The 488,239-nt window shown below is 37.9% G+C and overlaps 15 protein-coding genes, 1 long non-coding RNA gene and 26 other non-coding genes across 76 annotated transcripts; 8 read left to right on the forward strand and 34 right to left on the reverse strand.

The window, feature by feature from the left end:
- Positions 1-3,938: 3,938 nt before the first annotated feature.
- On the reverse strand, positions 3,939-48,090 carry LOC139975666 (uncharacterized). Of its 3 annotated transcripts, XM_071983763.1 has the most exons (21): positions 47,989-48,090; positions 45,258-45,827; positions 44,655-44,732; positions 43,733-43,849; positions 42,295-42,424; positions 41,584-41,627; positions 40,549-40,647; positions 39,691-39,774; positions 37,939-38,031; positions 36,739-36,930; positions 35,380-35,442; positions 34,384-34,512; positions 31,638-31,807; positions 28,918-29,011; positions 26,071-26,240; positions 16,743-17,222; positions 14,799-14,934; positions 14,145-14,333; positions 9,446-9,592; positions 4,998-5,031; positions 3,939-4,522 (listed from the first exon to the last, which is right to left on the reverse strand). In XM_071983763.1, exons 2-20 carry the CDS (start codon positions 45,825-45,827, stop codon positions 5,026-5,028), a joined length of 2,991 nt encoding a protein of 996 aa, XP_071839864.1. In that variant the 5' UTR covers positions 47,989-48,090; the 3' UTR covers positions 3,939-4,522; positions 4,998-5,025. The 3 variants fall into 3 exon arrangements, with proteins under 3 accessions (XP_071839864.1, XP_071839861.1, XP_071839863.1); XM_071983760.1 differs by lacking the exon at positions 4,998-5,031; XM_071983762.1 differs by lacking the exon at positions 4,998-5,031 and having other exon boundaries at positions 47,955-48,075.
- On the forward strand, positions 15,009-25,042 carry LOC139975667 (uncharacterized). Its single transcript, XM_071983764.1, has 3 exons — positions 15,009-16,359; positions 21,139-21,291; positions 22,627-25,042. Exons 2-3 carry the CDS (start codon positions 21,160-21,162, stop codon positions 23,554-23,556), a joined length of 1,062 nt encoding a protein of 353 aa, XP_071839865.1. The 5' UTR covers positions 15,009-16,359; positions 21,139-21,159; the 3' UTR covers positions 23,557-25,042.
- Positions 48,091-49,217: 1,127 nt separating the features above from the next.
- Trnag-gcc (transfer RNA glycine (anticodon GCC)) lies at positions 49,218-49,288 on the reverse strand. Its single transcript has one exon. It is a non-coding gene; the product is annotated as a tRNA-Gly (tRNA).
- A 261-nt stretch (positions 49,289-49,549) lies between these two features.
- Positions 49,550-49,620, reverse strand: Trnag-gcc (transfer RNA glycine (anticodon GCC)). Its single transcript has one exon. It is a non-coding gene; the product is annotated as a tRNA-Gly (tRNA).
- Positions 49,621-49,885: 265 nt separating this feature from the next.
- On the reverse strand, positions 49,886-49,956 carry Trnag-gcc (transfer RNA glycine (anticodon GCC)). Its single transcript has one exon. It is a non-coding gene; the product is annotated as a tRNA-Gly (tRNA).
- Positions 49,957-50,218: 262 nt separating this feature from the next.
- Trnag-gcc (transfer RNA glycine (anticodon GCC)) lies at positions 50,219-50,289 on the reverse strand. Its single transcript has one exon. It is a non-coding gene; the product is annotated as a tRNA-Gly (tRNA).
- A 335-nt stretch (positions 50,290-50,624) lies between these two features.
- Trnag-gcc (transfer RNA glycine (anticodon GCC)) lies at positions 50,625-50,695 on the reverse strand. The gene has a single exon. It is a non-coding gene; the product is annotated as a tRNA-Gly (tRNA).
- Positions 50,696-50,956: 261 nt separating this feature from the next.
- On the reverse strand, positions 50,957-51,027 carry Trnag-gcc (transfer RNA glycine (anticodon GCC)). Its single transcript has one exon. It is a non-coding gene; the product is annotated as a tRNA-Gly (tRNA).
- Positions 51,028-51,286: 259 nt separating this feature from the next.
- Positions 51,287-51,357, reverse strand: Trnag-gcc (transfer RNA glycine (anticodon GCC)). The gene has a single exon. It is a non-coding gene; the product is annotated as a tRNA-Gly (tRNA).
- A 261-nt stretch (positions 51,358-51,618) lies between these two features.
- Trnag-gcc (transfer RNA glycine (anticodon GCC)) lies at positions 51,619-51,690 on the reverse strand. The gene has a single exon. It is a non-coding gene; the product is annotated as a tRNA-Gly (tRNA).
- Positions 51,691-51,950: 260 nt separating this feature from the next.
- Trnag-gcc (transfer RNA glycine (anticodon GCC)) lies at positions 51,951-52,021 on the reverse strand. Its single transcript has one exon. It is a non-coding gene; the product is annotated as a tRNA-Gly (tRNA).
- A 262-nt stretch (positions 52,022-52,283) lies between these two features.
- On the reverse strand, positions 52,284-52,355 carry Trnag-gcc (transfer RNA glycine (anticodon GCC)). The gene has a single exon. It is a non-coding gene; the product is annotated as a tRNA-Gly (tRNA).
- A 1,740-nt stretch (positions 52,356-54,095) lies between these two features.
- Trnag-gcc (transfer RNA glycine (anticodon GCC)) lies at positions 54,096-54,166 on the reverse strand. The gene has a single exon. It is a non-coding gene; the product is annotated as a tRNA-Gly (tRNA).
- Positions 54,167-54,355: 189 nt separating this feature from the next.
- Trnag-gcc (transfer RNA glycine (anticodon GCC)) lies at positions 54,356-54,426 on the reverse strand. Its single transcript has one exon. It is a non-coding gene; the product is annotated as a tRNA-Gly (tRNA).
- Positions 54,427-54,619: 193 nt separating this feature from the next.
- Positions 54,620-54,690, reverse strand: Trnag-gcc (transfer RNA glycine (anticodon GCC)). The gene has a single exon. It is a non-coding gene; the product is annotated as a tRNA-Gly (tRNA).
- A 189-nt stretch (positions 54,691-54,879) lies between these two features.
- Positions 54,880-54,950, reverse strand: Trnag-gcc (transfer RNA glycine (anticodon GCC)). The gene has a single exon. It is a non-coding gene; the product is annotated as a tRNA-Gly (tRNA).
- Positions 54,951-55,210: 260 nt separating this feature from the next.
- Positions 55,211-55,281, reverse strand: Trnag-gcc (transfer RNA glycine (anticodon GCC)). Its single transcript has one exon. It is a non-coding gene; the product is annotated as a tRNA-Gly (tRNA).
- Positions 55,282-55,543: 262 nt separating this feature from the next.
- On the reverse strand, positions 55,544-55,614 carry Trnag-gcc (transfer RNA glycine (anticodon GCC)). Its single transcript has one exon. It is a non-coding gene; the product is annotated as a tRNA-Gly (tRNA).
- Positions 55,615-56,409: 795 nt separating this feature from the next.
- On the reverse strand, positions 56,410-56,480 carry Trnag-gcc (transfer RNA glycine (anticodon GCC)). Its single transcript has one exon. It is a non-coding gene; the product is annotated as a tRNA-Gly (tRNA).
- A 793-nt stretch (positions 56,481-57,273) lies between these two features.
- On the reverse strand, positions 57,274-57,344 carry Trnag-gcc (transfer RNA glycine (anticodon GCC)). The gene has a single exon. It is a non-coding gene; the product is annotated as a tRNA-Gly (tRNA).
- Positions 57,345-59,295: 1,951 nt separating this feature from the next.
- Trnag-gcc (transfer RNA glycine (anticodon GCC)) lies at positions 59,296-59,366 on the reverse strand. Its single transcript has one exon. It is a non-coding gene; the product is annotated as a tRNA-Gly (tRNA).
- Positions 59,367-59,957: 591 nt separating this feature from the next.
- Trnag-gcc (transfer RNA glycine (anticodon GCC)) lies at positions 59,958-60,028 on the reverse strand. Its single transcript has one exon. It is a non-coding gene; the product is annotated as a tRNA-Gly (tRNA).
- Positions 60,029-60,289: 261 nt separating this feature from the next.
- Trnag-gcc (transfer RNA glycine (anticodon GCC)) lies at positions 60,290-60,360 on the reverse strand. Its single transcript has one exon. It is a non-coding gene; the product is annotated as a tRNA-Gly (tRNA).
- Positions 60,361-60,756: 396 nt separating this feature from the next.
- Trnag-gcc (transfer RNA glycine (anticodon GCC)) lies at positions 60,757-60,827 on the reverse strand. The gene has a single exon. It is a non-coding gene; the product is annotated as a tRNA-Gly (tRNA).
- Positions 60,828-61,164: 337 nt separating this feature from the next.
- On the reverse strand, positions 61,165-61,235 carry Trnag-gcc (transfer RNA glycine (anticodon GCC)). Its single transcript has one exon. It is a non-coding gene; the product is annotated as a tRNA-Gly (tRNA).
- A 337-nt stretch (positions 61,236-61,572) lies between these two features.
- Trnag-gcc (transfer RNA glycine (anticodon GCC)) lies at positions 61,573-61,643 on the reverse strand. The gene has a single exon. It is a non-coding gene; the product is annotated as a tRNA-Gly (tRNA).
- Positions 61,644-62,440: 797 nt separating this feature from the next.
- Positions 62,441-62,511, reverse strand: Trnag-gcc (transfer RNA glycine (anticodon GCC)). Its single transcript has one exon. It is a non-coding gene; the product is annotated as a tRNA-Gly (tRNA).
- Positions 62,512-63,313: 802 nt separating this feature from the next.
- On the reverse strand, positions 63,314-63,384 carry Trnag-ccc (transfer RNA glycine (anticodon CCC)). The gene has a single exon. It is a non-coding gene; the product is annotated as a tRNA-Gly (tRNA).
- A 695-nt stretch (positions 63,385-64,079) lies between these two features.
- LOC139975750 (nucleolar complex protein 2 homolog) lies at positions 64,080-80,077 on the forward strand. Its single transcript, XM_071983882.1, has 14 exons — positions 64,080-64,285; positions 65,089-65,226; positions 65,467-65,610; positions 65,798-66,158; positions 66,329-66,569; positions 66,975-67,366; positions 68,230-68,418; positions 69,293-69,432; positions 69,866-69,977; positions 70,759-70,872; positions 72,731-72,832; positions 73,685-73,828; positions 74,705-74,818; positions 75,336-80,077. Exons 1-14 carry the CDS (start codon positions 64,269-64,271, stop codon positions 75,963-75,965), a joined length of 2,838 nt encoding a protein of 945 aa, XP_071839983.1. The 5' UTR covers positions 64,080-64,268; the 3' UTR covers positions 75,966-80,077.
- On the reverse strand, positions 78,172-112,357 carry LOC139975751 (uncharacterized). Of its 2 annotated transcripts, none has more exons than XM_071983885.1 (11): positions 112,186-112,357; positions 103,015-103,395; positions 102,244-102,396; positions 100,543-100,710; positions 91,040-91,092; positions 86,162-86,325; positions 85,340-85,554; positions 84,767-84,834; positions 83,085-83,284; positions 82,001-82,137; positions 78,172-81,392 (listed from the first exon to the last, which is right to left on the reverse strand). In XM_071983885.1, exons 1-11 carry the CDS (start codon positions 112,216-112,218, stop codon positions 81,234-81,236), a joined length of 1,731 nt encoding a protein of 576 aa, XP_071839986.1. In that variant the 5' UTR covers positions 112,219-112,357; the 3' UTR covers positions 78,172-81,233. The 2 variants fall into 2 exon arrangements, with proteins under 2 accessions (XP_071839986.1, XP_071839985.1); XM_071983884.1 differs by lacking the exon at positions 112,186-112,357 and adding an exon at positions 107,742-108,365.
- Positions 112,358-117,328: 4,971 nt separating this feature from the next.
- LOC139975961 (beta-mannosidase-like) lies at positions 117,329-141,378 on the forward strand. Its single transcript, XM_071984270.1, has 16 exons — positions 117,329-117,569; positions 118,228-118,374; positions 119,728-119,876; positions 121,545-121,744; positions 122,631-122,704; positions 123,614-123,798; positions 125,407-125,563; positions 127,858-128,162; positions 129,355-129,434; positions 130,471-130,661; positions 132,052-132,231; positions 133,872-133,969; positions 134,648-134,792; positions 136,401-136,606; positions 138,025-138,216; positions 139,681-141,378. Exons 1-16 carry the CDS (start codon positions 117,428-117,430, stop codon positions 139,996-139,998), a joined length of 2,769 nt encoding a protein of 922 aa, XP_071840371.1. The 5' UTR covers positions 117,329-117,427; the 3' UTR covers positions 139,999-141,378.
- A 15,654-nt stretch (positions 141,379-157,032) lies between these two features.
- Positions 157,033-173,458, reverse strand: LOC139976022 (E3 ubiquitin-protein ligase rfwd3.S-like). Of its 5 annotated transcripts, none has more exons than XM_071984409.1 (12): positions 173,201-173,458; positions 171,707-172,488; positions 170,610-170,698; positions 167,632-167,892; positions 166,587-166,689; positions 165,651-165,755; positions 164,899-165,062; positions 163,814-164,017; positions 162,807-162,901; positions 161,980-162,071; positions 161,286-161,465; positions 157,033-160,671 (listed from the first exon to the last, which is right to left on the reverse strand). In XM_071984409.1, the coding sequence occupies exons 2-12, from the start codon at positions 172,481-172,483 to the stop codon at positions 160,519-160,521; spliced, it is 2,223 nt and encodes a 740-aa protein (XP_071840510.1). In that variant the 5' UTR covers positions 172,484-172,488; positions 173,201-173,458; the 3' UTR covers positions 157,033-160,518. The 5 variants fall into 5 exon arrangements, with proteins under 5 accessions (XP_071840510.1, XP_071840509.1, XP_071840506.1 ...); XM_071984408.1 differs by having other exon boundaries at positions 171,707-172,641; XM_071984405.1 differs by having other exon boundaries at positions 171,707-172,641; positions 173,150-173,458.
- Positions 173,459-179,819: 6,361 nt separating this feature from the next.
- On the forward strand, positions 179,820-187,401 carry LOC139976257 (sperm-associated antigen 7 homolog). Its single transcript, XM_071984899.1, has 6 exons — positions 179,820-179,984; positions 181,494-181,650; positions 181,958-182,042; positions 182,708-182,797; positions 184,419-184,578; positions 184,912-187,401. Exons 1-6 carry the CDS (start codon positions 179,903-179,905, stop codon positions 185,043-185,045), a joined length of 708 nt encoding a protein of 235 aa, XP_071841000.1. The 5' UTR covers positions 179,820-179,902; the 3' UTR covers positions 185,046-187,401.
- On the reverse strand, positions 185,570-198,327 carry LOC139976254 (OTU domain-containing protein 3-like). Of its 7 annotated transcripts, none has more exons than XM_071984884.1 (9): positions 198,264-198,327; positions 196,457-196,673; positions 196,004-196,152; positions 195,168-195,280; positions 194,625-194,750; positions 193,305-193,472; positions 192,396-192,495; positions 191,567-191,760; positions 185,570-190,434 (listed from the first exon to the last, which is right to left on the reverse strand). In XM_071984884.1, exons 1-9 carry the CDS (start codon positions 198,319-198,321, stop codon positions 190,246-190,248), a joined length of 1,314 nt encoding a protein of 437 aa, XP_071840985.1. In that variant the 5' UTR covers positions 198,322-198,327; the 3' UTR covers positions 185,570-190,245. The 7 variants fall into 7 exon arrangements, with proteins under 7 accessions (XP_071840985.1, XP_071840987.1, XP_071840986.1 ...); XM_071984886.1 differs by lacking the exon at positions 198,264-198,327 and adding an exon at positions 198,070-198,209; XM_071984885.1 differs by lacking the exon at positions 198,264-198,327 and adding an exon at positions 198,070-198,198 and having other exon boundaries at positions 196,457-196,662.
- Positions 197,974-230,375, forward strand: LOC139976253 (nonsense-mediated mRNA decay factor SMG8-like). 5 transcript variants are annotated; one of them, XM_071984878.1, is made up of 23 exons: positions 197,974-198,105; positions 199,088-199,182; positions 200,171-200,288; positions 200,612-200,656; positions 202,189-202,311; positions 203,998-204,081; positions 205,658-205,725; positions 206,727-206,838; positions 207,570-207,638; positions 207,942-208,030; positions 209,099-209,220; positions 209,991-210,193; positions 211,309-211,448; positions 212,651-212,738; positions 214,159-214,314; positions 216,160-216,303; positions 217,140-217,359; positions 218,539-218,694; positions 219,271-219,411; positions 220,669-220,824; positions 223,924-224,095; positions 226,362-226,544; positions 228,049-230,375. In XM_071984878.1, exons 2-23 carry the CDS (start codon positions 199,130-199,132, stop codon positions 228,164-228,166), a joined length of 2,760 nt encoding a protein of 919 aa, XP_071840979.1. In that variant the 5' UTR covers positions 197,974-198,105; positions 199,088-199,129; the 3' UTR covers positions 228,167-230,375. The 5 variants fall into 5 exon arrangements, with proteins under 5 accessions (XP_071840979.1, XP_071840984.1, XP_071840982.1 ...); XM_071984883.1 differs by having other exon boundaries at positions 209,994-210,193; XM_071984881.1 differs by lacking the exon at positions 197,974-198,105 and adding an exon at positions 198,114-198,249.
- Positions 230,376-231,612: 1,237 nt separating this feature from the next.
- LOC139976256 (uncharacterized) lies at positions 231,613-343,758 on the forward strand. 7 transcript variants are annotated; one of them, XM_071984892.1, is made up of 9 exons: positions 231,613-232,123; positions 242,667-242,839; positions 246,772-246,990; positions 257,110-257,156; positions 286,518-286,705; positions 332,111-332,268; positions 340,691-341,145; positions 341,832-341,972; positions 343,475-343,758. In XM_071984892.1, the coding sequence occupies exons 7-9, from the start codon at positions 340,698-340,700 to the stop codon at positions 343,741-343,743; spliced, it is 858 nt and encodes a 285-aa protein (XP_071840993.1). In that variant the 5' UTR covers positions 231,613-232,123; positions 242,667-242,839; positions 246,772-246,990; positions 257,110-257,156; positions 286,518-286,705; positions 332,111-332,268; positions 340,691-340,697; the 3' UTR covers positions 343,744-343,758. The 7 variants fall into 7 exon arrangements, with proteins under 7 accessions (XP_071840993.1, XP_071840994.1, XP_071840997.1 ...); XM_071984893.1 differs by lacking the exons at positions 231,613-232,123; positions 242,667-242,839; positions 246,772-246,990; positions 257,110-257,156 and adding an exon at positions 273,444-273,913; XM_071984896.1 differs by lacking the exons at positions 231,613-232,123; positions 242,667-242,839; positions 246,772-246,990; positions 257,110-257,156; positions 286,518-286,705 and adding an exon at positions 298,769-298,981.
- A 4,902-nt stretch (positions 343,759-348,660) lies between these two features.
- Positions 348,661-403,657, forward strand: LOC139976251 (uncharacterized). 6 transcript variants are annotated; one of them, XM_071984872.1, is made up of 17 exons: positions 348,661-348,810; positions 349,645-349,918; positions 372,203-372,406; positions 375,745-375,951; positions 377,348-377,424; positions 379,348-379,440; positions 380,459-380,572; positions 381,766-381,843; positions 391,083-391,290; positions 392,168-392,347; positions 394,295-394,402; positions 394,543-394,670; positions 395,602-395,686; positions 396,665-396,811; positions 397,339-397,418; positions 398,064-398,361; positions 400,453-403,657. In XM_071984872.1, exons 1-17 carry the CDS (start codon positions 348,736-348,738, stop codon positions 402,153-402,155), a joined length of 4,059 nt encoding a protein of 1,352 aa, XP_071840973.1. In that variant the 5' UTR covers positions 348,661-348,735; the 3' UTR covers positions 402,156-403,657. The 6 variants fall into 6 exon arrangements, with proteins under 6 accessions (XP_071840973.1, XP_071840974.1, XP_071840975.1 ...); XM_071984873.1 differs by having other exon boundaries at positions 391,086-391,290; XM_071984876.1 differs by lacking the exon at positions 348,661-348,810 and adding an exon at positions 348,885-348,924.
- A 1,017-nt stretch (positions 403,658-404,674) lies between these two features.
- Positions 404,675-418,494, reverse strand: LOC139976258 (prohibitin-2-like). The gene is made up of 8 exons (XM_071984900.1): positions 418,242-418,494; positions 414,607-414,768; positions 413,682-413,806; positions 412,904-412,963; positions 412,096-412,186; positions 409,819-409,961; positions 407,849-407,926; positions 404,675-406,692 (listed from the first exon to the last, which is right to left on the reverse strand). Exons 1-8 carry the CDS (start codon positions 418,366-418,368, stop codon positions 406,591-406,593), a joined length of 888 nt encoding a protein of 295 aa, XP_071841001.1. The 5' UTR covers positions 418,369-418,494; the 3' UTR covers positions 404,675-406,590.
- A 1,942-nt stretch (positions 418,495-420,436) lies between these two features.
- LOC139975859 (uncharacterized) lies at positions 420,437-434,816 on the forward strand. Its single transcript, XR_011795928.1, has 3 exons — positions 420,437-421,786; positions 425,297-425,358; positions 434,689-434,816. It is a non-coding gene; the product is annotated as an uncharacterized lncRNA (long non-coding RNA).
- LOC139975858 (uncharacterized) lies at positions 422,907-450,284 on the reverse strand. 7 transcript variants are annotated; one of them, XM_071984112.1, is made up of 19 exons: positions 450,097-450,282; positions 447,490-447,558; positions 445,483-445,557; positions 444,820-444,918; positions 444,332-444,430; positions 443,837-443,920; positions 443,345-443,383; positions 442,764-442,802; positions 442,146-442,193; positions 439,528-439,722; positions 437,029-437,184; positions 436,260-436,335; positions 434,645-434,992; positions 432,920-433,143; positions 432,282-432,410; positions 429,439-429,588; positions 426,381-426,506; positions 425,946-426,068; positions 422,907-425,170 (listed from the first exon to the last, which is right to left on the reverse strand). In XM_071984112.1, the coding sequence occupies exons 3-19, from the start codon at positions 445,537-445,539 to the stop codon at positions 424,925-424,927; spliced, it is 2,238 nt and encodes a 745-aa protein (XP_071840213.1). In that variant the 5' UTR covers positions 445,540-445,557; positions 447,490-447,558; positions 450,097-450,282; the 3' UTR covers positions 422,907-424,924. The 7 variants fall into 7 exon arrangements, with proteins under 7 accessions (XP_071840213.1, XP_071840211.1, XP_071840212.1 ...); XM_071984110.1 differs by having other exon boundaries at positions 442,719-442,802; XM_071984111.1 differs by having other exon boundaries at positions 443,318-443,383.
- Positions 450,285-460,671: 10,387 nt separating this feature from the next.
- Positions 460,672-461,604, reverse strand: LOC139976395 (solute carrier family 35 member G1-like). Its single transcript, XM_071985101.1, has one exon. It carries the CDS (start codon positions 461,602-461,604, stop codon positions 460,672-460,674), a length of 933 nt encoding a protein of 310 aa, XP_071841202.1.
- A 6,855-nt stretch (positions 461,605-468,459) lies between these two features.
- On the reverse strand, positions 468,460-476,530 carry LOC139976026 (uncharacterized protein C1orf50 homolog). Its single transcript, XM_071984413.1, has 4 exons — positions 476,340-476,530; positions 475,604-475,722; positions 473,062-473,280; positions 468,460-470,769 (listed from the first exon to the last, which is right to left on the reverse strand). Exons 1-4 carry the CDS (start codon positions 476,512-476,514, stop codon positions 470,548-470,550), a joined length of 735 nt encoding a protein of 244 aa, XP_071840514.1. The 5' UTR covers positions 476,515-476,530; the 3' UTR covers positions 468,460-470,547.
- Positions 476,531-488,239: the final 11,709 nt, after the last annotated feature.

The following is a 488,239-nucleotide window of genomic DNA, read 5'->3' on the forward strand; positions in this document are numbered from 1 at the left end:
TAGGGGTAGGATTGGTGAGGGGTAGGGGTGATGAGGGGTAGGGGTGGTGAGGGGTAAGGATGGTGAGGGGTAGGGTGGTGAGAGGTAGGGGTGGTGAGGGGTAGGGGTGGTGAGGATAATAAATACCATTCGATACGTATCATTCACCTCTTTGCTACAGATTCTGCTTGCTTCGTGTTGCATCGCCTCTGTTAACCTCAAAAGTTTCAAGTCCTTTAGTGACTCAGAACAAAAAATAACTATATCAAAACAGATACATTACCACAAAGTTCACTGAAAAATTTACAAAATGAAAGCAAAATAAATAAATAGAGCAAACAATTATTTTTTAAATATATATATATGCCCAAGTTTATTGCATCAAAATAAATATTTCTTCAGCCTAAAAGCATGCCCGATAATCAAGCATTCTAAAATAACATTACAGTTTGTTTTCTTTTTCTAAAACTATTATAAAATATACACTTTCACATTTACAGTATTAAACCTAATGTGATATAAACTGTACTTCTCATTACAATTCAATTTAACTCACATAGTCTTAAGGCATGCCTTTAAGATATAATTTAAACTCTTAAAAAAACTTTCTATATACAAAATATCTAAAACTCTGAAGAAATAACAGATCAAGGCCATGAAACAATGATTGACACTTCTCTCTCTCTCTCTGACATTTTACAAGTTTCCTTTCCCCCTTAAAATACCATATTTTCCTTCAAATTAATAAACCTTAGATGCAAACAATGATGATGGCTAAAACTATATTTTGCCAGTATCCGAGGATTTTTTAGTACAATGATTAGTACAATGATCTCAACGATCTCAACGGCAGAAAACTTTACTCCAGTGTTAGCTACCTGACCTGACCTAGATGAGGGATCGACGGTCGAGGGGGGGGGGGGTGGGGGGCTACACCTTGGATCTGGCTTCTCCGCCCCTTTGTCAGTTATAGCTCTTCCTACTATTATCATAGCATTACATAGACTTCCATGTTGTGAACTCTGGGTGTTGTAAAAGAACAGAGTCCTACTTGACTAGTCTGGAACACCCATCCCTTCCCTGTAAAGTTTAGATCCTTGGTGAGGTACAATGAGAGTGCTTTGGTTGTGAGGAGATAGGTGAGGGGTGATGTAAATTTACTAAAGCAATAGGGATATTTTGGAGCAGCTTTTTGTATCCTAGATAAGGTATAGTGTGTGTTATATTTGTGAGAGAACAGGTAAAAGTCTGGCATGATGTAACTTGCTGGAACCATTGAAATGATATTAAAAAAAAACAGCATGCGACCATAACCATTGCGACAGACCCTGGATACCATATTCACTCTACACAGAGAAGGGAAATAGTGCTGTCATCATGAGGGGAAAAATGAGGTATGCTGTAAATAGCTAAAATAATAGAGGAATATTTATGAAACAACCTTTTAAAGACATTTTAGACTGTGTCTCCACACCCTATCAACTCTAGATATGACACCATAAGAGTGCTGACATTGTGATGGGACAGGGTGAGGTATGCTGTAACTATCTGAAGTAATAGAGGTATATTTATGAAACAACCTTTTACAGACATTTTAGACTGTATCTCCACACCCTATCCACTTTAGATAAGACAGCATGTCCTTGAGGAATCTGGTGAATAAGAAGCACTATGAAATTGTTGATAATAATGAAAATGGGGGTTATAATAATGGAGGACAAAAGGCTGTTGATAAAGTAATACATCCCTAGAAGGTATTACCTCCATTCATAAACTAGAGTGAACATATAGATATACAAATAATCTGATCTCTTAAAAACAAATCATAAATTCAGAAAGTTTTAACCATTCCTAAGGGGGGTAATACATTAAAGCTCCCAGATGAGACGCAGATAAAATATTCTCGCAAAATATCTGTGCAGTCTTATTTTATGAATAAAGTAGGTGTATCATGGTCGGAACCCTAAAGGGAGTAGTTGAAAACAGCATCTGATACAAACTCACAATGAGAATGAGAAGACTACAAATTTCGAGATGCATTTATGAGATTTGACATAATGGAAGTCGAGGCGTAAACATTTTTTTTTACGTTGAAACCGTATCGTTGTTTTTCATGAAACTTTTCTTTTTTATCTTAGCATGTAAAACTTATCCCCAAAACAAGAGGTACATAAACTCATGGGAATACATACTTTATTCGGACACAGAGATAAAATCACGCAGATTATGGCAAAATGGATTGCGGTGAGAAATCCAAGATAATAGTATATATTCGGAAGGACCCAAAGTAGACTAAGCACTATAACGTTATAATAAAGACATATGTGTGTCTTTTTGGTTGTTTTTTGTAAAGGTTACACCTAGAAGAAAATTTAACATTTAAAGAAAAAATTTTGTGAAATTATATTTTATACCAAATGTGAACATGAAGCAAACAGTTTTGATGTCATAAATGGACATTGCAAATTAAAAGAAATAGCCTTATTTTTCATTCTTTTGTTTTGGCGTATGATTGGATAGGGGTTATGTTACTTGTCCATTGTACCAAAAAAAAATACCACAGAATGTGCTGCATTCTTGTCCAAAAATATCATGATTTTGAAAAGAAGAAATTGTATGAATTTTAAAGAAAACCGTACGATGAGGTTTGTCAATTTGCATATATGGCATTGCACCTATTTTGCTTCCAGTTCACTTTTGGTACAACAAGTAGTCAACTGTCATTTGCTTGTTGTCCCCAAAATGGCATGTCAGAATTTAATGCATATTCATGAAGAAAATTTTAATAACAATGCTCCTTTACAAGTCACATAAAATTGCTTAATTTTTCAACCTCTGAACTATTTCTTTCGTAAACTTGAGAATGGGGCAATAAGGATGGGGAATCGGCAGTTTATATTGTTGAATTGGCAGTTTATTTTGCTCAAAACGATGATGCCAGACACCATATTTTTCCACGTTCATTGTTTCCATAACTAGTTCTCATTGTACTGTGCTGTTTTTTGTGTTTTTTGTTTACTATCCATATACCAACTACTATCGGTTCTCAAACGAACTTCCGAAAAAAACAAAGCGGTGACGTCACGCAACAAACCCAGCATGCAATGTTGTTGGATTCCGCTGAGACGAAATAACATCTTTAACCGAGATTTTACTCTTTCACGTTCTCTAATACTAAACAAAATCTACATTGTCCTAACGGCATCGTAAGCATTCCTACCACACACCACAGGGCAGCTTTAAGATTTCTTCAAGTTTACCTGTCTTCAACTACATTGCACTCAGAAAGTATAGTAATAAGAGATCAAATACTTTTAAAATTAACATTTTTCTAAAAACCTTCTGCAGGTGATTCCCAAACATTTTGGCTGCGATCTCGCTCTTTCAAATTTCTTGCCAGAAATATTTAGAGGGGTCAGACTTAGACCAGGAAGTGGTTTTTGGAGGGGTCAGATTTAGACCAGGAAGTGGTTTTTAGAGGGGTCAAAGTTAGACCAGGAAGTGTTTAAGTGAAACAGAATGTTGTTAAAAGCAAGGTTCAATAGGTGTCAACATTTGAATTTTGGTTTTTCTGACATTTTTAGCAACAGTGCCGAGGGCCTTTAAAGGTGCAGTAGAGGTCCTGGATTCTTTATGGAGTTTGTATATTACACTAGTTTTGAAGTGGGTTTAATTTTTTTGGTTTTGATTGCCTTTTTCATCAAAATTTTCAAAATATTACTCTGTCAGATAAATTAAGACACCGTCATGGAATCTTTATCATCATATGATGATCAAGTTAATTAAAGGATTCTCTTCAATTCTACATGTTTCATTGTCCAGATGTTTGTCAAATCAGCCAGCATCAAATTAAAAAATACAAACCCCCTGAAACCAATTAAGTTTCCTAAAATTGTGCCCTTTTTTTGACATTTTCAAAAAATACTTGGCTAGTCATATTTTAGTTTCTACTCGTAATAAAAATTTGACTAAAATCAACTTTAATGTCTACTTCAAAGGCACACATGCTTTTAACATTGTTTTGTAATTAATTCTATGACAAAAACCAGTCCCGAACAACAGACTAAGAGGGCGATTTACAACTCTAAGTTGACAGGTACATTATTACTTGCAAGCATCCAAATATGTTACTTCAGTTAACATCAACATGTTATCTTCAACATGCTACTTTCAGTTAACCTTAATACATTCTGTGACTACAACTCCTATTGTGACTTTAAAGCATCCAAACATGTCACTTTCAAGCTACTGTTAACCTTGACATGTGATGTATCATCTTAATGCGTTCTGTGATCATAAGTTCTCTTCCAACTTTTAAGCATACCTGCTGGCCTTACCTCCCCCTCCCTCCCTCCTCCCCTTTCACATAGACTCTACATGTACATAAAATTCTAATAAGATTTGATCAGCCAGTGACAAAGGGAGTTATAAACTTCTGGTGACAACATTGAATGTTACTCGTGGGTCACCTGGTGGAATCCAGTAGGTTTCTAGTGTCATCTAATTCCGTAGCTAAATCTTCGATATAGTTTGCACTGGAGTCCTAGAAAAAAAAAACAAGAGTAAATGCAATAGGAGACATACAGTATCTCAAATTTGGAATTCATTGCACAAGCCATCTGTCAGTGGTAATTTGAGCTTGCTCATTTTTAAAATTTGTAGGTTGCTATTTACTAATAATGTGTAAAAGCACATTCTCTTACACAGGCTCTTGAGTGGATTATAAGCAGTTTGCTAACAGTATTGTTTTATTTTTTATTATTAATCACAAGAACAGCCTGATAGCCTAAAAATGTCTACTATCGACTATCCGGTGAGCCATGGCACGACATACTTTCCATCTTCTAACATGACAAGCTTACAAGATGAGTCATTTTTGCTTATTTAATAAATCTTAAGAGTCCATAATTTTAATATCTTTCTTAAAATCAGAGCAAACAAATCGGGTACGTGCGTATTGGGTGTGTGGAGGGTATAATTTGCTCGTTGTGTCAACATGTAAAACTGATTTAAATTACCTCTCAAAGTCAGTCGGGCCCCAAATAATCAGTCCTTTTTAAAGGATCAAAAACTCAATTAATGACTTAGGGTTGAGATGTCATTTATGAATTTCTCTCGTATGCATATGGGTTGTTCTATTCTTTGAGCCTTGAACACTTTACAGAGTAGATATCCCTATGCATTATGAATTTTTCATTATTAATTATCTAAATTTGAGGATATAGTCTGACATTAGTCGGCTTGAGTTATTAGAATTTATGGAACAATGGATTAACATTTGACATTAAGACCATACGTCACCGTCAATTACGCCTTAAAGAAGCATTCCAGAGATTAAGCATAATTTTATTGGTGAATATCTTGAAAATGGTTTATACCTGTAGAAACATTACCAGACCTCATAATTTAAAATCTCTCCTTTTTTGTTTTAGACTATAAAATTTCAAATCGAAAATTCTGCATAAAAAGTCATACTTTATCCAAAATACCATATTGTAACATTGTGCTAGACATTTCTTCTTGATTTTTGGTTAAAATCTTGGTGAACCTTTCTTGGTACGATATTTCTTGATTATGATAGTATTTAAACACAGCTGCATTGAATTCACTTCTTTTTTTTTCACCTGCCACAGTTTATTATAGAAGGAACAAAATGAATGTTGTTTCCATAACCGAAAAGGATGTCTCAAATATTATATTGCATGGCTTATTAAATTACACCTGATACCTCCAAATTAATCCATAAAACGTTATCGACACAAGAATATCTAGATATTTGAGAAACCCTTCCAATTTAAACTCCATGAAATTTAATTTTCTTTCTCCTCGAGAACAATAGAAATATTAATTGGAAGAGAATGAGCATCATTTTGATTTATAGTGCAATATAAAATATTAATAACTAAATTTCACATATTTTGAGCCTAAGAAGTGTTGGAGCGGTGACTGGGGTTTCCTTTTTCCTTTACTTTTCTTGCATTTAATGCAGAGGGGTGTAGGTGGGGGGGGGGGTGGGGGTAAGGGGATAGGAAGGGAGCAGGAAATGAAGGACATCCATAATTCACGGGACTTGATATGGCCCTAATCTCTTCGAGATGAGAGCGTATAACTTTTAGAATTAACTTTTCTTCTGAACTGAATCAAAACAAACTCAGGTTGCAACGATTTTTAATAAAAAGTGAAAAATTCCTTCTTAATATCAGAAAAAAAAAAATGCTGCAATTGCAATGCCAAAGGATGATAGAATCAGGAATTTTTTTTTTGCTGACATAAGTGTAAGAATATTCTTCTTCTTGTTTTTTCCTTCTTCAGATAAGTCCTGCTATAATTTATCCCCTGCCTTTGGTTAATATCATAAGTTGATCGTAGTTGCACTTTGCATAGTTTACGGTGCCAAAATAGCTGTACATCCCTTTGTGTGACATATCCTATGTTTGCAATGCAAGATGCGAGTGTCATTACCATCGCTCAGTTTGACAAAATTTCCCTTTTTCGCTTTAGAAACCTGTGTCTTTGTTAGAAACCTGTACTTTTGTTAGAAACCTGTGGGATTTGTTAGAAACCTGAATTTAGTTTATAATCTATCAAACACACTAATCCTTTAAAAATGAAAATATAAGTACAGAAAATTCTTTGAATTTAAACTCTGTGAAATTTAAACAAGAAAAACGAGGGGGAAAAAAAAACAAGAGAAAACAGGCAAATTGGATGAAAAACATGACATTGGTTATTCAAATTCCCCCGTTTTACTCCATCATCCATACGCTCATCTGGGTTGACATTCATGACCCTAATAATCCAGCCGCCAACATTACTTTGAGGTTTTCTTATTACCTCACGAATACCTCCTCTAGCCCCAAACGAGTTTCTAACTCCCCACTGAGATGTAGCAAAGAGAAATGCAGTTTTATAAATAACCAATGAGAGAGACAGTGAGAGAGAGACAGATGTATTATTGTTCAATTCCAGAAACCTCCAAGAATATTGATTGAGTTTTTCTACGAGATTAAACCGGGTGACTCTGAACCTCGCAGAATGCTCTACGGAGAGTGACACATTTTACGCAGACTCCCTCCTTTTTCTTTGCGACTTTCTCCATGCCAAACTTTGGGGTCATCGTCAGACACGAGCAACAGACGTCTTTTCCGAGGGGAAGCTCCCACTGACATTCCGTTTATACCCTGTCTGATCTTCCCGATTCCAAAAAAACTCTGGAAATAAGATAAACATCCACCCACCCAGGCATGCAGGCGGACAGGCAGCCACCTTTGGTACAGTACCGATGCATACAGCCTTTTCTTGCTCCTACATATCGCCAATTTCCCAGAGAGTGACTGCCAAGGAAAGAGACGCTGGCATCCGATACGTACACAAGCCGGGGACTTTGAAGTCGCTTGTGATAACAGTCATCCTTGTCAGCTGACTGGTACCCAACTTGTTTTCACACTTTCGAGTGTTAAATTCGATCATTCCCGGGACTGTGTACTTTTGCCCGAGGGCGCGATCTTAACACAGCGGGATGGATGGTTTTAACAAAGTTTGATATCAAAGAAGGGAATCGATCCATCCACAGAGTAAACCGAAAAGACATGGGACATTAAAATAAAACATTGCAATATCTGTAAGAAAACCATGAGATGCTGCAGGATGTGTGGTTTGATAGTTTTTAAGGTGAACATCTTCAAAACCGGAACAGCTTTTGAAAAATTGCTAGCACTAAATTCTTTCCTTCTTTCTTGGACAATGACACAAGTGTAACTTGTGACCTACAATTCCACCTAAGTTCATCCTTTAAATTTTCCAGCAAATACAGTTTAAAAATAAAGGAATTCTATTCCATTGTAAACTTTAAGTTTTCCAGCAAATGCAGTTTCCTGAGCAAGTAATAAAGGAATTCTATTCCATTGTAAACTTTACGTGACCCCAAAATACTTTTGTGCGTTTTTCCCCCTAATCTCAAGAGAAAAGAAACTTGAAATAAAAATGTCCTTTATGTAAATTTACTTCTCAAATTCAAATGTATTAAACTAGATTTGGTCAAATTCATACCCTACATTTTTACGGGATGTTAGTATCAAATAATTTATGAATATCAAACTGTGCTCTCTCCAACCAGTATGTCAAACTTTTTACACACCGCCCCCAACTAGACGCGACACAGCTAAACTCGGCCGATGTAACCTAGTTTCCGATACCATAGAGATCCATAGTCTCACGGCTGGCCACTACAAACCGAAAGACAGATAAACGCACCCGAAGACTGCGTCTGTGCCCGGTTGACGACTGGTGCTCGTCCAAGACAAGTGCAAAATTATTTCTGGTGATCAGTTAAACATTTTTAGACTGGGCAGTCTAAGTCTCTGCACATTGAGCACTGCCGATCATGAAAAGGCGACGTCTTCAGTTTTTCCCCGGACTGAAGTACGACGTGACTTGAAACTGTCAAAATCTCATTCGGTCGTAATCTCAAGCACCGAGACACTGCCCGACTATTTTTTATTTTTCCACAGAGCGATGCCTGAGTCAAGTCGGCTTGTGATCAGTCAGGCAGCGGGCCGCCGGCCGTAGAGACATTTGTCTTTCACATCTGTATTTCTTTCTTGTATTTGTTGGGTACATGTGTGAGTTTGTAAGCATGTTCACAGTTCAAAACTATGTACATTTCCGTCGCTGAAGCACGGGACTTTCCGAGGGTTGCTGGTTTATAGATAAAATCTGATCCTTGATAATAATTTCTTTCCACTCTTCCGACCAAGCTTTCTGCCAGAATTTTTTCTCTCCTCCGCCTCTGCCTCCTCCTCCTCCGTTTGGCTCGTATAGTTTAAAACTGAGAGGGGATCTCTGGTTACGCCGCCATATCAAGGTAGTTTGGATTATATTTGCCAGCTAATCTCGACAAAGAAATCTTTTAAATAGTGGTTCTGCCAGCCACTTGGGTTGAATAGTTTGGTTGGTATTTGTACCTGACTTGCAATCCCCTAGTTAAAGGGGTATTCCGGTGGCTAAAAATGACTGATATATACAAATGTAGCTGCAGCAAAACCCCGCATCCGCATAATATTCGTACAGCGAAAATATTGATTTTTTACAATTTGGTGATATTTGGTAAAGAAATATTTGCCATTATGACATCACATAATCACCCTTATTATGATCTACTCCAGGGAACATCATGGGGTTTAGCCAATCAAACTAATTTCCATTCAATCAACTGTATCTTGAGTTAGGGGATAAGATATTGAGATGGTGTTTTCAACCAACACTGTGGAAATATATTGTGCCATATTGCCGCAATATCTGCCACTGGAATATCCCTTTAATGGTTCACACACCACCACCACCCACCGCAACCACCCTCCACCACCACACCACCCTCCACCACCACACCACCCTCCACAACCACCCCACCTCAACCAATAGGCAATACTTTCTTTACATTTTCCTCATCGCACCAAATTTCACTTACCAACATGTTGTTGTATTTCTTTTCCATGTACGAGGAATGGTCTCTCTCGGCCTGTACCCGTCTGGCCAGGAATTGCATCTGCGACTTGGACTCGATTTTATCCTTCTCTAATTCGCCCGTCAACCTTCCGAGAGCTACCCGGCTCGACTAGAAGATCCAAAGACATTTAGAAAGAAAAGAAAAGAATAAGAAGGGCAAAATATGAGAACATAGCGCAGAAAGTATAGATAGGATTACTCCAAATTATGAGTAAGATGGCACAAGGAATTAGTGCCAGCAAAATCTACCTCTGAAAACGTATTTATTTTATAATTATTTTAATATTTATTTTTATAATATTTTAAACCCTGTCTGCTGCATCGAATGCATTTCGTGCTTACATGGTTAAACATTCAAGGAAAGGCAAGATTCATGAACAGTATAGTCCACCACAAATTGTCCCCAGCAATTAGATTCGGGTTCACTTTGTAAATTATGAAATGGCAAATCATTATATCTAACTTATCGGACACATCAGTTTTTCTCTGGAGGATGTTATAGTCCGGGGGAGGGGGGGAGGGGGAATTTGTTTCTTATTTTTAGTGTAACCAAATATTTCTTTAGCTATGCCGGTTCTGAAGACATTCAGCTTTTAAATAAAATATATCTGCAAAATGGGTGGAATGTTGATTTAAGACTAAATTAATGATGATGTCGTTAATAGGAATAGACAACTGTGGTGACCACACAGAACTCTCCTTCACATTGAAGGGTATAAAATTAAAATACACGGTTTTTGGGATAAATTGATGGGAAAGTTTTAACCCAACAGGAAATGCAAGTTCTTACATCTTAACCATCTTTATGTATTACCTTACAATAACCTACCGACTACTTCTCAATAGAGAGATTGCAACCCATCAAAATAGGACACCCTCTCCTACAGTTTTGATTTCTCAAGATTGAAAGAAAACGAGCATGTAATTAACAAACATGTAATTAACGATGCCATTTTGGTCCCCAATGACTCGTATTCCAGATACTTTGTCACATTGGTATTTGAACAAAATGTAAAGAGCCCCCCAATGGGGGGGCTTTCGATATTTCGATATATTTCGATACTTTCGATATTTACGAATAAATCATCTCCTCAAGACATAGAACAAACATGTTTTCCAGAACATTGGCATTGGTTCAGTTTCACAGTACCTCTCAAACTGACATTCCATACCTTACAAGGTCCGAAATTAGTCCAGTTTACAACCTATAACCTACATTGACCCAATTTGTACCCTAGATACTACCTTACCCTTGCTGGTACCTTATGATAAACATAAGACCCGGCAGGAATCCAAAAATCCATGTTTGACCCAGTTGATAGGGTTATGGCTATTTGATTTACCATTATGGTTTGGTAAGCGTTCCGCATATCTTTCAATATTTACTGATGTTATTTCAAATGACATGGATCAACTAGGTATCCCAGCACAGACACTGACCCAGTTTTTACCCAGCACCCTACCTTAACCTTGCTGATACCCTAGAACAGACACTGACCCAGTAAGTACCCAACACCCTACCTTAACCTTGCTGGTACCCTGGAACAGACACTGACCCAGTTTTTACCCAACACCCTACCTTAACCTTGCTGATACCCTAGAACAGACACTGACCCAGTAAGTACCCAACACCCTACCTTAACCTTGCTGGTACCCTAGAACAGACACTGACCCAGTAAGTACCCAACACCCTACCTTAACCTTGCTGGTACCCTAGAACAGACAGTGACCCGGTAAGTACCCAGCACCCTACCTTAACCTTGCTGGTACCCTGGAACAGACACTGACCCAGTAAGTACCCAACACCCTACCTTAACCTTGCTGGTACCCTGGAACAGACACTGACCCAGTAAGTACCCAACACCCTACCTTAACCTTGCTGGTACCCTGGAACAGACACTGACCCAGTAAGTACCCAGCACCCTGCCTTAACCTTGCTGATACCCTAGAACATACACTGACCCGGTAAGTACCCAGCACCCTACAGTACCTTAACCTTGCTGGTACCCTGGAACAGACACTGACCCGGTAATTACCCAACACCCTACCTTAACCTTACTGGTACCCTGGAACAGACACTGACCCAGTAAGTACCCAACACCCTACCTTAACCTTGCTGGTACCCTAGAACAGACACTGACCCGGTAAGTACCCAACACCCTACCTTAACCTTGCTGATACCCTAGAACAGACACTGACCCAGTAAGTACCCAACACCCTACCTTAACCTTGCTGGTACCCTGGAACAGACACTGACCCGGTAAGTACCCAGCACCCTACCTTAACCTTGCTGGTACCCTGGAACAGACACTGACCCGGTAAGTACCCAACACCCTACCTTAACCTTGCTGGTACCCTGGAACAGACACTGACCCAGTAAGTACCCAACACCCTACCTTAACCTTGCTGGTACCCTGGAACAGACACTGACCCGGTAAGTACCCAACACCCTACCTTAACCTTGCTGATACCCTAGAACAGACACTGACCCGGTAAGTACCCAGCACCCTACCTTAACCTTGCTGGTACCCTGGAACAGACACTGACCCGGTAAGTACCCAACACCCTACCTTAACCTTGCTGATACCCTAGAACAGACACTGACCCGGTAAGTACCCAGCACCCTACCTTAACCTTGCTGGTACCCTGGAACAGACACTGACCCAGTAAGTACCCAACACCCTACCTTAACCTTGCTGGTACCCTGGAACAGACACTGACCCAGTAAGTACCCAGCACCCTACCTTAACCTTGCTGATACCCTAGAACAGACACTGACCCAGTAAGTACCCAACACCCTACCTTAACCTTGCTGGTACCCTGGAACAGACAGTGACCCGGTAAGTACCCAGCACCCTACCTTAACCTTGCTGGTACCCTAGAACAGACACTGACCCGGCTTAGTACCCAACACCCTACCTTAACCTTGCTGGTACCCTGGAACAGACACTGACCCAGTAAGTACCCAACACCCTACCTTAACCTTGCTGATACCCTAGAACAGACACTGACCCGGTAAGTACCCAGCACCCTACCTTAACCTTGCTGATACCCTAGAACAGACACTGACCCAGTAAGTACCCAGCACCCTACCTTAACCTTGCTGGTACCCTGGAACAGACACTGACCCAGTAAGTACCCAGCACCCTACCTTAACCTTGCTGATACCCTAGAACAGACACTGACCCAGTAAGTACCCAACACCCTACCTTAACCTTGCTGGTACCCTGGAACAGACACTGACCCAGTAAGTACCCAGCACCCTACCTTAACCTTGCTGATACCCTAGAACAGACACTGACCCGGTAAGTACCCAACACCCTACCTTAACCTTGCTGATACCCTAGAACAGACACTGACCCGGTAAGTACCCAACACCCTACCTTAACCTTGCTGGTACCCTAGAACAGACAGTGACCCGGTAAGTACCCAACACCCTACCTTAACCTTGCTGGTACCCTGGAACAGACAGTGACCCGGTAAGTACCCAGCACCCTACCTTAACCTTGCTGGTACCCTGGAACAGACACTGACCCGGTAAGTACCCAACACCCTACCTTAACCTTGCTGGTACCCTGGAACAGACACTGACCCAGTAAGTACCCAGCACCCTACCTTAACCTTGCTGATACCCTGGAACAGACACTGACCCAGTAAGTACCCAGCACCCTACCTTAACCTTGCTGGTACCCTAGAACAGACAGTGACCCAGTAAGTACCCAGCACCCTACCTTAACCTTGCTGGTACCCTGGAACAGACACTGACCCAGTAAGTACCCAGCACCCTACCTTAACCTTGCTGATACCCTAGAACAGACACTGACCCAGTAAGTACCCAACACCCTACCTTAACCTTGCTGATACCCTAGAACAGACACTGACCCAGTAAGTACCCAGCACCCTACCTTAACCTTGCTGGTACCCTGGAACAGACACTGACCCAGTAAGTACCCAGCACCCTACCTTAACCTTGCTGGTACCCTAGAACAGACAGTGACCCGGTAAGTACCCAACACCCTACCTTAACCTTGCTGGTACCCTGGAACAGACAGTGACCCGGTAAGTACCCAGCACCCTACCTTAACCTTGCTGGTACCCTGGAACAGACACTGACCCGGTAAGTACCCAACACCCTACCTTAACCTTGCTGGTACCCTGGAACAGACACTGACCCAGTAAGTACCCAGCACCCTACCTTAACCTTGCTGATACCCTAGAACAGACACTGACCCAGTAAGTACCCAGCACCCTACCTTAACCTTGCTGGTACCCTGGAACAGACACTGACCCGGTTAGTACCCAACACCCTACCTTAACCTTGCTGGTACCCTGGAACAGACACTGACCCAGTAAGTACCCAGCACCCTACCTTAACCTTGCTGATACCCTGGAACAGACACTGACCCAGTAAGTACCCAACACCCTACCTTAACCTTGCTGGTACCCTGGAACAGACACTGACCCAGTAAGTACCCAACACCCTACCTTAACCTTGCTGATACCCTAGAACAGACACTGACCCAGTAAGTACCCAGCACCCTACCTTAACCTTGCTGATACCCTGGAACAGACACTGACCCAGTAAGTACCCAATTGGAATACACATTGACGCACCATGGAATACACATTGACCCTGTAGGAACCCAAAATTTTCAACCTACCCTTATAATCTGGTAAGCTCTCTGCGTCTGTTCGTCAGACTTGAACTTCTCTTGCCGAAGTTCTCTGGCCTGTTCCTTGACGACCTCCCGGAGGGAACCTTGCTCCTTTGTTGCCTCTCCTAATTCTCTCTGCAATCCGGTATATTTCTTCTGAAACCAGCTGTTAGCATCCTGTATATGGGAAGAAATCTGCAAGCAACAAGACGAATAGACAGATATTTATTCAGCCAATCATATAAAAATACAATGGAAATTGGTTGATAACAAGAGCTCAAAACATTAAAAATTGTAAACAACAAATAAGACGTATAATAATGTACATAGATATGAAAACGTTCCTATAAAATATTAAGATGAAACAAAATATAATATGTACCTACAAAATATTAAAGCGTACAAAAATATATAAATGACCTCATGTCCAATATAAAGTCTACAAAGTTTAAAATTGTTTGAATGACAATAAAAAAGAGGAAAAAAAAGGAAATGTAAGAAAAAGTCACACAAAATAGTTACAATCCTGCATTCGGAGAACCCACCACATACAGTATTTTTGACAATTTACAATTAAATCTGTTTACGGCAATGCTAACACACAATGGTATGACTTTTAATCCAAGGGTGAGCAAATTTTTGGAAAGTATGTTATCTTACCTCGTCCGATTCAGCGCTGAATTCAGCTAGTTTCATTTCTAATTTAGAATTGTGTAATTCGGCCTCCGTCAGTTTTGCCTTCAGAGAAACGTTTTCTTGCTGCAGTCTGTTGTCCCCGTCGTTGGCCAGCTTTGTCCTAGACGATAAAATATATTAGTCATCGGTAAAACGGTTAAAACTTACTAGGATGAGTATAATCATTCAGCCCCTGCTAGGACTGAAACTTCAGGCCCACTGACTTTGACACATTCTCTTAATACACAGGCTCTTTAGTGGATAAGCAGTTTGATAACAGTGTTGTTTTAGTTTTATTAGGATGAGCATAACACAGATATCACGATATTTAATTAAACCACACCTTGTACTAAACAAACGTCTTTCAATAGTTTTTTTTTTTTTCCAATTTCCATCAGAAAAACAGAATGAAATATTGCAGAAAAAGGATAAATTTAGACTTGAAGCTAAATTGATCAAATGTCCAATAGGGTTGTGCGGGATCCCGGTAGTCAAGTGAATCCCGGTATCCCGATCCCGGTATTGACTAATCCCGATCACAGTGCAATGTGTAACTACTGCCGGTATTGGGGAAACAACCGGTTATTACATTCGTTTCGGTATCATTCCCGGGAATACCGGACATAATAAAAATATCTACGTGTTACTATTTGAAATAAAGAAAACAAAACACGATTTTCTTCTGGTTTCTGTGTTTCTTAGTTTGAATAATATCTGACCAATTTACGTACTGGCCTAGACCTATATATTAACGAATCAACTTTTCACGTAGTAATTTGAACCTAGGCTATACCAAATATCGAACGTTACTTGCGCTCAGCATGTTACGGGACCTCAAAGTTATTCTGAAATTTTCGTTATTTATTCTTCCTTCAAACGATGATTGTCAAGGTTCCCATGTACAAAATCTTACTCTTATGCATTTCACCTCATTTTGTTATAATAATTATAACGATTTAATCAATTTTGAGCCAAAACCGCAGGGAGTATATCCAGTTTAAATCCATCTTCGCACGGGACTGTATATTATTATAGCCTAGGGTACGGTACAGGTACACACAACAGTTCAGTACTTGAGATTTGATGATGTAATGAAATGGATTCGTTTATTAATGCGGGGGGTTCCACGATGTCATTTATATTTATCTTTCGCAACTTTTTGAATTTTTAAGATCTTTTGTACGAAAGATTGATATTGTACGTATTGAAAGTATATTTTCTGGAGTAAACAAAAGCCGATTAACGATATAAATAAATCTGTACTATTCTTATGTATGTAGTTTATAATCCCGTATTTATGTAGCCCCTATGTAACATTCTTATTGTCTGAAGTTCCAAACACATGGTGACTTGTTGTTAGTTAAAAACTTTTCATTGTGAACTTTTGAACTTGAAGGGGTTGCCCTATTCCAATATCATGGATTAGTGGGGAACTCCCAGTTTATGTTTGTGTACGGATTACAAGTTTAATCCACGTGCGAACGTGTTAATCTAATATCGTACGTCGAGTATCAATGAAGGATGGTGTGGGTTGCTTTTTTCCAAGGTTTGTGCTTTTCTTTTTGGAAGTGTTATTAAAAAACAAAGGCCCTAATATAGCGTGTTAGTTTGTTTATTTTTTTTTATGAACGTGCGTGTAAGAGTATGTACATAGCCTAGGCTATGCGTATTGAATGTATGACATTGACAGTCTCGTAACTAAGTGCTTTGAACCGTAGATGAAAGTTGAAGAAAATACCGGTTGTAGTTACGATACCGGGATTCATGTTGCAACACTACCGGTTGTGTGAAATCCGACTACCGCACAACGCTAATGTCCAATATATAAACCTGTATCTAAGACCTCAAAGGAGAAGCAACATCCCTCCACCAAGATAATTTCAATTTCCTTAAATTTTACCCTTTCTCTCTTTTGAATTAATAGCTTACCGTCGATAATCTTCAGACTTTTGAGATGTCTCCTCAATTTCTTTCTGTAACTGCTTAACCTGTTTCACGAACGCTCCGATCGTGGTCGTCTGTTCCTTGTTCCTCTTCCCGTAACTTCTCTTCAATTCCTGAAAGTCCGCCAGACGGTTCCGCAGCGAATCGTTGTCCTGCGTCAACGCGGCATTCGCCTCCCTCAGAGGTCGATAGCCCTCGGACTGAGCCTTCTGGCGCTTCACCCTGTCCTGTAGTTTGGTTTGAGCCTCCAGTAGCTTTGTGACCTTCTCGTTCAGCTCGGTGTTTGTCTTCGAGAGGTCGCTGACTCTCGTTGCCATCTCGCCGTGCGCTCTCCTCAGACTGACCAACTCCTTCTGAGCCTGTTTGTTCACCAGCGACTTCTGAGTTATGAGCTGACTCTGGAGGGAATTTATTCGCTCCCGCAGGGTCTCCGCCTGATATTCAGAATCCACTTTCTCTGTTTCTCTGTTTTGAGATTCAAAAAGTCTGGTGTTCAAAGTCTAAAACATTATCATTTACGATAGAGTGCGATGGAGGGATGGGGTGCTTAAAACCAGTAAACACCAAAATCCACTTTCTCAGTTTCTCGGTTTAAAATGAAAAAAGTCTGGTGTTGAAAACCTAAAACATCCTTGCTAATGATAGAGTTGAATGGGGGTGGGGGTCGGGGGTGGGCTGACACCAGTCAACACCACCTAATAAACTTCTCCACCTAATAAGCAGTGGCTTAAATTTATTTAACCACAGGGCAAATTTTTATGGATTTTTCTCTACTGTAGTTGAAACCAGTTCTTAAATTTTTGATTGTCTGAACAGGCAAATTAGTAGTCTGAAAAATGTAGCAAAAAAAAAAAAAACAATGATAAATGTATATGTACACTGCAGGACAGCTGTATAGATCTGTTGACTTCAACCAGCTTTGGGCTAATAAAATTCTCCTTCAGCTGGGTGGTCAAAGGACTACCAATAGTTTTCTTTTATATCAGTATCTCCAAAGTGATGGAGGGTGATATCTCTTCATCATTTTACCTACTGAATATGGGGGTCTTTATTAATTATGATGCAGCTGAATTTGACGTAAAAACAACTAAAACTGTCAGAAAACCTCCACAGCTGACTTTGTTATTCCAAACAAACATTTGGTCGTCTCCCGGACGACCATTCAAAATCTGCTATGACCCACCTTATAAAACCCACCTAGTACACAACACCTAATAAACACAATGATCTAAATTACACAATGCCTCATAAACATCACATTGTCACATCACCTTGCAAGCATCATCTAATAATCAACACCTTATAAACACCATCCTTATTGTCAATGCCTTATAAAACATTACCTTTAACCACCTTACAAGAATTATTTAATAATCAACACCTTATAAAGTTAAACACCATCCTTATAGTCACTGCATCATAAAACATTACCTTATATCATATCACCTTACAAGCATCCTTTAATAATCAACACCTAATAAACACCACCCTTATAGTCACTGGGATATCATATACCACCTTACAAGTATCATCTAATATCAACACCTAATAAACATCACCCTTAAAGTCACTTCCTTGTATCATATCACCTTACAAGCATCATCTAATACTCAACACCTTATAAACACCACCCTTATAGTCACTGTCTTAAAAAACATTACCTAATATCATATACCACCCTTATCATTAAATAATCATAAGTAACATCAGTAATCATAAATAATCATATCATAAATAACCATAAGTATCATTAAATAATCACCTTGCAAACACCACATACTATTCTACACCAAATAAACACTATGATCTAACTTATGTAATGCCTCATAAATATCACATAACTACATCACCTTACAAGCATCATCTAGTCAACACCTTATAAATACCACCCCTATAGTCACAACACCTTAAAACACCACCCCTATAGTCACAACACCTATACACACCACCCTTAGTCACAGCCTTTAACCTAATATCACATACCACCTTACAAGCATCGTCTAATTATCAACACTTTATAAACACCACCCCTATAGTCACAACACCTTACAAACACCACCCCTATAGTCACAACACCTTATAAACACCACCCTTATAGTCACAGCCTTATAAAACATTACCTTGTATCACATACCACCTTACAAGCATCGTCTAATAATCAACACCTTATAAACACCACCTTTATAGTCACAGCACGGTATAAACACATCCTCATAGCCGCTGCCTTATAAAACATTACTTTACATCATATATACCATGCACCGTACATTCTTCATCACATTTCTGATGGAGTACAACAATGTTACAAACATTATCTGAATACAAAACACCACCTTATAAGCAAGACACTTACACAATCCAACTGAAGTTGCCACACAATAGTTGAGCTTAACTTTTAATAGGTACCCTGATATTCTGTCATGTAGTAAAAATCTCTGTTAACCTCACATTCCTACTGAGTTGCATCGACCTTGACTATCACATTAATTTATGGTCAATTCTGTGGTGACTCGCATGACATTTTTACTAAAATTCCTCTCTATTTGATATCATGAAACAAATAAAGAACTTACCTGGGAGAAAAGCATTCATTCAGTCAGTGAAGGTACGCCTTAATGCTTACAACAGTAGAGAATTTTTTCTTATACCTCAAGTATTGGGGGTGAAATTGGCGAAAAAACTAAAGGTGACTCGCGTGACAGTTACTATTAGCAAAAATCAGAATGCACACACAAATGTTCGATTTCTTATGTCTTATTAAAATGTTTCCAATAACTTTTTATACTCATACCGAAGTTGAAAAACACCTCTACCTCAATTGCTATGCAACTTTGAAAATATGTTGTAACACATGAAAATAACGATGAAGATGTATTGTGACTCGCGTGACGAGAAAACATGACTCGCGTGACGAGTTCACTTTTCGGATAGTTCTAGACCAAATGCAGTAGTGAATCGAAGGTAAAGATCTTGCATAGTGAAATATAACATTCATTGGTCAAGAAAGTGTCCAAAAGGTACTTCCCTTGGGAATGTCCAGATGATATTAATGTCCCCGAGTTACCCTCATGACTGCAGACAGTAGGTAATATCCTGTACGGGTAGTACAGTTGTTCAGGCAATATATCTTGTCAATTAATATTTATAACAATTATTTAGTCTGTTGAAGTCACTCATTTGAAAGTTATAGAAGAAACGTCTATCAAAATGTGATTCAAATTACCATTCTCATTTGTCATATTTGAATAATCCAAAAGTGTAATATTTGAGAAGATACTGTACATTCGCTCATACAGTAGGATTTTGGGAATGATTGTGCAGTTAATATAAGGTTGTCAAGTCACAGCACATGGCATTGCCAGATACAAATGTAGATTATGTTTTTGTATATTACTAAAAAATCAATGACACATGCTAACTTTCCAAATGTGGTGATAAAATAGGCATATTGCGAATAAATATTCATGAATTTAAATTCTGATATTTCAAATGAAATTATTAAAATTAGTTTAATTAGGTGTGTTCAAGTTGCCTAATTAAAGAGGAATGCATATATGATATCTTTAATCAGTGATTCATTCATCAAATTATATTCATCCCTGTAATTTTCACACAGTTAATAAGTAGAAACACTACCTTGAATTAATGTGACCCGCGTGACATTCGTAAAGGGTGATTTTCCGCAAAATTTGAATATCTTCTGAAAAGGAAAATTCAGTAATCTTTTTGGTGTCTATGTGAAGACTTGATATTCATTATTTGGAGTAAAACTATTGTGCAGGCAAGGAGAAAAACAACAAAAACAGTCAATTTTGTGACTCGTGTTAAATCGAGGGTGTTTTCAATTCACCACTGTTGTCTAATGCCTTGATGTCGAATAAAAATTAAAGCTATTAAGTGAGCACTATGCTATAGCAAATATAATTAGTCCAACACACAGTAAATAGGTAGGAACACTATCTTGATTGACGTGACTCGCGTGACGTGACTCGCGTGACATTCGTAAAGGGTGATTTTCCGCAAAATTTGAATATCTTTTGAAAAGGAAAATTCAGTAATCCTTTTGGTATCTATGTGAAGACTTGATAATTATTTGGAGTAAAACTATTGAACAGGCAAGGAGAAAAACCCCCAAAACAGTCAATTTTGTGACTCTGGTGACAGTAAATCGAGGGTGTTTTCAATTCACCACTGTTTTCTAATGCCTTGATGTCGATAAAAAATTGAAGCTATTTAACATAGCACAGCCTACTGTAAGTAGAAAACAAACAATCTGATATTAAAATAGGAAACTTTTTTTCAATAACACTATCCTTTATGACCAGGAAACTTAACACAATTGATGTGACAATATCGTTGTACTGTTTCACTGAACATGCAGTTACCGTCTAAGGGGTTCACCATGTTATCACGAGTACTATTCCAGAGGCATCTAGCCTACCCACTGTTGGCAAGACCACAGGTTTCATTTCTTTCGAGGGAAATCGAGGAAAGTACCATCATGCGTTGTCCATTCAACAGTTCATCCTTACAGGTAGATTTTAATAAATGTCAATATTTCCATTTTGGTTTCGATGATAGTCGTAACCTATTGTACATGCAGTCATGCAGATGGATGTGTGTAGATGTTTGTGTGGTGTGTGATGCCTTGCTTGTAAACATCGTATCTCAAGAAGGGGAGCTTGGAACTTATATTTGGTGAGTAGGTGTACCACAATGAGTAGAAGAATTTGTTTATAGAGGAGGTCAAAGTCATTCTGGTCACCAAGGGGCCAAATAATTTATGTAATGTAAATGTAAATAAAATCTTATATAGCTCACTACTTGCGATGCATCTGTGCGCTTTACAATCTAGAAAATACAATGCCATAAAACATTAAATAGAAAAAACAGTAAATACATATACCATCTACAGAAATATACAGGAATATGAGATCGAAAAACTATTAAAAGTACTGGTGAAGCGTAAAGCGATAAAACAGATTGACTACAAAATCTACAATTTGAATGCTAAAAAATGATAATTTCAATTGGAGTTAGAACCTAAAAACCAACACGACAGAACAATATAAAACAGATAAAACAGGAATATGAGATCGAAAAACTATTAAAAGCACTGGTGAAGCGTAAAGCGATAAAACATATTGACTACAAAATCTACAATTTGAATGCTAAAAAGTGAAAATTCCAATTGAAGTTAGAACCTAAAAACCAACACGACAGAACAACATAAAATCTAAAAAATCCTAGAAACCATCTTTGTAGTACTCTTGAAAGAGATGCGTTTGCAGGTGTGACTTGAAGGAGGTGAAGTTCGTGATCATACGAATTCCTGGAGGCAGCTCGTTCCAAAGATCAGGTGCGGCGACCGAGAATGCTGTAGGGCGATAGTGCTTCTTGTTATTGGTGTTGCGCGGAACGAGAGTTAACGGCTTAGAGCGAAGGGCGCGTTTGGGTGTACCCGAGGTGTGATCAGCTCAGACAGGTATGACTGACTAGGAGAAAAGCCTTGTTTTTGGTTGAGGTCAAAGGTCATATGGGGTCACCAGGGGTCAAATCCTGAAAACCTTGCAAACACGATATCTCTAGAAGGGATGCTTGAATCAATCCCTTATTTCGTGTAAAGGAGTACCGCATTTTAAAGTAGAAGAAGCCTATCGTTTTTTTGTGGAGGTCAAAGGTCATTTGCAGTCACCAGATGTCAAATAGTGGAAACCTTGTTTTATAATCTATTGATCTCCAACCGACCAGCCTATTAGGAAAACATTTGCATTACGCCTCATAAGAATAACTTGCAAAGTAAGATATGAATTAGTCTGCAATGAAGGTTAAAGAAGCTTGACTGTGCTTCATGTTGATCTGTTTACAGTCTCCAGAATATGAAAACTCACATGGACTTGTTACCAAAGAGGAGGCCGTAGAGTATCTCAAGACCGTCCTAGAAATACCGGAGCCTGTCACCATGAGAGAACAGAATGCCTACGACCTTCTCTGCGAGGTCCAAAGACGGACTAGATTGACGCAGCCTTTCAACAATGTAATTTATCTCCAAGAAGGTATTAAGGGTCCATCTCAACAAGAAAACAAAGACATAATGAAAAAGAAACAAGGTGGGGGTTGCCTCTGTATCAACTCGTTCACCAGAGCCGTCCTCGAGGTTATGGGATACGAGGTCTACAATCCTGGAGCTTCTTTCCCAAAAGAGAGAACGAGCTTATACGAAACCCATCTTGGACTGGTTGCGAAAAATGTCACACACGAGGGCAGCCTTCACCTCGTAGAACCTGGTACGGTACGTCCCATCGTGGAACCCATCCCTCTGGACTTTCACAGGGTCTCACCTATCTACCGATTAATTACTTCGCAGGTCAGACTCTTCAAGGATTGTCCTACGGTAGTGAAGCTGTGCACACCCGTAGTAGTTCAAAGCGGTTTAAGAGAGGATGCTAATATATACATGGAAGAAGGACAGGCCTGGAGAGCGTTGATAACGTACCATTTGAACCAGCCGCCGAGTCTTGAGACCTATTATAAAATCTCGGCAATGCTTTCCAGTAATCCCGAGATTTTACCGGGTTTAATGCACGGTGTGTTCATCATGGGATTTTCAGGAAACTTGTGGACCGAGATTCGAGGGAACACTTTTATCCGGTACGACAAAGACGGAAGAAATATATACCGGAAAATGGAGAGCGATGGAGAAATTATAGATACTGCCAGGAAATATTTCCCACAGTATTCTGAATCAGACTTGAAGAGAGCCATTGATTGTTGTCGCAATTATAAAAATAGCAAATAGTTTCATAATGTTGTGATATTAAGATAAATGGCAAATGTCATGCCTTTAGGTAATGCCTTAGCTGTTATTATCTTTTCCACATGATTAGATTGACAAACTTGGCAACTCTGAAACTAATTCTGTTCATAAATGCAAGCTTCCTAATGAAGGAGAATGACGGAGAAGTTGACGACACCACAAGGAAACATTTCCCACAATATTCCGAATCAGAGTTACAGAATACTGTCGACTGCTGTAACAATGTTGCCAAGAGTCTGGTCGATGCGTAATCTTTAAATACCAAAAAATGGAGATTGACGGAGTTGTTATGGATAACGCAAGGAAACAATTCCCACAATATTCCGAATCAGAGTTAGAAGAATACTGTCGACTGCTGTAACAATGCTGCCAAGAGTCTGGTCGATGCGTAACCTTTTAATACCGAAAAATGGAGAATGACGGAGAAGTTGACGACACCACAAGGAAACATTTCCCACAATATTCCGAATCAGAGTTACAGAATACTGTCGACTGCTGTAACAATGTTGCCAAGAGTCTGGTCGATGCGTAATCTTTAAATACCAAAAAATGGAGATTGACGGAGTTGTTATGGATAACGCAAGGAAACAATTCCCACAATATTCCGAATCAGAGTTAGAAGAATACTGTCGACTGCTGTAACAATGCTGCCAAGAGTCTGGTCGATGTGTAATCTTTTAATACAGAAAAATGGAGATTGACGGAGTTGTTATCGATAACGCAAGGAAACAATTCCCACAATATTCCGAATCAGAGTTACAGAATACTGTCGACTGCTGTTACAATGCTGCCAAGAGTGTGGTCGATGCCTAATCTTGTAAATTAAAAATTAAAATGAGCATGGTATGCTCATAACTCTACTTATTTTTGGTAATGTTTTGTAAATTATGTGAAACTTTATTTCTCTTCTTCATTATCTAGATTTTTTTTCCACCAAAAACTCAATAGAAATCTCAGCTCATTTGTTGAGATCGACAGGCCTATCAATAATTTTGGCATTCTTACTGTTCGGAGTATTCGTGAACCACGACGATGCATTACCCATCTCCTGTACCTACAGGACTCAAGATATACCGTTGCCTAAGAACTGGTATTTACATTCTTGCAGTGCGCCCCCTATAACCCTCTCTAAGGTCACTGTCCTCCTCCTCCTTCTAAATCTACCACTCAGAAGTACACAAGTGTCTCTAGCAGGATTTTTTCAACCTCTGTCTCTCGCCTGTGTTTTTTTTTCATTCTTGGTGGACTTTTTTAGAGTCAGGAAGGAGATTACTTTATTAAGGTTTTGCCTACAGCACTGCTTTAAAGTATCCTTGAATTTTCAATGTTTTTGAACGACGCATGTATTTGTCCCTTTTAGGGATAGCCCCCTCGCGTGTAGTTTGTTGTACGTGTACCGGTTGCTTGAAAGCTACTAAGAGAGATTAAAGAACCCCATTCTCCATCAATGCGGTGCAGGGATGGTCAACCATGTTGTTTCAAGACCTTATTTCCCCAATTTAACAAATATACCGGAAAAACTCTCCTTAAAAAACAATGCACAGCGACCAATTCGAAAGGTTCAGAGAATCTGGTTGTGGACAAGGTTACGAAAGGGGGAACTAGTGGTAGGTTTTCATTAGGGGGACGGGGGTAAGGGTGGGATGCTCTAACTGCTACACCACGCCTTCACCACTGCTGTGATATGTATTTTAGGCAAATCTGTATATAAATGAGATTAAAGCATTTGTGGTTTTTATAGAGAAAATTATCAGGCTTATGGGGTGCATTGTTTAATATGTATATATATATATATATATACATATGTATATATATATATATATATATATATTTATACTTATATTTATATATATATATATACATATATATATATATATATATATATATATATATATATATATATATATATATATGGAAAATAAATTTTATTGTTTAAACTGTCATCCAACGTCTCCTGTTACCTATGTTACTAAAATGCGATTATAATTTTTTCAATGTTTATACTGTAATATAACTATATAAAAGTTGACTTTATACCTCACAGATAAACTCAGTAACAAAAGTTAAGAATGGTTCAGAGGTCTTTCGTATTAAAGTTAGATAACCCGAAAAAAACAAAAACACAGAACGACACTTCACCAAAGCATATACTAGTCTGAATTACAGATTGATTGAAAAATGACATTTGAGGCTTACCCAAAAGCCTTGCAAAGTTTTTAACAGTACAGAGATGACTGTGATGTCACAGATTTGGTTTACAAAACCAATTTTAGGGCCTTTCCTTTGGAAGTACTGTAAAAGGGGAAGGGGTGGTAGGTAATATGATAAATATCAGATTCCTCACGGGAAAATCAGGCCAGACATACTTTGTGAGGCATGCCAATTTCCTGAAGCCAAGCACCTGGAAGCATTGAGGGGGACAACTGACAGAGTGTGACGGGGGGGGGGGGAGGGTGAGAGGAGAAAGGGGGAGGGGGATGTGCAAGGTATACCTACTTTTTCTCTCTGAGTATCTGGTTCTCCCGTTTCTGTCTTTGTAGTTCCTCCTGGAGGTTACCTAGGGCAGCCTGCAACTGGGAGTTAGTCCCTGATAATTCCTCCAGGGCATCTCCCATCTTGTGGTTATCCTCTTGAGTTGAACTTAATTCTCTCTGAATGGACCTCACCTACATTGAAGGGAAATACCAAAACAAGAAATTCTGTAATAATAATAATCATAATAAAATAAGAATTTGTAAAGCGCTTTTATCCAGTAAAAAAACTGCTCAAAAGCGCTGTAGGAGCAAAGTACCCAAAATGGACACAACAGTTATTAAACAAATGGATACGCATTCATGAATAAGAACGTCTTGAGTTCTTTCTGGAAAGTTGACACATGCTGGATTGTTTTCAGATGTAATAGGAGGCTGTTCCAGAGCTGTAGAGCTGATCTAGCAAAGCAACGTAGATTTAAGTACCTAAAAATAGGGGTGGGGTGGGGTGGGTGTGGTGGGGTGGAAAAGAGTCATCACCGAGGGCACACTGACAGCTTGATTAAAGCTACAATTTTCATACCAACCAAAGAAGATTCTGCAAAAGATGTCTGGATACCTCCTGAGCCTACCTAATGACACCATCAAGGTTACAACATCATGGTTTGTATATTGCTGTTAAGTGTTTTCTCATAAACATTCTTTATAATTATCTTAACCATGTTATTGTTTTACCTTTGCTAATGTTTTTAACCATTCCGATTGTCTTCCCCTTGTTATTCTTTTTGTCTTCCCCTTGTTATTCTTTTAAGGCTACTTACTGTTTTAACTTGTTAACTTGTTTTTAACTTGTTTTTATTTTCACCATGTTATTGTTTCACCCTTGCTATTGTATTATCCTTGCTATTGTTTAACCATTCCTATTGTTTTACCTTTGCTATTGTTTTACCCTCGCTATTGTTCTCCCCTGCTTTTAAAGCTTTGTACTGTTTTAACTTTGCCATTGCTAAAAATCTTGTTTCTATTTTAACCATGTTATTGTTTTACCCTTGCTATTGTTTTATCTTTGCTATTGTTTTACCTTTGCTATTGTTTTACCCTTGCTATTGTTTTCCCCTTCTTAAAGACCAACTATGGAGACTTTTCGATGAACATAAAATCCCACCATTTTTCATGTATGTAATCCTTAACTGACTCCAATTACATTGCTGTAATTAACTTTACCAATTTCGGACGTTAAATAAGTGAAAAATGGGACGAAAAGTCAGCTTCTATTTCAGACATTCCTGAAACATTCCTAAGACATCAGGTGACCATGTGACGTCAACGTTTGTATACCTCACTCACAACTATACTTTTAGTGTGTAAAGTCGTATACTTGAGCTGCCAAAAACATCAACGATATTACTCCTTTTTCCTCAAAATGTCACAATTCTGTGTTGTTGGCTGTTGCAGTTATACCTCATCCAACAAAAGCATCAGCTTTTTTAGATTTCCGAGTAAAAGAACCGACGTAAAACGCCGCAGACTTTGGATCAATTTTTTGAGATCCACGCGGAAAGATTTTTCAGCACCCGGAGTATCTCATGCCCATGAGTCCACATGCATGACCCTGCTTCTGTGTATACTGCAAATGTCTCATTCTGTGAAAATTATATACTGTCGATAGCTGTGTCGGACCATGGTCGGACATAGCTAATGTGAAATTGACCGTAAACACGCCCTGGACGTCCTTACATGTAACATTATATCACGCAATTGACAGTAATATATTTACTGTAAGCAGGGGTCCATAGCAACTCCCTGCTGTAAGAGATGACCGTATATATATACCGTGCCAAGGGTATAGCATTGTTAGTACATGTACGGTAGTTAGTTACAACTCTCGCCGGCGTTGGCTCACAGCATGTGTAAATAGCCATGTTAGGATTTATCTATTTCATTTGTTGAATTCCAGTATCGTGAGTTCGTGATACATGTGTAATATTGTCCGTTCTGTTTATTCCGACATCTGCATGGTCCAAGGACTTGAATAAAAACGGTAGTATGTAGCGATCGGACGTTTCATTTCGTTAGTGACTGTCTTGTGATTGTGGGATGTTAGTACTGGTCAAGGCCTGTTTCAACTAGACCTAACTCTATGGAATTACACAGACTCACGGTAGTTTTTCGCCCAGGATTGAACAAGAAACGTGGATTAGGATATTCACTGCTAAATTTGTTTATTGACTGGATACTTTTTCTGTGTTTTTATACTTTTGGATATTAAAACGAGTAAGTACTATGTAAGTATATTGTACCGTACGGACCTATTGACGCTACGCCATGTAAAAGATGCCTCCATTTGAGTGGAAATTTTGCTAATAAAATAAGCAATTTAACTAAAATTTCTGCTTATAATTGTCTTAAAACTTGTTGTTAACCTTCATGTGTTCTTGTTTTAAGCTAACAGCTTTTCAAACGCTCGAAATTGGAAGTCAAAAACAGTACAATTGTTCGCTATCTGTGTACAAACAGTGCCTATATCAGCGTTTGATTTTCGCGGTATACAAACTTTGACGTCACACGGTGACCAGAGGCTCCTTTGGGTCAATCTCTCTTTTCAGACATTCCAGAGGTTCATGTCACGTGACTACCCAAAATGTCCATTTTCGTGGTCGTTTTTGATGGGTTATAGTAGGTTTTCGAAGATTATTTTTTACACATGTTGATTATGGGTATGTAAACTCCTAAATTAATGGAAAATCTCAAAAAAAAAATTTGCCGCCATATTTGGTCTTTAAGGCTTTGTACTGTTTCAACTTTGCCATTTCTAAATCCTTGTTTCTATTTGAACCATGTCGCTATTGTTTTACCCTTGCTATTGTTATACCTTTGCTATTGTCTTATGTTCTTTGTTCTTCTCCTCATCTTGTGATCTCTGTACGTTATCCTGCAGATGCTGTAAAATCCTTTGGTTATTCTCTCTGTAGAGTAAACAATGGCCATTATGTCTGTTAAGTTGTGCACAAATTATGAGTATTGTACAAGAATATTTTTCATTTCAGTACATACCAGCTTCGAAACTTATCCATATCCTTGGTATCTAATTCTGCTTATAAGAAAATGCAAAGGTTGACAGTTCTATTAAGATTGTAATAAGATGCGATAACAATACGATAGAAGTAACCCTGTTCGACCCCCACGAGGGAGAAAAATTAAAAAAAACATTTAATATCTGTATGCAAGATAACTTTAAGCTATATATTAACTATAAATTGATCTTAAGAATATAAAATATAAAAATATATCTTACATGAGTAAGTCCCTCAAGTCGGATTTTCATGCCAAATTTGGTAACGATAAACTTGTAAAGCAAAATTCAAATTGCTATGGCACAGTTCATTAAAAGCTTGACTAGTGTCAGAATTTCAAACAAAAGAGTTTTTATTGAAGAAAAGATGTACTTCAAGGTATTTTCATGGATATTTGCACTTATTCAGGGTTATCCTACTTAAACAGATAAGACATGTGCCTAAGCCCCCATCTCATCCTCTCGCTCCTCCACCCACCGCCCCCTCCTCCCCCAAAGGTCAAGAGACCTCCCAATACCCTTCTAAGTAAGAAAACCCAACTTTTGATTTTGGGTTGAACCAGCACACCTTAATAAGGGAGAAGGTGGGGGAGGGGGGGGCACCTAAAAGGGTCACAGAGGGTGTTAACACAGCACTACACTTATTCAATACTTGAGTGACGCTAGTAAGCTATGGTATAATGTCACATCTTTTCATATTGGAGAGAAAAGTTAACCAAGCCATGGATCTCCACTCATTCAACAGCAAACATACCTACTATGGCATAACACAACTTAAAACCATGCAAAACAGAAAGAAAGAAAATATTTTAAGTTTACAATGAAATGACGCCCTAGTTTCAGCAAGTATGACCACAGTATCAAATCCTAGTGTTTAACATATTCCTTTTCTTCCACATTAAAGTTTCATCACAAATTCTTTTGCCACACTTGTATTTAAATTAGATTAACAGTTATGCTCCTCTGGTATTTGAGAAAGATTTTCACATTTTTTTTCTCACAAATTTCACTTTTGTACAGGACCTAAACTGTTGTTAATCATCTAACTTGTGTCCCTTTACTCTTTAAGCAGTTTTTTTTTATTGATTCAATACATTTTTCATCGTTTCAAATTTTAAAGCCCAGTGAAAAACAAATATGCAGTTCATGAGCTTCACTAGACCACTTTAATTTAGAATAGGATGGCTGCTTTATCAAAATATGTTGGATTGGAAAATTGTTCGATTTCCTCATTTTATGTGATGAATATTTAATATGAAAAGTGAAAAGAGTCTAGGGGAAATATATATCCATAAATCAAATTGAATCTCTCATCTATTTAGTAACTAATTTCTAACGTGGTGAAAAAATCTGTGACCATATTTGCTTTTTTGATCATCGTAATCTTACTTTGCGCAACCTCAGGTAAAGTTGCGTTAGAAGACAGAGTCAATTTGAAAATAAAAAAAACTTAAAAGTTGCATTTTCTATTGAAATTACTAATCACAATTTTTAACTGTTTCTTTCTGGGAGGACCTCAAAAGCTCAAATAATTTGCAAAAAGAGGAAGTAGTATGCCCCACCCATCTCAATCATCAATCGAGGTATCTTTTATATTCAGTCTGGCAAAAATCAGACCACTCCTCCTGGTGTACACCCCCTCCCCCACCCCCTCTCCCACCCCACCCCCGTTGCAACCTCACACAATAGTTCAATTTAATGGCACAACCTTGCATTTAGTCCTTATTGTAGACATACTTTGCCTTAGAATATACCAGTTGACATCAAACTTTTAACTGTTTGGATGTCAACTGACCCTCGACCCCCCCCCTCATGGGAATTAACCACAATTACCCCCCAGGCCACACCCCTCTTTCATAAAATCCCTCATGTGCATTGGGCCTCTTCAACAATGTACCTATCTGTAATTAAGATGGGGATATTAGAAGTTTTCCTTTCCCTACCTATGAAATCCTGCGCAAGTCACTGCCATTTCCCTCTGGGGGGGCTGATGTCCTCCAGCAGCTGCACCCCTCCCCCACCCCCCCAATTGATACACCAATGATGATACTTTATATCTGGTACTATCCTTAAAATTACTTCTAAAATAACTTCATTTTAGAAGAAAGATATAAGATGCCCAGAGACACAATCTGTGACTTAAGTGAACACCAGACATTAAAGGACGAACTTCCAAAGGTTGCATTTGAAAAAGAAAAAAGACACAAAACTTCCTATATTGGACAACTATATGTAAATTATTACACAGGTGTGGTCAGACAAAATGGTTTGTGTCTCTCTGATCAGGAGTAACCTAATTGTTGTAACCACTTACATTTCTTAGTAAGATTAACAGGTGTTCAATCATGTGTGATCATTAAACAGATGTGGTCAGACTCAAGGGTTTGTGAGTCTCTTATCAGGAGTAACCAAACTTAGTGTGGTCTGAGTAAATGGTCTGAAGGTCTCTGTAAATCATGGCGCCGTGGTCAGAGTGTCGCAAAAAGTTACCATACTACCCGGACTCTGATCTCATTTACCTCTCCTGTCTTGCAGATGTGAGTTCCCTGTCTTTTCGTCCCAACTCCGTCTGCAGGGATTCCATTTGACTCTGTAGATTATGGTGAGAACCCATGACGCTGTCCAACATGGCAGCCATCTTCGAGTGGTCGGCTTGCACATCTGCGAGTGATTTCTGTAGCCCGGAGACCTGCGAATAACCAACCATTATAAAAAATAAAATAGATCACCAATGATGCAGTAGTTCAACTACAAACTACCTGATGTCAACGGGACATTTGAATAAAGTAGTCAGTGTATGTAATGGTTAGTTACTAGGCCAAGCTCAGAAACGAATCAAAGTTGCTCAGAAACAAATCAACCCAGATTTTTAACCAGATTGGAGGAAAGTGGATCAGCTAGATGCTTTCTGCTAGGTTTTGACCACATCTTAATGTTCCTGGGGCAGTATTTGATATCGTTCAGACGACCTGAGACGACCTTTGACCATATTAAAAATGAATCCCTTTTGTGGCCCATTAACTGATGATCCCTATGGCCAACTAAAATCACAATAACACAAAAACCGTCAAAGGAGTAGGCTTTCATATGAATTTCACGTTTTGACCTCATGTGACCTCAGCTGACCTTTGACATCAAAAATAAGAACAATTTATGATCAATCACTAACTGTACACTGTGACCAAGTTTGAGAAAAATTAAAAAATTAACCCTATGAGGAGTAGGCTTTTGTGTGATTTCACTGTTTGACCTCTCTTTGACCCCAAATGACCTTTGACCGACTTTTTGCTAGCATGAGCATCAACCTGTTGATACGCGTCAAGAAATGATCAAACAATAAGGGCACGGTGGCCTTTCACAACTGTTGAAAGACGGACAGACAGACAGACTGACAGATGCATTGCCATGACAACAGCTCAACTAGTTGAGTTAAAAACAAAAAGAGTTTTCATTACCCATCAGCTCTGCTCATGTGGTCTGGCAATTTGTGGGATATTCTAATGTCAGGCAGTGTGACACAAGCAAACCCCAAACTATTCCACACTACCAGTGGCAATGGGCATTTCAATATCTTGTTTCTAACAACAAACATGGCTACTGGAAAACAAGCAATTTAAATAGTTTGTATCCGGATAGACCTACACAGTAAATATGCCTGAGATGTCATCATGGCTAAATGTGTTACCCTTGAAAGGTTTTTACTCTCTTTATATCATCTTGATTTCCCTTTTCATATTTAATACATTTAAAAACTTTTCATTTCTTCTCCTTTTTTTGTCTTTTTCTTAAAGTAACCTCACCTCAAACACATCATGAAAATGTGATGTTTATGTGAGGATATTATCTGTCTTGTTCGAAACATGATTTTGACGATGTGAAATAAATATCATTTACAAAATATAACTTTCCATAAAAATGATGAGGATTCGCAAGAGATTTTGAAAGGTTCATTGACCTTTCTTCGAGAAATTTAAAAAAACGCAAATAGTCTGCGATTCCCTTTCGGCTAAGAACGGCAAAGGAAATTTGAGCAGCACTGTTCATGCTAGATGGGGCCTGATGACACATTTAATGTTAAAAAAAAATGATTCTTTTGGGGGATATAAATGTGGGTATATCTTGGGGAAAAAGAAAATTGATTAAAAACAGCTCAAGTTGACTGCGGAGTGGTCTTTCCAAATATGACAAAGGTTTGTGAAATTTATTTTCTTATCAATTTTCTTATCAGTATTAGGCTGCATCTTTGCATTCCATTATAAAAACGTATGAGTTATATTTTGATATTAACAGTTGCGAACAGATGTTTTGTTGATAGTTGGATTTGTCAATTGTTTTATCTTTACGACACTGACAAAATGCGGGTGAAAAAGTACCTTGCTATGGCTGTGCTATTGTTTAGTTCCCATTAACACCCCCCCCCCCCCAATCCCCCTGAAGTTGATATAGACCGGCAACATTGGTATCGTTTTGCTCGCGTCTACCACCGAATGTACACAACTGCTTTAAAATGACCTTTGTGAATTCCGTTTAGTAGTAGATTTTTGTCTAATGCCAGTTAAGCTAACCTTCAAATCTACTCATCCCTTGGGTTGAACCTTCATATTACAGTGACTGAGGTCAAAGGGTTAATGACAATGCTGCTTTGTTCTATGTGAGGTTCATGAATAAGGGTGTGAATGTCAAACATGCTGTTATGTAGCCCAGATTCAAGTCTTCATGAAGGGAGTTTCCCATAAGATATGAAACTCCATGAACTGCCCTCTGGTTTTATTTTTTTATTTATTTATTTTCTTTGAGGGGGGGGGGCTTCCCTGTGTATTCGTCCCAGCAAGATTCACACAAAGGAGCGAATCCCTTGTACCACGTGCTTTAAAGATATGATGAGCATGAGGACCCAATAAACTTTGTCTAGTATCTAACCATTTCTGATCCTTTTTAGCAGATTTCATAGGTGACAATTACACACTTCCTGCGGTAGACTTCACACATGAAGACAAGTAAGCGCATCAACAACAATTCAACAACTTATAATTTTTATAACTGATCACTATCAAATCACCACAACTTCTCCTCGGAGAATGGGAAAATGCTTTTGAAAGGGTTGAAACTTAAAACGAGCACTGGTCTTTGTTGATTTGGGTTTGGACTTTCTTTGATATTTTGGGAGTGAAAGATGGATCCCAAAAATATAAAACAAGACTTATAACTTCAAACTGTATCTAAAGGTAAATGGTTAACAGGAAGTAAAGTCAATCTCCCACTGACCTTTATCTGTTCCTGGTATCCCCTCTCCTCTAGTTTACGAGATAACCTCTCCGTCTCCTTTACAGCAGCATCGCGAGCTTTAATGGCAATCTCAAAGTCTCTCTCCTTCATTTCAGATGTATTTTGCTCCTGAGAAAGAAAAGTAGACCCCGCTAATAAAACACAGATGATATCAAAGTAGGTGCTGGTTTGAGCCAAATTAAATCAAGTATGAATTAAACTACAAAAAATAAAATATCTGAAAAGAATAGGTTTCACCTTCTGGATGCACTATGCAGTCACATGATGGGTAAAATGGCACCTCTTGGGCAGTTGGATTAGGTAGGGGGAGGGAGGGTTGAGGGGTACAAACTCAATATACACATCTTAGAATATATTCTGTGTTCTTTATTTGATATGGCCAATGTTCTGCATGCCTCTTAGAATGATCCCTGAATGCTACTTTAAATGAGCACGTATATATTTTTTTTTTAAATATCAATGTTGCCTATGTCCCTTTGAACCAATTCTAAGGCTGAATGAATTCCTGAAAGCTGCAATACAGACGCTAAGAATACGTTTTTTAATTCATACTGTCAGTGTTGTGTTTCAGTGTTGTATCTTTTAACAAGATTCATTTAGCTTAATAACACCTTAAAGGAGCATACACTATGTACTCCTTTGAACACATATAGTAACATGTTGTCAAACGCTGATAACAGTTTTACAGAACTTTAACAAAGTCGAAAGCTGCTTTAACCTGCAACTTGTCTTTATCGATAGAAAATAATCTCCATCGAGCAAAAAACCAATAAATTTATCTCGAGTATATTTACGCAGAGATAAAAAATATCTAAATATGTATTTACCTTAACAAAGTCGAAAGCTGCTTTAATCTGTAACATGTCTTCATCGATAGAAATGAATCTCCACCGAGCAATAAAACCAATAAATTTATCTCGAGTATAATTACGCAGAGATAAAAAATATCTAATATTTGTATTTACTTTACGGTACCTGTCTTATTTGTGACTGGAGCTGATGTACTAACACCTGAGCGGCTGTTAGGTCTTCATTGATCTACAGAACAAGGAAGAAATGTTAATTGTTGCTTTTCGTTGATAACCACATTTCACAATTATCAACAGATTCATTCAAGATTCTTGAGGAGCACTGCTTTTCTGTGAGGTCCATACAGTTCTTCTTTAAGTAATGATCATAAGCAAAATTAGCTATTGTAAGTTCTAACGGTAATGACAACAACAAGTTTTCAGGAACAGACTCATTTCATGTAAAGTAAGGGAGGCTGGGTTACAGCACCTGTGATATGTAACTTTAAGTAGTTGTATGCTATCATGCATTGATTGATTTTGCCAAACTTTTGGAAAGTATAAAGCATGTTTCCTTAAGACACTAAATTTCTGTTGAAACTTGCAACAATAATGCAACAATTTACCACCTAATATGTAAAGTACGAAATACTTCTCGTTCCAACTTGAGATTAACAAAACACTGATTGAAAAGGCTTGATATAATTCTATGTTCATCCACGATCATCTAATGGATAACGTTCCAAATGAGCTTCTGTAGGCTTGCTTCCCAACCCTTGGGGTTTGCTAATTTCAAAAACAAAATGAACTAAATATGTGAAAGTAAATTCCAGTAAAATTCTGTTAGACTCATGCACATGGCTTGATGGGAGAACTAAAATTGTTAAGAAACAACAAGGCAGTTTCTTACCTTAAATTACTAATATTTAATATAGTCCAATTAATGGATACATAGTAGCTAAATGTTACTTTTGTTTCTAAGAATGATAATTGATAACCCATGTTGATTAACTCTTTTACAATCCCCAAGTTTAAGGGATAGTCCCAGAGGAAATATTTACACTTAACAGATAAAATGAGGAACATATTCTAAGCATCCTGGTGACATTTGCATTTTAATTTTCTATTTTCCAGAAAACAACTTTTAAAAGGGACTCCTTTTGCAGCAAGAAGTGAACACATGAAGAAAACAGGTTTTTGTGTCTCTCTTTTAAATTTAATAACAACATTCTACTTCAAAAAATTTGGATGCATCTCATTACTAATAGATACAATCCAAGGTCAAAAGGTCAAACAATAAAGTGAAGAGCAAATTAGACCAAAAACAAAACATGTGTCTGTCAGTGAGCAACTTATAACTACATCACACCTGGTTCCTTCAGTTATGGTTAAATTAAACAGTGACAATTTCAATTGCAAATATCTTGAGAAAACCATGAAGGAATTTGGATGCAAGCTGCTCCAGGCTGTTTAGAAATGTTTCCACTTTATTCAGTCTAAAAAAAAAAAAAAAAATTCATTCTTGACTATCGTCTTAAAGCCTCACCTTCTTGACTTGAGATTCTAGGTTCGATTTTGTTTTCCTTAGATGTTTATTTTCGGTGATCGTCCTAACCGAGTCCTCGACTTCTCTCTGCAGGGCATTGACTCTCTCTTGTAATTGGCCCTTCTCATAAGCTAATCTTTTCTTATCTTCCATCAGATGAGCTATAGAGGATCCAACCTTTTGATGAATAACCTTAAAAAAATATATAAAAAAGGGAAAAAAACTGATGAATAAACAAAACAGCAGGGACAACATAGTTATCAGACATGTAGTGAATTTGTAGTCATACTTGTACTCAGGCAAAGTTAAATCTTATCTGTTCTCGCCCTCATATATTTGTACTCATCCGGGTACGATTAAAAGTTCAAACTTTATTGCATCAGTTTTGAATGCTCTGGAATTTGACTCTTATAAAATACTATGGTTTACTGTGTACAAAAACTGCTATAAATCTTTGCATTCCCTTAGCAAGTAACCCATTTTGCATAGCAGTTCGCGATGCAATGTGGGATAAATAATTCCCTGCTCGTGCTCGGGCATTTTGGAAATCTGGAAATCGAAGCCAGTGCAAAACGAAAGTACTTATAATCGTGCTGAGAGCCTTGAACTCAGATGGTACTCATACCAAAAAAGGGATTTCTACTTGAATTTTTTCATGATGTTATACTCAGGATTTGTACAAGCCAGATGGCTATACTTATAATATGTGTTGATGAATGTGAGCAGGTGCAGAACCAACAAACAATCACAAAATGATTTTACTGTTCTGGGAGGGGTCATTAGTTAAGATAGCTGAGAGTAGCATGCTAACATGGATCATTTCTCATTCAGGAGGAGATCTCCATAACATTTACCAGAAACTGTCCCAATATGGGCATATAAAGAGCTGCATTTTTCACTTTTTCACTTTAAAACAAATCATCATATACATCTGTACATGTATACATATGTAAATTAATAAATAAATTAATAGATAAATTAATATATATATATATGCAAATGATTTTATATCATGCTAATGAATAATACATGAAATATGTGGAAGAAAAGGTATGTATGATAGCTATGTATATATCGCCATGACAACACATCAACAACCTCAAATGGATAAAGATCAATGATTTCCAATCATTCATAAAAGCATAGATCTAAAATTTTCTCTTATTTCTGGCTTCCTTCATCTACCAAATGATTCCTGACCTCTTGCTCCCCAACGGCAGAGATTCTCTCCTCCAGCCGCATCTTCTCTGCCTCCAACGTCTGGTTTTCTCTTTTCAGGGCATCAATCTCCATCTGAAGAAATGAATGTTAATAGTGAATTTATATCTCTCATGAAGGGAACTAAGATACTCACATACACAAATCTCATATGCAACAGTTGGAAGAATTGCATTCTTGCAGAGCTACTGTTGAAATAAAACAGTTCTTTTCAACACCTACTAGTTTATTCTTTCACATTCAAATACCAAGTTGAACACACATGAATCTCATTAAGGTTGACTATTCAAAGGGGAAAACCAGAATGCAAAAAACCAGAATGCAAAAATGCATTGTGGTTTCGATGATGAAACATGAGCAGTTTTCTTCATGAATCTGACGTAATGTATAGTGAGGGTGTATATGTTTACAAGGGTGTCACGATTTGACCTCTGATGACCCCAAATGACCTTTGACCTCCACCAAAAAAAATAGACTTCTTAACTCAATGTGGTACTTCCACACACTAAATTAATGGTCTTGGGTTTATCAGGTATCTCATCACAAAAATGCTCCAAAAAATAGTCAAATTGCTTTACAAATGAGAAAGATGTACATACCCCTTTTTTTGACACCGGAACCATAGTATTTCATAAGAGACATAATTCACAGCCTTCAAGACTGCTACAGAAAAATTTGAACTCTAAATTATTTCCTACACATGGTGACTTGCCCTAGCTGCATGCAGCCTAATTATTCCCTGCACATGTTGACTCCCCCTAACTGCAGCCTACATTACTCTCAGCACATGGTGACTCACCCTAGCTGCAGCCTAAATTATATCCTACACATGGTGACTCACCCTAGCTGCAGCCTAAATTATTCCATGCACATGGTGACTCACCCTAGCTGCAGCCTAAATTATTCCCTGCACATGGTGACTCACATAGCTGCAGTATAAATTATTTCCTACACATGGTGACTTGCCCTAGCTGCATGCAGCCTAATTATTCCCTGCACATGTTGACTCACCCTAACTGCAGCCTACATTACTCTCAGCACATGGTGACTCACCCTAGCTGCAGCCTAAATTATATCCTACACATGGTGACTCACCCTAGCTGCAGCCTAAATTATTCCATGCACATGGTGACTCACCCTAGCTGCAGCCTAAATTATTCCCTGCACATGGTGACTCGCCCAAGCTGCAGCCTAAATTATTCCCTGCACATGGTGACTCACCCTAGCTGCAGCCTAAATTATTCCCTGCATATCGTGACTCACCCTAGCTGCAGCCTAAATTATTCCCTGCACATGATGTCTCACCCTAGCTGCAGCCTTAAATATTCCCTGCACATATTGACTCACCCTAGCTGAAGCCTAAATTATCCTCTGAACATGGTGACTCACCCTAGCTGCAGCCTAAATTATCCCCTGCACATGGTGACTCACCCTAGCTGCAGCCTAAATTATTTCCTATACATGGTGAATCGCCCTTGCTGCAGCCTAAATTATTCCCTATACATGGTGACTCACCCTAGCTGCAGCCTAAATTATTCCCTGCACATGGTGATTCACCCTAGCTGCAGCCTAAGTTATTTCCTACACATGGTGATTCACCCTAGCTGAAGCCTTATTTTTCCCTGCACATGGTGACTCACCCTAGCTGCAGCCTAAATTATTCCCTGCACATGGTGTCTCACCCTAGCTGCAGCCTAAATTAATCCCTGCACAAGGTGACTCATAGTGACTCACCCTAGCTGCAGCCAGCTGTGAATTAGCTTCTTCCATCTCCACATTAGCAATCTCTCTGAGATCTGACAGAGTATTCTTCTCTCTCTGCAGGATGTAAATGTAATGACAAATAAATATTTCGAAACTTCAGAGAACCTCACGTTGACCACCATCGGGGATATCCATCGTCGGTAACCCTCGGGTCATATACAATGCAGGGATACTTAAAATGTAGTTATATAGTATTAACATGGACATAGGTACCAGCTGTTTATGTTCCTGTCTGCAGTCAGCACAAATAATCCATGCCAAGATGAGGGGTGGATCCAAGGGGGGAGGGGGGTGTACACTGCCCTCTACTACTTCAACACAAAAAACATTAAATAATGTAGAAGCACAAACTTGCATGTAGATGTTACACCTAATTAATAGCCTAAATATTATGCCTTAGAATGCATTATTTTTGCCCCTAAATTTATATAAATTCAAAATAAATCAATTTTAAATAAAAAAATTATTTTAAAGTCAGTCCCCCCCCCCCACCCTACATGGGAATTGGATTCTATGACCTCAGGGCCGCACACCATCTTTTTAAAAAAATCCTTGGGTTTCCCCTGACAATCACATTATCACACAAGAAGGCACTTCTCATCTTTTATACCTGGGATTGGTTCGTTACCAATGGCTTGTTTTTTTTCTTCTTTCTTTCAAACAGTGAGCCAATTTTAAGCAAAGTCCTTACCAATGATCACATAGGTTTAAATTTATAAACTTTGAACCAGTTGTGTCTGAAATATTTTACAGCTACTCAACATATAATGAATAAAAAAACAAAAGTTTACGACACAAAAAATTTCAAAACTTTCTTCTTTCCCCTACCTCTGCACTCAAGGTTTTGTATTTCTCGGTCAGGTTTTCCAGTTCTTGTTGAAGTTCTGCCCTTTGCCTCTTCATTCCATCTGCAGCGGCAACTGCGACCTGAAATTAAATATCATCCCCGGAATTATTCCAATAACAGAAAAGATTTAAATTAATAATTGACCACTCAATCCGACCGGTTGTCCTTGCAACTAAACGTCTCTCGCCATTCAAATATACGAGACTATGATCCAATGGGGCTCTCCAATTGCAAACAAAATTTAAAAGGGGGCGCTCTCGTATCAATCCTACCTTATTCCTTATTACAAAATTTTGATAATCTGTTCCTGTGAGTTTTAGTACCCTCAACATGGGACCACCAGCAGTAGCATAGGGCGCTACCATGAATTGATCAATATAATTTTTTCGAAATTATTTAACAAGACATAGTTTAAAACCTTTGTGAGAATTTTCCAAGTGAAACAAACTGTTTCAAGCAGCTTCGCTACCGTCATCTAAAACAAAAATTTTTTTTGATGAAACTGCACAAGCGGAACTTTGTGAGTCAATCGCCGAGCAAAGTCTGCATACGGATTAACCTGACATGTTTTGTTTGGGGTAAGGAGAACAAAAAACTCTTATTGATGAGGATTTTGTACAATTTAAGTAACGAAAACTGCTTAATTTTATAACTCTACATATCAACCTTGTGGACAACCATATCATGATTGCAAAATCTCAAACAAGTTGATAGATAAAAATATAAAAGATAATTTCAAGAATTTTATATTAATTTAATATATACTTATGTACATAAACAAAGATGAAAGAAAGGGTTCTTTGTATTCCAAACATGAATTCATATTTACAAGTCTTCTTTACATTTTTCCCTTTCTTCTTTTGTTTTTTCAACTTTTGCTTTCATATAGTTGCATACTCCAGCGTTATGAATAACCGCAAAAAAATTCCAAATTTCTACAAAATGCAAACTTATCGAGATATATGGTAGTACAACATACAAACCACCACCACCACGATATGACAAACTCAATGTACCTGGTTTTCACGTAAAGCCTCTGCCAGCCGTATGTCTCTCATACCTGAAACAGAAATGATTCAACCAGAATGGTAAAACAATCGGAGGTTAGCGGGTAAGTTTCATTTTGTTTCATTTCATTCATTTTGTTTTCACAACATGCATTTAAATGTGTACAAATAACAAATAACATGAAGTAGTAGTTAATAATACATGAAGTGAAGGACCTGGAACAATTAACTCTTGCGGGCTTGACGGGGTGCTCGGCTCCCTAATAACACAGAGAAAGAGACCAATCAAAAGTACTATAAAGCAAAATTACACAATTACATACAAATAGGACAAAAGACACAATAACATTCCTGCCCTCCCCCCCCCCCCCCGGAAATGCAATCCAGTACAGCCGAACACCTGTGTCCATGCAAAAAATAGAAAAAAAGTGGATAAATAAAAAAATGAAGTAATATTAAAAATATGAAAGCTAACCAACTGCCTTTCAAATTTCATTCCTTTTTATATAACATCTTTCACATCTTATCAAAATAGAATCTAAGAAAGATGTTAAACGAAACAATAATCGATACCAACCATGGTACTCAGAAAATTACTGACTTAATTCTAAGAAATAAATAGTTAACATGATTCAGCACTGAAAATATATAAATTCTAGATTATTTTCGAGAAAAAAAAAAGCAATCAAAATAAAGATATATAACTGATCAAAAATTTACCTAATTCAGCAGATAACTTCTTGATTTTCTCCTTCAAAGGATTAAGAATGAATTCCAGTTGATTTTTCTCCTCTCTTAGTTTCTCTTTCTCATCGGTTAGCTTTGTGTACACATTCACAAGTTTCTGCGTCTGTTAACAAAACATATTTATCAGTATAGGTATAACATGTTTCCAGCAATCTGCAGCATTCTGGGAGGATCAGCAATGCCATCCATATAATTCATGTATATGCCGTAGAGATATTTAAGATTAACATGAAGCACCTCCTCTGCTCCCCCCCCCCCCTCCCCATTCAAAACAGCTATGACATACAATAGAAAGCTAACTGCTTTACCAGTCTAAATCAGTTTAAACCAGTCTAAACCAGTTTAGAAGGAAAGAGTCAGGACTGAAATCACTTAAGCCAACTCGAGGACTCAACTCGAGGACTCAAATCAAGGACCCAACTCGAGGACCCAACTCGAGGACCCAAATCGAGGACCCAACTGGAGGACCCACATGGAGGACCCAAATGGAGGACCCAACTCGAGGACCCAACTCGAGGACTCAAGTTCACTCAACTCGAGGACAAAATTCGAGGACTCAACTCAATTCACAGACACTACTGGTAATGACTCAACTCAACCAAAATAGGAAATATTCTTTATAATTAACCACTGACCTTTAACCTATATCACATGAGATACTCAGGCCTGATGAGGGGGAGGGTCAGAGGGGAGCTATAGCCCCTAGGCATGGTGGCAATAATGAGACCATGGAAGATATGGAGGGGTTCAGGGATATATGAGTTAAAAATACCAGAATAGTTTCATTTTCATAATACAATTTACAGGCAAACTGAAGAGTGCAGCAACTTGTCTGTAATGGCCTCTGGAGATCCTTAAAGATAAGAACAACTATGCTATAGCCACAATACCAAATGCCATAATCATATTATCCTGAATAGTATGCTATTTATACATCTGCCATGTAGACAAATATATACAAAACAAATTCCAGAAAAATTATATTTGTAGCGAAAATAAATTGCGAGGCTCTGCTAAAAACTTCTGAGGAAAAATTTAAAAAATCTGGGGACAAGGCATTTTCAGTATGTGCAAGCTATGGAATGCCTTGCCGAATTCAATGCGTACCTGCGTATGCCTTGCCAGTTTTAAAACATTGCTGAAAACATATTATTTTAGAATTGCCTTTGATGTTTGAACCGTACAGTATGTTTGTATCACCATGTATTTTTCTATCCTTTTATAAGTTTTATGGTATATACCTTTTAAGCATTATTTTTGTACTATTTGCTTTTGAATGTTTCCTGTATTTTAAATGTTTCCTGTATATTAATTGTTTCAATTCCTGTAAAGCCCTTCGAGCAGCATTGCTGATGAACGCGCTATATAATTACTATTCTTATTATTTATTTATTTATAATTTTGAACTTACCTCTCTTCTTTCTCCTTCAACAATGCCCTCGGTGTCTTTTATCCTTTGTAGCAGAGTAAAATGTGAATCTTCCAGACTTTTACGCAGATCCACTTCATGTGAGAGCTCCGTCGTAAGCTAAGTGAACATTAATAATATTTAGGTCTCAAAGCGCTTTACAGACGTTATATTACCCCTGGTCAATGATAACCTGTCCCAGAGACAATCCCTCCAGTCGGCAGCAGTTATATACTGTGCCCAATGACAAGTTACCTCACAGGTACCCATTTAACCCCTGGGTGGAGAGAGGCAAGTGAGATAAAGCATCTTGCCCAAGGACACAACGTAATGAACTACAGTAGGCAGGAATCGAACCAGCAATCCTTGAATCACGAGTCCGATGCCTTAGCCAATTGGCCACCACGCTCTCAAGTAATAAGAGTTGAAACAGAACTACTCTCTTTGTTTAGACTCACATACTGTAGAGATGTCACTGAAGCAATAAAAGTAAACTGTTTGCAGGAATATTTTACAGATGAAGAAACAACCAATCTCTCCATCTACGTCCCATCAGGTTGATGGCTACTTGGAAGTTCATCGAAGCCTTTCATAATTTCAATTTTGCATGATCGACAGGCGGTTAAGTACCCCCTTGCTTCTAAGAAAGATTATTATTCAAAGCCCTGGATTGATAATGTGCCATTGCCAATTCTGGCAAAATCATCTATATAAAATTGTTGTGATATGATTTGGACAGTCAAAAACCTAAAGGTAGGTAACACAAAGGGAAATATTCCCACAGAAAGAATGATAAGTTGAAATATTCACAATTCTTTACATTTTGCATTTTATTACACTTTGGTGTTCATATATTCTTTTGATTTGCACTACATTAAACTGCACTGTGCATTTACACAGTGTCAAAATGTATTAAATGTACTACCTCTGATAACTTTCTAGTCAACCGTTGATTGTTAACTTTGTCCTCCTCCAAACCATTCGATACATCAGAAGTTTCTGTCTGAAAGAGAAAGACAGACAAAACACAACTGTTAAATTATACACACATGTATACAGTGCAGTACAGTAAACAACAGGCAAACAACAACTCTTGACAAGCTATTCTACTGGCACTTCTCAGATTACAATTCCACAGTGTGTGCATCTTCTGCCAGGGCTCCTCATCTGAAATTATGAGCGCAAAATTTATTTGAAATATTTCAAACGGAACTCAAAGCAGGCAGGCCCTAAATATTCAATTTTAGCCTGGACTTGCTACAGTACATGCCATAATGCCAGTGCTTCAAATTTCTACTGATAAATTAATTGATGTTATAAATTGAACTGTGTATTACGTTATTTATTTCATTAATATATATACATCTGTATTTTTTAGTATTTCAAATTTTTCATAAACCTAGAAAAATAGCAAACAACAATTTTTTTTTCAAGACTTGACCCTCTTCTATCCCTTCCTTATATAAACCCCCACCCCTTTCATTCTATTTCATTGTCTATATGTTCAATCAATGCCTCTCACTCTCACCTGTATTTTTGCCAATCTTGACAATTCCTCTTTTATCTTCACCATTTCTTCTTCAGTGGTCCGCCTCTCATTCAGAGCTCGTTCTAAATCTCTCTTGCAATCATCCAAAACAGATTTTAATTTCTTCTCATTCTCCTCGTGTTTTTCTTCCTGCGCTACTAATTGGTCCCTGACTTTGTCTGCCTCCGTCCCGTAGATGTCCTTCTCTGCTTGCAGAGTGCAAAGATTTAATTTCAGTGTCTGTATTTGACTCTCGGCTTTACAGACTCTCGTCACTAGAACCTCGTAACTTTTGTGCAACCTCTGCGGATCGACGACAACGTTCTTCGAGACCGTGTAGGGCGAAATTGGGGTCATACTTTCGCTTTTGTCCTTTGAACTTCTGTCGGTGTCACGACTCATCTTTTCAGGAACAAAACCCAGCATGGACAGTTGTTTCATCAAATTTCCAGTTTCGTTTTCCGCCACGTCGAGTTTCTGCTGCAGTAATGCTTCTGTGTTCTGTGGATGCCGCTCCTTTAGTTTACTAGGAGGGATATGTCTCCTTCTTCTTCTAGATTCCATGTTCATCTGGAGATAAAAGTCAAAATTAAAAGGGATTAGAATTTTAAACATTCTTCTGTACCTCAATTTCTCACCAAAAATTCAACATTTTGTCATTTTTGCTGAGTTTTTCACTGTATAACTGTAAGGGTATTAGGCCAAAAGAATATTGAAAAGATTAGCCAAGTCAGTTCTATGATGTTCTGATGACCAAGAAACATTGTATTCAAAGCTGTACAGTATGACTAATTCACTTCGCTAATTGGCAAATAACAACCCTAGTCTAAGTCTATTTCTTCATTCCCATGTTGAAGTCTAGGTTACTTTCTCTGTTCAGACTAAGGAATGGATATTGTAGGGGAAATGGCACCTCACAGAAAATAAGCTTGTGAAGCCACCAGAATCATACATGCTCTTACACATAATTGGTCAAGTAACTGCTAAACCAGTTATGTTACTGAGTTCAATGCATCACCATTTTCCATGGACAACCGGCAGATGGCCGCAATACAAAACTAATACTTAACTCATGATCGAGCTATGTGACAGTATTATTACTAGTTTGCTTTTAGTTTTGATCAAAATTCCAAATATCATATTTCACTTCTAAGGCTAACTGTCAGCCTTATTTTTTTGCCTCATCTATAGGCTACTAGGCCTTGAGAATTCACTTTAGGGTATAGCATGAACGGTACCAAACACTGTACGTTCACCACAGCATTCAAAGCAAGCAAGATAATGCTTATGATCCTAAAATTTGCTTAACTTTGTTCACATTGTACACTTAATATCATTGTGTACTGTTAGGAACACTTTCACAAATGACTTCAAAGAATGCACCCATTGAATGATTAAAGTATGCCTCAAAAATATATAATAATATATAGACCTATATATTATTATATATTTTTGACCTGTCTAGCCCTAAGTAGTAGATTTTTGTGTAGCATATACTGCATTCCCCATCAGAATGGCAGGAGGTTTTTCTACTGGTAACTAACTAATAGGTCTATTCTACCCTAGGCCTACATGATTAGAAGTGATGTTCTCAGTTCATATGAATGAATTTTTTGCCTTGCCTTGCCTGGTCAAATTGAAATAGAAAACTTGTTCTTCTCCTTGATATGTTGGCGTTGCTCGATCATACGACACACAAGGTGATGTAATTAGATCTAGTATAGTAATAGTAACACAAACAGTAATAGTAAAACTAACACAGTAACAGGCCAGAAGTAGGACCGAAAAGAAATTGTGAGTTTTGTGACCACTACTTAGTATGGGCTGCTACCAGGCCTGGCTGCTACCTAGTTACACTAGTATAGTCAGTATTGCGAAGTTCGCCATACTGCGAAGTTCGGGCACCCTAAGAAATACACGATTTTCACCATGAAAACCTACAGGAAGAGCCAAATTTCACCAAAAAGTACGAAGCTACAGTTATTTTCTCTCCAAAATGACCCGTGTGCAAGAAATTACTTACATATTTGTCAATAAAATGACGAAGATCTATGAAGTCTGTTATAATTACTGAAAGAGCAACAGCGCCACCAATTTTTACCAGCGCCACACTGTAGGTTGCGTGTCCGAACTTCGCAATACTCTAGCAAGAAATACCAGTTCCACAATCACGAAGAATTTTCTTGGAAAACAACGTGAAAACAGTTTGCAGGAAAGAAAGTTTGGCCGTGTATCGTACTAAAACACAATTCTCCCACCATATGAAGTATATTTTCTGGTGATTTAGACCAGAAGATTTAGTTTTGGGGTGTTTTAAGTCTTAAGTGGCCGAACTTCGAAGTCACCATCCTACAACTACAAGTACAAGGCCTAGTATTAACCTTGGCCTACTATATACTAGTACTATTACCAACTTACTACTTAGGCTATAAATGATGGCCAGCCTACTGTTGTGTCAGTTACTGGCTTACATAACTTACTTCTAGGCGTTAACTTAAGTTAGCTCCTAGGCCTTTTACTAGGTACAGTCAAGTAGGCCTACCGTCCTAGTAATAGTATAGGCCCTAGGCTAGTCCCACTAGCCTGGGCCTAACGTTAGGTATGCCTAGTTTGATATCCAACGTTACGGATCTGGGCTAACTTTAGGCCTATCGAGGGTACTCTATTTAATGTAGGTGTCAATGCATGTAAACTTACGTTCCTATCTTCCGATAAATGATAGGTAGCTTACCTTCGAACATCGAAGTAAATCTGCGATATCGCCGTGGACCTACTGTAGTATAACTGTACGTTTGGAAGTTTGTGTTATTCTCAGCTCAGCGATCGTTGTTGAAGGAACAGCAAACTCTTTTGAAAGTAGCGCCACCAACTTACTGAGATTTGAGGAAGTAACGAATGCCATTTGAGCCAAAATTGAGGTTGTGTTAAATACCTTCAAGCGGAGAACTCTCGTGCCACAAGTTGTTTATGAAGAACTACGTTTTTCTTTTCATTTACTTTTCTCTTCATCGATACATCGAGAAATTTTTCCTCTCGACTGCCCATAGCATATTCAACACTGAGGCTTCCAATGGACAGGGTTGACTAGTTTAGGAGCAGCAAATCTCATCACAAGCACCCTTCCGTAGGCCTAAACCAAGGGTTCCCTAACTGGGGTACATGAACCCCCATAGGTGCGTGAGTCCATCCCAGGGGGTTCGTGAGACGTTTCTGAAAGTCAAAGTACTTTTTTTAGCTAAAATCTGATATATCATATAATTTAGTAATGTACAAAAGTCGTACCTATCGACAAACTCTACAATACTACACTATGAACTTGATCTTTTACGAAGCACTATTATAGTATAATAATGACTCAGATCGTGTCTCGAAAAGTTGGGGGTTCGTGAACAACTTTGACATCCACATGGGCTTCTTGTGGGGTATAAAGTTAGGGAAACCTTGGCCTAAACGATCGATATATAAAGCTTAAGAGGTGGCTGAAGTTGATTGCCTAGTAAAGATACTGGACATTTTCTGCATGTTTACGTCAATACTTCCTCAGATTATTTTGTTATGGCAAGTTATGGATAATCAAATTTGGTTTTACTTTGTGAATACATCTGGCAACCTAAAGAGTGAATGATGATTTGACGGCAATTCAAATATGAAAATAATATTACAGTGACTAAAAAGTAACATGTCTTTATACAGATTTTGAAAAGAAGAGCTCATTACCCTGTGGAAAAGATATAATAAGAAAATAAAGATTTGAATTGACCGGGAATCAATGCATATGATAGGTTGGAAATTTATTAAAATTTTGTTGTTTTTGTTTCAGACTGTAACGTCTTGAATTGTGCTAATAAATGAAATATGAAAAAAATATTATGGTGACCAAAAAGTAACATGTCTTTATACGGATTTTGAAAAGAGAAGCTCATACCTCTGTGGAAAAGATATAATAAGAAAATAAAGATTTGCATTGACCGGGAATCGAACCCGGGCCTCCCGCGTGGCAGGCGAGAATTCTACCACTGAACCATCAATGCAGATGAAAAAGTTGGAAATGTATAAACGCTTTCTTCTTTTAGTTTAAAACTATAACGTTTTGATTGGTGCAAAGTATTAACACGTGGTGCAATGTATTAACACTTTCTTCTTTTAGTTTAAAACTATAACGTTTTGAATTGTGCAAAGAAATGAAATATGAAATAAATTACAGTGATTAAAAAGGTTACAAGTCTTTATACGGATTTTGAAACGTAGAGCTCGTATCCCTGTGGAAAAGATATAATAAGAAAATAAAGATTTGCATTGACCGGGAATCGAACCCGGGCCTCCCGCGTGGCAGGCGAGAATTCTACCACTGAACCATCAATGCAGATGAAAAAGTTGGAAATGTATTAACAGTTTCTTCTTTTAGTTTAAAACTATAACGTTAAGATTGGTGCAAAGTATTAACACGTGGTGCAATGTATTAACACTTTCTTCTTTTAGTTTAAAACTATAACGTTTTGAATTGTGCAAAGAAATGAAATATGAAATAAATTACAGTGAATAAAAAGGCTACAAGTCTTTATACGCATTTTGAAAAGTAGAGCTCGTATATATCCCTGTGGAAAAGATATAATAAGAAAATAAAGATTTGCATTGACCGGGAATCGAACCCGGGCCTCCCGCGTGGCAGGCGAGAATTCTACCACTGAACCATCAATGCAGATGAAAAAGTTGGAAATGTATTAACACTTTCTTCTTTTAGTTTAAAACTATAACGTTTTAATTGGTGCAAGGTATTAACACGTGGTGCAATGTATTAACACTTTCTTCTTTTAGTTTAAAACTATTATCGTTTTGAATTGTGCAAAGAAATGAAATATGAAATAAATTACAGTGATTAAAAAGGTTACAAGTCTTTATACGCATTTTGAAAAGTAGAGCTCGTATCCCTGTGGAAAAGATATAATAAGAAAATAAAGATTTGCATTGACCGGGAATCGAACCCGGGCCTCCCGCGTGGCAGGCGAGAATTCTACCACTGAACCATCAATGCAGATGGAAAAGTTGGAAATGTATTAACACTTTCTTCTTTTAGTTTAAAACCATAACGTTTTGATTGGTGCAAGGTATTAACACGTGGTGCAATGTATTAACACTTTCTTCTTTTAGTTTAAAACTATAACGTTTTGATTGGTGCAAAGTATTAACACGTGGTGCAATGTATTAATACTTTCTTCTTTTAGTTTAAAACTATAACGTTTTGAATTGTGCTAAGAAATGAAATATGAAATAATTTACAGTGATTAAAACGGTTACAAGTCTTTATACGCATTTTGAAAAGTAGAGCTCGTATCCCTGTGGAAAAGATATAATAAGACAATAAAGATTTGCATTGACCGGGAATCGAACCGGGGCCTCCCGCGTGGCAGGCGAGAATTCTACCACTTAACCATCAATGCAGATGAAAAAGTTGGAAATGTATTAACGCTTTCTTCTTTTAGTTTAAAACTATAACGTTTTGATTGGTACAAAGTATTAACACGTGGTGCAATGTATTAACACTTTCTTCTTTTAGTTTAAAACTATAACGTTTTGAATTGTGCAAAGAAATGAAATATGAAATAAATTACAGTGATTAAAAAGGTTACAAGTCTTTATACGCATTTTGAAAAGTAGAGCTCGTATCCCTGTGGAAAAGATATAATAAGAAAATAAAGATTTGCATTGACCGGGAATCGAACCCGGGCCTCCCGCGTGGCAGGCGAGAATTCTACCACTGAACCATCAATGCAGATGAAAAAGTTGGAAATGTATTAACGCTTTCTTCTTTTAGTTTAAAACTATAACGTTTTGATGGTTGTAAAGTATTAACACGTGGTGCAATGTTAACACTTTCTTCTTTTAGTTTAAAACTATAACGTTTTGAATTGTGCAAAGAAATGAAATATGAAATAAATTACAGTGATTAAAAATGTTACATGTCTTTAAACGCATTTTGAAAAGTAGAGCTCGTATCCCTGTGGAAAAGATATAATAAGAAACTAAAGATTTGCATTGACCGGGAATCGAACCCGGGCCTCCCGCGTGGCAGGCGAGAATTTCACCACTGAACCATCAATGCATATGAAAAAGTTGGAAATGTATTAACGCTTTCTTCTTTTAGTTTAAAACTATAACGTTTTGATTGGTACAAAGTATTAACACGTGGTGCAATGTATTAACAATTTCTTCTTTTAGTTTAAAACTATAACGTTTTGAATTGTGCAAAGAAATGTAATATGAAATGAATAACAGTGATTAAAACGGTTACAAGTCTTTATACGCATTTTGAAAAGTAGAACTCGTATCCCTGTGGAAAAGATATAATAAGAAAATAAAGATTTGCATTGACCGGGAATCGAAACCCGGGCCTCCCGCGTGGCAGGCGAGAATTCTACCACTGAACCATCAATGCAGATGAAAAAGCTGGAAATGTATTTACACTTTCTTCTTTTAGTTTAAAACTATAACGTTTTGATTGGTACAAAGTATTAACACGTGGTGCAATGTATTAACACATTCCTTTTTTAGTTTAAAACTATAACATTTGAATTGTGCAAAGAAATGATATATGAAATAAATTACAGTGATTAAAACGGTTACAAGTCTTTATACGCATTTTGTAAAGTAGAGCTCATATCCCTGTGGAAAAGATTTAATAAGAAAATAAAGATTTGCATTGACCGGGAATCGAACCCGGGCTCACCGCGTGGCAGGCGAGAATTCTACCACTGAACCATCAATGCATATGAAAAAGTTGGAAATTTATTAACATTACCTTCTTTTAGTTTAAAACTATAACGTTTTGATTGGTGCAAAGTATTAACACGTGGTGCAATGTATTAACATTACCTTCTTTTAGTTTAAAACTATAACGTTTTGAATTGTGCAAAGAAATGAAATATGAAAATGAATTACAGTGATTAAAAAGGTTACATGTCTTTAAACGCATTTTGAAAAGTAGAGCTCGTATCCCTGTGGAAAAGTTATAATAAGAAAATAAAGATTTGCATTGACCGGGAATCGAAACCCGGGCCTCCCGCGTGGCAGGCGAGAATTCTACCACGAAACCATCAATGCATATGAAAAAGTTGGGAATGTATTAACGCTTTCTGCTTTTAGTTTAAACTGTAACGTCTTGAATTGTGCTAAGAAATGAAATATGAAATAATATGATAGTGACTAAAAAGTTACAGGCCTTTATACGGATTTTGAAAAGAAGAGCTCGTATCCCTGTGGAAAAGATATAATCAGAAAATAAAGATTTGCATTTACCGGGAATCGAACCATTAATGCATCTGATAGGTTGGAAATATATAAAAATGTTGTTGTTTTTGTTTCAGACTGTAACGTCTTGAATTGTGCTAAGAAGTGATGTAAGAGTTGCGGGATATGGGGTTCTTGTCAGCAGCTAGCTGTACAACAGGATTATTGGGAATCCCCCTATAGTGGTCACGATGTGTGGAGACAGCTGACCACTGTATTACAAACACAATAGGCTAAAACAAGAATAAGACTGGCTGTTAGGTATATAAGTAGTTATATTGCTCGGTCTTAACACACATGAAACTATGCAACATAAGACATCTTGGTATAAGTACTCTTTACTGTTACACAATTACACTTGTATCAACAATGAAAACTAGAGATATTGATATAAACAACTAAGGGTGTCAACTTGGCCACAAGACTAATACATGTATGTGCACATTAATAAAAAAGAGATAGAGCTTATCTGGCGGGCGGGTCTGTATAGTCCAGCAGCACGGCACAGCAAGGTTGTTGAATAACTGGTAGGCACGGTGATGAAAGGTTTAATAAATGTCCGATAGTACGAAATAGAAGGTGAGTGGTAAGAGTTCCGTGAATATACTCCAGTGAAAATAGATATGAGTGAGAGCTCCAGGAATACTCCAATAAATAAATAGATCAAAGAAATTTTCTTCCCAAGGAGAGTAGGTATAAAGTCCAGGTACAAGATAGGTGGAGTCAAGGTAAAAGAGTAGGTGAAGTCCAGGTAAAAGATATGTAAATACAAAATGGCAACTAGCAGAACACAGCTCTCAGTTCCATATAATCCATTAAAACGATGAAATAATGTTTACAAACGTACAGCAAATCAATTATATACAGTTAATTCCTCGGACAGCAAAAGTTATATGAATGTAGATAAATATGTATTCTTTAAGCACAAGAAAGACAACTTCTTTATTTTTATATAAGTATACTGTAGTGTACAGACTACTGTACATGATGTCAAGGGTGGCTAATATACAAACATGCCCTGTTGACTGGCTGACAACCAAACTGCCTCTCTCTCCTAAAACACCTTGGAGGAAGCTCCTAAACCACAGGGTAACAACATGTGACCTTCACAACACCTCTCATTGGTCTATACACACCCTAGATACCAAGAGTAACACTCAGAACCAATCAGGGCTAATTACACAGACTAAATCTGCATACAAATGTCTATCCTATAACTGAAACAAGTAAGACAAAGCATCCCTTATCTAAGAAAAGAAAGGAAGAAGAGGAGATGTTTACTGCAACCAGCAACTTTGGCAGAACAAAGAAAGTACTGTTGCCACTGTCTCACTACTAATTATACAGGGGAATATGAGCACAGGATGTGGAAGAGTATAGGCGTTCCTATTACATAACCACTAGGATGGGAGAGAAGAAGAAACAGAAATAGAGCTATTTACAGTGATATATGAAATAATATTATAGTGACTAAAAATTTACAGGTCTTTATACGGATTTTGAAAAGAAGAGCTCATATCCCTGTGGAAAAGATATAATGAGAAAATAAAGATTTGCATTGACCGGGAATCGAACCCGGGCCTCCCGCGTGGCAGGCGAGAATTCTACCACTGAACCATCAATGCAGATGATAAAGTTGGAAATGTGTTAACACTTTCTTCTTTTAGTTTAAAACTATAACGTTTTGAATTGTGCAAAGAAATGAAATATGAAAATAATATTATAGTGACTAAAAAGGTTAAATGTCTTTATACGCATTGTGAAAAGAAGAGCTCATATCCCCGTGGAAAAAATATAGTAAGAAAATAAAGATTTGCATTGACCGGGAATCGAACCCGGGCCTCCCGCGTGGCAGGCGAGAATTCTACCACTGAACCATCAATGCAGATGAAAAAGTTGGAAATGTGTTAACGCTTTCTTCTTTTAGTTTAAAACTATAACGTTTTGAATTGTGCAAAGAAATATGAAATATGAAAATAATATGATAGTGACTAAAAAGGTTAAATGTCTTTATAGGCATTTTGAAAAGAAGAGCTCATATCCCTGTGGAAAAAAGATATAATAAGAAAATAAAGATTTGCATTGACCGGGAATCGAACCCGGGCCTCCCGCGTGGCAGGCGAGAATTCTACCACTGAACCATCAATGCATATGAAAAAGTTGGAAATGTATTAACACTTTCTTCTGTTAGTTTAAAACTATAAAATTTTGAATTGTGCAAAGAAATGAAATATAAAAATAATATGATAGTGACTATAAAGGTTAAATGTCTTTATACGCACTTTGAAAAGAAGAGCTCATATCCCTGTGGAAAAGATATAATAAGAAAATAAAGATTTGCATTGACCGGGAATCGAACCCGGGCCTCCCGCGTGGCAGGCGAGAATTCTACCACTGAACCATCAATGCAGATGAAAAAGCTGGAAATGTATTTACACTTTCTTCATTTAGTTTAAAACTATAACGTTTTGATTGGTACAAAGTATTAACACGTGGTGCAATGTATTAACACATTCCTTTTTTAGTTTAAAACTATAACATTTGAGTTGTGCAAAGAAATGATATATGAAATAAATTACAGTGATTAAAACGGTTACAAGTCTTTATACGCATTTTGTAAAGTAGAGCTCATATCCCTGTGGAAAAGATTTAATAAGAAAATAAAGATTTGCATTGACCGGGAATCGAACCCGGGCTCACCGCGTGGCAGGCGAGAATTCTACCACTGAACCATCAATGCATATGAAAAAGTTGGAAATGTATTAACGCTTTCTTCTTTTAGTTTAAAACTATAACGTTTAGATTGGTGCAAAGTATTAACACATGGTGCAATGTATTAACACTTTCTTCTTTTAGTTTAAAACTATAACGTTTTGAATTGTGCTAAGAAATGAAATATGAAAATGAATTACAGCGATTAAAAAGGTTACATGTCTTTATACGCATTTTAAAAAGTAGAGCTCGTATCCCTGTGGAAAAGATTTAATAAGAAAATAAAGATTTGCATTGACCGGGAATCGAACCCGGGCCTCCCGCGTGGCAGGCGAGAATTCTACCACTGAACCATCAATGCAGATGAAAAAGTTGGAAATTTATTAACATTACCTTCTTTTAGTTTAAAACTATAACGTTTTGAGTTGTGTTGAAACTTGAAATATGAAAATAATATTAAAGTGACCAAAAACAAAGTGAAATCGAAATTCCTACAATTTTACAAATGACGTCATGAATAACAGAGTAAATATTACGGTACTTTGTTACGGATTCCTTTTGCATGGTGAAGTTTTCGGTGTGTGCGCTGTACTAGTAGTCCAATAACTGTATGATTGGTGGTGATGTTGTTGGTGGTGTGCGCTATAGTAGTCTAATAACGGTATCATATTGGTGGTGATGCTCTTGGTGGTGGCGGTTTGAGGGGGGGGGGGTCGGAGTTGCTGTTAAAAGTTCTGCACGGGGACTACACAGTATCAAAATATCATGTGTCTTCCTCAAACAAGATGGTCCCGACGTATTTGTGAGAAACCTGAAAAGTTCCCCTTTAAAAAAATTGAATGTGTGACGGACAACTTACGGTACATGGGTATGTTGCATAGATTCGCGACTGCCTATAATTAGTTCTCTTGAGCTTATAATATTGAGATGCATTCGATTACAAATGTATTCGAAAGAAAGGACTCACTTCAGCACCATATCACCACACCACCACTACCCCACCATACAACATCACCGCCATCCACACCACCACTCCCACCCCTACCAGTACTCGAAAGAAAGGGCTCACCACACGACCACCATACCCCACCAATCCCCACCCAGACTATCACCACAACCACATCAGTCGAAGAAAATCAGGTAAAAAAAAAAGATTTGCCTTGCCCGGTAATCGAACCCGGGCCTCCCGCGTGGCAGGCGAGAATTCTACCACTGAACCATCAATGCAGATGAAAAAGTTGGAAATTTATTAACATTACCTTCTTTTAGTTTAAAACTATAACGTTTTGAGTTGTGTTAAAACTTGAAATATGAAAATAATATTAAAGTGACCAAAAACAACGTGAAATCGAAATTCCTACAATTTTACAAATGACGTCATGAATAACAGAGTAAATATTACGGTACTTTGTTACGGATTCCTTTTGCATGGTGAAGTTTTCGGTGTGTGCGCTGTACTAGTAGTCCAATAACTGTATGATTGGTGGTGATGTTGTTGGTGGTGTGCGCTATAGTAGTCTAATAACGGTATCATATTGGTGGTGATGCTCTTGGTGGTGGCGGTTTGAGGGGGGGGGGGGTCGGAGTTGCTGTTTAAAGTTCTGCACGGGGACTACACAGTATCAAAATATCTTGTGTCTTCCTCAAACAAGATGGTCCCGACGTATTTGTGAGAAACCTAAAAAGTTCCCCTATTGAAAATTGGAATGTGTGACGGACATGTTACGGTACATGGGTATGTTGTATAGATTCGCGACTGCCTGTAATTAGTTCTCTTGCGCTTGTAATATTGAGATGCATTCGATTACAAATGTACTCGAAAGAAAGGACTCACCACACCACCATATCACCACACCTCCACTACCCCACTGTACACCATCGCCATCCACACAACTACTCCCACCCCACCAGTACTTGAAAGAAAGGGTTCACCACACCACTACCATACCCCACCACTCCGCACAGACCATCACCACAACCTCGTCCGCCGAAGAGAAAAATAAATAAAAATAAAAGCAGTTGCATTGACCGGGAATCGAACCCGGGCCTCCCGCGTGGCAGGCGAGAATTCTACCACTGAACCATCAATCCATATTATGATAGGATGGAAATTTATTTAAATTTGGTTGTTTTTGTTTCAGACTGTAACGTCTTGAATTGTGCTAAGAAATGAATTATGAAAATAATATTATAGTGACCAAAAAGTAACATGTCTTTATACGCATTTTGAAAAGAAGAACTCATATCCCTGTGGAAAAGATATAATAAGAAAATAAAGATTTGCATTGACCGGGAATCGAACCCGGGCCTCCCGCTTGCGTATTTGTTTCCCCAAACAGGTCTGCAATTGTGTGTTAATAGTCGCTCATGATTGGTCTGAAAAGTTACGTCATAACCTTCACTTCGAGGTTATCAAAATGTCTGCATCCATTCGTTGCAACGAAGAAAAGATACCCGTTCAAAATTACCCGCAGTTTTTCGAAAATATATGTAGATGTGTTTGGAATTGGTTTAGACATATTGAGCACACTAGTATTGTATGATCTACTTTGATCGAAGATTTTTGTGAAGGCATTAATCGATAACATCGCACAAAGTTTCGTACAGGGGTACATAACACATGCGCTGTAGGCATATATGTATTATAACTGTGTACACAGTGCAGTGACGGAAATATATCATACTGTACACTATACTGTTTTGCGTATATTCATGACTGTGCTCGCGTCGTGAAGTTGATTTTGGTGTAGGCCTACCCATTCCACGAAACGAATTCCGATTTCAATAGAACGGCTGATGAAATTCAAATTCAAACTCAAATTCAAATTCAAATAAACTTTATTAAGCACCAAAAATGGGCAATTAAATGCTCGCAATAAGACAATATACAATGATAAGATGGAATAAGAATAATACAAATAGTATACATAAAAATACACAAAAAGGATACCATACTATGAATTGCACATATTAATATAATAGGATAATAAGAAGTCAAACTATTAAGAAAAATAAGAATTGCAACTGACTGAAGGAATAAGAATCAAACTCTCGAAAATGGTCAAACTATAAGAATCGAAACTAATAGGAATTTAAACCTAAAAATGAAAAATTGAAAAACCTATACGACAGTCTAACGGATCAAAAACGAAAGGATCAAAATTCAATTTTGAAAACAATTAAACTTTAAAAGGCACCTAAAAAGCAATATACTGCTCCTAAACAGATAAAAAATAATGATAATATGCATAAGAGAAAAGAGACTATAGTCTAGTACGCTAAAAGGTGACCCTAAAAACATTGCACATAGCCTAGTTTAATAAGAATGAAATAATCAAACATAAGAATCTTGGATGACGTAAACACGAACCCGATAGAATGTAGCGTATGGATTATAAGTAAGGTCAACATGTTATCCAAGCATTAAAAGTAAAGTTAGTGCGTTTGCAGGGAAACCGCGTAACAAGACTTTATTAAGTGTCAGTGTAACTCAGTGTATGTCTTCGAACTTCCAAACGATGGTCATTATTGATGCTGACGTCACGAGCAATCGGATTGGCTGAAAACTCCGTAATTGCAAACCTGTTTGGGAAAAAATTCGCCTCCCTCGTGGCAGGCGAGAATTCTACCACTGAACCATCAATGCATATGATAGATTAGAAATTTATTAAAATTTGGTTGTTTTTGTTTCAGACTATCATGTTTTGAATTGAGTTAAGAAATGAAATATGAAAATAATATTACAGTGACTAAAAAGTTACATGTCTATATACGGATTTTGAAAAGAAGAGCTCATATCCCTGTGGAAAAGATATAATAAGAAAATCAAGATTAGAATTGACCGGGAATCAATGCATATGATAGGTTGGAAATTTATCAAAATTTTATTGTTTTTGTTTCAGACTGTAACGTCTTGAATTGTGCTAAAAAATGAAATATGAAAATAATATTATAGTGACTAAAAAGTTACATGTCTTTATACGGATTTTGAAAAGAAGAGCTCATACACCTGTGGAAAAGATATAATAAGAAAATAAAGATTTGCATTGACCGGGAATCGAACCCGGGCCTCCCGCGTGGCAGGCGAGAATTCTACCACTGAACCATCAATGCAGATGAAAAAGTTGGAAATGTATTAACACTTTCTTCTTTTAGCTTAAAACTATAACGTTTAGATTGGTGTAAAGTATTAACACGTGGTGCAATGTATTAACACTTTCTTCTTTTAGTTTAAAACTATAACGTTTAGATTGGTGTAAAGTATTAACACGTGGTGCAATGTATTAACACTTTCTTCTTTTAGTTTGAAACTATAACGTTTTGATTGGTGCAAAGTATGAACACGTGGTGCAATGTATTAACAATATCATATAATTGATTTATTGTCGAAACGTTTAATTTGATCTTTAATTTTTTCTTCTCTTTTCTTTCTTCAGGGAGTCTTCTACATTGTTAAGCTATTGTATGCTTTATAGAAGACTTCCTTTCACCTTGTATATTTGCACGTGAAAAAACAAAATAAATCAAATCAAATCAAATTAACACTTTCTTCTTTTAGTTTAAAACTATAACGTTTTGAATGATGCAAAGAAATGAAATATGAAAATGAATTATAGTGATTAAAAAGGTTACATGTCTTTATACGCATTTTGAAATGTAGAGCTCGTATCCCTGTGGAAAAGATATAATAAGACAATAAAGATTTGCATTGACCGGGAATCGAACCCGGGCCTCCCGCGTGGCAGGCGAGAATTCTACCACTGAACCATCAATGCAGATGAAAAAGTTGGAAATGTATTAACGCTTTCTTCTTTTAGTTTAAAACTATAACGTTTTGATTTGTGCAAAGTATTAACACTTGTTGCAATGTATTAACACTTTCTTCTTTTGGTTTAAAACTATAACGTTTTGAATTGTGCAAAGAAATGAAATATGAAAATGAATTACAGCTTTTAAAAGGTTACATGTCTTTAAACGCATTTTGAAAAGTAGAGCTCGTATCCCTGTGGAAAAGATATAATAAGAAAATAAAGATTTGCATTGACCGGGAATCGAACCCGGGCCTCCCGCGTGGCAGGCGAGAATTCTACCACTGAACCATCAATGCATATGATAGATTAGAAATTTATTAAAATTTGGTTGTTTTTGTTTCAGACTATCATGTTTTGAATTGAGTTAAGAAATGAAATATGAAAATAATATTACAGTGACTAAAAAGTTACATGTCTATATACGGATTTTGAAAAGAAGAGCTCATATCCCTGTGGAAAAGATATAATAAGAAAATCAAGATTTGAATTTACCGGGAATCAATGCATATGATAGGTTGGAAATTTATCAAAATTTTATTGTTTTTGTTTCAGACTGTAACGTCTTGAATTGTGCTAAAAAATGAAATATGAAAATAATATTATAGTGACTAAAAAGTTACATGTCTTTATACGGATTTTAAAAAGAAGAGCTCATACACCTGTGGAAAAGATATAATAAGAAAATAAAGATTTGCATTGACCGGGAATCGAACCCGGGCCTCCCGCGTGGCAGGCGAGAATTCTACCACTGAACCATCAATGCAGATGAAAAAGTTGGAAATGTATTAACACTTTCTTCTTTTAGTTTAAAACTATAACGGTTTGATTGGTGCAAAGTATTAACACGTGGTGCAATGTATTAACACTTTCTTCTTTTACATTAAAACTATAACGTTTAGATTGGTGCAAAGTATTAACACGTGGTGCAATGTATTAACACTTTCTTCTTTTAGTTTAAAACTATTAACGTTTTGAATTGTGCAAAGAAATGAAATATGAAAATGAATTACAGTGATTAAAAAGGTTACATGTCTTTAAACGCATTTTGAAAAGAAGAGCTCGTATCCCTGTGGAAAAGATATAATAAGACAATAAAGATTTGCATTGACCGGGAATCGAACCCGGGCCTCCCGCGTGGCAGGCGAGAATTCTACCACTGAACCATCAATGCATATGAAAAAGTTGGAAATGTATTAACGCTTTCTTCTTTTAGTTTTAAACTATAACGTTTTGATTGGTGCAAAGTATTAACACGTGGTGCAATGTATTAACACTTTCTTCTTTTAGTTTAAAACTATAACGTTTAGATTGGTGCAAAGTATTAACACGTGGTGCTATGTATTAACACTTTCTTCTTTTAGTTTAAAACTATTAACGTTTTGAATTGTGCAAAGAAATGAAATATGAAAATGAATAACAGTGATTAAAAAGGTTACATGTCTTTAAACGCATTTTGAAAAGAAGAGCTCATATCGCTGTGGAAAAGATATAATAAGACAATAAAGATTTGCATTGACCGGGAATTGAACCCGGGCCTCCCGCGTGGCGGGCGAGAATTCTACCACTGAACCATCAATGCAGATGAAAAAGATGGACATTTATTAACATTACCTTCTTTTAGTTTAAAACTATAACGTTTTGAGTAGTGTTAAAACTTGAAATATGAAAATAATATTAAAGTGACCAAAAACAAAGTGAAATCGAAATTCCTCCAATTTTACAAATGACGTCATGAATAACAGAGTAAATATTACGGTACTTTGTTACGGATTCCTTTTGCATGGTGAAGTTTCGGTGTGTGCGCTATACTAGTAGTCAAATATCTGTATGATTGGTGGTGGTGTTGTTGGTGGTGTGCGCTATAGTAGTCTAATAACGGTATCATATTGGTGGTGATTCTCTTGGTGGTGGCGGTTTGAGGGGGGGGGGGGTCGGAGTTGCTGTTAAAAGTTCTGCACGGGGACTACACAGTATCAAAATATCTTGTGTCTTCCTCAAACAAGATGGTCGCAGACGTATTTGTGAGACACCTGAAAAGTTCCCCTTTTAAAAAATTGAATGTGTGACGGACAACTTACGGTACATGGGTATGTTGTATAGATTCGCGACTGCCTGTAATTAGTTCTCTTGAGCTTATAATATTGAGATGCATTCGATTACAAATGTATTCGAAAGAAAGGACTCACTACATCACCATATCACCACACCACCACTACCCCACCATACAACATCACCGCCATCCTGACCACCACTCCCACCCCTACCAGTACTCGAAAGAAAGGGCTCACCACACGACTACCATACCCCACCACTCCCCACCCAGACTATCACCACAACCACATCCGTCGAAGAAAATAAGGTAAAAAAAAAGGCAGTTGCATTGACCGGGAATCGAACCCGGGCCTCCCGCGTGGCAGGCGAGAATTCTACCACTGAACCATCAATGCAGATGAAAAAGTTGGAAATGTATTAACAGTTTCTTCTTTTAGTTTAAAACTATAACGTTTTGAGTTGTGTTAAAACTTGAAATATGAAAATAATATGAAAGTGACCAAAAACAAAGTGAAATCGAAATTCCTACAATTTTACAAATGACGTCATGAATAACAGAGTAAATATTACGGTACTTTGTTACGGATTCCTTTTGCATGGTGAAGTTTTCGGTGTGTGCGCTATACTAGTAGTCCAATAACTGTATGATTGGTGGTGATGTTGTTGGTGGTGTGCGCTATAGTAGTCTAATAACGGTATCATATTGGTGGTGATGCTCTTGGTGGTGGCGGTTTGAGGGGGGGGGGGGGTCGGAGTTGCTGTTAAAAGTTCTGCACGGGGACTACACAGTATCAAAATATCTTGTGTCTTCCTCAAACAAGATGGTCGCAGACGTATTTGTGAGAATCCTGAAAAGTTCCCGGCCCTTTTAAAAAATTGAATGTGTGACGGACAACTTACGGTACATGGGTATGTTGTATTGATTCGCGACTGCCTGTAATTAGTTCTCTTGAGCTTATAATATTGAGATGCATTCGATTACAAATGTATTCGAAAGAAAGGACTCACTACACCACCATATCACCACACCACCACTACCCCACCATACAACATCACCGCCATCCACACCACCACTCTCACCCCCACCAGTACTCGAAAGAAAGGGCTCACCACACGACTACCATACCCCACCACTCCCCACCCAGACTATCATCACAACCACATCAGTCGAAGAAAATAAGGAAAAAAAAAAGCAGTTGCATTGACCGGGAATCGAACCCGGGCCTCCCGCGTGGGAGGCGAGAATTCTACCACTGAACCATCAATGCTGTTAAATAAATACAGGTATGTTTTTAAAATTTGTTTCATTCAAAGACTAGAACTATTTGACTTACGCTAAGAAAATGCAAAATCAAAATTTATATTGAAATATATAGACAGCGGAATCGCACTTTCTAACCTTGACAGATTGACGCAATGGATATTATAATTTTATAACCATGGTTATTAGCCGACAAAAGCCACTGGGTATGTGCGCCAGTTATCAAGAATTTGACGATGCTGTTGTGGGGCAAGGGGGAAGGGGAGGGTAGAACTCTTTTCTATACGGATATTCACACAGTACATAGAAATTTATTCTTTGACACAGTATCAAACTAAAATGTGCCTAACCAAAACAAAATGGCGTCCAATGTTGTATATATTTATATATCAAAAAGACCTGATCATGAAGAATTTTTTTTATCCTTCTCCTTTGTTTTCCATTTGATTTGATTCTAGACACTTTTATATATATTTCGGACATAGAACCGTCATTATACTTGATTTTATTGTAATTAATTTAGTGGAAATGCATGGATAATCCTGGTCTCTATAGAGCCCTTTATGAGATATTTCTGATGCTTACCTGGCATTAATTTGGCGTTCCATAAAATTCCACGTGTGTTTGGTTGCGCAACATGCTTCTCCGTACAACATGGTAATAGCAGTCCACACTAATTTCTGTGGTCCACACCAATTCTAACTAGCCTGGTGATTTACTACAAGGTACAGGCCTGCTAGTACTAATACTACCGCAGTACGTTGTGATTACTAGGTTCATTGACTAATTCTCCCTGACTTTTAAGTTTTAGTCCAAAACCGACGGTGTCAGATAACTGTCAACACATAATTGTGTATTATTTAAAGCTATTAGATCGCTACCAATTTGAAAATGAAAGGGAAGAAACGGTAAGAAATGCGAACACAGACTAGGCCTAACGCGAGACGTACAACTAACACGGTAGTCTAGATTATCCATAACCTTGGAATAGGTCTGATTATACTTTAGAGTTAGAACTAACACTAATGCAGGGCTTGTCTATGTAATCAGCACTGCTGTTGCCTATAAGTATAAGCTTCAAGGTTGATAATCCCAGTTTCTGGCAGTAGTGTTTCCCACCATTTTGTATCATTCATTGTATTGCTCACCGCAGATATGTAATTTCCTTCTGGGATTCAATAAAGTTGACATAGGCCTAGGCTACTTATTTATTTCATTTTTGTTCTTGATGGTAAAATTCATTGTTGAAATTATTGGAATACCACATGAAAGTTGCCTGTTTTTCCTCTGATCACGCACTCACTGGTCGACTGGTCGTGTTTACCTAGTTAGCCTTCTTGAAATATAGATCACAATTGTGAAATGGTTTGACCTGTTTTTCCATCGATGGTTGGTCCAACTACGCACTATTGCAATGTTCAGTTTCCCAACAACCATTGATTAAATAAACAAGAGTGCTTAGTATCAGTATAAACCTGATTATAAGGTATAGCCTAGGCTATAGCAACACTATAGTTAGGCCTAGTCTTTACTTATTCAAATCTCAGTCAATTAAACAGGCAAGAGTGTCATTTTTATGTGCCCAACAATCCATTAAATACTGTACCTCCCACCACTTTTTCACACTTCTACTTTTTTTGTAATATACTCAAGTAGTGATCATTCTTTACAAATCTGTTTTTTTTTCCTTTTCATAATTTTGCTTCATCAGCCAACTTGAAGATTTCAGTGTAGATGACTTCCTGGCCGAAGGATTGGATTCTGAAAGTGATGGTGATGAAGATGAAACAGAGGTTAAAGAAGCAGGTGAAGGCGAGCCTATCAGTAAGATGAAGGACACAAAGAAAAAGTTAGTTCAGTCAAAGCATCTTGTCTTTTAAAATGTGGCAAATTAGTGTCAGGACTCTACACTGCCAGTTGATTAAAAAGGCAAGAGAGTCATTTTTATGTGCCCAACCATCCATTAAATACTCTAGCTCCCATCATTTCTCACACCTCTACTCTCTCCTTTTTTGTAATATACTCAAAGAGTGATCATAGTTTACAAATCTTTTCTTTTTTTTTCCTTTTCATAAATTTGCTTCATCAGCCAACTTGAAGATGCCATTGCAGGAGGTTTGGATTCTGAAAGTGATGGTGAAGATGAAGATGAAAGTGAAGATGAAGATGAAACAGAAATTAAAGATGCAGGTGAAGGCGAGCCTATCAGTAAGACGAAGGACACCAAGGAGAAGTGAGTTCAGTTGAAGCATCTTGTTTGTTTAGAATGTGGTAAACTAGTGACAGGACTCTAGACTGCCAGGAATAGGGGGTTAGAAAAAATGTTTTAAAACAGACATTGTTCATGAAATACCTTTTTCATGTGGAGACCAAATTTAGCAATTTTAATGTCTTAATATTCCTATGTTTTCTTTTCCCAGAGGCAAAGAGGGTCGTATGGCCCAACACAAGCAGGCATTAAAGAAACTGGAAGAAAATGATCCAGAATTTTATGATTTCCTGAAGAAGGAGGACCAGACGTTGTTGAACTTTGCTGACTCGGATATCTCAGAGGATGACGATGATGATGATGATGTCGAGAGTGATGACGAAGGAGTCGGGAAGATGGAAATAGCTCCGGTTCATTATGACATCGAGGAGGATGATGAGGAGGGAGAAGATATAGAGGGAGACAAGAAGAAATCTAAGAAAGCTGCAAAGAAAGCAGATAAAGAAAAGAAAAAGAAGAAGGAGAAAAAGAGAAAGGAAGAATTGTTCCACAAACCAGATCTTAAAGAGAAGGTATTTTGTTGTAGAGGAAGGGGGGGTGGGGGTAGGGCTGGCGGGGCTTCATGTTACCTAAAATGTTCTCTGCAGTACAGTCTCCTAATATTTAAATCCAATACATTTCAGAAAATCGTTCAAGTGACCGATCACATGATCTTTCATCAATCACTCTGTTTGATCTACAGCTCGAAGTGCACAGCGATGAGGAGGACCTCGAGGAAGAGGAGGATGACGAGGAAGAGGAGGAGAACCAGGAGGGACAGATCAAGGTCACCCTGACGATGATCGAGAGGTGGGATGCCAAGATGCAGAGCGGTTCCATCGGAGCCTTCAAGGACATCGTGAGGGCACTGTCAGCCGCTGTCTGTCACATTCAGAAGAAGAGTTCGCCCAAAAATATCAAGTTTTACATCAAAGGAAGTGCAAGTAAGTAGGACGAAGAGCTTGTGACTACTTACTCCTCTGCTTGTGGCAGACATTCACTCCAAACTTTGATCTTAAAAGTGTGATAATTCCAGTGGCACACATTTTGACACTTTTATTTTAAAGAGAAAATATTTCCGCATTGTTAGTTTGAAAATCCCATCCTCTTATTTTGTCCCTAACTCAAGATATGGTTGATTGAAATGTAACCTAGTTTGGCTGGCTAGACCCTCCATTCTTCAAAGGAGTGGATTACGGTAGATGGTCTGTAACGATCATAACAGCGAATGGTCATCAAAATGTTCTACTTATTATAATTGTCTTATATGAGCAATTCTCCAGAAATCACTGCGAGGTATTATTTATTCATTTATTTACTCATTCTACAAATTTCTTTCATAAAATTAGCATTCAATGCCATAGTCACCCTGTGCCTGAAGAGAGCCTACCCGCTCCTGCAAACCTTTCTGGAGATCGACGAACAAGCCATGAAGAGGATGATGCTCCCGAGCGCGGCCAAGAACTGGAGCAAAGTTGGCATCGCGGTGAAGTCGTACCTGGTGCAGCTGATGCAACTGATCAAAGGCATCACGGATCCAAAGCTGGTGGCCGCCCTGCTGCGCCACGTCCACAAGATGGTACCATACTTTGCCTGCCACGCCCAGATCGCCAGCAAGTTGGTCACGTACCTCGTGGAGTGGTGGAGCACGTCCGAGGAGACGGTGCGAATCCTCTCGTTTGTCTGTCTCTTCTCTCTGACGAGGCATATGAAAAACGCCAAACTGGACTTCATTTTGAAGGTGAGTAACCCCAGATCATCTGTGGATTTGTGTAGCAGAATGAAATATCATTTGATTGGTTTAAGTAGAAATGGACAAAATTTTGTACATTTGTCACAAATATTCAAGTCCTGTTCAGTTACTGTAATATCAATTTGAGATTCATGAGGACCATGTTATGATGCATCTGTAACATTTTTCAAATTTCCTTTTCTGATTTAATTGACTAAATATTTATTAAGGTGCAGGGAATTTCAGCAGTGAGATTTATTTCATATCATATCATAAAAGTTGCATCCCAAAAGTCAATTAATCAAAATTTAAATAAATCAAGCAAATCAATGAATAATTAAACATCTGGTCTGGTGATACCTGATAGAGTGATTGTCCATGATCCAACAATGGTTCTTCATTGCCTTTGTTCTGAACATCACATGCAAATGAAAGAGTTAAAGGGTGTGAAGACTCACTCGCGCACAAAGAAACGTCTCATGCCGGTAATTTGACCTAGTTTCGAATGAGGTGTAACAGAAGTGTTAGACACCACCATAGATTCCAGAAAATACACACAACAGCTTGCTACCGTCAGTAATTAGACACTAGTGTACAGTCAATACATACAGCTACGGTCAATACCCACAACACAGTGTTCATAGCAGCGTGGACATCTCAGGTCTAGATAACAGATAACAAGGTATCACGTTTCATTACTGTCTGCATTTTGTAGCGACAAGAAGAAAACGTCATTTGCAAGTAACGGAAAGTTAACTTTTTCAGAATCGGCCCGCCATTTGGGGCGAGTCTTCAATGCCTTGAAGTGGGACTTACCAGGAAGAACAATGATTTAAGTTGTCACAAATCTTGTCATGCCTCTTTGTTTACAGAAAATGTACCTGAGTTATGTCAGGAACTCGAGATTCACGTCCCCCAACACCCTGCCGGTGATAATGTTCATGCAGCATTCGTTGACGGAGATGTTTGCTCTGGATACCAAAGTGACTTACCAGCATGCATTTGTCTACATCAGGCAGTTGGCCATTCACCTCAGGAATGCGATGACCATCAAGAAAAAGGTGAGAGTTCGACTATGGTACAGATGACATGAATATTCAGTGAATAATTTATCTGGTATTGCGTAAACAAGTTCTATGCAAATTCAGATTGCTTCCGAAATTTTCTGCCCGATGTTCTCAATGGGTGTGTATGCAGCAGTGGGGCCAGAATTGGAGGAGGTGGGGAAAGTGTATGGGAAGCAAACAGGGGTGTGGGGAAGGGGGGAGGAGGGGACAGTTTGGAAGTGCCAAATCCATCTGTATAGAGTGCATATCACAGGCAATTAAGGGGCAGATGACTTCAGTTTTGTTTAACTAGAGCCAGCTGGGGGAGCATTGGGAAGAGGGAATTGCCTCCCACCCATTCTCTCTTCCCATGTCCCCCTCCCAGTGCATACTGTGAAATGATGTTATGTTATAACCTACCAAATCCATTCCCATTATGCTGGACCAATCCTGTTACCCTGTTAGTCTTTTTGCTTACTGTTTGGTTTTAGCCATTTTGTTTCTCATTCCAGTACTGCAATTAGTTAGTCATCTCTTTGCAAAGATAACCAATATTTTTTTTTGGTTGTTTTTTTGGGGGGGGGGTTGGATGGGGGCAGGGATGAAGTGGTTATAGAGATGTCAAATGACTAGCTTGAACAGCTCAATGTAAAACCAACTCTAGACATCTTTGATTGGAAAACTGATGATTCGAGTTATTGCAGACCGATCTGTATAGAAACTAGATTCTTTTTACTTAGGAAAAAAAAAATTAATACTTTGAGAAGTTTTCATAAGAACAAAGGATAAGCCAGACATAGAAACTAGCAAGGCAGAGCACAGTCTGTAAACTTAAGGAAAAGAGAAAACATGTTGATAGATATGTTTTAATGTGGTTGAACCCATACAGGATTCGTACCAGTCGGTTTACAACTGGCAGTATGTCCACTGTATCCACCTCTGGTGTCGAGTCCTCGGTACCCTCCACCAGGATGATAATCTGAGACCACTCATCTATCCGCTAGTTCAAACATCAGTGGGTGTCATCAAGTGAGTTGTGTACTGCTTTTACTTCATGTTCCAAAATTTACCCCCAGTGTCATATTTCCTCTCCTTCCCCTATCACCCCCACCTTTTTTGTACTCCCTACTTTTATGTTTTTCTTTGTTTTATATTAAGCTCCATTGTCGCTTATATTAATATTCATTGGTCTGTATTTATTGATTTCCATGGTTATTTTTTTAATATACATTGTTCTTTCTTAATCTCCATATTTCTTGATATTAATATTCATGATTCTGTATTAATTTCCACTGTTCTTTTATTGATTTCCATTGTTCTTTCTCAATCTTCATTGTTCTTTACTTTAATCTCCATTGTTATTAATCTTATGTTGTTCTTTCTTAAATCTCCATATCTTTCATAATTTTCATTGTTCTTTCTTACACTTCATTGTTCTCTTTTAATCTTCATTGTTCTTTAGATTAATCCCTGCTGGAAAGTACTACCCAATCAGGTTTCATGTCATCAGGTCCTTGAATACCCTCTCTGCTGCTACTGGGGTCTTTATTCCTCTGCTTCCATTCTTGACAGAGGTAAGTCACCTTCCCTCTCTTTGAGGGAAGACAAACATAGTCCAACTGACACTGCTGTAAGCACTGCACTGTGTGTCACGGTATAAGTTATGTTTCTAACATTTGCTTTGTATTGTGCAGAAATTTCCATAAAAGCCAGTGTGTTGCTAGAATGTGTCACGGCTGCTCAATATTACAATATAAGCCTGATCAAGACCGAACTCAACTCCTCGACTGTCATTGCATGGAAATAGCAGATAGTTGGCCTGTTTGTGTGTGTGTGCTGAAGACTACGACTGATTAAGATCTTACCAGTATTAAGTCAAGTCTGGAAAAGTGAACATGCAGCTGTTTCCCAATCTGCAGTGTGTGGTGGTTTATGACCAGAACTGCACGGTTTTGACAAATGTGACCAATCATAGGTTAACAAATTGCCATGTGACCTAAACGGGCTCTTGTTGTCAACAGCAAACAGTCATTATGTGTGCTGAACAGTGGGTCAGTGTGTGGGGAGTCAGTTCTAGGTCCAACGGTCAAGTGAGTTGAGTCGAGATCATATAGGTAGTGTGCAGCGATCTTTGATGGTCTACAATATACTCGGTTTTCATGTTTAATGGCTTAGATTTGAAAATCATACTTTTTCTTGAATTAGTGTGAGAGAAAGTGTGAGACAGCTGAAATTTTATGGTTGAGATTCTGGTTACTTCTTAGGTATATTGTGTATTCCCTTTTTGAGTCGATGTTTTACCAAAATTTAAATAAGTATTTTATATGAAATATGTGAATGTCTTTTTCCTCGTAGATATTTGACATCACTGATTTCAATAAGAAGCACGCTTCTATGAGTTTCAAACCGATCAACTTTGCCGTTATTTTACGTCTCTCGAAAGCACAAATCATGGAAAAGGGGTTCAGGGTGAGTTAATGTTTTATTTTTTGTGTAATTCAGTTCAATGCAAATAGGCGTCCATGTGCAATATTAAGCATGTCCTCATGTACGCTGTATAATGCCCTACATATGTACAGTATGAGGGCCTACACTGATCTAAGCAAGGCTCTTAAGTATGTGTCTGGTGTTAAGTCGTCAGTGAGCTTCCACCAACTACAAATATTGGTCGTTACGATCTAGAGTTATTTAGTCACGGTCTAAAAGTTAGAGGATAGTGTTTGAACTAGATCAGGGGTTCCCTAACTGGGGTGCATGAACCCCCAGGGGGTGCGTGAGTCCATCCCAGGTGGTTCGTGAGACGTTTCTGAAAGTCAAAACTAGAGTACTTTTTTGTTGAGCTAGCATCTGACATGTCATATAATGTAGTAATGTACAAAAGTCGTACCTATCGACAAACTCTTTTCGCGTTCCATACGCATATGTTGCAATAGTAGTACCGTACCATGCATGTGATACTTGAACTTTTACGAAGCACTGTTATGCGTATTATAGTATAATAATGACTCAGATCGTGTCTCGAAAAGTTGGGGGCTCGCGGACAACTCTGACATCCACAGGGGGTTCGTGGGGGGCTAAAGTTAGGGGAAACCCTGAAGTAGATAAATGATAATACCTTAACAGTGGTGAAGGTAAAGTTTCATAGACTTCAGTATACAGTTTAGAGATGGGATTCTTCAACTTTACTCTATCTGTACTGCACTTGGAATGAAGCCATAAATGTGACATGCTGTAAAGTCTTGTCTGGGTATCTCACATGACAGGCAGTTGTGATCTGTTGGCTCCAAATGTCGGAACCAACCCTTGTGGGTCCCCGGTCTTTGGGAGCCCTGGTTCAATGAACCCCCCACTGCCCCCCCCCCCCTTAACCACCTATTGCTACACCTCTGAACCAAAACTTTCTTTCACAAGGAATTATGGATGTGTTTCCAACGCTGTTCTCGAGTCTTCCAAGAACTAGTGAGATGAGATAGTTGCCCTACCTGACCCTAACACTTTACCTCAATGCATTTAAGCTTAGCTATCAGGCCAGCTTCTGTGTTCTATATCACAGTACATGATCCAAACTACAGCCAGACCAGAGTGCTATCTCAATGAATCAAATCTTGGTGATTTTAACAAGAATGAAAGCAATTAATCACAGAAACACATTGCGTGTAAACATAATACAAGATTACACAAAGGTTAATTGTCATGGAAGGCTATCTGGAAAGGGAGTATTTTTAATGGCAAGAAAAAGAATTATGGCATTTGTTTTGGAAATTACATCATAGGTGTCAAACAGAAGAAGAAGAGCTCTACTACCTTGCACGAATGAATTGTGACTGGTATTTCATGTATTAATGAAACTAGACCAAAACTGTCAATTTATTTCTCATATTATCGTACAGAAAAAAAAGAATGACATAACAAACAGTTGAGTAGAAAAATTAGGGAAAACTAGAAAACGGAGATACTATGACCATTGCTATAGTGTCCATAAGGATGGGAAGGAAAAAAATCGGGGGGGGGGGGAATTTGATCCAACGAAAGATTTTCACAAAATAAGAGCCATGTAAGAGAAAGCACAGAAGAGAACTGAAAAGAGATGAAAAGAAAAGCAAACTTTGGTGAAAGAGACGGATAAATAGAGATGAAGAAAGAATTCATATCGAGGAAGTAGAAATAGACGCCCTACCTTGCCGTACCTTGTTATGTCCTTTGAATGTTAATATAATATGAACTATATCTTAGCATCCCCAATTTGTTTTTATCCTTCCAGGGTTGTGTATGATGTAATTTGCATATAATTTGCATATAAACCATCTTGTTTCTTTCCCCTTTAAAGGAAGGAGTGATCGACCAGATCTACGATTTGATCTTAGAAGTTTGTAACACGCACTGTCACACCATCGGCTTCCCCGAGTTAGTGCTACCAGCAATAGTGAAGGTGAGTTCACACTTTACCCACCAAGCTAACTAGATCATATTATCATACTATTGGGTTTCCTGAGTTAGTGTTAAATGTCAATATGCAAAGCTTAGTTTACATTATATGATCCCCCAAGGTGAAACATATTATTTTCCCTTAGTAGAAAGTGTTTTAACCAGTTATGGGCATGTTACGTTACATTTGTTTCCACCAAGTAATAAAACCCACATTCGGTTGCCTTAGTTTACTGTTACTAGCAATGACACATTCAACTTACAACTAACATAACCACGAGAATGAAAGCAGTAACCATGGGGAAGGCCGAATGACCTATGATCATACTTCGTGTGATTGATAACTACATATCATATTAAATAACTGATTGATATTTCCTAATATTTCTTGTGATCATATCAATCTTCAAAGAACCAGGGTGCAAATTTATATTTTGGTATCAGTCTGCTTCCCTCTATATATATATATCACTCTCTCTTGCTTGGTGTTTTGCTGTCATGGCGATGACTCAAAGGATATAGTTCCCCTATGAAACTTGTAAAGCAGAAGTATGAAAATGGTAGGTATGATCACAGGGGAAAGAAATTGGAACAATTGTTTTGTATGTTTGTCTAAAATATCATGATAATTTTCTTTTTGAGACTTGTACAACTAGTGAAGATGTCACCAAGTCTTATCCTCCTCGTTGATCATCTTATTAAATAAAGCATTTTCATTTAAATTTTACTTATACATATAATGGTTTACTACCTTCATATATATATTTTTTTGCATTTAGTTATCCGATATAGAAAGTAACCTTCAATTCACAGAAATAATTTGTACACTTCATGCATATTTTCCTTTCATATGTAGATGAAGGAATTTGTGAAGACGTGCAAAGTGGCCAATTTCACCCGTCAAATCAAGCAACTCTTAGACAAAATTCAAGAAAACTGCAACGATATCGAGAAGCGAAGGTCAACTGCCACATTTGGCATTGCAGATAACGGTGCTGTCGTAAGTCACTTTTAACTCTGCCTCTCTCTCTAATCATTTTGTCAGTGTTTATACTTGTATATGGTCATGGATTTAATCCCTGATACTCACTAATATGCTGTAAAGAGTATGAAAATGGTCAGCTAATATAACTAGTGATTTTTGGAGAGATAAAACCATAGAACTTCAAGGAATGTGCTCTTTGACAACTTCTGGCCACTTGCTTTGTAATCAAATGTTTTATGGAGGTGTGTTGAAGTGGTGGGCATGAAGAGGGTAATATGCATGCAATATGGTCATGGATTTAATCTGTGATGCTCACTAATATGTGGTAAAGAGTAAAAATGGTCAGCTAATATAACTTGTGATTTTAGGAGAGATAAAACCATAGAACTGCAAGGAATATGCTTTGGTAACTTGCTTCATAATAAAAATGTTTTATGGAGGTGTGTTGAAGTTGTGGGCGTGTTCAGGGAGGGAGGGAGGAGGGTAAGATGCATGTATATGGTCATGAAATTAATCCCTGATGCTCACTAATATGCTGTAAAGAGTAAAAAAGGTCAGCTGATCTAACTTATGATTTTTATTGACCGGCTTCAGAGGACACATATGAGCTCCCTCAACATGTGAGAAGAATATGGAGCGATAAAGCAATAGAACTGCATGGCATGTGCTTTTGGCAACTTCTGGCTATTTGCTTATGTGCTAAACTTTTTTATGGAGGTGTGGGTAGGGAATTGGAGGGAGGGAGGGAGTAATATATATATATATATTTATATATATATTGAAATATATATGTTACCTGATAAATACCTGCTTTGATGATTTTTGGCGCATGTTTCGGATGGAAACTTTCATAAATTACTTATTTTTATTTGATTTTTAACCTCATCACAGAAAGCTTGGGAGACAAAATACCTCCTTGAGGGACCACCGATATCAAAGTACTGTAAGACGTACCGTAACTTACGAGAGAAGGAACTGAGGATGGCTGAAGCGGCGAGAGATGTGGTAAGATGATGCGAAAAGTATCAGCATTTAGAACGATTCTTTGTACCATGTGTTATCTGTCTGTGTTAACATTCAACATGAAACATTTAGTAAAGATTTCATTTCATTTTGTTGTGTGACAATCTGTGGACCAATCCCACAGAAAACATTTAAGTAAGTTTCATTATCTCATTCATCGTCTCACAATCTTTGGACAGTGATATATAATAGAACATTAAATAATACCAAAAATATATTAGATAACATTTTGCAGTCTGTGTGGCCAAGCTCCAAAAGAAAACACTTGGCCATGTTTGTTAATTTTTTTGCCCCTGTTGTCTTACCATATAAGGACCAAATGAAAACATTTAATGAATTTTCATAATTGCTTTGATTGTCTTACACTCCGTGGACCAAGCAATATGAAACGTCTAATGAAGTTTGGTTATTTCATTTGTGTCACAGTCTGTGCACCAAGCTCCACGGAAACATTTGGTCAAGTTTCGTTTATTATATTTTTATTATTTTTTTGTTGCAGTCTGTGGAAGAAATCGGCAGTATGACCATGACCACCAAGAAGAGGAAGGCCTTTGAATTCATCCAGAGAGATCACAGCAAGAAGGAGCTGAAGGAACTCTTCCACGGAGACAGCGATTCCGAAGACGACCTCCTCGTCCGAGCCGAGAGGCGGCAAGAGAAACTGGACTCTGGCAAGAAGGTCTTCGCACTGGTCCGGGCGGACATGGACGACGATGACGAGGATGGATTCTCGGACGAGAGCGACGAAGGAGGAGATGATGAGGAGGAGGAGGAGGAGGAGGAGGAACTGATGGATGCAGAAAAGTTCAAGGAACAGAAGACGGAGATCTTCAGAGAAATGGCCAACGTGAAAGATATCGTAGAGGACTTTGACATGTCGGAGGAAGAGAAGACCGAGGTGATCAAAAAGAAGAAGACGACGACAACGAATAAGGAGAAGAAGAAGGTGGTCCCCGAAGGGAAAATGAAGAGGAAGGTCCCTGAAGGGAAAATGAAGAGGAATGAACCCGAAGGGAAAAAGAGGAGGAATGCACCGGAAGGGAAAATGAGGAAGAATGCACCCCAAGGGAAAATGAGGAAGTCAAAGGGAGGAGCGAAACCGAGGAAGAAGCAGAAGTTGGTGAAATAGAGAAGATGGTGAAAAAAGAGAAAATGGTGAAAAGAGAAAACGGAATGGGGAAGCATATGCCGTCAGATGATCACCAGGTACGAGCAGAAACGTTCCCATGACCGACAACGACGACTTGTAGAAATGAACCGGAAAATACGTCATTGGATCAATGGCACAGCGAGAAAGGAAAAGAAATCTCGGAAGGCATCACAAGGACGGAGGATCCGAGAGACTTCTAGACCGGTCCGTGAAGTCGGAGGGGAAACTGGGAAGAACGAGACTGCATGGAGCAGAGGAGAGGGATGTAAAATTTCGATGAAAAAAAAAGAGGGGATTTGCGAAGGGAAAGAGATGGAAAGAATAGTGCCATTCCAAGAAAAGAGACATGATCCTGAAGTGTGAAGTTGTAAAATATTTTTGAGTAACCAGGATGTTTTTGATTAGGCCTGAATAGCAGCTGTAGTCTTTGTTTGGTTAGTATTTATAATGGATGTTTTCAGATTGTGATTAAATCTGTTGCTTTAAAACAAACGTTAACAACTTTACCCTACGAAGCTGCAAGACTTTCAGAACCAGAAATACAGCTAGTCTTGGATTATATAAGAATTTTAGGAGGTTGTTTTTTTTGTTAACCGGTGAGGTAAGCCTCAACTACTGACTCGGTATGCGTCGTGGTTACCAAAAGAAAAACTTTCGTTGAAACAATTGTTTGACTACTGACTGACGTCAATTCCTGTGAAATATGGTCATGAAAAGGCATCCCGGTACTTGAAGAAGTTTTTGGAGGGTATTACAGAAGGGTCATTTTATTTAAAGGCTGCAACTTGACTATAAAACAGGGGAAAAGAGAGGGGTGTTTGTTACCTTTAAAGGTAGAGTGTTATCTGATTCAGGAGTGGAGAAAAATTAAGCCTGAAATATTGGACTCAAAGAACGATCGACGACATATTAGGAATGTCTCCTGTTGAAAAATGTTAAAAGGAAATGGTTTTACACGGTTGACGGTTTGAATGTAAACCATTGGGTTGAATATCGGTTGTCGCTCTCATTTCTTCTTAAGTCTGGCATCTGTGAAGATAGAGCAATGAGACGGTCCAGCATTTTCTACTGGGGGCGCTGTCACATTGGTCCTTATGCGCGCGTGACCTTTAATATTTCCAGCGAAGCAGGTGGCACACCACAATTAATTGCTCCCATTGACTTCAGTGTTAAGAAAAATGAAAGAGTGAAATGCCTTTGAATATTTTACTATTGGGTTTTAAAGAAATTATGGTAGAAAAATTTCGTTATTAAAGTAACATGTTATAACTTAATATTATTATTACTTAGTAGTTAAGTAAACCTATGGGGGTAAAAGTGTTCTTACCGTATATCCCGTTTAAAGCAACTGTTTAAAATTGACTTAATAATACAATCCTACAACTTACAACAATAAGAGGTGTGATTGGAATGACTATTAGAAATTTCTGAAAATAAAGAGAAATTCAAGAATTTGAGGAAGTCCTAATTTGATTTTTTTTCAATTTGATTGTTACTTTCATGAAAAAAGCAACAGTAAATATGATGACAACATTTATCAAACAGAATCATTAATGATACTAACTAATAATAACTAATCTTGGCAATATCAATTTTAGTTTTGATGAACCTACAATGATATTTTGCTAGGGCATAGTTTCTCATATTTTAGCGATACTCAACTTTCCTATTTTTTGGTGTTTCTCTTTCTCATTTTTTGCGGTACTCACTTTTCATATTTCGGTGGTACTCACTTTCTCATATTTTGGTGGTACTCACTTTCTCATATTTTAGCGATACCCAACTTTCTCATGTTTGGTGGTACTTTTGCATATGTTTGGTGGTACTCACTTTCTCATGTTTGGTGGTACTCACTTTCTCATATTTTCGTGGTACTCACTTTCTCATATTTTCGTGGTACTCAGTAGGTTTGATAAAAGTAAGCTGAAGTAGCAAACCATATTGCATAAGTTGCTTGCAAGGGAAACATATTAATCTGGACAAGCTGGTATGAACAAATTAATATTTCGTCTTAGTCATTTTGCAATAGTTGATTAAAAGGTACCCAAATCTGTACTAGGAACCATCGCATGACCCAGTACATGGCCCCTGTACCCCCATCGAATAGCCCATGACTCATCATATTAACCAGCATGCTCTATCAATTGTGGTACACAGATTCTTATGTAAAGTGACAACAAAAATCCTTCATATTCTCCTTTATTGCAATCATTTTTCTTAGTATTAAAATTTGATAGTGATTTTAAGATTGATTTTTTAAACATTTGCATAGCAGAAGATATCACTGGAAAAAAAAAGAAAGGATTAAATTGCACTGGATAAACCAAAAAGTGGATCAAAGAAATTTACATAAGAATATCAATAAAGATAAGATTACACATCTTACTACAGTCCTTTAGAGAAGATTATCAAAAGAAAAACGTAACAAAGAGCTCGTGGTTAAAGTCCGTGATAAACGTAATATAGTCGCTTATATTCTATATATAGTATATAATCTATATATAGACTATATATAGAGAATATATACTATATATAGTCTATATATTATTTTCTATACAGTCGCTTATATCTCCATTATTCAACTCGGGGTTGTGACCTTTTTACATGCCGTCAAAATGTGTTGGAGGGTCTCCACAAATTCGAGGGGGGGGGGGGGGAGGGAGGGGGGAAAAATCGCCAGTATTTGTGGCAACAAGTGACAACATTTGTTAACATAAATAGTTACTTCAAAAGTTGCAAAAGATAACACCATTTTGCAACTAAACACCCTTGATCGTTTAAAAGTTTACAAATGTGAGGGAGATACCTCCCTCCCCATATCGGCCGCCTTTTCCAGGTCACAACATTTCGCCACTGGAGGGTTGCCACGAGGATCAAGATGACAATTGGGGTGCCCATCCCCAAGCCAAAAGTTTGAATACTGGCACTTAAATGATAAACTTACATCACCTTTTTTGAATACCCCAAAAGATGAAATTTACTTATTGTGAGTATTTGAGTTACTTGCATGAAAAGGAAAATTGTCTCTTTTCTGGGTTGTACGTAACCTTGTCTACACGTCAGCAATACGTTGAGTCAAGTTGATAAGTTACGTTGCGCAAATAAACTTAAACATGACAAAGTCCGTATTTTTTTATGTGTTGTCGTTTTGTTCTAAAACACGCTTAGTCTGAAACTCATGTGTCCCTTCAGGGCCACCGTATTATTATGAATATTTGTACGATATTTTCTTGACCAGGTAGAATGGAGTTGAAATAATACTTAAAGAAAATCTTACGGCTCTTTTAACATTATTCCTCCTTCCAATTTTTGTAGGCAATTGTTACTTAATTAGTTTAGCACTTGCGCGTTTTTGTTTTAGTTTGGGTATCGATCAAAAAAAGTGAGTTTTGAAAGCACAGAGACCTTTGGAAAATCGGGACAATTCACTTTGCCTACGGGACGACGGTATATTTCCGTTGTAAGAGCGGGACAATCTCGAATAATCTGGCCGTATAGTTACCCTACCTTTACTATATTTGATCAAAATTGTATCAGGGAATGGGGCTAATATTATTGGCCTTGGATCAATTAGGGGGCACGGGGTAATATGCGAGGCAGAATATTTATTCTCATGTTCATAATGTATTTCACAAACAATGAAAACTTAAAAAAGGGAGCCTGGTGAAATAATTGTCCCCTGTGGGCCTGGCCTGCGTGGCTCTTGGTACCTCCCCCCCCAGATCCAACCCCACCCCATGATAGTAGTCAGTGGCTATCAGGGGCGGGGGAATTCATTACCGTCTCAGCAACTGTAAAGGGAATCCAGGCTGGTAATTTCCCTGAACTGAAAAAAACTAATCAGAAAAATATGACTTTCCCTCTACACAACACGCACAACAGAAATAATTTGTCTTTGATCATTGTGCTTAATACTTTATTGCTATACACCTTGCATAAGGCACTTAAATTGGTTTCATCCAAATGTAATATAGTCAGGCACTTATATGTTATTGAAAGACGAAATTGTGAGAGAAAAAAGAAAATTAGTTGCACCATCAAAATTGCTATAAAAAAAACGTATTGATCTTTGTCACCCAAATTTTTCTATAATATATAAAAAAAAACGGTTGTTAGATGTTAGAAAGACAAGCATTTGCAGATTTTGTACCTGTTTTCTTTTGAAAGTTTTTATGGCTTTCATGTTTGGAAGAAGTATTTTACTTGCATGGAAGCATCCCTGTTTTGTGCTTATGACAACCGTTTAAGATCCACTCAACGAGGTAATGAGGAAAGTAAAAACATTTAGTTATTGAAAGTCACCCGATGGTTAGGCAGCTATCCTAACATGGTATAACTTCTGTATATAACTGCTTTTTTCATATTGAAAGTTTCTGGGATAGTTAGAATGACTTAGTTTGTCAACTTAAAATGACAGGTTAACTTTCTAATTAGCCTTATTTATATATTACATACACAATCCTTTGCTAAACTAGTTCAAATGTTGTTTTTTCTGTGTATTTTGATTGGCTGTATTCTATTAAAGATTTCCTTATTTCCATGTGGGAGCTAACTTCATATAACTTTGTATTCTTTCTCTTTCTCTCTGACTAATTGACACCGTGAACTTCAGAATCTATAAAGGGTCTAACTTGAAAACACCCAAAGTTCCTAATGGATAAAAAACAAAAGATAATGCTTCGACTTCTCCGACCCAATGAATATTACATTACTGGCGATGATGACAGCCAGTTGGGACAATTTCCTAATGCTAATACCTCTCTAAACTGTACTCCAATTTCATGCTCTGAAAGCACTGATATTGACAGTACAAACAGTTCCTAACCTTGATCTGATAGAAAACATGATATTCATACTGCTCGTACTGACAATACGAGTGCTCTGAAGCAGGACATGACAGTGCAGTATAGAAAACATTGTCCCAACTGGGTGATGATGATCCTCTATACTGTTGGATTATCCAAGAGGCAAATGTGTCGCTCAAGGGGCCCTCTGTAACCACTTCCCGGCTAGTCGTACCCAACCTTCGTTTGTCGGGTTTCTCCTGCAACACTTACTAAGTAGGACGGGTGCAGAGGGGGTGGGAGGGGGGCATACGGTTCCAGAGGGTCCTAGGGGCTATCAATCTGGCACTGTTAGTTTAGTTCTATATCGCTGTTGTTCCTCTGTAACTTCCATACTGTAGTTGTTTAAGTTTGTTCTGTAACAACTAGATTCCTCGTAAAAATTTCTTTGGTGTTTTCGTCTCTACTGCATTTCATCGATAAAGTTTTGATACCCTAGCCTCTTAGCAACATTAATCTTGATCTTTAGCGCTGGCCCTAACTTTAGGCCCATGTTGTGTAGAAGATGTTCCTCTGTTAAAACTGGTAAAATTTCACCGTCGATAGCTTGTTCCCGAAAGACCTGCGCATTAAAAAGAAAAGAAAAAAGTCACAGATTGAAATCACTAGATTGAAAACAGCTGTTACTACACTGAACTAATCAAATTATAAGCAATCTGATTAGTACTGGGCTCAGTTTCAATTAAAAGACAACAACAAAAAAACGATAAATTTTGAGAAGAAAATAGGTTGATATATTTATTAAGGATATGGCTAAACAAAAAATAATAATCATCAAAGTTGACGTTTAATCTAGAAATTTCAAGATTATATGTCGAGATTTAGACTTTTCAAAATTTGTCTAATTGTACCATGTTCCTAATAAACTTCAAGCTTTAACAAAATTTAACAAAGTTTGACAGTCACAATTAAGAAATTTTATAAAGTTTAACTTTCGAGTTATGATGACTTTTCGCAATCTTTAATCATTTCTATAATAAACCAACGTAATCAAAACCCACTGAACCACTTGGGGGTGGGTATGGAGGAGGGGTGGGGGATGGAGGGGTGGGGGTAGGAGGTGATGGAAGGGGTGGGGTGGGAGAAATGAAGGGGTAGGGATGATGGTGTACATACCGATGAATTGAACTGAACCACATAGATTTATAGCTGAAATCAAATTTAACCCACCTGACTATAATCTTCACATCCTTTCAAACTTCGCACAAATTCGGCTACGTCATCCACCGACCAGTTAGCTATGTCAGACGGTAAAAACACTGTATCACTGGTGCTGGAGGCTGATTGGCGATAGTTTGGATCATCACCTAGGAAACGAAATGGGGGCAAAGGGAAATAATGTAATGCCGATAAAAAAAAGCGCGCGAACGATGATTTGCCAATTATTTTGAATCTGTGGTGTTGTATATAGACCAATAGAATTGTTTGTTTTTTTTGTAGCGTTTGTCAAGTTTTACCATGACGTGAGATAACCCTGTAAGCTACCCTGGGTTATTAAAGACTAGCATATCTTTAGCACACAGGTTCACAACAAGCGGCTTGCAAGCCAAATCCTACCCGCAAAAGATTTCAATCCAGCCCGCGAAAAATTACACATAATCTTGCCGCACTAATCGAGTATTTAAGTACACACTTAATGTGTTAGGCTTGAGCATTATATTGCCATACCCAGCACATTCCTCAATCTAGTGACGTCATAATTGAGAGGTTGATTCTGTCAGGGCTATTGGTCTAATCTCCAATCTTTTTCTCTAGCCATAGTATAGAAAAGGAACTGAGAAACTCTGCCCTAGCTCGTGCGTTTCAATCTTTTCCATAAAAAAAATGTAAAAAAGAATGAGAGTCAATATCTAATGAACATGACAAGTCCCTCCTAAATACTTGAGAAAAATATTTCAAGGCTCTAATCCTTCAGGAAAGCATATAATTAAAAAAAAAAAAAAAAAATTACCACGATAATGCCTACATTCTCATACTGGTATATAAATATGGCAACTACCAGTTTACTCTGAAATATTAAGAACCAGCCAGGTTGGGCCCTAGAAAAATTTTTGTCACCTGGTACAACTAATTTGCAGTTTTCTTTAAGTATCTTATGACATGACAGTACCCGATATTTACATCACATATTTTCCCGGTCCTCTCCATGTTTTGACCTGTGCCTTCTGATTGTCCCCCCCCCCTCATTGGGGTGTATCCCCTGACCCCCGCACCCAATCCCACTCTCCTTCTGGTCAGATCTGCGTGTACCTACCATTTGCAAGGGAATTCGGTGTCCCTGCTTTATCTGAAGAAGACTGCGCTGGTCGGGTCAGTTCGATCATCCTGACATTCAGTGAAGGTGACTTTGAGGTGGGGGTAAATAGGGACCGAGCTCTCTTTGATGACGAGCCCCCTTCACCAGCTGATGAGGGTCCTGGGGGGACGGTTAAGCTCTGAGATGCCTGGTGGTACCTATAAATATGAAGGGAACAATATGCATCTGCAAAATGACTTCATGATTCCGCCCCAAGCTTGGAAATAGGGACCGAAAACTAATTTCTTACTTCCAGTTTTTACTGTTTTGATTTGCGACAAATTCATTTTATTTTATTTTCTTCTTTTTATATTATTTTTTCTTGTTTTTGGAGTTTTTTTTCCTTTCACCAATTTCTCTCCAGTATATGTATATATTCATTATATGCAAATGGTGAAAACATTCTATAAGCATTGCGCTTCTTTTTTTTCTCCTTTTCCATACATTTGTATAGCTTTGAAATATTGTATATAAATTATCATGATGGGTTTTTTCTTCTTTGTACCTGTCTCTCTAGATTGTATTGTATATCAAAATATTCGTTTATACTTTGTTAAACATTCATGTACTGTACACAATTGCTGAAAATAAACAGTTGTCATTGTCATTGAAATTTGAAGGCCGGAGACACAGAGCCAGCCAATCATCTTTAGCTAATGTGACTAAGATCTCTGTCAACAGCAACCCCCTACCAAACAGCAAAAAAAAAAATATTGCTCCGTTTGGGGGATATCCTAGTTTAAAAGTCACATAAATTTTGTAAATGTGTAACATTTTTTAGTGTCACCAGGATATGAGATCACTGTCTCATTTGTTTTCTTCTCAAAGTTTCAAGGTAAACTGTTATGAGAGTTGACAGCAAAACCAATTCCCTCATAAGGTCACGCTTGTTGTTGTTGTTGTTGTTGTAGATTCAAATTGGCAAAAGCTACCTCCATTACAGAAAATAAACATTATAATAAGTTTAAAAAAAATTACAATTAAAAAAGTGTAGCACGTGTCGCTCGATGACGTCATTTTTAGACTTGATCAAGTCTTCAGCCTTATGTGGAGGTACATTAAACCTGCGATATCTACCAATTGAAATAAGACTTTTCTTTGTAGCTGTTTGGAAGTTGTTAATGACAGTTATCTCTATCACCTAGACTTATAATGGATGGGTTTTGTGTCTCCTTTAACACATGACAAGTTAGCTATACGTAATATTCAACCGTTTCCTTTTCAAAATTTGATGGTTGAAAGTTTTAAGGGTAAATTTTCAAACGCGTGGAAACTTGGGTATCCCAAGATTTCACTCATACTATAGGTGACGGATACAGTGATAAGAAGGAGGACGTGTGGCAATGGGGTTATTGAATCCGACTCTCATTTAGGGGGGTGGGGTGGGGTGTCTCTCCCCCACCCCTCAAATGATCTACACGCAAGTTCGTGCTAATATGTTACTTATGACTGTTCACTGATGTCTCCCATAACAACGCGAAGTTACACGACAACAACAACAACAAGCTCACCGTAGCAGGAAAAAATAAATAAATAAAATGGTTGTTTATATTTTGTTTTGTTTAACAATGACTTACGAAGATTTATTGCTCTAAGAATATCTCCGCCATTTATCTTTCATCTTTTAAGTTGTTACTTACCTCGGCCTCATTGGCTGATGTGACTTAAAGTTTGTTGAGAATGTAGTAAGAGCGATGTGTGGAACTTTCTGAATGGAAATGGAAAAGAGAGAAAACTGAAAATATATCATAATAGCTTGGCAACCGTGTTGAAATAAATATAATAAATAATATTTTCCTAGGTGTTTTGTGTTTACACCCATCTCGGGAAATATGAATGCAACTATATGACGGGTAAATTGAGAGCAAACTGGATTTAGAAATGGATGAAGGATTGATGTGGATATATGGGATTAGGGATGGGTGAAGGATTGATGGAGGTATATATGGGATTAGGGATGGATGAAGGATTGATGGGGGTATATGGGATTAAGGATGGATGAAGGATTGATGGGGGTATATGGGATTAGGGATGGATAAAGGATTAATGAGGTTATATGGGATTAGGGATGGATGAAGGATTGATAGGGGTATATGGGATTAGGGATGGATGAAGGATTGATGGGGGCATATAGGATTAGGGATGGATAAAGGATTAATGGGGGTATATGGGATTAGGGATGGAGTAGACAGGAAAGGGACTATAATATTTACCTCTTTGACCTCTTTTTTAACATCGAGATGCTTCGGGGCTGTCTGTTTTCGGTTTTTCCCGACCGGTTTTGTGACTGTATAATAGGAGGTTAATATCGATGAACTCGACGACATGCTTTCATTATGGTTGATATCACTGGTGGTAATCCTCTCAGCGGGACTGCTTGGTAGCCCGGATTGATGGCTATCAGCTGCTAGAGATCTCTGCAGAGATTCTGTAGAAAATTGGCAGCAAAAATGGCACGTGAAGAGCTCCCTTAGCTTCTGCATGGTATATACGTTAGTGCTAGACATTATCGGGACTTGACGCAAGCCCGCTCCACCACCACCACACACCCACCCACCCCTCCCCCTTTAAGCTCTTTACACTTACCTGTTTGATTCAGGTAGTTGATTATTATACAATTTGGCACGGTTTAAGGGCACCACTGTGACTGAAAGTGACGTCAAAGTTCACATTCTATGCACATATCACATACATTGTCAACCCCCCTTACCCCACCCCACCCAGGCCGGCCTTTTCCCTCGGACGCCTTTGTTCGTAAATTTTAAGTTTGTTTTGATAACAACTTTTCAATTTCAAAGATTTAACCTTGACCTACGTCCTTCTCCCTGTTTCCATTTTTCCTCCCCTGGAACTATCACCACCTCCCCAATACCCCGACCCACTCCCTCCCACCCACCCACCCACCCACCCATCCCTTCCGACCCACCGTTACTCCCTTCTTCTGCAGTTGAATGATATACCGATTTGAAGTCGTTTCCAAATGCCTTTCTCATACTGTATAACTTGAACACCTTTAATCGTTATATCAATCTCACCGATGTTATTTGGTTCTGGCGAGTTGGCCATTTCAAAGAGTTTCCTTTGCTCTTCGTCATAAATGTCGTCCACGGGTGAGGCGCTGCGGGCTCGTTTTAAATTTGCACTTCTGATCGAAGAATATTCTCTGAAATTGTCGATAGACATATCGTCAAGATGGTGCCTTAAATGAAGGAGAGAAGAAAAAAACACACACATATTAAAATTACTCGATGTTTAATGAAATTCCACACAAAACTTAGTGGTTTGAGGATTTATGAGTGTCGATACTTGCATGTCTCCCACTCAACACATGCACTTGCCCATCTACTATTGAAACGTTTTAGCACTGCGCCCTTACTCTCTGGGCACCGCCTACTCTATCCTCCTTCCCGATTTACCATGACCTATGGACTCTCCAGTCACAGGTAAGGGAATCGGGGTAGGGTAGTTAGTATGAGCCGCAGCAGGAACAAAACAAGTAAAGAACCAAAAACGAAATTTAGAAATAAAACGCGAGCCTCTTCTGACTGACCGAGACCCTACGACGTGAAAACAAAAGTGGATTGAGTGCAAGGTTACATGTGGTGTCGAATAGTTATGTGCTACAAGAGCAACAGTAAACAAGGTAACGACTATGATGGCCGCCGGTAAAGTGTCGAAGACTCACCTCACACGTTTGGTTCCTGAGATTAGATCGTCTGACCCCTCCTGTTCCTAATCAGGAAGTAAGTGGTTACAACTGGGGTGAAACGAGTGACGACAGTGTGAGATGAAGAGTTCTTGTGACAATCTGTAGAGATCCTAATTAGGGCGGCGTTACAGGTCGTATGAAGCTCAGCCGTCTAGTCGGAGTAAAGAGCGTAGGTGTAGGTCTTTCGAGAAACAGGTAAGTATCGTCGCTCGTAAATCCCCATACCTGTTAGTTTCGGGAAATTTACTTCACCCCTCTCTTACCTGTCTCCCATTCAACATCTGTGGCACTGTTACAACGGTGGGAGGCCCAACCGGACGGGACCTACCCGAAGGAACTACCCAACACTACTTAACCGACACCCTTGCACCGCAAGCGGCTTGTGGGCATGCGGTGTTAGCGGATGGTGAGTCTTCGGTTAGAATATCCCTCGTATGACTGTTAAATGATGTTGTTAGTACCTACCGAGAACCCGTCTGCGAACGCCCCGTGAACTACCGCTGTCTACTCTGGTCAAAGAGATGCATAAAGAAATCTGTAATTTGGTTCACAGTTGCTGTACATGGAACAATCTGGGTGTCCGCACACCATTGGTGGTAATTTGTAAGTCGTGAAGAATACGTCCTGACGGTGCCGGGTCGTCTCGCTGCTGCTGCCATATCGGCAACGTCCTCCGTAAAGCCTTGCGCTAGGAGGTCAGACTTGGTTATGACCACGACGTCAGGTCTAGGGATCGAATGTTGGGGTGGAAGACTCTCCCCATTGGTCTGAGATAGTAGGTGTGTGGAGTCCGGCAGGCTGCGTGGAACTTCTCGGAGGAGATTTAAGAGAAGTTGGGAATATGGTCTCCTGGGCCACCTGGGAGCTATGAGTAGAAGTCTGGTCCTGGATGTCTGTAGCTTCAGTAGAACCTTGTGTATGAGACATAGCAGAAGGAAGGCGTACGCCTACATCCAGTCCCAGGATATTGACATTGCATCAATAGCCCAAGGTTGTGGATGGAACACCCTGGAACAAACGGTTGGAAGATTGGCGTTCTCGACAGAGGCAAAGAGGTTGATGTTCAGACGGCTGAAAATGTCAAAAAGAACGATGCAAGTTTGTTGAGCTAGGGACCATCACGTCGGATTCATGTTTTCCCTGGAGAGTACATCCGCGCTATCTGATTCTCTTTCCCCGCTATGTGGGAAGCTGTGAGAAGGATATCGTCCTGATGACACCAAGGAGAAGATTTCATGTTGCCTGGCACAGGCGGGTCGATCTGGTGCCTCCCTCTCTGTTGATGTAAGACACCACTGTCGTATTGTTTGTGAACGCTGTCACCGTGCCCGGTGATGCTCTCAGAAATAGTGAAGTGCTCTCACTATACTGCCTCGAGCTCGAGTTCGTTGATGTGATGAATTCTGTTGCAGTTCGATCAAGTCCTGGAGACCGTCAGAGTTTGCCAAAAGGCTTGAAAGAGCGTCTGAGGTGATAGACGTTAGAAGTCTTCCTTGATGAAACGGTCTTCCTCCGGCCCATTTTTTGGTATTCGCCCATCAATGTAGGTGAACTGGATCCAATGGTGAACTGGGCACTCGCATTTCTAAGTCGGATTCGTCTGATCTGTAAAACTTCAGCAAGTGAATCTGGCTTGGCCTTATTCGAAGCCTGCAAAATGGGATAATGTCGACCATTCTGGCTGCTGAGCATACGAGGAGCTATTCGAATTATTGGTACGACTTTTTCTGATGATGGACATACCAGTCCTTGGTTGAAGTCTTATTGGGCGCCGAGGTATTTGACCTGTGTTCTCGGGACTAGCTGCGATTTCTCTCTGTTGACGATTCAAGCCAGGTGGGCTAGAAGGTCCACCGTGAGAGCGGTGTTGTTGTTGGCAGTGTCTTGGAAAGAATCGCCAAAACCAAGTAGTCATCCAAATAGACAAAGAGAGGATCTCTCTGCGTCCAGTACCCAAGCATCCGGATCCAAGATCCATCGATGGGACTGGTTTGACAATCTCCCCCTATTAACGGGTAGACCGTGGTAAGGTGGGCACCCCTAGGGCCGGGCACCAAGGTGAACCTGGACGGCTGAGCGTCGGGTTCCGTCCTGTCCCGTCTGATCGCCGCTCTGGGTTTGTTCCAGGATTCCCATCTTGTCTTCATGGGCCCGACGGCTGTTGCGGTCTGTATTTCGGTGGAGCCGTCCCTGTTAAACGGAGGCGGGGCGTTGCCCGGCCTAGAAAACGCTGTTTAGGAAGCAGGCACACGAGAAAATCCTCTAAATACCATAAGATGGAAGGTTTAAGGACCACGTCTCACAAGGAGCAACTGGGTCGAGAAAAGCAACCCCTAACGAAGACGTCGTGCAACTAGTACCCGTACAAAAAACGAGGTACGACAGTGACAAAAATCATGTAAATAAGATACTTAGATAGTGATTCGCCAAAAGGTGATAGAACTGGATTCCTAGAAAGAAAGCCTAAGAAACGATTACCAAAATGAAGAAAATTCGACGAAGAAACGTTGCAATATTCCTGTTACAATACTCGGCTCGTACCCTTTGAGAAATTTGGTAAAAATGGAGGGTAAAATATAAAATGGTGCTCTATTTTGAAACTTTGAGGTTGTACCATACCACAATTTAGCCACAAACGCGAAATGAGTGGCGGGCAAGGATTGATGGAATGGGGGGAGGTAGGTGGGGGACGGGGAAGTAAGTAAGTGACGAATGAAGCTGCAAATATTATGTTAAACTACTTCCTGCAAATTGCATACATGAAAATGAAATGGCTTTAAAGCCTTTAGCAACAGCACATTTTGTTGTCGATTTCAAGATCTCCTATAAACGTAGTTTTTAATCGACTTTGACGGCTGTTAACACGATCTATATTAGTCAGAATGAACCAAGCGTTGGTTATGCACGCCGATGTGATTTTCCTTTTCCTGCAACTCATGTCGGCCGGTGCACACCTACCGTGTGGGAGTCATATAAACTCACTAAAAGCAACAAACTATATGGCAGACGACACGGCGGTTACTCATTCGCCAACCCGGATCCAGGGATGATGGGAACAACCCATGATCGATATAATTATGGGGCGACGGAGGTATAGCCTAGAGCGAGAGGGGATGAGGGAGGGCTGGCAGCCCCGGGCCGGGGTTAATTTGGGGCCCCGGAAAAATGGACGGGCCGGGAAATACGCTATATACTATGAACGGTGCAAAACGTGGGGACAAGTGACGTAATAGTTCTTGGGCGTGATCTGGCGCTCAACGCCGCTGGCAGAGGCTACAACTTACACAACGTCCAAACGCCATATTTTTGTTTCTCCTTCGATTAAAACTCCCAGCTGTATAATTCAACACCACACTGCGTTTAATGAAAACTTTTAAAAAAAAATCATTGCTTCCCCATCTCGTGTTGCGACAGCCATTTTGGTAATGTGCGTAGGTGATGAATGTATAAGTAGGGGTTGTATATAATCCCCCTCACAAAGGTATCCCCTTATACTCCATTTTTTTTTTAATGTCCTACGCCGGCTGCCGCGTAAGTTAATCTGTTGACCGAAACTATATCGAATGGAAAATGGTGCAGTTTTTAACTTATTTTCTAACGCGCTTTATTTCGTTGATTACTGGCACTTTTTGTAAGACCCTGATAATTTTTCTTTCATCATGTTGCAGGCGACCAGCCAGTGGCAGCTAATGTGCCATGAGGAAGGGGTCTGATCCCTTGTGAGAAATTGTCATGATATGATTAATGTTGCTTAGTTACAAAACGGGTTTTATATTTTGCGGTTTTTGAAGCAATTTATGTTCAAGATTTTGCCTGAACTTTTTTGCCCCATAAATATCGGCAATTTTTTTTTCTGCCGAATTTTCCAAAGTATTTAGTGACCTTTAAAAGGTTGGCGACTCCCACTTTGAATACCACGGCAGCTAGGATGGCTCTATGTTATGTTGTAAACAAAACAAATATAGGACTTCATGCTAATTGGTTATCCCAAGCAATTGTCAATTGCAACGCCATAATAACAATTACAGATGTTTTCATTCACAGGTTTTCACCCGACTTTTCTTCTTTTCCTTTTTACGGGAGGGAGGGGTTGGGGAGGGGTTGTGGGAGGGGATCGGTGATACATGTGGGATAGAGTCGACCCCACATATAACTACATAACCACGATGATTAGCAAAGGAATGGTTAGGAATGTTAAACTTACCTTGAACTTGTCTGGTTTAACAGTCCTTTCTTCTCCCCTTTCAGATTTCGAGGCTGTTGAAAACCAAAATGATTAGAAAGCTGAATGTACAACATGAATCCACACTGTCATGAATACCGTATATAATATTAAAATGAACACGATACGACGTTCAACATCTACCGTGGCAGACGACAGTGAAACTACCAAGAGCGCAACCAGGTTTCAAATTTTCGCGCGTAAATCCGTACAAAAATTTACGTATGAGTCGTTTTGCCGTTAGTACGGTACATTCACAATCATCGCAAAACACCGTCTCTCATTGGATAAATATTGACCCTGCTTGATGACAAAAATCGATGAAGCGATATATCTTGTTGTATATAAGTCACGAAATTACGTCAGATCATTCAACAAAAAACAATGATAAAGATACTGCCTGATGCTTACAACAAGTTCATTGATATTACTTTCAGTGGTAAACGTCATATATATGCAAAGATTTTGCAAATAAAACTAGTCTGGCGTAGTATATTTTACACACGTTAACGTTTAACCTTATACAGAAAGAAAGAAAAAAACACGGGAAGGGACGCAAACAGCAAACTGTTGCTACAGGCAATAACAGGAAACACACAAATTAAAAGGGAAGGGAGATGGACATAATTTTTACACAAACTGTATCTTCACAAATCGACAGAGCTTCCTTTACGGAACTTCCGTCACTGTTTCAATTTAATAGCATTAACAGGAAGTTACATCCTTTGCTGAGGCCCAGATGAATAAGGATAAGTGAATGCAGGAAACAGCCACATCCTGATCACATGCTCTGGCTTAGAGGAGAACGCCTAAGGGGTTAAACCCAAATCGTCCGTCCGTCCGTCCCACGTATCACCGATAGTATAGACAGAGCGGTGCAATATGGTGGTGGTGATGGGGGGGGGGGAGCGGGGAGGGAAGAAATTACAGTTACCAATCATTTAATGCTTATAAGATATACAAAATTTCACAAAGAACCATTTTCATAAAAGGTTATTGTTCTTTTCATCATCATCATTTATAATCATCATCGGGAATGCAGTACCTCTTCCACTCTCCACGGGTCTCCCGACATGCCCTGTTGCTGGTCATATAGTCTGATTCGACACTATTTTCTGCAGTGTACCCGAAACCCAACGTGTTTGGCAATGAGTCATTTAACAGGGGCACTCTCAAGGCCATGGGTAAGAGAGAAATTTCACTTGCTTTTGACTTCTTCAAATTACCGTTTGTACAGTATTAACCTTTGACTATAACACTGAAAAATCCTATATAACAAACAGAGAAGTATGTAATGTCCCCAGATTTTTAGAATGCTTAAAATTCCACTCCCCCCCCCCCCATTTCAAGGCCCTCAACAAGTTTCGTAACTCCGGATATATTTAACATCACGGAGAGTTTTATATACTTCTGCAGTTCACAACAATTGAGTACTTCAACAGTCCCACTTCTGTGGTTAAACGTTTTTACTATGATGGTTTGTTCACGAACAAGACGAGGGCGCAACCACTTTTTGTACTAGGGGCTGGGGGGGGGGGTAAGAAGTTATGTCGTCTAGGGGAGGGTTTTAAGGTGGAGTGGTGCACCCCTCCCATCTGAGAAATTTAAGAAATGTTGGTAAAATACAGGATGCTTAGATGAAAAACCTTTTTTTATATTTTGAAACTATTGAAACAGTGTTGAAGAAGTTTCTACTGTTATGATCCGCGCCTACAAAGAATCATCCTCTTTGGACACTCAGAAAGAAGGAGTTTCCACTCTTTGGAAGACATCTGGTTTAGAGACTAAACCAGTCAACCTTTTTAAGTTACATTACACATTTTGTTGACATTTTGCATTTTTTTCAGGGTGAATAAGTTAAATAGCAGACCGACTAGTAGTAATCGTTTCCATGAGTTATATGCTTTGAAACCACAGATAAAAACACATAGAGTGATTTTTCGGAGGTCCCTGGAAAGGAAATTAACCTGATAATCTTTTTCCGCTGTTCCTTTTTTGACTCAGTATTTTTGGCTCAAATTAACAACTGGTAGATCCTATGTACGAACCCGATACATTGATCAGAATATTTGGAAACCTTTGTTAGCAATACAGTGAACTTTCCTTTTGCCCTACCCCTTACAATAATATCACAATTTAAATAGTAGTAAAGTAGCGTTTTTAATCCAACAAGGAACGTATATGAGTTGGCCGGTGATATAAAGACCTTGGTATTATATATTATATATATATATATATACGGTGTGATGAGGTTAGATGCGAGCGGCCCTTGCTTTTCTTGTTAAATTGGGCTCTCCGGTATTTCAATGGAGGCCCTGTCATATAGGTTCTAATGTGCGTGATCTCTATACTGTTTTACAGATCTCTGAATCACAGCAACGTGTTCTGATGAAAGCGCTAGCGCACATAAGTGCCCGAACACTCCGGGTGAACTTGAATACAGATATTTTAAGGGTTCCCATTTGTGCAGTTTCACCGAAGGAAGATAATATGTTTAATAAAAAAACACACACGCACATCTGATGCTGACTAAATTGTTAGACGTACAATTTGTTTGGCTTGAAACGTTAGACGTATGTATCAAAATGGTGTTTTCTTCAATAATTACGAACAAGGTGGTGAATATACACTACCAGACATCAACTCGTGGACGGTACTTTCATGCTATAGGCGATCACCCCTACCTCCTGACCATGAACTACTTGTCAAGTTTCGCGGAACTAGATAGAGCCCGATATGAGAGCGCCCTTTGTTAATTTTGATCGCGGTTGAGAAGCTCCATTGAACTTTGTGATGAATGTCGCATTCAGTGGCGTATAGCTAGGATTCCAAGTGTCCCGGTTCGAGAGTGAGATCTTTGGGCTCTTCATCCTTCCTTCTTCTAAAATGCACTTGACGCAACGACATCAATGTAAATATACCACCAAATTATGGATGGCTATATGAAGCCTAGGGAGCCCGCCACCACTCATCGCCTGCCTTAAACATGCCCCTTTCATCCTTCAGCCACGTTTTTCTCCGACCCGGCCCACAAAGTTCATATTCACAAAATCTCAATTTATTCAGATATCTCAAACCACGGAGTCTTATTTTTTTTACCGACCAGGGCGGAAACAGCTATTTTACAAGATTAATCGTATCGGATGGCTCGATATTAGTACATGACAAGCAATCACCCTTTGGGGTCCCCTGGACGTTGGGGCCATGGGTCAATGACCCCCCCCCCCCGAACCGCCTTTCGCTCTATATGCTTCTGGTTTCATCTAAACGTATTTACGCCTGCGTTTGCAAACAAAGAAAACTAAATAAAGTCTTCGTAAGGAGTTTGAAGAACACAAAGACTAGTTCCATCTAAAGATAACAATAATATATATGCTTGGAAAATACATTGCAACAATTAGACTCAGCCGCCTCCACGGTATGAAATGAATAATCCCACTATATATAATATGAGTTTGAAGAACAAAGAACAGAGAACAAAGAACAGAGAGTAAACAAAACAGAACTACAGAGTTTTGATAGAAGTTTCCGAGAACGAACAGGAAACGTTTTATTACTAAAATAAACGTTTCGAACAATACCCCGGAAGTAAAATGTCTAGCTGCATTGAAATTCGGATGAATGAAGCTGAACGGCGGGAATACACGACACATGCAGATATAGGGAAGGAGGAACCATTGTCACGCTCAGCTTACATAAATCAATAATGGTTAGCAAAAGTCATTCCATTTTTACTTTCATTTCCATAGTTTGAAAACCGTTGGTGATTCTGTATAGAATCTGGGGGATAGGGACCTCTATATATACACAAACGCTGGATTTATCCGATTCGATATCCCATACGATATTCCTATCCGATAGTCGATTATATACGGTTCGGTATAGTCTAGATATATATAGTTATTCAACATACATAGCCCAGTATATTTCAATATCCATTAACAGCCATGCACATTGTTAGCACATTACACTTGCACAGCCTTTCATATTAAGCAGATTTGAGAATAAACGCAATGAGGATAAAATAATAAAGAAGTGCTTTATGTAGGCTATAGGAATAAAGCAACAAAACATAACCTTTATGCTATAAAGAGCTGCTTAACTGTTTTCTCTTTATTGTTGTTTATTCAGCTGATAGTTGTCGACAAAACAATATCATCAACTACAACGATATCAATATAAAAAACAACAGCAACGCTGCAGACGTTCAGGTAATTGAGAAATTTGCTTTGCTGTGAAAATGTATTGAAATTGCAATACTTAGCTTTTCAAACTTGAGTTGACATGTTTTAGCAATGATTAGTGAGTTATATTTCGAGAACATCTTGAAATGTGTTTTTTTTTTATGATCAGACCATGCGCAGTGCAACAATGTATGTAAGAGCCGTATATACGTGGTTATAATAACAAACTTGATAATGGGCCCAATCACAATTCATGTGAGATTAATAACCTTAGTTTCCACATTTCAGAAATGAATTTCCCCGAATTGCGCCTCTTCATATCCTGAAATCCGGTGACTATTTCCCGAATTGGACTGATTTCAATGGTTGCTATAGCCCTTATTACTGTAAGGTCTGCAAGAACCGCTCCTTTGTTAGTCCCCGAAAAAAATTCCCGATATTGTCGTATTCCGGGAAATTTCCTTCGCGTTTGAATTGTGCTAACCCAAAATTGCTCACGACAGTTGCACCCATACTTGCATACTTGCATACTTGCATACTTGCATACTTGCATAGAACGACTTGCAACTTCTTTACAATCGACGTACCACAGAGAAACGTTTAAAGAGCAGAAATTGGAATCGGTTCCAACAATATAGGCCATTCTCACATGTCGTATTACACACACAAAGCACGTGGAAAAGTTCAAATTGCAAATCAGGCAAGTAGTCAGTTTTACAGAGAATGACATCGAACTACATAGCAAGCCTAAATAACAAGTAAATATTTGAAGGGTGGAATTATTTCCCAAAATGACGGGAAAATTAAGATGGCATATATTTTTCTATTCACATCAAAACGTATACGGTACTGGTCATGAATAGTTAAACTTGAAATACAAATTTCATGATCATTGCATATATGATCTGTGTCCTACTTTACATAATAACTGAAAACTCTACAGAAGGCCCTGTTTTGCAGCCTCACATGACGACAAAAGTATTTTTTCCTGAACAATTTTGGCTCACCACCGTTCAAACGTTACGTATACCCACAACATTTCAGCATATTTGGACAAACGCTCTAGGAGTAGTAGCATTTTTGTACGTTTTGCAGGAAATGACCTTTCGTGACCTCAAATGACCGTCAAATTTATAAAATATGATCGCATGTATAAAAAAAAAATTAATCACAAAAACCACTGACGAAATTTCAGCCAATCAAATACGGTTGGAAAAGTGACAGACTTTCGGTAGATTCGCACGATTGCTTCAGCTCAGCCGAATGCTTTCAGCTGAGCTAAAACCAACAACAAAGATGTTTCATGCAATTATACCAAAGCGTTCGATAGGGAATTTTCCCAGACTTAATTCGTATTAATCGTCACCAATGTACTTTGTTTTTTCCACATAAATATATCGTAAAATCGCGAACAAGGAATTTTTTCGTATATCTTTTCTACTCTATTGAAAGGTTTTTTCCCCGTAATCTGCTTTAGGTCAATATACCCCGGAAAGTTATACTGTCCGAATTCATTATTTAAAAAAAAATGAAATAACAAATAAAAAAACATGATTCGCTAAAACCATCTGAGTTACTAGTGTTACTTCCGGTTTATGTGAGTATTACGTCCGACCACAAGCGACTCTCATTTTGCCATAACTTTATGTATGTATGTATGGATGCGTATAAGGTGTTCTCTGGTCAGATATTGCTAACGAAATATTCATTTTCTATATTTATTTAAACAAAAACCAAAACAAATTATAAGTTTAACAACTTAATTCATGAGTAAACTAATAAGTTTCTAAATATCTTAAATAAGGGAGTAAGTAATATTTTAGGGGGAAAACATTTGACCAAAAACCGCAAACAATACTCCATCATCATTTCGTACTAATCCAAAAATATCGACAAATGACTATGAAGGTAAACTTTGCTTGAAATATATATATTTATATATATATATAAAGAATATATAAATTTATTAAATTATAAAAGTGGCCAACTTTACCAATTTCTGTTTGAGTGAGACAAATCATACATTTTACCGAAGAGCATGATTTGCATAGAAAGTGCGTTTACTTTCAAAAACGTTAAATTCCAAAGATTAACCGTACTTTTACAAGAAGGACTAATAAGATGAATCTGTGATGAATTTGATAATTTCTTATTATGATAACTGGCTAAATTATGTAAGTTTTATATCTCGACGGCACCTTAAGGTTTCCATATTTTTTTTTTTCTTCCTGTAAGCGTTTTCGCTTTATTTTATTACGTATGCAGTTTTCATCTATTTTTACAACACCGTAACTAAAATAAACTCGTGACAATATTGCCAGCAGTTACTGTAATGTTGCTGCCACCATTTTCAGCACTGCTCTCTGTGATAAGTTGAATGATTTTCTACAGTCCTGTTTGGTCATGTATCTCTCTTGTGACTGCAATCTGTATATACCAGTGGCGGAGCGTCCATACAGTCGGGGCGGATGCCCCCCCCCCCCCTGACGGACTCAAATGGACTGCTGGCGCCCTTTTCAGCTTTTTACCACTTTTTACTTATTCGCGATTATTGCCTTTTTTTATTGTGCTATCATCTACCTATTGACATTTGTCACATTATCTGCAAATTATAGCAAGGCCCGGAAAGGGTCATTTCCGGCGATCTAGGGAGTATCTTTACTCAAAAAAATTCTGTGCGCTCCGCGCCAACCCGTGGTGGCGCTCCGCTTGGATAGTGTCGAAAGCGCCCCTACAGACCATTCTCGCCCGCCTTGACCAATACCCCTAGCTCCGCCACTGTGTATTGCCTAGTATTGTATTATCTCTGTTTTGTTGTTATTCTTGTTTCATTTGTGTCTCGTATACCTCCTTTTCCGAGGATATACATAGAGAAACTAAACTGAAGCTGAAACACGAAATATCGGTCTGTATTTAAAGAGAACCATTTATTCTAGGAGACAGAGCCTGAACTAATTTCCGGGAGGACCGGTGTAGCAGTATATTCCGTCCCCCTGTAAACCGGCATTCTGAATGGACAGATCTTTGGTTACTCGTGCAAATTACAGTACATCAGTGACACTCTTTCAGTGTTAAATTTGGGGTTATGTTTTCATTTTTTATCTAATCAAATGATGGGCTTGTTTTCTCCCAACCGCACCCCCCCCCCCCTCCATAAAAAAAATGGGAGAAAGAAGGAATATATACAATTTACCGATTTTTTTTCTCGATATTACGAGGCTAAAATCTGGTCGAAATGCAAAGAAGTTTACCCGTTTGACAATAGCACTTCGAGGGTTTCTTATTTATTCTTTATATTCTCTTTTTATTCTTTGCTATTGTTCTTTGTTCATCTTTATATTCTTTGTTATTCTATTTTAATTCTTTGTTATAGTTCTTTGTTATTCTTCTATATCTTTGTTATTTCAGTAGGGAAGGCAATGGAGGATATACTGTTACTTTATGTAACATTTTCTCAAAAAGAAAAAAAAAATGTATATTGTTTCCGCGATCTGCGATGTCAGTATATTCACGCTTCAATTGAAACTTTATCTTGTTTTTCAAAATATTCAAAGTTTTCATTTAAGGACGATTACAAATAAAAAAAAAACGGCCTGGACAAATAATGTGGTAGATTATCCGTTCATACATCAACATGTGACTTCATATCATTTATTCAGAGTTAAACTTTATATAGTGTCAACCAGACTTGCAGTAGGAGGACAAGAGCATGAGACAGAGTACAAGAGCATGAGACGAAGTACAACAGCATGAGACTGAGTACAACAGCACGAGCATGGAGCACAACAGCATGAGTACGAGTACGTACAACAGCATGAGTACGATTACAACAGATAAGACTGGGTACAACAGCATGAGTACGAGTACAACAGCATGAGACTGAGTGCAACAGCATGAGACTGAGTACAACAGCACGAGCATGGAGCACAACAGCATGAGTACGATTACAACAGCATGAGTACGAGTACTAGTATATATACAAATATATATACATATATATATATATATATAAATATATAATATATATATATAAACGGCGAATATATATATATATATATATATTATATATATATATATATATATATATATATATATATACGGCGTATATATAAATATATATATATACGGAATTTATATGGCGTATATGTATACGGAATATATATATATATATACGGCGTATATTATGTACGGCTTATATATATGTATATACGGTTTATATGTACGGCTTGTATACATATATACAACAGCAACGAGCACAAACCAGCGCGGGCGGCTGGACGTACAGCCAAGACTTCCCTTAACGTAATATACTGCCGAGACGATAACGCATGTTTCCGCTTTAGAGGGAGAAGAGGTCATGTAGAATTACGGGAAGTCGCATTTCCTGCATACAAATAAAGTTAATTTCACTTTCCTTAAACTTTTTGTGCAATGTATGTACTACGAGGTCTGGTGAGTGTTAACGCGTAGTCGGCCTTATAAACCGCAAGTGATGTCAATACAGGATTTAACTATTACGTAGACTTGACAATTTTTCCCCTCTTCGTTTCTTTTCGCTTTGGTGTGTATTAGGTACGCCTACCCGTACGTTTTGTTTCATTCTCGCGGTTCAAAAAGATATCGCCATTTTTTCCCCCTCCAACCGTTTTCGCGTGGAAGTCATAAATTTACTATGCGGGTCTATACTCTCAGAAGCTGATATAGATGTATAGCTATGGATTACAAAGTTAGCTGTGCAAATTGCCCGAACCTGAACGTGGATGCCCGAAGATGAACGGGGATGACCGAAGACGAGTGTCAAGTAATGTGCGAAATTCGAAATATACAACACCCAGCACCCGCCCTCGCCCCCTCCCTGACGCGCTCCGGCCGTGCCCCCAATCTCCACTCAAAATAATAGGGTTCTTTGTATACTCACTGTAAGAAAAACTGTAAGAAAGCCACACTGTAAGAAACCAATCGTGAGCTATGTGATGTGACCTATCTTGGTATATCATGTTTCACAAGGTTTGGTTATAAGGCTTTACATAGTGTGACCTTTGATGAAATCAAATGACCTTTGACCTCCACCAAAACAATAGAGTTCTTGTCCAAATATAGGGAAGCCACATGCAAAACATGATAACTGCAGAGGTTCCTATCTGGAGATATCGTGTTCAACATGGATTTCAATGTTTGACCCATGGGGACCTTAAAATGAACTCTTGACCTACACTAAATTGTGACATATTTTGTCCCCCCCCCCCGTGGTCCCGAACGGCAGACGACGCCTCTGCAAGACATGACAGTGTATAAACTTACCCCCGACTTGCAACTGTGGCATTCGCATAAGACCGGATGTGCCTTCAGTAAGCCTCTGGACATGAGAGTTTTCAAACTCTTGCCTCGATGGCGGATACTTCTCTTCCAATCCTTGGCTGTTTCTCGACCACTGATAGATTGGAACTCATTCGGTGTTAAAAGGTGACCCTAAAATAAACCACAAAATTATAATGATAACAAAAAAGTAAATGAATAATTAAATATGCAAACAAAAATAACATAGCCATGTGGAAGAAGGGGTACCACCAGTTACCTTGGAAACTTTGTTTAACTCCCTTCTTCTCTCCATGGCGGCCCCACTCAAAGGATATTAGGTAGTTAAGAGAAATTTATTAACTTGGATGTTAAGTGTTGTTATGTCACCTTTGAATACCCCGTAAGATTTCTTTCTCCCCGCTCGTCTCTCCTAACGTTCTCCCTCCATCACACCAAACGAAAATAATTCGATATTCAAATTGATATCAAAGAATATATCACTTCCTTATACACAAGAGGACTTCGCGAAGGCCCAGCAATAAAACAAAAATGAAAAAAATAACCTCCAACTCTGTCTGTTCATCCAGGTTGATACCCCCACAAAACTCACCAACCCACCACCCCATAGTATCGATCTAAACTTTTCATTTCTAACTATTGTCATGACAAAACATTTGCTTTTCAAATATGTCTTGTTATTCCTTCACGTAGCTTTCTTGCTAATGTTGTTAGCCAAGCATTCTAACACTATGAAATCTTTTTTCCATTTTTTGCTCATAATACTTTTTAAGAAAAAGTCGCCCAGGAAAGAACCTGGGCACGAAAACCAAACTACCGAACGACTGATCCGCTCTCAACCCCAGTCCCCTTGCATCGGGACTGTGACTGTGTGATCATCGTCGGGTGTGTATCACCATTCCCCTCGAAAGGGAACAGATACTACACATGCATCTTAGCCAAAAGGCCGAGAAGCTTATAATATTATATAACCACCTGGTAAGGTTTTCGTTAAACTTTTCCGGGATTCATCCCTGCTTTCTGTGTTTTATGGAAAGCAATTGAGTTGTGATCCCTGGTTACCATGATAAAAAACATGTATCGCTTCTGACGGAAAACCCTTATTCCTCCGCCCAGCCCCCCCCCCCCCCAAAAAAAGGGGGCTATATAAATCTTCGCTCTTTTCAAACTTTCAGCCAGGTTTCCATTGTTTACTCTGAAACAACATCAATTTAACTGTAATCACGTGCTTTGGGAGTATTCATACATGTCAAAGCATGCATGTAGCAGATCCAATATATGAATATGCATATCTGAATACTTGAATACATACACCTAAGTAGTGACACCAATGAACTTGGAAAGTTAGTTGAGAGATGGTTTTATTTGTGAAGGAAATATACGAAGGAAACAACTCCTTTTGCTCATGGAAATTGCATTTCCGTTAGGATATATCTTTATATTTATGCCTAACTGTGATAATGAGGTGGTGGCAGGTTTAATCGATGAATATTCATGTTTTTTCTCTCAACGCTATCTTTGTCATCATAGTAAGGCTTAATTGTATTTATATACCCTATAGAAAATGCATTTTCATGACTGCAAAACAACACTCTTCCTACGCATGTATATCCTTTACAAAGAAGCATATTTCCCTATATAGCGAGGGTGTGGATAATTGGGTGTGTCAATGCATAAAAAAATTACCTTAAAATCAATACATTTGCCCTTTGACCCCTGGCAGAGATTATCGATGAATAGATACGCTTTGTTAGGTCCACATTCGACTTCCAGACGTTCCATGGAACTGTCGTACTCGAAATAGGAGGTTAAATTATCCGCTGTTTCATAGTCAGTTTTCTGAAAGAAAGGATCATTTTGATATTGCAGTGTTAAATATGTCGTCCTATAATGATTATAAAGCAAATCCGAAATATTGAAATGTCGAAATGTTAAAAATATGTTCTTCGTGATTTGAGGTATGACTGTAGCCAAGGGAAGGAAATGAATTTGATTTGATTTCAGTTATCAACCCCCCAAAAAGGGGGGGGGGGAAGAAGCTTATTGCCACATTCGTGGAATGGGCTGGGGATGGGTGAAATGAGTTGGCATGGGGTTGAGAAGAGTTTTAATTTCCATCAACCACACGTTCGGATTCTTGCTTAAACATCCCATGTAACGAGCATTTGTTTTCTAAGGGGGGGGGGGGGTGGGGTGGTTGGCGGGTGAGAATACTAGAAAAAAATTTGTTTTAGATCCACCGGCATAATAGTGCCATCCATATAACGTAACTTGAAAAATTCTACCCTCCGAAAAATTAGAAAAAGTAACCTAGCCCTCCCCACCATTCCCCGCTCTGCCCCACGAGCACCTCTTATTCAGGACCCGTGGAAACATCGACATCAGTAAAACGTGTTTATATATATATATATATTTATATATATTTATTTACATATATTTATTTAATTATATACTTACGTCTCTGTTGTAGTGCCCTGTCAACACGGATAACCGCGAAGGGGTCTCGTCGCGGTATTCGCCATGTTCTTTTCCGATCTCCCCTATGACCCCGGGAGAAGAAACGCTCGCTTCCCGCTCTTCGTACATGGACCTGTTGTCAAGAGGAGGAGGAGAGACGGGTTCCTGTTTCGTCTGCTCGTTGGTCATTGGTCGAAACTGTTCAGCCACTGACGAGGGTCGAGTAGGACGAGCAGGTGGGGCGTCACTAGTGGATCCATCCTTTGAGCTGCCATCCGGGGAAGGCAGCCCTTCATTATTGTTGACCTCCTCGGACATAGGTACAGCAGGGTCCTTCAGGATACCAACAGGGAGGGGACTATCTGGATCACTGACAGAGTCCTGTGTTTTGTGCAAATCACATATATATCCAACTATTTTATGGACTCACGTATAATTGAGATTATTACAAAAAGAAATATAAAGTGATATCAAATTTACATTACCAAGCTGATCCTTTCGTTTGGAATATATATATATATAGGCCTATATATATATATATATAGGCCTATATATGGCCTATATATATATATATTTATTGGAAGTTATTGACAATGACCTACACCCAGTGTTGAGCTTAAAAGATATACTTTGGGTGGGGCTTCATTCCGCCCCAAACATAGTCCTATGTGACGAATTAAACAGTAATTGACTGTCATTGTAATTGACTGTAATTAACTGTAACTTATAACTGTACTGTAACTATAACTGCAGTTAACTGTATTGACCCCCACCCCCACCACACGCAAAAATATCCATGGTTCAAGGGTTTGAAATGAGTACGGAGGATATTACGCATGGAGGGATGGGGCCGTTTGATTAATCCCCGAATGACTGTTCTCACTGCAGTGACGTCATATTCTCTCAACCCTTTTCTTCGAATTTGAGTAAATAAAAGAGCATTAGACCGGTAATATCTTGAACAATAAGCGAGAAATAACCACGTTTTGACGCATGTATATATATATATATATATATATATATATATATATATATATATATATATATATATATATATATATATATGTATATATATAGTGTTGCGCCGATAATCGTTTTCAATATCGGTATCGGCCGATATTTGCAATATCGGCAGCATATCGGTATCGGTAAAATTTTGCCTAATTGCCGATAACAGCAAGCCGATATTGAACTTTTTTTTTCACAGCAGAGCTACTTATTTATACTTGCAATGATTTGTTAATCTGCCCAAGACGATCCATTTCTTTAGCGTCAGTTAAACTCTTATTCATTTTCGATTAATATCCATGGAAACCTGACCCTCCGTAACCTCTAAAACACGTCTACGGCGCGCGAATATAACCAATGACCTTCGTGAACCTTGGCCTACACATAGCATTAGTGCAGCATGTATACACTGTACTGTACTAACCATTCATTTTCTCAAAGGCCTCCGTGAAAACCTTGAACATGATGCATAACTGCACTTTTAATTTTCCGCGAACACACTGCCGATTTCCCGCCGGTGTTCGCCCAGCGAACACGCCGAGCACGCGAGCATAAAGGCGTAGTGTCCAGGGGCCCGCCTTAGGGCCTTGGTGGGGTCATGGGGTAGAACCCCGAAAAATTGGCTTTTTTTTGCGTGTCTGGCGATAAAAAAAAAATCGCAGTTGAGTATGCAAAATAATTTTCTTATTTAAATTGTCACGAAACAGATGAAAATTTTAAAATGACAAGTTAGAGTAGCTATATTATGTTATAAAATGAAAAGAGATTTAATCTGTCTTTCAGTCTTTAAAAAGTGCAACTTACAAAACTTCCGATATTATGAAACAAACAACGTTCAGCAAAGCCCTGTCTCTAGACTGCCTAACAATGAATAGCGTGCACAATGCGTACATTTTTACAACTGCGGTGTTTAACCCTATACCCAACTACCGCCGTACATGTGCTGCGAATTTTCCCAGGTACCTTCCCAAACACACTGTAAGCTCATCCCCTGTGTAACACCTGTTTGTTAACATTTTTTGGCAAGTTGCCAGGGAACTTTTCAGTTACGTGAGATCCGTAACCGCCGAGGTGGTTAGGCTATTTGCTATACAATTAACTATGGTACGATATTATTTTTTCCGTATTTTTGGAAATTCTAGAAAATACTTTCTTTTTTCCCCCGCTTAAAAACAGATGTGGTCTTACGGTATATTCATAAATGGATGCACTAGAGCCTTGTTTACATGACATTAGTTGCATTTAGTACGATATGCCAGTTTTGCGTGAATTTTTCGAAAGTGTTTTGTTCGATCTTTCGTAATATTTGAAAGGTGTACCACCTTACTTTCCGTACACAATTGGTCATTTCTCTACTGATTTTCAGTTTTTTTATTCTCTATACGGTCAAGTGAATAAGTTGTACATTGAGTATAAACTCAATAAATTATCATTTTTACATTGTGATCGACAGTAGTAACCAAATTAAGATGCAATTTTGCAAGCATACGTTAACACTATAGCCACTTGTAAATCTTTACGATGTTAAGGCTCACATTTACTGCGTCCATTTTATTATCGCGTGCAGCGCTGCATTGAAAAAGATTCTGGTTGGATTTCAATTATAATTCTCTTTTTCAAAATCAGGAAAAAAGTCATTCTTTTCAACTTAGGACAAAAGGAAAACAAAACACCATATTTTGTTGTTTACTTGAAGATTTATTTGTGAATGTGTGCATGACTAAAGTACGATTTTGCCTTCATTTTGTCTGTTAAAAAATATCGGTATCGTATCGGTATCGGACCGATATTGGGATGATAATATCGGATATCGGCCAAAACCGATATTGGTGATATCGGCGCAACACTATATATATATATATATATAGTGCCCATTATATTTACGTTTCATCTTTGAATTCATTGAATGAATATTTTGCTTGTGGCTTCTATTCACCTACTCTGTTATGTTATATAGAGGAAAGGAAATAACTTCACGAAAGACAGGTCAATATGTCTGGTAAAACTTTCCTCTATACTTTTTTCCCCCTTTGTTTTAAATTTGTCATCAAATGTCAATTGCCCATTCTGCTAGAATAACAGGACGTATATGAACGTAAGAGAACCACAATAGCATAAATTAACATTCACAAATCGTCGTAGAATAACAATTGAATGCACTTTTAATTATTGTATAACGTTTATTCAGAATAAACTGTCTGAAATACCGGGTATATAATGACTTGACATCCATTATTTAACCTAAGTGTGATTGTGCGATTAATGAAATATAAGTTAAAATATTACCACATCACATCATGAGCCCCGCACTGAACGCGTCACGTGACACAGAAACTCATGTATAACGATTAAGTGTTATTATGTACACAATATAGAAAAGGTTCATCGGTTGAATTACTATATATATATATATATATATATACTGAGTACGTCACAATCTGGCTAAACAAAACAAAACCGACACAGGTTCATGAATTGAAAGTGAATATCCCGATATATGTGTATATGTACATATATGTATATACATATATGTATATACATATATGTATATATACATGTATATATATATATATATACATGTTTATACATATATGTATATACATAACGTAATGAGAAGGAATATATATATAACTATATACGTGTATACGTATGATACGAGCACGTGCTTCATTGTCGCCACACGTATCTATAGGCTATAAAAGTATAAACCGAAAGTAGAGCGATTAATGCAAATAAGTATAGTTTATATCGTACGAGGCTCTCCGCTTGCTTACCGATCACACAAATTGCAGGTATGCATTTTTACAGGTTTCATGCTAGCGCGCGGTATATGAGATGATTACATGAGCTGATACAGCCTGATGTTAAAGTTGCGTACAGATGCAACACCATATTCAATGGGGAAACTTTCATATGGCCCCCATATGATAAAGGTTTACAATGCATTACACATTTATCAAACACTAACGGTGTTGAATTTCATTCTAAAATCAACAAATTAAACTAACGGTCTGCACTGAGGAGCATACCAGAGATTAGGCTAGCATAGTTTATATTGGGGTGAATATTTTGAAAACCGAAATATAGCTATAAGTACCGATTGAATGGGGACTTATGTAGTTGTTGATGTTTGACACATGTGCACACTTATAATAACTGCGCATGCGTTCTGGCAAACCCATGCACCATGCTTTTCGCCAGATGGACAAACGACATGGTACCACATATATTTGGTATGCAAAACAAACCCACTGACCGGCGACGGCACAGAGGTTGTTTCGAAGTAATTGAGTAACTAAGTATGCTATGTAGGCCTATAGCCGATCGTCCATTGGAAGACGGGGATTTGGGGTCTCAGGGATCGGTGTAACCTTTCCACCAGCAACCATGAACCGCGACGCTATCTTGAAAACTCGGCAAAAAGCAAAAATAAAGAAATAAATATACCGATATTTCAGTTTAATTATATGCAATATATTACTATACCATACCAAAGTAATTCCAGGTCCAACTATATCGAAATGTATATAAGTTCACTTATAACAAGCGCACACGATATATAACTGGACCGTTAGTCGGTACGGTATTAAACATATTCCGCTACGGGATGCTGATTCGAAGTTAGGTATGTATGATATTATATATATCATAAATTACACTGCAATACTATACCGTAAACACACACACACACGAAAACTTATGTTATACCATAGGCCTACCTTAGATGCGACGTCGTCAAGACCTTGTAACTTGTCGCTGGTATTCATTAGATCGGCCAGTTTGAAGACGGCGATGTGTTTTAAAAAAAGCCACGGATATATGCACAACCTGTTGAACGTACAATATAATACAACGTACTCGCTATCCGCGCACTGCTAAGCACTATCTTCCCGTTTGTGTGTAAACTACGTTTCGCATTCTGCTCGCCTGTTATAAACTTAAAGGAAGTTCTTTTCCATGCGATCGTTTTCCTGTATTGTTACGTTACCCTTAACAAATTCGCAAAGGGGGCTTGTATTAACAAGGCTTACGTCACGCCCGACCGACCCGAAAGGAATAGATAACGACGGCTCAACAGTTTTACAAAGGTTTCTATTGGCCGTCGAAGTGACGTCAGACGGCGTCGCGCCAATACTGCCATTCAGCTCAATAGTCGTTCACCCCGCCTTCAGTTTGTCTTTTCGTCTAAAGTTCAATCCAAACCGTTTGCACAAACGATCGTAATATGCTAGCATGGGACACGACCGCGGTTATCTTTTGAATTCATTGACTTAATCGCTATTGTGTACACAAGATAAGTGTATATAGCTTCAAAATAAGGTGTATTTCACATTCGGTAGCTCACCAAGGGAACAAAACTAGAAAGAAAACAAGGTTCGCGCTCGACGTAGCCTGTATATCTATATCCGTGTGTGTATTACATACACAGGCCTACGTGTAGTATAGGTTTGAATGTCTAGAATAGAGGGAGTTACAGTAGTGATCTAAACGTCATATAGCGCCTATACACGGCGAGAATTTTCGCGGGTACTGAACGCACAATACTCCGCCATCGCATTGCAGGAGAGCTTATATATAGCAACGAAGTTAATTGATACACATATCGATACTAACTAAACGCTAACCATTCCGTCCCAGCTTCAGTATAAGAACCGAGCAGGTTGAAACTATCGATTTTTGTTCTGCTTAGTCTTCTATTCAAACGCGAGCTACTTGGAATCCCACGTGAAGGTCCTCAAGAATCGCCTTAAGGCACTGATGGAATTCGTTGCAGTCAGCTGGCTGGTTAATCCGAAAGACAATAAAAAAAGCTTTAGGCTACAGTTAGTGTAGAAACTGCATGATGGCAGCACGGTAGCAATTAGGGGGAAGGGGAGGGGTGTATTGAGGAAGCTACCGCCTAAATATGTGTCGTTGCCCCCCCCCCCCCCCTCCCACCTCTCTCTTTCTCTTATTCATTCCTTGCACAATACGAACTGCTTACGTTGGGTACACTACGGGGCTCAAGTCGCCGCTAAAACTTACCCTTTAGACTTAGGCTTGCCATTGACAGAGAGGTTAATATAGGCCTATATCATTTGAACAAATTATCCTAGTCCAACACAATGTACAGTTTGTTATTCATTTCCTTAGCGGCCGGTAATCAAGAACTTCATCAACTGCAGGCCGGTTCAAGCTGTGACCTCAAATAAACAACTATAGTTTTTAACCACCGGGTTATTTAACGCCCATTTGTACTGAAGTCATGGCGCGTGATACTAGAAATGTTCAGGGTATAACACCCCCCCCCCCCTCCTCCCTCTCCGCGGCGAGCCAAAATAATTTACATTTACCAGGATATGAATAAGAATGATATGTTTCACTAGGAGAATATAATTTGAGAGCTGAAATAAAATGCCTTTCGAAACTAGTGCATCACTGACCATTACTTCATACTCTAGCCAAGGGCGGCGGAAGCACTTTTAATCTGGGGGGGGGGGGCACCGACATCAAAGGGCACTTTGCAGAAATTCGATTGGACTGATGCAGCCTTATATTTAGTACCCTTTATAACTCTTATTGTATTATCTTATTTGCGTATACACATCACTCCATCAAGCCCCCCCCCCCCTCCCCTCAAGGAAAATATGCATATATACTAGCACTGCAATATCCAATGTGCAAATTGGGAAACAAGGATTATGTTAATATCTTAACAAATTTTTCCCATTCGAAATAGCTTAGAGTTTGACCCACAGAAATTCATTAAAAGTTAGGTGCGTAGCCAGGATTTGCAAAGTTGTATGCACGACTATCTGAGCGGAGCGCCACCATTGGTTGGCGCGGAGCGTACAAGAAAATTTTTGGTTTTACAAACCCCTCAGATGCCCGGAAACGGCCCTTCCCGAGTGTTCATTCTGGTTCCCTGGCCTCTTGCTAACTTGAAACACCTCAATTTTTATGTAGAAAAAGGGCACATTTTTAACCTGAGGAAAAGTGGGGGGGCACGTGCCCCCTGTGCCCCCCGGTTCCGCCGCCCTTGACTCTAGCATATAGTTAAATGAATATACCGATCGGCCTTTGTATTCATAAGCAGACTACGATTGGTTGTATACCTTATAGGCTAAATCGTGTCTCTGAGACCGTCGTTAGGCAAAAAAAAAACTAGCCCTCACTGTGTTACTAAGGAGGATGTGTGTGACCGTGTGGGTGTATAGAACTTATTTGCCGTCTGGCCAGGGTAACCGTAGTCGGAAATAACTTGCGGTTTGTGAGAAGAAAAAATCATGTCGTAAATTTCGGGTCGAATATAGTTGTCAAGATCATGTAAAATCCAGACAAAACGGATAAATTCCAGATCACCCTGTTTGTCGGGAAGGAATTATAGTAGCCTAGTATCTGCAGCACACACGTTGAAACGATCATGAAAATAATTACAATCTTATCATCTGAAGATCGGTATATTGTATGCTATATTCATATCATTTCTGCGAGGTTCAGATCATCGCTTTTGACATAGTCGATACGTTCTAACTATCGTTGAATAACCTAACCATGTCTTGACCATGTCCGAAAACTAAAAATGTTTATCGTGCAGCAACGTGAGGGGCTGAAAACCGATTTTGAGGCGGTTTCTTAGAACTACTTTACTACGTATGATTGTAAATGCTACGCATGTGGGCCACCGGATATACTCGAAGTTGATGTTACACCTAAACCTTTCTAATGATTTCCTCTCGAAAATGTATTGCCTCGCAATGGTGATGGTTTATCTCGTAATTTTGATATTATTTAGACATTTTTAGCTCATTGTGACGTTTTATCTCCAAAGTAGGACAGTTTTACCACAAAATTTACAATGTGTTACATCTTTAACTCCACCAACCCCCCCCCCCATCCCCGTTTGCATGATGTCAAAATAACAGAGTTTTACCTCGAAATGCTTTATCTTACAATACTGGCGTTTATCTCAAAAGTGTTGGTTCTACTTCGGCATTTCGACGTCTGATTACAAAAACTCCAACATCTTATGTCAATATTAATGTGTCATTTCGAAATGTTGCCGTTTTAGCCCGAAATTCAACATTTTGTCTCAAACTTTTTCAATATGGACATAGGCGTAGGAGCCTAATTTGATTTGGGGGGGGGGGGGGGCTGTAACGACTTGCCCGAAAAATATAACCAACATTTTTCGCGCGCGTTAAACATGCTAATGTGAATATCATATAAGCATTCATCGGTTATAACATATCACATGCCAATAACATACAATCATTTTCCGTGTAATTACCCTTCCATATTGGTTAGAATTATTGGGGAAGTCGTTACAATAATAATGATAATACTATTATAAGTTTAACCATTGAAAAACACATTGCAGCCCCCCAGCCCCTCCCCCCCCCCGCCTCCTATACGCCTATGAATATGGACATGTACTTCTGATATTTCTTATTGAACATGAGAGTTCAAATGAAACATTGAAATTCTATTTGTTCATAGCAGAAGCGTAGATAGGCTTCTGTTAAGGGGCCCAATGCTTTTCTAGGCGGGCAGGCGTGACCCATTCCTTAAATAAATTGAACATATTCTGACAGGTTTGGAGGCCGGAACGGGAGAATACTCAGTGATTTGATATCGACTCTATACGACATGGGAGTGTTGGTCCATGTGAGTTGCGAATGTCTATACAAGGCAGTTACTACGGAACGTTTAACTCTATATAGCCTCTACTAGACTAAGCTTGCATACTATACTATATAAATAATGTTTATTGCTCTTGACCTGGATAGCCTATACTGTATTATAACCTAGGCTAACGGCTAGGCCAAACAGTCAGGCTGACTCATAGAAATTGATCAATTTCTATGGGCTGACTATAGTGTAGGCCTAGGCTATATTGTATTTCATCACTTACGAATATATGCCTATCTCATATACCAAATTTACCTAACTTAGGCTATGTGTTTAGGCCGGTTTAGGCTCATTCCTAAGTTGGTAATTGATCGACAGCCTGAAGCGTCATAGCCTAACGCATACAGTATAGAAAATACAACGAAGTGCAGGTACTACTATGTTAGTATGTATGTGTAATATATTAGTACCTCACGCTGTACATATACAATATCTAAAGTGTACGACAACGCGTGCGAACAAATCTTCAAGAGGATAGACGGTAATGCTTACCATGGCAAGAAAAACTTCAGTTACAAGTTCCATTCCCAGTTATGCATGCACCTGTGTATGAATGAATCAGACTTCAAGTCAATATTCTTCATGTGGACGTATCGTTTTGAAGTTTTGCTATGCTCCTACGCAATGCGACACGTTTACGAGTCATGTATGTGCGCGCTTCCGTATGTACGATTGTTTAGTGGACGCGCATGAGACTGCTATACAAGGGAAACACAGAAGGCACGCTAACCAGTACCTATGCTAAACAGCGCATCGGTATGTGCTAAATGGGTATTCGTACGTAGAAATCAAGGTAAGCGGCTAACGTGATTTTGGCTTTTTTGTTTCAAGCCTGGTGTTGCCTATTGCACTTCTCATCTAAGAAAGTCTGCAGTTGACTTCACTTAAAGAGGAAGCTTGGATTGAAGTTACTCGTGGAGTGTTAGCTCAGTGGTTAACGCCGGTGCCTTTCAATCATAAGGTCCCCGGTTCGAGTCACTCCCAGATTAATGTATGTCGTCCAGTTACAGAGTTGTTGACAATTAACAATTCATAATCATGGACGTTAAATATGAATGTAAGAGACTGACTTCGGTCAGCTTGCGGATTTGATAAGCCAATGAGGCTTCTTCGCGAGTTCCTGCTTGCAGGAGGATCTGATATACATATACATACATACTCACAGTTTATAATACGTGCATGTTCGATACAGAACAAAGGAACTATATTTATGCGTATCCCTACAAGGTTTTAACCACTGTACGCATAACAAGCATACAGTGGCAGCTGAGAACAGTGGCGTAGCCATGGGAGGCTCGGGCTATTATAAGGTTAGTAAGACAAAGATCTACATCAGTGTGCTTTACACACTCACTACCTCCCAATTCCCACCCAGCGAGAAGGAATTAGCCCCCCACCCTCCCCCTTAATTGTAACGGCACGCACCGTACGCATTGATTGATTGATTTATTGATTGAGGGATTAAATACCGTGGACTTCCGTTTTTAAGCGAACCCGCAGATGGAGGAAATTTACCAGATTTGAAGTTTTCCGCATTTCCTTTATTAAGTCCAAGGGGCAATATTTTTTTTTACATTGGGAATCGATCAATAAACAAAGTATAAACCAGTATATGGTAGGCCTACAAATGAATATAATATACGATGCATTACAATATATATGAATATAATGGCCGCCATTCTTTAATTTACAGGAACACACATGGCCTAAAAAACCGTTATATACCTTGTTTTACAAACCTACTTCACACTTAAAAAAGGCGTTATTTACCCTAATCAGTAGGTGCTTGGAACAAATGAGCAAAAGTTTCGCTTAGCTACAGATTGACTCCTCGTGCACTATTACACAATAAGTGATTGGTAATGTTGCAGTAAAATGTGCTTCATATTCACCATCAAATTCCATGCTACTAAAACATGGACCATTGTAATACCAAACCCATGCAACGGTATAGGGGGCTTAAATTTCAATTTTGACTTTCTGCAAAATTTCGATTATAGGCTATTATTTTAAAGTGTGGATTATTTTTTTTTGAAATATAAATGTGTTGTTCCAAAATTTCATCTTTTTCTTCTGGAGATTCCAAATACCGATACATTTCATCTCAAAATTTCGACTTTATTTTCACCGCTACCTCGAAATTTGGACCTTTAAATTTTCCAGTTTTATGTAGCCTATCGACTTTTCTTGAAATTCAAATTTTCCCTTCAAATTTTGACTTTTTAAGTTGAAGTTTTGGAAATGTTTTATCACGAAATTTCCACTTTTCCATTTGGTTTATCCATTAGAGTCTCTCTGCTACAAAATGAGTTTGTGTGTGTGTCGTGTCGTGGGTGTAAAGATTATGTAACCTTCCCATTTTTTATAATCCCCCAATTTGTGAGTTCTCAGAAAAGGCCCTGTATCATATGTCTATTTAAATTTATCGCGTGGCTCTGCCAGCTCAGTGAGCAGTAACAGCAAGAGCGCCATCACTTTGTATACTTCAGCAACAAGTCACACACACGCACAAAAAAACGGTCACATGACTTGTTTTGACAAAAGTAAGTGTCTCTGATTTTTCTATAGTGCTTTCAACACAGTATTGTCAAATCAATAATTAAAAGATCTATTGACGTTTATTAATAAATGAGCCTTGGCTTATTCGCTGGCATGAGCAATTTCTACATGTATGGACAAGGCAAGTCAATCTGGATAAAGGTTTTTCGGAAATATCAAAAATAAAAGTTGGTGTGCCACAGGGAGGTATATGTTATACTAATTACTATATATATATACAGATGAAATCAAGTCAATGAATTTATTACGGTCATAATATATGCTGATGATACTGCATTGTCGCAATGGTGATGACTGACTTCGGTCAGCTTGCGGATTTGATAAGCCAATGAGGCTTCTTCGCGAGTTCCTGCTTGCAGGAGGATCTGATATACATATACATACATACTCACAGTTTATAATACGTGCATGTTCGATACAGAACAAAGGAACTATATTTATGCGTATCCCTACAAGGTTTTAACCACTGTACGCATAACAAGCATACAGTGGCAGCTGAGAACAGTGGCGTAGCCATGGGAGGCTCGGGCTATTATAAGGTTAGTAAGACAAAGATCTACATCAGTGTGCTTTACACACTCACTACCTCCCAATTCCCACCCAGCGAGAAGGAATTAGCCCCCCACCCTCCCCCTTAATTGTAACGGCACGCACCGTACGCATTGATTGATTGATTTATTGATTGAGGGATTAAATACCGTGGACTTCCGTTTTTAAGCGAACCCGCAGATGGAGGAAATTTACCAGATTTGAAGTTTTCCGCATTTCCTTTATTAAGTCCAAGGGGCAATATTTTTTTTTACATTGGGAATCGATCAATAAACAAAGTATAAACCAGTATATGGTAGGCCTACAAATGAATATAATATACGATGCATTACAATATATATGAATATAATGGCCGCCATTCTTTAATTTACAGGAACACACATGGCCTAAAAAACCGTTATATACCTTGTTTTACAAACCTACTTCACACTTAAAAAAGGCGTTATTTACCCTAATCAGTAGGTGCTTGGAACAAATGAGCAAAAGTTTCGCTTAGCTACAGATTGACTCCTCGTGCACTATTACACAATAAGTGATTGGTAATGTTGCAGTAAAATGTGCTTCATATTCACCATCAAATTCCATGCTACTAAAACATGGACCATTGTAATACCAAACCCATGCAACGGTATAGGGGGCTTAAATTTCAATTTTGACTTTCTGCAAAATTTCGATTATAGGCTATTATTTTAAAGTGTGGATTATTTTTTTTTGAAATATAAATGTGTTGTTCCAAAATTTCATCTTTTTCTTCTGGAGATTCCAAATACCGATACATTTCATCTCAAAATTTCGACTTTATTTTCACCGCTACCTCGAAATTTGGACCTTTAAATTTTCCAGTTTTATGTAGCCTATCGACTTTTCTTGAAATTCAAATTTTCCCTTCAAATTTTGACTTTTTAAGTTGAAGTTTTGGAAATGTTTTATCACGAAATTTCCACTTTTCCATTTGGTTTATCCATTAGAGTCTCTCTGCTACAAAATGAGTTTGTGTGTGTGTCGTGTCGTGGGTGTAAAGATTATGTAACCTTCCCATTTTTTATAATCCCCCAATTTGTGAGTTCTCAGAAAAGGCCCTGTATCATATGTCTATTTAAATTTATCGCGTGGCTCTGCCAGCTCAGTGAGCAGTAACAGCAAGAGCGCCATCACTTTGTATACTTCAGCAACAAGTCACACACACGCACAAAAAAACGGTCACATGACTTGTTTTGACAAAAGTAAGTGTCTCTGATTTTTCTATAGTGCTTTCAACACAGTATTGTCAAATCAATAATTAAAAGATCTATTGACGTTTATTAATAAATGAGCCTTGGCTTATTCGCTGGCATGAGCAATTTCTACATGTATGGACAAGGCAAGTCAATCTGGATAAAGGTTTTTCGGAAATATCAAAAATAAAAGTTGGTGTGCCACAGGGAGGTATATGTTATACTAATTACTATATATATATACAGATGAAATCAAGTCAATGAATTTATTACGGTCATAATATATGCTGATGATACTGCATTGTCGTGCAAATTAAAAAAAAATACCAGCCTAGGATCAACTTATTATGAACAGGCAATGTTGTAGGTTCTACTTGCAATGAGAAGAATTTATTACTCAATCCAAAGATATCAAAGGAAATATGTGTTGCTAACATGAATATCCAACACGATTGAAGGCCTGCTATCGTCAGAATTACAGAATGTCACTATATACAGGGGTCGATGTTGAACCCACTTCAAAACCCAACTATTTAGGGTTATGTATAGATGACAGACAAACCCTTTCTTCTCACATATTATGAGCAAAGTCTATTACACTGTCTCTGGATTAGCATATTTTGTGTCAATTTTTAATAAGGATGCGAACGAAGCGTTTTGAAATCTTTCACTTTTTCTCCCGTATCTCATTTGTGCCAGTCTGATATCACTTTATTTTGCGAAACGACAAGGATAGAAATGTTCTTCATTTAGATTACCAATATCTGAAGGAAACTCAAAGCCTCAGCTAGAGCTGAGTTTATGTAATTTTTTGAGAATGACCACAAAACGGTATGATGATCAGAATCACTCCCTTGTGTATATATGCCTCCCCAAGGAGTCTTCACGTGCAAGCAAACCAAAATCTACGAAATCCTAATATTTTGACAAAGTACAGAGTACAGTTGTTTTATAATTCCTTTGTCTATAGAGCTGCAATGTTTATTCAATCGAAAAACTTAGATGACTTGTTACGGATTTCATATAGTTTTCTATGAACTATAACATTTTGTATTGGCCTAAACCCTAATAAATATCGTTTTAATATTATATTTTATTACTCCTTTTTATAAGTATTTTTATATTTATACTGTAATGAATAAATTAAAATTGACTTAAGAAGGACGCAGCTTATGCAACCTAAACAAAATATCTGGACATTTTCATAGTAAAATCGGCTAAAGTGCTAATCACTTCTGCACGTGCCTGGTTGAATCACGTGATTTTGTTGCTGTTGTTGTTGTTGTTGAAACTATTTCGCACATTAGGTCTGAATTGCACTGTAGTATAACATAAGAGTCTACTCTAGTCCCAATCACTGTACCGTGGTCCCAAATCAATTCCAATTCCTTGACTTGAGTGTATTAACGAAGATGTTGCAGTATGTAATGATTTTGGTTTGCATCAACTTGCTCTGTGATGCTAAAACTTTCGGTGATAGCAAAAAGACACTCATTATCCCGTTAGATGCTGATTTTGGTTCATTCCAATGGCGTGTTCATAATGCAAATCATAGTAAGTGACCTAACATCTAGTACTATATACTACTACTGCTTAGGCCTAGGCCTAGTTTACTACTATTTACTAATTCTAAGCCCATGCTATAGCCATATTATAAGATAGGTGTAGGCCTATAAGTCTCAGTAAGTTCTAACATAACATAATTTTAACCGTTATGAACATGAATTAGGGAGGAATTAAATAGGGGAGCAGGTGTTGTTTCATCAGTTTTAACCACTACTAATTAGGCTAGTCAGATTCCAAAAGAAATATTAATTAATGTTATTGTTAAGGAATGTTAACATAGGCTATGCTAATTTCTTCTTTTGGAGTTGAAAATTTGTTTGTGCCCTACCAATGTGCAAGACCCATAGCCAGAGTACAAATTGTATCAGTTTATTTTGAATTATTGTACTTATTTATTATTAATATTTTGGGAGGGGGGGTGCTCACAAAGTTGGGTGGTGTCGGTCCTAGAGAGGAAGCCTGTTCTGAAGTCCCCTCTGACAAGCTCAGAATATGCTTCTATAGTAGGGCCCATGTGCAAGCACTGAATGTGGTCCTAGGCCCACTCGCCAGCTCTTAATATGTTCATATGTTCTCCCACAACTTACAAGCATATATATGATCCTAGGCCCTAATGACCAATTAATGGCTCTCTCTAATTTTATAGGTTATGACTTGGAGGCAGCCGTCCCTGGTGGAGTTCATACAGCACTTATGCACAATGCCAACATTGGAGACCCTTACTACAGATTTAGGGATGTCGAGTACCGTTGGATAGCCTACGAAAATTGGACATATTATCGAAATTTTTCACGTAAGATTCAATTTGGGTAGACATGATTAATTAACATGATTAATTGACATGCTGTAAATGATGTAATGATAGAGTTGATATCACTTCTTATGTTACAGAACTTTATAACTTTTTACATTTTTTAATGTATGTCAAAAGAAGAGCACCAAGGCAGGGTATTCATCAGCAGGCCCTGTGTTATAATGAAGCTTGTGGTTTACAATTCTAAAAATGTCAACTAACATTTTAGATCTTATTCAATTTTTTCAATAGTGGAGATTTGAGGAGGACACAAATTTATGTAATTTGTCAGCCTTCAGAAAAGGTCACCAGCAGAGCTCTGGTTGTTAGCTCTGTTTTTGTGCACAATTATAGATGAAATTTTAGACACATATAAAGCCCTGCTTTAGTTTGATAATAATAACAATTATGCAGGCACAAACAGCTAACTTGATTAAATTTCAGTCATTGCCGTCGGTCAATTCTATGCCCTCCTAACGGCACTGTTCATGTCCATTTTAGAAATAAGAATGGAAATAAAGCTTACTGTAAAGTAAGATGTTTCAACTAATAGTTCAATAACATCACATGGTGGTAAAGTGACAGCCCCTGACAATAACTTGTTAAAGCATGTTATCTTCAAAAGTGGGCAAGATTTTCCTTTAATTTTGTTCCCTTTTTCGTTTATCATTGAACATTGTAAATATCTCCATCACTAAAGGTAAAGATGACGTTATAAAGTTATTTTTAGTGTATGTAGTACTTACCCAAGCTTTCTTTCGTTATTAATGATATTCATCATTTTCCATACAAATTTACGATAGCTGCTATTAATTGAAGAGAAAAATATTTTTGCAAAAGTTATATTTGACAGATGACAATTGTAGGAGTCTGTGTCACTCCTTTGACTTTCGCATCGTTGAATTGTAAGAAATAATAAGCGAAGAAAGTGGTACAAGAAACATCTCCTCTGGACACCAGGGAATAATTTAATGTTCAAATTTTGTGTAGCGAAGACTCTGAAGTATCTTATCTCATAAAATATACTTTGATTCCTGGATAAAAACTACTTTAATCTTTGGGCTTTGGGTAGAGCAATTTTGATCATTTTGCAGAATGTGATGTGTGACTGGATAAATTATTCCCCTGTCCTCTATTAGAGGTGTTTACTTGTCATAATGAAACCAGACTTGGGTTTTCTTTTCTTCTTTTCACCGATATTATCCTTTGCAGACACGTTTACGGACGGTAATCAATTGTGTTCGTAAAATATCAGGAAAATATGTATGTTTAATGAATATTTTGGGAGTTTGACTTTTTATTACATCTGTCGGTAACAGTAGCTTCTCAAACTCTTTAATTTTTTTCCGTCAGTGACCGGCGAGGTTTTCACTAGAAACTCTGTCGTCCTGTCTGTTGCCGGACTAGACACGATAGCAAAGCTTTTCATCAACGGTGTTCACGTGGGTAGTTCTGATAACATGTTTCACACACACGAATGGGACATCAAGTCTCTGGCTAAGGTAAGCTATAATGCCTGAGAATTGCATATCGTTCAAATTATGGCTTTTTTTCTACGTTGGTGCTTTTGAAAGAAACTTCACCTAAGATCACAAACCGCAGATTTAGCCAGGACACTCTAAAGTATTGGTTGCCAGTTTCAATGTCCTGTTAAATGCCTAGAATTCCGTCCCTCGATTTGCCCTTAATTACTAGTTGTGGCAATCGGCAAGTGCAGGTTGGAAAGGTATCAATTTTTGGTCGGTGCTAGTGGATGAGAGTGAGTACTGGTTGATGCAGACTGTCTCTGAGTGACCAGTGTAGCTACTGTACAGAATATCACTTGCTCTGGCAACACTTTCATAGCATATCCACACAAATGTTTTAGACTAGTTTGCTCATACCATTCTGGACAGCAGTTTTTGTTATGAATTGGCAAGGCTTAGTTACCTAATCACAGTTTTCAGAGACAAATAACCCTTGTCTCATCGAGTAATTGTTTGTGTGGTATGTTGCTAGTTGCATGAATCAGTTTATAGAACATGAAGTATCAGGAATGAAATGCCAACCAGCTACGTTAAAAACAATATACAGTAATAGTGCAATCTTCACAACTACTGCATGGAAAGGTATTTCAAGATTTGGTTAGCTGCACCAATCCACAAAAATTAGTAGATTAGTAGAAGAATATATATATTCCTTTCATCAACTCGAAAGTTGCATTTGTCTGAGTTCAGTTGTAACTTCTCTTTGACCAAGTCATGCAAAAATCACGGCCAAATTTACCCAGATTTTGACCGAATTTTGTTGCCCTAGACCTCCAACAAAGTAAGTTTGGTCATAAAATGCAACTTTGCTGAATTTTGACTAAAATTTAGCTATGGAATGAGTTTCAGGCAGATGTAGTGAAGAAGCCTATTTTGTTTATTTTTATTCATAAATGAAAGTGTGGTTCAGAACAAGTGAAAATTTATAAGGAACGTCTGTAAAAACAGGATCTATAAAAAATTGTTGAAAAGATTAAACTGTAACAATTGTAGCCTATTCCAGAATGTAACATGGACTCTTGAGAAAAAAAGAAAAACTTAGTTGGTCATTGCCTGACCATTTTAGCACTTTTAGCATATTTTACATTTGTTTTGAATTTGGCCATTAAACAAGTCAGTTGGCCTAATTTCAGGGAAAGTTTGGCCATGAAGTTGTTTTTCAACCTGGAGAGCCTGGTTTGAATTCCCTCATTCAACCTATAGTCAGCAGACTTGTATTTGACTCATTGGATGAATTGCAAAATATATTAAATATTTCATTGAATTCAGAGTAGTATTTGTGCGAAACTAATTTTGAGTGTAAATCCTTTATCGTTTGGTTTACGAACCTTTAAAGTAAGTTTATGACTCATTTTCATAGTTAATATTGTGGTGAAATTAATGACCAGATTGTGTTTTTGGGTCCCCTTATCTTTCCTTAAATCCTATTACTGGTTGAGTATGGTGCCTTTTAAAAGTAATTACAGGATACAGAGTATTTAGGTTTAATAAAGTCTGCACAATTTGTATTTTGATATAACACTGTGGTCATTACTTTTATTCCTTAGCAACATAATTAATTATTAACCTGGGAGTTGTACAAGTGTGCCCCATTTTTTACAATCTCTGTATTTTTTATTTTAATGTCTCCTTCCTCTTCAACAGAAAGGCCTGAATAATATTTCTATCTCGTTCACTGCAGCACCGACGGTCGCTCTTGACCGGTTTAATAAATATCCGTACAACGTACCACCAGACTGCCCCCCTGCAGTCCAGAATGGTATCTGCCACATGAACTTCTTGAGGAAGGAACAGTGTTCATTCAGTTGGGACTGGGGGCCTGCATTTGCTCCACAGGGGGTTTGGTTAGTCTTGATTATAGTGTTTGCATATTCATGAAGTTTGAATTTATACACATACAGTTGGGTTATTTTTCCTTAATGTTGATACCACGCTATACTCTCCTCTCATATCATGTTTCAAAGCACACATACTGACAGTACAAACAGTTTTCTAGTCCTGATAGTACCATGGTGTTCGTACTGTTAATACTGTCAGTACGAGTGCTTTGAATGTGGACATGAAAGTGCAGTATAGAAACAATTGTCCCAACTGGGTGTTTATGCAAATACATGCATATTTGATTAAACGTCTTTTCTCTCACATATTTTCCAGAAATTAAATGTTACACTGTAATGTAAAAGAATGCACTCACTTCTTGGCAATCAATTGGGTCTTCATAATTTTAAGTATTCAACCTATGGAAGAAACTTGGTAATATTGAATAAGAGTTTTTGATGTTACTGAATATTCACTGAAGACCTCTCTGAAGTTTGAAGTTTATTCAAGTTTATTAAAATCCAATATACATACATGAAAGTACAAATTTATAAATAGGATATGGAAAACAGTTAAGGAGTTGTAAAGATTAAAATAGCATGAAATATGTACAAAATATGACAAGAAAATATGCCAGAAATGTGTACAAATAATAAATCAAAAGTTAATAAGAGAATTGAAGTAAGTTTTGTGGAACAACGTCCCTGAATAAATATGGCAGCCCTATAAATGAAAGAATTTTGAAAAGGTACAGTTCAAAATTTTGGCATGATTGTCCTGTTTCTCAAATTATAACTAGTCTGTTGAAGAAAGTGACTTTACCTCGTTATAGAGTGGGTGTTTCTCGTCTCTATGAATTTTATTAGAAAGCCTTTTGAAATCTTTTGTAACAATCTCTTTTTTTACTTCCAGGAAAAACTTGAGCGTACAGGCATTTGATGCAGCAGTCATTACAGACGTCTTGGCCATACCATTGCCTAATGGGGGTGAGTGAAATTATATGTCTCTTTAATACACACATATTTGAAGGCTGTAGGGACAGAAGGAGGGTCTCCTAGGCCTATCATTTGTGTAGATAACACAGACAAATAGCCATACATCAAATGAAAACAATTAATCCTGTTGTTTTGTCTCTAAAGCAATTCGACCAAAATGTTATCTTTGCTGGAAATGTAGGATTGAAAAGTGCAAATAGTTACACAATATTATAACTTTAGCTTGCAAACAGTTTCAGCGTCTCTGTATAGGCAGAGCAAGTGCCCATAAAAGGCAACGGACTGGCAATTTTAATAATTGCAGGTTCGAGTCCCGGCCAGATTGTTCTGTTGTGTCCTGTGGCATGGCATCTAATCTATAACGCTTCTCATAATGCAGGTGAATAAATGGAAACTTGCGGATGACTTTTAAAATATAAATGCGTGCTTGGGTTTGTGGCTTAAGTCCTGCAGGGGATATATTGATGTGGCGCACTGAAGTGCGCCAAAGAGCAACTGTCTTTAATTGTGCACACTTGGGTGTGTGGTGTGTGACCAGTTACCATGGACCAGGGCTTAAAACATTGTAAAGTCATTTGATGTCTTGGCCTTGGTCTCCTTCGAGACTGTAATACCTTGAACTATGCCTTTAACTTTAAATGACAAGTTTGTATTTATCAATTAAAAGAATAGTCCAGTTTAAAATGTCTTTTTGATATTGTAAAGAGGAACATAATCTAAGCATTCTGGTAAAATTTGCATTCAATTCCTATGTACCGTTTTTGAGATATTGACAGTTAAAGATGCCATCTTTCGTACCAAAATGAATGCAAACTTCACTAGAATGCTTGGATTAAGTTCCTGTTTAACATATCAAAAAGAAATTTTGACCTGGACTTTTCTTTTAACCTGCATCCCTAGATTTTTCAATGTGGAAGCTGAACGTAACCGTGTTCTTCTCCGTTGGCGCTCTTCCTGCGAATTCTTCGGCCTCTGGAACAATTTCTGTCACCAGTCCCTTCACAATGGTCGAAGATGTACCCATCAAATTGACGAGAGACAGACCCACCTACAATATCCTCCTTGATGAAGTTAAACTGTCAGAGGTAACTATTACTGAAGAGATATTTCACACATTAATTCTTCAAATTTACTTTGCTCCTCTCTTGCTTACCTGTCTCCTAGTCCACATATGCACTCTCCCATCTAAACTAAACTACACGAGTTGCCATTAGATATGTCTTTTGCTCTTCGAATAAAGTTGTCTACCGTCAGTGAAACCTAGCTTCTGGTTACTTTCCCAGAGGGCAGGAAACCTGCTATTAACACACTGATGGGTAAAGAGCGACATGCGTGGACATTTTTTCTGTGGCCCATGATGTAGGCTCGCATAACCGTATTAATGTCCGAGGAATGTTTTTCTCCAACCATAAATCAAGTGAATGTATAAATTTCATTGAATGACCAAAATCAAAAAACATGAAATGTGTAAAATGTTTCAGGGGAGATTGTATAGAGGGCCTTCTTGTGCTTGGATGTTTCAACATAACAGCTAGTGGACAGTGCCCGTGCAGAACTTGTGTATTTTCCATGTTTTCGTGAAATTTCCATGAATTATCGAGACCCATGGATAGATTGCAACTTTCAAGTTGTATCCGGTACTAAGCTATTATTTTGTCCCCCCCCCCCCACCCCTGGAATTTTCATAAGTCTGGATTAGTGTTTGCGGTGGGTAGCTGTGGGTTTTGTCACTGTTTTACACAGCAATGTAATGAGCATATAAAATGCAGTTTAAGAAACCCAAAGGGAACACTTCAACCTGTAAATATGCAAGTGAACTTTGACAGCTATCCAAATATGCTAAAATCCTACTATGCCGTGACACCTTAGTCTGTACGGCTACATCACAGTGTATATCTGTGGTTTATTTTGTGACCAAAACAAAGTGTAACACTGATAGCATCAGAACAACCCATTAATGACATTCAAGTTTTTGTAGAAGTATCATGTCTGTGTGCGTGTGTGTGACTGCATGTGAGGCTAAGCTTGAAAACACCATATCATGCGACTGTCTCTGTGTGCAATGCAAAGCTTGAAAACATCATATCACCTGTGTGTCTTTTGTGTGTGACTGTAGTTAGGCTAAGCTTGAAAACACCATATCATGCATGTTTCTTTTGTATGTGATGCCAAGCTCAAGAAAAGCATACCATTTGTGTGTCTTGTTGTGTGTATTGCTAAGCTTGACAAAAACCATATCATATGTGCGTGCGATATGTGTGTGCAATTCCCAGCTCGAAATCATCATATTACCTGGGTGTCTTTGCATGTGACTGTGTGTGAGGCTACGCTCGAAAATCACCGTATGTCAAGCACAGCAATATTCACAGGTATCTCACTTCATTGCCTTCGTAGTTGGCCATACCTGTTTTGCAGTTCTGACAGCTTCTTGTTTATGTGGTGGGTCAAAGTTCATTTAAAGTCATTATAGTGTAATTCCAAATAGTGAGGACATTCGTGTCCACATTCTGCATTCTACGTGGCAAGTATTCCTTTCTGCTGTTCTACCGTCCTATATTTATTCAACACGTATGACTCTTAGTGAGGACATTCGTGTCCACGTTCTGCATTCTACCTGGTAAGTATTCCTTTCTGCCGTTCTACCGTCCTATATTTATTCAACACCTCTGACTCTTTTGGATCTCTTACCTCAGGAGAACCTCTGGTGGCCGCACGGTTTCGGTAAACAGAGACTCTACCAACTGAATGTTACCTTCAGGAACTCTCAGTTTGACAGTCTCTCAAATAAGTCCATCAAGTTCGGTTTTAGAGCCGTGGAACTGGTCCAAGAGGATATCCCAAAGAGTCCCGGTAAGTTATCATTGCTAGTTATGGGAGTTCCATTTGTCAAGTTAACTTAAAGGCATTGAAGACTCGCCCCAAACCGCATGCCGCCCTGTGAAAAAGTTAACTTTCCGTTGCTTGCAAGTGTAGAAGAGCAAGTCATAGTGGGAGTAGTAAGAGATGAAAATTAAAAAAAATATTTGTATTGAAGGAAGTTCTGATAAATGTCAATTCATTCAGACAAATGCATTCACATTCCTTAAAGCAGCATTTTGCGTTGGGTCGCTTTTTTCCACTTTTTTAACATGTGCATCGATTTTTTTACATGTATCAATCATAAAACAGAAATCTAAGATACCATCCAAGTTTCACCCTGCCAAGAGCGTTAATTAGCGAGTAATTAACGATTTATGTCGATAAATGAGAAGAGTGTCCTCGACAAATTTCACAGTTAAAATTAATCGCATACAATTCCGCCAAACCCACTAGTTTGAATTCAACCAATCAAAGATGCAGGTTTAGTTATGAGCCGTTGCTAAAAATAGATTCAAGACTTCGCGTTGGTTGTACGAGGGAGTTGTTATGCAACTCCCTGGTACAACTGCCATATTGACTGTACACAAATCAAGCGTGGTGTTATATTACGTATCTGTCAATGACGTTCGTAGTGTTTAAATATTCATATTATGGGCGAGGTTTATTGGGTTCCCAACGGAAAATATCTTGGAGAACAACAAAGTTGAAAGTTGCAAATTTTTCGACTTTTATGCCACCACTTGAAGTAAAATATAAATAGATTAGCTAGTTATGTATGTCGTTATGGCAAAGTGGAATCAGTGAGGTTGAGAAAAATCATAGAAAATGACGCAAAATGCTGCTTTAAAGGCATCGAAGAATCGCCCCAAACTACATGCGGCCATCTGAAAAAGTTAACTTTCTGTTGCTTGCAAGTGAAGTTTTTCTCTTGTCACTACAAAATGCAGACAGTCATGAAACTTGACACCTTGTTATCTTTAGCTGGACCTGAGATGTCCATGGCTGTATCGTTTGCACAGTGTGCTGTGGGTATTGACCGCAGCTGTAAGTACTGACTGTACACTAGTGTCTAATTACCGACGGTAGCAAGCTGTGTGTGTATTATCTGGGATCGATGGTGGTGTCTAACACTTCTGTTACACCTCATTCGAAACTAGGTCAGATTACCGACATGAGACGTTTCTTTTGGCGCGAGTCTTCAAACCCTTTAAAATCTGTAGTCCTTTGAATATTCTCATCCAAAATCGTGAGCAAATCTACTAACGACACTCTTTAACGATGACTTAAGACAGATTTTGTCTATGGTTAAGAATTCAAGTGCAGGTATTTACTTTTCTATCGCTATTTCCAGCATTTTCAACATAGTCACCATTAAAGTGCTTGGAATGCTCCTTTAAAGCAGAATGAAAAAGTCTGCTTCAATTCTTTCTCTTTGTAAATTATAGCAACTAACCAGAAGCCCTTTTTATTAATCCACCACCTATATGTGTAACAAAACACTCATGAAGGATATCTAGCCACCATGTTGACCTTGACAAATTAATAATAAGCTCTTGATGTGTTATTCGAGCCCATACAAACATGGTTCTCTAAACATCATTTTCACTTGTTTTAGGTTTTGTAAAGCGCCTAGAGGCCTTTTGGTATTTGGCGCAATATTAAGAAATTTTTTGTTATTATTATTATTATTAAAATGGTGGAACAGCTCTTCAAGTGGAAAGATGTACATAGCAGTTTTTTTTTTTTTTACACAGGGAACCATAGTATTTAATATAGGAGGCAGAGTTTAGAGTCATTTAAAACTTCTACACAAAATTTGATAACTAAATTATTCCCTTTGAATAGATTCATACAATTTTTGTTTTTGGTTGTAAACTTTCATCTAACATCTGTACCAGGGGTTCCCTAACTGGGTGCATGAACCCCCAGGGGGTGCGTGAGTTCATCCCAGGGGTTCCTAGGACGTTTCTGAAAGTCAAAACTAGAGTACTTTTGTTAAACTAAAATCTGATATATCTATAATTAGTAATGTACAAAAGTCTTACCTATCGACAAACTCTTTTCGCGTTCCATACGCATACGTTGCCATAGTAGTACTGTACCGTGCATGTGATACTCAGATCGTGTCTCAAAAAGTTGGGGGTTCGTGGACAACCCTGACATCCACAGGGGGTTCGTGGGGGGATAAAGTTAGGGAAACCCTGATCTATACAGACATTTTTCATTTTTTAAAATATTTTTATAAATCCATTCAGACTGCTCATTTTGATCTCTATATCACCCAGGTTACTCATTTTACTTCAAGATCAACGGCAGATCCATCTTCATCAAGGGATCCAACTGGATCCCGGCCGACGCCTTCCAGGAACGGATCACTCGGGGGTATCTGAGAAATCTGCTCCAGTCCGTGGTGGACGCCAACATGCATGCCCTACGGGTCTGGGGAGGCGGGGTCTACGAGCAAGATGTATTTTACGAAATATGCGATGAACTTGGGATAGTCTTGTGGCAGGATATTATGTTTGGTTGTGCCATGTATCCGACCAACAAAGACTTCTTGGCTTCAGTTCAAAGAGAGGTCAGACTACAGGTAAAAAGGAATACATTCTTGGTTTTTTTGTGTAAAAGTAAGTTGGCCTGACGTTTCGATCCTAGCAGGATCTTCTTCAAAGGCTAAATGACAAGTAACAGTAACAGAAGGTACAAAAACACGCACAGAATACAGACAGGTTAATGAGCATTGTGAACACAAAGAGATAGATGTAAGGGGATTAGTAGACAAGGGATGGAGAGAAGAAAGAAAGAAACCAACAGGGGAAGAGGAGAGGTAGGAGATAAACAGTGGAGGGACAAAGAGAGGATTAAGGGAAGGGGGTAGGGAATAAACTGAATAAGGACAAAGACAGAAAAGTGTGGAGAAAAAATGGTGGAAGAGAGCTATGAGAAGAGGAGTTATGGAGGGGGTGGGGGGAACAAGGGGAGAAGGAAGGGGGGACTGAAGAAAAGTTAGTCAATTTGTTTTTTTTGTCAAAGTTATTCTGATATTTTGGTAAGATGTTCCACACCGTATAGTATGCAAAATTCAATGCCTAGAATAGAGCTGCAATTTGAATAAACTCCTATCACTTGTTGGACTGAATTTATGCTCAAGTCTTGGTTCAATGATTTTTAAAAGTACCTTAAAATGGTACAAACAACCGTGAATCATAGCACAACACATATTCCACGATAAATGTTTTGTTGGTCTGAAAATAATTCAGTTGTAACGGTAGCAGCTGGAATCTTTTCGAACATTTCATCATGTCAAACTCTTGTCAGTGTTTTCTCTCAGTTATGACTCGAATAGCTGTCATTGCTTTTGTTTTTCTTGTTTTTGTTTTCAAAATCCCAACTTATTTGGGAAATTAGAATCTTCCAATTTGGAATGTCATTGCTAATTATTATTAAAGGACAAATTCATCTTCTGGATTAAAAAATTGCTCGGTCATGGAGAATATTCAGGCTATAAAATGTTCCATAGGACAATATGTTCCATAGAATAATCGGACATTATGAAAGAAACAAAGACATTTTATTTTCAACTGCCTTGATGATGTTATCCACTCCTTGTGTTGCCAGATTCTTTTCTGAAATTCCAACAAACCTAAATTTTAAAGTTCCCCATCTGTTTCTATAAAGAATGCTATCGATAAGTGATTTGCTTACATTAATGCAGAAAGTTTTTTAGACCCAAGTCTTTATCACGGAAATATCCGCGTATGTCCGAATAATTCTTTCTGCAGGTGAGACGCATCGGCCATCATCCGTCGCTGTTAATATGGGCCGGAAATAATGAGAACGAAGCAGCGTTGAGGCAAAACTGGTGAGTTTTATTTCTTCAGACGCTGTGCAGTCAAAACACTTGAATTATCCATGCTTTTAAAAATAGTTAAATTTGAATTGTTAGGATATATGCCATCGTTAACGTATTTTTGTCCAATACTATAACTTATGTGTCTGATTTTAGGTTTTAAGTTTTGGTATATGTTTGTGTACGGTAACAGCATTTAATGGCGCAAACACAGAGGAAAGTAAAGCAGTTGATAATAGTGTGTGCGTCTTTATTTTATGTTATAGTATGTAGTGTTCTGTAGTATTGTGTAGTGTTGTATTGTGTTATGATATGTAAAATTGTGTTATGTTATGTAATGTTGTGTAGTGTCATGTAACATGTTATTTTATATTCAATGTTGTGTTATCTTATGTTAAATAATGTTGTGTTATGTAATGTTATGTTAGGTTAAATAAGGTAAGGCTAGGTATGATATGCTATGCTATGCTATTTTTTGTTATGCAATGTTATGTAATGTTATGAAATATTAGGTTAGGTTATGTTAGGTTAAATTAGGTAAGGCTAGGGTATGATATGCTATGTTATGTTTTTTTATGCAATGTTATGCAATATTATGTGTACATATTGAATAATGGTGTATATACTCTCTGTATATTTTATGTATATTCTAGAGTCAGGGTCAAGTCTTTCCTTTCAGTCCAACATGCTTGCTAACATAAGCCTTTATCGAGAGCAGACGATGGCTGGCCAATCAGGTGCTTCAAAACTGGCTACAAATATGCTAGAAACAATAAACCACATGACATAATCCATCCAACCCCAACCTCTTTCAGGAAGTCCGTCTCCCCCCCCCCCCCTTCTCCACGACATTTTTCGAGCTATTTTCGAACTATTCTTCTTCAATATCCCTGATTAATTTGAAGGGTCACTGCTTAAGAATGCTAACCATGTTATCAGCTAATGGCTCAATGCCAAATAAACTATTCTTTTTCTGCCACAAAAGTTTGTAAAGTCAAGTTTGTGTGGAATTGAAAAAACATCTTTTATTGTATGTATATTTTTGCAGGTACGGCACAGCGGGGAATTTCACACTTTACAGAGCAGACTACATCAAACTTTACATAGATACGATCGGGCGAGAAGTCAATGCTCACGTGACCAACATCCCTTTCGTCAGCTCCAGCCCATCGAACGGTAAAGAGACGGAAACGTCGGGATGGATAGCAGGGAACCCTTACGACGCGCATTATGGAGATGGTATGTGATAACCAAGTACGGTTTCGAGTCTTTGACAGTTTGTTAAAGCAAGTTATTATCAAATCTTCAACACTACCTAATGGTCAGTCTTGCTCAAACTTCAAACACCCTCATATCAGTTGCCCATGCACTGATACATTTTTGTTGTCCCATCTTATAACCCTTCGATGCCTGGGAAGATTTAAAAGAGCTTTGGTACTAATTTATCACCACGATGATGTTAATTATGTTAACTGTGATCACTTTTCACTCGAATTAGTGAAGAAATGTCTTAATTTTGGAATATTGCGAATTGCTTGCTACATGTTGTATAAAAGGTACTCTATGAGAAAATGTCTGTTGGTAGAAATTAATATAGCGAAAAAAACAATTGGGTGATTACTCGATAGTTATTGTTCATTTGACCAAAAAAGGAAAAGAAAAACAAACCGTGGAGGTGACTTATGAAGGAGATATAAAACAAACCATTGACATTTGAAGATAATTGGTTATTGCCACTAAAGTTAAGCTTGTGTAAACTGGCTGAAAATTTTTCAAAGGTATGTGTATGTTTGACTTCCTTATCATTCCTAATTAATCATATTTTGTGGCCCCCTTAATTTCTTGGTGACCCATATTCATTTGCTGGTGTCTCTCCTTAAGTTGTTGTTACCCTCCTGAAATTGTCGGTGACCGTCTTTGCATGGTTGGTGCCCCTCCTTAAATTTTGATGCCCCACCTGAAATTGTCGGTCCCTCTCCAACTCAAGATTCCTTGCAATGGGCCCGTTTAGAACATGAAGATGATGACACCAGGGAAGATAGAATTTAGACAGAAACTTCAAAGATCTCACAAACAAGCAAATTTTACATATTTCATCAATGGTGTGGGTCAAGAAATATTCTGTATTGAAGTAGATGGTAACAGGCCGAAAAATTTCACAATTGAAAGTCACTTGCTAAAAGAAAAGGAAGTGGCAAAAAAATCTGCTGGCTAAAATCAAGTTCTCGCTGGTATTTGGATGAATTACAGCACTCATCAGTTTAAACTGTAGAGGCTTATCTAAGAATGTCAATAATATTTGCTGATAACAAGCAGTAATTTGGGGCTTATGTCAGGTAAAGGATGTCACACTGATTTTTGAAGTCATGTCAAGTTTTGGATTGACCGTCGCTATTACAACAAAATAATTTACGAGTAAATTTACGTCATTTTGAAATCCACCGGCATTTAGCCAGTCTAATAACCTGAAATTTTCAAGGCCTGGGTCAATAAAATAAAATAAAACAAATAAAATGGATGATTAGAAGCAACTAAATGGTCATTGTAGCATGGAGATAAAAAAAAATCTATCCAGTTCATTTTTGGCTAAAAGCAAAATTAAAGTTTATCACTTTATCTTTCTCTGAAGTACACTATTACGATTATGCCACCGACTGTTGGGATTTGAGGAGCTTCCCTAAGACCCGTTTCGCATCCGAGTACGGCTTCCAGTCTTGGCCGTCCCTGGAGAGTCTGAAGAAAGTTTCCGTACAGGATGACTGGGACTTTGGTAGTAACTTCAGTCACCATCGACAGCATCATGAAAACGGTAAGTTTGTGACAGACAGCACATGACTGGTTCCGTCAGTCGACTGACCATTCTGTTAGAGACAGCACGTGACTGGTTGCATCAGTGGACCGATGATTCTGTTAGAGACTGCACTTCACTGGTTCTGTCAGTCGATCGACCATTCTGTATGAGACAGCACGTGACTGGTTGCGTCAGTTGACCAGACATTCTGTAAGAGATAGCACATGACTGGTCCTGTCAGTCGATCGACCATTCTGTTAGAGACAACACATGACTGGTTCCGTCAGTCGACCGACGATTCTGTAAGAGACAGCAAATGACTGGTTCCGTCAGGAACCGACCATTCTGTTGTGGCAGTACATGACTGGTTCCATCAGTTGACCGGACATTCTGTTAGAAACAGCACATGAATGGTCATGTCAGTCGCTCGACCATTCTGTTAGAGAAAGCATATGACTGGTTCCGTCAGCCGACCGACCATTCTGTTAGAGACAGCACATGACTGGTTGCGTCAGTCGATCGACCATTCTGTTGAGGCAGTACATGACTGGTTTCATCAGTTGACCAGACATTATGTTAGAAACAGCTATTGACTGGTCCTGTCAGTCGATTGACCATTCTGTTAGCGACAGCACATGACTGGTTCCGTCAGCCGACCGACCGTCCTGTCTGAGACAGCTCATGACTGGTTCCGTCAGTCGACCGACCATTCTGTTGGCAGGAACATAAGGTATAGACGGAGTGGGACCTTGGCAGTAACCGTAATGCCAGTTTATTGACTCTTCAGAAGGATCACATACAGAGGCAAAATTAAACAAACTTTAGTTGCAGTGATCTGTGAGTAGAAGAATATGAAGTTATGAGTAGACTTGGACCTCGATGGAAACTAATAGAGAACTTCTGCAGCATCATGACAAGTAAAAAATCATTTTAAAGGTAAAGTTGAAGGTATGTCAGTGTTGTCCGTAGGAGATGAAAATATTGTGTGGATTTGAACCTTTGGAGTAACTATTATCCTGTCAGCATTATTGAAAGGGTTTAATCTAACAATATAGCAACATTACTTGACATCATATAATTTGGCAGAATTAATTTGGGAGAAGAGCATGATATTTGTGAAGTGAAATGTTGACCGGAACTATCTATATCAAATTTTTGGAACATTTACAAAAACTGGAAAGTGAATATTAAACAAGGGTAGCATTAAAAAAGAGGTTTTGGTTACAAATGTCATGTTGAACAGAATATGAGGATAAGGTGGGAGTTGGAAGTCACTTTCGCAAATATTGGCAACATCAGTGAAACATTACAGTAGGTTAACCAATGGGACATTTATAGGGTGTTAGATCATAAAAAAATTAACAAGTTTAGAGCCCTCTTCTTATAAAATTTTGGCAAATTATGATACTTGGACAATCAGTAGTCTATATGAAAAATATATATTATTACACTATTCTTATGAGCACAAACTGTTGCTGTTTACTGTTATTCTAAATATATTCCAAAAGTTGGTGTCCAACTTTTGAGAATGTTGAACTTTTCATTGCAGATCTACCTTGCAATACATTTCACTGGATAAACCTTTCCTATCCCACCTCCCACCCCACCCCAACCCCCCACAAACTCTCAATTAGTTATCCATCTTTCAATATCTCCAGGAAACCTTCAAATGCTTAATATGATTGTGAAGCATTTCAACACATCGCAACGGAAGAATTTTGCGGAAGCTTTCCACGATATGATATACCTGACTCAGGTAATATGACATGACATTACTGTACCTTGTAGTTCCTTTGGTCAAAGATCAGAGAGGAGGGGTGGAAGGTGGGTGGGTGGTGGAGGGGTGACCGGGGGGTTGGAGATTTTGGTAGAGGAACAGAAGCAAGAATATATGTGCCTTCTTTTTCATCGTCCATGAACATGTTGGCGATCCAGAACAATTTTTCTTTCCATACTTAATATCAATATTAAAAGGACAAATTCATCTTCTCGATCAAAATTTTTTTTTTCATGGAAAATATTTCATTCCATAACTAGGACTATAATTAAGTCTACATGCAAGGTTTTGATAATAACTAATTTTAAATTTGTCGTGTGGGGTTCTATAGGGGGTGGTTATAGCCCCCCACACATTCCCCCTCCCCGGGACCAACGCCTATATTACTGACTTCCTCCTCCACTTAACGATCATCAGGCAGGAATAATGAAGGAAGGTGTTTTTAATAAGCTTGATCAATCTTTGCTTGATTTACAGTTCGCCAGATTTTTGATGATATTCTTGACCAAAACTATACCCCTCCCCCCCATTCTACCGTATCCCACTCAAACGATTGCCGGGGTATAAATAACTGCATATTTTCACTTAAAATTTGGGGTCTTGAAGGCAAGAGTAATTATTAATATGATAACACGTTAAACATTAAACCCATTGCAGATATCCCAAGGTCTTTGCATCAAATTTGAGACGGAACATTACCGGAGGTTGCAGAGTCTCATCGAGAGTGGCGAGGGGCACTGCATGGGCGCCCTCTATTGGCAGCTGAACGATATATGGCAAGCACCGACTTGGGCTTCAATAGGTAATTTTTTCATACCTTGCCAGAGGTAAAGGGAATCTATGCGATGGTGATGGCGTGTGCAGGTGTGTGTGTGCGTTGGTGTGTGTGTATGTATGTGACACTTAATGGTAAACAGGGTAACTCAAAAAGTTAATTGTGGGGGATTTACTTCATACTTGGTATGTGGATCTGTCTTATTGGGTAACAAGAAGCCTGTTGTTTTCTTTGAAGTTGTCAGTGGTCATTTTGGGGTCAACAGAGGTCGTCAAAATTTGAAAAATTTGTGAACACGATAACTCAAAAAGTACATCTTTATTGAACTTCTTACATGGTATGTAAATTCAGCTTGTTGAGTACAAGAACCCTATTGAAATGGTGGAGGTCAAAGGCCTTTTGCAGTCAATATTTAAGTGAAAGTCTGAAAATCTTGTAAACACACAGTAACACAAGAAGTATATCTGTCTTGAACTTCATACTTAATATGTAGATCCAGCTTGGTGAGTGCAAGAATGCTATTGAAATTGGTCAAAGGTCACATTAGGTCAACAGGCATCAAAGTCTAAAAAACTTTAAATATGATAACTAGCCATTAAGATTTTTTTAATCATCCAATGCTATGATTTTCTTTTGGTGAACATAGTTTGGTCAAATTCAGTTCAGTTAAGTTCTGTGAAGGAGCTCTATATAGCATCTGAAAAGGGAGATTAATCTTCCGGATATTGAAACATTTTGGTCTTCAAAATTCTATACTGTAAAATCTTTAATACAAATGAATGACATGGTTGATGCCCACAAGGGATAGCTACAAACCATTTCTGGTTCTCACTTAATTCTTGGACAAAATTTAACTCACTTGCTCTACATTAGTCAGATAGTTATTTTTTGAATTTTGAGCAAATTGTATGGCAAAAGGAATCACAAAGCCAACTGGCTTTCTGGTTATTAGATAATTTTTCTCCTTAGATGACATAGTCTCTGAAATTTCTAAAAACTGATATTACAGAAAAAATAGAAAGAAACAGATTGGTGCCAATTCCCATCTAGATAGCTCGTTCCCATCGCTGGAGAAATAAAATCTTGATATTTAGTCGTCATAATTCGGATAAGTTATCCCTTTAACAAAAAGACTGCAGTTACAGTTCTTAAAGGGTGTGAAGACTCACGCAAAAAGAAACGTCTAATGCCGGTAATCTGACCTAGTTTCGAATGAGGTGTAACAGAAGTGTTAGACATCACCATCGATCCCAGAAAATACACACTCACAGCTTGCTACCGTCGGTAATTAGACACTAGTGTACAGTCAGTACATACAGCTGCGGTCAATATCCACAGTACAGTGTTTAAACGATACAGCGATGGACATCTCAGGTCCAGCTAAAGATAACAAGGTACCACGTTACATTACTGTCTGCATTTTGTAGCGACACAAACAAAACGTCACTTGCAAGCAACAGAAAGTTAACTTTTTCAGATGGCAGCACGCAGTTTGGGGCGAGTCTTCAATGCCTTTAAGGAATGTGGATGCATTTGTGTCTGAATGAATTGACATTTTTCAGAACTTCCTTCAATACAAATATTTTTTTTAATTTGCATCTCTAACTACTCCCACTATGACTTGCTCTTCTACAGAATACGGCGGAAACTGGAAAATGCTGCATTATTTCGCAAAGGACTTCTTCGCTCCGATATTAGCAACGGGCAAAGAGGAGGATGGCCAGCTCTACGTGTACTCCATCACCGATGCGCGAGATCTCAACAACGTCACCATGAAGGTGACGATCAGGAAGTGGGCCAACATGTCATTTAATTGGTCCTGGCGGAAAGATTACTCCCAGGTACGCTGCTACACGGTCGCATCCTCTCTGGATAACTTTGCGAGATGTCTCTCTCGAAAATCTCTTTGTTTTGCAATTATCGTAAATTTTATATCAAATCAGTTTTTTGTTAATCGATTTACTTATATAATTACATATAAAAAGAAGAGATCCCCTCCGTGCGGCTTTCTGGGTTGGACCAAATGAAATTGGGGTTGTGATCCCTGGTTATAGAGCATGCAAGTTTTAACTGTGGATTCTGACTGGCGCTCCCCAGCAATCGAAACGGTTATATAGGGATTGCCCCCCCAACTGAGGGCTGAGTCGGTTGATACCAGTACTTGTAATTCAGAGGTCACTGATTCTTGATTCCTGTTCCATAACCAAGAATTTATTTGCTGTTTTGTAAGTTTTAAAATTTCCCAGTCAGTTTCTCCATTTTTAAAGTGTTTAGGACCTGAAATGGAGCCATGTCCAGGTGTCTAGAGGAATCAATATTAAAAATTGCTCATCCAAACCATGTCTGAGCTTGGGTGAATGTGAACTCTCCGTTCAGGAGGGGGGGGGGGGGTGAATTTCTATCAGTTACCGCATTTATGTCTCAATGCACATACGTGTACACTTCTTTTGTAATTTTTATTATAATTAAAATATCTAGTATCAGTATATGGTTCTTGGTAGTGACGCAAGCTCTGAAGGCAGGAAAAGGATGATACCCAATATTTTTACTTCTTTTCAACTTGTTATCATCCTTAAGAAATATTGACTTCAGCAATTCATATGTATTTTTTGGTCCTTGTTGTGCCGGGCCCACCTAGGATGTGGGCCCAAAATATTATTCCACGCAACACTGTCATAGAATACACAGCTGGGGTAACCTCAAAATGCTTTTAGAAAACCTCTGACAAAAACGAAAAAAAAAATGTTTTGGTTTAATGGCGGTCAGGTTGGTGTCATGATTTCCATGAATGAGTCTTTAAATTCAGAAATCCTTTGTCAAAGAATGTTAAAATGAGCAATGTGATGATGATAAATATGGATCATATTTCACTATTTTGTTACTTTGTAGAAAATTGCATCAATAAATTCACAATGGGCAAATTGATTTATGGAAAAAAAAAATTCAAAATGAGTAAAATAAGTGACTTTTGCTCTTTGAAGACTATTTGAAATACAGCGCCAACACACCACATGTTTGGTATGAGTTGCAATATTAAAGTCACCAAATAGGAGAAACATTTTATGTTATTAAATATAGAGAATAAATGTTATAATCTTATTGATAGGAGAATAGTATGAAAGACATTTTTTAGGTTAAAAATAGAAAATAAATCTTATGATCTTGATATTAATAGGAAGGACACAACAATTTTTTTTATCTTAAAAGTATAGAAAAAAATTTGATTATAACCTCCATTTTTGTTCTATTCCGCTCCCAGAATGCAACGTCAAGTCAGCTGGTCTTTCAATACGACATGAAAACGCTACTGAAGGAAGGAAATTGCGAGGATCGCAATGGCTGCTTCCTGACCTTTGAAATATTCGAAGACGGGAAACTCATTTCACCGACAAACCCATTCTTCTTGGCGTCTTTCAAGAATGCCGTGGGGCTTAAAGAGGCGGACGTCACAGTAAGAAGCTCTTTTCACTATCTTTTCACTCCAAAGCAGCTGTTACGGGGTGAATATTTAAGCAATTGCCAGGGCCTTCTAGAGCAAGGACAGGCTCCCGGGGGTTATTATGTAGCCATGCTCCCCACTCCCCCACCATCCATTTTACACACTTTGCAAAGTCATGGTACAGTCATCGAGAAATTTTTCTGGTACACTGAAAAACTGACCTGATCTATCCCTTGGCATACCCTGGGCCTCCTTATTGACTCTGGGCCCGTGGCTGTAACCCCCCCTTCCCCCCACGTGACCCACCGTCTAGGGTCAGGCCTGACTATTTCATTCCGACATCCTTCCATTGCGTTGCTTGTCCTGTCAACATTCGTTTTGAAGGATGAAACAAAAACTTCCAACAGATTGAAAATGACTGATTTGAATTTTGACATGTGAATAAATACTCTGGGAAAGTGTCCCCCAGGCCCACAGAGTGCTTAGCATAATAATAATTATGATAGTAAATAACATTTATATAGTAGAGCATAATACAAAAGTTTTTAAGCGCTTAACAAAGATCAAAAAGAAACAAATCAAGCAACATAATTCATCTGAAGTAAAGAAGTAATAATGGCTAGTATCTTAATTTGACTTAAATTGCTATTTTTTATTTTGAGTAATTCTCAGTAGGTTTAGTCAAATTGGCAACTGAATGGGGACGGTTACATTAAATATAAAAGGAACTGTTTGGTGCTTTTAATTAAAGAAATGACATTGTCATTATCCACCTCCCCCGCCCATGTGTAACTAGTACAATGTTTGACAAATTTCTACAAAAAATGACAACTCCCAAACAAGACCTGCCATCTAAAACTAGGATATCTCCCCAAAAACTGAACAAGGTTTTCTCTTTGCTGTTTGGGAGGAGTTGTTCTTCATAAGATCACTTTAATGTGAAGTTAGAGATGATGGTTGGATTCTGTGTCCCATTTTAAAGTCTTGATATATAATCCCCCAAAAAAGAAAAAAAAATTGATAAATTATGAAAAAAACGGTTGGGTCCAATAGAGGTTATCAAGATGATACTTAACCTGACAAGGTACATGAATCCATCCATCTATCCACCCCCCCCCCTTGTCCCTCCAGAAACTTTTTTAAAAATGTTAGATATGAAATGGATTCTGTCATGTCTGCATTAATATTGTAAAAGCATATAACCATGGTAAAATAGCCTATTATTCTTCTTTCCTTTTTTTATGATAATGGTAACTCACAGGTAAAGAATGTAACACAGAAAACAAAGGATACCTTCAGTATCCAACTCCAGACCTCGGCCATTGCCCCCTTCACTTGGTTGGAGGTCACTTTTTAAAAAATGTTAGATATGAAATGGATTCTGTCATCTCTGCATTAATACTCTAAAGCATAGAACCTCTTTAACAATAGCGTATTGTTCTTCTTTCTTTTTATGATGATAATGGTAACTCACAGGTAAAGAATGTAACACAGAAAACGAAGAATACCTTCAGTATTCAACTCCAGACCTCGTCCATCGCCCCCTTCACCTGGTTGGAGGTCACAGAGCTACCTCTGACCCTGGACGACACCAACTTAAGCCTTGGAAGATTCTCAGACAATGGGTTCATCTTCCTGGATCCTTCGAGGGAAGTCGAGTTTTTCGCGTGGCAAGACATCTCCTTGGAGGACTTTAAGGACTCTCTGACGATAACCACGTTAAGCGATTTATATTCGAATGGAAAGAAGAGGAAAACCAAGCTCATGAAGACAAAGAAGAGAGGGAATGTGTAGCGAATACTGGTACTTGGGTTCGATCTCATTGAAATAGAATGTGAAGCAAAAAAAAGTTTTGTATCACTTTAAACGAATTATGAAAATTATGAAATCATGAAAAATAAAAAGGAAACATGAGCAGTACTAAAATAAGTTCGGTGAGAGGGTCACCAGTCATCGGTGAAATGTTTTATGAATTAAAGAAAATGTTTCTATATTTGTCGTTATCGATTAAGAAACTAACTGCAAACGGAAGCACCACATTCCTGCGCGATCTCGTTCGTCTTTGTTCCTTCGGATTGCATCCACGTTCGTTCACTGGGGTCGGAGAAGAGGAGTCGCAGAAATGGGAGGGGAATGGGGGGGGTGGATTTAGGTGGTGCTTTATATAACATTTGGATTGAGATACAGGGGAAACTTATTTTTAGTTTTATGCAGCAGTTCTCTCCTGCTTACAAAAATCAACTCAATGGCAGTGGTTAATTAAAGATCACTGCAAGTAGGAGTGCTGGTGAAAATAAGTTTCCGGTTGAAAGTTGCTTCATTGCGACGATCAAACCGGTAAAATTCGAAAATTATTTACAAGAAATTTCCGTTTGAGACATATCATTATGCAAAGGCTGTGATGTACAGAAAACTGACTGAAATAATCAAATCTAGCCAAAAATATATCTTGTGTGCTTTTCCAAATTTTGTACAGTTTAAAAAAAAATTCCCAGCTAGATGTCTTTCCATTTTGTAAAAATCAAATTTTGCTATAAAAATTATAAATATACATGGACAAAAACATGGTATCTCTAGTTAAGGTTTTTTGATGTTAAGTGGAGATGTTTCGATAAGATCGTCTGGTTCTTAATAACTAAGAAAAGAATAAGGAGTTTCTTAACAACAAACTTGCCTATTTTATTTGAAAATGCCAGAAATTTTTAAATTTTTTTTGCTTTAATAAGCTGTTTATATTTTAACCGTAGTACAAACTACGGGGTACATTCATTTACTCTAATTTTCTTATTTTGTTAATTTTCTTTGTCTCTTCAAGTGTGATCTGCCTGTCCTATCTCTGTGTGAACAACTAATTAATAATGTTCAAATATCATATTTCAGAGAAAAATAAGATGACGATTTTTATGGTATGGTGTGTGGCAGCTCTGAGTAAAATTGTATTATGTGTCTAAGAATATTACATAATTTTTTAATGTTTGTTGTTGAATATATGTATTTATATTGTATTCTTCAAAGTTTGTACCATAGTTTCTGTAAATGAAAGATAAACGAAAACTATTAACCACTGAAAGTTTGGCTTATACAAGACCGAATCATTCACATAATAAACCATGGTTGTTTTTCATTCAACACATAAATTAATAGCAGGGGCGTATCCAGGATTTTCTAACCCGGAAGGCGCCAATTACTATCTAAGCGGAGCGCCACCATCGGTTGGCGCGCAGCGTATAAGAAAATTTCTGGTTTTGATACCCCCCCCAGATCACCGGAAATGACACTTCTCGGTCTTGAAATGACCAACCAGATGTCCACTTTTGCCGGAGAACCAAGAATTTCCCAATAAGTTTTTTTTTCCCCCATCCATAACCTTTTTGAAGATTGTCACCAGTCACACATCATGTTCGACCTCATCGCATCTCCTGTGGATCATTGCTTTTTGTAGGTGATTCTACGTCACGGCCCACAAGGTCTTGGTACTACGGGCGAAGGTCATTGAGTTTCGTAACTCATCGGGAAGCGATTAGAGGGGTGGGGCGTAGAGTTGTGGGCGCGCATTTTCATGCAGATGGGAACAATCTCAAGAAGTCATGGGTGCGTCCTTTTCTCCTTTTTCTCTCTTTCTTCTTTACCCTTCCTTCCTCTCCTTGCTCCTCTCCCTCCCCCCCCCTTTTTTTCCCGTTTTTCTTCCCTTTTTTTTGCTCTCCTCTTTTTCTTTCCCGGGGGGAGGGGCGCGCCCCAACACCCCCCTGGATACGCGCCTGCTTTTGTACTTTTTTATAAACATATTTAAGGAATACGCTATACTTTCTTACTTCGTATGACAGATAATTGACATTGTTACTGCAAATTAATTGTGATATTTGGTAGGATTTTCATAATTTCTTTCTTTACATTCAGTTTTGATCGCGATATTTGACATACGGCAAGGCAGTTTCACGAAATTTAAACTATCAGCAAAGCAAACGAATAGGCGCGCGTAAATGCGCTTGTGTGTATCATCATTAAGTGTATACGAACGCACAGTATAAAGCCATGTTATTAAAAGCATGCGAGTGCCGGCGGGCGCGTGCTCTGGCTTCACATTTTTATATGTGTGTACGAAGAACAGACGTAATAATAATTGGTTATCAAATGATGAGCTCTACAACGAAACCAACCAAACACCTTGGTCATCGATAGTCGCACATAGAAGATTGAGATTTTTCGGTCATGTAGCAAGACTCCAAGAGGACGCTCCAGCAAAGGTTGCTTTAAGAGAAGCACTGAGACATACTGCTAAACCAGTTGGAAGGCCCGTGACTACATTGTTTGGAAAAATAAAGTCGCAATTCAAGGACATTAATATTGACAATTTCGAAGAAGCAATAAACCTTGCGCAAGATCGTGATACGTGGCGGAGGTTAATCACTGAGCATGTCGGATAGACGAGACTCAACTTACTACTACTACTAAGAACAGACGTTAGTATACTAAAGCATAGTAAGTTGACGACGAGCGCGTCCTAGTTATATTGTCATTCTGCCCGATACGTGCTAATAAAAAGAATAAAAATAAAGTCACAATTTAAGGACGTTAACATTAACAATTTCGAGGAAGCAATAAACCTTGCACAAGATCGCGATACATGGCGGAGGTTAATCACTGAGCATGTCGGATAGACGAGACTCGACTTACTACTAACTGTTGATTCGATCTTACGTCACTGAGAACTAACAACAGAGGGGATCAGTTTGTGCGTTCTAGGCTTTGGACCAATCAAGTGTTTCCAAAGTAAGGTTTCTACGTCACAGAGAACTTATCACTGCAGGGCCGTCTTAAGAGATCACCGGGCCCTGGGCCCGGCAATTGAGCGGGGCCCCTCAATCAAGTGAGTTCGAAAAAAAAGTTGGGTGAATAACTGACATCCCTGACATCCGCTCAACATAAACATGCCTGCATTTACCACCCCTCCCTATGCCGCGCATAAAGCATAAAACTTTAGCTGAATAACATACGTGATATATCTAAAAGCTGAAATACATTATAAAAGAGTAATCTTCCAGTTGCCCTCCATCCCTTCCCTAACAATACTGGACTCACCATTTGTAACACCCTTGTGTTGAGTCTTTCAACTGAAAGGGGGGGGGTGTTGGCGGTTTAACACTATCTAACGCAACATAGTCGCCAAGAAAATGAAGTATTTTTAAGGGAGGGCCCGAGGAATATAAACTGATAGCATGCTCCTCATGGTGAAAGATAATTGCACCTATAAGGTGAATTGAGTGTACTGTTAATGGTAGGAGACTGTGGCGTAGGAAGGTACTTCTGAGTGGGGGGGGGGCTGAAGACTGATGGGCGGCATGGGGGAGGGGGTGTCCCCCTCCCCTTTGGATTTTTTTGCATTTCCAGGTGGCCTCAGATGCAATTTGGTACAATATAGCACACTTCAACACCCACTCCATTTTGTAAATAATTTTGCATTTTCACCTGGCCTTAGATGCAATTTGGTGCTCCAAATGAGATTTTTTTTCTCATTTGGAAATGAAAAAAGGGGTTTTCAGACTTGCGAAGCGGGGGGGGGGGGCGGAATGATACTTCCGCCCTTCCATATTTTCACTGGGGGCTGGCGCCCCCAGCCCCTGGCTCCTACGTCCTTGGTAGGAGAGACTAGCGTAGGTTCTTTTTTTTGACCAACTAGACCGGTTTCTGCTCTCAAACTTTATATGAGCTTCATCAGTTGTATAGCCTTTGAATATTTTATATTCGGCCTGGGCGTCTCGTTCTCAAAATGCATCTATTTTCTGTGCACGAGCTTTTATGGACTCATAGTGCAGCTATAAGAGCATCTAAAAGAGCTTCGTGTGAATCTTGAGAGCCAGCTGATTCTTCGTTAGTACGAAACCTTGAGTTAACAAGTAAATCTTTGAGATTTTGGGCCATTTTGTAGGCTAGAATCGGTCCTTTTGGAAACAGTTTGAATAATTCTGCGTGTTGCGAGATTAAGTGCCAATATTTCAAAAGTGTTTTTTTTTTTCAAATGCGTGGTTTTGATATGGGGTGTATATAAGTGAGCTTGAACACAAGTGGTGGTTCCTTTTGTTTAGGTTTGGTAGTGAGGTATTGCCCACGGTTTTCAAATTTTCGTGGCTGAGGCAATTTCCTCTTTCTTATAGTTACGGAGTAACAGTTTCTCTGTGTGAGCCTTCGGGGCATTGTATATTCCAGGGTTGCCAACTCAGATTCGAATATTTAATGTCAAACTCTCAAGTGTTTCACCAACTCTCGTCACAAGTATCGAGTTCAATCAGGCATTATGGTTTATTCAATAAGTTTTCCTCCCAGATTAAGACAGGGTTACTACGGTTGCGGGGCCCCTGACATCGCGGGGCCCTGGGCCAGGGCCCAGTGGGCCCATGCGTTAAGACGGCCCTGTATCACTGTGCAACGAAATTGTAAGGATACATGTACAGTACAGTAAAAACACACATCATACTTACTGATACGTTTACTTATTGTGCACGTATAGCGAACTATCTGAAGAAAATATTTTACACGGTGATTATTAAATGGCTGCTGGTGATGTTATTTTCATCGTTGCTTTCATATTAATTTGGATCTTTGGGATATTGCCTTGGAAAGGTCGAAAAGGTAAGATCATGTAGTTCATTTTCAAGACTGTTAGGCGCCGGATCTCCGAGGTGTGCTGGTTACAATATGGCCATAGGTGGCGAATTCCCTGTGTTCCTTAACGTTCTTGCGTTGCGTTGTACATGACATAGTACGAAATAAAAAAGATACCTTAAATCTTATACTAGTTAGAAATTACTTTTTAAAGTACAGTATATACAACCAGTTGGGATAATTTCCTAACGCTAATACCTCTCTAAACTGTTCTCAGATGTCGTGCTTCAAAGCACTGGTATTGACAGTACAAACAGTTCCTAACCTTGATATGATAGAAACATGATATTGGTACTGCTCGTACTGACAATAGGAGTGCTCTGGGAAGCGGGATATGACACTATACAGTATAGAAAACAATTCCAAACTTGGTCGTATACTAGTAGCTAAATTAATGAATAATCCAGAATTACAAGGATAAAAGCTGCGCCTTTGGCTACGTTCAAAGTGTATTGTACTTTGAAGAAAACATGGTTGGATGATGTGTTTAGAATTGAATGTTGATTTCAATAAATAAAAACAAAAGGACACTGGAAAACATCAGGGCCACTATATACAAATCTTTCCGACCATGTGGTCAACTGGGTCTTGAAATCTTCTTGACTATAACACATGCATAAACATGGATGTATATGCTATATTTAAGTACAAACGTTTATATGTTTCAGGAACCCCTCGTCCAGGTAAACAAAATGCAAGGCAGCGGATAATGACGAGACGATCTAGCGATCGGGCTGTGAGACTGCAAACGATATCTTGATGAAATTGAGGCTCGAAAAAGTGCCCAACGTTTAAAGGCTGGGAGGAAGCAGAAATCACGATCGTTTTGCAAGAAATCTGGCCTTGATAAGAAACAGCTTGGAGAAAAGAAAGATGCGCTAACATTGTCATTTTTGGAACTCCCCGTACAGGCAGTGGCGAAACTATGAGCCTGGGGCCCCCAGCTCCTGGCCCAAAGGGGCCCACTATCAGGAGGTCCAAGCAAGGGCGTCCGCAGAAATGTTCACAAGCGGGGGGGGGGGGGGGGATCAGTAGGTCATGTAGGTGTATCTCATTACTTGATACTATCTAAGTGGAGCGCCACCATCAGTTAACGCGGAGCGTATCACGATTTTTTTTTTTGGCCAAAAAATACTCCTAGATCGTCGGAAAAGACACTTCCCGGACGTTTCAAGTTGCATTTACACATCGGTTATTTTTAGATCTCATGTCTTTAGGATTTTGACTTTCAATAATTTCAGTAATGTATTATGGGTCCGTATGCAATGAACATAACTAGAGAACTGTTGGTTGGGTGAATTTGGCCCTCAACACCACGTGTACGGTACGGGCGTGATAACGAATATAAAGTTAGCTGGTATAAGGTTTTGGTTGATAAATAACAGTATAAAGTTTATGCTATTTAGTTATAATTTCACTCTTCCATATCTGTTAGTCTTATTGGTCAATACAAAAAATTACAGAATAGTTTAGACAATATGTAATGTGTTTGTGCTTATTTGTTTGTATGTAGGCTATATGCGTTTTATGCGCTTTCCTCCGGATCCCTTCATGCATTTAACTATCAAACAGTTCACTAATTTTAACCTAAGTGTATATTATTTTGAGACACAAAAGCTACTATTTCTTGTTCATATGACAGCTGCTGACTTGATGGTGTTAGCAGAAAATATTCATAAAGTCATCGGGACCTCCAAGAATGACGAGACCATCGAAACAGATTCTACCACAGCGGTAGAGAAAACCACGAATGTTAACACTGACGCGGAGGTTGAGACAATTGCAGTTGCAGACATAGAAACCGAGTTGAAGTGGACTACCGAGGTTGAAACGACTACCAATAAAGTGGTTGACACCGAAACCGAGTTGAAGTGCACTACCGAGGTTGAAACGACTACCAACGAAGAGGTTGACACCGAAACCGAGTCGAAGTGCGCTACCGAGGTTGAAACGACTACCAACGAAGAGGTTGACACCGAAAGTGCGCTACCGAAGTTGAAACGGCTACCGACGAAGTGGTTGACACTGAAACCGAGTTGAAGTGCGCTACCGAGGTTGAAACGACTACCGACGAAGTGGTTGACACCGAAACCGGGTTGAAGTTCGCTACCAAAGTTGAAACGACTACCTACGAAGAGGTTGATACCGAATCCGAGTTCGAATCGGAGTTGAACTCCACCACCAAGGTTGAAGCGACTGCCAAAGATTGGGTGGAAGCCGACATCGTGGTTATATCAACCATGAAGGCTAAAACTCCTGCCGAAGAGGTCGGTAACAACCCCGAGGTAAATCCCAGCGGATATTAAAGCCACTCCGGTGCTTCTTCATTCTGTTAATCGTGTCATATAAATATACAGATTTAATTACAAATTAATCATTCAGTTCTAAGGATAGATGTTTACTCTATTGTTAGTACCATTTCATTAAATAAAAACATAGTCCTACGGTGGACAGTATCTCACCAATGGCTGTACTTCAACATCCGGAAGACTTATTTTTTAAAAGAATCATTGTCACGATGTTTACTTTAATCATTTAGATATTACATAATTATGTGCTTTATAACCCATTTTAATTGCTTTAAAACAGGTACAAACACCTAAGAAAGGAGGTGGTACACGAAACCGAACATATTTCAAAAAGAAGACACCAGGAAATATTACAAATAAACAACAAAGGGACAAGAAAAATAAAGAAACAAGGAAAATTGGTCATCAACAGAAAGCCAGAACAACGAAATATCAGAAACAAAACGGCGAGAATTCTACACATCTCCTTACCAGGTAACGGTACAAGCAATGAACTCTCCTAGACCAAGGAGTATACTTTAAGAATATCCTATAGGTAGAAAACTCATCATATTCTTATCAAGTTTAGTTTTTAAATACCCAGTTGTTCAGTTTCCCTAAGGAAATATAAGTTTTTAAATGTTCTTTCTTAATCCAGAATCAATCACACAAACCTCGAAGATATCGAGTAGCAACGACACCAGCACTACCGACACAACTTCAATGGCAGGTTCAAGTATTTTACAAGAAAACTCTGAATAACACCAAGAAATTCAGACAAAACGTGGTGAGAGCTCTATCTGCTGACCATCTTGAGACCATCAACTTGACCGTTGCTCTCCCGCATCATGCAGACATCCAAAATACAGACGCCTCCAGCCAAGAAGCATTAAGATTTGCCACTGGAGAGCAATCAACTACATGCCATCAAACCAACAGCCCTACCAGAGCAGAAATGACTGCTGAAACAAACAAATCAGAAAATTATAAAGTTTCGTCTCAGCGATTTGTTCATAACTCTGTGCGACAGGAAGTTAATATCAAGAAAATCATTAGAGATGGACGGAAACAAGGAGAATTGAAGAAAAGGGCATGCGAACAAAACGTCAGGGTACGTCAGACCGAAAATGTCATGTAGCTTCAAAGTTTGTCTGTAAGATCCATGAAACGGTTGTGCTTTTATTTTGTTTTGGTCGTTTTGGGGAGCATAGAGGTTGCCCATCCTGTGTGTGGGTGTGGGTGTAGGGAGAGAGAGACGTACTGGGGATAGGTGGAGCTATGGAGGAGTCGCTTGTAAATCATTTAAAGCCAAGACATAGCCAGAACCTCAGTTTCCGCTATCCCACTCCTCGTGGTTACAGAAATAATTGACGGGCTACATTCTCTTCGGACAAAATCCTGATCGTAAATGACTAAGCATTAGCTAGAATCATATATGTATCTTCCTATTAATGAGCTGATGTGTAAAATTGTTTTCCGTGCATGTTGATTGCAGAAAGTTGACGGAGATGTCGGTGAGGAAGAACGATTGTGCAATAAGATCGAAGACGAAATAAAGAAAGCACTGAAGATCTTTGAATCCAAAGATAGCAATGTAACAGCCAATCAAAGCAAGAGAGAGAACACACACGTCACAATAGCAGCCAATCAAAGCAAAGAAAAGAAGTTTGGCGAAAAAAGAGAGGAAGCTGTTAATAAAAAGAGATCGAGACATCTTGCCAGAAGAAAGAAGCAAAAGGTGAGGATGGAATATATATATATGTAACAGTGGTAACCCTTATCGATGGACTTGGCAAAAGGTGACGAGCGCCATCTATTTTACTTTACTACTTTTTATGAGAATCATTTGCTACAACAACAACTACTTTTTGTGAATGGTCTAATCATCCTTTTTACGGAGCCATTCTTTTGCATGACAAGAACATATTATATTCAGGGTAAGCTTTCATTCGTGATTGTGTGTTAGGATTTAATTGCAGAGTGATGAAGAGTGTATTTGATTTCGAAATTGCTGTCAATTAAGTAACTTAAGTAACTTGCCTGTCACCGTAGATCGCCATTCACCACCGTGCTGTCCTAACGCACGTGTGTTGTGGGGCCTTGGCCTTGAAGTTATATCTTTGTAACAATGTGCACTACGTCGACCGTTATGTGTTTGCTAAGTTGTATACTATTAAGCTTATACTTATCCCTTTCGTTATTATCATAATCAGTGATGGATGATCAAACTTTGTAATAACCATGTTTCCTGGAGATGGGTGAAGGTGTAAATTAGTATTAAAATGTAATATCAGACCTGAGAGATCTATAATCTCCTTAGCAACCCAATTGTTAACATGAAGTTGGTCACATGACATGTCACCTGATATATTATTCTTTTTATTTCCTAAAGTGATTTGTTTTAATTCTTTTTGTTGAAGTAATTGAGATTGTTGGTTTCATTTAGTGCTTTGCTATGACCAAGGGCGGCGGAACCGGGGGGGCACAGGGGGCACTTGCCCCCCCACTTTTCCTCAGGTTAAAAATGTGCCCTTTTTCTACATAAAAATTGAGGTGTCTCAAGTTAGCAAGAGGCCAGGGAACCAGAATGAACACTCGGGAAGGGCCGTTTCCGGCCATCTGAGGGGTTTGTAAAACCAAAAATTTTCTTGTACGCTCCGCGCCAACCGATGGTGGCGCTCCGCTCAGATAGTCGTGCATATAACTTTGCAAATCCTGGCTACGCCCCTGACTTTTAATGAATTTCTATGGGTCAAACTCAAAGCTATTTCGAATGGAAAAAATTGGATAAGATATTAACAAGGAATAAACTCTAATTCGGAAGATTCCTACATTAGCAACTAGCATGATTTCACCTCATTTTGTCTCAAAAGAAAACTTGTTCCTTGTTTTCCAATTTGCACATTGGATATTGCAGTGCTAGTAAGCATATTTTCCTTGAGGGGGGGGGGGGGGGCATTGATGGAGTGATGTGTATAAGCAAATAAGATAATACAATAAGAGTTATAAAGGGTACTAAATATAAGGCTGCATCAGTCCAATCGAATTTCTGCAAAGTGCCCTTTGATGTCGGTGCCCCCCCAGATTAAAAGTGCTTCCGCCGCCCTTGGCTATGACCAACATCTGAGAACAATGAAACAATATTCAATTAAGTAAGAACAATACTCAATATTTATGACTCTTCGTCACTCATGTATTGTTTCTCAGTGCACATTTAATTTACATTAATTATCCATGATAAGTAATTACCTTAATCTTGTATTTATGATCCATTTGTTTTGTCTTTGCAGGGTTTTATTTCTTATTGTTGTTTGTTGTCCACCGAATAAACACGATAGCAACATGAACCTGTGTTTTGGTCATTACATATATATATGTGCGTAATACATATGATGTTGGGTCGTTGATATTGCGGTGGCCTCCAAATTGGCTGAATAAACGAAATTTTGATTAAAATAGAGAGGAGAGAAAGGTAAGCTTCATAAACGAGCCTGGTTTACCATAATATTAAACTAATCAGAAAGGAGTTTAAATTGGGTCTTCTCAATATATTTATTAGATGTTGCATCAAGCATTTTGTCAAATTAGTTATGCTTACATTTAGTTCATTTGGGAAATGTCGATTAATCATTCCAAGGCACATTAATTTGGATAACTTATGTTTATAGATTGTATCAGTAGGCAGTTGGCTGTGGGCCTTTAGACGAAATTTAATGGATTTATTTTGACAATGTGTTTTACTCACCAGGAAAGAAAGAGGGCAGCAAAGTCTTTAAAGGAGGCAGCAACAACTGTAGACATTGATCAGCGCCCTCTATTTGTCACAGAACTACCCGAGGAAACAGAACCCTGTTTGCTTGGGGAAAATGTGAAGATATGTTAAAGGAAAGAAGAGAACGTGTTCAACATCTGTATAATTAGTCGAGGATAAAGGAACTTGTAAAGAAGAGCAAAACGCAGATCAAAAAAAAAAAAAAAAACCCCCGAGGAGAAGCCATCATTTCAGTGGGAGAAAAAACTACAACAATGGATTCAGATAACCACAATGTAAGAATACAGGCAGTACAATCAATTGTATTTAACGTCCGAAATAACTGAACATGATCTGTTGATAAGAGGGAAGGGGTGGGGGTGAAAGTTCTTAAACAGGTTAAAGAGTAGAAACAGCGGAAAGGTGTTTAAACACATAAAACAAATATTTATATTCAGTTGTTTATTCCTTAGGATATCGCTAGAGTCGACAATCCATCTGCAAGTCAGACGTCTGGGGCTTGCTACCTTCGGTAATTAGACACTAGTGTACAGTCAATACATACAGCTATGGTCAATACACACACGACAGTGTACAAGCGATGGACATCTCAGGTCCAGATAAAGATAACAAGGTATCACGTTGCATTACTGTCTGCACTTTGTAGCGATAAGCAGAAAACTTCACTTGCAAATAACGGAAAGTTAACTTTTCAGAGCGCGGCACGCGGTTTGGGGCGAGTCTTCAATGCCTTTTTTTTAAGACTTTTCATAAAACTTCCCGATACGAATGCCTAATTGTAATACTAAGTAACGGACAAAGTATACTTCCGCCCCCGTGTTTTCAGGTGTCGCCCCCCCCAGACCCCCGCTTCCTACGCCCTTGGATGAAGGTACATCGCTGAGTATAGGCTACAATGCTCAGACGATATCTGAAGGTCTCTTTCATATTAGCTGAATTACCAATCTAATTTGTGTAGTTTAATTTAAGCTCGCTTATATGGTGTTACCTTTGACTGGTTACCGTACTCATCCAAGCCTAGCAAATACATTAGTTAAACGTAATTTGTTTTTTTAAACTGATAAAAGAGATAAAACTAGTTTTGTCATTATAAACCACTCAAGTATAACATACAAAATATGACATCAGTGTGTTATACTTAAAACTATGGAACGCCTGAAGGGCAAATCACAGTTACTTGTGTTTATATGTGCTTAATATATAACTTATCTCAAACATAACGACAATTAACGTCAAATATATCCATTTACTGTATTAGCATCAAGGGGGAAATCCGTGAATATTGAGATGTTTGGGAGGGAGGGGGGGGGGGGTGGTCAGAACATAGATCTCTCTTCTATAAGCTAACATGGATGATTGGGTTTGTGACGTCTTTAAAGAGAGTAAAAAAAAGGTTCTTTAGGAAAATTCTAGCAATTTGAAGCAGGCTTAACTATGGGCACAATACTCTTCACCTTTAAATCTGATTTATACACATAGCCTATATAATAATTTCACTAATATCACTGCTGATATTCTGCTATACTGTTACATGTTTGTTAGATATATAATGACTTGAAATAAAATGAATGAAATGTTAATATATTGGTCAGTGACATCTTTTTTTTGAATTTCATGGGTGGAGTCAAGCCCGACAAGGTGTGATGGGAGGGGTCAATTAGGGGGGAAGGCCGGAAAATATGGGATGAAAAATAAGATATCTTATTTTCATGTATACGGCATGAAAACAGAAGACTTCAAGAAGTGGGACCGGTGACATATTCCTCATTCCCCTAGCCCACACCCCCCCCCCCCGCTCGGAGCTCGACCTAGCTCTCGACGTCACTTGAGAGGCCGATAGAGGGCGTCGGGCGATTTGTCACTGACAGTGTTGTAGGTATCGAGACCGCTGTTACTGGTACTGGTCTCGAACCTCAGTTGTTTCTGAAGTATGGTTAATTTCACTCGGGGGAAATATGAACACGAATTGAAACTTTTATCTTTTGGTGACACTATGGCATCGCTCTTTGGACAAAAATGGTAGTCCCTTATCGCAACCCCCCCCCCCCCCGCCCGAGATAATGTAATGCAATATTTCACCAAAACATATTCTCATATGAATTACCGTAGGTTTAGAGGCTAATGGCCTTCGAAAATAACCTCAACCCGCCACTCTCCAACGGTAGGAACATGATTGTGACGTCACGTATCCACTTGGCGTTCCATATATCCCATAGAGACGCTCGGTACACACGCCTATTTGCCAAACGTACAGGTGTTATAGTAAGACCTCAAAAACACTCGAAAGAAGATTTTTGCCATTCCAAATTCCTCACACTGATTAAAACTTGTGTTGTTTCGATCCATTCTTTATGGGTAAAGTTGACTCATTCACATCTTTATGAGTAAATAACTTGAGGTAAATGCGAACGAAACCTGTATTGTATTGATTACTTACCGGTTTTAAGTACCGAAAATTCTGTTCACTGCATGTAGTTAAATAAACTGTGCTTGACTTCTCTACGCGGCACGGTTATAAAGTCATATTACTATATATTTTAGTTTAGTGGCATTCACGTTAGTAAATGCTCAGAAATATATCGCCACACTGCAGGATATAGGAAGGTTTTCTTTGTTTCAATTGGAAATAGGACCCAACGAGAGAAGACCTTGAAATAATTTAGGCTGTCTACACAAGTCAATCTCTGACGTCACAATCATGCTGGTATTGGAAGGTGACAATTTTGGGAACTTGAGGTAAGTTGCAAATATTCTTTTTCTCTCTACGTATGTTTATCAGATATGTATATACTTTGGTGTAGTGTTGTTGTGTATTTTTTCGGGTTATCTATCATTAATTTGAACAACCTCTGAACCAAAATCCGTCACAAAAAGATTTGTTGTTCATATTTGCCCAATGCACAACTCCATACTAAATGTTTTCATATTGCTTGAGAGTTTTGCATTGCCTTAATGCACTAACAGATCAGAGAAACTTAACTGATGGTGGTAAATATGTTCAGCACTTCAATACTCTACGACTGGAATGTTCACAACAGATTGTATAACTCACACAAAAAAACTATACGAGGCACTTTGGTTTCCACGTTAAAAATGAACTTGAACCAACGCATTAAAAGGTTGCCAGAGTCGATAACAAATCTAAACAGTTATCATTCAGTATAAAATCAAGCCTAACCCTTTTCACATACTCCTTTTATGTTGTTACAAATAGCCTACATCATTTCCATATTTTTCCAGGTAATGAATATAGCCTAATCGACTCGCCATTCTTTTATATACGAAAAATTTATTTTTCGTTTTTATTTCAAAACAGAGGTAGGCGGGGTGGGGGGGGGTGATAATTATGTGCTATAGTATATAACCATGTAAGGGGTCTGGGGGTAAAGGCTAAATTTAGGCGTCGAATGGTGTATTCATAGGCGTATTTAGACCATAAATCAGGTGTACGTTAGCAGTGGCGGAGCTACTGTAGGGGTATTGGTCGGGGGGCGAGAATGGTCTGTAGGGGCGCTTTCGACACTATCTAAGCGGAGCGCCACCACAGGTTGGCGTGGAGCGTACAGAATTTTTTTGAGTAAAAATACTCCCTAGATCGCCGGAAATGACCCTTTCCGGGCCTGGCTAATTTGCAGATAAACGAAGAATAAAAAGGTGTCATCACCAAATTACACCAACAACATGTGACAAATGTCAATAGGTAGATGAGAGCGGAATAAAAAAGTCAATAATCGCGAATAAGTAAAAAGTGGTAAAGAGCTGAAAAGGGCGCCAGCAGTCCATTTGAGTCTGTCGGGGGGGGGGGGGGCATCCGCCCCCTGACTGTATGGACGCTCCGCCACTGTACGTTAGTAGTTCTAAACGCAATGTTGTGCTAATAAATACTTCGTGCGAGGTTGAAAAAGGAAGAAGGGGAGGGGGGGGGGTTGGGACACCCGTGGTGTAGTGGTCCAATTATTTCCCGGCCGAGTGAAAGGAAAATTCCTGAACCATGTTTACTCCGACTGATGATGGGAGGTGGAGAATGGACCCGGCACGTTCCCTTTATGCGCGCCATTGACGTCCCTCATACGTGTTCGAGAGGGAGGGTCCAGGGGACAATTTTGTCACGGTCACCTTTTGAAGACGCCGTAAGTTTGTGGTACATTCATGGACGTATGAGAATACTGTATTATTCATCCCATATTTACCCAGTCTCGTTTCTACCTCCACCTGACCCCTTCTTGTCGGCCCTTCCCCCTCCTCTCAACAAGCCTGTTTATATGACTCATAAGGTCCCGAGTTCGAGTCACTCCAATATTAATGTATGTCGTCCAGTTACAGAGTTGTAGTCAATTGACAATCATGGACGTTAAATACGAATCTAAGAGACTGACTTTGGTCAGCTTGCAGCTTTGATAAGCCAATGATGGCTTCTTCGCGAGTTCCTGCTTGCAGAAGGATCTAAAATACATAAAATACGTATGTATATGTTTAATATTTATACCTTTCACTTAACATTGTCGGCAATATCGGAGTGTATAGCGGAGTGTATAGCCTAGTGGTTAACGCCGGCGTCTCCCAGTCATGAGATCCCCGGTTCGATTCCCCGCCGACAGCAATGTGTGTCGTCTGGCAAGGGTGTTGTTCAATAACAACTTCCTGACATGGACGTTAAATGAATGTGTGCCGAGAGATTGGCTTCGGTCAGCTTGCGAGTCTATAAGCCTCCATGGCTTCTTTCGCGAGTTCCTGCTTGCGGGAAGATCACATATACATACATACATACAATATCAGTCCCTATTAATCCTTATGTTGTACTATAAGTAGAAAAGTATGAATAACATAGTATCACTTGCCTGTGTACATAGTATACACACTTGCCTGTTTACATAGTAGTACACTTGCCTGTGTAAATAGTAGTACACTTGCATGTGTACATAGTAGTACACTTTCCTGTATACATAGTAGTAGACTTCCCCGTGTACATAGTAGTAGACTTCCCCGTGAACATAGTAGTACACTTGCCTGTGTACATAGTATAGTACACTTGCCTGTTTACATAGCAGTACACTTGCCTGTGTACATAGTAGTACACTTGCCTGTGTACATAGTAGTACACTTGCCTGTGTAAATAGTAGTACACTTGCATGTGTACATAGTAGTACACTTTCCTGTATACATGGTAGTAGACTTCCCCGTGTACATAGTAGTACACTTCCCTGTGTATATAGTAGTACACTTCCCTGTGTACATGGTAGTGCACTTGCATGTGTACATAGTAGTATACTTTCCTGTATACATAGTAGTACACTTCCCTGTGTACATAGCAGTACACTTCCCTGTGAACATAGTAGTGCACTTGCCTGTGTACATCGTAATACACTTCCCTGTGACATTCTGATACTGTTACGGGGAGACACAAAGCAGTAGTCTTTAGGTACTCATGTATGGTATAGGGCTGAGAAAAAGCGTCACTCTATCAAAGAATGTGGGGTGCCTAGGTTTGTAGAGAATTGGGTCACATGATCGGTGGGAGTATGGAGAGGAGGGTCTGAGAATGAGGTCACTTTATCAATCTGTGGGACTAATACTAAGAATGGTGTCACTTGATCAATCTTTGGGACTAGAACCGATATTGAGGTCATTTCATTTATGTGCGATACAGGAACCGAGAAAGGGGTCACTTTATCAGGCTGTCGGACTGGGACCGAGAATTTGGTCACTTTATCAATGTTTGGTATACTAGGACCAAGAATGGGGTCACTCTATGGGATGGGGTTAAATCAATCTGTGGGGACTATATTAAATGTAGGGGAGGTAAGATGGAGAACTGGATGACTTTTGAAATGTAAGGGGAGTGGGGCTGGTTATTGAAGACGAGAATGGGGTCACTTTATTGAATGGGAAACTGGGGCTAAGAATGTCATATTCCAATCAACAATAGAAGGTTTTAACTCCCATTGGAAGTCGCTCATCCAATCTAGTCAACCGCCTGTCCCCATTCTGCAAATGCAAAAGTATAACCTCACCTTCCTCTCCCCTTCCCCTTATTAAAACACACCCATTCAATGTACGAAAAAAACTTCGCAAAGTGAAATATTAATTAAAAACAAATGCTTTTTTGGGGCGTTTTTTCATATCAAAACTTTCTTATTTTTTGTATTTTTGTTTTCTTCATAAATATAGTATTATGATGAGAGGCCTTACATGATAATAGTATAAATTTGCCGAAAATTTGTATCATATTTACAGCACAAATACAAAGAAGGTAAACACATGTAAGAAAAAAAAACAAAAAAAATAATAACAAACAAATTAAGCAAAAACTTCAAAAGAGAATACAAATATTTGTGAACTTTTTCATTACTTCATTACTACTAATGATTAACATCTTATTGGCCAGTTTGTTGTCTTGGCAACTGAAGGATTCTAGCTTGGCAAATCAATTGAATATCAAGTACACATTATACTTTCTCACAACAGATCTTGGGAACTTGGAGAAAGATTGTCTATTTTCAAAACAAACATCTCTTAACCTCTACTTACAGTATACTGCATTTTCATACATTTCCACAGTACAGTTACTTCATTACTGACATACGTGGCACCCAGTTGGGACTATTTTGTATATGAACAGTAGTTTCAAATCATTTTCCAAAGCACTTTGTACTGACAGTATATCTTGTTTCTATCAGATCAAGGTAAGGAACTGTTCATACTGTCAGTACGAGTGCTTTGAAGCATGACTTGAGCATACAGCATAGAATGGTCGTAGCATTGGAAAAAAATTGCCCCAAACTGTTTTATACGTACGAAGGTCTAAGCTTATATATATTGATTATAAAGGCGAGGAACATTTCATACTGTCAGTACGAGTGCTTTCAAGCATGATATGGGCGTACAGCATAGAGTGGTATTAAATAGAATTGGAAAATTTGCATCATTGCTTGTAGCATGTAGACTGAACCAACTTTGAATAATTAATTTTGGGCGGAGTTGCTACTATCATTGAATATTCATACATTATATCACATTACTCTTATAACAGATGTTTACAACCAGGAGAAAGTTTTCTTCTTTCAAAACCACCATGAAGCACTAAAGCCTAGACCTACTACAGATACTCCTAAAGACTAATCTACTTTGCATATAATAGTTGCGGCGGAGCTGTTGCTGTCATTAAATAGTAAATCCAACTTACGGCCAATCTTCAGTTAAATTACATCTTTATAGGCCACGGATGAGCCTGGGGTAAAAAAAAATCACGGAACTTGCCAAATTGCGGTATAGGCTCCAGTTTGCGAATGCTACAGTGTGTTAGGATAATAGTTTTTGTCCCCAAGGTAGAAAAGAAATCACGGATATTCCGCGAATTCGCGGAAAAGCTGATGCCTGATAGGCAAGAAGAAACACTGGACACTGTTCATATGAACCTGGGCTTGGCACCAAATTAATCCTGCAGGCCACAATGAAATTGAACACCCAACCCGGGGGTCTAAATCACTTGAGGCATGTTCTTACTCTTGTGACCAATAATATATTTCATCAGACAGGAAATCAAAGTTTTACATTCCCTCTGTCGATCTGTTATATTCTGTATCCAACCACAGGTAGACTCTACACACAAAACTCCTCAAAAGTAAAAAAAAAAAAAAATTCTATGGTTTCCTTTCAACAGCCATTCAGTTAAAGCCCTTGCCTCAGTATATCTGTGGTTGGGTAGAAGAAACATCATTCCGATTTTAAAGTTTTAGTATAGCAGGCCGAATTAAATAAGATTTTGAAGAACTTCTCGAGGGCAGCAAGGGGGGGGGGAGGGGGCTCGCATGGTCTACAAAAATACCAAACTTAATTGTATCCTTATTATTTATCTTATCCTTATGAAAGCACTGCGTTGTCTTTGCAAATTAATCGTAACGTTTTCCAGCTTATTGCTCTTTTATGTCAGATAACACAAGTTTTCCAAAATGGAATCACGGTTAACACTCAGCTTCAAGAGCCAGACAAGACACACATTCACAATTATGAAAGGATATTCAATGAGCAACATATGTGTCACAATCTGATGACCCCAAAAAATGGCAGCGTTTTTAGCAAAAAATTGCGACGAAAAAAAAGTTTCAGTCAAAGACTTAACAGTGCATTTGCTAAAGTGTTAATTTTATGTTAAGCCCCCCCCCCCCACATGTTCAAAGGATTTCAATTTTTATTTCCTAAATTTTTTCTTATCAAAGAGTCACCTGAAGTAAAACTCAAAGACACCGTCACTGTTACATAAATATCTTGCGAGTGATACAGAAACCTTGCAATGTCATAATATAGAATCTCACCCCTAAGTCTTTGCTTTCCATACTTGATAAAATTACGCCAAATTTACCCAAAATGATGTCGATTTTTTCATAATAGGTATAAACATACAGTTGGCCTTGTACTGTATACATCTCTGAATCACTACGGATATCAAAATCGTGGAGAAGATTATCGTCGCTTTATCTGGTGCAGCTGTATGACCAGTTGATTCAAACGCTTTTGGTAGGCGAGGAATACTTGAAATGTTATTTATTTCTTGACAGCAACAGGGCAAATTTGTGTGACTGCAATGCCTGTTTATCTAACAGACAGATAAAGCAAGTCCCTAGAGGAACACACGGTCAAAGCGCATCGGTGAACACTTAAACGCAAGGCATACCAAATTGGCTAGTTTGGGATTTTTGTGGGACATAGAATATGGTGCCTTCAGGACGGGCTCTAAAGGTTGTTACTCTCACACTGAGTGACTAATAACCTAGTGAGAGTTTTTATAATGAAAATACAGCTTCTTGCAGCATAGGAGGTCCATTGCATTTGAGACAAGAGCTCACTTCTAAGCATTTTCAATGTCTTCCCTTCCTGGTGTCTTTCACATTCTCAAAAGATCAAGATCAACTCTCCTACACCATTCCGTATGAAACTGTCTCTGCGAATTCTATGAAATAGTACTGTGTCCTTTCTTTGGTGAGGTTCGTATGACGCATTGAGGCATCCATCCATTTGTACAATTTGACTTTCTCAGGCATGGACGAGAAGCTCATGCAGCGGTCGGTGAAAAATCATCGGGCGCCGCAACGGCGAAAGTACTCCATCTGGAAGAATCTGTCAAATTGATTTCTTCAATGCTTCCTCTCTGCTCGTCCTCGAAATCTCAATTTCGAGATCAAATGTCATTTCGTGTGAGACTGTCTCTCTTAAAGGTGATAATAGTACTGTGCTTGTTTTGTGTTACAGATCAAGGCTTCCACTTGCAAATACTTGATGACCTTTTCAGTAAAAAAGCTTCTTAATAGTCACAATTGTTGTATCTGAGATGTCTAGAACAGTGGCACCCGCCATCAGATGCTGGACTTTCATATTAAACATTGAGGCTGCCACTCAACAATAGTCACAATTGTTACATCTGAGTTGTCTAGAACAGTGGCACCCGCCATCAGATGCTGGAATTTTCATGTGACACATCAAGGCTGCCACTTGTACAATTTGATGATCTTATCAGAAAAAGCTCCTAGAAAGTCCCAATTGTTGCATCTGAGTTGTCTAGAACAGTGGCACCTGCCATCCGACTTTTCATGTGACACATCAAGGCTGCCACTTGTACAATTTGATGATCTTCTCAGATAAGGCTCCTAGATAGTCACAATTGTTGTATCTGAACGGGCAGATATCTAGCACCGTGGCACCCACCATTAGATGTTGGACTTTAGCCCCTGAGTTGCTGTCCCATAAATCCAGCTAGAAACAGAAGGAAAAAAAAAGCATAAATACATCAATTACATACAGAACAAAGAAATATTACTTGCTTGATATCAATATTATAAACATTATAAAGTTGAAGTTTTTCAAATCAATTGTGAGCTTTGTGAAGTTAAAATTCTTCTGACTCTTAGACTTTTCAAGATATTACGAGACACACACAAAAGCCTATCCTATTATGTATTGTTCAACCTTAGGTATCTGGCAACATTTCCATAAGTATTATAATTAACAAAGCTGAATTATCACTATAACAAACAAGTAGATTGGCAACATGAGTAACATGTCAACAACAGAGCCATGAATTGTTGACAGCGTCAACATGTTGAAACATAACACAGACATGATCAGACTATCTATTGGTGTGCAGAATTAGAATATTACATATCCTTTACAATTTCTATAAAACTGTTGACTTTTTGTTCATATAATTGAAATGAAAATTGAGAAATGAAACTTTTATAAACTGCATCGATTAAATTTTAAAAATTCAAACACAGAGCTACTTCACGGCAGCCGTGCATATGACACAGTGGCAAGTTTGTGACACGAGGAGATGCCTGGAAAAAAAGCTGAAAAATTGCAAAACTGACCGAACTGGAACCCTCGTCTCCGGCAGCTATGAGCAAACGGTCGTTGGAGTTGGGTCTCCTGAAGATGGTCGATCGGGCCAGAAGCTTTACCGTCGATCCGCCAAAGTAGGATTGGATAGGATTGCACTTAAATTCAGGCTCCGTGTCTCCTGGCCTGGTAGTCGAGAGGAGCTCACACATCTAAATAGGACACAGCATGGCAAAGTGTAACACCATTTCATTCAAGAATTAATTTATTTCTCACTTCATGCATTTGCGTAACAAATCTAGTGGCTAATGAGTCAAGTCCTAACAGACATTTACCTGAATTGCAAAACACATCAGTTCCTGTAAAGGCATTTGGGAGCAGACCAAATAAAATTCGCTGATAATAAGCTGTAAAAAAAGGCTTATATTATGTACGGAAATAATGCAGATTTTGGCCCCCTGTCGCTTGTGAAACCGACTTAGCATGTGCTTAAATTTCTTAGTATCTACCGGCAGAATATTGCCAGTACCGTTAGCCAGGTCAACAGACCGAAATTTTGTGGCCTGAAACATGTCAAAAAGGATGGACCCAATCTAACTCTTACATGTCTCATTACATATCTACATTTAATACCAACTGTGTGCTCTGTAAAAAAAATGGCCACCCATTCGTTGTAGGATATCTGCACGAATTGTGCCAAAAAAGTCTGTGTGGGGAAACACTTACGACATGTCGCATGGACGGATACGTCTTGTTTGGTCTAAACGAAGCGAGGCAATGTCTGGTACTCCCTTCAAAGGAGAGGGAGATGCAGTTGCCTGCAGGTAAGAGCAAAAAGTGATCAAAATGTTGTTGTGGTGCAAAGCATAAAAAATAAATTCTGCAGTAGGAGTACATTACATTTGAGAATTCATACTCTATTCTTTCACAGGAACACTTCATATCTGCTAACACACATTTGCATATGGCACAAAATCTTTCAGCATAATAATCAAAACAGCCTGATGCATCACTACATAGTCTTTAGACAAAATGATGCACAGTTCCACACACATCAGAACCGAGGTGCGGAACAAATTGTAAATGGTATTACGGTCGTACTAGATGCCCAAATTTCGGTCCGGACGACCCCAAGATCAGCTGTGGTAGGTCGTCCGGCAGACGACCAGTTGTCTACAACAAAATTCAGAATTGCATCGTAACTAAGGGTAAACTGATAAGTTGGTATCACCACCAAAGCCTGGTGTATGCTCTATTCATCAAACCTACACATCTCTCTTACAATGTACATGTTGGGTCACTGTCATATTTTGACTTTTAAAATATCTACGGATCTCACTATAGAATGAACAAGCACATTTGAATCTGTTCCAGAGAATTTCACAATCTTCTAACAAAATTTTGCCCCAAAAATTAAAAAACTTGTTTTAACAAATATTTCCTTGCTCTTTCGAACATTTCAAAACCGTAAAAAAAGAAAAAGAAATTGTGGCCTGGTTTTTTGACTGTTAGACCTTGAGACTACAGTATGCAGACGTCCATCTTGTACTTACCTTCTAAGGGGAGTATGTGCGGAGTGAACTCTAAGGACAAAGTCTGCTCCCAGAACGAACAATTACTTAGCGTCCCGACTAGAAGCCCCGAACAGCTGAAACAAAAGGAACATTTACACATAATTTAAAGACATTCATGATATTCATGACAATTCCAGAATTCCCCAGAAAATATAGAGAGAAATCTTCAAACTTGTTACGGATTATGTCAATGTATTTCATGAACTACACTGAAACCACACGGATACGCAGAAACATGCTGGCAGGGTGTTACTGCCACATTTACACAACGGGGAACATATTTGTTTAAGTTAACAGTCTTGTTTGAGGCCAAGTACCCCCCTCCCCCAACCCCACACGACTTTACAACACTAACCCTTGGTCACTGGTAACTTATCACACCAACACATCAGAGTGTGCATAATTCAAACACTCCCTACACTACAGCACTATTAGTGCTGTAGTGGACTCGAGCCTGCAAATCCTTAGATCGCCAATCCATTGCCTTGCCAAAACAGATAGATACAGGTCAAAGGGGGCAATCGAATGGGTCCAACGTTGCTAATAAAATAGCTTATAAGAAAGACCACATGGTCTTGTAGTGACATCCTCATAGAGGTCATTTGGGGTCAAAATTATAATCCAAAGTAAGCATCAGACTTGAAGCAAGTCTGTTCTCGTACTTGTATTCTAGCCTAGAAGCACAGCCATACTCAGGCCATGAATGAAAAATCTGGTATTTACACTGCCTGGGGCAAACTGGGGCACACATACTTGTGGTTACAGCCTGCTTGACGTTACGTACCGAGGGGGAATTCTACTTGTAACTCGTGCCAATGTACTTGTACTACAAGTCTGGTAACTATGGTAACGAGGGGGAGCCATCATTCCTTATGTTTCCTTATGCAAGTATTTAAAAGAACCATGGAATATCAGGCTAACAGAGACATTTGCCATTCTACTCACTGACGAGTGTCTTCAAGAACTTGACGACGGTCTATACTCACTTGAATCTAGAACCTTCAGATTTTGGCACATAGTTCATCGCCACAATTGGATGTTTGCTACCCTCTCTGTTGAGTGCTAAGACCTCCTGTGAAGTGTTTCTGGTATCGTAGACCAGAATTGTCCCGTTTGAAAGACCGGCGTAGAGGTAGTTTACGTCTTCTTGGTTCCAACAACACGACCAGACGGGAGCAGCAGTGTCGTATCTGAAATGTGAAATAAAAAAAACATTCCGGATGGGTCCGACGGAAAAGCGACTAGAAAGGCTACACCCCTGGTTTGATTACGATTCGTCGGATACAATACAAAACACTCTGACAAACTACTCATTGCCACGGGGTAAAAGCTGAAGTACAACAGTCCCCCCCCCAAAGAAAATTTTACTAGAATTTTTTTTTAAACCACTGAACTCCAGTTTGAATCCTGTTCTTAGCTTTAAATCACATTTTTGCCTATTCCTTTGTTTCCTTGGCAATTATGTCTACTTTAATATTTGATTTATTTCTATTTTAATATTTTGATCATTATTTCTAAGCAAGTCTTCTAATAATGGTTTGAAAGTACATATCTATTCAGTCATTTCTCAGAAAGTTAAAGAGAGAGAGAGCAGAGGTCGTTGCTCTCCTCTGATGAATCCATGTTGAATTTCATGGAACCTACTACATTCTGTGGTGGATATATGTCTAGATGGTACATACTCTAGCATGTTAGGCTGTAGCCTTTACTGCGAAACTACTTCAAATTATTTTCAAATTAATTTAAATTCATAATTGGAAATATATAACAAAAACCAGCTGTTTGATATGATATTTGCAAATATTTTGATGCGAATATTGGAAAGGTGATATATGAATGTTTTCAAATGAACTTCCAAACTCTTGGAACTTGTTATTCCTAAGCTCACTCATTCTAACCCCTTTTCAGACCAATAAAAAGAAAGGATCTCTTTCAAAAGGGGCCTGGCATCATTTTCAATGATTAGACCATACCGTGTTTTAACTGGAGGATTTTGCAGTTATGCAGAACTTTATGGAACCCCACTTCCACTTACAACTGTCATGAATAAACTTTAAAGTTCTCAACTTACACTTGGACAACTGTACTACTCGTTAGACTCGTAATCTTCAGGGTCTTGTCCATGGCACCCGTCAGCAGTAGGCCATCGTTGCGTCCGTTGAACGCCATTCCTCTGATCGGCTTGGAGTGCATCGGGAGGTACTGGTTGGTCTTCCAATTCATAAGAGCACTTATCTAACCACACAAGATGGTGGAAAATAGAGTAAATAACATTTCAAAATGTATTGTAGGTTAAAGTTTCAGAATTTCTTAGAGTGATAATAAAAATTGTGAATGATGTATTCTATCCTGACTGTCTCACTCACTCCAGCTCCTCTCCCTCCCCGCCACCCTTCCCACCTCCCCTCCCCCTCCCCATCCCACTCCCCCTACCCCACTCCCCCACCTCAACCTCTCATCCACATAAACACAACCAAAAGGTGCCCCCTTCAGCAAATGTGAACAAAAATCTGCTTAAAAAATTAAGTCGATATCAAAGAGTTTTGTGAGACCTTCACATTGTGAAGTGTTCAGTACTGCTATTTTATCTGATAAAACTGACGGACAATACTGTACTTTTGTCAAAACTTAGAGAAATTTGGTCTGACACAGGTCTGGAATTAAGACTCTCAATACAGTTTTCGACATGGCATCAACTTTTGCCACCAGAAATACATTCGCTGTACAACTATTTCTACCACTTAAGCAATGTGTTTTTACACAGTTTTAATCTTGATGCTCCTATTTATCTTCAGCCATACTTGTATGACAAATCCGCAATACCTTTTTTACACCAAACCCTGCAAATAAAAGTTGATTCGGTGAGGGAACCGACGCGACCAGGCAGTGATTGGAATAGTCGTAGGATAGAATCCTGCTGTTGCCATCCTGAAAAACAGACCGCAAAGAAAACAGGACAAAAAAAGCATCAATTCACAGTTCAACATGCCTAGTTTTTTGTTTCATAAAACTAGAATTTGACCAAAATTAAATGAATAAGTGCCGACAAGTAGCTTGATGGAATGGGTAGAGTCAAGGCTAAGACGGGGAACGAATCTTCGATAGTCAAAGTGAAGATCAGTCAAAAAAATTCCAACAGCAGAAAAAGATCTTGCATGTGAGAGAGAAGGATGGAGGGATGGGAGAATATGGTTTAATGGGGGTAACCAAAGGTGAAAAATTAATAATGGAGACATAGAATTTATCTCTGGTCAAGGCTAAAATGGAAGGTAAAGACTTGGCGAGGCTGTGGGGGGGGGGGGGGGTGGGCAGAGGTAAGGGAGGTATAACAGGGAATTGGAAAGAAGAAAGAGAGTTTATAACAGTTTCCTTTGGAGTAATAATAATAATAATAAAATAGTACTTATATAGCGCATTCATCAGCAACGCTGCTCGAAGCACTTTACAGGAATTGAAACAATTAGTACAGGCAACATTCAAAAGCAAGCTGTAGAAAAATATCGCCTAAAAGGTATACACCATAAAACCTATAATAGGATAGAAAAATATATTAAAGCCATGGTGATACAAAAACACTGTACAGTTCAATCATCAAAGGCAATTCTAAAATAATATGTTTTCAGCGATGTTTTAAAACTGGCAAGGCTTGCGAAGGTACGTACTGAATTCGGCAAGGCATTCCATAGCTTGGGGGCACATACTGAAAATGCCTTGTCCCCAGTTTTAAAGTATTGAAGTCTAGAAGGATGGTGTACTTACATTAGACACAGAAATGGTCTTCTCCAAATTGTAACTGCCAGACAAGGTTGGTTTCACACCCTGTGTACTCGAGGGGCCCGGTTGAGATGAATTACTCGATGAGCTGACAAATGTTACAAGCAAAAAATTGTAAATAAATACAAAAAAACAAAAATATGATCAGGGAGTGAAATATTGTCCACACTTCGTGCGACATTGTAAATTATACAGAATTTCTTGGTGAGAAAAGGATATGGACCGGCATACCAAAACATTAGGCTGTATAGAACTTTGCATTTTGTGACATGATCACAAGTTTTATTATCGTAAACTAATAACAATTCGGAAGAGAAACATAGATGCAACGAATCATTTACTCATCAGGATACATAGACCGGTTTTTGTTCAATGAATGTCACTTTACCAACATCGTTCTCTTTAGTGCTTCACATTGCATAGTCTATGTACCATGACTTCGTTATGACTCAGAAGTGGGTACTTGGGGGGAGAAGGGGAGGGTTCTAAAAGCATCTGTAAACCAGAAAGATGGGGAAAATAGAGTCAGGGACAGCAAATCTCTGGGCACTAGGTGAAAAAAAAAACGAAACTGGACAAATTGTTTTGCCACTTGACTGAAAACTTAAGTTTATCAGAACACACTTGTCTTCTGGACAGAACCATATAATTCAAATACTTGTCTGCTGCTTTGTGTGGAACTTATGTCTGGTGTTTGACCTGTAACCTCATCCCATAACTCTTCTACAGCCATTTGATATCTGAGCATGATAACCAATGTTTGAATTACCCATTTCTGTGTTATATTCTTAACTTACATCTGGTATTTGACCTATGACCTCATCCTCTAAACCTCTTCGACAGCCATTTGGTACTTAATTATGATAACCAACGAATGAAAGTACAACATATTTCTGTGTTGCGTGTGTAACTACCCTCTGATGTTTGACCTGTGACCTCATCCTGTTAACCTCCTCCACAGCCATTTGATATTTCAGCATGATATCCAAATGATTGAACAACCCATCTCTGGGTACTTTTCGTAACTTACCTCTGGTGTTTGACCTGTGACCTCATCCTGTTAACCTCCTCCACAGCCATTTGATATTTCAGCATGATTTGTGCTTTCTCAATTTCAATTTTCCTTCTGAGTTCTTTCTCCTTCTCCAGGTCCTTTATTGCTTTGTCCCTCTCGGAGGTATCGATGGCTTTCAGGGCTTTGGCATAAATCACCCTTATGTCTGTTTTCTTGGCCTTGGCGTTGCAATGTGGACATTTACCTCCCTGGCCTTTCAACCACTTCTGTATACAGCTAAAATTCATAAGAGAAAAAGATAAAACCCTTCGATGAAATATAAACATCTGAGCATGATGCAAACTTATACATCTTGTCGATGTTAAGGCAAAGAAATATACGGCAGAAAAGAAACAACTTTTCTTGAAATCTAACAAGCACTTGACATAGACAGGTTGGTTCTGCTGTCGATCTTTCTTCTTTCTTGCAGGGGGGTGAGAGGGGGGAGAGTGTGATTAAGATATACTGTATCTGATGATGACCATAGTTGCTAGGGTCAGGGTTGAATTTATCCATTATAATGGCATAGCATGCAAAGATATGTATCAGCTTTGTACACATTTTAACCAGATGTTGTATTTTTCAGTATTTTAGGAGAACCCAACTTCATAATTCCCATTTAACTCTACAAACCCCCCCTCCTTCCCCCACACCAGGGCCATGTCAAATATTTGTACCTAACTTCCATTAAACGGATAATGTTCGACTCCACCCTTTTCGACGACCAGCAGATAACTTGAAAGGTATACCCTATGTCTTAAACGATAATAATCTGACAGCATCATGAATGCACACATACATGCACACATGCGCACATATACATGCACACATGAATGCACACATACAATGAGCACTGATACACATCCAGGCCTTTCCTGTTTACGCCTGCTTTAACGGAGAGGAAACATCGATGATCAAATGCCAGAAATCAATAGCTGTTCGATGAGAACGTAAACATGCCTGCTCTTCAGACCTTTATGACATAAAGAGCAGAAAAAACACCAACATGAATTCGACCTTCTTGCAAAACACATACCCTTGTCTGCTCGTTAAATACAAGGAAACACATTCTCACCCGATGTGTATATTTTTAGAAATGATAACATCTTTACTTAAACTATCCTTCTAAGGCTACACATACTGCTTCCTATAATTCGGCACCTACTTTAGCTGAGAGTAAGGTGAATTTAGTTTCTCAAAGGAAAAAATGACCACTAGGCCTCGAAGTTCAGGCTATTTACTGGCTACTGTTAGTGCCAGCGAATTTCAATGTTTGCCAATAGAAGAAACATTAAAGCCACTGGCAGTTTTTCTGCCAGTATATGCTAAGAATTGCCAGTAGACATTTAGAATATAAAGCACATCAAGTGGGATATAAAGTGGGATATAAAGTGGGATAACAATCGTCAGTCAGAAGTACGTATCTAAAGTCAGCTCTGTATTAATACTGCAATTTTGTCCGCATATATTATTGGGCTTCTCCTATAAGCCTATACTGCAACTATTTGTGCGCTGTAAAATTCAGTAAACTGCCAGTGGGAACTTGATTTTAACCAATTAATTTTATACAGAAATGTGAAAAATCTAGGCCTGGATCATGACAGTAAACTTACCTCCAAGTTTGAACAGTTAAAATTTGTATAAGAGCAAATAAATTTTATTGGCTTGAATGGGGTTCGAACCAAGCAAGAATTTAAGGGTAAGGGTATTCCAGTCAAAGTTAACTTAAAATGCAAATGAGCTGTGCTACAAGACTGTAATACACTAGAGCATGGACATACATGCATGCATGCGTACATGTATACTGTAGACAGGTCGTACATGTGGTAGCATCAGACAATAACTTAGGCAAACACAACAAAACATACAACAACAACAACTCAAACCAAATTTATAATACATGTATAAATTTGTCTGAAAGACAAGAGGAACAATTAAAGACAGTTTGGGAATGCACAAAAGCTTTGTGTGTTGATCAGACAAGGGAAGGAGGGAAGTGAAGGGGTAGGCCAGAGGGAGGGTAAGACAGAGGGAGGGTAAGACAGAGGGAGGGTATGGCAGTATTTCAATATCTGTATATGTCAGTGGATTAACAAACCTCATAACTTACTGTGTACAAGAATGAACTAGAGCTACACACCATTACCAGTCCTGGATTTATTAGGAACATAACACAGCAGTTACTTTTACAACACAAATACAGTCACATGTAGGGAAAGTCCCGACACTAACACAGCCGGTGGCAAATAAATATTCAGTTTCATCTACCCTTGGATTTGCTTTAAATGCTGTGGAGTGGGCCAGATTACTTGTGTTTCTAAATCGATACATAATAACGTGTACTTAGTACTTAATACCACACATTGTTTATAATCTTCTGGTACCTACAGTAAGATTTAAATACCTGTGCTTCTAATTCGTTAAATCATAATGTGTACTTAGTACTTAATACCACACATTGTTATAATCTTCTGGTATTTTACCACGGAATAATGAGCCCTGTATAATAACTATTAATTTCAAAACTTTGAAAAGAACAATCACTAGTTGAAAAGAAAGGCCAGGGGAAACTTTCAACTTTTCCTTATGCAAAGTTAACAATGACTGAATGAGTATTCACATTGAGATGCATTTCAATTTCGAAAAAGAAAGTGCGAATTCTAAGGAAAGACATTTAAAACAAGTTTGCCAGCATGTACGTTGATGACATCACACCTGTTTGCCCCAAGTTCACTACTGACCAGTGCAAACTTCAAATGTTATTACAGTATCACCAAAAAAACCTCTCATAAAAATTTGAAATGGAAACTTCACCAAGACCTTTCATCAGTCCTGAAAAAATGTTTCATCTGGACTATCCCTTTAAACAGCAATTGCTCATATGTACATCTTTTTTATTTCACTGATAAAATTAGACATTTTTGCCTGGAATCACTCCTGGTGAGTTGACCTACCTCGAACCAAACAAATGACCGCACTTGAGGGAGGCTAACCGATGCTTCCCAGAATTAGACCAAGGCTCGTAGCAAATGATACAGGTTTGCTGAAGAGAGAGAATACAGTTTTGAAGAAGCATTTTTAGTGTTCCAAATCAAAATGAGATTGTGCTGTAGCATAAATAAGCATTGATCGATGTAAACAACTTTTATATTACATTACAGAGATTCATTAACTCCCCTTGGTCGGACACGGTCTAAACACTGGACACTATGTACAAATATTTATGGTCCACCCTGTAATTACTTCATATGATAACTCATGTGTCGAGCACACTTTTGTAAGACTAATACTGTGACACGTTCAAGGGCTGATAGTCATTTTGAGATATGAGATTAAAGATCTGCCCTTCCAGTCCAGTTCTGCAGAGTACCAGAGTACGAACCTAAGCTAGATCCCTTGTATAAGATATGTGACTGCTCCGTGTGTAAAGTAAGCAGATGTCAGACAGACACGGCTGTCGAGTCCGGTAAGAAGCAATAGTCGGTACAAAGCAGCTGAGATGCCATGGACCCCATTAACAAACTGTTGGGGAGTATTCTCAATTAGGAATATACGAATAATAAGGTTTAAACCGTAGAAGGAAAACCCGTCCACTTTTAGTTGACCGTGGGATCTCAGGCTTCCACAGCTCGCTATATTTACCCTCGCACTGTGCGCGAGGAATGACGCATACATTTTTTTGGACAAGACGCTTTAACTGCACTAAGTATTTTCAGGCAAAACCTGGACTTTCTGGTGTTACTTCCAGAACAAATAAATTCATATGTTTGCAAGTGTCCAAGATATCACTGCAATGGAAGGTCTTCAGGAGTAACATCACTGTAGATAAATTGATTGTCCATCAGGTCACCATACAGTAAAAGGGTAGCTTTCATTCTGTGGGTATATGGCCGACGAGATATCAGAGCTCAATTCAGACTGTCGGTAGATTTTTGCAGTGCTCATACCTCTTGTCCTTTAGATATCTACTCATCTCAGACCAACTGACACAGTTTTTCTAAAGTATACATCCTCTAGTTAGTCTCGTACATATCCTACAATATATACTTACGGATTCATCATCACTGTCTGTATCGTCATCGAAGACGGTCTTCTTCGTATCATCGTTCGGAAGCTTAAAGTCACTCAGAGAATCGCGACGTCTTTCATTCTCAGAGGCTGTTAGTCTGTCCCCCTCTAAAGTGATGGAGGGTACCGTCTGTCTTTGGTGACTCTGGGAAATTGCGTTGGATCTTGGACTCTCTACAGGAACTCTTGCTGTTCTTTGTACATTGGTTTGACTTGAACGTCCCACCGGACTGGAATGGAAAACAGGCGATACCGCTCGGTTTGTTCTGGCTGACTGACTTGAACGTCCCACCGGACTGGAATGGAAAACAGGTGACTCGGCTCGGATTCTTTCGGCTGACTGACTCGACGGTCTCGGGGGACTGTTCTGAATCTCGGTTTGACTATTACTCGCTGAAGCCCTGTTTTGGTGATCAGCCCTTGATTGACTAGTTCTTAATACATTGACTTCTACAGGCTCTGACTGTCCTGGGTTATCCTCCGTCTCACCAGCGGTAACCCTGTTCTCCTCGGAATGGATGTTTTGTGATATTACATTTTGAGTTCTTGCAACTATGTGCTGTAATAGATGTTGGCTGTTGCTGTCTCTTGACCAAGTCGCTGTGTCATCTGGACGGCTTCCCGACTCGTCACTCACTTCCATAACACGATCATCATCTTCTTCGTCGTTATCATCATCAAACAGGTCAGTTGACTGAGAAGATGACGGGGTACTACGTCCTTCATCGCCATCAAAAACTGTTTCCGCTTCTGAATCCATCGTAACTGATGATGTCAAAAGAAGCCTGAAGTTAGAAGTTTGGCTGTGAATGGCCTTAGAAGCTACTAGTAGGCCTATAATTGCCACAACTGTGCATTATCATTGGCCATCCAGGAGCTAGTATAATCAGTGCTACTAGGAAAGCAATGTCACGATAACTGGAAGACAAAAAGAAGATAAGAACTACAAAATGTGGTCCTGCTTTAACTGCATAAATATTTTTTTCACATTAAACCATTCTTCACATTACATCAAATTTTCTGTAGCTTAACTGTACACTACACATTCCACTTCTGAACATTTTCTCTACTGGGCCTAGCCTAACAACGTTAGCTTAAACGATCTAGGCTATGCCCCACTAACATAGTAACTGTTATTACGTAGACACCAGTCCCAATTTGCTTGATCATGATATAACTTACTAACCGTTCATCCTAAGATTATGAAGCCTAGCCTGGGAACTATTGTTTGGGCTTGATTAGGTCTGTTGTAGGCTAACCTCATAACACTACAGGCCTGTTCAACCACTTACCTATATTGTTTAATTTTACATGGGTTTTCCTAGCCTACGTCTATGTCCAGCCACTATGTTAAGTTTAGCTTGGACCTTATGTAGGCCTAACGCTCGGCTAGGACCGGGGAGTTGCAACAGAGCCAGACGCTGACCTCCGACAGGCCTAACATTGGCAGATGCTTTTGTATTTGTGAAATGCGTACTAATTCAATGTTATTGGAGGCTAGTTCTTCTCTTCGCTCATCTCATGAGCATCCCGATGGCAGTGTGCCAGAGATAAACTGCATCCATTCCACTCGAGTCTACCTGAAAGTGAAAGTTATGCAATAGCGAACGTAACGTTTTCACAGCATTATGAACAGATTGTACAGTAGTCTAACGTTGGTAGCCGTTTCACTCGGCCCTACTCCAGGGGCAGTACAGGTTCGACACGGCAATATGTACCTTCCGCGCCATATATTGTGTTTAAACATATCCATTGGACGCCGTTGACTCCATGTTATAATCCCAACATTTTGCCAATAGTCAAGTCAAGGCACTATGGTATATTGACCCCAGACTTGCTTAGGAAGGCATAAAATTGCTGAAAGGTTTCAACAAGTACATTATTAGTAGTTATGACTTTCTATATTACTTCCAGACTCTCAAGCGTGTTCATATTAGAGAATTATGTGTCTCGATCGGTGAGGTAAGAATATCTCGGTGTAGTAACATCCTTGCTGAAGTTGGGAGCTCACCAATGATTATGATTATTTGTCTTCTATAGCAGGATGGCATATTATGGGTCAATCGCTAATAGCAATCATATGTGTAGCTATTGAATTGGTCCATTTTGCATTGTTTTATAAGTTTAATTGTACTAAAGATGAAAAAAATAATCAATCCATCAAACCCCACTGGAACGGTTCTCTAAGTCCCCATTGAATTTATTCAGCTTCGTGATTTCACGACGTGCATTTGGTGTTTTTACCTTATGAATAGCCTTCACGGTTCCTACGAGTCGTTTTCATCAGAACAAGAAACTGGTGTAGTGCGACAAAGCAGGGATACTAATTACCCTACTGATCACCCTTCTCTACTAGGCTTCTCACAAAGCGCGCCCGAATCGTATCTAAGGCTAGACTCAGCTTGCACATAGCGCGCTTGATTATCATAGATATATAATGCAAAATCAAACAGATCTTAAAGATATGCTGTATGGGTCCCAAATATGCTAGATATTGAATATGGTCACCTTTGGTCAAAATTCTTAAACTGTTTTTATTACAACACCTTCGAGGAAATGTTCCTCACTGGGACATTCAGTCATCTTGTGTGTTCCTTAAAAATGTCTGAGAACAATTTGGAGAGTATATACCTCCAGGAAAGTACTTTTCGAAAACTTCCAGCAAGTATAGCGTGCTATAATTTGGGGTCTATACTGACTACCTTTAAGCTGTAGCTCAGTTGTGGTGGGTTCCAGTAGAAAACAATCTCCATCCATGTTATGTGGGTCTATATAGCTGAATTGACTTGCTACCAATGTCCCTATGCATTTACATGTAGCAATGTACATCAGCTCGAAAACCAAACAAGCTATCACGCCAGCCTCTCGGTTCTTGGGTCAAAACCGGTGCTGTGGCCGAGTAGATAAAGGCGGTGGCATTTGCAGGCGCGTAGCCAGGAATTTGCCAAGGGAGGGGCGAAACTGTAGATTTGGCATTGCAAACTATCTAAGCGTAGCGCCACCATGTTTGGCGCGAAGCGTACAAGAAAATTTTGGCTGTAAATGCCTCCCAGATCGCCGGAAATGGCACTTCCCATACCTTGTTAGTTGCATCTTAGCATTTTCTCTTTTGAAAATACTAGCGATATCATAAAAACCTTAAAAAAAATTGTAAAAAATATGCTCAAGGGGGGGGGGGGGCGGCCGCCCCCTTCGCCCCCCCCCCTTGGCTACGCGCCTGGGCATTTGAAGCAATGAGACTTGCATTCGGGAGGTTCCGGGTTCAATACCGGCCGGGTTATAGTAAGGTGGGTTTTACATCAAAGAGCAATCTACGGTTTTCCCAATTGAAATGACTTTCTAAACTGAACAGATTCCAAAGTTGAGGTAAAAGCTGGCGGCGATTGTTCGTTTTCAAAATACTGTAGTTTAATAATAATAAGCTTTATATTTAGGTAACGTTGATATTTAACTGTGTTGTTTCATTAAATTCAGCAATAGTTATCGTTTAATATTTGTACCCGTAATTCGACTTTTATACTCATTCCATTGCTCAGCAACACAACTTAACCTAAGCAAACAACCGGTGATGTGCTGCACCAAAGAAATTTCGTAAATCCACGTTTATCCTACGTATGGCTGCTTATCGAAATTCCTCTATATAGAGTGGTCATGCTTAATTTCTGTAATAGTCTTATGGACATTCTTATGGACAAATGCTAAATGAGCCATCACTGGTATTGCTAAATGTCAAATATGATGGCAAAAATTTGGACATGGGCGGGGGGGGGGGGGGGAGGCGGCTCGGACGACCGTCACTTCCTTATCAAGAAGACTCAACATATGAAAAAAGTTTAATTGTATATAGGACGAATGATATAACTTACATGATTTAAAGACATCTACTGAGGTCGTTGAAGCTAATATATATATAAATATATATATATATATATATATATATATATATATTATATACAACGTAATGAGACAACGTAATGAGAAGGAAAATCAAGAACAGTGATAAAACGTCCAGCCTCCACCGGGACTCGAACCCGGCCTCCCGCTTTATATGCGGACACCCCAACCACTAGGCTACGACGCTGATTGCACGTACAGAGGCCCAAAACCGGCAAGGAAGGTCGCATATATATATATATATATATATATATCAGGCGCGTATCCAGGATTTTCTAACCCGGGGGGCGCGAATTACTATCTAAGCGGAGCGCCACCATCGGTTGGCGCGGAGCGTACAAGAAAATTTTGGGTTTTGATACCCCCCAGATCACCGGAAATGGCACTTCTCGGGCTTGAAAATGAGCAACCAGATGTAGACTTTTGCCTGAGAACCAAGCTTTTCCCAAAAGTTTTTTTTTCCATCCATAACCTTTTTGAAGATTGTCACCAGTCACACATCATGTTCGACCTGATTGCATGTCCTATGGATGATTGCTTTTGTAGGTGATTCTACGTCACGGCCCACAATATCCGAAAGCCCCACTTTTGAAGGTTTTAAGCCCATTATTTGTTGAGAATTTGAAAATTCCCATTTCTCGTGAATAAAATCACTTGAAAACATACCCATAATGTTGCAGAAAATTCAATCTATGGATAACCAATATAGAAAAACCTCCTTGAACCCCTAACAGACAGGTGAAAATTGCACGAGTAGAGGAAAGTATGATGAATAATGTTGGTGAGGAAATTTTCGAAAATTCAGACAGAGTTAATTTATTGGTGTAGAAATATTGCAACCTCTTATAATGGCTATTGTAAAATTTGGTTGAAGGAACAGAAAAATAGCAGATATTTCCGATATCAGGTATATCGAAACCGAACACTACACACATAGGCGTAGGTCCCGTAGGAGGCGGGGGCTGCAGCCCCCCCCCCCCCCCCCCCGCCGCAACCAAATTTTTTCCAATTTTTTTCGGACACCTACTGAAAGAAAAATAAATAGCAATGAATAGCTTAAAAATGATCTCCGTGGTAATTAAAATAAAGTTGTAAGCTTGGCCGACATTACTACTGTAAAAGAGAGTTTTGACATAAATGGATCTGTATGGTTTTTCTCCATCTACATAAGATATTTGGTTGTTTACATTAGCATTTGGCGGTATACTGTGCAACTTTGACGGACCGTGCGGTACACGATGCCATGCAATATAATGAGCGATGTTTGCTTATATGATATTGGCATCGATATGTTGAACGCGCGCTTTGCGCGCGAAAAATTTTGGCTTTTTTTTTTCGGGCAAGTCATTACAGCCCCCAAATCCAATTGGGCTCCTACGCCTTTGACTACACACATAGACAGTTTTTGAGGCTGTTCATCGTGGAAAATGCATTTCAATGCTCACTGATATGATGTTATATCTGCTCTTTGCTTTACAAATTCGAACAGGCGTGTAGCGAGTAATTGCCTGTAGGCAAACTATCTAAGCGAAGCGCCACCATGAGTTGGCGCGAAGCGTACAAGAAAAATTTTGGCCGAAAATGCCTCCCAGATCGCTGGAAATGACACTTCCCAGGCCTTGTAAGTTGCATCTAAGCATTGTCTATTTTGAAATTACTAGCGATGTCATAAAGAAAATTTGCTCGGGGGGGGGGGGCGGTCGCCCCCTTCCCGAAATGTTCCCCGACGACTCGGTCGAGTTCAAGACCAGCCACAGTTGGTTCCATATAGCACAATTCTACAATTGTTTAAGGCGTCCATACACACACACGCGTTATGATAGACCATATATAGTATTTATATAGATACATTAGTGAGAGAGGAAAAATGGAAACGTCAAAAATGGAGTTGTCGATGTAAGGGGTAGGGTGAGGCGCACACCCCTTCCGTAATCCTTGATCTGTCACTGGCTACCATGTTTATAATAGGGATCAGCGCATTAACTATGACTGTTCCTCTTTCTCTTCCCGAGGTCTTGGCTATCTTCTACTCCCTCCTTTTCTCCTTTTTCCCTCTTTTTTTCTTTTTCTTTTCCCTTCCTTCCTCTCCTCCTTTTCTTTTTTTCCCCCTCCTTTTCCCTTTTTTCTTCTCTTTTTTTCTCTCCTCTTTTCCTTACCCGGGGGGCGCGCGCCCCCAACGCCCCCCCCTGGATACGCACCTGTATATATATATATATATATATATATATATATATATATATATGTGTGTGTGTGTGCGTGTATATGTGTTGCCATAGGTATCACCTGGAGGACTTGTGCTCTGGTACACACCTTCACTTTGAGGAATATATTATATTATATATCTATTATGGTTATAGATCTCAATTTTGGGATGAGATCTGCTTGTTCATGGATTGCCAATATAATTGTTGAAATTTGTTACTTGTGCTTATAGTGAAGAAGCCTTTGGAGCACTGTTTCTTATCAGTATTTTGAGCATCATGATATCACCAGAAAATATCAATAAATTATCATTCTGCTTTATCAAAGCGTGCAATAATGACAAGAAGCCATTATGGAAATGTTCAGATTTAAATATAGTAGACGATAAACTCTTTTTTTAAGACAATTATGCTAACTTGGGCAAATCATTATAAGGACATGGTTGCAATTAACCAATTGGTAAGACGAGGTCATTTTACGATCAAGGCAGGTCGATTACGTAATCTCAAGAAACTTTAACATGATATATCGTGCTAAAGTTGGGGTCTATGCAAGCAGAGGCTTTAAGCAAGTGGTATATATGAAATATTAACGAAAAATAACATTTAGTCATGATTATTATTATTAGAGGAGCAATAACAATGAAGTAGGTTTAACATGAACATTCGGAACTTGTTAAGCCATCTTTACGACATGGATATGAAATGGTCTCAGGGGCGTAGAGAGGAATTTGCCAAGGGAGGGGCGAAATCTGTTGGCAAACTATCTAAGCGTAGCGCTACCGTGAGTTGGCTCGAAATGTACAAGAAAATTTTGGCCGAAAATGCCTCCCAGATTGCTGGAAATGGCATCTCCCAGGCCTTGTAAGTTGCATCTAAGCATTTTTTATTATTTTGAAATTACTAGCGATATCATACAAAAAATATGGGGGGGGGGTTCGCCCCCCCCCCCTTGGCGAAGCGCCTGAATGGTCTAGACTAGCTATACTTACTCCTTAATTGCGATATTCAAAATAGCACTCACGTAAACAACGAGATAAAAAATGTTTTCCAAAGCTCTTTAATACATGCTCTAAAGTGTAAAAGAAATCCCAATTCGTCATTTTTCTCAATGATGGTCGCCATTTATAGCCTAAATCTAAAAAGAAGGTAATATGTACGACATGAAAATTTTTACTTACATTGTCACACTATATAGGCTCGTGTTGTAGTATAGTTGTTACGTTGCCTGTTGGTTATTGTAAAATAATGAAACACTTTCTACTTATTCGCGATTATTGATTTTTTTATAGCGCTCTCATCTACCTATTGACATTTGTCACATTTTGTTGGTGTAATTTTCTGTCAAAATGCTCTAACGGCTATTTATTCTTCGTTTATCTGCAAATTAGAAAGGCCCGGAAAGGGTCATTTCCGGCGATCTAGGGAGTATCTTTACTCAAAAAAATCTATTCGCTCCGCGCCAGCCTGTGGTGGCGCTCCGCTTAGATAGTGTCGAAAGCGCCCCTACAGACCATTCTCACCCCTCTGACCAATACCCCTAGCTCCGCCACTGCATGGTTAGACTATGATACTGATTTATAGCATTTGGTGGAATAGGACTTATTAAGCAAATTGCATTGTTGGAAACTTTCTATATATTATTACAACATATCCATATCTAGGATATTCAGTTTCCGAACACTTTATTTCAGTCGTTGTACTGCTCAACTATATGCAAAGCAGAAGATAACTGTCAGCCTGAACTATGATCAATGCATGATTATTTATAAATATATAGACACAGAATGATCGACGATATCTCCAAAGGAAGTATTAGCTACCAAGAAACGTGTCGACGAGAGTCCTCAAAATTAAGGCAGTCTTAATAAATAAGTTAAACCAGGGAGTTGTATCCATAACATAGAAATTGATTCTATGATCCATAACAACTCCCCCGTTTCACGCCGCAAATTTCTGCACACCGCCAACAACAACCATTTTAGTACTGTTTAGCACTTATTGGTCGCCGTTATTGGTCGCTACTGTTGATCACTGCAACTTCAGCCCGATGCAGAGCAGAAGAAACAAATATACGCATAAAAATGGCTGACCTTCTGGGTAGCATTTTAAGCTCGATGGAGAAACCTCCAACAGTTAATGACAAAGAGAAGAAGCGAGAGAAAGGTGCCTTCTACTGATTCTGAATTAAATGAGCTTTCTTTATGAAGAAGGACTGTATAGTATAATACAGTAAACCTAACCTATTAACAGTTTGGCTAACCTAGGCTAGCCCTCATTGTGCACAAGTCGTCCTTGTTTTAACCTAGGCCTAGTGTTAGGCTACTGTACTTGTGTTTTAAGTACTAAGTTAAAGGCTAATGTGTTACTGTTAGACTTAGTGGATTTGGCACAGCCTGACTAAGACGTTATCAGTAACATTCATATCATTTATTGCTTCTTTTCACAACAACATACAGTATAGAACAGTCAGTTTACAGAACACCAGGTTAACAATAACAGTACATGTCGTGAAAAGGAAAGTTTTGCTAAACACCCTGGTGGGCTTGACGAGGGCACACTCCCCGAATGTGACAGTACCAAAAGAAATACATCACTATTACAGACATAACAGTGTAGATGTTGATGTTACCCAGTAAGATGAGCCTGTGTCATGTTTCAACTATCATCCTGGAGCCTGTGTAAACATATGACCAAGTTATTTTACATCATGCTTGCATTTGCAACACCAATTTAAATGATATAGATAAGCATTGATTATGGCACTTCTTGGTATTCTTTGGCTAAATATGAAGTGTAGTTACATCAATTCGAATCGGGGGAGGGGGAAGGCAATCTGTCAAATTTCTTAAAATATAAGCTTCTGTGATTTGTGAAAAAGAGCAGGTTAATCTTAAAGAGGAAGAAATACCATGAAAGCAAGTGAAGAAATACAGTGGAGCAATTAAAGTAAACAACTAAACCTGTACTTCTTTTAATGATCATAGTACAAATTATGGACAAACATAACAAGCTTGCAAAACTTCAGTAGGGTAGGGGGATTGAAAAGTTGCTTGCCCTGATGGCTTAAATATATGAAACATAATTTAGATTAATAAGTCAAGTCCTGAATTTCCCTTGGAGGATTTTCACTCGTTGTTGTTGTCTCATATTTTCTTTTCACTTCAATTATAATTTATTTTCTCATATTTACACAAAGTCCATACAGAAGAAAGAACAAAATGTAGTTTAACGAGCTACTGACCACAAAAAGAAAGAAAAAAAAAGAAGATAAAAAAGGATAAAATAACAGGGAAGCGCAATGAAACACAAATATGGAAGAAACAAGAAAATGTGGAACAATTTTGAGTAAGCCTCTAAGTGACTATTTCTGTGTACAAGGTATTAAATATTTCCGATTATTTTGGAAGTTGAATACATGTGTATACATAAGGGAGATTATGAATATCCTTGATAACTAATATCTCAGTAAGCTAATTGAAGTTCTCATTGTTACAGTAACATCCAGACTCATTTCACATGTATATGAGTGTCTTCTGTTTGTTGAGTATCCTGTGATACAGTAGTTTAGTTTCACTTTTATCGTGATTGTACCTTCTTTCAATCACCGTGAAGCGATTTACTGATAATTTGCATAGTGTTTAATTTTCATGTTAATTGTATGTTTGATTTTAGAAAGAAAGAAACAAATGGAGAAGATGAAGGAGGAAGACAGGAAAAGGAAAAATGCTTACAGAGTTAAAGTCGAGAAACAAGTAAACGAATTTATCAATGACACAACCAAAACCAGACTGAAATTTCCACCCGTGGACAATATACGACGGAGTATAATGTAAGTGTACGAATTCAGTCTTATCCATTCAGTTGATATGCAAAATGAAATACAGTATATAAACACGGGCACAAATGGTTCGTCCGTCAAACTACCACAATGATCATTTTGGTTGTCAATTTGCCATGAAAGATTTTTAATTAGTTTGAAAGCGGCTTAAAATCGTTAAAGATAGAACATTACCGTTATTAACTGTATATACTTAGAAAGGAAAAAGCTAACGATACAGAGTGGACAATATCTTTGACAAGTTTGTTTTGCTGCAATGCATTTAGTCCGATCTATTTTTTTTTTTTTTTTTTTAAAGTCATGATGTAGCCGAAGTTGCAGGTGCAACATCATTCTCATTTGGTGAGAGGGAAGAGGAACGATATGTCATGCTCTTCAAGAAAGTACGTAAGCAGATTTTAATATTTTGACATGTTCATTTTGCGACATTTTTTCGAACGAATAATAATTTGCAAATTTCGCACAGACCAAAATGTTAGGCCCGGGTTGGGTTGAGGGACGACTGGACGACACTCCTGAAAGAATTTGCAGTGGATACACATTATTTTTAGTTTTGTCGGTCTGTATGGAGTTTACATGAAGTATCTGTCCATCGGTAGACTCCAAGATGCAATATTATACCCCCCCACATTCTCACTGCTTTTTGTATTAAATACCACACATAACTAAAATATTGACCAAAAGGTTGGAACCCTATCCAATCCAAGTTAATAAGTTCAACGTGGTCTTCGTCCCTGCTCCTATTTAACAAGTCAATTGAGGCAAACATGGGTTTTACATTGATTGATGAGCAAACAGGCTCGTTACAGAAGAAGAATCATTACATTCTTCATTGCAGTTTGCTCGTGCTATGAATCGGGGGGATAACTCAGTGGTCAAATTTTTGTGGGCTCTGAATTTTTGTCTCATGTGAAAATTGTTTGATTCACATGTAAGGAACTGAGCTGTAAAACATCATTCCACTTGCAATAGCAACCTTGACCATCTTGCATTTGGATGATGCGATTCCGGAATAAATTATTCTCTGTGAATCATCTCTCTTTCCAAGGAATATGCCCCTACAGATGAAGAACTTAATGGTTACAGGAGAGGAGAAACGTGGGATCCAGAGGAAGCGAAAGAACTTGCAAAACAGAGGGTAAATTTGTAATCTATGGTCCTTTAAATGCTAGATCCAATTTTTGGCATTTGATGAAATGAGTAAAATGCAATTGGTGACTTATTTCAAATTCTCTAATGTGTTTTGAGGAATAGTTACTATTTTCAAGGTATCCAACAGTCTGTAGATGGCTCGTGTTAAATGGTGGAACGTATAAAAGTACAGTAGCACTGCGATTGCGATTGTTAGAGTAACGACCACTTCATTTACGATAAAGACACTGACCCGGCTGCCATTATAATAATAATAATTTGAGGATTCATAAAACGGTGCTCAAGGCGCATAGAAATATTACCCTGGTCGACAATGATATCCTGTCAAACATAGAGACAATCCCTCCACATGGCAGCAGCTAAACAGCACCCAACTGACAGTTTATCTCACAGGTCCCCATTTATACACCTGCAGGGTGAAGAGAGGCAATGGAGATCAAGTGCCTTGCCCAGCCCAAGGACACAACGTAATGATCTGGCCAGGACTCGAACCTGCAAGCCTTTAGATCACAAGTCCACTGCCATAACCACATGACCAGAACGCTCTCATTTTGTTCACTTAATCTTATTGGATAACCAAATCTTTTTTTTTTTTAGGGGGAAAACCATACAGCATTTCCACAGTTTGTAAAGGAGAAAGAAACCTCTCTTACAAATCAAGTGTTGATTCTCTAGAGAAATGGCTGCCTCACAATTAACTTCTATGATAAGGATAGTCCCCCATACTTTGATTGAGTAGTTTCATGTGACATAAAAGACAGATACATTAAATCAATCCGGGATGGATCCAGGATTTTAAATAGGAGGGTGTGTATCGGCGAGCAGTGGCATTATTGAAGTCGACTCCCATGAATTCCCCCAAGGGGGGGGGAAAAAAAAAAATTTTGGAAATGAAATTGTGCATTCTGATGCATACATTTAGATTATAAAACTAGGTTTATAAAGTAAGACTTCATGCAAGGTTGTGCTAATTACCACATTTAAGAAATTTTGTATGTGGTTGTAAAATTAAGCTAGGGGAGCTGGGGATGTACACTCACAAACCATCCCACCCCCATCTCCCCACCCCCTCCCCCACCCCCTGGATCTGCACCTGGATATGGATGCAGTAGGCTGTGATTCTTTGCTGCATGAGAAGGAGGCAAGAGACACTGGTCACTTATCCAGGGATGTGCCCAGGATTTCCTGAGTGCCAGTTATACTGATTTTTGAAGGTGCTCACTGCTCAGATTCCAAATGCTGGCACTTGTGTAGCTTAAGCACATACACAAGTACTAGTTTTGCTAACAATTTACATTTTTTAATTTTTTTAAAGTTTTTTACAAGATATTTTACAAGGGACCGATTGAGAGCCGTAAGTAATGTTTCTCGCATGCATAACTGATGCATTATTAGTCTGTATGATTTTGGCATAGGCTAGGCCCAATTTATGTTGAATATATTGTTAGGAATGTCGGGATTTTAGATGAAAATAGTGCTGGGTGGGATTCACGATGTTTAAGACAGTGCTGGGCGGTAATTTTTAGTGCTGGGCGGTGCCGCCCAGCGTGGGCACATCCCTGCTTATCTACTTTGATCCAACATGAAAGTTTGATTTTTTTGAACAGGCGGATGAAGCGGAGGAAACACGCCTGGAGGAGGAGAGGCGGGAGCCGGTAGTCGTCGCTCCTACGACAGACTACATGGACAAATATAAGAAGATCGTTGGTGATGAAAGTGCAATCGAGGGTGCCAGGAATCTGACACCGAACAAACAGTTTGGCTTCGGTAAGACGACACCCAGCTCTTATATATGATCTGTTAACTTCCTCCAAACCTGCACATCCTCAAAAGCATTGAAGTTTTCAGATTTGTTGACATGGTTTTTTTTTTAATGCATCTGAGCACTAGAAATAAACTGCTGGTTTAGTGAGAGATTGTCTCCGTGCCAGCCACCACGCTCTGTTTTGCCCTCTCTGTCTAATTTACCCCTCTTCCCAACAATTCCCATTATTTGTCTTTGATTGTTACGGTATTTTATTTTATTGTGTCGGGAGTTTGCTATCGTTTTCCGATGTGTGTAACGTAGAGTAAGATTTTGCTTTGATCCGTTCACCGCAGTTCCAAGCGAGAACAAAAAGGACAAGCGTTCCGTGGAAGAGACTATGGACCAGATCCGAGCCAAAAAGAAGCAGAAAGCCGCAGAGTCTGAAGTAGAAGCAGCGGCCGCCAACACTAGCACTAGCGATAGCTGATGTCTGTCCTCCTGGCTTGGATGGAGCAAGACTCGAGAGAAAGCGAGAGTATGGTGGTGTCGCTCTCCTGGTTACTATGGCAACATACACGTAGTGACGGACTTGGTCAGACGAAACAGAACTGAACCAAGGGCATGTTTCAGGTTTAACTTTGTGAAATATTTTATGCAAGGATATAACAGGAGCTTTGTCTTTTGATTGGCTTGAGAAGATCAAAATTTGACAGTACGATTTGCAGAGTTTAGACTCTACTGTAAAACAAAATGGAAAGAGAGGAAGATTTGATCATTAATTATAAAGTTTTTGGTTCTGGAATTGGCCATGGTATATCAGATTTTTCTTAATTTCCTGATTGTCTTCGTTTTGTGCAATCACTGTCGGTAGAGGATATCTAAACATTAATGTCACAGAAAGGTAATTTCTGAACATGAAAAATAGATATTTCACATTCATTCTTAAACCAAATATTGTTTAATACATATATATATATATATGTATAAATATGTATGTATTTATAATATATGTATGAATATATATATATATATAAATTATATTTGAAATCTTAGGGAGTTGGAAAATCCAAACAGTGAAAAAACTTCCAGCCTTAACCGGGATTCGAACCCGGGCCTCCCGCTTTATATGCGGACACCCTAACCACTAGGCTATGGACGCTGATTGTATATATATATATCTACCAGTAAATCACAGGTAGGTTTTCACATTCGAGAAGGAAAGGGGAAGAAGGTATCTTACTGACAAGTTCAGTGATTTGCAAATACAATATATAAAGTTATTTGCTGGCAAATGTTCAAGCCCATGACAAAATAGTGTAACGCAATGTCATTCCAAATGGATTTGCTAAAATTTGTCTCAATGCCAACCTATTATATGTAACAGTTTGGTATCATTAACTTTCAAGAGGGACGGGTTATTTGACCCAACTTAAGCAAGGAAAGAAAAAAAAGGTTGTATTCATCCAGTTACAGATAATTCAAGTAGATGCAAAAATTTCAGTACTTGTTATATCACAGAAATATATGTCAAAATTTTCATTCTGCTAATATTAAGCGACGTTTATAGGTAAAGTCCAATTGAAAATTGATTTTTGGATGAAAAAAGAGCCAAATATTCTATTAAAGTTTGTTGTCGAAATTTTTCTTTCTGCTTTTGTTACTTTACTATCATCTTTGACCAAAGTAAGCTCTACAGGTATTTTATGTTTTAAACTTAAAAATTTACTGTGATACCGTTTTTGGTGAGGCTAGGACCTTGCAGTAGTCAGTACTAGTGGAATGCGGTCGTGTCACTGCGACAGCACCTCGTAGCTCGGTAGAGTCGGTGGGGGAAGTTACATGGTAGGCTGTTTAGCCTATTTAGAAGTCAAGCTCCAAGAAGTTCTTCCACCCAAGTGAATGATTAATGAGTTGAGTTGATTTCAAGATGATTTCTTTTGCTCCATCTCTCAGTGCATGTTCAATCAGAGGATTGTAAAATTACTTCACGATACTGATTAAAAAAAAAATGGATAAATTATACGGTTGCAACAATGATCGTGAGTACTGGCTGATTTTGACTAACTTTTCCAGACTCCCTTGCCTCTCAAAATACTGCTCGACAAGTTTGTAAGCTTAGGCTAACACAAGATAGGGCATATGACCACTGATTGGTACAATATTCATCAAATCTATCGAAACATGAACCCAATCGTGAGTGAGAAAGAAAGAAAACTGCAGTGCTTCTTATTTTTTCTTATGTTTTGCTTTGTCTCAAGTTACAGGCCCAAAACCAGATGTCTGAAAAAAGGAGGTCCAACATTTTCTTATGTATTTCTTTATGTATGGTCTGTGAACCAGGGGAAAGGTCAAGAGAGCAAAGTGGGGTAATAACCTTGTAGGTGTCAGATAAAAGTTAAAGGGGTGTATGGTAATCCATATCACTTCATGACACTAGTCATTAATAACCGATAGTCCATGTGGACAAAAATCGCTCACCGGATGCATGTATGTATGTCCGATATTTCCAATATGAAGGAGAATTTATTGCTTAAAGCAGAAGTAACAGATCTGAGTTCTATATGTATGGAATCCTACGGCTACTTATTCTTTGAAAAGCTTACTTGAACGTGATCTGTAGACTCACTTGGCTTCTGTACTTAAATGTGCAATTACCACTATGCAAAACAAGTACAATATCAATTCAGTTAATACTATCTTTTCCTGCTTCATATTACATGCATCATTGAAAAATTGTGCTTTACTATTGTGTAGACCTACAAACAGTTGAGTATTAACATTGTGAAATACTTAACCCGTAGGGTTTTCAACAAGTTTCAGAAATTCCATGAATTGCCACCTTCCATGCAGTCTCATCGTGTCATTGATATGTCCTCTAAATTAAGGTCACGTTAGTGGCTACCCCAGTCTCCACTTGGATCAAGTGGCTAATGACTTTGGTGGAGAAAGCAGTAGCCTGTACCTCAAAGTCTCACTCTTTGTTTTAATTGAAATATCAACAAAGTTGGTGTTAAAGGCATTGAAGACTCGCGCACAAAGAAACGTCTCATGCTGGTAATTTGACCTAGTTTCGAATGAGGTGTAACAGAAGTGTTAGACACCACCATCGATCCCGGAAAATACACACAGCTTGCTACCGTCGGTAATTAGACACTAGTGTACAGTCAATACATACAACTACGGTCAATACCCACAACAGTGGATAGCAGCGATGGACATCTCAGTTCTAGATAAAAGATAACAAGGTATCACGTTTCATTGCTGTCTGCATTTTGTAGCGACAAGAAGAAAACTTCACTTGCAAGCAACGGAAAGTTAACTTTTTCAGAGCGCGGCACGCGGTTTGGGGCGAGTCTTCAATGCCTTTACATTGCACTATACATGCATACAGATTCATTGATTGAAACAAACAAAAATTTATTATTTTTTAAATCAAGAAGACATTGCTAGATTGGAAGTCGGGTTACAAATTTGGTGAAATAAAATTATGAAATTAGATTATGAAATTTCATCACGATTGCCTGAAAATATGCTAGAAAAGTCATTAATGGTCACTCATCTTCAAGACTTCAAACAAATGTACTTCTACCCTCGCCTTGGTTATGAGTCTTGTTTTCTAAATCACAGCAATATTTATTGTCAGCCTTCTATAAGGTGAGTTACAATTCCAACAAAATTGTGTAAGTAGGGGGGGGGGGGGAAGTAATTTTACGCTATGTAAAGTTGCTCCTGCAAAAATGGATGAGGTTGCCTGCACAGCACAAATATGAGACCCAAGAAAGAGTGAATTTCCCATTTTCTTCAATACCCATTTGGGACCCCCCTCCCTCCCCTCTTTTGATGGCTATTCCTATAAGAAATGTGTCACCCTCGATATCAGCCGTCAAATATGTTTTATTCGTTAATGATTTTAAGCTTTTTGACGTTTTGCCCTCGTTAAACCACCAATGGTGTGCAATGTATTAAGTGAAAAACAAAAGAAATAAAGAGAAACAAGAGATTGTATTGCAAGATAATTCTACTCATTTCCTCTATTTTCTTAAATAATATACCCTTCTTCTGTTCTTTTTTTACAAAGTATTCTTTTACTTAAATAATTGTAACTCTTTCCACAAGTTGCTTCATCCTTCAGGTGAAGACTTTAAAATTGCACAGCGATAAAATGTAATACCCCATCCATTATAAAATAATGAAAAGTCTGTTCAACACTACAGATGGGTGGGAGGTGGGGCAGGGGAAGGGAGGTAATATATTTTGTTGCTTAATGAATGTCCAACTGATCCCTTGTAGGTTTTACGACCAAGACTTCCATTTGTAGTGACGTAATAGTATCACGATGGATTTCGATAATACACTATTTTGAGTTTTTCCGTTGTACCTCTCTGAGTCATGAATGACCCTGCTATTGTTTTAGGATTTTGGAGAACGGGAGGTTCATGACCACTTTTCCACGTGGCTCGGCGAGATATATAGAGGTTTATTTACATCGTCTTTGTTCTATTGGTCTACTGGGAAAATGCGCTGCTTCCTCGGAACTTACACTCGCTTCTTATCTTTTCTTCACTGGAATGTCACCATTATCATTTACTTTCTCTCATCATTTATAAATTTCGTTTCAATCATATATTTCGTGTCGGACCCCTCTCTTATGTTTGGACTGCGAAAGATCTGCTGTGAACAGTCGAGAGCCGTTTGGTGAGTTGCAGTTTAATGACCAAGTATTATTACCTTTTCCATCAAACCTACTACCCATTAATCTAAACAGTCGACACCCTTACTTACGAGGTCTGCATGGCTAAAACCCCGGGGCGGAGCGCAAAGCAGACCGGCTTGGAACTCGTGTGCCGCTGTGCCCAAGGTACTGCTAGGCAGAGATGCCCGAGTCTCCCATTTCCTCCATTCGTGGAAGACGCTCGTTCAATCTCGGGAGCCAGATTCGCTTCTTGTTTTCATGGCCCCAGTGGATGACTTGAGCCTGTGGCAATTTATGCCATTACCTCCATGTGGCCGTTGTCCAAATATCAAGTTACTGACTCTTGTATCCAATACATAAAAATTTGGTGTCCTACAATTTAATTTCACTTTCAACATTGCAATGTTTTTTCTTCGTATTTCACTGTTTCAGGTTTTTGACTAAACAAGTTTTTTCAGGTACCTTCTCTACCTCTTCACGGTAGGATATTTTATGAAGAGATTCTGGCAAATTAAGCAGTCGATGGGTTTTGTTTCTTAAAACTCATAGTTGTGTCTCATTTCCACCAGACTCGCTCAAGCAACTGCTGCAACTGTTTGTGCAAACGCTAAATTGTTTCTCCTCGCCAGAACTGGTGGTATTACAGAAATTATGATCTTCTAGAGACGAAAATAGATTCGTCCTAAGATGCAAAAATGTTGCTACCCAACAGAAAATTCTACTAGGAATATTGAACACGATTTTACGATGCACTTACGACATACTTTGTTGATCACTTTAGAATTTTGCGGGCAAAACAAAATCCTCCTCGGAGGGCAATGAAGACATTCAAAAAGACGCAGCTCGGTTCGGTCAAGTTGTGATGGTAGGGAATGGGGAGGTGGTGGGATATGTAGGTGGTGAGTGGGGAAAGTGTGTGGGGGGGGGAAGGATGCATAGGTGGTATAAGGGAGGTGGAGGGATTTAATAATAATCTCAGCCTCTTTCTTAATTTTCAGATTGACAGTGCGCCCATCTCTCCCGCTAGAACGACTGTTGCACCTTTGACTTCAGCGACGTCATCATCCACTTTCTCGGCTCCTTTCTTATCCAAGAATTTCTGTCTATTTTTCTCCATCTTTCGTTGCTGTTTTTCCAATTTGGCCTTCTGTTTCTTCTGTCGGCCGTTCATCCTGCTGTTCACCTACACGAAGGAAACAATCGTGGAAAAAATACGATTAAACGAAAACCTGTTCGTCCTTACAAAAAAGAAGGAAAAAAAAAAAAAAAAAAGGGACAAAAAAAAAAGGGAAACTATAATTAATAGGAGTAAGGAAGTTGCTGTGCACACAAATGTCCGAGACTTGACCTGTTTAATGTTCTTATGATGGTTACAGCCCTGAGGACCACCTATAAAGTTGTGATTAATTAAACAGCAAATAGATCATGTAGATGAAATGTTCTTCTGAATTGCCATACTCAGTATTTGAACTCTTTTACCTGTGTTGGTTATTAATCCTGTAATTTACCAGTCTGTATTAGCACCCTTTCATACCTGGCTGTTTCTGGTATACCCATATATACCATTGTGTATTGGTTAAAAGTTAAAAGTTGAAGGTTAACAGTCTTATTTGAAGCCAAGGTCCCCCTCACACGACTTAACAACTTAACCCCCGGTCATTGGTAACACCTACACACCAAATTGTGCATAATTCAAACAATCCCTCCCGGGGCACCAAAGCCCACCACAACCTACATGTCCCCTGGGGAACTCTCCATAGGGTGCAGCCACATACACAGCGCACACAACTATATTTACAAGTGACCTGGCAAGTGCCCATGTCTACACCTGGGTGAAGAGAGGTGATTTTGGCTATACCCATGCTGTTCCATCGTGTGTCTTAGGACCCGGTCATACCAGACTGCATACAGGTCTTGCATATATAGATATGCATGACATACTAGAGTGTTGAACAAATACCGGTGTCATATACCCGGCTGTATTTGGGCACACCCCATACCATTGTGCGTAACTTAATACCCCTGTCATACCTGTGTCCCTTTACTGTGTTTGGGTATACTGTGCCTGTACCATTGTGCATAGCTTAATACCCCTGTCATACCTATGTCCCTTTACTGTGTTTGGGTAAACTGTGCCCATTGTGTGTAACTTAATACCCCCGTCATACCTGTGTCCCTTCAATACTGTGTTTGGGTGTATACTGTGCCCATACCATTGTGCGTAACTTAATACCCCTGTCATACCTGTGTCCCTTTACTGTGTATGGGTATACTGTGCCCATACCATTGTGCGTAACTCAATACCCCTGTCATACCTGTGTCCCTTTACTGTGTTCGTCACTTCCTGTCCCCGTCCTATTTGGTTCTGTCTTTGCAACGGTAGCCTCGTTCTCAAGATCGCCAAATAGTCGGTTCGCCGTGCCACCTTCAGACCAGAGTTCACTACCCGCACCGCAGCCTTCACTGCTTGCGTTACCATCATCGACTTTGCCTTCACTGTCTCTGGGTTCTGTATAAATAGTGAAATGTATTCACAATCATCCAATACTTTTTTTTTCGGGTCAAACATTGCAGGGTATTAAAGCACAACTAGTGGTGTTCACTCACATTTTGATTTTTGGATATTACTGTCTGTTTTCCTTATACTTATATTTCTTTATAATAATATAGTTTGTTTAGATGTCTGATATTTGTTTGTCTATCTTTTTGCCGTCCTTTTGGATGTTTATCGTTTTTCTACTCCATAATATTGTGTTTTGTATTGAGGGCTCTTCTGGAAAGCAGTGCTTCTGCACCGAGCAGGACTACCCTCATTAAAGATGACAATAATAAAAAAATATAAAAAATCATACTGTTGCATAAAGCAACGGCAGGAGATTACTGCCGACATACATCGACCTACTATTAAATGTCAAATAAAATCATTTACCCAGTTTTTCTTGTTTCTCGTTCAATTTATTCCAGTTTAATTTTTTAAAAAAGGCATCTTTTATTTAAATCAGTCATTATATTTAAAAGCAACATGTGATAAAATTTAAGATATAAATCAACCAACCTCGAATTTCATTTACAGGTCTAGAATTATCTCATCGGATAGTATCAAAATCAATCATGCAAAATGCAAAATGGAGATATCGTTTTTACCTAATCTCTCACTTAATTCTTCTAGTTGAAGTAAATATGATATAGCAGCCTCTGGATCATAAAAATTTTCCTCTAAAACTTCCTTTACTTGTTCCACATCCTAGAAAAGAAAGAAAACAGCAGAGAAAGAATTGTCAAAATTGTGCATTATTTCCCGACCAATGTTTGTAACTAGACTTTGACATACTGTAAGTTTTCATACTATTAAATTGTACTTTTTGAAACATATAGACAAAAAAATAATAATTCTGCTGTGATATTCTGTGCAATGCTGAATGACTTGAATCTCAGCTACTGAAAACGACTGATCAATCATTCGTTATGTAGATGTACACACGTATTACCACCGAGTTACCCGATTAAGAATAAAAACAAGCAAATAATCGATTACTCTTAACGAGTAGATCAGACGAGAGGAACTGACATCGTCTTGAAAATCCTGTCATACTAGGCAGTCTTAACATGTTTAATACATTTCTTTAACAAGGGATATTTCTTGACAACTAAAGCATATCCCACACTAACAATGTTCTACTTTTTTAGACTATAACATCAAAGTGAGAAATATCTCAAATCAGAAGATCACTAAAGGAGAAAGATGACAGGTTAGATATGGAGGTAGTAGGGAGGGGGTATGGCGGGGGAGGGAGGGGTATGGGGACGGAGGGAGGGGTATGGGGAAGGAGGGAGGGGGTATGGGGAAGGAGGGAGTACGGAGGGGAGGTTAGGCCTCTCTCCCACCACCAATTAATCAGAAAACACCTAGTTGATATTTTGAGTGCCCTGTGTACAAATGGACAATGAAGCTATCGGTCCCACTCCATCCCTCCCTCACCCTACCCCCTCCAACTCCGTTCCTTAATCGACCAGTTACACCACTGTCTTAGAGCAATTCCAAGTTCAACATACCTGGCACCCAGACTGTTGCATCACATACAGCACAAGGTCACTTACAGAGTCCTTGTCAGTAACATTGCATTGTGGGTAATTACTTGCACTCGCAGTGTCTGCATTGGCTGGCTTTCTGCTGCCCTTCTTTGTACTAGATTGCGACACACCTTGTGATGGTTTTGTGACCTTTGAGAGAAGGAAACGTTATAGAAATATACTGAATACAATTGAAATACATGGCAGTTTCGAACATCTCCTTTCTGACATGAATTTAAGAAAAAAACTTTTTGAGCTCAAGATGGATTTGGATATTGAACCCATGCCTCCATTCGGAGAATCAGAATAAAGCCTTGCCCTTGAGTCGTTTACGTTCATCTTGTGTGCACGTACCCGGTGATGCTAATCTGTCGGAGTAACTCGTTTGTTTTCAGAAGAGAGACAAGGTCAATTAAAATAGCTCCTAGGCCTTTGTGGGAAGCTTATTTGCATGGGTAATAGTGGCAAAAGGTACTCATTTGAATATTCCTACTCCAGTAACTTTGTTTGATATGAATTGAACCTCTGCATATTCGGATGAAATTTACTGAAAATAAGTGATAACTTATATTAACTTATAGATATTATATATTTCCCCACCCTGTTCCTTTAATCCTCTCTTTGTCCCTCCACTGTTTATGTCCTACCTCTCCTCTTCCCCTGTTGCTTTCTTCTCTCCATCCCTTGTCTACTAATCCCCTTACATCTATCTCAATGTGTTCACCGTGCTCATTAACCTGTCTGTATTCTGTGCATGGTTTGTCTCTTCTGTTACTGTTACAGTACTTCTCTGAAGAAGATCCTGTTAGGATCGTAACGTCAGGCCAACTTACTTTACACAACTAATATTAACAACAACTTACAACAATGATAATAATCAGGCTGTCATTTATACAACGCTTAAGCGACCATGATTGTGGATGAAGCCTGCAAGGGCTTATGGATTACAACTTTCAAGTCGGGTGGCTTCCAATGCAGCAGTTTAATTCACATTTGGAATCTTTTCAGTTTTCGAAAGTCATTTCAGATGGGAAAACTGTAGATTCCTTTTGGATGAAAACCCACCTAACTATGACCCGCTGGGGATGGAACCCTGAACCTCCCAAATGCTAAACCTGACTGCTTTAAATGCCACTGCCTTTATCCACTTGGCCACAGCTCCTTGCATTAAAAAAGCATTAAAAAGATTCTATGCCAAATTGCCAATCCCCTACTCAGAAAATTGTCATTGCCGCTACTCATTAGATCACTGGATCATTAATTTAAGTTCGTTAGAAAAAAGAGATACTTGAAAATTCTGACCTGGAGTGATCTAAAGTTGGTTGGATTATTGTCATTATCTGACATCTTCCTTACACTGGAATAATGGTCACCGTTGTGGTATGCGATGTGAAGTTCCCTGGCATTTGGGCCATCTGAGCCTGACACCTGTCAGAGATGAATGTGTGGCAAAACATTACTTAAAACAAAGTTTATGAAGGACAATGAAAATGTTACCTCGAGTGAGAAAGAGGTCTTAGGAAATATAAAACACATTCAGGAGCAAAAACAACAGAGGAAAAGAAAACCGAGAATACATAATAGGAATCAAATACCTAGGGAAGTTATTTTTAAAATGCAAATTTCATGCCATATACATTTAAGCTTGCAAGAAACACAACACTATATATAAATGTTGTTCACTAAGCATTAATATACCAAGATATATAAATCTCTCTTTGAATTTGAATTGTACCATGCCTTGCCACATTCCAAACAAAGTCTGCCTGTGATTATTTTTCAAATTGTTTGCAAAACAAACAAGCAACACATCCTCCTTTGTAATAACACTACCAAAAATTTTACCTTCCAAACTGGTGAATTCAACTGGTGAATAACCACATCGACATTTTGTCGTCTGGCAAATGCGACAATGCTGTCGTTACCTCCGTACGTGCCGGAATTACTGAGGTCACTGACTGCAAAGAAGCAAAACCTTCAGGTTACTTTGTATCTATAGTCAAACATTACAACTAGAAGGGCGAATGAAAGATACATGGAAATATGTAGGAAAGCAAAAGAGATTCGTGTTTGTTGTTAATGCTGCCATTTTGCTTTGTATTTCCCAGAATCTGGCTCGATCATACAATGACAGATTAAGGAAAGATATGTTACATTAATTCATAGCCTGTTGCTTCAATCCAAAAGGAACACAATTTGTGCATAAACTTCAAGGTTTACACATGAGAAAATAAAAGAATACTTTAAAATTTGCCAGATGAAAAAATTTCCTGGTTTGGGACTAACTTGTAAGAAAAAACTTGCTATTAAAGACCAGATAGTTTTTTCACAGAGATACTAGATTATGTGTAAATATGAAATGGTTTCTTAATATCCACTTTTATCTCCACTTTTATCTCCAATTTGTTTTTTTTATATTGTTTTCTGTTATTTTCTTTTTTCATTGGGCAGTGGCCACTTTTTAAGATCCTCATATTTGCCCCAGATAAGCACAACAGTAGTCGAGTAATATGTCATCGACGCTTTTTTCAGTCGTTTGAGAAAAATTGAGAGAGTCAGAACCTTTGTGAAATGACTTTTAATTTGAAATGTTTCTTTTTGCAACCAACCTAAAGCTAAGGGCCAATAGCGATGTCCTATAAAATAACCTTTATGGATTATTGATGCTGGCCTCTACTTACTGTGTTTATCAAATGAGATGTTATCCTCCATAAAAGGCTCAAAGAAGTCCCTATGCTCTCTGATATACTGGACTGCTTCAGCCCTGTGCTTTAGATGGTTTCGACTATGGCCGTCTACCTGGTCACCTAATGCTCGGAAGAGGCAATTCCTGTACAGAGAGAAAAATGAGCAAATTATGAACAACTATTTTATTCATGAGTTAGACATGTTATATTTCTTCCTGAAGGAATCTTGCACGGTACATGCTGACCGTTGTTTTTGTGTTATACTATGATCTCAAAGCTGCAGCCATCTCTGTACTTTCTGACTCGTAACATGTCAAGACTTCATTATGCCACTACCGTTTCTAAGGAAAACAGTACAGCCTCCACCATTTTAGGTGGGGACTTGTATCAAGTCCTATATTGAGAAATTTATGAAAGCAGGCAAGAATATAGAGAAAATTAAAGTACCCATCTCCAGGAATGTCTCTGAGCTTTAATCCTATGATTTGTAGCTGATTTGAGAAACTTGCAAAGTTTTCATCCTCTGCCAGATAGGATTCCTCCTTCTTCTTCTTCCGGTAAGCACTTCGAACTGTTCTCTCGTCTCTTTTCCTTTCAAGGGCATCTTTTTGTTGGGATTTGCCTTGCTTCTTTCCGTGGTTAGATCTAGCCATCTGCAATGATTCTTATGAAAGAGTTGAAGAAAGTAACAGTTAAATACCACTCCTTGAATGTTTTTCTGAAGAAAGACAACGAGAATGAATTACTTTTACACTTACAGTAAATCCAATCTGTATTTGAGCTGAATAGCCCACACAGGCATTATGCAACTTCTAAGTTCAGTGCAGCAAAAACAGTAAACTAGACCCCTTTAATATGACACAGAGAAATTTATGTACGTTGGCATCTTTCTATTCTCATTTTTAACATTTTTAACATGTTGTATTTTCTATGTAGGCCTATTTCTATGTATTTGGTGTAATATTATTAGACTTTCTGAATGATCTGTGTTGAATTTAATTGGCCTTATATTACAGGAATACTTTCTTAAAATATTGCAATTCAGAATAGAACACATTGTCTTGATTTTACGGAATAGCCTTGGCTAAGTTAGGTCTAACTTGAACTTACAGTAGATCACAGTTAATTCCCTGTTTGATGTTTTCCTTTTAACTAAGGTGACCAGATGTCCCCGAATTCCGGGGACAGGACTTCCTAGAAATTCGTGGACCATCCCCGGCTTCAAAGGGTCCTTCGAAATTGTACGTCTTTGGAATTCATGTACTGTCAGTGATCATTCCCAAATTTTTAAAAAGGCCCAGAATAATGTAAATTAAGAAGAAAAAAAGTTACTAAAAAATGTATGGTGAGGATTTTGACAATCATTCTTGAAACATAGAACCACCAAAAATGGAGATCTCAAAATCCTACCTGTCCTTTAAGACGTATAATGTAAATACTGCTTCTTGACTGCCAACATGGGGGTAATATTAATATCATGACCCAGAAATTTCTGACAAAAATATGGTCACCCTTACTTTTCAACTTTAGCCTTTTGAGTAGTAACCACTAACCAGAGCCAAATGTAAAGGCTAGTACACTCATGCTGCCTCCACACTGCACTAAAACCTAATTTAAGTCAAAATATGAAGCTTACCAGACCGTCTCCAAGTGGAAATTGCAAGCTAGATGTAGGCTACCTGCCTGACTTTCAAACGTGATAGCGTGGGAAATTTGTAAAAGCTGTATAGAGACTACAGTATGATGTGATGTAGGCCCCAATGAAAGTTGGGTGGGTATTTGAGCTGATGATCATGTACTACACAAGGCTTACTCTAATAACTAGCTTCGACGCAATCTAAATAAGCCAATGGTACTCGTTAGTATTATCAAATAGTTGGTATTATACCTAAAAATAAATCAGTGGGTAATACTAATAACACTAAGGTAGCAGTATCGCATTGGATGTTACGCTGGATTGCGCAATCGGGTGTATTTTTGTAGACACGATGCTGTAGTAGCTACTGGTACTAGTTTCACGACATACGAAGACGTAAATTAATTTCATCAATTGGACTTACTAAGTAATTGTTGTGCCTTGACAGGTTCATCAAGAGGTAATTAAGTTTTCTATCACATGCTGTGAAAAGAAAGCCCTTTCGATGATAATGCAGACAAGATTTCAATGTTTTTTCCTCGATCGGAGTAGGTTATAGTCGATTAACTATGGAGGTGTCAGCACAATGAAATTATTAAACATCGTGCGTATACTTACTAGTTACTACTACTAGTTGTGGACCTTTACAGTTAGGTCGTATTTTCATACTGTACATTTCACATATACAACGTAACGTTAGAGTAGTTGTCCTACTTCCTACCAGGTCAGGAATAATTCCATAATTCTTCAGCTATATCTTTGGCCGCATTATAGTATGGCTCAGGTTGATATCCATTTAATCACTAAGATAATCTCTCAAATGGAAATGCTACGTTACCAACACATAGTACACCACTGGTTGTGCAGTTGCTCAAGCTAGGCCTAGCCCTGAAGTCTAGGGCTACAGTAGGACCGGTTATTCAAAGCCTAATTATCCTAGTCCTAGGTCCAACTAGGCTAAGTCTGTATCTAGTCCCAAAAAAGGACTAGATAGAGCTACCCAGGAAGTTACCAGTGTAACCTTATGTTGCCCTCTCAAATAAGATGGTTGTTGTATTTAACAGACCTAGGGGCCTAGATTTATCTATTCATTGTACCTCTATTTCTTTATGATTTTATTTTGTGATTTATTCTTATTTCACTCTGTTCTGTATGGTTTAATTATTGATTTCTTTGATTGTATATTATGTATAAGGGCGCCTAATATAAGATAACCTTTTTTTTTATATCGCTAAAATGAATTATACCCTTGAAAAGTGGGGGGAAAAAAAGTTGAAATAAATAAATGTACAGTGCAAAAGGCATCATTTTATTTGATTAATTAATTAACTTTATTTTTCCTCGATTCAGATGATTGTGAATGAAGTTCAGGCCCTATGCTATGTAGCTTTTCTGAAGTGTAAAGAAGTTGAATTGCATTTTTGAATTCCTTTTCATTCTAGCTCTTGACATCAGTTTGAGGATTCAGCTCAAAGGCTTGTACCATGTCACAATCTATTAACGATGTGTTTAATCTCCCATTTGGAGGAGATTTAGAGTAAGTATATTATAAACCATTGGTAGTATTTTAGTTTTCCATTTGTATGATTCTGCTCACAAGTCCCAATCACTTCCTTCGCGTTGGTTTTGAGGTGGGTGAAGGAGGGACTATCTAGAGACTTAAATTTAAGTTAGATCATGATAGCCCTGTGTTCCCATCAGAGATGGAGACCTGTCCAGACAAAGTGCATGTCGATGAAGTCATCCAAACCCTGCAGTGCTGGAAGCTTTAACATTCAGGGAAATTGTAATTATGTTGCCAATGAACATAAACCATTGAAACACTATGTGATTTTGTATTATCGTAATTAAAGGTATGTTCGTAAATTATAACGTGACTCAATGATATAGATGATATGGTTGTGTGTGTTTCACCTTTTAGTTCAGTATTTTGTGCAATATGCTGCCCAGACTTGTATTATTTTGAGTTAAATTTGTAAGTCTTGTACTCAAGTCTGGACTTGAGTTAATTCTTCCGTGCTCCTACTCGGGACTTTAGTGGTAGATCATCACTTGGAGAAACATATTTCATGAAGTTGTATTCTGGATTTGTACTCATGCTTGCACAAGTACTCTGAGCTCTGTACTCGTACCGGTACTCATTACTTGGAGAAAACAAATTTCATGAAGTTGTATTCTGGGTTAAATTTGTACTCATACTCGCACAAGTACTCGGAGCTCTGTACTCGTACCGGTACTCATGCATACTCAGACTTTGTACTCACTCCTCACACTACAAGTCTGCCCAATGGTACACCTATTATTCTGAAGAGCTTCAATAGCAACTGTAGATACATCGCTTACAAAATATTTGAAAATTATTTTCTTTTTTATATACTTAAATATAAAGCAATAAGAGCTTTAAATTATGATCAGAGATGAAACTTTAATAAAGGAGCCACTGCATTGCTTCCCATATACAATTGATTAAAAAAATTAATAGATACTGTATGTATTAACTTTTTCAATTTTTCTCCAATTTGCAGGGAGCTGATTGATGGAGAGAAAAATATATGCATTGTGGGACTGTTTGGCAAAAGTGATGGTCAAGAAAAATCGAAAGGCTTGTGCTTTAACCAACTGCTTAAGTCACCAGTATTTAAGGTACCTTACTCCCAATTTTTCTTGTGGTTATTTGTAACCTGTTCATGTTCTAATTGATAATAGTCCATAAATTTCTGTGTAAATATGTTTCATTTCCCTGAACCTTTACTTACTTCAAAGGGATATTCTGGTTACAAACAAATGTAAAACTTTAATATCTTGAAGAGAAAACCCTTCCACACTGGCAAAATTAACGAGAAAAATTAGGTCGTATGGAGTCTCATTCCAAGCCTCTGAGCTTGTACGAACAATTTTCACAAGAACAAAATGCATTGATCAATGTTTGTGAAATGGTTTTTGATATGCATATTTTTCTTTTTCAGGCAAAATATGTTGGACAAGCATCTATGAGTGATGAGGAAGATGAGGTGAGCCAAACCTAATAAAAACACAAGAATTGTTATTTTGTTAAATTTTAACTTTAGGTCTTATTAAATATTATATCATGTGAAGAAGTAACGGTGTGGAAAAGTGATAATGTTAAAGGCATTGAAGACTCGCCCCAAACCGTGTGCGGCCATCTAAAAAAGTTAACTTTCTGTTGCTTGCAAGTGATGTTTTGTTTGTGTCGCTACAAAATGCAGACAGTAATGAAACATGATACCTTGTTATCTTTAGCTGGACCTGAGAAGTCCATCCCTGTATCGTTTGTATACTGTGCTGTGGGTATTGACCCAGCTGTATGTGCTGACTGTACACTAGTGTCTAATTACCAACGGTAGCAAGCTGTGTGTGTATTTTCTGGGATAGATGGTCTTGTTTAACACTTCTGTTACACCTCATTTGAAACTAGGTCAAATTACCGGCATAAGACGTTTCTTTTTGCACGAGTCTTCACACCATTTAAGTGTTTTATTTATCTCAAGTTTGGTGGTACTGCACTGTTAATGGGCTGAATGGACGGTCACTTTTCATAAGTAGAGTTGTTCAGATGATAAAGATGATTTCTAGTCAAGGCTAAAGAATGATCAATGTTAGAATGATCAGTGTTAATATCTTCTCTATTAAAAGTTGATTTTTTGTAGCCATCTGTCAGATAAAATTATGGTCACTCAAATTTGGGAAAGTTTGTTGATGTGGTGTAATACTTGGTTCATGTGTCGTCTATAAAGGAGAAGCTGAATGCATCTTGTCCTAAAGAAAGTCAACAGAGTTCAAACTGTGGCATTGTCATATGGGGAGGAATCTTATCTAGCAAAGGCAACTCAAAAGAAAACTGTTACGTTCGTGCGTATTGTCTTTACAGTGTTACATTCCTGCGTATTGTCTTTACAGTGTTACATTCCTGCGTATTCTCTTTACAGTGTTACATTCCTCCCTTTACAGTTTTACATTCCTGCGTATTATCTTTACAGTGTTACATTCCTGTGTATTCCATTTACAGTGTTACATTCCTGCGTATTCTCTTTACAGTGTTACATTCCTGCGTATTCTCTTTCATACAGTGTTACATTCCTGCATATTCTCTTTACAGTGTTACATTTCTGCGTATTCTCTTTACAGTGTTACAGTATATTCATGCTTATTCCCTTTACAGTGTTACATTCCTCTGTATTCTCTTTACAGTGTTACATTCCTGCGTATTCTCTTTTATACAGCGTTACATTCCTGTGTATTCTCTTTACAGTGTTACATTCCTCTGTATTCTCTTTACAGTGTTACATTCCTGCGTATTCTCTTTTATACAGTGTTACATTCCTGCGTATTCTCTTTACAGTGTTACATTCCTGCGTATTCTCTTTACAGTGTTACATTCCTGTGTATTCTCTTTTATACAGTGTTACATTCCTCTGTATTCTCTTTACAGTGTTACATTCCTGTGTATTCTCTTTTATACAGTGTTACATTCCTGTGTATTCTCTTAACAGTGTTATATTCCTGCGTATTCTCTTTCATACAGTGTTACATTGAATGTTACTATGATTCTTCAAGCTGCGTGCTATACCTTCATCTCGTCTCAGTCTTCGATGCCGCGATGTTTTGTCAACTGGGCAAGCGAACCGAACAGTGTCTGAGCCAAATGGTGAGGGAGACATAGTCTATTATAATCACAAATGAAAAGATTCTTCACATTTAGCTCTTGTGAGCTGCTGATAACATTTAAAACAAATTTTGTCCCAAACAAGGTCAACCTCCCCTGCCTACAAGAGTTCTATCAGGTTGCTATATGATATTAAATCAGTGATATAACAACTGACTACATCTTATGTTTTGAGTCAATTCGTTGAAAATGATTTTTTGGTGACTTTTATTTACTCAAGTCAGTGTATTATTTCTATGGGGAAAGAGTTGACTCACCTACAGTCTGAGTCAACTTAACTTTTGAAATTTTGTAGTTCCAGTCATGACTTGTAACGAAACTAGTATGAAATCATATCTCTGTCCCAAACGGTGGAATTAAGCTTGCAATAACCTAGCCAGTCCAGCACAATAACAAATGGTTATTTATTTTTGAACACAGCCACAAGCAGTATTGGCCTAGGTGTATCTGCTTTGAAAGTATCATATGCCTTGCACCTGCAATGGAAGTTTACTTTTTGATATAAGGAGTGAGACTTTATTGATAGGAATTCAGAATGTAAAATGAAGGCCTCGAAAAAAAATTGTATATCGACTGTCGAAATGCCACTTGAATTCGCAGTTAATAAGCAGTAGAAAGGAAAACAGCTTGCATTTTTCTCCCAGTGTGTCTCGAGTCATGTAATTTAACGACACTAGTATGAAATTATTTCTCTGTCCCAAACGGTGGAATTTAGCTCGCATTAACCTAGCCAGTCCAGCACAATAACAAATGGTTATTTATTTTTGAACACAGCCACAAGCAGTATTGGCCTAGGTGTATATGCTTTGAAAGTATCTTATGCCTAGCACCTGCAATGGAAGTTTAGTTTTTGATATAAGGAGTGAGACTTTATTGATAGGAATTCAGAATGTAAAATGCAGGCCTCGAAAAAAAATTGTATATCGACTGTCGAAATGCCACATGAATTCGCAGTTAATAAGCAGTAGAAAGGAAAACAGCTTGCATTTTTCTCCCAGTGTGTCTCGAGTCATGTAATTTAACGACACTAGTATGAAATTATTTCTCTGTCCCAAACGGTGGAATTTAGCTCGCATTAACCTAGCCAGTCCAGCACAATAACAAATGGTTATTTATTTTTGAACACAGCCACAAGCAGTATTGGCCTAGGTGTATATGCTTTGAAAGTATCTTATGCCTAGCACCTGCAATGGAAGTTTAGTTTTTGATATAAGGAGTGAGACTTTCTTGATAGGAATTCAGAATGTAAAATGCAGGCCTCGAAAAAAAATTGTATATCGACTGTCGAAATGCCACTTGAATTCGCAGTTAATAAGCAGTAGAAAGGAAAACAGCTTGCATTTTTCTCCCAGTGTGTCTCGAGTCATGTAATTTAACGACACTAGTATGAAATTATTTCTCTGTCCCAAACGGTGGAATTTAGCTCGCATTAACCTAGCCAGTCCAGCACAGCCACGGTACAGTATATCAGGTTATTTGTGAAGTATTGGATTATTTGAGGGGTATCTGGTTATTTGAGGGGTATCAGATAATATATGGCTTATACATACACAAATATATAGAACAGTGAAATCATGTCTGTTGACATGAGGTACAGAATAAAGTAAAAGGATATTATGCATAACATATTTAAAGAAGTAAAAAAAAATTTCTCTTCTTCTCTGCTAGGAGGGTCATCTTTTTTGGAAGGACCAAGAATTTGATTATGCAAGAGCGCTTATCTTCATGTTTACTGTTTGTCATATTGTCGTGGTAAGCCCAGTTTGTATTAATTTATTTCACTTTTGCTTTTTGATTAGTACTACAGCCAGGGTTAGAGGAAAAAACTTGAGCTGCACTTGAAAGTTGACATACAGTTAAGATATTGTTGATTCTCTTGTAATACTTGAATGAATTCCAACTGATAAAATCTAAATCTAGTTATGTACATTTTCAGTTCAGATCAGATCATATCAGTTGAGTTGAGCTGAGTTCAGTTGAGTTCAATTCAGTTCAGTTCAGATCAGATCAGTTCTGTTCAGTTTTGTTCAGTTCTGTTCAGTTAAGATCAGATCAGTTCTGTTCAGTTGAGTTGAGTTCAATTCAGTTCAGTTAACATCAGTTAAGATCAGATCAGTTCTGTTCAGTTAAGATCAGATCAGTTGAGTTGAGTTCAATTCAGTTCAGTTAAGATCAGTTAAGATCAGTTCTGTTCAGTTTGTTCAGTTCTGTTCAGTTAAGATCTGATCAGTTCAGTTGAGTTCAGTTCAGTTAACATCAGTTAAGATCAGTTAAGTTCAGTTCAGTTCTGTTCAGTTAAGATCAGATAAGTTGAGTTGAGTTGAGTTAAGTTCAAATCAGTTCAGTTAAGATCAGATCAGTTCTGTTCAGTTAAGATCAGTTGAGTTGAGTTGAGTTCAGTTCAGTTAAGATCAGTTAAGATCAGATCAGTTCAGTTGAATTGAGTTCAATTCAGGTCAGTTAAGATCAGTTAAGATCAGTTCAGTTCAGTTCTGTTCAGTTAAGATCAGATAAGTTGAGTTGAGTTAAGTTCAAATCAGTTCAGTTAAGATCAGATCAGTTCTGTTCAGTTAAGATCAGTTGAGTTCAATTCAGTTCAGTTAAGATCAGTTAAGATCAGATCAGTTCAGTTGAATTGAGTTCAATTCAGTTCAGTTAAGATCAGTTAAGATCAGTTGAGTTGAGTTGAGTTCAATTCAGTTCAGTTTAGATCAGTTAAGATCAGATCAGATCAGTTCAGTTCACTTGAGTTCAGTCCAGTTCAGATTTTTCCTTCTTGACATAATACATAACAAGCACAGAATAGTAGAGAACAAAAAGTGTCAAAATGAAAGGAAGTGATTTAAGAATCCCTTGTGGTCTTGACAGGTAGACTTTCAGGCCCAGGACAAGAAAAACAAAGTAAACAATTTAAATTAGAACGTAAACAAATAAGCCAACCCCTTCCCCAACCCCACCCATAAAAGGAAAAAAAGTAAATGGCTTGCACATTATCGAAAAAGCTGATATCTGAAAGAAATGAACTGAAGGTTTGGTTTTGCAAATTATACATGGGCAAGTTATTCTGTATAAAAACAATTAACAGATCTTCAGACGCTTTCTTGAACAAAGAGGTACTGTACAACACCTTGAATACATGGCATGCAGATTGTGTGCAAAGAAACCACATGTTCTTAATGTAGTTGGGGAAATACTGCTCATAAAAATACTTATAAGATAGTGGTAAATGTCAAAGAGTCTATGTCCTAAATCTTTTGTCAACAGGATGATTATAAAATGGTACATGTTTAATATTAAATCCAAAATTTGTGTCTATTTCTTTCGTCAGTTGTCACACCCAAAGACCACATTTGATACAAGTTATGTGCAATTGTTTCGAGCCCTGGAGAACACAAGGTAAATACAGAAAAGTTTCTCCTTCTCTTAAATTGTACCTTTAAAGAAAGGGACCAGACTTGAAAAGGTTTACTCCTTTTTCTGGTTCCTCTACTTACATTTCCATTTATAAAATTGTATTATTTGCTCTTCAATATTCTGTTCATCTGTGGTGAATTCTGTTGCTATTCCTATACACTGTTTATGTTAGCATTGATATGGAATGAAGAAGTAAATAAAATTCAATCTTCAATTAACTTTCTTCGTCAAATCATTTTCAAGTATGTCAAATGCAAAGTACAAAAAATTAAAAAAAAACACATTTTGTGTGTTGTTTATCTTCTTAGTTTTAGGGAAATTGTAATAAAGTAATGGCAAGGTAGTCTTTTCATTATCTCCACAACCCAAATCACCAAAAGGATAACTTTAAATTTGTTTATGTCTAAATGTTTAGTGTCTGTATCCAGAGTTTATGCTCAAAGGGCACTTTAAAGGGCACTTCAAGTTCTGTAGGGAAGAGAAAACTGTTTTGTCTTGGACATGTAAGGATTAATCATAGCTCTCATAAATTTCATAGCTAAAAGACCAAACATTGGATGAAAACTTGGATGAAATTTGATTTTCAAAGATGAAGTTGACAGTTCAAATTCAAAGAAGATATATTTTTTTCCCTCTTATCTTTATTTCTTAATATAATAATAATAATGAAGTAATTTTACAGAAAATTGATTACTCAAGGAGGAAAATACAAAAAGTTATGGTGATATTTTAATAGTAAGTTGTAACTTGACAGAGAAGTCTATTTGTAAAAATTAAAGAAAATAAACATTCAAAGCCAAGCATTGCTTATTCTCTATCTAAAATGAACATACAAGTGATTTTATATTTCCAAGACAATAGAGTTTATTGTTTCATCATTTGATTGACAGAAGGAAAACTAATCGTGCCAAGGATACGATAAATGAAACAAAAACATGAAACTAATGTGGCATTGTCACTCACCATCTCTTCCTTTTTTCCAGAGAGAAGCAGATTCCCTTGGTTGCCATGGAGATGACCGACCTGCCAATTTCTAAAGAGTGGCAGGCGGTCGGCAGGATGTGTCTTCCCAGGCTTTTGTTTGTTTTCCAAAAGGTAAATTATGTTCCTTTGTACCTAAAGGAATCTCATTGCTAAATAATAATAATAAACTTACATTCCACTTTTGACCAGATTCACCCCAGATACTTGTAGTACAATTTTAGGCCTAGATTTTCACAAATTCAGCAACTTGCTAAAAATTGTAATTTGCATAAAAAGTCCTCACTGGCACTCGCCTGAATAACAACACATGTCTGTTACTGTAAAGGCTTATGAAAGCAGCCCAATAATGTTAGCTGATAATAAACAGTAATACAGCAGGGCTTATGTCTGGTTAGGAAATCATGGCCATCTTTGGACTGACCTGTGTTAACTGACCTTATCATATGCTTATGTTCTTAATGGCTACTGGCAGAAAAAGGCAACTGCCTTATATTTCTACTGGCAAATGGCACAATCCATTGATGTTTAGCCTGTAACTATTGCTGTTTCAAGGCCTGCAAGTTTAGTAGGAATGATATAACAAAACACTTGGGTATTATGCAGCTTGTCTAACCTTAGGATACTGATATGTGCCACAACTTTGCCCACCAGTGTCGTAGAGCAAATTCGGATGAAATTTTTGGTCAAAACGAACTTGGCTTGTTGTTTAATAAAACCACAATATTTGTTTGATAATCCAGGATTGGATATGACTGACATCTCTGGATGCTTCAATCAGCTATTTCATGTCATATTTCAGAAATTCCTTTCTCTTTTCCTTCACATCTTTTTTGTCTCGATAGAACGATCTACCAACAGAAGAGCTTATAGGATCTAGAGTAGATGGTAAACAGATCAGAGGCAAGGTTAAGGTAAGGTCAGCTTTTGTTTTGTTAATACCAGGATTATTATTCAAGTAGACTTTAAAACATGAGACAGTTTTGAGGCAAGATTCAACTTACCGATAGTTTTCTTGTAAAAATTTTTATTTTTATACCATGAGAGAGTTTTTAATGTATACATGTATATTTTGTAAGGTTGTGTAGCATTTAAATTTTGTTTTGTTGCACAGCAACAGACAGTCACTAATTCGACTGAGAACTTAACCTGAAATGATATTCTGAACAATATAAGAGCCTTACAATTTTCTTTTGTATTAATTTCATTTTTTGCAGAAATTAAACACTGTGCAGAAAGTACAACAAAATTTGGAAGATCAAATTTTCCGCATCCTCAGGAAGAGCAGAGTGCTGACTAACAACCTGTGAGTGCCAAAGGTCACCTTGCAGTAGGTCAAGGGTCAAGGGGCATGGCCTTCCTGTAGGTCAAGGGTGTGGCCATCCTGTAGGTCATGGGTGTGGCCTCCTTGTAGGTCAGGGATGTGGGGCCTTCTGTAGGTCAGGGCATGACCTTCCTGTAGATCAGAGGTGTGGCCTTCCTGTAGATCAGAGGTGTGGCCTTCCTGTAGGTCAGGGTGTGGCCTTGATGTAGGTCAGGGCATGACCTTCCTGTAGATCAGAGGTGTGGCCTTCCTGTAGATCAGAGGTGTGGCCTTCCTGTAGATCAGAGGTGTGGCCTTCCTGTAGGTCAGGGTGTGGCCTTGATGTAGGTCAGGGGCATGGCCGCCCTGTAGGTCAAGGGTGTGGCCATCCTGTAGGTCAGGGGCATGATCTTCCTGTAGGTCTGGTGCGCTGCTTTCCTGTAGGTTGGGACCTGTCCTTCCTTAGGCCAGTTAATGACCTTCCTGTGGGTCAGGGGTATGGCTTTTGTATAGGTCAGGGGTACAGTATAGTATTCCTGTAGGACAGGGGTGTGGCCTTCCTGTAGTTCATGGGTGTGGCCTATCTGTGGATCAAAGATGTGGCTTTCCTATAGGTTTGTGGGTATGAACTTCCTTTAGGTCAGGGATGTAGACACAAGGGTGTGGCCCTCCTGTAGGTCTTGGGTTTGGCAGAATGTGTGTTTTAAATACCACAATGATTGCAGGCAATACAATAGCTAGTGCCCTTGATGGTTGTACCATATGACTGATGTCATGGTTGCCACTCCGATGTAAGATGTGCAGAGTAGGACTCTAATCGTTGTACCCAGCAATTGTTTAAAACTGTAAAACTGAATCTCAGCAGTTAGCAATAGTCTTACAAACATCCTCCGAGTAGTGTCCAACTCACACCATTCGTCTGTTGCTCGCAGATGCCTCGCGATCTCATCTAGGATGTCACGTGTTGGCCAAGTTTGTTTCATCCATCCCTATTTTAGTCAGTAACAGTTTGTCAAAATTACAAAAGGAAATGATTAGATTTGTCTCATTTTACTTTTTACTTCTTCACAGTAACCATTGCCTGTTCTCAGTTCCTGCCAATCAAGCCTTTGTCTACATCGCTAGTGGAAGCGAACCAGAGCAGACGCCTATGGATGTCCTCACGTCCAGTTTTAGGGGTGACTTGAAAACAGGTGGGAGTTTTATTAAGAGAATTGAGATATCAACAGGAAAAGTATAAATAAATGTTAATATATATAATGGAACCAGACCCAGACGGTCTTTTAATTATGATTATTGCAATCTGATTATTGTGCAATATTTATGAGGCCCTTAATGAAATCATTTGCAAACTTTTAGGACCATGACCCAGGATCCTTCACAACCAACCAATCCAAACCCTCAGAATCGATACTCAGAAATGCTTGAAGAATGTATGTGATGTTTTAGAATAACAATAATTGATCTTCATCACAAGCTTGGAAAATCATAGAAAACTTTGTCAATGTCTAGTAAATTTGTTTCCACCATTCCCCCCCCCCATCATAATTTGCTGAACATTGCTGTAAATGAGTTTAAATTGGCAACCAATCGCAGAAAAGCTGCTTGAAAATAAATGTCCTCTTTTCATGTCCTCTTTTCTTTTCTTGTCTTTTTTCGTCAACATTAAACTTTAAATTGGCAACCAATTGCAGAAAAGCTTTTTGAAAATACATGTCCTCTTTTCATGTACTCTTGTCTTTTCTTGTCTTTTTTTTGGTCAACATTAAACTTTAAATTGGCAACCAATTGCAGAAAAGCTTTTTGAAAATACATGTCCTCTTTTCATGTCCTCTTGTCTTTTCTTGTCTTTTTTTTGGTCAACATTAAACTTTAAATTGGCAACCAATTGCAGAAAAGCTTTTTGAAAATACATGTCCTCTTTTTTCTTTCCTGTCTTTATATGACGGTTTCGTTAATTCAGAAGATTTTGATGAGGGTCTTCTCGAGCTGGGTGTACCAGATAATCCAACCATTCCAGTCTTTATAGATTCTCTACCAACTTTGACAACAAACAGAGAGAGTCATAGCTTCAAATCCTTCCTGCAGCAACACATTGACATCATACTGAACGGAAAAGGCTTCGAAGACAGTCTGGTGCGAGGCACTTCGGCTGCTCACTTTGAGGTTGGTTTTGCAAGTCTTAAATTTAAAGTTTTAATATTTTCTTATTAAATGGCCAAAAAATGATAGGTCTTGCATTTCTACGGGTCGCTGGTTTGTATGCAGTTCTTGTTCCCATTTGATAACCTCTCTTTGTTGTTGTTTTCTCTTTAAATCATTTTATTCGCGGTTTCCTTTTCCCAAAATGTTGGAGTTCTTGCATGATTTAACATGTGCCTATAGTAGATAATAATAATAACAATAACTCACATATCACATTTACCAATCTTCTCATTGTGCTGGTGGGCCATTCATGGGAATTTCTTCCAGAAAAGTAAAAATGGCGAAAATTTGATTAAACATTTACAAAAAATTCAGTGTCGTTCATTTTAAATAGAAATTTTACTAGTCAATCAAATGGAAGTGCATTGCCATAGGAAGGATTTTTGTACACTGAGTAAACATAAAAGTTTTATCAAACTCAATGACAAGAGATGGCGTTTATTACAGTTTAGTTGTGCTTAGGGATGTACGTAAACTGTAAAGTGGGATTGATATGACCACATCTTTTCTTGAAAGAAGAGATAACCAGAAACTGGACTGAAAGAGGAACAGCAATAACGGCAAATTTTTTCCCGCCATTTAGTCGTCCAAACAGTAAAGTTGGTTGTCCGAAAAAATGTAGTCAAATTACAGAGTCACTGATATGTACACAGTAGCAGAGATGTGTAGGTTTTGTGAAAAGAACCAGCTTTGGGCCAGTAAAAGTTCCTTTCAGGTGGATCAGATAAGCCTACCACTATGTCTTTAAATTTGATATCAGTATCTCCGAAGTGATGGAGGGTAGGTACCAATTCATCATTTAGCCTGTTGGGCGAGGGGAGGGTGGGTTCTAATGCCATCTGAATTTGATGTACCTAATCATCCCCCTGGACAACCTCCAAAGCTGATCTTGACTGTCCAAAATACAAATTTGGTCGTCTCAGGACAATCAGATGACCGTGAAAACTTTGCCCTGCCAACATTTTGAGCTAAATAGACAGGAAATACACTTTAGTCCATACATCAGTGAATATATTAAATTGTTTCTGTGCATCTGAGTTATTTCAGCATTATCCTTCCAATTTTTATTTTTGTAGTTTCCTACGCTTCGTAACTGGATCAAAGTTGCCGATATGATGTATGAGTTGTATATGTACCCACCAGAGGAATCAAAACTTTATGAGGAATTTGAAAGCCTTCAAACTGTTTTAGATGTTGACATGAGGTTTTCTGAAGGGTGAGTCTGTTAACCTAAATTAATTTCTGCAATCAAATTGTTCTTAAAGATGCATGCCTATCAACAAAATTTTTTTTTATATTCTATTCTACTATGGTCTATTCTGGTCTGTTCTATTCTATTCAGTTATATTCTAGTCTGTTCTGTTCGACTCTATTCCATTCTGTTCAAATCTATTCCATTTTCCCATTCTATTCTACTCTGTTTGACTCTATCTTGTTCTATCCGACTCTGTTCAACTCTATCCAGTTCCACCCCATTCTGGCCGACTATTTCCCATTCCACTCTACTCTGTTCTATTCTATTCCACTTTATTCTGTTTTACTCTGTTCTATTCTGTTCGACTCTTTCTATTCTGTTTGATTCTACGCAATTCTGTTCTACTGTGTCTTATTCTGTTCTACTCTAGTCTGGTCTACTGTAGTCTGTTCTATTCTAGTTTGTTATGTCCTATTGTTATGTCCTATTCTACTCTATTCTTTTCATCTGTTTTATTTCACTCTGCTCTATTCTACACTGTTCTACTCTGTTCCATTCTGTACTGTTCTATCTATTCTACTTTGTTCCATTCTGTACTGTTCTATCTATTATGCTCTGCTATATCCTACTCTGTCCTATTCTGTTTTAATCTCTTCTATTATGTTCTATTCTACTCGGTTCCATTCTGTACTGTTCTATCTATTCTACTCTGTTCTATCCTGCTCTATTTTCATCCATTCTAATATGTTCTATTCTACTCGGTTTCATTCTGTACTGTTCTATCTATTATGCTCTGCTATATCCTACTCTGTCCTATTCTGTTTTAATCTCTTCTATTATGATCTATTCTACTCTGTTCCATTCTGCACTGTTCTATCTATTCTACTGTGTTATATCCTACTCTGTCCTATTCTGTTTTAATCTATTCTATTATGTTCTATTCTACTTGGCTCCATTCTGTACTGTACTATCTATTCTACTCTGTTCTATGCTGCTCTACTTTAATCCATTCTATTATGTTCTATTCTACTCGGCTCCATTCTGTACTGTACTATCTATTCTACTCTGTTCTATGCTGCTCTACTTTAATCCATTCTATTATGTTCTATTCTACTCTGCTCTATTGCAGTACGTTCTGTTCTGTTCTGTTCTACTCTATTCTATTCTAATTAGACCAGATTATTGGAGAACTAACATGTACAGCTCTTATTGTCTTTCATCAGACGGTGTGCCAAAGTTTTGCCGATAGCTTCAAGAACCTACCAGGATAATGCCTCTTCACATTATACCAGCATAGTCCATGAAAATAAGGTCAGTTTACTGTAACTGCTAGTACTATGCGGTTGGCATATTGTAGCAGATGAGAAGCTTTGTTGAAAATTTTTTATTTTCTGCACCTTCAATGAATTACAATCTGAGTGAAGGGAAATGGTGGTGTAGTAACTACAACACCACCAGATGTGCCCAGACGCTCGAGAGCACCCTGGTACACTCTTTATAATAATAATAACATTTGCTTTTTATATAGCGCTTTATACCAGCGATAGGTCTCAAAGCGCTTTACAGACGTTATATTACCCCTGGTCAATGATAACCTGTCCCAGAGACAATCCGTCCAGTCGGCAGCAGTTATATACTGCGCCAAATGACAAGTTACCTCACAAGTACCCATTTAACCCCTGGGTGGAGAGAGGCAAGTGAGATAAAGCATCTTGCCCAAGGACACAACGTAATGAACTAGGCATGAATCGAACCAACAATCCTTGGATCACGAGTCCGACGCCTTAGCCAATTGGCCACCTTGCTCTCAGATTAGAATGTTAAAGGTCGGTTTCCTGTCCATGATTGCAAGCCAACAGATCACAGGCTTTCTTCACAATGGTACCCAAGCACTCGTCCAGAAATAAAATGCATGAAACTAACCGTTGCATCCTTTAACCTCAATATGATAAACTCTGTCATTGAAAAATCTGGAAAGGTTCGGCTCCCGAAACTAAACTCAGATCCATTTTGTACTTTAAATTGAATATTCACCCACTTGTTTCTTTCTTTATTCAAATTCTTGTATCAGCTGCAATTAAGACAACAGAATAATTGTTGACTCACCATTTAAAGTGGTTACCTACTGTTAGATAACTTTGGTAGATTGGTTCTGTTAACAGGTTTCAGTAGGGACTTTAGTCTGTCCTCCTGTATATAAGAATATAGGAATATCAGCTGCACTACAGAGAAAATCGTAATTTTTGACACACCATTGAAAGTGGTTACCTACTACTAGATAACTTTGGTAGATTAATTTATATGAATTGCAGACTTCTGTTTAATTAACAGGTTTCAGAAGGGACTTCAGTATGTCCCTCTGTGTATAGGAATATTTTGATATTCATATTATATCTATTAGGACTCAGTTTGACGAGTATGTGCATGACATCAGTTACCGTGGATAGTCATAATAATAATAATAATTAACAGTTCTTATATAGCGCAACTTACAATAAAGTCTCGCCGCGCTGTACTTAACCCTGGTCATTGGTAACTTGTCACACCTACACACCAAAGTGTGCACAATTCAAACAATCTCTCCTGGGGCACCACAGTGCACCACAGCCACGTGTCCCCTGGGGGACTTCCCATAGGGTGCAGCCACAAACCGGCGCACGCAACTATATTTACAAGTCACCTCGCAAGTCTATCAAGTCATATCTCATCCTTATTCCTCTTTCCTACTTAGTTTGCCCAAGCGTTAAAAGTGTACTCGCAGCATGCCAGAGGACCTGCTTACGAATTATTCGCCAGGAAACTGGAACAAGAGTGCGATGCATTCTGGGAAAATGGTCGTCAGCTCTGCGAAGTCATCAGTTTGACAGGTCATCATTGCATCCTGAAGGTGAAATATTTGTCCTATTTCCTCAACATTTAAAATCCACTCTTAAACCTGTCGCTTGATACCTTTAGTTTCACAGTTTCATTATTTGTAAGTACACTTGAAATAAATGAGTAACCAATTAAATAAAAACCCAAAAGAAATTTGCTTGGCTTTACAAAAGTCCAGCTAGGGGTGGAAGTACCTGACATGGTAAATTTGATGCACATACAAAGGTTTCATTTAGATGATATTAAGCAGTTTGAAGACTTTCATCCCATTCTTGATGTACAATTTAGTATTAAGGAAATATTTCTACATATTTCTTTCTCATTCTGTTATACAGCAACATACATATATGCACTTATTGCTAAACAGAATAATATTCCCAGGATAGGGTAAACCTCATCACATCAACAATAGCAGATTAAAAAATAGTGAAATATATTACAAGTTCAAAGGTCATCAGTAATTAGCCTCAAATTCTAGCCTACTGCCCCAAAAATAAAATTGAAAGAATTTTCAAATGTACTCTTTTTTGCAGGAGTTTTCTGATTTGCCTTTTGTTTCACTGCCATTCAGAAGTTTCAAAATAGGCAATTTAGCATCTGGCTGTGGATAGCTAGATTTAGAGTGACAGTGAAAATACCTGTTGCAATTTGATCATGGGTGACCATAATCAGAATTTCTAGCATATTTGGGAGTAATATCAATGAACTTTAATGCCTGTACACTGTACAGGTATATACATATGTGAGATAAACACACTGACCAATGTTACTTTTACGATGTCATGGCAACAAATATTTGATTGCAGTACTTTGACTGGTTAATAGCTATAAAACATATTCATTATTAATAGCACTATAATCATCAAGGCAAGGTTTCACACCCAAGCATTCAATCGATCGATCCATTCAGTCGGTCCAAATTATTGAACAGCCTCGAAATTTGTATTGAAATCTGTCAGACTATAACTACTTTCTTGTAAGAACACAAAGCAAAAATCAATTGGTTCTCTATTATAAGTTAGATTTTTCTGTCCTTTTGTTTTTGTCAAATTTTCTTTGTTTTTCTCTTTTCCTTTCCCTCTTTTTATGGTGCTTTTTATTTTTTTGGGGGGGAAGGGGGGGCTCTTAATGCTGTAAAAGGGGCACTGCCTGTAAAAAGCATCTGGCTATTTCAACTCTCCTTCACGATTTTGTATTGATACTTGTTCCATCCTTTGGTTTTTTTAGTTTTTACATAAGTGGATATAGACAGAACTGACCTGCATATTAATATCCCATGTACAAATATATAGATACATGGACGAACACACGTTATTAAAATTTTGAAACCTCATGTTAATGGCTAACACCACTTCCTGGTGCAATGGCTCTGTTTGGTTAATAAATAACTATGAGATAGATTACGACTGTTGTAATATCCAAGGAGTTTGGGGGGGGGTTACCCCTACCTACCAATTAATCAGGATTGTCCCTATGTGGAATCTTTCATGGTACACAAACTAAAACAAGGTACACATGTTTGTATTCATCATTATATGCGGTCATTTCGGAAGCATGGTATGTAATCATGACAACACCCAAAACTATGATTGATGGCCGCATGTTAGCCCCACAGGCTTGGCAGAAATAGCTATGCAGCCCTCTTAAAAATCCCAAATATTCATAAACCTGGAGAGGTGGAATTTACGGTAACCATAAAGTACGGTAACCATAAAGCAGATAGACAGGCAATTATTGAGGTACACAAACAAACTGATTGATTTGTTAAGGTCTTTAATACGGTTAATAAGGCCGACTAATAATTTCCATTTTCTGATTGATTGTAAAGTACTAATATTCCTTTGTTCTTCATTCCCAGCTACATCTCCTCCCAGATGAGGAACACCCCCCCGAGCAACAACCCACCCTGCCGGAGATGCCCCACACTAACAACAACCGCACCCCTTGCGCCTGCAACTGCGGCAAGACCATAGGTCACAGAGATGACCCGTTCGATCTGAAGGTGGGTAGTCATAGGGACATACACTGTTAAATGTGTTCATTCTCACACATGATGAAGATATTGTATTGGCAATTATGTATATTCATATTAGGGAAGAAAAATAAAGTGGTCTTTTTGCAAAAAAGTCTTGTATCAGAGATGAACCAAAGTTGTGAAAGATTGATGGGTATTTCTTTCATAAAAAAAACTGCATCCCAAAAGCATTGTTGAAGATACAAGTTTTCAAAGTTAAACATGATTTCTTAAGAATATTTGTGGCAATAGTTATGATTATGACATCATCATGATATGTGAGCTGAAAAAAGCCTGGTAAATGGCTTAGAAACAAATGTGTACAATGATACAAATGGTTAATACTAAATATTAAACTTAAGATTTCTTTACAAAAATTCCAGTTGAGTATTTCTATTTATTTATTTTGATTGCTGAAAACAAAAGAAGAAAAATGTGTTGTTTGCTGTCGGAAATTACAATGGACCCTGACCAGGTTCTTTAGAATGCAAAATATCTCGGAATGCAAAATATTGCCAAAAAAATGCAAAATAGAATGCAAAATAGAATGCAAAAAGAATGCAAAATAAAAGAATGCAAAAATGAAATAAAATAAAGAATGCAAATAATGCAAATAAATGCAAAGAATGCAAAAATTGCAAATAAAATAAAATAAAGAATGCAAAAATAAAAAAATAAATAACTAAAAAAATAAATAAAAGAATGCAAAAAGAATGCAAAAAGAATGCAAAAAGAATGCAAAATAGAATGCAAAATATTCTTTAGAATGCAAAATATCTGTTTTCTAAAATAAAAGAGAGTTTACCTGTGTCTTTGTTTCGCAGGTTGCAAATTATGACTTTTTTCAAGATCTGGAAGAGAAATGTTGCAGCAAGCTTCAGCATATCCTGTTCCCTGTCTACGCACCACGGAGGGTGTCCCAGACCTCTCCTGACCCGGAGAAAGTCACCCCCAGCGAAACAGAGACTGTAGAAGAAGAGGCGAGAACAACCGAAGAAACCGAAGAGATGGATAAAACGGCCGAGAAGTCTAAAGTAAACCTTGGTAGGTTTGAGCTGTTTTTTGTGTTGGTTATTGTATGTATTCAATACCATTAATAGGTTTAAGTTCATTTCACATAATGCTGAGAAAAATAGTAACGTTTTGAGGTTTTTCAGATGCTCTTTGGTATATAAATTATGATAAAAACTTTTAAATTAAAAATTGTTGAATACCGATAAAATTTCAACATCACTTTGCAATGCTACTTTGAGCAATAATCTGCAGGAAATGTATGACCAAATTGTATGCAAAAAGCTGCAAAATTCAGTAGTTTTAATTATAAATCAAGAAACATGACCAGGCATAGATGACATTAGCTGTATATAGTTTCCACTATAACCTGCTGTACATAATGTACAGTAGTGGTACTTTGTTTAAATGGAATAAAAGTTTACCATCATTAGCAAGTCATCCAGGGAGTCATAAATGTGTCACATGGTTGGCAAGCAAATTTGCCGCCATTTATGAGGTCAGTGGGCCCAGACGATTCTAAATACTAAATAAAATTTCATAGAGTCATATACATAATGCTAAAATGAAATGGGACGCTCAGTAAACGCCAATTGTGCCGTTAGAAATTGAAAAAACTTTTTAACAAAGGACTTGCAATTCTGAGATCTCTGGTTCAAATCCTGTTCTAGCCAAAAGTTTCTTTGCTGGTTTTCAAATTTAGAAATTAAATATTGCCCCAGTAGCCCCTAGAAATACATTGTTGATGATTGTTTTTTGGCAAGCCCCCTCCCCCCCTCCCCTTCAAATAAAAACCAAAACCAAAAATGAGATTGAAAAGCAGGAGGATTTGGCAATATTATATGTGAAATGTATTGTTGATTTGTACTAACATAGAGGCTTGTACTGAAGGCAAGTTTCATCATTAACCAATCTCTTCCTGTTTTCTTGGACTACGATGTAGCAAGATTGAACTTCGGCCCGAAGGACAAGGTGCCAGGTTCGAGTCACTCCCAGATTAATGTATGTCGTCCAGTTACAGAGTTGTTGACAATTAACAATTTATAATCATGGACGTTAAATATGAATTTAAGAGACCGACTTCGGTCAGCTTGCGGCTTTGATAAGCCAATGATGGCTTCTTCGCGAGTTCCTGCTTGCAGGAGGATCTAAAAATACATACATTGTTTTTGTCCTCTAATATCATTTGGTTTCTGTTTTCTTTCTCCGTAGACACGCAGGGGGACGCCCCTTTCTTCAGCCCGCCTCTCAGTCTCGGTCAATCCGGTAACGACGGCAACGTCTTGGCATCCCATGATTCTCAGGCCCGTAGCATGGTTACCATGGATATCCTCAGCGGCAGTGAGAGTATCATTCCCGCGTCAAAAGGTGCGAATATCGGACGAGGAATAATTCTTAAAAACTGGAACAAAAATGGTCCAAATTTTTGTCTCTTCATTAAAATTCAAAAAGTAATCTTGCGTTGGTCAAAATTCCTTGGGAGTGTATTTCATACAGATACACAGAACCGACTGGAGAAATTTCTGGAAATGAATTTATTCATAGACGAAGGTGTTTTGAAAGCTCTGTGTAGAGCTTCAGTGTGTATCTTCCATAGGTACAATATATATCTTGTAGTTGTTTCTACTCTTGCAGTAGAGAGTTTAACAGTTTGCTGGAGTGAACAAGAATTTGTTATATGGAAGTGAGATAAAGAGAGAGGGGGGTAAGAAGAAGAGGATAGGAATGAGGGAGGGGTGTAGGTAGAGGAGAAACCAAAGATTTGGGTGCTGTCAAAGGTAAGGATTGTAAAAACCCTCATGACACCTTAGGGAAGAAAAGCCATCATTTCTCTTCATTTAAGCTTAAGCGTCTCAAAAATAACTGCTGATTATTATTATTATCGTTATTTTTGCAGTAAAACAAGAATTCAGATATCATTCTGTTTTTTTTTCCTTCTTTAAGGGTCCAACATGCCCAGGCAGCTCTCTACAGGATTTCTTCAAGGAATGACTTGCAGCGCATCTCATCCTGGACTCCTACCAAAGTATTCCTCATGGTCGCTGGTTTGTCATGGGAAGGGGAATCTGTACAGCCACTCTAAAGGTAGGATGGACGAAATATGATCCCAATATTATGTTTTTTTTCCCGCTTCTGTTTAAGCTTCTGTTTAAGGTCACAAAGACTGAAAAGTCAAGTTTATTTGTAGTGCCAAAATCATCCATAAGTCCACAATACAACATTTAACAGAGAGACACAGGGAATTGCCTACCACCCCCCCACCTTACCTCATCCCCACCCCGTCCCTCTGCCTCTTACCCTGCATTTAACTCTGACGTAATAAAAATGTTCTTGTTCATAGAGCATCCAAAATGATAGTATACAGAGTACGACACATTTTCCTTGCCTTTTGTAATTAGGCGTTGGAACGAACTGTTTTCGCCAACAATCATTCTAGCCCACAGTTTTTTTGCCCCCTCATTTTCAGTTTGTTTGTAATTTCCTCATCAGTATGCCTCTGTTTGTTTAACTGTTCATATGAAAAATGTATTTGAATAATGTATTTAATCTTGATAGAATTTTCATTGCATTACCCCTTTTTTTAACATTGAACCAGTAGTTTCATGTTGTTTTGGGAAATTAGCAAACCCAGAGAAGAGATAACTCTTCAAAATTGTTTGGTTATTCTCAAACAAAGCATTAATTAAGGTATCTTCTCCTTAAAAGTAATCTAGCGAGCTTCTTCGAAAGTGTTTTTCCATTCCGAAAGCGGTTTGTTTTTCACTTTCCATACTTTAACAGATTAAATACAATCTTTAACTGTATAGAACAGATTATATACTCTTCTTCGATGCCGTACATGATCACATTACCCCTACCATGATCGAACTCCACTGGCTCCCGATACGTGAACGAATCAACTACAAACTACTTCTGATGGTGTTCAAATGTATGCAAAATGTAGGACTAAGCTACCTCACCAACTTGTTTCAGCTCTGACCATCATCCACACGCTCACTTCGCTCTAATTCATCATTGATGTTACTCATCCCTAGAGTAAAAACACAGACTTACGGCTTGAGAACGTTCGCATCCAGTGCACTGTGCCTGTGGAACTCACTTCCAGAACATGTAAAAATGTGCAATACTGTGAACAAATCAGCACTCAAATTGTATCTTTTCACCAAAGCATATATGTTATAATTGTTATGATTATGTTAAGCGCTACGAGAATTATTTCATAGTTTGTTTGGCACTATATAAAAATTATGTATTATTATTGTTACATTTCATGTATGGAGTGAGTTGGAATTGGGATACCTTTTTTCCTTCATGTCTTCGTTCGTCTTTGTCCCGCTAAAGGTCTAGATCATCCCGGCTTCCTGAGGGAGATGAACTTTCTCCTTCCCTGGGACATCCCCATCCCGAAAGGCAGCAAGATGGACGTCAACTGGCCGGAACCGGAGAAAGCCAGTGGAAGAAGAGGAGGCAGAAATAGAGAGAGGAAGACACAGAGGGGTGAGCAATGGTTGCCTGTTTAAGATTTGGAAGGGGGATGGAGAAGGGGGTCGATAGGGTGGAGGGGATTTGTAGAATGGTAAAATGGTAGAAAGAAGGAGGACTACTCTAGGACTGTGGGAGGGTGAGGAGTGCAAGTGCATGACCATTCTAGTAGCTATGGTAGGAGATTGAGGCAGGGGTGGGGATAGGGGTGGGGATGAGGTGGAGGGCAGGGTAGAGAAGAGGTAACAGGAGAGGTAGGAAGACACGGAAGAATATAATTCAATTATATACCTTTGACGACCGTATCAAATTAAGGACCTCCACTGTTTATCTCCTACCTCTCCTCTTCCCCTGTTGGTTTCTTTCTTTCTTCTCTCCATCCCTTGTATACTAATCCCCTTACATCTATCTCTTTGTGTTCACCATGCTCATTAACCTGTCTGTATTCTGTGCGTGTTTTTGTCCCTTCTGTTACTGTTACTTGTCATTTAGCCTTTGAAGAAGATCCTGCTAGGATCGAAACGTCAGGCCAGCCTACTTTTACACATTCTCCTACACATGCTCTCTAGTGGATAGGCAGTTTGCTAATAGTTTTATTTCAAATTAAGGACAAAAGAAAATCCCTGCAACGACCGATTGTACAACAGTGCATTCTATGTGTTTTGTGGTGGAAGGGGAGGACGGGGAGGGTGTGATGTGGTTTAAAGTACACCTATATAATTAACCATGATAATACCTGTGGGACAAATGAGTCTTATCTTTTTGGGGGGAATGTCATTGTGACGTAACACTTCCCAACATTTATCAGATTGACAGATTAACCCACCTTGATTGTCCTTCGACACTATTCAGATGTAATTATCTTCCTTATGCCTCCCTCCCCCCCCCCCCTTTCATGCTGTCTTCACTAATTAACTGCCAACCCTTACATCTCTTCTCTACTTTCATTCTAACTGGATGTTGGTTTCTCCAATTTTGACTCATTTGTCTATGGTCAATTCATCCAAGTTTTAGTTATCCTTCCATCTGTCTATTTAACTAACGTGTCCTTCATACTACCTTCGAAGAAGATCTTGCTAGGATCGAAATGTCAGGCCCCCATAAACTTTGATAAATTTATCTGCAAAGGCTTTTTGCAGTAGATAAGCAGTTTGTTAACAGTGCTTTTTCTCTCTTTATCTTTAAAAGCTGTTATCATTAACTGTTTAAATTCTGTTTCTTTTTTTTTTCTTGGACGGGGGGGGGGGTTGAGGGGGTGGTAGTTGGAGGTTATTTTCAAATGTTATTTTCTCCTAACCTGTAATACTTATGAGTATAGATGGTTTGGTGCAGTGTGGCTTTGCAAGTCTAATTTGCAACAAATTAGAGAATCAATTCATCGTTCAAGTTTTGTGTAGCACGTTTGACAGGTTTGATGTTTGTCTGTTTTTTAAAGTACTTTAGTTCTTGTGTGCAAAACACTGCTATCATAAGACTTTTCACTTGCGTAGCAGTTGGACCATTTTGCATAGCATTCCGAGGATGGGATACCGGATAAATTACCCACCGTTAATATGAAAAACTTGTGAAAAATTCGTTTAAAATTCTAGGGCTAAGTTCATTTTCAAATTTTAAAATGTACACTGTTCCCATTGTAAGCTAGTCCTATAACGTTCCCCACACCAAGTTCACTTAAAATGCATCTTGTTCCTTTAAACGTCGCTACGGATAACTCCTGTCGATAGTCGTCCATTTCTGATCAGCTGTATATAATTAATGGTTTGTGCAATTTTTGTTGTTGATATTGTTGTTAAATTGTAACCTGGCAATTTTCTTTTACTCTGCCATGATCACACCAAGTCACCCTCATGTAATAGTTTAGTGTTCTTTCCCTAACATTCGTCATTTAACCATTAACTCCTTTAAGTGTCTTGTTGAAGTTTAATAGCTTCCATTTATGATATCTTCATCACATTTTTTTAATTATTATTGTTTTTTAAATGTGTTTTATTTAATTTTTAATTGGAATTTTTTTAATGTTTAATTTTTTAAAACTTATTTTATCATTTTATAAATTTGTTTTATGCCTCTATCATATATTAATAGCTTCACAGTTAAATCTTAGTCGGAAGGTTAAGTATCCGACTGCTTAAAACCATGTTAGTCATTAACAAGGGAGTGCCTGCTTCTTTGATAGATTTATTGTACCTCTATCATTGTCCAAAACATTAACGATCACTTTTATCTTCATGCTTTCGTCACGGCAACAATAATCGGTACGAAAGTCGAACATTTTAATAGGTAATCTATTTCTGATCTGACGGTTATTATTTTACCTCGTGACTTGTTTAATGTCTAACTCTCGAGAGTAATGTCTTCCGTCGGGAAATGGAACTCGTTGTGACGTCTCCATCCTTCCGCGTTGGAACGTAAGCTCGACTTTCACCCGCAGACCATTTCAGGATAAAATTTGTATTGCTTTCTCAACCTCAAAATGCTATGCAAAATGGTAGCAGTACATGGACTTATGTATCCATTCCAGTAACATCGCAAATGGTCAAATTGCTATAACATTTCCCAAGATTTATAGTAGTTTTTTTTGTAAAGAAGTCTTTCTGCTTTTAGGTCATTATTTCAAATTAAACAATCTTTTTTTGGGGGGGGATTTTATGATAAGATAGCTTTTTAACACAGTATCAAATTCTACTCAAAGTGGCTGCTTGGACTGTTTGCCAATCTTAACATAAGCTTCGATATCCTTGTCATGTACTGTTGTTGAATGGCAGTAAGAGCGCAAGTTGTATTGTACACGCTGTGTCCTTTTAGAGATACACAGATTATTTAAATCAAGGCTGTGTCACAAATTGTATATTAGCAAATATGTGTTTTTATTTTTAATTTTTTTTTAGTAAAGAAAGAGAGATAGAATTTGCAGTAATAATGAGAAAAGGAAGAAAATGTCGAGACTGCATGTTTCTCCGAGGCTCAATGTCAAATGGTTAAGGTTAATTGTGTCAACATTTTGAAATGTTCTCAAAGTTTTTGATTTCCTTCCCAATCATAAATGTAATGACACTTTCACATGTTTATGAGTTGTATATTAATTTTTGGTTCCACTTTCACATTTAATACCAGATAGTTTCAGAGCTTACATCGGCCTGGAGTACGAATGTCCCCGGGGTCATCGGTTTATCCACCAGGGACCGGAGAAGATCTCCAAGCCTCAGGGAGGGACAGGTGGTCCTAAGGAAGGAGGTAACAAGCTGGTGACATCTGACATGCTCCTTCATGTACCATGCACCTGCAGGTAACGACTAAGAAAAGAAAAAGAAAAAACGTCACAATTATTTTTGTCTGTAATTAGTGTCAATATTTTGAAACTTGGTGTAATTCCTCCCATTGTGAATGCCTGAATTGTTTGATTTCAAGAAATGGGCACAAAACTTTCAAATTCCTGTTCAGGATGATTTTAAACAGTCTATTATGGTCCAAAATATTGGGAAGAAGTGAATATTCGATCTCATTTTTCTCTGGGAAAATTCAAGAATTAGGTATATAGAAAGTATTACTGTTTTGTTTTTGTTTTATTCTGAAGCAATTTCTCTACTGGTTCTGTTTGCATTCTGATTTCTCCTGGCACACAAATAACTGCTTAAACAATTTATTGCATTCGCAAAACACATTGTTACCGAAACTCTTGTGTTTCAAATATTTTTTTTTATAATAATAATAATCATATTTTTTTTAAAGCTATATACTGCATCTAATTTTAAATAAAGGGAGACAAAATACCTGAAAATATGTAAAAATCTCTCTCTAATAGTTCAACTAAATCTTGCTTAGATCATACTGAACTGAACCTTGAAAGGTTTGCCATCGCCCAAAAAAATATCCCATTAATTTTTTTGAGGGACACAAACTTTTATGCATTGCTAAATACTGTTAGTATTTTAGCACAAAAGTTAGGATCCAGCCGAATTGTTGTAAACCACCAAGTATATTGTTTTATAGATAATGATTATGTATTCAATAATACTTGGTTATGACACGGGTTGGTTAAACTTCATTAAAAGGGGGACATCGGCATCCCAATGCAAAATACATGTTAAAAGAAAGTCTTTTTACGTCTTTTTGAAAAACCAAACAAAGTTTGACACTTTTGTCTAAGGCCTCATACACTTCAAAATGGAAACACTTCAGGTGTGTCAAAGATTTAGCCTACTGTGGGATAAGAATCCGATTCCGTCTAATGTTGTTGTTTTTCATAAGAAAGTAAGGAAGTTTTAACCAACTCATTGCATCTTTGTTTAATTTGACATGATAAGAGTGACTACAGCATTTGGATCAAATTATGTTACTTGTGCGAAAAAAGGGAGTATTAAAAGTTTGTGAACAAGTGATACAGAGTATCAAAAGAGATAGCCTTAACCAAGAGTGACAAATGCAGACGACCAGAGGCTGAATGAGCTTAGCATAACTTGACGAACAGCCCCTTTAGACCCCTGACAAGATATGCCAGGGGGTCTCCTGTTAATTCTTGCGGCTGGTTCATACTCCGATATATTTCAGGGGCGATAGATGACAAATGAACCAAACGTGGTAAAAGTATAGCGTGCGATGGAAGATGTTTTTTCTCGACGTGTGGTTTTGTTTTACGTCTATTGCCATTGGTGTATATCTGGTGCACGGATGGGCCTTTCATAGTGCCCAGCCAAGTTACCCCTCTAAACAACAAAAATAAACGATATGTGCTACTTTGTTGCTGCAGGATAGTCCTGGACATCAACAGATGTATATATGATACATTAGGGAAATACCAAATGACCCCAGGTGCCACTGAAATGCCTATGAACTAGGGGCCCACTTTTTACAGAAATTGGTCCCTGGTCCCCGGTTCTGGAAACCTTCATTTCATTTCGCATCCTTGACATGTCTTTTTCATTTGTGAGAGTTCTTGTCTGTTGGCTAGGGCCTGTGCCATATTTAAGGCAGGTCCAACGTGGCCCTGGCCCCGGGACCCGTAGCAAGTTTTGAGAGTAGAAAATCACTTTTTTTCCAAAGACTGCTGATGTGATGTTTAATCGTATACGGTGGGTAATGTAATAGTCTCATTGGGATTTGAATACCCGAGATGTGTTTTACATAATATACAAGCATAAAGAAATACTTAACACTGCCGCTATGCGGTTAAATTATTTGTAGTGCTGACATCGCAGTTATGCACAGCAGCTTTGTAATGTCTGTGGGGTGATCATGTCGGTGAGATGTCTGTATCTCTAACATCTGAATGGTTGTTAATATTATACTTTATTAATAAGTTATGCCCCCCAGCCCCCTCACCCCTTCTACCACATTGCCTTCCCCTCCATCCCCCTCCTACAGACAAGCCTACTAAAAACAGCCCTGGGTATAACCTGCTAGGTAGGTTTGCCAAAATAAATCCTTGCAAAATAATGAATTTATTTTGCATCAGGTTTTACCTGCAGAATCCGTCCTGAATATGAATCGTTTGAGTGTCTGTGTTGAATCTCTCACATGTTAATTGGTGTATATTTAAACTTTTAAACCAACAGAACCACCAAACCACCATTGGGTCAACTTATTAGGGCCTTCATTGTCACTCCAGAAGCTCCTCTGTATGTACAGCTGAACCCCAGAGTGAGGCCTGGTGCGCACCCCTGTCCGGTCTTTTATCCCGAGTGCGGAGAGGATAGCATCACCCTCACCAAGAACAGCTTTTGGGTCCTCCGTTTTCCGTATCCTTTTTTGATGAAAATTTGAAATTGAAGAACATGAAAAAAAAAACCCTAAACATTCAGAATTTCGTTTTGATCTGTCTTGAATGTTACTAAGTCTTTAGACAGGAATCTACAATCTGTAGTAATTATGTATGGCCTCATATCAACTTCGATTCATCACAGTTTCACACTTTGTCAAGCTACTGAAAATGTCAGCAGTGTGTAATAAAAGTCCTCCCCCCTCCCTCCCCACCCACTCGCTCCAAAAAAACAACAAACAAAAGTAAGAAGAAAAAAAGCCGCACAAGAAACATGTTTATGTTAATTAACAGACGTAAGATTGCCCTTTTCCATGCCACCTTATTAATGTACTTTTACACTATTGGATGTCTAGTGTGAAGTTCATCAGTAATAAGTCTAAAATTTTAGCATCCTAAAAGTTGCTAGAATTTTTTTGCAAAAGTACTTTTCATAAAGGCTATGATCGTCCAAATTATTCCTAGCCGATTAAAGGAGTACTTAAATAGACCACTGCGCAACTCAGTTTGGGGTGTAACTACTTTTTAACTGGTGGCAGTAATGTGTTTGTTGACACTTGACTATGGGATACCAGAACTTGACTATCTAGAATATTTTTTTGGGGGGAGGGAAATACTTTTAGAAGAAAAAAGTTTAAAAAAAAAAGGTCTATAACTGAAGTTATTTCAGGTATTAAATCATTTTTTTCTCCCTCCATTTGCACCTTTGGCGTTAAAGTTCAATATTATTAACGGCTATCCTAAATAAATCAAGGATATTATTTTCTTATACAAAACCATATCAAAAATAAATATATAGGACAAAAAGCTGGTTAGCCTGACTAACTCAAGTCTCATTTTAATGGGATATTCTGGGGGCTGAAATTCATTGTTCAGCAAAATTGCTACAAATATTCTGCCCCATTAGTTCAAAGATATGGAGATAAAATTGTTTCGAATTTTATCCTTTTTTTTGGGGGGGGGGAGACATATATGTCATTTTTAATGTATTTAGTGGTTTGTTGGGGAGGGGGTTTGCTATTTGTGAATAAAAGCAAAGCAAATTTTTAGCCGATGGGAACATTGTGATAAGAGATTGATGCCATCACCAACAACAACAACAACAGCGATGATGTGATGGACAGCTCTGTCGGTAAGGTCTCTTCTTTCCTTGTACTCCGGAGGTGTCTGATTTCATTACTGTTATTATCGATCATTGTCTATGTTCCGTCAAGCTCTGTTTATCATTTCCCACACAATCTCTTGCTCTAGTTGTGCCTTTTATAAAGTAGTAACTATATTCTGTAAAACTGGGTGACCTTGGTCAAGATGGTTTGCATGGTTGCATGTAGCATTTTCTTGGAACTAAAAGAGATCATATTGAATACAGATTATTGATTATTAAATACAGATTATTAACGAAAATGGTTTAACAAGGTAGTAGTTAAGGTTTATGGTAAGTTTGAAGACCTTTGTCATTTCTTGTTTACCTTAACGCGGAATAGTTACGTCTACGTGACGGAGGCCGAACCGATCTACCCTCCGACGGACAATCAACCCGTTCATGGCGCCAAGCTCTCCAGGGGGATGTTCCTGGTGTCGCTGAACCCACCAAAGACTTGAAGGAAGTCTAACAGACACAACCATTGAAAACCAAAACAAACCGGATGCAGCCCACAAGAGATGGTATGGATGAAGATGGTCTCCGTGGTGGGATCCGGTCATTATTCATGAGATGCGGTTGCTCCTGGTTTTTGGATTACATGCCAAAATTTTGAATGCAGAAGTGATATTTGGTAACATGCCAAGTGGTTTGAGTGATGGTGTGCCATATAATACCGTGAAAGAACACCACTCCGTATGCGATGCTGCCAAATGGAATTGTCCATGATTGCATTATTTTTTTTAATTAATTATTATTTTTCTTTTTTAAGGACTTTTGCTGAGTTACTGGGTATAATTTGGGAAACAATTATGAACTAAGTGATTGACTGCAAAATGCTTTTTTTTATTGTTCACTAAGGTAGATTGTTTTTGTTTACTATCTGGATATTAAAACAAAGGTTCTACACATCATAAGGTTTATGACGGAGCAGAAATGTCAGCTCCCTAACCATTATGTCAATGAAACAAATCATCGTAAGAAGGGTTAAATGAATCATGTTTCACCAAATGGAAATAGCTCATTCTTGGTAAACTTTTGACCGGCCTAAAAATATATCCAGAAAAGCAGATAGTTTACACAGTGATTTTGATACTTGCCTTCCAGCATCTATCCTTAAGGGACATTGTGAAGCATCTTTTCTCCAGTCTTTCAGAATCAATGATATATTAAACTAATCAAGCTTAATCAAATCAAACTCTAGAAATCTTCAGATCATGGTATGGAATTTTTTTGCCCTATCTCAAAAACTCAAAATAACACCAGGTTAATGAGATTTTCTATATTACTTGAATTACCCGAAAGGAAAGTGAACTCTTGTCAGTTTCAAATTTGACTGAAAGCACCTCTGTAGGATATTGTCTTGCATTTGCCGACACTAATTAGCGCTATCGCCATTGTTCTAATTCTGTCACTAACAAGTGGAATGGTCAACCTGACCGTTGTAGGTACCGCATTTAACTCTGCAATGCATGAAAACACACAACCATAGAATTTACGTTGAGTAATACACCTAGTAGTGTTCTGTATATCATCATCTTAGCATCCATGAGGACACTCATTACCATAACAATTATCCATGGTTCTATGACATCACTGATTGGTTGTTACCATGACTACCATTCATGACATCACTGATTAGTGACTAACACGACTGTTATCCATGATATTATCATCCATGGCTACTCTGATTACCATGGTTACCATCTATAACATCAGTGATTAGTTGTTACCATGACTACCATCTGTGACTTAGTTGTTACCATGACTACCATCTGTGACATCACTGATTAGTGACTAACACAATTATTATCCGTGATATCATCATCCATGGCTACTCTGATTACCATGACTAAACATCCATGACATCACTGATTAGTTGTTACCATGACTACCATCTGTTATATAGATGATACCATGACTACCATGCATTGGTGACATCACTGATTAGTGGTTATTCTGACTATAATCCATGACATGACCTCCCAAATTACTTGTTACATATCATCCTATATATGACGTCACAGAGTACCATCGACCTGTGACATCACAGCCCACGACCTAACAGATGATCACACGACCTGTGACATCATCCCGACCTCATGGATTACTCGACCTCCCATGACATCACCATCCATGATGTCACATACCATCATCACATGCGACATCATGATAAAGTCACAGATTACTAAGTTGTTTTGTGACATCTCCATCCTCTATTCTATGTCACAAATTATCATGATTAATGCTATGATATCATGATTCTATCTGCATAAAAAGACATAACAGGGCATTGATATTTTATTGTCAGTATCACTAAAAAATTTTTTTAGTAGCTTCTTTAATCAAAACACATTCAGACTTTTCTTTTGTATAGGAACTATAAGTAATCATGGTATAAGGTTTGCACTACGTAGATTTTGTCGATCACATCACTGCAGCCGAGAAGAGACAAAGATTCTGGCAACAAAGAATCGTGGCACAGTTATGTCATCCGATGAAGAATTATCGTGACCCAGTTATGTCAATTAAAGTTTTGAATAATACAGAACTCCAGTAAAATTATCAACTTCATTTCAAACATTAGATATCTATCTAGCACAGAGAAGATTTTCCTTTTTGTTTAGTTGTCATGAATTGGTGAGAGGTCTTTAGCACTTGTTAGTGGATTCTACCGGTATTAAAAGGAAAAAACTGAAACAAGTATGATGAGTTTTAGATTGTTTTGGGAATTTTTGTTTGTTTGGCAGTGGAGGGGGGGGGGGGGCGGAGGGACAGGGAATATGAATACTTAATCGAGTTATGTCAGGCTTTTGAATAATTATACTATAACACAGCATATGTGAATGACAAAGCAAGGCTCACAAGAATACAACCCACCCAGATGGGACAGTATATTTAGAGCACACATCCTGATGAGTGTATGAATGTCCTGTGTCGATCAAGAAACAGTTTTAGGCTCTGTTCGTGCTTTCAGCACGCATGCTTTGAAGCAAGATTTTGATGTGGGAGGACAGTATAGAGTGGTATTAGTGTTAGGAAAATAGTCCCAACTGGCTGACTGTAGCACCCAATATATGAATAATCATGATAAAGCAAAGTTGCATTATCTAGTCGGGGCAATTTTCCAAATGACACTCTATACTGTCCTCTCGTATCATACTTCATAGCACTCATACTGACAGTACGAACAGTTCCTAACCTTTATCCAATGGAAACAAGATTTTGATACTGCCCATGCTGTCAGTACAAGGGCTTTGAAGCATGATATTAGAGGACAGTATATAAGAAAAAATTGTCCTAAGTGGGGTGGGTTGTATCATGATCGTAAACTTCACGGTTTGGTATAATCCAGTGATTATTGTACTGCCACCACAATGACAGCTATTTGGGACAATTTTGCAATGCTAAGACCACTTTCTACTGGCTAGCTCTTATATTATGATTCAAAGCACTTGTGCTGGCAGTACAAACAGTTCCTAACATTAAATCTGAAAGAAACAGGCTATTCATACCGCTCATACTGTCAGTACAAGTGCTTTGAATGTAAGAAATGCCCCACTGGTTGCACAATGAACCTTGGATAATAAATATTCATTTCTTAAATGCTGTGTTAAATTCAACATGAATAACTAAAACTTATTTGTCATCATGCTGAAATAAAAAGAGGAAAACGGACAATGTTTTGGACATTTTGTTTCGGATGCACTCGCAAATGTTCCGTATCGAGAAGATTTTGACTTCAGTTTTTAACTATATTTACTCCTTACAGTATTGACACATAAGTGTGTAACATCGATGGGGCTCTCTAATCGTGAATAGTACTAACAGAGGGCGCCATGATATTTGGTTCTAACTAGTTCCAGACAACTTGGCAAGCATTTGCTGCGAGTTTTTAAATACCATCGAGCATAGTGGTAACGTGAGTTTATTACCGTAAGGTTGTTCGTAATTATTGAAGAAGTGAAGTTAAAACCTTTGTCGAATCTCCTCGTCAAACAAACAGTTTTGCGCACCTTGACCCGTGTTTTCTGACGTAAGTTTGTCGTTTAGTGAAACTGCAGAAGTAGAACTTTTTGAGTTAATCGTAAAGGGCGTCAATACACAGATTCACTGGTTGTGTTAGCATGTGCTTTCACGCGATCATGATTACGAGGTTAGTTAACACTGTACACTAATAAATTATGTCCTAGCACCCTTGGTTAGGATGCTGGAAAGCCCCTTGAGAAAGCCCCTTTTCAGAACAGTTATTATTTTGAGCTCTTTCAAGTGCAGCTTCTTCAGAACAGTGAAAAAACTTCCAAGCTCCACCTGGATTCAAGCCTGGGCCTCCCGCTTTATATGCGGACACCCTAACCACTAGGCTATGGACGCAGCTGCATGATTGTATGTCCAGAGGACCAAAACCCACCGGGCCGGTAAGGAAGGTCGTAATTCCACCTTAGGCATTTGTCACCTGTATCGAACAATAATAGTTCTGATTTGGTGACATATTTGCCCTATTCTAGAGAACAAACATGATTCTAACCAACTCGAAAAATCAGATTCAAACATATGCAAAGTTTGATATGACATAATAATTTATCTATTGCATAATTATATAAATGGTGATTATAACTCACTTATTAGCATGAACCTGTTGAACTAAATAGATTCATCCCCTAGGTCCCCCTAGATTGAAGATAATACCTGGATTATAAAAGAGGGCATGTGACCCTGAGGTAGTTGAAGCTGACTACCATTTAGGGAGAGCCTCGGGGTCCTCCCCCAGCAAAGAAGAAAAAAAGACAGCAAATGGTGCGTCGTGAGGCATATTTAGACTATAAGTTAGGTCTATAAGTGGGTCTGATTATATACACAAAGTTGTGCTAAGGTAACTATAATTTGTAACTTTTTATTTCTTTTGTGTGAAGTTGAAAAGGGGAGGGCAGGCGTGTAGCGAAGGGGGGGGGGACAAAGGGGGTGACCACCTCCCCTTGAGCCAATTTTTTTTATATGTTTTTATGATGTCGCTAGTAATTTCAAAATAGTAAATGCTTAGATGCAACTTTTGGGAAGTGCCATTTCCAGCAGTCTGGGAGGCATTCTCGGCCAAAATTTTCTTGTACGCTTCGGGCAAACTCGTGGTGGAGCTACGCTTAGATAGTTTCCAGTGCTGAATCTACGGCTCTAATAGTTTGCCTACAGGTTGGCCCCTCCCTTGGCAAATTCCTCGCTACGTGCCTGGGGAGGGGGAATAGAACCCCCACCCCCTGGATCCACACCTGTGTATCAAACTATCTGATGGTTCAACTTATGCATGACTAGGTCAAAGTAACACTGCTCAGTTAACCACCCATTGCATTGAAAGCTGCAAAGTTGAAAATGCACAACTGTTGCAGTTTTGTCTCTAGGAAGCATTATTATGACTTTCTCCTCATTTTGTAAAAATTTCCACAATGAGTTAAAGTGGAATATATCGGTGAAGTCGTAATTTTTTTTTTATTTCTGTTAAAAACATATGCTTATTAAAGATTGTTTAGAGAGTAGAAATGTGTGATTTGGCATAAAAATGATCACAATACATAAAATCAAACAGATCATTTCAAAGTTCATAATGATGTTTCAAGTAAAAATGGGGGGGGGGGGGGGTGGAAGGGCTCTGAAAGACTTTGAAAAATGCCAGTGGCAAAATCCAAAGATAGCTTTTTAAGGGATTTGCCAAATGGTACGCCTTGGGTGATGAAATTGTCGTCATTAGTGAGATTTGTAACTTCCTGTTATCCAAATTTGACGTGACAAGTGGGAAGTACAGAAAAAGAGAAGATAAAACACGAAATCCGGAGGAAATCTTGCAAAATGTTCCAAAAGGAAAGCTTATCTGCGAGGAATATACAAAGAGATTTGTTAATTATAGCTGCAAGAAAACGAGGGACCCGGTGCATTTAATTGAGGATTCTAAAATGGCAAAGTGGTTAACAACCCTGATTTGTTTTTATATAAGTATGAAATTGATCATCTCTTCAAATGAAACTTTTTTACTTTCCAAATGTTTTTGTTTTTTGTCTGAGTTGCCATATTTAATGGTAAAATATTCATCTAAACAATTTCTGCAAAAAAGAATGGAGGAAAGTTAAAAACGTGGTTGATCTGTTCTGTTGTTTTACTATAGGTATCACTGTGTAGAAAATCTCACATATAACCCATATTAAGTAATCCTTAATGTCAATTCTCAGATGCATAATTTGTCTATTTATTTTCTACGTGCCGTTATAATGTCGATGAACAACCCCCTGGCAAGAAAATGGAGAATTCCAAAACTGTAGTTCAAGGTTAAATCAAGACTTAACCAAGGAAATAAAATGTGAAATTACAGTCAAGGTAAATAAAAAAGAGAGGTAATGACATAACGAACAGAAAAAATAAAAAATAAACTGAGAACACCAGACCTAAAAACAGGAGACACTATATGTTTACTTATAGAGCAGGATATGTTTAGACCAAGTTTTATACTGAGTATTAAAAGTGTGAGCCATTGTATCAAGTAATACCTTTACAATGTGTGACACAGTTAATGGATATAAATTCAAACCTTTGTGTAAACTGGCAGTGGTGTCTCTGAGGGGAGGGGGAGGGGGTTGGCACATACCCTCGATATGTTTAATGCCCCCAAATTAAGTTTGTTATGTCAAAAGGAAAGAAACCCATGTTAACATGCCAGTTGTGCTACCAGCATCATACCCCTCCCCCTACCCTCCCTCCATTTTCAAATGTTGCTCTCTTTTGCTGTACCTCCCACACCTCTAAATGTCTGGATAAACCAATATGTACTAGATTCTTAAAGAGGTTTTGCCAACATTGAGATGACTCATGTTTGGCTAGTATGTCTGTAGACTGCCAGATTGCATTACCAGCTTCATGTGCTACCCCCACCCTCCTCCACCCTCAAAATGTTGCTCTCATTTTGTTGAACCTCCCCTAACTCCAAATGTCTGGAAACACCACTGTTTTAACTAGACTTTCTACAGTGGCGGAGCTAGGGGTATTGGTCAGGAGGGGCGAGAATGGTCTGTAGGGGCGCTTTCGACACTATCTAAGTGGAGCGCCACCACGGGTTGGCGAGTAGCATACAGAAATTTTTTGAGTAAAGATACTCCCTAGATTGCCAGAAATGACCCTTTCCGGGCCTGGCTAATTTGCAGATAAACGAAGTATAAATAGGTGTCATCGCCAAATTACACCAACAAAATGTTACAAATGTCAATAAGTAGATGAAAGCGTAATAAAAAAGTCAATAATCGCGAATATTTAAAAAGTGGTTAAGAGCTGAAAAGGGTGCCAGCAGTCCATTTGAGTCCGTCAGGGGGGCATCCGCCCCCTCTGACTGTATGGACGCTCCACCACTGACTTTCTATTGCTAACAGATATATTTTGGTTCTAGTCTGCTGTCAGTGTTTAGAATATTTCATATCTCACTATGTGTTATATATAGCTGGGTTTCCATGGAGAAGCTCATTTCATGCTCTTCTGAATGATAGTGAAAGTGATATTTTAATAGGCATTAATTGTGCAGGGTTGTTTGTTCAATTTTTCCATTGAAGGAAGAATGCTGAAGTATTTGTGACAGTATTATGATATGCTTGAAGTATATAGCCCTGAGAATTCAATGTACTTAGATGTACCAAGATATGTGAAAGCAGAGGCAAACAAAATTAATCATAGTTTCCGTATGTAAAAGTATGTACTTTGTCTAACACTGCATGAACTCTAAAGCTTAAATACAGAACATGTATGTATGATTTTGCGATGGAGTTGTAATGGTTTAAAGGCTTTGAAGACTCGCCCCAAACCGCATGCGGCCATCTGAAAAAGTTAACTTCCGTTGCTTGCAAGTGACGTTTTGTTCGTGTCGCTACAAAATGCATGACAGTAATGAAATGTGATACCTTGTTATCTTTTATCTAGACCTGAGATGTCCATCGCTATTTACACTGGGTATTGACCGTACCTGCATGTATTGACTGTGCACTAGTGTCTAATTACCGTTGGTAGCAAGTTGTGTGTGTGTATTTTCTGGGATCGATGGTGGTGTCTAACACTTCTGTTACACCTCATTCGAAACTAGGTCAGATTACCGGCATGAGATTGAGATCTCGTTTCGTTTTGCACGAGTCTTCACAACCTTTAAGAGATTGCCAGGCAAGCCTAGTACAGTAACTGTAGGCCTACGTGACACGCATGTTCTGGGCAGGGTGGTGATTTCATATTGCGTGCAAATAATGGAAAGTAACCTGACAGTTTCCCCATGGCTGTAACATGTACAGCACTAATACTTAGTTCACAATAAATAAGCACTGCAAAGTTACTGTTACCATGGAAACGTGGAGAGAGACCTTGTAAAGCAAGTGGCATATTATGAGTCATCCCAACTTTGATTATTAGTAACACTAAGTCCCCTAATATATGATTTGCATGAAGTGTATGTTACCCTTCAAATTGAACTAAATGTGTTTATGAAGCTTAATGCACACTTGAGCTGTTCACCGACCAGAAAAATTGAGTTCATTTTCTCCAAGTTTCCTGTAAACTAGGCCTTTTAGATGAACTTGCTGAAGGAATTAGCTTAAAGGTATATAGTTTGCTAATTGGGTGGTAAATTGGCATCATGCACCCCGGCCAAGCTATGCGGTATATTACTATATTCACATAAACGTGGATCTGCTGCTCGTTTTAACTATAAGAGGTCGTCGGTGTCTCAGTTCACTGCTACTAATTGGTAAGTTAAGTTTTTTGTTGCATTTGCCAGTACTTATTTATAAACATAATAATAATAAATGAGACTTATATAGCGCCAAATCAGTAACAAAAGTCAAATTAATTTACAAAAGAACAAGTGAAAAAATGGGTCTTAAGTAGACTTTTGAAAGTAGAAAGGTTATAGCAAGTTCGAATGTGATCTGGTAACTTGTTCCAGAGATAAGAGCCATTGTATTCGAAGCTTCTGTAACCATAGGTCTTCAAGCATGGTTTAGGAACAGTTAAATACAGTTTGTTGGAGGAACGAAGTGTGCTAGTCGGAATATGTGGCAAGAGAAGTTGCGACAGGTAATCATGGATATGCCTAATTCCTTCCTTAACATTTTTTGCATCATAACCTAGTAGATAAAGAAAAGGAAACAAAAATTATATAATGTGTCTCAATGCATGTCATATTTGGACTTGCTCAAATCTCTAGATATGTACAGGAACATATAAAATAGTCAAATATATTTCCAGATTGTATTATTGTATTATACCGATTTTGTTTTTGTCTGTTTTAGGGGAGTTTTTCTTTAAAAGCATCTCTATGGCAGAGACCTGGTACGTTGCTTAGGTTTGGTTCTCCTGGTAGAGTTGACAACATAGAATTAAGTTTGTTCTTTTAGGCCTATGTAAGATTAGCAAAAACCAATTATGAAAAACTATCGAGTTACCAATAAAAATGACATCTGTCGAGATGTGTCCCAGGAGTCTTGAAACTAATATCGTTACTTTCTTTAAATTATCTAAATTACCTTTTCTAACAAAATTAGGCATGGAGTAACTTAACAGAGACCTAGAGTGTATTTGTGAAATTATGGATATGTTTTAATCTAGGAATCTGGCCATTGATATACCATTTTGCTGAGTCAAAGTTAAGGAACTAGTTTAAATTTATTTCAGTTGAAAATAACTGACCGTTGTATGACTCCCATTTTAAACTCAAATTTTGGTTCAGTTTCAGTTCAGCATTAGTGATTTGTGAACAACTTTCACATAAATTTTGTTGTGTTTCCTTTCTCTATTTCAAGCATGCTCTTGAATTTACCTGGCAAGCCTGTCCGTCTCCGATGTATGAAGTACCACGAATGTTTCCTAAAGTGCCGTCAATAGGATAATGAAGTTGTTTAGTATATAAGGTAGTTATCTTCAGTGTCTACATATGGCTTCTGTCTTTTCGAATTGAAATTAAAAGTGACATAACTTTTCTCCCAAAGCTAGAACTGAATTGTGCTTTTCCTCGCGGATAATTCTTCTTCCTGTTTGGGAAAGCAACTCCTTTGGTCTCTCAGGCAGCAAAGACAAAAAAAAAAACCAAGCCTATCCCCTCATTCCTCACCCCCTGCCCCCCCCCCGCTAAAAATTAAACGTGAAAATATAAAGGCGAAGCATGATTTCCTTTCGTCAATTTTGTCTTATTAGTTTTCTTTGCTTAAATATCGAAATTGATTTCAATGTTCAGGTTCTTTAGACACCATATCGTAAACACACATTTATTAATCATTGATGCAAAAGTGATAAATAACGTTGATTGTTTACTCTATACCTACTAATATTTAATAGCAACATGGACTTCCTCATGGGACTTTATAATGTCTCTCAATTTTTCCAGTGTAATTTGTTTTTCAAGCCTATATAAATGGGAAATGTTGCTTTTCTTAAATGTTGATCTTGTGAGAAAGGGGGGGAAAAAATTCCACACTGCTTAATTTAAAATTCTTATTTCATCATCTTGGTGCCTAACCTCTAGATATGGTTATTGGAAGGTTAAGTTCTTTACAAGTTTAATACTTCAGTGATTCCTAGAAATAGGCAACCTATGAATTGTCATCATGGCACCAACTCGTTGAAACCTTTATCTATCAATTGTGTAACATTTTTTTCCCTCATAATTTAGCGTTGAACTTGATTAGTATATGTTTCGTTACCTCTCAATGTACGTCAAATTTCTCCACAATCAAGACAATATTTTATTGGAATTATATTTGACTCCTGTGAATACCGGATAATAACACATTGTGAAGACGGAAACATTTGAAGGTCATTTGCTAACTCTATGGTCACTCAATATGCTGTTGCCTGCAGATACCTATGTATAAAGTTCACCAAATTTCATTCCCCCCCAAAATATGTTATCTTTGTGATAAAATATACTAGGTTATTTTTACCCCCTTATGCTATTTAACAGTTTTTCTGTTACATTTTTGAAACAGTCAACTTTGAACAACTGGAATCTCCCTTTAATTTATAAAGTTATTTTTAGTTGAAGGAAATTTACCAGCAACAAGAGATTGCTTGTTAATGTTTTCAAATTTTACTTTGATCAAGCAAAAGTAAAAGTATCATATATGATAAAGGCAGTTAGTGGATGGAATTACAGAGCTGGTTGCCATGGTTACCAAGAACTTGTAATCAGAGAACTTCTCTGTTGAACAGAAATTTATTTAAGTGAAACTGAAGGAAATTTTTAAATTAGTAACATCTTTGTATGAACCTTGACTGTACTTTTAAAGCATAAAAAGTGTATATACTTCATATAAAAGCCTGATATGGGAATGGTGTAATAGGTATGTACAGCTACAGTATGGTTAGCTTAAAATACCAAAGAAAGTCAATACTTGAAGTTAATATCTCTCATCAATTTTGCCTTTGATTACCTCTAACAACATGAATACATAATTAATTCATGGGGTAAACTAGACTAACAAACTGTCATTATGAAATAATATATTAATATCTTTGCTCTTTTCTTCAAGTTTCTCTTTCTAGTCTTTGGGCTGTTTACGAAATTAATTCTAATATGATTTTCTTTGTGAAATCCCTTGAATTCCCTGCTCACTTGACTTGACCGTCAGTATGGGGAAAATCGCAGATAGATAATAATCGTAATATAATAATAATAATAATCATAATAATAATAATAATCAACAGTTATTTTTCGACGCTTAAGCGACCACAAATGTGGGAGAAACCCTCAAGGGCCTATGGATTACAACTTACACGTCGGGTGGCTTCCAATTCAACATTTTAACTCAAATTTGGAACTCAAATTTAGAAAGTCATTTCAGATGGGAAAACCGTAGATTGCCCTTGGATGAAAAACCCACCGTACAATGACCCGGCTGGGGTATTAAACTCGGAACCTCCCGATTGCTAAGCCTCATTGCTCCAAATGCCACCGCCTTTTATCCACTCGGCCACATGAGCACCGATATACAGCTATAGATGGGCATGCAGTGTGGTGTGCCAATGCTTAAAGACTATGTAAGATCAAGAGTTTGCCAGTTATACATCACATCAGTGAGAAAACTGAAAGAAATTAAGGCATTCTGTGCGGTTCACAACTGAAACAGACCAATCTTAAGAAATATTAAAAAAATCTATGAAAGTAATTTCTGCACAAGATGTAAAGGAGTACAAGAGTGTGATAGGAAATGGTCGTTCAGAGTGTGTGTGTGTGTGTGTGTGCTCGTCAGTCGTTTCGTCTGTGTGAGGTTCGATTTTGGGACTGGTACAAGAGGATCTTATCCAGTATAAACGGTCATGGTGAATCATTTTGCATTCAATTCTTACGTAAATAAATAAGAACTGGGCATGCAACATTTCGTCAGGATGCGTGGAATAACTGTTCCTCTTTCATGAATCGCTAATAAAATTTTCCCCTGGACTTTCCTACCTTATCGAGTGGTCTTCTATTCCATGAAATTGCTATATATGTTTTTACAAGGAAGTCTCTGATGAATTATCCCACATCAACCATTGTATCTCCATAATGACATTGATTATGATAATGATAAAGCTAATGATAAATGATAATAATATTAATAATAAAGTTACTTTTACGATGCTATTAAGCGACCACGAATGTGGGAGAAGCCTGCAAGGGCTTATGGATTACAACTTTCACGTCGGGTGGCTTCTAATTTCAACATTTATACAGTGTCACTGATTAATCTAGAAAAAAAGCTGGAATCATACTGCAGTGAAATGAAGTTAAAATAAACAGAAGAAGTAACTTTCTTAACTTTGGGAGTTATACAGCTCTCATGGAAAGCTTAGTGTTTGCTGCCCTCCATTAGGTTTGATTCTGATAGAAATTGTGCTCAGAATTACTCATGTATAGTTTTAATTTTACACTATGATGTATGATGTCTGAAAATATATAGATATAGGAGATATATAGGAGATATATAGATATAGATATATAAATATATATATATATCTATCAGTGGGGGAGCTAGGGGTATTGGTCAGGAGGGGCGAGAATGGTCTGTAGGGGCGCTTTCGACACTATCTAAGCGGAGCACCACCACTGGTTGGCGCGTAGCGTACAGAAAATTTTTGAGTAAAGATATTCCCTAGATCGCCGGAAATGACCCTTTTCGGGCCTGGCTAATTTGCAGATAAACGAAGAATAAATAGGTGTCATCGCCAAATTACACCAACAAAATGTGACAAATGTCAATAAGTAGATGAGAGCGCAATAAAAAAGTCAATAATCTAGAATAAGAAAAAAGTGGTAAAAAGCTGAAAAGGGCGCCAGCAGTCTATTTGAGTCTGTCAGGGGGGGCATCCGCCCCCCCTGACTGTATGGACGCTCCGCCACTGATATCTATATTTTATATCTATATAGATATTTGTATAGATATATCTATATATATCTATATAAACATATATCTGTATATATGTATCTATATATATCTATCATTTAATATATATTAATATATATATATATATATATATATATATATATATATATATATATATATATATATATATATATATATATATATATATGTATAAATATATATAAATATATACATATATATGTGTATATAAATATATAAATATATAATATAATATAGTATAGTATAGTGCAAACTGAGAATGAAGTTCTGTCTCACTGTGCACTTTAGTTGATTATGCAACGGTAAGTTGATTTTACGTGCCATCTCTATCTGGATTATTGATATTGCTATGGAAGGCTGTAAACAAACTCTGTAATCTCTCAATATCGATAATCAAAAGAAGAAGAAGATGAAGAAAAATATAGAGAAGAAAAACTTGGACAATAACTCTATGACGCATAAGTTTGCTCCATATTTAGCAGGGCTGTGGAGGATGTCTCTAGTTTAGTTGGTTATAGTTTGATTAAATATTATGTCTGTGTGAGCTCTTAAAGACCCTACATTCTGGAATATTGATCCGTCTGCGATAAACTTGTGTTGCTTTAATTAGCGTGTCTTCCTTGGAAAGGATGTCACCGGGAGGAATGCTTGGTTGTCACGCAGGCTTTTGTACTAAGAGGATTCGAAACGTGGAGGTGAAAAGAAAAAAAAAGATATTAAAGACAATCTTTATAGCTGGCGAAGGTAACAATTGAAAGTGCATTATGTCAAAGAGGAATGGGGAAGGTAATTAAAACAATGGGTAAACAGTTCATCAAATTCTGATTGTCAATTCTGTAGATCTTAGGTGAAAATCAAACAAGATTAAGAAGTTGATGGAAAGTTGAGGTGCCCATTAACATGTGTGTCATTAAGGTCTAGATGCATCCTTAACAACATTTGAAAAAACCAATTTGAAGTACTCTTGTAAAAAGCTTTTTTTAGTTTCTTGAGTAAAATAAAAACTTAAATTTATATGTATGACACCAGTTGGATAGCACCAGTTGGGGCTGCCATATACGATGGTGGACCAGAGGTCTCCCATCAGTGGGTCATCATAGGGCTGGTTTGGAGGAACACAAGTAATTAATGGAGGGACTGATGCTGTGGTGTGGAAGTGTGAGTGCTTTGGAATGGACATTTTATTTTTTTCAAATTTATCAGAAAATTAATCATTTTGTGATTCAAGTTGGCTGTGGTCTATTCAGTACTTACTAATTTAAATTGAACTGCTCAATATGTTCAGTTTTGGTCCCTCATTGTCAACATCCATTTTCCCATCCCCAATGCTACTATTCTCTGACTCTTCCCCTGCCCCTTATTCTACCCTTCCTCTATTCACTCACTACATTTCTTCCAGCGACTCCCCTGCTGCCCCTGCTTCCCTCTCCCCCCTCCCACCCTCAAGCATGTGTCATTGTAACGGATCACTGATCTCTGTACATGGGCATTCTCTGACCTAAAACATTGTTGTTTAATTTTATCCGATGTTAATCTATGTTTTCTCTCTCCACAGGGAAGTTTGTCTTTGACTTATAATCCTCCCAACTGATACATTCAAGAGGCAGTTTATCTTTGAAGTGATGAAGACGAAGCCATGGAGAGGCTGTCTAATACTCAGACCGAGGAGATGTCTCCTGTCTGCAGCGAGTGATAGTATCGGAGATAGCTAGTCAGTGACGGGTCACGGTAAGCACGAAAACTTTGTTTGAACGTGGAAAAGGGATTAGAAGGAAGGATTTTTAGGAAAGGTAGGATTTAGAAGGAGAAGGAAGGATTAGGAGAGGGAGGATTAGGAGAGGGAGGATTAGGAGAGGGAGGATTGGGAGAGGGAGGATTACACAAGGAAGGATTGGTAGAGGGAGGATTAGGAAAGACTGGAAGATTGAAGGATTAGGAAGGGAGGATTGGGGGAGGGGATGATTGGGGGAGGGGAGGATTGGGAGAAGGCAGGATTGGGAGAATGGAGGATTGGGAGAATGGGGTAGGGGAGGGGCAGGGTCTGATTGGGAGAGGGGAGGATTGGGAGAGGGGAGGATTGGGCCAGGGGAAGATTGGACGAGGGGAAGATTGGGAGAGGGGAGGATTGGAAGAAGCGGTGTAGGGGAGGGGCAGTATAGTGGGAATAATGTAGTTATGTGATTACATGCATGTTCATGTATTGCTCAGGTTGTTAAATTAAGGTAAAGTTTTCAGTGACCTCTCTTTCAGGATGAGTTTCTGTGTTCTGGTCAAGTTATTTTCGGCAATGTCTATAAAATACTAACAACGACTGTTATTCTGAACCGGGGAATAGTTTATCCAGTCTCGCATCGTAAAACGCTCTACAGAGTTGTCAAATTGCTTATATAGAGCTGTAAAGATGCATAGCATTTTTGTTCGCTGTATCGATTCATAGTTGTTAATGATCGAGAGACAAACCTCATATCCTACAAAACTGCTACACTAACTTTGTACCCGAAAATTATTCCCTACGACTGTAATAGCCAGAGGTCGTATCGATCAATCTTATATATTCCATCAGGTTCATTTTCACCAAATTAAAACAAACTAATCATTCTTTCCCCTGCAAAGTCTTCATTTTACATTGTATACTCCAACGTTATTTCATATTTCTCCAGGCCCTGTAGTTGACCCAGGGGACCACATTTACCCCCTGACCACTCCCCCCTTAATGTCTGCAGGCCTGAACTATATTTAATACCTCCATTAGAGATTTAGAAGATGTATTATTTGTAACCCAGATTCCGTTTTCATATTTGTACTATAGTCTGCTCATCCGAACAGCAAATGGAATATTCATTTGACAGAAACTCGACAACTTAACCTACATACAGTCAAATATTAAAATGCATCATGGGATTTCAGCGTAACATGGTTTTGCAAAAAGCCTGACCCAAAGCAAGACCCATTGCTACTTTTACATTTCTCTATGACAATTAATGTGCCAGATATAATTACAGTGTATTCTTATAAATTAGCCATTACCCAATCTAGTCCTCTTTCTCTAAAAAAAAAAGAAAAAAAAAAGGGGGTCACTTCCATTTCCTTACAAACATTAGAAATAAATTAAATTTTGATTTTTTTTTTTACATGAAACAATTTCTTTATTTTAATTGTTGCTGCAGTGATTTATAACTGAGCATCATTGATCATTTATATAACTCTGCTCACATTTGTGAACAAAATGGCCTCTATCCCTGCAGAAGGCCTTACGTCTCTGTTGGATTGGCAGGCCCCATGCAGGGTAATATATTGATGGCTATTGCTTCTGACATTTCTGTTTTGCTCGAGTAGGTCAGCAGAGTTAAAATTTTAATATTCGCCAGTGAGGACTTCCCTGAAAAATTTTCAAAAGCCAAAAAAGTTGGGAGGTTAATTCCTCTTTTGCGATATATATTCCAGAGGCGATACATCTGTCTGCTTTACAGTTTAAATAGCCTAAGCTTTCAGTATACCTATAAATGACGACACTTTTCAGTTGAAAAACACACTTGCACATGCAGACCTCCTCATCTGCCCCCACTTCCTCACTGCATGCATGCAGTATGGACACGAGAGTTCACTGTCACATGTGTTATAGTAGTAGGTCTGTCTGTAGGATTTTGGGAACACACAATGCAGTAAAATAATAATAACAGGCCTACACTATATATCTTGCTTAAATTGTCTTCATGGCTGCATTTGAAATTTGTAACATACCAGCAAGTAAACCTTGAATCATTTTCACCCAGAATAATTTGTATTGTATGCCATCTCTCACACCTTCTGCTGCCCCTCTCCCCTTTACCCTTCTCCTACCCCTTTCCCCTTCTCCTGCCCCTCCCTCCACCATTCTTCCACCTTCTCCTGTCCCCCATTCTTGCACCTCCCACCTTCTCTTCACCCCTCCCTCCCCCCTCCCCTAATTGTTCCACCTCCATCTGCTACTTATAGGTGTTACTATAGATTTTTGAAGTATAATAATTTAGTGTTCAGATCTTGGGTAGCACTTTTAAAGACTCCAAATTTGATCTGTTATTAAATATGATGGTTTCCTGTTAACAAAACCTGCGGTTTACATCCTTGCACTAGAATATATAGATTGCAATTGAACCATTTTGCATAGCATTTAACAATGGGAATACCTGATAAAATAATGCCCTATCTGAACTCAGTGGCGGAGCGTCCATACAGTAGGGGGGGGGGGGCAGATGCCCCCCCTGACGGACTCAGTTGGACTGCTGGCGCCCTTTTCAGCTTTTTACCACTTTTACTTATTCACAATTATTTTCTTTTTTATTGCGCTCTCATCTACCTAACATTTGTCACATTATCTGCAAATTAGCAAGGCTCGGAAAGGGTCATTTCCGGCGATCTAGGGAGTATCTTTACTCAAAAAATTTCTGTACGCTCCGCGCCAACCTGTGGTGGCGCTCCGCTAAGATAGTGTCGAAAGCACCCCTACAGACCATTCTCACCCCTCCTGACCAATACCCCTAGCTCCGTCACTGTCTGAACTGTTCTTTAATCAATCATTAAGGTTTTTCAACAAGTTGACATTATAAATACTGTATTCTGCATTTTCTTAGATCTCTGTCTTGTTTAATTATTTTATTGCCTTCCACTTCTCATGCCCCTTCCCCTCTTGTCTCCCCTCCCCCACCCATCCCATCCCATCCCACCCCCCACTCATTTCTGCTAGTCACACGTCATTTGTACTAAATACTATATTAACTTTCATAATTTATAGATTTTACAATATTCAAGAGAGTTCTGCCAACATTGTTGATGTTTCATTCGGTGTTTGTCAGGGGTTCTGTGTTGGGTCCGGGGTTATTTAATATTTATTAGAGATCCTTTTACTCCGTTCTTCATTCTGAGGGGTTCAAAGTTGCTGGCTTTGCTGATAATCATCAGATCTATAAAACATTTTGATTGCAAACAGCAGTACACAGCTCTGACCTGTGATGTATTAAACTTGTTGTAAACACTGTTCAGAATTGGAAGTCTCGTTTTTCCCCCCTGAAGTTCAATACTGAAGTTATGGTACTTGGTAATCTATTCTGAGGCAGGTGGAAATTTATGGCATCAATTTTCCTGATGGCCACCCAAATTAATTAATTTTAATAATTAATTTTAATTTATTAAATTAATTTCTCTAATGCCGCCAAAACTCTTGGTCTCGGTCAAACAAGTCGCATCATTTTGAAACAATTTCGCCATTAAAACTGCTATCCAAAGATTTTGCAGGTTTGACCCTCTGTCCCATCCCTCTGCCCCATCCCTTCCCCCCCCCCCCCCAATTCTTCCATTCATCCAGCACCAAATGTGTGTACAATGTTTGGGATGGGTTTAGTATGTTAGCGACATATCACACTTTATTACAGTACTTTTTATGTTATATTAAGCTTCTGAAGAACCTTCCCACAGTTGATCACCTCGTAAAACATCGTCATACTGCTTTAATGCTCCGCCGAAACTCCCTCGTAGTTGTCTTCGGCAGTTGTTAATTCTCACCGCAAATTAGTCTGTCTCTTCTGATAGCCAGCGATCATGACATCTGATTGGTTCTAACAGGCCTGTGTATTAGCTTTGCTGGTCCGTGATTGGTTCACTTCCCTCTGTACTCTCTTTCACAGCGGTGTGTTATTAATCACAAAAACGAAACAGTCAGAAATTGAAGGGGAAGTTCACGGAGAGAGAGATAGTGTGTGTGGACGGTCGACTGGGATATTATATTGGAATTAGGTCTTTGGGATCAGGACAAGTTTATCCTCGGATTATGGAGTGAAAACTTTTGGGATTATAATCACTGGAGTTGAAACTCTTTGCGGGTGAAACAAATCACTTGGACGAAGGTAAGACAATTTTTTTTTGTTATAATGAGACCTTCCCAAATTTGGGACTGATTTGATCTTACAAGAAAAGAAAGGTGAATATATAAATAAATTTTGAAATGTTTTTACCTTACCCCTCAAACATGTTCGCTGATTATTTGGTATGAATAGATGCAACATATAAGGGACCAGTTTCTTGCAACTAATAAAACTAATTATTCCGTCTTATATTAAGATCTGTTCATATGCTGATAAAGCATATAGAGGAGTACTAGATGGGTATGGTAGAGTAGTGGGAGGGGAATAATACCCCAAAAAATGGGAGACGGTGAATGGAGAGAAACATGTGAAGAAGGAACCAGATGTACTATTTGTAGTTAAACTTGAGGTGGCTTTGGGGAAGGAAATCACCTTTAAAGGTATAGGTGGATGGGAAAGAGGTGACCATGTAAAGATTATTCGAGAAAGGAAAGGGTTTTTGCTTCCTTGAGAGGACAGCGCTAAACTAACAAGGTTTAAATGAAATGTATATGATGGACTGTACGGTAATGCCACAAGAAATGTTAGATATGTATTCTAAAATGGCACAAAAGTTTAAAAACTTGTTATATTTTTGGATTTTGTTTTTTTTCAACAGTTTTTTACTTTTGGGGATATTTGTCGGCATTAGTGTTGGTTAATACTCCAACATATTTTTGTGTTCAAATGGTGTCTGGATGTACATAAAAGTGAGCAAATGCAGTATGCACTGAATTGTAGCTCCAATGTACTTCATAGTAAAGCCCTCTTTGCTTCACTTTTTTTGAAGGCCTACACGTCCTTTTAGAAATACGGTTCGAATGGTTTGTTTGACTCCGAACCTATTAAGGAACATCGGTATCGGTGTGTTTGGAGGAATTTACAGTTTTCTAGATGAGGCTATTTGCATAGTAGAGGACTTTGGTTAAGGTGACTCTAAAATCCATATATAGTGAGTGTACTATAGAAGCCTAACCGAAAAAAGTTGGGGCAATCATTGCAAGTTTAATATGTTGGTTTTGGTGCATCATTAGTGTTATAGGTCATCACTGTTGGCCCCAAATCTTTGGCTGACTATAAATTGCTTGTAACAAAAAAAACAGACTGGGATCCTTCTAGCATTCTCAAATGTGAACAAGACTACTGTAGGTCTTATCAGGGACTGACATTATTATCCACAGGATATTATGAGATGGTACTTCAATTTCAAGATGTATTAAACAGTCTGTTAGTTTTCCCTACACTGTTCTGTTTGCATGATTTCATGGTTTCCTTTGAACCTTCATTACCTTGAAAAAACAATGTCTAAGTGTCTTTAGCTATAGGTAAATATGATGTTTATAGCTCTATCATTTGCACATGCCACCTCTTTGTAAAGAAATTTTGAAAAAAAAAGTTAAGAACAGCTACCTGGCTTACTCAAGTCATTTAATCTTTTGTATACAGTATGTGGATGAACATACCAAAAAACAATAAAAAAAAACATGGTGTCTGCTGTCTGCATAGCAACGGACAAGACACCTTTTATTTCCTTCCTTCACTTAATGTATTAATGTTGATGAATTAATAGGGGTTTATTTCTACTGCAGTGCTCCCAATCATATGTGGCATGAATCATCTTTAATGGATGGATTAAACTTGGAGATTTTCACTCTGTTGAAGTGACTTTTACCATTTTTTTATTTTATTATATCCTTGGGTACTCATAATTTTACTGTATTTTTCAAAGCATTCTCTACTGAAGCGATCCATGGTATAAAAAGATCGAGCCGGCACAATGCTTGTATATGCTGGGTTATAGTTATACTCTCAGGAATTTCCAAATAATTTGAATTCCTATCTAATTGTAAATTAGTTATTGATACAAAGTCTCCATTCAACAATAGTTTATGTTTCTCTGTTTTCCTTTATAGTCTTTTCTTGCTTAAATAAGCCTTTTCTTCTGTCTTTTTCTTCTGGTTTGAGTAATTCTCTTGCGGTCACTAAATTTGATAACCGACCTTTGTTTTTCTCTGGTGTCCATCATTGTGCACTTATATACCAGACACCTGCATTGACTGCTGTGTACATGTACATGTCAGAAAATAAATTTTAAGTGAAAATTGAATTATTTTTCAAAAGTGAAGAATGTCGATGTAATTGTCAGAGTCTGACAATTGACAGCGAATGTCGATTCATTTCCTTGACCAAGCTCGATGAAAACTCTCAGATAGAATTCCCACAAGGTGTAGAGAGAGGGCGCCGTGGTCAAATGGCTATAAATGCAAATGGACTTGCCATCTAAGGATATTTATCTTTGCATGTGTGAGTTCGGACCAAAGCATCATTTACATCATTTCCTCGGGCAAGGCACGTAATCCTCCACTGCCTAGACTCTTTATCCCAGTTTAAAAATTTAAAAAAAAAAATGGTTGCATGCACTGGGTTCGTAGCTGCACCCCTTGGGAAGTCCCACAGGGTGGGGGATATGTACTGTAGATGTGGCACACTGTAGTGTCCCGTGAATGACTGCACTCTTGAGTGTGCAGGTGTGACAAATAAAGTTACCAATGACCTGGGGTCAAATTTTGTGCTTAAAATTGTCATGCGAGAAATAAGACCTTGCCTTGATACGAGACTGTAAACCTTGAAACTGTAACTGTTCGCGAGATTATTGTCACGTTCTGGCCAATACCAAGGGAATTGGGTAACCCTTCTTGAAAGTCGATGAGATCTTAATCTATCTTCCATCAAGATAACATAAATAGCTGAACACTTGGTTAACTCTGTATTAGTACTGGTACTGAGAATTCACTACCTGGCAAGAGGTACAACCCCTCCCCCTCCCCCACCCCCCCTAGTGGACAGAATATTCCAATAATCCTAGCGTAAGTTCTTTCATATAAATATATACAATGTATTATATGCAGTTGCAACCTAAACAGTAACAAATTCTTGAACATTTGTTTCAAAATTTGAAAAACCATCTAAACAACCTCCATTTTACCAAAATTGTCACCCCCCCCCGCATTTAGAACTCAATTTCCACTTGACGAGATGACATTTTAACCTCCCCTAGTACAAAAAAGGGGGTTAATCACCCCTTTGACCTAATCGGCAATGCACTCTCACCCCCCTGCCCCCTAGCCTTTAATATGGAATGCTACACTGTAGAATGAAAATAATGTCGTTTTTCAGAGGTCTGCATAATAAACCACTTAAGAAGCCTAAGATACCCTTCATCTCAAGAAGAATCATATCATATTGTTCAAATCTTGAATATTACAGATATTGAAGTATGTCAAGAAGACTGAACCCAGAGGTTTTAATAATCCCATAGATAGATCTTTTTGGTCATTTGCCAGTTTTAGCAATTCTCAGAACGTACATGCAATTAGTTTTGAACCTGGACAAAACAAAAGAAAAGAAAAGAAGATATCGATGTGAAAAAGACATCGCTTGGAGCTGAAAAAAGATATTAGTTTTTCATTCAAAACGCTAATCACACCTTTGAGGCTGCATAAAGAACAAATCTAAAATCATAATATATTCCAAGGGTTCTAACGAAAGGTAAAAAAAAAACCTGCTAAAAATATACTCATCTGTTCCGTCGATGTTTTAAGACATCTCAACTCCTTACGCGGCTTTGACGAAATCAAAGATTCGCCACAGCTCGAAGAAGATATAATAGTGCCAACTCTTTTCCCAAAAGCATTTTCTTCTAATCAACACATTTATGATCTGTTAATAATGACTTTTCTGTCGCCATGGTGACAATCTGGGTGAATCCATGAGGGAGTCATCTAATCTAGTCTCCCCTGCTGTACTAACTTTACATGTATTTTCTCCATATCGAAGCTTAATTTAGTCTTTGCCTGTGCATTGAGTGGTGTATCAGATGAGAGATTTGCATTTTGTCTCATCAGCTGTCGTTAATCATGCATTTTCTTCCTTTGATTTGTACCCAGAGGCTGACTATAGAAGTGATGAAAATTTTTAATCTGGGTGGGAAGGGAGGAGGGGAGGGGGATGGGAGGATGGTGGTAGAGGGGTGTGGAGGACAAGGAAGGACAAAGAATTATTATGTGACTTTTAGTTAAGCTGAGAAGCAGATTGTAAATGTTTTTTTAAAGCTCGTTTTCTCAATAAGTTTGTTCATAAGGTCAGGGGGGGGGGGCTGAGTGTCCACTATTTATAAATGTCATTCCGTACCCTCGAATTTAACCTGGAGAGATCTAGAACCAGGTTAAGACCTCTCACCAGAATCTACCTAAGTTGCTGATCATGAAGACTATATAAATTGCATTGTGTTTTGCGTATGGTATATACTGTGTTGAAAGTTGCCACATTCTGTGGGTATGTATACCATACATGAATGTAACAGGGAACATTTAGAGCCTGAAAACATGGTATATATATATATATATATATGTCAAATTCATCCAACAAATCAAATATTAAGAAGGATGAAATTCAGCTGTATTTATATATTCAAGCAATATTTAAATAATGAAACTGAGAGGTGCAAAATTGTTGGTATTGGAGGAGCATTTAACTCAAGTGAAGTAACATGCAATGCAAATATATAAAGACACAGGTTTGAGATGGGTAGGTGGCAGGCGCGTAGCCAAGGGGGGGGTGAAGGGGGTAGCCGCCCCCCCTTGAGCATTTAAAAAAATTTTTTTTAATGTTTTTATGATATCGCTAGTATTTTCAAAAGAGAAAATGCTAAGATGCAACTTACAAGGCCTGGGAAGTGCCTTTTCCAGCCATCTGGGAGGCATTTTCAGCCAAAATTTTCTTGTACGCTTCGCGCCAACCATGGTGGCACTACGCTTAGTTAGTTTGCAATGCTGAATCGACAGTTTCACCCCTCCCTTGGCAAATTCCTGGCTACGCGCCTGGTAGGTGGTGGGGAGAGAAGGGAGGGTTTTCTCAATAGGTGTTGGTCCAAGTTGTTCAGATGGCACCGTGTCTTTGTAACAAAATCATTACTGTGGAAATTATTAAGGACACAGTCCCCTCACACCCAACATTTGGAACAATACAGTATATTCCTTAATTTGCAGCTATTTTTCAGAGACTCCCATCCCCCTCCCCCCCTCCACCCCATCATCCCATCTCAGGTTGAGAAAAATATATTGTCTAGCTATGGAGATCTCTGTCAAAGTAAATGTCTATGACCATAAATTCACCCACAACTGATTGTGCATGGGTACAAGGCTGGGAATTAGACCATAAAGATGAACATTGTTTGATTGGCTTAAATTTAAACACCTGTTCTGTATTAAGCCAGGATGGTTGGGTTTTAGAGTTACCTCGTTTGATGGGTTTTAAATTTAATCACCTATTCTGTATGTAACCCGGGATGGTCAGGAATTAGACTGTAAGATTTACTTTGTTTAATGCGGTTTAAATTTCAACACCTGTTCTGTATTTAACCCGGGACGGTCAGGATCTAGACCTTAAGGTTTACCTTCTTTGATGCGGTTTAAACCTGGGATGGTTGAGATTTAAACCGTAAGATTTACTTCGTTTGATTCGGTTTTAACCTGGGATGGTTGGGATTTAAACTGTAAGATTTACTTTGTTTGATGCGGTTTAAATATAAACACCTGATCTGTATTTAGCCCGGGATGGTTGGAAATAGGACCATAAGATTTACCTTGTTTGATGCCCAGGGTTTAAATTTAAACACCTGTTTTGTATTTAACCTGAGATGGTCATGATTTAGACTGTAAGATATAATTCCTTTGATGCGGTTTAAATTTAAACACCTGTTCTGTATTTAATCCGGGACGGTCGGGATTTAGACTGTGAGATTTACCTCGTTTGATGCGGTTTAAACCGGGGACGGTTGGGGTTTAGACCGTAAAATTTACTTCGTTTGATGCGGTTTAAATTTAAACATCCTGAATTGTCGGGATTTAGACGGGTCCGTATGATCCACCTTGCACATTCACCGGGCCAGGCTTCAAATTTAACACCAGTTCTGTGTTTTGCCCTGAACAGATGGAACGATTCGCCACCTCACATTAAGCTACTTAACATGAGAAGAGCTAATATCAGCCATTATAATACCTGTAGGGAGGGGGGGGGGGCCTTGCAACAAGTTTTACTTATTCATAATCAATAATCAGTTGAATATTTAAAAGCTGCTACTTTACAATTTGCAAGGTAATTTCCTCTTTTTTTTTTATAAATTACATCAAGTTCAAGAACTTCCTCTGAGTTGCACTTTCATAATTTTGTACATTTTTGGTTGTATGACAATAACATAAAAAAAAACACCAAAACAAAAAAGACCGGGGAAATACAGATAAGAAGTCATGCTTCACTTTGCTCTTATTATATCCAATTTGCCTGATCTAGAGCTATAGAAAGAAAAAATAAAAATATATATAAAATCCTCCAGAAAATATCTCACACTCAAAATTGGCAAATACATTTCCATGAAATTGTGGTTATTTCGAGCAATTCATCATTCATTTTGCCTAAAGACTTCAGGAAGTATATTAAATTTGTTTGATGAATTGGCAATTGAAAAATGATCAAAATGAACTTTAAATACCATTATATGCTGATTATTGGAATAATTGAGCAAGGCAGTTTGTAATGATTCATTATGTCCTCCTTTAGTACATGAGAGCAGAGATTAATTAGCAGAGTACAAAATCTGTCTGAGACGATTTGTAGTATCTCAATTTTCCATATATAATAATAATATTAATAATAACATTGAGGATTTATAAAGTGCAGACATATCCACCAATAACGGTGCTCAAGGCGCATCACAATATTACCCTGGTCAACGATGATAACCTGTCAAACATAGAGACAATCCCTCCACATGGCAGCAGCTAAACAGCGCCCAACTAACAGTTAATCTCACAGGTCCCTATTTATACACCTGTAGGGTGAAGAGAGGCAATGGAGATCAAGTGCCTCGCCCAAGGACACAACGTAACGATCTGGCCAGGACTCGAACATGCAAGCCTTAGATCACAAGTCCACTGCCTTAACCACAATGGTTTCACACATATATGTAGCAATTATTATGGAACGTTAGTAACTGTTTGTAGCTCATACAGTACAAGTTTTTAAAACCCCTATTTGGATTGTGTGAGTACAAAAGCTGTTTTTTATCTTCGGATTGTGTAATTTGACCGTATTTTCTACACTAACTTATTTTGAAATAATAACCTGTCAAACATAGAGACAATCCCTCCACATGGCAGTGGCTAAACAGAACCCAACTGATAGTTTATCTCACAGGTCCCCATTTATACACCTGCAGGGTGAAGAGAGGCAATGGAGATCAAGTGCCTTGCCCAAGGACACAACATAATGATCTGGCCAGGACTCGAACATGCAAGCCTTAGATCACAAGTCCACTGCCTTTATCCACTTGACCACAATGCTTTCACACAAATATGTAGCAATTATTATGGAACTGTAGTAACTGTTTGTAGCTCATACAAGTTTTTAAAACCCCTATTTGGATTGTGTGAGTACAAAAGCTGTTTTTTATCTTCGGATTGTGTAATTTGACCGTATTTTCTACACATACTTAAATTTTGAAATGTGACACCAGATAAATTATTTGCACTGATGTGTAAATTCTCCTACTATAGAGATAGATATGAAGGGATGGACGGATGGATGGATGGAGGAATATAAATATTGTTTTCCGCCAAACCCTTCTACCTGTGTCGTTGATCTCTTGCATGTAAAGCTTAGCAAAACTCATTTTGATAGAACCTCTCAAAAGTTTTCTCTTTCTCTTCCCTCGATAATAGTTTCAACGTCTTCTTCTCGAGTCACAGGACGAATCGTCCCGTCCTAATTTGATCATTTTTCCGCAGCGTCTGGTAAAAGAAGTCTGAGTCGAATACACGTAACCTTGCAATAAAAAATTACCTTTCAAATCATTTTTTCTTTTAATTTTTTGTCTCTTTTCTTGTCATGCTAAAATTTCTGGAGTGGTTCGAGGAATATTAACAGACATAAAATTTACATTACTCAACCTGTATTTATTAATACGTTGTCATTGCGAAATGCAAATGTATGTTAAGTTTTGACCTGCCTTCATGTTCTGAAAGGGATTTATGATACCGGATAAAAGAAAAAAAGAATAAAGGAAAAATTAAAGTGCATATCTTTCATTGATTTGACCAGCATTATAATGGTGTTTTAAACCACTGCTGTATAATAATATTCATTTTGACAATTAGGGATTATTTCCTTTTTATGTTAAGAAACAAGTGTTGATTTCTGTTCCCCCTGAAGATCGAACACTGGAGCAAGTTCAGATATGAGTCTCGTCAGAAAAGTCATATCTAGTTTGGTTTGTGAGGTCATGGCAAGGACAAATACTGCATATGCTATAAACTAGGACACATTGTGACTTCTCTGGAGCTATTTGGTCCAGTATGATTCATATCACTTTTTCTTGTTTATTATTATGATTTGTGCTTTAAAGGGAGTGCAGACTCGCACACAAAGAAACATCTGATGCCGGTAATCTGACCTAGTTTCGAATGAGGTGTAACAGAAGTGTTAGACACCACCATTGATCCCAGAAAATACACACACAGCTTGCTACTGTCGGTAATTAGACACTAGTGTACAGTCAATAGATACAGCTACGGTCAATACCCACAACACAGTGTACATAGCAGCGATGTGCATCTCAGGTCTAGATAAAAGATAACAAGGTATCACGTTTCATTACTGTCTGCATTTTGCAGCTACAAGAAGAAAACTTCACATGCAAGCAACAGAAAGTTAACTTTTTTTCAGAGGGCGGCCACGGTTTGGGGCGAGTCTTCAATGCCTTTAATGTTCAGTTTTATATGAATTTGACAAGACTGCAGGGATACCTTCAGCACTGTTTATAAGTCACTGTACATATTCACTGTTCTGCTCTGTTCTGTTGTGTAGAAGTCAAGATTATTGTGACACACCTCTGTTACAAAGTTAAAGGTAGTCAGTATAGGCCCCAAATTATAGCATGCTATAATTGTTAGAAGTTTTCAAAATGCACTTAACTGGAGGTCTTTACTCTCCAAATTGCTCTCAGACAGTTTTAAGGCACACACTGTAAGATGACTGAATCTCCCTGTGAGGAAAATTACCTGGAAGGTTGTAATAAAAAACAGTTTTAATAATATTGACCAAAGGTGACCATATTTGAATATCTAGCATATTTGGGGCCAGTACAACATACCTTTAATAAACTTGTCAACCTTAATTCTGTTTTAAAATCTGCTATGTTTACACAAATATTGTCAATTCTGACTTATAGATACTATAATAATTAAAATATAAGAGTGTTTTTGTGTTGCATTAGTGCCATAGATTTGGTGCTATGTAAGTCTCATTTATTATTATTATAGAAACAGATAAGACATTGTCAGCATAATGGTGAAGTAAAAGTTTTAACTTAAAATTCTTGATGAGCACTCACTCTTAAAGTTAAACGGATCCACACCGGCATAAACCAATTACCAGAACCACGCTAACGTTAACTGCGTGGAGCGATTTTGCCATTTTGAACCCGTACCAATTCTTTTTCTTCTTTTTTTTTTTTTAAATTAAATGAGATCAAAGCACTTTCTTATTTGTCTTAAAAGTCTAAAAAAAAAATAATGATAATAAAAATAAAGAAAGAAGGTGACATGAATGCTCTTTGTCAGATAAAGGGACAATTAATAAAAGTTGTTAATTCGTCCTTTGTTTTAACAATCAGAACACATCTGTTAAAGGTCTTTGGGCTTAACATGTCGTAAAAGTTCGGTTGACGTCAGAAACGTCTGGTTCTGTCGGACGTTAAGAGCGCACTCGGTGGAACGGAGAGCATTTAGAAATTAATGAAGCATCTCCTCGTACGAAGGAACGAAAAAAAAAAGGAGAAAAACCACAAAAAAAGAAGAAAGATCCGACGCCGATATATTTTTATCTAGAGCTCGGCAGACGGATAAAAGTTTCGGAGCGAAATATATATATTTTTTTCAAAAGTCGTGAACTCAAATCAAATTAACATAGTTTGAAATTTATATGTATAATCGTCAAGATGAAGCTTTCATGGTCAGCATTAAAGCAGATTTAGTTTAGTTTTATTTTTCCTTTTTTCTTTTACAGCTTATAGTTCGAAACGGCAACCTTGAAATTCTGCTGCAAATTCAGCCGTAAGTGCCTTTTAACTTATTACTAGTTGGATGTACACTTTAATCAGTCTTCTGTATGTGTGTGAGATAATGCACTGTAGTTTTTTTTGGGGGGGGGGGGCATGTATGTGAGTGCAAATCCACAGGTATGATGAGCGCTGGTCTAAGTCTAGATGATCAGGTCCCAAGTGTGATTTTTACAAGGTTTGACGAGGAAAATTAATATAAAGCGGCCGGCATACATGTGTGAGAGTGCGAAGTGTCCCGTAATTATCTCAACAGCTACTGTACCTTGGAACTTAAATTTGACGAGAAATTTACTCAGCTGAAAGCGCGGCTTATCTAACAGATCCAAAACCAACTGGGACACTATTATATATCCACGTGGAACTTCATGTACGGGTACATGATTTTGAGTACAAAGTGTTGAGTACATTCACGATGATTCAGGGTACAATGATATAAACTTCTTGATCATCGCGCCTTTGAAAAAGAACGACGTCGGCTGTAAATCAAGTTACCTTTTTTGAACTTGACAAAAAAGTTGGATGGACCAATTTTGACATTATATTCTTTAATGTGTGTCGATAAGAAAGCCTTAAGTAATTAGTACAAGTTTGAGTACAAACAATTGAGTACATTAGTACAACTAGGCCTAGCTTGTGTTATTATTTCATGAATTTCTAGATGACCTTTGATAAATAGACAATTTGTAACTTTTTGCCTCAATGGATTTAATTTTTGGATGCTCTTAAATACAGGCTTATATTCTCTCATGTGTGTGTGAGATTTGCATTGACTAGTACATATAAGACCATATGTGGTAAATATTAGAACAAATGTGAGTACATTATAGCGCTGATCCCCAGAGTGTAAACTCTACTGTATAACGTAAGACCTTGCATATATATGGGTAAAAATGCCTGAATAATCGTTGAAATTTCAACTTCATATGAATCAGCTTTTAAGGCCTTAAAGCGGCCATCTGAAAAAGTTAACTTTCCGTCGCTACAAAATGCAGACAGTATAACGTGATACCTTGTTACCTTTAGCTGGACCTGAGATGTCCATCCCTGTATCGTTTGTACACTGTGCTGTGGGTATTGACCGCAGCTGTATGTACTGACTGTACACTAGTGTCTAATTACCAATGGTAGCAAGCTGTGTGTTTGTAATTTCTGGGAATGATGGTGGTGTCTTACACTTCTGTTACACCTTTTTCGAAACTAGGTCAGATTACCGGCATTAGACGTTTCTTTTTGCGCAAGTCTTTATTTAGTGCCTTTAATTTATAACTTCAAATATAGATCAATCCACCTATACTCTTGTTCTAACTTTGCTATATAGACATGTTTGAAACAAAGTCAGAGTACAATTCCAGTTCTATCACAAACGTACCAGACAGAATTTAGACTTTTTAAGTCTTCATTTTTAAGCATAACAAGCAGGATTATGTGTTTAATGACTTATTAATTGTCTAATGCCTTAGGAATACTTAATTAACAAATTCAATACCATTATCATGAGCATGCATGCCCTAGCTACGATACACAAACATGTATTTCGAAAAATGAGTACAAAATTACAAGTCCTCGAAAATATGAGTACAAACATGTTAGAACTGTACTGCAACATTGCAAGCCGTACAATATGCGCAGCATTGCGTTGATTTGGTTCTGTTTATGATCAGGTATACATGTTCTTGTACGGGCATGTTTGCTATCTCCAGAATTCAGTGTCTTTATTATCTACCTCCCAACTCCCTCCCCACCCCCTCTCTTACCCCCTCCCCCACCCCCACCACAATAACCTTGATGTACGGTAAACAACAAATCCGATACATATGCAGACCTCCTTCGTTACAATGCTGGTAAACTTGAAATTCCTGGTGTACGGTTCCTGTTAATTGCAGAAGACGGTTACTGCAATGCCTCTGAGTGATTTCTTGTATATAAGAGGATGATGAAAAGTACGGTCCTACCTCTTCTAGATTCGAATGTGTTTTTATGTGATATGGGTTTTATTCTTTCATTGACTGCATGCATGCATGCATGCAGAACGTGATAAAATATTAATTTTATATGACACTAAATCTAACTTTTGAATCGACTATTTGGAGTGCAAGTTCAATAATGTTCATCACACTATACACAGATTGTATGCTGATCAGATTTAGCAGCACTGGAATTGATTTTGACAATTATATATTGTACAAATGTTTCTAAAATTCCAGAACATTTTGTAGTTGACCGCTGTAGCTTAACTTTCCCTCTCATATGCCAAGAAATGATCAAGTTTAATCAAAGTGGAAAATATTGCACATATCTCAAGTTACCACAATTTGCAAGTTACATGGGAGACATTTCTACAATGAAAATGCTAGGAGGTGGTGGGGGGTAGGAGGGGTGGGGGGAGCAGGCCAGTCTGAGCGATGAAATGTCTAGAATCGCCCAGATGGAATTATTTACCTATTTTACCTAATAGGATTTTTTCAGGAGTGTGCAGTCTAATAGTTTGAGCAAACACGTCAGTATTATGATCATTGCAATATATTCAAGTTGTTAAGGTAAATGGTAACAAGTTTGGGACTATAATTATCCCAGAAAAAAGGGTTGCTTCATAGGTAGTAATTTTAATATAGGATTAATGGACCAATTTTAATTTTTTTGGTGAGAAACTGGTGAATTTGAAAACCAGATTTCTACAAGAAGAAAACGTTGAATGGGGACAATTTTCAAATGGTTAGAAATGAGAGAAATAATAAATACAAGGAAAATGTATCAAAATCTGCATTACTCAGACAGCACCTTTTTTTAATGACACCGTCTGTACACTACTCAGACAGCACCTGTTTTTATTAACTGGCACCGTCTGTACACTACTCAGATAACAACTGGATTACTATCTGGCACCGTCTGTGTAGTTAACTGACACCTCCTGTTTACTAACGACACCACCTATGTAACTAATGACAGCACAGGTCTGCTAATTCCTCACACCCCCATGTGTAACCTACTGTAAACACCTACTTAAACCAACTGTGTGTATTATCAATAGCACCTGTTTTCTAATGACACCACATATGCAGTTCTACACACTACTAAAAACACCTGCTTACTGCTGAAACCAACTGTATTTTACTAACAGCAACTATTAGCTATATCGAGACCATCTGTTTATGTAGTATTTACCAACACCACCTCAATGTTTACCATCAAAACCACCATCGAACACCTTTCAAAAACTCAGTTTATAGGTATTTCGTTTTAATTTCTAGAGAACATATTCTCATGATGAGCGTAAAAATAAATTTACTCCAGTATACGTCTGTTGTTGGGCCGTTTGTAATCTCAATTCAAATTAAATTTGCCAGGTATTTTTTTATTTGCTTTTAATTAAATCTATTGGGATGACATTACACATGTACTAAAACAATGAGATTGTTTACTAGAGCCTGTAATTCGACCATGCACTGTGTACATGACTTACAGACGAGAGCGGGTCGCAGATTTCTCGGAATTTTGAAAACAAATGCTGTTTTCTTCGCCGATCTGTCAAATTGCACCTTTGTCGAACCTCGGAACGGATGATCGTTCTGTTCAGATGAACTCTCCATCACCCGTGTTGGTTGTACACATCTTTAATTTGAACATGCAGCAATAAAAATAGCACAAATCAATTTTGAAAAGGTAAAAAATAAAAATGTGAAGGAGAAAGATTTTAGTCTGCAACTCACAGCCAATTTGATGTACTGTAAACAACAAATCCAATACATATGCAGACCTCTTTCATTACAATGCGGGTAAAAGTGAAATGCTTGGCGTACGGTTCCTGTTAATTGCAGAAGAAGGTTACTGCAATGCCTCTGAGTGATTTCTTAAAAGTATATATTAAGAGGATGATGAAAGTACCGTGCTACCTCTTCTAGATTTGAATGTGTTTTTATGTGATATGGATTTTATTATTTTCATTGACTACATGCATGCGTGCAGAACGTTAAAATATTAATTTTATACGACACTAAATCTTACTTGTGAATCGACTATTTGGAGTGCATGTTCAATAATGTTCATCACACTATACACAGATTGTATGCTGATCAGATTTAGCAGCACTGGAATTGATTTTGACGATTATGTATTGTACCTATGTTTTTAAAATTCCAGAACATTTTGTAGTTGACCGCTGTAGCTGAACTTATTCACTACTCAGACCATTTGTATACTACTGAGAGCAATCCTGTTCACATGATACCATCAGAATAATATTTTGAACACCACTTTACTAGCACCAAGCATCTGTATACAATCCACATCACCTGTTGTAATGACACCATCATGTATACTACTCAGACAGCACCTGGTTTACTAACTGGCACCATCTGTACACTATTCAGATAGCACCTGTTTGTAAATGACACCATCTGTACACTACTCAGACAGCACCTGTTTGTAAATGACACCATCTGTACACTGCTCAGACAGCACCTGTTTGTAAATGACACCATCTGTACACTACTCAGACAGCACCTGTTTGTAAATGACACCATCTGTACACTACTCAGATAGCACCTGTTTGTAATTACACCATCTGTACACTATTCAGACAGCACCTGTTTGTAAATGACACCATCTCTACACTACTCAGACTGCACCTGTTTGTAATTGACACCATCTGTACACTACTCAGACAGCACCTGTTTGTAAATGACACCATCTGTACACTACTCAGATAGCACCTGTTTGTAATTGACACCATCTGTACACTACTCAGACAGCACCTTTTTGTAAATGACACCATCTGTACACTACTCAGGCAGCACCTTTTTGTAATTGACACCATCTGTACACTACTCAGACAGCACCTGTTGTAAATGACACCATCTCTACACTACTCAGACAGCACCTGTTTGTAATTGACACCATCTGTACACTACTCAGACAGCACCTGTTTGTAAATGACACCATCTGTACACTACTCAGATAGCACCTGTTTGTAATTGACACCATCTGTACACTACTCAGACAGCACCTTTTTGTAAATGACACCATCTGTACACTACTCAGGCAGCACCTTTTTGTAATTGACACCATCTGTACACTATTCAGACAGCACCTGTTGTAAATGACACCATCTCTGCACTACTCAGACAGCACCTGTTTGTAATTGACACCATCTGTACACTACTCAGACAGCACCTGTTTGTAAATGACACCATCTGTACACTACTCAGATAGCACCTGTTTGTAATTGACACCATCTTTACACTACTCAGACAGCACCTGTTTGTAAATGACACCATCTGTACACTACTCAGATAGCACCTGTTTGTAAATGACACCATCTGTACACTACTCAGACAGCACCTTTTTGTAAATGACACCATCTGTACACTATTCAGATAGCACCTGTTCTTACTTACTTGCACCATCTGTTTACTTAACTGAAAGCTCCTAGTTACTAATGACACCATCTGTGTAACTAATGACAGCACCTATTAATTCCTCACACCCCCATGTGTAACCTACTGTAAACACCTACTTACACCAACTGTGTCTATTATCAATAGCACCTGTTTACTAATGACACCACATCTATACACACTACTGAGAAGTGAGAACACCTGCTTACTGCTGAAACCAACTGTATTTTGTATTTTACTAACAGCAACTATTACCTATCGAGACCATCTGTTTATGTAGTATTAACCAACACCACCTCAGTGTTTACCATCAAAACCACCATCAAACACCTTTCAAAAATTCAATTAGATATTTCATGATAATTTCTAGAGAACATATTCTCATCATGAGCATAAAAATTAAATTTACTTCAGTAAAATTTTCTGGTGTTGCGCCGTTTGTAATCTCAATTCAAATTAAATCTGCCCGGTATATTTTTTAATTTATTTTTTCATTAAATCTATTGGGATGACATTACACATGTACTAAAACAATGAGATTGTTTACTAGAGCCTGTAATTTCACCATGCACTGTGTACATGACTTACAGACGAGAGCGGGTCGCAGATTTCTCAGAATTTTGAAATCAAATGCTGTTTTTTTCGCCGATCTGTCAAACTGCACCTTTGTCGAACCTTGGAACGGACGATCGTTCAGTTCAGATGAACTCTCCATCACCCGTGTTGGTTGAACATATCTTTAATTTGAACATGCAGCAATAAAAATAGCACAAATCAATTTTGTAAAGGTAAAAAATAAAAATGTGAAGAAGAAAGATTTTACTCTGCAACTCACAGCCAATTTGAACTCGATTAAATCAAGCGTTTAGTTTCCGCTCCCAGAGGTTTTGTGTAAATGTGCGTTAAGAGAGCAGACCCGACCTGACCAATATATATGTGGAAAGGTTCGACTCTTTCAACAACGAACCGATCAATACTCTTACAACGCCATTGATGAGTCCCGGACGAGTTTTAAAGTACGCAAATATAGATTTAGCCGATGATCACGAAGAAACGACGAACAACGGGCATGCATGTCCACTGTTTATGAGCTTTTAACTTCGTTAGCAGACGTGACCAGATTGGTATACAGCTCAATAAATCAGCAACAGATGTAAAAAAAAACAGACTGCATACATGTTGCAGCGACGATTCTCTTCGACAAAGTAATAAAAGATGTTTTATAACAATTTGTTTGTGTACGAAGGCACGTGAAACGCAGGCTTTATCCTCACGTTTTGTGTTGCATTTATATCTTGACGATTAGATGTTGACAACTTTGAGAAAAATCTAAGAAAAACTTTGAGGAAAAGTACATTTTTCAAATGAACAAAACATTTGAACTGTTCAATAACCTAGGTTCATTCAACTAAGTATGCCTATAAAGCTTCAACTGGTACAGTTTTTGCACATAAAATTTTGCCAACTTTTTTTTTTTATTCTTTTTTTTTTTTAAATTTATAGTTTTATTACGTTCATTTAGTCTAATTGTCAGTTGATTTTGACCTTTTGAGGAGAAGAGAAAAGAATTTTAAAAGAAATGATGTTTGTGGGATTAGGTCATGTGACTAGGCATGTAGTGTGAATTGATTTAAGGTGGTATGCCTTAAAAATAATAAAATGTGTGACTTTCTGCTTGAATGCTCAATTTAGGTGATAGCCAGAGTTTGAGACTTTCAAATATCACAACGTTTTTGAAAAGAAGCACAACCATGTGGCCCCACAACTTCTTTTTGTTCTGGCCATCGTTAAGATATAAAAGTTATTGCAATATATTTGATTTGCATATAACTTGACTGCATAATGTGAAATAATATGCGAGGTCATGCATACATGTATGGATAACACCAACAACTGCTTTTTTTTTCCAAGAATTATATCTTATATCCAAGAATTATATCAAGAATTATATCCGGTGCCTTTCAATCATAAGGTCGCCAATTCGAGTCACTCCAAGATTAATGTATGTCGTCCAGTTACAGAGTTGTTGACAATTCATAATCATGGCCGTTAAATATGAATCTAAGAGACTGACTTTGGTCAGCTTGCGGCTTTGATCAGCCAATGAGGCTTCTTCGTGAGTTCCTGCTTGCAGGAGGATCTAAAATACATACGACCCAATGATGTCATATTAGACTTGCTCAAGTCTTATGTGAGTGTGACGAAACTAGAGATGTAGTTACAGTGAGATCTCAGTTTCACAGAGTATTATTTATAAAGACAATTCAATGTCTTAATCCACGTTGGGGGATATAGTTCATCACAAAGTTAGCAAACAAACTCATCACGATTGTTACATTTTCTTCTTCTTCTACCGAGTGATGTGTCTGTATTAAATTTTATGACTCTTACAATTTAGTACCTGTCACGTATAAATGACTCTGTTGTTGCTGTGTTGTTGTTTTTTGGGCGTACGTGTTACGTCAACTCTCTTGCCCTGTAGCACAAAGTACTATCAAGAGCTGACTTGATTTCGAGCCCGACAACATGACAGTTGAATTAGCCAGCATCAATGTAACCAGCGGCAGCTGTTTGTGAATGTACGTACTAATTGAAAGTATTATTAAAAGGCTTAAAAGCTAATGATCAGCTTATTACTATTACAGTTCAAAGAGAGTGTATCGTAGTGTCTGTGCATCGAGACAAAATTAATTACTTGATTGCATCCGAGCTGTGGATGGGGCCGAGATTTGAGGATGGTGGTGGGGTGGGGTGGGAGTGGGGGTGTATGATGGAACCTAGGTAGTAATTTCATGATTTAAAATAATATATATTCAGAGCAGTGTTTTGAGTTGTATATATTTATTTAAAGATGATATTCCTAATTTCTGCCAATTTTGAGTCCATTGAAGTGACTTAATATTGACTAATACTTTAGTAATTAAATAATGGAGAAAAGGACAAAAGACCAATTTTTAAAGTTTTCCAAGTTGCTCTTCAAATTTAGGTTTTACAAATTGACTGATGCAAACTATAAGGTGTCTTTGTGACGAGAGGTCGAGAGGTCAAATGAAAATCCGCATGAAAATGACGCACGAGTCATTAAAGTGTTCCTTCAGTATGTAATGTAACAAATGTAGGAGAGCAGCTCTTTACTTTGTTAATATACTGAGCAAATCATACAATGTGCAACATAAATCATATAACGTACAACATACAAGGTACAACATACAAGGTACAACGTACAACCTACATTGATGTGTAGAAAAATTAAATATAGCTGAACGGACTCATTATATGCAAATTATATGAAACCTGCTTTCGAGACCACCAGTTGCTGATAATTAAGTCATGTTGCATATAAATTTCTCCTGTCATGCATCAACCACCACCATATACTCTCAACTAAAATATTGAAGAATAACATAATAACAATCAATACTATTATTTTATCTTTCCTAGTTATAGCTCTTTGGTAAATTGTGAAATCGGTGCAATGTGGTATATTTATGTATTTTTTTCCTTTCAGTTCTGTATATATATATATATATATATATATATATCTATATCTATATATATATATATATATATATATATATATATATATATATATATATATATATATATATATATATATATATATATATGTACTTTAACTAACAAGATGAAGAGCTGTACTTTAACTTTTATTTATTTCCACTGCACATGAACAACTGAGAAATACATATTTTAACTTAAGTACAACATAAATAATATGATCAGAAAAACATAAATAATTCATGAATGCAAGATGAATTGTCAAAACTGTATAAATGCAGTGGAGAAGACCTGACAGAAGCAAAAGCTTTTCGAGATCAGGCCACCTTGAAAAAAGCCTAAAAAGAAAAAGAAACTTGTAATTTCCCGCTGTGCTTCCCTTACCCCAATAGACTAACACAAACCCTGCATACCTTCTCTCCCACTCCTGTCGAACTCAATGCCTCACCCACACCCCAACCTCTAAAAACAATAGTGGTATGACAGTTAATAGGTGAAGTTAGGGTAAACAGATCCAGCTCTTACTCTCTAACCATCCCACCCCCCCACTTGAAATGCCAAGTTTGCTATGAAACTGGTCAGTTTTTGAATATTAATACTTCCATCCACTCAGAATTTTTTTGTCTTTTGGATAAACATACTATTTTTCTTTTAGTATTTCGATAAGCATTTATCATGCAACTTACATGTAACTGACTACCCCTTCCCCATAATTTCACTCTCCCCAAAGGCAACAATCCATAGATTAATTTCATCAGCAACTACTATGTATGATTTTAAAGACTCTGGAGTTTCCCTCCATTTCTCTCATCTTGTTTTTCATCCCCAAGGTTTTCAGGAAATAAATTTAAAAAAAAAAAGAAAAAAAAAGAGAGTAAAATAAAGACAATTCTGTATCGATAGAATTGATTGCTAGGTATTGTATAGAGAGCCAGTGGTAGACACAGCAGAATTCAGACGATGTACTCTCCCTTGACTTATTATTGAACAATAGGTGTTGTTACCGTGGTTACATTCGATCTGTATAATAAGGAGAATCAAAAGCTGGCTACAAGACATTGTGACGCTCCGTTACATTGTCTGAGATGAAAAAAGGTGTCTCCGAGTTAGAGAACAGTCTCTATGAAAAGATGAAAAAAAAATTTGAAGAAAAAAGGATGTTGCTTATGGATTATGAATTATGAAATTATGAAATTTATGGCCATGTTTGTCATGGGAATTGTTAATTCCTTAAGTGTCGTGGCCCAGGGATTATGGGCACAAAATGTCACTTTATGGCTCACAAAATTAATTTTGTGCCCATACCAGGCCTAGCTGCACTGGGAAAGATATGTTACATTTTTAATGTTTCCTTCGTCCAACCCAGATGCATTATGGGTATACTTAAATGTAGAGCTTGAAGCTATTCCATTCATAATGTCGCCAGTTTCTTTTAAATAGTAATTCAAGTTTGGCTAAAAGGTTGCCAGGTGCAAAAGTGAGACAAACGTCAACTTAATATCGCACTTCGTTTCTGAAATGACCAGCTACAGAAAAAGGCAATTCATTCTGTCAACGGAAAGATAAAAATCCGTTTAAATCTATAAAAACTATGAAGTCAGCTGATGCAGCCCTGGTGTTGTTCGTGTAGCTATAATGTAGCATTCATTTTAGTGATTGACACTCTGTTGTTTTAGACCAGTGAATGTTGAGTCAGACCTTCTTGGCCCCTGTTTCCTTAACTTGATACACAGGAGTCTCTCCAGAGAGCAACGGGCAATTCCTCTTCCTAATTGACTGGTTATATAGTAATGTATATATAGACTTTTGTTTCCACTTTGTGGCATCGATTTTTTGATGAAGAGTAGCTTTGCAATCGTTTTGGTCGCGTAAATTCAAATCTGTTATATTTGTCCTTCACATTTTTGATAAAACAAGAACCCTTTTTTTCGTGGTAAATTTAATCTGGATCCCTTTCCAACTGGATAGTCCATAATGAAGTTTCAAGGGTAGGCCTACTGTTACTTTCATTTCGTGATCGAGACACAATCTGTCTGGATAATTTATTCAGATGGGATTTTTCAAATAACAGTGTGGAAATATAGTCTATCCTGAATGTTGCATATGTATATGTATATATATATATATATGTATATATATATATATATATATATATATATATATAATTGTAATCGTAGTGAGTTGGAAAATCCAGAACAGTGACAAAACTTCCAGCCTCCACCGGGATTCGAACCCGGGCCTCCTGCTTTATATGCGGACACCCTAACCACTAGGCTATGGATGCTGATTGTAGGTCCAGAGGTTCGAAACCACTAAGGAAGGTCGTAATTCCACTATAGGCGTTTGTCACCTGTATCGAACAAAACTAGTTCTGTTTTTGGTGACATATTTGCCTTACTCTAGAGATCAAACATGATATAGGTGAAATTAGTTGTGAATACTGGAACACTAGTAGTGGTTACTTCAGAGTTTCAAACGTTTTGCGATCATCAGACCACTATCTCTCTCTCTCTATATATATCCCTTTTAATTTGAACACACATGCTCAATCATGATGTTGGGAGGGGGGGGGGGAACATCAGCGATGTCCTAGAGTTAACAAGACTAACAGTGGAGAAAACTCCCTCCCAGAATCCGATCACACCTGTGACAAAGAATAATGTAAAATCAGAAATATCATTTTCATATATATCCTTCACATTAGTGCAATCAGGTGTTATATACATATCATCATTTTTCATAACAGTTGTCATAATGTTTCGTGAATCTTTTGACTCACTGAACACCATGATGCCCTATTGTTTTTAAGTTTTGTAACTCGATGCAAATTTTAATAATAAACACCATGTGGTTACACTATAAAACATAACATATCAGCCTGGAACAATATATTAGCTTACATATTAACATATATATATAAGTGCTGTCGTCTAATTACCATAAAATTTGCATCAATGACGAATCCGAGTGCAAGGTGATACATTTTTAATAAGCTATAGATATGAGATGACATCTGCACATGAGTTGTTAAAATCCTATCTGTCATGACCTTTCTGTGACAAGGTCAATCGGTAGCCCAATTCAGTCGATCAGCTGAGTACAATGTTAAATTTAATATACACTACCGGGCACCAAAATTTCCAACGTCTTGTGTCAACGAGGGTTGATCTTAAAATTACCTAACTGTTTCTTATTTGGAAAGAAAGACATCTCCATATAGGTTTTTGGGATACAGAAAACTTGTTTTAATATGACCCGATTCTTCCCCAGGTTAATCTTGAATAGTACTAACATTAATGTCAATTTTGAATAAATTTATACTGTCGAAAAATAAATGGTCGCCATCTTTTCATCTCATTTTTAAGTGAGAGGGAAATAAATTTGGTTCATCTGATAATTTCTTGTTAATTTGTATAATTAAGTTAATATATCAGCTTAATTGATGCATCAAGGGAATACTTTCATACCTGCCCCCCAAAAACTGGGGAGGGGACCATTAGGGCATGATTCCTGGAAGATTTTCAGAGTGGTTTTTATGTTAGCAAGGTATATGCTACCATAGGCTGCACTTCCATACCACTTAAAATGGAATTGACTCTAATCGCCCCCGCACCCCACCTCCCCTTCCCAATTTCTTAAGCCTGTTTGTGAGTCCCTGATCTATTTGACGGATTAAAATGTTTGGACTAAACAAGCAAAAGATGGAGTTATTGTATTCTTTTGAAATAGTACACAATTAGAAATCACTTCCTCCACAGAACTGTACTGTGGCTTATTGAACCTAATATTATTACTTTCATTATTTGCCATACTTTCCAACAATTTTCTACACCGCTAAATAGGTCCTTTTGTCTTCATAATAATGGAAGCCATGCATCTCTTTTTTTCTTTTTAATCCAGTTCTAAGCCTGACTTTTCATTGCTTCAGCAATTAACAACCTGTTGAATGGATTGAAAATGAAAGTAGAAATATTCTCGCGAGAAAATTACTAATTTCATTGGCGACGGACCATTTCTAGTTAATTCAAACAAAATTTATAAGTCAATTCAATAAATTAACATAACATATAACATATAATATATAACATATAACATATAACATATAACATACAACATACAACATACAACTCAGATGCTCATTTTAAAGTCTGTCCAGTCTGTTCCAGACAGAATCATATTAGTTTGAAACATTCAAGGACATAGTATTATATCGCATGCACTGAGAATCTTGCATATTCTGTTGGATTAGGCCTCTAATAAAAAATGATGATGAAATATTAAATAGCAAAAAAAATAGAAAAAAAAGATTGACAGCAACACCTATCTCACATTTGAAGGATAAATCAACCAAAAGATTATAATAGGGAAAGTAAAGCATTATAAAGAAGAATGTGATCTGTCATGATGACATCACCAATCACCCCCCCCCCCCCCAATGACTCAATTCCAGGGGAAATGGAATCTGAGCTTCTAAGCCAGTCAAAACATGTTACATTAAATCAATCATACTGTACGGTAAGGGCAGGAAAGATATTTCAATGTGCCTTGCAATTAAAACAATGTGATTCATGAACACATATTGTCTGCCACCAGAAACCTTTAATAATATTGGCTGGAGTCTTAACCTAGGCCTAGCCTATTAGATTTAGGGAATTGGCTTCACAAAATTAATCCCCCCCCAAAAAAAAAATAATAAAAAACTATTATAATAATAGTAATATCAAAATCAATGGAAAAACAATCCCATGCAGAGTAATAATGTAATTGGACCCTTAAATATCTAGGATACAACTTGAGAGAGTCGTTGAAGTAATGAAACGATGAAACACCTGGTATTGAAACTCCCAGCCTATCAGGTTGGCCTACTTAAGTGTCCATTTTGTTTATACACAAGTTTATAATGGTCTAGGTAGGTCTAGGTAGCTTCACGACCATGCAACATATTACACAGCTGTTCGACTGAAAAGACTCTAAGAACAGCCGTGTGTTCACGTGTCAGGTCTTGGAGATAAGATTTCAAATTGTTTTGGTATGGAGGTTAACTTCTTGAAATGTTAACAGACTTTTGCTCCTTTAATATTTTATTTGAAAAAGAAAAGAAAAAGTGTTATTAAACATTTCTGAGTTTATTATATTTTAAGGTACCTGGGACTGCTAATCATAGCTATCTCAACTTCTCCTTTATGCAATTAACTAGTCATCATACATGCGATGCACAAACCCGGGAAGTGGTATAAGAGAGTGGGAGAGGTGGGAGGGGGGAGCAGGGGGCTCACCCTGTACTTTTGAATGAGGAATGAAAATTTTGAGACTCCCTACATGCAAAATGGTGGCATGCCGTGCATGTTATAAATTGCGGTTATAAGGTATAATTTTACAGTAACTTTGTCAAGTTTAACCATGTGTGTGTGTTGTGTGCACTGCATGTCAAAGTTGCCATTTTAAACTTTTTGAGTCAAATTTAGGCTACTCAGCCATATATGTGGGATTTTAACTAGTATGTGAGGGCAGTGGCGTAGCTAAGGGGAGTCAAGGGAGGGCATGCGCCGGGTTTAGGGGGGGCGATGAAATGGGAGAATGAGAGTAAAAAAAATAAGCACTTTTAGAAAAACATGACGAAATTGAGATATGTCGTCAGGCATGAATATTTTCCAGTTACTAATAAGAATCTGAACTGAATGTAGTTGTTTTTATTAGCAAATTTATAGATTGTGTCAGTCCATTTGGACCGTTTTCTCATTTTTTTTTATTCTGTTCTGTATTCTGTAATGACTACATGTCACAGAAATTTCGGGTATTGCAGTATGCAGTTCCAAGGCAGTAGATTTCGAAAGGTGGAAATATCACAGGCGTAGGAGCACAATTTGATTTAGGGGGGGGGGCTGTAACGACTTGCCCGAAAAATATAACCAAAATTTTTTGTGCGCGCAAATTATGTTTCTTTCAGTAGTGGGGAGGGGGGGTGCAATTTTCTACTCTTGCACCCGGGCGCCAAAACCTCTAGCTACGACACTGTGTGAGGGTCCAGGGGTTGCGACATCAAATGCGGGCGTTATAATCCTACAGTGTGGTTGCAGGTCACTTAAATTTGGAGCTCTGAACTTCTGAGATTAGCTAACCACAAGAATGCAAGCTAGTTGTCACAGTTCATTCACCATGAAGGAAACATTAAACAAGAGCTGTGTACTATTTTCTGTGGCTCAAAAAATTCTAAGGTTGCAATCATTTTCTAAATCGGTCATCAGAGTGGGCCAAACAGAGGTGAAACGTCAAATGATACGGTCTGATTCATGTTCAAACTTCCTCGAGCATATCGTTGCCGACGTAACCACATGGCCATATCTTGTCTAGATTTACACTCGCCAATCTTTGGTAATATCTTTTGGAGGGGGCAGACAACTAACATATCCGGCCTACCTCTAGGAATAATTAAAGTAAATCTTTGAAAAGTAGTAATTTCAATACTCAAATTTGTGGCAGATGGTGCTGCAATTGTGAGCAGTCTTAATTTACTTTTGGATCCATTTCAGCAAGTTTTATCATGGTGACAGTTTGGAGGCCAAAGGATATATCTGTAACAAAAACAAAACCTGTCACTTCCAGACTTATGTGCTTTGACTCTGTCCAGCTGTCCTACTTTACATTAAAGGGTGTGAAGACTCGCACAAAAAAGAAAGTCTTATGCCGGTAATTTGACCTAGTTTCGAATGAGGTGTAACAGAAGTGTTAAACACCACCATCGATCCCAGAAAATACACACACAGCTTGCTACCGTCGGTAATTTGACACTAGCGTACAGTCAATACATACAGCTGCGGTCAATACCCACAGCACAGTGTACGAACAATACAGCGATGGACATCTCAGGTCCAGCTAAAGATAACAATGTATTACTGTCTGCATTTTGTAGCGACAAGAACAAAACGTCACTTGCAAGCAACAGAAAGTTAACTTTTTCAGATGGCAACACAGGGTTTGGGTTGAGTCTTCAATGCCTCTAAATGAAAAAGAGGGGGCCCGTGTTTGTCAATACTTCTACCGCAGCCTGTACAAATCAGGGACCACATTCCATTGAAAGCAGTGCTTCAATGAACAGCTTTGTTGTTTGCAATGAATGAAAAGTTTGGCCAGAATTTGTTTTTTTATTCTTTTTACTGTGACACCTCTCTGAGGGACTTTTCTTCCATGCCCTATAAGTTCAGAACAATACACACCAATCCCAGAGCCTTTCCTCGGATTTCAACTCCGCCAAGCCTTTTCTGCTGTCACAATTTTGTTTTTCTTCAGGTGGATATATGTATAAAGTTCTTTGGGGAGTTTTTTTAGTGTATAGCATTGTTTATTCAGAAAACACACATGGAGTGTTATATAGCCTAGTGTCACTGTGTGCACACTAAAATCCAGGGCACTAATATATATAGGCATATAGTTTTCTTTACTGATCCTACAGTGATAGAATAACAATTTGGCCTGTTGCAGCTAGTTTTTCTTATTTATTGGATAGTGAGCAAAGGTTCTGTATGTGTATCATATATACCTCAGTATGTCAGTGGATCGGATATATGTTGTTACAAAGCACTGTAGACTTTTCTGTGGAAATTCATTGTGATTTGTGAATATATATATAGGCCTATATATATACCTGTCTGTACTGTTTGGATATATGACCTGGTCTATGGATGTTGACAATATGACATATTAACTGCAGACCGAGTATTTTATTTGTATTTCAATCGTTAGGATATATACATTGTAAAACTTTCTCGGTGCATTATTTTAAGATTCTGTAAAAAGGATATTACTTGTGTGGAGTGTGCACGATATTCTTGGGGAACTAATAGTAAGTATTTTTGTTTTGATATTAATAATGATAAATTGTATATACAGCTGCATGCATGGAAGCTAGGCCCATTTTTTTTTTTCATTTTGTTGGACCGAGCAGCAAAGTCGCAATCGGTCTCAGATCTTCAGATAAATGAATATTCTGTAGTTCAGGTTTCCTCCTTCCACAATTCATGTTACCTTTGTAGCAGGTGTTGGATTATGGTGGTATAACAGATACAGCTAACCGGTGCAGGAGTAACACACAACGGCTGTGCGGGCAACAATTCATGCAGAGACCTTTTTTACCCAGTGTATCTGTTCATTCTGAAACTTTTATGCAACATAGGCTTTATAGGTTTTACAGGGAAGATTGTAAAGGGGGGGGGGGGATGGGAGAGATGGACTGCACCCCCACATCCCTGGATCTGAGCCTTGTATTTGTGTATACCAAGTATTATTTCCTCAACCCTAGAGTGCAGTTAATCAAACTCAGTGACACCTAATCCTACGACCAGAGAAGGATAAATTTGGCGAGTAATTAGTAATTAATAGGTTTGATTCAATTCCCAACTTTGAATTGGGTGGATGGACTTTTCAATAAGTAGTATAAATTTATCACTCATCATTTTATGTATAGCACTCTGGAAATTATTTTTGACTTTGACCCGCAAATTATTTGAAATTGGGGAAATTTTTATAGTTTGTTGGGACCAATTGCAACTATCTGGGGAGGGTTGGGGTGAGGGTGGGGAGGGCTGAGGGCTGAGGGGGAAGGGATACAGAATTTGTGAGGATTTATATCTGTTTAAATATTGAATTGCACATAATTGTTAATTTGGATGGCAAACTGGGGATCATGGAAAGAGGGATTAATTTTCCATGTGGCTAACAAACTTTGAGGGGACTCCTGTTGATCCCTTTATTAATTTCCATACAATGAGTACATCTTGCTTTAATTGTCTCGTTCTTGCTCCTTGTTGAAAGTTCAATCTTTTGTATATATACAGTAAATCATTAAATTATTATGATTAAATTTTGTTTAAACATAGAGATTACAAGTTGCTGTATATTTGGGAAAATGCAGAGATATTTTATAGGTTGGGAATTACCTTCTTCAGGAATGTAAACCAATTGTAAAATTCTTCTCTTTGGGGTCACTCGAGAGATAAACCTGAGACATGTTCTCAGCTCAGGTTAATGCTGTAATCTGTCTTCAAGGAGATATGTACATTCCATTACAACTAGAGTGTATTGAGTAATGTTTTGGACCTTTGGTTGGCAATGAGGTGTCACTCAGAGATGGAGGGCACCTGGGGGGGGGGGGTGCCTCCCAACTATGTTTGGTACTCCCCTAGTGCTCCCAAATGGAATTCTACATGTCAAAAAAAAAAAAACCTTCTTAAGCCAGGAAGATACACAACACAGTTTGACTACTACTGACTATTTGATTTACTTACATAGATACCTCTAGTAAAATTCTGCTGATTGAAAGATGATCAATATAACGTCTGGACATGATGTCAAACCGCAATGCCAATAGGGGACCTCCACCAGGGGCCCTATGGCAGACGCCCCTGGACCCCTATTTTGCACTCATTTCATGGTACCCATGCCCCACCTTCAAATGTCTGGTGATGCCACTGCTGGAAATTATTCCAACTACTGCTAAGAATAGTATCCCTAACACCCTAGCTCCACCCCCCCCCCCCCCAAAAAAAAGATGGCAAAACTGGTCAAACCACTAAAGATATGTTAACTTCCTAAATATAATCATCAAATGAAATACTACTTAGCCTGTGAGCAAGTAATAAATTCCATTTGGCTCTCAACATTTCCTTCATTTCAATTAAATTATTTAAGATTCAATCATTTCACCTGGAACGTATCTGATATACATAACTGTGATAATTAGCTAAAACGTTGTTATGTAATATTATGTAATATTTACACTGGAAAAAATTGTACCGAAATCAAATTCAGTCAGAGTAATATAATATTTATGGCCGTTGGTCACATGGTGACCAAATTTGCACACTGACGGTCATTATCTACATACTTACTGTATGTGGTTATTTGATGTAGCACTGGGAAGGAGTCACCATTAGTATCCAAATAGCAGCTCAGACCCCTGGATGAAGCTAATACTAGCCCAGGGTACTGTATACATTTTACTTCTTTCAGTTTTGCTTTTTGCTTTGTAACTCAGGATATATAATTACCTGTAGTAATCTCATACATGTATTTGCAAGCACAGAATGGTGATCCCTGATGCAACCATACAGCTTTGCCTATGACAGAAATATATTGCCATTAAAGGGATGCTGGACTTTAACTTTTGTTCTGTATCAAAGCACAGTAGCATAAGGGAGTTTTTACAGGCATAGGCATAGGCATAGGAGGCTGGGGGGGGGGGGGGGCTGCAGCCCCCCAACCAAAAGTTTTTGTGAAAATTTGGGCAATATGCCGAGAATTTTTCGGGCACCTACTGAAAGAAAAATAATTTGCAATGTGTTTTTCAATGGTTAAACTTATATTTTTCTTATCATTTTTGTAACGACTTTCCCAATAATTATAACCAATATGGAATGGTTATAACACGAAAAATTTTGGTTATATTTTTCGGGCAAGTCGTTTCAGCCCCCCCAAATCAAATTGGGCTTCCTACGCCTATGGTTACAGGGGAGTTGTTGCACCATAACAACTCCTTGGTAGCATCTTTGACATAAATTGTGGGTTGACTGTCCAGAGGTAATTTAAATATAGTTTGGAAAGAATGAATGGGGTGGGGGAGGGAAGTAGGGGAAGGGTGAGATCGATTGCTAATTTTATCTCAGTGGAGATAATTGTTGTGAACCTGCAAATTATAACAATCAAGAAATGTTTGACAAAATTTTTCAATTTTTTTATACACAAGGCCCTAAAATGGTAAAAAATGCAAATACCTTCATGGTATAAATGAATTGACAAAAAACATTAACCAAGGCATTTCCCAAAAATGATCATTCTGTGAATCTGCTTGATTCTGAGTTAAACTTTGAACCAGCCCTAAAGATCTTTTGCACTTAATTTGTACCCCCATACCTTTACCCTCTGTCACATTCTTAACGATAGGTTTAATGTTTCCCAGTTCTTCCAAAAACATTTCCCAATTCCTTTTTCACCCTATTTAAGTTGTCCCTGGATGTGTTTGTACTTCCCTTTGCCCCTCATATAAAACCCTGTGTGATAACAATAATATTGCTCTGTGATTTTTCATTTTGAGGACTCTGTGTGCAAATCATCTCTGCCATAGCGTCCCAACAATACAGTACCTACTTATTATTCCCTTCGAGCTTAGCTTAACTTGTTTGCTGTAATATATATGGCAGAGCTATAATTCTAGCAAAATTTTTTCACTTTTTGGTTCCAGTTTTCTGCATTTTTCACCAAACCTTGACTGGATATTAGTTATTACATGCTCCAAGTTAGATTGCATTTGAACAAAAAGTGCTATATTTTGCCACCAAAATGAGTATTTATTAATTTTCAAATTATGAATCCCAATTTGGACCTCAGTGTAGGTGAACACCTTTTTTTTGTCACAAATTCACAAGCAAATTATTTGACCGCTTGTTGGACATTTTGAAGGTTTCTCCTTTACTCACAGATTTTTCACGAGGAAACTTGAAACGTCATTCTAGCTATGGTGGGACAACATTGTTATTGACATATGGTATCAAATTTTATTTTCAAAATGAACTGTAACAGACTTGCGTTGATTAGTTCCTGGTCACTTAGACTTAAAGCATTCTCTTGCTTCATGGCTGTATTAGTAAATTTATCAGCTAGAACCCAGTGGTATAAGATCGTATATATGTAAGTGTTGTGTAAGTAAATTTCTTTTTCGAGGGGGGGGGGGGAGAGGAGGGGAGACAGGGTGCAAAACTGGGACATGGGTAATTATCAACTTTGGGATGGGTTCTTGTAATTTGTGCTTCTAATTTAATTGACTACTGTCTATGGTCTTCCTTCTGTTTTTTTTTTTTTCAAGGAGTTAAAGACCAACTATGGAGACTTTTCGATGAACATAAAATCCCACCATTTTGCATGTATGTAATCCTTAACTCACTCCAATTACATTGCTGTAATTAACTTTACCAATTTCGGACGTTAAATACGTGAAAAATGGGAAGAAAAGTCAGCTTTTTATGAAACCTGTTTCAGACATTCCTGAAACATTCCGAAGACATCAGGTGACCATGTGACGTCACTGTTTGTATACCTCACTCACAACAATACTTTTAGTGTGTAAAGTTGTATACTTGAGCTGCCAAAAACATCAACGATATTACTCCTTTTCCCCCGAAATGCCACAATTCTGTGTTGTTGGAGGTTGCAGTTATACCTCATCCAACAAAAGCATCAGCTTTTTTAGATTTCCGAGTAAAAGAACCGACGTAAAACGCCGCAGACTTTGGATCAATTTTTGAGATCCACGCGGAAAGATTTTTCAGCACCCGGAGTATCTCATGCCCATGAGTCCACATGCATGACCTTGCCTCTGTGTAAGCTGCAAATGTCTCATTCTGCGAAAGTTATATTCTGTCGATAGCTGTGTCAGACCATGGCCGGACATAGCTAATGTGAAATTGACCGTAAACAAGCTCTGGACGTCCTTACATGTAACATTATATCACGCAATTGACAGTATAATATTTACTGTAAGAGATGACCGTGTATATACCGTGCCTATAGGGTAGCATTGTTAGTACATGCAAGGAGCTATAGCTCCATGGTACATGTATGGCTCACAGCATGTGTAAATAGTCATGCTATAGGATTTCATCGCATTTATCTATTTCCTTTGTTGTATTCCAGTATCGTGAGTTCGTGATACATTGTGTTATATTGTCCGTTATGTTTATTCCGGCATCTGCATGGTCCAAGGAGTTGAACAAAAACGGTTCTATGTAGCGATCGGACGTTTTATTTCGTTAGTGACTGTCTTGTGATTGTGGGATGTAACTGGTCAAGGCCTGTTTCAACTAGACCTAACTCTATGGAATTACACAGAGTCACGGTAGTATTTCGCCCAGGATTGAACGAGAAACGTGGATTTTGGTATTCACTGCTAAATTTTGTTTATTGAAAGGATACTTTTTCTGTGTTTGTACTTTTGGATATTAAAACGAGTAAGTACTATGTTCAGCTGAAGCTTAGTCATGTATATGCTACCCTGGTCGATTCGGGTCAGCGTCTTCTCGTAGTTGTTCGATTATGTTTAGTGTCTTTTTGGTAATTCGTTGACAGTAACGTAAGCCATTTTCCCGTCACATATCACGCATGAGGCATCTTTTAGGTCAATTCTTCTGTTCAGTTTATGGTATCTTGCGATCAAATTGTATTACGGAATCGCCAAGCTGCTTGCATGTTCTACAGTATATTGTACCGTACGGACCTATTGACGCTCCGCTATGTAAAAGATGCTTCCATTTGAGTGGAAATTTTGCTAATGAAATAACCAATTTAACTAAAATTTCTGCTTATAATTGTCTTAAAACTAGTTGTTAACCTTCATGTGTTCTTGTTTTAAGCTAACAGCTTTTCAAACGCTCGAAATTGGAAGTCAAAAACAGTACAATTGATTGCTATCTGTGTACAAACAGTGCCTATATCAGCGTTTGATTTTCGCGGTATACAAACAATGACGTCACACGGTGACCAGAGGCTCCTTTGGGTCAATCTCTGTTTTCAGACATTCCAGAGGTTCATGTCACGTGACTACCCAAAATGTCCATTTTCGTGGTCGTTTTTTGATGGGTTATACTTAGGTTTTCGAAGATTATTTTTTACACATGTTGATAATGGGTATGTAAACTCCTAAATTAATGGAAAATCCCCCCCAAAAAATTTGCCTCCATAGTTGGTCTTTAAGCTCTGGACAAGCCCTCCAGAGTATTTTTTGTTTGTTTTAGTTTAAAAATTTCCTTCACACCATATTTGAATATTCATTTTATATTTTAGACTCTGTATAATATAAATGGTGTGGAAAACAAATAAACAAAATGAAGATATGATCATCTCTCCTTTGGACTCAGATTGGCAAATTAAAACAGGAATTAGCGAGCTTTAAGATGCAACTTGACAAATTTTGCTTCTAAGATTTTTGTCTGTATTTTCCATCCATCCATGCATGCATCCATGTATTTGGCTCAGAAAATAGAACGACACAGTGTATAAGTTAAGATCTGAAGTTTGTGACTTTCAAGAGAGAGAGAGAGAGAGAGTTTATCCTTGCCGCTTCAGGAGAAAACAAAAACCTGATGTGTGCTTTGCTAATTTGTTGTGATGTCCCGAAGGGGAAAACTATGGAGTCACTCTGTATTAATACCAAACTTGCAAAATTTTGAGGGGGACCGCTGATTGCAAAGTCTAATAGGCTAGCTCTTCTCAAGTTATGAGTACGTGCTTCTATCTAAACTTGCAGTCGAAAAATGATGACAATTTGACATTTGCACAACTGTTGAAATTACTAAGGCACTGTGTTACTATGAACTTAGCTGCAGTAGCTGCAAACTCCGGGCCTGCAGCAAAGCTGAATCAAACAATAGAGTGTACTTTGGCAGACCAGATGTACCTATTTGTGTGAGGCATGTATAGTGCCTATTGTGTGAAACAACAGATCAGCACAATGATTGCACAGCCTGACATTGCAGGATGCTGCAGCCCCTGCAGCTTTATAATTTTGACACATTGACTTAATCAGGTACAGTACCTAATTGTATGTAGGTTTGTAGAAAGTATCGGCTGTATATGGACGAGTCTAAAACCATGCATTTCTTCTTTCAAATGATTACATACTACACAACCTGGCATTGCAGGATGCTGCAGCACCTGCAGCTTTCTAATTTTGACACATTGACTTAATCAGGTACAGTACCTAATGTATTATGTAGGTTTGTAGAAAGTTTCGGCTGTATATGGACGAGTCTAAAACCATGCATTTCTTCTTTCAAATGATTACATACTACACAACCTGGCATTGCAGGATGCTGCAGCCCCTGCAGCTTTCTAATTTGGACACAGTGACTTAATGAGGTACAGCACCTGAAGACATACTTCACCATCTACAATTCAAGTAAACCCCTCACCTTCCTGATGTACTTCGTCATCACATGAATGTTTGCAGAAAGTATCGGCTGTATCTGGACGAGTCTAAAACCATGCGTTTGTTCATTCAAATGATTACATACTACACAACCTGGCACTGCCTGATGCTGCAGCTTTCTAACTTTGACACAGTGACTGAATGAGGTACAGTACCTGAAGATATACTTGACAAAGTAAAATAGTAAACCTCACCTTCCTAATGTACTATGTCCGTTTGCAGAAAGTATCGGCTGTATATGGACCAGTCTAAAACCATGCGTTTGTTCTTTCAAATGATTACATGCTACACAACCTGGCACTGCCTGATGCTGCAGCCCCTGCAGCTTTCTAATTTTTACACAGTGACTGAATGAGGTACAGTACCTGAAGACATACTTGACAAAGTAAAATAGTAAACCTCACCTTCCTAATGTACTATGTCCGTTTGCAGAAAGTATCAGCTGTATATGGACCAGTCTAAAACCATGTGCGTATTCTTTCATTGAATGAAGGGAAAAAGAAAGAAAGTTGTTTGTCTTTAATCCCCTTTGAGGAGTATATAATCATATTGATCCCCATATGTAAAACGACGGTCTTCTTAGCACGCTTCTCTTTATATTCTTCTCCTGAAATAATTGATCGACAATGTCTCTTCGTCAGGAACAATTTTTAATCAACATGATATAGGTTTCGAGGTTACATTAAAAGTGAATGATTATCTGAACAGAAATACGGTTGAAAATAACCCCAAAAAAGCAACAAGCTGCAACTAAATATCATGTTTCTGCGGGAGATAATAAAAAAATAAAAAAATTCATATTTTGTAGGGAATCGGGGTATAATATACTTTAACACGAGATATAAGCAGATAAAATTATAATCTCATAAATGTTAAAATATATCGAGAATTAACATTAATTCATAAAACTATATGATTTATGGTCGGGGTCCGTGATTACTTGTTTAAAAAAAAAGATACATGCGTGTGAACTTACCATTAACAAAGATGATGTTTCTTCTAATTGTGAATTTACAAATTTGTCTTGTCAATTGTGAACTTACAGTGATATATATGTTCGAGGGAACGATATTACCATGCTTTAATCCACGATAATATTTTCTTGTCAATAGCAGAAATTTTTGTTGGATCAATGCCCAATTTTGATATATATATATGTGTTTATAAGTCAACATTAGTATGTTCATTATTGACATATATGACAATAAAAAATTTTTTCTTTCTTTCTTAACGATCGTTCGATGCTAATAATTTTGAAGCGCATCTTCGAGGTAACGTTATACGTTTCAATATAATGATTGGTTGTCTAGCTGTCTTGCGAACGATGAAGGATGATAAACTGGCAACAGTGATAATACCACGCCACGCGTCTACGGCAATAAAATACGAAAGTCAAACAAAGTATTCAACTTTGTCTCTGTGTGCGCATGCAATGCAAGTTTTCATTTTGAAAGAGGAAAATATTGTTTGATATCGTTTCTGCTAAATATTTTCTTCAGAGCTGCCCTGGGGATTACGCGTGGATCGAAAGATTTTAACGACTCTGTATAGCTTGAACTTGCCCTTCACATGCTGTTTGTTCCGTGATCAGATAGTGACATCAAATAAATAACAAATAGAACCCGTTCTCCGAAGTTTTGTTTAAATCAGCTGGATGTCAGTTCACCACTAGTATGGTTTCCGGTAGATAGACGACATATGATTTAAAAAAGTCAGTTAAACTTGCGTTTTTTTGTTTCGTTTCTGATTAGCGATTGCGAACATTGGCTGCGAATTCATATCTTCTTGTAGGATCATCGACAGAAGTGCAATAAAAACCTGCTTTCATATATTATTTTTCTTCCAGATGCATATCGCGCCATATTAGTTACTGAATTTTGAATATTCGGTATATTGATAGTGTCTGGTGGGGTGATGTTGTCTAACTGTATGTATAAATATAGCATTCAACCTAGCATGCGTGAGTACAGACGCAGCAGTCACCAATTACAACGACAACGTAGGGAATCTGATTCATAAACTGGGATTGACTGATGAAATTATATCATATTTATATCCAATAATAACATCAGATTGAGCTAGATATAGATTTATATATTTTATTTCTCAAAGAAAAGAAAAGAAAAGAAAGGGGTAAAGAAAACCCTCAAGGTGTTTCAGCTATAACCATCCACTATAGGGACTGTTTATCTACTTCACTATCCTTGAATTATTCTGATGAGGTGTCACTCTACCTCTATATTCTCATTGTTCTGATGAGTTGTCACTCTGCCTCTCTAATTTTCATTGTTCTAATGAGGTGTTACTATACCTCTCTATTCTCATTGTTCTAATGAGGTGTTACTCTACTTCTACATTCTGAATTGGTCTGAAGAGGTGTCACTCTACCTCTATATTCTTATTGTTCTGATGAGATGACACTCTACAGGTCTCTATATTCTTATTGTTCTGATGAGATGACACTCTACCTCTATATTCTCTCTGTTCTGATGAGATGACACTCTACCTCTATATTCTCTCTGTTCTGATGAGATGACACTCTACCTCTATATTCTCTCTGTTCTGATGAGGTGTTACTCTACCTCTATATTCTAATTTTTCTGATGAGATGACACTCTACCTCTCTATTTTCATTGTTCTGATGAGGTGTTGCTCTACCTCTCTCTTCTCTTTGTTCTGACAAGGTGTTGCTCTACCTCGATATTCTCATTGTTCTAATGAGGTGTTACTATACCTCTCTATTCTCATTGTTCTAATGAGGTGTTACTCTACTTCTACATTCTGAATTGGTCTGAAGAGGTGTCACTCTACCTCTATATTCTTATTGTTCTGATGAGATGACACTCTACCTCTATATTCTTATTGTTCTGATGAGATGACACTCTACCTCTATATTCTCTCTGTTCTGATGAGATGACACTCTACCTCTATATTCTCTCTGTTCTGATGAGATGACACTCTACCTCTATATTCTCTCTGTTCTGATGAGGTGTTACTCTACCTCTATATTCTAATTTTTCTGATGAGATGACACTCTACCTCTCTATTTTCATTGTTCTGATGAGGTGTTGCTCTACCTCTCTCTTCTCTTTGTTCTGACAAGGTGTTGCTCTACCTCGATATTCTCATTGTTCTGATGAGGAGTTACTCTATCTCTATATTCTAATTGTTCTGATGAGGTGTCACTCTACCTCACTTTTCTCATTGTTCTGATGAGGTGTTGCTCTACCTCTAGTATTCCCAAAGTTCCAATGAGGTGTCACTCTTCCTCCATATATATCCTCCTTGTGTCGTCACTGACATGTGCAGCTAGTTTTGTGGTTGGAGTGTCACGTCACGGGTTCAAAGTAATATCTGACAACAGGATCTATCACAGAGAAGTGTTCAGTGTGGTCGGCCTAAGTGTTTGGATGATGGCAAACTGATTGTACTCTAGGATGATGTTATAGAGCACCTCTATTACGTACAGTATAATCATCGGGAACCGTTAGCTTCAGGCTCACCTGTGGCTGGCTTCAGCGATCAACGCTGCAGCGATTAAATGTAAAAAGATCAGCTTTGACTCGAAAGACCGTCAGGAATGACAAACATCCTCCAGATGGTTCAGGCCGGATAAAAATTAGATTATGCAAAATGGGAAATTAATCATCATTGTCTTACCGGGTCACCCGGCCTGCAAGCGCTGTGTTTCCAGCGTCCTGCTCCTCGCTGCGCCGGGGCAAAAATTGGAAAACGCTGGTTGCATTACATCTCATTCCTTTTTCGAAACTGATACGGCTTGGATATCATCGAAGCCTGTCAGGGGTATAATGCAGACGATGCTGTGTACAGGCTCTATAAAGGCAGTCTATAGTACAGTCTGTTGGTAAACTGTACCTCACTACGAACCCCCTACGTTCGTCATAGCCGAGTAGCTGTTATATCCGTCTGCTAGGCGGCTCTTTGTCGGTAACGACTATCGGGAGAGCTACGTAATAGTGTCTTTATTCTAGCTCTGCTGTGTTGGTAATGTACGTAACTGTGGCTCATGCATATTCATCATTCCTCCATGATGCATGTTATTATCATTAGCTCATTAATGCGTCTTAAATGTTAGTCTACGTACCCACCACATGTATCAGTGACATATATGGCTGCAAAGGAAGTGGTGAATGGCATTACCAGATGGTAGTCTGCTGTTCTGAGTTAGACATTCACTTTCCAAAATGTTCTTCAAATTATGTTAAAAGTCGTCGTCGCTAATTAATGTGACAAACACTGCATCAATGTCTTGGTGCCTTAAACTTACCAGTGTTATACTGAGAATGTCCTGAAAAGTCTTGTGTTCTTCTTGAAGCTGACGGGATATGTGTATTAGCTATAAATGGGATGTGTGTGTGGGGGGGGGGTGGGAGGGGGGAAGGTACGGTTAGTGGATGATTAACACTATATTATATATATTACAAATTAAAAGCTGTTTCTTTCAATTCCAACTTTTTAATTTAATTAATTATTATGAAACACCAAAAGTTGAAATGACCATCACTTTTTTCATAAATGGCATGTTTTAAAATGAAATAAAAAACAAGAGTAACTTATATATATAATATAGTATTACTGATATGTTTTTTAATATGCTTCTCTAAGTGGGAGACTTGGGTTGACCTTTCATGCCGACCTCCATGTTTTAAACTACTTAGTCCAGTCGCTTTATCACTTAAATGATCGAACCTCAGCGATTTAAAGGGTGGGTTCTCTGGATATAGATAGATACTGCCTGGACTGTGATAGCAATGGTTCATTAACAGTCTACAACACATGAAAACTAGTTTGGTACTTTAAAAGTTGTGCACCCTTTGTATTACACCCTAAGCCTTCCCTTTTGTTTACTATATAATCCTGTCCTGACTACTGGTATATCTCACTGCACTTTGATATCCATGTTGAATAGGGGCATGGCTTAAAGGTAGTCAGTATAGGCCCCAAATTATAGCAAGCTATAATTGCTAGAAGTTTTCAAAAAGTACTTTCCTGGAGGTCTTTACTCTCCAAATTGTTCTCAGACATTGCTAAGGAACACACAGGATGACTGAATGTCCCAGTGAGGAAAATTTCCTCCAAGGTAGTAATAAAAAACAGTTTTAAGAATTTTCACCAAAGGTGACCGTATTTGAATATCTAGCATATTTATGGGCCAATACAGCACACCTTTAAACATTTCTTGGAATTTTCTAGGAAAAGGATTAATCATAATGCCAAATTCCTCTCACTGTATGACACGTGGTTGCACCGTAACTATAACAACCCTCTCATACTATCTGCTTTTCCTGTCAAATTATCGATTCAGGAAACACATGCCCTCCAGGAACAACTACCTACCTAACCTATACCCACTAGTTATCAACTTTTGACTCCACTGGGAACATTTTGACCACATTCTGGAAATATTTCCTGTTTAAACTCGGAATTCCTGCTTTCGTTCTTCTTTCTACAGATTTTGTTAAATATTTCCTCAAAACATCCTGATGCCAGCTCTCCCCCCATATTTGATCATCCAAGATTCTCGGGGACACAACCACGAACAGGAAACAATCATCGCTTTAGAAGCTCTCTAATAATTTGATGGGACGACGACCAACCGACAAGCTTGCACAGTACTCTACAGAACTGTCAGATTTTACGGTAGGTAAGGTACGTGTGTTTAATGTTATAGCTATTTGCTCCCTACTAGACTAATATGCTAAAGCACTCAGAATTTAATTTGGGTGTAATTTTTTTAACATGTTTGTACACGTATGACATTATTATTATTAAGTTATAATTACACGGTGAATTTCGACCTCAGTTTTACAGTAGTTGTTTTATAAATTGCTGTAAAAAGTAGTAGAAGAGAAAGAAAATGTTTGACTGAATTCATACTCACGTTCACAGAGCACACTTGAGACAATTATAATTTGTAATGGTAAACGTGAGGTACATGACATGTGAAAATTAAATCTATTCAGGTACTAATGATATTAAGTTTCCAAAGCAAACTTAAGGAATAATAAAGATTAACTTTCAGTATGATATATTACATTATTATACTGGGGAAGGGGGGATGGCAGAGGAGGTATGGCGGATCTTGGGTTTTATAAAGGACTCGAGTATATATGTGATCCTCAGGGCTAGCAGACTTCCATGTAGAGGGGGTGAGGAGGTCCTCGGCCAAGAAAAGAAAAAATACGAAATTATAAAGTCAAATGGTGTATTCTAGCTGAGGCATATTCAGACTTTAAATTTTATTAAGGTCTATAATTTAGGTATAAATGCAATTAGGTTGTGTGAGAACTTACTTTTGGATTTTGTGTGTGGTCGAAAAAGGGGGGAAGCGGGGCGGGGGGTGGGAGAAAATTTTGCTTAAGTAGTTATTCATCACATGAAAGAAGAAAATTAAATGAGAAAGTCACTGTGGACTATCTTGTTTTAATGGAAAATTTCTGCATAATTGAATGAAGTTTTAACAAAAAAAACCTAGCGTGGATAAATTTTGTCAAGTAGAAAATAAGCAACAAAAGCTCCTCAGAAACTTTGTTTTGATTAAGAATTTCAAAATTTGACATAAAATGTGTTTGTATAGTACTTAGGTAAAAAATTGGTTTAGTTAAGTGCTTGAAAAATGTGACAATTGAAGTTCTGCAATGTACTTAATCGCCTATCTAGTCCAATTCATATAATATTGAGAAGGAAGGTGACATATCTCACAATTGAGAAGTATTATTTTTTTTAAAGTTCAAAGGTCAGACTATGAATGGTAATATTTTGTTATCTAAATGATGGACATAATTATTACTAGATTTAGCTAGGTCACAGGATTTTAAACTGGTACCCTTTTAATTTATGAAAGTTGTACTCATCTGCATGGTTGCTTTAATTGACCATTTCGTACTATACACAACTGCACCTTAATTATCTCTTGAAAAACTTTTTAACGACATAGGAAGGAGGGAATCTATTATAGTAAGAGTATAAAAACTTGTAAGAATTAGTCGCAAATTAAATCCAACATTTATACCTCAGAATTACCTATTCATTAATGTGCGCAGTGGGTTAGAATGTAAGCGACATTACAGTAAATACTAGCTGTCTAGAGTGGTCATGTTATGCTAATGCAGCTTGCTGGTCTTACAGTAACTGTATGCCTCAACGGTTAATTCTCTTCCTCCAATGTTCGTAAAATCCCACGAGTATTAAAATGCAAATTTGCTTTCTGTGTGTAAGTTTGTGTGTGTCTGATTTATTTATTACATGGTATGTTGGCATGAATACCACAGTATGTGTTCTTAATGTGTATTCAGACCTTTAATACATATTCTTTAGTGTGCATCTTAGAATGCACCCATTTATATATTTATATGTATATGTATATATATATATATATTATATGTATATGTATATTTATATACATACATACACACACACACACACGCATATATATATATATAAATGAAAATCGTAATATATATATATAAATATATATATATATATTTATATATGTATATGTATATATATATATTATATGTATATGTATATTTATATATTTATATACATACATACACACACACACACGCATATATATATATATATATATATATATATTATATATATATATATAAATGAAAATCGTAATATATATATATATATATCACGCTGGTATAGTGGCTCCTCTGCCATATTTGCCTCGAGGGGTTTTGACTCTTTCCGAGCGATCCAGGCTGCTGCTTCTCTGCTTATCCCCCATCGCCATATAAATATCTTGCCGCAGGGGTGCTCACAATTAATGCTCCAAATCTTAATGCCAGTTGTATCTTTGAATGATCACAGGAGATATGCTTAGATGCTGTTGAATCTAGTCCATGTCTTACATCCCAGCAAGAGTGGCACAGCAAAACTCTCCATTCTTCTCCTGTTATCTTCTGTCCTTTCATTTGTTTAAAAAAATAATAGTAAATAAAGGAAAAAAAAAGAAAACTTTGTAGGATATGATGCTATCATATGTTGAAGCAAGCTAGGGTGGCAAGGGATGATTATTTATTCATTCATTCATGTATATAAGTCATAACTTTTAGAGTTAAGGTAGTCAGATGAAATATGGTATTTGAGGGATACAGTGTATAGAACAAATTAGTAAACATACTGTACATGGAAAGTGACTGCACAGTGTGAAGTTACGGTTAGTGCTGTTAAACGGTGCATGAAAGTGACAATAGACCAGCTACAGTTTAAAGGGATATATCTGGTGGATAACAAGTCGATTGATTACCAAAATGGCTGGAATTTTCTTTTCTGCTTCTTTAATTAGGTCAAGACCACAACCTGATAGCATTTTGCATGGCAAAAGATATGATTGCTATCCAAATTTAGCAATATATATATAATTATATATATATAATTATTGTGGTCAAGTGGTTAAGGCAGTGGACTGGTGATCTAAGGATGACAGGTTCGAGTCCTGGCCAGATCATTGCGTTGTGTCCTTGGGCAAGGCACTTTATCTCCATTGCCTCTCTTCACCCAGGTGTATAAATGGGGACCTGCGAGGTAACTTGTAAATATAGTTGCGTGCGCTGTTTGTGGCTGCACCCTATGGGAAGTCCCCCAGGGACATGTGGTTGTGGTGCACTGTAGAGCCCCAGGAGAGATTGATTGAATTGCGCACACTTTGGTGTGTAGGTGTGACAAGTTACCAATGACCAAGGCTAAGTTGTCAAAGGGCATAGAACTTGTGGATTATGCCCTTATCTAAATAACGGCGTAATAATAATAATAATAATGCATCTGGCAACACCAGAGTGAATGATGTCATGTTGGCAATTTAAGCTTAGGATGCATTTGTTTAGTCTTTATAATATTTTATTGCACAGAGGAGAACATGAAATGTTTGTACTAAATAGTTGCACAAATTTGCAATATGACATTCTAAATGTGCATCAGAGAACATTGGACAGCTAATTAAAGCAAACATTTCCAAATGTATCAACATTTTCAATGACAAATCAGCGAGAAAAACGAAATAGGAAAGTAGAAAGCTTTCCAGAAGGACTTCTGGCTTGGTGGTATCGTAGACCACCTGTGGTGATCCACTTTCTGGTGAATGGGAAGGGTTATGAGCCAGCAGCTGTGGAAATAAATTTCATGCATTCATATCAACCATATTCTTGGGTTATAGAGATATAAGATAAACTTAAGTGATTTTTCCCAACTGAAGTGCTGATTGTGGAATGTTTTTCCTCGTAATATAAGTGTTAACAATCATGGTCTCCCCACATACCAGAATATATCCCTTTAAAGATCCAGATGGCTTTTAAACACTATTAATTTATAGGAAATTAGGACAGGATATATGATGCCCTGGCGAAGATTTATCTTAAACTTTGTGGGTGTTTCAAAGCAAGTAAGGAAGTTAGTGGACTGAAAATGTATTCTAGGTGTTAAATATTGGGATAATAGAGCAAACCTGCACCAGCAGCTCATGAAGTTCTGGACTGTATATAAAATGTACATATATGAGACGCAGTGGCCTGACCACTGTTCCATCACATCATTATTGACACTAATTAAGTCAAGCAAACATTAAGTGATCTGTGGTACATGTTGAGAGCCAATAAAGTCGGCTCCTGGGGACAGACAATCATGTCAACCTGCCCCCTTTGTTTTACTCTTCATATATCCCATATTTTCCTGGCCTTTTCCATTTTCTTGGATACCTAAAATTGATCCCTGAGGGCTCTTCCAACCGCTCCCCCCACCCTCTTGCCAAGTCTGATAGGCTGTAGCAACTGATCCCCACTACCGGGCCTTGTTAAGCCTGTTACTGGTTAACTATGACTGCTTAAAGGCATTGAAGACTCGCGCACAAACAAACGCCTCATGCCGGTAATCTGACGTAGTTTCGAATGAGGTGTAACAGAAATGTTAGACACCACCATCGATCCCAGAAAATACACACACAGCTTGCTACCGTCGGTAATGAGACACTAGTGTACAGTCAATACATGCAGCTACAGTCAATACCCTCAACACAGTGTACATACTGTAGCAGCGAGGACATCTCAGGTCTTGATAAAGATAACAAGGTATCACATTTCATTACTGTCTGCAGTTTGTAGGACAATTAAGAAAAAACTTCTCTTGCAAGCAACGGAAAGTTAACTTTTTCAGAGGGGGGCACACGGTTTGTGTCGAGTCTTCAATGCCTTTAAATTCCGGTGAATGATTTGGATTGCTTCAGTATTTGTCACTATTTGCTAAAATTTATAGTCACTTTCGTAAAATGTAAATAAACACAGAATAACTTTAGTTATTATATCTATGAAGATTATAGCCAAATCTAATTATCAAGGAGCAGCTCATTTACAAATTGTTAAGTTTAATGTTTAGAGGCGTAAAAGTGATGTTAAATTTAGGAGCATAATCTGGTTTAAGTAATATAATTGTCAGTGTATTTATTACTTGAATATCTGGCAGAGCCTGGTGCTATATTGTATATCATTGTACAGTTAGTAGCTATATAGCATGAATAATTTAAATACCAGTAACTTATTAAGACACGTCTAATTAGAAAATATATATCCTTCTTCCTTATTTCTAATTGCTATTATAATAAACTTTTTCACAGAAGTAATTTGAACCAACTACCTGTAATATAACCTATACCAGGATTTCAACCAGGAAAGACACCTACATTATGCGATATCAGAAAGAGTAAAAAATTCAAATAAATTTCAGATGATTTTAAGGAAGCAATTTTTCCATTTTAATTGTCTGTTAGTTTGTAGTGTGTCGATACAACGGAGCTGATGTCCTAAACTTAAAATTTAATTTGAACGGGTAAATAACGAGAAACTTTTCAAAAGTGTGAAAAGTTTTTTAAGAAAAGTATTTTAAGAATATAATTTAAGCAAACTTTACAATGAACCCACTGATTTATTATATTTGATACTGAAGGTGTATACCACTGACAGCGTGAAGCAGCTCGGGGTGTCAGGAGCCAACCCTGTAGATAATTATGTTTTATACCATGGGCCATTTTTTTTTAAGTTATATAATTACCATTGTTTCTTTATATTATAAAAATGACAAAATACATCAAATATATTCTTTATCTCACATTTCCCCGGTCCCCTTTATTGACCCGGTAGTTGACCTGCAGACAAAAGCTTCTATGCCACCTCTGAGACCCCTAATCCCACCCCTTCCACACTCCCCCCCCCCCCCTCTCATCTGGCTTGCTCAGAAGAGTTTGTTAAGGTAAATTAAAAGCGCAAAGAAAGGAACAAAAAATTAAAATATTAAAATTATTAAAAATATTACAAATTTTAATAATAAAATTTTCTTGGTTAATTATGGTTAATTACAACTTGAATCTTCACTTCAAGTAATGAATGCTAATAACTGCATTGTATAGGCCTCAGTACATACATGTCCACAACGACAAGTGAATTTGTCCAGCTATCAATAAATCTTTGAACCATACAGTTCAAATTATATATTTTGCGAAACAAAACATATACTCCGGAACTGAATCTGGCGTAAGAGTTGGGTTGGGGTAGGGGTGGGGTTGGTGCGCAGAGTTATAGAGGGTGGGGGGAGGGATATAGGCTTGAGATGGGCCAGCTGTAGCCAGAGCTTTTGCTCTAGAAAGATATACAGTAGCTATAAATTGTGACACTAGTATAAGCCAGTTGGAATATTTATTTATGTAACTGAGTCCTTTCATTTCTGTCTCAATAATTCATTGTTCAACACCTTACATAGAATGACTGTTCTATAAATGGATATATTTTACAGTGCATTCATATTACAGTATGGTGCGCAATCTGTAAAATTTAACCTCTACCATATACTGTATGCATGATGGATATATATTCCTGTGTACAGTAAAACAGTGCACTGTAATAGAGAAAACAAGGAAGTTATTTCTCCATCTTCTGATTATAGTGAAAATGTCACTGAGCTAGCTGTCATAGAATTATATATATTATATAATATATTATATTATATATTATATAATAATGTTTATTAATTTTTTTCAAGTTGGTCATTATACTTGGAATTAATTAGATCAATTATTTATCTTCGTAGATTCTACTATTCACGTCTCCTTTCATATGGTAGGACAGCGGCTTCAAGAAAATTAATAAAATTGAAAGTTAATTGAAGGTCTACTGCATGTTATTATTGCGGATACATCATCTCCTAAAGATCTTTTCAAGACTGTTGATTTTCTTTCAAATAAACAGAAGTGTGCCATCCTGCCGAACTATTCCTGCCATACAGAGTTATCTGAGAGATTCTCCCTTTATTTTTCCAAGAAGATCTCGGAACTTTGTAGTATGTTAAATCGTCAAGGCCTTCATCTTTCTGCAAATTGTTTGACTGAGCCATTGCCTGCATCTTCGTTCGACAGTTTCTCTGAAGCTACTGAAGATGAAATACTTAAAATTATCAAAAACTCTCCATCAAAATCGTGTATGCTTGATCCGCTGCCAACATGGTTAGCTAAAGGTTGTTCAGCAGAACTCATTCTTCTCATCACGAATATTGTCAATACTTCTATGTCAACAGGAACCGTACCTGATTCCTTTAAGGTTGCTCATGTGACTCCTGTACTTAAAAAGACCAGCTTAGATAGAAACTGTTTAAAAAATTATCGCCCTATTTCGAACTTGAGTTTCGTTTCAAAGGTTTTGGAAAAGACAGTTTTATCTCGCTTAATGGATTATCTTACACAGGAGAATCTTCTCGAACCATACCAGTCAGCTTATAAGTCTGGTCACAGTACGGAAACTGCCCTCAATGCAGTTCATAATTTTATTACATCCAAGCTTGATGAAGACTGCTTTGTCCTTTTAGTTCTTTTAGACTTATCATCAGCTTTTGATACAGTTAATCATTCCATTTTGTTAGAAAGACTGCAGTCAAAGTATCGGTTGGGTGGTACTGTACTATCCTGGTTCAACTCTTATATTACTGAGCGTTATCAACAGGTGAAAATTGAAGATGTTCTCTCGTCTCCTCGTCCATTAGTTACTGGTGTTCCACAGGGCTCTGTACTTGGACCTGTTCTTTTTTCTTTATATCTTGCGGAGTTGAGTGATATTTTACGGCACCATGGTGTTCATTTCCATCATTATGCGGATGATACTCAATTACTTCTTGCTTTCGATAAGGATGATGTGCCAAATGCTTTTCATAAAATGGAAACCTGTATAAGTGCTGTTAACACTTGGCTTACAACTAATCAGTTGAAACTAAACTGTGATAAAACAGAGTTTATTGTTTTTCGATCACGTTTCTCTGAAGTTACACCTAATTTTCCACCACTTACTGTTGGTAAAGACTCTATTAATATCTCCTCAACTGTTAGAAACCTTGGTGCATATTTTGACCAGACCATGTCACTTGAAAATCACGTTACTAATCTCTGTCGTTCTGCAAATTGGCAACTTAGGAAAATCAGTTTGATGAGGAATTACCTCGATAATAAGACTTGCGAGATGCTGGTCCATGCGTTTGTGACATCAAAGCTTGATTTTCTTAATTCACTTTTATTTGGCCTTCCTGATTCGACCATCAAGAAACTCCAATAGATCCAAAACACCGCTGCCCGTATTGTGAAAAGGAAAGGAAGAAAGTGCCGCACCACCCCACTTCTGAAGGAACTTCATTGGCTACCTCTCAGCTACAGAATCCAGTATAAAATACTTCTTCTCACCTTCTGTGCTCATCATCTTGAACGGCCTGTGTACCTGTCACAACTTCTCTTGCCATATACTCCAACTCGCACACTTCGTTCCTCCAACAAACTGTTTTTAACTGTTCCAAAACCACGATTGAAGAACTATGGTTACAGAAGCTTCCAATACTCTGGGTCTTATCTCTGGAACAAGTTACCAGATCACATTCGAACATGCTATAAACTTTCTACTTTCAAAAGTCTACTTAAGACCCATTTTTTCACTTGTTCTTTTGTAAATTAATTTACTTTCTTTGTAAAGCGCTTTGTGCAGTAACTTTTGTTTACTGATTTGGCGCTATATAAGTCTCATTTATTATTATTATTATTATGTTAATAGACTTAACTTAGGCCACAGCCTTCTCACATAACTTTACAACAATTAACCCCTAAAAAACCTAACCTCTACTATGTGTCCCCGGGGGTGGGGGGGGAGGGTAGAGACTATAATCCCATAGGATACATGCAGCCGCAAACTGGCACACACAACTATATTTTACAATTGGTTATCTCACAGGTACCAATTTATACACCTAGTTTGCACTGTGTTCACATGAGATTATATGTTCACATGGGATACTGTGTTCATATGGGATACTGTGTTCACAAGAGATAATGTGTTCACGTGGGACACTGTGTTCACATGGTACACTGTGTTCACATGGGACACTGTGTTCACATGGTACACTGTTCACATCAGGTACTCTGTTCCCATGGGATATAACTGACTTGTCAACAGATCGCTGTAGATCTGATGAGCGCATGATCAGACCACAGGCCAAAAGCTCACATGAACACACATGTTCATGATCACGAGTAGGCGAATTAGGATCAGATCACGAGCGAGTTATCAGATCAAGAGTCAAAAATGCATATGAACGCTCTCGTGATCTGATAACGTGTTAATGTTCTGTCACCATGGTTACTGAAACATAGAAATATGGCATCTCGGGCAGTAATTTCACAAACGTAAAGCGGCCAATAGGGACTGCATTGCATAAGCTTGTACTTGCTTTACACTATATGCTCAGCCGTACAATTGAAGTTTGGGTACATCTTCGGTTATTGTGATTTGTGGGAGAACCCGACCAATTACAAAATTCAAAATTTAGTCATGACTTATTTACAAAATGATTAAAAAAGGCTTGTTTTTATTTCGGGCTGATTTAAGACCGTGCAACTTGGTTCTCTTTGGTCGTTTCTTAAACGAGCAAAGGTATGAGTTATAAGTTTTAAGTTCTAATGTACCAAGCTAATATCTGACAGATTCCTTCACGGAAGCTTCGTCACCAACAGAATTTTAAGTTCGGTTTTAAGCTCACTGTGTTGAGTATAGACAACTTAGGTCTAAATATAGTGCAATGAGGAAGTCATTTATCTTAGTATTGGTCTACCTGTGTTATAAATTCCCTGCTGTGACTAGGAAAAATTGGATTTGTCAAACAGTTTGGATAACTGGGACGCTATTAATACACTAGAGGCTACCATGTGTTTGGTAATATAATTTTTGCTATCTATTATGTATCTTTCTATGTTCATAAACCTAGGCCTGTCATATTTTTTTATAATTCTTTTCTGGGTAATTATGTTGAAAAGCAGTTCTGCCTCTTACCCAAATAATATGATCTCAATATAGGACCAGCAGCTTGGAGTTGTTTCTTGTCAAGGAAGGAAGGTCCTTAGCAAGAAGTAGCCAGAGCTTGTTTTTCATTTCGATTTGGTTTTGGGGGTAAGGGTGGGGGGAGTGCACAATAAATGCTGCTACAGTATCATTTTCAACATTTTAACTACACTAATGTACAGAACAAATTTTAATGTTTTACTGTAATGCAAACCTACACATCTCTCCTGGTACAGTGTACACATCAGTCATATATGTTATGATGCTAACTTTTGTAGTATTATAATGGCCTTAGGCCAACCACAAGAGAGAAAACCTTAAAACATTGGCACGCTAACACAAGTTGTACAAACATGATCATTAGTATTATGATGATGATGATGATGACGCATTCACTCTTACTATGATCAATTTGCATACTTATCTACATTTCAGACAAACTACAGTAAGTGGTATTTTAACCTTGAGTGATATAATTAATGCAAATTGCTGGAGAAGGTGCATGATTAATTCATCTTGATCATGATAATTAAGAATCACCGAAATGCAGCTGCGTGACCCACTTAATTTGTAATGAAACTCAGACTTTGTAACAAATATGCATATTAAAAAAAAAAAAAAATGTTTGTATAAAAAATCAACGCATCTCTCAGCAGAGTTTGATGTCTATGATATTGAACAGCTTTTTAGAAAATGTTGGTCAAGTTCGTTCTAGGTATTGAGGCATTCTCATAGACCTATTTGAAGATTCCTACTCCTAATCAAATCACCATCCCCTTCGCGCAGCTTTTCTCCGAATCGATGAGAACACACGAAGCTGATGAGAGTCTAAGAATGTGATAACATTATCTGAGGCAGGCCCTTTTTTTTCCGTTATAAAATCCATTAGAGGTCTGCTTGTTCATATACATACCATTGGTTTACTCGATCCGCTGAAGAAATCGTTTCTGAATGGTTTGCAAAGCTCTAGGAGGGTGGATGCTACGTACGGTATCTAGTAAAGTGGGTCATGAAAGCCGCACGTCACGGAAAGGAATGTATTCAATTACCCTCTGTTTAGCGTAACAGTCAGTTTTATGACCAATGAATGGACTATATACCCCCTCGGTTAGCCGTGCACACTTAACTGGTGATGAGCCAGTGTATACACCGATGAATGTTTTACGGTCATCCTTCCGGTCGCCGGAGTTCGGAAAAAATGCTGTCAAAGGTGTAACCGTGGTCTAGTTGCATTTGCGGTTTAAAGATCTCAGTTATGTGACCGATAAGATCAGACCCATAAAACATTAGAACTCTACGTGAAACCTAACTGCCTGCATGTGCAGAGTATCGGGTGCGTTTAAACAAGTAAAAAAAGCCAAGTACGTGCCAAGATCTCGGTTCATAATAGCCGGGGGGATCGTGACGGTAGGTATCCTAAAGGAGTCGTCGTAAACATAGAGACGTGTGATACTTGAGCTTAGCGTGCAGCTTTATTGCATTCTTGTCAGTACATGAGGGGGTTGTGAAATCACATGATACAGCAGTTGTAATACACAGACATACTGTACTTGAATGGTATATAGTATAGTCATGTGAGTATCACAGAAGACGTGAAAAAAATCGCTGATCCAACATGCAGTACCTTTAAGGTTTAATTTATAACAAAATGACTCTTGGATAATAAAAATATTAAAAAAATACCAGCAAAATGGGACTGGCTGTATAGGTTCAATGCAATATCTTCCTGTTTGCTAGGCTTGTTTGTCAAAGCTTCTATTGCAGTCAATCCCCACCCTCTCCCCACCCTCTCCCCACCCCACCCCCCATGGAACCAACAGTTGTGTTGTTGCTAATTACAGCAACAATGTCTTTGAACACTGATCTGACTCCTGCTGCTGTCCCTTTCACCCTTCCTCTTCCCCCTGCCCCTCCCCTCCCCCTCCCTTAATCTCAAACTTGCAGTAAGTTTCCTTGTCATGTTTTTGCCAAACTCTACCTATAATTCTAAACATCCCGTCATTCTAGACGGCCTGGTATTCTTATCTCGTATCAGGAAGCTTGCCATGGAGAATGTTTTACAAGGGTCGACTTCCTCTTTGGAAGTCATTGACAATATTTGTTTTTGTCAGGTCGTAAGGATTTTCCTTGCCAAATGTCTACTTGTAATACATGAAGTCAAGCACCTATGTGCAGCTGATATCCGAATAGGACAGATCGGCAATTTCACAACTTGTCTAGCTCAAAGCTTCATTTTGTGTGGAATTTACCACTTCAGCTGCATATATATCACCATGTTACTCAATATATGTACATGTAGGAAAAGAAATTTACATATAAATCTGGAGAACATCTATGCATTATGTTCTCGTCCATGTGCTGCAAAGAAACCACATCATGAACTATGTCGTTTACGTAATTGTTATCATACGGAACACATGTTTTGGATTAGAACTTAATTTTCAGGAATTATCTGTTCAATGGTTGAATGGTTGCAGACGCCTTGCATTCGTGGTGAGGGTCCAGACAGTGAGACGAAGCATATGGAAGTCATGTTGTCAGGGTGATGCTTCCATGCATGGTGAGACAGAAGTTGCCAAAAGGAAGTATTTGCTCAGTGGATGGTACATAGCAGACTACAGATGTGTGCAAAACATCCCCATGGCAACAGACAATAGTTTCACCACCAAAATAGTCTGAATTAGATTAGAACTTTCAATTTGTTGTTGAGACTAGGCCGTAAAATTTCACCAATATATATGTATGTATTTAGAAGATCAGCTTGAGCTAATTAGATATATTTTTACTAGCTAGGGTAATTGGTTCTTTGTTCATCGATGGAATCACACAGGTGTTTGATAATTAATAATGATCATGAAATCCTCTTTTGATAAAACAAACAATTTGGTAAAGAATGATGAAAGGTAATAAACAAAGACCATAGAAAGGAATTAAAAACAGAAATGGAAAGCAGAATTACAATAAGGTGACCGGATTTCCGGGGACAGTCCCCGGATTTCATGTCCCCGTCCCCCGATTAGAAGTGTCCCCGGAAATGTTTACCATCTGCTTTTAAAAAAAAAAAAGAGAGGTCCCAGATCATAAGTTTGGAATGGGTTGACTCGAATAAGAAATCCAAGCACAAAAATGGACATTAATTGTAGACACTTTGGATGGGAGATTGAGAAGAGAGGGCATTGACTGGAGGGGTCCGGTCATAGAGGGTGCACAGTGTTATCAGTTCACCCTGGACACAGTAGAACGAGAGCGTTGATGCGGTGAGGAGACAGGTAAGCTCGTCACTCGTAAATATCCAAACCTGGAAAGTTTTGGAATTTCGCAGATGTAATCCATAATCTGCTTTAAACACAAAGTAGGCAAGCCCTGTGTCCTGAGTTTTCTCGAAGAATGAATCTTGGTTCTTTGTTTCAAATTATCTTTCCGAGTTTGTAAGTTTGAAAGCTGATTTTGTTTTTATAATGGGTATTTTTAATTGCTCTAGTGATCTAGAAACTAAAAGCACTTACAAGAATTCTAATTTATTTAATGTCTGTCAGGACATGATTTACCTCCTACTGTGTGCTCCTGTTGTAATAATAGACAACTTAAAGCTGCTGTCATTGTTGTTTTGTTCTATCATCAGTTTCGTTTGTATTGCCAGACATAAGATATCAGTATTGTCTTCACAAACTTGACATGCTGAAAATTCCTTAAACGTTTAAAAAAAAGTATCTGTTTGGACAGTTCCGAACTCTCCAGATTTATCCCACACAATAGATTTGGAGTACTTTATTTATGATATTATAGTTAATAGAATATCTCATTACTTTTATAATGCTTTTAGCGTGGCTCTATAAAGTGTTTCAGTATGTTATTATGACAAGTTAAACATTGATTGAGTGACCATTCATTCCTATTATACTTGTTCAAAAGTTCTCGAATCTGATTGGCCCATCGTTGTCAGCTGACCATGCATTAACATAATGGACAATGCACAGTAAACTCACCAATGGATAAATGAAAAGTCGCCGAAAAGGATAGAAAGTATCACAGCATGGTCTATCGCAGCATGCCTATAAGCTATTAGAGTCCAATCATCAAATGCCAATCGGATCATCAGTAAACTGGTCTGGCAACACGCCCGTCGCTGTAAACAAGTTAATCCTTGGCAAAATGATGACCAAAATTTCTGGGAAAAAAAAAAAAAAAATTCTGCAGCCCGAAATATAGTCTAACAATATGTAGGGTGCAATCAACAATGATAAAAACCTCATTTAGCAATGCTAATTCATCCAAACCAGTGTTCAATTTAAATATGTTGTAAGTATGACTTGAAACTTGTAGGGTCTGACAAATATTGCTTACATTGGTGATGAACAATGCTAACTTAGTTTTTCCTCATCACAGCTAAAGGTTCTTACCTTGTGATTAATGGTTATAAGGATAACAACAGTCTGCTACAGTATAGTCCATGCAACTCACATTTACCAAAGTCTCAGTATCTAATTCACTCGTAAACCGTAAGCCGTACGTAAATATATATTTGGAAGAAACTTGTATCATGGATTGCCATTTGGTAAAGGGTGAAAGGTCTCAATGGAATTGTTACACAATTTATGGACAATATGGGACATCATATAGGAATCCTAACATCAGGGTCAACCCCACCAAGTCGCTTTAACTAATGTTTTATATTTGGTCCCAGACTTTACCAAACCTATAGCAAGGGTCATTTCTTGACTGCAATCATACATCTTGAGGATTGTATAAAATCTGACCACAGCATAATCCCAAAATTTTGCAAAAATAATCCACAAATTCAATCCTCAAAATGAAAGAACTTAATCATACTCTGTGTGCGTATGTGTAATATGCAATAGCTGTTACATACAGTATTGCATGGCCTTAACAGACGTCTCCAAGATGCCATGATAAACACTGAGTAAAAAGAAACAGAAATTAAGTTTCCTCAAGAGTATCATAAATGCAGACAAACTTCATAAATAAACATTTTGATTTTTGAGCCGCCCTCCCCCAGCGAGTGAGTTTATTACATACAAGTCATTAATTCCTTCCCGAATGGATCGGAAAACAAAACAAAGTAATTTGTATGATAAAAGTGTTTTTCCTCAGCTCGATCTAACAAAAGGTGTTTAATGCGTGGTAACATAGAATCGTTGAATTAATTTGACGGAACTTTCTAAGAATTCTAGATCTGGGGGGAAATGAGAAAGGCAATAAACCGTCATGTTTGTATTCTTAATGTACTCGGTAAAAGAACCATTCGCCGCAGAGACTATATTACATGATCTGGTTAGAAAAGAGCGTTCTCGTCCCTCGGAGGTAAAGACTAAGCGTTCAATTTCTCAAACATTGAAGCAGAGAGAAATGTTCAAGTACAAACAGGAATCGGTCATAAGCGTCGAAAACGATAAAAAGGGGAGGCCCAGTCTGGTGTATTTTCAAGTGTGAGTTTAAAAATGATTTACATATTGATTCTGATTTCTAGCTTTGACATGACAGATAGAAAGGAGAAGTTCAATTATTTGTCTCTGAACCATGGCGAGTAGAGCTCACTCTATGAATAAACCCATATTTTGTTTTTTGGTTGTTGTCGGTTTTGGATAATTGGGACTCCCAACATTGGGATGAATTTATGAGGGCGGTTCATATATGTCATCGATATGGCTCGGGGTCACACAGGGGTGTAATGTATGTACGTATTGGAATGCAGAAGCTAGTGATCGATGGCCTAGTTTTTTTTCTTTATCATTCAATCACATTGTCTTTAATTACAAACAATTAAACAAGTCATTTTATAATTATTAAAATAAATAAAAATAAGAAAATCAGTAGACATTCTCTACGTTAGCTAATTTAACCTGAAACGTTAAAAGGTTAAATGATAAACAAAAAAGAAGTTTACAAATTGATTTACTGGATAAAATAATTGTACAGATACAAAGTTTATGCATACTGCAAATGCAGTCATTGTCTTTATGACTGCCACAAAATTCTCCATTGATTTGGTATGTTAATCAGGTTTATGAACTGATGATATTGATACAATCTCCTCTTCCTCATGCAATATCTCTCCCCTGCACCCCTCCCTCATCCCTCTCCTGGTCCATATCCCTATCTCTGCTCCCCCAGTCATCTGTCTCCACTTTTCCATGTCTCCCATAATGCACCTCCTTATCTCCAACTCCCTCGCCATCTCCAACCCTGAAGATTCACATTTCCAATCCCTCCTCACTTTCCTCCCTACCTCACCTGGCCCATATGATCCCCCTCTCCACCCCTCATTCCATACATCACCTTAATCCTCCAATAACCATACCCTTCCCCATTTCCAAACCCATTCACACTTCCATCCCTGTGTTACCCCTTTTCTCTTCTCATCTCCCTTCCAACCTCCCATACCTCCATGCATCCCTCATCTCTGCCACTCTCCTACACCCCTCATCTCCACCCTCATATCCCTACCCTCTCTGGATAAAAGATCAGTAAGGTACATGTTACACCCTTCCCCCTCCCCTGCACACATTGGATTTATTCAAGTGAGCCGAATTAATACCATCCTCTGCTCTCTGTACAATATGTGCTCTTGTTAATCTTATAATCGCTGGGATGTTTGTATAAACATTACACTCTCATGCCTGTGCCTTTATAGACCCCCCCCCCAAACTCCAGGTTTAAACTATATATTGTACTCAGTTTTTGTCACCTCACTTCAAAGTAGCAGATAAGACGGAAGTTATAACAAAAAGTTTTAAAATGAAGGACAACTCAAACATGTCATCCAATCAAGGCCGTCCTTCAAACAACTTTTAAGTACTTTCAGCCGCCCTTCAGCTTTGAGATCTCTTCGAGGATCAACAAAATGTTTAAATAAAATTGCGTTGCCGCCCGCGGTCTTACTCCAATTACTTTGGCGAACAATGGTCCAAAAACTTTTATTGAAGTTTTTCCCGCACCAAGGATGTCAGTCAATAATGTAGAGGGACATTTTACTTACTTCTTTGTATATTTTACTCATTCCTGCAGAGAAAAAAATTCTTCAAAAATGTCAGCAAAAAGGAAAGACAAGAAGGGGATGAAATATATCTCTCAAGTAATGATGTCAGCAGTTTATTGACTGGTGTGGTCACATCCTCACTAAAGATTGAAATATTTATTACCCGAAATGGAACGTGCAAAGATCTATGAAAACAATGATAGCGGAAAGAACCTGCTTAGAGTGACAGAACGTGGGGGCCCTCTTTAAGATCGGAAGGTATTTAAAGTCTTTTAGCGAAATCTCATCCGACTTTCAGGTGGGACTTCATCGATTCTAGGTTAAAGATGTTCTGGCAAGTGTTATGTCCTCACATAGATATATGTTCTCTTACTCCCATTACGTGACCCACATTCTGTTCCCGAAACCTTCCTCTGTCACATTCTGTTCCCGAAACCTTCCTCTGTCGTGAATTTTAGCATCGATGAGGAAACTCAGAGTTGTTTGAAGTTGATTACCAGACCTTAAACATGGCGAGATGATAGTTTTAAGTACATCGAATGGTAGCTAAAGAACCTAATATTGTAGCTATAAGCTTGCTGCTGTGATTAATTTGTTAGTTCCGTTATATCCTACATGGGTTGTTTTAATTGTTGCCGGTCTGTTTTGGTAAACTATATAAGTCTTTCTGTAGCACGGTGTTTAATGGTGCTATAATTTTGAATAAAGCAAGAAAAGAAAAAGTTCTTGTGACCATATGTGATGAAAAATTGGGAAGAAAGTTACATAATGGGCTTGATGAAGGAATACTGCAAGCTAACCAGAGGATGCATGTAAGAATCCTAGTACGATTCACATATTTTGAACTAACAAATGTTGACAGTTCAAGATAGCATTGTGGCATTGGGTAAGGAATTGAGTGGTGAGGGCGGTAGACAATATCCGTAGAAGAGGTTACCTGAATATTCATGAATGGAGGCTAACAGAGATTATAATCAGAACTACAATCCCTTTCATTTTTCTCCTGCCTCCCATTATACCCTATCCCTCATTTTCCACTCAGACCTTCATTTGATTCCCATCCCTCTCGTTCATTTTCCCCACCACTCTCCTTCATTCTTCCTACCCTCCCTCATTCTTCCCTAGCCCCTCTCCTACATTCTACCCATCCTTCCTCATTCTTCCTATCCTCCTTCGTCCTTCCCACCCCTCTCCTTCATCCTCCCCTGACCCCTCTCCTTCATTCCCCACCCCTCTCCTTCATTCTTCCCACCCTCCCTCATTCTCCCCATCCCTCTCCTTCATTCTCCCCAGGCCCCTCTCCTTCATTCTCCCTATCCTCCTTCCTTTCCCTACCCCTCTCCATTCTCCCCACCCTTCCTGATTCTTCCCATCCCACCTTTTCATTCTTCCTACCCTCCGTCATTCTTCCTATCCTCCTCCATCCTTCCCACCCCTCTCCTTCATCCTCCCCTGACCCCTCTCCTTCATTCCCCACCCCTCTCCTTCATTCTTCCCACCCTCCCTCATTCTCTCCATCCCTCTCCTTCATTCTCCCCAGGCCCCTCTCCTTCATTCTCCCTATCCTCCTTTCCCTACCCCTCTCCATTCTCCCCACCCTTCCTCATTCTTCCCATGCCACCTTTTCATTCTTCCTACCCTCCGTCATTCTTCCTATCCTCCTTCATCCTTCCCACCCCTCTCCTTCATTTTCCCCTGACCCCTCTCCTTCATTCCCACCCTTCCTCATTCTCCCCACCCTCCCCCATTCTCCCAACCCTCCTTCATTCTCCCCAACCCATTCAAGATGAAGTCTGACCAGTAGTTGGATCTGTAAGGATGATTGCCCTACTTATTATGATGATATGGTTAGATAATTGATGTTAAGATTGGTTGTATCCTGCAATTATCTGTCACTACATGATGTAATCCTGGAATCTCCTTTTTAATCCAATGGGACATTTTCATACCTAATATTTAATTAATTCCCACCGAAGTCAATTTTAAGGAACACATGTGAGTGTAGTGATATGGGTGAATGGATACCTAATAAAGGGGGAGCGGAGGGAGTGATGGGGTGGGGTGAGGGATACATGTATCTGTATCCTTCCAAATGTAAGTAAGTTCTTGTGTTTTCTTAGGACAATACTTTATGAGTTTTTACCAGATTTGGGGGAAAAGGAGGTGAAGGACTGGAGGCTGGAAGGTGTGGGTTTGGGGTAAAGTCACTGCGAATCTAAAAGTCACTGTAAACTAATCCACCTCTGTAGGGTCTACAATTTATTATGAGGATGGAGATGTATTTACATTGCTTACTGTACCTGTCTCCTCACAACCGATACACTAATATTTCTCTATAAATATCGAGAAGTTTTTGCAAATTATGCTTCCTCATGCCACTAAATAATACTACCATCCACTGTGTTAGTTTGTACTCACTGCAGCCGATACCGTGATATCTTGATCTCCCCCACAATAATACAGCAGGCCTCGTGGTAATCAAACAGTGAAAAAGGCAATGGAAAGTGCAGTACAGTATTAGCAGGTTCATATTTTTGTTTGCTTATATATTCTGGCGGGAGTGTTTAACTTTCACATTCCAGTTTAATCTTCGGTTATAGGAGAGTAATAATAACCCCCATACCCTAGAGATGATACAACATAATTGATGAAAGCATTCTTACGAGATAACTGTAAAGATAAACAGGACTTCCTGTCACATCAGCCGGTCACTGATAAGAGGTTTTTTATTTCCTTTTTTTACCTGGCTAATTTAATATGTTCAATAAGAGGAGACAGAAAAGTGACTCAGAGGATTGCCGTCTGTGATCAAAGATCATCACTTCCATATTGTTTCTTTATGCAAGTTTATCATATTATATTTTATATTATATTATACCTTGATCGACAAGACACTCCCCACCCAATTTTTGGCTATAAGATCATCCTAAGACAAGTATAAGTAAACTATAAGTGAGTACATTCATTTTTGTTTGCAAAGTTTCAACAATAAACGATACAAAATTACTTACATAAATCAATCGTGGTTATTTGTAGTGGGTATAATAACATGAGGGTAAGAGGTTGGATTGGGGAATGTCCCAGCAACTATAGTGGAGAAAGACCGGGATCAGTGTATCCATAATTCCGAGTGCACAAGGAGGCTCATGATCTTGCCTTCGTTTCGGGACGGTGATAAAAACCAGACCCCGGAAACGTCCGTATTTGAGAGGCGGGCGGGGTGGGATGGACATCGAACGACGAGAGCGAGTGCAGAGGTCACAGAGAGGTCACGATGGTGGTTTACAAATCAAACAGCTAGATATTTTACTACAATGCACCCTCACCTTTAGATCTCCAGTCGGTCTGTGTTTATCCGGAAGTGACAAGAGCAAGTAACGACTGTAGATATCTGGTCACCTGATCCCCTGAGCGTCTATTACTACAATCTTGATCCCTCTGGGGGGTGGGGGGGGGGTCAGGATCCCTTCCGAAAGGGAGGTCAAGACTGCAGGGTCTAATCTCAAATATGTGTACATAAATAATTTGCATGGTATGAAGTCGATTGTCCCTTGGGGTATCAGATCACCCCCTTTACGAACGAGGCTTTAAATTAGGTTGGTCATACGGAGCAATTCTATACTGTGGACTTTGCCGCATTGAAGGTTTTTTTTTTTCATTTTGTGAATGGGATCGATGCAATTACGATCCCAAGATGTGGAGATCAGCAAGTCTGCACCAGATTTGGCTGGATCTGTGGATCATACACAAACTCCAGTCAATGAGATCTATAAGAGAAAAATCATAATCATAAAGCCGAGGAGAAAAGGATTTTAATTCCCTCAGAAAGATGGATTTATTACCTTCGTTGTTGATACATTTATTAATTGTCAGTTAGTTTAGGGTATATCAGAAAGACAACTCCCAACGATGACGAATTTACCAAACTTTTTATGGCATGTTTTTTGTTGGTCAAAAATGACAGGAGAAAGATTTATCAGGAAATATGACAGAGTAAACCCCCGGAAGAATATTCGGTGAGACTTGATGAATGGAAACTTATATATTACCTGGAAATACATGTACCTTGAGTTTATTGGAGCGAGATTAAATGTGAATGAAAACACGTCCGCCTTCACAGTCCAGAAAAGATGAATGGCTACGGAAAGGGGTTAAGTAAAGAAAGGAATGGAATAATGATCGAGTTAGAGGAATTTCTGTGGGTTACGTCATTTATCTGCAGAGTCATGTAACTTTAATGTTTCAAACTATTTCCAATGTATTTCTTGTGTTCTATGTACATACCAAAAATATGAAGAAAAAGGCTTTTAAGAAAAAAATCATTTATAACAGAAGAGGATTTATACTTTCTAGATTTGTGCTAGCACTGGGGTTATTAATATAAAACCAAGTTCCCGAATAATATTTATGCCTAAAATGGAATCTTAATCATTATGTAGCTTTTTTTTATAAATATTTGGAAAGAATTGAAATAATAAATTTTTAAGTTTAATATACCTCCAACTAACATCTTGTTAGGATATAATTTCAGTTGGATTTTTTTTTTTTTTTTGAGATCAGACTGGGTCAGAGATTAGCACCAGATAATGCACTAGATAATGCTTTCGGAAAGGATAATCCACATTGCATGATCCCTATAATGTTGTGTTGTACGAGAATGGTCGCAATATGATGGTATATATATACTCCACCACCGAAAGCAAGGGATACTAAAAAACAAAATTAATATTTCCTCAGGAACAATGATAATAGGCATGAAACTTCAGGTAAATGAAACTATAAAAAAATGACGTATAAGTTTTGAGGGGCACAAATAATTTCTCTAATAACTCTCTAAATGGCAACCAAATGACTGTAATATCACCAACTTAAAGACAGAAGTTTTGATTTAATTGTTGCAATTTATACTTAGATTGCTTTGGACAGAGCTAATGTAAGTAGGATAATGTGTTCATGGTAAATTTGAAAACACTTGAAAACAGCTTGAAAACAACTCGAAAAATGGTCTTTGGCCAGGTTGATTGCAGTACTATTAGATAAATTCTGTCACTCACAAACACCCCTTTTTTCTGCAATTTATGTTTCATCGTTGGTCATTAAGTTTAAACATTATATCACCAATGAAATTTGGACCCCTCTGCATTTTTCGGGGCCCTCAATTGACCACGGTGCCAAGGTTATTTCCTCCCTGACTCCTGATCTCACCTCACCCCCCCCTCCCCCATTCTCATCAAGCCTAATTTCAGATTAATGAAAAGTTAAATCTCTCTACACATGCAGTCTGCCAAAATTTATATGTACTAGATATATAAACAGCATACATTATACTTTTCCAATTGTTCTGTCGCAAAGACGTGGCCATAAATTCCGCTCAGATGTTATTATCAATTCCTTCGAGACCGAAATTATTCCTCATTGTAAACAAACATTGTTTCCTTCATAGCAAAGCTAATTGAAAATGAAACTCAATTGTATATAATCGTCAGTACACGATCATGATGCAACGTTGTTTGGAAACATTTTTCTGAAATTAAAATCAAGAAACTTGCGTAACTAGAAAAAAAAGGGGAAAACAAGAGGAAACAATTAGGAAAAAAGAAAGGTTAGAACGTCGACAAAAATAACCCCAGACAAAATAAACAAATAATTTGTTTAAATTTGGGGCCGATGAGCATATTGCTCCACTGCTTTGAGCTGTTATTTCTTTCATGTAGAGCTTGGAAACGAAACCCTCAGAGGCAATTGAATAATAGTCAGCATTTGAAGTTAAAGGGCTATTGACTGTTAGAGTGGTTAGGTGCTTCAATATTAAGTGAAAATATTGACCTTATATATTCACACATTGATCAAATCTATACAACGAGGTGAAAGGGAAAAATTGAAGGAACGGCATCTAAAAAAGCCTGGTATAATGCATGGCCGTTTTTTGAGGCAAGGCAATATGAGAGGGATGAAAATTATGAACAGAGGTTGTTAGGTAACAGGCAGCTATAAAAGGTAGGTTATAATGTACTGCGTGAATTGTGCTATCGGGGAAAGGCTCTATGCTAAAACTTGATTTTAGTCATTGGTATGTGTCACAACCGTTTCATGATACAGATCTGAAGAGCTACACTCTGCATTGAGGTTGTATAGTTTTGGCCAAGCCTTGTAATATTTATATGTAAATAAATATATAACCCTGAGTAATAGGCGATGATCGACTGACCGGTCTAGCAGTGGGGTAGGGTTGGTCAGGGGGGGGGGATCTAGTCTCTATGGCCTCATAGTCAAATTCAATATTTAGTATGTCTGGGTACAAGTTCTTGTGTAGGCCTTAATAATCTATGTAAGATGTTGCTCATGGCTCTCAAAATTGTGCTATTATAGATCTCAACCGCAACGGTCTTCCGGACATCAGTATTGCTCCGAAATATGCTGGAAAAGTCAAATAACAGTCAGTGAATTTTGTCACAAATTAACGCTCAGCGTGCAACTTGCAATAATTTTGCTGCCATTCTGCAAATCAAAGTGATCATGTGCCGATCAATAAGTTGGTTTAAAATGTCTTCCATTCTTCTTCATCGTCTGGGAATTATCTGGAAGAGGCAGAAGTCCAGAACGTTTCCTGCTGGAAAGCTGTATTTTTGGAAAAATTATAAACTTCTTAGCGGCAATTTTTAGCAAACTTAATGTGCGAACAATGTTTGCAAATGATGACCTTTGAGAAGGAGGTCAATGACAGGCCCACTGTATATGACTTGATTTATTGTTGACTATTTAGTGGCTGTGACTGGGTCCAGAAGGGGCCCAATGATTATTTTCTTTTTGGCCGTAGGTGGTGGGGGGGGGCTTGATCCTCATCAGTCTGTCCCTGATAAATAATTATTCACTGTTGAGTCCAATATTTTATACTATACCATTTTGCTTTCACAACCTAGCTACTCTAGAGTTGCTATGAAATGGGGGTGTAGGCGGTTTTACACTATCTAACGCAACGTAGTGGCCAAGAACCTGAAGTATTTTTAAGGGAGGGCCCGAAGAACATGAACTTATAGCATGCTCCTCATGGAGCATGCTATAAGTTCATACGTTGCGTTAGATAGTGTAAAACCGCCTACACCCCCATTTCATTCCACCCATTAGCTCTGTTAATTGTCACACATTCATATAGGCTACATCTCTTTAATTCTTGAAAGGAATTTCAGGACAAAAAAAAAAAAAATCAGGGACAAATTAACAATAACAGATCTTCCCACAGAAACCCGGCTTAAGAAAAGTAACAATGCATCTTAGTTGTATAGGTATGCAATGGCACGTGAATGACATGTTTGTACATGGTGATTATTGTATAGTTATCTCCATGGTAGAGTTATGCAGTGATATTGCGCACCACTGACTTCAAATGGAAGGCTAGGAAATACCATCCTGTTGACACATATCCAAGAGTTTGAGCTGTAAACCCATGCAGCTTCCTCACGTAGTCTATGGCAGCTGTTTGTGTTTACAAGTAACAAATCCACCTCTGTACAGATATCAGTAACTTACATTATAGAATCCAGAGGGTAAAAGTAAAAGTTAGGGGTAATAACAACACAGTATTTTGTTAACGTAATCAAGAACTTCTCTCTGCGACATCGGAAATAGCCGAATCTAGAAGTGACTCGATCCACAAAAACAGGTAGGTCTAATATATAGATATTACCAAAGAATATTAGTGCAAAATTTGTTAAGGCTGTAACATACTTATATTTAAATTACCCTTGCTACACTTAGGGTAGGTTAAATATCTTAATTACATAACTACAAAACCATGCCAATGATGTGTAAATAATTCTCAATCATTTGTTTGAACCGCTTAAATCTAGTGTATATGTGTGTAAAACAGTTATGCATCTTATTTCAAAATTTAATTTTTGCATGCATGTCATCACTGGTGTAATGTATTGTTATATTATTTCACAATGACAGTCATAATGTTAAATTTGCCATCGTTAGCACTAGCTCAGTTGCCATTTCCTTTATGATATATGTGGCACATTTATTCAATAAAACCGTCATCATTAAATCTAATGCCAGAGAAATTAGTCTGTGAGAAAAGTCGGACAATTAATGGTAAAGTTCATTTTTTTAACTTTAATCTGAGAGACATTTGATATGATACAAGCCATATACCCTTGAGGTACAGTATATTCTCCTTCGCCAGGGATATTTAATTTTCTAATTAACAACCCAGAATCTTATATGAATGTTCATGTTTTGTGAGAGGACAAATATTAGGAAAATACCTGAATATCAATTTTAGTATTCAGGGGAATTGAGCTGGACACAATGGATGTACATACATGTCTGAATTTGATAACTAAGGTGGCAGCAAAAGTTGATCAGCACCTGATCCACCATTATCAAACTGCTGTACAAATGGCTCACTATTTTACAGTTTTCACTGTACTTGTAAATCAGTTTGGCAGGGAAACATTTTTAAGTTACTGTACTGTACAACAATATACATCATTAATTGTGTCCAGTTTATTTGCCTTTTAATGTTACATTAATATAGCTGAGAAAGAAATAATGACTCTTTCCCATATACCTTAATTTTTATTTTTATCATACTTTATGAAGTCCATTGTCAGAGACAGTTTGAATGTTAATACCCAAAATTTGTATTAGTGTATTCCAATATTTCTATATATATATATATATATATATATAATATTACTTATACCATCATACATTTTACACACACTTTACAACTCGTGCCCTAGGATTTTCCACATTAATAACAACTCTTCATATTTATATTTTCATATATTCCTATTTTCATATTTTTTTTATATTTGTTTTGTAACAAGTTTTTTTTTTTTAAAGTCAAACAGTTTGTACCATTTATACGACTGTGCCATATTTTTGAATGAAGAGTTCTAAATATAGGTTTTTGCTAGATTTTCATTCAAAAGCACATCAGTAAAATTTAAAAGGTTGATAAATAGATCGATAAAGAGGCCACCAGTGGTGCAAGAGCAGATAAGAGCATGGCATATCCATATATATACTATATTTCATTTTAAGAATCTCCACATGAGGTAAGATCTAATTAAATGCAAGTTTCTCTGTAAGACATTCCATACCGTTTTCAGGTAAATTGTAGTGTGAATTTCGTGATTGATGGGAATATGTAAATTCAAAGATACACATGGCAGCAGAGTTCACACATGATGGTGGGGATTGATAAATAAAACAGCTGGTTGGTGGTTTATTTTCAACTAAGAACATGTTGATGTGTGCTCATGCAGCCACTTACTCAGTACCAGAGTAGCTGTTCCAGAATTCCATAGTAGTTCAAATTAGCTAAGAGCTGGTTATTTTGAATAATGCAATTTATTAAAGAGTCAAACATCTTTTAATTGTTCCAATCATGTATAAATTTACATGCCTCGGTGTGATTTTGAGACAGATATCATTCGGTGTATTTTAGAGCGGTAGAAAACTCTATGAAGAATAGTTCAGAGCTTTCCATATTTACAAAATCATAGATAAAACTGAAAAATACAAAATTATAATTACAAGGATGAATTATGATGCTTTTACCATATTATATATATATAGCTTTCTAGTCACTTCGCCCAACAACCATTTCGCCCAACTGCCATTTCGCCCAACCAGCCAGGTCATTTCGCCCAACCAGCCTGGTCATTTCGCCCAACCAGCATGGTCATTTCGCCCAACCATCATAGTCATTTCGCCCAACCAGCATGGTCATTTCGCCCAACCATTTTGGTCATTTCGCCCAACCTTATTTTTACTAATATTCAGTCAGAATAATATTACTTTTTCTATTCCACTAGTTCAATTTAATTTATTTTGGGTTAGGTTAGTTCGTAATAGGTAAATAAAGTGAGGTCCGCTCGATATCGATCGGAGTCTGAGCAGTTATTTCGGGTATAATGGGAGGATTACACTACTTTAGGCGTTTACGCATACAATGGAAGTTATATTATTATACAAACAAAGGAGAATCGGTCTTCATAAAAACCTATCAAACCTAACCCCTAAAACACTGATCCATCCTACTGACTAACAATTCCCGAACGTTTCCTTATTAAATTGAAAAAAATATATATATATATAAAACCCGTCCGTAATATGATCCATCCTCAAGATACCTTAATATTCGGTTCGTATCCTGTAACGTTAACAATTCCTGAACGTTTCCTTTTGAAGTAGGCCTATCATATTTAATCAAGGTTGGGCGAAAATGACCAGGCTGGTTGGGCGAAATGACCAGGCTGGTTGGGCGAAATGACCAGGCTGGTTGGGCGAAATGACCAAGCTAGTTGGGCGAAATGGTAAGGTTGGGCGAAATGGCAGTTGGGCGAAATGGTTGTTGGGCGAAGTGTCCTGTTCCCTATATATATATATATATATATATAAATATATGTAAATTTTTATTTTGGGGGGGTCGGGGGGAGATTGCGGGTTGAGGTTATTTTCAAAATCATCATTATTAGTTTAATTGTGTTGTTTGTTTTTTTTAGTTTTTTTTTTAGATTATTTCGTCTAGACCAACTGCTTCAAGCTATAGCTCTTACCTCCTATTCATTGTATGCTCTAGCTGTGCATAACTTACAGGGGGAAAAAAACCCAAACCTGTTCCTTTAGGCTAATTCTGGGGCACTTTTTTTCAGGATTTCGACACCTCTACTTCCCCCTTTTTACGGACTCGCAATATGAGAATTCGCGACTGGAAGTGCGAAAATTTACAAATTTTGATGAAGTTGTGCTACTATCGAATGCACACACTATGAATAGTGATGAAATCGGGTTTTGAATAATAGATAAGTTCACAATGAATCTCTGGGGGGTGTCAGGAGTGACTTGTTCCGCAGAGAGACAGAGAGAGAGAGTAGGAATATGCAGTTGTAATACTGACGTATACACAATGCCACAATCCCGCACAGTCATTATGAAAGGTTATATTAGGAACCTCACAGGTTTGCATTTTAATGGACTTTTTTTTTTTCAATTTATATCTATATCATTTTACATGTATTTATGAATATTGTATAGCTTACATCTGTAGAGGACGATGGCAACCAATTGAGGGTCGACGCTCTAGGTGTATTGTTAGGATCAGCAGATATGTAGCCAAGGGGGGAGTTAGGGGGAGGGAGGGAGACATGGGGGTCATGTTTTAAAATAAATTTTCAAAATTTCTAGCTCACTTTACTACTGTACCCAGTTTTTATCAGATTGATGTAAATGTTTGCTTACCTGTCTCCCCACACTATATTTCTACCGTACCTAAAATAAACTGGTAACCTTCCAATGCTGTGCCAGCTATGTCTGGAATTTTTCCAGCATATTTTTTGTAAATCATAGCAATTAACTTCAGCCCGTGAGAATCCTTTTGATTTAAACAGATCGATTAACAGATTTTTGTCCCCAAATGAGAGGGCATGCAGTGTTCCCGTTTTTTTGTTGTTGTTGATCGTTTTGCTGCAAATCGATTAAAGAAATTATAGTTATTAATGTTTATAGAATATAACTATGTAAATGGGTTCTTTGTACCCATATGATAGTACCTTAATCCCTTAATACCCATTAATCTCTTACAGTACAGATCAATGCTTAAATTCAGGTTTCTACTGATTTCTTTACTCCTTGAAGGTCATAGTTCAATTGCAGTGCATCAAGGCCTGCAGAATTAAATGTTTCAATTGTTTCATATTTTTGTCTTCATATTAGCCTACAGTTTAATAATGAAATATAAAACAGTTAACTTATTAACCAGCTTTTTAGGTTTTACCTTAAGTTATATCTGAGTTATATCTCAAAAAGACCGTTTTCTATGAGATAAAAAAGCCAAGTTTATTGAACTCAGCCTAAAGTTACCTGACTTTGGTATCGAATATATGCATATATATACACGGAATAACGGAAAAACTGTTAAACAACTACGCTGCATTTAGAGAAATATATGTATAAATATATATATATATATTTATATAGATATATATTGTATAAAATTATTTTGCAAAATCAAATTGCTTTAAAAATCTGCTTTAAATTTACGGGCACAAATCAATTTGATTTTTGTACAGTATAATGCACTCTCCTTGCGCTGTGGGACGTGCGTTCCTCACATGAGCACAATCTCACAATGCTGCACAGCAATATAGCACATAAATAAATATATATATATAAATATATATATAGTTGATATGGTGATAAAGTACAGTAGCTACTTTCATACTGGTGTTTTGGTGATTGATGATCTATGACTCTTTCTTTAATCTCAGTTCCTTCTGACCAGCTCATCTTCCGCTGAGAACTGATTGATCTCCAGGCCTGGTCATCCGTGCAGTTTTAAATATCAGACCGGATATTAAGATAAAATATTGTTTTAAAATTGGGTTTAAATTCAACTGTCAAATATTTTGACAAACTTTAAAAATGTTTAGTGGCTGCTAAAGGTACATGGATGGAGTGTGGGTAGGGGGAGGGGGTTGGATCAGAGCATCGAGGGGTTTGTTTGAAATTAATTTTAGAAGACGTAACTTAATTCAGGAATTCAAAGCCCTGACATTTTGCTAGCATGTTGTTTCAGCTAAAAATAAATTTGTATAGTTTTTCTTAGGAACAAGGATGAACAACATTACAGAAGCAGGCCTAGCATTGACAAAATTTGAAACCAGTTGGTGGTTTCTAATGCAATAAACTGACTCCGTTATAATATAAGCAGAATTGGTGGAAAACATTAATTTTTACATCTACAGTAGATAATCATATTTCCTTTATGATCTTTCTTTTTAGTTGAGGTGAGGAAGGGGAGGGTGAGGAGGGGGGGTTGGAGGTGGAAGAGGCTGGACAGGGGTATGAAATAATATTTGGTACACACATTTTTATCACATTAGCATGACATTAATTCATTGAAAATTGGTTTTAACATCATCTATCTACTTTTCCTAAATTTCCTCCACCAGAACTTAAAATATGCTCAAGATCTTAGAACCATTTTGAGTGACTGCATGCCATCTGCAGGGAAGTGGGGCGGTGGGGGGGGTAGGGTTTGGGTGTGAAGATGGATGGAATTCAAGCTTCTTGGGCCAAATACAGAGTTGATGGAGTGATTCAGAGGGTCTATAACTTATTTAATATTTCAGTCAAATTATTATCTTTTCTGTACGTTTCTGAACTGCAATTTCTTCATATTTCTCTGTCATCACTGTACATAAATTAAAATCTACCTTGCAGTTAGGCACCATGTGCCATTGATCCAGAACCCTTCAAATTTCTTTCAATAAAAAGTATCAAAGTTCCCTGGTAAAAGCATCAAATTTCTCGGAGCGTGACAAGTTTACTTTTCGACATCTGCTGCTTCCATTCTGTTATTAGTTTTATGTCTTGAAAAGATAAAAAGATAAAGTTAAAGGGCAAGACCAGCTGACATATCAAAAATGTACACTTTTTTTTGTTTCCTGATCCCCCCCCCCCTGCTCAGCAGTCATTGAATGTTTGTGTTTATACCTCACAAAGATAGTCATTGTAGTCGTCTTCAAAATTACCACCAAAAAAAAAAATAAAATTAACATAGAGAAAGTAAAACCTAGTGAGAAAGTGTTACATTCCATTTTCATCATGGGTAAGAGGGATATCAAAATAGTAAACCCAGGAATGTAAATAACTAAGATCCTATCTCGATGAGAAACAATGTAGGACTGATATTGAAGAGACATACATGTATACCTTGCTGCTTAGTTGGAAGGCCAGACCAACTGCACATATATTCTGTCCCAATACATACTGGTGATGGTTGATTGAATGTAACCTATTTTGACTGGGCAAGTGCTCCAGGAAGTTTGATCACAGTAGGGGGGGATGGAGGGGGGGGGGTGAGAGAGTCTATGAATTGTCATCTGGGTCAATGTTCTTCAAATGCTTTTAGTTAGGCTTTTATAATCTTTTTCTTGATTTGATTTATCCTCTGAAACCTGATACAGTTGGAATGTTTGCTTTAAGCTTCTAGTACATAGCACATGTCAAAAATTCTCTGTACTAAGAAGTTCATCAAAAATGTATCTTTTTTTGGGTAGAAATATTCATTTCCTCTCTGTGGATAACTGACTGACAAATTAGAAAGGAAAAAACACAGACAGTTATTTGCTGAGGTGCACTGATGACATCATCCATTCTGTTGTTGCCAGATGCCTAATTTTACAAAATATCAAAAAATTTGAAGAAACAAAAAAATAATGTCTTAGAGATTGTGGAGTCGATAGGAGTAGAGGAGGAGGAGGAGGGGGGGGGAGGGGGTGGAGGTAAAGTGTTTATTTATTTTAACATATACACTTATTCAATTAATGAAAACAACTTTGTAATGGCAGAGCGAAGTCGATGTATTTGCGATATGTCTGCACAACTTGTTGTTGTTGTTTTTCCTTTATCATGAATAGTGACGTAGTCATTAATCTCTGGTAACCATGCAATATTAATTCTTTGTGTCATGAAAAGCTTCCCTGTCGGGGCAGCGTTCCATCTTTTTAATGTTTTCACTGAGGAAAGAACAGAAACCATTCAACATTTTAATTATTTCTGAAAATAGCAAGACTGGCAGTAAAATGTAGAAAACAGTCGAAGAAAAGAAAGTCAAGTAATAAGACAATAAGAAATAAAAAAAGAACAAAGAAAACCAAGTCAGATTCTAATTAATTTTATAATACATATAATCAAGGACGATCTGCTTGTCTGTTGCAAAATGAAAAATAAAAGAGTCAAGATGCTAATTAGTCATTCATGCAAACTGTGCTCAGAACGATAATTACACGATTAGTATGCATGGTTGTTTGTGTAGTGATTATTATGATAATTATTGTTTTTATGATTAATAATGATGATGATGATTGATGATGGATGATTGATTGTTTGATTGCATATTAGCATACTCATACTGGTATTCTAGCATCTACAGTATATCTTGCATATATTCGAACAGTCTCAGTATGTACAGTCTTCTAAGTTTAGTACTTGTACTGTACAGTCACGCCATTGTACTCGAACAGTGCTATGTAATTGTATTCATATGGTCATGCTGTTGTATTCAAGTTAGTACTGACATGCTGTTGTACTAATGTGCTCATGCTGTTTTACTATAGTCCTGAGATGCTGTTGTACTAGTCCTCATGCTGTTGTACTAGTCCTCATGCTGTTGTACTAGTCAATCATGCTGTTGTACTATGGTCCTCATGCAGTTGTACTATTGCTCATGGTGTTTTACTGGTGCTCATGCTGTTGTACAACACCATGAGCACCAGTTCAACAGCATGCTGTTGTACAACAGCATGATGACTCACAAGTGCTCATACTGTTGTACTATAGTGCTCATAGTGTTGTACTGTTGTACTGGTGCTCATGCTGTTGTACTGGTGCTTGTAGTGTTGTAATACTATAGTCCTCATGCTGTTGTACTATAGTCCTCATGCTGTTTTACTATAACAAAATCAAAGCAACAATTTCTTTATATACTTAATAGATACTGACATATCTTTCCTATGTTAAGATGATGGTTGGGTTTGTTTAGAACTTCTCAGCAGCGAGAAGGTCAACCCAGCCCCCGCCCCCCCCCCCCCGACCACCCCCCTTTTCCACTACAAATGGTACATTACCCTTAATGTTCTCTCTGTGCATCCTGCATTTGTAATATATTCCTCCTCTCCTCTTCTCACTCGACCTCAGCTCAATCCTCTTGTGGTATATGTCTCCCATTCACACAGCCTGCTGCTGAAATAGTTTTAAATTTAATTGGCTTTCAGTTCATGATTCTCATGACTCCATGAATCTTATTTCTGCTTTTTTTTAATGTACAGATTGTGTGTAATATTATACAAATATAAGTTAACATTAATTCCATGTTGACTTTATCAGCCATTGGGAATAACACATTGTCACCTTTGACCCTTAACAGCAATTTAAAGACAGTTGAAACTGACACCAACAGCTGGCATATATTGAAGATTAGTTCAGTGCAAGATTATACTGTATCTCAGGGGAGATTTCAAAACCTCACATGAAGCTCAGATATCGTCAGAAATCCCAGCCGCTATATATAAGAGAGTTACCTCATCTATCTGTTCTGACAGTATGGACATTTTTGAAATATATGTAGACATAATTGATGAGGACATTTTTAGACTTAATTTATGACACAATTATTCCATTAAGACATGTACTCTTCGTTGGAATTTACACTAAATTTTATGCGATTAATTAACATATCAATATATCCATTTTTTAGCACTAAATTGCAGTAATTGAAGTTTTGTATATACCTGTGGCAGTTTGATTCTACAAGAAGTTGATCTAGTGATATCAGTCAAAATCATTCCGAAAGACCATGTTGCTTGGGCTTGCCTGTCTCAACCACTCCACTTCCTTCTCCCCTCTCTTCCCTCACCTTCCCCATTCCCAATTCAACCTATCCAGGCTCTTGATTTATCATTATTATTGTTACAACTTCCCCAATAATTATAACCATTATGGAAGGGTACTAACACGGCAACTGATTGTATGTTATTAGCATGCGGTGTAATAGCCGATGCATGCCTGTATGATATGCACATTACGATGTTGAACGTGCGAACAAAATTTGGTTATATTTTTCGGGCAAGTCGTTACAGCCCCCCAAATCAAATTGGGCTCCTACGCCTTTGTATATACTGAAGCTGAGTTACTCAGGGAGGTCGTGAAGAAGATCGTGCTTGACAACGAGGATGTTACCTCATCAGGTTGATACTAATTCTTGTCTCCTTTAATATGCAAAAGGTCATTATCCTCTTCCTTACAGTTAATTTCCTATTTTACTTGATGGTTGCATTTTCTGTCACTAATTTGCATCATTTGTTATACAACCCTAATGCACTAATTCCTGAGCCAGATTAATTAATTTCACATCTTCATAATCGCACTTATTACTAAATCCTAAGTGTGATGCTTTGTTAACTTGAGTTAACAGTAAATTTAGCTTGTTCAGAAAGCCTTTCTTTTTGCATTTGATGTCACAAAAAGTTAAAGATTGAAAAAAATATGGAAGTAAGCTCTCGTTTTACAGAACTTCATTACAACTCAAAAGTTTTATATGTTCAATCACCAGAATTAAAAAACGAAAAATCCCTTTAATTTTATCTAATCTTGCAAGTTGTATACCAAATAATATCCTTAACAAGTATTTGCATGGCCAAGTTAACATCCAGTAGTCTTTAATACTCGATGTATAAAGTTTTATGTAACTCTTGATTTTGTTGGAAAGGGAGCTAATAAGGTTCGTCCTTATTCCTTTGGTATAAATTAAATCATATAATACAGAAATATCTGGACAATTTCTGGGTCAGCATGAAATTACGTTTTATTGATTACAGTTGTGCCATTTCACGCTCTGCAGTTTAATAATGTTGTATGTGAGTAGTGATGTTACGACGGTGCTAGATTCATGACTCCTATATATACTATAAATTGGTAAAGGAGGGTGGGGTGAGGGTGGTGGCGAGGGTGGGGAGAGGTTGGGGCAAGCAGCCCATGTAAACTATAGTAATATTCTAGACACCTGCATTTTTGAGACCTGGATTAGCGTAAATAAAACTTGAAAACTTAACCTAAAAATGGGAGAATTTGGCCTCGACATGTGTTTGATCTGTACGCTTGTTTCGGGATAATTTTTTTTTTTTTTTTTTTTAAATCATGTCACATATTTTCAATTGGAATTGTAGCATTTTAAATGGTAAATGATTGAGATATTATAGTGATGTTTTCTAGCATCGGTGACTGGGAGAGTGCAGGCTATCAGATGGGTCAGGCTATCAGAGGGGTCAGGTACTTAAAGGTATTGAAGACTTGCCCTAAACCGCGTGCCACGCTCTGAAAAAGTTAACTTTCCGTTGCTTGCAAGTTAAGTTTTCTGCTTGTCGCTACCAAATGCAGACAGTAATGAAACGAGTTACCTTGTTATCTTTAGCTGGACCTGAGATGTCCATCGCTGTATCATTTGTACACTGTGCTGTGGGTAATGACTGCAGCTATGTATGTACTGACTGTACACTAGTGTCTAATTACCGACGGTAGCAAGCTGTGTGCGTATTTTCTGGGGTCGATGGTGATGTCTAACACTTCTGTTACACCTCATTCGAAACTAGGTCAGATAACCGGCATTAGACGTTTCATTTTGCGAGTCTTCACACCCTTTAACCTATTGCCCGCAGCCCATGAATTCTGAGTTGGAGGTTGGAACAGTATATAGCAAAACTTTATGGAGCCACACATTATACATTATACTTGCTACTTTTTTGTTTTTATACACATGATGCTTGCTCACCTGAGGGGGGGGGGGGACTTGGGTGAGGAGTGGATGCAGTATTCTGAGAACAAGGGGGGATGGCCTCCTGGGACCCAGCCTGGCTATGGGCGTGGAGCTCAATATGTACAGTAAAAATGATTTCATTTCAAATACAAAACCTTTCTAATTCATGAAACACCTCATTTCCATGTATAGCTTGATAATCAGCTGGACAAGTGTAGTAATTCCCTATTATTAGGTAAATGGAATTAATAAGTTCAAGCACAAAGTAAAAGTGAAAACAGAATTGCTTATTATTATTATTAACCTATAATATCACTGCCCTCAAAATTTTCAACAAATTGCATCGCTGCTGTGCATTGGCATAGGAGCCTAATTAAGTTGATTTAGGAGGGCTGTAACGACTTGCCCGAAAAATATGACCAAAATTTTTCGCGCCCTCCGCGCGCATTCCACCCTTTAATGTGTATATCATATAGGCATGCATCAGTTATTACATCGCATGCCAATAACATACAATGATTTTCCGTGTTATAACCCTTCCATATTGGTTATAATTATTGGGGAAGTTGTTACAATAATAATGATAAGAAAAATATAAGTTTAACCATTGAAAAACACATTGCAAATTATTTTTCTTTGAGTAGGTGCCCAAAAAATTCTCAGCATATTGCCCGAATTTTCACAAAAAATTTTGGTTGGGGGGGCTGCAGCTCCCCCTCCCCAGCCCCCCTGCCTCCTATGCCTATGCTGCTTTGTATAGGGAAACTTAAATCAATTATGAGAAGGTGTAATTGCAAGGTGTTTGAGATGACCTGTTCAAGTTCTCAGTCTCACTGGCACTGGCTTACCTGACACTGTCCAGCTGGATGAGGTGTTAGTTCCATATATCATCCAGGGAACCACTCAGCTTGAAGTTTAGTCACTTCCGCATGAATGGAGGAAAACAATTATTGCCCCAAATTGAAGAAATATATTACATTTAGAGAGAGAAAAGAGGTGGAGAGAGAAAAAGCACCAACAAAATTTCTAGGTGGATTGTAGCTTAGAAAATCCTTTGAATTGACAGCTCCATAGATTATCCCTTCCTGAATTGATGTGGAATTTATATAAGGCATAACATATCTGCACTTTGATGTGTGAACTAGTTCATATAATGCATGGTTCTATATAAAGTCACGGCCAGTGCAGTTTAGTTCAACAAAAACATCTTTAGTTGTGTGAATGAAAAGTTGTGATTGGCTTAATTTGGACAAACTACCAGATGGACACGATGCTTGTGCATGGGTAAATAGATCAATTGCATGACATCTTACGAAGTCATGAACTTAAGTCAAATATTAAGACAATTAGAGAGTGAAAAGTTTGAGATTAAGGAGGATAACACTTAAGAAGTTAAGTTGTTTTGTAAGTAATATACTTTACAACCTGTACAAAGACATCAACATAAACTGTGTCACCTCTTATCCCCTCCCCTACCCTTTCCCCGCCAGTTCCTCCCTCCCTCACCCACCCACCCACTCTCCCACCCACTCCACCACTGCCTCCTCTACTGCTCCACTTAATTTGATAATTAAAATTCCCCAATCTAGATATGATAAGTTGTCAATGAAACATTTTGCAGAAAATTTCTCAGATGGAATGAAGTTAACAATTAAACAATTTGCCGAAAATTGTTGAAATTGACGAGATACGATTAGTTGTTAATTAAACATTTTGCAGAAAATTGTTCAATTGCTCAGTTAAAGCAACTGAGCAATCCAACGTTTTTCTGATTTTTGATAAGATATTATCTTGTTATCTAAACAATTTACTGAAAAATGTCCACTTATGGGGCAAAGTGTTTCTTATGTTGATGGCACTTTTAAGCTTCCGTACATTTGGGCACCTTTCAAAAAGAAAAGCTGCACGTTGTTTCAAAATCCTAGTCAGCAGGGATAGATTAAATATCAAACAATAGCAATTATCCCTGCTGATCACACCCAGTATTATATTTTTAGTGCCTCAGTATTGTGGGAAGCTGCTGTGGAACAATATAGAATTATGTCCTATACAGCCTCCCTTACAATCTACTCCTATCTATAATATTGTATCGATGGTATGATACACTCCTTTGAATAGATATATATGTCACTTCCTGCCTTAATCCAGTCCGAAAGTCTGCAACCCTCTCAGTAGTTTTAATCCCTCCATGTGTTTCTTTTTATAATTTTCTGCTGTCTTGTACAGAAGATATCTAGATGCTTTGAGCTCTGAGCTGCAGTGACAAGGATTTTACTACCTTCAGCTACTACAGCTGTGGGCCAAGAGTTTTATCCCATTTAATACCGATGTTGTGAAATGGTTTTTAATTTCAGAGTGGTTGTCGTGATCCCATTACCAAATGTTATCTAACCTGGAAGTCTCCGATTATAAGTCAGAACCGCATCGTACGTAAGAGAGCTTAGCCCCTCGGCAAATACCGTACACGAACTCGCAAGTAGTCGTACTGTACCCTTATTATAACTGCTGGGTTTATTTATAGAGAAGGCGGAAAAAGTGGGTTATGCACTCTTATATACAGAGACGATTTGCAAGGCGTGATCATGGTCTTATGTATGTTAATTATACTTAACTTCTCGAAGGTATTCTGTGCCAGAGCAGTGCAGCCGTGGTTAAACGGTTTGATATCGCTGAGGGCAGTGTTCAAGGAGTTATTTACCAAATGGAGTAAACATTCCGTATTTGACGATGATCGTGTCTGCTGGTTTCTGGGTTAATCAGAGGGAATCATTGTCGTGTTGACGTTGCATGTCCGGAGATCTGTCGCCACGGATCTAAGCGAGTCAACCATTAGAGAGACTTTAATTGGCATTGGAATATATGCGTGGTGTCGTCAAAAAATGTTACAGAAAATATTTTTCGCTATAACAGCCATGGATAATGTCTCAGCACCATACCCCCTAGAAAATTAAAATGTCGGAGCTGACTTACGATGTGAAATTTATTAATTTTAGGTTTATGAATCAATTTTTTTTCAAATTGAATTGTGACTTAATATTTCTGGACAATTTGGGATTTCTTTTTAGAAGTACTGTAATGCTGGTTGTTTGTTCTAACAATTTGAGGGTAGGGTAGCAGAGGTAGGGGTCTTATTTGAGGGACATTATTTTTAGAATTGGTTCCCAGGGATTTTTCTTTTGCCCCTAATGCCCACCACATTAATGCACTCTTCTGGCAAATTTGAATATGTCAGGGTTTAATCGCCATGGTGATAGGTTGTGTAATTCTTTATCAAATTCTCTCTAACATTTGTCGGAGGAGTAAAGGAGGTAGTTGTGGTGTGGGTGGGTGAGGGTAGAAGGGGAGCAGGGGAGGGGTCTAGGGTATATGCTTTACTGGTGGCCATGCACTAGTACCTTAACTACTTTGATCAATCAATTAACACGCAACACGTAACTGTTGGCAGTTTTGGAATATATTATATTCCACACCATTTATAGGTGTGTGAAAAGACGGTTGAAATCGGGCAATGTTGGTGCCCTCGATGTACATGCAACACCTCCAGGGAATTATTTTGTAATTTTCATATTTTTGCTAGCAGTTTTGAAGGCTCTGAACATGGTCTCCTCTTAAATTAAATGGTTCTCGGCTGTGTTTCGAAAACTGCTCTACATATTTTTGCATTGATATATTTATTCCCTGCTCCTCTCCTAATACCCCCCCCCTCCCCTCACCCCCTCGCAAATGGCAATAGTGCTGCTAGAGACATTTCTAGTGGATTCTGAGCAGTCACATAATCGGCAAAACTTTGATCTATTTGGAAGAAAATATAATTATAGAGTAACTCACATTATAAAGCTAGAATTGAAACGCTGAAATCACCAATACTAAGTCTCTGAGAATTACAGGGCTATATAGATTATAGGAAAACCATGTGGCTTGGACATGTGGCAAGACAGGGTGGCTTTGCACGTGCTGCGATTAGTGGTCTTCCTGCCGGTACTCGTCGGGGCCCTGGCAGACCTCGTCTTCGATGGGTCGACAATATTATTTCATAGTCAGGACTGTCATCTGCCGAACTAGTCGATGCTGGCATACAACATGTTATAGAGTGACTCACATTATAAAGCTAGAATTGAAACGCTGAAATCACCAATACTAAGTCTCTGAGAATTACAGGGCTATATAGATTATAGGAAAACCATGTGGCTTGGACATGTGGCAAGACAGGGTGGCTTTGCACGTGCTGCGATTAGTGGTCTTCCTGCTGGTACTCGTCGGGGCCCTGGCAGACCTCGTCTTCGATGGGTCGACAATATTATTTCATAGTCAGGACTGTCATCTGCCGAACTAGTCGATGCTGGCATACAACATGTTATAGAGTGACTCACATTATAAAGCTAGAATTGAAACGCTGAAATCACCAATACTAAGTCTCTGAGAATTACAGGGCTATATAGATTATAGGAAAACCATGTGGCTTGGACATGTGGCAAGACAGGGTGGCTTTGCACGTGCTACGATTGGTGGTCTTCCTGCCGGTACTCGTCGGGGGCCTGGCAGACCTCGTCTTCGATAGGTCAACAATATTATTTCATAGTCAGGACTGTCATCTGCCGAACTAGTCGATGCTGGCATACAACATGTTATAGAGTGACTCACATTATAAAGCTAGAATTGAAACGCTGAAATCACCAATACTAAGTCTCTGAGAATTACAGGGCTATATAGATTATAGGAAAACCATGTGGCTTGGACATGTGGCAAGACAGGGTGGCTTTGCACGTGCTGCGATTAGTGGTCTTCCTGCCGGTACTCGTCGGGGCCCTGGCAGACCTCGTCTTCGATGGGTCGACAATATTATTTCATAGTCAGGACTGTCATCTGCCGAACTAGTCGATGCTGGCATACAACATGTTATAGAGTGACTCACATTATAAAGCTAGAATTGAAACGCTGAAATCACCAATACTAAGTCTCTGAGAATTACAGGGCTATATAGATTATAGGAAAACCATGTGGCTTGGACATGTGGCAAGACAGGGTGGCTTTGCACGTGCTACGATTGGTGGTCTTCCTGCCGGTACTCGTCGGGGGCCTGGCAGACCTCGTCTTCGATAGGTCAACAATATTATTTCATAGTCAGGACTGTCATCTGCCGAACTAGTCGATGCTGGCATACAACATGTTATAGAGTGACTCACATTATAAAGCTAGAATTGAAACGCTGAAATCACCAATACTAAGTCTCTGAGAATTACAGGGCTATATAGATTATAGGAAAACCATGTGGCTTGGACATGTGGCAAGACAGGGTGGCTTTGCACGTGCTGCGATTAGTGGTCTTCCTGCCGGTACTCGTCGGGGCCCTGGCAGACCTCGTCTTCGATGGGTCGACAATATTATTTCATAGTCAGGACTGTCATCTGCCGAACTAGTCGATGCTGGCATACAACATGTTATAGAGTGACTCACATTATAAAGCTAGAATTGAAACGCTGAAATCACCAATACTAAGTCTCTGAGAATTACAGGGCTATATAGATTATAGGAAAACCATGTGGCTTGGACATGTGGCAAGACAGGGTGGCTTTGCACGTGCTACGATTGGTGGTCTTCCTGCCGGTACTCGTCGGGGGCCTGGCAGACCTCGTCTTCGATAGGTCAACAATATTATTTCATAGTCAGGACTGTCATCTGCCGAACTAGTCGATGCTGGCATACAACATGTTATAGAGTGACTCACATTATAAAGCTAGAATTGAAATGCTGAAATCACCAATACTAAGTCTCTGAGAATTACAGGGCTATATAGATTATAGGAAAACCATGTGGCTTGGACATGTGGCAAGACAGGGTGGCTTTGCACGTGCTACGATTGGTGGTCTTCCTGCCGGTACTCGTCGGGGGCCTGGCAGACCTCGTCTTCGATAGGTCGACAATATTATTTCATAGTCAGGACTGTCATCTGCCGAACTAGTCGATGCTGGCATACAACATGTTAAAATCAAACCAATGACAATTTTACATCACCATAATAACTTGCGTAGTAGAGGGCTTCGACGGGTTCTATCCTATGAAGAAACATGATGATAGATTATAATTAGGCCTACAGAAACGTAAACTCACATTATAATGCTGTACTGTACATTGTACAAATCGGGAGCCGGGGATTCACTCGGTTGTGATGTACCGTGGAGGATGTGACGTCTGGAAGTATTTAATTAGCTTTTGTTTTTATTAGGTGACGATTCGTCAGACACGAGGGTAAATCATTGACAGCTCATCCGAATTCTCACCCGTCTTTTAATGTACTCCATCTTGAATCATCGTAGCAGGTGATGACAGCGCTCTATGTAGGCTGCTTTTGTTTTTCTTGGGCAATTGTGCAAAAGTTCACAGCACTAGAAAGTTCCTGGAAGTAGGTTGCGTGATTTACCTCCATGCATCATGCAGTGAAAGAGCCATTATATTTATATATATCTGTATGTATATATCATTATGTATGTATGTATATATATATTTGAAATGATATACATATATATATATATATATATATATATATATATATTTATATATATATATATATTTATATATAGATATATATATAGAATTGAAATCGTAGTGAGTTGGAAAATCAAGAACAGTGAAAAAACTTCCAGCCTCCACCGGGATTCGAACCCGGGCCTCCCGCTTTATATGCGGACACCCTAACCACTAGGCTATTGATGCTGATTGTATGTCCAGAGGTTCGAAACCGATATAAGGAAGGTCGTAATTCCACATAAATATATACACACTTATATGTAATATTTATTTACTTACATACAGAACGCATGCAATTGTCATAGTGTACTGTTAAACTATTTGGTATATTTTACTACTCATATCAGTACAGCCTACTGCTCTGTATCAAATACTGCTAATATACGTACAGAGCCTCAATTTGCCTTGAAATACTTTGACTGCAAATTTTTGGTTTTTGTCTTTTGTTTGTTTTGGTGTTTTCAAGGAAAGCAAAATGTTAAATTGTGACATTTAAATTATCATCCCATGATCAGTCAGATGATCAAAATCAAAACCTCCATGATGAAAAAACAAACAATAGTTTCAAGATAAAATGTGACGCAGAATGGCATATCTACTCTCGATGCATAGCATGCATGAACCGCAGTTACAAGATGTATATTAATGATAAATGTGTATAATTGTTTCTAGGTATGGGGAAGTGACTCATAATGTGTACATTCACGGCCGTCCTAATTAGTTCACTTCAACCATCGATTGGTTCTGTTCATCTCAACAGCAACATATTTCGGGATGACCTCATCCAACACCCTGGTTTTATTTCAGTGTATTTAAATTAGATTATTTTCTTCCTTTATCTGTTTCGTATATAACAATACCCATGGAAAGTTTAAAGTGACACAGTGCTCTCTCTCTCTCTCTCCGCTCTAAAGGAATATGAGAATGACCAAAACCAGGGAGTTGCTACTACTGTAGCTCTAACAAAGACTATCTCCAAAATGCCTTATGTCTCCATTTGGGGAGTATGTATCACCATCCACCCAAGACCAGGATATCCTCACAATAACAATTTCATTTGTGTTAAGTTTCGTATCCTCTGTAATTCTGAGAATAATACACCCACCTGAAATGCTGAATTTTAAAGAGGATTTTGAGAGCCATACAAGCGCTTCTTTTGATAACTCTTGGTTGGCCGATTTGAGCTAGACTCCCACTTTTTTTGGGTTTTTCATCCGCAAAAACAGATGATAGCTTTAAAGAGTAAAAATTTGTGTTGAAAGTTTAGTGAACCGTCGCTAACGAAGATTACAGATGTCACCCTCGCAAAATGATTTCATAAAGTTGAAATAAAGACAAATTAATGGCTTTGCATGCCTCAGGCATATATTTATAGATGTATATATAGATATATATGTTTATATGGTTATATACAAATATATATATGTGTACACATATGTATCAATACTTTGGTTGTACTAGAAAAGGTTGTTTCATAGGTTGGGCTTCAGTGGAAGAATCAGGCCAGTTAGTGAAGCAATAATATTTCATTTAGTGTTGATATAGGTACTTGCTTATTGAAAATTCTTTGTTTATGTGAAGAAGAATCATATATGTAGTTTCCATTAGCATAACATGTTTTCTTCATTAATGCAGTTTTAAGCTAATTGTAATATTTTGGAACTATTAAAAGCTCATACCAACATGACTAAGTCTTTAAACAGCTGTGGCTTTGAGATTTGTGATAAGTTAAGCTTGACTATACATTTAGGTCATCAGTTAACATATTAGGCTTCAAATATGCTAGAAAAGTCAAATAATGGCCACCCATGTTTCAACTTCAGTAAGCAGTTTACACCAGCCTCAAAAAGTATGTTTCCTCACTAAATAAATTTCTTTTGTCTAAACAATGAACCACCTCTCTGCCTGGAAGCAATTTGGAGATGCATTATATTTAGCACAAGAAAAGTACTTTTGAAAACTTCTAGCATAATAGCTTGCTAAAATTTGGGCCGAATACAGATGATCCTTTAGTCCCCCCATTATATATTTTACTTGGCCTTAATTGTCCAAGATGGCATAAATGATTTGAATAGAAATATGACTATGCATCGACGGAGCAGGTGGGACTGAGATGACAGCCCCCATAAAGTGGTAAATTTGGGAAGAATATTGGCAATTTTCGGGCAGTATATTACTAAGGCTAAGTGGAACATGGCTCAGACCAAACCCCACCACATTTTGTAAAAACGGTAGCTTATGCCTATGATCAGGAAACCCACATTTTACCATGATTTTCCCATGATACATGCATAATCTGTAAACTTACTTGTGAATATAATAAAATACTATTAATCACCTAAGTAAGGTCAATATTTGTTTGTTAAAATCAGTGGCCAAACAAAATCCACTATCACGTATCAGGCAAACCCCAATGCTACCCTGGCGAACACCCTTTGATTTGAACAATTTCGTTCATTGCTAAGAGAAGTCTGCGTTGCATGGACATTCTATTCTACAAATTTTCTGATGATGTGATTGGCTGATAGTCAGCTGCAAACATTCCAAGATCTTTCAGTGCTCAGATAACACAAACATCGTCCGACAAAATTTTGTGTAAAAGCTGCTATCATTTGTGTTGCATAAAAGTAAGTTGGCCTGACGTTTCGATCCTAGCAGGATCTTCTTCAGAGGCTAAATGAAAAGTAACAGTACAGTAACAGAAGGGACAAAATCATGCACAGAATACAGACAGGTTAATGAGCACGGTGAACACAATGAGATGGATGAAAGGGGATTATAAGTGGACAAGGGATGGAGAGAAGAAAGCTCATTTGTGTTGCGGCGTTTATGTGATGCTACGTACAGGATACTATGGATCGGACATCTGTCCGTAGATTGTCAGCTTTCAAACAGGATGAGTAAAGAAGCAAAATCAAATTCAAAACTGGCGCACCGTTTGGTTAAAACGGGCCGGCGAGATCCCTGTCTGCCTTTTTAATTATGATTATTTTATCTACAATTGGCCTATGAACGTTTTTAATAAAGCACATTAAGTCCACCCACTTAACTTACTGGACCATGCATTTACTCCCCTGCCCCCTAAATTCATGACGGGTAGCACAGTATTTCGTGTCTTTGATGTTGTATCACATTTTGGAAAATAACCGTTTGCACTGGTTGCCCCCGTGACTGACAATGGAAGCTGAATAAGCCCCGTTGGTCAGTGATTCAGGCCTAATTATCAATAGCTATCCAGACGTTCCGGGCCGGGCGATCCCAAGCAGACCTTATTGGGCCAACACCTTGGCACCCCGTTCCCAGGAGGCTCACTGCACATACTACATCTATTAAAGTTCTACCACCCAAATAAGCCTTAAAATAAAAATAAAAAGTTTCAAACTTACCATTTTCTGTCACTGCTACAGCTATACAACAGAATACACACTAACATGTTGTAGGCCTATCACTCAGACACTGTGTATGCATGATGTGTTTGTAGATCGAACACGTATTGTGTGCTTGTGGCATAGCCAAATGATCCATTTTGGACAGTGCATGTGGTACAAACCCATCATTCATGTACAGAAATCACAAAATTCCTGTCGACTGACCGAAGTCAGGATCTTTAATAATTTTACATAGGGAGGAATATAAGAGTTGTAACAAATTATGACCCAGTATATATGTAAGTGGTTTAAAAAAGTAGGTGGGGGGGGGGACATTTGATATTGTGCCCCCTATCTAAAAAAGTTGGGGGACATGTCCACCTGTCCCCCAACAGGATTGATGACCATGCATATTGCATGTGGTTTTTGCATCCATAATAAACCATTTGTTTTTCTTTTGTCCTTCTTCAGATTAATTCGAACCATTGACACTAAATTCTCAGCGAGTGTAACTACGCCAGTGGTTGTGCAGTTAAAACACCCCCGTCTATAACCCTGCAGAGGCTATGAATGGATCGAGCTGTCTTTATCATTGTGATTGGGAGAGACAATTTATAGTTCACACATTGGTGAGTATTTTAACTAATTTTGATTTATCTTTGCAGCGGTATTGATATTTAGATATTGACATTTATTGATATGGGGAGAGGTTGCCGTAGACCAGGGTTTCCCTAACTTTATCCCCCCACGAACCCCCTGTGGATGTCAGAGTTGTCCACGAATCCCCGACTTTTCGAGACGCGATCTGAGTCATTATTATACTATAATACGCATAACAGTGCTTCGTAAAAGATCAAGTATCACATGCATGGTACGGTACTACTATGGCAAACATATGCGTATGGAATGCGAAAAGAGTTTGTCGATAGGTACGACTTTTGTACATTACTAAATTATATGATATATCAGATGTTAGCTCAAAAATTACTCTAGTTTTGACTTTCAGAAATGTCTCACGAACCCCCTGGGATGGACTCACACCCCCCTTGGGGTTCATGCACCCCAGTTAGGGAACCCCTGCTGTAGACATTAAGATCATCATGCAACACATGATACTGTAAGTCTGTTAGCAATTGTCAGTCAAAGACCTCAGTATGATTTCCATATCTCAAATATTAGTTAATCTGTAATTATTATCAGCAAATATTATTGGGTTGCTCTAAAAAATTATAGCTAGCTTTTAAGCTGATTTGTCTGTAAACGGAGGAATTATGCCAGTGAAAATTTCATTTTAGCCTGTACATTTCGTTAAGGACTTGCATGAACTGTTTTGTAAGCTTGTGGCTAATAACTGTGAAATTCGCGTCACGATTGAATACACATAAATATCTTGTGACACTAGTAGAAGTAGTAATATTCATAGCACTGTTGCTCAAATTTTGATATTTCTGGACAGTTTCGGCAATATTTGAAAAACTTTTTTTTTTGTGAGATTCAAATACTTGGGTTCTGATCTGGAATCTGTTCGATGCGGTTTTACACCAATATTTTCATGTATTGATATGCGCCGTTTATCAGTGTGAGTTGTTTACAACTTTATACATCTTTCTGTCTATACCAGTAAATTTTGCCTAAAAATCACGTCGTATTAAATATGGCAATTAGCGACGTCGCTGTTTTAAGGGAAGATTCTAACAGCTGGAGGGCACTCTCTGAAGTGACTAATATTAAACATTTTCATCTGTCGCAGAAATTGAAGACTTTCGAATAACATCTACTTCACCCTGTGAAAAGTTCTTAAAGAGGATTCATTGTTTACTCTAAAGTTGCTTATAAGCCGTAAAGATTTACATGATCTGCACGTTGATACTGACAGATTGGGGCTTTTGCGGTTTTTCTAATCTCTTGTGGTTTTTGCGCTTCTTCTCCTAGTCTGGATTAATCTTGGGGAAATAATAATAGGAAATATTAAAAAAAGAAAAAAAACGCAGTCTGACTGTTAGAGTTATGAAACATAAATTTTCCACCGCAAAATTCAGAATTTCACGTACACACGTGTCATGTGGTTACGGCGGCACATTTGTGGGAAATTCATTACAACATTGGATATTTACTTCACAAAAATACTGAATGTGAAGGGGGGTGGAGGGGGGAGGGACATACGGGGTGGGAGATTGAGGGTAGAGTGGGAGGAGGGAGGATGCAGCACAGTATGACAAGCTTTGTATCTTTCATGGTTTACACTTTGCAGCTATTTTGGTTTTCTTGAATTTCGTCTCTTTTTTTTAATGTGAGATTAACACATCCTAATCCCTTCTGGCTAAATATATGGTTGTGCAGTGTACTTTGCAGTAGGTGTTCCTATACAAAACAAATCACTTTTTTTAATAATTCTTAATGCTAACTTCTATACTTTACACATCAAACACGCACAAAAATTAGGCTGAATTAATCTAGAATCTATTCATTTCTTTTTGGGTTAGAATCTCTAATTCCGATGGAAAGCCAACAGTGCATGAATTTTTGAACACCAAGTCATGCAAGCGATAATCATGATTTCTCCTGAGAGAGCCACTTTGTCAGTTGATAATTTGCTACATCAGAAAATGCCATAATTCAGTTAAACTTTGTAATAAATGGCTGTAATTTGCCATGGTTTATCAAAATTTAGCCTGATGATATATACAGTACCCCAGATATCATAAATAGATTCACTAAGGCCTAGAATTTCACATTTTTAGCGTAAAAACTGCAACTTGCCGGAAAAAAAATCTGCTGGCTTTAATAAAACTGAAATGCACCGTAATTGCCATTTTCGTGAATTACAGCACACATGTTGACTGTGTCGGCTGATATGGATGGGAGCAGCCCACTGATACTTGCTTCTCATAGTTTAGCCCAGGGGTGGGCAACCTACCGCCCGTGGGCCACATGCGGCCCGCCAGTGATTTTTTTGCGGCCTGTGAGATGTCTCAAGAAAATGGAAAAAATAAATCTATTTTCCATCAGAAAAAACGAGCTAGCTGTTTAGAATTTATCGGAACTAATGATGCTGTCAGGTAGGCCTATTATCCCCATTAATTATCAACTGTACTGTATTGACATTATGTTTTTGTGAATACAGATTAAGTACACACACCTATTGCTTGAAAGTCCTCGGAATCAAAGGTTTGAAATCAACAGCAGGTCGTTGGTTAGGTGCGGCCCAGTCAATTTTCCACCCCTTATATCTGGCCCATTCATTCAAAAATGTTGCCCACCCCTGGTGCTGCTACTTAAAAACTGTGCTAATCTGTGCTGTACAATTTATAGCCACTAACTTAAAAATGCAACTTGTCTTAATAAAAATGTGCCGGCTTTCAATAAAAAATATTATAAAATCAAATTCCCTCTGCCATTTGCTGACATAACAGTACAAATATTTATGATAATAGGTTTAGATGTAAGCAGAGGAATGATATATTTGCCTATCGTTATAAAGTAGCAGAGAAATTCAGCACTTAATGTTACACTTTTGATCAAGAGAAATCATATGAGATTATTCTAGTTTTATACCAATATTCTGACATTACAGTACAAATAGTTATGATAATAGGTATAGATGAAAGCAGAGCCATGATATATTTGCCTATCATTATAAAGTAGCAGTAAAATTCAACACTTAATGTTACACTTTTGATAAAGAGAAATCATGTGAGATTATTAGAGCATTAATATCTGCTGGCAAGGAAATTGCAGTTTGACAACGGAGAAAACTGGCAACTAGGAAATCCACCGGCATTTTAAGCCAAATTATATAGCATAATAGCCCGAATTTGGAGGCAGCCTTGACCAATCAGTACCAAACAAAACCAAAATTCAAATGTCAGTAAATTTTAGCGATTTGGGTGTTCCGGTAAAAATCTGTCCCCGATAGATGTATCGATTTATGATAATTGATTTAATCCAAGTTTCAAATTAGCATTCATGTAAATTTATAAACCATTTCACCCGTCCATTTTCCACTCATAAAATATGATGATTATATATGGTCTCCCGTGGACTATATAATGATTATAAAAAAAAAATGAGGAAATTGGAATATTTTTTTAGACCAATTTGGACCTAATTGGGGAATATATATGAGCAGCCTTTGGCCATGATTTTAGATTTCTCTCTCTTTGGGTAAAATATATCCTTACTCTGTGCCTCCTTAAAGTAAGTTAAAAACCCACTTTTTATTGAGCCTCATTTTGTCATCGCATATATAACCAAAAGTTTCGAAACATAAATTCATGGCTAAACATGCCTACAAGGTTTGAAAAAAAAAATCAATTGTCAAGAAGTCATTTGATATATACATATATTAGATAAATAATGGCCATTACTCTGAAAAAAAAACTGAAGTCATTCTTTTTTCTTAAAGTAAAACAGATACTTTTTTTTAGACTATTCTTGTGTTTGTCAATCGGGGATACTTTGGTAGACTGCCAAATGATAAACACAATGACGAAATTAATAAATTGTTGACAAAATTGTTTTCAGTGAATATCATGAATTTCCAGAGAAAATACTCGATGTCTCTGTAGGTTGGCGCTCTCGTGCATATCGACAGAGGGCGCTGTCATATATCGGCTCCTGAAAATATATTTAGAATTTTATAATGCCTTGTCTTGACACTGAGAGAAGTTAATGATTAAACTAATCATTCACTTTGGATGAACTAATGTTGGCTCTTTGTTATATAGTTTCAATATACATTGTGTAATTGTGTAAGAAACATTACCAAATATATGGTAATATAACTAACTATGTGTATTTGTTACATTCAATTGAGTTAACCATACTTCAGACTCGAATGTATGTAAGTTATATATAACAGCTTCCTGGGTATGTTAGGAAACATGTCTATACATGTCTCCCTATGAACAGACTGATATAATGATAGTACTGCTCAGGCGCGTAGCCAGGGGGGGGGAGAATGAGGCGACCGGCCCCCCCTTGAGCATATTTTTTTGTATTCATTTTTTTATATCGCTAATAATTTCAAAATAAAAAAAAGTTAGATGCAACTTACACATTTCGCACCAACTCATGGTGGCACTACGCTTACATATTTTTCGCCCCTCCCTTGGCAGGTTCCTTGCTACGCGCCTGGTACTGCTACTATAATTTAGCTTAAATTTGATTATCAATTTGACAGCTTGAACTGTTGCGTGACAGAAATTATGCAGGTTCAACCCCTCCCCCCCCACTCCCTGCAGTTTTGGCCCACATGAGTCCCGGCAACCCCTTGGCTTTGCCTTACTTGCAATATACTCAAGCACAAATTTTCTATGAATATAATTCCTTCATACAAAAACAAGCCTACAGTGCTGCTAGGAATATAATGTCAACCAAAATAAAAATAGCAAATACAGAACTTCATTTATACCCTCAGAATGGATATAATTGACTTTAATGTGTGTTTATTTCAGTCGTAAAACACAGTTATAAACATCAATCACTGTATTCATGAATTTTCAGATTTATGTATTTCTGTCAATGTGAATCTTGTAAGTACTTTATACTTTATATTCTACAAATGTGTTTTAATGGTCTTCAGTAAGAGACTACATTACATTAATGCGTATAGATCGTTTTATACTTCGATGCTTACTAGATGTTCATGAAGTAGATACCTTTGTGCCTTGAGGCAATTTTCAATATGGGGTTTAGGACATGCAGTCACCACTTTATCGTCTTTTTGAAAATTAGGAGCCACTTTCGTCTTCAGCGTGAATGAGCGACCATTTTTTCTTTCCTTTTTGTTTTTTGTTTAATGCGTTTAAGTTAAATTCAGAAATTCAGAATTTGCAAACTTACAAGTATTAGTGTGAATGATTGTCTCTGAAGATACCCTGGAGTATTTTTGTCAATTTTTAAGGGTTGAATATCCTCCTTGCTCCAGTGTTTTTTCATGCTTATAACCATCTTTAATCCTTCTTTGTATATCGTATCATAGAAGATGTGACATCATGTCTAATTCTTTCATATATTACCGTTGAAATCGGTCAAGGAATCACTAATTACAGCCTAAAGTCTGCCTAGTTGGTTATCCATGCATGAATATGCACCCCATTCATGAAAGGTAGAAGGTTTGTGTAGACTTTCTAATATTACATGATGTATGTCACTATTAAATGGACGTCACACCAAGTATACTTAATTGTACTTGTTGGGTACAGACAGATCCCGGTTTAGGTATTTTATCTTTGCCAACTAATACACAGAGTATATCGAGTCTTCTTGTTTTTCGATGGACAGCAATGGTGGCACTTTTCCCCCACCATACTAGAGTAGATAATTTTCGAAACTCATATCGAGTTCAACCTGGTTAGCAGTCGCTTGGTTTATACCCCTTCCCCCCCCCCCAAAAAAAAAACCCAGATGATTTTCTGGGTATCACGTGATCTACTAAGAAACCAAAAGTAGAATAGGAATAAACTTTCCCAAAAGAGCTTGAGGAGTGATTCTTAATTATAGGCAAATTAGGCTTTTAGCAATATTAGCTTCATCTGCTTTGATAGTGTATAATTAACTGTTTGAAGACGACTTATTGAAGGCCAAAGTGTTAATATTTTGCTTTTGAAAAGAAACTGGTTCAGTTTTTGGGATACAAAATGTCTGTTAAATTGGACACACTAAACACAAGAGCTACACAGTGGACGCATTGCATTGAGCATTGCTTTGAAGTGTGCTTTTCACATGCTTTGGAGTGTGCTTTGCACATGCTTTGAACTGTGCTTTGCACATGCTTTGAACTGTGCTTTGCACATGCTTTGTAGTGTGCTTTGCACATGCTTTGAACTGTGCTTTGCACATGCTTTGAAGTGTGCTTTGCACATGCTTTGAAGTGTGCTTTGCACATGCTTTGAATTGTGCTTTGCACATGCTTTGAATTGTGCTTTGCACATGCTTTGAACTGTGCTTTGCACATGCTTTGAACTGTGCTTTGCACATGCTTTGAACTGTGCTTTGCACATGCTTTGTAGTGTGCTTTGCACATGCTTTGAACTGTGCTTTGCACATGCTTTGTAGTGTGCTTTGCACATGCTTTGAATTGTGCTTTGCACATGCTTTGCCATGCTTTGCATGTTTGTTTTAGGTTAAGAGGCAATTTCTTCTCCTGCGTTTTGTAGTTAAAAATGTAACTAAATGAAAAGTGATTGTTATTAAGTCTGGGTCAGCTGTTTGGCATCCATTAATGTGTGCTATATAGGCTATATATGTACCTTTAATTTTGATACAAATATATTAAGTACTTTTGCTCTTCTTATAAAACAGGGCGAAATGTAAACCTACAAAATAAAATATTGAGCACAAAATTGATAAATAACAGTTTATATTGAAAGAGAAACAGCTCGGGAATGACCTAACTAGGTTATATCAGGATCAATATTTCCCTCATCGGTAGAGCAACAAATGCAGCATTAACTAGTTAGTATTTTTTCATCTCCTAAAATTAGAACATATATTTCCAGGGCCTGCAACCCTACAGTAGAGGATGTGTTCTTACAAGTCTTGGTTTCCTTTGGGAATCAAGTTTCCTCAGATCAGGATATACCATTTGATATTCACCGCTATATTTTTCCCAGAAATCGGCAACGATCATTATTATACTCCGGTTTACGTGTATTTCTCATTTCACGATCGCATTTCTTGCCAAGCGAGTTTAACGATCAATCTACAATGAGGTTTTTTGCAGATCAATAATTATCAAGTAAGTTGGTCAGAAGGAAAATGAATTGTTTATGGCATTAAGGACGAGGTACAGTATATAATATGAAGACGTTAAAAGACTAGACTGAATTTAGCTGCTGTGAGGCAACGATTGTGTTCACTGTGTTGTACTTTGCTCTTGCGAGGATAATCGCAAAAGTCATGACTGACTGGTACGCCAGCCTAACATTTTAAAGGACTTGATCGTGCCAGTGCAATTTATACATCTTTTGAGTGGCCTATTCCTATTTGTTTTGAGGAATGGATAGGGTTGTGATAGGGGCTGGGAGTGCTGGAAAAAAAGGTGAACATTTTTAATTCAGGTAACATTGGCCAAGTGTAGTATCTATTTGCAGTCTCTGTTGTATGTATGTATGTATGTATGTATGCATGTATGTATATGTGATCTTCCCGCAAGCAGGAACTCGCGAAAGAAGCCATGGAGGCTTGTAGACTCGCAAGCTGACCGAAGCCAATCTCTCGGTTGTTTGGCAGGTCCTCGACCAGAATTCTTGTCAGCTGGAATGATAGGATGATGGGATCATAGAATTTATAAGCACGACAATTTAGGGAAGGTTAGCTGCAAGTGTGTGAAAACAAGATTCAGTTTGATGCAATAAATTATATAGCAGTGACAATATCGGGCAGGTCCTCGGCCAGAATTGTCTAACAGGCCACCTACATGTGGTGGGATCCTAGATTGACTGCAGAATGACAAGGGGTGCTACAGTACGTGAAACAATTCACTTTGAGGCAATCAAGGATAAGTATGGTATGTGACAGGAATATTGGATTTTGCTGGAGTAAATCAATATTTCACCACTTATAAAAGACTTTTTTTAAATATTTTAAATATTCTGTAAAATACAACTGCCAAAATGAAAAGCTATAAATGCTACATTTTTCTATTGTTGCAAGGAATGAAGAGTAAGTGAGTGTTGCACGGAGAGTGAGAGCGCAGTGTTAAAACGTTCCAAATGATGTAGTTAATAGGTAGATAGAAAGTGCATATGTTGAGGGGAGACAGGTAAGTATCCCAGCTCCTAAATCCCCCAAACCAGTGAGTTTTGGGGATTATCTGGACAGACCAGTATAGTGCCTAATGTGTACTGTTACTACCTTGCCTATTGTGTGAAACACGTATTGGTAACGTATCCTAACCAGCTTAGGTGCAAGATGCTGCAGCCCCTGCAGGTTAGTCTTAACTTAATGACACAGAGCCTAGTAACATTTGATCCCAAAGTATTACATACAGTTTTTAGTTTTGAAGCAATTCCAAGCACTGACAATCCTCCCTCTGTCATTCTTCAGTTATAGAATGGAACAGCCCCACATGTTGATGACAACAAGACTGTCTTTAGAATCCACGACCACTACCTCGACCAGCGGGTACTCGAGTATATCCTTTTCCTCATCGCTGGAAGACCAACCGTCGGAGGCGAATGATGAGGACACTTCCCAGAATTCAAATCTCTCTTTCGGCTCATCCAAGGAGACGTCTCCTCCCCAGTTGGAGATAGAGGGCCCGGCCGTTGTCATGGCCGAGAATCACTTCACCTCCGACCTCGTCGCAGCCGAGGCCAAGCACAAAGCGGCTCACGAGAGCAGCCCCAGGACGGGTCGCCCGCTGCCCAAGTGGGACACCTGTGACAGCGAGGACTCTGAGAGTGGTGGGTACTCCTCGCTGAGTTCATCTCAACCGTCCCCTTATTGGACCGGTCACAAGACAGAGGCGGGGGATAACACTGACGACGATGACATGAGTAGTAAGTGAAACATGATCCTAGTGTGCTGATTGTACCAGTCTTATGTTAATAGATATGAATGAGGATGGTAGGGGAGGAGGAGAGGGGGGGGGGTGGAATTGGACAGAAGGGAAACATGATCCTAGTGTGCTGATTGAACCAGTCTTATGTTAATAGATATGAATGAGGATGGTGGGGGAGGAGGAGAGGGGGGTGGAATTGGACAGAAGGGAAACATGATCCTAGTGTGCTGATTGCACCAGTCTTATGTACATAGATATGAAAGAGGAGAGGTGGGGGTGAGCCAAAAGGGGGTGTGGAGGGGGGGGAGGGTTGTGACAACTCTGGGGATGGGGGATCAATTGATTACTTTAAGATTAACCTTATATGCACTCAAACTTAAAGATGACTTTCTTACTAAATGAACGATAATTAGTAAAGGGTGATATTGTTTTTAATGTTTGACCGTAATTTAGATATGAGTCTTGCATACAGCTACAATGGACATGTTGATCCGAATCCTCCCCTGCCGGCCAATCTCAATCCTGTGTCCGGTCCCTGAAGTGAGCAGGCGGACAGTGTCGTAATCATGTATGACGTTGCCTCTTCTCATTTCAGTTAACGTCGTCCCCACTTTTTTTATGAGTCTGTTACGACGTGCACACCGTTATAGCTGAAATTTATGTGCTAATATTTCCTTTTTCTAGAATGTCTTTCCAATATGTGTCTGGGCACCCCAGTGACCAAGATCAAGAGACAAAACCGGACGTCGGTCAAGACGTTATACCTGGACTCGAGTCGGACCCTCATCAAGTGGAAACCGTCAAAGAAGGGGAACAAGGCCAAAAGTGAGTCACGAATAATTTATCACCCACAAAGAACGGATGAGGGTTGGCGGGGGCGGGGGTGATGGGGTGAGGGAACGGTGACGGGTGAGGGAGGGAGGGAGTCAACCATGAGGTGTGGGTGCAGAAGGGTGCTTTGAGGTGCGGGTGAGGGTGAGGGTGCCATGAGGTGGGGGTGAGGTGTTTTGGTAATGGCACAGTTTTACCATATTATACATGCATAATACTTGGTAAGCTTTGTAAATTAAATTTTGAGGACACACCAAATAGCTGGCTATTATAAGTTTTGGAGAAAGTTTTTCCTATACACTATCGACATATGTGTTAATACTGCCATGTAGCAGGCTTGTGATGTACATGAGATCCAGATGTGGCAATTCATACTTAACTGAATCAGTGGTGCATACAGGATTCCAACCGGGAGGGGGGAAGCACCCCCCCACCCTACACACCATTGTACACATGCTACTGAGCTAGATTCAACATCGGGGAGGATCTTAATTCTATTTTCACCTTTCACTCCAGCAATATCCAAAGTATCAAAATATGTGCCATAATTTGAACCTATTGAAGCAAATTTGTCATGAAATTTGGGTCAAAATTTTGCTTTGGGGAATGTTTATTGAGTTCATCAACCCATGTGCCATATGGCAAACCGTTATTTCCTGTTTGACAGGTTTTCATTTTGCGGTCTTGTATTTATATTGCCTCATGACTCAATCACGGATTCTCCTTCAGGTTGTAACAATGTTTGCTAAAGGAATAAATTTAGCAGCAACAGTTAATTTAGTATGTAAATTTGATTTTGAAATCTTGATGGACTTTACCACGGATGAAACCTTTTCCAGGTATAGTCATAAAAGCTGCGAGCAATATCAAAGTTTATCATCTTATGGAAGTTCGATAGTATAGACCCCCCCGATGAATCGTCATCTTGGAAGCGACTAAGTTTCATGCATCATCCTTTAAAAGTAGGGAAGGCTTCAACAATTTAAGAAGGGGCACCAAGAATTTAAGGAGGGGAACAAAGAATTCAAGGAGGGGCCCCAAGAATTATAAGGAGGGGCACGAACAATTTAAGAATGGGCAGCAAGAAGTTAAGGAGGGGCACCAACAATTTAAGAAGTGGATGTGCTAATTGATCTTGTCCTGTTAATACTTGTGAAGTATTTGTGAAAATAATTTGGTGGGAGGGGGGGAAGGGGAAGGATCAGGGCATAGTAGTCTGTACGGAGGGAGGGAGATGGTAACAGTTCTCCTGTTTTCTCGGCCTGGCTACATGGGACTGCTCTAACTGTTAAATGTAACCCCTTGAAGGTCCATCTCCTTTTGGTGATGACTTAGATTGAAAAAATAAACCGGCCGGTTTCCCAGTGATAGAAATCTCTGGTCAACACATCGTTAATTTTATACCCCACTTTCGCTGATAATTTTGCAATCTGAGGTCATTACCGAAGAAACGTCGAGGGAAATTTGACCTTCTCTGCCTTAATTTGCACACTCAGTTTCGGTCCGTTCAGTGAAAGAAGTGAGAGAGGGCGCCAACACGGAAGCTTTCAGGAAATACGTCATGTACAACCACCAAAACAACGACATCAGTTGTTTCTCTATCATTCACGGGACCGGATGGGATTCCATGGATCTGATAACAGACTCCAAGGACGAATGCCGGGATTGGGTCCGGGGGCTTCGATATCTCATCTGCCAACATCAAGAGGAGGTCAAGAGGGAAGAAGCGGATTTATTGAGAGATAAATATCCTTTTTGTTTTTGAATTTAAATGAAAATGTAAATCAATCTTTTCAATTTGGCACAGGAAAAAAAATCCCTGGCTTTATGGTTAGACTAGTCTAGTACTCTGTCAAACAGGTATTTCCACAGATTTGAAAAAAGAAAAGAAAAGAAAACTGCCAGGGATTTGATCAGGTTAAGGTTAAAAGAATGCATACCTAAAAGAGCAGTATATAGTGAGGCCTACTATATATTACACCAATTTGTAGCGTACTCACTAGAAACTGTCAAAATTGTCCAATTTCTTATCGATATCGTCTCCTCCCAGCAGCGTAGATTATTCTTAGATTTTTCAGGTCTGTTAAATTAGAAAACGAAAAATGTCTATTAGGGAGAGCAAATATTGCTCGTTTGAAATCAACCATAATTTGTGAACATTAATTGTGTGACCTTTCTAGATTACTTGGGAGGCAACAAAGGATGAACATTTTTATTTTGACGTATCAGTACATTAGTGATCCAAACATTTGTACGTTTGTTAAAAGAAGTCTCCCCCTTTTTGGTTCCAACTACACTCAAACTCTATTCCGGATATTGAAGAGGGTTAAACCAGAGAGCACTTAATCTTTCAACGAGAGAGTGCCAAGCTCAGAGAGTGGTGCTAACAGACGCCTAAAAGTATTATTTGATTCCTTTGGCATATTTTATCGGGGGGGGGGGGGGGAGGGGGGGAGGCGACACATACAGTAAACTAATGTTAACCTTTAAGGCTTGACATTTCAAAATACCATACCTACATCAACGTTTATCCTCTTTTTGCCCTTAGGGGGTATATTTTGGCGAAATATCTTCAATTTTATGCTATATGATTCACAGATTATTGAAAGATATGCTTTGGAGGGTAATTTTGAAAGCACAAAATACTCTTTGTTGTGAAATCCGCTAAGTTTTGCAACATGTTTTATACTTCTCATAACTAATATTAACTGACAGTCATCGATATGCTCTGAAGGTGTACATATATGCCAAATACAGTTATCATCAGCTTCAGATGGTATTGAAAAGAGCATTTCTGACTCTTCAAGCCTTTAAGCCAGTTTGGAGTACAGGCACTTCATTGTGCTAAAATGACCACAAAAAAAAAAGGACTCAAAACCTTAAAATATATAATATATATCACACTCATATAACCAGGTGTGTGACATCCCGGTGAAAAGTTTTTACCGGTGAATATTTGCCCCTTTCCAAAAAGATGTATCCCTCTAGAAGGTGTAAAAAAAATGTGGAGTTACCTGAAAGGGAGTAGCCTAAAGCAACCTTGGAATATTATTAGCAAATTTATAAAAGAATCTTGAAAAAACAAAAACCCCAAAATAAGAAGGTTTAGTTGAGAAAATGAATTGTGTTTGAAAAATTAACGGGTTAACCGATATTGTGATAGATGTGTCTGCTTGACTTTTTAAATCCACAATGTGAATTGTCAATTTCTTGTTGATGTATTCGTATACTAAATTCTTCATTTGATTATTTTCTCTGCATTTGGCATTCTTCACATTCAGCCTTCAGTTCTCATTGATATAAGGACAGGAAAAGAAAGCTAAGCAATTCAATTTTTTTTTTCTAATTTGCTGTGTCTGTATAGTCTGAACTATTGTACAAGGTAACGTCTGTAAGAGAGATGGGTTTCGATTCTTCTTCTTCTTCTCCTTCTTCATCATCTTCTTCTATTTTTTTCTGTAACTGTCGAGGACTGAATCCTTTTAACCGGGTAGAAAAGTACGTGCATCCTTCCCTTCCATTAACCCAAAGAAAACCCATGGGAAAGACACACGACAGGTGGAATTTCAATACGTTCGTATTGAATTAATTTTTCGTTCTCAAGACACTTACAGATTGAGTGGAGGATGCAAGTGAACTTTTTTCTTTAAAAGAGCAGACCGTTCGTAATTAAGTTATTGGAACAGAATGCCGATGGAAAGAAATCGGGGGCTTTTTTTTCATGCTGCATTTTGAAAGACAAATGCTGAAGACTTTCTGCTTGGTGTCTTGCCAATAAAATATATTTCCTGTTGTCTGCATTTTGTGTGGGCGCAAATTATTATCGGGGGGGGGGGGGACTTCAGTTCTGATGTTCATCACCTGGAACAAGTCATATTAAAAATGCTGAAATAATTTTTGGGGCATTATGTTGAATTTGTTGTCACATTTGATATACTCTTAAGAGATGAAACCTTAGGAACGGCAGAAAATGGAACATGTCTGTAGATTAGGGTGGATCAAGGTGGGGGGCTCTCAGGAGAGGGAAGGAAGTAGGGGCCGAGGTTGGAGTGTTTTTGGGTGATGCTGGGAGATAGGTGTCACCATGGGAGCAGGGCAGGGGAGGGGGAAAAAATCCCTACATGTGGTGCACTTTCATAGCATAGCTTGCACGAAGAACTTTTTGCAGCTAATTTAGCCAGCTAGGAAAATGTGCACAGGAATCCGATATTCATTGACAGTAATGGAATTGTTTTACCAGGTGTCAGCATTTAAGCATATTTTCCGACAAAAAATGTTTCTGCTTAACTCTGCGATTGTGATGGCAGACGAGCATGTTTTTTTTGGGGGCGGGAATGTTTTGTTGCTAAGTTACAGGCTTACTACAAAGATTGTGACAACATAAGGGTAGTGCAAAGTATCTGTTGTAGTTGGGAATATAAAAGACTACTTAACTGAAGTCACGGACGCATAGAAAGCGTACAAACTGTTATTAATTCCATTTCATTATTAAATGTTCTATGTTCCTTCTGGAATATCTGAGGTCCTTGCTCGAAGATGCAAATATCACTGTAATCACTGAACCGACGTCTCTGTGACGATTTGGTAGCACCGACGTAATTAGTCATTTCTACACTTAGCCTAATTTGCGTACATGTGTCTGGGCAGGTATAGGTGATGATGCTAAATACCAACGATGACAGCTCGAAGGTTTGCATGGAGTAGAAATATCTCCGAAGAGCGGAAGTCGATGGAGTGATGTGCGTCGTAGCTTAAGGGAATGAAAAATAGTTCCCTTGGATCTCAGTACAGTCCGAAATGCTCAGAACAGTTTTGCATCAATTTTTCATAATGAAATGTGACCTGCAGAGATATGCTTTGAGCAAAACTTAGTATTTTCCATGCCTGTTTAGTAGCATATGTCTGGTCAGTATATCGTCGCCCGATTTCTCACCCGAGCCAGATCGCTTTGCTTCGCGTGACTTCCTTCGCAGGTTGCACTGCCTCCTTGGGCGAGGGAGCCGCTATAACATTTCAGTTTTTTGCTCAAAAGTTAAGACCCGACAACTGCAGCCATTCCCTGTCACCGACTTTCACGGTTTTGAATATTTAATGACAGCAAAGGATATCAAAGTCTATGGCAGGCCAATATTTGTGGGTGACATTTATTGACTTATCGCTCGAAGCAATTTCTTTTTGCATCACACCCAACGGCTCTTTTCTGCCGGGAAATTACTTTGGTTTCTTGAGAGAGATGCCATTTTAATCTTTAATTGAGACCAGTGATAAATGTTAAAGGAGGAAAAAAAAAAAATATCTATTTTATTTGGGTATTAAGGCTTGAATACCATCAAAGTTATTCAGTAGGTCATTTGAAGTGAAGTTACTGTTTGGATATACAGTGGCATTATGCACGTGAGCTGATTTGAGGGGTAGGGGGAGGGGAGAGGGGGCAGAATGAGACAGAAGGGTGAAGCAAGGAAAGATGAAATTAATATGGAATAGGGAAGTGGACATATGCCATAATTGGCTTAATCACTTTATGAGTTTTTTTTTCCATCTAAATTGCTTAAGGTCATCTGAATAGAGCAACAAAAATAATTTTGTTGTCTAAATTTCTACGTTAAAGTTTCAAATTGTCTGTGGATAGTGTGAAGGGTGGAGAACCTCTAGGATAATAATTTTGGATACTTTTACAATTTTTTAAATGAAGTCAGGTTGAAAACCATTATATGGAAACTTTACGGTGGTGTCAAAAATGTTAAAATCTCTTTGCAAATATATTAACATGTCTCAAGAAAATAACTTAAATTTTTCACTTGATTATGTTAACAATTTGCCTCAATTGATCAAATCTGTACGTTAAGCAAGTTATCTCATTTGTCTTTTGTATGCTATTTTAATAACTAAACATTCAACTCATCAAATTTTCAACAATTTTAACTTTTTATAGCAAAATGATGAATTGCTTCGTGGAATCATTATTTTAACATTTTTCTGAAGCAAATACTGAGTGATAATAGATATGAAACATTAGCATTTCTTCATTGACTAACAACAATTTGGAATCAGTTAAATTGCCAACTTCTAAATGAGCCAATAAATTGAAATTTTTTTTAAGATCAATTGCTGTTTTGCAAAGTTAACCTGACATTAGTGAGAAATTCGTCATTTAATTTTCTTAAAATTCAGCAAGAAGTAAATCAACATTTTTGGCATTTCTATTGAGATAATAACAGTAAGCAATTTTACAAATTTTTTTCTCCAAAAAATTGCTCATAAAATATGATGCATATATTAACTATGGCAGCTTACAACATTTCCAATTACCATTAACCACATACTTTGTTTGTTTGTTGCATGTATCTGCACTCACGATATTTCTTTTTGTCGTCCAATTGTGCAAGAGTTAAGAGCTGTAAATTTTGACGATAGATTTGATTTGTTTGAGTCATTACGTAAACAATCTCCAAAGTAAACAAAATGTGACTGTAGCCATAAATCTTGAGAGCAGTTTCCTCTACATCTCCAAATCTTTGAGTAAAATATTGTCATGATGCATTATTTTCTAAGTGGCTTTGAGCCAGGGATAAAAAATCAGAACCCTATCACACCACTTTCAAACAAACACACACAGACACACTGAGAAGTTTGTTCTTAAGTTTTGTTTTTAAAATTTGCAACTTATTTTAAAAAAAATGTTCCTTATCGCCATTTTCCCACCTGGCTGAAGGCAGTTTTTAAGTCAGCCGACAAGAGCGGAGACGGGCTGCTCAGCATGGATGAGGTCCAGAGGCTCCTCCACAAGATGAACGTCAATCTCAGCAAACGAAAAGTCAAACAATTGTTCAAGGTGGGTGTCAGTTTTGACCATATTAGTCATTTATGAATATGCAACATTTTCCATGGTCAGTTTATTCGGATGAACGTTAATCTCAGCAAACGAAAAGTCAAACAATTGTTCAAGGTGGATGTCAGTTTTGACCATATTAGTCATTTATGAATATGCAACAGTTTTCAGTGGGGATACTAACATTGTCAGCTCAAGATAATATTATGAGCTTTACCACTATGCTCCTTTCCCAACCTCTCCTTCTTGCCCTTCCTACCCAAAAGAATTAAATCTTTTATATCTCACAATTTCAAAGTGCCCCTCCCCATCCCATCCCACCCCACCCCGCCATCCTCTCCTTTTGATATTGAACATGCTTAATCTAATAGCATCTCATGCTTCCTTTGTCATATGGTATCATTCATTGTCCCGTTAAAAATAGGAATAAGAGTTAACGTTGAATGTGTCACGACACACTTAATAGCATTCTCAAGCTATCATTTATATGCAAGAGCGTGGTGGCCAATTGGCTAAGGCGTCGGACTTGTGATCCAAGGTATACTGGTTCGATTCCTGCCTAGTTCATTGCGTTGTGTCCTTGAGCAAGATGCTTTATCTCACTTGCCTCTCTCCACCCAGGGGTTAAATGGGTACCTGTGAGGTAACTTGTCATTGGGCGCAGTATATAACTGCTGCCGACTGGAGAGATTGTTTCTGGGACAGGTTATCATTGACCAGGGGTAATATAATGTCTGTATAGCGCTTTGAGACCTATCGCTGGTATAAAGCGCTATATAATTTTTTTTTTTTTTTTAAAAAAAAGCAAAAATATAACGTCCCTTGAAATCTTTCCAGGAGGCGGACACCAACACCACGGACGATAACGAGGGCCTCCTCGACTTTGACGAGTTCGTCTGCTTCTACAAGAGACTGAGCACGAGGCCGGAGCTGTTGTCGCTCCTGCAGGAGTATTCGGGCGGAAAAGAGTACCTCACGAGACAGGACTTTGAACTTTATCTTCGCCTGGAACAAGGCGAGAAAGAAATAAAGAAAGACGTCGTCAAACAGCTGATGGAACGATTCGAACCTGTTCCGGAAAATCTTAAAGAAGGAAGACTAGGGATCGATGGTAAGCGGCAAAGACTGTTAACTTACATTCTGTTAGATATGCATGGCGTGCGCTAATATGGGAATATATAGCACTTGGGGTGCGGGGGGGGGGGGTTGAAGGGAGAAGTGGTTGGGCACATTTAAGTGCCTCCCATCTTAATTTTGCTGTCAGGCCGACATCAGTTACCGCACAAGTTTCCTCGCATGTTTCACCAGTTACGCAAAAGTTTGTTTTATACATCGAAGCAATAACATTTTTGCAATAAAAATATCACGATTTCTTTGCCCTATTATTTGTGACTACTAAGTTCTGATTGTTATTTCAAATTATAAGGTGATTTTATGGCCAATGTACTTTTCTTTCATAGGGAATGTTTATTTAATGTGAAAATGCTGCGATCTGCACTTTCATATAGAACGACATGATGTTTCGTCCCATTAACAACATGCTGTACCAAATGGCAGCTTAATGAGTTCTTTAAGCATGGGTTTAATTGCACTTTCTAAGAAGACAAAAAATGGTGTTGTTTCAAATATTAAATGTCAGCGTGTTTAATTTCAGAGCAATTATCCATAAAGATGATCAGCTTAAATTATTAAAGGTATTATTAAGTCATATAGAAAATCTGTAGCAGAATATCTAATTGCCATTGGGCCAAAGTTACAGAAGGCCTTTATTTCGAATCTGTTCGAAGGTCCTGACAAAGTAACGTTTGGGTCATGTTCCTTTTTTACAAGATTTTCAGGATCTCTTTCTTGATTTTGCTGTAAAATATCCAACATTCCAATTTGGTTATCGATCCAGTGAATTTTCTTGTGTTTTGATCCCCAATCATTGCGTAAAATGCCAGCTTGCAAAGGGATCTATTTTGTAGTTTTTTTTACAGTGACTCTAAAATTGCTAGAAAATTTGCCGAATGGTCACTGAGTTCAAAACGTAAACAATACATCTCATCGAGAGCCTGTATACCTAAAGAATTATCATTTGCATGCCTCATTAAGCGTATTTCCATTTTATACAGAAACTAAACAATCCCTGACGTTACCATCTGTCTATGGTTACTATTGTCTATTAAAAATAGTTAGCGATGAAAACCATCGGCACATTCATGAGCAAATGTCTTGACCTCGACACAGAACATTCACATACAATATATACAATGTAATAGTATCCTATCGTTGATTAGATGACTTTATAGAGCTGCAGCACTTTGTTGCCTGTTGTTGTCACGATCGGCGTTCCAAGTTCCAAAACAGCCTTTTCGATGAACATTTACTAGCTACAGTTGTATCAAAGACAATTACTGGCTATAGTTGTATCAAAGACATTTCTGGCCTATCTTTGTATCTACAAGTATCAGAAGTTGAAAAGTAAGACTACTCTGTACATGTACCTTGCTAATTTTAAATACATTATGTAGTATTAAATTACGTACTATTTTAACTCGTTTGTTTTTGGGGTTTAAAAATGATATTGAATGAGGTGTCTCAAGTTGGCAGAGGCCAGGAACCAGAATGAACACTCGGAAAGGGCCGTTTCCGGCCATCTGGGGGGTTTGTAAAGCAAAAAATTTTCATGTACGCTCCGCGCCAACCGATGGTGGCGCTCTGCTCAGATAGTCTACAACTTTAAAAATCCTGGCTATGCCCCTGACCCCTCTCCCAGGACGGTGGTGAGTCAAATGTTCAGATATTAGCCATTTTGACTCAATGGGAAATTTCTTAGAAGAAACACTGATATACATGTAACCTATTCACAGTGTACAACTTTCAATGGAGTCAATACAGTCATGGATTTAAACTAGCACCGGCTTAGCAAGTGATGACTGTATGGCATTTCTTTAAATGTGTCCGTTGCTCTGCTACAGAAAATTTTTGTTTGAAGAGCGGGATGAGGACCTGAATTGTTAGAATGTGCAGTATCAATATGAACTGAGGTATGAAAGGAAAGGTCTATATGTTTTCACAGAATGTTTTTGTTTGAAAACAAGCCCTCGTTCCCTCGATCGCTGCGGTTTTTGTCTGACATTCCATTCCATCCATCCCCGCGAATGAGCCAAAATGTTGGCCAAAAAGTACATTGTCATGATTGAGTGACTATTTACTTAATAGTACTTAAAGACAAAACTTTGTTAGAACTTTGATATTTAATGCATAACGAGGCTTTAAAACCTTTAACAGAGAACTAGTGAACCTTTTGATTCATGTTGTTGTCATAGTAACACATGCTGAGTGGGAGATCGGGCCTTTTCCTGGAGGTTTTGATATCGTAAAGCAAATTTATACATCCGTTTTGACTGAAGTTTATGGTTAGTACCTGTGAGGCAGTCAGCATTAAGTCTGCAGCTGTGGGGGTCACAGAATGAAAATGAATAAATCATGATTTCAAAATCAACTTTCTCAATTTATTCACAAGAAATAATAAAGGCTCGATTCTTATCAGTTAGCAACATCATTAGGGAAACAGTCCCCTTACAGCGAAGTTGCATTTCCAACCCGACCTCAAGCGGGGCAGCTCGGGTTGGGCTTATCTCGAGCTTCAGCTCTGCTTACACCACTTATCTTAACCCTATCACACGGACCAACGAACATGCGGTTTGCTCGCGGCATTAGCTAGTGTGTCAGCTATATGCAAGTGACCAACAGATAAACGTTGTTCACAGGCATGCACAGCTATAGCTACAGGCGTACATACAGTACTCGCGACAAATGATCGTATGAAGTGTATTCCGTGTCTTAGTTCCCTTTAGCTGCCGGTTCGGATTTTCGTGATTTTTATTCACCGGTTCCTGATTTTTCCGCGTCTGGCTTGCCTTTAATACATAACACCAGACGACCGCTAATTTTCATAACCGACGCTTGAAAATTTCCCAAACGTTACTACATCCAAACCTGAGATTTTCATGTGCCTCGAATCCATAGCTGTCGCATTAGGCCTAACGCTATGTTGTAACATTGAGAGGCTATGAATACGGTCTATATTTTTGTTCAAATTAATGCTGCACAAGTAAATGCAATTTTTTATTATTAGTAACATCATTGGAGTTGTTTTTAGTTCTTATTATTCCTTTACATCAATCTGGAAACGTTAAACAGTAATCCTACACTAGTTACGTTGTCACCATTTACTTAGTTTGATTGGCCTAAGCTTAAATTTTCTAATTGAGCTTGAATGGAGTTAATAATAGTGACGAACAAGGATGTTAAACACTAAGTTCGGCATATTTTTTATTTGTTCATAAACGGAATTATATTGAACATAAGTACAAAATAACGTCGGAGTGTAAGAATTAGGTATTAAAATTAACATTTTGGTAAAGATTGAAGATGGATGATTTGTTTGAGATACTTTTTGAGATGGAAAGTTTGGGTAACTATTCTTGGCGCTTTTCGGGCCATTAACACATCTAGTAGGTTAGGCCATTCGCTATTCATAAACACATGGTTACTTGGTACGAACAATCGTCATCTTTTTTATCTTTTTGGATTTTTTTTTTGGAAATCCTTTTTCTTTTTCCGCGAAACTCCTGAGGTGGTTTAGTATACATACACAAGGATACATACAAGCCTTTGTTACATGCATGAGAAGAGTTGCATTAAGTACAATATGTACCAATTTTGAGGGAAGATGGGCTATTTCATTACTAGGGTTGTGCGGGATCCCGTGCAATGTGTAACTACTACCGGTATTGGGAAAACAACCGGTTATTACATTCGTTTCGGTATCATTCCCGGGAATCCCGAACATAATAAAAATATCTACGTGTTACTATTTGAATTAGAGAAAAGAAAACACGTTTATTTCTGGTTCCTGTGTTCTTAGTTTGAATAATATCTTATCAATTTACGCACTGGCCTAGACATATTAACAAATCAACTTTTCACGTAGTAATGTGGACCTATAGGCTACACCAAATATCGAACGTTAGTGAACTCAGCATGTTACGAGACCTCAAAGTTATTCAGAAATTTTCGTTATTTATTCTTCCTTCAAACGATGATTGTGAAGGTTCCCATGTACAAAATCTCACCCTTATACATTTCACCACATTTTGTTATAATAGTTATAACGATTTAATAATTTTTGATCCAAAACCGAAGGGAGCATATCAAATTAAATCCATCTTCGCACGGGACTGTATATTATTATAGCCTAGGGTACGGTACTGTTACACACTGCTGTTCGGTACTTGAGAGTTGATGCTGTAATGAAATGGATTCGTTTATTAATGCGGGGGGTTCCACGATGTCATTTCTAGTTATCTTTCGCTACTTTTTTTTATTTTAAGAACTTTTGTACGAAGATTGATATTGTACGTATTGAAAGTATATTTTCTGGAGTAAACAACAGCCGATTAACGATATAAATAAATCTTTACTATTCTTATATATGTAGTTTATAATCCCGTATTTATGTAGCCCCTAAGTTACATTATTGTTGTCTGAAGTTCCAAAGAGGTGGGGACTTGTTGATAGTTAAAAACTTTTCATTGTGAACTTTTAAACTTTAAGTATTAGTAGTAAGTCGAGTCCTGTCTTTCCGACATGCTTAGTGATTCCCGTTAAATTTAATTGAATTTAGGTAAAAATTCATGCAAACTAGGTAGGCATCGGCCGATCCTAATTCTAAGCCTACATCGAAAGTTACGCCGTATACACCTCGCAAGAAAACCACGATAACCTTGAATGAAAAAAAAAACAATATTTTGCACTTGAAGATCTGTCTTCCCCCAAAATGCAATGATAAGGTCTAGACCCAGTACTTCTTGATACATTGAGTTTCCAATTACTAGTCAAAAACATTTTCTGGAGAAAAAAAACGTACGATATTTTTCACAAAATTGATGATTAGATAAGTGCTTCCTCACAATCAACGAGCCGCCCCGAAATTCGCTCCCCTTACGTAAAACTTCTATATATATTACACGTGGAAAAACACGAGTTTTTACACACATGATTCCCATTGACATTGGTCACGGAACATAAGTAGGTCATCGACATTCGAACTTGGCAACTTGCCCAAGTTCATCGCACCATGGGAACGACCCAACAGATTGAACATTATGTTACATTTTCCCGCCATCTGGACGCCGATTATAAATTTTGGTGTAATATGCAAATTATGAATGGTACTGCCCTTGGTTAAAACTTAAACTATTGCGACACTTACAAATTTTGGGAAACTGTTGTATAGAAGAAACTTTTGTATCAAATGTGAAGTACTGTATGGTAGGCCTACTATAATTTATAAAAGACGGTTTTCCTCAGGTGATAAGGAAAAGGGATGTTTCGGTGAACTCGATCTCTTTGTATAGTACTTGGATACTTAAAATGACCATGCTGTAAATGCAGTTTCTATTTCTCTTTAAGTAAGCTCTACTTAGCATTGTTATCCGTTGTGGATCTTTATTGGAATAAATACGAAATGTATTTTTTGACGCCAGTATTTTAACGGTAGGCCTAAGCATTTCTTAAATTGTTGACTGAGCTTCAAAATCCATTTTCAAAAAGTCTGTTTTCATGAAGGTTTTGTAAAATCGACATATAGCTAGGGTCGGAAAATATTAACGAAAGTTGTTCTATTATACAAATAAAATACATGTTTCTCGTACTGAGATCTGAAGGGAAAAAACGGGCGGCTATCGTTCTTCTTTTCATGCGCTTATACTAGTTTGGAATATGTGGCAACCTTTACGTGATTTCAGAAATGGCTCCTGTTCTTGGAAAAATGACTCCCAGTCATTATTCATTTTCTTATATTAATGTTCTTATTATTATTGTATATTATTATATTTTTCATTTCACTATTGGTTATGATACTTCAGGTCCTCGGGAGAAGTTAGCTTTACGCTAACCGAGTTAAATAAATATACGGAGATTTGATCACGGGTGTCAATTTGTATCTACGGATCCCCTTAAAATAACATTCAATGCTAACAGCATCCTCCTATTCTTATGAGGCGAATAGCACATAATATCAATAGGATGGTCGGTGGGAGGTACCTTAGATTATGAAATTGTGTTGCGGGCGCTGAGCGAGTGTATGGAGGGCCCGAATGCCCGACATTTTTTATTTATTCGCATTTTTATCCAGGGTTGCTTATTCAGCAAAAGCTGGTTTCCAATAAGGCCCTGCTATTTACATTCAACTTTATACATAAGAAGTAAAACATAGCAATACAAAAACAATTAAATGTACAGATACAAAACAATTAAAGCTGTAAAGTGGAGACAACTACAAAAAAAAAATGGAAATAAAAGAATTATCAAAAATTGGGCTTGCAAATAAAATCTGGAAAGTTTTGGAAACCAACACTATGCTAGTTATTTCAACATGCGCGTTGAAACTTTCGATACCCAAGAGCTGATATAATGTAATAGCTGAACAAAGCCCAGGAAGCAATATAAAAAAAAAATATTGTAAAAAACAGCAAATAAGATTCATAATGCAAAAGTTATCATTGTAATCACTCTTTGGTGAAAGGATTGGTGTGCCTACGACATGAAATTGAAACACAGTAGAAGACTTTCAGTTTATCTCAAATAGTTTTCCATCCAGTTCACATGCATCATGGACTCGCAATAACATAAAGAATATAAGTTTGCCCTTCAGCTATGTATTTGCCAGGCATAAAGCTGACACATCAACCTTTTGTTTAACTGCCTTTATATAAGCAGATACAAGAAAACGGACTGAGAAAGATTGTATTTTAACAGAGTCGGTGTTGTTTCACAAGGGCGTAGGAACCGGGGGGCTGGGGGCGCCAGCCCCCCCGCACCCCCCCTGTGAAAGATATGGAGGGGCGGAAGTATCATTCCCCCCCCCCCCGCTTCGCTTTTCTGTCATCCTAAATCTGTGTTATTATTTATATATTACATAGAAACATAGTTACAAGATAGTTGAGGTCTTGACATGTACAGAGATGAGTTTTAAATGCAAGTCTTCCACTCAACACAGTACATGTTAAGAAGTCAATATCATTTCAGCTATACACTCTATACTGTCTTAATTGCTCATTGAAGTGCATATAATCCCTTATGTCCTGTGAAACTGGTTTGATTAAATTAGTTCGCATAAGCGATCTTGTGGTCATTCTTATCCTGCTCATCTTACAAAACCTGCTCAACCATGTGTGGTATAGCCAGATAAGCAGCCACTTGGCAACAATTCAAGTGGAAAATTTTGCACCTTCGGTGTAAGGGGACTGTTTCCCTAATGTCCTAAAAATTGTCTTTTTCATAAATTTAGTAGTTGCAAAGTATTTGCTTTTTCAGATTTATGATCAAATTCATATTTGTATACTTCCCCGTTACCGACTTTGGAAGGACAATTTATTCGAGCCGAGCAGATGACTTGAAGTCATTGTGAGCTTTAAGGCACTCGAACAAATGTTAATATTAGCTATTGGAACATCACTTAAGTTTTCATTTTTTCTTGGAAAATGATGTATTGGAATATACCAATATTTCATCGGGGTGTTGTTTATTTGTGTACAATCAAAAAAACATCATTGTTTTGTCGTTCTCAAATTATTTTGAGAACGACATTTCACATCCCTCAGCTGTCTTAACCAAGTGAATTGATACTATTTATATTAGTATTATTTATCCCTGACCTCTGCCAACCTATTGCCATTGTTAAACTCGATGCCAACCTATTATCGAATGGTATAACCCAAAATAAAACGACCGTCGACGAATGGGAAATGATTCATTCGGCCTAATGTCATCCTTTTAATGTTAAAATTCTACCTTTGTACAAAGCAATTCTGTCACATTGCAACTGATTTCTGAGTCGTACTGTTAAATGGTCTTATGTGTTCATCAACCTAGATCCAAGTGTTAGCTTTTTTAAAACCCATCATACAGGACTAAAAGTTAATAGATGCAAAGAGCTTTAAAGGAATTATTTCATTTTAATAACTCCCAGAGGAAGCAACTTTTGTTCGACTAATGTGCTCAGCACGGCATTTCCAGTCGCACTCTCTTATCTATGTACAGTATGGTAGTTTTGTTTGCTAACTGTAAACCTTTGTTTACTCACACGTTTTGGATTTGAGAGAAGCAGCGTGAGGCATGAGACTGCTATCACAGGGAATATTCTCACAATATGCAATAGTGGCACGGAAAGGGCCTTTTTGAAAAGTGACATTTCATAACAGACATTTTAAATGGGTTGACTTCGCATTTTTAACTTTTCATCTCTAAATGGAGAGAAATACTTCCGAAAAACGATGACGGGTAAATTGAATCTAAATTCGAAGTACTAAGTTTAAACGACTTAGTTCACTGCGCTTATTTATACATATTCCTCGACCTGCGTATGATAAAACTGTGTGGTTACTGCATGTTATGACCTTATAGTAGAACCTAATTCATAGCCTAACTTATGCCTCAGAATAAACCAAATATCATGTCTAAAAATTTTCATTTTGCCAAAGATCAGCCCACCCATACCTCCCTTTGCCCCCCCCCTCCCATACATGGGACTTGACTTCAACAACCTCAGGGCCTATGCTTGTATGACTAAAAAGCCCTTCTTTTTAAAATTCTGAATCTGTCTTTGTGAGTAAGTGGTAAAAAACAAAAGGAGATTAAAGTGGTTGGCATGTGATGTAGGAAAAAACACACTATCTGTTTAGGAAAGAAATATGATGGGATATAATTGATGGGGGTAATCCATCACCTTTGAACCCCCTCTCCCACTCCTCTGCCTTGTGAAATAAAAAATGTTACAAATTGTGCAACTGTTGGTAGGAGATTTTGTTTCTGTTACCGAAACAAATGAACAGATCAAGTTATTAATTCTAATATCTTGATCTTGGATTAATGTTTTAATTCATATTTTACTGATGTCATTTGAGGAAGGTGGATGACATTATTTGCACTGAAGGAAGGAAAGGAAAAATTCAGAACGTGAAGGATTTTAGGCATATTAGCTTTCAAAAGATCGACTCTCATTCGAAAATTCAGCGTAACATTTGATAAATGAAGACTGGCACCCTTATCAAATTACTCTGTCAGTTAAGGAGGTTTTCTTTCCCCCATCGCCGTGAAATTTTTATTTTGACTGATAAAAGAGTGGAACAATAATATTCTGAGCATTCTGGCTAAATTTTTTCAGCAATTTACAAGAACTACATTTTGGAGATATCGATAAATTAAATGGTCACAGAATTATACCAAACAGTAAACTAGAAGCAAGTAGGAGTGACATCATAGTATTACTCTGGCAGTAAAATTAAAATGTGTCAGTTTTCTTCACTTTTCACTTTATTTTTTTGGTTTCCCGAAATGGGAAAATTATGGAGTCACTCTCACCGACCTTGCAAAAATGTGAGGGACCGCTGATTGCAAAGTCTGTGATAACGTGGATCAAAAGTTGGTGATTACTATCAACGTAGTTTCGTCCAACATGGCAGCATACAGAAATGTTGTACTCAAAGCCGAAGCCAGAGTGAATTATATCAGATCACTCATCCAGAGTCTATGCATGCTAAGTTCTTCAATACCGCCCTCGTCACCTTTCGAGGAAACATTTCATTCAATTAGTTTGGATTTAATCTTGGATTTAATCGGCTTCCAAATTGACATAATATTGGGATATGAAAGTGAACAAAATCCATACCAAAAGACTTTAGTCTGCTCATATTGAGATTTTAGTCCCCATTATGAAGTAGGAAATCAGATTTAAAGTTTAATGAGAAGAGATTACAGACATTTTATAGGCTTGCTTCTATGACACTACACATGTTGACTAAATTGGGTGGAAATCACGTCATTAATTCAAACGCTGATATTTCGTAAATGGTAGGTAATAATTGAATGCCAATTTCACCATGATGGAATATGAATAATTATGTTCCTTTTATCATCAGACAAATATAAATTTTCCCTCTGGACAATTCTGACATTAATGTCACAATTGAAAATTTGTGAATGCACAATTTGTCAGAAAATGTTATTACAATGGGACTTAATTTAGCCAACTTTTTGGTCTATTATCTAGAAAGCGTTTATGTCACTAAAAATATTAACTCACCTTCCTGATATATATATTTTTAATGTATAAATGCAATAAAGTAAAATAAAGATTATCATAAGCAATTCTTTTCAATAAGGCATATATATATATATATATATACACGAAGCAATTGTTCATCCGTACATCTACCAATGTTATAATAAGCAAACCCATATTAGTTTTCAATGTTTATGACTAATGATTAGCGACGGCGGCACCGATTCGAAGCCGCTAGCTGGCAATGCGCATGATGCACGCACTGCGATAATGAAAAGTGTACCGGCAAGGCTAAATATATATATAATGCAGCTAAAATGTCAAAATAATCAAGATGAAGTTGTGTTTGGTTCATTGGTTGAATGTTCCTCATGTGACGCATGACAGAAGCGAAAATATATTAGAACGGTTGAGAGAGGAGGATCAATCTTATAGTTCCTGCTGCAGGAAATTTCTTTTTCAAATAAGTCCTTGATGGATGCACGTCCATGAAGACTATATGGTTTGCGTACCACAAGTACTCAGGCATCGATTTAGTAATACTTCCCTCCTTAGATGTGGGAGGGGTGTGGGAGTGGGGGCAGGGTTGGGGGGTTGGCAGGGAGTGGGACTGTCATCTGTAACTTATATTTTCAAGTTTTAAATTGAATAAGATTTATTACTTTGAATTATTTACAATGGATTAGAGAGAGAGAGAGAGAGAGGTGGAGAGAGAAGAGGGGGTTATTGACTAGTTGTTACATCTTTGACGGACGGGCACATTCAGTACTTGGTTGATGCTCGGTTGAGGCATCTCCTTTAAGCTTCTTATTTACATGCATGTTCTTATAGCTGCTGCAGGCCTTATTTAATTGCTTCAGCGAGGGCCAGATGGAATATGGGAACATGGGAACAAGTGTTAAAATGTAGTTAGCTGAATATTGAAATATATATGTGAGTGTACAGTATAGAGATGAAAATGTCCAACTGTCAAGAAATCATAGAATTTTTTATCAGTCTGACTGAAAAATGGGTTTTATATTTAAAGCTTTGTCTTTCAATTATAATCTATAGATAGACAATGATGCATCTGCCGTCCAGGGTTTAATTTTAATCCCCATTTCAATGAGTTTCGGGCAAATTGCCATGAGGGGGGTCCCAAAAATATTGTCAGGTACTCCCCCCCCAAATAAATGTTTTGATCCAGTGGCGTAGGAAGGTACTTTTGAGTGGGGGGGGCTGAAGACTGATGGCCGGCCTGGGGGAGGGGTCTAAGGGGAGGGGGTGTCCAACTTTCCAGGTGGCCTCAGATGCAATTTGGTGCAATATAGCACACTTCAACACCCACTCCATTTTGTAAATAATTTTGCATTTTCACCTGGCCTTAGATGCAATTTAGTGCTCCAAATGAGATTTTTTTCTCATTTGGAAATGAAAAAGGGGTTTTCTGACTTGCGAAGCGGGGGGGCGGAATGATACTTCCGCCCCCCCATATATTTCACTGGGGGGCTGGCACCCCCAGCCCCCCGGTTCCTACGCCCTTGTTTTTATGGCCTGCCTCCCCCAGATTGGCTTTGGTCCCCCATTAAAACAGAAAGGACTTTAATGAAATTGTGCAGTTCACTTTTTTTTGCCAACGATGAAAACTGAGCTGATAAGTGCAATGGTTAATTACCTTTGAAATGATTTGGAGAACCGACTTGCGTATATATAGTCAAGTTGAGCATGAACAGGACAAAGCCATTAAAGTTGTTAAATAAATATCTAGAGATAACTGGTTAAGTAAGAAAGAACGAAAAGTGACTTCAGTTTGTGTCCAGGAAAATGGCCCAGGTACATTGGCTATGATCTGGACCCTATTTCATAAAAGTTAAGAACATTCTTATCTTGGACTTAAGAAGAATAATCATTCTTAAGTCTGTAATTGTTCTTAACTTTAAGAACATTCTTATCTTCTATTTCATAAAGCAACTTAAGAAGAATTCATTCTTATCTTTGTCCTGAAATCGTTCTTAACTTTAAGAATGATCAGGATCATTCTTAAGTATGTTCTTAAGTGTCACATGTCAATTAGGCGGGAAATTTCAATCAAAACACATCGTTGCTTATTTAGGTGTTTAATGTAGATGCCAATGATGGCTATGTATATGGCTTTTGGGCTGCTTGAAAGAGAAAACCAACGAGCTCTACGAAGGGAAAGGGTATTTAGGGACAGAAACAACCCACTACATCAATGGACAGACCGACAGATGCATTCGAAGTACCGGTTCAGTAGACTTGCGTGCATCAACATCATTGATATGCTTCAAGCTGATATTTCTTTAAGCATATGGCCTACTTAATATAGAATAGGCTATAATAGTGGTGGGGGTGGTGATGGGATGGCAATCACAGCTACTATAATGGGGGGTAACTATAGAAATGTTCATTTCTGACTGGGGTGGGAGGGAGGGGGGAAGGGTCGAACTACTTGCCGCAAGGTTGGGGAGGGGGCAGAACCGTTCTTGACGGAAAGTCTAACTGTTGCCCGACTTCAGACCGTCTTCCTGGGGGAGGGGTCTAATGGGGTATCCCCTCCCCCTTTGAAAATTTTGGTTTATATATGGGGGATTATATGCAAAATGGTGCTATCATTTGCCCTAATTTGCACAGATTTTTTGCCCGTATCTTAGGTCTTCAGAATTTTTTTTTTTGTGGGGGGGGGGGCAGACACCCCCACCTTGTACGCCTATAGTCGGAACGTTTGTGGTTTTGTTGATAAATTTGTGCCCATTACCCTCCCTACACAAACTAACTCGTAGCTGTTTAGGCAACTAATTATAACTTGAACTACAAAAAAATACAGGGGCTGATCCAGATATTTTGGCAGCAGGAGGTTTAGGGTTATTTGTGATGCTGTCCTGGGGGAGGGATCTAAGAGTAGGGGTGTTCCCGGAACGGTTTGCATTGACTTTGTATATATAGAACTCATTTGAAGCTAGCGTACATGGTCGACCCACCCAATAACAAAAATTGTACACAAAACGCAGAATTGAAGCTGGCAAACAGTGTAATTCTATCTTCAAAATCATACCAAGTTTTGTACGATGGAGTATAAGAATCGCAAGATATAATTTGTTAAAGTTGACAAGTGAAACATGGTAAAACTGCATGATTTTCGGTCAATTAACTGAAACTTGCAAATACTTAGGTTATTCACAGGAATATACGAATAGTCCTAGTTGGAAAATTAAGAAATTCCGCACAACGATTTTTCAATTTAAAAAAACATTGGGGACCCCTCTAAAAAATATACAAAATTTTTTTTGTGTGCTTTACCCTCTATATAGATAGATTTCCCTACATAAAGATATCTTAACATTTTTTCCCTTTTTTATAAACTTTTTTCCCCCCTGTCGGGGCTACCCCCTCCCCCGCCGCCTCTGTCAGATTTTTTTTAAAGGAAATCTATTATTTTCTACATTTTTTATTTGGCAAGAACATTACAAATTTATATGGGATACTGGAATAGAAATTTTAGAGTGAATTGTAAAATTGTTCAATTATAATGAATATGAACTGACTTTTACAATAGCATTCACGGCAAAAGATATTAAAGGGCAATTCCTCTCTTCCCATATAAGACTCAAATAACGTAGAATGTGGCAATGTGGAATGCTTGAGTTATTACAGTTATTATACTTCTGAAGAGACTCAGATCGCACGGCTGAAGTCCATGCGATGAATGGGCAGGCAGGCAATATAGGATGATTTGTTTTCAGCACAGAAGTTTGCAGTCTCGAGGGTAATGTGAGAGCTATGCCCTTCAACTAGAAGGATGGTAGGGAAGCTGGTGATGTCCTCTCTCTTAAGGCTCGGTCAAAACAAATTGGCGATCCATTCGTAAAAAACTTCTGTGTTAATACAGCCGTTCGAGGATTGTCCTACGCACCATTCCTCTGGAGCACCCTACAGGGGGTCGTAACAGAAGCGACTGTTCGGGAAGATTAACGTAGGCTCCAAGAAAAACCCTGTAGCGTTCATACAGGCCAGGATGGTGATTTGCTTTTTGTCCGTGTTGCTCAACTGGTAGATGTTCTTTGTCTCTCTTGGGGCCAACACTTTCTCCATGCTTCCTGCCAGTGGAAACCCACTTTTGTCACAGTTGAAAATGCGACTACCATCATTTAGAATGTCCTCCCAGTTTTCCACCGCCTCGGAACTGATATACACCTTATAGTCTCTGAACCATTTTTTCTAGTCGCTCGACTGTAAACATAGCTCTTTCTTTTCCCAGAGTGTCTCCAACTCTCTCCACTACAATCAGGTTTCTCTTCAGAAAGTCCCTAAACCATTGGGCTCCTGAAAAAAAGATAACATTCTAAGTTCCATACATTTTTGTTCCTCATATATCTATGTTATTGTTAAAACTGGGGTGGCGCCATGATTTGCCCGACACAGGGGCTAAGGTCTCTGACACGGGGGGGGCTAAGATCTCCGACAGGGGAGCTAAGATCTCCGACAAAAAAATCTGTGTGCACAAAATATCATATATATATAAACAGTAAATGAATTAGCCTAGCCTAACTAACGGATGCTAACTAATAGGCCTAGTCTAGCCAAATTGTTCAAACTTTTTTGTTCAAACGGTTTGCCTCAGAAAGTTGTACTTGCAAGTAGTGTGAATGGGTTTAAGAATGCTTTGGACAAGCACTTTAAGCATTTTAATCGGGTCTGAGTGCTTGTGTGTTCAGTTTTTTTTCCTCTCCTATAGGGTCCTCGATAGGGACTTGAGTGTCCCTCCTGTTCCTTTTTTCTACTAAACTGATCGTCCAACATTGGTTACCTCGTTAGGCCTAGCCTAGTCAACTCTAACAACAGTTACTGAGTTAGCCTAGGCCTAGGGCCTGTATGTAATTACGATTCACACATCCTCTATTTTGTTCTCGTTGTGAAGTCGAGGTGGTTTGAACATTTCCACTTCAAGACTAATTTAGAGATTACGAGTGTCAACTGTCAAGTCGTGATTACGGTATTCATCTCGTCAGTGGTGCGCAGCATTACTTAGGCCCAAGCCTAATTAACATTAGGCCTAGCCTATTTGTTACCGTAAGTACAACGACCCTAAGCGTAGCCTCTAGTATTATAATCAATATGTAGCCCTAACACTGCAGTAGACATAGTCTAACAGTAACAGTACACTACAGTAGGCATTGTCTACACACAGTTACCGTATGGATGCTTCACTCGAGCAGTTTTAGTACAACTTTCTGCTCTAAAAAAACACTTTGTTGATAGTATTTGATAAGAACAAAACTACCCGTGAACAGTTTTATTTGGTATTTCATTATTTTGGATAAAAATCTGCAAAGAAGGAAAGCTTTAGTCATTTACTTACCTTTTTCTTTTTTTCTTTTGTGAGCGAGACGGTTCGTTTAAGAGAAAAAGTTTCAGACAAAGTTGGCGCTGCAGGTCAAAGGTCACATTAAGCCTCTTTCAAAGTTATTAAAGATACGAACTTTTAATAAATTCTTAAATAATCGTTCGTAACTTAAGAAGATTAATCGTTCGTAAGATAAGAACTATTTCTTATTAAAACTTCTTAAGTGACTTACGAAGAATTACTTAAGAAGATTCGTAAGTAATCTTTATGAAATAGGGCCCTGGCCATTTTCTCAGCTTGTAATAGAACTGTAAACTTTTACGATAGCTCTTTTACATTTAAGAATTTTCATTTTTACCTATTTATCTTTTCTGAAAGATAATAAATTTCATATGAAACAGGAGAATGATGAGTGGATAATTTGAACCAAAAAGGTATCTGACGTTAATACAAAGAAAAAAATCCAGTTTCTCTGTTTACCTAAGAAAGGCTTTTTGGCCAACATCTAAAATAAAATTGGAGCAATTAAAATTGCCAAAATATTATGATGAGGTGAGGAACTGGAACGCCATTTCATAAAAAATTTAAGACCAACAAATTATGATAATTGTTTTTTTTAATAATTTAAGCTATTATGCCATGTTATTACAAAGTGTTACATTATTCTATACCAGGGGAGTGTATTTTTATGCAAACATTTCATTACTACAAAGAAATCTATGATTGTACCAAGATTGCCACTGCAATCAATCAAATTCTTTCCAAGAATATAGTATTAGTAATAACTTTAATATCAAAGGTTTTTTTGGGGTTAGGACTGTGCAGCATCATGCTTGCCAATCTCGAGTTTGTTTGGAATAGTTTTAAATTTTCACAATTTGCTGTGACATTTATACTCAGTTGGATATTCTCAAAGAGAAAAAAAATATTCCACATTAATGTTCCAGGAAAACCTTGATCTCATTATCTTTGTCTTTAAGTTTATAGATGATGGTTTTTGATAGCAAAGGTTCCCTTTGGATCAGAACTGCGCAGCATCATTGCTTGCCAATCTCGAGTTTGTTCGGAATAGTTTTAAATTTTCACAATTTGCTGTGACATTTATACTCAGTTGAATATTCTCAAAGAGAAGAAAGTATTTCACATTAATGTTCCAGGAAAACCTTGATCTCATTTTCTTTTTGTCTTTAAGTTTATAGATAATGGTTGATAGCAAAGGTTCCCTTTGGGGCAGCATCTTGCTTGCCAATCTTGAGTTTGTTCAGAATAGTTTGAATTTTCAAAATTTGCTGTGACAGTTATACTCAGATGGAAATTCTCAAAGAGCAAAAAAGTATTTCACATTAATGTTCCAGGAAAACCTTGATCTCATTATCTTTGTCTTTAAGTTTATAGATGATGGTTGATTGATAGCAAAGGTTACCTTTGGGACAGAACTGTGCAGAATCATTGCTTGCCAATCTCGAGTTTGTTCGGAAAAGTTTGAATTTTCACAATTTGCCGTGACAGTCATACTCAGACGGAAATTCTCAAAGAGCAAAAAAAATGTTCCACATTACCTGTAATGTTCCAGGAAAACTTTGATCCCATTATCTTTTGTCTTTAAGTTTGTAGATAATGGTTGATTGAGTTCATTACCTCTAGCTATTTTGACTGGCTATAATATGCCCTAGTTTACTCCTGGAGGATTTGGATCATCCTAATGTCAGTGTGTAGGTTGTCATGGTGATGTCATCATGGCTAAGGTTCTTCAGAAAGCTTGCCAATTTACCTATTCTAATCTTCTGTGATAATTTATCCACGAGATTTGATACATTTGATGAAAAACCTTTGCCTATAACAGCTGCCTGATGTCACCAAATTACATTTTTTTGGGGTAGAAATATTATTCTATCCCAGCTGTGGAATAAATCATTTGAATATTATAAATGAAAACTACGAAGAATCTGCTTTGACAGTTCAGTTGCTATAACAACATGATTTACTCAATCTGCTATTGCCAGATCAAATTGCAGACTTACCAAAATATCACCAAATTTGACAAAAGTTTGGTATCTTTGTCATAAAAAATTGCTTTGAAGATGTGGTTTTTTAACAAAACATGCTCAAACTACCAGCCAACCAGAAAAATTTTCCCTGTAAAGACTAGCAGAATTTAAACACCAAATTAAAGTTTTTTAAAAAAAAGTTACTGGGAGTGTCTGCTGCCACCACATAGTCATGATTCTAGTTGGTACTATTCCTCAACAAAAAAGTACCGAAAAAATTCAGACTACTACGCAGCATTTTCTATTAGGACTGTTGCATTTTACTGAAGATGACTCAGGTCATTTTTATTCTATAATTGTACAATTAAGGATACAAGTTATAGTTATAATATGTAATTTTTGCAAGCATATCAATTTGACACAGGTTACAAGTTAATATTCCCCGCACTTGACAATTTAGACATGTAGGCCTATTATTTAAGGAATAGAGGGTAATTAGTTTCAACGAATGTTTTTTAGTTCCCTTTGGCTATGGCAGTTAATTATACTTGTACGTAGCTGGTGTGTTCATCATAGGTATACTCTTTAATGCAAGATTTCTGTTCATGAATAATTCATGAATTATTCATGAATAATCATGAATAATTCCATGTGCTACATAGTTGTCTGAAGATAGAAGTAGTGTCTTACAGTAGGTTTTAAAGGGAGTGCATCTGTTTCATTGCTTATATCTGGGAGTCCTCTTAAGCCCATTTGTACCATTATGAGACCAAATATATATATGATTGGGAATTTCTACAATAATGGTGGATTTTCATTGACCAATTAACAAGCATTTTGCCAATTTCTTACTTTTCACCAGACTGCTATAATTAGGTAGATTAATTAACGGTTCCATTAAAGTTTGACAATTTTGTTACCCAGACCCTTTCTACATTTAAAAGAAAGACAGTTTCCCAAATTTTTGTTTGTATATTAACATGTTAATACACATACTGTATATGGATGTAAAGTATAATTTAGGAAATAACAAAAATTAATGTCAATCTTTTTAATTTTTTAATTGTTTTAATTTAAAAAACAAATTGTTTTTAAATTTTTAGGTATTCATAATTTAATTTATACATGAAAATGGACTGTATAAATATTGAGTTATTATTTTATTTAAACTATTTTAAGATTCCAAAATATACAAAACGTAAAGCAAAGGCTAAAAAAATGTGTTTTTAGAAACATTGCCACATTATTTTTACTGCTTCAGTTTATAATCTTTAAATTCTCTGGAGTCTACGTTTCACTCATTCATTGCACTAAAAATGTTGAGCTGTAAACCCTTTCATATCATGGACTGGGTCATCAATAATGCAAGCCCAACTATTAGTGTGCCTATTTGCTAGAAGATTTCAAAATAAAATTCCTTGAAATTCAATTTATAATTCTCAAACATAGAAATGTTCAATTTAACTATCAAATGTCTTGATCTAGCTGTTACTGCGAAAAATAGAGAACTTAAGAATGTGCCTGTACAGCCATGATACTTTTTAGTCATATTATAAAAATTACCAGTAATTATGAAGTGAACAGACAAAATTGACAAGAAATAAATGTATGCCGGGGGACCTGAAATCAAATTTTTTGTATGTGACTTACAAAATAAAATCTGTTAGTAAATCTCTCTTGTTATTTAAAGAAACCAGCCAAATGGTGGAATAATTACGACATGTTTTGGGTTCCAGATTACTAATCTGATTATTTGTGAAGAATTTCTGGGTTTGGTCAGAGCTCAAGACTACTATATTATCAGAAAAGTTTTCACAAAATCACAAATTTTCAGCAAAAACTAACAGATTCACACTTCTTCAGCTGATCAGGGAAAAATGATAGATTTATGTTATAGGAAGGAAAATGTTTTCCAGAAGGATTAGATTAATCCATACAGTTTAACTATCATGTTTGGCTCAATGTCAACTGTTCTTATTTTGCTCTCTGTCCTTCTGAAGCAATGTAACCTAGATAAGTCACATAGTGACTGCACATGATGGTCACATAGTGACTGCACATGATGGTCACATAGTGACTGCACATGATGGTCACATAGTGACTGCACATGATGGTCGCATAGTGACTGCACATGATGGTCACATAGTGACTGCACATGATGGTCACATAGTGACTGCACGTCGATAGTCACATAGTGACTGCACATCGATAGTCACACAGTGACTGCAGTCATGCTTGTTCCACTTCATCCTTGCATTTCTTCACAGAGCTGACAGCTGCATGTGAAAATACATTAATGTTCACAATACAGTCATGTCGAAAACTTTTGCTACGTTCTAAAACAAACAAAAAATATAGGTGAAGAAAAATCAGATCACTATACAGCTTAGCAATCTTATTATGCTATGCATTAAAAAAAAAACACGTACAGTATGTGCCCTGGAGAATTCTGGAGGCCAGTAACCACAAAAAGCGATAAACACTTGCTTAATGACACATAACAGCTTTTAATGTTTATAAGGCATTAATTCCAATTCTTGTGATGAACAGCCTATAATAAACTGTTCTTGCCTTTGAAATGGTTTCAATCATGGAAATGCCCTCCAAAGCCCCCTAAGCTAATCTTAGCTGGAATACAAAAAAAAAGAAAAAAAGTTGGGCAATTTGATGTAAACCCATCAAATCCCTGCAGCTTTCTCATCGATCATGCAGTTTAAAACTGCATTTACAAATGTGAAACTTAGTCGTCTGGTTTAGTCCAGTCAATTGCATCTTAAGGCATAACATCATCGCATATGTATTACGTTAAGTTAAATTTGAATTTTTATGTTGCAACTTACAGTATGTATATATTTATATAAAAACATATATATTTATATTTATATATATATATATATATTAATGGCTGAAAATGCTTCGAGATGCATTCATGAAAAAGAGGTGAATTTTACATATAATGAAGAAATGTGCTTGAAACTGTAGCTGTAGTGGTGTAGTGTAGTAGTCATGTTAGCAGACGTTATATCTAGAATTTATTTTATTAAGTTGATTATAATCAAATCTGGAGTGTCTGGCCTAGTATTTCACAACTATTGACTCTTGCTGAGAAAAAAATACAAGACTGTGAATCTAACAGATTAAAATCAAATTCTATTGGCAGTCTTCTCAAATAATGCAGCCCGTCTTGCAGTTAAATGTACAGTGAATACCGCAGTACTTAGCAACCTAATACCATCAGCAGTAATATGTTGCTATCGGCAAAATAGGCAGGGAAATCATTTTTAAGTTTTCACTGATGATTATTTCACAAATTTCATGTGTCCTGTCTACTGACAGAAAAGAAAAAAAAGGCAATTTCTACTAGTTTGGCAGTTTAATCACAAAATTAACCCTCTGGCAGTTTGCCAACTGGTATTAAAAGCCTGACTTTGGCGCCAGGCCTGTGTGCGCTAGCTGCACTTCCAAAACCACCTGACTGTGTGGAATGATCCTTTAAGTATGTTAATTTTTTTATCAGTGATGTCGTTTTTCACTGTTTACGTAGCTTTCAACAGAATATGATATATAATATTAACTGTAAAGAGACTATACAAAACGTATGACACAAATAACACAACACTCAAGTTTTATATATGTTAACTGCTAGCACTGAGTTTAATGCTGGTCCACACCTAAACAAATGGCCGCCCTCTCTTTTCAAACCCCGACCTCAATTTCCACAATCCCTCCAGTAGTTCGCATTTTTTTTTATCCCCACCCTTCTTCGACTTTCCCCAAAACAAACGCCATCTTAAAGACTGGACACTGTCACACTCAACCATGCCCAAAAGCAGGCATGAGCTTTTTCCGCGAATTCGCGGAATATCCGTGATTTCTTTTCTCCCTTGGGGACAAAAACTATTATCCTAACACACTGTAGCATGGGCAAACTGGAGCCTATACCGCAATTTTTGCAAAATTCCGTGATTTTTTTTTACCCCAGGCTCATCCCTGCAAAAGGACAGAGATCTTTGTGTAAAAGAATCTTCTTAACGTTTAAAGAATATCCTGTTCCTTTCGGGCGATATTAATAAGTTTTAATATTTGATCGTGTGTGGACCGTTTAATTGCCATAGCTGCCACTCTACAGCGTCTGAAACCTTTTTAATTTCTCTTTGTTTATCGTAATTGTCATATTTGCTAAGTAGAAAAAATTCTTTACAGTTTTGATGCAATGGATGCCATCATTATGTCATGTTATGAGATTCAATATCGTACATTTTGGATTTGCAAAATAAAACGTTTTCATAATGAAATAAAGAATGACATAAAGCATCCGAGTATATGTGACTGGATATAGACTTGATTCAAGTCTAATCAATATTCAAACCTTCGTTTCTGATGGAACAGTTAAGTGTACGATTATCTCCCAAATGGAATAATATTTTTCAAAGTTTTGATGCAATGGTTGCCATCATTATGTCATGTTTTGATATTCAATATCTTAGACTCAGGATTTGCAAAATAAAACATTTTCATAATGAAATGAAGAATGACATAAAGCATCCGAGCATATCAGGCTGGATATGGACTTGATCCAAGTCTAATCAATATTCAAACCTTCGTTTCTGATGGAACAGTTAAATGTACGATTATCTCCCAAAATGGAATCATATTTTTCAAAGCTGTTTGGAGAATCTTGGTAAAAGGTTTGTGATTTTGACGATCAATTTTCCCACATAATTCCTCAAGATTGCTATGCAAACGTGATAAACTTATTTCCCCCTACCCCCATCCCTACCCCCTCCATAGTATGCTCATAACTTAATATTTCTCACAAGTCGCAAAACACAAATTCAAGTCTGACAAAGTAGTGCCACTAACGAGTTTGGGTCCGGGAACATTGCTTTTCATCACGATCAAGGTGACGACGTTGTTTACAATTTTTACTTTTGTCTCGTCTTGTCTCGTTAGGTTTCACTCGTTACCTGCTCAGCGAGGAGGCCGATCTCTTCAGCGTGCAGCACCGAGTCGTGAACCAGGATATGAACCAGCCTCTCTGCCACTATTTCATCGCCTCTTCCCACAATACTTATCTCCTGGGAGATCAAGTCATGTCGCATTCCAGTGTCGATGTATACGGTGCAGTATTGCTGTCTGGCTGCAGATGTGTAGAAAGTAAGTCTTCTGTCTGTGAAATATTTAGCTAAATTATAATATATTTCAAGAATTACTGCTGATGTGCAGAAAGTAAGTCTTCTTTCTGTGAAATATATAGCAATTATAATTTATTTCAAGAACTACTGCAGATGTGTAGAAAGTAAGTCTTCTGTCTGTGAAATATATAGCAATTAAAATATATTTCAAGAATTACTGCAGATGTGTAGAAAGAAAGTCTAATATATTTCAAGAATATATAGCAATTATAATATATTTCAAGAACTTCTGCAGATGTGTAGAAAGTAAGTCTTCTTTCTGTGAAATATATACTGTAGCTGTTATAATATGTATTTCAAGAACTACTGCAGATGTGTAGAAAGTAAGTCTTCTGTCTGTGAAATATATAGCTATTATAATATATTTCAAGAGCTACTGCAGATGTGTAGAAAGTAAGTCTTCTTTCTGTGAAATATATACTGTAGCTGTTATAATATGTATTTCAAGAACTACTGCAGATGTGTAGAAAGTAAGTCTTCTGTCTGTGAAATATATAGCTATTATAATATATTTCAAGAGCTACTGCAGATGTGTAGAAAGTAAGTCTTCTTTCTGTGAAATATATACTGTAGCTGTTATAATATGTATTTCAAGAACTACTGCAGATGTGTAGAAAGTAAATCTCCTATCTGTGAAATATATAACAATTATAATATATTTCAAGAACTACTGCAGATGTGTAGAAAGTAAGTCTTCTGTTTGTGAAATATATAGCAATTATAATATGTTTCAAAAATTACTGCAGATGTGTAGAAAGTAAGTTATCTGTCTGTGAAATAAACAGCAATTATAATATATTACAAGAATATAGCTATTATAATATATTTCAAGAGCTACTGCAGATGTGTAGAAAGTAAGTCTTCTTTCTGTGAAATATATACTGTAGCTGTTATAATATGTATTTCAAGAACTACTGCAGATGTGTAGAAAGTAAGTCTTCTGTCTGTGAAATATATAGCTATTATAATATATTTCAAGAATTATTACAGATGTGTAGAAAGTAAGTCTTCTTTCTGTGAAATATATACTGTAGCTGTTATAATATGTATTTCAAGAACTACTGCAGATGTGTAGAAAGTAAGTCTTCTGTTTGTGAAATATATAGCAATTATAATATATTTCAAGAATATATAGCAATTCTTATATATTTCAAGAACTACTGCAGATGTGTAGAAAGTAACTCTTCTGTCTGAAATATATAAAATATTTCAAGAATTACTGCAGATGTGTAGAAAGTAAGTCTTCTGTCTGTGAAATAAACAGCAATTATAATATATTTCAAGAATATATAGCAATTCTTATATATTTCAAGAACTACTGCAGATGTGTAGAAAGTAACTCTTCTGTCTGAAATATATAAAATATTTCAAGAATTACTGCAGATGTGTAGAAAGTAAGTCTTCCATCTGTGAAATATACAGCAATTACAATATATTTCAAGAACTACTGCAGATGTGTAGAAAGAAAGTCTTCTGTCTGTGAAAATATATTGCTATTATAATATATTTCAAGAACTACTGCAGATTTGTAGAAAATATTAAAGTCTTCTTTCTGTGAAATATATAGCAATTAAAATATATTTCAAGAATCACTGCAGATGTATAGAGAGTCAGTCTTCTTTCTGTGAAATATATAGCTATTATAATATATATCAAGAACTACTACAGATGTGTAGAAAGTAAGTCTTCTTTCTGTGAAATATATAGCAATTCTAATACATTTCCAAAATTACTATAGCTCCCATTAACTGATCTTGAAAGATAATTTAGCTCTCATGCACTTCTACAGATTTTATTCATCAAGTAACCGAGACAACACACGACATCCTATTTCTCTTTCATTCTGTAAATGAGGGAGCTATGTATAAATCCAGTATTTATACTTTTAAAAGTTTGTGAAATTTTGACCTTCAAGTTAATTACATCAAGTCAATTAGTATCAAAATTTAGCATCAAGTCAAGTTGGATCATAAAGATCTCTTTGAAGAAAAAGCAGCGTACACATCATCCTAAACTTCATATTGTCTAATTCTGCAAGCGATGACCCCTGTCAACTTGTCTGTGGGCTTTGAGGGGGCTGGGGGGGGGTGCAAAATTTATGAGAATTGTTAAATTTGTCATTGTGAATTTCTGATGCTCTTAATTAGGGTCAGCAGATATTCTCGGTTCTAAAATTGGTTCGTGGACTGCGGGGGAATTTGGCTTTTGTCAAATTGATTAGGAATTTAGCAGTTTCATGCCCTTGGGTCAGTTTTTCTTTCAGGGTAAGTTCTTCCTCTCCGAAATCCATCTTTAGACCGAAGCAAGTCATTTTCTATTTAATTTGAAAAATCGGTAGAGTGGAATGTGACGTTATAACATCACAGTCGTGCAGCGACGAAGCTCAGTTTTGCAAACTGGTGATTAATACCAGGTTTGCACGAGCATCCAGACTCTTATTTTTATAGTTTATCCATCATGGGAAATTAGAGGGCAGCAGATCAGGGTGCTCATAAAGTCGTGAAAAGAAACTCGATATATAGTGAGAGAAAGAAAAGTGATATGCTAAAAAGACCACAGTTTTCAAAAAACTTTTTAAGTAAAACATTTGATGAAACATTTTTTCAGAGTGTGGAGTATTGGCACGGTATTGATGGCAATTAAGGCAAAGCAAGGCCTTTAGGGAATTTTGATACCATCATACACACATTCCTTACTTATAAATTTATTACTGCTTTCACGTACGTTTGCAAATTCTTCTTGCATGTTTGTATTCTGCCAGCAAGTACTGAGAGAACATATTCGTATGTTATAAGACACTAAAAGACATATTAATACATCAAAGTTTGACCGTCACTCGCGGTACAAACCGTGAACACCTAAGAAGTTGAATGGTTGAATGGTTGGACGGTTGGACGGGAATGGTTGAATTCCCGTCCAAGGGAATGGTTGGACGGGGTAATGGTTGGACGGGGTAATGAGGTGATCATCAGCATTAATAAGGTGTGGATCCAGGGCGATGTGGGTTTGGTTATTTTTCACAATTTTTGGAAAATTTTCGGAAAATAATTTGGAAAATTTTCGGACAAATACGGTGTCCGAAGTGAAAACAAGGTATGACGGTTGTCTTGTCAAATATTGTCATATCTGGTCGAAGATTAAAATTTTCACCACGCCTGTGAATCCTGTTTTTATAAACATATTATAAAACCGATCCAAAAAGGGTTAACGTCTTCTGCATCGTCACACCATCTCCGGTCTCACATGAATGCTTTCGTTTTGACTTCATGCCTCTCTTCTTAATTTTGATTTCCTCTTCAGTGGATTGTTGGGACGGGAAGGATGGTGAGCCGATCGTCTACCATGGGTACACCCTGACCACCAAGATCAAATGTAGGGATGTCATCACCGTCATAAACAAGCACGCGTTCGTCTCCAGTCCGTACCCTGTGATTCTCTCCATCGAAAACCATTGCAATCTACAACAGCAGAAGAAACTAGCCAATTATTTAATCGATATTCTAGGTGGTATCCTTTACAAATATGTATATCTGGATTAAGTTAACAGCATTTTTTGGTCAGTTTTCAACTTATTGGCTCATTCATATCTTGAAAACGTAAATTCTGCTTAAAAAGTCATCTTAAGATGTAGACAGGAATGTCTGACTTCAGGACTCAATCAGAGCAGAAATTGCTTGCTCAAAAAAAACACTTCTTAATTTTTCTCGCATGATCTGTAGTACATCGCAAAGAATAAATGAAACCAGCCTCTTGTTTATACCGGCAGTGTTACATAGCCTTCTGATGACATAACTTTTGCAGAAGGACACCCTCTATCACATCCATGAAAAGTGGCCTAGTTTTTAGACTAACGTTTCAGCACGGTGGAATGCACACTCTGTAAAAGTAATATGCAAATGGACATATTTAAAAATAAAATAAAAAAACGGAGAGGTGGGAAAAAGCAAAGCCTTTAGGCAATTCCACGGTGGAAGTCTTTTAAGACGTCTGATATTTTGTTCAAGTTAATGTTCAGATAATGGTCTACCCCAAGTCTGATGAAGTATGTGAACATCTGCATTTCAATGCCAGTTACACCTCGCAGCTAGCTGTACTTAAAAGGGGCAAATATATAAAGAAAACCCTTATAATGCAGATGCTGGAATTTCAAATTAGCACTTATATGTGAATAATCCTCTGAGAATCAGCTCCGACTTTTGGAGTGCCTAGTATTAAAAAAGGTTACAACCGAGTCACGCAAAATCAGCTCGACTGGCGCAGAACTCTCAAACTCTGCACGAGTTAGAGGAAAATCTGATTAGGATTTCATGCGAGTGTCGTTAAAACGTAAATTTATGTTGCATTATAAAACAGATATGATTTCTTAACGATGATTAAATGATTTTGAATCTGAAAGTCCCATTGGAGTCCTTATTCGTACTGGTATTCCAGCCTGTACGCTAAAGGCTGGTACTCCGTCCTCAGTGAATTGTACTCCATAACTCGAGGCAGTTTTGGATATTTTGTCACATGTGGGGGTTATAGATAATTAAAGGAGATACTAGTGTAGAATTAACGATCCAACTCGTTATCAGAGCTCTGTGCTTGTACTCATGCCACGTACCATACTTGTACCCATGAACTCATAGTGTGGTACTCAAATCAGTTGGGTTCTAGTTTACAAGTTACTGCATTCTTGTTATACTTACTCCCGGAGGTTTATATTTTTTCTAATAAATGAAGGAAAGATTTCGTCGTGGCAATTATTAAGGTATTGAAATAATTATTTCAAAAAGTTTCGACATTTTTTTTAAATGTCCACTGTAATGGAACGAATACCATTTCAAATTTTTGATGCAATTTTTGCCACTTCAAATTGTTTTACCACATGTTATGATTCCTTACATCAGATTTTTAATATTAGAGAAACTGGTTATCCAAGATTGGGATTTGAAGAGACTCCCATCGCCAGAGGCTCTGAAGGGCAAAATTTTGATAAAGGTATTAAAGTCTGGTTTATTTACATTCATTACAAATATTAGTTTGGAGAAAAACTTTTAAGATTCTCTCAAACAGATTAACTTGAAAGCGGCCTGAGTCACTCAAGCAGGTAATTATTAGCACCCAAAGTCTAAATCACATCGGCATCTCATGTCTAACGTAAGAAATGCCCATTAAATGAGTTCCTTGTTGATGTATAATGTAGTAATTCACACACAGTAAGGTCTTTATGATTTATGGTATCACCTTCCAGCATATACTTGCAGAGCTATAGTCCTGGCCTTTATCTTGTGACATGCTGGAACACATGGAATGAAACCAAGGAAAGAATAATCATGTACATGGTACTTGAGTTGTGAACACAATAATCATGTACGTGGCACTAGAGTTTATATGTACGCACAATGTTTGCTGGACTAGAGTTATAAACACATGCACAATAATCATAATTGTGGAACTAGAGTTATGAACACAAAAATAATCATGCATGTGGTTCTTGAGTTATGAACACACAATAATCATGTATGTGGTACTAGAGTTATGAACACACAATAATCATGTACATGGTACTAGAGTTATGAACACACAATAATCATGTATGTGGTACTTGAGTTATGAACACACAATAATGATGTATGTGGTACTTGAGTTATGAACACACAATAATTATGTACATGGCACTAGAGTTATGAACACAATAATCATGTACATGGAACTTGAGTTATGAACACACAATCATGTACATGGTACTAGAGTTTATATGAACACACAGTGTATGTTGTACTTGAATTATGAACACACAATAATGATGTACGTGGTACTTGAATTATGAACACACAATAATGATGTATGTGGTACTTGAGTTATGAACACACAATAATTATGTACATGGCACTAGAGTTATGAACACAATAATCATGTACATGGAACTTGAGTTATGAACACACAATCATGTACATGGTACTAGAGTTTATATGAACACACAATGTATGTTGTACTTGAATTATGAACACAATAATCATGTACGTGGTACTTGAGTTATGAACACACAATAATCATGTACATGGTACTTGAGTTATGAACATACAATAATCATGTACGTGGTACCAGAGTTATGAACACACAATCATGTATGTGGTACTTGAGCTATGAACACAATCATCATTTATGTCAGGTACTCGAGTTGTGAACACAATAATCATGTACGTGGTATTCAACAAAACTTAAGAGCAGTATAAACATAGAATGTATCACGTCACTAGCTTAAATGTACAGCACATTATAAATATGCTATATATTGTGTATCTTTGACAGACACATGTTGCTATTGTTATGTGTTTTTAAAATTAAAATTATGTATACATTACCTCATTACATAGTATACATGTACAACAATGTTATTAACATACATATTTGTGTGTCTCTGACAGATACACTGAGGCCAATGCTAAGTAAAGAGCCATATTTATAGTCAGGTATGAAACAAATAGAAGCCGGAATTAAAGGGTGTGAAAACTCGCGCAAAAACAAACGTCTAATGCCGGTAATCTGACCTAGTTTCAAATGAGGTGTAACAGAAGTGTTAGACACCACCAACGATCCCAGAAAATATGCACACAGCTTGCTACCGTCGGTAATTAGACACTAGTGTACAGTCAGTACATACAGCTGCGGTCAATACTCACAGCACAGTGTATAAACGATACAGCGATGGACATCTCAGGTCCAGCTAAAGATAACAAGGTATCACGTTCCATTACTGTCTGCATTTTGTAGCGACACAAATAAAACGTCACTTGCAAGCAACAGAAAGTTAACTTTTTCAGATTGCCGCACGCGGTTTGGGGCAAGTCTTCAATGCCTTTAAGCACAATGACATAGTTAATCGTTTTTTTGATTTCTAATTCTTTTCTTATCTTCCAGACGCAAAAGTTACCTTTAGATCACGACAACGAATTAGAGGGTGGAGAAGTCAGTGAGGAGGATAGCGCAGATGAACTTGAAGAGGACTTTAAGGTCAGTTTATAAGTCAATTAATTTCTTTAAAACCTCATTAGGCATTCAATCTTGACGCATTATAAAAAAAAAAAGGAAGAAAAAGTTGAGATTCTATTGCGTAGTAAATATAAATCACAAAATCATGACAATGTTCATTTCTGACAAGAACTTTGGCCCCATTTTGGGAATATTATATTTATATATATATTTTTGGAATATAAAATTCAGAGAATTTATGTGGCCTTTGGTGACCTCAAAACATTAATCTGACGTCCATAACTCAGTACGTTAGGCAGACTAGCCTATGCTGGACAACACTACTGTATGCCTGGTGCTGCAATAACCTATGGCATTACATAATATCTGCTTCTCTGTATCTCAAGTAACATTTTCAGTAGCGAGTGCGAGCCTTCCGATGGACAAATTCAACAAACATCATCTAGTGATTAGCTCTTCACCACTCTACTGCAGGGTACATCTATGAGTGTAATTCTCTGTGTTGCATACACAATGCTCTTTAAAGCAGTATTATGGCCGATGCATTTGCCGTGCATCGAGCTCGATTAGACCAATATTTTGAACCGACCCTGTGGTGATAAGCAGGGGACAGCTTAGTTATCATCTGCGGTACAATTGATCTTCACATCCTCTTAGTCTTAGGTATGAATAAGAACAATATGTCAATAAACAATATTAAAGTGAAAAACATAAGTAAAGCAAAACATTTTGCTGTTAGTGTGGATCTATGATATATCACACTTGTTTGCTTCAAGTCCACTTCTGGAACCAAAAGTGTAAAAATTTCAATCACCCCATTAGGATGCAAATTTCACTGCGATGCTTTAAGAATTTGCTCCTCTTTAATCAGTGTTAAAACAATCGATTCTCCACACTAACGAAGCTTGTCACGATTATTACATGGTTACTTAGTCATCATTATGTCACAATTTATCGCTATAAAAACTCAGCTGGAAGGAAACCTCCGTACGTATTCCATCCTTAGTCTCTAGTTTTCATTTCATTTGCTTGTTTCTAGTTGGAGAAGAGCGGTGCTTCCAAATTTGAAAACCTGGTAGTCGCCCAGTGGGCATTAAAGAAGAAATCGCCGATCAAACCAACCCATGCCGCATGGCAAAGAATTGCTGTCAAGGTAATAAATAACACCACTTTACTTTTCATAATATTTTTTGGGAAGTTTCTATTTTGAAATAAGCTTCTTTTTTCTTAAAAGTGTTTATTTTCTCCATTTTACTGGCTACTACAAATCGATAGCTCTCGCAGTCTCTGTCCTTAACTTCTTTCTTTCTTTTCCTGTATTTATTGAGAGGAATCAACTAAAATAGGGTCCCCATTTCCAAGAAACTAAAAATGGCATAAATTATTCTGGAATGGATTAAACAGTACCGCGAGTTAATAATATGGAAATTGCTATAAATGGCTCGACGTTAGATTATAAGTTACGATGGATTGCCCTCCTGCATCAGATCAAATATAAACTTGTGAATTATTAAACATGATTTTAAAGCCATTATTTATCCTATATACTTACTCATTCCATAGAAATCATACTTTCAAAGCGAGTGAGCCAGGTTCAAGCCAATCAATCACATCTTAGTTTTTATGAGCGGGGCTCTTTGGAACAAAACATTTAAGTTAAAAGTCACCTCTTTAATGACTCATGTTGGTAATTTTGCATCGTAAATGGAATAATTGATCAGAAAAAACGGAAAAAAACGAAAAAGATTACAGTGCTATTCCTGCCATCGGGATATTAACTTTCACATTGAAATGAGTAGTAATACCAATATGGTATTTTTTTTATTTTTTTAAGTTTTTAATTTTTTTTTACGTCTAACCAGCAGCTAAGGTATAACATATACTGCTCTTAAGAAATCAATTGCATGAAATATTTATAGTAAATGTCCTTTTTAGTTATGAAATTTAGCACATGCACATTGCACTTTTTCCCAATCAAGTTGAGCACCGCACTCAAATATTGTTTTCTCAACGATTATATGTATATATCATGGTTTTTCTTCTTCTTCTCTGGTTATGGCGTTAAAAGCAGTCAACAGACATCTCAAAAGAGCAAATGTGACTTATTAACAGGATCCATTAAAATATTTTCAGTCCACATAGTTTCATCCCTGTGGACATTTGTGTTGAGTATAAATATCTAAGCACATTATATTGGTTATATTACTACATGTCTCTCTGCAAAATGTGTAATACATTCTTTGCTTTTTTTTATTGTAAAAAGCACGATATGTTAGTTTTTTTCTTTTATACATCTTCGTCATTCACTTCTCCTCTACGTCTGGTTGCCGTGGTTTTTTGCTATAGGCAAGGGAAAGTTCTAAGCGTCACAGGAGATCTTCGTCGGGGCTTTCCGGGACACTCCGTAAGCTCAAGGCCAGTAGGGTACGTAGTAACGTCACACACAAAATATCCCTGATTGTGGTGGTTAAAAGAGCCATGTTCCTGCATTCAACCGCCCCCCTCCCCCATACCCTCTTCCACTCTTGTTTGCATGTCATGACTTCTCACCCCCATGCGCATCACTCGTTGGTGGACAGCTTGCTTTCTTTGCCATTTTCTCACTTTTCGCTATTATCTCAAGGGCTTGTATGTTAGTTGGAAGCCATATCTCCTTTCAACAGGTCAATCGAGTTAAATCCTATTACTTTCTATACAAATAGCATATTGCCGGTGTCTTTTTAGGTTACTTTCAAAAATCTTTCTGTGTGGTGAAGGGAAGTACAAAAAGAAAAACTCCCATGTGTTAGTATTTAATGCTCTCAACGTTCACCAGCTTAGGAATTTACAGTGTGTGTTAAAAGACAATGATGGCTCGTCAGAGCTTCCTTAACCCCTCACGCATATAAATAGTATGGGGCAAGGAATGAAAAATGATCTGGTTTAATTCATAAAATTATATTTGGAATTTGGGGTCATTTTTGGTATAACAATCATCATTTTGGCAGACAAGTGGACATTCCAAATTTCCAGTTTTTATGCTAATTATGTATGCAAATTTGGCCGTCAGTTTTGGCCTTTATAGAGATGGTTTCCACAAAACAATGCAATCATTATTTTGTAAATGTATACAGCTTGGTTATTGAATCCACTTGCAAAGATCTTTTCAATTAAAACTATTGAGTCATATTTTCCCAAATTTGTCAGTCATTTTTCTTTGCCAAAAAATATTGTTATTGACAATAATTACAAGAACATTATTTTCCTGTTGGGCACTGTCATGAGCAGAATCAATAAACTCACATTACTTGAGAAAAGAGCAATTTGCTCATTCCTTGAAAATACAAGAGATGAAACCTTGCACGTTTGACAACATTTCATCGCCAAAAAAAAGTCTCCCTCTTAAAATGCACCCTATTTCCATCAAACGAGAAGGGTAAAAAAAAAAAAGTAAGTTAAAAGTCACATTTGTATTGGCTGGCAAATATGTGAATAGAATATTTAGCTGTAGCTGCAAGGAATAAGAGCAAAAGGGTTCCTTTCCTTTAATAAAGTAAAAATATATGGATTTAAAATAAAGAAAGAGACCGTGTTAAAGTTGAATGATTTGAATATTTTGTTTGAATATTAATGAGTGGCTATGATATGAATATTCAACAAGTCTACATACACATCAGCCAGTTGGGACAATTTCCTAATGCGAATACCTCTCTAAACTCTACTCCAATATCATGCCCTCAAAGCACTGGTATTGACAGTACAAACAGTTCCTAACCTTTCTCTGATAGAAGCATAATATTCATACTGCTCATACTGACAATACGAGTGCTCTGAAGCATTACATGACACTGCAGTATAGTAAAAATTGTCTCAACTGGGTGTATACATAGTCATGCATACTCTCATACTTATAGACATTTTGCTTTTCTCATTGAACCTGTATACTACTCAGGACCATGTCATCCAGTTTGGACAATTGTCTATGATGTCAGTACCAATTCTATTCTGACCTCTCATATCACACTTCAAAGCACTAGTACTGACAATATGAACAGTTCATATAACCTTTTAATAGAAAAAGGATATTCATACTGCTCATACTGCCAGTACAAGCTTGTGCTTTGAAGCCTTGTGATGTGAAAGAGTAGTTCATTGTCCCAACTGAGTGATGAATACCTCATGCATATGCATATATACTATCATAATAATTACCATAACGGGTGATGGAATGTTACATCATGTGTACCAAAGTATTTAATCAGGTAACTGTATTTAATCAGGTAAATGTAAAAGAATTTCCTACAGCGGGCCTTTAATAATCAGAAAGTTTTAATTTGGCTAATATGGAATTTATACGTTAAAGTTGTTGTGCAAGAAGACATGACATATAATCACCATGGCAAATTGTGAAAATTCATTATTCAAACTGCAGGTTTAAAAGAATGTTTGTTGTATTTCCAGTGTTGGTTATCAGTTCACTTTGATCAAAGCTGTAATGCAATGTAACAACGCGGGGTTAAGGCCAAGCATATACACAATACCATTTCATTTTGGGATTTCGTGGGATTTCTATATATTTAATACAAAACCCATGAGTTCCATATATTATTACAAACTCTTCTGGCCAACGGTAAGTGAGTTGATCTCTATCTATGCTTTGTAGATTAAATATGCAAAAGTGTAGCCTAGCAGCTCTCAATAACTCCTTCTCGCCCTTTGTTGTAGAAGTCCTTAGAATCTGAGATAATAGAATTTTTGCATTTTCAGTGACTTGAAATCATTAGCAAGAATTTATTTCAAACGTTTTCAAGAATGATTTCATTTTCACGAATCAAATACCAACCCGTCCACTGAGGTTTTATTGACTAAGAGCCGCATCTGCTAATAGTGACGACTGCTCTGCTAAAAAAAATTTGTCAGGAATGGATGCCATAGGTAAATTTTTTCCTAAATTCTGTTTCTTTGTTAGCAAACCCATGTTACTGTTGTTACGTTGACTGCGAAAGCATGCCCTGCCGTTTGGAGTGACTTTTAATGATAAAATGTGAAGGGTGCCAGCAGGTGGGGGGTGGGGTGGGGTGCTATTGGGGGAGGGGGGTTGTTAGCAGAGCTGTGCAAGGTAGTGGTGGACATAGGTGAATGGGTTTTGGTAAGCTGACAAGTGTTCAAAATATGTTCAAAATGAGTTGTTTTTAGTAATATTCGTGTTGTTAGTGTACGAGAGTAGTAACCAAGTAGGTTGCAATGAGCAGCAAAACTATAAAACTAAAAAATCAAGTAGATTAGTGTTAGGAAAATTAGTTGCAGCAAAAGTGACATGTGAAGCAAAACTTATGTGTTGTTGGCTGTGACTTTTTCTTATCCTATTTATTGCAGAATAATAATATTTTGTTGTGAACTTGAAAACACTGTTTTGATTAAATCATACTTTGTAAAGACAGAGCTACCATAATTGGAACATTAACTCGAGATTGGCATTCGAACATGAATATTCATTCTGTACTGTTCATTAAGATTTAGTGGCCTGGGGGGAGAGGGGAGAGGGGGGGAAGGGGATGGTACCTTCATGAATTAATGGATAACCCGTGCCATAGTATTTCCGCATCCTGTTTTGGGTAATGACTATAATCATTGCAATAGTTTCTGGCAAAAACGAAAAGAAAGAAGAGGATGCATACACATTTAGGTAAATAATGTTTTTTTACACCTGAGGAGAGGAACTCATTGCCTTATAAAATACATCCTCCACCATCAATTTTGACCCCACAATTGGAATGCATTTGGCTAATATTCCATTGTCATTATAAGCTTGTTGATGGTATAGTTATTAGTAAGTATATTTTTAATCTGTTTGTTTCTCATGTTGTGATTGTTTTTATCTCAATTTTTTCTCAAATTTTCTAAATTTGCATATCAAATTATGGACTGGAATTGTTAATATACCAGATTTGTATTAAATTAACTATGAGCGCGGCTAAATAACAGCTTTCTGCACCTTGTTGGGCAAGAACAATATTTCATAATATTCATACGGCTCATTTAACTGTTCTTCATGCTGCTTATGGTAAAATCCATTGGTTAATATAATAATTAGATCTAAAGATATGGTGAGGCTAACTTTCATTCATGATTTTATATGTTCCCTTTTGATTGTTTTCCATTTTATTTTATTTTATTATTATTATTGTTCTTGTTGTTCACCAAGTCACCATCGATACATTTTTGGGTGGGGGAGGAGAGGGGTGTGGGGGATGTTAACATGTTTTCCCATGTGACTGTTTTCCCATGCAACTGTTCTTGCCCATCTGACTTTTCAAATTTGCAACTGTATGTCCATATGTCGTAGTATTAAATTCCATGTGACAGTCTTTTTCCACATGAGTGTAAGTTTGCCAATTTGTAAACATGTTTTCCAGCCATGCAACATGTTTTCCCGCCATTCAAATGTTATACCTCTGTGATTGTTTTCCAAAATACTGTTTTGTGAATCAGTTTTCCCAATGGTGACTGTTTTCAGTCGATACTGTTTGCCCGACGACGATACTGCTGAATTCCCTCAGGACCTACTATTCATTGTGCAGTTTTCTCATGTTTACTGTTTTTCCAAACTGTGACTATTCCTTGTGTAACTGTTTACATGTGGCTATTTACCATGTAACTGTTTACCATGGGGCTGTTTCCACAATGACGTTTTCCCACATTACTCTTTGCCCACTTGGTGATATTCTGTTAATGTCTGTTTCGCCACATGCCTTTTTGCTTTTAGTGGTCAATTGGACATTTCTCTCGTTCCGGCCCACACTTTAACAACTCCCACAGTTGTTCCTCTAGGACTATACCTGCTATTATGAGAAGTTTTGTCCTACATGATCCGTTTAAATACTCTAGGGTTATTGATTGAAAGAATTTTGAAGATACTACACCTATTAGCATTTTAAAGCGATGGCCATTATTAGGCAACCATCCATTGATCTGCACAATTATCAAAACTTTTGTTATTTCTGAACTGCACGATTTAGGCTGTAAAATATGTCAACATTCATGCTCTCGATGTTGACTAATATTAATATTATATATAAATATATTATATTATTATTATAATATTATATTATATTAATATTAAGACGGTAAACACTCCAATAATTCATCTATAATGGATGAACATTCGGTAATGTGCAACCTGTTGTATACATGCAATTTCCAAGAGTGTCTGACAACTATAAAAATCACGTCACACTTCAAAGTTGTTTTATAGCATAACCCGTAGAAAACAATTTTGCTATCACCAACTAGGTGCCCATGACTTGCGTGAGATGCTTGCTAAATTTAATGTTCAAAAGTTGAAGGTTTACAGTCTTGTTGGAGGCTACTTTACAACTTAACTCCTGGTCAATTGGTAGCTTGTCACACCCAAGCACAAGTGTGCACAGCTCAAACAATCTCTCCTGGGGCAGTGCTACAGTGCACCACATCTACCTGTCCCCCGGGGGACTTCCCATAGGGTGCAGACACAAACTGGCGCACGCAAGTATATTTACAAGTCACCTCGCTAGTCCCCATTTATACACCTGGGTGAAGAGAGGCAATGGAGATAAAGTGCCTTGCCCAAGGACACAACGTAATGATCTAGCCGAGACTCGAACCTGCAAGCTTTAGATCACAAGTCCACTGCTTTTAACCACTTGACCAAAAAGCTCTCATTTGCCTCTTAGTGACCTGAAAATTACTCAATACATTTCAAAGATAGTATATGGAAGCTTGACTTTCTATAAAGCACTGTAGAGGATTTTAATATCTTATTTTACTTTTAAAAGATTATCACAATAAATGAAATGGAGAGGTATGGGCACCATCAGGTGTGTATTGGGGAGGGAGGGGGGGTGGGGTGAGGTGAGGGGTGAGGGGAAGGCAGGGGGTAAATCAAAGTAAACCAAGAGAAAGCTATCTGGTTAAATCTTGACGGATCCCTGGTTAATTGGTTGGTTTGTTTGATTGTAACCAGTTAACCGTTTACTTCTTTTGAAATGGTATTTAACCTGTTAAATGTGGTTGCAAAGGGATTGTGGGGGTGGAGGCCGGGGGTTTGTAGGGGGAGGGTGGGGATGTTGATATACTTTGTAACCACACGTTAGACGTCGCAGGTAACTTGTTGACGATTTTTAAACATCAGCTATGACAATTCTATCAAACAAACAGGATTATTATTTGAGGGATGGTGATTTATTAAGAAGATGATCGTTGGTTATAATATATGATGTTAAATAACATTTTGATGAGGAGAGATGAAAGTGTTATAGGAATATGTTTGGCATATACTGCTTGATCTTACATTCAGATATCTGGACCTGTGCAGTGCTTGGAATTGACTTTTGTCCTTTAAAAGTTTAGAAATAATTCTTACAATTTTTGATTATAACCGTCAGTAACCGATGACATATGAGGCCAATCATATGATGACATTTTATTTCTCCTGTCATTGGATGGCATTCCTCCAAAGGGATTTCCCCCAGTGGGTATTTACGATTAGGAGTTCAAAAAAATTTAATAAAAAAAAAAAGATAAATTCATTTTCTAAGCTCACTGCATGATAATAACAACTGTACCACATGAGTTGTAGCTTGTAATATCCGTTTATCAAATCGCTCTAAAGTTGTTGACATTCAAACGACTTTGATGTCACAAACAAAACAAACATGTTTTACATTTGGCCTCGGTAATTATGAGTCCCCACAAACACGCAATTTCTTAATTATTCTGTCTACCATGCTAGAAAATTGAATGCTCGCGTGTTAAGTTTTGGGGAGGGGTTTACAGCAGCAAGGAATTAGAATCAAATATAATATCTGAGACCCTGCCAAGATGTCCCAATTTAAAGACCAAAACAATAGTGTATGGAGTGGACTGCACTGTTGTCTCCTCTTTGAACTAATTTTGTCCTTTCTTGGGGGATGTGAATTATTTACTAGTTTAAGTCAAATGGATCTGTCATTGAGAAATAGTTTTGATGATAATTTTTATTTTTTTAAACTTTAATGATAATTTTTATAATAAGAAAATGAAAATTGTTTCACCACTATTCATCTTTAATTGCATGTGCATTTTTTTTTTGTCTGCTCTGTATTTACTGATAACATATGACACTAAATCTGTAATTTTCAACATTTGAAAATGTTTCATTTTTTTTAGTTTGAAATTTCCATTGAAAGGGAAGTGAAATCTTTCCAGTGTTAAAACGAAACATTTTCAGCTTTAAACCATAACACTTTCTGTTGTTCAACATACAGTATGTTGCCATGTGACAATTAGGAAAATAAATTTAACCATGGATGTGCAAGTTGTACAGTTACAGCTCCATGGTGTAGCATGTAGACCTGCCGATCGAGAATGAAGGAACAAAAATGAAGGAACAGTAAAATTGTAAAAAAAAATGAAAATGCTGAAGTATTATGTATGACTTTGAAATATTAGTTTTTAAGAAAGCTTACAAAAATCAAATAAAATTATCATTTCATCCTTATCCTACAATGTCAGAGAAACTACACGGTTTTTCCTCTTTTTGTTCTCCTTTGTTCGTTTGGCTTAAAGCTATTTTAGAAAGTGTTAACTTTGTGGATTTTTTGGAACACGCGATTATTTAGCTATTTACTACATCCTAGTTACCATTAAGTTAAAATACCATTCCAGCTACATTTTTCTTCTCCAAACATACCCTGTAATTTTTTACTTGACTATCATATGTCAATGCTAAATTATTGTCATATTTAGCAAATTCAATCTTTACTCCTTTACTCCATCAAATTTGATCCATTTTTTGCCATGCAGTGAATTTAAGGTAAAAGATAGTTGACAGCTTATTTCTTTACATTCAGAGTATTTCAATCTGCATGTGTTCTTCCCATTTGCTGTTACAACTTTTCTACCATGTTCTTGTGCATCTTGCTGACATTGGCTATAATTGTCACATGACAATCATTCCCATTGAAATTAAATTCATACCTCATGAAGTGATTGTTTTGCTCATCTGACTCTTCTCTTTGTTACCATATGCTGTATTTTTGGTTTTGATGATAATCATAACCAATGCATTCATAAAGGCGTATGTGTGTGCGAGTGCGTTTGTGACGCCCAGCTTGTAAACATGATATAGAAAGGAAGGTCAGACCAATTCATATTTACTGTGTAGAAGTACCACTTTAAATACAAGAAGTCTATTGTTTTGGTCGAGGTCAAAGGTCATTTGGGGTCACCCGGGGTCAAATTGTGAAAACCTTGTAAACACGATATCTCAAGAAGGGAAGGTCGGACTAACTTCATACTTAGTGTGGAGATGTACCACATTGAGTACAAGAAGTCTATTGTTTTGGTGGAGGTCAAAGGTCATTTGGGGTCACCAGGGGTCAAATTGTGAAATCCTTGTAAACACGATATCTCAATATTGGGAGTTTGGGCAGACCTTTAATTTAGTGTGTAGAAGTACCACATTGAGTACAAGAAGCCTTTTGTTTTTTGTAGAGTTGGTCATTTGGGTTCATCAGTGGTCAAATCTTGAAACCCTTGTAAACATGTACACCCTCACTATACGTTACATCAGATTCATAAAGAAAACTGCTCATGTTACATCATCGAAACCACAATGCATTTTTGCATTCTGGTGAATTCATTAAAATTTTCATTCATTTAAGTATTGAAAACAAAACAATTATGAAATCCATAGGAAAGGTTAAATCCTAGAATCTTGAAAGAGGTGGGTAGCATGATGGATGGGTGGTTGTTTTTTTTTGGGGGGGGGGGAGGGGTTGGGATGGCTTCTAGGGTCTATTGAAAATTTGCTATCATTAAAATGAGTAATTATTCAATACTGAAAAACTTGGTGTCAGCGGTGGGATGTTATGTATGGCTTTATTAAATGAAAGAGTACTGGGTGCTTAAAGTGGATATAAACCTCATAGACCAGGACATGTAATTCCTAATGGTATTTGTACAAAACAAATAGTGATTAAACATACACTGGTGCCAGCAGTGGGATGTTATGCATTACTTCAGTAAATGAAAGAGTACTGTGTGCTTAAAGTGGATGTAAATCTCATGGACAAAGGACATGTTATTCCTATGGTATTTGTAAAAAACAAATGAGTGATATACATACACTGGTGTCAGCAGTGGGTATGGATGACTTCATTAAATGAAAGAGTACTGTGTGCTTAAAGTGGATATTAATCTTATGGACAAGAACATGTAATTCCTAATGGTATTTGTACAAAACAAATGAGTGATAAACATACCTTGGTGTCAGCAGTGGGATGTCATGTATTACTTCAGTAAATGAAATAGTATTGGGTGCTCAAATAGGGATAAATCTCTACTTTTAGAGGATTTAATTAAATTTTAAAGTTAATGATCACGACACAACAGAAATGGGTTACAAGATTATTTTGTTTTCTTTTGGAACGACGTACAAAGTGGGGTGAGGGGGGGGGAGGAGAGTTTTGTTGGTTGTGACCCTGTGTTCATCTGTGGAGTTAAGAAAGGATAATTACACATGAATTGTCTTTTGATCTGAGAACCAACATACCCAATTAGCCTCAGTAACATTGTTCAAACAGGTACTCGTGTTTCTCTTGTGATTTCAGTAAATTCATTAAAGATAACTCATTTCTAATAGTTGCTTAACGTTCTCATCCCAGCAGAGAAAGTCTCGTTCGGAATCTTCCGAGTCCGAGAGTGCCGAAGACGGCAATCTTGAACTCTGCGTAGGAAAGAGGAGCAGTCTACGGCGCAACTCTTCCGCTCCGCCTCAACCCTGGAAGAAGAAGTCTATTATTTTGTCCAAGCAGCTGTCAGATTTGGTCAAGTACACAAGATCGGTAGCCTTCTCTGGCTTTCCTGCTGATAGTAAGATTTCTTCAGCTTTAGTTTTTATATTGCTTTTTGGTATTTTTTTTTGTTCAATTTATTGCAATTTTTCATTTTTATTTTTTTATTTTGTTTCATTTTATTCTTTTATTTTTTTGAAATTTTTATTTTTCAGTTTTCAATTTTTCATTTTATTGCAATTTTTCTATAATAATTTACAGCCATTTGTATTCATTTTGGTATTCCCCCCACCCCTCCCTCCTTTGGCAATTTTTAAGCTAAGGAACTCTACAACAGTGTGATTTATTTGTAATCTCAATTTAAACAAACCCTACTCTGTTGTCTGGATTGTTTGCATGTTTGTAATATATTTTAAAAGAAAAGAAGAAGTTTGGAAAGAAAAAGTCACATCAATTATAATGTGATAATGTGTCAGTTATAATGGGAATGCTTAGCCGGGTATCAATGAAGGCCAAAAAATCCCAGATAGTTGCAAGTTCCCTCTTTATAAAAGAACAACTGTACTTCAATTGAACCTCGTTATTATTACTGGAATGAGTTTTGGATGGTAGCTGACCAAAAAGTCCTCTTTGCCAGTAGATAATATATAATATATGTAATATATATATATATATTCCTAAAAGAATGTGTCATAATAATGTCCCATAAGCTCACAATGGGTCATACATTATGTTTCTTATAGCTTACCAAATGTTCTCAACCTTTCAAATCCACTTCACCCCCACCCCCACCCCAAATCCCCTTACGAGCACTTTTCACTTTTGTGGATTTTTGGAGAGTGCAGACCTTTGAGAAAGATCAATATACTGTTATTTTTGGTGACTTTTTAGCATTTGTTTTAGCATGCTACAATTAACCATGGTGAAAAGACATTTATTTCAACGTTCTGTTTCAGTGCCCTGCTGGGAACTGCCATCGCTGGGTGAGATGAGGGCCAGTAATCTCGTAGCCACCAGATCGAGAGAATTTGTCAACTTCACAGCCAGAAATCTGTGCCGAGTCTATCCATCGGCCTACCGTATAGATTCCAGTAACTATAGCCCTCAGCCGATGTGGAATTGCGGCTGTCAGTTAGGTAAGTTGCTCCATAAATTTGTCATCTTTTTCATCCTTTGGATGCCCTCCAGCATTTTGGTGACCCAAAGCGATGCAAAGAGATAGTAAGTCTTACGGAACAACTCGAGGCACAATTTTAATGTTGATCTGTCATGGTTTGGGGGAGGTGGGGGGGGGGAAGAGAAAATTTGAGTAATTTGGAAATGTTTGCATAGTGTTGGTTTTAAAAATATTTCACTACTGAAATATAATAAACCTTCTGAAATCTCCTGACTAAAGCTAAAATCGATTACATTTACACCAAAGTGTTACAGTTACACCAAAGCCTAATGTTAACTTCAAAAACCACTATTATTTTCAATATTCGACCATTTAAGATTTGTGTTTTCACTTGAAACAAACAAGAGAGCAACCAGTTAACATAATCCAGCATCCTTTTGTGTTCTTTACAAATTGTTAATAATTGTTATTTTTTAGCCATAAAATGCTATTTTGCTGTAACTGTGTTGCTTCCAAGGAGCTGATCTAATGGTCTTGTGAATTAGACTTTGTAGTCCAGTCATTTTGATTGATGGACCTCTAATATAAGAATGGTCATTTCTCAAAAATTGTAATTATGGTATAGCAATAGAGCCTGGAGGCTAGCAGTGGTATTTAGAGGACTGCAACTGGGGTGGGCACAAAATTTCTCTGGCAGACCGCAGAAAACACGTTTGGATACCGACTATACTCCTGTGACCAAAATTGACACATTATATTATATAGAAAATTAATAAAGTTCTACGAAAGCATAGTCCATATGTTACAAGATCCAAAATCAGAACAGGGGAATTTTAATCTACCTTCTGTGCCATTTCTAGAATTATCATCAGCTATATATGATAAATTGATCAGATTTTAAGGATAATTTTTCTTTTCTTCGTATAGACATAATTAACACATAGGAAACTGTTTCACCATTTTGTAATTTTCAAATTCCAACCCTAAATATCACTTAACTGTTTTTGTTTTTTTGAAGTATGCTTTTGTTTTCAGTATTCAAAATTTTGTTTATAGAAATGTAACACTCTTTGCTATTAAAATATTAATGTTTCCAGTACATGGAACATCTTATGTAGAGCTGGCTAGATCAATTTTGAAAGTGCAAGGATAACATTCTTGGTTCCAGCTGAATGGTAATTTTTTAATTAAGGAGGATGTGAGTCTACTTTGACCTCCCGGTTTTTATTGTTTTTCTTTCTTCTCTGAGGAACATGCTGGCTAATTATACTACCTTTGGGGCTGCAATAATTACTTAAATTTCTACAACCTGGTATAGGCCTACATATGAGAGATTGCAGAGTGGCTTGCATGTTTGCTCTAATACCAAATGTAATTTTCCCGTCATATCACCTCATTTCTATTCGCACATCTAATTTCTAATATTGTCCTTTTATTTTTTGGGGGTGATGGGGTTTGGGTGGTGGGGTGGGGATTGGGGTTGGGGAGGGTGTTAAGTGTAATGTCTTTGGTTGGGGTGTCCGCAAATAGGGCGAGGGGCCCGGGTTCGAATCCCGGTGGAGGCTGGAAGTTTTTTCACTGTTCTGGATTTTTCAACTCACAACGATTTCAATTACATATATCATTGAGATCGTAATGAGTTGGAAAATCCAGAACAGTGAAAAAACTTCCAGCCTCCACTGAGATTCGAACCCGGGCCTCCCGCATTTTATGCGGACACCCCAACCACCAGGCCATGGACGCTGATTGTTTGTCCAGAGGTTCGAAAGGCAGCTCGTGTTCACTTTCAGTTTTCCATTTTGCAATTGCCTATTAAATAAGGTTTTGTTAAATACATCCACACATTGTCCTAATTTATGTTCAATACTAGGGCCTAAAAAAAGTGTAAATTTTTATAGAAGAGAATATTAGAATGGAACTGATGTCTTAATATATTATTATTATAATTTGTTTTTTTGCTCTACAGTTGCCCTAAACTACCAAACAGAAGGTCGAGTTATGCAGTTAGCAAGAGCTAAGTTCATGTCCAACGGAAATTGTGGCTACGTCCTCAAACCTCAGGTTATGCGCGAAGGTGAGGTTACAAAATTGACTTATTTTGAGCAGGCTTTCTTACTGATTTCTCTCCCTCGTGTTTGAACGTGTTTCTCCAATTGTGAGATCTTTAATCACACGTAACTGATGACCACATTTCTACACTTTCTTCTTCAACAGAGACGTGTGCATTTGAACCTAATTTATGCGATCCACTGACCAATCAGAAGAAGTTATTAACAATAAGAATCATCAGCGGACAACAGCTTCCAAAACCTCCTCAGAGCTTACTTGGGGAGAGGGGTGAGGTAAGTAAAAGCTAGGGCATACCCAGTTTTTACGAAGTATATTTAAACAAAATTCATACAAGATGTGTTTTTTAAAACCTTGTCTGCGGGAGGAATTTTGCAGGCCTTTTTGACAATGGTTGCCATAATTCATCTTAAGAGAGGAGAATGGTATGGTGCCTTGGAAGGGGCAGGTCTTATTAATGATGGTTGCCATCTTTCATCTGAAGAAGGGAGCCTCACAGTATGGGGCCTCGGGAGGGGTGTAAATTGAGGGATTCCCTTCCGTGTTTTGAGAACAATTTGATTTGATGATATGACTCAGTGCAAGAGGCTGGAGTGGACTTGTGGATCAAGTTGTTTGGTTTTCATGTCCAGGGCTTCTGCTCTATCTTGGCTAGTGACTTTTACTTTTAAAGAATCACTGAAATGGCAGCAGACTTGAAGTTAATATGCAGTATGCCTTGAAGATCAGAACAGTGAGAGGACTAGTACTAACTAGTCTTGTTCAAGACCCTGGCATTCTGCTGTTACTTTGCCTGTCACAATTAATATCAGTGCGCTCTCACATCCTCTTTCCAACATCTGTCAAAACCAGGTTCGTTTAAAGGCCGATTCTCCTGAAAAGCAGATTTGTGGAAAGGCGCCCTCAGTTTGTGTCATAATTCGACGATATTGAATATGGAACGAACGTTTTGACAAAGACTAAGTACTAACTGACAATTGGGCATTTCTGAGCTCAAGTTGGAGCAGATTAAGGCCGGTCATCACCATCGAGAATTACAAATTTATTGGAAGTTTACAGGTCCAGATGACAGTCACACATACAAGATCTGGATGTATGGTTATTTTATTATTATGATTTTAAAATCATTTTGTGATAAAAAGAGGTTTGCCAGTCCGACTAAATGGGGAAATTTATTTTTTCTTCATTTCCACCATTATTTTACAGATTATTGATCCATATGTTGAGGTTGAAGTGATTGGCCTTCCAATTGACTGTATCAAAGCAGTGACAAAAACAGTTCAAGATAACGGTAGGAAAATAATCCCTCTCATCTCGCTCTCCAGTAAAAAAATCTCTAGATTTCTATTAAAAAATCTGTAGATTTCTAGTAAAAAAATCTCTAGATTTCAGTGCATTTGTATCTTTTGCATCAATCAAAGTTATTTAAATTCGGCTATAAAAATCAAGTTCTGTTTCTGATGTAAATTAGCCCTCTGGTCAGTGTGGATAGGGTTTCCACAATGCCCAGTACATCAGAGTCAGTGATGAGGGGGAGGGGGAGGTGGAGGTGGGGGAGGGGGAGGGGGACGAGGAGAGGTAGTAGAGTTGCTCGTCAACATCAGGGTGAATAATTCTGTAAAGCCTGTTCCCTCGTTTGTAGCCATTTGCAGAATCATAACGTGAACTCAGAACTTGCTCTTCATTCTATATCAAATTTAATTTATTTTTATGGGAATGGAAAAAGGGGTATGAGGGATTGAAGAAAGATATGAGGGAGAGGGGGAGGGGGGGGGAAGGGTTTGGTATGATATTGTTTGCACTTTTCAACAATGTTGCTTATTTATGTTACAATTGTACACCTGATCAGGGCTATACTGCCCTACTGGTTTATCAGCTCAGAACCAGGGTCCGAGGTCTCCAGGTGTACATGCCGAAGGCCCGATCTCATCCTGGTCGCCCGATGTGCCAATTCTATAATTATTATTAACGTATTATTATTTACAAGGTCCCAATAAAAGTCAATTGGTTCACTTGACCACCCAGTACCAAGTTATGTCATGATTCACCCCACCCCCCACCACCCACCCCCGTGCATCTGATCCCCTAGCTGTCCTCCTCATTTGCACCCTGTCTGCTCGCTGGCTACGATAATGAATCGTTCGACTCCTGTAGGCCCTAGAATTTCTAAACTTTGTCCAAATAATGTGTAAAATAATTTTTCATTAATACTCAAGATGAAAAATGAGGAACTTTATTTTCACTTTTTTTCACTTTTTTTCGGGGGCAGGTTTCAACCCAAATTGGAACCAGACAGTCTTCTGTACGTTGCATATGCCAGAAATTGCTCTGATCAGATTTGCTGTTTGGGACGAGGATCCAATCGGCAGAGACTATATCGGTCAGGCAACGTTCTCAGTCCGGAGTTTATTGCCAGGTAAGGTCAAGTTGCAAGTGTGTACCCGTTTGAGCCTTAAGGGGAGGCGGGGTGTTTTGGGAGGGGGGGGGGGGTTGATTTGAAAGCCGAAAACATAAAATGCCTAAAATTGCAGTTGCTGACGCCAAGTCCCATAAGAGTACCTTCCCCTTGGAAATATTATTTTTTTTTTTTTTTTTAATTTAGACATCAAACAGTGCAGTGTAGGCCATATTTAGACCGCACACTTTTTTGAAAGGGGAAGTGTACACCCCTATGAAACCCTCTCCCCTACCTGTGTCCACACATAATATAAAGGGTTTGCAATTAGGTTCACACAAAAAAAAAAACTGAATGTGTATGTACAGAATTTTGATCTTGCAGCGATGAATTTCCGTCTCACTGAGGTCAAACTGAGGGGGTGTGGTGGGGTGCTTGGAGTTGGGGGGGGCAGAGTGATCTTGTAGTCCACTACTACCAATCAGATTTATCTTTTGCTTTGCATGACATATTTGTTCAATTAAATTTCTCTTTTTTTACCCATTAAGGCTACCGACACATTCATCTTGAAGGCTTGGACCATGCGACTCTTTACATTCACGTCATGATAGAAGATTTTGATGAGAAGGTATAAGTTATGAGCAAGTTTCTGTGATTTGAATAATCATGTACAAATCAGTGTAGCTCTTTATGTAAAAATATGAACACTTCTTAGACGAACTGTTTAGAAAAATGATTTTTTTCTTTTTCTTTCTTGACCCATCTGGATTAGCATTTAAATATCATAGACCCATTAATATCTATATGCTGTGAAATAAGTTTTGTGTGAGTCAATTGGCTCCCTTCAAGTTTCATTGTGTCTATACATGTGTCTAAACAACAACTGCAGAAAATAAAAGAAATATGTGAGCTACTGTATGATGAGATAAGCACAACTTCACAGGTCTGACCGGGATGGGATATATGGGTTGGGGTAGGGGAGCATGCCCTCCAAAAAAAGGAGATTTTCAACATCAAAAATAAAGACCTACTGACTGTCATATAATTATGTCTACCCCCAATAGATTAAGTTCTGCAAATGATGGAAACCACAGAATTATGGGAATCTGACCCTGGCCAAGGGTTCTTTGCCAGGCCCCTGGACCCCAGGCCTTAGAAAGAGGGGTTCCATGATATTTGTCCCTGTTGCTGGACCTGACTCCGGTTGCCCTGCAACCACATTTCGTTGTGTATGCTTTAAAATCAATTGTTTGGTCTTCGATATCTCGTACAGACTTTGCACAGGTTAACTCGAGCCCGAAGCAGTAACAAGCACGACTATGCCAGGACCAAATCCGTGGACCTTGACATCCCAGTGATGGGGTACGCCGGAGGCAAGTTGTCACCGAGGCGAGGGGGGAACAAGATACCCTTGACCCAGAGGTTTAACATCATGCGTAGACACACCGCTGCATCCATATTCATGGTGGGCGATTCATCGTCATCTTCCTCGGCCAGTCCGACCAAAACGCAGAACTCGACGACGACGGCCGCCGAGGAAGACACGATCCACAAGAACAACAAAGGAGAAGGTGAGAGCAACACTGAACACTTATTTATCTTGAAATATCAAACCCAAATGCACTCAATCGTAAAATTTCGGATACAGTTGAAATTGGCAACTTTAATATTCTGACTTACTTCCTAGCTGCCAACAAAAAAAATAAATCTCCGATGAAATGTCATGGGAAATATTGCCCATACTTTGTTAAAAAAAAAAAGAAGAATATAAAGGGAAGAAAAACAAGGCTCAACTGTCAAATGATGTAAGATTTTGACCTGACAGCATATTGTTTTCAAAGACCTTTCTGTGGGTCATAATCACACCCCAACCCTTAATGATAAACATCACTGAGTGAAAAACCTTGGAATGCCACACAAGTTGGGAGACCATTAGCAAAATATAACTTTATTAAACAATAAAGGAAAAATCAAGAAACTTTGAACATCTATAATTCAATTTCAACTGTATCCAGATGCAGGAAATTTTTACATTGCAAAAAAAGAACATTAAAAAAAAAATATATTGCTAGAGAATTTACATTTATTAGGTACATCAATCTCCAGCAGAGCCCCTTAAGTCACATACAGTTTGATTCATGTTAAAATCGTATTTTGAGGAATACATGCAAATTTTTTTTTAAATATGAGTTTGAACATGAGGGCATGATCATAGATTTTTCAGTTTCATCCTTGTACCATATTCAGGGGCATAACTAGACATTTGTTTTTAGGGGACCCCAATGGTTTTCAAGAGCAGGCAGAAACTATTTTCTTAAAATAGGTGGAGGGGGGGGGGGAGGAAGGCAAGCAAACATATGTGGGGACGGGGAGAGGGAAAATTCAATTATCCTTTTTAACTTCAAATGACGTTTTTGTTTTATATATATTTTTTTCTTTTAACTTGCTTCTTTATTGGCAAAAGGCTCAAAATGCCATTGAGAGAGGTAAGTTTATTATCTACCTGTGTACTGCTGTTACTTCTTCTCTGGTGTTCAATAAACCTCTCGACTGTACTTGTCTTGTTCTGTATTGATGTCATCCCTTCTGTTATCTTCTGACATGGCATCTGGATCGTTTTTAAAAACATTCCAGAAAAAGTATTAAAACAGATCAAATATGGATCATACATCTAAACCCCCTCCCCGACCTTTCCCATTTGTGAACCTGTATCCATTGTGTGGAATGTTCCTTTGTACATACCTTCTCCTCAGCTAGTTGGGCATCTTTGCTTTATAAGGAGTTTTCCATGCATGGGATGTTGCTTTTCTAAAAGTTGATCCTGTTAGTTGATAATGTAACTGTACCTTGGTCTCTTTGATGTGGCGGCTGTTATGTATTTTCCAAGCTTCCATAGCATTTGTTATAATAGCCTCCATTTTATATGTAGTAACGTTGTTATTATCCACGTAGTTGCCTCTGGTAAGTTTCAGATACTTTTGAGGAAATATTAAGAAAGGGAAAGAAGCAATAAAGTATCCATTCCTAAAACAATGGTTATATTTCTTATTACTTCCAGCTCCCAAATTTTCACAACAAAAATTATATTAAGTTTCTTTTGCAGTGTTCTTTTTGACATTATTGGGTTGTTGCTTGTTTTAGAAATCAATCATGTGTATATACACATGGAATGTGAAAGGAAATCAGACCTAAGTTGTGATTTAAATGTATGTAGAAAATATGTAATCGTGAACACACCTTGACTGCTGGATATGTTTGTATTCAAAATTAATTTAAATCTCATAAAAGTTCTTCAACTTCTTCAAAATGCACCCTTTCTCTCCACTATTCTGCGTACAGGTGCACCCAATACTCTTTATACAGGGGCACTCGGGTATTAAATTTTAGTTGAGTAGCACATATAAAAAAGATGAGTCCTTCTCAAATGCATTCTATGGTCCAGTTTTCTATCACCCCCTAAATGGGTCACTTGCCTGCGCAAATGGTTTTAGCATAGAGTAATGACTAATCAAGCACACAGCCTTTATTTTTTCATAGTGGCTGCCTTTAATGAAACAAAATCAAGCAGTGGTAATATTCTAAAACTATAAGTGGAAGAAAATGTGATCTAGTCATCTGAAATTAACCATTTATTTTGTTGTTGTTATCATTCCTTCCGACAGAGTTGCAAAGCGATGCCACCCCAGTTGCTCTCGATGCCATTACTACGATGTTGGAGATAGCTGAAATAGATATCGATATCGCCATGGATGGTAGCACCAAGATACCCCTAAAGGCCCTCTCGAAGGTGTTTTCTCTAAACATTCCAGTTTCGTCGATTATCACTGGAGTCCGCGAGAAGAAACTCAGTCTCGACTGTGGGAGGCCCCTCTGCATGGACGCGGTGGAGGGAAACATTGCCAGTAACCGGGATAGCGTCGTCATGACGACTCTAGAGGAGAACGACGAGACTCTGGAAGAGTTCTCGTTTCTATGGCAACAGGAGAGCGACTCTCTGCAGGAGTTGGTAGCACCGAACCGGGTGCACCACCCCGAGCACGCGTTCGTCGGTCTGGAGAACATTGCGGAACACAAGTCGATCGCTGGCTCCGCCGACGACCTCTCTTCATCGACAGACTCCTCCGATGAAGAGGATGGATACCTTCCCGGTCCATTCACCCTGGGATTGAGGTCCAAGGTCAACGGATGCCTCGAGGAGAGCGAAGACAGCGATTACGATATTGAAAGCGACAGCACAAATTCGGGTACTCTAAAAAGGCGAAAGACTTCGCAGGACAAAAAGAAATTAGAACAGACAAAAGTGAGTGGACATGTGATCAAAAGAGTTAAAGACAAAGAGCAGCCTTTCGAAACCAAGGTGGACATCTTTGCGGGCGATAGAAGCCGACTGTCCATGGCTATGGAAGAGCTCGGGGCCGATCTCCTCGGTATCATCGGTGACATTAACCCGAGGGCCAGCAGCATGGAACCTGTCCATGAGAAGGGATGCCACTGTGACTTCTGCCTCGTAGAGAGTTGCGGGTGCAGCGACGGCCAGTCGATATCAAACTTTAACCGAGTCGACGGCGAGAGCAAAGATTTGAAAAGAGTCGGCGATGGCAGAGCAGAGATTTTCTCCGACGAAAATAGAAACTGGAGCAAAATTTACGAGAGCAAAGAAACGGTGATAGGTGGTGATGCCTCCGAGGATAAGTCGGACGGAATGGTCATCGGCGGTAGTACGGATACGTTGCAGAGCGAAGACGACAAACCAAACCCCAGCGATGTTCATTTTTTGACCGAGAGCGGGGCACTCGAAGAGCCCGAACAATACGATCTTCCAGAACCCCAGACGAATACGGAAGATGTGGCCAGTATGCAAATGGAAGAAGAGGCAGAAGATGTCGAGTTTGACAGGCGTAAGGAAATTTCGGAAAAATACGGCGTGACTCTCCGACAGAGATCGAGGACTAAGAAGGCGTCGATATTTACCATGAGATTTAAGTCGAGGGACGGATTAGACTCCCGTACCCTATCCGGGAATCTGGACGGGTTCGGTTCCGACGGCCGTTCAAATGATTTACGGGATTCGCTCAACGGTTCGCTGCATCATTCGCAGACTTCGTTGGGTAGAGAGGTGAAGAGAATGTCCTCTTTGGAGGCAGGGGGTCGCAGGGGTAAAGGTGACTCCAAGTACGGCACCCTCAGGCGTTGGAAGAGGTTCACGACCGGGGCATTCCTTTCTAAGTCGATGCCAGACATAACTGCCAGGGCGAGTAGCAAAGATTGGGTAGAATCAGAACACGACAAGGAGTTTGAGAACGGTGGTGTGGCAGCTAGTCATCAGGAGAAAAAGTCAAAAGTCTTCTTCTTTTGGAAAATTTGAATTCTAAGAGGCAGAGAATTCTAAGGGGCATCTTCCATCGCTTACGAGTAACCAAAAGAATCTGTGAGATTTTGTCGCCAGTAAATATTGATTTGTTCCATCTTATTATTTGTGTACGGTACACCTTTGTCAGAGCTTATCAGCAATAATCAGGAAAACAGTTTGGCACCAAAATGCTGGAATGGCTCTCCAAAATTCAAGTGTTTTATCAGACGGAGAAAGTTTAGAATCCATCCCGATCGTGTGGTTAGGATACATTTGGAAAAGTAAACCGAAGCATCATTCATCACCTTCTGGTGTGGTAGAGATGAGTTATGCTGCCCTAATATGGACGCATGACGATTGAAACAAGATTTAGAGCAGTGGTTTTGAGTTGATATTTAAGAATGGTTTGATGCTATTCATTACAAAATTACCATAACAAGTTAGGTCATTAGCTGGATTAGTAAAATTTCATGACAAAATATGGAGGATTTTGGTGGTTTACGGAAGATTCCCAAATGTATCACATTTTGATGAGAAATTTGCAAAAGATAATAAAAGACCATACAAGGGTATCATTGACATTGGTCGTTAACCCTAATATTGACAAACTTTTAATAGACAACTTACTTTGGTATAAGCTTTACCTTTGTGACGAAAAACAATTATCATTTGCAAATTTCATAAAAGAAATATTGCTGGCATACTTTGCCTCCAAAAGTATTGTCAAGAGTTGCCTTTGCTTCATAGAATGTGACAGCTAGTGTTACCTTTCAAAGATGTTCCGTTGGCCAACGATATGAGAATTTACAGTATAGACTAAACTATTCCATAGTTCTGCTCTATGAAGTTGATTATCTTTACGTCTTGTACGTAAAGCATGTTTGGAAGCATCCACCTTTTTGCTCCATCCCAATGAACACAGTTGACAGTATTCGAGGTAGTAAGGGAATAATATAGTATTTGCATCACAAAATGGTGTAATTGCTATACGAGTCTTAACGATGTACAGCAGTTGTTTTAACACAGGAACCATAGTATGAATATATAAGACACAATTGAAAGCCTCCAAAATGGCTTCACCAAATTTGAACACTAGAACTTAGTCTGCAGTATTGATAAACAACTTTCATAATCTTTGTGTTTGATTTCTGTTCACAATGTGATCATACAACTTGAAATATTAATCAAAATGCAACTTTTTTTTGGGGGGGGAGGGGGTATTTTTGTTAGTGCCCAATGTCTTCTTCATTGGATAAATGATTACAACTCAGATGTCATGCTTAAATGCATTGCTAGTTTTGCCAGAAATTTGTGACATTTAGTCCCGACTCGCTTCATACGTCATAATTTATGCAATGAGAAATGCTAAGAAGAAAGGTTATGATGAAAACATCAAATTTCTCAGATTTTAACACCGCTGGTTCAGCCCAGGATTGGTACTCTAATATTTTAATAACCATAATATAATTTTGCATCATCCTTTTTAACCAGATCCTGTTAATATTTTTGTTACAATTTTGCAATTAAAGAAAGGTCATCAGGATATTGTATGGGTAATGGCAAATTTAACAAGGAAAGGGGTGTGGGAAGGTAGTATGTTTTAACACTGCCTAGACATTGTGTTATCATACACACTGTAGAAATGTTAAGTATGAAGACTTGACCAATGACTGCCATAAGTAAGACGTAAGGACTGTAGCCGAGGGACACCAGTTTTAAAATGAAATGGGCTCGATACACTGTCCTTTTTTTCATTGCAATTTCTTTGTGAGAATTTGTTAGAAACTGGGATACAAAGTTATGTTCTGTTCAAAACCTGTCTAGGTTTGAAACCCTATCATGTTATAATTCAGTATAAACTAATTGTGTGAGTTATTCGATAGTATGACACAGAGGTTTCGTGTGTCCACCACAACTCGGTACCTTTTACTAATTTTAATTACAGGCGTGATATCCTTTGCCCATATATATTTAAAGATTTCACTGCCGTTACTGTTATCGTGTATTTATTTCTTACATAATATGTCTGTATGAATAAGAATTATTTTCTATTAGACCTCCAGTATTTTGTGCTATAGTTTACTGCAACTGTATTCACCCGCTTTCCAAACATAGCGGAATTTCATTTGAGTTTTTAACAACAGATTATTGTGGTGGGGGGGGGGTTTGGGGGGAGGGTATAGATGGATGCAGGCATGTTCTCGGGGTAGAACGCCACCTTCACTCACATATTAGGGAGTCAATATATATTCTGTTTGTCCTGCTTCCAACTATTCGCTATAGACTAATCCATATTTTGTCAACTTAAAAAAAAATAAAGGGATTTAAGGCTGTATTGTGCATTCTGTTATCAAGACACACAGATGCATAGCATAAGAGCTTGACTCGTCTTTTTCACCTTAGACAGGTTCCAAAAAAATCTCAACATGATAATTAAGACAACATACTTCTTTTCCAAAGGAATTAGCCATTTTGCAAGAAATGAGCCAATTTTGTTTGTAAACTAGCCAGTCGACACCCTTTTTTCTTTTGTAAACCAAACGAGTTGTTACACACTACGTACGGTACTTGACCATTTCATTTAGCAGAGAATCAAGGATGTCTTTGGTATAAATAGCGTTACGGACACCTGACCAATGAATTTTGTTCCATGTTTATACCTTTTTCTGGTTCTATCGATTGTAAGGAACCTGTCAAGACTGAAAAAGAGGACGATCTTTAGGGTTTGTTGTCACTTTTGTGCGTCTTTGTGATAGAATGCATAAATACAGCTTTAGATTAAACCCAACCACAATGACCTAAAACAGGTCTATTTTCATACTAATCCTAAATTTCTCAGGTTTTTTAGTTTGCATCACCAAAAAAGTAGCAGATTCTGAATTTTCCTTATCAAGATCATCACAAGTTTTAATCAACTTCTCAATACATCGGTGGCTTACAAAAGGAGGATGCAAAGAAAAAGGTCAAAGAATTTTTCAAGAAACCATAATCACCCTTAGACATAAAAACAGTTGGTTTGTTTTTGTTATAAATATTATCAAATAACATGGAGAATGCTAACACCCTCCTGCAACCTTAATTATGTTAAATATGCAACAGACATTATGAATATTCAGTTAAAAACTAACCATGCATACCTTACCTCAAACAGAAACACGCATTGTATATGCACAGTTGGGGGAGACAGCATTCTCTGTGTTCTATTTCTATGGTTTTTGTATAATTGTACATAAGATCTTATTATGCAAGTGTAAATTTCATTTAGATATTTATAATCGAGAGTAACTTACAAACGTCGTCAGTTTTCCACAATGTGCAACACCTTTTCTCTTTGTTTCATGAATATTCATAACATAACACTTTTATGGATGTTTGCAATATACTGTCATTATATTTGAAATTATATGTAATAACTCTCCCTTGAAACATGCGGAGAATTGTTTTTTTTTTTTTTTGCTTCAAACTATTTTCTCTTCGGCCTTCTGCTTGAGAAAACGAAAGAGATTAAGGACTGTCCAATTAAAATGTCTCGATCCACTAACGCAAAATGCTTTGAGAGTGGGAGAGAACTGCATGAGGATATTCCAACATCCATTGGATATTTCATTGGATCATCCAACATCATCAGACCATTATTGTGAATTTGGTAACCTACCTTGATGCCTTAATGCCATTAAATATATGACAGTTATAACTACAAAACAAAGATTTGTTTCCTAAACGTAGTACACTGGATGCCTTTGCTTCTCCAAAATTTCACCAAAATTTAGAAGATTAAAGTTAACACTACAGAGGGAAGGGGCGGGGAGGGGGGCGATACTATTAATACTAAGTTTGAACGTGAGAGAAGATCATTTGATTTTCTACTATTATAAACTTATTGTAAATTGTAGCACTGATGGCAATGTTGGCTAGTATTAGTAGTAACTAGTTCATCCGCAACCAAACCATTTCGTTAGTTACTTTTTTCTGACAAAATGTTGCCAGATTCAAAATTTAACATTTCCCAGATAATTTCATGTGTGAAATGACCGGACAACTCGAAGAATCGTCACTTAATTGGATTCTTTTTTACCACAGGGCAGAAATTTTTTTTATTTGGAGTTGAAAGGAAGATCCCACTACTGCTGATATATTTGTCTGTTCCTTTGATACTACCTAGACCTACCAGCAACTGTAACAACATAGCAAACCTTCCAGTGGATGATCAGAAAGTGTTTAAATATTCAAAATCAAAAAATTCAAAATCAGAATAATAAATGACACTAATATCCAGTGTTTCCCATTCCCATTTAAATCACTGAAGATATCACAATAAAGATGTAGGTTTTTTTTTCTTTTCTCTATTCACCAATCCTAGTAAACTGTCTTCTTCTTCTTCTTCAAGTTTGCAAACGCCTCTTGATTATGTACAAATCTGTCTGTCTGTCTTTCTGTCTGTAAGTAACAGTTAGTTATTCCGGCTCTGGGCTGTGTTACTGTAATCCGAGTCGGCTATGTTCAGCATTAAGCTTCCCGCGTTCAGGTAAATACGGTTCTGGGACTGGGCGATCTGTCGAGCAAAAACATTGATTTAACATCCAATGCATTGGATAGCCTCTTTGTACAAAGCCCGACTGGATCGTGATTTCACAAAGCAAGTGGGGTGTGTATTCAACCAGCTTTCATACGTCAGTTTGGACTTCTTTATAGTTCGGGAGGCATTCTACCCAGCTATGGATGGTAAACTCACTGAGATTTAGACGGCTAGTGCCCGACCCCACAACAACTTCCCGGATGCTGCATTTCACTGGTGCTAATACCATTTGCCTTTACCTACCCTAGCACTGATCTATAACATCTCCACCATTACAAATATATAAACTCTCAAGTTTGAAAATTGCTTCACAAATTGATGTGCCATTTCTGGTAAAAATTGCATTTAATCTTGCATTTAATCAGTGAGTTAACTACTCATGTAGATGGCACCCCCTTTCCATCCTTCTATCGTCGTTGTCAATTGAATTTCAGTATTATGGCACAATATTTCAATGCAATGACCCTCCCACTGTTATCAATTGAACTGAATAAACTAGTGCATCTCACCCTGGCCCTCACCCTCCCATCATCAACTGAATTTAGTAACCAAGTATGGCCCTCCAATTATCATCAATTAAATAAACATTGAAATAAACATTGAACAAAATAAACATTGAAATACATGGCACACTGCACCCCCCCCCCCCATCTTAATCCATTCAATAACCAAATGAATGGCATCCTGGCCCTCCAATTTTTATCAATTGGATGAAATGACCATGTACATGGCACCCTGCTTCCAACCCCCACCCCCCCCTTCAATGGAAAATTAAATAACCAACTACATGGCACCCCTGGCCCTCCAATTATTATGAATTAAATGAAATAGTAACTAAATAAATGGCACCCTGCCTCCACCCATCCCTCCCCCCACCCCCGCCCAGTATCATCAATGGACTTTAATAGCCAACTTAGTCATCCTTTTATGATTCCCAACCAATTTGTCAAAAAGATAAATTTCTCGTCAGCCCTCGCCTTATCAAGTCATCTTACGAAGATAAAGTAGGGTTCTATCTCCACCTCTTCTCACTGAACAGACTTGGCTAAACTAACTTAGAAGGACATCACCATTGAAATTACTTTCCTATCCTTACTATCCTTATTAGTTTAAAGACATACAAAATACGTACCGTCCTGGCAATGTTTTGTGACGCCCTGATCTTCCTCAGCTTCAGGTAACCGGGATTCTTCGTGATAGCTTCACCGAGGTAAGAAAATGATGTCAAGGCAAATTTGACGACAGACGACATGTAACGGTGACTGTGGTGTACATCATGTACGTAAGTGCTGGTATTGTAACCAAACAGTCATATTACACTCGCATTAAACATCTATTATACACTTAGACATTTTTTGTTCATGCTCCTGTTATTACTCACAGTACGATGCATTTCTTGGTACAACATATACAGTAGGCAGGTAAAATGCTCTGAAATATTAATTAACACTGTAATGGGATAGTAAGAGTTTAAAGAATGGAAACCTACAAAGCAAAACTTTCTGAAGAAGTTATTTTTAAACCTCTAGGCTTCTAATCCAACACCTCGGTACACAGATGCCTCAGATTACTAAAGATGGTTATCAGTCAACAGTGTCACTATGACCAGACAACCTTCACACACCACCCTTTACCTCCCCTCTTCCTCCCTCAACTCCCACCCCCATGCCTAATGTACCCAACTGTACCACCGCTAGGACGGTGCTTGCTGGACTTCACGCAAGTTTCATCCACAAGGTGGGGGGGTGTTTTACTGTCAATCCGGCCTTACAATGTATGTCCACCGAATGCCAAGGGTTCTCCAACTCTCGAGCGGGTAACGCTCAGAGAGAGAGAGAGAACCCTGGGCAGGACATCCATCAAGATTACAGACTGAACCCGCGGTGAATGATTTCAGGACAGACACCGCTGCCTGATGGGAATTATGGTCGGTTGTCCTTCACGATCAAGAGACACAGGGTTGTCAAGCTTTCGATAATCATCACAGGCAATAAAAAATACTAAGATAGGTGTAGTACCGAGGAGGGGCAGGTTAATAGAAGCAATTCTGACTTTCTCAATCGATCTGGTTGCGAGGGAATTACTGATCTTTTTTTTTTTTGCTCTGGGTACCTTTTAAACCATTAAAGCAGTGGGATTGTGTATATATGTAATATATTGCCAAATCCAATGACCAAGAAGTAAAAAAGAGCAATTTACATGTGTACAAAATGTACTGCAAAGCTGGTTTCACAAGTTCCAGTAACTTCCCCACAATATAAATATTATATCATAAGTTACCTTCTTCACTGAACTGTTTTGACTAACTAATAAAACACTGGATCTACAAATGAATCAATCCATAACAGATGAGTATAGGCCTAGACTTGTTACATGTTACTACCCTCACTAAGCTGTTTAGACTAACTAACTAACTTACTTATAAACACCAAGTCTACATCTAGGCCTTGATGGTAATGTTAATCCATTTTGTTTTTAATAAATTCTAACAACTTGACACAGACACGTTCTTTTAACTCCATATATACAAGAGAGCACCCTTGCATTACATTCAACACCATCTTCCCACGACAAAATTTGTAACATATCGTTAAACGTGTCATTTGGGGTCATGCAAGTCTTCATGTTTTCATGCAGTTTTAGTGTTGCAGCTGAGGAACTGACCTTATTGTCTGTGCATTAGACTCAATAGTCCAGTCATTTTAGTTGATGAACCTCACTCCGTTCAAAAGGGTCATTTCTCAAAGTTATAAAAGAGTTTATAGAAATACCAGCCAGGCTGCTAACAGTGGTTTTTACTGGTCTTACAGACATATCAAACTTACAGTCATCCTTACAGGGTGAGACAGAAGAGGAACAATACATTGCTTGAACAGCACAAACATGCAAGGGCGGGAAAGTCTCAAAGTAAAGCAGCACATTGAATGAGATTTTTCAAACAGTTACAAAACTGAACTCGTACAAACCTGTTCGAGGTAACAAAACATTATCTAGTCAGTTTGTTCCCTGAGAAATCTTCCATTTTAAAATTTGCCTTACAAACTCTTCAAAATTTGCCTATTAAACATGCTAATTAACCGCACAAGGCTGAGAAAAGGATATCATGTAAGCTGCCTCTGCCTCTCCTTCGGCCTGGACGATCTTCTGCTGTCTTTGTTGCACGGCTTTCTCCACTAAGAACTGCGCCCTCTGTGCCTCTTGCTGAGCGACCTGCTTGGCTTCCACAGCGGCGGTGTATTCCTTACCTAGACAATGTCGGAAGGGAAAAACGAGAGGGGGATAAGGAGGGGTAGATAGATGTACAGATGGTGGCAAGGAGATGTAACATAACTGGCAAAACATCATAACGATGTAGACAAAATGGTGCTTAACAGGCTTGGGGTAATCGTTATCAGTAATCGTAATCGATTACAATCGATTACATTTTTTGAAGTAATCGTAATCGTAATCGATTACTTTTGTGAAAATTACAAATAATCGTAATCGTAATCGATTACAAGGGCAAAGTAATCGTAATCATATTACATTTATGATTACAGTGAAATTTGAATGAGAAGGGCAAAATTAGTAGAAATTGATTAAAACTAAATCTTACTTTTGGCTTTTAGTGTGACCAAAGAAGTGTTCCTGCTTCTAGAATTCTCTAGCACAATAAACTTATACTAAGAAGTACTGGGGATTTGATCGCCATATTCAAGGATTTTTTATCACCTGAATTATTCTGTTCAATGCTGCCTCTCAACGTTCACAATCCTTTTGCATACACAACTGGTTGACATTAGTTGACATGGTGTGCTGATTATAGAAAATTATTTTATTAGTTCTATATTAAACACTTAACAAACAATAACAGTCAGGCTGACAAAATACACCCTTTAAATTAGTATTAAATTTAAGTAAGTAAATTTGATAAATAATTCCATTTGCCATGTTCAGTGGGCCACAAGGCTCAGGTGTTTGTTATAGCATACTGTAATGGCAGTAATGCTTGTACAGAAATACTGCAAAACGCATCGGCAGCTAGCATAAAAATTCTTGTGAAAACATCACGGACGGGACATTTCAATGTTCATTAGTAAAATGTTAATTGTACTCATCTCATGTTGTGGGGAAAAAAGTTATTCAGAAATTTGCCTACATTCCATTGTCCAATAACCCATCCAACTTTGCACCATTTACACCTCTTTAATTAATGTAATTAACCTTGTTGCTGAAAAATCACTGCAAATTAAGTATTTTGGTGGATCAGAATTTGCTTTACCAGAGTTGACCACTTTTTGATGACAATAATTTACTTTTACTTTGGCCTTCCATGTCCCATGTACTGTGGAATGCCCCATTTCAAAGCTGTTTAGTTTTATTTCGGTGTTATAATGTAAAAGAGTTTTAGTTTTGCTGCTATGCAGAAATTATTAGTTTACAAAATATGGTGTTGCATGAAAATCTTCATTTGTTTTACTTAAGTATTTGTCTGTTTACTCTTTGTCTGTTAAATTGTATTTTTTACTGGACTTATGGGTTACACATCTTAAACGTGTTAAGGCATAAATGTGTAATGCCTGGTAGGAATTGTAGATATACTTCCACAATTTTGTCCGTATATACTGTAAATGCCCTTCCTTTGCCCTACTTCATTGCCCTATTTCCTGGCAGAGAGGTATATTAAACAGATATGCAGAGGATTGTGCAACTAACCACAATGTAATCGTGATTGTAATCACGATTACATTACAATGTAATCGTAATCGATTACTTCAACTTTAGGCTGTAATCGTAATCATACATTCTCAAGTAATCGTAATCGTAATCGATTACATTCAGATGTAATCGCCCCAAGCCTGGTGCTTAATAATATTGCAGTAGAACGTCATCTTTTTTATTTTACATACGACAACAGCGTGCCTTCTGCTAGGTAATTCAACTCCATTTTTGTAACACAGTGAAAGGCTAAAGTGGCAACTACTGTACTCTTGGCATCAAAATTCATGAGGTTTCTTGGACCTTAAAATTCCATTTAAGAACACTGTCTTCGATCAGAGCACTCTTTCATGTGGTCTAATGCTTCCCCTTCTGAAGGTAAAGAAATCCCAGAAAGTCAGTGAGTATGGGGGGGGGGAACAGGAGGAGGGTATAACCCCCAATGGCTGTAACTTGAACTTGAACTTGTATTTGAACTTGTGTAATACACAGACTTCTATGCCTGCTTAAAGTCTTCCATTCTACGACCTAATTATGTTGTACCCCCAAATATAAACAAGCTGACACATGAATAAATATATGTGACTCTGTCTGGAGGTTTTACATGAATGTTTACATCCTCCAAGTAAGACTGTGACATCATTTCTCCAGTCAGAGTGCACAGCTGTATCATCAACTCACCAAAACTAAGCTCGGTGATGGAGACGTCGTCCAGGATGATGCCAAAGTCGTTAGCTCTTTCTGTTAATTGCTTGCGGATGAGAACACTGACCTTAAGAAACGAGAAAAGAGGAGGAAAGTATGACAGTGATGCCCATTAGGGATACACTACGCACTCTACATGGAAATATGAATATTCAGTAGCAAAGTCTGTTCTCCACCCTCTTGGTAATGACAAAGGAAGGTCTGATTGAAGAAACTACAGTATTAAAGGCATTGAAGACTCGCCCAAAATAGTGAACTTTCTGTTGCTTGCAAGGGAAGATTTTCTCTTGTCGCTACAAAATGCAGACAGTAATGAAACGTGATACCTTGTTATCTTTAGCTGGAACTGAGATGTTCATCGCTGTATGGTTTGTACACTGTGCTGTGGGTATTGACCGCAGCTGTAAGTACTCACTGTACACTAGTGTCTAATTACTGACGGTAGCAAGCTGTGTGTGTATTTTCTGGGATCGATGGTGGTGTCTAACACTTCTGATACGCCTCATTCGACACTAGGTCAGATTACCGACATTAGACATATCTTTTTGCGCGAGTCTTCACACCCTTTAATGTTCAAGATTATCAATGCAGCATTCAAGATATGAAGTGAAAAAAACCCAACTTCCCAATGCGGGATTCAAGATATGAAGTGAACCCCCCCCCCCAAACTTCCCAATGCGGGATTCAAGATCGGAGAGAACAACCCCAAAATACCAAACGTGGAATCCAATATGGGAAGTAAGTGAACCCTAGATTCTTTGTAAATCAACTGGGCATACAGTACCTGTTGCCTCTGTGTGATAAGTTGTGAAGCATTAAACTTGGCGACTACCCCCTTTAGAACCTGAAAAGGAACAAGAAAATAAAGAGCCTGATTTAGTTATGAAGCAACATTAAAATTATTCCTCAAGAGGTGTGAGTTACATTTACAAACTTGGCTGAAATCGTACGGATTGAAAAAAAAAAAAAAAAAATTTATTTTAAAAACTACCCTACAGATGGGGTTTCTCCAACTGGTGTGATGTCTTTACGCTACTGGTCTTTAGCTATTGTCATGTATGGTCACAAAACTCTAAACACAGGGTTAAAGGTCAGTGACCCATCATATAATACACCATACTATATCCCGACAATATATATTCCTGTTCCTCGGTAAAACACTTTGTTCCTTGTAGCTTTATCGCCACTTTACAAATGACAAGTTTATCTCATAAGACACTCTTGTTGGTTCACCAAAACTAATGATAACTGAATCTATTTCAAAAGGTAGAAAAAACACCAATCGGTTTAACAAATAGGATGAATATAGATAGACATGTTATGCGTGATTGTAAGTTGCGATGCAAAATATCAAGTTATGACTGCATTTTCTAAACAGAAGGCTGGCCGAAGATTCAGATTTTGAGTCACATTGACGGGCGTCGGGTGATATTAGCAGAAGGGCCTTCACCGGCACCCCAACCATGACTAAATATTTTACCTGCTTTAAAAGTGATGCAGCAAATCATCATCACATATAAGAGATTTTGGATGAAAAAAAACAAGTGAACTGAGACTCTTACCTCATTGCATATAGAGGGCAGCACTCTGTCATCATAATCTTGTCCCAGCTGACGACAGATCTGCGGCAGTTGATCGGCAATGGGCCTGAACAAGACTCGGAGGCTGATGTTGACCATTTGTAAATCTGTGCAGTGGGAAAGATTTAAATAGTTACTTACGGCGCACCACAAGACATTGTAATAAGAACTATAACGGTACTGTGTAACATTCTGTACAGAGTCAAAAATGACTTTGATGCAGCGGTGTGTGTTTATGATTTCCGTTGACATGCCAAAAGCTTGTTCAGTAGCAATTGGGGAGCTCTGATCAATTTAAATTTAAAACTAACTAACTTACTATAAACACCAAGTCTACAGGACATCAAAAACAAGTCCACATCTAAGCCTTGGTGTTCCACACAATAAAGCTGATCTGCATCTTGAGATAAAATCACGATTGTGTGATATTTATTCATCCCTGTTGAGCAGAAATTTTTAGAGCTTCTACTGCTTTTTCTTTCTGACATGGTATGAGCTGAGTTTCACCTATAATTGCCTAATACTTATTGATCAATATCAGAGGCCTTCAAACTGTCTAACGACAATTACCATGGAATCGTCACGGATAATCGTCACGTTGTACAGCAGTACTTGCAAACAAATCTGTGTGCAAATGGATTACAAAGAACCTTGGCACAAAACCAACTACTGAACGACTGATCCGCTCTCAACCCCAGTCCCCTTGCATCGGGACTGTGAGTGTGTGATCATCGTCAGGGTGTGCATCACCATTCCCCTTAAAAGAGAACAGATACTACACATGATTTACACATGATACTGCATGAATTACCGAATTGCAGAGAGCATTTCCATGTCAACAGGTTGAGAACACCAAACATGTGACTGAGCATGGACCTTTTCTGTCAAATCATCACAAAAATTTTACCTTTGCTACCGGTTGGTGAAGAGATTCGTCTGGGTTTGGCACGGATGTCATATATAATCGGATATTGGAACCATGGTATCCTGAAGTGTAGGCCTTCCCTGTAGATGGTGTTCTGTAGACCCCCTATACGACTGAAAATGATTGCTCGCTGACCACCTTGCACTGGAAAAGAAAGCATGAGAAATACACTTTTGTCAAAATTCATGAAACCAAACCAAGCAGTGTTTAGGAAGTTCTTCATCATTCAGATTCCACTTTGGAATTCACTATTTAAACAGACTTAATTAGTAAACGATACTATTTAGATAATTTCTTTTCCAACAATGAAGGCTTTTAAGGGTTTTTTAGCAGTTGGTTAGGCATCATCTGGACTATGCTGTGCAGCCATGGAACCCATATTTTGCTAATGATGAGGAAGTACATATGCCGGGCCCTATAGCAGGGGTGGGCAACTTTTTTGAATGATTGGGCCAGACATAAGTGAAAAATTGACTGGACCAGACCTAACCAACGACCTGCTGTTGATTTCAAACCTTTGTTTCTGAGGACTTTCAAGCAATAGGTGTATGTATTCACAAAAAACATAATTTCATTACAGTACAGTTGATATTTAACTGGGCATAGCTGTCGAATACCCCTCGTTATTGAAACTTTACCAAAATAGGTGCTACGGGCTATGAGGTTAAAGTTAGGGTTAGGGATAGGGTTAGGGAACTTCTGACTTCGTAGCCAATAAATACTTCAACCTCCATTCCAACACTTCTGACTTCGTAGCCCGTTGGGTTTACTTAAAAACAAGGTTAGGGATTAGGGTTAGGGGGTTAGGAAACTTCTGACTTCGTAGCCTGTTGGTTCGTTGCCACTAAATACTTCACAACCCCCATTTCACAACCTCTGACCTCATAGCCCATTGGTTCGTGGCTACTAAATACTTCAACTCCCAATCCACCACTTCTGACTATGCAGCCAGTTGGGTGTCGCCCCAGATCCCCATGAATGTCACCCCACATCTTCCTGCTTTACTTTTCTTTACAGAATGACTGCATAGTCCGTTTGTCGGCAACATAAACCAAAACGGACCACATACCCCGTTGGATATCGCCTGTTTTACACTTCATTGTACATTAGAAAAAAGGAAAAAAACATTTTTAAGTCCAATAACTTTAACAATTCTATAATAGCGCCATCTACTCAAGCACATTATAAGACTGCGTTGGCCGTTGTTCGTCTCTGTCAAAACCACAATATCGGATCCAGCGGGGTATTCTGCAGCTACTCCTTAAACTGATGGGGATAATAGGCCTACCTGACCGCATCATTGGTGCCAATAAATTCTAAGCAGCTCAACCCTTTTTAATTACGGTCGCCATGGTCGCATTGGCGACCACAATTCTCGGCTGGCGATGAGAATTTCTGGAAAAATTAATGCTAGTCGCCAGACCTATAATACTGTGGCGATCAGTTTTTGCAACAGAAAATTTCACCATGACGAATTAAAATTGTCACGAAACTGTTCAAAATTTTAAAATGACAAGTTAGAGTAGCAATATTATGTGATAAAATGAAAAGAGATTTAATCCGTCTTACAATCTTTAAAAAGTTTAACTTACAAAACTGTCGATATTATGAAACAAACTACGTTCGGCAAAGCCCCGTTTCAAGACTGCCTAACAATGAACAGCGTGCACTATACGTACATCAGTTTACAACTGCAGTGTTTAACCTTGGTAGGCTACATGTGCATCAAATTTTACCAGGTACCTTGTCAAGCAAGTTGCAACCCCCTGTCTAACACCTGTTTGTTAACATTTTTGGCACGTTTCCAAAGAACTTTTCATGGAGTAAACTATTTTGGCTCCACTCTAGAATTAATTAGGTCAGTCAGTAAAGGATCGGTAAAGTTATGCGAAATATTATCTTACACGTTTAAGAAAAGTAGGTAAATATACCCGTAACATGAAGGTAAGTAAAACACACCTCAAGCCAACCGACTCCTCCGCATGAACAAAACAATCTTTTCCCCATGATACACGAGGCACAGTCTATACCATACAGACATAGCACGATATCATGGCCCCGATAGCTACGGTATGGTCATATTTATAAAAGTAAACCTTGCAATTCCATATTTTAGGCCACTTAACTAAATGCTAAATATTGTTTCCATGTCCTTGTAGAGAACGTCAACTTCGCAAAATACAATTTATAGTTGTGTTTTTGTTGTTACGTGAGATCCGTAACCTACGAAGTGGTTAGGCTATTTACTATACACTTAACTGTGGTAGGATAAAAATTTTTCCTTTTTTGGTGGAAATTCTAGAAATACTTTCTTTTTCCCCCGCTTGACACCAGATGTGGTCTTATGGTTAATTCATAAATGGGTGTACTAGAGCCTTGTTTACATGACATTTTTTGCATTTAGCACGATATGCCAGTTTCGCGTGAATTTTTCGAAAGTATTTTGCTCGATCTTTCGTAAAATTTGAAAGGTGTACCAACTTACTTTTCCTACACAATTGGTAATTTCTTTACTGATTTTCAGAGTTTTGTTCTCTATACAGTGAATGTTGTAAAGGACGGGTTTTAACAAAGTTCAAAAGTCAGTAAATGAAGTTGATAAACTTGATTTCTTTTCAACTTTCTTAACCATGGAATGCTAAAATAACATTTACACATAAAACGGAGAAAGGATAATTGCATTTTTTTCCCACATTAATTTCAAATTTCTTTCACAAGAAGTCATCGTCATTTGTTCAATCCTAAAAAAATATCGTCTTGAAAAAAAATTATCGCGATAATAATAATTTTCGATACATCTCCCAACCCTATTATCCTATACGTCTTTATACGACTCTGTGCGTGTACACATGTACAGTCTAGTGCTACTCGATGTTGGGCCTAGGCCTACTGTTTTTTGTACTAATATTTAGCATATCAAAGTGGCAATCACATTTTCATTCTGGGCGACCAGAATTTGGGAAAAATAAAGATCTAGTCGCCACAGGATTTTCCTCCTGGCGACCTCATTCACTGAGGAATTAAAAAGGGTTGAAGCAGCTTGCTCGTTTTTTTGTGATGATGTAATATAGATTGATCTTTTCTTTTCTTGAGACATCTCATGGACCGCCAAACAATCACTGGCGGGCCGTATAGGTTGCCCACCCCCAGCTCTTTAGGGTCCTAGATGGGGATAATAGGCCTACCTGACAGCATCATTGGTGCCAATAAATTCTAAGCAGCTTGCTCGTTTTTTTGTGATGATATAATATAGATTACTTTTTTTCATTTCTTGAGACATCTCACGGACAGCCAAACAATCACTGGCGGGCCATATAGGTTGCCCACCCCAGCTCTTTAGGGTCCTAGAACAATAGAAGGCTTGATCATTGATGGTGACTGGACTCTGGAGTGTCCCTACTGATCCCTTGTGTTTTGAACTAAACTATACTTATAACCCAACGTGTAACATTTCGCTTCGTTAACCCAAGTAAAGCCTTTACCTTTATGACCTAGGCTAGCCGATGCCTATATAAGTTTAAAGTTAACCTAGGCCTAAGTTAGGCTAGCCCAACTTAGGCCTAGCCTATAATGCCATGGCAAAAGTTATGCACCGACTGAACCTAGATGAAGCCTACCTGTGTAAAGAGACTCTTTAACACCATACGCAAGTGCTCCAGCACCTATAAGGAGTCTTATTCCTGTGGATAAGCCAGCTGGTCCCTTTCCCATTCGCCCCAAAAGATCTCTTGCTTGTTGAGCCATTTTACGAAGTACTACTGTTAGTGGTAGCCTATCCTGTATTCAGAGTGCATTGATTCACACAAGGACACACGTGCACTGTATTTCGCTTTGCAGAGTAAAGGTCTATACACAGTAGTACGATATATACAGTATGTGGATATATGTAATCGTTTAAGACAGTTGCATCATAGCTGTGGAACGCCGTTTGCAAAGCAAGTCAATTGAACAGGCCAGACAGATACCGTACATTTTTTAGAATGGAATGTTATACGGACACAAAATGTTGATGCCTGTCATTGTTCGATAATTGATAATATTAATATTACATATTTATATATATTTATCTGCTCAGGGGACTTAAAGTAATGTGGGGTTTGCTCTGAAATACTGAAAAAGCGTCATTTACACTGTACTGCCACGGAAAGTTCATGCTAACAAATTGATCCTCGTGACAAAGGTAGTTACTATCGTAACCGTAATTTTTGTCAAATGTTTAATTTTTGGCAAGTCTGATGTTTATTTCGAATTAAAATTTCGCTTAAGTTACTCAATTTAGCAATATATAGTTAATTAGTTTTGAAACTATAGCTTGTTTGGGATTTTTGCGGATATGGTGCAGCGTTTATAACTTCATACTGCCGAGGAAAGAGCTCCTGGGGGTCAATGAATTTTCATAGCTGAGGAACATTGGATTGTTTGTGCAGGTGGATGTTGCCGTATCGCAAACTGCAAAAACATAAACCAATTGATATGTTTCAATTTGAAATATTTCTTTTGCCGATGTACAAGGACCAAGGGCGGCGGAAGCACTTTTAATCTGGGGGGCACCAACGTCGAAGGGCACTTTGCAGAAATTCGATTGGACTGATGCAGCCTGATATTAAGCACCCTTCATAACTCTTATTGAATTATCTCATTTGCGTATACACATCACTCCATCAACGCCCCCCCCCCCCCCCCTCAAGGAAACAATGCATACTAGCACTGCAATATCTAATGTGCAAATTGGGAAACAAGGAACAAGTTTTCTTTCGAGACAAAATGAGGTGAAATCATTATAAAGTCCAAGTCCCTGCACACGCGATCGATACATGCATGAAAGCAAATGAAATATGTCAAAATACGAAAGGATGGGGTAGGGTTATGTGTTTTTGAATGGTTAAACTGATATTATTATGATCATTATTATTGTAATGACTTTCCCAATAATTATAACCAATATGGAAGGGTAATAACACGGCACATGATTGTATGTTATTGGCATGCGATGTAATAACCTTTGCATGCCTATATGATATGCGCATTAACATGTTAAACGCGCGCGGCGCGCGAAAAATTTGGGTAATATTTTTCGGGCAAGTCGTTACAGCCCCCCAAATCAAATTGCGCTCCTATGCCTATGGTAGTAAACATTTAAAACTTCCCGAAATATTTCATTCGACGTGGGTTTCGCTTTGTAAACTCTTGTTTTATTTAGAAATTTTTATGTAGAAAAAGGGCACATTTTTAACCTGAGGAAAAGTGGGGGGCACGTGCCCCCTGTGCCCCCCCCCCCCCCGGTTCCGCCGCCCTTGACAAGGACCATTGAGTAATAGATTAAGGCATTGTACTGATGAGTATTGTCCGTTAGTATTGTACTGAGGTTAATGTAGTCACGGTAGTCGAACTATTTACTGAAACCCAGTATACTCCTGGTTTATGCGAAGTCTCGTCATGTGATTATAGTTATGATAGGATTTTCGTCAGTAATATAATATAATATGAATCCATAGAGCAGAATATATCCTGGTCTATGTGTGAATCGAATCACTGAACCGAATGGAAGGCACGCTAGAGCGGTGCATCCCAGCCAACACGTGTTAACGTGGTTGTCCGACCAAACATGCTGAAGAGTTGAGAAACCTGAACAGAATTTGATGGTTAAATAGTACGTTTCGAGTGATAACGAGCAGTATATAGAATATCTTATGATTGGTGAGTGTAAATGCTGATTTTGTATGTGTAAACATGACAATGAGATATAGTTAGAATTAAATAACATTCCCAAAACACCGTGATATGATCTGAATATCATTTATTAACGTTACTCTTACAGTTGCGTATTACAATCTGTACTGATTTCGTGTAAGGGGACGAATTTTAGCGTTAACTGTTATTACGTGAAGAGATTTCATTACTTTATAATTCTGTCGCATTGTATTTATTCTCGGTTGCAAAAGATAGTCGGTGATAAGTGTAAACTATGATTCTATGTATAATATTAATAATATTATTTTTTATGGTGTGTTAGGAGAGTCATGAGACATGTTAAATGGAGTAATGTTCATTGAATGGCCACCATGTACGGTGTTGTTCAAAGAGAACAACTTATTTTGTTGCGATGCATATACCGACCACATGGTCCCATGTCTTTTAATCAGCAGTTATTTTTAGGATGGTTAAACGACCACAAATGTGGGAGAAACCCGCAAGGGCTTATGGATTACAACTAACAGGGTGGCTTCCAATTTAACATTTTAACTCAAAATTTGAAATCTTTTCAACTAAGAAAGTCATTTCAGATACATGTGATAACAGTAGATTGCTCTAGGGTGAAAAACCCATCTTACTATGTGTCACCGAGACGACGCTCAATGATGCTGAACAAGTAGTTGGAGGTGAAAAGTATAAAGTAAAAATATCAAAACATTAATATACAAACATTGGTGATACAAACACATGAATTTGCACAAATCAATAATAACATAGGCTAATACAGAATTATATTTCCCCTTATAAAAAATGTACAAAAGGAAGAAGTATAACAAAATAACATTTGGTAACATGAAATAAAATATAGAGTAGGACTTACGACAATTACATTCTTCATAATTATAACACTCAACTTACAATCGTTACCGGGCGAAACCAACTGCACGACAAACTGCGGTATACAGGGGCTTACAGGGGTTTACTGCGGCTTTTTGGGGTTTACGACGGCTTTCTGGGGTTAACGGCGGCTTTCAGGTATCGCACCCGATGCCTCCTGATTTCTAAGCCTCATTGCCTCAATGCCACAGCCTTTATCCACTCAGCCACTGTATTAGCCACATAATGTATGGATTATGTGACTAGTACTAACTGTAGAGTTATGATGGAGTAGTTGGATTAAATAGTGATGATTAGTGTTTTCCAGTTTGATAGTATGAATGACATATATAGGCTACTGTTCATACATGAATGTTATACTGTTATGTGGAACCACATATATGGCTATTATGTTGACCAGTAATGTATGGAAAGGTTCTTTCCTGCCAATTGCAGGTTTATTGGTATTAGTAAATTATTTATATTTGTTTGGTATAGGTTCTCAGTGTTTCATCACACTTAATTGGTACTATATCTAGGCCGCTGTCATCCCAGGTACAGGATCCGCTGCTGAAATGGTCTCGTTAATTTGGTAAGTATATGGCGATTATGTATCATATGTGGTTGAGAATTGAGAACCCAAATAAGCCTAGACTAGAAATTACCTGAGAAATTGGACAAAGAGTACATAAATTTGGTTTCCATGCAGGCGCGTAGCCAAGGGGGGGGGGGGGGCGAATGGGGCAGCATATTTTTAAAAATTTGTTTTAATGTTTTTATGATATCGCTAGTATTTTGAAAAGAGAAAATGCTACGATGCAACTTACAAGGCCTGGGAAGTGCCATTTCCAGCGATCTGGGAGGCATTTACAGCCAAATTTTTCTTGTACGCTTCGCCTCAACCATGGTGGCGCTCCGCTTAGATAGTTTTGCAATGCCGAATCTGCAGTTTCGCCCCTCCCTTGGCAAATTCCTGGCTACGCGCCTGTTTCCATGAAGTCATTCTTAACCTGTAACTATATATTACCGTATAAACTATATGTTAGATTCATTAACATGTTTATTGTACCGGTGTTTGAGGTAGTGTTTCCTTAATGATAAGTTAAGCTCAAGGTTATTATTGTCTTGTCATTTGGAACATAGGTAAATAGTCCAAAGTGTGTCCCATGATAATGTGTTATAGCAAATGGTCTTTGGTGATCACATGACAAATTTCCTTTCATTCTACATGCAATTGGTTGATGGGTTTTTTCGTCTTTAATGATGCGGAGGGGCACATGGACCAGTAACAAAAATGCCAACAACATATATAAACATCAGTTCTTTTATTGACGTTCTTCCTACAAGAATGGAATGTTAAAACTAGAAGAACAGCTCCTGCTATGGAGAACATAAAAATGTAGAAATAGTAAATGTCAAATAGAGAATGATAGCACTAATTCCTATACACATAATAAAGGCAACCTCTGGATAGATATATTACTTATATGCGTTTTGTTAATCTATATAAACTTCATCTTTAAGAGAGATTAATGACTTTTCTCAAACTACAATGCTATATACAATACCCGTGGAATACCATTGACGTATTCTGATCGAACACTGAATTATGTAACAGATAACAGAAACTTGTATGTTTCCCTGTAATTATACCTAACACTCTAACACATGAATGTCATTAATATGCAAATATCAATATGGAAATAATTTACATCTTTTTCATAAACACAAATTAAATCAGTTTGTCGACATAAAGGACTTTCATCTACAAAAAATATCCACTTTATACTCAGTAAACTTCAATTAAGTCAAAGCTAAATTAAACAAAGTCTTACCACCTCATGTACATCTTCCAATCACATAAATTTGTATGAAATGTGATATTCTAATACAGTATATATCATAGCGTAGTGTGCCCTTAAGTGCATGACGCCACAAAACATGCTACTTTCTTGTGGCTCTCAGAAACTGGCTAACATCTTGTCTGGTGTGTTTCTTTGAATCCTGTGTCGATATATCACATTAATGACCATAAATATATATGGTAAATGTACGCAACTAAATATGATGACCTAATATCGTCAATATTACTCTCATGTGTCAATGGAAGGAATAACTACAAGAAGTATATAATATGTATATTTAAATGATCAAAATCTGGGCAAACTTTGGCAACCAAACCAACAATTGGTCTTGCTAAGACAATTGCTATGACCCACAGAACATTGTTTTCTGCTTTATTTTTGCAGATGTTACTAATATTTACATGAATCTTTTGTTACCTTATATGGTACCTTAATAACTTGGCTGCCAATGTTATACAGAAGTGTAAGTAGCTGTTTCATAAGGTAAATAAAAATAGTACTGAATAAAAATCGTCCAGGATAAATACTGTTTAGCTTTACATTTAGTTAAGGCACTTTCAACAATAAAAGCATGATAATTGATTGTATTGTCTCAGCAGTAGTAGTTTCATCCGACTCCCTGTCAGTGGTAGATATTGCACAAATAACATAATATATCTTGCTTCAATTTTTGAGCTTATAGTAACTTTGGCATTCAATTTGAAAAGTTGATTTAAAGATATGTTGTTGCCGCAGCACTGCCTTACTCCATATTGCCGACGAATCTTTCCTGGCATTAAAGCAGATGTCTTCCTTTGTTTATTTTTCTGCTCATTTACTAACTAGTTGCATTAAAAACTTCCTCTGATGACTTTTCTTGTTAAAGATGTTTGTTTATAATGAAATGGATTGCCTAGGGTTGTTTTTAAGTCTCAACTTCATTGACGACCAAATTAGAAAACCAGATACATGAAGTGATTTACTCCAATGATATATCTTGATCATTTGAAGTAGGCTTAAAACTATCATTACATATCAACACCCCAGTTTTCTTTACATATTGCATTAATAAATGACCAGTTCAAATGGCTGAAATAATGGACCATAAATCTCAGAATGTGAACAACACATGTAAATAGACACTACCAACCAACATCATAAAATTCAACAGTTAATGACTTGAACCACAAATAGTGAACACATTGAACATACTTAACTAAAAAAGAGTCATAGAGTTAACACTCACAGGGGTTATAGTTTACAGCAGTTACGATTATATGACAACATATATGTTCTAGTTTCCTGACATCAATATGTAGATGCAAGTGAGTATATTTAAACTAAGGTATTTTAATACTGTATATATTTGTTCTATAATCATCTATGCTGTTGCTGAATTTTGAAGACAACATGCAAAGTAACACAGTTCTAACAAGGTGCTGGCAAGATTCATCCTTGTAAAGATGGGCTGAGTAGACCTTGGGGCACAAACACCATTTCTTAGAGACATTGAACTATAAACAACTGAAATACAGCTAGTTAATATCATACAATTAATGCAGGCTACTTTTGACTGAACATGACAAAACTGTTTACTGTTTCTAAGTACAATACTAAAGTGGCTTCTTGCATTTGTTCAACAATTTTGCCAAGCCTATAATTGTTACTTGAAATTACCAATTAAGTGAGCAACAACTCACATGTATGCTTGTACTGTCAAAAAAGTCAACTTGAACTTATATTGCTTGAAATGGGTCTTAAGAAGTTAACATAATGAATTACTTGTTATTGGATTTCATACCATTTCAGTATAGGGAAACATTGAAAAAATGACCAAAATGAACTCAAAAAGTTGGTTTAGGCAGTTAAGCGCATTTGTCATGAAATTATATCTTCACATTGTCATACACATATTCTTGCAGATCTTTTCTGTCAGCTTCTTCCAAGGCCTTTCCTAGTACCGTGTATGTTGCACCACTGCCATATTTTTGCATCCACTTAGTTAACATCTTATAACATCTTTGCTTAGAGCTATCCTTGTTATCGTTCTTTATTGTCTTCAGTATTGAATCTGTTAGACGTAGTTTTCTGCCAACCTCCTGCCAGTTGTCTGTCAATTCTTGAGCTAGGTACTGAAAAAAAGGGTATCACATTGCACAAATCACATACTGTACCTTTGCTGCTCAAAAAATGCCTTTGTAAGGTTGTTATGTTCCATAACTTCTTTGATTATCTCTTTTCATTCTATTTTATTACAGGAAAATTGAACAATTCAAAGCCATCATGAAAGGAGAGATTTTGATATGTGATTCATCAAAAAGTATGTATATAATTAAACAAAATGCTACACAAATTATGGCAATAGATAAATTAGAGGGGGCTATGGTATCGGATAGACAGATAATAATGTGTGGTAATTGAATTTGAAGAACCATTGCCACATAATAGGGGACACCGTTCAAGTATGACAGTACAAAACAGCATACGGCAGTTTTATGTGATTTATTGACTGATTTATATGAGTGATATTGAGTGTTTTATTGCATGATATTCTATCAATGCCAAATCTGAATACAAATTAAACATCTTTCTCAGCAATTGGCAACTTAAGTCTGTTAGGTTATGTTCAGACAAATCCTTTTAGTCAAAAGAACTTTAAAATTGATGCACATTGCATGAATTGGTATTGATTTCTCAGGTTTCATACAGTCAGTCAGTTTCAAGTCCAGCAAATCAAATATAGTTTCTGGCCAAAGGACATCTATTCAATTGGAACAAATCTCTAACTTAATGTGAGGGGGTCATGCAAGTATCCATCAATGTTGACGAAAAAAGTCTATATGTGACGTTTGGTGCATGATAGTATACCATTGTAGTTCATGATACGTAACAGAGCAAAACTATTACCTGCAAGACGTCAATACATTCAGGACATGTTGAGGATACAGTATAATCCAATGGGGGTCCACTTGTTTTTTGGGGCTCTCCTCTTGAGATGCTGAGATGTGCAGAACATAAGTCGCTTGGTACCTATTTTTGAAATGATGATGAATTTTACATCTAGTGAATCATTTTCGAAACACAAAGAGAACACCATTTTCTAAATGTTCAAAGTTAGGCCATGCAATATTCATTATTCCAAGAAACGATAGGTGGTAAGCATCATATTATATAAAAGAAAAACTTATTGTGTGGTATATGAGATATGCAATGGGATAACAGAGATTTTTACAAAAGTAGGAGCTATACTAATATCCAAGCAAAGGGTGTAAAATTTAAGTAACTGTTCATGAATTGAAATAAACTTTAAAGGAACTCAAATGTGAAAATGGGCAACTCTACCGTCGTTGTTTTAGCACTGCAACTTGTCTCTGTAGTTTCTTCAGCAGCTGGTGGACGCTTATTGTTGGCAATCTTCACGTCACTATTTGAGCTACTGACAAACTTAGAACTTGAAAGGTGCCATTTCTAATTAAAAATGATAAGTGTAAACAGTTTTAGGTGTTGTGACTATTGTATGCACTTTCATAAGACATCTCTAATGATACATGTCATATAGTGGCTTAGAGACATAAACTTATACCTTCCATGAGGTAAATGTAGTATTTAAAAAGGTAAACCACTTAAGGATGACAATCATGCAGCGTTCATGTGTTAAGTTTGCCATTAATGGTGCCAAGTTTAAGCATCCTAAAATTGCTGGAAGTGTTCAGAAATAAACTTTCCTGGAGGTTGTGCTCCCCCACATTATCTCCAAACAAATAAGGAGTATCCCATTAAATCAGTAATGTTATTAGTGAAAAAAAGTTTGCGTCCCAGGGACGCAGCCCCCCGAAAAGCTTGCGTACCTTAAAAAAAAGCTTGCGTCTGGATCGAAATCCAATCACATTCATCTTATGCCCTACTGTTACTAATACTAGTGTAGTATCACTGCCTATACTTCGTGAATGTTATACACAATATATGGCAAAAATGCTCAGTGCTTTAGCTTCACTGTTTTCAGGGGCAGCCCAGCCCGCCCCTCCTTTCGACATCCCTGCCGTTTCAACCCATTTTTACCCCCAGTCCCCCCTCCTTCATCCGCCTTCTACTTCCCTAGGCCAACTCTGTAGTAGCTCTGTGCTTTGACCTTGCAGCGATTCCAACAACCAACTCTTCAAAAATCCCAGTACATACAGTGTGCATATCTTTCGCTAAATTCCACACAGTTCACTGTAATGTACATGCCGGTTCGAGCTTCATTTTCAACTACACATGCGCAAATCCTTAAAATCTGATCCAACATCCAACATTATCCTGGGCTCTTTGCAAGCAATCATCTATACGAAAATTACAGTAGGTCTATTTGAATAGCTTTTTACGCAATATAGATTTGAAAAAAATCAGTTCAATGTTCGAAAGTACAGAAGTTTACACGCGAATGTTGCGCCAAAAATAACATTTACTGAAGCACGTGGTTAATTGGACTGCAACAAATTTTGGCAACAGAAACTACTGATGGTAAGAACGCACATTTTACATTAGCAACTATTAATACAGAGAGAAGAAACATACTGTGAGCTGAAATATCCTGTTCAGGATCAGGGATGTTACCTTCCCACAAAATTCATAGATTGTCTCCACATATTGAACATTTTCTGATCAAAACAATGATTCAAATATTACGTGATAGTCTCAAAAACAATGCATGTGCCTCTTCATTGTCAAAAGGTATACGTACTGTATGTGACAAGGCCTAACGTTATGATATTGGAGTGCATACACATCATAGCATGTACCGAAATCTTCACTATCTCTACATGTAATTGTTGTTAAAGCAGCATTTCGCGTTGGGTCGCTTTTTTCCACCTTTTTAACATGTGCATCGATTTTTTTACATGTATCAATCATAAAACAGCAAACTAAGATACCATCCAAGTTTCATCCTGCCAAGAGCGTTAATTAGCGAGTAATTAACGATTTATATCGATAACGAGTAAAAGTGTCCTCGACAAAGTTTTCATATCTCCAAATCCACTAGTTTGAATTCCACCAATCAGTGAATAGTATGTTTATTCATGAGCATTTTGCGTTTGGTCGCCGTTTTCTACTTTTTTGACATGTCCATCGAGTTTTTTACATACATCAAATCACAAAACAGCAAATTTAGATATTTGCCAAGTTTTTCCCTGCCAAAAACGTTAATTAGCGAGTATTCCACATACAAAATTGAATCGCATTCAGTTCCCAAACCAACTAGTTTGAATTCAACCAATCAGAGATGCAGGTTTAGTTATGAGCCGTTGCTAAAAATAGATTCAAGACTTTGCGTTGGTACAACTCCCTGGTACGACTGCCATATAGACTGTACACAAATCAAGCGTGGTGTTATATTACGTATCTGTCAATGACGTTCGTAGTGTTTAAATATTCATATTATGGGCGAGGTTTATTGGGTTCCCAACGGAAAATATCTTGGAGAACAACACAGTTGAAAGTTGCAATTTTTTCGACTTTTATGCCACCATTTGAAGTAAAATATAAATAGATTAGCTAGTTATGTATGTCGTTATGGCATAGTGGAGTCAGTGAGGTTGAGAAATATCATAGTCAAGGACGCAAAATGCTGCTTTAAACAACATACCCCGTATTCATTGAGCACTACAGATGCAAGAATTTTCAGACAATGGATGAGGACTATTAACCAATCAAATCACAGGAATTTTGGAAAAGCATCATTGTCTATTTTTAGCATGAAAATCTCCGTAGAGGGGTGTTGTTAACCCTTTACCTTGCGGTTGATAGTGATGATATATTTATTTTCCAACAAATTCAATGATCTGTAGGAGTAGGAGAACCATTGGTTCTTGTAAGATGTGGTTTTTTGAAATGAAATAATGAAAGATGTTCATTCAAAAATGTGTTTTGTTATGTTTTCCGTTGACCTAGTTGTGAGTGTGTATACTTGGGGTTTGTTTCTCAAGAAAAAGTTTGAGTCCACCCGACGAAAGCAATTTGAAGAGTTTGCGTCCCTGGCCAAACATTGAGTCACGGACGCAGAATCCTGCGTTCGTAACAATGCTGTAAATGAAATGAGGGTAGTAGTAAAAATTGACCATGCATTACCATTATTTCTAGCATATTCTGGGAGAAGTAGATTTTATACTAATGACCTTTGAACTTAATTAACCACAAACAATTGGTATACCTTTTGACAGCAGGCAATTAACAATTAATGTCCCCCCCCCCCTTTTAGTACAAAACTCCTTGTGCAACTAATAAGACTCGTTAACTGAATAGGTTTGACTTATACTAATGCTGGTACTGTTCTCTTCAATGTTTAACCACATTGGCAAGTATGGTACTGCAACTAATGAATAACACAGCCACATTGTTAATGAACTTTTTATCAACGTCTTACCTGAAGGGGAAATATTAAGTCTACAAGGTCTGTTCCTTGCCCAGCTTTGAAGTAACATGTACAGTCAGTTATTTCCAAGTTCCCTTGCCATTTTAATACAAATGTGGACAAACATTTATTGGAAGTAGCAACCCTCTGGAAAGCTATTTGCTGAGGAAAAAAAAGAAGGAAGATCCTTCATATCAAAAGGCTAATTAGCTAGAAAAGTGCTACAGTTGCTGCAGTAGCTAATGTAAAACAAACTTGAAATAACAAAGGGCTTTCAAAATGTCTTCGTGGGAGTTCCTATGTGATGACACTATTGTATATCAGGAAGTTTGAAGATATATAAGGTTCTTTGATGACAAGAACAAACAGAAAGTTCATGAATGGATGTTCAAATGGCAGTTACTTGTTGTTGGAAGGGAAATGAAACATCTTACAATGAGTATATATCCTACAGCCTATAAACTTAAGGCACTAAAGTTCTTGCACTCTTGAAAGGAAACCCATCCCTTCAAACATAAAATTGTAAAAATTAAAGGTTTGACCTGCTACTGATACTTAGCTTTCATTAAAATGACATCAGTCTCCACATCATAGGACCAATCTACCAATTACAATAATGATGAAGTTATGGTGTGAGAAAATATTTACAAGGTATTTCATTTTGATGGCTGTAACATTTTTCTCAAATGAAAATGCAAACTGCAAACAAGAAGGCTTCTGAAGTATATTTGGAAACACTTTTGTCAATAGTTCCCTTCTTGGGATATCATATGCATGCTTATAACAATATTTCCATGTTTTAATAATGGGCAGAGATGTTTAAAAGTTTCACCACCTGAGCTCCCACTTGACTTTAACTAAGGAACATGATTCTCTAAACACTTGTTACAGAGTACACATATGACAAACCATTGTGTTGACCAAACATTTTTATGTGCCCTATTGAATATTATGTATTAAGCATTATGAAGCAAATGATGTACAGTAACTGAAGTAGAAGAGCATTTATCTTGTTCCCTCCTGGGACCCACTCACCACAATCCCCCCCCCCCAAAAAAAATAAAACAACAAGAGATGCACCAAATGACAGCTGATACCATCATGCAAACTGCATTATAAAATAAGACATTGCAAGACTTGAGTTTGATCATCTCTTTTTAAATAGCCAAGTACTATTAATGCTGATGTAAGCTAACTGCCATCACTTTCACACACTGTTGACTGCTACTTAAAAATGTATGTAGGCTGTACACATACTATTGTGGTCTGATGCTCTAAGATGTCAAACTAAGTTTCAGTTATATAAGCAAAGGCTTACACAAATTAAGCCCACATGTGAAGAAACATGACTGATCATCCATCAACCACTATATTCATGCTGTGATTGATCGAAACATACTTCAGCTGCATTACAATACTGTATTTTACAATTGTTCTGCTTTGGATCACAAAATGAGAATGGCAATGGAATACACTAGGGAAATATACAAGTGTACAAAGACCCATCATATATTTCTCTCATAATCTAGAAAGTTCCTTCTTTTTCAGACTTGGGTACCAATGGGTACCAACTAAATAATTAAATGGGTACCAATTAAATGGGTACCAATTAAAAAAAACTAACCAGAAAGCCAACAGGCTTTAAGTGATTCCTTGCCAAGTTTATATGAGGACATTTAATGTAAACCGCACACTAGGTTCTTGTACTTCATAAGGTGGAATCACATAACAAGTATGAAGTGCATCCATGTGTTACTTCCGGAGTGATTAATATGCTTTTCAGATTTTCACACTAGGGTTAAATGTACTCAATAAGGTGGATCTACAAATATAATCAATACTACATTCATTCAAGCTTTACTGTTGGAGTTATCCTGGTCACAAAGTTTTCCAACTTTACCCTCTGTTGACCTTCATAGTAAACAATATGGTCTTGTACTCAATAAGTTGGATCCACAGACCACATACCAATTATTAAGTTCAACTAAGCTTTAGTTTGACAATTATCATGTAAACTAGGTTTTCAGACGTTTAACTATGTTGACCTTTGGCCGAGCTCCACCAATTTCAATCTGGCTATATTCACTACTATGGAACTACACACCATGTGGTAACTTCATCCAAGCTTCACTTTGTGAGTTGTGTCTACAAGGTTTTCATACTTTGTCATCTCTGTTGATCTCATGTGACCTTACACCTCTACCAATTATTACCAGGTTCTTGCACCAACTTCAATGGATCTACAAACCTGTATGAACTTCATTCAGGCTTTCCATTGTGTGGTATTGTGTTTGACAAGTTTTCCAGATTTTAACCTATCTTGACCTTTGAGCTCCACAGATTTCAATTGGGCTCTTGTATTTACCATGAGAGACCTAAATACCAATTATTCGCTACAACCCAGCTTCAGTTTGTGATTTATCGTGTTTACAAGGTTTCAGACTTTGACTCCACCAATTTTAATAAAGTTCTTAAACTTAACCATGAGGGATCTGAATAACAAAATTACTTGAACTTCATCCAAGCATTGTTTTGTGAGTTATCTTGCTTACAAGGTTTTCAGACTGTTTGCAGACATGTTGACCAGAAATGACCTTTTACAAATTTCAATAGGGTTCTTGTACTGAAAAAGGTGCATCTACATTCCATATATGAAGTTCATGTACCTATGTACAGTACCTACAAGCCAAGGTGTCACATACACCTAGCAATAACAGTAACTACTTTGGGCAAGGAATCAAAAACTGAAAATCCACAGGTGATCGCTATTAATAACATTTTTAAGCTTTATACTACAAGGCATGTGGCATTACTTAATAATACAAGTGTTCATAATCACTTTTGGATCAACTTACCTTTGGGTTTTCTGCTCCAGGATAGTATGTCCAAATAGATGGTAAATCTTTATCAAACAAAATTGTCAATGGTAACTCTCCTTTCTTGTAAAATGCTATCCTAAGGTGATGCAAGACATCTTCCTTTTTCTATAGGGCAAAGCAGTAACAAAATCATTTATGTCTAGGTTAAGCAAGATAATTTGAGCAAACTATTGAAGATGTAGTAAACATCCTACTTCTTGACAACCTGGTACGTCCAAGTAAAAGTCAACATCCACGTATCGCTTCACTGTTAGGGGAATACAAATGTCTGGCAGCACCACAATATTATGCTCTTGGCTTCTACTGTTGTCACCATCTAGGAATTTCTCCCAGCAAAAGTTCTGAAGCCAATCACACAATACAATTTTTGCAATGGATCAATCTACCTTTGGGTTTTCTTCTTTAGAGAGCATGTCCAAATGGATGGGACATCTATATCAAACAAAATTGTCAGTTGTAACTCTCCTTTCTTGTAAAATACTGCATGTTGTTCATGCAAGTTATATATTTCAATTGACAATCAGTAGGACACAATAAGTAACACAATCATTGATGTAGGGGTTAAGCAAGATGATATGAACAACCTATTGAAGAAGATTTAGCAAACATCCCACCTCTTGACAACTTGGTAATTCCGAGCAAAAGCCGACATCCACATATGCATAACTGTTAGAGAAAGGCCCACGTCTGGCAGCAAACAATATAATGAACTTGGCATCTATTATTTCCTCACCAACTATCACTTTCTTCCAGCAAAAACGCTGAAGCCATATCAAGCAAAAGCTTTTATGCAATTCACATGAAGCAAATAGATCCTCTTCCCAAAGTGGTTGGTTTCCTCAAAGAACCAAATGAAAATTGAAAGAGATGATTTTGAAATTTAAAAGGATTATTCATTACCAATCAATGGCACCATCAATACCAGAGAATCTTAAGGGTTTGTTGTCAATAAACGAAAGTGTTATTGTTTTGTTCATTGCCTGATGTTATACTACAACCAGTTTGCCTACACCTTCTTTATCAAATGTTTCTTCATAGGCATTTCAAATTAATTATTGCACAGTAGATGTGCATTTAATGGAATCCTTTGTGTGTTTGAACATGGTTTCAGCCATAGTTGTTGCTGTGATATACCTGTAAAGCTGTTTGTGGGGGGTTATGTTACCTCTGACAATTTGCACTATGATGTCAATAGTCAAACAGACACTAAAAACCATACCCAGGCACATATCAAGTCTAAAATCCATTCCTCTTATGGTCAGTGAGTTGTTTGCTAAATATTTTTTGGCACAAATCTGGCCAAGCTTGACCTTGACCTCCTACGATCATGTGAGCCTTGGCATTTTAGATTATGTACTTAACAAGTATAATACTTGACATCCTACTTTTGTCTGAAGCATTGTACAGTAGACATGTAGTCTGTATTAACCTATTTGTGTTTGAAGTTTTGGGACATATCTTATTTTGGTATATGTGTAATGGCCACAATGCTGGTTTTGGTTAGTTGACCTTTCACCTATGACATCATTAATCATGCAGATACAACAACCCATGCCTAGGCACATACCCACTAAGTTTGAAGTCCATTGGTTTATGATAAAGAAGTAGTTTGCAGAAATCTGTTCTGTTAGATTGGTTATGGGTGGGATGTTGTGTGGGATGGGATGGGTGCAATGCGGAGTTGAGGTGGGGTGTGGATGAGTTAATGCTCAATTCCCCCCATAGGTAACATAACTATACGTTCAATACTAATCCTAAAGTTATTCACACTCCCCTCCTTATTCCATTTTATTTATTCCAGTCCTCTTGACCAACTTCTAGTAACTTAATGGGATTGTGCCTCTTTTTCCTGATTGTCATCTCCTTGTGTCACTCTCAGATAATGCACTTTCATAGAGTTCTGATCGTCCAAATGATTCAAACATTGCACATTATTAAAATAGACAAATATCACAGGGTGGGTAACTTCTTTTACAATGGCAGTAAAATGCTGAAATTTGAGGATGGGAGACCACTATTGGACTTTCTAGCATATTTGGAGCAATACTGTTGACCTCTCTTGTGTAGTATACTGTAGCTAAGCTTTATGGCTGGCAAATTTAGGCTTGTCTTGTGTTTCACATTAATATGAATATAAATGTAATACATTAATATAAATGATATCTTTTCGTTTGAACCAATTTTTACATTTATTTATTTATGGTGTTATGTCTACTGTCTTCTTACATCAGCATACAAATAGATTCCAATGGCCCAACTGTTTGAGTGACACATACGATTTCACTGAAAAACTTTAAAAGAATATTCTAATTTAGATTCTACAATTTATTTATACTTACCTTTCTCATGATGACTGGTGTATATCTTTGCTTTCCATTCACAGCCTAACTTGAGAACCAAACAGTGAGGCAATGTCAGCTTTGCCGGTTTCAGTAGGGCAAGGTTACTAGGGAGGAGCTCTACCACAACTGATGCGTTACTACCAAATGACTCAGCTAAATCATCATGGTAATCATCTGAAACAATTCTCATTTTAATCAATTGTTCCTCCTCCAGAGCACCAGGAGGTATTTCTAGGCTGACACCAGTATCTTGTATCTCTATTAATCCACCTTCTGTTGTGATCACCACTTCTTCTTCCATACAACTTTTATCTTGTAGGCTGCATGCTGAATTCTTACTCAAGCCTTTGAGAAAGAATGTAATGATAATTAAGGGTTCTCAGCTACATGTAAAGGAGTAGCAGTCACTTCTTCGAGAAGATCTTTAATAACTCAGATCACATTTTGTTAACAAAGAAATTGCTTTATTCAATTTGAAACTAAATGGGATATCATGGGTATGTATGGCTGTTGGCAAAGAAACACAATTCTTTCTTCTTGGGAAGTAGGTAGCAATCGTTAGTTAAGTATACATACTTCCGACACAATGTTGTTTACAAAAGCTTGCACAATACTTGTTACATAAAAGCTCCACACCTGGTAAGTCAGGACAAATAATTTCAGATGTTTATGTATGATTTAAGCACATTTCTTATCGCATCAAACCAACTAATTGTGAAGTTCTGACATTTTTCCCTACCAAAAATGGTTCAATTTGCCTTAAGCTATGGCCTTGTCAGTTGAGGACAAACTGCACACAGCCTGGATTGTGACATTTTCCTAGGCTGAGTACCTGTGCTGTAAAAGTATGCTATGCTTGATAACTAATTGTTTGTTTTGTAAAGAAAGAAGCAGACTGAACAATGATTCTTACATGCATAGTTGTCTAGCCACCTCTGCTATGAGTGTAGGATAGGCGTAGAGTAAGTAAGTTTTGTAAGAAAAGTAAAAGAATACCTCAATATTTGAAACATTGCCTGTGACAGTAGTGGAACATACTAGCACTAGCATGACAGTGGTTTTGATCAAGAAAAAATGTAATTAAGCTAAAATGCAACCTGCTGCTATAAAAGGGAACACAAACCTAACCATCATCATTGGTGTGTACCACAAAGATCTTTGTAAAGAATCCCCCCCCCCACCCCCATCCCCAAACAGCTAAAATAATTTTGTGAACATTGTGATGTAATAGTGCCATATACTAGGATCTGATATCTTTTTACATTCTCTTTTGTTTTTCTTTTAATTTTCGTAGGTGAAAAGTAAAACAATTTTGACCCTGAAACCAATGCCATCATTTGGTCAGCAGCTTTAATATTTTATATTCAGCATCTTCACTATAATAGAAAATGATCATTGCAAAAATTAAGAAAAACATAAGTACTGAAAAACATGAGGCTTAATGATGGGATTATTTAGACTTGATCAAGTCTTCAGCCTACATGTGAAGAAATATTTAATCCGTGATACCACCCAAACGGAATACATTTTGATATGAGCTGTTTAGGGAATTTGTGCATGAAATCTTATACATCAATAATGATGTTTGGGTTTGTGCCTAGAATGACTATACCTGTTGGAACTGGTACATTTAAAGTCTCCTTTTCTTCACATGATGATCTTTCCTCCTTGAAAGCCACTGGTGCAACCTGTTAATTAAGGAGAACACCGCAACTATGTTGAATTAGCTGCAAACATAATTTTGCATAAAAAAATGTAATAGTGGAAAAATTGATCACATTTTGCATCCTGACATTTCTTATAGGATTTTCTGACATATTTTTATATCGGTATACCTACCAATACCAGTCTCCCAATAAAGCCTGGATCCGCAACTGTAATCACATTACCATACATTTATTCATACAAGATATCAAAGAGTAAATGGTCTGAACTAACACACTGTACTGGCTGGGAAGAATTTCCTTTAAAAATGTGCCATGTTGCAGAGGCCTTCACAATAATCTGGCTAGGACAAAGTGAATCTGTGATTTACGTCACTGTCAGGCTTTTAATGTTTAACGGATCCAGTTAATCTGTCAATCATATAAAAGCAAACCTTCCAATTATGTAGTGTTGCTGTGTATTTAATGGTATTTACAGCAAGTGCAAGTGCTGCAGATTGTCTGAAGCCTCACCTATTTCTTTTCAACAGTTAAAAAATTCATGGTTGAACTTTAATAAAAGAGATTTAGTGTTAAGAATGTGAAAATAATTTGTGTGCTTTCACAAAATCTAGTAGCCATATCTTTTAAAATGTTTTGCTATAGTCAAGTATAAGTCTAACTGGTTGGTAATGGGCCATTTTACTTCTCATGTTAACTGTAATACCTTAATCATACCATTCTTACTAGTTTTCTTTCAGTCACGGTTTCTCTTTTCTGCACTGGTTTTTTGATATTATGATAAGATCCACCTGTCTTGGACTTAAACCTTCTGAAAGCCTCATCTTGAGTTTTTCTGAAGCCTGCTGAGAGTTGTCTGAGATCCTCTAATAGCTGATTATCAATAAAGATGAATGTAGAGAGTCTGATTACATGAAAACAGAAAATTGGTAGTTGATTAATTCAACAAATCACAATATCACATTAGCTTTCACTAGTTGCAAATAAACCCTTTTTTTTTTCTTTATCAAATCAAGTGTATTATATTCCAAAAGTTACCAAGTGAGGACCTCTCACAACTTAGCACTTTTGTGCTACCATACCTAGAGTGTACAGGAAACATTTAACACTAAGCACCTTCTATGACCAGCAGGGCAATTATATGGGTGGTCTTTTGGTTGTCTCAACAGTGATAAGAAAACTCACTGACATTACTGCCAATAGGAATACAAAAATACAGAGTCACTGGTGGAGCCAAGTTGGTAGTTTCTCTCTTGATCAATTTCTAACCCCCCCCCCGAGACAATAAGACGGCCCCCTGGAAAGTTACCAACCAGTCATCCTGCCGTGAGTTTGTAAGAGTAGGTGAAAAGGCACGATGATGGTCCTGCATGGAGGTGGGAGGTGGTTGAGACAAGTATCATCATTTATAAATACCCCAACCAGTATTAGTTTTGGGGTATTTCCTTCATTCCTCTCCTCCCTGTTTCCTACACATATGCACAGGGTGGTACTGCTGCTGTGAAGAGAGGCCCAACACCGCACATAAAAGCTGCTTCTGATGCAAGTGTGCCAGTATTAGGTAATAGAACTGTAAGACAACAAATGTAGATGGGGTCTCCCAGGAGGTTGCACTAAAGATTTCCTCTATGTTGACCCCAGTGAAAAGAGCTCTTGACGAAGCCTTGCTTCTGATATCATGGGCTCTATCCTCCTCTGGGAGCGAATGAGGTTGGATCAGGTTGACTAACAACCTATGGAAGACCCCATGTAAGGAAACCTGAATAGGATGAAAAGTTTGGTAAACTTCCATGATGCGCTTGTCTTATTCAGGAACCACAGAAGGGTCCTCAAGCAAGGAGAAGTAAGGGACCTTCTAGATGAAGATGTCTGTGTAAACAGTCCAAGAACATTCTGGTTCTTTACAGTAAGGAAATCTGGGTGTGGCACCAGCAATCTCTATGTGAGTCAATTTGAATGTGCAACTTTTGGTGAGATGGCATGAAGGCTGTCCCATCGTATAGCTGCAATGAATGAAAAGAGTCTGATGTGTAAGGGACTCAACGGATGACTCTGCCATTGGTTTATACAGAGACTTTGCTAGGTCATGTATGACGTTGTCCCCAAGAGCGTGGGAGCTTTAGTTTGTGTGTGGGAGCCTTGGTTTGTTGGGTCTAATATTTGCCATGCCTGCTAAAAGAGGGGAGTATCTACGATCAATCCCACTGTGGACCCATCTGAGAAACCTTGAGATTGTAGACCTGTAGTGACTTTCACAGAAGGGAGACATCAAGATGTCTGCTACTTGTGGTATAGCATTTGTGCTTGAATCAACCTGTAGCATCACTGGAACAATTTTGTGTAATCTGCAACCGTAAATTTGAATTGTCCCTGGTCACTTGACTGCTGCGGCTATACTGACAGCATCTCTAGAATGACCCTGTGCTCTGCATGAAGACTGTATTTTCAAGTAGCTTGGTTTAGTGATTGGATACTGTGAACCTCTCTCAGCCTTGAAGTAGCAGATATGATAAATCTGGGAGGATCTGAGGGATGTCTGTCAGGTCAACGAGCAGTGGACACCACAGCCTCCTAGACCACAAAAGGGCATTGAGAAGGAGCCTCATTTTTGTCATCTTTAGGATTACCTTGTGAGTTACACATAATGGCAATGCATCCATCCCATCCAAGTTGATTTGCAGAGCGTGTTGCCCAGGATAGAGGATGGAACATCCTGGAACAGGAACCTGGGAGCTTGGTGTTTACTGGGAGGCATATAAGCCTATGTTAGGTCTGCCACACCTTCTGAAATGGTGCTGGCATTTCATTTTCGTTAGCGACCACTCACTTTGGATAGGGTGTCCCCTGGACAGGGAATCTGCCAAGAAACTCTGCTACTACCAACCAAACTCCAACCAGACTAAGGACCACATCATCTAGAGAGATAAGCTCCAAATCATAGTCAGCCAAGGCTACTGCCTAAGTAGTATAACCTGAAAGGAACCTCTGAAGTATTGCAAAACTGCTTTTCAAGCATTTGCATTTGCTTTCCAAATATTGGTAAAAGAGAGTTATCTGAACAAAGTTGTAATAACTTGTTTAGCTTTATAAAATATTGTTACCAAAGATTTCATAAATGTTTACTTATTGACCTATAACTGATTGTTGCTGTGTCATTTTCACATCTTAAATGTAGTACTTCACAATCAGGTATAGTCTGAACAATATGTTACTTACTATTTTTCTGTTAGCTACAGCTTCTCTGTTCTGCATAGCCCTCCCTTGAAAGCCCATTGGCTTATTGGAATAGTCCAGTTGATAAGGAAAAGATCCACTTGTCTCGAACCTTCGGATAACATCATCCTCTTGTTGCCTTAACCTTTCTAATTCCTTAATCAGCTCTTCCAACTCCTTATGTATGATCATACAGAGCTAAATATACAGCATAAAATGTGGACAAGAATTTGATAAATGTTACAACTTGAATTGTTTTGAACTTAATTTATATGAAATAATCTGAAACATGCAGATGCAAATGATCTCTGTGAACTCCTGCTTGATTGCAAGCCGGTTTTAAGATAGCAGAAGTTGTAAATTGTATATGCTGATTATTGACAGTATGCTATTCTTAATGATGTGACTGTTTCCACAAATTGAACATGCTCAATTAAGTCTCTGATATTCATGATCATTTAACCTTAGTGACAAATGATCATAAGTAAACAATTCAATATTGCACAGCTGCTTATGATAACATTTAGTATATACTCTACTTGACAACTTTGAAACTTCAATAATGCATTTCTTTACAGTAATCAGTCATTCAATTACTGTTTTTATCTGATAACTGAATTATGCAACTTTTTACAAAATTACTAGACTTAAGTCTGCTTTCATGCAGATGTCATTTAAACAATTCATTCTCTGTGTCTCATTCATATAACAATCACCAGATCAAACCATATTATGTTCATTGACACACGCCATGGCACCACTAACTTTGGACGTTGAAATAGTGCTTAGAAGTATCAAGATCTTAGTATATTTAATTTCTTTCTTGTTTAAGTAAGTCATATTAGTTTCAGAAAAACAATGACAGTTAGTATTTCCATCAATAGAAAGTAACTAGGCTTACTAACTCCATAGGAACTTCTTCCTCTCGTCATTGTGAGACTTTTGCCGTAAACACCAGATATAAACGCCATACACGACACTATGGTCCATCAATCATTATTAATCAACAAACATTAACAGAGCTCACAAAATACTTCTATGTAGCTGACCTTAGTATTTGATTTATCATTTGACAATTTAATAACATTATTTTATTATGAAACATGCACCTTTGCATGTCTTAATCAGTTAATAAACATGAAACAACATGACATGGAAAGGTCAATTGGAGCGCGGGTTTACGCTAGAATGAAAGGGTTCGGTGTAACCAAATAACCATTGCCAAAGAAATACGCAACATTTACATGAAAACCACAATTCTTGCTGGTTTGGCTAGTTAGACAATTGTTACTGGTCTCGTATATGCCTACAGTAAATATGCACTGAGATCTACTATGCCCACAAACTGGTAACGTTCTTGCTCAGCTCTAAAGTCATCCCCCTTTTCCCTGTGAAGACATTTAAGATAAATGGTCATAAGAAGGCTCAGTGCAAGAATCTTATCATTTTGTAAGTGTGGTTTATCATGATCTGTGTGTATTTAGAAGACAGGTAACTTGTAAGAGAGGAATGAAGTAAGTAAAGTGACCATTGTAGCCATTACTTATCATGACACTGAATAACTGAAATAAAGACTGACAAATTCTTTTGCTTGGTTCTAGGATACTTGTTCCTGTCCAATCAAGCCAGGTTTGTAATTAATACAAGAAAGAGCACAATAACCATCAACCATTAACCCCCTCCACAAAGTTAAGAAAATTGGATTGAGGTTTGATTATGTACATGAATAGCTGTGCATCTATTAGGAATCTGATTATCCTGACAATACAATGAGATATCATGCTTATAAAGTTACAACATTTCCACACATTGCCCTTTATTTTACTGACATAAAAGGACCTATGAATTCCACTAATGAGATCATTAGCCATGTTGAAGCTCAATAAACTTTTGCCATGTGATTTGTTCTAGCTATTATGTTTCATAGTTTATTCACCACTGTAGACGAACATTAAATGTTCTCTGAGCCAGTGTATAAGCTATGCTTTCACTGATTGTGCAATTTGGGGTTCATTTATTCTTACTGTTTCCCCTTTTGTTTAAGTCATCTTTTGCAGGAATGACAATCTTATAGGCCTATGGGAAGGCATTCCTAATTACAAAGCTATGCTAACTGAAATTTAGAAAAAAAACGATTATACTCTGTCAAATTTTGGTAGGGGCCAAAGTTAAGAAAATGTTTGCTAGTCTAGGAGAACTCCATCTGACTGGTACTGGGCCATTTTTCACTACTCATCTAAAAAAAGCTACTCTCATGACAGACATTGTGTAACACTAAGAGAATATATTTGACTACTGAAAATCCCATCGCAACATCTTGTCCCTAATGATTGAGATGTGACTTATTGATAGCCTATTGTGACTGACTAAACCCTTCCTTACTCAAGGAATAAGATCACAGTACAGTAGTTGGCTTGTGATGTCACAGAAAATGCTAAGGGGATGATGTGATTTGACTAAAAGCAAGGAATAGATCCACAAATGTTGTCAAATCAACTTTAACCATTCAAGTAACATCCATTTATCTTGCACAGAATTTCACTATCTGTTAGAACGTAACAGGTATCAATCTTTATACTTTTACTTCTACTTACATCGTGATGTGGAAACATTGCACATACCTCTGTTTCATTCTCCTCCTGCTGTTGTATCCTGTTTAAGGTGTACTTCTATGAGTGAGTATAAGTACACAAATGAACATGGATCAATTTTGATGACTGCAAAAGATTTCAATGATTTTGACTAATGAAAGCATGTTTCAAATGATATTTGCAAATTCTTGTTTCATCAGAATGCAACGACAAGAAAGCCAAGAAGCTTAGTGATTCCTCGCCTAATTCCATGAGAGAAGGTTCTTGTAAAAAATAAAGTGGATACACATACTGTATCTCTTTGTGTTCACCCTGCTCATTAACCGATTTTTATTCTGTGCTGTATTTTAATTGTCCCTTGTAATTTCTGTTACTGGTCATTTAGCCTCTGAAGAAGATCCAGCTAGTATCCAAAAGTCAGGCCCACTTACTTTTACACATGAACCTTGTCTGATTATTTCCTACCAGAATCATACTATCACAAAGAGAAAGAAGGTGGGTATAAAGGCTCCGCCTGGCATTTTTATTACACATTGTTAATTGTTGTATTCAGATGGAATGCACTTAATGACAAAATTTTTACTATCTCTCCTTTTTACTTACACTGCACGGTATAAATAGAGCAGATACAGGGTTATTACGGTTGACCCGTGTTTGTTTCTCATCTTCTATGTCTTCAATGGGCGCCTCCAATGTAAATAAAAATACAAAGATAATTAAAACAGACTTAAATCGGTATGAATTTCATTTGTTGACTGCAATGATCTCTGTGAACTTCTGTTTGATTGAACCAGGTTTTATAAGATGCCAAAACACAACATGAAGAGGCACTCGTATTTTTCAATACTCATTTAAAAAATGCTACTCACATGACAGACATTGTGTAACACTAAGAGGAAATATTTGACTACTTTATCTGAAAATCCCATTGCAACATCTTGTCCCTAACTATTGAGATGTGATTGATAGAATGTAGCCTATTGTGACTGACTAAACCCTTCCTTACTCAAGGAATAAGATCACAGTACAGTAGTTGGCTTGTGATGTCACAGAAAATGCCAAGTGGATGATGTGATTTGACCAAATGTTTTCAAATCAATTGCAAACATTTAAGTAACATCCATTTATCTTGCACAGAATTTCACTATCTGTTAGAACGTAACAGGTACAGTATCAATCTTTGTACTTTTACTTCTACTTACATCGTGTTGTGGAAACATTGCACATACCTCTCTATCATTCTCCTCCTGCTGTTGTATCTTGTTCTTCTATGAGTGAGTATAAGTACACAAATAAACATGGATCAATTTTTGATGACTGCAAAAGATTTCAATGATTTTGACTAATGAAAGCATGTTGCAAATGATTTGTGCAAATTCTTGTTTCATCAGAATGCAACAACAAGAAAGCCAAGAAGCTTAGTGCTTCCTTGCAGAATTCCATGAGAGAAGGTTCTTGTAAAATAAAGTGGATGCACTTATATCTTTGTGTTCACCCCTCTGAAGGAGATCCAGCTAGTATCCAAACGTCGGGCCCACTTACTTTTACACATGAACCTTGTCTGATTATTTTCTACCAGACTCATAATATCACAAAGAGAAAGAAGATGGGTATAAAGGCTCAACCTGACATTTTTATAACACATTGTTAATTGTTGTATTCCACAGTCAGATTGAATGTACGTAATGACATAAGTTTTACCATCTCTGCTTTTTACTTACATGGCATGGTACAGATTGAGCAGAAACAGGGTTATTATGGTTGTCCTGTATTTGTATCTCATCTTCTATGTCTGCAATGGGCTCCTCCAATGTAAAAAAAATACAAAGACAATTAAAATAGACTTAAATCGGTATGAATTTCATTTGTTGACTGCAATGATCTCTGTGAACTTCTGTTTGATTGAACCAGGTTTTATGAGATACCAAAACACAACAAAGAGGCACTCAAGACATACAAGCTAGAATACTTGCCAATCTGCTATGTTATGTTCCATGGATGATAAGGTTCCTACACAACACTTGTATCATTGCTAAACCACATCTTGTCTGAGCATTTGCTACCAGACTCAGCAGTTTATATTTCCCTAAAAGACAGAAGATAGGAATAAAGGTTCAACCTTTTTATTACACAACGTTAACTGTTGTATTCACAATCAGATAGAATGTACCTCAATTACTGTATATCATTTTTTCCATCTGTACTTTTCTACTTACATTGTACAGTGGAGATGGAACAGGAATGGTTTTATAATTGTCCTTCTGTACTTGCTTGTCATCTTCTATGTCTGCTATGGGCTCCTTTGACTTTTCAGACTAAATAAATACAAAGATAAATTAGACAGCCTTAAGTCAGTATGAATTTCATTTGTTGACTGCAATGATCTCTGTGAACTTCTGTTTGATTGAACCAAAACACAACAAAGAAGCACTCAAGACATCCAAGGCTAGAATACTTGCCAATCTGCTATGGTATGTTCCATGGATGATAAGGTTCCTATACAACACATGTATCATTGCTAAACCATATGTTGTCTGAGTATTTGCTACCAGACTCAGTAGTATATATTTCACAAAAATACATACGATAGAAATAAAGGTTCCACATTTTAATTACACAAAGTTAACCTGTTGTACTTCACAATCAGATAGAATGTACCACAATTACTGTATATCATTTTTTCCATCTCTACTTTTCTACTTACATTGTACAGTAGGGATGGAGCAGGAATGGTTTTATAATTGTCCTTCTGTACTTGTTTCTCATCTTGTAAGTCTGCTGTGGGCTCCTTCGACCTTTCAGACTGCATTAATTCAAATATAAATACAACAGACTTAAATTGGTGTGAATTTCATTTGTTGACTGCAATGATCTCTGTGAACTTCTTTTTGATTGAGCCAGGTTTTTGGGGTTGTTCTTTTTACCTTCAGGTGGCAAAGTTGGTGGACAAAGTTAACATCATTTATTCTAGAGAAGTTATACTGTAGTTTTTCCCAATACACCTTCTTGTGGCGCGATTTAACCAAAATACTGTACATGGTAGTCCTCTGGTCTGACTTTTTATGGTGATTAGTGTCAACTTTGCCTACAAAATGCATATAAAGTAGCATATGAATGCAGATCTAGGTGATGAAATAGGTACTGTAATTAAGTGAATAGCAACTTATTTCTAGTTATTAAAGATCTTGATGCTTGATAATGTTGCAATATCTGTCAAATACGGAGGTCGGACTTAATTGATACAAATCGTAACAATGACATCAAAATTAACCTACTTTAACAGAAATGTTCAAACTTGTAAGTAACCTATAGCTATAAGTCATAACTGTGGTATATCATTACTGGGTAGAAACAGTACTGTACTTACATTGCGTGGTGGGGACGTCACAGATTTTCTTTTCTCCTTTAGTATCTTATAGGTCATGGCTACCACTTTGAATATCTCATGTTGAATAAATATGAACAATGAACATAAATATGAATATGAACACACAGTAACAGAACTTGATTATAATCATGAGTACTGTAGTTTGGTACTTTGATAATTGTAACAGGTGTCCTGGATGTAATTTTAAGAAGCTCTAACTAAATGAACCAGTACATTTAAAGAAATGGGCCAACCTATATAAACATTGTCACAGGAATGTATTTTACTCATGGTATAAAGACTACTAACCAAGCTAATGAACTGGTAAACAGAAGTAGTGATAATAGTCACGGACACACTAGCAATCAAAGATGAACGTAGTGCCCTCATAGTTTGGCAGTTTGGGAAATAATGACATACTTGACATGTGAAAACAATAGTTATGATTTTGTTTCTTTTCATATGTAACAGCTCTTTTTAAGGGAATTCAGTATTCAAGCAAACTACCAAGGGTTTTCTTAAATGTGAAAATGTTATAAACTTAAAGTCCAAATTCTGTTAAGCTATTTACATTTTTTTTTTTTATTACCAACCACATCGTTATGAAGAAGAAATGAAATTTGCAAAGTTGCTTGTAGTTTTTAAATGCATCTTGCATCAGCAGTATGAATGATGTTATCACAGCAATTTAGCTGTTCAAACATATATTTGTTTTTTTCTTTAAAATTAAATTCATGAGGTTTATTCTCGAATTCTGAATATATATTTCTCCAAAAAAATTCTTAGTACAGACTAAAGAGAGTATTTGCAGCTAAGCAATCATTTTAAATTATCAGGATCAATCAACAAGAATATCTTAACAGCTACAAAGTATTTGTTTTTGAAGAAGATCTGCTGTAATGACATCACAGACCACCAACTGTACTGTGATCCAGTTAGACAGTCAAAATACTAAGAATGCATTCAATCAACCATACCTTGATTTAGGGACAAGGTATTGAGGTGGGGTTTTGAACTAACAGAAGTGCATACAGTATGTATATTCTAAAAAGTGTCACATTGTCTGCCACCGGAATATACAAACCATAGCTAAGCCTATTGAATTATCCTCGGCCCTAATTCAGTTTAAAATCAGACATTATCAATTCCACTGGTATCAGCTTGGGTCTTTGAAATTCTATAAACAAAGACTGATGAGTAAGTTTTCTGGTATAGTTGAAATAACAGTCAAAGGCATTGAACACTCGCCCCAAACCGCGTCCCTCACTCCGAAAAAGTTAACTAAGTTCCGTTGCTTACAAGTGAGATACCTTGTTATCTTTTATCTAGACCTGAGATGTCCATCACTGCTGTGTACACTGAGTTGTGGGTATTGACCATAGCTGTATGTATTGACTGTACAGCTAGTGTCTAAGTACCAACGGTAGCAACTGTGTGTATATTTTCTGGGATCGATGATGGTGTCTAACACTTCTGTTACACCACTTGATATCTACCAAAGTCAATAATGCTAGCCCTACTGAACATTCCTCTGCACAAATTCATGATTAAACATGCACACAGTGTACTATTTCAGTGGTCAAGCCAAACTTGTCTTCACACTCAGGCTACTAGTGGTAAGAGCACTTGTGTTTACAATCATACAGGAGACATGTCAAAAAATTAGGTGCACTCAAGGATGAATCCTAGGTAATGGCAGCTACTGTACTTGTAGGGTATACTGTAGTTTATGCTATCAAGTAACAAATTATTAATGGTAGGGTGAACTTGAGGACTGTTTTTCTATATAGGCAGGCTTGACTGTCATGACCTATGTAATAGTCAACTCGATTTAAATATATGTCACTAACAGAATTAAATATCAGAGACATTTATAGCAAGTTGAATTTATATGGGGGTAATCTTAATGTAGCATCACATAACATTAGTATCTAGGCCTGGTATATATGCAATAATCCATCCTAGTAGGCTTTACTAAAATGTTTACATTTGCATGAATAATTATACCTCCTTCACAAAACAGTTCGGTTGTGTTGGAATATAACTGAAGGAATGAAACTGAAAGTTGTGTAGTCTCTGAAATGGAAACAAAGATTAATTGCTGAAATCATCTGGCTATAGTATCATACAGTTTTCAAATACCAATACTTTAGGGACCTAAATGGGTATCATCCAAGTTAGGCATACAGTAGTGGGTTGTATATGAAGTATGAATTAGATATCCAAAACCAACTACTACCATTAGTGTCTCTCATGTGCCTCTTCCCCTCCCACCCCATGCCCTCACCTGCACTCCTTTCCTAGCTATCCAGTACTCCTCTACCAACTGAACTGATACAGTAAAATGACAAAACTTAGCCTAACTTAGGCTATGTCAAGTACTGTTTTAGAGCTCCCAACTGACCCGCCATTCGCGGGTTTGACCCGCATTCTAACACCCAAACCCGCTGACCCGCGCAAGCGTCCGAAAAACCTGCATTGTAATTGTCAAGTATACATAAAAAAATTGCATCAAATTTTGACTTAGCAACCATCATTTCTTTAGCATTTAGCACAATAGAGTATAAAACCTCCTTAACAGCATCATTTGAACCTCAAATTAGCCTATATTTCTATTCATTGGGGCGAGCAGCGAACATTTTCATGCCACAGGAAAAAATGAATTATCACCTACTATTCAATTTATTGATGTTACACACAAAAAAATGTGTATTTCTCAGAAAATTGTGGGTGACAAAAGCCTTTCTAAGTGCCACCATTTTACATGTAGGCATCACCAGGATTCCAAAAAAGTTCAAAAGGGGAGGGGGACACCTCCTCCCCTTATACTCTTCCCCCAGGACGGCGATTCATGGCATGGACCAGCATTTGCCTTCTCAAGAGTTGGGAGCTATGCTGTTTGATATGTCATTTAGACTTATTCTCTTCAATTTTTAAGCAAGCGGCCTAAGTTTAGACCAAAATATTGAACCAAGTCACATACTCTTGCAAAATCCCTAACGTCGAGCTATACAGCTCCTGTAATTTAGGGTCTAACCGAACAGTTTAGGCCTAGGGTTAGGGACAAACTAAAACGAATGGCAGCGAATGACCGAATGACAATTGACTTTGTACAGGGGTAATTATCATTTGCGAATGACAGTGAATGACAGCGAATGACAACAAAGGACAGTGTTGAGTGGAGATACAATGATTAACGGAGTGGAGTAAATGCGGTTATTGGTTTTCTTCGCAAAAATGATTTGAGGAAAATTGCATGTTACGCGGTTGCAGGGTTTTGGTGTAATTTACGGATAGAAACCACAGGGAAAGTTTGTGTGTGAGAATGCGCTTGAGTGCTGTGCTTTTTACCTCTGTAGATTTATATAGAAATATATCTGAAGCCGTTTCAAGATTATATTATTGTTAGTTTCTAACAATTAATATCGGAAAAATGACGTTAATTTTTTTTTTTAAATCAGACTTACAATTTCGCTTACTATAAGGTGCGTTTTTATCTTGTTCGTACTTTACTAGATCTAGATACCCACGAAGTCTGAACTGTGATATCCGGTTGAAGCAAATGTCTGTGCTGTCATTACTGTCATTCGTTTTAGTCAACGCAATTTTTTAGTGTGTACAACATATTGTCATTCGTTATGTGTAACGCAATTGTCATTCGTTTTAGTAACACCCTAGTATTGTTAGTTTCTAACAATTAATATCGGAAAAATGACGTTAATTTTTTTTTTTTAAATCAGACTTACAATTTCGCTTACTATAAGCTGCGTTTTTATCTTGTCCGTACTTTACTAGATCTAGATACCCAAGAAATCTGAACTGCGATATCCGGTTGAACATATCTGTGCTGTCATTATTGTCATTCGTTTTAGTCAACGCAATTTTTTAGTGTGTAGCATGGTGGGCTCATAATTGACGCACTTAAGGATTTGATCAACGATATCTATCAAGGAAAAATCCAAATCACTCGACTGTATGTGTTTTTCATATGTGTAGTTCCTCAGAAATGTTATGATCTCAAAATATTTAAGGTTCTGTGCTTATGCACCGTACAATTGAGCAGAATTTGACCACAAAATGTCTGCCGTGTCAAGTTCTTTCATACCCCTAAATTGACACATTCGTTGTAGAACTACCTGTAGTGTAGGCCTTAGTATACATCCATTGACTTTAGATGCTGTTTGCTATGCTCTGAGCCTCTAAGCTCAGACTGGTCAGGTTCCAGAGAGCAGTGTTATCATATTGAGGTAATGTTGGTTATTTTTAGGAAGTAAGATTTCCAAATATCCAAAAAATGGGCAAAACTGGTGGGAGGGTGTTAATAGCTTAAAAAATACCACAATTTGGTCAGCAAATAGCTGAAATGGATTCAAACTCATGAAATATGTCATTCTGCTTGACTGCAAAAAGTTTAGGTGGCCTGCTGTATCGTTGCTAGTAATAATTGAAGGTGCGTCAATTACGGGGGTGCGTCAATTATGAAGCCTTTACTATACAACATATTGTCATTAGCTATGTGTAACGCAATTGTCATTCGTTTTAGTAACACCCTAGGGTTCCGACGAGTCCATGGCTGTGGCTTAGGAGATAAAATAAAGTAGTGGAACAGAATACCTTTCTCTCCTGGAAACCTGGGAAATTATTCCTACAGATGCATTTCTCCCTTCCCGTTGATTCAACCTTAAATCATAGGTCGATATATAGCAAAATTGTCACGATAACCACCCGGTGGAAATTCATAACGACTGCAAACTTGTCGTGTATATGTACGTATATAGGACTTGGCTAGTTGTGCTATTTTTAGTTGCTTGGAAATTCCATGGTCGATCAGAACCGTAGTCACATAGAAATGTTTGTTTTCATTTTATTGTAGTTTAGTACGGAAGCTTAAAATGCCATCAGCATAAGAAAACTTTGCCCCAATAAGTCACCGTTTTTCAGTAAATTGTTTAGATAACAAGATAATATCTTATCAAAGATCAGAAAAATGTTGGATGGCTCAGTTGCTTTAACTGAGAAATTGAACATTACATTACAATATGCTCAATAATTTATGCAAAAAAGCTGAAGCCAGTGTATTATCAATTTCTGACCACCAAAAATATATTTATACCACACAAACTAAGAGTTGTAATGAAACTGGTCTCAATCACGAATAACATGTTCCTACCAAGTTTCAAGGTCATAGCTCAAGTAGATATAGAGAGTATCACAGCTAAAGGCTTGAACATTCTTTCTGGTCAATCCTCCAAAACAACAACAATTTTGGCAACCAATGGCAACAGCAGTATTTGCTGAAGTCATCATAAACATAATTGAATATTCTGATACCATATGTCACGTGTGTATGTATCTTTCAGCCATAAATTATTTCATACAACCTCTGTAATGTTTCTTAATCAGCTCGGTATATTTACCTTAAAAAAAAGTATAAGCAACGAGTAAAGGGTAATGTGTTGAAATGCGATATAGGGCTTGCTTACATTGCGAAACAAGTGGGAACTACCGGAATTCAAGTAAAATGAAATAACATGGAGGACAAATCAATTTTGATGTTGAAAGACTACAAAACCGTATTTTCTGAACAGAAAAGGCTAGAGTTTATTTCTCCTTTAATGTTATTTAGAATAAGATTCTTGGTTGAAAAATTAACCAAAGATTTGTTTTCCAAATTAATTTACTTAAGACATAATATTTCTAATATAGGCCTACATAAAAGTTCTAATATACTTATTCTAGTTCTAACATACACAGGGGCGGCGATCTGTTTCAAATATTTGGGGGGGGGGGGGACATTGGCTTGGATGCAGGCGAATTACTATCAAAGCGGAGCGCCACCATTGGTTGGCGCGCAGTGTACAAGAAAATTTCTGGTTTTGATAGCCCCCCAGATCACCGGAAATGGCACTTCTCGGGCTCGAAAATGACAAACCAGATGTACACTTTTGCCTGAGAACCAAGTTTTTCCTAATAGTTTTTTTTTCATTCATAACCTTTTTTCAAGATTGTCACCAGTCACACATCATGTTCGACCTCATTGTATCTCCTGTGGATCATTGCTTTTGTAGGTAATTCTACGTAACGCCCCACAATACCTCTCAGCTCCACTTTTCAAGGTTTTAAGCCCATTATTTGTTCAGAATTAGAATAATAAATTCACTTCAAAACATACCCCAATGTTGCACAAAATTTCATTTATGGACAACCAATATAGAGAAACCCCCCTCAACCCCTATAAGACCGGTCAAAATTGCACGAGTAGAGGGAAGTATGATTAAGAATGTTGGTCAAGGAATTTTCGAAAATTCAGACACAGTTAAATTATTGGTGTACAAATATTAAAACCTCTTATAACGGCTAATATAAAACTTCGATATCATAGAAAATACCAAAAAAATATGCTCGAGGGGGAGGGCGGTCTCCACCCTTCACCCCCCCCCCCTCCCTTGGCTACGCACCTGCGGTTAGAAATCTTGTAGGAAACAGGCCAAATGGAAACCCAGTGAACCCATATCGATGTGGATCATATAATTGTACGTACTTACACTCATACACAAGATGCAAACCAAATTTCATTACGGATGCGGTCCGTCTATATTTCGAGAAAAAAAAAGTAACAACTACTTTCGGTCATATATAGTAACAAATTGTGACACGGTTAGACAGGCGCCTTGCGAGGAATTTGCCAAGGGAGGGGCAAAGCTTGTATCCAGACTTTCTAAGCGTAGCGCCACCATAAGTTGGCTCGAAGCGCGAAAGAAAATTTTGGCCGAAAATGCCTCCCAGATCGCAGGAAATGGCACTTCCCAGGCCTTGTAAGTTGCATCTAAGCATTTTCTATTTTGAAATTACTAGCGATATCATAAAAAAATCAAAACATATGCTTAAAAATAATTATGCCACCAAATATTGGGGGGGGGATATTAGATACTATATCCCCCACCTAAAATATTGGGGGGACATGTCCCCCCGTCCCCCCCCCCCATGATCGCCGCCCATGCATACATACACACATACATACATAACGTACACTGCAAGGAATTACTGGAAACTCAATCTTGCTTCACAGGTGATACCTTATCACAAGGTGCATGTGAGGTCACTTTATGATTATCAAAATTAACTTGATGTGTTACAACAAGCTGTTTTCAGTATTCATAGGAATTATTGCCAATTATTATTTGCCAGAGTGTTAATTGAGGCTGATTGCTTCCAACCAAATTTTCTGAATTTCTTCAGGCGAAGTTTCTGCATTTGCTGTTTTCTTCTCAGTGCATTTGTCCAATCTCATGGGATTGAATGTTGATGTAGGCCTACCACTTTAACCAAATATGAATATATTGCTTTCAAGTTTTCTTTGATGACATTGAATAAACCTCCACAAATGACATACTAGTCCAGGAACTTTCTGTAAAGAGAACGGGTATGTGCTTCCCTGCACCATTTATGTTTAATCACCATAATCACCATAATTGTAACTATCCCATAAAACATAACCTCCAATATACTCATGGTAAAAGAGGGAGCTAAATTGCGTTTTAGTTGTGTCTGGTTGAATGGACATGGGGGGTTGCCTTCATCAATGAACAACTGTGGGACTTTAGGGGGTAAATTATATCCGTACATCTACATTGGCTAACATACCTAACTATATTTCCATTTACTCTATAGGAGAGCATCAGTTTGGAACATCACATGGCAAACATACACATTCGTTGTGCACAGCTGTATACGTTCTTGTCATAGGAGGTATACGGATCTCGCCACAACAAGTTTTCATGATAATTTAACAAAAGGCATTAGGTCAAATATCTCTCCTAGTGCATTGGTGCAAAGGAATTCTTATACAAAGTGTGGTGTGTGACATGCCTGTCCAAATAAAATGCACAAGAATAAGGAGGGTTTAGAGCCTTGTGAAGTCACTGGTGTCATGAAGACAGTGTGATATGTAAAGTAAATATTTGTTAACTTTAGTTCAGTTAAGTCAAGTTCAGTTACACCTCATTGCACTATAAGCTAAAAGCATTATATTTTATATAGTTGCCAGCCTGGATGTTTGCGTCAAGGCAACCGATGCCTTTAACCTGGAATATCAAGATCAAGTTATTCCTAGAAGTGGAAGGATGCGGCTACCACCGTCTCATACAAATCGACATTCTTCCTCATTCATCCCACAATGCAGCAAAGTTTATAATGAAGACTTTCAACGTTAGATCTCGTCTGGCGGTTTCTTCTGTTCCGACTGTACTCTCTTGCCATTGTCATGAGCTTTGTACATTGTTTTACTGCATGTTTTATAATGTTTTATGTTTTCATATTCTTACAAATGTTTGATAATGTACGTTTAACGTTTTCATATTTTAATGTTTGTATATCATATATCCTGTTTCATACGAGCATGCAATTACCCTCGTGGTTTAATAAAATTCATCTAATCTAATGTAATCTAATCTAAATCAGTGCATAATTGAATCAGTGGAATATCAAAATCAGTGCATAATTGCGTGGGAATTCTTACAAAGTGTGGTATATGACATGCTAAAATGCACAGGACCAATTGAGTATAGAGCATTATGTGCTTGTGAGGTCACTGGTGTGAAAACCGTGCATGTGATATGGAAATTTAAGTTCAAGTTGTCTAGTCAAAGTTGATGTCGCACTGGATGTCACAGCTTAAAATGAATCATACTTCCATCACATGATTAAGATGTTCCCTTTAAAAAGAAGGGAAGAAAACTATTAAAAAACAACTTCCCTTTAATGGTTTTTACTTTGTTCAGTTTTTATTGGTATTCTTGTACTCAAATTCTCCTACCATGTTCATCATATTGCATTGTTGAGGGTATCTGCACTTAATCACATGATGCACTTATATATATTTTAATGATATGCAAGCTCATTTAAGCAAATAATGTGTAATTGCGGATTGTTAAGATCAGCATGTTCACATTCATTATCTTTTCCATGTTCTTCCATTTGTTTTAAATGCTTTCATGTTTGTATTGTTATAGAAGGTTGCTTTACAATCGAAGTTTCTGATACATAACCTCAAATCTGAACTCCTTTTGTGACAATAACTAAAAAGCTTTTTTTTTTTTAATGGAACCATCCACTAACATTGTGATACTATAGACGAGATATGTTATTGGAAATATCCATAATTTAGCTCTGAACATCAGCCCAGCAGATACATGCTGTGATACAAACAAAGCAGTTAATTTCCTTTGATTTATACCTGAGCTGTATCTCATGGTTATGGCCCTGTGTACAACATAATTATGTAAACTTACCGAGTAATTCACTTGTAGAAACTTTAGATGGTGTGCCACTCCTCTAATGTAGTTATATTTCCATAAATGGTATGAATAATAAGAATGATATTCCTACATTAGAGAATTCATCTAAGTTGTGCATTTTCAGCTTAATTTTTTTTTATTAAGTTTCAGAAACAGTATCTTAAATAGAATCTCTAGTTACAATGCTGTTTCAAACATCTTGATTAATAGATTTGCACTTGACTGATCCTTAATAAATGTCTGGTCTCAACAAGTACAAGAACTGTGTTTTCTGATATCTATATTTCTCTGTGTGTTAAGTGTCAGTTGCGACTTTTCGAGGGGATACAAGCTGTGCAGTAAATAAATAATTATTAAAATCGTTTACATATGTTGTGTAAATGCTCGTTACCCGTACATTATGTATCCTTAACACTTATTTAGGGTAGGAGAAATACTTTATTCCGAAGTAACTTACTTTATAGAGAAGGTGTATAGCGATCACTACACAAAATTAATGTTATATCCTACCCCAATTACATGTAACGTTTAACCTACCTGTGGTAAGGTAAAATTTACTTACAATATTTTATAAACCTGTATCTTTGGTTTTGTGAGTGTATATGCCACGAATTACAGACACACCGACTCGTTAATTTTAACGTGTTTAGCAAAGGAGGCACCACATTTTGTGGCCCTATAAATACACCAAGCTTTCAAGTAGGTCCATCAGGCGTTCGTTTTAGAAGATTCCGTGAGACAATAAGAAACTAGTTTTCGGGAACTTCCAAATTCGGCCTGAGATCATAATCACCAAAAGTACGATATTTGTCCCAATTGACACCCGATTATTAGCCGATTATTAACTGATTGTATCTTCTGGAAATAACTGGGGATGAATGAAATTTGTTGTCCAGGCTTAGAGTATACAATTCTTTTATACCCTTCGTCAGTAGCAAAGGTTTATTCGTGTTCATTGTGTGTCACTAAAACAAAAGTTATTCTGGTAGAAGCAGCCTTGGGCTTGTATTGTAAGAGGAAGTCCCCGGGTAAGCTGTTGACGTTTTCAAAAATAGACTTGATTAATTTGTAAGGTTAGTTGCAATTAAAATCAAAACTAAATTATGAAATGTGTCCCGAAAGGAATGCATAGACTCCGGATGTGTGACCTGATTAATTCACTTTGGCTTCGGCTTTGAGTACAGCGTTTCTTTATGCTGCCGTGTTGGACGAATCTAACCGTAATATTAATTACCGACTTTGCGATCCGCGTTATATAGTAATTGTCGACTTTGCAAGCCGCGGTTACCCTCACAAGTTTGCAAGGTTGGCAAAAGTGACTCTACAGTTTTACCTTTTGGGAAACCAAAAAAGAGTACAATTAAAGTAGTATTTTGGTTTAATATATAACCCTGGGAATCAGAGCAGATGTGCCTGTAATGGAGAAATTGGCTGCACAAAATAGATTTCGTTACATTAGGAGGGTGATGGATACTGGAATCTGGATAATGATTATGACGATCATCAGGCTTGAAAAACCCCGGAGGTTGTCATTTGATTTTATTTTATTCAGCAAATTATCAATCTTCATCTACAACCAAAACATTTAACATTTAAAATACAAGATGGAAATATACTTAAATGCATCAAAAAGAAAATAATATGCCAAGAATAACCCTAAAAGCTTATTTCCAATGGGGTCTAAAAATACATAAGATAAGACATTTACTCATGGAAAATCTAAACATGCATACAAACACTGTAAAAAATAAAAAGCAAGAAAGATATTTACAAGCTAGACATTCATATGATTTAAATGGTAGGCTTTGGCATCTTTTTTAAAATTGTATTTCAGCAGGATGGATTTTATGTTTTCAGGTAGCCTGTTCCAGGTTTTAATTGCTTTGTATTAAAGAGACCCAGCAATGTGAGTTTTAATTTTGGGAAGTTGAAACTTAAAAGTACTACCTTTTGTGTATAATTGAACACTATTTACTCTAATAAAACTCTCCCTCATATAAACTGGAGAGGTACAAAGGAAAACATTAAAAACATGATTCAGACGAAGCTGTTCAGCCCTAGTGTTGATGTTCAAAATACCAATAGCAAGTCAGCATGGTTAATGTGTTAACAAAAATCTTTACTCTTGCCCTCATTATGTGAAACACAAGACCTGGAAAAAATGACGAGATTCCTTCAGTGCCACCCGATACTCATAGCTGGTACAGTAACTACTCTTCATGTCCTGTAACATAGGTAACCGTGTTACGAACACAAAGTAGTCATTACTGATGTACGGTTGTGGGGACATGAACAGTAGTTGATGTATCAGCTATGAGTATATCGGCTGAGAGTCTACTGATTAGACTCCATGCTTTTTTTGCTCTACATATTCGTAACTGGATGACATTTAATTTTGTGTCAACACAAGGTAGTAGTCTGCCGTTGGGCCCGAATAACTGAGTGGGTGCAGAATTCTCCCAGATGCCGGTGTCAAGCGGAACCCCAAACACATAGGCGTATGGGACCATTTCGGTTTGGGGGGGGGCAGAAACTTTTGTGCTCGAAATTTCCCGTGACACTATCTAAGCGGAGCGCCACCATCGGTTGGCGCGTAGCGTACAAGAAAATATCAGATTGCCGGAAATGGCACTTCTGAGGCCTTGCAAGTTGCATCTAAACATTCTTTATTTTATAATCTCACGTTTAGAAATTTACACTTCCCCAAAAATTTGGTAAATTAGAAGAAGAAAAAATGGTAACATCACTTTGACGGGGAAAACTAGGACAGTATATTTGTTAACTCCCATTTAGTTACGGTATTTATTATTTTAGACGACGACTCAGCTACCCCCAGAAAAACATACATTGTTCAACGACACGTAGGTGGGAAAATGTCGCTGTGTCTGGTGAGACTGCAATTTGTCTCACCAAAAAGTATAAAAATTACAAAGAATATGATAAACCTGTACTTTTAGGCTTGTAGGCACCCCCCCCCCCCCCACCATCCATGAAAAAGAAATGTTTCTTATATACACTCATGTCTGGGATGTCCAGGTATACAGTTGACTAGTTAGAAAAAATGTTTACTGCGGTTTTTTCACTTCAGAGACTGCTAATCTCCATGCATACTTGTCACCACGATTGTGAGCGGCGTTCCCTGTTAATAATTTGGGTGATAGTGCAAAAAGCGTGGTAGCCCAGATGAGCTGCGCTTACGGTGGTGTTACACGGAAATATTCGGGCATCATGATGCTAAATAAAGAAAATTATTAGGCTTATATTAATATTAATGTCACAAAACAAATAACACAGAAAAAACGCTCTCCACGGAATTTTCGGGCAAAAATATGAAAAGATTTGGGCAAGCTACTACATATTTATATATATATATATTTTTTCTCCTCTTAGGCTGCCCGAATTTTTCAGGACTTGCCCGAATTTCTTGTCCTCTGGAAATTTGGGGGGGGGGGCAGTCTGCCCCCGCCTCGTACGCCTATGCCCAAACAGTGCGGGTGAGGGAATGACCCCACGACTGAGTACGGTAGTAATCGGTTACGTCTACAGTAGCTTTGTGATCAAAGTACAAAGTCACCTCGACGGCCCTTTTACCACCCGCAAGCAAACTATACAAACAACATCTACAGCATGTCATATATATATATATATATAATATAATATAATATAATAAATACCATATATTAAAGTGCTGTTATCATGAAATAAAACATGCTCAAGAGCACTATACAAAAGAACCAATACCTGGAATATAAAATTACCAAACTTAAGAAAACCTAAAAGTAATAACAACAGCAATAAAATTAAAAAATGATATAAGACAAGGATATATACCACAATCAAGAACATAAAAATATAAATATATATATAAAAATGGGCACAGTAATGTGAATAAAACAACGAATAAGATTAATGCCCATACTCAAACCTAAAAAGATAAGTTTTCAAATGCTTCTTAAAAGTGTCAAAATATATGTGATATTTCTCAAGTGATGAGGAAGAGAATTCCAGAGTTTATAGGACCTGCTGCACTGAACGAACTATCTCCATATGTGACTTTGTTAGTACGAGGAATGACTAGAGAAAGATGACTTTGGGACCGTAATGCCCTAGCTGGAGTGTAGCGTTTCACCAAATCAGTCATATATAACTCGGAGATTTATCATGAAGAATGCGAAAAACGTGCAGAATGAGCTTGTAATTTATCCGGCGATGAATTGGCAACCAATGCAGGTCTCGGAGTACTAGAGTGATGTGTTCGTAACGACGGGTTCTGGTAATAATTCTGGCAGCCGTATTTTGGACCCTCTATAGTTTTTTTGATTGAGGGGCACGACGTTCCTTTCAGGAGAGCATTACAGTAGTCAAGACGAGATGTTACCAGCGAATGGACGAGAGACTTAGTTGCCTCCTCGTTAAGGGATGGACGAATTCTCCCGATGATGCGTATAATTGGTTGTAACAAGAGCGACTAATTAAAGTTATATGGTTTTCCATAGACAAATACGAAGCGAACAACACACCGAGATTCCGTACTGATGTCGAGGGTGGAAGAACACCATTGCCCATTCTCAATGAAGGAAGGTGGATCGTTCGTTTGCTATGCTTTGAATGGAAAAATATCACGTCTGTCTTGTCATCGTTAAGCTTAAGCATGTTATCAGCCATCCATTTTCTGACATCTTCAAGACATGTCTCCAATATATGCAGAGGATTAACTGCATCAGGAGAACTAAGTGGCTTAAACGAAAGGTAAATTTGGGTGTCGTCAGCATACATATGGTAATCAAGGCCATGCTGCCTTATAAGATCGCCCAGTGGTTTAGTATACACGGTGTATAACTTTGGTCCTAGTATTGATCCCTGAGGGACACCATATTTAAGTAACAAAGGTGCAGATTTTATGTTATCAATGACGACGGACTGGCATCTATTTTGAAGATAAGAAGTCATCCATTTTAAGGCAATTCCGGTTATCCCATACATATTACGAAGCCGATTTAGCAAAATTGAGTGATCGATGGTGTCAAATGCAGCAGACAAGTCCAGTAAAACTAATGCTACTGTCTTTCCGTCGTCTATGTTATGCATGATGTCGGACTGTACCTTGATTAGGGCTGTTTCGGTCGAATGTAACTTGGTATAGGCACTTTGATATCTTTCTTGAAATTCGTTGTCATCCAAACAGAGCAAAACAGAAGTGAAAAACAAAACACAGTTTTGAGCGAATTTTTTTCTTTTCACATTCAGAACGGCTATATGACCCAATGTGCGACGACATACAAAACACATAAACGCAATTTATACCAGGGAATAAAAGTTGACCAGTTTGGCATTTTATTCGCAAAACGTTGTTTCTTCTGTTGATGCGCTAAGGTACCCCAGATGAGACATGCAAAGTTGCAACCAATGTGGATAGAGTCGTGGGTTGGTAATCTGGTGTTCCGGTTTCGAATCCATCGAAATTTAGTTTATACGATACTTCATTTCCCGTTCGTGTACTCCTCTCTGAAGTCTTTACGTATATTAATTCCAACACCCTTTTTGTTCAGCTGACGTGTTGGCCAGTGCTTAAAGGGGCATATGAAGGGCATTTCCAGCTTCTGTGTTCTTGATTCATTCGAATGTCTGTCATAATGCCGAGGAGTTCCAAGTTCAATAATGAATGCCCTTGACAGTCGATCACGTTGATAAGTCTGCGGAACCTCAAGATAGATAAAGAGAGACCAACATGTACTGGTTATAAGCGATGCATAAGAATAAAGTGTAAAGACGAACTGCCAGACCACCCCTACCATACACTCTACAAGTACCTTGATCTTCTAGTTTTTGTCTTTCCAGTGTGCTTATAATCCTTACTCTTCGAGAAGGGTTCAAATCCTCTTTCCTCGGATTTTTAACTCTCATTTTCGTTCTCCGGTTGTGTACTAAGTATACCTCTGATAGCAAGAAAGACTGGAGCTATCATGATCAAAAATGCTCCCACTGTCACTGATGGCTCCAGTCGATCATCCGTGAAAACGACTTGCAACAAGTATGACCACACAACCTCTGCCGTGGTAACCAAGGCAACAACAGACGCATCTTCTGATTTGAGAGCGAGATAAGTCAAAGTGCAAGCTATCACTGCTGCCAAACATGTCAATATAACGAACGACCAATCTAACGGTGTCTTCATATGATCTTGTGATGTAATGTTTGTGAATATTAAGAATCCGTAGAAGGCATGACCTACTATTCCTTTAACAAGCAAAAGCAGAGCTGAATCGTAAGCATTCCTTTCAACTAATTTGCGAATGAAGAGGAGCACAAAAGCACCACACACGGCAGAGACCAAAGCTGCAACGGAACCCAGTAACTCGACGTCAGTGAAAGTGTTACCAAAGAGTAAAGGAGGTTTGAAAATTAATATCACGCCAAGAAAGTTGATAACTACCAGACCTATATCATATACTACGAGACTTTCGTTTAAGAATAATTTAGCCAAGATAACACACAATAACGGTTTGCTGAAAATAAGTGCACAAGCATTCCCAATCGCTGTGTATGTAAGTCCCAAAGTAGCAAAACACAAGGAAAGAGAATCGAATACTCCGGTGAAGAGAATTAACAATCCGTCCGACAGACGGTAACGGTGACTGGATTCCCATTGTATGAAGAATAAAGACGGTAGGTAAAGAAGACTGTTAACGAAACACAACGTCCACGGAGAGACTGTCTTAGTAGAAAACGTAGTACCCAGACTATTGAGAGACCAGATTATGGAGGCTAGAAATGTTAACGCTATTCCCCTCTGTGCATAAACAGCTTGGTACAAATTTGACGCCATATTTATGTTTCAAATATCCTGCCAAATGCAGGTTTTCATGTCTTTGTTCCAATAATGCGTCTGAAATCAGGATATACGTAGGATGATGCCTGCCCCCAAAATAACGTGGGTTTCCTCCTTTTTGGATCTTTCGTCAATAAGAAATAGTAAACTAAAGTTAGGACAATAATATTCGATCGTTTGTGCTCTTGACACGTTTATATATGATTGAGATATGCTGGAGTACATATAGTTTCAACTCAGTTCAACAATGAAACACCACAGCAATATTTTATACCAGTACTTTGATTTAATTTTTACATAGGCCTATTTGTTTTTCAAATTTTACCATGTAGCTGTTCAACACGAGATATTTATGATGTTCTATTGAAGCTGTATACTTATAATTGCAGGCTGTACACGTCGGATGTATTGTAATATGAATCAATTCTTATCAAACGACTATGTTTAATTCAATGCGTCTTACCAGCAGTTAATTGCTTGCACCTTGTCATACGTTAACTTGAATCTGATTTTAATCAGTGTTGCGCGTCTTGCTACTTACCAGCAGGTTGTTACTTGTTACTAGCAGGGAGTTGTTCCATAACAACTCCCTGCTTGGAGGAGCAAATGTAGGTGCCAGTTTGGAATGACTCATCCACGCGGAAGGCGTGGCGGGAGCGCGAGGGGTGCAGGGGCCCGCCTTGGGCCCCTGGTGGGATCCAGGGGCAACGCCCCAATGGGGGACCAATGAGAAAATCCTCTTGAAGCTCTGAGGTATTTATAAAATTGTGGGTGTTAGAATGAAGCATTTAACTATATATATATATATATATATATATATATATATTTTTTTTTTTTTTTATAATAGCCTAACTCGGGCTAACGGCCAATCGATTTTATAATGCAGGGTGCTTGTGAGAGGATGGATGATGACGGTAGGGATTAAATAAGGGTTTTGGAACGATAATCCCACTCAAGGTGTCATACAGAAAGTAGGCCTAATAATGAGACAAATATCTACGATGGGTGCGCGCGAAAAGTACCGTAGTTTTTTAGATCAGTTTACATCAATTGCCAAAGTTATCTATTATATTTATTTCCCCTCCTATATAGTTTTAATCTCCTTTCCTTCATTATTTATCGACCCACCTCACGTATCGGGGTGGGGGAGGGGGGGTGTGACACCAGACTGCACCCAATTTTTTTTTTCTGGCAAAGATTCCCCGAAAAGACAAGGAAAGCATTAAACCTTACCAGAATTTGGCACACCCTGTAAGCCAATCGTGGAGACGACACAGTACGGTATACACTGCCTTTCTGGTTCTAATCGCTTGACTTCATTGGCTCAGGGATTTCATGCAGGGATGGTCAAGACAAGTTAAACTAGACAAAGGCTTTACAACAACTTCTGAAATCAGAGTAGGAGTTCCACAAGGAGGCCCTCTATCAGCCCTATTGTTTACTATTTATACAGATTGCATTCGCTCTAATTGTAATTGCTGAGTAATTAAATATGCTGATGACACTGCTTTATCGTGCAATATCACCAAAGGCTCCCACCAGCAAAATCAGCATGAGTATCAGGATTTATCACTAGTGTAGTTAACACTTGCGACCAGAAGAATCTACTTCTCAACAAAAAGAAGTGTAAGGAAATGGTATTCGAAAACATCAATATTAAGCACAGGGGATTAATCGAGAAGAGAGATGAGAAGACAATTATTCACAATACATCCGTTGAACGTACTTTCAGTACAATGTATCTAGGAGTCTGCATTGACAACATGCTGACGTTTTCAAATCATATTTCGAAGGTATTAGCCAAGGTGTATCACATTGTCGCCACACTCATGTATATTGCTCCTCACTTTCCTGTCCATATACGGGAAAGGGTGTTTGAGGCCTCTATCTTGCCAAATATCATATATGCTGTCCCGGTCTGGTATCACTTTGTCCAAATGAAAGATAAGAAAAGATTATTAAGTTTCCTGAGATACTGTGAGAGAATCTTTGGATTAAATCATAACCTACTTAAAGATAAAGTTAATACGGCTGCTAGGAAGGAATTTGAGAGGGTACCGTACTAAATAACATCCATAGAAATGAAGGACACCCACTCCATTGTGCAATAAACTCTCTGTGCAATAAGACAAACTACAATTTGAGGAATGCTGCAATAACTCCCAGATTCAGGATTGAACTTTATGGGAATTCTTTTGTTTATAGGGCGTCCATGTTCATACAGCATGGTGCTCTAGAACCATTGTTGTGATTTTTCAGTGTTATGGCTAGTATTTACTATTTTATATCTTAATCATAATTTTATTTATTTTCCTATGTATAAATTTTTAATGATTTATACTGGAAATAAAGAATTGAATTGAATTGAAATTGACTTCCAATTTCTCGTCAAGACTGTGCTCCGAACAATAGGATGAATTCTATGGAACGCCGAAAGGGCATTGTTTACTTCTATGCTGTCTGTTATCATGTTGTTGTCTCTTTTATGTTGTTGTCTCCTTCAATGTTGTTGTCTACTTTGATGCTGTTGTCTCCTTCAACGTTGTTGTCTACTTTGATGCTGTTGGCTCCTTTGATGTTGTCTCCTTTGATGCTAGCTGGAGGCGCTGTTCACTTTCATGACGTCAAAATACGCATACACATTCAAAGAATTTTGTGCTTTAGAACTAACCAAAATGTCCGAGAGAGAGACCAACCAGCCCATATTGTAGGGATAGGTTATGCGAACAAAATGATAGCAGAAATGATGGAAATCACTATAACATCGGTGAAGAATATACGAAAGTCTTTCAAGATATAAGAAAAAGAGGTACATGTGCTGGTCAAGTTACAGGCACGGACCTAGCCTAACGTTAGGTGTATAATATATAGCCTAAATAGTATAACCATAGTAGTATTTAGTATATCATTGCTAATATTAATATTAATTTAGGTCAAACTGCAACGAATGTGAGCCATAGTGGGCTATCCTAGAAAAACTAGGAAAGTTTATCGAGCTAGCGACCAAATGATTCAGAACAAAGAAAGAAAGTGATAAAAAAGTAGGAAAATAATGAAGAAGAAGGGAACAGTATACGTAAAGTTAGTGTAAACAAGAGAAAGAGTATTTAGCCTGTATAATTTTAACTTAAGTGATATCTTCTTAGACCCTTCCCCAAGCACCACATTGACTCATGAGACCAGGGGCGGCGATTTGTTTCAAATATTGGGGGGGGGGGGGGACATGTGCTTGGGTACAGGTGCGTATCCAGGATTTTGTAACCGGGGGGCGCGAATTACTATCAAAGCGGAGCGCCACCATTGGTTGGCGCGCAGCGTACAAGAAAATTTCTGGTTTTGATAGCCCCCAGATCACCGGAAATGGCACTTCTCGGGCTTGAAAATGACCAACAAGATGTACACTTTTGCCTGAGAACCAAGTTTTTCCCAATAGTGTTTTTTCATCCATAACCTTTTTCAAGAGTGTCACCAGTCATACATCATGTTCGACCTCATCGCATCTCCTGTGGATCATTGCTTCCGTAGATAATACTATGTAACGGCCCCCAATACCCGTCAGCCCCACTTTTCAAGTTTTTAAGCCCATTATTTGTTCAGAATTTGAATAATAAATTCACTTCAAAACATACCCATAATGTTGCACAAAATTTCATCTATGGACAACCAATATAGAAAAACCCCCTTCAACCCCTAACAAACCGGTCAAAATTGCACGAGTAGAGGGAAGTATGATGAAGAATGTTGGTCAGGGAATTTCAAAAGTTCATACAAAGTTAATTTATTACTGTATAAATATTAATACCTCTTATAAAGGCTGCTTTAAAACTTCGATATCATAAAAAAATACAAATAATATGCTCGAGGGGGGTCTTCCCCTTCGCCCCCTTCCCCTTGGCTACGCGCCTGCAGTTAGAAATCTTGTAGGAAACAGGCGAAATGGAAACCCAGTGAACCCAAATCGATGTGGATCATATATACGATCAGGGACGTAGCCAGGAGGCAGGGGAGCGACTGCTCCCCCTTTCAGTGTCGAAAAAATGTTAAAAACTGTTGTTTTTTAGCATGGTAATTTGTCAGTGCTCTTTTGATCTTGAATACTCGTCAGCTCCGTTAACTCGATTATAATCGTAGGAACATTCTGGCATACTGATTCAGCACTTACTTAGTTTGGCAGATGCAATTAGCTAAATTTTAGCCTATAGCCTATTACAAGCCTACAGTTGGCCACTGCGTAATAAAATACCTATTGCCTATACCTAACTGCACTTGATGGAGTGTCACGAACCGTATGCACAACGACGTCGACAACGTTCGTTCTCATCCTTTCTATGATTCGTCCCAAGTTGTTGCACGAACAGCATGTTAAGAAGCTAAGCTAGCAATCGTACGTGATAAGCACTTCCTATAAATAATTATAACACTGCGATAACGATATTTTTTGTGGGCCACTGCACATCTGGCTTTCTTACAAAATATGAAAGTCTATATTGTCCATCAGTTAAGTTCGTCAAATGTATTTAAGTCCAGACATTGGACAATAAACAAGAATCATCCCACTGGAAAATGTTTAAAAGAGCACTATATTTTTGTCTTTCTGATATAATATGTAAAAGAACCTGTAAAAGAATTCAAACAGGAAACAAAATCTGCTGATAATATGATATCATATGAAAATGATGAAACCGGCAAAACATTGCACCAGAACGCAACTAAGGACCTTCTATCTCAAAGGGGAGGGGGACACCTCCTCCCCTTAGAGCCCTCCCCATATCAATCGCAAAATGAGCTCCCCCATTTCAAATTCCTGGCTACGTCGCTGTATACGATTGTACGTACTAGAGATGTACAGACATTATGATAACAATCATGAGTGACAACATGTTAAACGTCACGTCACAGGTCACAGAAACGACCACGAAGAGTCATTTACTTCATGCAGCATGTGTTGGATGAAGTTATAGCCACCGCCAAATATGACTTGGGTAAATAATCTCACGCATTATTTTCTATTTATAGCAACACAAAACAACAATGCCACCAAATATTGGGGGGATATTAGATTCTATATCCCCCACCTAAAATATTGGGGGACATGTCCCCCCCCCCCGTCCCCCCCCCATGATCGCCGCTCATGCATGAGACATCAAAAGCAATAGGATAGCAAAGTCCAGATTGGCTCACATTCCTTGCAGTTGCACTTAAACTAATATAAAATACTACTATGATTATACTAACCAAGCATCAAAGGAGATAGCATCATCTGAGGAGACAACAACATTGAAGGAGACAACAACATAAAAGGAGAGATCAAAATCAAACGAGACAACAACATGATAACAGACAGCATAGAAGTAAACAACAAAATACACTGCCCTTTCGGCGTTCCATAGAATTTGTAATTTGAAAGGTTTGGCTGTATTAATATCGCGAGTGTAGTTAACTAGTGCGCTGTTGTATCATGGGAGGTAAAAACTGTTTTTACCTCCATGGTTGTATGTAAAAGTGGTAATTACCGCCAGAGTGGTTAAATTAAACCCGTTGTTACAGTTGCAGGTATACTGTTTACGGGCATGGGTCAGAGGACAGCCGAATATTACTCATATTTCAGCGAAATTGACCAATCAGCGTGCTTCACTCGCAGCAGATAAAATGTAAGTGCGCATTGCAAGCTCTTAATTACTAAAGTTAGCGGGTAGAATAAAATTTGCCCCATGATCACACGCAAAGGGATGGTATGATGTATAAGAAAGCAATAACTGTTCAGCCCCCCCCCCCCCCCCAAAAAAAAATATGGCCACTAGGCCTAAGTAAACAACACAAACAATTAAGCCTCATTTTCGAACTGAGGTCATTTTTGAAATTATAGCAGCTTTATAGAATAATCTTAAACACTGTTTTCCTTTTACTTCGTATAAATCTGATCCTTCTTATTTTTAGAATTTCTAGGAGAGGCACCGCCAGAGATGCCCATGGCACGAGCCGCCACTGCTCCCTGTAGAACCATGGAGGTAAAAGCAGACCTCCATGGTAGAACTAGCCGTTCATACACTTTCACGCGGAAACGGTACAATGATGTTTGCAATACCTTGTGAGAGGCATAGGATGCAAACTATTTGTGTAAAGCATTCATATGTTGGCATTGCTACCTGTATATGCCGTAACTTGTGGTGGATGAGACACTCATTTTTACAAGCTGTTTTTAACTATTTCCCATTAAGCCCACCCAGTTGGAACAATTTTTTTTCTATACTGTAGACGTGCCATGTCCCGCTTCAGAGCACTCTAGTATTGTCAGTACCAGCAGTATGAATATCATGTTTCTATCAGATCAAGTTTAGGAACTTTTTTTGTACGGTCAGATAGGCTACAGGAGAGTAGTTACCTCTTCAGTGAGAAGAAAATGAGAAAATTGTTTCTGTACAGACAATACATGAATACAGACTGATTGATATTCATCAAAGTTTGTTAATGGACCAACCACATCCCACTCACCCACTCGAAACAAACCATGAAACCCTTCAATGTTTAGCCAATCCATCTAAAGGGCAAAATAATCCTTTAACTTACTTTCTGTATAAAGTCCAAGAACTGTTTTTGCTTTCATATATATTTTAAAACACAACAACCCAGAAAACTACCTGATATCTCCCCACCCACCCACCCACCCCTCCCCCAGCTCCCACCTCCCCCAACATTTCACTACAATATCAAAATCATCCAAACAAAAACTCTTCCATCTTCCTCAAAACTCTACATCTATCCCTCTTCATACACAAATTTTCTCTTATCAGTGAATAAACAACCGAGAGTGGTATGAATGACCAAAAAAAAAATGAAAGTAACATCAGGGAGGGAGTTTGAAGACATTTATTGGAATTGAACTTCCAACTTGAACAAGATTTTGGGCTTGATTCTAAATTTACAATAAAACAGCAGTTATTATGCATGAATCCTATGACATAATTTAGTAATAAAATCATAAAAAAAAACATTTGGCATATTAAATTAAGCAACATTTTCTTTGATATTCTTTGATGAATCGACTCACATCAAATATTTACTGGAGTAGTACGATATCATAATAACATTGCGTGAGCTTTCTATATTACATTTTCTGTAATTAATTTGCACCATATTTTTGCCAGTGAAAAAAAAAACACAGAACATGTTCACATTTGAATATGATACTGTCATCATTGTGAAATTATCCTTCACAACAAGACGTTTGAAGTTGAGAGGAAAAAGAAAGGGCTGAAATTTGATTGACTCAACAATATCGACATGATTTTCTGCTCATATGTGGTTTCACTCCTTAGTTACTTGAAGGGGGGACATTTGTGCAAAAATGATGTAGCACTTTATAAAATAATATTTACTTGAATTTGTAAATATTGTTTACTCACTCGACCTATGAACAGGTACATTCCTAAATATCGCAATAAAAAATCATTGTGATCTGAACTGCCTTCACTTCCATGGGAAGCATTAAACACATACACACACATTTGCACATGCACTCTATTAAAATTCAATCTGGTAATAAAGTTTACATAAGGGATAATAGATAATACTTTAACATACAAATTTACTATTTATATATCTGTTATAGGCTATACCAACATTTCTGGACGGGTTATCAAAATTCAGCACATTCTTTCCATTAAAAACTTCAGCAAAATTCAATACAACCTTTAAGCTAGTTTTTCAATTGATGGTGCAGAAAATATAAAAACAGCAGACATCATGCAACACTCCTGTGATGGCCAGATATATTAGATGGGAATCGACACGCGCCAATTTAAATTGATATCTTCCCATTAATTTCAGTTGAAATATCCCAGCTTCAATTCACTAAATGGCAGATCACACTATTAGTGGTGAAATAAAATGTTGTCACTCTTAAACCTGGCTTGTAGGAGACTTTCAAAGAAAAAAGAGGACATAAGTTTATGGTGAACCTATGTGCAGTCTACATTACTATAATACACTGGCAAGAGATTTTAAATTGGAACGCGTCGATTCCAAGGCATCTGATACAAATGGCCGACCATGATCTTTTTTCCACCAGAAGTTAATTGGCCCCAAGAGGTCTATCTACGGTGCAAACCGCAACTTTGCTGAAAGTGAATTGCAGGTAATACCAAAATGGTAATCTCACCCACATCTGCAGTAATAGTTACATGGTTTTAAACCTCTCCATTTGAAAAGAGCCGTGCTCTAGTGACTTAGCGATCCAGCCCTCAGTTGGTGGCAATCCCCATTTCTTTGATGGAGGACAATGTGGTTTGGCAAAGACTTTGGTGGAAATACTTTGAGTTGTTTGAGGGCATCTGGGAACATTATGGAATCGTTAGAGAAATCCAATGTGGATTTTGATTATAGGTGATTGACTACTTGGAAGAAGTCGTTTACTTTACTCTGCCAATGTTCTTAGATGAAAAAGATGTCGTCAATAAAATCTTGAGTAGAAGGGAAGGCTTAGAGAGCGTCGAATCGAGGGGCTGTTTTCTTCCAAAATTGTGCCGTGAAATAAATCAGTATGAGAGGATGCCATCCTCGTCCCCAGAGCGATGTTCACCGTCAAATTCGAAGATGTTTCAGTATGAAATCTATATAAGAACATATTACCTCAGCTTTAGGACAACCGGACTTCTCAAGTTCTATTTTACGAGCATCTGAGCCTTCAGGGTGGGACATGTTGGCGTACAGAGCGGTAATTGTCAAGGTGACGAGGATGGCAATGTCTCTCATGGAAGTAGATTCCTTAGCAGGTTTGGAAAGAAAGGGAGCAGTACCCTGAATTTACCTAGGAATATGTTTTGGTAAGAGAGGTTGACTATATCAGAAAGGCAGTGTATGTGAATAACGTCTTTCGGTCTTTCAACGTAGTTAATGCCCCGGGAGAATCCCACCGTCTCTTAGCTCTCTTTCAAGACTTCATTATTCCCCGCTGGATGGCTTATCTGGGATGACTCCATCTTTCACCATTCCTTCCATCTTGGAGTCGGGGAAGTACTCAAGGCTGGCATGTTTGCTTAATATCTGGTGGACTATCTTGTACTCCTCGCCTCGTCTCTCGAAATCTTTGGCCAGAGTCCACGTCATGTCGTATTCCAATCTGTAAGCACCGATGAATTCGTGTGGACAGCTGCTACCCCATTCCTGTAGGAGAAATCGGAAGTTAGAGATTTTCAGAAAATGTCTAATGAGTTGTGACAGATAAAGTTGTGAGTGTATTGTAATAATTCTTTGACGGCGCCCGGGGGACACATGGTTGTGGTGCCCCAGGAGAGATTGATTGAATTGCCCACACTTTGGTGTGTAGGTGTGACAAGTTACCAATGACCAAGGCTAAGTTGTAAAGCGCTACGATCTCGATGTAGCAGCGCTATATAAGTGTCTAATATGTAATGTAAAATACTCTGTTCGGACTTTTACTGCGCCATCGTTTTGCTTCGATTCGTCAATTTCCTGGCAACTTTAACCAAACCTACCGAGTCCTGCTCAAAATTATAACTTGTAATTAGATCAATCGAGAGGCATTCTTCCAGAGTACTTGAGCAAAGGAACTATTAAAATTACAGATTGTGAACTGTACAATGAATTCACCGATTAAGACAACATGTTTTTTATGGAAAACGAGCAAAGCAAGTTACGGCTAGAATGAAATTCTAGCCTTCAGTTTCTTTGGTCTATTCCTTTTGTCTAAATCAGTCAGTTTTCCATTATTCATTTATTTTTACAACACAAATATTGATTGGGAAGGGGGGGGGGTAGTTTAATTGATAATCATTTCATCAATTTTGAAAATTTCTTTGTCTATAATTGGACAGCTAATTGTAAGAACCCAACTTACTTATTGACCAAAAGATCTCTCACAAAAAAATAAGACATATTATTGCTGGTTAATTTAGGTAAAATATAATATAAAAAAAAGTTGTGATGAATTTGATTGCAAAAAGTGCATTTGGTTGAAGAAACAGACTAATAGTTCTCCAGCAACTCCACACCATTTTACATTTCTTTGCTCCAGACAAAATTGCTTATAAAGTAACTCTACGAAAATCGATTTGCCCAGTTCTGGTCAATTAATCCAAATCTAGCGGTTGCTGTTCAAAACTTAACTGCGAGTCATGAAAACCACACTATTTGACTGCAATGAAATATAATATTTGACTGAAATGAAATATAATATAATATACCGAGAGAATAGTTGCTATCGCGTGTGATCTGAAAATCACATGTGAAAACAAAACCGGATGTTTTCAAACTTTTCGACTTCTTGGATGCTTCTTTTGAGAAGTCAAGATAGACGAATTTACACTCTCATAGGGTATTAGTATCCAGAGGAGGGCCCACAGTATCCATACTTTATCCAAAATTAACTCACAAAGTTGGTTTTGTCGTATGGATTCTTGTTTAACCCAAGAAAAAAGGGCTGATAATTATGGCTAGCAACAGTTGAATAATGGATGACAACAATCAAAAGCAAAAACAAAAAGCTTCAACCAATATTATGCAATATTCATGCAAAGCCTTTAAGGAACATTTCATCTTCCACAAAAGAGTTGTAGGTAAATACAGTAGGGAACACTGTACAAGTGTACATGATATTGTCAATTGACTTTCTCGACTTGTTAAGTGAAGTGCTGAAACATCCTCGCATCCTCCTAGGTGTTTTGATACTAATTTCTCGGTAATATTTTTCCAAATTCATTCCGGTAAAATTCAAGAGTGACAAACGATGTCTGAAAGTCTCTCTCGACTCCATTTGCCATGTTGACATCACTTACTGTACTCTGTTGTTCAATGCCAAGTGCAGTCATAACATTTTCACCCAATTGTAAAATCTCTAGTTCCATGATACAAAATTTCTGACAATTTGGTTGAAAGGATAGTCGAGATGTCTCGAACGTGTATTTTTTATATGGAAGATAATTAGTGAACTACAGAAACACCACTACACTATTAAGGTAGATACTCATATAAGTTACAGTTTGAGAGAAACTAACATTTGAAAATTACCCAATCCTCCCCTCCCCCCTCCCCACCCCCACAAAAAAAAAGACCTTCAGCATAACTCAGGGAATCATCTAAGTGTAAACAGTTTGCATAGTAGTTTTGAACTCTGAATTACTACGGCTCTTATAAAACACTTTTGTTCCTGTGTACCAAAACCGCTATGCATCTGTGCAATTGTATAGCAATTTGCCCATTTTACATGGCATTTTGTGATGCGATACCTGAGAAATGGTACTGTAGGAACATGTAAGGGGTTAGGGGGAATTTAGGGGTCATTTTCAAATCTCAGTTTCTTCTTTTTAATGTGTACTTCAGGTGAGTAAATGCTTTTGGTGCGGTTGTTTCACATATATTTTCTGCTCAACTGCGAAATGGGCCTCCTGACGATTCTTTTACACGATGAACTTTGACGGCCTAACCCAGTATACTTACATCTGGCGATAATATCGAGAAGTATCGTTGACCGGAGTCTCGGAGGTAGAGGTAGTACATGTGTCCCGGTCTCTTTTTAATGTTACACGCGGCGTGGTGGAGGTCTGCATCTCTCTTAGCCTCTTCTAGTACCTGTCTGGCTTTATCCTGTAGATGCCTGATCTGTTCGGCTATCAACATCAGCTTGTTGCCAGCTACGGCCTTCACAAAGTCGTCACCCTATCAAAGTTAATTCAAAAACAAAAGAAGTGAATTGTTTTGATTTGTTGTTGCTTCGTCGACGGACGAGTAACGATTAAACGTCGTAGAGAAGGTTTCCCTTTTTCCTGTTAGTAAACTGTTGGACTAGTTAAAGAATTCTGTTACAAAATTGCAAGAAGGCAACTAGAAATTGAAGTGGTATATTCCTAAAGCAAATGTGGATTTTTGTGATTATACTTCTAATTTATAGGATAAATATGGCTGGAAATCCGGTGCACATCACTGATACTGCTTCTGTAAATCTCTATTGAAACTATGTATGTATTGATATGTATCAGGAAGCGTGTGAAGAATACCAGTTTTCCATTTCTAGTATAGTTATTCTTTGTGGGCCAAGACACTTTCTGCTGAAAGCCAACAAAATTGACAGTAATGCTTTAAAGAAAATTGATGTTAGACACAAAGAAAAAAAAAAAAAAAAAAATGCAAGCATCAAAGGTTGAACATACCTCAGATACAAATTTATGACTTTGTAAAATGTGAGCAATAATATTTGGAATGTTTTGCCTAAAGATAATTTATCATCTGATCTTTGTCAATGTAAATTGTGCAACACTTTCCACTTGATGCAAGTGGCAAAGTTTCTACTAAATCCATGTTAGCGCTCCCAGAACATGCCATGCCTACTTTCAGATGAAATTTTTCTTTTTTACGTATAAATTGCTAGAAGTTTCAGCCTTGGCAATCATAGCATATATTTTACATACTGTATAAAGGTCTAATGTGTGAAATTATAAGGTTTTCAAAAGCACGCTTACAACTGCAGCAAAGATCACAATCTCTCTCAACTAAATCTCCCTATGTCATGAAAAAAAAAAAAAAATGTACACTTGGATAAATCCTGTGATAAACATCTATTTTGAGATAACTCCTTTTCAAGAATTTATTTATATACAGAACTGGAGCTGTTTTTTTTTTTAAAACCTGATTTGAGCATTGAAACTATTCTTAGTTTTTCTCCTTCCATCTTTTAAACCTTTGTTAGATGCTCTGGTTAACACATGCCTTGTGCTGCCATTTTTGCCTGTACTGAGGAATACTTACGTACCCACCTACAGTACGTGGTTTTACGAGGCAAGCATAATTAACACTCGGTCATGTTTATCACTAAATGTCTGGAATGGTTCATTTTTATGACAGATCTCTTCCCTTTCTGAACTTGTGTGGCTCACAGGGGCACCGATTTATTCGCAGTACTTGACATTTCACCCGAAATAGAATGCACATGGCATTTAACATCTAAGCACTGCCATGAAGGTAAGGAGATTACTTCTGTGTGAGCATGACTGGAATCTTGTCTGCGATCTTGCATGGGATATGTTTTGTATTCCTCAGTATTAAAGTGCTTAAGTTGCCATTTAGGAATGTAAGCATGAAGAAGAGGAACATATCTGTCTCAAAAGTCCTTGGAACATTCATTGAACAATGGGAGGCCTGATGAAGATTCAGCTAATGTTCATCCAAGGAATAATTTATTCAACACAGTATCCCACAATTTGGCAAGGTAAACTACTTACAGTTTCTGTTTCTGTTAAGTACTCTTTAAAAACCCCTCTGGGGTATCACAACGAGGAAGTTGGTACGCAGTGCTAGTAACAATGCATGGGCAATCTAGTTTTAAACACCTCAAGACTAGGGCTCTCCTTGAGGGCCAAAGATTGCATATTCCAGTCTTTTATAGTCCTAGGATAGAAACTATACTGAAAAGCACAATGATTATGTGGAATTTGTGTATAGCAGCCACGCCTCCCTGGTTTCAAGAAGGGATTAGTCTCGTTTTGGGACTGCAACTAGGCCATTAATAATTTGATTAAAAAGCATGAGTCTGGCCCTTTTCCTTCTTTCTATGAGGGATTCCCATTTCAAAGTCTTTAAGATCTCAGTGACGCTGGATTGCCTACGGAAATCACGAGTTACAAAACGTGCTGCTTTCCTTTGAATTTTTTCTATTTTATCTTGGTCTGAGACCTTATAAGGGTCCCAAATCTGAGCTGCATGTTCAAGAGTAGAAGGACACATAGACATATAGGCCAGTTCACGTAATTCTGGTGGGCAAGAGTAAATTGCAAGTGCCAGTGAACCACAGTACCTATGGATTTTTATATTAGAGACAAAAGTTAGAACCTTAAGACGGTCTGCGAAGTACACAAACTCTTAACATTAAATATATTATCCCCATCACCTGACACAGATAATGTTCAAAATCATGAGATTATCATTTTGGGGATGTATGTAAGTAAACTATCTTTGTTTGCTTAATGCTTATAGTCTATACAAATACCTTTTGAACCTGCTCTGCAAGGGCTACTAAATCCATGGGATCAGTCATCTTATTGGTCCTGTCTGTGTTAACCAATTGAACCCCAGAAGGCTGGGACTCTGGTTCCACAAGGGCTACAGCTGGTCGACAGAAAAGGAAATAATTAATGCAATTATAAACAAGTTATCAAATTAAACTTGTGCACAGTTCCTTAAACTCCTGGATCATTACAGTAGCTAAATGATGCTAGGCTACCTATACTTGACCTAACAATTGTAACAATTGCATAATCTATGCTAACAGTTACACCTAAATTACCGTTAATTTGCAAAATTCACAGCCTGGTGAACATACTGAACAGCTGCTAAAACCTAATTTAATCTCTCCTGACTAAAATGTCTCTTGTTTGCCTAAAAAGAAACCTGTATACACTGCCATGACAGTAAGAAGCATTCAAACTTAACAAATATTCCCCTTTTCCAGAACTAACTGCAAAACTCAGAACTATCGAAGCCTACACAAGTCCTTTGTTTTCATTTCCTATATTTTACCCGGCTTTCCAAACATGATATGGAGCATACAGTACTAGCTGCTTGCTGTGAACCATATGATAAATGGTTAGCTACACGGCATAAACTAGCCCAAGTTAGTATGGGCCAGGGAGGAAGGATAACGATGGTTACGCCTAGGCTAGGCCTACTTCACTTAGGCTAGCCTTTGGGATAGGATATTGCTTATGTGTAATACTACCACTGACCAGATGTTGTTCGATCCATGTTTGCTGTTGAGATGATTCCTGATCCACGTCTTCTGGTGACCTTCAGATTTATAGAGTGCGAGACGCAAATTAGTTCTACCGGACTAAGTCTAGCACTTATCGAACGTGTAAAGGAACGTGACGAGTAAAGTAAGGTGGTACCAGGAACAAGCATGTAGTAGTTTTGCGAAACGCTGATCGTGATTACATAATGCTTTTACGGCTGGTGTGACGTAAGTAAGCCTATTTGACAAAAAGATCACTGGCTACCGTTATCTGCCCCCCCCCCCACATAAACACCCAGCATCCTTTCTTACTAACAGAGTGTATGGGCAGCGCCAAAGGGAGAACTCAGTGTGTATCGTTATTTTCATCTTTTGAAGGGGGAAAAAAGTATCTTATTACTACATAGGATCGCTCTTTGAAAGTAACGGGTAGGCTATGGAACGCGAAAAGGGAAAACTTATTTCGTTGTCTAAACAAAGTTTTATGTTGTCTAAACTAAAGTTGTTGCTGCTGTTTTACCACGTTGATGTCTTAAAGCAGCACTTTGCGGCCTTTTCTGTGGTGTTTATCAACCTCACTGATTCCACGATGCCATAACGACATACATAACTAGCTTATCTATTCAAATCTTACTTCAAATGGTGGCATAAAAGTCGAAAAATTTACAACTTTCAACTTTTTCTCGAAGATATTTTCCGTTGGGATCCAAATAAACCTCGCCCATGATATGAATATTTAAAAGCTACGAATGTCATTGGCCAATACGTAATACAACACCTGAACACCATGCTTGATTTGTGTAGATTGTCTATGGCAGTTGTACCAGGGAGTCCAGCTCGCTGGTTGTACCAAGTTACCAACTCGACGTTTTGAATCTATTTTTAGCAACGGATCAGAACTAGTAAACTGCATCTCTGATTGGTTGAATTCAAACTAGTGGGCTGGGGAACTGTATGCGATTAATATTTAATGTGTAATTTGTCGGATGACACTTTTCTCATTATCTGCAAATGTCCTTCATTACTCGCCAATTAAAGCTTTTGGCAGAGAAAAAACTAAGCTAATATCTTAGTTTGCTGTTTTGTGATTGACATATGTAAACAACTCGATTGACTTGTCAAAAAAGTGGAAAACGGCGACAAAACGCAAAATGCTGCTTTAATATCCGTTGTCTAAACATACGTCGTTGTCTAAACTTACGTTATTGCCTTCGGCGCTGTTCAAAATTGCTCAACCGCGTAATGTAAACCAGAATGCAAAATGCATTGAGGTTTCGATGACTTCAGTGCACTAGACTTCTGCTTGTTTGTATAACCATGCATAGGCGTACGAGGCGGGGGGCAGGGGGGGCAGACTGCCCCCCAAATTTCCAGAGGACAAGAAATTCGGGCAAAAGTCCTGAAAAATTCGGGCAGCCTAAGAGGAGAAAAAAATATATATATTTTTTTCTCCTCTTAGGCTGCCCGAATTTTTCAGGACTTTTGCCCGAATTTCTTGTCCTCTGGAAATATATATATATATATATATATATAAATATGCAGTAGCTTGCCCGAATCTTTTTCAAATTTTTGCCCGACAATTCCATGATTTTCTTTATTTAGCATCATGATGCCCGAATATTTCCGTGTAACACCACCGTAAGCGCAGTTCATCTGGGCTACCACGCTTTTTGCACGATCAATTTTTTTTCTAACTAGTCAATTGTATATCTGGACCAAGGGCGGCGGAACCGGGGGGCACAGGGGGCACGTGCCCCCCCACTTTTCCTCAGGTTAAAAATGTGCCTTTTTTCTACATAAAAATTGAGGTGCCTCAAGTTAGCAAGAGGCCAGGGAACCAGAATGAACACTCGGGAAGGGCCGTTTCCGGCCATCTGAGGGGTTTGTAAAACCAAAAATTTTATAGTACGCTCCGCGCCAACCGATGGTGGCGCTCCGCTCAGATAGTCGTGCATACAACTTTGCAAATCCTGGCTATGCCCGTGACTTTTAATGAATTTCTGTGGGTCAAACTCAAAGCTATTTCGAATGGAAAAAAATTGTGAAGATATTAACAAGAAAAAAACTCTAATTCGAAATATTCCTACATTAGCAACTAACATGATTTCACCTCATTTTGTCTCAAAAGAAAACTTGTTCCTTGTTTCCCAATTTGCGCATTGGATATTGCAGTGCTAGTATGCATATTTTCCTTTGGGGGGGGGGGGGTTGATGAAGTGATGTGTATTACACAAATAAGATAATACAATAAGAGTTATAAAGGGTACTAAATGTAAGGCTGCATTAGTCCAATCGAATTTCTGCAAAGTGCCCTTTGATGTCGGTGCCCCCCCCCCAGATTAAAAGTGCTTCCGCCGCCCTTGACCTGGACATCCCCAATATGAGTGTATATTTTCTTTTTCATGATGGTGGGGGGGGGGGGGGGGAGTGCCTGCAAGCCTAGAAGTACAGGTTTGTCATATTCTTTGTTATATTCTAAACTTTTTTTGTGAGACAAATTGCAGTCTCACCCGACACAGCGACATTATCCCGCCTACGTGTCGTTGAACAATGTATGTTTTTTTTTTGGAGGTAGCTGAATACTGTGTTAAAATAATAAAGTAGGTAACTAAATAGGAGCTTAAAAAATATACTGTCCCATTTTTCCCCTCCAAAGTGATGTTACCATTTTTTCTTCTTCTAATTTACCAAATTTTTGGGGAAGTGTAAATTTCTAAAACGTGAGATTATAAAATACTGAATGTTTAGATGCAACTTGCAAGGCCTCAGAAGTGCCGTTTCCGGCAATCTGAGAGGCATTGTGTGCCCAAAAATTTTCTTGTACGCTACGCGCCAACCGATGGTGGCGCTCCGCTTAGATAGTGTCACGGGAACTTTCGGGCACAAAAAGTTCTGCCCCCCCAAACTGAAATGGTCCCGTACGCCTATGTAACCATGGAGCTATAAACAGTAGCTGTTTCAATAGAAATGGCCCGAACCACCATTTTGATACAATAACACTATGGCATGATAAACACAGGTCAGTCTACTGTACATGGCTATAAACATCTCCACCAAAAACAATAGGGTCTTGGAGGTCCAAGTCCATTTGGGGTCACTAGAGGTCAAAGTGTGAAAACGTTGTAAATACGATAACTCCAAAAGGGCAGGTTGGACGAATCTCATATTTATTTGTAGTTGTGACACGTTCAGTACAAGATTTTATTGAATTCAAAGGTCATTTGGAGTCACCAGACGCCAAATTGTGGAAACCTTGTTTTATAAGCTACCGTATCTCCCACCGACCACCCTATCAGATAACACGTGCGTTACGCCTCATACGAATAGGAATCTGCACGGCAAACAACTTTTAAATTGTTATAGGCTATGCATATACGCTGTGAATGTCGGAAATCAAGTAAAACGAGTGTCGAGACAAAATGCCAGCATAATATACTGCACTTAAAACTTATTTATTTGAACCATTAATTGATGTCTGGATATGTTGTGAATGTTGGCAATCAAGTAAAACGAGTGACAGTAATATTACTAGAGACAAAAGTTTTCGTCCCGATCAAACACCAATTGCGCTTATTATATGACCTATACTTTTATAGTGTAGTTGTAAAGATGCGATCGTATCACTGCCTGTACTTTGTGAATACTCTACACAATATATATTTATGGCAGACGCCATCCAGTGCCCTAGCTTCGCTGTTTTACAGGGGCGGCCGCCCGACTTTCATTTCGCCTGCCCTGACACTCTTTCCACCGCCCTTGTACTTCCCTCCTCGCCAACTCCGTATATAGTACCTCCATGCTTTGACCTTGCAGCGATTTCACCAACGACCCCAACTCTTCAAATATCCCCGTACATACAGTGTGCATATCAAGCTAAATACCACACAATTGTATTAGGCCTGTAAAACTGCACATATGCAAAACCTGAACATTTGTGAAGAAAAGATCATATCACCGTACCTACAACCAAGGGCGTAGGAACCCGGGGGCTGGGGGCGCCAGCCCCCCCCCCCCAGTGAAAAATATGGAGGGGCGGAAGTATCATTCCGCCCCCCCCCCCGCTTCGCAAGTCAGAAAACCCCTTTTTCATTTCCAAATGAGAAAAAAATCTCATTTGGAGCACCAAATTGCATCTAAGGCCAGGTGAAAATGCAAAATTATATACAAATTGGAGTGGGTGGGTTGAAGTGTGCTATATTGCACCAAATTGCATCTGAGGCCACCTGGAAATGCAAAAAATCCAAAGGGGAGGGGGACACCCCCTCCCCTTGGTGTTGTATACGAATGAACTTGATTGGCGGGTTTAGTAAACAAGTTCAGTGAGTGTATTGCCTACGTACTTCCTAGTGTGCCCTTCTTGCTACCCACGAAGCACAGGCTACATCCAACCATAGAGCAACTGATCCAACATTTACTCTACATGCTTTGCAGTATTTGGTAACAACCAGCTCCACGAAAAATTATAGTATTTAAAAAACATTTTTACGCAATGTCGATTAAGTATCTCAAACTTAAATGACTACTTTTGACGATGTATGAATACAGTAGTTTATACCATGGGCGGCGATCCGTACTTCAGAGTGGGGGGGATATGACCTTGCTGACTATCTAAGCGTAGCGCCACCGGTTGGCGCGAAGCGTACAAGGAAATTTTGGGATTTACAAACCCTCTAGATGGCCGGAAACGGCACTTCCCGAGGTTTCCAAGCGGCATATACCCAAATTTGAAATAAGGATATCATGTCCGAAATATCTCATAATCAGGATCCAAAATCCTTTTTTTTTAATTTCGGGTGTTATTTTGGGAAAATTGCCCCTGTCAATCTAGTTTTAGGCGCTACGTTAGAATGTTCGAGAGCTCTTTTATATTATTCGATGAAGAAAATGGCCTCATGCAGGCTATTATAGGCCTATACACATGCAATACACAATTACACATAGTTACATTCCTAGGTACCGATTGCTAGTGCATCCAGGTATTAAGCATTACCCTGGTAACATGAGATTCTCAGCTGTTCGAGGGAACATGCATGTACGTGTGTATGCCTACTATAGGGCCTATATGAATACTATGAGGGTGCATACATGTACTATATCAATGCCGTGGGCGCAATAATACATTTTGTTGTTATAGGGCCAATGAAGCCCACAGTCAACTATTCTTGCTTTATAAAGACGGTTTATTTGAAAAGATCGCACTGCGTTTATGGTAGGCGAGAAATGAAGCTAAAAAGAGCCGTACATTCACGATGATGCATAAATGTAGGCATGAAAATATTCTTATCCCTGGCATTTGGTGGGGGGATATGGTGTATTACATCCCCTCCACCCATTTTCATGGGGGGATATATCCCCCCTTCACCCACCCCCCTCAGGATCGCCGCCCATGGTTTATACACACGAACGTTGCACCAAAATCGTGACTTGAAGCACGTGGTCAAAGGGACCGCAAAAATTTACGCAAGTTTGCAACGAAGAAATTACTGGTGGTATATGAATGCACATTTTACACGATCAACTCTCAATACGGAGAGAACAAAACATACTGTAAGATGAAAAGTCATTTTCAGTATCAGAGATGTTATGGTAGCTTCCCGCAAAATTCACAGATTGTCTCAACTCATCACTTTCTGTGATAAAAAAAAAATTATTCAAATATTACATTAACAATATCGTTAACAACGTCCTCGGAGTTGTAGCAACTATCATATAAATATCGTTAACAACGTGATTTTGTTCGATAAATCAGGTTGTTAACGATATTTACATGGCTGTTGCTACAAATCCCCTTTCGCGTTCCATAATTAAACCATCATACTTTGCGTTCATTGAGCACTGAAGATGCAAGCATGTTTGCAGACAATGGGTAAGACACTATTAGCCAAACAAATCGCGGGAAATTTGAGAAAACATCAATGGCTGTAGCATGAAAATCTCTGTAATAGAAATGTTGTTAGCTCTGTACGGAAGCAACTTGGGGTTGATTGTCATAATTTTTTTAAAAGAAAGGATGGTGTTCGTTCACAATGTGTTACAACAACGGAACTTTATCTAGCAACGAAAGTGTAGACATCGACGTGAGTTAGACATCAACGTGAGTTTAGACATCAACCGTAAGTTTAGAAATCAACGTGAGTTTAGACATTAACGTAAGTTTAGATATCAACGTAAGTTTAGATATCAACGAACAACAGTAACATGGTAAAATAGCAGCAACAACTTAAGTTTAGACAGCAACAAAATAAATGTTGCCCTTTTCGCGTTCCATAGTAGGCGAGGTACTTCTTTTGTTGATTTACGCCCTCAGTTAGGAGATTATACGGATAGCGGTTACACAAGCGACAAGGTCGGTCTCAACAATGCCTAAAGATCTCTATCACCGAGTTCACTGCTTCACCGCATACCCAACCTTGCCAACCAACAACCAACCTTGCCATGCAGTTGTACATCAACTTCAGTACTTCTGATTTGCGTGTATTACGATTCAGTCATGCATTGAACTCGATAAAAAAAATTGCTTCACTCGATCCAACAATGGCTGCGTCGGTGGAGGAGGTGGGGAGTGTTCTTCCCGTTAATGCATTTGTATAGGTGCATACATATAGTGAAATGCTCCTGTATATGGTTGAAATTTCTTTTTTTTTCAAATTGTCTTTTTGGAACAGAGATGTTTCTTCTTTAAATTTTCTTGGAGTAGGCTTCGATCAAGAAGGCTTTTAAAAGATGACTTTAAGGCACAAAGTTCATTTTGATTATGTTGAAAACATGTCTGTTCTGTCTTGTACGGAAGCGTAGAAGGGACATGTAACTTGACGTATTGTCGAGATGCATCAACTCGTCATGATGACAAATAATATGAAATTTGACGAAATTTCAAGTTTCCGATTTTTTTTGTCATATTGAAGAGGTAATATCTTTCGATGAAAAGTCAATTCTAAAATTGTTGACAAGTTGGTATTAGTGTTGTGCCGATATCGCCAATATCGGTTTTGGCCTATATCCGATATTCTAATCACGATATCGGACCGATACCGATACGGATATTTTTAAACAGCCAGAATGAAGGTCAAATAGCACTTATCGTGGTACATAAATACATAAAGTATCAAAATTATGAGCGGCTATCGTAAGTTAATATTGTTTCTTCAACTCACAAACAGTAACCACTTGTATAACTGTCCACGGAATTCCCTATCAAACTATAGCACAATCTTGCATACAGGCATTCTCCTTTGTAAATCATATCGCGCAGACATGTTCTTAACCGCTGTAGGAAAATCCAATCAACCAGTTTTTTTTTCCATTCCAAATAAGGCCTTTTTATAACGAAGGAAAAGCTTTTGCTTTTCTTCGAATATTTTTTTCAAGCCAATTATTTTGTCCTTTACACTGAACAATAACTTGTGGGCTCACTGAATAGAAACCATCGCGTGACTGTCTACAGTTATGGTGCTCATCCAACCATGTAGCTGTTTTCCATAAATTACAAAGTTTGGATATGAATATGGTGTACCACTATGTTTATTATGATCTATAATTATAGGGAATATCAATTTTTCATTATTGTATGATCCTAACCAGTCTACTATATTCTTTGTTCACTGCGCTCAGTCACCTGTGAAATTAGTTGGCGCGGGTATGATACAATAACATATTTTATAGACTATTATATATATACATTGCTTTGTTCTCATTGTGATTATTATTATGATTGTTCAATTATTTTTTTTTGTCAGGCCTGTGCCAGTACTAACGTACAGTACTTTACAGAACTGGCAACCAAGAACCCACCCAGTTTCCTTCGATTCAAATCAACAACAAGTTAAATTTAAGCTAATTAAATATGAACTTGTGTATACATACCAGCACAAAGGTGTGTGTGTGTGTGGGTGGGTGAACCCTACAATTCGGAAATGTAGTAAATCCCTTTTCGATTTTGGTTATAGAAATAATTAGGGCGATAAACATCTCAGTTGCCAGCACGTGATAAGAAAAAGTTACGGACTTAATGGGTATCCTTGTTTTACACCATCACGAGAAATCTTGAAGTAATTCGTAAAAAAAAAAAAATTGCCATTATTTGAGAAGCTTGACAAAATGTTGTTGTAAAATGTTCGGGGGGGGGGGATCCATTTGATAAAATCGAGTCCGGGGAAATTGAAAAAATATATGAGTTACAAGCTTAAAGACCCAGTCAAGAATATGGAAAGCTTTTTCGTAATCTTAAAACAAAAGAAAAGAAGGAAAGAATAGCAACTGGAAATGAACTGGTTGTCACGATGATTATTGAGTTCTAAAATAAGACGGATATTCTCACCAATATGGCGATCTTTGAAAAACCCTGTTTGTTCCGGACTAATTCAACCGGGGGATCTTCTTCATGCGATTAGCAAAACACCTCGCAGCTATTTTATAATCAGAGTTGAATAATGCACGGTTGCCAGTTATCAACAACAACAAAAAAGCGCTGGTCTATTATTTTAGGTTTTGGAATGAGAGTATACTATACGCTCTACCATGTTAATCAGATAAGTAACTGTTATGAAATGCGTGATTGAAAGAATTCAAGTCTCAGTACGTGTTTGTCAAATTTAAGCCTCGCCCTTTTCCAGCTTACTGTACTAAACGTTCAGTGAAAATAACACCATTTTATGCAATTTTCATATCAATATTCATTATTTTTATTGAGTTATCTGTCGTTAAAAATGTTGAGGTGAATAAAATTCGCCAGATTTTATTAACGAGTCCAATCAAAATTGGCAAGCCCCGCCCAACAGATCATGCGCCAATCAAATCTCTCTTTTTTTGGCTTACTTTTAGTATACTTTTGTGGCTGTAGCCTGTCTTATGTCCCTTGCTCTTGTTTCTTTCTCTCGTTCTTACCGATGTAGCTTGCGAAAATTGTGCCATTTCCTTCCATTATGATGGCAATGAATTAACAGGTGTTTTCAGACGTTCCTCAATGGCATTGTAAAACAGTGGATGGTACTAGTAGGCTACAGGACTGCGTTAAAAGTTTGATCGGGCCGCAGGTGTATGGCAAGCCATGTGGGACAAACACTCTATTAATATATCCGCGTATTAATTGGAATTTATACGCGTATTAATTAGAATATATACGCGTATATATTATTAGCCAATCATATGGCTTAAATATATCCGCGTATTAATTCGAATATATACACGTATTAATTCGAATATATACACGTATTAATTCGAATATATACACGTATTAAATAAAATACATATGGGGATTAAATCCAATATATGCACGGATTAATTAGAATATACACGAAAAAACATTTCCGCTCTTGCTGTGTACATATACCAACGATAAATGTTTTGGCGGGCTCGCGAGATCGCTTCAAAAAGCGAAACTTTACACATGTAGGCTACAACACATGTATATTCGAATTAATACGCGTATATATTCGAATTAATACGCGGATATATTATGCAGTGTTTGTCCCACATGGCTTGCCATACAGGTGTAGACTATTTTGTTTACATTTGTGTAATGAACATGCTGACATGGGCGGTCGCAGTGATTTTTCGGTAAATCGTTCAACAGAAAATAAATTTCTTTCTTTCGATGGTTACGACAGCTTTTCTACTATTAGACCCACCTGGTCAGAGTGCATTTAGTACAAGAAACATTGAATCTACTTCGGAAGTTTGTTTTCCGAAATTCATCAGCAAACACGTATTGAGACTTTAAGGACTAAATCTGCAATTTCATTTAAAAAAAGGACAGACTTATAGTAAGACTCAATGTAAGAGGTCCTTCACAATTTAACTTATTTATGCTCCTGTTTCTTACGATTAAATTGAGGTTACTATAAAAGCTTAGTGTAAATATCTACATAAAAACTCTTTACCTCATTCATAATACCGTCAGTGGTAAAAACGACGGTATTGTCAACCGATTCACGCAGAGATTACAAGTATAACTACTGTAAATCTTAAAACTTTGTACCACAGTAAAAAAAAAAACTGAATTTTGCAGACAGATCTGATAAATCGGTATCATGTGCTATTAGGTTTACAGTAAGAACTGAAGATATGTGTAAATCCCAACAACTGGACTTGTTGGGATTACACGTATCCTCAGTTCTTACTGTAACCTTATAATAGCACCTGCTACCGATTTAATAGCACGATCCAGTTTTTACTGTGGTACAGAATCTTTCAAATTTACAGCTGTAGTATAACTGTGTCCTCTGTGTGTATCGGGTGGTATTGTCGCCTATAACAAGCTCGCAAATCGTTTGAATAGATTTATTCCTTTTCTCCAGATTAAGAATATATATTGTATCTACCACTCTGCCCCCCCCCTCCCGCCCCCTCTTGTGACCACCTAGCCCTGGACCTAACAATGACTCCCAAGTTGAGCTTAAAATCGTAAAATGTCACTAATGCAGCCCTATAGCTTCAGTAAAGCTATGATCTAGTAGAACTAGATGGAGGTGCTGCATTACCTTGTTCCAGAGGAGAAATCGTCTATTTTAAACTACATTTCATCAATGGAGAGATATTTTGAGCGGTACGAATGACACTTACTTTATTGTGTGTTTTACAAATTACCCATCAAGGGCGTAGGAACCGGGGGCTGGGGGGGGGGCGCCAGCCCCCCAGTGAAAAATGTGGAGGGGCGGAAGTATCATTCCGCCCCCCCCCCCCACTTCGACCCCTTCCCTATTACAGTATGTAAATAACTTATTACGCAACGTCGATGAAAAGCTCAAGCGCCAAATGGCTACATTTGACGAACTATATGAAGTATATAGTTTACACTCAAAGTTTAACTGAAGCACGTGGTCAAAGGGACCGCGAAAATGTATGCATGTTTGCGATGAAGATATTACTTTGGTTTGAATGCACATTTTACTTTAGCAACTCGCCATGCGTAGAGAACAGACATATACTGTGAGATGATACTTTTCAGTATCAGAGATGTTAGCTTCCCAAAAAATTCATAAATTGTCTCAACTTATAACATTTTGTGATAAAAAGAATGATTCATATATAAGTGATATTCTTAGAAACAATTCAACTACAACAGGGTCTTCCATGGGTGCTTCTTGTCATATATGTGTCTACAACACCTAACGTTATGATATTTTGAGTGCACTCATATTATGATAGCTTTTAGTACAAACTTCGCTATCTCTACACAGGGGACAGTAACGTTAGGTAGTTGCATTTAAACAACATACTTCCTGTTCATTGAGCACTATAGATGCAAGAATATTTGCAGACAATGATAAGGGACTATTAATCAAATCACTGGAAATTTGGAAACGCATCATTGCCTACATTCAGCATGAAAAAAATGATTGATATGAAAAAATATTGATTCCTTTAATAAGTTGTGGTTTTCGAGAGGAGAGAAAGAAAGATATTCATTTCAAAAAGTGTTTGTTATGCTTTGCTCAGGCCTAGTTGTGAGTGGGTGTACTTGGGTTGTTTTCCCCTCAAAAAAACGTGACGCAAACAATTTGAAGGTTTTGCGTCCCAGGCTGGAAGATTCATGCGTTCGTATTATCTATACATATGAAGACTCGCCCCAAACAGCGTGCCGCCCTCTGAAAAAAGTTAACTTTCCGTTGATTGCAAGTGAAGTTATCTTCTTGTCGCTACAAAATGCAGACAGTATGAAACGTGATACCTTGTCAATATTCCAAACAAAATTGATATCACCGCCTCGTGGCTGAATTCCATTCGTGGTTATCAATATAACTTTCAAATTTATAGAAAAGGACATCCCTGACACGGTTATGGCCATACACATTAACTACTTTCAAATCTATTTTATTGATGCTAATATTTAATATTATGCAACGGCCATCCTCACCTTCAACAAGAGTGTAAGGCAAAAAACACGGTAACACCAAC

Source organism: Apostichopus japonicus, chromosome 11 (genome assembly GCF_037975245.1).
Source record: "Apostichopus japonicus isolate 1M-3 chromosome 11, ASM3797524v1, whole genome shotgun sequence".
In the NCBI taxonomy this organism is placed as follows: domain Eukaryota; kingdom Metazoa; phylum Echinodermata; class Holothuroidea; order Aspidochirotida; family Stichopodidae; genus Apostichopus; species Apostichopus japonicus.

Coding starts and splice junctions, on each gene's coding strand:
- LOC139976258 (XM_071984900.1), bottom strand. CDS start 418,368: ATGGCTCAACAAGCAAGAGATCTTTTGGGGCGAATGGGAAAGGGACCA. Junction 412,964..413,681: donor TGCCCTCTATATGCAATGAG/GTAAGAGTCTCA, acceptor GTTCCTTTTCAG/GTTCTAAAGGGGGTAGTCGC. Junction 406,693..407,848: donor CACAAAACATTGCCAGGACG/GTACGTATTTTG, acceptor TTTGCTCGACAG/ATCGCCCAGTCCCAGAACCG.
- LOC139976395 (XM_071985101.1), bottom strand. CDS start 461,604: ATGGCGTCAAATTTGTACCAAGCTGTTTATGCACAGAGGGGAATAGCG.
- LOC139976254 (XM_071984884.1), bottom strand. CDS start 198,321: ATGTACAGTATGAAAATACGACCTAACTGTAAAGGTCCACAACTAGTA. Junction 193,473..194,624: donor CCAACTTTAGATCACTCCAG/GTCAGAATTTTC, acceptor CTTCTCTCAAAG/GTCACAAAACCATCACAAGG. Junction 190,435..191,566: donor AACACAGTAAAGGGACACAG/GTATGACAGGGG, acceptor TCCTTCGTGTAG/GTGAACAGCAGGATGAACGG.
- LOC139976022 (XM_071984409.1), bottom strand. CDS start 172,483: ATGGATTCAGAAGCGGAAACAGTTTTTGATGGCGATGAAGGACGTAGT. Junction 167,893..170,609: donor GGTCATTTGTTTGGTTCGAG/GTAGGTCAACTC, acceptor TATGAATTTTAG/CTGTATACAGAAGTGGTTGA. Junction 161,466..161,979: donor ATCCGTCCATGCGACATGTC/GTAAGTGTTTCC, acceptor TGTCCTATTTAG/ATGTGTGAGCTCCTCTCGAC.
- LOC139976257 (XM_071984899.1), top strand. CDS start 179,903: ATGGCTGACCTTCTGGGTAGCATTTTAAGCTCGATGGAGAAACCTCCA. Junction 179,985..181,493: donor AGAGAAGAAGCGAGAGAAAG/GTGCCTTCTACT, acceptor GTTTGATTTTAG/AAAGAAAGAAACAAATGGAG. Junction 182,798..184,418: donor AAGAACTTGCAAAACAGAGG/GTAAATTTGTAA, acceptor TTTTTTGAACAG/GCGGATGAAGCGGAGGAAAC.
- LOC139975667 (XM_071983764.1), top strand. CDS start 21,160: ATGTTATCACGAGTACTATTCCAGAGGCATCTAGCCTACCCACTGTTG. Junction 21,292..22,626: donor TCAACAGTTCATCCTTACAG/GTAGATTTTAAT, acceptor ATCTGTTTACAG/TCTCCAGAATATGAAAACTC.
- LOC139976256 (XM_071984891.1), top strand. Junction 341,146..341,831: donor TGACGACGATGACATGAGTA/GTAAGTGAAACA, acceptor TCCTTTTTCTAG/AATGTCTTTCCAATATGTGT. Junction 341,973..343,474: donor GAAGGGGAACAAGGCCAAAA/GTGAGTCACGAA, acceptor TTGCACACTCAG/TTTCGGTCCGTTCAGTGAAA.
- LOC139976026 (XM_071984413.1), bottom strand. CDS start 476,514: ATGCTTGTTCCTGGTACCACCTTACTTTACTCGTCACGTTCCTTTACA. Junction 475,723..476,339: donor CATGGATCGAACAACATCTG/GTCAGTGGTAGT, acceptor TCTGTCGACCAG/CTGTAGCCCTTGTGGAACCA. Junction 470,770..473,061: donor TCTCGATATTATCGCCAGAT/GTAAGTATACTG, acceptor TTTCTCCTACAG/GAATGGGGTAGCAGCTGTCC.
- LOC139975751 (XM_071983884.1), bottom strand. CDS start 107,789: ATGAATACCAGCGACAAGTTACAAGGTCTTGACGACGTCGCATCTAAG. Junction 103,396..107,741: donor TTGACGACGTCGCATCTAAG/GTAGGCCTATGG, acceptor CACAAAACACAG/GACTCTGTCAGTGATCCAGA. Junction 102,397..103,014: donor CAGGGCACTACAACAGAGAC/GTAAGTATATAA, acceptor CCTTTCTTTCAG/AAAACTGACTATGAAACAGC.
- LOC139976251 (XM_071984872.1), top strand. CDS start 348,736: ATGGATGAGGTCCAGAGGCTCCTCCACAAGATGAACGTCAATCTCAGC. Junction 394,403..394,542: donor ACCTCAGGTTATGCGCGAAG/GTGAGGTTACAA, acceptor CTTCTTCAACAG/AGACGTGTGCATTTGAACCT. Junction 394,671..395,601: donor TACTTGGGGAGAGGGGTGAG/GTAAGTAAAAGC, acceptor ATTATTTTACAG/ATTATTGATCCATATGTTGA.
- LOC139975750 (XM_071983882.1), top strand. Junction 66,159..66,328: donor AACCAGATCTTAAAGAGAAG/GTATTTTGTTGT, acceptor TTTGATCTACAG/CTCGAAGTGCACAGCGATGA. Junction 70,873..72,730: donor TCATGGAAAAGGGGTTCAGG/GTGAGTTAATGT, acceptor TCCCCTTTAAAG/GAAGGAGTGATCGACCAGAT.
- LOC139975666 (XM_071983760.1), bottom strand. CDS start 45,827: ATGAACATGGAATCTAGAAGAAGAAGGAGACATATCCCTCCTAGTAAA. Junction 35,443..36,738: donor TAGAATCTCAAGTCAAGAAG/GTGAGGCTTTAA, acceptor CTTGTTCTGTAG/ATCAATGAAGACCTAACAGC. Junction 29,012..31,637: donor ACATCTGCAAGACAGGAGAG/GTAAATGAGATC, acceptor TTTACTCTACAG/AGAGAATAACCAAAGGATTT.
- LOC139975961 (XM_071984270.1), top strand. CDS start 117,428: ATGTTGCAGTATGTAATGATTTTGGTTTGCATCAACTTGCTCTGTGAT. Junction 119,877..121,544: donor ACATCAAGTCTCTGGCTAAG/GTAAGCTATAAT, acceptor CCTCTTCAACAG/AAAGGCCTGAATAATATTTC. Junction 121,745..122,630: donor TTTGCTCCACAGGGGGTTTG/GTTAGTCTTGAT, acceptor TTTTACTTCCAG/GAAAAACTTGAGCGTACAGG.
- LOC139975858 (XM_071984108.1), bottom strand. CDS start 445,539: ATGACCTATAAGATACTAAAGGAGAAAAGAAAATCTGTGACGTCCCCA. Junction 442,803..443,317: donor CAATGTTTCCACAACACGAT/GTAAGTAGAAGT, acceptor TTTACATTGGAG/GCGCCCATTGAAGACATAGA. Junction 439,723..442,145: donor AGGAGGAGAATGAAACAGAG/GTATGTGCAATG, acceptor CTGTATATTTAG/CTCTGTATGATCATACATAA.
- LOC139976253 (XM_071984878.1), top strand. CDS start 199,130: ATGTCACAATCTATTAACGATGTGTTTAATCTCCCATTTGGAGGAGAT. Junction 209,221..209,990: donor TAGGGGTGACTTGAAAACAG/GTGGGAGTTTTA, acceptor TCGTTAATTCAG/AAGATTTTGATGAGGGTCTT. Junction 212,739..214,158: donor GCATAGTCCATGAAAATAAG/GTCAGTTTACTG, acceptor TTTCCTACTTAG/TTTGCCCAAGCGTTAAAAGT.